The sequence below is a fragment of the Periplaneta americana genome, chromosome 14 (assembly GCF_040183065.1).
Source record: "Periplaneta americana isolate PAMFEO1 chromosome 14, P.americana_PAMFEO1_priV1, whole genome shotgun sequence".
NCBI classification, from domain to species: domain Eukaryota; kingdom Metazoa; phylum Arthropoda; class Insecta; order Blattodea; family Blattidae; genus Periplaneta; species Periplaneta americana.
This window is the reverse complement of record NC_091130.1, coordinates 70211472-70748726: the sequence shown is the minus strand read 5'-3', so window position 1 is coordinate 70748726 and position 537255 is coordinate 70211472. Positions and strand designations below refer to the sequence as shown.

The 537255-nt window shown below is 34.9% G+C and overlaps 5 protein-coding genes, 1 long non-coding RNA gene and 1 other non-coding gene across 14 annotated transcripts; 3 read left to right on the top strand and 4 right to left on the bottom strand.

Annotated features, from left to right (window-relative positions):
* Positions 1-50661: 50661 nt before the first annotated feature.
* TRNAS-ACU (transfer RNA serine (anticodon ACU)) lies at positions 50662-50735 on the bottom strand. Its single transcript has one exon. It is a non-coding gene; the product is annotated as a tRNA-Ser (tRNA).
* Positions 50736-88380: 37645 nt separating this feature from the next.
* Positions 88381-326964, bottom strand: Snrk (SNF related kinase). Of its 3 annotated transcripts, XM_069845546.1 has the most exons (9): positions 326605-326964; positions 167218-167419; positions 150006-150405; positions 139773-139914; positions 131926-132135; positions 124186-124338; positions 114597-114696; positions 111345-113267; positions 88381-90284 (listed from the first exon to the last, which is right to left on the bottom strand). In XM_069845546.1, exons 2-9 carry the CDS (start codon positions 167410-167412, stop codon positions 90267-90269), a joined length of 3141 nt encoding a protein of 1046 aa, XP_069701647.1. In that variant the 5' UTR covers positions 167413-167419; positions 326605-326964; the 3' UTR covers positions 88381-90266. The 3 variants fall into 3 exon arrangements, with proteins under 3 accessions (XP_069701647.1, XP_069701646.1, XP_069701648.1); XM_069845545.1 differs by lacking the exon at positions 88381-90284 and having other exon boundaries at positions 108026-113267; XM_069845547.1 differs by lacking the exons at positions 88381-90284; positions 150006-150405; positions 326605-326964 and having other exon boundaries at positions 108026-113267; positions 167218-167332.
* An 893-nt stretch (positions 326965-327857) lies between these two features.
* MED10 (mediator complex subunit 10) lies at positions 327858-336395 on the top strand. The gene is made up of 3 exons (XM_069845548.1): positions 327858-328198; positions 328342-328425; positions 335790-336395. The coding sequence occupies exons 1-3, from the start codon at positions 328077-328079 to the stop codon at positions 335989-335991; spliced, it is 408 nt and encodes a 135-aa protein (XP_069701649.1). The 5' UTR covers positions 327858-328076; the 3' UTR covers positions 335992-336395.
* A 77215-nt stretch (positions 336396-413610) lies between these two features.
* Positions 413611-493805, bottom strand: tud (tudor domain containing protein). Of its 5 annotated transcripts, none has more exons than XM_069845540.1 (12): positions 491554-493805; positions 485934-486060; positions 482964-483038; positions 459106-459929; positions 457622-457978; positions 449670-449725; positions 449422-449586; positions 445335-446511; positions 438989-439143; positions 431770-431937; positions 426023-426207; positions 413611-420825 (listed from the first exon to the last, which is right to left on the bottom strand). In XM_069845540.1, exons 1-12 carry the CDS (start codon positions 493544-493546, stop codon positions 414768-414770), a joined length of 11340 nt encoding a protein of 3779 aa, XP_069701641.1. In that variant the 5' UTR covers positions 493547-493805; the 3' UTR covers positions 413611-414767. The 5 variants fall into 5 exon arrangements, with proteins under 5 accessions (XP_069701641.1, XP_069701643.1, XP_069701642.1 ...); XM_069845542.1 differs by having other exon boundaries at positions 426023-426189; XM_069845541.1 differs by having other exon boundaries at positions 459106-459926.
* Positions 493806-494078: 273 nt separating this feature from the next.
* Positions 494079-502478, top strand: LOC138713438 (uncharacterized). The gene is made up of 2 exons (XR_011335867.1): positions 494079-494508; positions 498731-502478. It is a non-coding gene; the product is annotated as an uncharacterized lncRNA (long non-coding RNA).
* A 4217-nt stretch (positions 502479-506695) lies between these two features.
* On the bottom strand, positions 506696-516073 carry LOC138713437 (E3 ubiquitin-protein ligase rnf146-like). Of its 2 annotated transcripts, XM_069845538.1 has the most exons (4): positions 515805-516073; positions 515302-515550; positions 508474-508519; positions 506696-507723 (listed from the first exon to the last, which is right to left on the bottom strand). In XM_069845538.1, the coding sequence occupies exons 1-4, from the start codon at positions 515869-515871 to the stop codon at positions 507150-507152; spliced, it is 936 nt and encodes a 311-aa protein (XP_069701639.1). In that variant the 5' UTR covers positions 515872-516073; the 3' UTR covers positions 506696-507149. The 2 variants fall into 2 exon arrangements, with proteins under 2 accessions (XP_069701639.1, XP_069701638.1); XM_069845537.1 differs by lacking the exon at positions 508474-508519 and having other exon boundaries at positions 506696-507712; positions 515805-516028.
* A 1008-nt stretch (positions 516074-517081) lies between these two features.
* LOC138713435 (epimerase family protein SDR39U1) lies at positions 517082-536333 on the top strand. The gene is made up of 6 exons (XM_069845536.1): positions 517082-517719; positions 525238-525344; positions 531129-531336; positions 531421-531567; positions 532092-532282; positions 535882-536333. The coding sequence occupies exons 1-6, from the start codon at positions 517689-517691 to the stop codon at positions 536113-536115; spliced, it is 918 nt and encodes a 305-aa protein (XP_069701637.1). The 5' UTR covers positions 517082-517688; the 3' UTR covers positions 536116-536333.
* Positions 536334-537255: the final 922 nt, after the last annotated feature.

The following is a 537255-nucleotide window of genomic DNA, read 5'->3' as shown; positions in this document are numbered from 1 at the left end:
AAGTACCGAACCTTTTTTTGTGTATTTTTGGCTTTCTTAATAGTATTGCCGACACCCAGTATGAACATTGAAATGGGCACGTACTGTATTGAAAATCGGTCATGTTTCTGCATTTTTTTTTTTTTTTTTTTTTTTTTGGCAGGTGCAGATATGACAAATTTTAGACTCTGGCTATTTTAAAATCCGACAGGCTTACTTTTTACACTTGCGTGTTTCGTCTGTAAGTGCCGTTTCAATTTCGCGGGTTTCGTACACTCGTTTGACAGCACTTCTTAACAACCGAGGTTTTGGTTCACTCTCATTGCCACACCAAGTAAAACCAAGTTCCAAGTAACTCTTGTCATATTCACGGAAGTATTTTTTCTTTGAATAGCTACCACTAGGACTAGACATTTTTTAATGGCACTATAATCACTGATATTAATATATTTCTATTAATATATTTCTTCACACACAGGTTCTGAAATATCAGCACTACCTAAATGAAGCGTATCATCATGTTCCTTTCTTTTCAAAGATCCGGATCGAAGCCAGTTTTCCATTATTTATAATGGGTATTATTTAACATAGACATGGACAACTACTAGCGTGTACCACATAAGAAGGATTTCAAACCAGAGTTTCAAACAACTAACTGCTAACAGGCAAGCGATGAATTAACAATGCACAGAATTGTTATAAGTTACTTGTGGTTGGCTACAAAAAATTTAATTGGAAAAGTATTAATTAATTAATTATTAATTCTATTTTAAAATTTAAGCATACTGGTATTAAAATATGCTACAAAAATAATAAATTTGCTTCGAAGGGAACAAGAGTAAGGTGGTCCGCGGAACTCTTCTGACTTAAAAAAAGTGGTCCCCACTCCAAAAAAGTTTGAGAAACACTGCTCTGACGCATATCAATGAAACTTTGAATATGTTCATTTCGTCTTTATTTCGCGTTGAACGTCGAAAATGGCCATAATCTGTCAATTTTAGATCATCACAGCGTTAAACTGCGTAATTTACGTACTGCTATTATGCGTCTGCTCTCCAACAACATGGCGGCAAGCGCAGCGTCCAATTTTCCCCGGTTTCCTCGTTCTGCGCAGCCGAGACTGTAGGGGCATGGTCCCTACAGTCGACAGAATCCATGTAGCATTTCTGCTTCGGCAAATTCTCCCAAGGCGCCCTGTCGGTCCGAGGCGATACTCCTCCCCCGAGTAGGTCCGCCTCGAGTGTCATTGCAGAAGCCATCCAACATCGCTGCACTACATTCCACGGAGGCCAGTCGAGAGAGTCAGCAGCTTCGGGAGGCAGCCGGTAGAGTGATTTGTTAAAATTTTAAATTAATGTTCTTGCTTTCTGTCAAGAACCTAATTTGTTTTAACTTGCCGACAAATTAGCTATTGCTATTTCAGCGCACACTGTTTACCTATACAGTACAGGGAATGAAAGCAGTCTTTCAGAATAACTTTTTTTTTATTTTAAGGGCCACGGATGTTGGTCTAAATTGAGTTCTAATTTAAATATTCCTATCCCAAGCATGTTGAAATGGAATAACAATGGCGGCCAACTAGCTGATTGCGCTACTCTGGATATCCACGGACTCTGCTTGTGCATAGCTGAAACATTCACTACTTCAAGATGTACAGTCCGCTTCACCGTCTTTGGCGTGTGAAATAAGTAATGGGAACGTTAAGTGCGAGTGTTTTACATTTCCCGCAGTCAGTCTGACAACTGTGTTTGGCAAATGGCTGATGTAACGTGTATAGGAATTGGTACCATTCTCAGCTGCACTATCAACATGCTCACAAACAGGGCACTATATATCTAGTATACACGCCAAAAACTCTGGCGCCAGCTTATAAACAGTTACTGTACCTTGCTGTCTATCGAATTGGAAGTTATAAAGATAAGTCTCCACCTCCTGCAGCCTCTGCAGCCCCTCGTGCCTGACGTACTTCTCCCACTCGGAGTACCGCCTGTTGACTCCCTTAAAGTTGCTCGAGGTCTGGGTGGCAGCGTCCACCATCCTTGGCTTTGCCAGCTTGCCTGCAGTTGTTCTATGTCGAGCTAAAAGACAGTGTAATTCTTAGTTGAAATCTTCGTAATACAGTGGTTGCTAACTATGAAGAGGATAAATAGGTACCGTACTGTCCAGCCGAATGGTTATGTCACAGTCTAGTATATGGTCATTGTTCCTGCAATAACTCCCATCTGACATATTTATCGATTTCCAGATTTTCGCTCTATTAAATAACTTAAATAGTGATACAGTAAATAATAAAATCTCCTCTATGTAATTATATTTCTTTCTTTCGAAAATGTAAGAATTCACAATCTCCTATGTACAATTGTCATCTATACTAATAATAAATCTGTAGCCGAAATTTTTCTGGTAATTTTCGATTTTCCAAAAATAATTGGTCCTAACATATATAATTAACCACCCTGAAACCGAAAATCGCTTTTTTTTAATTTTTGTTTGTATGTCTGTCTGTCTGTCTGTATGTTTGTTACCTTTTCACGCGATAATGGCTGAACGGATTTCGATGAAAATTGGAATATAAATTAAGTTCGTTGTAACTTAGATTATAGGCTATATGGCATTCAAAATACATTATTTAAAAGGGGAGTTATAAGGGGGCCTGAAATATCTCGCTTATTATTGATTTTTATGAAAAATGTTACATAACAAAAATTTCTTTAAAAATCATTTCCGATAAGTTTTATTCTTTGAAAAATTTTGATAGGACTGATATTTAATGAGATAAATGAGTTTTAAAATTAAAATAACTGCCATCTAAGGCCGTGTAATGAAATAAACAAATGACTTCGTCTATAAGGGGCCTTGGTCAACAACAATCGAAAGCTATGAATCATAGCCTACAGAAAATGTTTCTGTGTTTGTATGAAGCAATATCGGAAGCTAAATTAACCGATTTGTATAATTAATTATTATTTCACCATTGGAAAGTGTAGTTTCTCTGTATGGACATAATGCTATAATGTTATTACAGTAACTTCTGAGTGAATTGAGGACAGGTAAGATTAAAATAGCTTCTTATGCGCAGAAAACTTGATAGGCTATTCTGTGTATTCGTTTCCTGTATTTCTTAAAATAATGTTTATCTCAGAGAATTAACGAACAACGAGAGTGTATTGATTTAGTATGCAGTAATAGTATGTTAGCTTAGCATTTCATTATTTTATAATCCAAATTTTAACTATGCTCAATTGAATCGAGTTAAAATACATAAAATACATACGCATTAAATGCAATGCAAAAATTTGGGTAATGAGCCAAGCAGATTATGTTGCCCTGTTGTAAAATAAAATTTGTTCCTCCTGAGATTCAAGAGCCCCCATAACAAATTGAAAACTTACTTATCGGGGTACAACCGTTATCAACACACTTTTTATATAATATAATATAATATAATATAATTTAAGTTGTTTAAGTTATTTGAAGGGTTCAGAACCATAGTGGGCCAAGCGCCATTTACTGAATACGTAGAAAACAAGAGTTAAAATTAAGTTATTACCATAATTCAATGGAAACATATAACAAGTAAAATTAGTATACACATTAAATGTAAATGATGTCAATGTTCATTGAACTATGGATGTATGTAATAAAAATTAAGAAACATGTTAAAGGAATTGTCATTGCACCAAATGAGTGCTCTCTGGACCAAAAGATTCCATTTTAATTATTTAAGTATAATTTAAATTAAGTAACATATTAAACGATTTATCCTTCTATCAAACACGAATATTCCCTGGATTAAATGTCCTATTTTAATTATGTAATTACTTTATATTTATTTCTAACGGGTGCAGCGGAGAGCACGGGTATGGCTAGTAGAATGAATAAATGTGTTTTCCTTCCTACTGAACAATTTTATATTTTGCACATAGGAGTTACTGCAGGAACAACGACGATATACAGTCACAAGCTCAATATGTAGTAAATATGCATCCATAGATAGTTGCTGATCACTAGGATCGCTACTATCGCCTCATTACAGACAATGTGAAATAGTACCGGAACAGTCTATTGTTCCTAGTGCCCTCAAAACTCAAGCTTCGTGGCTGTATATATTAGACTGTGGTTATGTCGCATTCCGGTTTGTCCCACTCGTTTCTCCTGTCCTCTGTGTAAGGACTAGTGGTTTACAATGAGCTGTTAGGCTCTTCTCTGCAAATATTTGCTGTACGGAATTGAAAGTTTACGTTGGATTGTGTAATTGTTTAAAATAATTTAAAGAAAAGGGCCCCGTTAAGTAATAGTCGTGTGAATTCCCCCGTTTTGACAACTGTGTGACATAACCACTCGGACGGACAGTAGGATTACAACATATACGTCACCAGACTATTAACAATAAGTGTAGCATAAAAGTGAAGTCTGAAAAGGAATCAAAAGATGACGCACGTAGTAACGGTTGCTTCTAATATAGTTACAACTTCAAAGAGAAATGAATTCAGGGAGCTGAAATGAAGGGAGTTTAGACTTTTATTTAAAAAATAAAATTGATTTATCCATATGCTTTTATTTTTAGATGGCTCCTAAATGTTGTGTACCAGCAATTACCGGAGTGCTATAAGTGAGTGTTATGTTACAGTTCTTAAATTTCTAATTGAAAAGGATAAGTCACATGGTTAGAAACTACTCGTATACCACGAAATGTCTTCACGCCAACAGAGCATTCTTTTGTGTATTAAACACTTTGAAGTAAACGATTTGTATCTAGTACATGTTTCTAGAGACAGAGAAAGAAATGTGCAAGAATACCCCCGAAATACAGTGAATAAAAAAATATTAATACATTTCTCACTTTCATTTGATTATGAATTAACACAACGCAAATCAGGTAACAGTCCCTTGCACAAAAACTTGCCCAGACATGTTCAAACATTTTTAACAAGAGCCAGAACAGGTCACATTGTGACACAATTGTACCTATACCGATTTCACATTTCTGATAATCCTACTTGTGTGTGTGTAATAATCATGATGAAGATCTGTCCATCCATAAACCACAAAAGAAATAAAGGTGTAATCATCAGTACCAGTTGTAGAAGACACAGCCCTGCAGTATACAGAGTGTTTCAAAAATACGGGGCATAATTTCAGGTATATATTTCCCACATGTAGACAATCAAAATAGTTCATTACAACATGTGTCCGGAAATGTTTCATTTCCGAGTTATGGCATTCACAACATTGAAATTCACCGGAACGTTTTTCTTTCCGCAGGTCGTTGTCATTACAGAAGATGTTCAAAATGTCCACCTCCTGCTTGAATACAGACCTCACATCGATGTCTCATTGACCTGCGAACACGATCCCAAACTCCAGGAGTATTGTGTATGTCCTCAGAACATGCCACAATTCGATTCCAAAGGGATTCCAAATCAGGCACCGGAGACGAATAAACCAATGATTTTAAATGGCCCCACAAGTAGAAATCGAGAGGGTTCAGATAAGATGAGCGTGGAGGCCAAGCAATTGGGCCACCTCTACCTATCCATCGATCAGGAAACCTTCGATCCAAGTACCGGCGAGCCGTACGACTGAAATGTGCAGGAGCGCCATCATGCAAGAAGTGAATGTGTTGGCGATTGATCAGTAGAGTGTCTTCTAAAACATGAGGTATGGTGTTTTCCAGGAAGTTTGTGTACGCCTGCCCCGTAAGTCTGTTTACAAGTACATGGGGTCCAACTAATTGATCACCAATGATACCGGCCCACATGTTGAGGGAGAACCGCACCTGGTGATGAGATGGAACAGTTGCACGTGGGTTTTCATACGCCCATACATGCTGATTGTGGAAATTTGTTATGCCATCTCGTGTGAACTGTGCTTCATCTGTAAATAATACTAAGGCAGGAAAGTTCGGATTTACACCACACTGCTGCAAGAACCACTGACAGAACCTAACTCGTGCAGGGTAATCTGCTGGTGACAGGGCCTGTACACGTTGCAAATGATAAGGATACAATTTATACTCTTTCAACAGTCTCCAGACAGTCGTATGAGGAACATTGATGACTTACAACGCTACCCTTCGTGTGCTGATAGAAGGAGTCATGTTTACAGCCTCCAGAATCTCCTCCTGTACTTCTGGAGTTGTAGATCTTGGTCATCCCCTTCCCAAACCAGGAGAGTTAAATTTTCCATACTCGCACAGACGGTAATGGAGACGTACAAATGTCTTCCGATCTGACATTGTCGCTGTGGGCATGGTGGAAACATAGTAGAGGTGTGGGACAAGCTGTGCGTGTTTTCGTTCAGTCTGCGCATGACATCACCTTTACTGCAGGCCGCACTCGAATGACACAGTCAACATAACAGATTGTTGATGGTTAGATCAGCGTCCATAGATTTAAATGAATAAATAAAACTCATGGTTTGTGTATTCAGTAAATATTGACAGTATAGGCTATAATAGGGTCTATCTTGAAGTGATAACATTATAAAATAGTGAACAATAAATTAAATTCAAGAGTCAAGAAATAATGTAATATGGTAGTGCAACGTTAATAATTGCCTTCTGTAATATACACGTACTTTTATAATAATTATAATACATTATGCTACAAATATGCACAAAATTAGGCCCATATATCACACAAATTATATTACACATGAATTCAAGTACAATAGGAACTACCTTGAAATGATAACGTACCGGTAATAAAATTATGATCTATTACATATTAAACTCAAGTTTCAAGAAACAATGTGATATGGCAGTGTGTCATTAATAATATTGCCTTCTGTAATATAGGCCTACACGTGGTTTTATAATAATTACAATACAATGTGTAATAAATATATACATACTTAGATCTATACAGTTATTTATAACGTACATTATTTTGTATATGAATTCAAATACTTTTGAAACCTTCATTAACATATGTATATGAATTTCTTGGAATAATTTGTGATTATAGTAAACAAATATTTTTATATATTCAGGCTATTGGAGACATAATATATTCTACTACATTATTTAACTTATTATTCTACACACGACATAATATAATTTCACCATTATAAATCCCACTCTGTTAAGTAAATACTTATTCTTATGCAATCTTTTTCATTTTCTTTATAATATTTCTCTTTGAAATTCCAGACATTTTTATTATTTTATTAATTTCTTTAATTCTAATAAATGTTCTTGTTCTAACCAATGTCGTAATTACTTCTGGCGGAAGAGGAGAACTGATTTCTGCTTCGTTTTTCATGGCAGAATTAACCAAATTTACAGTCTTTTTTATTATAAATTTCTCATGAGAAACAGAATCTCCGTGCACATCTGAGAATATACTTCAATAAGCATGGCAACCAATTGTAGATCCTTAGAAGGGAGAATTAAGTTTCCACGGGACACTGTAGTAATCCAGTGTTTTTGATTAGCAGAAGTTGACAATTTTGTGGGAATTCCAAGATTCGGGTATTGCTCCATATGTTTTGATGCAGCATATCCTGCAATATATTTTAATCCTTCCTGGGATATCCGCTGTCTTGCAGTGATTTCATATATTTTTTTCTGGGAGGCCTAAATTTTCTTCAGGATCTCGATCGTTGGTAAATTTAACCGGTTTCAGAATGCCTTTAAGAAATTCTGCCGTTGCACATAGTTCTTTCTGCAGATTATCATTGACTTCTGATTGGCTTGTACTAGGACCCACTATTAATGCCTCTTCTTCCGAAAGCAAATCGGAGGTGTTTTTGTTCTCACAAAACTGAGATAATGGATTTCGACCTAGTATGTACCACTTCAGTCTATGTTTAAAATCTAAAGCAGAGGGATGATCGTTTGTTCTACCCATGCTTCTAATTTCCGAAAAAAAGTTTTCTACCAGATCTTGGTTAAGTTTTCTTGTGATGATGTATTCAATTTTGTACTTGTACCTCATTGCCTCATACAACAATGTTAATGATTTATTATTTATTATAATCCCCTCCTGATAAGGTAATTTCCTGTTTGCTTCTCCTACTTTAACTGTGGTCATGACGTCATTCATTTCTGAGAGTATAATATTCTGATCTTGAAGGTTTATTCCGTAACTATGCAGCCCACGGTGGGTACCGAATTTAGAAACGGTATTAAATAAATCAAACCAATCATTAGTTAATTTTATTGCCTTTGAAGTTTCTTTCCATTCATTTGATCTCAACAGCTCGTTTTCACCACACCATTTCAAAGCCTTTGCAACTCTGTTGGAAAATAATTGTGCTGCCAAACTAACTTTTTGTCTTTGGGTACCACGGACACTTAAGTGTAACGGAGTTAACTTGTAAGCTAATTTTGTATCAGAGGACGAGGATGCACGTAAAAGTACATGAATTGGTTCTGATGAAATGTTCAATCCGTTCAAGTTGGAACCATGATCTAGAAAGTGATTCCTGTGTAATTTCAATAAATGTGGAGCGTCTGAAAAAACAAATATTTCTCGAGTTGAATCATTTGGATTAGAAAAACTGCAATTTAGTTTGGTAGAAATTTTCAAATCACGCCACAATTTTCTGTTACTTCCACCTAAATAGCTAACTGTGGCCACAACTTGAAAACCACTGCCTTCTAACTGGCAAATTATGTCTGTTAAGATTTCTTTTGTCATTGTCTGATCATATTTATAGTATACGGGCTGCTTCCACCTTGCAAACAAACCACGTGCAAAAACAACCTGCACTGCTTTATGAGGTCCAATTATTTGTTCTTCCCTACTGTCAAAAGAAACCTCCTCATTTAAATACATTTCATCAAATGCTAATACTGTTACACGATCTAACTCCGACATATTTGTAGCTCTCGCCTTCATTAATTTTAAGACATCATGAAGTACCCCTTCCTCAAGCGATAATTGTTTTACTGCCCATTTTCTCAGAGTTGACAAATCAGGTAACGGGTAATTTAATTTTGTTCTTAAGTATCGGTATGTTTTTGGACTTAGGTTTCGAAGTGTTATTGCAGTACCGTAATCTTCTACAGACCATTTCACCCTATGCTTTTTATTCAAAAGAGCATCAATTTGCCCAATAGTGAAAAATGGTTTCAAAATTTCAGCCACTTTAGATTTAACTTCTGTTTGTCTAATGTTTTTCAATGAAATTAAATCCTCATGTAATTTTCCTTTGTCTTCTTCATGTTTCCTGTTAGCAGCTGTCAATTCCTTAATCCTCGTTTCTAGAGAGTAATTCTTCTCTTCAAATTCTTGAATTCTTTGTATTAGTATTTGGCATTCCTCTGTGACAGTAGACTCAGTGGCTCCGCGATTTTCCACTGTTACATTAGTGCTGGATGCTCCTGTTGCGCTGAAGTGAAAGAAAGTTAATAGGTACAGTAGCCTACATGCAATCAGGGGCGTATTTAGGCCTCGGCAGACTAAGCAGCTGCCTAGGACGGCAGATTTGAGGGAGCGACTTTTAAGCTATTACTGTTAATTTTTTATATGTTTTTTTAATTTTATTCATAACTCTTTAAAGAGTACATGAACTTAAACGCACAATGAAAAGGATATGAATAACATTGGCAACAATCAGTTCAAATTATGTATTGTAATTAATGTCTAGTTAGGCTTATTAAAGAAAATGTACTCAACACAATGAGCTGCGATCGCTGTCTGCAGTAAAGATGACGTCACACGCCTCGGCCGCTATCGCAACAGCATGCGCAGTCCCACACCTTTACTATGTTTCCACCATGGCTGTGGGTACCTCTTCTGGTACAAACGACGAGCCAGTGCAGCATTGCCGTCCGCCTTACCGTACATGAAGTGTATCTCTGCCAGCTCTTGATTTGAATACATGTCGCATAGTCTAACGCCTACACAACACTGAATGTAACCTTCGCCTCGGAATGAACTGTCAGAGTGCCCTCTAAATGTCTCCTTTGACGGCAACGACCTGCGGAAAGAAAAACGTTCCGGTGAATTTCAATGTTGTGAAGGCCATAACTCGGAAATAAAGCATTTCCGGATACATGTTGTAATGAACTATTTTGATTGTCTACATGTGGGAAATATATACCTGAAATTATGCCCCGTTTATTTTTAAATACCCTGTATATTGACTACACCCCAACTCTAGCTACTAGCAATAGGCATCTATAATGAACACCGATCAAAATACCCCTAATTTCTCGTGAAAAACAACTGAATATATGTACTACAGTGGACTATAGTGTACTTCATGTTGTCAGCAAACAGATGGATACATTAAGAAGATTGATGGATTAATTGATTCATTCATTGATTGACTGATTGAGTGAGTGATTGATTGACACCTAATTGTATAAAATCTAGTACTTAATTCTTCCTTTCTAAAGGCTACAAATTTTTTTGTATAATTATTTGGTTTTAGGGCGGAAACCTGTAGCCTCATTTCTGCTTTTGTATTTAGCCTATTTCGGTAATTTGTTTTCATGGATAAATACACAGAGAATCCAGATATGAAACTGATAAATATTGTATTTTTTAGATCTTTAATAATACTATATTAATGATATTAATAATAATGAAATAATGAATAATTATTAATATTTATTTCCTAATATTACGATTATATAATAATTATAATTATTATTGATGATGTTTCATGGTTCTACTGATTCGTATTTTCGTGACTTTGTATACACTTTGCAGTATTCTCCAGATTTAAAATGATATTTAAATAAAATTTACGATTCACAGAATTCCAATCTTTCAGAAGCGCTGCATTATACGATTTATTTTGTTTGTATTTATTGACAAGGAAGGATTGTCATAATACAATGTAATGTATTGAAATCATAAAGCCTCATTGTCCTCAATTTTTTAATTGCATCGAGCGTTTGGTAGTGTTTTTAAACGTGCCTGTCCAATCGAGGCTTAATTACACTGGTCAACAATGATTTTGTTAAATAAATAATTTCGGGTGTTCCTTATGTATTGCCATCTGCTAATTCCAAAAATGAAGTCAGAAATTTTCCATCACCCACCATTCTTTTTTACTTTTGAAAATAAATTTGGTCCTGTTTATTAGCATTTCTGGTATATAACGAGCTGGTTAGAAGGGGTATTTTACAATTATATTTCATTACATTGTATCAACAATTAACTTGTAACGTTTGGTATTGTTGCCTGTGAATTCACGAATAACAACAATGACATTTCCCTCACAAACTGTGATTGTAAGGTAAATTTCCCAGGTGTATAGAAGCTTTCTTTAAAGAAAGAAGCTAATCCTGTGCTCTCTTCCGTTGTCATTGAATTGTGATAGAAGTATATAATACCATACCTAATAGTGCATTGTATGGAGTAGTGTATAAGTGCATAATGTATAAGAAACATGTCTTGAAAGTGTCTTATTGATAGAAACAACTTATGTTAAGTGTGTGTGGTGAACTCACTTTAAAATCGCAGAGGCCAAATTTCATTCCTCTAGTTAGAAGAGCTTATGACTGTTAGGCCTATTTTAACAACAAAACAGACCAGAACAAGACATGGGCCCCGGAAATCTGTTGTGCCAAATGTGGAACACTATTAACTGGCTGGTTAAAAGGATCCCGTCATATGCCTTTTGCAGTCCCTATGATATGACGCGAACCTAAGGATCATTTGACAGACTGCTACTTCTGCTTAACAAATATATCTGGAATAAGTTCGAAGTCCAGACACTGTTAATTATCAATCTTTAATTTCTGCAATTCGGCCGGTGCTTCATGGGCCAGGACTTCCCATACCAACTCCACCATATGATATAACATTGACTGAAGTAATTCAAAGTGTTCCTGATGTTCAGACTGAATTGCAAAATGATCCAGATTTTGTGGAAGATGATATTATAAATTAACCTCACTTTCTAACACAGAAGGATTTAAATGATTTGGTTCGGGATCTTGGTTTAAGTAATAGCAAGGCAAAATTACTCGCATCATTATTGAAAGGTTGGAAGCTGCTACAGGTAACACCAAAGTAAGTTTCCTTCACCAACGCCAAAAGGAATTTGAGTATTTGTTTTCTAAAGGGGAGGACCTAGTTTTTCTGCAGTTATGTTGAGAATTTGTTCGAGTCACTGAGTGTTAAGCATAAACCTGAGGATTGGCGTTTGTTCATAGACTCCTCAAAAACAAGTTTGAAAGGAGTGTTACTACATAATGGAAACAAATATCCATCCAGTGCTTTAGCTCATGCAGTTGGTATGAAGAAAAATTACGAGAATATGAAGTTTTTACTATCCACTAACAAGTGTGACAATTTTTCTTGGCAGAGTGAGGATTTGAAAGTAATAGCTATCTCGCTTGGGTTACAGCTTGGCTGTACTAAATTTTGCTGCTTCTTGTGCAAGTTGAATAGCAGAGATAAAAGTAATCATTAAATAAAAAAGAACTGGACAAAGAGAGAGTCACTTTAATCCAGGACATGTTCTCCACCAACCACTTGTAAGTTCTGAAAAAATCTTATTCCCTTCCCTGCATATCAAATTAGGTTTGATTAAGAATTTTATGAAAGCAATGGATCGTGATGGCAGTGCATTTCTCTTCATGAAAAATAAGTTCTCAAGAATCAGTGAAGCTAAACTAAAAGAAAGAATATTTGTTGACCTCAAATAAGGAAACTGATGAAAGCAGTGGCGGTTCCTCGGGGGAAGGAAGGGAGGAATGTACTCCTCACATTTTTCTTCTTTTCGAAGTAAATACCAAATGAAATATATTCCTTGAAATTCGAGGAAATTTCGATAATTTTTAAGTTCACAACTATAAGAAAACCTCGGTTGATCGAGTTGTAAACGACGCGCACTCATGTGCTGCTAGAAAACTGTGAAAAGAATGCGAGATTGTTTGTGTAGAGGAAAGTCAATCCATTCCTCCTTTACTGTAGTTAACACACATAGACAACAGCGCGCTAGCAGCCAGAGAAAGAAGCAGAGTTTTAAAGCAAGTAATGAACGGAGAGGGAGGAGATCCTCCTCTGAATCAGCGCATGGGCGGGAAATAGAAACCGACTGGTCGTGCAGCAAGCTCGCTACCGCTGCCATCTAACGATGCTGCATTCAACCAGACTATAACACATCTACAAGAGGAGTAGAATAGAAGAGAGGGGCTCAAGAGGCGGATTAAGTGTAATCTGTCAAGAAGCTTCTTTTTACCAGCAGTGGAGCGCCACATGCACAAAAATGGCGGTATTTTCAAACGACTTCCTGCACCGGAAATAGCGGGAATTTCAAAATACTTCTTTGCACATCCCCATTACATTCATATTAACATGAATGTTTGAAATGTAACCATCCCTATTACAATTCCTTTTTTTTGTGTGTTAAGATCTTTAGCCAGAAACCTTTTTTTTTGTAAATTACAATACCATAAGTGTTTTCAGAACGAGATATCTCATGAAGTAGAGTAGTAGAGGTAGGAAATGGACTGTGAAATTGGAAATGATTTTAGACATGACCAAGCAAATCTGTTATGTTGGAATGTATCAGATTTATTTATTAACAATATTTCATTTTGTACATAAACACAAAGATCTTTATTGAAATTAACTGTTTGATGTTTTACTGTAATAGAGAAAAGATCGTGAGCTCACAATAGGTACTATATATATATATATATATGATATTAACAACATAGTAGTAAATGTTACACAAAGAAAAAAATCATACCTAAACATTCTTAACACTCTACATATTTATTAATGAAGTAATCTCTGCTCTTTGAAGTCAGCTAACAGCTTAATTTTCTGATATTTTCAGATATACTGCCATTAGTTATTATTGTGTTGTAAGGAAAATAATTTCAAATTACCCTTAGTAGAAATTGGAGTCTACAATGCTGTGTTCTTATTGTCTCCAAATAAGTAGCTATAATGAATGTTTGAAATGTAACCATCCCTATTACAATTCCTTTTTTTAAGCCAGAAACCAGATTTCTGGTTACATTGAAGGCAATCATGCACAAATATTTTTTTTTAAGATTAACACTTAATGACATTATGTCAGTTTGTTCATGAACTTCTACATTACATTTTGGACTATATGTGGGGAATATTGGAAAATATTGTATTCACTAGTGTAACTTTGTGTTCAAACATTACGAACATTAGTGTTGTAGTTAGTTAATTTAAGTTCCATTTCTCTGAGAAACACAAATATAACAAACTGAAGAAATAAAATCATACACAGTACATGATAAACATAAAATTAAAACAATAAAAATTAATATTTAATGGCATTATGCCAGTTTGTCTGTAAACTTCAACATGAAATTTTAAGCTGCCTATGGGGAATATTAGAGAGTAGAGTAAGAGAGTTAATGGGTGGGTTTATTGCCAAAAACTCAGCATTTGTTGATTTCAGTTAAGTTGTACAGGTTTAAGAATTCCGACGTATATGTAGCACCTACTACTGTATTTATTTCCTCAATGGCATAATTTGTCATTTAATATGAAAATATTCTAAATGCTAGTGCAGAATACAATAACTTTATGTTCCAACATTGCGATTATGGTAAATAGAGTCTACAGTACATTTCACAGGCTTTGTTGAAATATGCCAACAACATCGGTCCTGTGTTTGATATTATGATGTTATTTCAAGAAAAAAAAATTATTATTGCCTTGAGTTACTTCGCATTGTAGTTAATTTAGGTTCCTTTTGTTTGAGAAAAATACCAAATCATAACAAGAAACATAATGTAACAAAAATACAAGAACAATACAAAATAGCAATAAATAGCAACTAAAATTAAACATGTAAAATCTTAAATCAAAAATACACAAAGAAAACATACTCATTTGGCCACAATATCACAGTATCAGTAAATGTGCACATCACTTTTCTGCATCCAGTTTCACAAGCACAACGCTTTTTAGTTCTTTTAGCACTCTGATTATTATATTATTTATGTATTTGTTACATTAAGAATTTTAGATAAGGGCGCAAATAGCCATAGTAGCTGACGCGCCCTTCTTAAACCCTACTACTACTACTACTTCACAAGCACATTAGGTGCAAAACTTCTCACATCTGCAGTTCTCGTTGACATGAAGAAGAGGAGTGCCAGCGAAGATAAAGTTGTATTTGAAAAGTAATGTTAATATTATTTTACATATACAATCCTGCAGACAATCCTCTGGTTCATGATTTGTACAGGAATGTCCCTGGTTAACAGAATTCAAATGTAAAGCCCTTAACATCTACTTACACAGTACAAGTGAAACAGAATTGTTAGAAAATTATTGAGTATTCCTTGTAAATCCACTCTTCTACGAAAGTTTGCCTTATATACAAATGATGTTGGGTTTTGTGAGAAAATACTGGATAAGCTAAAATATGCTTGTGACAAAATGAGTGACATAGATGAGCTGTGCTGTCTCATATGCGATGAAATACCACTAAAATCAGCTTGGCTTGTAACAATAATGATGATTTTGTTGATGGGTTTCAAAGATTTGAAAAGCACTTGTCAGGTAAACCTGCAAATCAGATGCTTGTGTCTATGGTGAGTGGTCTATGTCTTTATTACAAGCAGGTAATGAATTACTTCTTAGCAAATTCTGCTACTCCTAGTATATGTTCAATAGTGCAACACGGACATTAAGCCATTTAGTTGCTGCAGACATTTATTGCTTGTCAACACTGCTTTTAAAGATATTTCATCCCACATAAGGCAACCTACTTTGTCAGTGTGAGTCATCTTACTACAGGCATTCCTTAATATGTCGAATAATTTGTCACTAAAACCAACATCAGTGGTATACTTTCGCAAAACTATAAGCAATGTAGCCTTAGAAGGGAAATTTAATAACTTCCTAATCATTCTATAGGCACTTGGGCTCTGTAAATAAATATTAAGAGCCTTTGGTTTCAATTCCGGTGACCACCGAACTCTCTGTACATACCTTGCATTTGAGGAGAGACAATTTTTTACCAATTCATATAATGGCCCAGGAACCTTCTTCCTTAAAGTTGCAAGGGCAATGTCAATCTTCAGATCTCTCTGTGTGGTCTTGAGGACTCTTCCTCTCAGATGATGCAGTTGTACTCGAAGACTGCAAATTTTCCTCCTCTTCAGTGTTACTATCGGTGTGGCCGTGGTTTGCATTCTTGGGGGCTCCCCAGCCTCTTCTCATTGCCTCTCCTCTCTTGGGGGGGTCACCAGCCTCTCTGGCGGAGGTCTTCTGTCTCTTCCCGTACAAAATAAAACAACCAAAAGGTTACAATTATGAACTGACAGCAAGAGTAAGTAGTCCTGTACCACCAAGGATAGAGGTTACAATTGAAGCGTTGGGCCGAATAATGGTTTATGTTACAATTTTTGCCATTATACTTTATCTTAGAATGTTATCAAGTTATTTCGTTTCAGGAACAGATTTGCGGAAATTCTTTCAAGATGTGCTCACAGCTTGCTCTTGATGTCAGAAAGGAACTGTTTAAAATGTGTTACTCTCTTATAGTCAACATTTAAAAACTGTGTTTGTCACTGTCTTCATTATTATTCTGTTCATAATGTTACAAACTCCGATGTGTAATATGACTTTCAGTAACATACAATCTATACTTTGCTTAGTGTACAAAACATATTGATGGAATAACGGTGTATGTTGCCCGTCCAATAGTAAATTATTTATGAGTGGAATGACGATGTAACATTTTCGTTCCTCCTGCCCAGTTAGCAGATTGCAATACAGACCATTATTCGCCCCAAAGCTTTAATTATGGGATCTACTTAGCCTGATACTTCACTATTTGTGTGAATGGCTTTTCTTTATGTATTCATTCACAATTTGCAATTACGACAGAATTTATAGGTATAGATATGAAGCACTGAAATTGCATAATATAAAAGGCTTGCAGTTACTCAAGTAAGTTACCTTGACCATTGGAGATAGCTTCAACTTTGCAAGGTATGGCTCTCGAAAGCTGTTGTGCAGTTTGTTGGGCTCTTTAACCATCAGATCTTATATGCCCAATGCTTCTAGGCATGCCTTGCATCTGAAAAAAATTGAAATAAAATGTAAAATAAATATAAATAATGAGCACAGGAAAACCATTTCATGGCACTTAATAAAATCACTTTGAGAACCAAGAAAAATTAAAATAAACTCCTCCAGTCAGCTTCACGTTAAAATACTAATTAACTCATCATTTCTATTGTAGGCCAAATTTTGGTCCAGGAAAAAAATCGTATTTAAAGACAACATTTGTAAAAATACAATGTAGACGAAACAAAAAATAAAATAAAATATAGGTGGAAAAAATATATTGGTTATATTCAGTGTTTGAAATAACTTTTTTTCTCCCGTGTGTGGTGCGCAAAACAGCAAAGTTTCTCCTGCACTGTATAAAAAGCTTCGAAAATAAAAACAAAAAATGCATCTTCTATATATATATATTCTATTAATAGAAATAATAATAAAAGTCTGTTAATATGTAACTAGATGTTACAAATTCTGTATATGTGTGTATGAATTAATATCTGATAACCTAACCTATATAATTTAAAATGATGCACGTGGCTAGCAAAATTTACAAGTATATCAAATTAGTTATAAGTGATAACATTGCTATATATTGTAAATGAAAACTCACCTCTCACTATCCCAGGTATTTTGAAGAAACATTTCGAGTGGTGACTACTCTTCTTACTTCCGCAGTATGGATATTCGCATTTAATTCGTCCGGCCATCCTTCCCTCGCCTAGGCAAGAAAATTCAATATGTCTTCTTCTTCAGTTCTTGAAATACTCCTCTTGCACATCTAGGAGGAGGCACAATAAAAAGAGTTTTAACGCAAAGCTATGAAAGACACCATATAAACTTTCTTAATATTATAACTCAAAATATATTATTCATTGCACTTTATAGGCTATAACATACTATTCATGGTTTGAAACTTTCGAGGATATCTGAAAGTTGAAGTTGGATTTATATAAAACAAAGAGGAAGTAGTTCTAAGTTAGTATCGCGGATCTTTTTGGCCCCTGAAATTCACTTCCATTCATTGTTTACTAGACAGGACAACAGTCAAGTTATCAGTTTTGTACAAATATATTTTAAATTGAAAGTACTGCAAACTACATTTTAACATAAAAAAATTAATCAGCCACCGGCAGCTTTGAACAATAATGGTGACTTTACAAGAACTGACATTCTTCAAAAGCATGTGATACTGAACTTGTAAAATGAACATGTGGCAACACAGACCACGTGGGTGGGTGCAGTGTTCTCTCTTTCCTCAGATTATTTCTCATTCCCATTACCGTAAAACGGTTCCGGTTACGTGTTAGTAGCTGGTCTCTTCCAACACATGTGATGCTGTAGTGTGCGCGAAAAATGCTGCGAGGTTGTGAATTTCCTTGTAATTGTTAATGTTTTCAATTATTCAACAATGAATGTAAGTGAAAACATATTATATTTTGGACAATTTAGGAAACTCAGTTTACAAAAACCGATTATTGCTATACAAAAGGGAAGGCCAACCCCAACACGACCTGGTCTTACATGTATCCATGTAGGCTAATTTGTAGCATGTTTCTCTCAAGAAGGTGTCATTTTGCGCTGAACTACAGAGAACTTGTCAGTGAGATGATTGAGAACTACAAGATCATGGGATGTAATATGTCTTAAAAATACACTTTCTGCATCCCATCTCGATTTCTTTCCTGAAAACCTAGGGCTGTGAGCAACGAACACGGGGAGCGTTTCCATCAGGACATTGTGGAAATGGAAAGGCACTACCAGGGTAAATTATGTCCAAATATGTTGGCAGACTATTGTTGCATACTAAAGAGAGATGCTCCTCAGGGAAAGTACAACCGAAAATATGTTTCACATACATTTTAGGTCAATAAATGTAATTTCAGCTAAGATATTGTAATATTATATGTATAGATACGAAAAATGTTTTTCATATAATTACTCTAAAACCCTGGGTGATGGAAAAGTTCTGTAAAAATATTTGAAATCAGCACGAAAAAGTTACTTAGAATCACCCATTGTTTCCCTTTTAACAGACAAAAGTTTAAATTTTGTTGACCAGTGTTATCAGCCCCCAATATACACATTTATTCCTAGAATCGCCGTTGACGCTACAAAATGTAATTTTTTTTTTCCCTACTTACTGTTGCAGTTTTCAAACAGAAATCGTAATATAACTTAGAAAGCTTACCTCAGTGGGAAGAGGTTCATCCTAGTTGTCCCTTGGGAATCGAACCGAGCTCTTCAATACACATACTCTCCACACAGCGCTCTCTTTGCTTACCTTAATTGAAATCAAAACTCATAATGGCGGTCCAATTTGTCATTTGCTTTGTTGAAGACGGCATTGTTACGCGTTGAGTGATGAACGCGAATTCCATAGAGAATGAAAAAATGGAACTAGCGTCAGCGAGTAGAAGCACAGTCTAAGACATACAGTCACGCAACTCATACGTATAAAATATGCCAACATTTGACAGCTGGCGCGACAGTAGCCCTCTAGCGGCAGGCAAGTTAAAAGTGTGCACACGACATATGATAACATATCAGAAAACGGGTTTTGCGTAATTTGTTTTATATTTTTATGCTATACAGTAAGTGTATATGATTCTTATTAATTTTAATTTAGAATCCTAGAAGAATTTCAAACGCAGTTAATCTACAAGTTTCAGAAGCTGAGAATAAACGTAATTCTTTCTGCTCCTTACAACTGAATCATGGAACTGTTCACGTATCATGGTTTGAAATAATATAATTGTTCGTACGTGGATGGTTAATTAAATTCATTCCTGAAAATATTTATGAATCATTAGAACTCTATATTTCCTGTGGGAAGAGTCAAAATTAGTAGCTTCAAAATTGTAGGTTACATTGCGTGGTGAATGCCTCTCCCTATTTCCTGAGAAATTAACTATTTTCCATACCGCAAATTGGGGTAAACTCGGCCGCTGAGGTAAACTTGAAAATAAAAAAGGGGAAGATTTAACCTTAATATGACAGACATTGATTTATGAAGTTTATTATTTTTCATTTCTTAAGAACCGGTATTTCCTTTATTATTTTGAGTGACAAATAGTGCTGATATTATGATTTAAATGTTTATGGCAAGTTTACCGCATTTTACATTACATTTCCAGTTTTCACACATAATGCCTAATTTTAACTTATCCTACCTATATAATACGTAATTTACATGCACTTACTGTTAATATGACGTAGGTGAAAACAAATAAATGAACACACAATTTTGTTGAAAAAATTGTGACTTCAATTATCTCAGAAAATGTAGGCCTAATTTTATTTTCAGAGCAGAAGTGGTGTAAGTCAAAATGGGTAATGAGGGTTAAAGTAAACATTCTTTAAAATACAGCGCAAAGTAGCAGTTAATATTGAATTTATTTAAACTATTAGTAGTCAGTGAATAGCACGAAGGATATATTAATTGCTACTTTGCACTGTATTTTACATAATTTTTACTTTAAACCTCATTACCTAATTTTGACTTACACCACTTCTGCTCTGAACAGCTCAAATAATCACTGGGAATGTAAAATCAACACCAATAGCAGTCATACAAATTATTACAGAAAAGATTGCTTTTTATATTAAATTTAAAAAGGCTCTTGAGAACTTAATACGTCTGCCACATGAATCTACACCAACACATCAGAAATCTATCGACACAGTCTGGATTTATTCAAGAAGTGAATATTTTGCAAAAGGATTACAATACTTCATGAATTCTTGAAAAATTAACACCATGATCCCTACTTGAATGCAATATAACGTTCAACTTTTGAAAAATATATAGAAAAAAAACACGAATACAAAAAGTATGGAATTACTTGCATTAAAAACTGTAGATACATTATCCAAAATCGGAATGGTTACACATTTACACATATGATTCTACAAAAAAAATAATATACTGTAACAGGTATTTACTTTGTTTTTATTTAAACTCTCCTTCCTGACATACAAATAGGTAACTGATAAGTAATAATAATGTTTTATAGAACACAATACGTAGCTACCTACAACGTGGATTATTGGTTATTCCTGAGTTATGATTTTCTCATGGTCTTTAGGGAATCTGAAGAACGACAAATTCGGAGATTTAAACTTGTTGTTACTGCAATTTTCGTCATTGCACACATTGCCTTTATTCCGATGTATGATTAAAACGTTATTATAACATCTCGCATCCCTTTAAAGCACGTGCTGGCTGAACGAGACTATGGCCAGTGCCTTGCCTGCCGCTTGGGCGCTAGTGTCGCGAATGTTGGCAGAAAAAGTGTTGAAGTTTCGTGACTGTATGTCTTAGACCAAAGACGTTATAATAGTATACTAGACTCACACAGAGCGCTGGTGTGCTGTCCAAAATTGAAACCAGTCTGCGCATGTTTATGTCGCCATGCTACTGGTAGAAATAGAGCGGTAAACACGATTGTCATAGTTGTCCTTTGTTTTGTCTCGGGTGTTTTTAGTGAATAGTGTGAAAGTAATGGCAATATAATTTTGAAAGATAATATATTATCGCTGCGGCCTCATGCTTAACATGTCGGCATCATACAATAACGTGCGGTGTGGTTTAAAAAAATAATTTTGCCGACCGATTGTTGCTCTGTAGGTTTCACTCTAAGCGTCACGTTGTCACGTCTACTTTCTCGATAAGAAAAAGCACTAGTTTGTTATATTGTTAAATGGCTATTATTATTATTATTATTATTATTATTATTATTATTATTATTTCATATACGAGTACGTTGGCTTTCTTAACTCTTAATAATAACTCTTTAATAATAATTTTTAATCACATACCTTAATGTTCGTCCTCAGCACAAGACATTGCAACCTCGGGTTTAGTCTACGTGGATTAGACAAGTAAGTGTCATTTAATAATAATTGAAGCAGCTTATTGGTTGCATTATTGAAATTGAGGCGAGTGATTGGAGCGGCGACACAAGAAATTGAAAACAATAATACAATTAAATTTCAAAGACCTGCCGAACGCATGAGGCCGCTCAAAGACCTGCCGAATGTTAACCATGAGAGCGCGGCGATAATACCATCCCTGTTTAATTTTCCAAGCTATTTGCAAAAGGTACGATATAATATTATCTCTGTTGTTACAATATCAATATCATTAAAAATCAATCAGTAGTTTACGACAATAAAGAATACTTAATTGTTAGTACAGGTATATCAGACTAGGGAAATCCCACTGAGTGAATTATTTAGACTTACACATCAGATGTTAAAACATTAGTGGAAAGATAACTTTTTGTTTTTATTATGTAAATGAATTTATCTGCAAGATAATAAACTTTCATTCAAGATCCATATATGGATAAATAAATATACAGATAATAAATAAATAAATAGCTATAATAGCTAAGCCTCCTTTGTGAATTTATGATTCAGAGTTCACCTATAAATAACTCTTTTACATTTTGCCGGATATATTTTATTAACAAAAGCAAGGATGGCATCTTTTTGATATTGCATATGTGCATAAAAATTATGTACCATCACTCCGCAAGCAATGATAACATATCTATCTTATTTATTTAAAATAAAAATACAATACGTAGAAATTCACACATAAAAAGTATGTGGTTTTTTTTTTATCTTGCATAAAGTGATTGTTTAGTTTTTAGGTCTTCACGTTACCTATTGTTTGCAATGTATTAGGTACCGATACTTTTTATAATTGATAGCATTCCCTTTATTCATTGAAGAATGAATTCAATGTAATTTGGCTACCTTCGCATATTATATTTTGCCAGATTACCTATGTCCTGTGGTCTAAAAGTACCGATAATATAATTTATTTTTGATTCTCTAAAACTTAACAAGTCTATACTGATTATCGCATAATTATTTCACTTAGGAATTTGATTATAACAAGAACTTGTGTAATCAAGGTGCATATATTTATGTCTTGTGATCTAAGAGTTAATATGTTAATATAATTTTAGATTCTCTGAAACCTAACAATTTGCTGATTATCGTAAAATTATACAATCTATAATGTGTATTGTGTAGGCCTATTTATGGATGTATCAGTATGTTTTCTATAAATTGCTGCATACGTATTTTCTTTTCTTTAATGTTTTAACACATATCAATGAAACTTTGAATATGTTTATTTCGTCCTAATTTTACGTTAAACGTCGAAAATGGCCATAATATGTCAATTTTAGATTATCACAGCGTTATATTGCGTGATTTACGCACTGCTATTATTTGTCTGCTCTCCAACAATATGGCGGCAAGCGCAGCGTTCAATTTGCCCCGGTTTCCTCGTTTCGCGCAGCCGAGACTGTAGGGGCTTGTCTTAGACTGTGGTAGAAGCTATAGATAAGAAAATCGATAGTAGGCCTACTTGAGTTGAGAATTTTCCATCTGATTTTAAATGTAGTCAACCGGCTGCAAGGTAATTTAAATATTCTCGTTTTTATATTGTAAGTTATATTTAAAACGTAGCCTATTTTTAAGTTTTCTAAATAAACTAATATAACGTACATTTTATGATGCATTTATGTATTGCATTCATGTTACTTGAATTTTAAGTATAAAACTTAGAGATCTTCTTCCTCTTCTTTTATTAATTTTGTAGATGAAACTTCTTTCTATACTATGTTGGCTTAGCTGCATTTTCATAATAGTTAGTAGATATGGGCTAAACGGTTCTTTTTAAGAAACAGTTTCGACTGTAACTGTTTCATGAACGAAACTGTTCCAAAGTAACAGTTTGAAAGAAACAATTTCATAAGAATATGTTTACAACATCAGTGTCAATTATTCCAAGTGTTCCAACTCTTTCAACCTCTCAGCTGCTTCGGGAACACGTTTCAAAGCCCTTGAATCGTCTTTAAATCACTTGTTCAGTGTATTATGACAAAGGAAGATAGTTTTCGTAGGTTACTGTTAAGGGTGCAGTAAATAACCACAATTCAAAGTAAATCGATTTTAGTAAAAATAACGCATATAACCCTAGGAGAGTTTAATAACGATGACATTAGCCGATGATACTTTTCGCGGTACATTAATAATGAACACTATGTCAGGGCACTATGAACATATTCTCCATCAATGGACAGCTAATAATTAGGAGATTTATTAGGGAATTTGATTCGTACAATTAAATTACGCGATCCTACATAGGCTACTGTTGCACAAAGTCCATGTGGAACATGGATATTATATCTACTTTCGATTGAAGGTCAATGACAGCGCTACACATGGCCCTTGCAGACAACAAAGAAGAGGAAAACTGTTTAGAAACTGAACTGTTTATCTGTTGGAACCATGTGGAACGTTAAAGTTATCACTGGAGCAGTGTAACCATCTCTAATAGTTAGGAGATGAACCTTAATGTTGCGACTGTACAGTTAAGAATACAAAGTTCTTTCTGTTCTTCTTATGTGTTCATCTGTGCATTTAGTTTTTCAAAAATTACATTTTTTTTTGCATATGTCCCAATTTTCTCTGGAACAAAGTGAAAGTAGACAGTTGAAATTTCACCGTTTCTTTCATTGTAGTACATCGGGGGGTGCTCATACGACTATCCCCAGCAGTGTTGCCAACTTAGCGGAATTTCCGCTAGATTTGACGGATTTTAAAGTTTGTCAGCGGAAAATTTTTGCATTTAGTGGATAGCCAGAGCAATCTATAAGATACATTGCATTCTTCACCTGACATAATTAGGAACATTAAATCCAGACGTTTGAGTTGGGCAGAGCATGTAGCGTGTATGAGCGAATCCAGAAATACATAGAGTGTTAGTTGGGAGGCCGGAGGGAATAAGACCTTTGGAGAGGCCGAGACGTAGATGGGAGGATAATATTAAAATGAATTTGAGAGAAGTGGGATATGATGATAGGGACTGGATTAATCTTGCTCAGAATAGGGACTGATGGCGGGCTTCTGTGAGGGCACAAATGAACCTCCGAGTTCCTTAAATGCCATAAGTAAGTAAGGGAAAGATGCGAAAATGGCTTAAAGTGATTTCACGCCAAGACTCTGTTCCAAAAGCAACTCCCCATCTTCAGTCGTTTGTAGTTTATATTTCAGGGAAGAAGATTATTCTAATAATGGGAAATTTAGACGATTAAAACCAAATGCTGTTCCAACAATATTCCCTCATTATCCTATGTATAAAGTGACAGATATCAAAAGACCATGACGAACAGTTACTAAAACTGATCTCCTTCCACCCAAGAAACGCAAATCTTTTAGTAGTATTGGTTTTTCACTATTTGAACAAGGTGTTCCGAGTGGCTCAGCATCAGTTAATGACATTCCCTTCTTGCCAGCTGAAAATGACCATAAAGTGACGCAAACAGACGTTATCAACTTTGACGAGCTAAAAATAAATATTAACAGATTGCATGTGAAAATTATACAACTTAATAAGGTATTACAAGAGAAGCCAGATGAGATAACGAAAACAACCGAAAAGCTTCAACTAATTGAAATGGATCCATTACATAAAGAACTGGACAATGTAAAGAAAGAGACCGATGAAGGCAGTATTCATGCAAAATTTATTCTAGATTAGCTGCTTAATCATCGAAAGAGAATACCAAACAAGAATATATTAGAAAATTTGTGTTCAGAAATTGAGCGGTTAGACCCTACTGTGTAGATGCCCTCTCTTGCAATGCCAATTTGTGATGAAGACGGCCAAAACGGACTTGCTAATATCATTAATGTGAAATTTGTCGCAAAATCTTGAAACTATGATTCTTGAATCTGCAATATCAAGTGGAATGTATCAGTGCAGTGAGCGAAATTATAAAACTTAGTACAAGTTATGGTAAATAACAGTGGCGTGTGGTGATAAATAATCCTGGTGGTGCACAAATATTTATTATGATTATGATTACCATATTATTATTATTATTATTATTATTATTATTATTATTATTATTATTATTATTATAGGTACTAACCACGACATAACTACTAATATATGTTACATATGTAGATATAGATAGCAAAGTAAAGTGTTCAATTTCTATTGCAGCACACCGTAAATAATATTGTTTTCGCTATATTGCGTTTTATAACACAGTTCACACGTTCACAAGCATTCGATACGTGTGTCGTCTCATCAGCCTTAACTGCTAAAAGTCAGCAGCTTTCTTTATTTCTTTGAAATCTCATCATGGCATACATCAAAATGGCTTGAAGGACTTTGTTCTGTATAGTGTTTGATGTGCTCTTAAACACTGTTTCTCTTTCCAAATGTTCCTTAAGAGTGCGTCTAATTCAGAACTAAAATTGATCAGGCCAAGAAAAATACTAGCGTTTAAAGATGAGTTTCCCTCTTCGTGACCTCTTAAAGCAACAAAACCGCACGCACATATCTGTTCTTGGTAACTTTATCATTGTGAAGTGCAACAATCCAATTGTGTCTGTATGTTTGTTTGACCCAACACTGCTAATTTAACATTATTGTTGAGTGTGCAGCTGAAGAATCGTGTTTTTATTTCTTTCATTCATGTGCTTCAAATCAATCATACCTACAGAACGATAATCAAAATTATTTAGTTACTACGCACAGTCCTACATTCAAACAGAAGAATAAATACAATTCATAACACGTAGCCTACTTGTTTTTGTCAATGAATGTTCGCCGCCGAACAATAGGCAAGGAAAACAAAATACAGCGTCTTTTATATTGCAGCCACATATTGTATTTTTCGTAAGTCCGAATGTTGAATTTTTTTGTCACTTCTCTATTACTATTCTTCGTCACTTATAATTTTAATTCCTGTGTACGTCTACCCATCTTCTTTATTTTTATCTTTTCGTGTAAAGTTCTTACAGAAAATTACATATTTAAAAGATTTTGCACACTATTCATTGCAATATTTATGATAGAACGGGCAAACAGCGACTGCAGAACACATCTGAAAGTGCTCCTAACCCCTCTTACGCACATTGTACTGGCTCCCTAACATGCTCCAAAGCCTGCCAGTGAAACTCTACTACTGCGCATGCTCGAATGGAACAGTGTGCCGCAAGTGTCGAGTGGTAAACCTAAGTCCCAGGCGTCAACAAGACCAGTACACGTGCAGCGTTATTTTTACATAGTACTGTATTATAATAAAGAATTATGTCGCTCACATAGTCTACTGCAGCTCGTTGATATACAGTAAATTTAAAAACATGTGTTATTTGAAGAGGTGGTGCACTGCTCCTGTGCTCCTTAAGAGAAATCGCCACTGGTAAATAATTACCCAAGTGATTACTTTGAAACATCGCAGTTTAGCCTAGGGGTGCTACTCAGCGAATGAACTACAAAATTACGCCTCTGTCATCATGTTACTTAAACTGAACAGGTTACTATGTGGTGCCTTCCCTGCTTTTATACTCACGCTTTTACCATAATTAACAGAACTAAACATAATAATACTTATTATTTTCTTATTTATTATTTATAAGTGTTATTATTACTCTTTAATCATTTATTTTAATTCATGTTGAGTATTTCTTCTGTGGACACCAAAGCTTGGGAGACAGCGCCTCGTGGTGGAATTGAGAAATTATCCATTTCAAGAAAATATTACCACAGTCTAATAGATAAGATACAGTCACGCAACTCATACGTATAAAATATGCCAACATTTGACAGCTGGCGCGACAGTAGCCCTCTAGCGGCAGGCAAGTTAAAAGTGTGCACACGACATATGATAACACATCAGAAAACGGGTTTTGCGTAATTTATTTTATATTTTTATGCTATGCAATAAGTGTATATGGTTCTTATTAATTCTACTTTAGAATCCTGGAAGAATTTCACACGCAGTTAATCTACAAGTTTCGGAAGCTGGGAATAAACGTAATTCTTTCTGCTTCTGACAACTGAATCATGGCTCTGATCACGTATCATGGTTTGAAATAATATAATTGTTCGTGCGTGGTCGGTTAATTCAATTCATTCCTAAATATATTTATGAATCATTGGAACTTTGTATTTCCTGTGAGAAGAGTAAAAATTAGTAGCTTCAAAATTGTAGGGCATATCTCGTAGAGTACATCGCGTGGTGAACTACTCTCCCTATTTCCTGAGAAATTAACAATTTTTCATACCGCAAATTGGGGTAAACTTGAAAATAAAGAAAAGGGGATGATTTAAACATTAATATGAAGTTCATTATTTTTCCATTTCTTAAGAACAGGTTATTTTCTTTATTATTTTGAGTCACAAATAGTGCTGATGTTATGGTTTAAATTTTTATGGCAAGTTTACCGCATTTTACATTACATTTCCAGTTTTCACACATAATGCCTAATTTTAACTTATCCTACCTATATAATACGTAATTTACATGCACTTACTGTTAATATGACGTAGGTGAGAACAAATAAATGAACACACAATTTTGTTGAAAAAATTGTAACTTCAATTAACTCAGAAAATGTAGGCCTAATTTTATTTTCAGAGCAGAAGTGGTGTAAGTCAAAAATGGGTAATGAGGGGTTAAAGTAAACATTCTGTAAAATACACCGCAAAGTGGCAGTTAATATTGAATGTATTTAAACTATTAATAGTCAGTGAATAGCACGAAGGATATATTAATTGCTACTTTGCACTGTATTTTACATAATTTTTACTTTAAACCTCATTACCTGATTTTGACTTACACCACTTCTGCACTGAACGGCTCAAATAATCACTGGGAATGTAAAATCAACACCAATAACTGTCATGCAAATTATTATAGAAAATATTGCTTTTTATATTAAATTTAAAAAGACTCTTTTATTTCTTGAGAACTTAATACGTCTGCCACATGAATCTACACCAACACATCAGAAATTTATCGACACAGTCTGGATTTATTCAAGAAGTGAATATTTTGCAAAAGGATTACTATACTCTATTTTGCAAAAGGATTACTATACTCTATTTTGCAAAAGGATTACTATACTCCATGAATTCTTGCAAAATTAACACCATGATACCTACTTGAATGCTATATAACATTCAACTTTTGAAAAATATAAATAAAGAAACACGAATACAAAAATTATGGAATTACTTGCATTACAAATTGTAGATACATTATCCAAAATCGGAATGGTTATACATTTACACATATGATCTCTGCAAAAAAAATAATATACTGTAACAGGTATTTACTTTGTTTTTATTTAACTGTCCTTCCTGACATACAAATAAGTAACTGATAAGTAATAAATGTTTCATAGAACACAATACGTAGGCTACCTACAACGTGGTTTATTGGTTATGACTGAGTTATGATTTTCTCTTGGTCTTTAGGGAATCTGAAGAACGACAAATTCGGAGATTTAAACTTGTTGTTACTGCAATTTTCGTCATTGCACACATTGCCTTCATTCCGACGCGTGATTAAAACGTTATTATAACATCTCGCATCCCTTTAAAGCACGTGCTGGCTGTATTAACCCTATGACCAGTGCCTTGCCTGCCGCTTGGGCGCTAGTGTCGCGAATGTTGGCAAAAAAAGTGTTGAAGTTGCGAGACTGTATGTATTAGACTGTGATATTACTATTGTCAAGGACGAATCAACGAGTTAGATACTAGTATCTAGCTCGTTGGGACGAATACAAAAAAAAACGAAGGGAACATCAAGTCGGCCGTGAGAATAAGATTACTATTGTCAAGGCCGTATACAAAGAAGCGAAGGGAGCATCAAGTCGGCCGTGAAATAATTTGTAGACTTATAAGTTGTTCTTAAAATAATACTATAAAAATTGAAAAATGTATGGTTTGAAGAGGTGGAAAAATTCAAATATCTTGAAGCAACAGTAACAAATATGAATGACACTTGGGATGAAATTTAACGCAGAATAAATATGGGAAATCCCTGTTATTATTCGGTTGAGAAGCTTTTGTCATCCAGTCTGCTCTCAAAAAAAGCTGAAAGTTAGAATTTATAAAACAGTTATTTCACCGGTTGTTCTGTGTGGCTGTAAAACTTAGACTCTCATTTTGAGAAAGGAACAGGGGTGAAGGGAATTTGAGGATAAGGTGCTTAAGGAAAATATTTGGGGCTAAGAGGAATGAAGTTACAGGAGAATGGAGAAAGTTACACAATGCAGAACTGAACGTATTGTATTCTTCACCTGACATAATTAAAAACATTAAATCCAGACATTTGAGATGGCCAGGGCATGTAGCACGTATGGGCGAATCCAGAAATGCATATAAAGTATTAGTTGGGAGGCCGAAGGTTATAAGATCTTTGGGGAGGCCGAGACGTAGATGGGAGGATAATATTAAAACGGATTTGAGGGTGGTGGGATATGATGATAGAGACTGGATTAAACTTGCACAGGATGAGACTGATGGCGGGCTTATGTTAGGGCGGCAATGAACCTCTGGATTCCTTAAAAGCCATAAGTAAGTAAGAAATGGCAGTGCACTGGATTACAGCAATATACAGTTAGACCTAAATATTGAATGAATTACAATGTGGCAGTAAAATGTTCAGAAAAGTAATTATGAATTGTTTGATAACAAATAAAACAATAAAGCTAATTATTCAACTATTATAAGTAGCCTATTTTATGAATAAAACAAATGACACTTACACTCATTCCAGTAGCAGTAAGCGACGATAATATGATAGCATAATTGAAGAAAAGAACCAGGTGAAGAAAACAGAACACAGATATTTTGGGTTAAGTTGTGAGAATATTTATCCAGACAGCAGAAAACTTCGAATAGTAATTGTATATTGCAAAGTTATGTAACACCTGAAAAAATGAAATCAAGTGAAATTCAGCAAGACATTGAAACGGATTCATTTCACAATAATATTGATATGATTTCTCTCGTCTTGAAATTAAGCTGTTCTCACATGCGATTCTTCATTGCAGCTGAATCTTAATAATTATTTGTTCAACAAAATTATCTTCGGCTATATTTTTCTTTCCACGCGTCATATGCACAGATTTAATAAATTTAGCCTATAGCGGAATTAGCAAAATGTAGATCACATTACCAAGTACTGTCTTCGCGCTACGAGTTGGCGGGTGGAGTGGATAGGCGGGACGGGGGAACTTCACGCTACACTCTGACCTGAAAACGTCAGTCCACTTACCTGGCTACAGGGGAACGAAGTCAGACATAAAAGATTCTTCATCTTCATCTTCGGTGTTGCTGTCGTTATGGCTGTCATCATCACTCTCATCACTGCTGTCATCGTCACTGGTGTCCGCGTCGCCAACATTAATGATGAACTCGTCTATAACGTCCTCCATTATTGCGTCTTTCTCCCAGTAGTAGTTTTCAATATCACTCACATGTTTACAGTATCCAGTCCAGTCTTCTTTAGTTACAGATTTGAGTCCTTCTTGCACAAGTTCTTGCAGTCTTTTCAGTGACATATCACCCGTTGTGTTATGTGACCTTACATAGTTCTTAACACTACTCCAAGCTAATTCAATAGCGCTTAGGTCACACATATACGGTGGTAACCTGACGACAGTGTGACCATGATTTGCAAATATCGTATCTATTTGGTACACTTTTTGCTTAGGACGAATTTGTTCAATTAACGAAAAAAGAGTGAACTTCCTCATATTTTCTTCACATGGCACTCCATGCCTTCGCAGGTAGTCCAACATTTCTTTTTTTACCGCTGATTTGGTTGGTACCTTATCTAATTGTTTTCCATGATAGGGCGCATTGTCCATGACGATTACAGATGGAGTAGACAGATTGGGAATAACTTTTTCAATCACCCACTTTTCGAAATTGTTAGAGTTCATCTGTCCATGATAGTCGCCTGTTGCTGTCCCCGCCTTGTATACTAATTCGCATCCTTCAACAAAGCCATTAATCCCACCCAGATGGACAACAATGAGTATGTTAGACGCATTAACGGTAGTCAAAACTCCCGTAACGTCTTTATGCTGCCAGCACTTGCGAAACGTTAAATTGGTGTCTACCCATGTCTCGTCCAGGTACAAGATTAGTTTACCCTCTTCCCTAAGCTTTCTAATTGTCTGTAGTAGGTATCTACACCTCCAATTTACAATGTTTTCCCTTTCAATTAAAAATTTTCGTCTCGATGCACACTTCTTCCATCTGAAACCCATTTCCTTTAGTATTCGTTGTAATGTTGTCGCCTTCCATTTGAAATCAATTCTGTCTTTTAACACAGGCAAAAGTTTCTTGCAGCTTGATACTACTTTCTTGTTCAGATAAAAATCCTCAATTATGTCCTTTATCACTCTCCGGTCAAAGTCATCTACATTTGCGTTCCGATAGTCTGGACGTTTCCGTTTTTTTCCAGGTGTCGACAAAACACTTTCTTCTTCTTTGCAGTCTTTCATTTCTTTCCTTATACGCTGTATCGTTCTTATAGATACATTACAATACTTTTTTGCCCTTTCTGCAGATTTCGTAACAGGAATGCTAAGACATTGTTGTTCTTTTTCTTCATCACAGCATTTTATCACATTTGCAATAATATTTCTTTCTCCGCTATGGATTGTCAGTCCTTGTTTCCTCTTTGTCGACATATTTACAATTATTTGCAATTAATAAACCGCTATGTAAGCCTAAACTACCACTATACAATAATAAAAACTCCACTAACTGTATTATAATCAACTATATTAACACCAGAAAAAAAAACCTATTATTAAAGACTTGCGATATATTGAAACTATTCTTGTTGAAACAAATAAAACACAACCAAACGCCACTATTATTTCACAGACCCGCAGACACTCTCAAATATACGTGCAGTAGATGTTTGTGAAACAGGAATATTGCAGTGAACAGCGCTGTGCGCATGCGCGACTGTTTCCCCTCCGCCCCGTCTAAGTACTTCAGCCGCCTTCTCCTGGCGTGACAACAGTAACAGAAAACAGTATATTATTTTCATTGTTTCCATGTTGTTATGTGATTGTCTACTAGATGTTTGAAGCTTCGCTGATCAGTCTAGGCCACGTGTGCCCTGGCACCCTAGGGTGCCGCATGATCGGTTAAGGGGTGCCGCGAGATATTGAAATAAACCAAAAAAAAATTACTGTCTACTTAAGTCTTGTAAGGTCTTGAAATAAAATAAGTGAAATTAATTACTCTCATGCACTACAGATTGATTCATTTCGATGATTCAAGCCTTTCTCCCATTGTACAACTTATCCAATAGAAAACAGAGTTTACGTTCTCTTAAACATGATAGATCACGTTTCTCAGATTATTAAATTTCGGGGGAGGGGGAAACTAAAAGGTGAATCTTAGGGTATGTTACAGTCTCATGTCTCATAAAGTTTTTGACAATCAAAAGATATTCTAACACTATAAAATAAACGGGATGGTACAAATTGCGATATCTTATAGCTAATTCGAGAGACAAATTTCACTGCACTCATCAATGTCACTTGTTTTATTTTTGAATACATTAGGCCTGAATAAAATTCCAAGGTGTTGTATGCCTGGCTGCAAATTCAATTACCAGAAGACAACTTAGTGGCGATATTTACTTTTCCTTCCGGTGAAGTAACAAAAAACAGGAGTAAGATTAAGAAAATAGTGTTTAAAATTAGCTTACGCGTGTATCCATACGCATTTGTAAATTTACATTGCACTAAATTATTGTAATTCTCTACTGTAAAATGAATAACTTTGATTTGTTATTTCACTGTTTTTAAAGTCTTAATCTGTGTGTCCTTTACATGACATTTGATTTTCGCTTTCTATCTCATTCCTAAAAAATTAAAGCCTGGCCATTCATTTTACACGGTTGTTTGTACTTTTATTACAATTTTTTTTGTTTTCTTTATTTATTGCCAGTTAGTAGATAAGTCTTTTGACTTGTATATTCTTTGACTCGCTGAGTCTCCTCTGGGAATTACTAAAGCGGAAATAAATATTAATATAAATTTAAAGTTTAAAAATATCGATTTCATAATAAGAAATTCCCAGTAACTAACAACAATGTTAATTCGATTAAGGTGTAAAATTATTGGTCACGAATAGGCCTAACATGTCAGACGCTTGCCCCTAAGTTTTATTTTATTATTACTATAATTATTCGTTGTTTCTCAAATTAATTTTTCCTAATAAAGGATTGTTAATACGTGCGGGTAGTCTACTGAGAGGGAATTTTTGTAGAATAACTTTACAGCATACCCTATTTAAGTAATTTGAAAGTTTTTCGTTGAATAAAGAGACACACGAATATCACTTCATTAATGACTTTATTGCTAATCATTGCTTGCTATTATTATTATTATTATTATTATTATTATTATTATTATTATTATTATTATTGTAAAATTATAATATTATAATATATATAATTATAATTATATATAATTATAATATTCAATATAAGACGGGAAGCAAATCGTACGCTTAGGAATAAAAAGAGAGAATACTTGAAGGAAAAACTGAATGAGGTAGAAACAAATAGTAAAAATAAAAACATTAGAGATTTATATGAGGGCATAAAGGAATTCAAGAATGAATATCAGGCAAGGGTAAACGTGATCAAGGATGAGAATGGTAACTTGCTCGCAGACGCTCATTTAATACTGAACAGATGGAAAAACTATTTTGGACAACTACTAAATGTACATAGGCCAAATAGAAATGATCGGGACGAAATTGAAATACAAACTGCTGAGCCATTTATACCCGAAACCACACTTTCTGAAGTAGAAATTGCGATAGAAAATCTGAAAAATTATAAGTCTCCAGGTATCGATCAAATTCCAGCAGAATTAATACAAGAGGGTGGAAGCGCATTATCTAACGAAATTTATAAGCTTGTACTTGCTATTTGGGAAAAGGAAATTGTACCAGAACAATGGAAGGAGTCCATTATCGTACCTATCTTTAAGGAGGGGGACAAGACTAACTGTAGTAACTTTCGAGGAATATCACTTTTGTAGACGTCGTACAAAATTTTGTCCAATATTCTTTTGAGAAGAGTAACTCCATATGTAGATGAAATTATTGGGGATCATCAATGTGGTTTTAGGCGTAATAGATCAACTATTGACCAGATATTTTGTATTCGACAGATAATGGAGAAAAAATGGGAGTATAAGGGTACAGTGCATCAGTTATTTATAGATTTCAAAAAGGCATATGACTCGGTTAAGAGAGAAGTTTTATACGATATTCTTATTGAATTTGGTATTCCCAAGAAACTAGTTCGATTAATTAAAATGTGTCTCAGTGAAACGTACAGCAGAGTTCGTATAGGTCAGTTTCTGTCAGATGCGTTTCCAATTCACTGTGGGCTAAAGCAAGGCGATGCATTATCACCTTTACTTTTTAACCTTGCTCTATAGTATGCCATTAGGAAAGTCCAGGATAACAGAGAGGGTTTGGAATTGAACGAGTTACATCAGCTGTTTGTCTATGCGGATGACGTGAATATGTTAGGAGAAAATTCACAAACGATTAGGGAAAACACGGGAATTTTACTTGAAGCAAGTAAAGAGATAGATTTGGAAGTAAATCCTGAAAAGACAAAGTATATGATTATATCTCGTGACCAGAATATTGTACGAAATGGAAATATAAAAATTGGAAATTTATCTTTTGAAGAGGTGGAGAAGTTCAAATATCTGGGAGCAGCAGTAACAAATATAAATGATACTCGGGAGGAAATTAAACCCAGAATAAATATGGGAAATGCCTGTTATTATTCGGTTGAGAAACTTTTATCATCCAGTCTGCTGTCGAAAAATCTGAAAGTTAGAATTTATAAAACAGTTATATTAACGGTTGTTCTGTATGGTTGTGAAACTTGGACTCTCACTTTGAGAGATGAACAGAGATTAAGGGTGTTTGAGAATAAGGTTCTTAGGAAAATATTTGGGGCTAAGAGGGATGAAGTTACAGGAGAATGGAGAAAGTTACACAACACAGAACTGCACGCATTGTATTCTTCACCTGACATAATTAGGAACATTAAATTCAGACGTTTGAGATGGGCAGGGCATGTAGCACGTATGGGCGAATCCAGAAATGCATATAGAGTGTTAGTTGTGAGGCCGGAGGGAAAAAGTCCTTTAGGGAGGCCGAGACGTAGATGGGAGGATAATATTACAATGGATTTGAGGGAGGTGGGATATGATGATGGAGAGTGGATTGGTTTTGCTCAGGATAGGGACCAATGGCGGGCTTGTGTGAGGGCGGCAATGAACCTCCGGGTTCCTTAAAGCCAGTAAGTAAGTAAGTATTGTAAAATTAAGAAATGTATATAAAAAGTTTATACAGGTTATGATTTAAAAACTGCAAAATGCCAGATTGAGCTGTGTTGGGATGCAACAATTATGCGAAGAAAACCAAAGGCAGAGAAGTCAAATACTTCCAGGTTACAACAAATGATGACCTGGCTACAATGACACAACGCACATCGCAGCGACATTTGTATAACTGCACGTGTAGCCATGTCGCTATGTGTGGCCACCCAACAGCAGTAAATGTCGCAGAAAAAATGGACCCGAGCCCATTCGAGTTGCGACACGACCTTGGGATGCGCCAAACTTGCTACATTTACTGCTCCGTGTGGCCGCTTCCATTTAGCTCAATGCAGTCTATAATTCCAGCTACATTTATCGCAGAAAACTTGCTACAAATGTAGCTCGTGTGTTTGTTTACGTCTGCAGCAGACGTCCATGTGCATTTGTTGATGTCAAGTGCCTTTCTTGTATTGAATGGAGACCTCGCAGACTATTCATAATGCATTTTTTTTTACTTGGTTAGTTAACGACGCTATATGAACTACGAGGTTATTTAGCGTCGATGGAATTGGTGATAGCGATATATTTTTGGCGAGATGAGGCCGAGAATTCGCCATAGATTATCCGACTTTTGCCTTACGGTTTGGGAAAACCTCGGAAAAAACCAACCAGGTAATCAGCCCAAGCGGGAATCGAACCCGCGCCCGAGCGCAACTCCGGATCGGCAGGAAAGCGCCTTAACCGACTGAGCTACGCCGGTGGCTTTCACAATGCATTAGTCTACAGTGATAAAGACTGATACTATGACGACCTTTCCTACAATTTAAATTATTTATTCATTTATTTAATTGATTTATTTTTACTAGCAGAATTAAGGCCAAAAGACAGTCTCTTCCATTCTACCAATATAAAAATATATGGCAAATATAAATAACAGCAATACAGAAAACAATGGTTAATAATAATAGTAAGAGCAAAATGTAAACGTACTTATACCTATTATTGGAGAAAAATTCCTTCCGGCATCGGAAATCGAACCCAGGACCTCTCAGTTATGCGCACTGAGTGCTCTTTCCATCTGAGCTATGCCGAGACCCAATTCACGGTGCCAGCCCTTTGTATCAGTAATGATCTATTACCTGCATTTTAGACATATGAAAGGTACACGGGAAAAACGATCAAGGTCCACCAAAAATCGAAATTGAGTTAATAATGCTATCTTATAGTGGAAAGGAAGTACTATCATGTGGTCTAGGTAGTAATAAGAAATCATCGTTCTTGACATTCCACTACGTCAGTTTCTATTAAATACACACATAACGAAGTATTATGTGCTTAAACTTTAAAATTCGTTTTTCTCGAAACTTTCTAAAATGGACCTTGATCATTATTCCCGTGTACCCTTCATATGTCATGTATGCAGGAACGCATATTTAAATGACTTTATGTCCATTTTCAACAACAGTTTTTGAATATGTACTGTTAACAATGATATATATGAGACCTCACAGTTCTCATTGAATAACCATGACTATATGTAGTCAACGTGTAGATAAAGATTTTTGTTAAAAGTGTGACTTTGGACTATCTCATTCTCACCCCTTCTATGTCAACAATCACTCCTACACCTGGTACTTAAGTGAAAAAGAACTTAAATTACTGAAGTTGAGCAAGATAGAGACAAAAAAATTACTGAAAATTAAGTGTAAGAGATGTTTACTACCAGAATATTGAAATATAAGAAAGATTAGAAACTAATAAAAAATTGTTAAAATTACTTATGCCTTTGCCAAACTCTTATTTTTTTAACTTGGTATAAAATCCCTATAAAATTACTCCACTATAACAAAGCAGTGTAAAATGAAAACTAGAGCTAATTTTTAATTTTCTCTTTGATATTCACGATCACCACAATAAAGTTGATAAGAATTGGCTACTTTTATTCAATTTACACTTTCATTGTTGAACATTGTTATGCTTGTATATAACACTGGTCAACAATGAAAATGTTTCTTGCTCAAAAATAGCTAATTCCTATGTATTTCCACCTCCTGAATTAAAAAATCACCATAAAAATGACATATTAGCTCTTGCTTTGTAGATAAAGTGACATTTCATTTTTTAGAGTCAACATTTTCAGTTTGGGAGAAATTTGGGAAAAATTTGTTTTGGGAGTTGGCACACCTGTCAAATAACAAAACACAAATGTTCTTCAGCTGTTTGTAAGTTACAAACATAGGTATTGTTGCTGTCATTGTGAATTTCATATTGTTTCTGCTGTAATTAATGCAGAATTTCTGGTTTGAAAGTGATTTTAAAGCGTAAAATTTGTAAAAATGCCACGAAAATTGTGTGTTTGAAGTAGAAAATGAAGACAGTGTGGAACAAGAAGAAGAACCCAACAAGCCTTCCACATCCCAGGATCCTGATTTTGAGGAAAAAAGATGATAAACAGCACAGACTGAGTCAAGCGGAATTGAATGATCTCATTAGAGACCTTGACCTGTCAAAGGAGAAGGCAGAAATTCTAGGGCCTAGACTACAGCAATGGAATCTTCTCGAACGTGATGTCAGGGTCTCACAGTACAGACAACGTCACAAGGATCTGCTTCCCTTTTTTTTTTAGAAGAAAAACAATCTTGTTTCCTGCGACATTAACGCATTGATGAAATGTTTGAATTTGAACCATGATCCAATTGAATGGAGGTTATTCATAGACTCCTCCAAGCTTAGTTTGAAAGCTGTATTACTTCACAATGGCAACCGTCAGGAATAGAAATTCCTGTTGGTCATGGAGTTCACATGAAGGAGATTTATGCAAATATGACAGCCCTCTTCGACTCAATCGAATATCATGAACACAAGTGGAAAATCTGTGGTGATCTAAAACTCATTGTTGTACTCTTAGGAATGCAACTGGGGTACACAAAATATTGCTGCTTTTTATGTATGTAGGATAGCAGGGATAGGAAATCACATTATATTCAGGCAGACTGGCCTGCAAGAAATCATAACCCTAGCGAGAAAAATGTTGTTGCCGAGCCTCTCGTGGACCCAAAAGATGTTCTTCTTCCACCTCTGCATATTAAGCTGGGTTTGATAAAATATTTTGTCATAGGTATGAACCAAGAAGGACAGGCCTTTAAGTACGTAAGAGAGAAATTTCCGAAATTAAGTGATTCCAAAGTCAAGGAAGGTATTTTTGTCAGGCAACAAATTCGAGAACTTGTAAAGGATCCTGGATTTGACCAAGTTTTGGCGGGGAAAGGAAAGGAAGTTTGGGAAGCCTTCAAGGGAGTTATTCATGGATTTTTAGGCAACAAAAGAGATGATAACTACACTCAGTTGGTGACAGTGCTCCTGCAAAAATACCATCAACTAGGATGCAAAATGTCCCTTAAAATCCATTTTCTCCACTCCCACCTAGGCTTTTTCCCTCCTAGTTGTGGAGCTTTCAGTGATGAACACGGAGGAAGGTTCCATCACGATATTTCTGTTATGGAACAAAGATATCAGGGCCGCTGGAATGAAACAATGCTTGCGGATTACTGCTCTCTTTGCGCAGGGATGCTCTGGAACTCACTAGAGGCAAGCTAAAAGACGACGATCTATGAAGCCACACATGATTCTTTTCAGACCCAACCATCTGCCAGGTATTCTTCCATAAATTTAGAACTCTTAGAATGTAACTGCCATTAAAAAAAAATTAAATGCACTTTCAATGTTGTTGGCATATGTAATTAAAATCTATCGTTTTCTCTTAATCCGTTATAAACTGAAATACTTCCACCTATTGTGTATCACAGAAACTAGAGCTAAGAAACATTTTTCATTGTCATATTCGTTTTTCTCAACCCAAAATTAGTAAGAATTGACTCATGAAGTGCAAGAAGCATTCAAAAATTTTTTTTTTGTTGGCCAGTGTAATATTATACATGTTAGCTATAAAATCGACAAAACCTATTATATTATTATGTATGCATGGCACAGTGATCTGAAAGGACGAAAAAAATCGACAAAAATCAAATAGGTAAAATTATTTACAAAAATTACTTTTAAACCATTTTTTAGGAATAAATAAACAGTATTGCATGTTTTATTACCAATATAAACCATGTTACACTAGTGTATTATAGAATAGAATTATCGTAAAATACCTTTAATTATACTATTTTATTAAGTAAATACTATTATCTAACATTGCAATCGATTAACAAACAGATATTGCTTTGGGTGGCTTAAAGAACCTTGCTAATAGGGTAGATCAGTTTCCTCCTTTTCCATTCTCATTCGAATTGTTCAATGTTCGAGGTTGTGTTGCATAGACTCTTCCACTGAGTTAATCCCACAAGAAAAAGTCTGATGAAGTCAAATCCGGTGATCTCGGTGGCCACAAGTTACTGTAGATGATGCAGTCGTCTGAATGGACTCGTGTGACATATGACAAGTGCCACCACGTTCTGTTGAAAATACCCTTGACGCAACTCAATATCATCAAGTTGCTAAGTAAATTCTAAGAAGCTAAGTTGGTATTGTGCTGTGTTCACTACTCTGGCAAAAAAAAAAATTCGATCCATTATTCTCTCTGCTCATACTGCGCACCAAACTGCGACTCTCAATGGATGCATAGGTTCTTCATTAATGGAATGTAGATGGCAGCCCAAATGCATGAGTTTTGTGAATTAACATAGCTTCACAATTAAATCATGCTTCGTCTGTGATCCACGTAATGGACACTATGCCATGATTATGAATGATGGTACATACAGTAGAACCAACGACAGTACCAGTATTCCACTCTTTTAGCCTTATCTGACTCCAGCATCTCATCAATAAATGCCATCTTATACATTTTAGATTAATCTTCTTCACAGCTTTTTGACACATAAAAAAAAAACACAAGTTTTGTGTGAATTACTCTGTAGCATAATCGACGATAAATAAGAATGATTTTGAGACTTTCACACTGATCAACGAGGTGCGAAGTTTCTGGGTATTTGCACTGTGTTACATACATATGTAGAGATATCCAATGTTTTGGTGCTACTGGTACTGTAGGTGTCGACACCATCAGGGAAGGTACAGAAGGGGAACAAGAAAACCTAAGAGCTATTCTCCAGGATACGTAGAATAAAATTAAGATCTAGGAGAAGGCTCTTGGTAACATAGCCAACAGTTAGTTTTTCTCGTCCCCATATCTTTACAGATGATGAAGCAGAGATGTAGCTCCGAAATTTTGAATATATGTACAGCTATTATCAGGCAGTACATTTCACTTGATGTTATGTAAGAGGCAGAACAAGTGTTTGTATATATCTGAAGTCTGTTAGTGTAATATACACATCAACAAAAGTTTTACATATTGGAAATTAAAGCATGCATGAATCACATGAGCATGAATTTGTGCATGAATATTGTCAAAAACTAAAAAAAGAAAAACAATAGACTGCCATACTGTTGACAGTATTGTCTTTCTTCTGATACTCTGTGTTACAACACAAATGTAACCCTCTTTATTTTACTGTTCTGGGCACTTAGGCTTTCTCAGTAGTGTGCAAGTCCTCCCCTGACATTATACAGTTCTGCTATTCTTCGCTGCATGTCTCTTACTAAGTCATCGAGGCCTTCTTGTGGCAAGCAGTCCCGCTCTTCAATGACTGCCTCAGTAACTTCCTGACAGTTGTCAGGTGGGTCAGGACGTCGAAGAATCGCCCTTTTAAACATATCCCATATATCCTCAATAGGATTCATGTCGGGCGATTGGGCAGGTCAGCCTATCTGGAAGATGTCATTCTGTTGAAGGATGCCTAGCACTTCCGCATGACATGTGGAGTAGCACTGCCATGTGCTAGGATGAAATTATCGTCCACATCTGTTCTATAGGGTTGCACAACAGGTTGGAGAATCTTCCTAACATACAGGGGACCATTGAGGTTGCCTTCGATAGGAATTAGGGATGTTCAACGACCTAGCTTGATTCCACCTGAAAACATGCCTGATCCACCATTAAATGACTGGATGTCTTGTACATGAATGTATTGTTGGTGACGTCCAGACCATCTCCATCTTGTATCAGGGTCTTAATGCTATCCTGGTTTCATCACAGAATAACACATAACACCATTCTTCCATAGTCCAATTCCGATGAGCTTGAGCCAGTTTCTTCTACGAACATAATTTTGCAAACAGAGTGCACAAGATCTCATGGATCTCCTGGAATGAAGGCTCATCTGGTGCAGCCTTCTGCGCAAAGTTTGAATTGATACTTCTACTCTTGTGGCTCAGGCAAGATCTGTCTGCAGTTCCCTGGTGGTGCTGTTGGGATGATTACGTGCCGAAATCTGCACTTGTCTAACAGTCGTGGCATTGGTGTTGTGGCAAGAGGATGATCGCTCCAAGGTCTATCTTCTGTACTGTGTGTCTCTTCATATCTTCTTCATGTCCTGAATACGTCACTTTGATTAACACCTATCCTATCAGCAACATCTTGTTGTGTATGGCCAGTCTGTAACTATTCGGATTCTATCAAAGTATCCTGTAGTTCTACGAGCATATATTGTGATGGCAGGCCGAATATTCTCAGCGCTTCGGGGAACTTCGTGTGCGTCCGGCAGAAGAGAGGGGGAGGGGCGCGAGGAGCCGGCGCGGACATGACGAAGGGAGAGGGGGAAGTAAAGCAGCTGGTGACTGAGGGGAGAAATCCTGAGAAGTCTAGATAGGTGCCATCTTCTCGGCATCTGTAGATTAATCGCGAAATCGTACTCTCTGGAAACTATGATTTAAGTTATAAATAGAGACGCAAGTGAGCTGATAGCAATTGTAGTTGCAGTCGTTGCTAGTTCTGGACAGCAAGGCAGTCAGTGTAGCAGTGAAGCCAGCTTCGAGACCAGAGTTAGACTTGAGTGTGTCCGCAATTGTGCGAGGGTCCAGGCGGGAGCAACGCAGTTGGAAGAGTTGAGTTTGAGTGCAGTGGACTGTCTCTAGAAGGCTTGGGTTCGATATACTGTGAGCTTGAGTGAATGAGCTAGAGGAACTAGCCAAGGCAACGAACTGTGAACTGAGAACTGACAGTTCTGTTTTGTAAATAGTGCTTTGTGAACATTAGTTAAGATTAGCAGTACATTGTTGTTCTCAATAATCCAAGTAAATTGTCATTGTCGTCTGTGGAGTGCAATAACGAATACTGTGTTGCTGTGTGGAATGGAATCCCATTGTTGACGGGAGTGTTTAAATTCAATTATAGAAAGTGATTATTGTTGAAACAATAAAATTACATTATTGTTTTATATTAAAGTTACAATATTGTTTACATCCAAGCACAGACTGAATACTGCAATAACAAAAACAAAAGTGTCTATAGCATAGAGCTGAACGTTTGCTTGGGTACAAGCTATTGAAAACAAATTATTGAAAAACTTTTGTGTTTAAACATGAAAAGTAATGGAACATGACATGACGCTTTATCCATATTTTGTCTTTATGCAGAACTTTTGTTGATTATCTGTATTTTGTCTTTATGCAAAACTTTTGTTGATGTGTGTATGTTACTAGTCAGCGATGTACGCAATAGAGAGGGAAAGGAACTGACCACCCTACCCAATTATCTCCTGGCTTAGTTGCCTCATGAGTGATGCCTTATTGGTGTCACTTATGAGGTTCAAACCTGTCTTCGGACAGTTGACTTGTTGTTAGATAAAAGATAAAATAACTTCAAAAAGATTGTGGGCTAGTATATTATTTCCTGTAAGCCTGCTACAACTAATATTTAGGTCAGAAGTAATTTAAGCTTGGTTTTTAAAAACCAGTTTTTTCTGTTAAACATGTTTTCACAACCTTGTCTCTGTATGTAACATACTCACTATATTAATAGGCTTTTATATCTGCATTAAACATTCCAGATTGAGTGAAAAAAAATTCATATTAACAAAATCTAGATCTGTTAAATGTTTAAAAAATTTGACTGAGACAGTCCAATTGTCGAAACTAAAATATTCCACATATTATTTGAACATAATGTTAATACTTTGAGTGTGCCTATATATGCATGACATATTACTGATTTAAAACTGACTTCCGACTTGCATTAATTCATCAATATGTTTATGTTTACATTTCAGGTAACAGTATTGATAAGCTACTGTGGTAATTATGATGACACTTACCGAATTATTAACAGCTACGACAGCTGTGGCAATCCACCAGCAAAGGAATATGAAATGCAAGGAGTGTGTATAGGAGGAGACTTGAAAAAAGGAGGTAAGTGTATAAACGTGGTCAGTACGTATTTTGAAATATATGTTATCAGTATGTCAATATGCAATAGAATGGTGTTCCTTCTGCATAGACATATTTACGACTAAAAAAAAAACACTTCTCTCAACGTAAATTTCTAAGAGAATATTATTTACTTTCATCTCTGAGTGATTTGCTGGCTCGAAATCATTTATCGAAGACTGGATTAACTTATTCATTAACTTCCCAATTGATAGAGGTGGATTTTCGCATGAGGGAGAGGTGGGAAAAATTTTAACAAGGAGTAGGGTCTTAATTTGTAACGTAATGTAATTTTATCAGCTTTTAAATTATAAAAATTAATAAATGGCACTCGGGAAGAAATTAAACGCAGAATAAATTTAGGAAATTCCTGTTATTATTCGGTTGAGAAGCTTTTGTCATCCAGTCTGCTCTCAAAAAACCTGAAAATTAGAATTCATAAAACAGTTATATTACCAGTTGTTCTGTACGGTGAAACTTGGACTCTGACTTTGAGAGAGGAACAGATGTTAAGGGTGTTCGAGAATAAGGTTCCTAGGAAAATATTTGGGGCTAAGAGGGATGAAGTTACAGGAGAATGAAGAAAGTTACACAACGTAGAACTGCACGCATTGTATTCTTCACCTGACATAATTAGGAATATTAAATCCAGACGTTTGAGATGGGCAGGACATGTAGCATGTATGGGCGAATTCAAAAATGCATATAGAGTGTTAGTTGGGAGGTCGAAAGTAAAAAGATCTTTGGGGAGGCCGAGAAGTAGATGAGAGGATAATATAAAAATGGATTTGAGAGAGGTGGGATATGATGGTAGAGACTGGATTAATCTTGCTCAGGATAGGGACCGATGGCGGGCTTATGTGAGGGCAGCAATAAACGTCTGGGTTCCTTAAAAGCCATTTGTAAGTAAGTAATTCAGATTATATGACATTATGGAAGGGCTACTAATAGAGCAATGATGAAATTACCATGGAAGATGAAAATGAAGCAGTAGGATAAAACCTCTTCTTTAGTTGCCTTGTCCACCATAAGTTACATAACATACACTAGTAAACCAAAGATGATTTCTTTGAAACTCAGATTTTGCAGTTGTATTACAACTGACAGAGGGAAAACATACTGACTCTTTTATTATCATGCAGGCTAGTTAACATATTTGTAGGTTATCAGTAGACAGCGGAAAAAAGTCATGTTTACGGTTTACAAGCACTGTATGCATAGACTATGGCATGAGGTGTGCACGCATCCCAAGTAGGTACAACACGGTACCATCTGAAGAGAGCACCACACGAACACCGAAAACAACTGCCACTCTGCGTTCTCAGTCAGTCCTCGTCTGTACGTGAACAGAGAACATTGAGATACGTAAACATATTCTTCACTTGTGTTTGGTGAAGTGATCATAATGCCGAAGACAGATGTTAAAAAACGTATAATATATTCTTTAATAAAAGAATATGGAGTCCACATTTTTAATAATGATACTGGTGAAACAATTAAATGCCGGTTATGTAGGCCTATGTGTGCATTAAAAAGGTAACAAAATAATCGATAGAACATCAATGTACCTACACAGAAACACATGAAAAATGTTGCTCTATGTTAGAAGAAAATAAGGGTTCAAGTTCAAATTCCGCCTCAAATATGAAATATGACTCTTGCCAGGATTTGTGTCGAATGATGATAAGTTGCAATATTCCATTCAAAACGTTGGAAAATCCTCACTTTAAAGGGTTTATAGAAAAGAACACAAAATATCAGGCACCTTCTGAATCATTGCTTCGAAAACAGCTCTTACCTGCATGCTCACGTAAACAACAACCCTCTGATGAGACAAACTAGTCGTGTTGTAGTTACCTTCACATCCGAATGATTTTTTTCCGCTGTCTAGTTATCAGCGTTCTCTGTTATGTGTAAACTCCTGTTAAACTTAATATAAGCCAGACTTTCCATTAATTCATAAAAACCCAAATTGGTATTTGTTACAACCTTAAGGAGTCACTTTTTTGTTTTCTTTCGAGACTAATTTATAAACTTCTGAAACGAAGAAAAACCATTTAGGCTACTACAATTTACAACACTGGAAAGGAATGGGTTTTATTAAAAACACAAAGTATACATTATTTTTATCCATTATATTTGCTAAACAAAGGGTAGAATTTCCTTCAAAGGCCCATGATTTTATCTTTATCCAACATTACATTAACAGAAAAACCGATAGTAAGAAGTGTGTACAAAACAGCCTTAAATAGCATTCAACTTTAAGCAATCCTTATCAAGTCAGTACTCTTTCTGTTCTCATGTATGAGCCTCATAACCACAAATGTTGTGTTATCAGATACATAAGAATAAACAATATGTGATCTAAAATTACTGTGCACAGCACATACAAGATAGGTTATGGATTCTCTGACTCTTAGTGTTCAATGTCTCACTCTTCTTTCTCTGCTACCAATTCATAGTACAGTCTATAATTTACAGGCTGTGAAAGATATATATGTGATACATAAAGTGTCTATAAGTGTATGAAAATTATGATGCAACCTTGTGTAGATGTGAACTAGAATTTTTATTAACTTTAGAAAGATATAATGTCTTTATCATCTTTAAGTATTTAATTTCATCAATTATCTCAAATTTAAGTTCATAAAGTTTATAATAATGTATTTAAATTAACAGTAATATATCATATAGTAACTGTTTATATTCTCGACGAATAATACGATGAAATGAAGTTACTTAACTTCAATGCTGTTGAAACATATTCTCGATTTCAATGTAGTAATTACTAAGATATTTCTTACAGAAAATTATGATAACTTGGACACGTATCAATTAAGATCTAATAACTAAAGAGATCAGACATATATCCACATAAAAACCATAAATATCTACTGTAGTTTGTCACACAGAAGTAGGAGTTAAATCTTTTTCCTGCAAATAACAGTCATTTGGCTGTATGCATAAACGTTCCCTCATACTCCCACCATTCACTTTGTTCTTTCTGCGTGCCTATCTCTTCCTTTCTTTTTCATGCACAAGCATACATACACAAACACACACAGCTTGGTATTTATCTAAAATTATATGTCTAAAAGTTAAAAGTGTTAGGGTACTCATATTTACATTACCCTCAAAACAAGTTCAATACCCACAGATTGAGCATTCCTGATCTGCAGTATCCCTGAAAATGGCATGGATCTATGTTCGTACTTTGAATCATATGTCTACACTTCTTGTAAACATTCTTGCCATCCTGGCTGAAAAGGGAAACTACACAAAATACACACTTTGAGTGGAGCACTTCAATGTGAAATAAAGGCTGCATTACATTATAGAAGCCGTTCCACGGTAGTTGAAGCATGACCTAATCATCTCGCGCAGGTTATGTGGGCGGCAGCACATGGAAATCTTATGGAGAAGACGTATTTTCGTCCACAGCACATCCAAGGTCATGCTTCAATCACCGCGGAATGACTTCTAAGAATGAGACATTCATAACCCTAATAATCGAGAATTCTCATTATGTCAGGAAATATATTTATTAAATATATAAATTGTACCATACGATGATCTAAAACTGGATTAAGAAGGAGCAACCACAATATCTAAGCCAACATTTTCTTCAAATAATTTTTATAGTTATGTAAATTGTTTTAAAAAGAATTTTATAATTTATAATGGCAGAAATAACTTCTGTTGCTGTCATAAATTTATTCTATTTATGAACCCACTAATCTCGTTTAACGTATATCCATGAAATGTAATGTAGAAAATTCAATTATAAATGTTTCCTTACTAAAATGCAATAAGTCTATAACCGGAATATCCTTTCGTGCAATTCTTACAACTATAAGTAAATGAAATATTACAAATATTCTATACAGGCTATATTTTATTAAATTAATCTCCTGGATGGCTATCTGTTGTAATTTGACTAGTAATTTTATTTATCAGACTCTTCATTTGCAGATGACTTTATTATGATCAGCCCCATATTTAGGACCCGAAAAATGTTGCATTCCCCACCATTTAGGCTACTTATGCAAATGTTAGACATTTAGCAGTCACTGTAAAAAATAAAATGGCATGTAACAACAATTTAACATATGCTACTAACTAAAGCAGGCATCTGCGAAGTAGGGAAATATCGAAAATTTATTTTCAGCTCGATTTTTTCCAAAATGTTACCTCCTGGGCCTGGATCCATGCATAAATATGAATCTTATTATGATCACCAAAATCAATGATGGAATGATTTCGAGGGCTTAATGTGAAACTAACGCAACTACAATCGATGTTTCATTCACAACAAAATTCTTAACAGGCAATACGCTTGTGCCATATGAACTATACCATCATGTTTTGTAGCTACGAATTATATTACATACAAGACTCTTTGGAACTGAGTTATGATTTTTTGTGACCATGTAGAAGAACGAATTATTGATTGGTGTAAAGACCTAAAAGTGTCAATTTTTGTAGTTATGTTAGTTTCACACTAAGCCCTCGATTTGACTGATTATCAATTCAAGCACTTATAATTTTATTATAGCACATATAAAATAAATATGAATTGAAAGTAAATAATAGAGTGAGTGAAAACATTATTTTAGGTAGACAAATATTTTTAAAGATCGTAATCATTTACAAAAGTTTGGCTAATTATAATTTGCATCACGGCAAAAGATTATTATTATTATTATTATTATTATTATTATTATTATTATTATTTACTTAAAGACACTTAATTCATGATAATCTACTTACTTACAAATAGTTTTAAAAAAATCCGGAGGTTCATTGCCAACCTCACATAAGCCCACCATTGGTCCCTATCCTGAGCAAGATTAATTCACTCCCTAGCATCATATCCCACTTCCCTCAAATCCATTTTAATATTATTCTCCCATCTACTCTCAGCCTACCCAAAGGTCTTTTTCCCTCAGGTCTTTCTACTAACACTCTATAAGCATTTTTGGATTCACCCATAGATGCTACATGCCCTACCCACCTCAAACATCTGTATTTAATGTTCCTAATTATGTCGGGTGAAGAATACAATGAGTGCAGTTCTGTGTTGTGTAACTTTTTCCATTCTCCTGTAACTTTATGCCTCTTAGCCTCAAATATTTTCCTAAGCACCTTATTCTCGAACACTGTTAACATCTGTTCCTCTCTCAAAATGAGAGTCCAAGTTTTACAACCATACAGAAATTCTAACTTTCAGTATTTTTAAAGCAGATTGGCTGACAAAAACTTCTCAACCGAATAATAGCAGGCAGTTCTCATATTTATTTATTCTGTGTTTTATTTCCTCTTGAGTATCATTTATATTTGCTCTAAGGTACTTGAATTTTTCCACCCTTTCAAAGAATAAATTTCAATTTTTATATTTACATTTCATACTATTTTCTGGTCACGAGACATTAATCATACACATTATTTTTTAGCTAACCTATCTCATTACTTGCTTCAAGTAAAATGCCCGTGTTTTCCTTAATAGTTCCTGGATTTTCTCCTAACATGTTCACGTCATTCATATTAACAAGCAGCTGATGTAACCCATTTAATTCCAAACCCTCTCTGTTTTTCTGGACTTTCCTAATGGCATATTCTAAAGCACTGATCGTCAACATTGGCTGAAATGGGTATTGGGTAAGGAGTGTATCGGAAAATGCACCATGCTGCAAGGGAGAGGGAGAAAGCAGCCAGTGGTGTGGGTGATCAGTAGCTGTAGACCAGGGCACTATTTGCCACACCATTAAACATTATCATGTTGAAGCTCCTATGATAGCCAATCAATCGCACTGTAATTTTTAGGCTTCATATATAAATGTCTAAGGAAAGCATAGAACAAATTTCGAAATCAAATATTTTTTGGAAAGTGAGAAAAAAATACTAACTTCGAAGTGGCCTATTCAAAATAGACATTGACGCCCTCAAAAGTTGGTATGTGGCAAACTTTTTTATTTTTCATTTTAGATAGGGGAGTCAAAGCGAGAGAAATGTTTAGAAAGAATGAAATTTAATTTTAAAAATGGTTGCTATTCAAAATCTTTACTAGTTTCCGTGTTACAGCTACTTAAACAAAGGAATAGTTTCGTCTGGTGGACTTCCGTATGCAGAGTAACTAAGTTTTTATACAAATGGCTTTCAGGTAGTAGCTCCCTGTAAAGCAAATGTGAATAATTTCAAGGAAAAATTGTTCCGGAGCCGGGTATCGATCCCGGGACCCTTCGCTTAGTGCGCGAATGCTCTACCGACTGAGCTACCCCAGGAACTATACACGACATCGTCACAATTTTTCCTTTTGTATCCACACAACTCAAGATGCCAGAACTCAACTATGAGTGCACACAATACTGTGTGACTTAAGTGTGCACTCATAGTTGAGTTCTGGCGTCTTGTCAGCTCATTTGAGTTGTGTGGATACAAAAGGAAAAATTGTGACGATGTCGTGTATAGTTCCTGGGGTAGCTCAGTCGGTAGAGCATTCGCGCGCTAAGCAAAGGGTCCTGAGATCGATATCCGGCTCCGGAACAATTTTTCCTTGAAATAATTCTAACTAAATTTTTGTCTGTTAGAACTGCAGATTCTCATAGAAATTATTGTGGTGATTTCAAATTTGTTTTCGAAATGTTTCCACTGCTAAAGTTTTCGAGTTAATCGTGAATTTTGAAATTTAATAAAAGTAGTTCTATTATATCAATAACATTTATGCTGATTAAACACTCGTATGACATACTTTGAAATTCAGAAAAATGAAAAGAATATCATAGTAGTCTTTATATTTATTATTGGTATTACCGTTATTATTATTATTATTATTATTATTATTATTATTATTATTATTATTATTATTATGTGGACTGAAGCTGTCTTTTTTCATTTTCCTGCCCTAGCACAAGAGCCATTCCACTTCAAATCTATCAAGATTTCATAGTGATAGCTCCAATTTTATTTTTTGAAATATTTCGAGTACTTTAACTCTAAAATAAATTTGTTCCCAGTATATTTTTTTGTAGTAATCTAATTTCGACAGATATTAAATTACGAAAGTTTCGGAAAACCATTTCTACCAATTCCTCGGATATAACTATCTCTGGTTCTGATCATATTATTTAGTCTTGGGCTCAGATGAAAGGTAAAAATCCCAGTGAAATAATGAGACATTGTACATATCAGGATTTGTGGCTTGTCCATTTCTTTCACTGGACTCCTCAATAATTTCAGAATATTTTTAGGTTATTGACATTATAAACAAATATGCTGAGTATTTATTAATTACATAAAATATGCTTATTTTAATGCATAATATGTGTACAATGTGTGCATCATTAAACTATTATTGCTGACGTAATTTCTGGCACAAACGAAACTCCACCAGCAGCCACGGATGCACAAGAGGGAACAGCATGCTCGTGGGTAAAAGACGCTAGGCCGAGGGTGCACTGTGCTGATGACCGCTGTTCTAAAGCAAAGTTAAAAAGTAAAGGTGATAGTGTATCTCCTTGCTTTAGTCCGTAGTGAATTGGAAAAATGTCAGATAGAAACTGGTCTATATGGACTCTGCTGCGGCCATGATAACCTATTATATAAATAAATTCATTGTAATAATGTCGTCTTTTTTTACAATAAAGTAAGACAGTAGGTAAACAAAAATATTCAAACGAAATGCATAGGGAAATGACACCATGATTTTAATATTTTCACAAACATTCTTGGAATAAGACATCAAATATACTAATGTGTAACAGACCAATGTAGTTAGGCCTATATGTACATAAAAACATTTTTGCAGTAACATTTTTATGCAGATGTAATATTGCTATCCTATTTTTTTTAAACTACATACAGGTAAAGTTATTTTCAGATTTAAAGATGAATGGCTAAGTAAGTGTCACAGTGTGTTTTTAAATATGCCATCATAATAATCATTTTTATAATATTTATTATTGCTATATTAGTTGAGAGATCTGAGAGAAAAAGATGTTCGGGGAGGCCGAGACATAGATGGGAAGATAATATTAAAATTTATTTGAGGGGGGTGAGATATGATGGTAGGAACTGGATTAATCTTGCTCAGGATAGGGACCAATGGCAGGCTTATGTGATGGTGGCAATGAACCTCCAGGTTTTTTGAAAGCCATTTGTAAGTAAATAAGCAATAACATTAAATAAAGATTATATTTAAAACAAAGTTGCATTGGATGTATAGTCATTACCGCACCTTATAATTTTTAAAGACACAAAAACGAAAATTACAATATACATTTAAAGAAACTCTGAACATTATAAATAATTTGTCTGTGCCTTATGATAAAAAATAGAGAAGAGGAAAGAAATCTCAATTTCTGTAAAATTTGCGTGTATTTCGACAAATTAAAAAAATTACAGCAACTGTAATATACGGCTGACAGAGCAATCTCCAAAATAATTGATCTTACATTTCCTAACTTAAGAGTTGTAGTGCTCATATTCAAAGCCTCAACCTTTGTCATGGAGAAAATTATTCCATTCAGAATTCAGAGGTGAATTAAATGTATATGCTTAAACTAAGATTGAATTCATAATATAGATTACTTATTGTGGTTTGAGGTTTTTGGGTATTTGTACCACGTCTTGGATTTACAAGTCAGCTTCATCAGGGAAGGTAGAGAAGGGAGGAATTGGAAAAACCTATGTGTTGGATCTGTTACCAAGAGTTATTCTTGTCTTGGAAAGACATGTTTTCCCATTTCTTTTTTTTTTTTTTTTTTTTTTCCCCTGCCTTCCCTGATGATGAAGCCAATATGCAACTCCGAAATTTTGGATGTTTTTACATCCAGGTCACAATGCAAATACCCAAATTCTCGCACTACATTGAACATTGTCAAAGTCTTACTTTATAATTGAATAGATTATTTATGTTTTTAATTTTACTGTCAAACCCTTTTGTAATAGCTCCTCCAAAAATTCAATTTTAAATCATAAATAGAAACATATGAAGTAAAGTCACCATGAAAGATGCTCTGATTGTAAATCTGCAATAATATTAAGTCAATAAGTGTAGAGGAATGTGTTGCTCTTTTCGTGTATATACCGGTAATATTTTATGTGAAAGAACAATATTTCGTAAATTTAGGTTTGTATATATGTGTGTATATACACACACATACAGAGTGATTCAAGAGGACTTACCATCCCTTACAGAGTTTATTTCCAAAGACATTCTGAGCAAAAAATGTCATATAAACATTTGTCCTAATCTCATTATTTTCAGAGTTACACTAATTTGAAATTGTTTGTAAAATACCATTATTCTTGAGTTTTGAGGATAAAAGAATATTACAGATAAAGAATGAACTATTCAGGAGTATCACTTCTTTAATTAGCTAGTATTCTGAAGTTAAGAATGTGTTGTGAATTCCATAGTTGCTTCGTACAGAATTCTTTTTCGATTTTTAACTACAAAATGACATTTTCTTACGCATTTGCCACAACAATTGTTACGAATCACGCCACTCTTGCACTTCTTCAAGACTAAACATTAGGATGCATAATAATTAAACTGTAAAGAATCAAGTTCCTAAAGCCGTACGATTTGTAACAATTATAGTGATAAGTGCGTAAGAATGATATTTTTAATTAAAAATTGAAAAACAAAATCTATACAAAGCAACTGACAACACATTTTTAGTTTCAGAACATTAGTCAATTAAAGGAATGATACTTCTGAATAGTTCATTTTCTATTTGTAATATTCTTTTTACCCTTAAAAACTAAAGATAAAAGTATTTTACAAGCAACTTCAAATTAGTAACTTTGAAAATACTGATATTAGGGCAAATCTTTATATGACAATTTTTGCTCAGAATGTCTTCAGAAATAAGCTCTGTAAGTGATGGTAAATCCTCGTGAATCACCCTGTGTATATATGCAAAGTTTTAAAAAACATAACACCAATTGAGAATATTTATAAATAATTTCAACATAAGAATCATAATATTACACACATACAACTGCGAAGTACTATTTACATACTAGTAAATGATATAAGCACTCATTACACAATTTCTTTGTTTCTGGTAATTGAAGTTGTTGGAATCTTTTTACCATCATAATCGTATGACCTATTCAATGTAAATATATCCGTAATTCATAACAACTTAGCCTACGTTGAAACCTTTTAATGCAAGAAAACTTGGTAGTAAGATGTTAGCAGAAAGATGTTTTGGTCACAACCCACCATGCTTAGTTTCTATTATTCTATTTCTAATATCTAAATTTAGTTAAGATATTAGAAAACCATGAAATAACATTTTCTTTGGGAATTTAGTTCGAAACAAAAGAAACGCATTATTACCATAGTTTTTTTACATTCTGTGAACACACTCTCTTAAATCAGTTCAAAATAACATGTATAACAATTTAATAATGTAAATTTCTATTTGCGGAAGGAATCTGATCCACATAATGTAAATTTTACCGCATACTTAACAAACTTTAAAATGACATGGCATGATAAGAATATATATTTCGACATTTCCATAAATAAACCTTTAGAATCTACTATAGAGATCAATTTAAAAAGTGTTAATGGTGTAATGATTTTAATATTACAAAACTGAGTCCTAGACCATACAGAAAAATGTATAGGTATTATAATTTGTAGCTTAATCTTTCAGTGAATGTAATGTTCATTCATATTTTTCTCCCCAAGGGTAGGCCTTTCACTGCAAACCCAGCATTCTCCAGTCTTTCCTATTTTCTGCCTTTCTCTTAGTTTCCGCATATGATCTACATAACTTAATGTTACCTATCATGTGATATCTTCTTCTGCCCCGAACTCTTCTCCTGTTCACCATTCCTTCCAGTGCATCTTCCAATGAGCAGTTTCTTCTCAGCTAATGATCTAGCCAATTCCTTTTCTCTTCCTGATCAGTTTAAGCATTATTCTTTTTTCACCCACTCTTTTTAGCACTGCTTATTCTGTTTGTCCATTTCACACGCTTCATTCTTCTTCATATCCACATTTCATATGCTTCTAATTGTTTCTCTTCACTTCGTCATAATGTCCATGTTTCTGCCCCATACAATGCCACACTCAATATAAAGCATTCACTAGTCTCCTCCTTAGTTATATTTCCAGAGGTCCACAGAAGATGCTCCTTTTTCTATTAAAAGCTTCCTTTGCCATTGCTATCCTCCTTCTGACTTCCTGGCAGCAGCTCAAGTTACAGCTTATAGTACACCCAAAGTATTTGAAGTTTTCAACTTGTTCTACTGTCTGATTTCGAATAAATGTAATATAACAAATTAAAATTTTTTTCAGTGCTATCTTGTGATATCAATATTGCAGTTGACATGAACAAATGATGTAAATCACAAATACAATTTCAAATACTTTGTTTAAAGAAAAGTACTCATAAATGAGGTGGGTGATGGAATGCAAAATGTAAGTACGATGTCATACTCTCAGAATTGTTTAGCCTGGTTTCAAGTAAATAAGATAATGTAACGTATATAACTGAAACAATTTTTTCTGTCATTTTCACATCAAAATCTTCTAGTATTATTTTCTCAAACAGTCAAAATCCAATGCCTTTAAGTTCGAACTAATAAATTGGGGAAAGTCTGTAGATAGTAAAAATATATTCTTATTACAAAAAAGAGCCATTAAAATAATAGTTGGAGCAAAGGCTAGAGAATAGTGTAGATTATTTTTTAAAAAATTAGAGATTCTGACTTAAATCAGTACATATACTCTTTAATAAATTTGCTCTTATGTAATGAAGAATTTTCCGACTAATTCAGCCATACATAGTATAAATACCCGCAGAAAGAATGATTTTCATACGCCACCATCAAATTTATCATGCTATCAAAGGGGAGTATGTTACATGGCAATAAAAATGTTCAAGTCTTCCTGAAGACATTAAGAAACATAACCATTATTTGAGGTAAAACTAAAAAATTACCTAATATCTCACACTTTCTATTCTGTAGATGAATTCTTGACATTTCACAGTACTGTGTAAATATTTCAATACTATTAAATGGTAAACATATTACATTGTATAATATGTTATTGTTACTAAGGTATTAATTCTGTACATGTTTCATGTTTGCATTTTATATGTTAAACGTACGAATTGGACATGTTCTTTATTCTATGCTATAAAGTAAATGTAAGAATATTATGGAACGAATACATCTATCTATCTATAATCTCTTCACTGTTACGAACATGTATGCTATAGTTTTCATTGTCATATGTTACACCAAAATCGAATGTTCTGCCAGAAAATTAAAGAAAATAGCAAGCAAATAATGTTACTACATAGAAACAAATACCTACTATAGAAACTTAGTAACTCTTGAAAAATAAATGGACATTATCAATGTGTAGTTTCAAACAGCAGCAAAATTGTGACGTATTACTATGATGACTGCACATGTCCTAAGTTTTATTTCAAATGTTAATATGACTACAAAAATTTCTTCATATGTACTGTAACATAACCACATAAATAGTATTTATTCCATGCTTAAGTGTTTTATTTTGTAATTCTTTAATTTTAGTACGTCAAAACAATGAATATTTCATATGAGACTTATGTCATTCTAGAAGAATTATTTCCGAAGTATGATCTGTAAATGTTTAATAAAGATCTGTGATTTACCACCAACCTTGGGGCAAGGCCGGCAATTCTATCTGAGGACCAATAATTCGTAAGTCATAATCTTCTTCAAAGTATCTACCTTGATTCTAGCTCCAATTTCAGGGGATTCCTGTTGCTTACTTGTCCCACTGGACGTTTCTCACATTAGGAAACAAGTCACTGGTGTTTTGCATGATGAAGCATAGTCTTTTTATCAGTTATTTAACGCCTATTATACAATCCTCTAATATTAATAGAATTTATGATAGCAAGATGTTATTTTGATGAGATAATGAGGATTCGATGTAAAATCATTTAACATTCACTTTACAGTTGGACAAAACCTCGGAAAAAGCTTAACCAAGTAATCAGCCTGATTTAAATCCATGCCAGAGTACAGCCTTGAAGCATGAGTCCTGTTTGCTACCCTTAGACCACCTCAGAGGCCTAGTGCAGCATATTTCCGCTACTTTCAATACCAGTGATATCATAAGAGTATGGAGAATGATGAATTATGGCTGGGGAAATCTAAGTGCCATGGCAAAATCTTTCCCACTGAATTTTACTTATACTTGTCAACGTAAGAACCTATGTATCTAGTAAGGAAAGTCGCAAACTAATTTGTACCAATATTACAAGAGGTTTTATTTCTAAGAGGAAGATTTTATATCAACATTATTTCATAATGAATTTACATCATATTATAACATTAGTTTTGTATGTTTTTTAATGTGCTTGTTAAATGGAGACTCTAAATATATTTCAGAGACCATTGCGTAGTGAAAGTAAGTAAATCGTTCGTGAATCCGAAACATTTAAAAACAATGTTGTAGAAAATCAGTTGGGTGACCTCCTACACAGAGATTTTCGAGATTTCAGGTATAGAATTACGTCAACAGAATTCATGCTGTGACAATACAGTAGTTCTGTCTACAGAAAGTTTGAAAGATGAAGATTTTGAACAAGTTAATTAATTAATATTTTTTATTTTATTTTATTTATTTTTTTTCAAATTTTACAGAGTTCATAGATAGTATATAGGCCTAAGAGTTAACAGAAATATCATGTGCTAGTTAGGCTTGAAGTCAATCGTGGAAGGCTTAGTTCGCTGTGGTCAGGAGCCTTATGAGCATGATTTTGGTACTCCAGTATGTGCTCCCCCACTTATACTAGGAGCACAGCACGCAATCGAAACTTCCACAGTCGTGTACCCACATTCTCCCTTTTTAGAACCATATGCGGCATTCACAGTTCGCACTTCGTCCAACTAGGTGACAATGTTTCTGTGTTACATTTAATTCTAAAATGTCACCTCTGAGAAATGAATGGATGGACATAATTCTATGCCAAGCAATAAGTAAAGAACTGCATAATATCTGGGTTAAATGTAATTACTGAAAATGGGAAAAAGTATTCTTTAAAATTCCACATATTTGTTACTTCAATAATACTGTTTTGGAAAATTAAGTGCCATTCCATATTTCTGAAAATACCACTACCGGTTCTTAATGTCTCACAGTTTAATCCCATTTACAACAAAAGTAGATAATTTTAAAAAATGAGTATGGCTATGCTATGTTTTAAGTCCATAATGGAACCGATGATAAAAAAAAAGGCAACAGGAATGAGGAATAATATTCTTATTAATCTTTCGTTCATGATTACAATTTCTTAGAAATCCTTCGTAATTTCACTTCATCACTTACGTAACCAAACATTCAGATTCTAATGACTTGGTAATAATTTGGATGGTGAATTATTTTTTAAGTTGTAATATTACATGCCCTTAATAACTGCAAGTCAAGCAAGAATGTTTACAAATAAATTACTGTAGAAGCTGGTGTGAAGAGGTATTAATAACACCAGGCTGCTTGAAGCATGCTAGAAACCACTGAAGTTACTAACCTTCAATTTACATTTGGTAAAACTAATTTGACCCGATGCTATAATGCAGAAGTACCGATAACAGATAAGAAAACTAATTTTCTAATACTCTACCATAATTTTAAAAAGTTCCAGAATTGGAATATGTCTTAATGTGTTTGCTAAGATGTAACAAAAAAATAGCCTAATCATTTCATGGGGGGGGGGGGGAGAAAAGCACATTTAAGAAATATTTAGATAACTGAGATTTTAGGCTTCCGAAATGATTAGGTAGTGAAAGTAACTTTTAGAATTTTTCAACCATGCAATGAGATTTCCCTGATATTTCGGAACTATGCTTTTACTGTATTATAACTATATTTAAATGGAAATAGATGGAAGGAGTTAATTACAAATGCTGGACAAATAGTCTGAGGCAAAGAAAAATTAATTTCCTTTAAATAAAATTTCAAGTTAAATATCCCCATTAACCAAAAAATATATCCAGAACATGTTTATGTCGACAAAAAGAGCTAAATTTAATAGGAATACTAAACTAGATTTTCTTGGTAACAAGTTATTTACACGTCATTACATCATCACTGTTATCAAATATTTTCGTTTTTCTTTTAATAATGATTATGTAAGTCACAACATCTCTTATTTATCGACTTAATATTAAAGCTGCTACTTTCAGATCTTATCAATATACTCTGTCATGAACATTTCATATAAAGGCTGAAAAGTTCTGCATGATAAATGCATACAAGACAAAATGAAGTATAATTATTTACAAGTCATTCTGTTGTTCTGTGTACAGCACCTCCAAAATAATTTATTTTATTCACGACAGACGTATATGTACATATAATATATAAATATTCTTTACACATACTGCACATATTTAGTTTATCTCTGCTGAAAGACAAGATACAGAACAAATTAAAAAAAAAAATCATCACAGTTCTATTGTATCAGATTCCCAAACAAAAGTTTTCAGCCTTCTTTATATTCAGTGATTCAGTGGTTTACAACCTTACCATAACTATTCGTACAACCTTGTAAAAACCTTCATTTTTTAAATCTTCAATTGCGGAAATTCTGCAATTAGTCTACATTAATTTTAGGCAGAATGGATATTGTAAAATTGTGTCAACTGAAAAAATAAAATTAATTGCACTAAACATTTTGGCACAAGAGCATTAGTAATTAAGCGAAAAATTAAACAAAGAACGATTCTTAAGCTCATTGCAACCACTACTTAATAAATACAAAGATTTTTTCCGAAATCATACACTTCATCCCATTGTCAATACTAAGAAAATATCGATGCTCTCTTTTTTTGGCCTTCATATGAGCATGTACAAGAAAATTTATTGGTATCTATATTGCATTAGACACACACATGAATAATGCACCGAAAATATGATCTAAGAATTCAATGAGTTCTGTAACTAGATCTAAAAAATCAATCAACTACTACTAGCTTTCATATTTTAATCCAAACAAATAAAATGGACAAGAAATCTGTGAGATTAACACAAGAGGCTGAGATTATTTTTAAGAAATAATAATATTGCATATGGGAAGTAGACAAAGTAGGAGAGGGGGAAGAGATCAACAAATATGTGAAGAATTAGTAATTTTACTGTTCAGTAAATAATGGTAAATTTCAGGAACAGGAGTGACAATGGCAACAATGTATGATGGAATGATCCCACATACTGTACAGTATAAATATTAAGGATGTTTTAGCTAGTGATGGGCAGAATCGAATAATCTGTTCTCGAATAATATTAAGAATAGAATAGTTTATTCAAATAAAAGTTCTCGAATACTTTTATCATCTCAATAACTATTTGATTACTCACCGGCAGGTTCTCGCTTCTCAGTTCTCTTATCCAGCATCCAGCATGACAGTGATAATGATAGTAGTGACCTGTGGCAGCAGTATATCGTGCAAGCACAGGAGTTCATACTTTTTATTATAATCACATGGTGTAGCTATCTGCAACTTCCGATAAAGATGTTGATTCCTGCGTTCAGTAATTAGACGAGAGAAAGAAAGAGAAAGGTGAGACAGAGAGAGACGATCTAGAGCAAGTCTTTATTGCACGCAACTATGTCATGTTTGTATGTATACGATTAATGAGCAATTAGTGTTCTCTATACTGTTTCTTTCTGTTCTCATTCTTCATTTCTCGCAGCATCTACTATCTGAGCAAAGTATTCGAATACTTGTTCACGATTCGAAATATATCTCGAGAACTTACAAGAATCGAATAATTCGTATTTTTTTATTCAAATACTCTCATCACTAGTTTTAGCAATAAAGAAGATTTATGCAAAGATAAACTGAATAACTATAATTAGAAAATTATAATTTGGAGATTACAGACTCTTTTAAGCCTAAGTTTTGAATGAAGAAGAGGAAGAAGAAACAAGTTGCTTAAAACTGTCAAAAATGTTTCTATAAGCTGTTCACCAACGCAGTATTATTATTAACCTGACAACAGTAAACTTATTGAATGATATCATAAAAGGCAGAGTTACGATATACAGAGTAATTTATTAAGTTATGACTCATGTTTTAGGAATCAGTTTTATAGATAATTTTGATCAAAAATATCATATGAACATAGGTTCCAATTATAATTAATTTTTTTATTATTTTTAAGAATTTATACGTTGTACTATGAACCAGGCTTGTAACTTACTTGCATGGGGTTCTGATGTCATCAGCTGTCAACGAGTAAATCTAACATCAGTATATTTCACAATCTTACAATGGAAAATTCCCTTTTAGAGGCTAGGCAAGGTAAGAATTATCCCTCCCACCCACACTATTCTCATGCAGTAGCAGTTCACTTCGTGTACCAGGCGAAAGTACAAAAAAGAAAACCAATAACTTACCCATACTGTGAACGCTACAAAATATTATGTGTGTGATTCATATCTGTACAGTCATGTGTGTTGAAGTGGAAAAAGGGATATTTGAAAATCTGCTTTCAAATTGAGATATGTTTATTTTTTTGTTTAAAAATACAGTATTTTTTTATAATCCTTCTATGATTCCCTTTAAATTCTGCTCACGACCACTTCTACTTTCTTAGAATTTGAACAGCCAATAGCTCTTTAAATATTAAACATTGTATCTATGTTCACATGATATTTTTTGCTCAAAATTACCTAGAGATCTGATTCCTAACGCACATCATACTTCATGAATCACCCTGTATATATCGAGGATTCCTTCACTAAAGAAATCGAGTAATGATGTAACTGAAGAAAGTATTATAAATTCACGATATACAGTAAAGACAGCTATTTTTGTCTAGCACTATCATTAATCTCTTAAAACATTAGGATTAGGCAGTGTTCTTATCCTTTTCTACAAATTTCGAGCTGCTCAAGTTATATGTGTCCTAATTTCAAAATCAAATACAAGGAGAGTAGTTTACAGAATCCAGTTACTCAAAGATAGATCAGGTAATTGTATTTAAAAATCATAATTTAACATGAAATTTTCAGAGAAAACCAAAACGAAAGGAAAACTGTCTCACTGTCACTGTGAACATTCAAAATCCTCATACCATATTCCAGGATCAGACTTCAGTTTTTGTTCGGAGGTCCAGTTATAGTTACAACAGTGAAACCTATCTTTTTTCCTAATCCTGCAGCTTTCACATTGCAATAGAAGGATAAAAATTAATAGTAAACAACACAATCATTGATATTTACGTATCAGTAAGAACCAAATAAAAAATTACACAATTTACTGCCTTTTTCATTTTTGCTTATGGTCTGCAAGAGCATCTGAGTGAAGTCGAAGAAGCATAATAGTACATAACAAAATATTCAAGGAAAATTTATATTGAGTATATAAAAATAAATCATACTGTTATATTTCCACGTATTACAATAACTGGTAATACATAATTTGACAAGTTAACTGGACCATATTTTGTTTTAAAAACTTACAACAATTATTAAATAATTAAATTCATAGCAATTTACGTCCTTCCAAGAAAGATTATGAAAAATGGCTACAAAACATAAAACTACATTTTAGATAATAAAATAAATTAAGTTATAGAAAATAATAAATTAATGGAGTAATAGAAATTTTGATTAGGCCACAAAGGAGAAATGGATTCAATGCAGGAGACTCTTTAATTTACAATCACATATAACACACGAAAAAAATACACATTAAAATAAATGATGAAATGATTTAATAAATTACCTCTGTTTTGGCCTCCAAAAATTCATTTTTAGTTATAAATACAGTGAAAAAGTATGAAACAGATTAACGATTGAGACCACTGAATCAATAAATACATTTGCTTCACAAATCACAAAAACATGCACATTTGTTACAAACATTAATGGCAATATTAATAACATTATCCCCTTAAGCAAGACATTTCCTATGAGAGATACTTTCTAGTCACTGGCCTGGACGACTGTGCATCTTGCACCTTGTTCTTAAAGTTAATATCAATCAATAAATATATCCAGACCCTGCGTACATAAAATAATCTGTACTAAACCAATTCATTGTGAGTATATTGGTAGTCAAAGAAATACATAGTGTTACGAACTTCAAAATATTTCTCTTTCTTTATTTTTTTAGTATGTTATTGCACACATTAAATATTCGAAAAGTAAGAAAAATACTAAATAACAACAGCCATTTACAGAAATAAAACACAAATATAGGGGACCTAACTTTTCACAAGCTAACATTAAAATAACATAGAGCTAAGACATTTTGGTATGGATTACTGCACTCAAACATTCCATCTTCAAACATCCTTGACTTGGCTCTTGATTTAACAATTAAACAATACATACTGTATAATATATACAGAATAAAGATATAATATATGTATATGATTATATTTTTTACATATACAACACAGTTATCTACAGATGCTTCATTTTATCATAAACTTGATACACAAAGACAACAAATGATTATTTTGAATTAATAATTTATTTTTTTCCATTTGGCTTTGGTAAGAGGCTGAGACAATACATTTCTTATTTTTCTACGGACAAGTCTGAGTAATATTTTACAGGTTTATTACATAAAAGGATGCAGAAACTGCCAGTGTATAGTATATACACATATGTTGCTAGTGAACATCCGTTCTCAATAATAAAATAAATTATGTGCGGATGGTCCCAACACAATTTATAAAACTAAAATCAATGATTACTAAAAATTGAGCTTAATAATGAATGCACGTTGTAAGCCACCTAATAAACAAAATGGCTTTCTAAATAACAAGAGGGTGACTATATCTATATATATACATGTAACCAACAAAATGTACTAAAATACACAAAACATTGAATATTTAGAATACGACCTAACATATAACCATTAAATTTATGACACAGGTATTACAGTATTTCATTAAACTTATTTGAAGATGGTTAAAAACAATTCAAATTTATTAATAATCTAGAGGAGTATCAGATCCAAGAGACTTAATCGGATACTTCACAATATCAAGTATCTAGACGTAACTGGAAGACACAACCAAATCTACAATTAAAATTATATTACAAATTTGGAAACTTGCCATTTATTAAATACACAGTCCATATACAAGATTATGTTTTAACAAAAGTGTGATTTCGTGTCCGCCATACTCATTAAAACAACTTGCATCTCAGCAAAATTTCAGAACTACTGCCACCAACATAACACTTTCATTAGAAAAAAATTCATGCAGAGTTATTAATTAACACCTAATTCCTAGAAGTGCAATAGTGTGCTATTTTGATTATCAGACCAAGTCATCTAATGAAATATCTTCCTAATAAATCATATATAGCATTTAAAACTTATTAGATTAAGAGTTCAATGTAATATTAAATGATATGCGTATTATTTGTATGAATAGTGATGTTTCATTAGTTGTCTCATTCAATTCATTGGTTGCAGGTGAAATACTTACACACATCATGAACTGCCAACCTATTTAACATATTGAGACTTTTTTTTTTTTACAGTTGATGATAAAATTGACTGCATGGAAAGAAGAAAAGTTGCACAATGCGGACTGACAATATCTACCTTCATCCTCTCTGCCTGGGATATTAAGATCTGACTCATTGAACAAAGAACAGTAGAGCAGAATACTTTCAAAAGTTGTATAGTGCCATGTTACTGCATACACTCATATTTACTGCCTCTTACCAAAAGAATTAACACAAATGTTTAGACAAATGAGGCATCCAAGCACCCACACATGCCCACGCCCTCGCCCATGCACATACGCACACGTGCACAGTTGGAAAAGAAGTATGCTCACCAAGAAGAAATCTGGCTAAACTAACAGGTTAACATCACGTAAATATATTTCATAAAACCCTAGCATAAGGATGGAATTAAAACATACGGTAAATATAGAAACTGCACATATTTCTTTCTGTACAACAGCTTAGGAGGATCAACGATAATGATATCAATAACGTCCACATGTCAATGAGCAGCATTTCGAACAGCAGTTGTGTTTAAGATATGTGTCTTTGGCAAGATTATTTAGGCTTCGTATTTTTATTAATACTAATACTCACTTTGAAAATATAGATCTCGAATTCACTCTCAGTGTGAGGCAGCAAGCAAGAAGACAAGATATAACTCGAGAAAAAATATCAAACTTTGCTAATGCTTAAAATAACAGAAAGCATTTCCGCAAAGGAAAAATAGCAATATGAGTGATCCTAATCCATCATTAAAAGACAGGATACTGATTGTAATAGATTTTCAATCTATTAATTGATAATATGATTATTTTTTAATTTCAAAGTTTAAGCAATAATATCCTTTGGAGCAAAGTCTCTAATATAGTTCTGGAATTCAAATATGAATCATTCAACAAACAAGATTCTTACTTGCATTTCTTGGGGTAATGTCAAGTCATTTCACCTCTCAGTTTATGATATTAGCCTACAGACACAAAAAAAAGAGGCCAAGCTCCTCTACCAATTTACAGCATCAATTATCTACAAATGTAAAATTTTATACTAAGCAATAGAAATGAGTATTTATTCATATGCAGGATGGAAGTGAAAAACCACGCAAATTGAATGGAACGATAGAGCACAATGAGATGGATAAAAAAGGTTTTGTGATTAAATGCACAGTTAATCAGAAAATTAAGTTGCAAGTTTTAGATGCCGGCAACACTGATGCTAACCTCTGTAACCCATGATTACGACAGTGTGGTGTTACACTGATGGTGTCATGGACACACTGACACACAGTGATAAATGTATCTGGGTGTGACGCATTCTTCTCCAGATATCATTCTGCATAAAGCCTTTGAGCTACACGAGAACTACATCTCATTTTGCTGTAAATTAATAGCATATCGAGATATTCCATGTTCGCAAAATTTTGGCATTACAATACCTGATACACACTCACAAGAAATATCAGTAATCAGTATGAAGGCTACTAAGCCACACTGTTCTGGTTCTCCTCGTAATACTTATGCAAGAAGGAAATGAACTCTGGCCTGTCAGGCAATATGGTAAACTTCTCCCCATCCCATCTCTGACTGCAACGTTGCAACCTTTTTAAATTGTAGACTAAGTTCAAATATGTGGTTTTTAAAATCAAATTTACACAAAAATCTTCCATTCTATTGAAATACGCCAAAGAGATATACAATTGAAGAGTCCACTGCAAGAATGATGGTTGTCACTTTCTTGTCGAAAATGAACCAAGACTGTCAATTCATAGCTTAAGACATATAGAATGTACATAGAGAGTTATATGGCATTAACACTGATAGTCATTGTCCAGTAATGATCGGAAAATCACAGTTAAGCTTTGAGTGCTAAGCATTTCAAACTTTCAAACTCGCAATGCTTATCGAATTAGAGGGTGTTAAACATTTGGCAAAAAATGTATTTTTTTCTGAGAAAACTACGAACTTCCCACCAATATGGTATTAGACTTTTTTGTTATATTCCACATGAGGAATTCTTTCTGAAAATTTGCGTGTTTATGTCACTTCCAACCTGTATTTCACAGCAATATAATAATTTAGGGATTCTCGAAAGAATAAACTGCAAGGAATGGAAATGTTAATTGTCAGAAGTGTAAAAGTAGTTCTGACAAACGAATAAGGTAAAGTACCCAAATAAGAGACAGGGCCCTAATAAGAGATACCTTGTTAACTTCTCCGGTATAATTTGCCATCTCTCGACAACTATGGTAAATCAATGTTTGTGCTTCTAAGGCATCATGTTCTTTGTCTAACCTCAGTTGAAAGTAAGCAACGAAGCTGAGAACAAGAAAAGTAATTTTTCATATTTTGAACTTTTTACTCTTTTTTGTTGAGGAAGAGAACAGCAGGTAATGTAAGCTACAACAAATTTATTATTAATTTTATAAAATTGCTAGCAAAATGTTGCATATAATAAGGTAGATTGCTAATAAGGAAGATAATAACTTATGACCTTGGGTAGCTATTTCATTTTTATTTACTCCGTCCCCTAATAAGAGATACCTAGGGGTCCTATTAAGAGATAGTATCTCTTATTTAGAACCCTTATTTGGTATTATTATGATGCTCAACTTTGAGAGTTTAAGAAAAGCGTTAATGCTTCCAGTCATGTCAGTTTGTCTGCCAGCAACTACATAAGAACCAATGAAAGATTAATTGAACTATTAATTAAAATCAGTTACGAATTAGGCCGATCATTAATTATCCATTGTCCTCAATTATTCATTACAAAAATTACTAATTGAAATGATTAAGTTATCATTATTAATGACTAAACTTAATTATTCACTGAGATGACAATAATATCAATAGCTAAAGTCAATTAAAATCAGCTAGTCCGACAATATTACCTTACTTAAAGATTAAAATATAAGTGCTTAATTCGTAAAATATTCTCCATACATTTCAAATAAAAATCTTGTGTAATTATAAAACTATTAAATTTAATTGTGATTCCTGATTTCGAAAATTTCGTTGGATTTCGTAAATATCACCACTACAGCCAGTGCCAGCGTTTGTGGCGCGTGTTCTTGAATAAAAAGCCAGTCAGTGAGCACTTGTTGCCAGTGTAGCTGAGAACGGTAATACCCAACACATCACGTAAGCAATCTGCCAATCACAGTTATCAGTCTTGTTGCCCACTGACTGCTTCAAAGGCAAGACACTCGCACTTGGGTTTCTGGGATGTGTCCTTGAGTACGTTGACCAGTCCACTGACTGGTCAGTGTACTCAAAGATGTGTGGCATCTGTTGCCACTTCGGTTGAGAGTGGTACCACCTCCTAAACAGATGTGACGTAAGCAATCTGCGAGTCACAGTTGTCAGCTTTAATGCCCACAGACTATGGCAAATATAAGTTACTCGCTCTCAACATTCCCATTACTTATTTCATGCGCCAGAAATGGTGGCTTTGGTTATACCACACTTAGGCCTATAGAAGCAGCAGCAGCAACAATCACCACCTCAAGAGCCATAAGCTTCAACCTGTGGGTAGTCGCATGTAAAGTCATCCAGGGCAGGAAAAGGAGCTATCATAATATCATTTCTGATCAGAAAAAATGAGAGATAGTTTAGATAAAGAAAATCAAAGAAAAGACGAAGCTCGCAAGAAGTTGTTCGAAAAACAACAAAAATCACAGAAAAACTAAGTCCAAAAAGCAGTGCTTGAGTTCGTTCAGTGATGAAGAATCCGACGTGGAAATGGAATTAATTAACTCTAGTGACTCGGAATATGGAGAAAATTATGATGATGAAGAGTGCTTGTTTTGCACTGAATTTTTTTCAGAGGACACCAGGGCTCAGGAGGGAGAAATAGATTCAGTGTTCAAAATGTCGTCGTTGGGCACACAAAGACTGCAGCACTGATGATGAACCTTTCGTTTGTACAACTTGCTCAATACTGGTACAGCGAAATAAGAATTGTGTCAATTAAAGGGGTCGGCAAAATAAGTGCAATCAACTTAAAATTAAAATATGGAGATCGAAATTTAATATTCTATCATTTTTCTTTCTTTAGCAAAATATTAACGTTACCAATAGTAGCCTAAATAATATTAGTACATTCATGTCCGATTTGACCGACTTTGTGTTCTTTCCGTAAACCATCTTAATTTCACTTGGAAAAATGCCAAATAAACAACAGAATTTCTGTTGTGAAGAGTTGGGTCACTGTTGCACTGACCTCTTCAATTTTAAAATGTTCCTGAATTTATTAAAGTATCTACATAATTTCACAATGTTATATATTGCTTCAATTTTCAGTCAAATGATGATAATTTTTGTCCATGTTCAAAAATAAACTTAAATAACACAAGTATCTCTTATTTGGAACCCCTTTTCAAAATATCAGTATTTCCCAGTTTTACTTTTTTTTTTAATTTAAAGTAATAATAAAAACTGACTAAAATTTATATTGTCAATTCTAAAAATAGACGAAATGCTGTATGTATTCCACTCATTCAGATTAAAAATGTCTATTCCCAACCTCATTTATAAGCAGTTAAAAAAAAGTGTCTCTTATTTGGGTACTTTACCTTACAATTGTACAGCAAATTTTGCGACTAAACTGCATTACGAATGATATACATAAAATTTAAGAAGTTTTAAATTTCACTGCAAGGAACAATACAATGTCACTTATAAATAATAAAGTCAAAATTTCTAACTCTGGTCAAGAATAAAAAAAAGTTACTGTTACATTTAGTTACTGTTGTTAACATATAGAAAGTTAGAGTCTAGGACGTTTCGTCACCGTCAAGTTTAGTCACTGGCAGTTCGTCACAATGAAAATTTGGTCACAATACCTGTTCGTCACAATGATAAGTTGTTCACAAGTATTTTTTCGTAACATGTGACATGTTCGTTACAATGACAACTTGGTCACAGTATTTCTTGCTGCCAATATGAATGAATGAATATTGCAATCTTAAAAATGTTATTAATTTTATTATGTTTTAAATATATAAAAGCCGAAAATTTTCTACTACATTATGTTCAAGAGACCCCAATATATTTATAGTTACCCTTGTACTCCCCATATTTTTTCAACAATTCTCTGAATTGTGTTATCTAAATCAATATGTCTTTTTTTTTCTTGCATTGAGATATGCCACTTGCCATTCTTTCTATTTCTACGCTGATCTCTCTCCCAGAAAATGATATAGTGATGAGTGCACTTTTCACATTAAAAGATTAAATCCCCTATGCCAAGCTTCACAGGTGTTTGTTGTTCTTGGTAATTTCATTAAGATTTTTATCATACCAGTTTCATATGTTCGATAGGAAAAGGGGTTGTTGTCTCCCATGACCGTGTCTTCAACTTCTAATGAAATTGTCTTCCATATAGTCGAAAATTTGGAACATTCTTCTTCAGACTATCCATCACGAAATATCACAAAAAATTAGCACAAATTTTGTTTGAATGGTATGTGAAATCGTAACTGCAGAAATGTATTGTTATACAAAAATGTAATGTGTTACAAATCGACAGGTAACGAAATTGTAATGTGTTACAAATCGTCCAGTAACAAAATTGTAATTTGTTACGATTGTCCGGTAGCAAAATTCTAATGTGTTACGAATCATCCGGTAACAAAACTGTAATGTGATACGAATCATCCCAGTGGCAAGAAATGTGTGACGAATGATCCAGATCCCAAAAGTTATACTTTCCTCTTCCCATCTTTTTCCTAGTATTTGGTACAAGAAATGGTTATTTCCTTAAGGGAATATGGGAATTCGCGAAACATGTCAGATAAAAGAGATGGCTTTTGATGTTGAAGCAAGAACATATGGATGGTACTATATCATTATAATTGTAATTATAAAAATAATATAGTTTTCAATTTAAAAACTTATGTAAATTTCATAAGTGGAAACATGAATTCCTCTATCATACTTTAATTACGATAATACTAAAGCAGCCTGGAAATATCTTGGTTTAATTAACTGCTTAATATCAAGCAGCAAAATACTGTTTGAAAAAAAGAAAGAACTTATTAATTTTTTCCAATGATATTTTCAATAAAATACTATAAAAACTTTGAACATGTATTTTGTTATTTAATATCTACTAGTCTTCCATAAATTGTAACTCTAAACCACTAGTTCAATCAGTCGTATATTCGAATGGAAATAGTTTAACTTTTTTATTTCCCAAGAAATACAAATATCATAAATTAGTCTACTACTCATCTACTGCTATTTGAATGACTGGATGGAAAAGATAATATTATTCACAAGCCTCGAAAAGACACAATATTAGACTGAATTAATCATAAATCAAAAAGATGCAACCACTTAAGAAAACAGTGATGTACCAGTAGACTCCAATTGAAGGAATAAATTTGGATCACTGCAAAATTAAAAAAAAAATGTCATGAACTCATGAGGCATAACAGAACATTTGGTTTAAACTCTTAACATAATCGTGGTTGTGATGATATTAATGAAGAATATGAATATGAAAAAGAATTTATTAAAATTTATAGAATTTAGAATAATTATTTATAAATGTACTTTTATCTACAATAACACAATATTTCAAGTCTAGCATCACACCAAGATGAACTTGAAGCTCAGTTACAGATAACGGTCTAATGCAGCGATGGCCAACTGGTGACCCGTGACCTGATTTATTCCAGCCCAAGAAGTCTGAAAATCATAATTTTACTATAATTACTAGTACTGTACCATTATAGTATTCAGTTTCTAAGTTTATAGTGCTTTGCAGTAGATTTTCTCAATGTGTTAGATATTCTCTTATAAAGCTTTAACCTGTTTTCTAATAACATTGCACTTACTGTACCATTATAGTATTCAGTTTCTAAGTTTATAGTGCTTTGCAGTAGATTTTCTCAATGTGTTAGATATTCTCTTATAAAGCTTTAACCTGTTTTCTAATAACATTGCACTTGCCTTAAAATTGTATGAAAGATTAAAATAAGTGCCCTCCAACTTTACTCTAAGGGTGATAACACTAAACAAAAGACCGAAGTGGTTAAGAAGGAATGATCTGTGCCAACCTCAAAATAATAGTGACTGCTCCATGAAATGGCTCGTGGGAGTGGGGTATTTACTTTTTATTAACATGTTGGCTTTTGTGAAGGAATTTGTATATTGAATAAAGACCACAAACCACGGTGCTTAGTATGTCTTAAAGTGTTAGTTTTTTCAGTTGTTTTAATGACGCTGCATCTACTACGAGGCCTAGTAGGATATTTATCATCAAAGGAATTTGTGATAGTGAGATGGTATATGGCGACATGAGGCCAAGCATTTGCCCTAGATTACCTGGCATTCACCTATGAGCAGGCAAAACCTCAGAAAAAAACTGTGTAATAAAGATTGTAGAAGCATTTAATGAAAATAACGTAACAAACAAATTTCAAAGCATACTCTTACCAGGAGACATTAGCAGCCAGGTATCTAATAATGTCAAAGACATTATCCCTAACTGATTTTATTTCTCAATTGCTCTCAACGAAAGCACAGATATTTCAGATATTAGTCAGTTACTGATATGACGCCTCATTCACAGAAAATTTCTGTCCCTCTTGAAAGAAACAGATTCTGCTTATGGAGGTCTGCTTCTACACACTGAAATAAGATAGTTATTTAGCAGAAACTGTCTGCTACAATTCTTTGAACTCAGTCGTGAAATAGTCACATTTCTAAGGGAACACATTTCGAATAATTCTGTTTCTATCTGCAAATAACCACATATGTGAAGCTGCATTTTCTTGACTGATGCAAGTAAAATCTAAGAACAGCAACATCACAATATTAATTATAGGTGGAATTTAAAATCAATGGTTTTGCATATGTTCTGAAAACACTATGTTTTCATTAAACAGCGTGTGTAGAAGAATTTAGGTTCAGAAGGTTTACGTATAGAAGGATTTCAGTTATTTAAGATCATAAAAATTATGTTCAACAAGACTTTTATGCTCCTTTCTGCTGAAAGAGGAATAATTTTGTCTATTAACTTGCTATTTTCTGGTGGGTAATGACAAATTTCCATGCATCCGACTTTTAAACTAAATTATATGTATAATTTGTATTTTTCTTTCCATGTGGTTGAAACTAAACTTAAGGCATGACCTGGCCCCTGATACAGTTCTCTAAATTAAATTTGGCCCTTCAGAGATATTAAGTTGGCCATCCCTGGTCTAATGGATAATATGAAAATAGAATAACTCTTCTCGGCTTCTCAGCCAGGCTGAAGAAGATGGCAGAGCTAGCTGTCGAAAGCTTGGAAGCTAATCTCCAACTCACCTGGCTGAGAACCCGAGAAGAGTTATTCTATATCAAACGCCGGGAAAGCCTCAAGTCATACAATATGAAAATAATTTTGTGCATAAGTATCTCAAAAGTGAAAGTAAGTGGAATATGTAAATATATTATTTATTTACTACCGTAACAAAAAGCTGGAGTTTTCTAAACAGTTTTTCATATTAAAAGTAGGCTTTTTCTGAACACCATGAAATAAAGTTACTTTATTGCATGCTTGCTGTAAAGTAACTTTATGTTATCCTAGTGACAATGTGCTGTTTATCAAACTGTTAGCAAATGTCAGAAATAGGTCATTACTTGACATGTGAAATAATCTTTTGTTGAATTAGAAACAAACATTTCATTTATATCCGACCAGTAACTTTGTAACTAGTGTATAATCTTGGTAATTATGGAAAGAGTGAATGTTTAGTGTGTGAGCGTAAGCGAGCGTGCTAATTTTCACAACTGTTTATAATGAAGATTATAAACTTGTTACATACAATGTTTTATGCTATTTATTCTAGCATTCAAATATGTAAAAAAAAACTATTACAAAATTACAAATGTAATGTTATGATGTAGTAGAGACATGAGTATTGGATATGATGGAATATATTGTTTGGTTGCTAAGTAATAATTTCTAAGACAATGTTATTTTGTTGTTGTTTTGAAGCTTTTTCTTACAGGTACGTTGTATAAAATTGTGTTGTGAAGGTAGTGATGACATTATGGAATACTAGTTGCTAGGTAACCTTTTCTGTCACCATTGCCAGAATTAGGGCAATTGTGCATGATTTATAGCGTCATAACAAGTGTGTTTTAATGCTAGGATTGCATAAAGAAATTTTTTCATGCTGAGATTTTTAAAAAATCTAAAAATGTTTTATTTAACGATGCTCGCAACTCCAAGGTTATATCAGCATCGCCGGTGTGCCGGAATTCTGTCCTGCAGGAGTTCTTTTACATGCTAGTAAATCTGCTGACATGAGCCTGTGGCATTTAAATACACTTATATGTCATCGACCTGGGCCGGGATTGAATCTGCAACCTTGGGCATAGAAGACCAGTGCTATACCGAGTGTGCCACCAATGGCGACAATTCATTATGGCTGATTAATATTATATATAAGAAGGAAAATAATACTAGGATAAGATAAAACGTTATATACTACACGTGGCTAAAAGTTCATTATGTGTTTGTGAGAAATTATGACATGCTACATTTCATGTCATAAACATCTCACTCACAAATAGTGGTCAATTTGAACCACTTGTAAGATAACGAAAAATGTGTATTTGTGTTGTGGTAATAAATGAAATTAATGTATACAACTTATGAGAAATTTGAACTCTTTCGTACTTACGTAATTTCAGCTGTTGAAATCTTTCCAGTCATACAAAAAAGTTCCACTTTACACATAAGTTACATAAATAACACTATTCATATAGACTATGATCAGAATTACCTGTTCTAAACCCAACCTATTTAGATTGCAATTATTGTTGACTCAGATGAAAGTCACTCATTAAGCCCATCCTGAAGTATTCCATATGCCAGTATGACATTAATTATAGTCCGGATCAGCTTACTTAATACCCTAAGGGTGAAACCTAACCATTTTTCTCCCATTACTACATATGTTAGTGGATTATGTGATTTTCTAGTTTGAAGGTTGAATTTTCTTTTGCCAACTTCGTTTCGAATTTCGATACTGAGTTAATACTACAACTAGTAGTGATTTTCTAACTGTTATGTTGGCAGCAGGAACAGCTGTTGTCGGTAGTGCAAATTCTGAAAATTCAAATTGTTCTAGATTTCTGAGCCAATTACTGGAAGGTAGTGAAATTCGAACATACTAATAATTATTTTATAGTCTCTCCGCAAATCTGTATTTTATTTTTACGTTAACCTCTGCTTTGTATTCTGGATCCTAGTGGTCAGTCGTAGATGTCGACCACATGTTCCAAACTATGGAATTAGTAGCAGTATTATATTAATACATAATAGTTATTTTATGTGTTGTGTTGCGGTTACAATTCAAAATTATAGTGAGATAAGTGTAAATATAACATACAGTGTGATACATGCACTTGGGTGATCGATAGAAAATGCGCACAGAAACAGCAATTATAACTAGAATAGCAAAATTATTAGAAGTATTTTTAAGCATATATTTCAAAATGGCATTCGGTTTTCGGAATTTGTACTAATCATTACATGTGACCAAATAAAATACATTTTTAGGTTAGGTCTCGTGAATCGTAAAATGTTTAGTCAATGCAATGAATTTCACGTTGTCAGACAAAATACATGTTAATATTAGATCATGTGAATCTACCAATTTACAACATAATGTGCGAGAGGTCCAGGAGAAAAATATAGACCTACTCTTTCACACATTATTAAATCATTCAGAAAACGCCTCCCAACATAAAGATGAGATGTAGAAAATAAGTAAATAAGCAAGACATCGTTACTGTTAAAAGTATGCATTGTGATTTTATCCTTTTTGGTGATATCTAGTATTAGTTGGCAACATTGAAGAGATGGCCAAATTAGCCTTTTAGGAACTGCTCTTATGTATCCTCACTATAGTACAGTGCTACATCAGATTATAGCAGAGCTTTTATTGTAAATCTATGGGACCAAGAATTATGTGCATGCAAACCCTATATCATTTGGCACTGTATTATAAAGATTCTGTATTTTCAAGAATCGTGAATAAGAGAAATACAGTGTGTGGATCAAATAAAAAAATAACATGTTCAGCATCACAAGTTTCACAAAATCAACTGATAACTTTACCTAGATACAAAATTGTTAAGTTTCCTCATATTTTCCTGACACTGTCAGCACAAATGAATAAATAAATAATTCCTTCCTAAATCTGAGTTACTTCTCGGAATTTATAATTCAAGGATTCTAATGTAAGATGGAGAATAGGGATTGAAGTTAATATATTTCCAGGACATCATCAATATTAATGCTGTCCATTAGGGTTGAGTGAAAATATGAAATTTATGGAATCAAAATGTAATATCAGGGAAAAGTTATGAGGTGGTATCATAAAGAACAATGCAAAATATATTTTCTCTAGATTAATATTTAGAGGTGTCTCAAGAGCATCATATTTTCACAAAATTTTGAGGTTCAGATTTTTTAGCGAGAGAACATTCTCCAGTGATTTAATCTGAACAGGATACCAGGAACATGTTAAAAGACTCTGCATGTTTTTGGTCTCCTGTTGTTTCATTTTGAAGTGTCACAGAAACCTCAGTTTATAAGAAAATTGGGAATAATCACAGAACTCTTAGGTATGATATAATTAATATAATAAAATTAATGGAAATCCATTCTTCTTATGTTGCAGAATATTTAAATCAGAATATCTCTAATATTAATACAAGAAATCTGACCTTCTATCCTGTATTCACAATATCAGAGGGCCTGAACCCATCACAATTTCCTATCTATCATGACGTAATGAAATATCGTCTATGGGTCAAAAATGAATTAAAATCTGACTTCAAATCAAGAGAATCTACTGTTGGAGAGATTTCAGAAAGAGTTGCTATCAAAACTAAGGAAATCCAGGTAAAGGCATAAATTCCGAAAGCCAGTCATACAAGAATATTACAACTGATTCATGCTTACGATGATCAATGCACAAACTTAATGAAGACTTGTAAGAAACGACATAGTGACAACTAAAATGACAACATTGCAAAATTCAAAGATGAAGCAAACAAGCTATTTGACATATGCAGTTGCAAATGCAAAAAATTTAATACTGTAGGCTTAATTGTGATAAAGACCATCGTGTTCTAAAACAAGAAATAATATTCTACTAGAGCAAAGAACAGAAAGAAGGATGACAATTGCTTTAGTTACCACTCAGAAAAAATGAAAAAGAAAACAAGAATAAATTCCAATTAAAGAAACTAAATGGGCTGAAATGGAATTTTTACCATATTTTATGTAAAATATATATATTCTGTCCCTTTGGATCCCTTCAAAACATACTGTATACTGCAACCCCAATTTAGAGTCTTCCAAATAAAGATTAAATATGTGATTTTACAGCAATTCATTAGCTATTTAATGAAAAAACAAAATAGAAGAAATATACAAAAAGGCAAAAAAATATATAATTTTAAGAAACTTCAAAGCCCTTGGGCACCTCAAAAATTAAATATAGAAACTCCATATTTTTCACATTCCTAAGTTAAATGAAAATACAGATTTTTGCAACTATTACATTTAGAAAACAGATAAACAATTTCATATATAGATTCACTCCACCCTACTGCCCATGTCCCTCAATTATTTTCTGCGTTATATTTCCGTGACGATAAAAACGATATTGTGGTTGGATGATGATGATGATGATGATGATGATGATGATGATGATGATGGGTCTTCCCACATCATCACCATCTGCATCTGTCAGTATGATTGTATAACCAAGGAGACGTGCTACTTGTCAATATCTAATGTTAATTCAAAATTCTGTCAAGGCAATGATGGAATGAGCTAGAAGGCCTAATTCCTGGGGGGGGGGGGGAAGTGTGATGGTGGTGATGATTATCATGATAGTCCAACATCTTTCTTATTATCATTACGATTTCATATACTAGTTCATTGTTGTTCATTCATTAATAGTGTTCTGCTCAAGGGCAGGTCTTTCACTATAAACCATGTATTCTCTCAAATTTCCTATTTTCCATTTAGTCTCCGTTCATTATTGTGTGTGTGTGTGTGTGTGTGTGTGTGTGTGTGTGTGTGTGTGTGTGTGTGTATCTAAACCTACTCACTTCACTTGTGTAATTCGGGTTCAGCATATTGCAGATAGATGGCAACACTGTGACCCATTTTCAATTTGTATACCACTTTGGCAGGCCACGCTGTACATGATGTGCATCTGTGAAGAGTTATGTCGTATAATAGGGTAAGTGTATGTGTTCGTATGTGTGGTGTAGGGAATGGGTGAGGATGATGAAGGTGAGGAAGGAAGAAAGGGAAACCTGCTGGTGCCAGCACACAGCCTACTCTTGTCGAATAGTACCGAAAGGAGCTACTAGGTTTAACATCCCCATTCAACGGACAAATCACTATCAACAGTGACACATGCCTTCTCTTCATACACACTTCGGAGAGATTTGGGATTTAACTCAGGCTTATTGGTACACAATTTAATGATTAGAAGTGCTGTTCATTATTAAAGGACTGAAATTGAAAACATGTCAAATCTTGGCACATAAACAAATTATGTCGTTTTAAAAGGATGATGACTACAACAAATTTTAATAACTTAAAAACCTCTCGAATTTATGATTCATTAATTCTAATTATTAAAGACATAAGATGTAAACAATAGTATATGATTTTCATTGTTGCCGAGTCCTATAAACATATTTCAATAGGCGGCCACATTTTCAGTAATAAATATAGACGACACATTCATTGTAGACAGTGTTTTTTCATGTGGTGTTCCCAGAACTGCTGCCAGACTCCACACATCACTGCTTGGGTAGAAGATTGAATAAAATCATGATACATTAAGTTGATCTTCACCAAGCTTACAAGTTCAGATTCTGTGACTAGGGCCTCATTCACAATGAAAACATAAATGTGGACATAAGTTTGCCCTGAAAGCTAGGAATCATTCCATTAAATGAGACTATTCGCTATATGTTCATGTAAACGCAACCATAATGACCTAAAATTAGAAGCTTATTAGCCCCAATTTTTCGAGTGTAAGTTTGTATCAAAGTCAATAATTCAGCTAATCACAATACAGGAAAGGCGTGGTAATAAAGGATCAAGAATGAGATCAAAGATAAAGCTATCATCATATATTTCGGTGTCCTTACTGCTCTTAAAAGTACACAGAAATAAATAACACTGCAAAACCTGCTTGAAATATCAAAATTAATGTTCAAATTCCACGACACAGAATATCATCAAAACTTGTTGCTTCAGAAACAACACATACTGGTAATAAACTTCTTCCCACAATTGATACCATTAGTAACCAACAGAATTGATCATGTATGCCTTAATACTTCCGCGAATATAGGACCCATATCACTCGAAACACAATGGAAAACTATAAGTCAGTCATAAAAGCAAAGAAAGAACTCTATCAAGGGAGCAGTGGATGGATGCTAGTGGTTAAAGGACAATCAGGTAATGCTTATCCTCGAGAAGGGACATCACAGAGCCAGCCACAAACTTCTACAATATCTTATATTCGAGCATAACTCTCAACCACTACCAGTTAGGAACCCAAAGAACACAGACATAGAAGAAGTTCACACATTTTATCATACGAAGTATACAATGCCATAAAGGAGCTGAAAAATGAAAGAACCCAGGAGAAGATGGTATTTGCAACAAAAATATCAATGGGGTTCAGATAGTGTAACTATCCTAATCACAAAATCTTACGAACAGAAGTCATACCGAAACAGTGGAAGACGAGTACAATCATTCTATTACACAAAAAGATCACGAAAGTTGACCTAAATAATTATAGACCCATCAGTCTACTACCCAACCTCTACAGACTCTTCTCTACAGTGATAATCAAGAGACTAACAAAGACCCTAGGCAAAAACCAACCATATGAACAAGCAGGTTTCTGTACAGGGTTCAGTATGACTGACCACCTCTAAACAATAAACCAACTACTGAAAAAAGTAGTAGAGTTCAATCTGCGATTGTATGTCGTATTCACAGACTACAACAAAGCCTTCGACTCATTGGAACACACAAGTGTAATCCAAGCATTGACCAAGCAAGGGATCAACAGCTAATACATTAGAGCTTTACAACCAGTTATGCAAATAAAGACAGAAGCTGTAGGTAAGCCTTTCTACTCGAAATAAGAGTTAATCAAGGTGATCCAATTTTCCCCAAACTATACACATGTGTAATGGAGGATGTCTTCCGAAAATTTAAGTGGGGTAACAAACACTAACTAAATATAAATGGTAGAAGACCAACCAACCTTTACTTTGCAGATCATATCACCTTCTTCACTAGATAAACTCGCCATCTCCAAGAAATTATTAAAAAATTAACAACCTATAGCAAGAACATCGGCCTGTCCACCACTGTAACAGTTAGCTTGCCTGACCATGAAACAAGCAGGTCAGGGTTCAAATCCCAGTTGGGACAAGTTACCTGTTTGAGATTTTTCCAGAGTTTTCTCTCAACCCATTAAGAGCAAATGCTGGGTAACTTTCGGCACTGGACCCTGGACTCATTTCGCCAGCATTATCACCTTCATCTCACTAAGACGCTAAATAACCATAGCAGTTGATACAGCATCGTAAAATAACCAATAACCAATCAACATCGGCCTCACAATGAAGAGTACCAAAACCAAAATAATGACCAATGCACAAGAGGCACCAGTCCAAGTAGACAGGATTGAGCTACAATAATTCTCTGGATATGTGTAATTACTTGGCTTCAAACATAACACAGATCAGGAAATAAAGAGAAGAATAACATTGGCATAGAAGGCCTTCTGGAGTCTTAAATGCATCTTAATGGACATAAATTAACTGAAAAATCAAGTCCAAGGCCCCAGGGATCTGCATATTTCCGTTATTACTTTATGGAGATCAAATATGGACACTAACCAGAAAATAGCGAACAATGATCCAGATTTGTGTAAGATGCAGAGGATAATACTGGAAATTCCTCTGAAGGACAAGATATCAAATTAATAGATGCTATCCACAATAAAGACATGAAGAAAGCCATAATGATGAAACGGAAATGGGAAGGACACATGGCAAGACTTCATCAAACAAAATGTGGGACCCTACATCGGGAAGAGAGGCCAAGGAAGACCCAGGCTTAGATGGGCAGAGCAAAGCAAGCTGTGGTCGAGGAGAGCAAAAGATAGGATGAAATGGAAAGAGCTAGGAAATAAACTACAGGAACCATAAAACATTGATTGAAATAGTGCTTAGAAACTGTACTATTATTCAACCGAATACATAGTTAGCAGTGTATGAATACATGAGTATGTTACAGTGACACACTAAGGTACAGTAAGAGACATAATTGTTGAACAGGCAAAAATGTTTCATGACCTGTAGCGCAGTCATAAGAGACTACAGTTTTAATTCCTTCCCAACATAGGTATGCAATATTTAAACAGAAAAACAGAATGAATATCTCGTCATCATATGAACCAAAACTTTCGCCTCAGAGCATGTGTAATGTGGCATCCTTTGTCCTAGAAAACATTCGAGTCGCTAACTACAGCGTGTCCGAAATGAAACCTACCGATAAAGAAATGAACTAACTAGACATCCATAAAAATTACATACGGCCAGCTTGCACTAAAATGTAGAGAAACTCAACAAGTTTTTATGTAGTGAAATTGGCGAACCTGTTGTTCTTATTGTTATGTATACACAGATTGTTTTCCAAAATGGCTCCATTCACACCGGAAGAAAAAGTGCAGTGCTGTTATTGGTTAGCAGAGTTTAAGTTTCGGTTACAATTCAACGGAGATTTCGTGAAAAATATGGCCATGCAGCTCCTGATAGGCACACATTGTTCAGTGGCACAAACATTTGCTAGAAGATGGAGACTTTCAGCGACATGGTGGCGGCAACATTTCACGTGTATGGCTATGTTAATTGCCACAGTTTTTCTTAAGTTTCTTTCATCAGACTTTCGTTCATATTTAAATTTGTCCTGCCTTGTAGGTTTTTAATTCATACTGAATGATCAATTAGACACACCAAGCAGTCCACCAAAGCATTACTGACCGTCAGACAGGGTCTGGCAGCAGTGGAATATTGCATGAAAACACACTGTAAGAAAATAAAATTAACAATAGTCATCATTAAAATTTACTGGATTTATTCTAGCATAAGAAATTACCATTTTCTCTTAAGTGTTGAAAGCACGAGAAATAATTTTGGCCACATATTTGAGCTAATGAAGAAACCACCATTACAAACATTAGAATTGAGATGCATAAACAGAGCTTCAACAGACTCAGCAATGATGATATAAAAATAATGAAAGAATACGTTATTAAAGTTATATTTTTAATATTGAGATGAAATGTCTGATGTTTACTTGCAATTAAAACGTCAGCAAACGTGCTAAAAACCAGAACACATGATTTGAATGCTATCCATCTTCAACAAAATTGTTAATCACAACAGACATAGAAATAAACAGTCAATGTTTTAATTTCGCTCATAGGTTATTGGTTAATGATTGAGTAAGCTCAGAACTTTGTAAGGAATATGCAGTAATGATGACACTCTCACCTGCAACAGCATATAATTCTAACAACTACAGGGAGGTAGCCAAGTGTGGAAGACACGATCTGCAAGAACATGCTACACTTTCAAACCCACATTTTGTTGAAACTGAAAACAAATAAGTAACACACAAACCAACACTCTTTTTTAAAATTTAATCGAGTTGAATTTGTTTGAATTTTTAAAAATAAACAGTTAAATTAATTTCATTATATGACTATGATCTTAAGGGTCTATCAGGAGTATTTTGTACATGCAAGTCTAAAGGACGGATGACTGTGTACACTCAAGGCAATCAATGAACACAATAATTTAACAAACTTGGTCTAATTAACACCTACTATGTAACACGTCTATATGTTATAAATATAGTTTTGTGAGGACGAAAAAATTGTACCGTATCTTGAGTTTTATTTGGAATAAGCATCTTTTATATTTGAGAATTGGGAAACTTAACTTTTAAATGCTATTTGTAACATCTGGAGCCTAAATCGCTTATTATAATTACCAGTACTTAATATAGTATTAGAATTTTTGAAGTAAATTACACATATCTTAATACACTTTCATGCATAAACTACTGATATTTCTCATTCGCAGGCTCTTGAAATACTTTCTTTCAATAAAAAATAATTTGTTTTACTGTAATTGAAGGTTCTGAAGATTTGAAGACGTTTCCTATCCATGAAGAATACAGATTGCATTTTGTGATTATAAAATTCCTATTTTACACAAGATGCCTATCAAGCAATGACGTCCACCTAGTCTAAAAAGGACTATAGCATCTTTTCTTGGAAATTATAAGTTATACTTATAACATCATAAGGGATTACGGACTCTCAGTCATGGTCACTTCTGAGCCTAGGATTACGAACTCTCAGTAATGGTCATTTCTGGGCTTATCTTATTTGCTCTCTCATTTCCATCAATCATATAATGTGCTGAGACTCACTACAAAACTATTGTATCATCATCATCATCATCATCATCATCATCATCATCATCATCATCATCATCATCATCATCTCTTTCTTTCTGTACTATATTCACATCTCCCTTAATGTCGTGATTTTTTCCTCAACAATGAGTGTGTTTAAAAGAGAGAATTGATTGCATTTCATATTAATTATGGATTTATGTAGCAAATTTTCACCTTTCCGAAATTAAAGCTAAAAATCATTTTAATTAAAATAAGTCCAGAAATGTGAGGTTTTCCACTTCTTCGTGTCATTACTAATTGGACCTTTTAACATTGAGGGAGAGTCCAACCCTGCCACATTGACTGTGAAAGGAAATATGCTCACTTTTACACATGAGATATTAAGTAAAATGACAATCTGCATAGTATTTTTTGTATTAAAATTATTTCATTACAGCAAATATTTTTATGTAGTATACCTAGGGTATATTCAATCCAGAACTATATTCCTATAAGAAAGTCATTCTCAATGGTCTAGTGGGTACAATGCTTGCCACATTGTATATTCACAGCAGTAAAAGACCCCTGTCCATGAATGACGGGGATTCAGGCAACATTTACCGCACCTTCCTTCCCATGTTAAAACTCAACTATGAAAGCAGCACAATGGGCCTGTATTAGTGTACATGGGTTTGCCAACCCTCCGCCCGTAATTCATCCAATTAAAAAGGAAAGTTTTACAGCCTATTTCCAATAAATCAATATTTTACGCAGTGATTCCACACAAATTACTTTAAGAAAAATTAAAAATTCTAATGCTTGATTTTATAGTTTTAAGATGAACTGACTTGTAAGTACTGAATATTAACAAAGTCAGTTCAATAACTGTCCAGTAAAGAGAGAAAAATTTAAAAGACCTAACATTCAAGCCATTACTTTCGGTGTCATTAAAGTTAACATGTGCAAAATGTCCATTTTGTTGAATATCTCAAATTATTATCTCTCTATAGTATTTCAAATGAGATCAGAAAAATGACTAAATTACACAAATTTCATTATGTATGAAGTTTCCGATAAGCAAGTTATAATTTTAAGTATACTGAATAAATTAAACAGTCTGTGCTTATCTAGTATAACATTTATAGCATTAGCGTTTTCAGTACGTGTCTACCATTTTCAAATGCGAATACCTGTTACATTTAAATAGGTCTGCTTAGCTGTGGAGTTGGAACATTCATGAACATCATTGATGCTGTTGGTAAATTACATAAAAACACAACTTAAAGATAAAACAGATAAAATACATATGTTAACAATGGTTCATGTGATTACTTCGATGACATGTTGTTAGAGTAGTCTTTTCTTAATGTGGATCATCGTGATTAAATATTCTAAAATATCCAATAAAATGGTAAATGTTAAAATTAACTTGCACTGATAATCACTATGAAACACTGAAGTCTTGTTGAGTTGTTTTAATGTTCATTTATGTTCATATATGCTATATGTTGCACTATTTCCCATTAGATACGTCGTACATAATGTAGGTTTTGTATTACCTGGTTGTAACTTGGTGAGAGAGTTGTTAAACAAGTACAGAATTCTTAGTGACCTCGTGCGGTTTTCAGTCTCGACATTGTGTGCTGTGAACATTGAATTTAATATTGTAATTTACGTTTAATAAATGTTAATGTTGAAATGCAAAGATAGAATTGATGACTTACGTGCATGATCAGGGTATGATGTTTGTTTCCCGATGGCTTGGTTGTGACTGAGAAGCGCTCAAGGTGTACATTAGCTCTTTGTGTGTCCAGCGGAACTGGAAGTGACACAGGGTTGGGGAGATCTGCTGTCAGAAGCGGAGGTGGTATGGTTCGATTGTTCGATATTAATTTGAATAGATTAAATAACGGGTTATTAGGATTGATTATTTGTTCATTTAGTAATTTGTTTCCTTGATTAAAACTTTTTGCAATGTGGTACTGTTCTATTATATCTATTGCGGGGCTATTGGTAGCTTTTATAATCTTTAGTGTATCTTTTATATTGTGTAACTCATGACCTTCCTCAATAAGATGATAAGCAAATTTTGATTTATTCCTGTTATATTTGAAGTCTGTGGCATGTTCCTTATATCTTATTTTGAAATTGCGGCGAGTTTGACCAATGTATATTTTAGGACAGTTATTGCATTGTAGTTGATATATACCACTGTTTAAATATGGTTCATTATTATTTGTTTTGTTGGGGATTATGTTGTGTAATTTATTATTAGTTTTAAAGGCAATGTTGATTTTTTGTTTTTTGAAAAAATTATTAATTTGGTTGGAGACTTTTCTGTAGTAAGTCATGGTTTTCCATTTTATGTTTGGTTTTTCTCTTTCTGGTTCCAGTGTGGTTTGTTGTTTCTTGGATAATTTAGCTTTCCTGTTTTTCAATAATTTGTGGATTAAGTGTTTGTCATAACCGTTTTCTATGGCGAGGTTTTGGATATAATTTAATTCATTTTTATAATTCTCTTTACTTAATGGTGTCATGATTAACCGGTCTATTAAATATCTGAATTTGCTGATTTTATGCATTGTGGGGTGGGTGGACTTGTTGTCAATGGAATGTGTGGTAGCGGTTGGTTTTCTGTATATGTTAAAATCTATTTTTGGAGGTTTGATACTGACATTTAAGTCTAGGAAATTTATGCTGTTATTTACGCTTGTTTCAAGGGTGAACTTCAAATTATTATGTAATTTATTAAATTCTTCAAGAATTAATGTATCCTGGTTGGTTCTATTTTTGTATATGATTAGAGTGTCGTCAACATATCTGGTGTATGCGGCGAACTGAAATTTGTTACTGAGGGTATTAATATGTTCTTTTTCGATTTGTTGTAAGAATATGTTGGCCATGAGGCCTGATAAAGGGTCTCCCATTGCCAATCCTGCGGGTTGAATATAAAACTTATTTTGAAATTTGAAATAGTTTTGTTTCAGTGACGTATGTAAGAGATTGATTACTTGTTGGATTACATTGTTATTGAGTTGGAGATCACTCATGTGGGAAGAAATTATGTCTAAGGTTTCCTTTATTGGGATATTGGTGTATAAATTAGTTATATCCAGTGAAAGTAATTTTGTGAATTTTGTAGTTTTTAGTTTCCGTAGTTTGATTATTAACTGTTTAGTGTTTTTAGTGGTATATTGATTATCTTGAATGATGGTTGTTTTTAAGTAATTATATAGAAATTTATTTATTTAACAACTCTCTCACCAAGCTACAACCAGGTAATACAAAACCTACATTACGTACGACGTATCTAATGGGAAATAGTGCAACATATAGCATATATGAACATAAATGAACATTAAAACAACTCAACAAGACTACAGTGTTTCATAGTGATTATCAGTGCAAGTTAATTTTAACATTTACCACTTTATTGGATATTTTAGAATATTTAACCACGATGATCCATATTAAGAAAAGACTACTCTAACAACATGTCATCGAAGTGATCACGTGAACCATTGTTAACATATGTATTTTATCTGTTTTATCTTTAAGTTGTGTTTTTATGTAATTTACCAACAGCATCAATGATGTTCATGAATGTTCCAACTCCACAGTTAAGCAGACCTATTTAAATGTAGCAGGTATTCGCATTTGAAAATGGTACAAACGTACTGAAAACGTTAATGCTATAAATGTTATACTAGATAAGCACAGACTGTTTAATTTATTCAATATACTTAAATTACACAAAGTTCATAGCATAAAATTACCATATGTCAATGATATAATCAATACACAAAAAAATGTGTCTGATAAATGTTACATACTGGCAATTACTTGTTAGTCTAATATATTTCAAACCACTTCGAAATAACTTTTAAGTTGATATTTTGTAATGTGCATATATTATTCTACTATAGAGACATTTTATGCTCACAAAAGTCAAAATGAATCTTACCATATAAGTCAATCTGTCATGACATGCTGCTATGAAAAGGAACTTGAATTCGAAGATAAGGAAACTGGATTAGGATTTACACTATAATGCTGTTTTGGTAACTTTTGGAAATAATTTGAAACACGTTAAAAAAGAACAAAAACTGAATTCTGTAACTGAAAATACTTATTAACTATTTAATAAAATCTAAATAAAATTATGAAGTGTTTCAGGCTCCAGACTAATATACATTTACAGCATTATACTGAAACTGACTTTTTTTTTAATAAAAGATGCCTAAAATACAGCTGATGATAAACACATTTCTTACAAATTTAATATAAAATGTAACATGCTGGGTGAACTGTAAGTTCGTGTCATTAATTTTGATGGATGAGCAACAAAAAGTCAAGTACCATTTTACTGTGTTTTTGAATAGTTTTCCTGAAAAAAAAAAAAAAAAAAAAAAAAGTGTAATTTTGAACACGTGAATTGTGCCATCGTGCAACATTGTGATCAGTGGCTGAATGCACAGAAGTCTGTTGTGTTCCAGTGAGTATCTCCTTCACTGGATATGTTTTGAATAGAGAAGTGGGAGGTCTTTGCCATAAGTATTGTTTTCAACATCATAAGAAAAAATCGCAGATGGTGTACTATTTAACTTTTCTGTTTCAAACGTGTAGAGGGAAGCTTCAATCAAATGCAAACAGCTGACTCTCACTTCAATTTTTAAAGTATTAACCAGTAAACTTACATAAGAGAAAGTAAATTTCTAGATCTATCTCTAAACGCCACTGTTTACGTTTACATTTCTTGTTTTCTCCTCCATCATTCTTAACAAACGTACATGCAAATTGTGTGTGTGTATATATATATATATATATATATATATATATATATATATATATATATATATATATATATATATATATATAAATCTGTTGACTCCAGGCAATAACCTTTTACAATGTTGACACAGTTCTTTAAAATTCAAAATTGCTCTGAGGAATGGAAATTTAAATTTGTTAGGATATAATTTTTCCAAATTTAAGGGACAAAACTGAAATTCGTTCATTCATTTATTATTAGAATTCACTGCTCTCTTAAGCTGACTGAAGATATTGGAAATTTAGTCAATAATTTTATTTAAAACATTTTCTTTTTGAGGTATCTCAAAGATTAACCTCTTGGAATTAATGACATGACTTTGGTTCACTCTGTATAATGAAGACGATAATTTTTAAAGTTAAATACATAACTCCATAACATGCATTTCATCCTCTGTACAAAGGGAAAATCATAGGTAATTTGCTGATGATGTGAATATTTTAGAAGTCTATAAAAATATTGTGTTTACTGAATTTAAATAATGTGAAGTTAGTATTCATGTGCATGGTGTAGGAAATAATTTATCAGGACTCTTCTGTTTCATATATATATATCACAGAGAGGAAAGACATAAAATGTATGTATAAAAAAAACGAGTTTTACTATGGACGAATTGAAGTAAAAATGGTATATATAGATGTTGCTCAGAGATACGTTACTTTCATTGTAAAGGTTGAACTAAATCACACATAAAATTTTAAAAAATTCAGTAAAATGAAGATCTTCAGAAGTCATGTATTGTATGTTACCATTTCTGATATTAATGCTGTTGCAAAACTTTCAGACTTAACACAACATACATTATATTAAACGAAAAGAACAATAATCATTTTTAGTTTGAAAACTGTTCTGTTTTGCTTTTAAACAGCACATATAAAAATAATAACTTTCCATCCAACCTTCTCAAATCAATGTTATTCTTCTCAAAAGTACGGATTTCCTTCACACATCTTACAAATGTCATGACATACATAAAAGTTCTTCTACATTACATAGAATTATTTTGTGTCCTAAAATTTAAAATCGTATTTCAGAATAAGATGATTGCAATGGAAGTTCATTTTTAAAACATGGCAATTTTTAATATAATATGCTGAACACCTTGAAATAACATGAAACCTTGATCAAAAACAAGCCACAATTTAATCTATTAAATCTCTAAAAATCTATAGTCAATATTTTAATGAAAAGAGCTAATCACATATTTTCACCAATCATTAGCACATAACAAAGGTAACTATTAACTACTAATTCTTCATTCTGATACCAATATTTCATGACATTACAGGCTTAATGAAGACTTTTCTGATATAATATTTTTAAAAAGATTAGGCATTATGCCTTACATTTACGAGTATATATACGGATATAAGTATGTGCAGTCTTAAATCCATTCATATAATTTCATATTATAATGATCACCCATTGTTATTTCCTATGAGTACTAGCATAATTGATTAGGTGTGAACTATTAATTTTGGCCCTCAAAGTTAGGAGAAGTCATATTTCAGTTTCTGAATTTAAAAAAAAAAAGTCCATGCAGAGAATATAATTTCGAATAGTAATTTTGTATCTGAAAAAATATTAAAATACTGTTCACAGTAAAGGACAGAATAATGCTTTAGTCTAGAAACAGTCGAAGTTCTCATTTGTATAATATCCATACATAAAAGGTCTTCAGTCTTCACAAGTGACAAGTTTTCCTACACCAAATGACAGCAGCATAAAGAAGAGATAAATCTTTGGAAACCTCACAAGCCAAATCATGAAATGTTTATAATAAATTTTAGTCAGATTTACAATTAATTACTTGTAGCATATCTTACATCATGTTACAGTTTATTTTGATAAATGCTCTGACTGATCCTCTTTCCCCTCCCAATATTATGATCCAACCATGCTGCACCTCATTCCTTTATATCGAACATCTCTGTGCTGTTACGGTTCATTTTCTCCCTGTAAAAAAAAAGATAGAAATAAATTCCCCTTTAGCCTTCTCATTCAATTTCTTTTAATTCTATATGATTTCTACGTTCGTCCCATGCCAAGAATTTAAAGCAAGGGATTTATAAGATATAATGTACATTCTAGATCATATATGGCAGCGATTACATTCATCTCCATCTCAAAATAATTTAATTTTAAAATATCTGATTGCATAAATTCAGAAATGTGTTTTTTATTACAGTATAAGTAAATTAACACTGAATTCAAATAATAATAATAATAATAATAATAATAATAATAATAATAATAATAATAATAATAATAATAATAATAATATATTGTTTCTTAACTGAATATACTGAAACATACAAGCTATGTACAGAGTGTTAAGGCTGAGGTACGAAATTTCTGGATTCTTGCATTATGTCGTAGTTGTAGCAATGTCAGGAATACTTTCCCTAATGACAAAGCCAATATAGCTTCAAAACACTGGACATTTCTATAGCTATGACATAGTGCAACAATCCAAAAATTTCCTCTCAGATTTAGTTATCTTCCAAAAAAGCCATGCTATGGATTTTCATCTCTTTCAGCCGGGTATGAATCCACGAACCTCGGATCCAATAGCAAGCACAGTAACCACAAGACCACAAAGAATAATGACAATGATATGGATGACCTAGATCTGTCTCTCTCAACCTTTTCTCTAAACATATCTCCTTTCACTTCCAATACTTGTTAAGTATGCAGCAACGTAAATTCATAAAAATTGTGAAAAGCTAATTAGCCAACAGCACAGTTCAGATGGTAGTGCATTTCCCTACTCATCAGGAGCTACCTTTGGGAATAGGTTCGATTCCCACTTGGGCTGATTACCTGATTGGGTTTTCCCTAACTGTAAGGCAAATGTCCGGTAATTCACAATGGATCATCGGCCTCATCTTGCTAAATACTATGCTGCTATCACCAATTTCATCGATGCTAAATAACTAGTAATTGACACAACATTGTTAAATAACAAACTTAAAAAAAATAAGCTAATTTTAATGTTTAACAACTACCACTACCGGTACTATGAAAGTTAGTGTCATACAATCATTAAGGTTCTCGTATTATTTTTGCGGGGATCAACACAATGAATACCAACGTGTGAAATATGAAATTGGGCAAGTGATTTTAGGTATTCAAAAAAAATCAGGAAAAGTTATTCTAATAATTATTATTTAAAAACTAAAAGAAAGACGAGTTTATAACAGAAAAGGGTGAAGTGAATGTTTCTGGTCGAGAGACGGCTAAGGATATAGGAAGTAAAATATAAAATGAATTAGAGGAGTGTAATAGGAAGTTAAGTAAGACGATAGAGATATTGAAAATAGGTGAGGAGTATGGTGGAGGAGGCTAGCTAGGATAGTGAAGTATAATACGTAGAAAATTAGTGAGATCTGAAAATGAAATGTACACAAGAAACAGACATAATAACGAACATATTGGACAATGGTGTAGTACGTTTTAGTAACAGGTATTATTAGAAACAGTGTGTGTTCGATATAAGTGAACTGAAAATCAAGAAAGGAGTGATAAAAGTGTCAATTTTGAATGAATTAGAGTGTAATAGGAAGTTAAGTAAGACGGTAGAGATAATGAAAATATGTGAGGAGTATGATGTAGGAGGTTAGCTAGGATAGCAAAGTATAATATGTAGAAAATTAGTGAGATCTGAAAATGGATTGTACACAAGAAAGAGACATAATAACGAACATATTGGACAACAGTGTAGTATGGTTTAGTAACAAATATTATTAGAAACAGTGCGTGTTCGATATAAGTGAACTGAAAATCAAGAACAGAGTTGTAAAAGTGTCAATTTTGAATGATCTAAATTAAGTTAATAGGTTTTAAAGGTGGGAATACTGATCAATTTAAATAGGGTCGAAAGTTAAATTATAAGTGCGTCTACAAGAGGTGTATCTGTAATGAATGTAATTGTGGCACCGGATACAAAATTGTGAGGTCCACATTACATGGATGTAAATGTTGACATCAAATATATATCATATATCATATATTTAAAAACTACATAAAATTAATTTAGACTCTTGCTGAAACATTGCACAGCATTAAAAATTAAAGCATTAAGAAAGTGTGTTCTAACAAAACCAGCGTCAACAGCTGGGGTAAATGCTGACCACACATTACCTCTGTACTGGTTGCTTAATTATTCACTCCACCTGTGGGTAAGTGGGCGTGAGGTTAGCAGTCAGTTTGTAGGCACTGACTTTATTAGGACTTATCGGTACTTAACACAAAAGCTTAATAAATGTTGTTTATAGGTTTAATTTGCTTTTGGTCTGATTATTATCTGGTTGAATTTTTTAATAGGTTTTTTTACAATTGTAAGGCGAGTGTCATGTAATCCCTGGTGAATCCTCGGTCTCATCTTGCTAAATACCATCTATTATCAATTCCATTGTTGCTAAATAACCTGAGTACTGATACAGCATCGTTAAATAACAAAAAAACAATAACACTGAATCAGTTTCAATGGGATGCCATGCTTGTTTACCAGTTTTGGCATTGTTCTGAATGCGTAGGGTCTATTAATGGAATGGTTCCAGCACATTGAGGCAGCACAGCATTATGGGAAAAATGTTTGTCAGTGGTTTGATGTACAGTTCCCTAATACTTGGATTGGATGCCACAGCCCTATGAAGTGGCCTCTACAACCATCAGATGTCACACTTCTAAAGGCATCTCAAGTGACAGTTTATCAGAACAAGATCCTAGATGTGGTTCATCTTTGGATAACACTGTTGAAGTGTGTCTCCAAATGTCAACACAGATTCTGTTTCCTATTAAGCATGATTATGGGCAGGGAGGAGGGGAACTGAGTGTCTATGTGCCATGACCTCCAAGTTGGACAAATGAAAATTTTTTTGTGACTTCCACAACAGATTTGGATATTTTACTGTTGGCAACATGAAAGTTTGTATGCTTATATGGGGATTTTTACCTCACCTTAAAAATTGTAACAAAACATGTAAATTTGATGTTGCATTTTTTTTTACACTTTCTCTTGACACTTTCGGACTTTCTTTTCTATTATAATGGATTTTTTTAGTATTTTAAAATATTAATTTGAAGTAATTTTACATACAAGGGACAGTTAAAATTGATCTGTGTCTGCTGTTCGATATTTTTCTTCACTCAGCAATCGAGAGTTACTCAGTGCCAAAAACATGAGTGAGAAGTGAGATATAGCTGAAAATATTGCTCTGTATTGGGTATATAAAAAAAAAAAAAATTCGTGGCGCTACAGCCCGTGAAGGGCCTAGACTGGCCAGCCGGCTGCTGGCGTCACGCCCACATGCCAAAGCAGAGGTGGACGATCATCCAACCAGAATGGAGGTATCGTGTGGTTAACACGATGATCCCCCCAGCCATTATAGCTGGTATTCGCAACCGGATTTCGCTACCTATCGTAGCTCCCCAAGTGCATCATTATGCTGGGTGAGCACCGGTCCCATACACTGGCCCAAATTTCATGAGAAAATTTCTTCCCCCATGAGAGTATCGGGTAGGTAGTGTAAAAAAAAATCCATCAAATGAAGGTCATTATTAGAAAGTTTCTTTTAACTAAAAGATAGCAAGAAAGGTGGTTGGGAGACATAAGAAAAAGAAGTTTTCCTTTTCAGCATCAATACAGGTGCAATATCGTAGACATGTGGTTACACGTAGTGAAAATGCTAGAAGCGAACTAGCCACAGGTCATGCAGAAAAAACAAGTGTCTAACAACTCTTTGGCATGTGATTTTTACCCCAACCTTCTTGTTGCACCCTGCTTCAAGACCCAAAGCAGCAAATGGTACAGTCCAGTAACTTATTCTTAAAACCAACATCTGCACTGCATTCTTTTAAGTTGTCATGAAATGAACGTATTTGCCAACTCTTTCGTAAGTATCACATGGACACACTTTGCTAAGTAAGGATGATGCAGATGAACAGCAGCATAGTTTTTAACCCTTCAGCACATGCGTTTGGATAAATTTTACCCCAAAAATATTCAAAAGAATTTTTATATTTCATATTTCATATTTATAGTACCTCTCAAACAAATGTTGTACATCGTTGTGGCATATTACTGGTTTAGTTTCATTTTATTTTCTGAGGTGTAATCATCATTTTTAAGGTTGGAATGGATTTTTACAGGTAAAGTCAAATTTAACTTTAAATACCTAAGGGTACAACAGAGTAAGGGGCTGTATTTACACCCATACTTTCAACTCGGTGAAAGAACAAGACTCACAAATTCGGCAAATTAATAATTGGCTTGATGAAGAAGAGTATATTGAAGGTGATGAACATGATAGTGACAATGATCATCAGATAGAGACCATAACAGTATGTCTGAACAAGAACGTATGGAAACTGATAATAATAAAAATGATGATGGTGATGTTGGGAGATGATTTTATATGCATAGGTAGTTGGATAAAAAAAAAAAAATGAACCCACCCCAAAACAAGAGAAGAGCCTGTAATACACTCACTCATCTACCACCAACAAAAGAAAAGCTTGTGAAACCAAATCACTGTTGGAAATTTGGTTTCTCCTCTTTGACGATGAAATTATAGAAGTTATTGTGAATTCCACAAATATCTACATCAATTGAATTAGAGGGCGATTCAGCCAGGAATATGACGTTTCACCAACAAATCCAGCTGAAATAAAGGCACTTCTAGGTCTCTTGTATTTTGCTGGCAACCTAAAATGGTCCCACCTAAACGCCAAAGATCTTCGGACAGATATCTCAAGAAAGTCATCTAGTGGTCATTGTGGAAATTGCCCAAGAAGCAAAGTTCGCAAAACTATAAACAAACATGTGCCAAATGTGTAAAAATCTCATGTGTAAAAGCCTTGGACTGATTTCTCAAAGTAGACAGTGTTTTTGTGAAGTTTTAATAATGTAATAAATTAAACCAGCTAGAATAATTATGTTCAAATATAATTGAACTAGTACAACGTAAGAGCATATTCAATTATTTTCTATAGCTAATTAGTGAAAAAAATTCTGTAAACATTTAATTTATTCTCAATGTGAAGCCAGAAATAAACATTTAAATGATATAACATAAAAAAACTCATATCCATAATTGTTTCTAATATTAAAATGATACTAAAAAGCTGGGGTAAAAATATACCCCACACTGTGCTGATGATATACAATTATCGCAAGTAGTGAAGGGATAGAGCATGTGTTAAATATCAGGAATATTTCTCTTACTGCATGGACTGTAAAGATATTTTACAACTACGAGGCATGTGCAGAAAGTAAGTTTCCCTGGACATTTAGAGAAAGAAAACACAATTTCCTGGAAAGATTTATTGGAACAGGTACAACAATTGTTGAGCTATTTTTCAACATATTCCCCACAGGAACTGAGACATTTGTCATACCATGAGATCAACTTCTCTATCCCTGTGTTGCAGCCGTTTGAACCTCTCTGTCACTGTGAAAATGCTTACTGCACAGGAATTTCTTGAGGTATAAGAAAAGATGATAATCACTGAGAGTGAGATACGATCTATAGCAGGGGTCGTCAGCACAGAGCACACTGGGGCTAGAGTCTCTTACCCGCGGAAAATGCAGTGCACTATGGTGCACTCGTAGCTGCTAGCCGGTATGCTCTCTATCTCTCCCTGCTGCACGACAGTGCACACGGGATGGCACCATGTACACTTTTCACATATCAGCAAGTGCTGACGACCAATGATCTATAGGATGGATGTTGAAACACCTCCCAGAGGAGCTCCTGCAGAAGATCTGTTGTGCGCCGAGCCATATGTGGCAGAGATCACCATCTTTTCTTACACCTCAAGAAATTCCTGTCTGGTCAGCATTTTCACAGCGACAGAGAGGTGCAGACGACTGTCAATCCCAGGCGGCAGACTTCTATGACACAGGGATACAAAAACTGATCCCACAGTATGACAGATGTCTCAATTCCAGTGAGGAATATGTTGAGAAATAGCTCAACAACTGTTGTATCTATTCCAATAAATCTTTCCATGAAATTGTGTTTTCTTTGTCTAAACGGCCCCAGAGAAACTTACTTTCTGGACGCGCCTCGTAGTTAACGAATATTAGTTGAAAGTGTTTACTATAGATGGAAGTGTATGCAACGTTAAAGTAACTTTAGAAAAAAAGTTTGTATATAGTCTAACTAAATGCATAAATTCTTAAATACAAATTAAACTGAATATATGGATGTTAAATATCTGTTTCTATGGCTCAATGGATAGTGTATTAACTTCCGAACTAAGAAGTACATGGCTCGATTCTTAGTGAGGGAAATTTATTTCCATTCCACAGAACTAGGTGTTTGTCCTTTGTCCTGTACTTGTCCTCTGATGTCTCTGTGGTGGTCCTGCATTGTGCCAGCCATGTGAGAGAGACCAGTGTTGGTTCATAGAAAAGGTAAAAGATCCAGAGGATGATGTAGCGTTTCACTGAGAAGAGATGGAAGGGGAAATACGTAAAATATATTAGTCACAAATTAAACAGTAGGTATGTTAATATATACTGTTTAGCAATTATTTATATTACTATTTCTACAATATTACATTTTATAAAAGTGTACATATTTATTTCTTACTTTTTCGGATGTGATCCAGTTATAATTTAGTAACGCAAAAATAACTGTATATTGTATTACTTATTATATTAGTGTATTTTTAGTTATTATTACTGTACTGAGTACTTTTGTGTTACCTTTTATTATACACTTGTATTTGTATTACTTGAATAACAGTCCAAGAAATATTTCTGAATGTAATTTATGAATTTTATAACCATGACATATTATTTTAAATATAGATTTTGATTCTATACTTAAATTTACATTAATTATAACTTAAGTTAAACTTTTTAGTGATAAGAAATAATAGAATCTACATCAAAAGTAACTTAACTTTCTCGTAAAAACAATTTCACTCTATATTGTTACTTTTGAGGTTATATAAGTACGAGTAAAATCAACAGTTTTATTTAATACGAATTTTAAGACTTTTTATTTTTGCTTGCATTTTAAGTAAGTTATAAGTAAAATCACTAGTGTTGTATTTTACATAAACACCTCAATATCCTGTATCGTGGTGAAATGAAATTCGGGCTATCATTAATAAAAGTACACACCATTTCCAACATCATGCACTCAGGGTAAATAAGGCTATATTTTATTAAAGTCACCTCAGAGCCAGTAAGCTGTGTCCTAAATTGAGACAACTCATCTCCCTTACAGGACTTTTCATCCAACAAACTACATCCACAGCGCTTATCATCCATTAAGACATTTTGTGCAACAAGCTTCGTCTATAGCACATACTGTATCGTCCAGCAAGACACATCATCAGAGACATTTCTAGTTGCCTTGTAACGGTATTATTAATTTATTTCTACTTTTTTTAATGTGCTGCATAGTAACATTACTCTATCATATTGTGACAGTAGACCGGAATATTTTGGTGGCATCGTGGAATGGCGCGCGAGAAGGAGGTGCGGGGAAACACGAACCCCTGATGCTAGCGCTGTACAAGGTAAGGGAAAGGAAAACTACGAGATGCTTGCCGCGGTGTGGAGGAAGAGGACAGAAGGAAGAAACGTCTGGAGACAGATTGTTGTGGAAGCTATGTGACGCAGAACATTCCAGATAATCATGGTGAATAAGTAACACTGCGGGTGCCGACAGAGGCCAGTGGGTGTGTGAATCAGTAGCGAGAGAGCGAGCCAGCATTGGGCAGCAAGCGAAGTGGACCTGAGTTCGAGTTAAACTTCGAAAATCAATCTACACGCGAGTCTTCGAGCAAGCAAGGAAGCCAGCCTTCGAGACCGGGGTTCGACATGAGGAGGACCGCAACTGTGGCAGCGACCAGGCGAGGATCTGAATTCGACGTGCAGTGAACTCGAGTGGGTCTTAACTGTTGCAGCATCCAGGCAAGGATCTGAGTTCAACGTGCAGTGAACTTGAATGAGCCTGTAACTGTGCAGTATCCAGGCGAGTGCTACGTATCTGGAAGTCTTGGGTTCGAAGTGCAATGAACTGCATCTGAAGGCTTGGGTTCGATGTACAGTGAACTTCAGTGAGTGAGCTAGGAGAACTAGCCAAGGCGAACGAACTGTGAACTGAGAACTGACAGTTTTGTTCTGTGCATAGTGCTTTGTGAACATTAGTTGAAATTAGGAGTACATTGTTGTTCTTCTCAATAAAACACGTGAATTGTCACTGTCGTTTTGTGGAGTGCAATAACGACTACTGTGTCGCTGTGTTCAGTGGAATACCCATTGTTGACGGGTGTGTGGTTAAAGTTAGAAATAAAAGCCACATTATTAATGTTGAATAAAAAGTTACACTGGTGTCACAAGTAGGATATTGTGGACATAATGGAGTACCTACAGCAGATCCTGCAAGTCATTATGGAAAGCAACAAGCACATTAGTGAAGTGAAAAGCGACATGAACAACATGAACAAACATATCAGTGAAGCAAAAGCGACATTAGTGAAGTAAAAGACGACATGAACAGGAACATTTGTGAAGTGAAAGGCGACATAAGTGAAGTAAAAACAGACATGAAAAATGACATAGGTGAAGTGAAAACAGGCATTAAAAATGACGTCGCTATGCAAATTGGTAGAGTTTTGGCCTACGTGGATGGAACTGTTACCATCGTGAAAGACGAACTTGAAGCCGATTTCGACAAACTAAACGAGAATTTCGCAACTGTGAACATAGCAGTGGCCGAACTAAGACAGGAGTGTCGTCAAGATCAGACGAGTGAGTTGCTGGGTAAGCATGCTGAAGAAAACAAGCACATATTCGCATTAGTGGATCGCCAAGCTAGAGAACATGAACAGATAGTTGCCGAAGAGGTTCGACGGGCCATGGAATAAGCAACAGAATTAAGGACCCCATATAGTGGAAGTCTGGAACCATCACCTTCAGCCAGACATTCCAACGTCAAGACGCCGAAGTTCGATGGTACGACATCTTAGCGATTTTCCGTCGCCACTTCGAGGCTACCGCAGTACATAATGGGTGGACACCAGAGAAGACTACCCAGCTGCTGACAGTGCTTCTGGGACAGGCGTCGGAGATACTTCACAGTGTTCCAGAACATGGAACAGCCACAGAGATAATGAAGACCTTGGACGGACGTTATGGTGACCAACTTGCGGCAGCATTTAGGACTCAACTGAAAACGAGGGTCCAACAATCAGGAGAGTCCCTGCGAGAATTTGCTATGGCAGTAGAATAATTGGCCCATAAGGCCCTCGGGACCTAACTTCGTCGCTGGAGAGGCGGCCTACAACTTTGGCTACAGAATCCACGACCCGACAACTTCTCTTTGCTGAGCATCACACCGTCAACTATCCTCTGACGGCGGCCTTCAGGATGGAGGCGACCAAGTCGACGGCAGAAGTCTCAACACCGCACTGGATTAGGAGCGTCACAGCGGCCAATGCTCAGGGACGCGAACCAAAGCCACCCAAGCGACAGAGACGAGGAGCGGCCACCACCAGGTCCTGCAGAAGACCAGGACATTTAAGGAGGAACTGCAACCGATCTGGCCACAGGCAGGAGAGAGAGGTGGCCGACGTCGAGGGGAGCCAACAGAATCACCTGAGCGACGGAGACAAGGAGTGCCCACCTGCTGGTACTGCGGCACACCGGGACACTTGAGGAAGAACTGCGACCGATCTGGCCACAGGCAAGAGAGGGAGGTGGCCGACGTCGAGGGGAGCCAACAGATGTCACCTGAGCGACGGAGACCATGGGTGCCCACCTGCTGGTTCTTCGGTAAACCTGGACACATTAGCAGGGACCGTGTCTCTATCCAAACACATTAACAAGGATAAAAGGGACAACAACCACAGCCTTAGACTACCCAGTGGGGCATTGTATGTTCTGATGCGAAAACCATCTCATCCCACAGAAATGCCATGCTGGGTCAAGCATAGTTTTTCTGAGGACATTCCTCCAGACTGAAGGAATATCCTACAATTATGGCAGAACAACATCCTAAAAGGCTCAGGTGTTCAAACACAGTCGAAGAAGAGGACCCTGTCATTCGAGGAGACCCCAGCCAGCCATAATAAAAAGGGGTCTCCTTGGAGAACCTGTTGCTGCAACAGTAAGAGTTCCTCCACCTCCAGCCTCAAGGACTGTAGAGGCAGTTCCACCACTCTTACTTTCAAGAAGGAATTGGCCAATCAAAGTGAAACGGGTGGTGAATCCAAGAGTGGGAACTGTTGCAGAGCCTGTCGCTGCAAAAGTAAGAGTTTCCCCACTTCTGAAATACAGAATAATGATGATCGAGAGTCCCCTCCAGACTGGAGAAATGTCCTACAATTATGGCAAACGAATATCCTAAAAGGCTGTGGTGTTCAAAAACGGTCGAGGAAGAGGACCCTGTCATGCGAGGAGACCCAGCCTGCCAAAATAAAAAGGGGTCTCCTTGGAGAGCCTGTCGCTGCAACAGTAAGAGTTCCTCCACCTCCAGCCTCGAGGATTGTAGAGGCAGTTCCACCCACCCATACTTTCAGGAAGAAATTGGCCAATCAAACTGAAACTGTTGGTGAAACTAAGAGTGGCACATGTTGCAGAGCCTGTCACGGCAACAGTAAGAGTTTCCCCATTTCTGACATCCAGAAGGGTGATGATCGAAAGTCCCCTCCAAACTGGAGGAATGTCCTACAATTATGGCAAAAGAATATCCTAAAAGGCTGTGGTGTTCAAACACGGTCGAGGAAGAGGACCCTGTCATGCGAGGAGACCCAGCGAGCTAAAATTCAAAGGTGTCTCCTTGGAGAGTGTGTCGCTGCAACAATAAGAGTTTCTCCATCTCCAGCCTCAAGGACTGTAAAGGCAGTTCCACCACTCTTACTTTCAAGAAGGAATTGGCCAATGAAAGCAAAACAGGTGGTGAAACCTAGAGTGGGACCTGTTGCAGAGCCTGTCGCTGCAACAATAAGAGTTTCCCCACTTCTGACACTAGAGATGATGATGATACAGAGTCCCCTCCAGACGGGGAGAATGTCCTACAATTATGGCAAAAAATATCCTAAAAGGCTGTGGTGTTCAAACACGGTCGAGAAAGAGAACCCTGTCATGCGAGGAGACCCATACAGTCAAAATAGAAAAAAGGTTCACCTTGGAGAACCTGTCGCTGCAAAAGTAGCAGTTCCTCCACCTCCAGCCTCAAGTACTGTAGAGGCAGTTCCACCACTCTTACTTTCAAGAAGGAATTGGATAATGAATGCGAAACAGGTGGTGATGTCTACAGTGGGACCTGTTGCAAAGCCTGTCGCTGCAACAGTAAGAGCTTCCCCACTTCTGACATCCAGGATGATGATGATACAGAGTCCCCTCCAGATTGGGGGAATGTCCTACAATTATGGCAAAAGAATATACCAAAAGGCTGTGGTGTTCAAAAACGGTCGAGGAAGAGGACCCTGTCATGCGAGGAGACCCAGCCAGCCAATACAAAGGGGTCTCCTTGGAGAGCCTGTCACTGCAGCAGTAAGATTTCCTCCACCTCCAGCCTCAAGGACTGTAGAGGCAGTTCCATCACTCTTACTTTCAAGAAGGAATTGGCCAATGAAAGCGAAACGAGTGAAGTCTACAGTGGGACCTGTTGCAGAGCCTGTCGCTGCAACAGTAAGATTTTCCCCATTTCTGACACCCGGGATTATGATTATCCAGAGTCCCCTCCAGACTGGGGGAATATCCTGCAATTATGGCAAAAGAATATCCTAAAAGGCTCTGGTGTTCAAACACGGTCGAGAAATAGCACCCTGTCTTGCGAGGAGACCCAGCGAGCCAAAATACAAAGGGTCTCTTTGGATAGCCTGTCACTGCAACAGTATGCGTTCCTCCACCTCCAGCCTCAAGGACTATAGAGGCAGTTCCCCCACTCTTACTTCCAAGAAGGAATTGGCCAATGAAAGCGAAATGGGTGGTGAAACCTAGAGTGGAACATGTTGCAGAGCCTGTTGCTGCAACAGTACGTGTTTCCCCACGTCTGACACCCAGGATGATGATGATACAGAGTCCTCTCCAGACTGAGGGAATGTCCTACAATTTGGCAAAAGAATATCTTAAAAGGCTGTGGTGTTCAAACACGGTCGTGGAAGAGGACCCTGTCATGTGAGGAGACCTGGCCAGCCAGAATGCAAAGGGGTCTACTTGGAGAGCCTGTCACTGCAACAGTAAGAGTTCCTCCAAAGACGATCGAGGAAGAGCACCCTGTCATGAGAGGAGACCTAGCCAGCCAAAATACAAAGGGGTGTCCTTGGGGAGCCTGCAACAGTAAGAGTTCCTCCACCTCCAGCCTCAAAGACTGTAGAGGCAGTTCCACCACTCTTACCTTCAAGAAGGAATTGGCCAATGAAAGCGAAACGGGTGGTGAAACCTAGAGTGGGATGTGTTGCAGAGGCTGTCGCTGCAACAGTAAGAGTTTCCCCATTTCTGACACCCGGGGTGATGATGATACAGAGTCCTCTCCAAACTGGGGAAATGTCCTACAATTATGGCAAAAGGATATCTTAAAAGGCTGTGGTGTTCAAACACTGTCGAGGAAGAGGACCCTGTTATGGGTGGAGGCCTAGCCAGTCAAAATACAAAAGGTCTCCTTGGAGAGCCTGTTGCTGCAACAGTAAGATTTCCTCCACCTCCAGCCTCAAGGACTGTAGAGGCAGTTCCGCCACTCTTACTTTCAATAAGGAATTGGCCAATGAAAGCGAAACTGGTGGTGAAATCTTGAGTGCGACCTCTTGCAGAGCGTGTTGCTGCAACAGTAAGAGTTTCCCCACTTCTGACATGCAGAATGATGATCGAGAGTCCTCTTCTTCCTCACTACTACCCATCTTGCTTCTCAATCCGTCAAAATTAATCCCGTATTTTGCTCCAGGGAGCTTCAACACACCTGGGGGGAACTGGAACATATTCAAGTTCTCCATTTCCACTGGCCCCAACCCAATCTTTATAAACCTCTCCTTTAATTACTTTAGTGCATCGCCCTCTAAAGAATTTCCAGAGGCAGAGGCAACTGGGGCAGGAACCGATGGTGAGGACGAAGATGACGACAGCAAAGGAGGCTCTCGATCATCATCATCCTGGATGTCGTTGCATCTTCTGTTAACTGGCTTCAACATTACTCGATGCGAAGGTGGATGTCCGGCACTGTATACTCCATCTTTGTCAGGATGAAGTGTTCGTGATGGACGCCGAAGACCAACCCATGGCCAGCAGGCTCTCCTTGGAGGATCAAGTAGAAGAGTGAGACAGCGCCCACGCAGTACGAGCAGTTGCCGCCCTGCCAAGGCCAGGATGGATTGACACCACCATGAGGAGGAAGCAACTGGAGGACTCAAACATTGGACCATCTGGTGGCCTACCAAGGGACTGTCCTGGACTAACAGTCCTAAGGAAGGAGCAATGTGACGGTAGGCCGGAATATTCTGGTGGCGTCGTGGAATGGCGCGCGAGGAGGTGCGGGAAAACACAGACTCCTGACACTAGCATGGTGCAAGGCAAGGGGAAGGAAAACTACGAGATGCCAGCCGCGGTGCAGAGGGAGAGGACAGAAGGAGGAAACGTCTGGAGACAGATTGTTTTGGAAGCTACGCGACACAAACATTCCAGACAATCGTGGTAAATAAATAACACCCTGGGTGCCAACGGAGGCCAGTGGGTGTGTGAATCAGTAGCGAGAGAGCGAGCCAGCATTGGGCAGCGAGCCAAGTGGACCTGAGTTCGAGTTAGACTTCGAAAACCAATCTACACGCGAATCTTCGAGCGAGCAAGGAAACCAGCCTTCGAGACCGGGGTTCGATGTGAGGAGGATCGCAACTGTGGCAGTGACCAGGCGAGGATCTGAATTCGAAGTGCAGTGAACTCGAGTGGGTCTGTAACTGTGACAGCGTCCAGGCAAGGATCTGAGTTCAACATGCAGTGAACTTGAATGAGCCTTTAACTGTGCAGTATCCAGGCGAGTACTACGTATCTGGAAGTCTTGGGTTCAAAGTGCAATGAACTGTATCTGAAGGCTTGGTTTCGATGTACAGTGAACTTTAGTGAGTGAGCTAGAAGAACTAGTCAACGCAAACGAACTGTGAACTGAGAACTGACAGTTTTGTTCTGCACATAGTGCTTTGTGAACCTTAGTTGAAATTAGGAGTACATTGTTGTTCTTCTCAATAATACACGTGAATAGTCGTTGTCGTTTTGTGGAGTGCAATAACGACTACTGTGTTGCTATGTTCAGCGGAATACCCATTATTGATGGATGTGTGGTTAAAGTTAGAAATAAAAGCCACATTATTATTGTTGAATAAAAAGGTACAATATGATATATTTTTTAAATTTTTTGTTCATTTTAACACTTTGGACATGGCAGAATTTACCTACACAAGTAAAGGAAAGCCAATGCTTCTGTTATATTCATTTTGTTACCACTCAATGAACCATAATGCCACTAGACGCTACTGGAGATGTAAACAGAGGGTACTATGTAATGCCCGTTTGACTACAATAGTTGATTTGGAAAATATAACAGTAATAAAAGATGGAATGAGAGAACATCAACACTCTGCTTTCATTGAAAATGAGACGCGGAAAATTGTGAATCAAGTGAAGAGAATAGCAGAGGATAACCGAAACGAACCTCCAGAGGAGGATTACAAAGAACACAATCGTGTGGAGGACTATCTGAGAGGACTTGGTTACAGAGTAGTTATTAATTCAGCTGAACATGACCCTGAATCAGAAAATAAATATTAGTCATATTTTGTCAACATTTTTCTTTATTTAAGTATTATATTATATTATTTAATAAATTGGCCAATATAATAAAGTGTGGACGAAAATTCTTGGCTTGAATGGTCTGGATGAAATGTACAATATTGGACAAAAATTCTTGACCGAAATAGTGTGGACAAAGTGACATGGACAAAGTAAGTCTGGACGAAATGTACCATTGAACGAAAAAAGTTGGACGAAATGTCCGTTAACCCTCATCTTGTCCATGGTTTTCCTAAGGCACCAAGACAAACGTCAGAATGAGACCTAAACGATATGGGCCACAGACCTGCATCTTTTGTCATACAAATTTCGGCATTTTATCCAAATGAAAGCCTTTTCGAAATAGTAGCCTTAGTTTTTTCATATTGCCTTCGGTACTAGGAATGAGATTACTCGAGTGTCAATTGTGCAGTGCAAGGGCTCAGATTCTTTCTCTTGCGAGGACTGCAACATCCCACTCGATGTGCAGGCTTTTAACATCTTCGGCAACCCTGACCTGTTGCTTTTCTGTCATTTTCTCCCTTCTCCCCCCTTTATGTGGTAGCCATTACTTTACATCCACTTTCCACTTATGGTTTATCTCCTTCAAAATTCTGTGAAGTTCCTTCAGCGGAATGGCGAATTTTGGAGTGAGACAAGTGGTAGCCAACAGACTTGGAGATCACATATTCAGTTTTTCTCAGCCCAAATTCCCTTGCAAGGTCTCGTTTTTGTGAACCTATTAAATGTTTCTCCTCCCATTTCCCTGCAGACATTGACAATCATATTTAATACAAAATTTTACACTTTCATTTTGCTCACATTTTAAGACATTTTTCTATACACATAATATGAAGGAATTTATTTATCATGTTTAATTGTTTTACATCAACTTCAATCCCCTAGTAACACTACAGGTTACGTATGAGAGGTTATCATTGTTAATAAAAGCATTGCGTTGAAAGTGGCATTTTGTAATGCAAGAATTCTCTTTTTTATTTTCATGTTATTAGAAAATGATATTCTCCTCACACAATTGCTTCTAAGAACCGAGAAATGTACTGCTGCTCAAGGACATTGCGGATAGCTATCCAATTAATGAACTGTTTAGATTTGTGAAAAAGATCGCAAATTTCGTGTATGTATTGTTTATTGTTATGAAGAAAGTACAGTGTTTTGAATTCTGAGAAGGGATATACCAATATCTATGGTTCCTTTCATTATCTCACTGTACTTTAAGTTTTGTTTCTGTACCAAAGTTTCTAACTGACATTTTGAAAATCTACTGTGTCTTTGAGAGTATTCTTAATGATAAAAATAATCTCATAATTTAGTATCTTGTATAAATAACATTCTAGCATATACAATAACTTCATTAGGTCGACTTACGTCAACGTAGACTGAGCTGTGAAACAGTTACAAAACATTAAAACTAAAACACTTCTCTCTCTGTCTGTGTAATTTCCACATATACTGCACATACATTCTTTCCATAAACACAAAAATATACTTAATTTCTTTCAGTTGAAAGTGTAAATACATAATCTTCCCTAACAATGAATAAGGCAACTAGAAATGAAGTGGAACAGAGCACTTACTGTCACTGCAAACTTCGTATGAATTATGTGTTGATCTAATAATTCTAGTGCCAAGGTTAAGAAAGCATGGAGCTTTACTTCCATGCCCTCAACTGCCTTCAGACCTCTTTATCTTTACCTGTAACAGATGCTGAACCAGACTTTACAATGAAATTGTTATTAAAACTGTATTAATCATAAAATAAGTTTTTCAAATAAATTATGTATAAAATCTGCTTGTAAAATACTAAAAACTGTCAGCAATAATTTTATTTTCTGCAATTGCTGGTTTTACTACTGAAAAGTGTAAATAGCCTATTTTAAATAATCGCCCGATATTTCCATCAATGATAATTCTTCATGTATATGATATCTATCCAAAGTGGCCAAACTGTCTCACAACTTTTACAATCTTGTGTCCCCAAATGTAAGCCTTCATTTCCATCTATTCTGATAACTAAACATTTATCTGTTCATCACACAGTATATCAAATGCCACAAAATTTGTTTTGATCTGGGTAACCACAGAAATAAACCATCATTTCCCACTTGGTTTTTGATCTAAGGAAAAGTCATCTTTTGTGCATCTCAGTTGGCAGAATGGTAGTGGTAGTGATAGTAGTAGTAGTGGTGGTGGTGGTAGTAGTAGTAGTAGTAGTAGTAGTAGTAGTAGTAGTAGTAGTAGTAGTAGTAGTAGTAGTAGTAGCAGGAGCAGCAGCAGTTGTAATAGTTACAGTAGCAGTAGCAATAGAAGTAGTAGTAGTAGTAGTAGTAGTAGTAGTGATGATAGTGGTAATTAATGCTAATGGCAGCAATAATATTAGTTATAGTAGTAGCAGCAACAGTAATGTTAGTAACAAATGCACACTCGATTTATAATCACATTAAATATGAGAGAAGAAGAATTTAATGTGCATTACAGAAAAAACTTTTCCATGTTTAGAAGTTCCCAACATAAAAATTAGCGACACATTTAGCTAATACTGGTAATATTTATTTTATATCTACTTAAAAATAAATTATGTTTTTACAACTTTAAATAAAACAGGGAATTTTAAGAAAAGTGAAGGAAAAATTGTTGTAATAATTACTTAAGTTTTGGAATATATATTCTTATTATTGAGTTCAAGATTAATTTAAATCTTGCTCAGTTTTATAAATAAATACGACATAACTTCATGGATTTACTTTTACAAACTGACAATATGTTGAAATTTGTTCTATGATTGTTGTAAAACAATTACCAAAACAAGTATTTATTTCAAAAATAAAATAATACTTTATTTTCTGAAACATATTTTTGAAGAGTGCATTTCTCTGTAACCAAGAACAATAAATTTAAATGGGAATTTGGAATTATACATTTCATAAGAAATTTAATACATTCAACTGAAAAATAACATACTGTACATTAATACATGTTAAATATAAAATTAACTCAGGTAAATACTGGTACTTCATCCTAAATATTTAGTATTATGTTAAAATGAAATTGGAAATTGATGTTTGTACTTCATTACAAGCATATATGACTGTGCATCATTAAGTGGAAGAGAAATTTTGAATTATATATTTTACCACAATAGAAACATTACCTCTTCTACCTCCTACCTGTACATTAATCATAAGCTATCTTTATCATTATATGAGAAATTAAATTGCAAAATAGACTCACTGTATATCTATTAGACTATTGGTACATCTTTCTTAAACTGAGGTTCCAATGACTGTATATATGAGATCCACAAATTTAATGACGGTACATAAAATACTTCAAGGACATTCCTTTATTATGTTGAAACACGACTACCTGTGTAGTATTGTATTCATAAATGGTAACAGCAAAATAATAGTTATTCGTGATGCTGAAGTGAGATCATTTTAAAACAATTAAGACGTATAAGCTGTCGAAAAAATTTGAAATATAACTAGTATGTGCATGTTATATCAGTCTGAAGATAAGAGTTTTTTTTTTCTGCTTACTGATATTAATATGCTGAAATGTTCATGTTTGTAATAGTTGTTAGTTTATCTTTTTACTGCACAACTATAATATATTTATTATAATATATCCCTGACTGAATTTTAAAAGTAAAATATAATGTTCCAACATATTCATAATTTGTTGCTGCATTAGCAGAACATTGTTGGTGGCAGGCTGTAAATCTAATCATGGGACGAAAACCATTATGAATTATGATAAATTATTTTGCGTTATGACAAGCCACTTACATAATCATTAACAACAAATCGAAAATAAGATATACCAACAGATATTTAACACGAATTATAGATATCCATAATTCTCTTGTCTTTAAAGAGGTACAAACTTGAGCAAAATTAATTTTAAATTAGTGCAAGGTCATCAATCTTCATACATCAAAGTTTCATAAATATTATTTTTATCACATTCATTCAAATGCAAGACTGATTTTTGCTGAAAAGAGTTGCAAGTTGTCTTAAGATAAAATATAATTATATAGCTTCTGCCTTAATAATGTAATATAGTATGTTGCATGTAACAAACTATTGGCACTATTTTCATATCTCATAATTAAATAGATAAAAATAAGAACATTTATTAAACAATATAATCTGAAAAGTTAAATACATTATATAAAGTGCAAAATTTTGAAAGTACACTCTATTGTATCTGTGTCCACAATTCTTCAATAAATACACTGAACAGCACATTGTAGATCATCTGTAATTCCTAAATTACAATTTGGGAAATGTTAATATGATTTTCTTACAAAATTTATTACAAATATCGTAGTCACACACAAAAATGAATTTGTCTTACATTCAATCGAAGTTCTTACTTGAACTCTTCATTTTAATTATGTAGCTTTACAGACACAAATGAAAGTGACAGAAGATGTAAAATAATTTCATTTTACTGATATTTTATTATTCTGGAATGCATACAAAAGTTTTTCAAGAGACAATACAAGTTCTTGTCACTAGAATATTTACTTTGGCGATATATCAGCCAATTTTCATTTCTGTATGTTGTATAAAATGTTATTGACTAGCACCTATTAATGTATCAGAAAATTAACTTCATAGAATCTTGCAGAAAATATAAAAAAAATTTACCGACGGAAAATTACCTTAGATTCAATAAATATACTTTTTACTCATGTAAATATGGTACTAAGAAAACGAACATGTTAAGGGAAGAAGCATGTCAGGGAAAATGTATGTTAATTATAAAGGAAGGCCTCTCTCATTTAATAGAAGGAAAATATATAATATATTAGCATTACGTATTTTTTATCAATGACCTTCCAAACTGACGTCCTTAAATAACTTAAAGTTTACATACTACATTGACTCGTTAAAACAAAAGTTCAACTGCAGATTAAGATCTAAGTGATACAGCAGTATCTGTAACTAATGCACTATACATTTCCAACTAAGTAATACAAGATTTTATATATTTTTATCTTAAAACGGTGTCATATTTGATCTAACATTTACAAATGTGGGGTCTATTATGCGCTAAGGAGGAACAATTCTAAATATTACTATGAAGTTTGATTCTAATAAAAAAAAAAAACAATGAAAAAATATGACTGATGCAGGAACAATCTTTACATTCGAAAAAGAAAAATGTTTCTAATGATTCACGAGTATTTCATTACTAACAAAACAAACAGCCTTACCTAACTGTTAAAAACAGATCATGAAAATTACATTATTTTGGCTTAAGAAATAAGCCCATTAACATCTGAAATTTCATGTTCAGCACACATTATTTTTTGAACAGATGAAGTGTGTGTAGATCACAAAAAAGGGATACACAACTTAACGGACACAGATTTTTTTATGTTGTAAGAGAATAAAATTCGGAAACATTTTCGAACTTTTTCAGTCCTCCATCAAACAAACTGCAAGCTGCAATTGGACTGCAAACAGTTAAAATGTATTCAAACCCTTAAAGTGCTGCAGCACTTCATTTTCTATGAAATCTCATGCATAGCAGATGTTCATTATGAATCATTACAAACACTACTCTGTGAAAAAATGAAACTTCAATAAGCACACTGAACAATGTATAAACATTTGTAATTATGAAAAGCAACAAATGCACTGCCAAACATCATTTCAGGAATAGACAATGCCATTTAGTTAAAATACGTGTAACAAATATCTCAATCCTCAATTTCCTCAGGATAGAAACAGTATGACAATCGGTTCAAAAGAGAATGAGTGCATATGTGTACTATGTCTAAATTCTAGATACTTCTAAGTTATATTACAACCAACTGTTTTTAAATTTTCCTACTGCCCAGGCTAAAAACTTATTTTTTTTACTGTATTCAAAAAACAAGTTTTTATAATTACAACTATAACCTAGCAACCAAGCCCTAATGTTCCCTTTGGCTCTAAATTCAATTGCTTGGTACAAAAGTTCACTGTTAGTGTAGCCAATGCTAGAAAAAAAGAAATCTGTTATGTTGCAAAGCAATTTTCTTCATGTCAGCAAAGATTACAGCATTTTGATGCATCTCCAAGGTGGATATGGCACATACCTATTCCTGGGCAGGTGGCGCCAAGAGGAATAATACCATCAGTTGCAATCAAAGCATTGCTAAGCCCCAAATTCTGATTAATATCACCATCCTTATGACCAACATTGCCATTACTTACCATGTGCCTGTTATCATCGGAACCTGCCATCTTGGTTCCACTTCCTGAGGTAATGGGACACCATCTATCATCACTGCACAGCAGCAATGATGCTGGAGATGGCGGTGCTACACGATCCCGAACGATGGAACCACAAGACTGAGCCTTATACAAGCGTCCACGATTAAATAAACCTGGTAATGGGAGGCAAAGTTTTTTATGAACTTGAAAGTAACGTCCTAACAATCGTCCCTTTTTACTGCCACCACTTTTCTGCTTATCTGTCATGGATGAAGTCTTCTTTGTCATGCTCGAACGACAGAAATTCTCTTTCTCTTCAGCACAGCAGTTTGACTCGACACTTTTCGAAATAGTGTTACAAGCTGCTGGAGAGACATGAGGACCTGTGGTAACAATACCCGACTGCACTACACAATTCGAGCTGTCCTGTTCATTTGTCAGCAACTCAGTTTCTGCCTTGGCATTGCCACACTCCCTCTTCTCAGGAGACTGATGACCACTACTCTTCTCCTCAGTTACAGTTGCTTTTTTGGTTGTAGAACTTGCTAGAGACCAGCTCTGCAGAAGTCTTGCACCAAATCCGCGTACTTTAGGTGAGGATGAGGAACTAGAAGTCGAGCGTGTAGTTGTGGCTATCATGATGGTGCTTGTGTGGCTGTGACAAGTGACAGAGGAGTGTTCAGCTTCCTGCACTTCCGTTATCCTATTCAGAGACTGACTTTCACGCAGTCTGGTCTCACCTGCCCTACGCCTCCCAGTCCTGTGACGTCGACTTAGAGGGGGTTGCTGGGCTGCCTCACTGCACTGACGCTTGCCACCACTTCCAGAAGAACTGTTCCCCCCAGACGTCCGTGAACCATCTGCTACACCAGCACCTGCACCGGCAGGGGGTCTGCCCCCACATTCTCTTCCACCTGCCGGTGTACCCCCTCCTCCGATACCTCCTCCACCTGTTCCCCCACTTCCTCCAGGATCCTGAGAGTCACTAGAGTCATCATGTGAATCTCTTCTCTGTGACAAAGATTTTCCATCCCCACCCAATTTGTGAGCCCTCTTCTTTCGACTTTCACTATCGTCGTCACTTGCATCTGAAGAACTGCATGAAGCTGTCCTTGTCTTGTGGAACTTGCTGCGACGCTGATCATAGCCCCCAGTACGTGACTGGCTTTGTTGGCGAGCAACAAACCCTCTTGTGTTTGGACGTGAACCTACATTTTCTCCATCTCCCTCCTCAAAGATTTCATTTAATGCTATCTGTGGAGAGCTGAGAACAGAGTGCATAGGTCGAGTTGGAGAGGGCATGGTCTTGTATTTGGGAAGGAGTGATGTGCCAGGTGAGGATGGCATGTGGACCGGTATCGATATGGTGGAAGACTCTGTAATGATGGACGTAGTTGATGAGGTATTAGACACTGCAGAAACTCTGACACTTGGTAACGAAGGAGGCTTTGAGATGGGGGCATGCGCAGTTTGTGATAAACACTGCTTTGGAGCCACTTTCCATTTATTACTGCCAGGAATGTATGCTGCAGGAACATTAACTTTAGATCCAGATTCCACTGCAGATTTGGGCCGAATGTCGAGGCTATTGCCAGGTGATGTCTTCTTAGCAGGTGGGGCCCATGAAGGTGCAGTTGGAGAGCTTGTGTCATCTCTTGCAGCTACTCTGTGAATGCCTGGAGATCCAGTGGCAGTCTGATTTTGAGGCTTTTGTCCAGCTGTACCAGCAGCGGCTTTCTCCTTGCGTCGTTCTGATTCTGCCAACCTTTCTTGCAAGGCAAGATTCAGTTTTCCTTCTGACCTTGACCCACGGCGATTCAGTGAATTGTGAGGAGCAGTAAGTTCCTCACGACCTGAACAACTGCTCATATCATCTTCATCCTCTTCTTCCTGTACAATGCTGCATTTCCGTGCTCGATAGTTCTGAAATACATGTATGAAAATTCAAACAATTAAATTACATTAAAAATGTGGTGAAAAGAACACAAACGTATATGTCATATGTAATTTCCCTTATATAATTAGTATATTATGTAATGGATCAAGTAAATTTATCATGACTAACTTGCGTCATTTAATTTTAATGATTCAATTATTTTAAGAATTAGGAAAAATAACGAATACTGTTGGGAATCAATCTTAGAAGATTAAAAAAATCTCACATTAATAACAATGTCTACTATGAATTTACTAAAAATTAAATTAAACGTAATTTAATACTGTAATAATACACAATAACTTAAGCCTACTGAAAACGTTATATTTACATCATTATTCTCTCCATTGCACTGAATGTTATATTGCTTACAACACTCCCCAGCAGGAACTTAGGAAGTTTACATCCAACAAAACAATAATATCAAAAATATTCATCTTATATTCCATCAACTTCCTCAATTTGTATGCAGTAGACCTACTTCAATTCAAAAATATATTTACCTATACAAGAAAAGTAAGTTGTTGCGTTAAATCAACTGAAAATGTCCCAAATCAAACTCAAATATTCAAGCATTATTCAAGATGAGAAAATAACGGAAAAGGAATAATGTTCCTTAATTAAAAGAAATGGAATCTTATACGAACAAGAACTAAAATCAAACACTTGATTATTATATGAAATTAAGTATAATTTACATAGTCAATGCACTAACTGACAATAGATTACTTCCCTTTTCCTTACACAAGTCCAGACCAGAACAGGTTGGCATTTTGGTCGAATGAGTAACAACAATACATAAATATTATTTTAATGTACCGAAGTACATATGATATTTCCATGCAGATATTCGGAAAGAGTAACGGAACGGAGAAAAATTCTCTCCGGCACTGGGATTTGAACCCGGGTTTTCAGCTCTACGTGCTGATGCTTTATCCACTAAGCCACACCAGATACCCATCCCGGTGTCGGACAGAATCGTCTCAGTTTAAGTTCCAACTCTTGGGTTCCCTCTAGTGGCCACCCTCTGCACTACGTCATAGATGTCTATGAACGTAGGACTGAAGTCCACATATGTGCTGAGGTGCACTCGTTATGAGTGACTAGTTGGCCAGGATCCGACGGAATAAGCGCCGTCTTAAATCACTAAGTGATTTATGCATATCATATATATTATTTTAATGTACTGAAGTACTTCAAATCCCAGTGCCGGAGAGAATTTTTCTCCGTTCCATTACTCTTTCATCGAACAATACATAAGACAGACGGCATTAGGCAAAGACCTGAATTATGTTCAATTGTAATTATGTCATTACCTGTGGAACATCACCTGGTGTTCTCACACTCAGCAAGGACTGGTTCACAGGAGCAGGACAATTCTGCTCCTGATTGTTGTCAGACTTTGCGTAAGGTTTCCTGGACAAAAATAAAATATACTTATAGCAAAACCATCCAGATTTTTCTACTGGTTTAACTGTTTGTTATTCTTTTCATTTATTTATTATACTTTGTGTGGTGATTTTAATATATTGAGTATATTTAATATGGGCGAATATAGATTGAATATAATTAAAGGAATATTAGGTTTGGTGTGTGGATAAGCTTCAGGGCTTCTACCGTGTTGTCTTGGTGATATTGGCTGACGTTTCGACCAATAACACCAAGACAACGTGGTAGAAGCCCTGAAGCTTATCCACACACCATGTTCACCAGCCACGGAAGCCTACGCAAATATTATGTTTGTTAATTAGGCTCACATAAAATTTTGAAAACATTGTTTTTTTTTTTTTTTTTAATTTCTCAAGTGAAAGTTTACCCTTTAAAACGTTCAATTTTTTTTGTCTGTTTGTATTTTTTAACATTTTTTCATATTATCAGGCTCCAGAACAGTATCCAGGCAATACCATCAACAAATCACCCAAAAATTAAATAAATACATTCTATGATTAAACAAATTCAAAACCTAAATAAACATATAATTCTTCAGTCTTGCACATTGTGGCTAAATGGAAATGAGAGGGCTGATAGATTGGCGAAAAAATTGAACAGGATACAAATCTAAATCTGTCAAATGAATCATCAAAAGTAAGATCAACCACAATTACAATATTAAAATATTAGCAGAAAGTGAAAATACCAAATGGAAAAATCTGTTGGAAAACACTCATCTAATCCCGGAACTTCCTCGTAAATCTGCTGTTGCTATGTTGAGACTACTCACTGGCCATGATTAAGTAAACATCTCCACAGAATCAGTATAATGACTTCAACAAATTGTCTGTTATGCTGTCAGGAGCAGGAAATGGATATGGATCATCTGGCAAACTGCACAGTCCTTCAAATAGCTCAAGACATCACGTCGAAATATTGGGAAGCATGAAGGAAAACGACTTCTTTGTTAAATCAAGAGCATTAGATACATTACATAACATAACATAACATAACATACATTTCCTTCCTTTCATCTCTATACCTGTGTCTATTCTCTCAAAGTTCTATTACTTCCAAAATTTATACTGAGAGATCCATTTATAATTTGAGAATGAAAAATCCCTGATATTTGTGACAAAACTTATGAATGCATTTTAACATAAAATGTTTATGCACCTAACATTCGAGAAATTTGGTAATCTTTTCTGTTAATATGGTAAAGTCATTAATTACAGTACACCTTGGATGACTGAAATTATGATAGTCTTCGAGTATGTTTAAAACAAGGTAGTTTTGAATTCAGTCAGCTATAATAAAACATAAAGGGCAAACAAATGACTGTGATATAATGAATCCATTGTTATTCGTACGTAAATAGGTGATTAATAAATGTGGGGAACAGAAATAGTTAAACATAATCTAATTCTAAAGTACTTAATTGTGGTATTAATTTTCAAATGAATTCAGTTTTTTGTAACGAACATATTATTATTCATTACAATTTCAAAAAACTCATTGACATCATGTAGACTATCAAATACATTCTTGTCTTGAAACTAAGTCTCATGGAATGAGAAAGCAATTGCGAAGTAATTAAAGAGAAACCTCCACCTTGGTAAAATTTAAATGTGAGGAATATAAAGATAGAAATGAGAAGAAATATCACAATTTTATTTCAAATCACATCCTTAAAATTTCAATTATGCTCACACTATCACGAACAGAATAAACATTTCACACTATAAGGCAGCGGTCATCAGAACAGTGCACTCTCGGGCTAGTGTCTCTTACCCGCAAACAAGACACTGCCCTAATGAGCATTCATGGCTGCTGGCAGGTAAATGCTGTCTTTCTATCCCTTGTGCATGACGGAGCATATTTCCTTACCCTCCATGCACTCTACCCATTTCAGTGAGTGCTGACGACCACTGCTATAAGGAGTCGATGAATCCTCTTGTCACTTATTTCAAAATACGTTTTACAGATTTTTTTTTTTAATTTTGTAATTAAGTTTTCACTAGAAAAATGTCTTGCCAAATACTGTAAAGAACCATTGCATTAAAGTGATAGGTACTACTGTGAGGTCACATGTTGTTTCCTACAATGGTGATTCAGCTTATGCAGGAGGATGTGATTTTAAGTGTTTATAATCTACAGTATATGAGAAATAAGGTTGTGAATGACAATGCGTGGACGTTTGGCATCACCTTGCCCAACCAAAATTCATAACCCAGGGTGACATAAAGGAACAAGCACTCAGCATTGCCACAGTTCGTATCAGATCAAAATGCCTATATTCCACATTCAGTTCTGAGTGCTGTGCATTGTGTTCTGTTTTGTTCATAGTTCAGCAACATAATACATTAATTGACTAAGTTTAATATAGCCTATACTCATATCATCCAATTATCTCAGCAGTTATCCGAAGGCAGTGAAAATAGTGACATAATAAATATGATGATTTAAGTGTTGTGCAATTGCAGACAGACAAGACAGTAAGAAAGAGGAGGTGCTGTGACAACAATGTGCTCTCATGAGCTTCGCTATGCATTTTTCATAAGACTGAACTTACATGAAAAATACAAAATGTGATGAAAACACTGAATTAGTTATTTATCCCTAATGAAAGCATATTTACTGAAATACGTGGAATTTCTAACAAACACTTACCTTATTTGGCATGAATGATCCAATCAAATAATTACTTACGCTCAATAAAATTATTATGCAAGAATATTTGAGAAGCAGCATGGGAGGAAGAAATATTCTGTTTTTGAAATAATAATTTATTGGAGATTATAACTTTTCCAATATTATTCAGAAGAAAGATCATAGACAACTGTTTTAACTAATCACAACTGAATCATTTGTGCATCAAACAATTTCTGATGAAAAAGTTGTATACCGAGAGTGAAAGTGAAGCATTTCATTGATATTAGAAATACTGAAAATTTAAATATATTCTACTAAAATCTAATCAATTGTTTTCAATTTTCTTCTAAATTGTTTATGGCAGAAGCATATACAGTGAAAACCTCCTATAATTCTGAAAGTACTGTGAAAAAGGAGTATACACAGTGAGGGAAGTGGGGAAAAAACCAGAGGTGGTATGCTACCCCAAGATTTTCCCCTGGCATACCTCTATTTAAAAAAGGAATATCCCCTACCTTACAACATACACATACATGATGTATACAATAAATTGTTTCGTGCAGTCAGTAACACGAATCTTTGGAGCTTACACAACACATTAAATTTCTTAATAAAATAATTTCAAGTTACTTCAGTTATTTGTTAATTTATTTTGCAATGTCCATTGAGACCTATTTAAAATAATGTTAAAACTTCAAAGAGCCTTACTTAATTATAAATAAAAAGTGCAACAACAACAACAAAAATGACAGTCATTAAATTGGCAACAATGGCCACCACAAACTACAGACCACAGCCTTCTATACTTGAAATACCACCATTGTAAGCATTTCAGATGTTGACTCACCAAATAAACACGTCTAAATACATGTTGAATACAGTTCCTGAAGGCTGTGGTTTAGATTTACGAAACAAACAGATAGTGCTCTTTGTTGTGAAGAAATGTATAAACAAATTTTTACTGATCATATTTTTTCATGACTGTATGTCATTTTTCACTAACAGCATGTCTTCTGGCCATAGAAACCAATGGCGGTATTCCATACCGGTGCATACCATCTCACTTCCCTCACCGAGTATACATATTAAAAAACTTAAAACCTCGTAAGATACTAAAGAAAATTTAATTTTACTGTTTCAGTTTTCACTCTCTTTTACCGAAATATAGTGCCTAATAGGCGCTGTTTTGTTGGTACTTTGCATTTCAAAGGAAGAGCAAGTAGTTGAAACTTATGTCTGCCATCTTCATCCTCTTCAGAGCCTGGGTGTTTGGCAAAATGCCTTTTTACTAGGTGGAAGTAAATCATTATTTCCATAGATATAAATGTGATCTGGAGTAAATCAAAGTGATAGGACCAATTTTTATTTTGCCCACTTTGTCTTTTTAAGGTGTTTCTTATCAGTTCAATAATAAATCCCTTTTTTTACAATTTTAAAGCAAGATTTCTTGTTTATTTGCAATTTTCTAATGAATTGTAATGTAATGTGTAAGAAATTTAAATATATAAAACAATTACTCACTTTACTGAGAATAGTCAATAAATGTAATTTATTTCAATGCTTAATCTGCTAATTATCCTGCTTTAATACTATTGGTGTAGTATGAATAATGATCGACAATCCACAGTTACAAATATAATGCCATGTCTTCACGATATCAACAATCAGCGTGTCGAGTGACAAAAGTACAATGCCTAAATTCAGTAAACCATTGAAAAGTAAACTTCATGACTCATGCTTATGTTAGCGAATTTGGTGCCCATGTTTTCAACCAATGGAATGGTTTTGTTATGTAAGGTTTGTGAAAAGACAGTTAATCACGAAAAACAAGTATTTTATAAGTCCACAAGTGTCAACTACGAAGTAAAAATGTGAGTTGTTGATATAATTTAAATTTATCGCTAAAATATATTAGGCCTATACATTTTTTAAATTTATATAGTTGGACTTTATTTACAGTATATACTGTAGTGGACTTTATGTTGTCGGCAAACAGCTGGATACATTGACTGATTGATTTATTTATTTATTTAAAATTTATATTGCCTTTTTCAAAATTTGTGCCTCTTTTTTTTTATTGCTTTTCTTGCCTGCCTATTTTAACTGTTATAAATGTCTAAACACTTGGGCTCTACTAATTACTATAACTATCACTAATACTAAAACAGTGAGCTATATAAAACTATCACTTAAAACTTCCACAAGAATCATACATTGCAAGCAGGAGTAACTGCACAGATAGTACACAGACCTCAGTAAAACTTGATGGCAGGCACAGCCTGGAAATCTTATCGAGAAACAATAAAGAACAGCTCATTTGAGTCTCAGGATACAATGTGGCATGTGGTAATGGACAAACTGATTTGCTAGCCGAGAGTGGAACTACTATCAAAATTATCCAATGCTATGGCCCGGAACTTTGTGTCAGTATCCCTAAGTGTACTCATATAATCAAACAGGCTTTATAAGATACGTCAAAGTCCTAATTGAACAACTCCTAACTCTAGAAAAGAGAAGCTTAAGATGGGCAACTGGAATTCTGATTGGACACTGCATTCTGAATAAGCATCTACAAGAAATGGGTTTCACAGAGGACCCAACTTGTAAGAACTGTGGAATGAATATTGAGTCATCACCTCACATTCTGCTGGATTATCCAAGTTTAAGCCATATCAGGCATTGATACCTCGGGACACACATGGTGTCTCCCAAGTAAATTCAGGAAATCAAACCCAGCAGCACCGGTTATCCACTGTGGTCTTCTGGACTGATTTCTAGTTTGTGGGCTGCACAATGGGTGATTCGTGCCTAAGTGCTTCAGTAGTTGTCTACATCCTTAGCGAAAGAGAAGATAAGTTAGTTCGTATATTTTCTGCAATTTTTGTCAATGTGACTGTGCTGTATGTGTGTTATCATTTTTCTCTCTTTTGTAAAGTCCTCACTTGTTTCACAGAACACAAGAGGATATAAGATGCAGAAAACAAGAAGACTGCAGGGGACAGTATTAAGTATAATAACAAGCAAAACAGAAAAATAATAAGAAAACAATAATTATGAATGAGGACCTTACCAGCAATATTAATCTGGATGAAGCAAAGTAAAGACGATGTTACAACAGAAAAAGTGAAGTACAAGGAACGAAAATGGGGAGAAAAATGATGACTTAGGTATTTTCGTGTAACAACATTATCCTTTCATGACTGCTGTCACAAAATCGTGCTATTGAAACGCTAGTATTGTTACATCAGCAAACTGCACAGTGTTGGAGAGTGATGACAGGCAACAATTAGCTACGTTAGGCCCATTACACACTTAAAGAGATCTCGCTAGCGAGAAAGAGGCAAAGAGCCCTTCTCTACACATTTAGTGAGTTCTTGCTATGATAATCTATGCACTGCCTTCATGCAGAGAGTATTTTTCTAATTGTGGTAATCACTCGTTGGGAGAAACAGTACAGGTTATGTATTTAAACATATTGTAGTACTTTACAAATGATGTACAAATGCAACTATGTTGAATCTAAATCTTCAGATGATGACGAAATGAAGTTATATGAGCATATTTTGTTAATGAAAAGAAAAGGAAGGTCTAAAATTAAAGCCAGAAATATCTAGAAATCATATTGTATCTCACGAAGATAAGGGCGAGTTTTGGTCAATGATTTTGATTTGGATGATGATATGTTTAGGCGTTATTTCAGGTTGAAGAGACCTCAGTTTTCTTACCATTCATGATATGATAGAGGATTCTTTGCTATGTTCTGATTAAAATCATGTAAACTGCTAAGACATGTAGATACATTATTTCAAATGTTATAATTAATATTATTAAATCTCATAAAAATAAAATACAGCCCAACTTATTTTCAGGTCATCTGATATTTGTCTCCAGATTTCTTCTTTAAGTTTCGTGTTTTTATAGTTTTCATCCCGTGTATCATATAAATAGACCTATGGGTGACATTGTACAAATTCGATAAGTGTCTGATTGCAATTATCAGCCATCTTTCCTCATTGTCAATCAAAACAATACAATTCACTGCCACCTGTGATATTACTTCGTCTTTTTCTACATTCAGTCATCATAAACAGTATAAATGTCAAACATCTTTGATAAATGTGTCAAGAAAATTTGCTGAGCTACCGATTCCAGCGAGAAACTTGTCCATTTGAATCCATGTTATCAATCTTTGATTTTTCTCGCATCACATTTCTCACTAGCAAGTTCTCTTCAAGTGTGTAATAGGCCTTAGTCTCTTGTTGCGATCCTGTAGTACATATGTGAACAATCTAACAAGATTTGTTATGCTGTTGCTAAGAGCTGAATGCTACATGATATTCCACTACACAAAACATGATAACAAAGTCGCTCTTTTCTCTTCATGCCCTTAATAAACCAACCCCAGCCTGTCTAAGATCCAAGTAACAAGTGTACTGCAAGTTACAAACATATCACCAGATTTCTGCATTTTAATTTCTATAAAAAGATTGTTCAAGGAACACTTATTGACGACCAAGAATTCTGAACAGTTGCTATGGTAATGTGATATAATGAGGTATAACCGATGCACAGGGATGTGATTTTGTGGTGATTAATGATTATCTTACCTCTTTCAGTGCTTATTTTATTATGATTTCGGAGAATATTTCGTGCAAATATGTTGTTGTTTTCTAATGCCAGGCGTTTGACAATAAAGTCATTTGACCTCTTGCACTCCAATATTTTTCAAAGATATTATCATGGCCAGCCAATGAAGCACAGATTTTGAGGTGTTCCGAATCCATTTCTTGGTTTGAGTTGCATAATGGGCAGTTAGGGGACTGATATATTCCAATTCTATGCAGGTGTTTGGCCAAACAATCATGGCCTGTTGCCAATCTAAATGCAGCTACAGACAATTTTCGTGGTAAATTGGGAATTAACTGTGGATTTTGATGCAGAGAGTTCTATTTTTTCCCTTGAGATTGTGTTATCAAATTTTGTTTGTTGAAGTCTAAGTATGTAGATTTAATAAATCTTTTCACAGAGTAATACGTAGATTTAGTAACAGGTCTGTAAGTAGCAGTGCTGCCCTTTTCTGCTAAAGCATCCGCATTCTCGTTTCCCAGGATTCCACAATGGGATGGTATCCATTGGAATACAATTTTTTATTGAGTGATATTAATTGAGAGAGCATTTTAGTTATTTCTGCTGTTTGAGATGAAAGTGTGTGTTTAGAGACTATTGATAGAATAGCTGCTTTGGAGTCTGACAATATAACTGCATTTTTAAATTTATTGATGTGGCATAGAAGATTCCTGAGACTTTCACTTATTGCAATGATTTCTCCATCAAAACTTATTGTTCCATACCCAAGTGATCTATAAAGTGAGAAGAGACAGCACATAACACCTGCTCCGGCACCTTGTTCTCTGGAGATCAAGGATCCGTCAGTGTATAAATGAAGCCAGTTTTGTGAAGGGTACCTAATATTAATTGTCTCTAAAGACAATTGTTTTAGTATTTCAGTGTTTACTTCTGATTTTAGTATTTCTTCTGTTAAATTTAGATTATATTCTATATTTAATAGAGTTAAAGGGTTTGGTTTAATTTGTAGGTTTTCTTTTAAATTCGGGATATTGATTTTCTGTTTTAATTCTTGAACAATGGATATGAAACTTTTTTGAGTTTTCAATCTATAGTGAGGACTGTATGAATACCAATTGTTTCCTGGTAATCTAATAAGTTTTTCATATTGAATTAGTGCTTTTTCTTCTATTGTCATTTTGATGCTGTTAATATCAGTGAGGAATCTCATAGAATCTATTTGAGTTGTTTTGATTCCACCAGTAATGAGTCTGAGAGCTTGGTTTTGAACATATTCTATTTCGTTTATGTGTTGTGTTTATCTGCCCTCATCAGAATGTTTGATTGATGGATTGTACTGAAAAGTACACTGACCAATCCACAAACTGGAGCAGTTCAATCTGATCTTAAGCAGCAAATCTTATACTGGATTACAGCACTTAATTATGCTCTTGAATATAAAGATTGAGAATAGTTTCAACATTTGAACATTACAAACGAACTCGTCAGTCAGATAAAATATCTTTATACTCTTATGTCAAAATTCTCGTCACTATCAATATTAAATTTGAGACAGAAAACGAAAAACTCGAAGACATGTTGAAGCAAACTATTGTGATCCTTGTCTGATTCAAAGAGTGTGTAAATTAGAACTAGTATGCCAACTCTTCAGTCTCTGCAAAAATGTTTTAGCTAAATTCAATTTTTATTTTATTTGAAAGGATTATCTGTTTGTTTTCGTGAATATTTCGTAAGAAAAAAAACATGTTTTCAAGTACTAATTTCGTGACTAGGAGGGTATTTCACTGAAATAATTAGATTTCGCAACAGTTCACAGTTAAATGTCATTCATTTTCTTAATTATCTTTGCGAGATTTATATTTTTTGCGAATATAAATTAAGTTTTCAAACATTTCGCGTATTTCGTTTATACCAAAAAATTACACCCCTACCAATGCAATATAATTTAACATTTTTACGTGGATTAATTTTTCACGACTCTACAAACTGAATGTAACATCCATCAAACTAATATAAACGGAAACAATAGAGGGAAGCTTCACTGTATGTGCTAATGTTAAATAAACATTCAACATCATATGGGTAAAAAAATAATAAAATATACACAATGTACTAGCAACACATTGCCTTATGTTTTAACAGCGATAATAATGGTTATCACTATTACTGTCAATAATTGAAATATGTGAAAGTGTTTCCAACACATTTTTCGACATCAATAATTGCTGTTCATACCCAGGTGTTAATGGAGAAAGTTCAGGAAGACACTGTCCTAATCTCAGCCTTTGTTGTGCCTGAGCCTGCTCTTGGCGATGAAGTCGAAGTTTTCGCTCAGCCAGTAGAAAATAAGTGGCTGTGATGTGATTGTACTCATTTTTGTCCAGTGCACTGAAAAAAAATAACATAGTTGAGGGTAACACTTATGTATATGACTACGAAGATCAAGTACGAAAAACCACATACTTGGAGCAAAAGCAATAATGTGACCTATCGTAGCACAATCCTATTTTCATATATTTTACACAAACATACCCTTTTTGTGAAGTTTACCATACTGGAACTGAATCTCTCAAATATGTACATGCGATTAGAATGCTGAATATAAGATCCCCTCAGAAGGTAGCAAACAAGAAATTAAGTAAATATGAAGAAAGAAAACAGCTTCACTGAAATCTTAAATAACTCAAAATTCTGAATACAGTAACAGAAATACACAGAGGCAAGGTGAAATCGTTTCCATGCTAAAAGCAAGAAACAAGACAAGCTGTTATGGTATTCTTGCACTTCGAAATTCCGTGTAAAGTACAAAATGTATGAGATGGCTCTCTGTTAATTACAAACTGTTCTTACAATTTTCAATAGCTTTACATTTTAAAATAACAGAAGTTATAGCAAAGCAAAGCCATCCCTTTACAGACCCCAAAAGATTCTTAGGGCGACGAGACAATTGGCACTAGGAAGCAATAGAAATGTCCTACTGCTGGTCGCCTTTGTTCCCAAGGAAACATACTAGTACTTATTTTTGTTACAGGCTGAGTAAAACCCAGGACCACAGCACGGCCAGAAGGATTATACGAGGGGGGACCCAAAAATAACCAGTTTTTTTTTATTGAACTCTACATTCACAGTACTTTAGTCCCCTTCAAAGTATTGTCCATGTGCATTAATGCACTTGTCCCAATGCTTTTGCCACTGCTGAAAACAGTGCTGCAACTCTTGAGGCAGGATATTGTTCAAAGCCGTTAGCGTATTTTCTTTGACATCATCCACATCACTGAATCCCTTTCCTTTCAGGCATTTCTTCATCCATGGAAACAAAAAAAGTTCGACAGAGCCAGATCAGGTGAGTAGGGTGGATGAGGCACAAGCACCATGTTGTTTGTCAAAAACTGTCGGACCGTCAGAACTGTGTGGTGAAGCAACCAGTTCCCATTTCTCCACATTTCGAGCCGTTTTCGTCGCACACCCGTAATCTTCGTAACACATCCAAATAGAAATGTTGGTTCACTGTTTGTCCTGGTGGAACGAACTCCTTGTGGACAATGATATTCACATAAAAAAAAAAAAAAAACAAATCAACATTTTTTTTCACATTGGATCACACTTGACGTGCTTTCTTGAGTCGTAGTGAATTTGGAGTTTTCCACTGGCTCGATGCTTGCTTTGATTCTGGATCATACCCATAGCACCAAGACTCATCCACAGTCACAATTCTTTTAAGAAAATTCGGGTCATTCTGCACTTCACTCTTCAAGTCGCGGCAAACTCTCACGCGGTTTTCTCTTTGGTATCTGTGAGCAAGCGAGGAACAAATTTTGCAGACACCCGTCTCATGTGTAACTCTTCGGTTAAAATTCAATAGACCGAGCTCCATGAGAGGTTCGTTTACTTAGAAACTTCGTCAATGGTCTTTCGACGATCTTCATCAATTGCACATTTGATTTTGGCAATGTTTTCGTCATTTCTTCCTGTCGAAGGATGCCTGGGGTGTGGCATGTCTTCAGTTGACATATTGCCAGATTTGAAATGGGAAAACCACTCTTAGTCCTGTGATTTCCCCAAAGCATCATCATCAAAGGCTTGCCGAAGCATCCCAATGGTCTCGGCTGCAGTTTTCCCTAACAGAAAATAAAATTTCACACACACTCTTTGTTCCTTGCGGTCAGCCATCTCACTAATCACCAAATGGTTGAAACAAGAATGCAAACACAGCACCACAAACAAACCACTTAATTCAGACTGATGCCATCTCACTAACGGTTGCAGGAGACCCCAAACTAACATCACCTAACAGCACAACTCGTAACTACAAAGCATGCGTGCGCAACAGTTCAGTTCCAGTTACTTTTGGGTCCACCCTCATATTAATAGAAGGAATCCATGACTCCATTGGGAATAGACTTTCTGGCTTGTAGTTGTTGTTTAGTCAACTGTCCAAAGACAGGTCTGAACCATATAAGTGACACCAATAAGGCATCACTCATAAGTCAACTAAGGCACGAGATAATGGGGGTAGTGACCAGTTCTTTTTCCCCCTTCATTACATACATCATCGACTAGTCACATATTACACTAATCAGACTTCAGACTGGCTTATAGACACCTTAACTCTGATGATATTGCATGCCCGCAACAGCCTGTAAAGGGCAAAGGCAGACCAGCTGACTGCTGACTTCACAATTTACCATAATTATTATTTTGTATGACAAAAAATAGCACTATGGTCTAAGGCAGTGTTTCTAAACTGCCAGGCCACAGCCTGGTACCAGCCAGTGGCATCATTTATGCTGGGCCGAGAGATATTCTCCTGGAATTTGTAATTTTACTTTTCTAAGCATTTTTCACAAATAAATATTTTACAGTGGAAATATTCTTAGATGAATAATTTTCATGACTGTGTCGAAAAGCACAGATCGAGATTGTCTCTATCCAAATTTACATGAAATAGCAATCAGATTTCTTCTTTGTTTTTTTACCACATATTTTCGTGAAACTGCGTTTTCTGTCATGGCAGTGCTTAAAACGAAACAGAGGAACCGCCTACAACTTTCTGACCATCTCTGGTTATCACTTCAATTGATCCCAGAATTATCAAGCTAACGGACAGAAAACAGCAACAAAGTTTCATTAACCTCACTAAATCCTTAAAAAATTCTCAGTTATAATAAAAAATAAATTATACACTAAGGTTTACTTTTTCAGTAACTTATCATTATTGCTGTGGTAATTTACTGCGTTTTTAAATCCATAATATTAATTAGTATTGGGACTAATGTTTAGAATTGAAATATTCATACATTTTTATATACAAAATTACATACATTGCATATAAAACGATGGTCACATGTATGTGTGATAAGTGTTTTGCAGACATATTTACATCCTTCTGCTTCTCCTGCTCAGCTCACTTCTGTGGTGAGTTACAGTGCATAATCATTCTTCCCATTACCTTTTCTTTTTTAAACAAACATCATTAAAATCAATTTAATAATACAATGATCAATGTCATCAATTTTATAGATTTTTGGTGGTCAGAAAGGGATAAAATGTCGATGAAAATGAGCATAAATTAATGTTAGACTGAAGAAACTGTAACATGCTACAAAATTTCATTAATCCAGTGATTGATAATTAATTAAATTATTTGTCAACATGTCACACCATTTTCGTAGTGAACAACTCTTTGAGCTATATTCACATTCTTAGTGCGGGCTTCCGGTGGATGATCAGCGAACTAACATCTTTAGTATTCATAAACCAGTGCTAGCAATAAGATATGATATACATATGATAAGAATCCTGTACAAGTAACCAGTTGATAGCCCGGGCTAGTTTAGCACACTTGTAGCGCAGCGAAATGTCTATGAATAGCACCCTTTAAGTCTCAAGATTACGCTATACTTAATTATTAATAACTGTTAGTTAAATATATGAACTTTAAAAAAATTGGAAGGGTATTTACGAGTAAATTTGTTGAGACCAGGCCCTCGTCTTACAGTAAAGAATTTACCGGGCTGCTGTCTCTAAAAAGGTTGAGAACCACAGGTCTAAGGTACTGTGCTTTCACATTATGGAATGCATGCTGGTTCGACTACTCATGGGGAAGAAATTTTCCCATGAAATTTCGGCCAGTGTATGGGAAGTGGCCACCTAGAATCGTGATGAAATGTGAGTTGCGACAAATAGCAAAATCCGGTTACGAAAACCAACTATAATGGCTGGGAGGGAAATCGTGCTAACCACACAACGGAGTTCTCGTTGGATGACCATTCAGTAAAAGAACAAATTTTTTAATAGAATTTCCGAAGCTTAAATTGCATTTTGTTCAAAAGAAAGTAAACATTACATTACTTTTTGTTTTTATCCATGGCACAACAACCTCATTCCACATGGCAGTTATATATTCAACGGCCATAACAAATGATAATGAAGATGATAGTGTCGACACATAGTAAATGTGAATTAAAAACGATGCAGTACCCAATAGCTGAATTCGTAATAAACAGAAAAGTTGACATCATTACACAAGTCTTAACACTATCATCACCTTGCAAAATGTAATTATTATTCGTCAATTGTTATTCAGTTTTCTGGAAGCTTAATAAACTTTGATTCGTTTCAGAATTCGTTACAGAATTTTAATGAATTACAATATTAAAGTGTTTTATATTAGATATAGGCATGTTTTATGTGTAAATGTATAAACACTGAGACAGGAGCAACAAGTCACAATTCTAATCCTATTACAGACTATCCAGTTACTCTGCAATACACTCTGATTTCAGAGCAGGAAGGCAGTCCCTGTACTATAACTCATAACTAGAAGGCGGATTTTAGCATATTTGCATGTTTTATTCTTTAGTTGCAAATCATATGCTACCATTATATAAATGCATTTCAAGTTATTTGTAACCAAAGATCAACATTTTGTACACTACCGATCAAAAGTTTTTTATCAGCTATGAAAACAACTATATACTTTATTTCAATGTACAAACACATTGGAAAAACTAAATAGACCAACAAAATAAATATTTTCTCTCTCTAGCATTACGATATGACAGAATATTCTAAAACGAAATCCCTGTTTTAGCCACAATCCATAGTTATGATAGGTGATCGAAAACTTCTGACCGGTTGTGTGTGTGTGTGTGTGTGTGTGTGTGTGTGTGTGTGTGTGTGTGTGTGTGTGTATGCATATTTAAGAGGTTAATGCATATGTTAGGGGGTGAAACCATTCCAGAAGTTAACAAATGTAAATACTAGGAATAACATTTAACAGCGATCTCGGCTAGGGGGAACACGTTACTGACACAGCGGGAAAAGCATTGACAGCGTTACAGTTTGTGATGAGGGTACTAAGAAAAGGCTCTGATAAATTCAAAGAGATTGCATAAAAGTCACTAGTTCGTCCAGTAATGGAATATGATGCTGCATTTTGGGATCCTTACAGATTAGAATATATTAAGACATTGGAAAAGATTAAAAAACGAGCTCTCAAGCGTTGTTGTAATAATTCACCATTAAAATGGGACACACTCACGGACAGGAGAACGCGAATTCGATTATGCACAATATTCAAAACATACAGAGCTGAACCTGCCTGGAGACCAAATTACTCTTCAAGGAACGACCACTCATATACATTGAGGGAAAGAAGCCAGGCGACTGTCACTGGAAAATTTTCTTTTCTCAATCGTACTAACAGAGACTGGAATGCTTTACCTGCAGACTTACTAAAGGCTTTACCAATAATCAAAAATGTATTTAAAAATAGGCTTAAGGACTTTACTAATAGACGGTAGTATATTATACACACTATTTAAAGGATGTAATTGATGTTTTGTTATTTGAAGTATTGCATCAGTGAAGAAGTGTGTTATGTCAGTGAAGTTTTATAGTTTATAGTGGTAGTGCAAAATATTTGAACAGTGAAATGTTTTTGAAGTGTTAGTGAAATCAGGATGCATCAGTGAAATGTGTCGTAGTTCCAGTGCAGTGAGTGAGTTGACAGCGAAATGAGTGTAGTGCTGAAAGGTACTTGTGCATGTATGAACATATCATACTCGTGGGTTTTAGTTGAAGCTTAGGGTTAAGATACAAATTAGATTTAGCCTACTTTAATTGTTATTTTAAGCGATCGTGCTTCATTTAATTTAGGATGCTCCTTGTTGTTGTTATTATTATTATTATTATTATTATTATTATTATTATTATTACTATTATTATATTATTATTATACTATTAATTATTAGTATTTATTAATTGTCATTAATGAGTGTAATTACTTACCACTGCCACCGGGTATTTACCCATTTGCAGTGTGAATAAATACATACATATTTCAGTTTTAGTGCATATAAAAGCATATTTTATTTTTTTAGCAATGTGGTGCTTAAACCAAGATTAAGAATACGGAAAATCGGAAAAATGGAATACAGAAGAAACTAAGACATTGAAACACATATTTGACTTATTGCAATCTGACAACATGCAGACAGTGCACTGTTGTCGGTGAATCATGTTGGACAAATCCTTGGCAATCAACAAAGTACTCAATTAATTAAGTGCATTGCTGACTGCAAATTTACAATATTGAGATGTTAATGCTGGATGAGTTGTGATTAAAAGAATTGTTATTCAAAACAAGAGCCACCTTGTTGTCTACTCCACACATGCATAAAATTTTGCCACTAGAACGTTGTTGTAGGAAATGTTCATAGGCTTCTTTGCACTCACTAAATTCGAATTTTGCTACCTGTCAACAATAACATAATCATGATAGTTTTCTACTTGCTGACGTGATAAATCAGAATATTTAATTTTATTATAGTGACAGATCTTAGAAACTTCGACAGTGTGTAGAGTGCATTGTATTTTAGAACAGCTTAGCTCCAAGAAAATTATTAATTTTGAATTAGTTTTATCAGTAATGCTTAACGAAAAATGTGCTAGAAGTGTACTGTTTAAGAAGTGGGTTGAAGGACAGGCAAATTTAGCAACTGATGGGGTCTCAATATTCTTATGTATAACAGAAAAATCATCAATAATAGTAAATTGCTTTCCGTTTTTAGTGCTTATGAATCCGTCCTCTACTCATAACAGAAGCATCTCAAGTGCTGGAATGTAAACTTAACTACAGTATAACATATCGTAAAGCAAACTTAGAGATTAACAAATCGAACTGAAACCCTGACCGAGTTACTACGTGAGTGCTGGCTGTCTTGGGGAGGAGCAAGTGAGAAAGCATGGGGAGAAGGGAGAGAGCACTATCCTATGTACTTGCAGGTCCACTCACAGTTTGTCAAACCTGCTAATAAAAGCATTAAAAGGTTGACTAGTTGCCTGCAATGCTAGCATAATGGAACCTTCCTAGCCAACAGTCAAGGCAAAAATAAAGAATCCGTTATTGTGGTAATACTGGAGAGTGGTTCTTCTATTGGTCGTGATGCCCACACACACACCCTCTCAAATATTTACGTTGTGACTGGTGACTGAATGACAAGGAGCGAGGGTGAGAGAAGAAAGAAAGAGAGAGATTCCAGAAGTTGCCGTGTTTTACAGGGTTTCACTTGAAGTTGTCAAACTATAAAAAATTATATTCATTCAATATCTTGGTTCTTAAAAATATTTTACAGTCCCAAATGCAAAAATAAGAAGAGTTTGAAGTTCACATGATCATCACCTATTTAATATTCAACGTGTACTCTGATGATTAATGAGGATTGAAAGTTCTTCTTCCATGTCTTCACTTTCACACAGTAATAGATATAGAGAGAAGTCCTTGCATTTATGGGGTCCACAATGAAATGCTTGATTAAAAGGTTTAAATTACGCTAACGTGCAAGATAGGAACATAAATTTGGAAATATTTAATAGCCGAATTTCAGGCTCTCCTCTAAAGAGGTCTGATAAAGAGACTTCATAACTAAATTTACAACAAAATACATGACACAGATACACAAAAAAACATACTCGAGTATTTCTTCCTTGGTAGCTATGTTTCCATTCACCATCTTCTGAATGATGAGAGCATGATCCTCCTCAGAAACATGTTCTCGAGAGACTAGAGGAAGAAAGTCTGTTGGCTGAGTATTTAAGTCTTCTCCCAACCATGGGTCTGCAGCAATCTCTTCCAGAGAGGCCCGCCTCTCTGGTTCTCGAATCAGCATCCGAGCAATCAGTCTGGGGAAGAATAAAATAAAAATCAGTTGAAGTGAAAATGTTGTGATAAATATTGCATGCAATTCATTTGATTAAAATATCTTTCAACTTTCTCGTACTTCATTATTTCTAAGCTGTTCCATGATATCTAATGCAATCTGTTTATGCAGTAATGACAGCTCAATGAAGATATTTTACAACACAGGCAGTATCTACGTATAAGAACAAAACCAAATGAACATGTGAAACATAGTAAATCTATACTAATAATAAATCTCTAGCCGAAATTTTTCTGGTAATTTTCGATTTTTCAAAAATAATTGGTCCTAACATATATAATTAACCGCCCTGAAACCAGAAATCGTTTCTTTGAAATTTTTGTTTGCATGTCTGTCTATCTGTCTGTCTGGATGTTTGTTACCTTTTCACATGATAATGGCTGAACCGATTTATATGAAAATTGGAATATAAATTAAGTTCGTTGTAACTTAGAATTTAGGCTATATGGCATTCAAAATATTTTATTTAAAAGGGGGGTTATAAGGAGGGTTGAATTAAATAAATCGAAATATCTACCTTATTATTAATTTTCATGAAAAATATTATATAACAAAAGTTTCTTTAAAACTAATTTCCGATAAGTTTTATTCCATGCAAAATTTTGATAGGACTGATATTTAATGAGATAAATGAGTTTCAAAATTACAATAACGCCATCTAAGGCGGGTAATGAAATAAAAAACAAATGGCTTCGTCTATAAGGGGCCTTGGACAACAACAATCGAAAGCTATGAAACATAGCCTACAGAGAATGTTTCTGTGTTTGTATGAAGTAATATCGGAAGCTAAATTAACTGATTTGTATAATTAATTATTAATTCACCATTGGAAAGTGTAATTTCTCTAGATGGACATAATGCTATAATGTTATTACAGTAACTTCTGAGCGAATCGAGGACAGGTAAGATTAAAATAGCTTCTTATGCACAGAAAACTTGATAGGCATTCGTTTCCTTTATTTCCTAAAATAAGTTTTATGACCAAATGAGTGGTCTCTGGATCAATGATCGCATTTAATTTTTTAAATACAATTTAAGTAACATAATAAACGATTTACCCTTCTATTAAACACGAATGTTCCCTGGATCAAATGTCCTATTTTAATTATGTAATTACTTCATATTTATTTCTAACGGGTGCAGCGGAGTGCATTGGTACAGCTAGTATATTAATATACCTTTATAATATCTATTTCTACAACATTAATTTTAATTGTAACAAAAAATATACATGTTGTATTCTGTGATAAATGACATATTTTCAACATCTTCATGACAAATATTTGCCTCAATAAGAGACTGCTTTTCTGATTCCCTCATCATGGAATTTGATGTCCTGCAAGTTCAACTGCATTTTCATGGCTATCTTTATGTCACAGTAAATTTCAAGTCTGTGGCCATCACAGTGATATTTGATGGCAGAAAACAAGTGGACAGTTAGTTAACTTGGTGCTGGACCACAGCTATAAAGGGGGATGTTTCAAAATTTCCCATTGGAAGTGCTGAAGAGTTCCCAGTTGCAGCAACAGTGTGTGGCTGAACATTATCATCGAGAAGCAAAAAACCTCTAACAGCAGTTCTAGGTATTTTTTTTAATTAATGACACCCTCATGTTCAAATAGTGTACCGTAAACAGCTGCACTGATTGTTGAGCCCCATTGCTTGAAGTCAAACAACAGCACCCCATTATGAACCTGAGACACTGTATTTCTTTGTTCATGGAGGAGCATGGATTTTTGTATGTCACGTCACCAGTAACAATGTGTTAAAGGGATTCGTAATCATTCATAACACATTTTTGCAGCAACAACAGGGCAAAAGCCGGCCTTTGTGCCTTGTAGTCTTCTGTTAGTGCTCATAGTAGCCATTGTGTACACACCGTGTAAAAATTCATGAACCATCTTGGCACACATTGTAACTCTTCTGATTTTCAAAATTGCATTTACGAAGAATGTTTTGTTTTCTGGTGTGCTGCTGATGCAGGTCAGCCTTCTCTTAAAGTCATTTGTCATGAATGTCACAACTCGATCAGTTCTCTGAATTTTGGACACCACTTTGCTACACAATGATGACTCATTAAGCTATCTCCATAAACTTCCATCAGCTGACAATGAATTGGCGCAATAGACTCATTCTTTACAACAAATTACTTTGCAACAAATCCCATTAGTGTAACCTCAATTGAAGATCTGAGAATGATAAATGGATAAAGACAATTTTTTTTATGAAATTGAGATTTTAATACGAAACAACTATAGATCTTACTCCATCTATTGGTGTGAAATGGTAGTCAAATACTTCATACAAAAACTACTAGACAGCTCTGAATATTATCATTTTTCATATTTTCACATTTGTTAAGAAAGAGAAGTGGACAAAGACCAGACTTATCCTTGATAACAGATAATTCTGTAGGATCAAAAAATTAATCTTTACGCAGACTTACCCTGTACTCACTCTCCGCATGACACATGTGCTCGTGTCTGATACTTTTGCTGCTATGAAGAAAGGAGTGCTTGTGGATGAAATTAACTTGGATTAGTGTAATTATTTCAAGCAAACAATACGATCATTTTATAAACACTTCTAATACAGTGCTGAATCTAATGAATGAATGGTTCCATGCAAATAAACTAGCACTTAATGTTGATAAAACCAGTGCAGTCAAATTTAGTACACACAATAGTGCTCAGGTTTCCTACAGTATTCGATTAAATGGAACTCATCTCAAAGCATCTATAAGCACAAAGTTTCTTGGTTTAGAATTGGATAATCACTTGAACTGGAAAACGCATATAGAATGTATTACTCGTAAATTGAGCTCTGCCTGTTATGCATTAAGATCCTTATCTACTATTGGTGATATAAACTTACTTAAAATGTCATACTTTGCATATTTTCACTCTGTAATGAAATATGGATTAATATTCTGGGGTAACTCGTCTGAAGCTGAACACGTTTTTGTTTTACAAAAGAAAGCTATAAGAATAATGGCCGGTGTGCATAAAAGGACCTCATGTAAAAATATTTTCCGAAACTTAGAAATCTTGACTTTACCTTGTGAATACATTCTTTCCCTAATGATGCTGTATATTAAGAACCAAGATAAATTCAGTACTAATCAAGACATTCATCATTTTAATACAAGACATAAATCAGATCTTCATCTACCCTCTGTTAGTCTAAGCTGTTTTAAAAAAAGGAGTTCGCTATTCATGTATAACAGTCTTCAATGCACCGCCTAATTATCTTAAAGATTTGAAGAACAACGAGAAAAGGTTCAGAAAAGAATTAACCAAATTTCTACATTCTCATACCTTCTACACAATTGATGAATTGTTTATGCTTGTGAATTGAATTATTCTATTTAAATGACATGTACAATTTTATATAGCTCAACTAAAATATGTTTTTATATTGACTTAATTTGTTTACTATGTATTGTATTTTTTGTTTAGCATAACTGATGAATTGCATGTACTGTAAATTGAATAGTATACTGTATAGGTCAACTGATGAATTGTTTAAGCTTATAAATTGAATTAATCTACTTCATATGAATTGTATAGCTTAACGAAAATAAGTTTGTAAATTGAACTAATTTGATTGTATATGTTTGTATAGTTTGGCTGATGAATTGTATATGTTCTTAAAATGATTACTAGTCTGTGTAGCTCTACTGATGAATTGTATATAGACCTACTGTAAATTGAATGGTAATATGTATAGCTCAACTGATGAATTGTTTATGATTATAAATTGAATTAATCTACTTGATATTAATTGCACAAATTTGTATAGCTTAATGAAAGTATGCTACTTTGTATTGTATATCTTTGTATAGTTTTGGCCGATGAATTGTATATGCTTTAAATTGAATAGTAATCTATATAGCTATACTGATAAATTGTTTGTGTTTGTAATTTGAAGTAGTTTGCATGATATGTATTATCAATTTTTGTATATCACAACTGGTTGAATTGTTTATGCCTTAAATTTAATTAAATTGTTTTGTATTATAATATAGCTCAACTTATGAATGATCGTTTGCGTTTGTACATTTAATAATCTGATTGGCTATGTATTGTATACTTTTAGTAGAGCCATCGATGTAGCTCAGTCGGCAGACTCGCTGGGCTGCTGATCCAGAGCTGCGTTCGGGCTTGGGTTGGATCCCCCTTTGGACTTTGGTTTCTTCAGAGGTTTTCCCCAGCCGTGGGACTGAAGCCGGATGGTCTATGGCGAGTCCTTGGCATCAACCCCTTTGATTTGATTACCTGGTTGGGTTTTTCCGAGGTTTCCCCCACCGAAAAGGTAAATGCCGGGTAATATTTTGGTGAATTCTCGGACCTCATCTCATCTCACTACATCTCGCCAAAATGTAAAAAAATTGTACAAAATTGTAAAAATTGTAGAAAATTACTAAATTGTAAAACTATAAAAATTTGTAAAAATTGTAATTGTAATATTGTAAAATGTTGACATGTTCCACATCTTAAAGCTTCATTGCTCATGTAAGATCTATGGAATAAAATAAATGAATGAATGAATGAATGAATGAATGAATGAATGAATGAATGAATGAATGAATGAATGAATGAATGAATGAATGAATTAGCTGGAAATCTGTATGATTTGCCATTGTCAATAAGTAAAAAAAAATAAATAAATAAATAAATAAAATAATAATAAATAAATAACAAAACTGGGTGATATTTTGAAGCCTGAGAACTTCATTCCTCCAGTATATAAGCACGATCATATTCGTAAAGTAGGTGTGGATAGTAAAGAAAAGGACACACAAGGACGCAGAGTGACAACACTAGCATATGAATATGTGTTGTTTCCTGACAGCAGACATTAATATTTTGGTAAATAATACCGTATTTATAGTTTTATATGCACATGTTGTCTTGAAATAATTTGAGTTCTGTACTTGAGTTTGAGAACTGGATACGTTTATTGCTTATATTTGTTAAAAATAATATAAAGGGAATTAGTTAATTTGTACTAAAATGACATAAAATCATTATTTTCTTTAAGCTAAAACACATTAAGTAAAAATATTAAGGTAAATAGTATTTTAAGTTCACATTTTTGTAATTTTTGTATTGAATGAAATTCAGAATTTTGATTGAGAGGGAGAACTGGATAACTCCATTGTCATTTTTATTAATAATGCATTGGAGATTCAATTGATGTTTACTTTAGTGTATAAAATGTTAAAAAATATCTGACATATTCCAATGACTATTAAAACATTTAGAGAATGATGAAAGAAAATGATGAAAACAGTTTTTCTCGATTTTCTCAAATTACTGTCTTGGTTTTTATCCACTTATCATTCTCAGGGTCTTGAATTGAACTTGGTTTTAGCACCATCTTAGTTACAGCAACTGTCATTGAGAAGTACGATTTTGATCTGTATTCGCGATTTATTATTTTTTACGACACATTTTTAATAAGCACCTCGTTGATAGCGACATTTAGCAACAATGTAATTCTTTAAAAATCCACGTTCTACGTACATTAAACAGAAACTGTCACTGCTAGAAATTCGCAAGTAGTGTGTTTTAATTTGCTGTGACAAAAGAACTTTACAATCTAAGAATTGAAATTCTAACAGTAGAGGTTTGTCCTACATTAAACAGAGACTATAGTTGAGAGGAATTCTCAGATAGCCGGTAAAGTGATTATGACCCAATACATCATCATCATCATCATCATCATCATCATCATCATCTATGGCTCTTCGGCCCGTTTTCGGGCCATGGCCTCCCCAATTCTTCCTCTCTATTATTCTGTCCTTGCTGCCACCTTCCAGTTCCGCAATTGCAGCAAACTGGTAGTATCTTCTTAAACCACATCCTCCTGTCTATTCCGTGGTCTTCCAACAGGTTTTTTTCCTCCATATTGCCCCTCTAAAGTTCTCTTTAGTATCCTTCCCTTCTCCATCCTGACTATATGTCCTGCCCATTGCAGTCTCCTGATCCGTATGAAAGTTGACAAAGCTATATCATTGTATACGGTGTAATTCATGATTATATCAGATTCTTCATTTTCCTTTCATTACAACTGGTCCAAATATCCCCAACACCTTTCTTTCGAAGTTGTCAACTGCATTCTGTGATTTTTTTTGTGAAAGTCCAATTTTCACTTCCATATATAATTATACCACAGATCATTGTTTTATGCAGTTCAATATTCGACTTCTCCAATTGGCTCCACAATATCTAATTACAGGGATAAGTGAATAATATGCTTTATTAGCGACTTCAATTCGATTCTGAATTTCTATATTCTCTTCAATGCCATGCGTGATGGTAACACCTAAATATTTAAGAACCAATACAGTTTTCAGTTACTGTGACAAAAGCATTTTACAGCCCAAGAACTGGAATTCTAAGAAAAGAGTGTGGTGTGTGAGGTAGACGAAACTCTTCCTTCCATCATTCCAGCAATCCATTACAAATAATAACAGACCAAGTTATGTACGGTACTGTAATCCAGACAATCAGTTCAGACTGTAAATTCAGAATTTAGTTTCCAAACAGGTGTTATACACAGTACAATGAAGCAAGGTGCGAAGTAAAGAAAGTTTTAGTGAGGAAGATAAAGTTAATGTTATAAACAAACTGACAGTGGTAAAATGAAAACTATTATGTGCCGGAATTTCATTTGATTAAGGAAGAGTTAGAATAATTTACAGACGCAGTATTTTGTAAAAAAAAAAAAAAAAAAAAAAAAAAAAAAAATAATAATAATAATAATAATAATAATAATAATAATAATAATAATAATAATAATAATAAAATTAATAAAATAAAAATAAAAAAATAAAGATTTCAACCCACATTCTTAACTGTGCGTACTGTATGTATTTTAATTATTGTAGATTACAATATTTTACTCCACATTTCACTACTTTCTACAATCCAGTACGGTATTTTTATGTTAAAATAATAAAGTCAAAAACAATGTAAATTATTTTAAAAAGTTATAGTACTCTAGGCCTAAACTAGTATAAAATTATAATGCTGTACAAAATACGTAATATTGTAAAAGTACCACTACTTTGAATTTTATTTGTTATATTTATTTTAATTTTCACTCATAGCGACACTTGTTTATTGCAACATCACTTCTTAAGACCCTTAAATCATGCTGTAACCAAGTTCAACTGTAGTAGTATGTTAATTGTTATGTTTTATTTAACGACGCTTGCAACTGCCGAGGTTATATCAGCGTCGCCGGTGTGCCAGAATTTTGTCCCGCAGGAGTTCTTTTACACGCCTCGGGCATAGAAGGCCAGCGCTATACCAACTGTGCCAACTAGGTCAACGAACAACTGTAGATGATCTTGTACATAAACTGTCTGAAAATCTGTTGTGATACAACTTTGTTATTTCTTCCCGTACATAAGATACATTTCTTAATACATACAGGCTACAGGGGGGAAAGGAACTGGCCACCCTACCCCATTTATCTTCTTATCTAGATGCTTCATAAGTGGTGCTTTGTTGGTAACACGAGATTCAGACCTGTCTTCGAACAGTTAACTAAACAACAAACAATACATATACACGTATGTCTAAGTACCTTTTACATGCATCTGATACATGAACAGGAATAGTATATTTGCAGTCCATAATCATGGTGAGAGTTTCACTGTCATTAGCTTCCTGAAAAGGTGCCTGTCCACAAACCAGCATGTACAGGATAACACCGAGAGACCATACATCTGCAAAAAAATTAACATTGCCATCAAAATTTTACGTAAATAGTTTGGGATGCTGATTAATAAATGAGCAAATGGGTCATATGAGGTAAAATAATGCAAGTCACTTTGTTCAAATAAATAATGCACTACAGAACAATTATTAAGTTTGGTGAGTTCTTGATACGTCTTAAATAGAACTAAAAAAAGCAGTCTGAGTTTTCTATTAAATTAAAAATTCTATTATACGGAAGCCTAAGATTAGTAAAAAAACAAAAATGCAGATATGTAATTCAATCATGGTACCGACTACATTCTGTTTGATGGTAGAGGAATGCCAACTGAAGGACATGGTCATGTTCTAAGAATGGGAGAGGAAAGAAAAGCGAAAAAAATCTTTCAAATAAAAATAGAGGGACGATTTGGATGAGGAGGACCCTGCTTAACATGGGAGGAGAGAAATGAGAGAATTGGACAAAGACATGGAAACACAATTGGGCAAATTAAAAGATTATGTGAGAATAGACTGAAATGGCAGAAATGGATAGGAAGAGGTTACCTCAATGCTTTGGCTGAAGGAAAAGAAGAAGAGTTCTAGGTACTAAACAATCCTGACTCATCTGTCTGATAAAAGCAAGCAAGTTTTGATGACATAATTTGACACGATAATAAATAATGTTAGTAATTTTTTAATAATAATTTTGCTCTATGCTCGAGATACTTCGCGTATTTATGTTGCTACTTATTCATAGGTTCATAAGTAGCTCTCACACATAATTTAACCGTTATGCATGTCGCAGGTAGTGTCATTAACAACAATATGATAAAGTACTTTATTGGTGTGAGGGGAATTGAAGTGTCCAAAGAAAATCTGACACCATAAATTTGAACTTTGCTCTTCAATGTTGAAAGTTGATGCATGATGTGTCTGGAAAATTTTCCATCTCCGTATATCTATAAAATACAGTTAATTTCAGAATTTCAGGTATTTACAAACTTTGGAGTACCACATATGCTGTTTAAAATTCTGTTGAAATAAAACATCTGATTTTCCTTCAAGTGCCCTGCCATCAGACGTAGAATAATGATCCAATTTACTTTGTAAAAATTTGACACAAAAAACACTTTCCAAAGTGAAGAATGAAATGTTCTAATTCTTCCATGCTTCAGTAAGAACTGTTCTCAGTATTACCATCTTTGTATATGATAAACAAGGTCTCATCAGGGAGAATTAAAAACAAGATGCTGAAAAATTTCTCCACATAACAACAAAGAAAACAGAGTCAATACACAGATAATTCACATTAGCAAACAAGAGATCAATACAATAATTACTAGTGGTAGGGTTGTTCACATTTTACAATGGAAAGAAGCAACTCAAAATAGTGAATTTATAAAGGATACAATGATCTGGATACAACACGTTGAATTTTACTAATTACTGTAGAACTGAAAAGACACTATCACTATCACTAGTGATGAATATTTACTAAATGTAAGCATACTACTTTAAATAAAGAAAAATCAAAAGTATGAGCTATGTAAACAGAAAGGAAAATGGCTAAGGCCGACACTTGCCATTAACACAGTGCACAAACGTGTATTCTTCTATTTGGGTGACATTCTTGCAATTCTTAATGCTATCTTCATTTTACATAAACCAAATTTCTTAATTTTACGATTCTTTGTAAGAATTCATTTGGAAATTCTGTATGTTTTAGACATCTAATTTACTCAATGAAATCCAAAGGTTTTCATTAACACAGCTTGTTTATTTCATCACTTTATTTTTGTTATGCATAAAACTTGTACTGAACTGACCAGTTTTTTTTTTTTTTTTTCGGGTAGTGTACAGTTTATCCAACCAAATATCTTGGAAATCTTAATCAAAGTTTCTGTAGCAGCTTCAAATTAAAAAATAAGGCTGTATCAAATGCATATGCTCTTCTTTATTTAATTTCATTCTCTGCATGAAATATACAAATACATGCACTATATATAAAAACATATGCAGGATATAATTAGACACTATACGAAATACATCTATCATCATCTGCTGACATTTGCGAGAAATTACAGAATAAAATTTCTCTGCTACCAACAGAAAATCGTGTAGCACAGCAAGTTCATAAACTATGAAGAACCACTCTGCACAAATTGCCCAATGATTCGACTTGTACTTTACAATTATCTTTTAAAAGAAATACACAAAATTCTCTGTCATACAGTATTACAGTAATCTACAGGTGTAACAGAAAGTGCCTTATATACATACAGCATAATTCAAAAGGCTTGACTTGAATTTCAGGAATATGCATAAGACTTAAATAACACAACATCTGACCAGCAACCCAAGTTCTTCAGATTAAAAACCCTGGTATGGGCTATTACAGATTGCCACATCTACACAGGTGAGTTAGTATGTAAGTTACAAATCGAAGTAGTGACTTGCATAGAGTGTTTTATTAAGACACCTGAAGTTATCACAGCTAGATGCCAGTATTATCCAGGTGTCAAGATGATCAATGTACAAGCGAAATAAAGAAGCAGCAGTTGCAAGACTGTAGGACCTCTGCACAGGTGTATCATTGTCGAGTAGTGCTCCATTGTGTGACTTTTCTGGGCAAAAATTCTGGCAGCAAAGACTATTCATAAAGAAATGCTGTCACATTTAGTGAGCATTGCATGCCACCTCAAGTTATCCACAATTGGGTGCAGAAGTTTTCTGTAAGGTATACAAGTATCTAACAATGAGTCGACCGGTCAGTGGAGATTCCCATGGAGACAAATGTGCAACAGGTTGGTGACTTGATACAAGCACACAGGATGAAGGGGACGATATGCTAGACAAAATAGGCACAAGTGATAAGTACATCTTTACTAGCCAGACTCTAAGTGTGCAGCAATGCTCAGATCAAGTCACCAATGGTATGCTCATGTAGAGGTGCCACCATCTTGCAATTGCTGTTTCTTTGTTTTGCTTATGTCCATATCAATAATACTGGCATCTAGGGTGATAGACTCAGGCATCTCATTAAAAATGTACGTCACTACTTCCATAAAATTGTAACTTACTTACTGACTCTCCCTTGTAAAATATTTTGCAGATTTGGTAATGATAACACAGTGCTAAAATAATTATGCATTACTTGTATTATTCACGTGCTTATAATTATGTCACCTATTCATTAAATTTTAAGAACTGAAAAAAGTTGTGTCTGATAAATAATACCTTATAAAGAGAAGCTGGTAGTCCCTGTACTATCCACTGCTCATGACAAAGTTTCTGGAAGAAATTCACCTTCAAGCATATCCAAGAGATTTAAAAGTGAATGCATTTTATTACTAGATGTTATAAATTTACCAATACATGTATTTTATTCAGGTGCTAGCTCATTTATGGGCAAATTACTCTTATTAAACAGGTAAAGATAACTGCTACAGACATTGTGAAGGCACATGGAGGCCATTAGAGTAGAAAAAGCTCCATCTTTTTATAGCCTCGATACTAGAATGAGGTGGTGTTGTCAGAATCACGCTCTGACCACGATTTTACTCGTAGGAAAAACCTGATATTCAATTTGACAAGAGATTGAGTGGACATCTGGTTGTTCTCCCTAATGTGGCATTTGGTTATCATGCCACATTGTTTTTTTCCTTATTTTTCCTCTTTCCTTTATCTTTTCTATCTTTATACCTTTTCGCTTTTATTTTCTTTTATTCTAATTTTTATTTTATTTATTTAAGTTTTCTTCTCTATTCAGTCACTAGATGGCAGTTGGGTCTATTCCCTGTATTTTGTTCCTGATCGGGATTGCCTGGTTGTGAAGTTAACTGGAAAGGAGCTTTTTTGTTGGTTAGTTTGAATTTGTAACATATTTACCTTCCTGGAATTTTCTTCTTGTTTTATTAGTGAGCACTTGTCATGAGGTCTGGAAATTCTTGTCCAGGCTACCGTCGGGTAACGTTGATTGCTCCATATGTAGCAGAGCTGAGTATTATCTACGCTGTCACTGAGTAACGTGGATCGCTCCATATGCAGCAGAGTTGAATACAGTGAGGTGAAGGGCAGATGGATTTGGAGTGTGGAATTTTGTTTGTTCTGGTGAGGTGTTACAGTTACGATAGAAAACTTAATCTATGATTTGTAAGGAACGTTATTAGTCAGATTGAGCATTCGGTTTTCTTGTTTTTTGGCAGACTATACCATGTTATTGGGATTTTGGTTGTTTTCTTTTGGATACACAAATTAAGACTGATTGGGAAGATTTATATGCCATATTTGTAGACTGTGCGTTGTGTTACTAGTGACTTTGCCTTGGATACTTGAGTGCTCGAAGCTATAAAATAAATAATGCACAAATGAAAAATTATATTTGTGCAAATTGCGAAATGCTTGTGCAATATTATAAATAATTGTGCAGAAAGATAAAATTAATAAAGTATGCAAAAACAAAAAGTTACATAATTTGTTTCTTGGAGTTTTATTACTTTCAATCTATCTTTTTTTTTTATGTAGGTTATTTTACGACGCTGTATCAACATCTCAGGTTATTTAGCGTCTGAATGATATGAAGGTGATAATGATGGTGAAATGAGTCCGGGGCCCAGCACCGAAAGTTACCCAGCATTTGCTCATATTGGGTTGAGGGAAAACCCCAGAAAAAACCTCAACCAGGTAACTTGCCCCGACCGGGAATCGAACCCGGGCCACCTGGTTTCACGGCCAGACGTGCTAGCCGTTACTCCACAGGTGTGGACTTCAATCTATCTTATCACATTCTAGATATACTTATATAAGTAAATCATTAGACGTAGGTATGTTTAGAATCAATTACTGCTGAATTTACATCACATTAAAATATGTTATTTTAGGGGCACTCTAAACATTGAAATTTTTTATTAGTAGGCTCTTTAAGATTTATTGTTAGCAAAGTGTGCTATCTCTTTTTACTGATAGAAGGTTTCTAATTCCAGTTTTTACAAGATTTATGCAACTAAATCCTTGCTCACAATTTACAGTATACGACTGAATTATATAAATCAATTAGAAGAAATTGTTCACTTAACTTACATGAATTGCACCAACTCTTTGAAATCAATTCCTGAACATGTATTGCTCAATACCTTCTTGAACATTGCCCAAGCTATTAGCATTTCAAGAAACAAGTCGAAATATGCCCATCACCTTATTGAAGAAGGCCATGAATTATGTAATATAAAAGATGCACTAAAAATCATTAAAGTCACTAACAGTCCCATAATAGACACGGCAGAGCAATATTACATCGCAATGAGTTTTAATAAAGGGAACCAACTTTTAAACGAGCAAATAGTTAACCCCAAGAACCCATTATTCAATTTATTTAAATTAGTTTAAAAAAATCAGACCACACCATCTCAGCTTATGACATCACATCCCCCCCCCTCCCCACATTACTTCCGGTTCCGCCAGATGTACATTAGGATAAGAACCACTGTGAGCATCGAACGATTCTCATTCATAGCCTGGCCAACGTCGAGCACGCAACATGTCCAGCCATTGTACGTAAGTCACTAGTTTAATTCAATGCATTTAACCATCAGCATATTCATATACGTAACAACAAATTTTATGTTCGCAGTGTAAAGGCTTGACTGATAATCAGACGGTGACATTCATGAATATGTAATAAACCAACCACAGCAACCACAGGAAAACAATAACCAGGTATCAATGTAACTTACATTACGCACCACATTCGATTATGGTAAAGTGCTCCGATATGTGAAAAGTGAACAAACAACCAGGAACCTTGGTGCAATAATAACGAATCAACATAAAGAATTTTAACATTTTAATAGTGAATATCTAAGTGTAAGGTTACAACTCTTCAAGTAAATGAATAACTGCATTTGACCACACAATACGTCAAGAAAAACCCCAGTGTTCCACAAATTGATGGATAATTGCAGCAGATAAACAAATTTTAAATGTTAGTAATAAGTGTGTGTTTTTAATTTTTAATTTTTAATCATTAATTATCTACAAACAGATTGTTTTATATGTGACATGAAATTACCAGGGTACACATTATATGTTTCATTCACACAGGTCATGTGCACCTATTTGAACATGTAATTAGGCAAATTCTCATACATTTGAAAATGGCACATTAGTGCCGAAAACGTTTATGTTATAATTAATCACATAATATTAGATAAGTATAGACGGTATATTTCAATTTTAACATTGTATTACAACCTGCTTATCAGATAAATCATACAACATGAAATTATCATACAACATGAAATTATTAGCATTTCATTTAAATTCAGATTATATTAGGAATATTTATTTTTCAGTCACTGACTTTACTGCAATATATGTAAGGTACAAAACCTTTACACTAGGTACATGTTTTAAAAATCATATGAATGTTTTCATTGGATTATGCCAACATCATCAGATACGACATTCATTCTGGCAATATCATTAGTCTCTACAATTACAATACATATTAAATGGCATACAGAGTAATAAAACATACTAAAAACCAACATAATTAAAATACAAAATATCATTCTTGTGTGACTGCCCTTATTGTCAATAGTTAAAAGTACACGTGTGAATTACAAAATATATATATATATATTGTAATTCACATGTGTAATTTTATATGTGTGTGTGTGTTTTTTTTTTTTTAATGTCTTTACTGAACAACATGCTCCATTACATATTACATGTCTATTTGTGCTTAGAAGACTGCTATTTCCTTACAATTAGAGATGAGACAGAGTGTCATAATTCTATATGGTCTTGATAATTTTATTTACTATTCTCCATATTTGTGTTTCCATATTGCTACACACTTTGTCTACTTTCTAAATCTACCTCTTGTATGAATTTACAATATTCCTTGAAGTATTTGGATATGAGATCAGGTCTGTTGGGTGGCCACCTTCGAGAGAGAGAGAGAGAGAGAGAGAGAGGGAGGGAGGGAGGGAGGGAGGGAGAGGGAGAGAGGGAGGGGAGAGGGGAGGGGGTTGGAGAGAGAGAGAGAGAGAGAGTGTGTGTGTGCGTGTGTGCAAGTCTTCACAAGTAAAATAATAAAAAATAAAAATAGAAAAAACTGCATATTGTAAAATGTGAAGAGATGGTTAATTTATGGTCGGTATCTAAATACTGTAGTTGTGGTAAAATATGTAATAAGGTGCAAGTCAGCTGTTAGGTTTAATTAATGTAGATGTGTGTATTCATTGGATGTTGGTTGTATGAAAGCTATGTGAAGACATACTGCTAATCAACATAAAATAATCTAACATTGAAATATATCGTCGGACACAAAGACATCTACAATAATTTTGAACAAGCACTCAAGGCAAACCTACAAGCCATACACCATGATGCACACATATCTAGACAGTGGGAAGATGTGCACCAATAAGAAATAAGAACACGAACATAAACAAATTCGTTAATATAGTTCAAATACTGTAATTGCATCTCTTCACATTTTACAATATGCAGTTTTTTCTATTTTTATTTTTTATTATTTTACTTGTGAAGACTTGCAAACATACACATATATTGTAATTCACACATGTACTTTTAACTATTGACAATAAGGGCAGTCACACAAGAATGATATTTTGTATTTTAATTATGTTGGTTTTTAGTATGTTTTATTACTCTGTATGCCATTTAATATGTATTGTAATTGTAGAGACTGATTATATTGCCAGAATGAATGTCGTATCTGATGATGTTGGCATAATCCAACGAAAACATTCATACGATTTTTAAAACATGTACCTAGTGTAAAGGTTTTGTACCTTACATATATTGCAGTAAAGTCAATGACTGAAAAATAAATATTCCTAATATATTACAAACTTTTCTGAAAATCAATCAAAATGAATTGCAAAAAAAAAATTCAGATTAGTTCAAACATCTCTGATTTCATTTTCTTTATTACCAGCTTCGTTTCTGAAGTCTAATGTGGTGGTCGCATTTTTGCACATTTACATTCAAAGTTTGTTGCATTTTTAGAAGTTGAGTAGCAAAATGCGACAAATGCGATTGTGGCTTAAACCTTGAGTGCTCAGTCTACCTATCTTGCCAAAAGGATTACTTACCCCTCTGCAGCCTAGTTTGTGTGTTTCTTTCTATGTGTTATGCTTACCGGTGCTTGCTCATATTATATTAAATATTCATATTAGTTAGGGGACCAATTATCATGAGAGAGAGTTTATGTTAATCTCTTTTAGTATTAGGTTTATACTCTCCTCCTGCTCTCAAGAGGTCGGAAGAGTTTTTAGTAACGTTTTTATGATTTTGTTATCTGTTTCCTGAGTGGAGAAGGGGAGAAAATTGGTTTTTTTTTTTTAATGCCACAGGTGACTTGGTATTTATTAATTATTAAAGTGGCTCTTAGTAAGAATTGTTTATGGTGTTGTTATTGATATGACATAATTAAGAACATTAAATCCAGTGTGTGATGGGCAGAGCATGTAGCATGTATGGGCGAATCCAGAAATGCATATAGTGTTAGTTGGGATGCCAGAGGGGAAAAAGATCTTTGGGGAGGCCGAGGTGTAGATGGGAGGATAATATTGAAATGGATTTGAGGGAAGTGGGATATAATGGTAGAAACTTGATTAATCTTGCTGAGGATTGGGACTGATGGAGAGCTTATGTGAGGGCAGCAATGAACCTCCAGGTTCTCTAAAAGCCGTAAGTAAGTTGTTATTGATAATTGTTACCACAAGACATCTCACCGAGGCTTCTGTTTACCTCAACATACCTATGATCCGTGGACACATGTCACACCAGAATTGAAAATACTTTAACATGCATCAAAAGTGAAAAAGAAAATTATGCAAGTGGACAGCTTGTTCAAATGAAGTTATAAAGCTACAATGCACAATAATGATTACGAATAAATATTGATATAATTGCAGATTTTCTGTTCGTATTTACTCCTTTCACAAGCATCACTCCACCAGCACTTCTTACATTACAGATTTCTAACCACTCAATCCTCATTCTCATAAGTATATTATGGAGAATTGCTCCGAATCAACAGACATAATACGGTTCATTCTCTCATCGCATCTTCAATCCATCAGAATGCTTCCTATGAGGTTTATGAAGAGGTTAGTTGCGTCTCTTCTGATGGCTCTACTAGACGTGCTGATATAATTGATCAGTAGAAGGATAAGGGTGTCATTCTTGATCCCACAATCTGTTTTGAGATGCATGAGCAACAGCCACAAGAGGTGTGTCATGAAAAGCAAGTCATATGTGAGCTTTATTGTCAGTATCTCGGAGCACAATACCACATCACACATTGGACAGTTTTTGGACTCATGTTTGGTGACTGTGGCACGATCCCATGAGAAACTTTAAATCAAGTTAAACAATTTAAAATTTCTGATGCAATGATTGATACCATAGGACCTCATGTGTTAAAATCATCCTTAGCTATAATTAGTAATCATTTGTACCCAAGAAACCTTTATTGTAAATGATTTCCTATGTTTTCTTATCATTTATCTTAATGGTTTTTTTTTTCAAATTGTCACATACATAATATTGTTTTTAATCACTGTTCATTGTGGATTGATTAGTAGGCCAAGCTATTGAATCCTTATTTACGGCAGTTTTGTTGATATTATATTATTCTCCTTCATTATGCACTACTCTAATTTTATTATTATGTTTAGGTATTTAACTCTATATTCTAATAGATCAGTTATCGACAAAATTATATTTTTTGAGAGTGGTATGCCCTCTTTTTGAGCTATATATTGATTACCAATGATACATAATTTACGAGGGGCTACATTTTAATGATCACAGTAGTAATGCAGTCAATAATGTAAGATATTATGCATAAAAAACTAACAAGTCTTCGAAATAATGCATAATTATTTATTTAAAACTACATGATCATTACAGAATCCACACAATGTTTCAACTGCAGCATAACCTCGGGTGTCACATGGTGAATTCAGAACACATGGTCCCTATTCGACAGTTGTTTTACTTGGATCAAGGCACAGGCTTCCAAAGCTATGATCAAATCTTATGTTCCAGACTGTGAATATCTCTTTAGCAATGTACAACTTACCAACAGCAGGTGCATCGTATGAGTCCCCAAGAAGAATTTCAGGAGCTGAATATGCCAGAGAACCACATGATGTCTCCAGTTTCTGACCTGGGTTGAAACGATTACTGAACCCAAAATCAGTGAGTTTCACCATGCCAAGACGCTCAAAAAACACTACATTCTCTGGTTTTAGGTCTCGGTGAACTACATGAAGCCTGTGGCAATAGGAAATTGCACGGACTATCTGACGAAAATATTCACGAGCTACTTCTTCTCCGAGACCTCCATCATGCCGCATGATGTAGTCGTAAAGGTCTCCACCATCACCCAATTCCAATATAAGATAAAGCTTAGTTTGTGTATCTATAACTTCGTATAAACGTACTACATTTGGATGTTGGACTAGTTTCATACACCTAACCTGTAAATTGAAAGAATTATTTTAAAACAAGACATTCAAAAATACGTAATAAAGTATCTAATGCAAGAAATGACTAAGATAATGAATGTGTGTGTGTCTACATTAAATAAACATTATTCAAACATTTATGTCGATTTGAAAGACAGTGCACATAAATTTCAATATTTCCACATCTCAGAATGAAGAAAACAATGAGGCCTTTGTTTTCAATAAAGTTTTCATTTCTTTTCTTTATTTATTTATTTTTGCAAAAAGTACTTTTAGCATTTTCTGAAAAGTATTTTAACACTGACTTTCAACTTTTCGCACTGAATGTTGTTTCCCACCAGATGTCACATGGAAATAATCACAACTGATCAATAAAGTGCTTCAAATGATAGAATGACTTTTTTGATTAAGAAAGCGTACAAATTAAATAAATTTCTTCAACAATTATTTTATTGATAACTATATGAAACAATTAAGAATTAAATGCAATTAAAATTGCGGACATCAGGGTTTGAACTGTAGACCTCTAGATCTGCAGTAGAATGCTGTATCACTGAGCTTGAGCTATACCATCGCTTGTTTTTAATGTGGTCAAGTTTCACTATTACAATGAGTGGCACTTTATTTATTAATGTTGATAAGTTGTGATCATAGCCATGACCATAGAGATACACAAATGAAAGTATTTCTTCCTGTATTTTCAAGGAACTTAGAAGCGATAATAGTAGTTTAAGATATATAATTCACTAAAGCTTTGAATCATACTGTATATGTTAGATTTAATAGAATTATAGCATATATATATATATATATATATATATATATATATATACTATATTATTATTTACATCCTGTAAGAGAATGAAATACAAAATAACATATTTCCCTCCTGACAAAACATTATTTTCTTCCAATACACACAGTGCCTTCTAGAAACATTTGAACGTCATGCTGTGCAATGCTGTTATACCTGATGTAAAAAAATGTTTGACGCTCTTGATCTCAAATTCAAGATCTTGTAGTTAAGTTCTTGTTCCAGAGAATCCCTCAATATACTCTTGTTTGTAATAAAACTACAAGGTTTTACTAATAGAATCAAAACACTAATGACATTTAACATTTAAGTATGCGATATTTGCAAAACAATTTTTGCACTTATAATGCTTTGTAAGTAGAAAAATATTAGAAATTATTACAATATACAGTCAACTCTGGATATAGTAAACTCGGTTATAGTGAACATACAGCTATAGTGAACCTAAATCGTTGGTCCCGACTCACATACATTAATATTTTCGTTTATAGTGAACTCTCACTTCGGTTATAGTGAACCTTAAAAATTGAAGTTTACAAGACTTTTATCCTGACAAATTCTTATTTGAAGTCAGACCTTCTTGTATAAAATTGAAAGAATGTGTTGAGAACAACTTTCTGAATTTCTTACTCCTTTAGTCAAAGGACAACGGTAGGATTAGTGATTCCTAGACAATGAGCTGTACTGTAAATCCAGGCAATGTGTGACGACCTTGTCTCACTCCATCATCGAAGGGTTGCCATTCTGTTCTCTACTCTACTGTTATTTCTAATTCTCCACCGTCGAAAGGTTGCCTTTTGTTCTCAGAAACATTTCCATTTTTACGGATAGCATGCAAACAATGGAAAATGAAATTGTCTTCTTTTATTAAAAGGGGACGGACATTAAGTCCAGAGCATAAATGCAGGTAAAATTCCGATGGCTTTCAAACTCCAACTCCCTCTCAGTTTCCATTAAGTGATCCTGGAAATTCGAAGACTGAGTACGCAGTCACACCACAACAGCGTTTGTAATTTATACCAGATTAGTAATTTCTAGTGTTCGAACAGTGAATGTATGGTACAAAAAGTCGAAGCGTAAAGTGTTGTCTTTGGAAGATAAATTGGGGATCAGCAGGATCCGTGTATGCTTATCTACATAACAAATAATTAAATTGTTTCTCACATTTTATTGGCTTGAACGTTTTCGGCTCAAGAAGCCATCTTCAGAAAATTCTGCCTGAGAATACTGTACATATAAATGAGAGTTGGTACATACGTATTATGTGATATAATGTGAACAATAAGAAAGTTATGAGTCTCTGCTAAAAACAAAAAAAACTTAAAATTAATTAAAAAGCTAAAATAGGATAAAAGCTTATATAACCTGTGATCAATAAAATATTTAAAATATTAAATACAAAATGTTGTTCTGATTATAATTTGCTGAACTATCTGTTACTGAGGCTCCAGTATGGTGTCTTGAATGGAGACAATTCAACCGTAATACGGAATAAAATGTATCAAAGAGTGGATCAAAATAATACGTACATAATAGGAAATTACAAACTAATAACAATGAAATGTGCTTATGGCTTAATACTATTGAATCCTATACAAGCTCAATATAATAACATCAATATAATATTAGGTTACAAGCTTCGCGTGGCGAATTATGGACGCAAGCGCATGGAACAGTTGCTATTATGTTTATGAAATGATTTGAGCGGGGTTTAATAAGTTATAAAAACAATTATTAATGTATCTAAAATGTTATCTTAAGTTACAATGAATGAAAGAAGTAATGAATGAACAAACTTACAATCATCTGTGTAGTTATGATGGTTCTGGAGTCTATGATGGTAGAGATGCAACTGTTGGGTGCACTTCGTTCACAGGTATTACTAAGCCTAGGTAACAGATGAAGGTGAAAGTTGGTTATAGACTTACAAGTAGGCACGTGGGTTGTGTGTATTCAGATTGAAAAGTGAGTTACGCAGATTGGGAACTTGTTCATACAAAAGCGATATGCCTAAATTGCATGCCCGGGCTATATGAAAGTATTCGGCTGCATTGATGTATGTGCTATTGTTTAAGGGGAGAATAATGTGCAAAGCCTCATTTATATTGGTTAATTTATGGCCTTCCTCGATTAGATGGGTGGCGAACTTAGACTTTCTCCTGTTATGCTTAAAGTCGGCAATACGTTCGCTGTACCTTGTTCTAAAGTTTCTACGAGTCTGGCCAATATATTTATATGGGCAGTTCTTGCATTGCAACATGTATATCCCTCCACTTTGATGTTTATCACTGGTGTTGAGCTTATTTGGAACAATATTATTTAATTTGTTATTTGTGTGGAAAGCTACACCAATGTCGCATCAATACTTCTTTCATTCATTATAACTTAAGATAACGTTTTAGACACATTAATAATTATTTTTATAACTTATTATACCCCGCTCAAATCATCTGCTCTTGCGTCCATAATTCGCTATGCGAAGCTTGTAACCTGATATTATATTAATGTTATTATATTGAGCTTGTATAAGATTCAATAGTATTAAGCCTTACATAAGCACATTTCATTGTTATTAGTTTGTAATTTCCTATTATGTACGTATTATTTTGATCCAATCTTTGATACATTTTATTCCGTATTACAGTTGAATTGTCTCCATTTAAGACATCATATTGGAGCCTAAGTCACAGATAGTTCAGCAAATTATAATCAGAATAACATTTTGTATTTAATATTTTTAATAGTTTATCAATCACAGCTTACATTACAAGCTTTTATCCTATTTTAACTTCTTAATTACTTTTGAGTTCATAATTGTTTTTAGCAGACTCATAACTTGCTTATTGTTCGCATTATATCACATAACACGCATGTACCAACTCTCATTAAGTATTCTCAGGCATAATTTTCTGAAGATGGCTCCTCGAGCCGAAAACGTTCAAGTCAATAAAATGTGAGAAATAATTTGATTATTTGTTATGTAGATAAGCATACACGGATTCTGCTCACCTCCAATTCAATGTATTAGATTATCGGTTCTCATCATGTCTCTTACATTTGGAAGATAAGGTGAATATTATACGCGAGATTGAACATGGTCTTTCGCAAGCGAACGTGGGTCGACAGCATAGTTTAAGTAAATCAACTGTCAGTAACAGTTTGAAAAACGAGGACAAAATTCTGAATGCTTTGCATTCAAGGAAATCTCACATTAAAAAAAATTGGTTATCTGACCGAGACGATTTTGACCAAGCATTACTAAAATGGTTTACTCTTCCGAGGTCTTTAGGAGTTTCTCTCAACGAGTCTGTACTGAAGACGAAAGCAGAGCATCTAGCCAAGTTACTCGACAATAATGAAGAATTCGTGTGTTCAGAGGGCTGGCTGAATAGGTGGAAACGACATAACATTATGGCTGGGAAGATTAGTGGACAAACGAAGTCTGGGGGATCGAGAAATGACGTCAGAGTGATTGAGTTCGGACTGGCCAAGATTCTGTTCCTGCTATTCGCCTGACGACATTTTTAATGGTAATGATACTGGTCTGTTCTACCAATTAACACCGGACAAAACATTAAAGTTTAGAGGGGAAAAATGTGTTGGCGGGAAAATGTCAAAAAACCGAGTAATGCTGTGGATATGTGCTAACACATCAGGGACAGAGAAGAGGAAACTGCTGCTAATAGGAAAATTTAGGAACCCGAGATGCTTAAAAAATGTGAAACACTTACCCGTGAACTATCAGTTCAATGATAAAGCTTGGATGACATCATCAATTTTCGAAACAGAACTTCGAAAGTAGGATCGAGAACTGACAGTGAAAGAAAGAAAGGTTCTGCTTTAGGTAGACAACTGCCCAGCTTATCCTCATGTTGAAAACCTCAGCAACATCAAGCTGGTTTTCCTGCCTCCCAACACCACGTCAGTCCTCCAACCCATAAATCAAGGTGCGATTCAGAGCTTCAAGTCATATTACAGAAGGGAAGTAACACTGCATTTAATCCACACCTTAGAATCAAAGCAGAACACATCAATAAATGTTCTGAATGCTGTTCGTTTTGCCAACAAAGCGTGGAGGAGTGTATCAATGGTCACTATACAAAATTGTTTCCAGATTGCTGGTTTGGCTACTGGATGTGTGGAGTTTGAAGAAGAGGATGATGTGCCCCTCAAGGACCTGCTTCAGCATATAACTGCTAATACTGAAGCTGATGATTTCATCGATGTTGACTGTGAAGTTTGTAACGAATGAGATCCCATCGGATGAAGCTATTGTCAAGGATGTGAAAGGCAGTTCCACTATGGAAGAAAATGAGGCTGAAGAAGACGAGGATGTTAATGAAGAACGTCTTCCAACAGTGAAAGAGGCATTTGATAGTATCAGGACTGTACTTAGAATATACGGAAAATGTAGACTCGAGTGTCGAAAAAGCATAGGCTCTAGAGAAGGACATAGAAAAAATGTTTACAAGGACTGTGTACACCAAGCAACAGCAGATAACAGACTATTTTCCACGTTAGGAATTGAAGTTGTAAGTTTTTTTTTTTTTATTTTGTAGCTTAATAAATACAGTATACAGTGTAATCCATTCCACAAAAATGAAATATTTTATTTTCTTGTTCACAATTTCATTCATTCCTGTCATTTAAGGTTAGGGGAGAGACACTTCGGATATAGTGAACGAAATATGTAACTCCGCAGAGGTTCACTATATCCGGAATTGACTGTACTATACATCAGCTATTTTATGCAAATTTGTGAAACATTAATATTATATATACAGAGTGTTCTGAAAAAAAAAAAGGTTTCAATATATAGAGAGGAGATAATATGCATCAAAACAAGAAATAAGAGTCCCACAAACATGGGTCCTAAAATTAATATCTTCTGAGACATGAGCAAATGTTTACATAGACTGTAAGAACAGCATATCTTCCACTGTGAGATCTTTGGCAAGAAACAAATGAGGAAACAGAATGCAACCATTTATCACAGTGTATTACACAGCATACCTTCGTTCGTGTTTATAACAAGAGGAAGCTTAAGCAAATGACAGTACGAGTTCGTAATTGTACTCATTCATTCATTCATTGTTCTGCTCAAGGGCAGGTCTTTCATTGCAAACCCCGCTTTCTCCAATCTTTCCTATTTTCGGTCTTCCTCGTTGTCCCTTTATATGAGCCATATATCTTAATGTCGTCTATCATCTGATATCTTCTTCTGCATCGAACTCTTCTCCTGTTCACCATTCCTCTTGGTGCATCCTTCAGTAAGCAGTTTCTTCTCAGATAGTGATTCAACCAATTCTTTTTCCTCTTCCTGATTAGTTTCAGCATCATTCTTTCTTCACCCACTCTTTCCAACACAGCTTCATTTATTATTCTGTCAGTCCACTTCACACGTCCTATTCTTCTCTATATCCACATTTCAAATGCCACTATTTGCTTCTCTTCACTTCTTCGTAATGTCCATCTTTCTGCCCCCATACAATGCCACACTCCATACAAAGCACTTCACTAGTCTCTCCCTTAGTTCTTTTTCCAGAGGTCCGCACAAGATGCTCCTTTTTCTATTAAAAGCTTTCTTCGCCATTGCTATCCTACTTTTGACTTCCTGGCAGCAGCTTATGATACTGTTTATAGTACATCCCAAGTATTTCAGGCTGTCCACTTGCTCTACTGCCTTATTTAGAATTCGCAAGTTTACCTTCTTTATTTTTCTTCTTATGACCATGGTCTTCGTCTTATTTGTATTTATCTTCATCCCAGACTGTTCACAGTTCTCATTTAGCTACAGTAGTATATCCCTTGGCTTAGTATCATCTCTTCTGCTAATAAGGCCATATCATCAGTAAATCTTATGCACTTTATTCTTCTTCCTCTAATGTTCTGAAATAGTTCTTCACTAAATCCTCCAAGTAGATGTTGAACAGGGTAGGTAATAAAGGGCAATTATATGTAAACTAATTCCACACTGTGGTAATTATTGCTGTAGCAGTCGGGTAGGTTAGTTTCGTATCTATTTAATGGGACCATATTTTGTAACATGGGTCCTAAAATTAATATCTTTTGACAAATGAGCAAAATGTTTACTATTACTGTAAGAGCAGCTTATCTTCTACTGTGAGCTCTTGGGCAAGAAACAAAACATGCTCTTATTCAACAGATACGAAACTAACTTGACTGGTACAATTTTTTTTGTTAGGTTATTTACAACGCTGTATCAACATCTCAGGTTATTTAGTGTCTGAATGAAGTGAAGGTGATAATGCCGGTGAAATGAGTCTGGGGTCCAACACCGATAGTTACCCAGCATTTGCTCATATTGGGTTGAGGGGAAAACCCCGGAAAAACCTCTACCAGGTAACTTGCCCTGACCGGGATTCAAACCCGTGCAACCTGGTTTTGCGGCCAGATGCGCTAGCCGTTACTTCAAAGGTGTGGACACTGGTACAATAATAATACTACTGCAGTAGTACGATTACGAACTCTAATGTACTGTAGTCTGCTTAAGCGTCCTCTTGATACAAACACAAACAAAAGTATGCTGTGTAATACACAGTGACAAATGGTTGCATTCTGTTTCCTCATTTGTTTCTTGTCAAAGAGCTCACAGTGGAAGATAAGCTGCTCTTGCAGTTATGTATGTATGTATGTATTTATTCACACTGCAGTGGGTATATACCCAGTGGCAGTGGTAACTAATTACACTCAATAATGACAATAATAAACTTATTAATTAAAATACAATTAATAATAATACTAATAATTAATACTAACAATAATTAATAATAATAATAATAATAATAATAATAATAATAATAATAATAATAACAACAACAACAGGGAATTTACTAAATTAAATGAAACGATCACTTAAAATAACATTTGAAATAAATCTAATTTGTATCTTAAAACTAAGATCGAACTAAAACCCACGAGTATGATATGTTCATATCTGCACAAGTACCTTTCAAATTACACTCATTTCGCTGTCAACTCACTCACTGCAATTGAACTACGACACATTTCACTGATTCTATCCTGATTTCACTAACACTTAAAAAAACAATTCACTGTTCAAATACTATGCACTGCCACTATAAACTATAAAGCTTCACTGACAGGAGCACGTTTCACTTACACAGCACACTTCACTGACACGACATACTTCTTCACTGATACAACACACTTCACTGACACAACATAATTCTTCACTGATACAACACTTCAATAACAACATATCATTTACACCCTTTAAATACTGTGCATAATTACCGTCTATTAGTAAGGTCCTTAAGCCTATTTTTAAATGCATTTTTGGTTGTTGGTAAAGCCTTTAGTAAGTCTGCAGGTAAAGCATTCCAGTCCCTGATAGTACGATTGAGAAAAGAAAACTTTCCAGTGTCCGTCCTCTGCCTTCTTTCCCTCAATTTATATGAGTGGTCGTTCCTTGAAGAGTAATTTGGCGGCTGCAACCTTTTTTTATTTCTCTCCAGGCAGGCTCACCTCTGTATGTTTTGAACAGTGCGCATAATCGAATTCACGTTCTCCTGTCCATGAGTGTGTCCCATTTTAATGGTGAACTTTTCCGACAACACTTAAGAGCCCGTTTTTGAATCTTTTCTAGTGTCTTAATATGTTCTAATCTGTAAGGATCCCAACATGCAGCACCATATTCCATTACTGGACGTACAAGTGATATATATGCAATCTCTTTGGATTTATCAGAACCTTTTCTTAGTACCCTCATCACAAAGTGTAACACTCTCCATGCTTTTCCCGCTGTGTCTGTAACGTGTTCCCCCCAGCCGAGACCGCTGCTAAATGTTATTCCGAGGTATTTACATTTGTTAACTTCCAGAATGGTTTCACCCCCTAACGTATATGATGCGACTATTTTATTTTTTTTCCTTGTAAAGCTGATGGCTTTGCTCTTTAGAGAATTTATTTTCATTTTGTTGGCTATTGCCCAATCGTTTATTCTATTGAGGTCATTCTGGAGAAGAGTAGTATCTTCATGGCTTTTTATTTCCCTGTATACCATGCAATCATCCGCGAATAAGCGAACCCTAGACAAGATATTAACTGGCAGATCATTTACAAAAGCCAAGAATAGAAGAGGCCCCAAGACACTCCCCTGCGGGACCCCGGAAGTAATTTCAATTGGGTTCAATAATTCCTCCCCTACCCATACTCTCTGTGTGCGACAAGTTAAAAATTCCTTGATCCACTGGAGCATTCTGAAGTCAATCCCCGTTGATTGTAGTTTAACCAACAATATATCGTGTGGGACTACATCGAATGTGCGTGAAAAGTCAATAATCACTGCATCTACTTGGCTATTGGAATCTATTCCGTCTTCTAAATCCTGACATACCATTACTAATTGACTCTCGATGAAAGAGTAATGGAACGGAGAAAAATTCTCTCCGCCGCCGGGATTTGAACCCAGGTTTTCAGCTCTACGTGCTGATGCTTTATCCACTAAGCCACACCGGATACAACCCCGACGCCGGTCAGAATCGTCTCAGATTAAGCTCCAAATCTTGGGTTCCCTCTAGTGGCCGCCCTCTGCACTACGTCATAGATGTCTATGAACGCAGGACCGAAGTCCACACATGTGCTGAGGTGCACTCGATATGAGTGACTAGTTGGCCGGGATCCGACGGAATAAGCACCGTCTTAAATCACGAAGTGATTTACGCATATCATATATATGCAGAATATCTGCATGGAAATATCATATGTACTTCGGTACATTAAAATAATATATATAATTGACTCTCACATGAATAGCCCCCCCGAAATCCATGCTGACAGTTATGTAACCAATTTGAGTCATCCCAATGCTGCCTTAGATAAGCTGAAATCAAGTGTTCCATCTGTTTGCAAACCACAGACGTAAGGCTGACCGGTCTGTAATTTTTTGTATCTGAGCGAGACCCTGACTTATAAATTGGCACCACTATTGCATCTTTCCAATCTCGCGGGACAGTACCATTGTTAATTGATATTTCAAATATACGCACTAGATAGGGAATCATGGCTTCCCCTCCCAATTTTAGTACGTCTCCAGCAATACCATCAGGTCCTACTGATTTATGAGTTTTCAATTTAGAGATCCTTCTCCTTATGTCCCTAGGCTTGATAGAAAACTGACCCGTATTTTCCACAGAAGCTAAGTGTGGTACTACTGTCCTCATCCCAAAAACAGTGGCATAATAGGAATTTAATTTTTCTGCTTTTTCGCTGTCCTGTACGATAAATTGATTGCGGTCATTTTTTAGGGGGAGGCTCAAATAGTTTTCCTTGCATCGTCTCTTCACATATTTATAAAATTCCCCCCACCTGTTTTGTTCACCTTTGAAAAGTTTATTTAGATAATTTTCCTGCGCTATCTTCTTCGCATTAAGCAGTTCTTTCGATAGTTGTGTGAATTTTGTTTGTTTTGCAAGGCTTTCCTTGTGCTGTCTATAGGATTTCCTTAGTTTTCTTTTCAGTTTCTGTATGTATTTATTATAATATTCCGGATCGGGATTGTTTGATAAGTGTTTAACCGGGATAAATTTCTGTATTCCTGTTAATATAATCTGCTTGAACTCCGCCCAGCATTCTTCTACACTACTGCCCTTTACTACCCATAATGAGTACTTTTCTCTAAGATAATTTTGAAAGCCTTCTCTGTCCGTTTTGTTATATTGCAAGATATTTTTGTTCTTTTTTCCGCTTTGCTTGTACTTAGCATTCCATAATATTTCAAGAATTACAGCGTCATGGTCACTAATACCTGGAATCACTTCAATACCTGCGACTATTTCTGAGGGTCTTAAAAGAATATGTCTAGTAACGAACCTCCCCTTGTTGCCCTGTCTGTTACTTAAATTAAGTTATGTTTCCATATGAGTGAGTTTACTAATGACTGGGCTTGACTCATCCTTCCCTCTATTGTACCCTGCCAGTTTACCTGGGGCAAGTTTAGGTCCCCAGCAACGATAACATACTGCCCGCGAATTTTTCTATTTTCCAACATATCTCTTATTTTATACAGTACGTTCAAGCCTTCTTTCGGGGCCCTGTATAAACCGATGATGTGTAATATGTTTCGCGAATAATCATCCGCTATGTCTACACCCAACATTTCGAACTCCGAGACCTTAAAATTTTCAGCGCTCTGCAGGCACTCTTTTACACATATAAAAACCCCTCCCCCTGTTCCTACACGGTCGCGTCTGTATGGTACATAATCGTTTCTAAATACTTCTGAGTCTGCTACTTTGCTGGAAAGCCATGATTCCGTTCCTATTATGACGCCAACGTCCTATTATGATGTTAAACATTTGCTCATGTCTCAGAAGATATTAATTTTAGGACCCATGTTTGTAGGATTTTTATTTCTTGTTTTGAAACATATTACCTCTTTCCTAAATATTGGAACCTTTTTTTTTTTTTTTTTTCAGAAAAAAAAACACACACACACACACGCACACACACCACAGTTTATAAATTAAGTCATATGTTTCCGTTTTCACTATATTTGTTAGGTCTATATCCTTCCCTCTTTTTTCCATTCTTTCTCTATTTCTTCCATTCTTTCTTTCGTCTTAATTTCTTCCATTATTTCTGTTGTTCATGAAGTATTAGGTTGGTGCATAACTTCGTAGTGTTTTTGTTCGTCGTTGTTTGGAGACTGTTTATCGTCTGTTATTTGGAGTGTTGTGCTTGTAAATAAGCTTTGAATTTTTCAGACTTGAAAAAAGTTTGTGCTAATTGTGGGCTAAAGAAAAATGGACCGTCAAGTGGAAAAAAGGAACACTTCCAACATATTCTTCTGTTTGAGTTTGATAAGAAGAGCAAAGGTGGCAGTGGCGGCTAGAAACATTTGTGCCATGTACGAGGAGAATACCATCGGAGAAAGGACTGCAAGAAAATGGTTCTGTCGTTTTAACACATAATACCCCATACGAAAGTTAGTGTCAATCCACAGAAGATGATGTTATGCATCTGGTGGGATAAAGAAGCATAATGTACTACCACAGTCTAGTATATACAGTCACGAAGCTCAATACTTAATAAATATGCATCCATAGATACTTGCTAACCACCAGGATCGCTACTATCGCCTCATCACAGACCCTTTCCCTAGCAGACAATAAAATGTATTGTACTTTCAATATCGTGTTCTTTTGAAAAAATTAACACCTTCCTTCCACTATTGAAATATGAAATACATAAGGTTTATATATTATTATAGGTTGTCAAATATTTCTTTTTCCACTTCAACACATTTGGCAGCAAGGATGTGAAATGCGCGTGTATCATTTCGTAGTTCGACATGGCTTATGAATGCAGCAGGATTCACAAAATGGGCAAGGAACTATCCTCTTGTTTGTACTTTCGTGCGGCACACAAGGTGAGCTGCTACTGCACGAGAAAAGTGGGGGACCATCACGTTACCAATGGAGTGCATTCCAACTAACATTCCCGGTGTTCTGTCGGTCGAGTAATAGCAGGTTTCCCCCACTACAGCCACTTCTTACATTTGTGAACTCACAATGCATAATTTTAAGATACTATCTTATTTTACTAATTTTAAGAAGTTTTCAAAATTGAACATCCCTGTTTTACGACTAACTACTAAAGATTGCAGACTCTACTATTCTCACGAGTTCGCTGTCTGCATGGTTGATGAATCCCCTAATGTGTAGTTGGTACTTATGTTATCATTCAGGCATCAGCTCTTATTGTGTACGTTTCAAGAAAGAAGGAATGAGGGAAAAAGAGACAGAGATCATCACGTGAAAGTTGCATGGTTGGTGAATTCCTATTTCCTGAAATTAACTGTGTCAATCTGTCTTTGGCAGCAGCAGCAGCAAAGGTATGCAGTGAGTAAGCTAAAAATAAATTCAGTTTGTTATGTTGTGTTGTGTTTTGCAATGGTAATGTGCGTAAATTTTGAAAACGTACATATGAAGAAACAAATCATGCGGTAGAACACAGGAAAACATTAGACCTAAATGTGCGAGTCACCTAGTTCCGTGTATAAAAACAATACTAAATTTAGTGAACAAGTCTAATGAAAGGCAATCTGAAAATGTGAAGTGAACTATGTATAACACAAGACAGGCAACACTTCAACAGCTATTGTGTGGAGGATGAGTACCGAATGTTATTAATATAGTAGCCAAGTTTTAAGGCAGCAAAGCACTGTAAGTTCGAGAATACAAGCAGCAGTAGTAGCAGGGGAGTTTTCCACTGGTCCCGCCTCACTCAAATCTCTTTTAATATTATCCTTCCATCTACGCTTTGACCTTACCAAAGGTCTTTTCCCCTCAGATCTTCCAATTAACACTATGTGCATTTCTAGATTCACCCATACATGCTACATGCCCTGCCCATCTCAAACATCTGAATTTAATGTTCCTAATTATGTTAGGTGAAGAATACAATGTGTGCAGTTCTGCATTTGTAACTTTCTCCATTTTCCTGTAATTTCACTTCTCTTAGCCCTAAATATTTTCCTAAGCACCGTCTCGAACACCCTTAACCTCCATTTCTCTCTCAAAGTGAGAGGCCAAATTTCACAACCATACAGAACAACCGGTAGTATCAATCTTCTTAATGTATCCAGCTATTTGCTGACAACATAAAGTCCACTGTAGTCTATTCAGTTGTTGTTTTTCACGAGAAATGAGGGGTATTTTGGTCGGTGTTCATTATAGATGCCTGTTGCTAGTAGCTACAGTTGGGGTGTAGTCAATATATACTGCAGAGCTGTGTCTTCTGCAACTGGTACTGATGATTTTAATTTACTTCTTTTTTGGTTTATGGATGGACAGTATAGAAGAATGTGTTCCAGATCTTCATCATGATTATTACACCACAGACAAGTAGGATTATTAGAAATGTGAAATCGGTGTAGGTACAATTGAGTGACAATGTGACCTGTTCTGGCTCTTGTTAAAAATGTTTGAACATGTCTGGGGCAAGTTTTTGTACATTTCCAGGTCATTTGGTTTCTTTTGTACAGACTGTAACATTTTTCCTTTGTCAGAAGAGAGCCAATTGTTGATCCATAGGTTTGTAAAATGAGACTTTACTGAAGCAAAAGCACTGGATAGAGATATCACTTGAAGAGGTCTTGGTTGCAATTATGTTGCCTGTTTTGCAATATTATCGACTTCCTCGTTTCCAGGTATACCACAATGACTAGGTAGCCATTGAAATGTATTTCCTTTTGGAGTTCTTTTAGTTTACTTAGTTGTTTCTGAATTGGAATAATTCTATGTGCATATAGGTTTGGTACATATTTAATTATATTAAATATAGCCCCCTTGGAGTTGGTAAGTATGCAAATAGATTTTTCAGAAATTTGAGTAACACACTGAAGAGCAGCATCAATAGCTAGCAATTCAGTGTCAAGACTGGAGGAGGATGAACATGGTATGAAATAACTTTCTTGATATTTTGGAATATAATACCCTGCTCCTGATGTCCCATTGTATAATTGTTTTATAAATTCTAACTTCCAGCTTTTCAAGAGCAGACTGGATGATACAGCTTTTCAACCGAATAATAACAGGCATTTCCCATATTTATTCTATGCTTAATTTTCTTTCAAGTGTCATTTATATTTGTTACTGTTGCTCCAAAGTATTTGAATTTTTCCACCTCTTCAAAGGATAAATTTCAAATTTTTATATCTCCATTTCGTATTATGTTATGGCCACGAGACATAATCATATACTTTGTTTGTTTTTTGTTTTGTTTTTTTTTTTTTCGGGATTTACTTCCAAACCTATCTCTTTACTTGCTTCAAGTAAAATTTCAGTGTTTTCCGTATTGTTTGTGGATTTTCTCCTAACATATGCACATCTGCATAAACAAGCAACTGATGTAACCCGTTCAATTTCAAACCCTCCCTGTTTTCCTGGACTTTCCTAATGACATATTCTACAGTAAAGTTAAGAAGTAAAGGTGATAGTGCATCTCCTTGCTTTAGCCTGCAGTGAACTGGAAAAGCGTCAGATTATACAGACTTTGGTGTAAGTTTCACTGAGACACATTTTAATTAATGAAACTAGTTTTTTGGGAATACCAAATTCAATAAGAATATTATATATAACTTCTCTCTTAACCGAGTCATATGGTTTTTTGAAAGCTATGAATAACTGATACTGTGTCATTACACTCCCATTTTTTCTCCAATATCTGTCCAATAGTCGATCTATTACGCCTAAAACCACATTGATAATCCCCAATAAATTCATCTACACAAAAGAATATTGAACAAAATTCTGTATGACGTCAATAAAAGTGATATTCCTCGAAAGTTACTGCAGTTAGTATTTTCCCCATTCTTAAAGATAGATACAATTATGAACTCCTTTCATTGGTTGGGCATAATTTCCTTGAATAAACTTAAAAATTTAACTAGATTATGCACTTCCAACTTCTTGTATTAAATCTTCTGGAATTTGATCGATACCTTGAGACTTGTACTTTTTTCAGCTTTTCTATCAGAATTTCGACTTGAGAAAGCATGGGATTGGGTATAAATGGCTCAGCAGTTTGTATTTGAACATCATCCGGATCATTTCTATTTGGCCTATGTACATTTAGTAGTTGCCCAAAATAGTTTTTCCAGATGGAATGATAGTCTACATGCAAGTCACCATTTTCATCCTTGATCATGTTTATCCTTGCCTGATATTCTTTCTTAAATTCTTTTATGCTCATATATACTGTAAATCTCTGATGCTTTTTCTTCTTACTTTTTGTTTCTACCTCATTGAGTTTTCCTTCAAGCAATCTCTCTTTTTGTTCCTAAGTCTACAACTTGCTTCCCATCTTTCATTGAAATAATTATCTCTACTCGCCTAGACCAGATCATATAAGAATTTCAATTTTGCCCATTTCCTTCTTACTACTACCATGCAACCACGGTTTCTTTTTCTTAGTTTCATAATAGCCTATGCTCTGCTCAGCTGCAATTTTGATATTATCTCTAATACTTTCCCCACACATTATTAATATCTAATTCCTACTCAATTTTGTTGGAACTTCCTAAAGTGGCAAACTTATTTGAAATTTCGACCTGATAATGTTGCATAGTTTTCTCATCTTTTAATTTTGGAATAATGAATCTCCTAATATTAACTTGTTGCTCTACTCACTTGGCTACTGATAGTCTTTCTCTTAATTCTCCAATTATCAAATTATGGTCAGAATCACAGTCTGCTCCTCTGAAGGATTGGCTGTCTATTATACTAGTATGTACTAGATCTGATCTATTTGGTTGTGTCAATCTACCTGGAGAAGTCCAAGTACATTTATGTATATCCTCATGCGGGAATGTTCTACTTTTCACAATTAAATTTTCTGGTGTGACAAAATTGATTAACATAACTCCCATTATCATTACTAGTTACATATAGGCTTTTTTTCCAATAGTCGGTTTAAAAATATCCTCCCATCCTACATTAGCAGTGAAATCCCCCAATAAAATTTTCACGTGATATCTAGATAAGTGATCGATCAAAAGTGTGTTCCCATTCCTCATAGAAGCTATCCTTTATATGATCGTCTTTCTTTTCTATAGTGGCATAAGCATTTATAACTACAATATCGCACCATCTATCCTTAAGTACTAAATACGATAACCTATCACTGATAAAGCATTTCCATTATATAGAAGTAAAAAAGTAATGAACCAAATAAAACTGTGTAAGCCCTCTCATAGGTTATGAAACCAAATGCAAGCATGTGCCGTAGCTTACAGTAAGAATCTTACAGTGAGGGTATGTGAGCTACCTAACTGCAAGTGAAATCTAAAGAGGGAGGGAAGCTTTTCAGTACACTTTCTGCTTGCCCTCACGCGCAGGTAGGTTTCACGAGATAACAAATGGCCTATATCAGTAATACTGATGCAAGTACTGTAATACCTCAAAGAGAAACAAATATTTTATATATACAATTTTTGCAGTGAAAATCAATAGAAACAAACATACCTCCTGAAATAGATGAGCTCTGGAAATCTCATCTAATTTGCTTTTATCAATAACTTTTACAGCAACCTTCTCTCCAGTGAAGACATGACGAGCCAGTTTCACAACAGCAAAGTGTCCACGACCCAATGTTTCTTCCAGGTCGTATAAACCTGCAATCTTCCCATCATAACTATTGCGCCCTGATGTACGGTGCATCCTGACACTGTAACAAACAAAGGAAACTAAGTTTTGTTACTTACTTATTTATGGCTTTTAAGGAAGCTGGAGGTTCATTGCTGCCCTCACATAAGTCCACCATGATCCCTATCCTGAGCAAGATTAATATGTTTTGTATTTGGAAAAAACTTGAAGTAGGCCTAAATGACTTAGAATTAATGTTGTGAGCAAAATATTCTTTCTCATCCTTTGGAAAACAATTTTATTAGTTCCAATTAATATAATTATATCAATCATGACGATATCTGCTACTTCATACCATTATGTTGAAAGAATATATACATCCATGTGCATGCATGCAAGTACATGCACATGCTCACAAGAAATAGGCAATGTACCACTTAACACTTCAATTATTATATTCTATTCGTTCCTGTGTACAATTTTATACACTGCAAACACTTCTTTTTATATACAACACAAATTACATATTACCAGTGTTTTTTCTGGCAGAACGTGCCAGAACAGCTGTCTTTTGTTGTATTTTTCATCACTAAACCGAGTAATGTGTTAATAATTAATTTTTTTTTTTAACTCAGCTTAGGGCTTGAAAGTCCTAAAGTTTGGCGAAAAGGAGGTTAAAAATGACAAAATTCCTGTGTGCTGAATAGTAACAGCTCCTAGCCATTATAATATATTCTACACAGAGTTCCACCACCTTTTTCTCCAGAAGAAAAGCACTGCACATTACCATCCAATTATTCACAAGAACTGCATTTTGACCTTTCGGCTGTTGTCTTCATAGACGTTATGCATTTACTTTAGAAACTACCAATGATTCAATAGATATCTAATCTGATACAGCCAATAAGCAACAATCTGAATTAGAGCAACAAAATTGTAAATTATTTACAACAATAAAATTACGCTACATTTTAAAATTACAAATCATATGCGGTTAAAGCTGGACATTTTTGTCTTTACAATATTGAGTACTAGAGACTATAATTATGTACTCTTAGGTATCAATATCATCATTAATTTCTTGCAAATTCTAAACAAAATTTTATTACCTGATCGTGAAAATTTAGCCTCGTTTTATCGCTTTAACAATTCACCATCTTTAAATGATATATTCAGCCAAAATGATTTTAAATATACAATTCTAATTATTACGTTTTTGTAATGATATTTAATACTTACTTACTTATATGGCTTTTAAGAAACCTGGAGGTTCATTGCCACCCTCACATAAGCCTGCCATTGGTCCCTATCCTGAGCAAGATTAATCCAGTTTCTATCATACCCCACCTCTCTCAAATCAATTTTAATAGCATCCTCCCATCTACGTCTCGGCCTCCCCAAAGGTCTTTTTCCCTCTGATCTCCCAACTAACACTCCATATGCATTTCTGGATTCGGCCATATGTGCTATGTGTCCTGCCCATCTCAAATGTCTGAATTTAATGTTCCTAATTATATAATACAGTGCACAAAATGGAGAATCACTTGCTTTAGTGGTTTTTTCATGTGGAGTTGTTTACTGAATTAAAAATAATTATTAGTTTTTAATTACATGATGTTAAACAGTGCCATAAAAATAATTTATTTCTTAGTTTTCATTCCTTTACCAATATTAAATAATAGCTATTTATGTATCAAGTACGCAAAATAAGGCTTTAGCAGATGAATTCAGTGTTTTTGGACGAGGCATAAGCCAAGTCCAAAACATGGGATGAGTCCGCTACATGTTTTGAGTATGTGGTGCATACAATAATTTTTAGTAAAGGCTCTCTAAATTGTATTAAATAAAATAAAGCAAAAGTAAATATAAGTATAAAAGGCAATTGCCATATTCTCGCCGCCATCTGATAAACATAATGAAACAATGTTGGCACATTAAAACCCTAAAGTTCAATTTTTCGGACTTATAACAGTCCGAAAAGCAACTAATTTAGAGAGTATGTACTAAAAATATATTTATGTAATTCATAGTGTTCTTCTAATAAAATTGTTTTGAGTACTCCATTAGTTGTGTATTTCTAGGATTTATCATACATACTTATGTCTTAGATATTTTACAATGTGACACTAAGTCAGCTGAGAAATTTGCCTGCTGATCCGAAGCTTTGCTTGGGCTGGTTACCTGGTTGGGTTTTTTTCGGAAGATTACCCCAACAGTAAGGCGAATGTCAGGTAATATATGGCCTCATCTCGCCAAATACCATCTCGTTATCATCAATTTAATCGACACTAAATAACTTAGTAGTTGATACAGCTTGTTAAATAACACTAAAAGAGCCAGAGCCATTTTTCTCGGCAGAGGTGGACGATAATCCAACCACTACTGGGTTAATGTGTGGTCAGTACGTTGAACACCCCCCCCCCTCCCTCGGCTGTTGAAACTAGTTTTCTGAACGGGGTCGATCCCCACTTTCTTCACGTCGCCAGGTGTGTATAGGTTCCAGATACTTACTGAAACATCATGAGAAAATGTCTTCTTCCATAAAGACCCGAAACACGGCACAATCCGTACCGACAGTCTAAAACACTCGTCTTTTTTTTTTTACTTGGTTATTGAACGACGCTTTATCAATGACTTGGTTATTTAGCGTCGGTGGGACTGGTGAGAGCAAGATGGTATTTAGCGAGACGAGACTCAGGATTAGATTACCTGACATTCGCCTTACGGTTGGGGAAAACCTCGGAAAAAACTCAACCAGGTAATCGGCCCAGGCAAGGATCGAACCCGCGTCCAAGCGCAACTCTGGTTCGGTAGGCAAACACCTTAGCTGACTGGGCTACGCCGGTGGCTAGATGGCGTCTTAGATAAACACGTGTTTTTTTTTTACATAAAATTCCTCTGATTGAGGTACATACTAACTCTATGATCTCATTTGACGATATGCGTCAGAGGAAGAACAATTGAAGAACTTTTTCCCAAAATGAGTTAAGTCCATTTTCAGTAATTTGACAGGAAGGACAAAAATCAGTGCATGCTGTTTCGATTTATGTTGGATGTTTCGTGACGGCTTCTCACTGTTGTACACAAATATGTATTTTCCGCATAGGTAAAATAATACATCCTCAGTACATATCTACGTTTTAAATAATACCATTTCTAAAGAAACAAACTATCTCTGCGGTGGTTAAATGGCCAGACCTTCACACTATCATGCAGGTGGCCCGGGTTCGATTCCCGTTCAGGTCTGGGATTTGTTTCATTGAAAAAATCCATAGTGACACTTGTGGCGGACAAGGTTGCAGTTGGGATTTTTCTCGGGGTTTCCCCATTTTCCCCCAAATTAGGCATTTACATCATTCCGTCACCATTTCTTCATTTCGTTATCTTTCCGTAGAGTTCACCGAACGCCGGCTGGCGACGCATGGAGGGTGCTGGCCTAGGGACGAGTGGGGTTGCCTGCTCGAAACCTGAGCACACAGAGAACATTAGTCTGGTCAGCTGGTGTGGGTTTGGGAATGCGTCACCAGAGGGTCAGAGCAATAGATCTTAACAGGTCGCAGTGTTGGGCCATAGTGCCACCCTCCGTTAAATTCAATTCAATTCAATTCAATTCAAAGAAATAAATTAATACAAATTTTGTGTAATGCATTTTATTAACCAAAATCCCAGGAACAGTACAAAACATGTTTGTGTTTGTAAATTTATACCTTACATTTATACAAAATTCTCATCATACACCTCGACATGCAACAAAATGCTACCTACTGCCCTAGGATCAACGGCGAACATCTGTCAGTCAGTGGCGTATACTGGTTAAAGGGTTTGGGCTACCACTGACCCTATTATTACACAAAATATATTTTAAAATCCCTATAATAAAATTCCTTACATATTTATGTGAATTCCAGACGTCTTGATTGGGACGAAAATACGTTGATGACTTCGTCCTTGAAATTACAGTTGGGCCACTTGCAAAGTTTCTGTAGAAATTACTTTTCAATGGATATTAGTGCCAAGCCGGATAAACGTTCTTGTGTATGAGTTGATCTACAGTAGGATTTTATTCTCTTCAACGCAGAAAATGTTCTTTCTACCGATGCTGACGTAGCTGGTATTGTCACAATTAATGTTGCCAATTTAAGGACTTCAGGAATAACTTGGTTCAGCTGGTTTTCATATATGGCAGATAATATTTCATGGATAGGTTTGTTCGAAAAATCAAAGACTTCTGCTGAATATATTACACTTAATTCATTTTTCAAACGTACTTGATCAAAGTTACTGCTATAGGACTGAAATAATTTGTTTAGTACCTCATTCGGGAAGTTTTCTCTATAAGCAGAAAATTTTTGAGAATCTAGAAGATGTGTGAACTGAAGCTTTCCATAATCAGAAAATCTGTCAGTAATTTCCATGTGCATACGATCTAGTACGCTGTAGTACAGCTGCCTGTATTTCAATTCATCATCTCCTTTTCTTCGCTTTAATGGTGGTTCCATTGTATTGGCTGAAGAATTTTCATTTTCCATATTACTCCATATGGACGGAAACCCACTACGTCTGAACTCGAATATAGTATTTTTTTTTAACTTTGATACCTCTTGCAAGTAGTATGCTATGTCTAGACTTTTTGTCTGAAGAATATTGTAGAGCACATCAGTATGTGCGAACACTCTAGCACATAGACTTCAAGAAGAAATATATTCTGAAACTGTGTGAAAAAATTCAAATATCCTTGAGCCTGCACATTTACAGCATCATCCCAGTTTTCTTCAGAGTCATTACAAATGATATTTTTAAAGAAAGCAGTCCGTTTTTCTCTGTATTCCTTTACTGTATTTACAAGCCGAGATGTAAAATTCAATCTAGTTGGTGCTACTTTTGGGAGTTTCTTGTTCATAAATTCCTTGCGTTTTCTGATCTTTTAGGAGATGATGAGAAAAATGCAGCTAAACCCGACAGTGTTTTGAAAAAAATGCGGCATTCTGGAATGGATGAAGTAGTTTGTTGCAAAACTAAATTGAGAACGTGGCTGTAACAATGGACAAATAGTGCTTGAAGATACTTTCCTTGAACTTTTGTTTTTAAGCCATTAATATTTCCCGCCATAACTGAAGCACCATCGTATGTCTGTGCAATTAACTTATTGCCGACACTGTATTCTGCTATAACACCTTCCACATGCTGAAACAAAGCAGCAGCAGTTTTGTCCGAACTGACATTTGTGAATCCTATAAACCGTTCTTGAACATTGGCAGTACTGTCGACGTATCTTAAAACAGTGGACAATTGACTCTGATTAGAGCAGTAACTTGTTTCATCAACAACAATGGCCACAAAAGGTTTTATGTTCTTTATCATAACCCCACTTATAGCAAATATTAAGTCATTCTGAATTGCAAGAGAAGTACCACAAAATACTGTTGAACTCTCAAGATGATTGGCCAGTAAATGGTCAAATTCACTTAAGGAACTTAAATATTCAATATAATTTCCTATATTGTCTGATTCTACACTCTCGTTATGACCCCGAAAAGCCAATTCTTGTTTTCCTAGAAAGCAGACTGCATTAATAAGATGCAGTAAAATCTCCCGATTTTTTTTTTCACAAGAGCATTGTGTTGGTTGATGTGTAGAGCTTTTTGCTTATCTAGCTGTAAATCAATTCTTGTCTTCCCAAAGTTTGCAAAGTTCATGCTACTACAAATATGAGCTTTTGATTTGTCGTATTCTAGGACTGCCGTTCGAAGGGAGTTCATATTAGAAAACCCCTCTTTTGACCACACATTAGTTTCGCGGCTAAATAACAAACATGGCCAGCAAAATAGTTTAGACAGTTTAGAAGTACCACACAACCAATTCCACTTACCATATGATGTTGAAGTGAAATGGCGTGTGTACTCTCGGTTTTTCTTTTACGTCCATGGACAAATTTAACTCAGGAGTTGGTCTTTCCATTGTCACAATTTCAACTTTCTCGTTGTTATGTACGACGGTTAAAAGGCACTTTTAATAAACCTTCTATTACACAGTCATTTTCAACACAAACCTCTCCAGAAACTTGTTCTGCCATATTTTTCACAATATCACTTAATTGGGAAATTAAAAACTTAATAATTCACAATTAATATAACTCTTAGACACTCGAACAAATCACAGATTTAAAATAATCACTGCAAGAACACAATCACATTCATGAGCTAGCGTACTAAGCGTATTGCTGCTTCGCACCTGCGAAGAAACCGATCACGAGAGCGGCAACTCACCCGGCCTACATTGCACGATGGAAACAGAAGGGAGAGGGGGGGACGGGCAGTTGTGCGACAGGACAGCGTGCGCGGTACGGTCACAGGCTACCTCATGTAGCAAGCGGTTTCTCCAGCGATGCCGCCTTGACAACTTGTTTCTTTTCGAGAGCAGAGAGCGCATATAAATCTAACAATTACTTTAATTTAAATTACTATGGTAAAACTAATAATACAAAATTATTACATTATGTTATATTATAAACTTTTTCTTTTGTAATTTCCTTGGGCTACCGCCGGTAGCCCCGGTAGTCCGCAAAATACGCCCCTGCTGTCAGTAACAGGGTGAAACTTCTATATACACGCAGAACCAGGCAAACACGATACTTTGACTCACCACGTACTCGCTTGCTGTGTCCTGCCCTAGATCATATTTACCCAGACTGCTCTGCGTTATAGGCTTTGACGGTAACAACTTTTGTAGGTTTACTATGCTGCCATCTAGTTGTTACATAAGGAGTCACGTCATAACTCCCATTTGAATTGCATTAGCGACTGTACTGCCATCTCGTGGTCGTTTACGGCGAACGGGTGGCGATCCTGGAGGTTGTTCTCTTGAAAGTGCAATCGATTTTAACATAGGAATGAGCAATCTATATGTGGTCTGGGCTCCTGCATATCTACTGGCCGATAATTCGAATCGCTAGTGTCTTTACTTACGTATAACTAGGGCTCGGAAGTTGATGAAATGTCGTCTTTTTTTCTGAGACATCACAGGCAATGAAGGATGCAATACAAACTCGATTCACTTCAACACGAACTAATATAGCCTATCCCCCCCCCCCGGTCTTTTATTGTCTATTGGTTATTTCTTAGAAAATGCTCTACTTTTGTCGCATTTCTGCCCTTTTCTGCTCATGAACGGACTTTTCTTTACGGTATAGGCTAATCGTAGTCTATATTCAGGAACCTACTGCAGATTGCTTACGCAATTCGATTTCGTCTTACAAGAATTTTCCTTTGCATCTGCCTTGACTCCTGATCACTTGTGTTAAACGCTTTCCCCATTAAACTCAACAGAACAAATACTGCAGCAGCAGTGTCCGCAGTCAGCATATTGTATCACACAAATGAAGACGTAAAAATCCCGAAAGAAAAACAACGCAGAGAAAGTTTTTTGTGATAGTGAGTTTGGTGAGAATATATTTTCCACAAATGAAATTATACTATTATTTTGTTATATATATATATATATATATATATATGATATATTTTTGAAAGAGTAATAATGAACAATAGAATAATATACTGTATAAAAATTGTAGCTTCTCGCAATAACTTGAAACGTATAAAATGTAAAAGGCTAAAATAGGAACAGTAAGATGGAATGTAGGAAGACAAAGACAATAATTATAGATCAAATAACTGTATGCTAGAAAGAACAGAATGCAGGAGTGGAATGAGTGGAGTGCACAATCTAAAGAAGTAATAACAGACGGTGGTTATTTAAGATCAGTAAGAAGAAATAGACTGTTTGGAGTTAAATTAGTATCAGGATTAGTGGAGTTATTAAACATATTGTCGGGATTTCATATTAATTGTAGGAAAATGTAATAGAAAGTTATGGTGGAACTCCTATATAGAAACCGTTATATATATATATATATATATATATATATATATATATATATATATATATATATATTGATGACAATATAGAGTACACTCGCAACGAGAATACGATATCAAAGGAAGTCGCCCCATGAAGGTTGTTTTCCTTACTCAGGTACCTGAACATTTAGTTTGTTACGAGCACAAGCGTTAGTCAGAATGTGGTCTTACGTTGTTCAGAAATATGCCGAAAATAATAAAATACAACATGCAACAAATACTGGTAAATGAATTTGGCTGCGAGTACTTTTGTGTGGCAGAGTGTAATATATTTTGTAAAGTATGAAATGTGGAAATAAGAATGGAAAAAAAGACATTTCGTTCAATCACAATGTAATTCAAGAAGACATAGTGAACATATGAAAATTCATGTTTTAACACAATAGGAAGAATTCCCGTCCACGTCACGGAGTACAAGTACCCGACAAGAGTTTTTTTATGGAACTGTGTAAAATGTTGGTAAGTGCCAATATTCCCATTTTCAAAGTTGAAAATTTGGCTTTTAAAGATTTAATGGAGAAATACATAGTTAGGAAATTCCCGTGTCAATCAACCCTTCGCAAAAATTATATGCAATCATGTTATGAAACAGTTCTCGATAACATTAGGAGCGTGTACTGCTATTTGTTATGCATAGAAGTACATTTTATTTATGTTTGCCAAATTGTAATTACTAGTTTTGTTATTCATAGAAGCATATTGTATTTATGTATTTTATTTAATTACTTTTGAAAGTGATATGAACTTTACTGTGTTAAATTCCAGTGCAAATGTTGCTAAATCATGAAAAAAATTAGTACACATCGAAACTGTTTCATTCACCTGCTATAAGATTTTTCATCCGACTGTACCTGTAAACACGCGAGCACTGCTTCCGAATGGGATCGTAAAGGTATTCTGTCTCTTTCTTTCCTCTACGAACATAGTCGCTACGTCGTTTACAGCACCGAGCAGGTTAAAGGTATCTCAGCACTGATGATGATAATGATGATGATGATATCATCATCATCATCATCATCATCAAAGCCATCATCAGTGTCCAGTATTTTAATTTCTATAATTTGGTCACCCTAATGTAAACTGAATTTAAAGACTATCGAAGATTCGAATCCAGCTCAATATAGTATATACGTACAGTAGGCTATTTGTATAAATCTGATAATCAGTATTGTTTAGAGGTCTAAAGCCACAGAATTTCAATTATAATTGCTCCAAAAGACGAAAAGCTGATAACAATAAAAATCTAAAGAAACGAGAGCTCTCCTTTCTAAAAAAAATGAGTTATAAATATTTTTCGTAAAACGAAACAATGCGGATATTAAACTTTAATTTTTAACGTTGACGGTTACTAGGATAAAAAGAACAGATTCTTGTTTAACACTGAAGTATCTTCATCTTTATTTTAGATGCTAATAACTTAATACTATAGCTTATTTATAGCAACATACCATGATATGTAAATGAAAGACTGAAGACTGATCTATTTCATCTATCCAAAATAATGTTTATTTTAACCCCAAAATAAAAGTGTATGCCTACATTGTTTAAAGTTTAAACAATAATATATATATAATTTTAAAGACTCCCGACAGCTTGCTATGGTTAAACCGTAAAAGATGGCTCTGGACATACTGCGCGTGAAACACGCTAATAAATACGACTTTTCCAAAAACTGCAATCCGTTTTGATCCATTTCTTATGGTTTAGGACAATTAGGCTCATTCTTGTTTAGCTTAGAAAAATGTTATGCTGAGAGCACGCAATAACCTCAACAATAGCAAGCGAGTGACATCACGCACACATAAACATGTCTGCAGGAACCAGTAGCGCAGAATATAGCCTATTACACTTTAAAGGAAAAGTAAACGTGAAGAGAAAGATAATTCCCAATCTACTATAGGTACTTATTCTAAAGATAGAGTGTACGGTCATATCACCCAAATTGACTAAGCTTTTACAGTCTTCGGGTGCTGTAAATAAATAATGTAAATATAGCAATGTTTCAATGAAGGTTTTATTTTCATATAAATGTAAAGCTGTTGTAATACAAAACCTAATATTTAACGTTATTCAACGTTAATCCTGGAACAAAGGTTTCCTAATCAATTTCTGTTCGCAAACCACACGAGCAGCACGCGAAACACTTGGTAATATCAGTTTCATAGGCTGCGTAGGCGAATACTATTACAATGCTTCTCCACACCCATACTTTATACTCAACTGGTGAATTGTTTATGCTAGTAAATTGAATTAATCTGCTTACTATGTAGTGTTACACATTTTTGTATAATTTATTACTTGTTCCGCAACTCAAAGCTACACTGCACATGTAAGATATAATATGTAATACAATGAATGAAAAAGTACATATAGTACTTGCGAAAGAAATCTACGTAAAAAAACTGTCCGAATATCCAATGAAACTTGTCCCCGCCCTTCTTCGTCGTTTATCATCTATCGCAAACTGCTGCGTGTCATTATATAATCACTCTTTTAGAAGATTGATATTTTAAGGGTCAAGGACATCAAGACACTGTGTTTTCCAACTCACTGGCCCGATTTGCCTATCCGTCTATTCGTATAACACAATGTTCGGGAAAACCGGGATGCTGACAAATCAATAAATTCGCCAGTAGGTCGACGTGTTTTAATGAACGATTTGTAGTGGCGACCAAAATAAAATTAACAACGTTGTATCATTCCAATTTGATACATACATGAGTAATACTGAAAAGTAAGCCTTCACCACAGAGGACACATACTGTGTACATATATAGTTGCAGAATAACGGTTTGAAAACACTGACAGAACAAAAACCGCATATAATATTCAATCCTACAACACATGGCAGCGAGTCATTAAAAAAATAGTATATATTTTGTAGAAACCAGAGTCGAGTAGTAGGTAATTTTACGACTCTTTACTAACATCCTAGGCTATTTAGCGTCTGAATGAGATAGTGACAATGCCGGTGAAATGAGTCCGGGGTCCAGCACCGAAAGTTACCTAGCATTTGCTCATATTGGGTTGAGGGAAAACCCCGGAAAAAACCTCAACCAGGTAACTTGTCCCCACCGGGAATCGAACCCGGGCCACCTGGTTTCGCGGCCAGACGCGCTAAACATAGGTATGGACACCAGAGTCGAAATTAGGTAATTTGCTGTATTGTATTGTATTTATTAACTTTCCATGGTATTCATACATTGTTTTACAGCTAGAATATGGAACAAGTCAAAAAACTTAATACTATTATAAAGTCTTAATTTATAGTCACAGTCTAGATGAAATATATACAGACGAGATTTACAATATAGTCTACTAGTACAACACATAGTTTTAGTATCAATTTCATGAAGTGTTATTGAATGTCATGAATTCACCTACAGAATAGAAGGCGTGAGAAATTAGGTACTTCTTTAATTTGGCCCTAAATAATCTTATGCTTTGAGTTTCATTTTTTATATCGATAGGGAGGCTATTAAAAAATTTTACTGCCATATAACGCACTCCTTTTTGATAGCACGATAGACTTGCCGATGGAGTATGAAAGTCATTTTTTTGACGTGTATTTATGCTATGAACTGTTGAATTAGTTACAAAGTTTTCACGATTACATATGAGGAAGACTATTAATGAAAAGATATGACAAGCCATGGGCATTATTTGTAGTTTTTTGAAAATAGTCCTACAAGATTCCCTAGATTTGGCACCTACTATTATTCTAATTACTCTTTTTTGTAATAGAAATGTACTGTTACTATCTGTGGAATTTCCCCAGAATATTATACCAAAACTCATTACCGAGTGGAAGTATGCAAAGTATATTGTTTTTAAGGTATTGATATTTACTATCTTTTGCATAGTTCTAATAGCAAAACAAGCTGAATTTAGTTTGGGGGTAATTTCTTTAATATGATTTTTCCAATTTAACACATTATCGATTTTTAAGCCAAGAAATTTGGTTGTCGTTGTTTCTAATAGGGATCTGTTGTTAATTATTGCGCTAGAAGTTTGCGAGGTTGAATTTGCGCAGGATTTAAATTGAATTATGTTAGTTTTGTTACAATTTAATACCAATTTATTGACTGAGAACCAGTCACATATTTTGAAGATAATTTCCTCTGTTGAAGATTGGAATGTGTTGGAGTTATTGGCTGTAATTACTATACTTGTGTCATCTGCAAATGATATGGGATGACCTACATCTTTTATTAGGGGGGCAAGATCATTTATAAACACTAGAAAAAGTAGGGGACCTAATATTGATCCTTGAGGAATTCCATTATTAATAGTTCCCCATGTCGATGCAGACTTCATAGTTGTATTGATTTCAACTTCCTGTTTCCTATCTATGAGATATGAGTGAAACCATCTATTCTATATAGCCGGAAAAGTGGTACCCTTCGTTACAAAAATACATTCATACAACGTTATTAAACGCTTTAAATGACTTTAAAACTTATCAATATGTGAAATTTAATTGTGTTTTTCAGTGATAGATACAAACGACGAAAGTAATACTATTAACTCCCTATCAGCCACTTGTATCAGGTGTCAGATCACACATGCAAAAGTTACTTATCAAAATATAAACACAGAGTTGCCTATCTTTTTATACACACAAAATAGATATGTGCAAATCCAAGATCTCAAAAAAAAAAAAAAAAAAAAGTAGCAATACTACTAACCAAACACAATCTATCTTTACCTATCTTAATTTTTGCCAAACTGAAATTAAGACATCTCTTGCGCTGCACCATGTTCGCACATGTGGCATACGTGACTCGAACAAACTGTAATGGAATGTTTTTTATACATACAAGGTCTGATAAAAGTATATGTTTTTCGAAGTAAGTTCTTTCTGACTTCACACACTCGTCCCAGCGGTCCTTCCATTGCCCGAAGTACTTTTCAAATTCATTTTTCGACGGCGAAGCGCCTCTCGTCCCCGGTCTGTAAATAAACAGCCCGTCTCGTCCCCGGCTTAAATATATTTCCAATTCCAATTCTCATGCATCGACTACTCGTACACATGATTGAGAGAAATGTTCACGGGTTAAACCAATTCTCATGCACCTGCGAAAGATGCGATTGTTAGTGTCGGCAATTCTGCGTTTCTCGTCAACCACACAGTAGACACCGATATCTGCGTCTGTATTTCCTGTAGATCTATCAATATCTATTCAATACAACATATCGCAACTGTGTGAAATCTTGAGTCAGGGAAGTAAAAGAATATTTGACGAACACTTACTGTATTTGTTTCCGTTTTAGTCATTCCCACCGACAATATAGGCTGATTTTTCCGCTGCACTGACCAAAACTACAAATGCTTGTGAGTCCTTTCACTCACACCTTGTCAATGCTTTCTACTCTCCACATCCTTCCATAGCCATTTTTATAAAAACTCTACTTGACTTTCAATCAAATACCTACATTGTATGTTAAGTGTAACAGTATAAATGACCATGTTAAACATCCGCTTCATAACCGCAAAAAGTTGGATTTATCAGAACAGTGCCTGGTCAAGTATAAGAATGGGGAATACTCACGCCTGCAATTTGTACGGATAATGTCGCACAATTACAGTTAAAATGAGACCTTGTTTACTTTTTAAGTGTGTGACTTTTATTTATTTTTAAGTAATTTCATTATGTCATGGAATTTTTTATAAAATGGACACTATTTTACTCATGAAAGACAACACTTTTAACCATACCAACCTATAAAATGGTAGCGCAGTCCCAAGTTTGCACAAAGTAGGAGGGAATATTTGAATGGGTTATTTATGAAAGAGCCTAAGTCATGAATACTAAATTGTTGGCAATTTAATAAAAACTGCTTATAGGCTGAAATTTTGAAATTAAGGCTGAAATAAAAATTTTATCATAAATTCTACTTTGAAACGAATTTGACCAGTCAGGTATTAACATTTTCCTGGTTATATTTTATTTTAGAAAAAAATTTTGAAATCTGAAAACTTAGGCCCTTTCATAAACGAATATTTAATGACCAATTTTTTTTAAATAATACTTTATTTTTTCAAGGGAAAACAACTTATATACTATTTTTGTGAAAATTGAACTTATTTTATTCGCTCATGGTGTCCATTTAATTCCGCGCATCTGTACTGCGATGGAAGTGTGTCCAGAATTAAGACTGGTTCCAGGCAATTATTTCTTCATACCATTCTTTGTTTTCATTTATATACCTCATTGTTTTCTTTATGTCTTTATCTTCTCTTCCTTGATCTCCAACTTTCCATTTGGATACGCAATCTGAATGGGCAACATTACTGTGTGTCCAGAATTAAGACTGGTTCCAGGCAATTATTTCTTCATACCATTCTTTGTTTTCGTCATTTATATACCTCATTGTTTTCTTTATGTCTTCTATCTTCTCTTCCTTGATCTCCATCTTTCCATTTGGATACGCATTCTGAATGGGCAACATTACTGTAGAGCCTCGTAAACCAAGTAAAAATGTTTGTTGAAATCCGCCAATAAACTCTGAAGCAATGATTGTACCTTTTTTTTAATGATCATACCAGAGCGTTCTACCCGCTCTGATCATACTGAAACTTCATGAATTTACTGATCGTAAAACACTCTCTCTTGTCCCTAGCTGTCTCAGGACCACTAGTTTCTAAGGAGTTACAACTTTTTTTGTAGTATTTGGGCCACCAGTACTTAAATTGAAAACAGTATTGAGGTTGCACCATATGAACTTTGAATTTTCCAGGGTATGCTGATGATATTATCATGTCACATATTTGTTTTGGTGTATAATAGCGATCATGCTTCTTCAAGACTTTCTTTATGTGACCGAAATCCCGATGAATGTCCCCTTATAGGGAACCTATGCATGATTTTCTCAAACATATTTAAATCAGTCATGCCCAGACAAAACCGTAACAATGTGTGATTCTTGTTTTGTCCCTCCACAATATCACTATAGAGATGAAGTTCTTTTACTGTACTAGGGACATTGTTCTTTATGTAGCGCAAAAGAAACGAGGAAGTTTCATCAGGTCCTTTCTTAGCCTCTCCCTCATGATAAAGATAGAAATATGTTTTACCATCCTTCAAATTTGTGTAGGTATACAGAAAGGAAAAACCGATAGCTGGCGGAGGTAAAATAGGTCCTGGACGGGGATGTTTGGTAAACTAATGTTTTGCATAAAGTCAAAGCAAAGACCTAGCACAAGTTCATCGTTATGACACACTTTCTCGGTTTCTTTCATGCACTTATAGAACTTTTCACTTCTCCTTTTGTGTACAGCCTTGCACGTTTGATTTTTTCGCCTTTATAATCACAAATGTTTGTTACACCTTTCTTTCTCTTTTTATCAATCTCACTATTCATCGTGAATTTCCGTACAGATATAATAAACTCTCAACTGCAATACAGAATAACCAATTCGCTTACCCAACAATGACAAACTAGCAATATAAGAGAAAAAAAAATCGAATGCCTTTTTTAACATTTCAGTGATGCCACATGCTGAAAACTTATATTTAGTTTTGAAACGATCTAAGTCATTGACTTAGTTCCTTTCAAAATCAAACGCCAAATTCTAGGTCATAATACTAAGCATTAGAGTGCGAAACTTAGTTCTCTTCATATCTAAATCGATGTATCTACACCCAGAGAGCAGTATTCCATTAAAAGCTCATTTTCACAAAATTAGCGACTTAGGCCCTTTCATAAATAACCCATTCATTTTGTCTTTATCTGGTTTCACCTCTTCTTACATACCCGAGACGAGCTGGGCTATAGGATTAACGCCCCGAGAAGTACTGTCCGCGAAACTTATGGGCAGCTAAAAGAGAGTGGCACGGGGTGTAGAGGGGTCGCTTCTAGAGGTAGCGGGGCAGGAGAGGGAAGGATGGTCTACGAGGCGGGTAAAATACATTTGCTAGCTTAGTGTGATCTGTACTTGCAGTAATTTTGCGTTCTGTGAAGATATATTTATGCAATGGCCGGTAGTAAAACGAAATGTAACAAGGTTATACGCGCCTTCTATACTCGAAGTTGCCGGTTCGATCCCGGCCGAGGTCGATGGCATTTAAGTGTGTGTAAATGCGACAAGCTCATGTCAGTAGATTTACTGGCATGTAAAAGAACTCCTGCGGGACAAAATTCCGGCACACCGGCGACGCTGATATAACCTCTGCAGTTGCAAGCGTCGTTAAATAAACCATAATTTAATTTTAATTTAGCGTACACAGTAAGGAGAGGGAGATAATAAGTGGTTGTTTGTTGCGATCAAGAGGCAAAAGAGAAATGTCTTTCTTACTTACGACTTTTAAGAAACCCGGAGGTTCATTGCCGTCCTCACATAAGTAGGTGGGGACGAGTTGGATTATTGCATTACCGCACCGAAAATTACGTCGGGACTACTCGGTTGATTCTGGGACGAGACGGGTTATGTATGCCCTTTTTCAATATCCTGAATGGACGGGACACTGTCGGTAACATCGGTCACGCTCATTTTCGAAAATCTTTATCATCCACCGCAGCTCTGGAAAAACTAAGAGAGTTAATATTCTCCTTACAGGAAGGCAACACGACTCAGGTAAACATAAACTACTCGAAATTCTAAAAGACCTCCAAATTAAATACTGTAGCTACAGTTCCAACAGCAGCAGGTCGTCTCACGTCTACGCAAGTACGTCCATAATTTAGTCTTCCAATTAGTTTTCCAAATTCTTCAAAATTTTTATTTATTTATTATTTCATTACAGATAACTACTTCAAACATAGATTGTTTTATAGTGATCTATACAGTTTCCACGTTCAAACGACGTGAGTACTTTCAATTATTCAATCCGATTACACTTTTACATTTGATAATTCCTATTTCTATTTCGTATTATTTATATATTTCAGACATAATTCATCACTCATTGGACTCTACTGAACAAGAGTTCCACAGAATATTATGAAGTTTAATTACAACACTACGTGGTTTTTAACATTATTTTAATTTTATGACCTGTAATATTACATTTTAATTATGGAGATGTTTTGTACATCATTAATCTTAAACAGTTTATCTACCACCAATGTAATGGCTACACAGTTTGATATTGAGATATTGTATAATTGTGCCTGAAGATGCCTGAATGGGCGAAAACGTTTGCAATTTGTAATTCATGTATATAAAACTTAATGACCATATAAGTCATTATTTTACATTGATTTGCCATTTGACTGAGTAACAAATATTATATTGTGTTTATCTATATTAATTGACAATCTGAATATTTCCATCATGCTTTCTAAGTTAAAATCTTTAACTCTTCAATCTGCCCGATATTAATGTACCACTTTTTCTCAATCCCTCTCGAAAAAATTCAAATTTGTTTCCTACAAGACGCAGATAAAATGATTAAAACAACACAAAAAGAAATACTATGTTTACCTACAGATACTCCATATCCAATGATTTACTATGGCAGTAAATATAAAGGCCTTGGTCTATACGAACTACATGGGAGGCAGTCCTTCAAAAAATTAACAATTGTCAACTTCTGATGAGATCAGATAATATATTGCCAACACGAGATTTAGAGAGTGAATTGAAAAGTAACCTCGGAATGGATAACAATTTGATCTTTCCAGACACCATTAAGAACAAAAGAGGACTAATTGACTCAAGGAAACTCAGGAAAATTTTGCGCTCTGAAGGATTTAATAAATGGTGTTAACTGCCACAAAAAGGTAAAGGAGTCAGCTTATATCAAGACTTCACTCCCGTAAACAGCTGGGTCAGACATCATACAAGCCTTTTTAGCTCCGAGTGAAGAGATGCGCTGAAGATGACCGATAATGTTGCTCCTGTACGAGCTGTTCCAGGCAGAACTCAAGACAATAACCACTGTAGGCGATGCTCATGTCTTGGGTTAATGCCTATTTGGCAAAACTCTTCGTAACAGCAGGCATCATAAGATCAAGTCTGTAATCGCAACATGCCTTAAGTCCAATGGCTACACTACTTATGAAGAGGTACATGGAATAGTGGATACCGGAAGTCTTCGGCGAATTGATATAACATATTTTAAACATGGAGAGACAAAAGGTTACACTCTGGATCCGACCATCAGATTCGAGACGCATCAGAATCAACCCGAGGAGTTTAATCTAAAGAAAAGGACAATTTATGAGCCAACTATCCCTTATTACAAAATATATAAACTCAGGGATATAGAAGTCATCGGATTAATGGTGGGCGCTAGAGGGACCATAACAAAACAATTCGTCTCATTCTGTCATAAATTTAGAATCCCAACAACAACAATTAAGGAAATTTCTATGATAGCTTTGAAGGGTTCTCTGCAGATTTTACGGCGAGACTTGTACTTCAATCCAAATTACAGTTGAATTTTCTCATTCTATTTTACTGCAAATTTTCATTATTGTAAAACATTACAATATACTGTAAATTTCAGTTTATTGTAAACAAACTTCTTGTAAGACATTTTTAATGTCACACCTTAAATGTTACTGTTTAACATTCTTTGTCTTTGGCAACCTCACCAAGTTGAGGAAGATTAGATGATATTATTATTATTATTATTATTATTATTATTATTATTATTATTATTATTATTATTATTATTAACAGTTAAACTTACTCCTCCTCCAACAGCATTAACAATAATAATTTTTATTAATGGAGAAAAATTCGCTCCGGCTCCAGGACCTTCAGTTCTACGTACTGAGTGCTCCACCACTGAGCTACGCCGATTCTCCATCCACAGCACAGGATCTAACTACTCTAAAAACTATAATAGTATTAGTAATAATAATAATAATAATAATAATAAATTAAAAGGCAGTTCTTATTAAACACACAATCATTAATTAAATAAATGCTGCAATTTCAATGCTCACAACAGAAATATCTTAAGTAACACTATATTATTACTAGTTTACGAACATGTATTTTTTTCAATAAACACCACAAAATTAACAGTACAAAACTTCAAAAGATATTTATAATGTAGACTGTAGACTATATACGAGAGTAATTTCATAAGTCATGGCAACTATATTATATCTTACGAATAAACTAAAATGTGGTTAGTTCCGTATATCGTTTGAAAACCTGTTGTACACTGCACTGTACGGAATTCCACCGCCAGATTACGTCTGTGTGCATTGGTGGTTAACAGCACACGAAAAAGTTAGTATGCTAGAGGCTGTGCTCGAAGACGGATGTAAGTAAAATTGGACAGCGGTCATACGTGAAAATTGCATTTCTTCGTGGCAGAAATGTTCGTCAGTGTCATTCTGGGCTACGAGAAGCATTGGGTGATAGTGCGTTGTAATTGATGAGACCTGGGCATGAGCGTATGAATCTGAACTAAAGCGTTAGTCAAACAAATGGAGTCATCCTGGTTCACCGCGAAGACACAGGTTTAGACAGAATCCATCACCCACAAAAGTCATGATCATTTTGGAGTATGACAGCCAAGATGTTCTGGAGTGTCATCCTGTTCGTAAGGGCCACACTGTCAATGCCCAATACTACAGATCATTCCTGATGTACCATCTGCGTCGTACAATTCGGAGGATACGTCCAGCATTGCTGAACAATGCCATAATCCTCCATGATAACGCAACAGCCCACACTGCAGCTTCTGTTAGGAACCTTTTGCAGCGGTGGGAGTAGGAGATTTTGGAAGACCTTCCCTACTCGCCTGATCTCAGTTCATGCGACATTGATTTCATTCCGCAATTGAAGAAGCCGCTGCATCGGAAGTAATTTTCAAAGAGAGAGGACATCTTAATAGCGTTTCGACGAGAGGTGATACACAGACGAAATCGCACACAGCCGATGGTATTCAACGTTTGCATCATTGTTGGCAAAGATGTGTGTTTGGGGGATTATTTTGAAGAGTGTTAGCTGTGAGTATTTTATTTTGTTTCCTTTTGTGCATAATAAAACAATAATTTCTATTTACGCATCTTTTAATTTCTCTTACCAATTCCCTTCTGTACCCGAACCCAATTTGGTACTACCACAGTCTAGTATATAGTCACGAAGCTCAATACGTAGTAAATAAGCATCCATAGATAGTTGCTAACCACTAGAATCGCTACTATCGCCTCATTACAGACAATGCGAAATAGTACCTGCACAGTCTTGTTTCTAGTACCCTCTTAAACTCAAGTTTCGTGACTGTATATACTAGCCTGTGGTACTAGCATTGCGAAGCACATTCCAGTGAACTTCAATAGCATATGAAGAGTCCACTGCAAGAATGATGGATGTCACTTTCTTGTCGAAAATGAACCAAGACTGTCAACGCATAGCTTAAGACATATAGAATGTACATGCAGAGTTATATGACATTAACACTGATAGTCATTGTCCCGTAATGATCGGAAAAACACAGTTAAGCTTTGAGCGCTAAGCATTTCAAACTTTCAATTGCTTCTCCTACAAAATGTATTCCAAATGACATCCATCATTCTTGCAGTGGACTCTTCATATAGTATTTCCATTCCTGCAACTTTATTGGCTGATATAATACAGGTGTCATGAACTAATTATGAAATGACCCTCGTACAATTCAAACTACAGAAATGAGTTACAAAATGTCTCAAAAGTGGCTAGCAATAGTAAATTGTAAAGAAGGAAACTGTGTAAATTTAGTGATTTTTATCACCTCTATTTTCATATTTTAAGTGTATAAACACTCAATGTCTATAATTGTACCTTGTGAATTTGCGTCTATATCTAATAGACGGTAATGCCACATGACACACGCCAATGTAAAATATGCTTCATTAGTTGAAACGTGTAGTAAGTACTAAATATGTGCTACTTATTTGTTAAGAAGAAACATTTTCCTTGTTACAAATGGAGGTCGAAGTGGTATTCTCGAATACCAATACCGCTAGCACCTCCACGGTTGAACTGTCACGGCCACAGAAATGTCTGTACACAGATCATTGTCTCGTAGGCACACGTTGCATTTAGTACGTAATTCGTCTAACAGTGTCCAATTCAGTTATCTTACTTGCAGTCAGCACTAGTTTCTCGATAAAGCAATGTATATATAGTACAAGCATGAGTAGAAAGTAACAGAAAAGAAATGGCAAATACTAACTAATGTCTAGTGAAAACTATTTTTTCCCCAACTATTTCTAATGAAACCAGAGTTTCGCGTCGTAATATTATTTCCACGATTCAATGAAAATAAATAACAGAAAAGCAATGTAGATATGAAAATTTTGGTTAGTCAAGCACAATTGGTGGAGACGCCAGTATTTACTTTGAGTGAGAGAGATTCGAAACTCACACTTTAAATGAATAACTGCCTTGTCCCACACCAGTGAAATTAACATAGATTCTTACTTATCAAGTCAAATGTGCGTAATATTGTTAACATTGATTGGCATACGATTCATTTTCCATAATACTTATGTACAGCTGTCAAAAGAAAAAGTGGCCGCTCTCCTGGAACAAAGTTCCCTTCGGGTATCTTCGCTACAATTCGGAGACAGGCGATGTTACATGTTGTTGGACCACGTTGCCTGATATCTACAGTTTGTAGTATTCTGTGTGTTATCGATAGCATAATGGTAGCGTTCAGGCCTCTTATTCATGAGGTCCTGCGTTCGACTACAACCACGTGCTTTTTATGTTCTTTTTTGTTCTGTTTTTGAGAGAGACAAACTATACATAATGGCTCCTTTTTCTTTTACGATTATTTTAGTAATTAACATCAGGTTCATTAATATATTATGCCATGACTTTATCATTATGATATTGTGGCTGCAAATGGAAAGAAAAAAGATTTTATTCTCAATAAAAATATCTTTCGGGGCATAAACAAAACAAATTTACTGGCGTCGGCCTTAAAACATTCAAACAATTAAGCGTTCAAAAAACAAAACAAAAAGCCACAATTCAATATTTAGCCTATCTTCCTCTTATCTCGATCATCTTGCAGTCGAGTGGGCATGGAATTGACTAGTCTATGCAAATAGCGACTGTTTTTAGACACGATATTCCAGGCATTCTGAACATACATACATAAGTGTTCTGTCCATGGGCAGGTCTTTCATTGCAAACCCAGCAATCTCCAATCTTTCCTATTTTCTGCCTTCCTCTTAGTCTCCGCATATGATCCACATATCCTAATGTCGTCTATTATTCTTTTCAACCAGAGACCCAACCAATTCCTTTTTCTGTCTCTAATCAGTTTCAGCATCATTCTTTCTTCACTCACTTTTTCAAACACAATTTTATTTCTTATTCTATCTGTCCACTTCACACGCACCGTTCTTCTCCACATCCACATTTCAAATGCTTCAATTCGTTTCTCTTCATTTCGTCGTAATGTCCATGTTCCTTCCCCATACAATGCCACACTCCACACAAAGCACTTCACTAGTCTCTTCCTTAGTTCTTTTTCCAGAGGTCCGCAGAAGATGCTTCTTCTTCTATTTAAAGCTTCCTTTGTTCATGTTTGCAGTTTTTCTTGGGAAGGATAGGCCTAAATGCGGTAACATCCCGTTGCTTTCCGCACACCACTATCTCTTTCGCATCTTATTAAATTCCAGAGGACCCAAGCGTGGAGATGAGGAGAGTGGATTTGACTAATTGGGCCCTCCGGACTTCACCGAAAGTCACGGCAAGGGTTAAATATTAATTCTATCAGGATGTTTGACCCTATCAGAGATCGGGAAATCTCAATTAGCCTTTGCCCCCCGCATCCTGGACTAGCTTCTACGAATCATCAGAAAATCTTAGAGTGTGATTGGGCCAATTTTTCCGAAAATGTTTCCACACTTTTGCCCTCGTAGCTCAGCGGACGAACGTCGGAATTTAGATGTCAACGTCTCAGGTTCAATTCCTCGTTACTCCTTTTCATTTTATTGTGGTTCAAGATAGTATAATGTAATAATACAAAAAGAAAAACTAATAGCAGTATTATGCAACTGGATTTTTCCAAACCTAATATTAAATTTATGTTATTTATATCGCTAAAGAACGATTACAATATAAATAACTTTAATATTATTTATACAGTATCACTAAAGAACGATAACACAATATAAATTATAAATATCGGTTTGTTTAATTAATATAAGATATTACATAATACGTGTTTAATTATCTAAATAAAGTAACCTATTTTACAAAGAAAGATGTTTATTTGTGTTATAATAATTACCTACATAAAATACAGATTATTTATATTGCGAAAGAACAATAACAATATAAATAACTTGAATATTATTTTATAATGCTAATGAAGGAAAACAGAATATAGGGTAAATGATAACTTGAATATTATTTATATCGCTAAAGAACGATAACAATATAAAAAACGTGAATATTATTCATATCGGAATTTCACAGATTTATTACAGATGTATTTAAGAAATTGTAGAAGAATAGTAATTAGTAACAGTGTCCTATTTATTCTTCTTGGAGCCAAATTTGTAACTTTTAAAAGTGTGGTTACTATGTTGAAGTGTATGTGTTGCAACGGATGCTTGATTTGTTATGTATGAGAGTCAGTTATGGGATGCTTGATATCGTCGCAATGTCGTAATTATAGTTTGATTGTGTTTGTGTGACTATTGTGTATTAATTTATGATGTATGGTATGGAAAGCTGCATATTTGTGTTATAGAAGTGTTACGTATGTGTGTTGTTAATGTTTTTGTATGTTTCAAATTGATAACTGATATTTGTTTTGCAATCGCAATGCCTAATTTACGGATTGTTTATGTTTTGTTTACATCGCATAAGCTAATTTAATTTTCTTTTCCATTTCTCTTTATGCTTATCTGTTTTGTGTATAAAACTATAGCCCTAACATACATATGTAAAATAGGGCTAACCCCCCACTGGAGATACAATAATAATAATAATAATTATTATTATTATTATTATTATTATTATTATTATTATTATTATTATTCATATCGTTATAAAACGATAACAGAATACAAATGATGACTTGAATTTTATTCATATCTCTAAAGAACGATAACAAAATATAAATAACGTCATATCCATCAAGAACGATAACTGGATATAAATGATAATTTGAATATCATTTACATCGCTAAAGAACGATTAAAAAATAGAATGAAAACTTGAAGAAGGCGCGAACCCACAACCTTTGAATCATTAAACAAGCACTCTACCGCTGGTCTGCGAGGAGCAGATACGGAACACTTCCACAGTTCCGGAACTGCTTGTACAAGCACATGCATCGTGTAACATCGCCGCGACCCGAAGTGGACTTTGAAAATATTCGCTGTTCACGAGTGCGGCCACTTTTTTTTTTTTTTTTTTTGACAGCTGTACATAATTTAGTCGCGAAGCAATAACAACAAAACTAAGGTATAGCTGTCAAAAGAAAAAGTAGCCGTCGGGTATCTCCACTACAATTCGGAGACAAGCGATGTTACATGTTGTTGGACCACGATGACTGCTATATAGAGTTATAACTAAAGTATTCTACGTGTTACACTTGTAGCGTAACGGTAGTGTTCCGGACTGGTATTCGTGAGGTGTTGCGTTCGAACACCACCGAGTGCTTTTTATGTTTTTAAGATAGAGAGAAAACATAACTGCTCCTGTATCTTTTATGACTGTTTTAGTAAACCTAATTAACATCAGGTTCGTGAATGCATTATGCCATGACTTTATCACTATTTATTATGACATTATGGCTGCAAATGGAAAGAAAAATTTTATACTCAACAAAAATATCTTTCGTGGCATAAACAAAACAAGCATACTTCCGTCTGCCTTAGAAAATTCAAACAATTAAAAGTTAAAAAACCAAACCAAAAGCCACGATCCAATATTTAGTCCATTTTCCTCAAATCTCTATCACATTTTGCAGTCGAGTGGACATGTCCTGGACGAGCTTCCATAAATCATCAGGACGTCTTTGAAGGAGATTGGGCCAACTTTTCCGCATATTATTATGCTTATTTAGATAAATCAAAATCTCTAGTGAGGTTACTGTTGATAAAACAACACGTAGCAGCAAATCACAAACCTCACGTCTATAAATTTTGTAAGAACTATCAACCTTAAAATCCGACGATAAGCAGAGTTAAACTTCACTGATGATTAATTTTAAGAATGGTTCCGATGAGCTACAATCGATTTCCTCATTAGAGTCATTCCACGTCAAATCGCACAGCAATAAAACACGACCTTCTCGGAAATGGTCGAATTTTTTTTTCATGAATTCCAGACATCAAATAAGGAGACCCGTATTTTTTTATTTTCACAATTATTAATTATTTGTGTAGTTATGAACATTTGAAGTTACGCAAACTATGCGCGCACTGTTACATAAACTCGCTTGGAACTTTGTATCTACATATAATTGAGATTTGCGGTTTGGCGCATTTGAAAAACGAAATACAACACTTTTTATTACTTTAGGCCTATCACAAATAAATTTAAAATTTGGCTATTTTCTTAATCATTTCTTTTTCAAAGCAAAATTACTATATTAAATAACCAAGTTAAAAATCTGAAAAAAATATAGACTTGTTCGCTGATGTATTAACTGTAAACTACTGCATTTAAAAAAATGGGATCGGCACCCATACATTTGTAACAATTTATTTTCCGGAGGCATGCACGCGCTCGCAATGCCCAGCTAATGAACTGCTTGCAGCCATAGGCTAGAAGGCTGCCCGTGGAAATTTCCCGTTGCATCTGATGTCACCATACTAATCATCAAATGATTAATACCTTAAGGAACAGTAAATATCTTATCTAAAATTATGTTATTATTGTCAGCTCAGCTAAGAGGGGAAGCCCTTCACAGTTTATACTATAATATAGCCAAGTGTTTGATGATAGCAAGACTGGGTAAGGTAGTAAACTTTATGGCAGTAAACAGATGGCATGAGAGAAAAATAATCAGTTTGGGTTTTAATTTCGCGCAGTGACGTGACTTCTATACAACATGAGTGATGGTAAAGATTGCTTAATATATAGCAAGTGTTTAAATCCACTTACCTTCCTAATCACGCTTTTAAAAAGAAAAGTACACTAAGACGCGTAAGTCGCGACTTATTGATAAAGCTCAATTTAAAGGAGTCTTTGAGTGTGCAAATATATGATTTGTTCCGTAAAAATCAATCAATTTCCGCATAGGTCAGGTGAAATTATATGTGAAGCCGGTAGTTCTTGTGATATTAATAAACATGAATCAAATGAAAGTGCGGACAGAGAAAGTGATTATCCCAGTATTTCTTCTAGCAGTTCTATGGATACAGTGCTAGAAATCACTAATATTGAGGAATTAAACAAGAGTTTGATGTCAATAGAATCCCCTATCAAGAAAAGAAAGATACAACAAAACGATACCCCAGTGAAAAGTTTCAAAAGTAAAAGGCTCCCTAGCATGTTAAGTTTTTCATGTAGAAGATGCATCATCATCCATTCAAAAGTCAGCCATATTTTATTTTTGACGGAATGCAAAGAAAGTACAACCTGAAAATTACATAGTCATTGCAGACTTTTCTGAAAATTATTCATTTGTAATACAAGATTCAATACAAGGTGTGCATTGGAACATATGCCAAGCCACAATACAGTACAATTGTAATTTTACTTCCTACTTTATTTTATTTTATATTCTCTTATAGGCCTATTAATATTATATCTGAACTGTGATCGAAAACGAGCGCTGCTCATTCGGTCTCAAATTTTGTTACTACTACTGCATCTCCTTTTTTATATTGATTGTATTATTTTATTTCTATTTCTCTTATTTGTAATTATATTCTTTATTCTGTATATTTAAATAAATAAATAAATAAATAAATAAATAAATAAATCCTTTCGTAGTATATTCCAAAGGAGATACAGAAATTCGTTACAAAAGTAATGTCATCTCAGAAACCATGAAACATGATACCGATCCCTTTCACTTTTTTCAATCCGAAGCAATCAATTTCTTAAAGCAAGAATTCAATGGTATGAAAAAAAAAAATCATCTACTTTTCCAATGGATCAAGTTCACAATACCAAAAAAAAAAAAAAAAAAAAAAAAAATTAAAAATAATTGCTTACTTGAAGACGATTATGGAATTAGTGCTCAATGACACTTCCTTGCAATGTCGCATGGTAAAGGTCCATGTGTTGGCATTGGAGATACTGTTAAAAGACTTGCCACGAGAGTTAGCCTATACAAGATCCTATAACAACACAAAAAAAAACTGTTTGATTAGTCACAAAAAACATTTCTAACGTGTCATTTATATTTTGTCCATTCAATAAGCACGAAAACCACAATGAAAATTTGCAGGCCAGATACCATAATCTAAAACCAATAACTGGTACATTAAAATTATATTCTTTCATTCCGTTGTCAAAAACTGAAGATTTAGTAAAACAATTTTCTTTCAAGAAAGAAGGTAGGCGAATGAAAATTTAAAATGTGAATGAAAAGAAACATTTGAAAAGCATAATGCACAATTATTTGAAGAATTCATAATAAGTAAATTAGCAGTGTTTCCTCGAGTAACTTGATCCGTACTGGGTGTAATGTTGCAACGTTCAATCAATTATCCAGCGCCGATAAACCTCTTAGCGCGCTTTAACGCTTCCCGTCCACTGCTGCTGCGCCGACCGCTACACATTCTGTCATAAGTAATTAAATTTCCATTAAACTATTAGAGATCCCATTCTGATTTTTTTCTGGAATTATTAAGAATACTTCAGTGCACCTAGTAGGCTTTTTTTAGATTTTTAATAGGGCTATTTCACATTGATGTATATGTTTTAAAAATTGAATTATAAAAAAATATTTGAAATAATTATATTAAAATTAGTTAGTAAATATTTAATAAAAAGACAGTACTTTAAGCTTTTAAATGCATTTTTTTTTTCAAAAAAAAATTTAACATCAATATCGTCAGAAATATGACGCTTTAAATGTTGCATTGTGCGACATTTTTAACGAATTTTAACATGTAATATTTTAAAAACATGTGGACTTAGGAGGAAATAAAAATACACTTGTTGGTTTATGAGACCCATAGAGTTGGTAAAAAAAAATATAAACGCAATCAGAAATATGAAGGTCAAAATTTGTATAATTTTGTGCGATTTCACGTGGAATGACTCATTATTCAGAATTGTTTTGCCAAATTAGGATAACCGAACGAATAATGACATCTAGACTAGTAAAAATAAAGTATATCTCGATGCAGATCTCCATTCTTAAACGTTTTATTTATTTTTTCCTTTCCTCGTTTAGTTTCTACTGATGTGCAATATTTTAGATCTATATAGGGAAAAAAATGACTGGCCATCTAGGACTATACGGTAGATGTGAGTGAGTCTACTTTCCAAACCCTACAATTCGGTATGGATTTAATTAAAAATGTAGCATGCTCCGATAACCACTTCCCCTTGGGAGTGTAGTCCAATAACACATACAGTGCTTTCTCATCATACGTGTCGGGCGACAATTAATATAGCAAATTAAAACAGAGATTTATAAACTTGTCCAATCTCATATTGTCATCGCATATCAATTTACTTCGCAAAGTCACAACAGTCCCACTGTGTGATCGTCCTGCCGCGTCTGTGGCTCAACTAGTGGTGAAATTTGTGGTGAACAAAGATGTTGCAGAGGGTTTTTCAAGGCACTCCCATTACTTTCATCATTCTACAAACACGCTTCACTCTCCTCTCATTTCATTTATCAATAGTAAAAATAGACTGAAGTCTTGGGGTAATACGGGTTTCCGATGCTGATACAGAAAGGGCTTGGGGCTCAGGGTCCCTGGAGTTTATCAGGCTACTTGTCTCAAAACAGCATCTGACTATCAGGGGGTGAGGCAGGATGGCCCACATGTGAGCATCGGATTCACAAATGGCACCTGGGCCACGTGTTGGACTTGGACATTCATCGCATATCTAGGCACACAACAGACTAAAGTGTGCCTAAATGTACGGACCCCAGCCCTCCTAAAATTCAAGCCAAGCCAAGGGCTACTATCACTCACTGTGTGAGTTCTCTATCTGCTCTAATCGCTACCTCCAACACACAATAACAACTATTATCTGTACATTTCGAACTGGCGGCTCAAGGTCAAGCAATAGACTGCATTTGCCACTATGCTTATCCCAATCCTGGACCATTCTCCTCAACTAAAGTCAGCTGGGACAGCAGGAATTACCAGTGCTTCAGATGACAGTTTTCAGTTCAATAACTCGTGCATACTTTTGTACGTGACCTTGATTTGTCAGTTCGAAATGCACAGATAACACTGAACAACAAGAATTTTGCTCCGACTTAAAACAATGTGTCCCTTACGGTTTGATGTGCGCTGAATCCCAAAATGCATCTCTTTTCTTCGTAACACGTAAGGTTTTTAAGATATACTATGATTTCCCTTTTCGATAAGCGCTCCCCCATGAAACATCTGACGCGGGTTGAGGGTATAAACCAAAACAAAAGCTAATGTATTTTATGAGTTTAGGACTTATTTATGGTTTATTATGGTTGTTGGCATGTTATTTTGTAAATTTAAGAGACATGATGGGGACCGGTAAGCTAATACATTGAATAGGGATGAGCAGGGTCCGTCTATGCTTATATACTTAAATATTAAATATTAAAATACTTGTCACATTTTATTAACTTGAACGTTTTCGGCTTGAATAAGCCATCTTCAGAAGATTATGCCTGAGAATACATATAAAGGTAGACTGGTACATGCGTGTTATGTAGTACAATGTGAACAATGAGCCTCTACAATAAACAGTTGTGGACTCAGATTAATTAAATGTGGAAAAATAAAAAACTATATAAGCTGTGGTCAATAAAATATTAAAATGTTAAAATATTAAAATGTTAAATGCTGTCTTGAGTTCCAATTTACTGAACCATCTGTGACAAATGAGAGATAATTCAACTGTAATACGGAATGAAAATGTATCAAAATGTGGACCAATATAATACATACATAATGAAGAAGTTACAAACAATAACAATGAGATGTACTTATGTAAATCTTAATACTGTCGAATCTTTAACAAATTTAATATAAGAACTTAATATAAAAATATAAATCTGGTTACAAACTTCGCATAGCGAATTGTGGACGAAAGCTCACGGAATAGTTGTGATTAATCTAACAAGGGAAAGGTTTCGGCTAGAACAGGAATTTTTGGTTAAAAATTTGTACAGACGCTTACCTCACAATGGTGATGAAGATCGTAAAAGCATTCATTTGTGTAACTCTCCGTTTGGTTGGTATTGGTCAATACACTTCTTTAAAAATGTAGCCTACATAAGGATTATCTACAAAATGCATGAAACAGCATGGAGCAGAGCAATAAGCACAACACGCAGAAGCAACACCTGAATAATTTTCTGAACCACACTCTAGTGCTGAAAAATCAAATGTCACCTGAATTATATATTTGAAGTCAGAGACTTGTTCAGGATTCACGTAACCAGCTGACTGCCAGGAATACTGAAGCATAGGGCGGTACACTGGAGCAGACAACTGGTTATGAATAACGGAGTGCATTTTCATTATAAACACTCGATTTCCCAAGTTAAGTTCTAGATTCTCAACAGAGTCTTTGTATAATCTGTTATCCTCCGAGCATATATTTTGTATTGTCTAAGGAAATAGATATTCAGAGGCTGGATATAATTAGTTTTTTAGGTGGAATGATCATACATTCCATGTCCTAGCCTTGGAATGATTCATTTATTAAGGTTGCGTCCTTGTGCGCATTCAATGACTTACACAACAATATACACTTTTGATTAGCTGCAATATTTTCAGACAGAATGTTGGAGAAAAATATTCTTAAATGGGCTTTAGACATTTTACCGCTCGCACTAGCTTCTAGGCTAAGCTAGGCTTACGGGTAAGGTGTCTCATCTCCTTAAATTGTGCAGTGCTCTCCCCAACCCTCAACTTGTACAGTGCTCTAACAGACAAACCACACATTACAAAAACGAATGCTTTTGGGAGCTTTACAGAGATGTAGAGATGGGCCTATATAAAAATTGTGGATACGAAATTCCTGTTCGAGCCGAAACCCTTCCCTTGTAAGTGATGTTTGTAAAATAGTTTAGCTAGAGCGGGGTTTAAGGAGTTGTAATAGTAATATACGTTACAAGAGCGGTATGTTGACGTTTTCATGGTCGAGCAAAAGATGGAAAAAGCGAAACGTAGTTGAGCTTTTTTAATTTCCGAGAACATGAAAACAAATATACCGCTCGTGTATCGTACATTATTTTGTGCGAAAGACGAATTTCTAATTAGTTGCAATGAAATCTCCATGTTGGTTTCTGTTTAATGACGGCAACTTCGGAAAACCAAAATATCTTTCTTCAACATTGTTGCTATAAAATGTTTTCTGTGTTTACTATACTCCAGCAGGCCGTGATATACGTCTGTCTTTTTTTCCCCCCAGTCTATAAATGCGAACTTAAAACAAACGGTAAGGTTATGTAATGATTTATTTTTCATTTTAATATTTTAACAATATTATTTATATAACATATTGCAGTAATAACATCAGCATCTGGAATCTTGTTGATTTTTTCACGGCTTCCTTAATGTTACTTGTAACAGGAATGCAATAAGTTTCGTGGAGTAGTAGACTTTACTTAATTTTTGCAAATATTTAAAAACAATAATTAACATTGCAATTTAGGTGAAATTTCAGTGGTAAATTTCCAATTTATAATTATTACTATGTTAAACGTCTCTAAAAATAATATATTAAAAGCCTAAAGCAGTAAAATGAATGTCGCGCTTAAGCGGTAAGAAGAGGGAAATTGTTGTGTGTGTTACGTTGGGAATACTGAATGTGGTATTTCACACTTACCGCGTATTGGTTCTGTGCGGAAAACAAGCAAATACGCACGTGTGTGGTGATGGTAGTTCCGTAGTCAATGGTGGTAGAGAGACAACTGTTGGGCGCGCTTCGTTTACAGATTTTATTAAACTTAGGTAACAGCTGACGGTGGAAGGTTGGTTATAGGCTAACAAGCATACACGTGGGCTGTGTGTGTTCAGATGATATATATTGATAGTTCTCTTGGTTAGCGTATTTGTAATTGAACTTATAACCATTTTGTAATATATTATGTTAATTATCTGTAAGCTGCAGATCGGTTAAATTGACTATTCTATTACTTGTACCTGGGGAGGTAGAGAGATGTTTTACAGATGGTTTCTAGGTATCCAATAAGGCTTTTAGTTTTTTTGTTTAAAGTTTCATATTTGAGACTCATAATTCTGTCTATCCTTTCATTGCAGAAGTTATATGGGTTCCTATATATAGGCTGATTTGAGATGTAATTCAAGAACCAAGAGAAAGTCCTTAATACCTTAGCCATTGAAACCCAACATATAATTTCTCAAAGTGATCATGAGAATAAAGATTTCCTTAGCTACAGCTCCGCTGAAATCATTAATAAATACATGAAAGACCCTATAACTTTGGATGAATATAAACAAGCTAAATGTAATAAGAAAGACTTAACTTACATCAGAGGTTGCAGCAGAAAGGAATTATCCATACTAAAGCCGACAAAAATGATGCTGTTGTTTTAATGACTAAGGACCAGTACGTTGAAAACACAAAATAATTTTTTGTCAATAATCATATTTTTGAACTTAAAATGGACCCTACAGATAATTACCATAAACAGTTGAAGACAGCATTAAAGAGTTCTCCTGACCTTATTCCGGCCAATTCGATTAATAAATTAGTACAAATTCATCCCCAAGCACCCATTTTGAAAGCATTGCCTAAAAAAAACACAAATCAGAGCTAACAATGAGACCCATAGTAAACAGTCAAAACGCTCCTAATCGCAAAGTTAATAAATTCTTACACAATTTTTTGAAAGGCAACTTGATCATGGATGATAAATATACAGTTACAAATACTAGACACTTAATTAGGACACTTCCAAATTAAAACCTTCAAAAAGAGCTAAATTATTATCCTTCGATTTTTTTCAACCTATATACAAATATTCCTATCAATGAGACCTTAAATATAATTAAAGCAAAACTTGCTGATGTTCAATTAAGTTCCATTTTAATATAACAGGTGCTTCACCTTTTAAGTATCTCATTAAAGCAGAATTATTTTTCGTTTAATAATACATTTTATCAACAGAACCAAGGCTTGGCAATGGGTGACCCACTGTCTGGTTTTCTAGCAGAAATTTTCTTGCAGGACTTAGAAAGTAATAATGTACACGTCCTCTCAAATCGGTTCAACATAACCACATACCTCAGATATGTAGATGATACATTACTTTTTTATGAAAATGATAATATTAATGACAGTATCATCAATTCCTTTAATCTATTGCACCCAGATATAAGATTTACTTTTGAATCAGATATAAATCGGTCTATAAATTTTTTGGACTTACGAATTTTTATAAATAACACCAAAATTAATTTTGATATTTTCAGGAAACCTACTTCCACTGATCATTCTATTAAAAACACTTCTAACCATCCTGAAATACATAAATTCAGTAAATTTAGGTTTCTCATTGATAGAGCCCTTAAATTAATTCTGCTTGACAAAACCTTAAGCAGAAAAACTAAAACACAGGCACTGGAGACCTGTGTTTATCCTGTATTACGTTATGGGTCCCAAACATGGTCGCTAACAGGAAAACACAGGACTAAACTACAAACGTGTCAAAGGAAAATGATGCGCAAAATTATGGGCGTATCACTGAAGGAGAAAATCCCAAATGCGACACTGTACCAACTAGCAGATACACAGGACATCACACATGCAGCCATTACATCCAAATGGAAATGGCGTGGACACGTGGCCAGGCTACCAGGCGACAGATGGACATACCGAGGATGAACATACCGAGCTACCAAGTGAGACCTCCGTATAGGAAGGAGACTTCAAGGCAGATCTCGGCGCAGATGGGCAGACTTCTTCAAAGAACAGGCAGGTCAACAATGGTCCAGAGAGGCAAGAGACAGAAGAAAGTGGAAACTACTCGAGGGACATTTGTGCATAGACAGGAAGTTGTGAAAGGCAGTGAGAGAATCATTGTTAAAGAAATTCAAGTTCCTAGACTTAAATATCACGTCTAACGTGAACTAGCTCACCACGTTAGGCAAGTAGAGCTTTCCTTTATTTAAGGAGGCCTTTGCCCTTCATGGAACACAATAGGCTATCTTTATATTTATCTTATCTTTATTTACTATTGACAGAATGTTAACTGTTCCCTTAAGTAAAGCTTGTTTCAACAAATAATATAAATATATAATTAATTTAGCGAAAATCAATGGTTTCAGCAAACATGTAATAGATAAACTACTCAATAAACGTAAAAATAAACTTTCCCACAATAAGCATACTACACATATGGTAAATTCATCTTCACCTAAGAAAACATGGGTTAGCATGACCTATTTTGGCAAAGTCTCGAACCAACTTAGTAATTTAAAAAAAAAACATGGTATTGATGTAGCTTTCCGCACAAATAATAAATTAAATAACATCATCCCCAACAAGTTCAACATCAGAGACAAACATCAAAGCGGAGATATATTATATGCTGCAATGTAAGAACTGTCCTAGCAAGTATATTGGCCAGACTCGCAGGAATTTTAGAACACGGTATAGCGAACATGTTTCTGATTTCAGACATAATAGGAGAAAGTCCAAATTCGCTACCCATCTGACCGACCAAGGCCACGAACTAACTAGTATAAATGAGGCTTTGCGCATTATTCTCCCTTTAAACGACAGTTCTTACATCAATGCCGCGAAGATTTTCACATTGCTTGGGCTTGTAATTTAGGCGTATCGCTTTTGAACGAGCAAGTTCCCAACTTACGAAATCCACTCTTCAATTTGAACGCACAAAACCCACGTCCTCTCCTATCAGCCTACTGTATAACCAACCTTCCCACCTTCTGCCCTCTGCTGTTACCTAAACGTTGTAAAATTATGTAAACGAAGCGCCGCTAACAGTTGCCTTCCAGCCACCAAAGAATTCGGAACCATCACTACAACACACATTTTGTAAGTTTATTTCATTACTTCATTTTATTTCATTATAAACTTGAGATAATGCTGTTTAGATATATCCATAATTATTTCACAGCTTTAATTAAACCTCGCTTATATTATTTTCACATACACATCTCAGATTATAACATAAACTGTTTCGTGCGCTTACGTAACTTATATACTTCGCGGTGCGAAGCTTGTAACAAGATATATATTTAATGTAACCGTTATATTACGCTTATATATTATTCAACAGTATTAAGCTTTTGTTAAAGCACATTTCATTACCATTGTAATTATTTCTAATTTCGTGTGTACAATTGTTATTATTGGTCCACCATATGATTCACACATTTCTCATTTATTATTTGCAGTTGAGTTCAACTCCATTCAAGACACCATACTGGAATTCTTGCCACAGATGGCTCAGCAAGTTCGAACTTTATTTTAACATTTTACTGACGCAACAGCTTGCACAAGCATTCACTTATGTTTTAATTTTAATCATAATTACTTGATCTCATAATTATTTATAACAGAAGTTCATAGCTTGTTCAGTGCTCATATTATATTAGATTACACAAACGCACCAACTAATGTATTCATGTATTCAAAGCATAGTTTCTGAAGATGGCTCTGTCGAGCCGAAAACGTTCAAGTTAAATAAAATGTGACAAATAACATATGTTACTTGTTCTAAAGATAAGTATAGACGGACTCTGTTTACTCTCATTTACATAGAACTTGTTGTGGAAATCATGTTAAGTGCATATGTTAAAATGGAGTGTAATATGTCTCTCATTTGGATTTCTTTCCTCCTAACTTTGGAGCGGCAAACGACGAGCCTGGGGAAAGATTTCATCAAGAAATATCTGAAATGGAAAGGCGATATAAAGGAAGATTATCATCCAGCAAACCTAGATGTTGATAAAGCGTCGTAAAATAACCCAAGAAAATAAAAAAAAAATCATCCAGCATGCTTGCAAACTATTGTTGGTTCCTTCTAAAATACAGTCCCGGGTCTAGTTATAAGCAGAAGTCATCCAGAAAATTATTTTAAATGTAAGTTCAAATTCCGAGATTTTTCTCATTATATGCATGAAATATTTTTATTGTTGTGTTTTAAACTATGTTACATTATTTTTGTATCCAGTACACATTTTTCAAGTATTATGAGGAATTTTGAATCCCTAGTGTGTTGTAATTTTATCAGTAGCAGCGAACAATTAAAAACAAATAAGTTTTGTCATAAAAATTTAATTCATTTTCCCCGGAAAATGGTACGTGATGGGGCAATTTGGATTTTTAATTCAGATTTAGGGCACACACATTAGTAATATTCACCTATTTTTATTTCGGAGCAAGACAAAAAGTAAACATTTGTTGTTCAGTGTAATAGTAGTACTACTCCCAACAGTTAATGCATTTTCAACCATCACTCCAACTTCAAACGTGAACTTTAGACGCCACCAGAAACTTAAAGACTTCAAAATATTTTCTATTCAAAGGTGTGTGATGTTGCGTGTAAAGAACCTACACTTACTCTGAATTAAAAAAATTTAGGGCACACCGTGAACGCTGTTCCATTTGTTATTATTATTATTATTATTATTATTATTTATTATTTTTAATTGGTTATTCTACGACGCTTTATCAACTGCTATGGTTATCTAGCGTCTGAGTGAGATGGTGATAATGCTAGCGAAATGAATCCAGGTAACTTGTTCCAACCAGGATTTGAACCCGGGCCCTCTCGTTGCACGTTGCTATCTGTTACTCCACAGCGGTGAACTACTATTTCTTGTAATGTAAACACTGAAGATTTAGAATTTACTACTATGAATAAATTAATGACTCCCGCATACAATATTTTGACGTCAAAACTTCAAATTATCTCGTGTTATGGTATTTGAAGCAAAAAATAATTAATCTGGATATACAGTATACAGATTAATTGATTTACCAATCTAGAATATGAACAAAATCCCTTCAATAATTTTGGAAAAAAAGGTTTTACAAACACAGCTAGGCGAGACTAGGAATGCCGAAAAAAATTTTTTTTTACTACATCACACTATTTTTTTAAATATATTTGGCCCTTGGGGATCGTATTTATGATTTGTAATGAATATCTTATTAATTGCTGGTAATTCAATTTTTTATTAATATAAGATATTATATATATATATATATATATATATATAAATTAATTATTTAAATAAAATATACGGCTCTCTCACATAGTCTATACTAAAATCCTCGCGGAATCGGCTACTGAAGGTCATCGTCCTCAGGGACCCAATAAGCGTGGAATTCACTGAAGTAACAACTCCTTGCTATTAACGGTCACTCTTGGCTTCAGCCAGCTTAAAACTACTTCACGTAACGTCTGGCAGCTCGTCTGGGCCACAACGAGAACTATTTTTGTTTTACACTGTACACAACCCCCGGTAGTACATGCGGCTGTAAGTTCATACGCGGCTCCATTTTCCTCTACACCGCCTCTGGCAAGTGCACGGCAAACAGGTGCACATACAGAAAATACCTTTACACGTCCAACAATACGCTGTAATGTTTCCGATCGTCATATACACTTTTGTGGTGACAGTGTGATGCAATCCATCAGTCTGTCACGCACGCGGTCAAGAGTTCGAGTCTCAGTCACACCGGTAATGTCATTTACGTTAAGATATTCCTCGGGGTTCTCCTGTTTCCCCATTGCAGGCATTAACATCATTCCAGCAGATCTTTATTCAATTATATCCCCATAGCATTCCTCCGATCATTGGTAAGCGACGTGAGGAGGGAGCTAATCTAGGATAGAGATGGAAGAAAAAAGTCACTAACAGCGATTTCTCACCGGTGATAAAAAATCACGATCACTCCGGAAAGTGAACTGTTCATTAACCGGTGAAACAGTGCGCCATTAATCAACTTCACTAGTACGAGTACATTCAGGTATCCTGCTTTCAAAGAGAAGAAACAGAGTGAGAAAAGAACAAATGAAATGTTGCTCTTCTTAACCCTTAAATTCACAAAGTATCCTATAGGATACAACAGGTTAATATCTATATATTCTTATATATATATATATATATATATATATATATACATATATATACATATATATATATAATTTGAACTGGTAATGGAAATTACGGGAAAATGGCTGAACGGATTTTAATAAATGGCCCCTCATTTTGAAGCTTGGAACCCAAAGTTTTTCGGAAAAGTAGTAGTTTTCAGTGAAATGTCAATTTTCCTACATAATTTTCCTATTTTCCAAAATCCATCTGTTGTCAGTTTTGAGAACTAATTTTATTGAATCACGGCCGACTTGATTCAATTTCAGAATAAAACACACACTACGATAAACAATAGGCTATTACACGAAGGCCATGACCTGCAGGATTGCCGACATATTTAGAGCTCAATTCAATTTGTTATTAAAAACTGATTCTGCAGTGTATAATTTTCTGAGTACAGCTGTATATTGGATATTCAAATCTACAAAACTTGAGGTGGTTTGATGACATTATTACCGTTAGAAATAAAATATTATTATAGTTAATAAGATGATGCATCTATTTTTCATTAATTGTACATAATATTGATGCTATATTGATGGCATGAAAATGAAACTTTTGAGGTTATGTAAGTAAATGTAGAGGGTATGTTAATTTAGATCTTCATTTCTATAATTTACTGAGTGACTGTATATATAACTACAAAACTTAAGATAATAATATTGTTATTAAAAATCAAATATTTTTATACTTATTAACCCAGTGGGGTTGGGTCTTTTTCAAATACTTAATGGCAGTGTAGTGTAGATATTGATATGTGTCATTGTCTTCAGTATTGGCTCGAGAGAGCGCAAAAATTACAGTTCCTAAGGAAAGATAAAAAGGTATTACTTACTGATAAAATAAGAGGCCTAGAAAATTTTGTAGTCTCCAGATCATTTCAGCAAGATCTCTTAGTAGGATAAAATGATTTTACGCTCTACATTTCAAGTTTTACATGCAGCACCTATGCGAAAATGCTATTGTTCGAAAGCTTAGCAAACCTGACATTTTTTTTAACTTTTGCCTACAATCCACAATGACCTGAAATAGCTACTGCTGTCGTCCTGACATTGATACTTGCGTTTTCGCGTTGAAACTCAAAAACTGAAGTTGGATAGGTTCAAGAAAAAGTATTTGGCCTAAAAAAATCCATTCAGAGGGAGTATGGAAGCAAATAACTATCAAAAAGACAAGTATTCTTCATTGAAAATAAATCTGAAAAATTTTTATTTGAACGTCTAATGAACTTAGTTTGCAGCAGCATTTGCTGCACAAGCCACTAGTATGTTATAATTTTAATAGAATAAAAAAAATTGGTAGGAAAATTAAATAACCAAAATTACACAATAATATAATGTTGTACAAAATATAAAATATGGACATTGCGATAGTGTTTTCTTTACAGTCCGACACGGTTTAATAAACTAGTGTGAGAAATGAAGTTTTGCCAATTTAAGGGTTAAAATGTAGGTAGTTGATGGCAGCATATTGCAGTTCGCTTAATTAGTGCAAAATTAACGTGCTAAGAAATGAAAACTGTCATTGTCCGGTGATCGAGTTAATTAATAAATGTAAAGACCATTATTATGGATTTTTTGTAGTTTCCTATAGGCCTAAATGGATATTTTTTAACTTCAGATAAACTTTTATATAATACATAGTTTATATTAAAAGTAGGTCTTAATTAAATTTCAGTTAATTTTATAAACAAAACAAGTTTTGCAGTAATTTAATCATAGGCTGTATCTTGAATGCAATTATTACTTTCCACTTAATTTTTTAATGAATGATATTTATTACTAGGGCCAGGATTCATATGCAAATGCATATATTTACAGACTCTTTGAAAGTCGTGCAAAAAGAATTTAATATTCGTTTTGAACATCTGTGATTACGAATATGTAAGAGTTAATATTGCATTATTTGCATATTTTGGGTGTTTCTGCATATAATAGTCTATTTTGAATATATTGTAGCATATTTTCTGGATTTTGTTGCACAGATCGCCATATATGCAAACTTCGAATCTTTTTTTTTTCAGTTTTTTTTTTTTTTTTTTTTTTTTTTTTTTTTTAACAAAGGTCTACTGTAGCCTCATATGAAGTGTATTCACTCTGTCGACAACAATCAACTATGATGCCGTTTTTCTCAATACGCGCGAAATGTAACATAGACGTTTGTTCTCGGTTAAGATACAAATTTAATATTCTCACTTGAGAGAGAAAGCTTAGCTGTATCAGTTCAAGAACAATTCTGTGTGGTTTGTGTGAATTCACGATGCCACCTACAAAATCATCGTTCCAGAGCACCCTGAAGCAATGGATAACAAATAAAGAAGGCTTGCAGACACATGGAACGACCGTGTTCTGCGATTTTTGTGAAAAACATGTACGTACCTATTTATTTAAATATTATAATTTGTATTTTGATAGTTAAGAATGCAAAGGTTATAATGTCAATCGGAAACGAGAAAGAAACTTGCACAAAAGTGAAATTAATAACATTGAATATGTTAAAATTTATCTCCTTGGAAACGGTCTTTTTTTCTCTAACAATTCATTTCAAATGTACAGTACTAGAAAGAAAATATGGGCCGACTCTTAGTCGACAATCGCCTTGTATGTAGGCAAAAAGGTTTAAACATGTGCTTCCATATTGCCCAACTACAAGCACTGCACATGCGCACAGTGTTGTATCTGGAACTTTTCCCATCACGTGATCAACTTGACTCCACCACTTTCTTCGTGTGAATGCTAGCTTGTAGCAAGTAGCAACTTGCAAGCAGATACTGTGGATAGTGTGTGCTTGTTTAAATTAATAGCTAATTAATTTAGGTATAGAATTTGACATTAATTTAACTTTCAAACTCCACATTTTAACAAGTACTAAGTCTGCTTACCAATCACTTGGATTTGTAATTCTGAAATTATTCAAGCAACCACCTGTTTTTGGGTTAGGTTCCTATATTATAAGATATTCCAAATACCTTGTTCATTCCAGATTCCAACTACTTAGATTATTGAGATGATACTTTTTTTTTTTTTTTTTTTTGGTTTCCATACGTTCAATGACAGCAGAACGACTTACTCGATATTTCTCAGAAAATTATTAACAAAAATAATAGCGATTTCGCTGAAATATTCAAACTAATTCCAGTTTATATCCCTCCAAATATATATAGAACAAATGAAGGGTTCAGAGCCATAGTGGGCCAAACGCCATTTATTAAAAACGGAGAAAGCAAGGATTAAAATTAAGTGAATACAACAGTTTAATGAAGATTGTCATATCATGTAGCTTTAATGTGCATACTTTATATTACTTGCTATATGTTTCATTATATTATGAAAATCACTCAATTTTAACCCATGTTTTCTCCGTTTTTAATATATGGTGCTTGGCCCAATATGGCTCTGAACCCTTCAAATTTGGTATTTAATATTTCTAGATTGAATAAATTATCACAACTTTTCCCTTGTTTTGGCCCTACAATTTATTGTCAATTTTTGTCAATACTGAATAATTATAAGCTACATCTCTTTCATGTTTTCATTTAATTTATTTCTATTGCTAATGAGTTGCACATACCTATTTTATAACTGCTGCTCATGTGAATCATTATCAATAATAAATTATAAATTAAATTGTTCATGTATATTTATGTGAAGAAGGTGCTTTGATGAGCATCTAGCCTGTGTACTTTTCCATAAGTCACAATAAATAAAAAATACACAGTATATATACACCTTATTGTAACATTTTTAGAATTGCATGAGATGTACGAACTTCCGTGGAATAGGTATATACAGCAAGAGAAATACTTCAATAATGATAAAAATTAAAATTAAACAAAAGGGAATTATTTCAGAAACTTGTTACGAAACTTAAAGAACAAGTGTCCATAACATTAATGTAGAAATGGTTCGCAAAAAGGTTTAAAAAAATAATAACTTAAAAACAGTGTACCTCCAAGCATACAACATTCAGAGCGCGTTTTTTTACGTGTGGAACATGGTTTCAAGTTTAATGTCTCCGTGTGATCACAAATATGGTGTGAAGTTTAGAAACTTCAAACACTTGACTCCTGTAAACTATCCCCGTGTGAATCAGGTATATGACTGGATCGCTAATGGTTGAAAACGAACTATCACTACTACATAGGTAAACGAAAAACCACGTTTCAGCCCATCTCTAGTCTAGGTTGTGACAACGACTACATGAAACCTGCATAAGCAGGGAACGTTTCGCAGTCGACTGGTGTGGATGGGAATGCGCCCAACCGAGGGAAGTGTAAGAGCAGTCTAGTAAGGTAAAGTACCCAAATAAGAAACAGGTCCCTAATAAGAGATACATTGTTAATTTCTCCGGTATAATTTGCCATCTCTCGACAACTATGGTAAATCAATGTTTATGCTTCTAAAGACATCGTTCTTTGTCTAACCTCAGTTGAAAGTAAGCAACGAAGCTAAGAGCAAGACAAGTAATTTTTCACATTTTGAACTTTTTGATGGTTTAGGAAGTGAACAGAAGTTAATGTAAGGTACAACACATTTATTATTAATTTTATAAAATTGCTGGGGAAATGTTGCATATAATAAGGTAGATTGCTAATAAGAAAGATAATTTATGACCTTGGGTAGCTATTTCATTTGTATTTATTCCGTTCTCTAATAAGAGATACCTAGGGGTCCTATTAAGAGATAGTATCTCTTATTTAGAACCCTTATTTGGTTTTATTATGATGCTCACTTCTGAGAGTTTACGAAAGGCGTTAATGCTTCTAGTCGTGTCAGTTTGTCTGCCATAAACTACGTAAGAACCAATGAAAGATTAATTGAACTACTAATTAAAATTAATTACGAATTGGATCAATTATTAATTATCTATTGTCCTCAATTATTTATTACAAAAATTACTAATTTAAATGATTAAGTTATTATTATTAATGACTAAAATTAATTATTCATTGAGATGACAATAATTTCAATAGCTAAAATCAATTAAAATTGGCTAGTCTGACAATATTTACTTTACTTAAACATCAAAACATAAGTGCGTAATTCGTGAAATATTCTCTACATATTTCAAATAAAAATCTTGTGCAATTATTAAAACTATTAAATTTAATTGTGATTCCTGGTTTCGAAAATTTCGTTGGACCTGTGTAAATATTGCCACTACAGCCAGTGCCTGCGTTTCTGGCGCTTGTCCTTGAGTAAAAAACCAGTCAGTGAGCACTTGTTGCCAGTGTAGCTGAGAAAGGTAACACCCAACACGTCACGAAAGCAATCTGCCAATCAGAGTTGTCAGTCTTATTGGCCACTGACTGCGTCAAAGGCAAGACACTTGCACTTTGCATGTCTGGGATGTGTCCTTGAGTACACTGTCTATTCAGTGGCATCTGTTACCACTTCGGCTGAGAGTGGTACCATCTCCTAAACAGATGTGACGTCAACAATCTGCCAATCACAGTTGTCAGCTTTCATGCCCACAGACTGTGGCAAAGTTAGTTATTCGCTCTCAACGTTCCCATTACTTATTTCACGTGCCAGAAACGGTGACTTTGCTTATATCACAGTTATAGAAGCAGCAACAACCACCTCAAGAGTCGCAAGCTTCAACCAGTGTGAAGTCGCATGTAAAGTATCCAGGGCAGGAAAGGAGCTATCATAATATCAACTCTTTATCAGAAACAAATGAAAAAGAGGAAATACAAAGAAAATATGGAGCTTGCAAGAAGTTCGAAAAACAACAAAAACCACGGAAAAAATCAGTCCAAGAAGCACTGCTTGAGTTCGTCCAGTGATGAAGAATCCGATGTGAAAATGCAATTAATTAACTCTACTGACTCGGAATATGGAGAAAATTATGATGATGGAGAGTGCTTGTTTTGTACTCGATTTTTTCAGAGGACACCAGGGCCCAGGGGGGAAGACTCAGTGTTCAAAATGTCGTCGTTGGGCATACGAAGACTGCGGCACTGATGAAGAATTTTTATTTGTCCAACTTGCTCAATACAGCGATATAAGAAATGTATCAATTAAAGGGGTCGCAAAATATAAGTGCAATCAACTTAAATTTAAAATATGGAGATCGAAGTTTAATATTCTATCATTTTTTCTTTCTCTAGCAAAATATTAACGTTAGCAATAGTAGCCTAAGTAAGATTAGTACATTCATGTCCAATTTGACCTACTTTGTGTTATTTTCGTAAACCATATTCATTTCACTTGGAAAAATTTTCAAGTAAACAGCAAAATTGCTGTTGAGAGGAGTTAGACCACTGTTGCACTGACCCCTTCAATTTTAAAATGTTCCTGAATTTATTAAGGTATCCACATGATTTAACAATGTTATTTATTGCTTCAATTTTCACCCAATGATAATAATTTTTGTCCATGTTAAAAAATAAAGTTAAATAACACACGTATCTCTTATTTGGAACCTCTTTCCAAAACATCATCATTTCCCAGTTTTACTTCCTTTTATAATTTAAAATAACAATAAAAACCGACTAAATTTTGCATTGTCAATTCTAAAAATAGACGAAATGATGTGTGTATTTCACTCCTTAAAATTAAAAATGTCTATTCTCATCCTCGCTTATAAGCAGTTAAAAAAAAGTGTCTCTTATTTGAGTACTTTACCTTATATACAGTCACGAAGCTTGAGTTGTGAGGGAGCTAGGAACAATAGACTGTAAAAAAGGTAAAGGTATCCCCGTACAATGCCATGAAGGCACTTGGGGGTGCCGGTACTATTTCGTATTGTCTGTAATGAGGCGATATTAGCGATCCTAGTGGTTAGCAACTATCTATGGATGCATATTTACTACGTATTGAGCTTCGTGACTGTATATACTAGACTGTCGTAATAGTTCATGTTAATGGAAGTAACGCTACGGGTTCACTCTCCCTTTTCATGATGTTGTTTAGTTAACTATCCGAAGACAGGTTTGAACCTCAAAAGTGACACCAATAAGGCATTATTCATGAGGCAACTAAACCAGGAGATAATGGAGAAGGGCGGCCAGTTTCTTTCACCCTCCATTGCATACATCGCTCACTAGTAAGATATTACACTAATCAGACTTCAATGCATACAGACACCTCTTCACGATTCATTCATTCACAGTTTTCTGCCCAGGACAAGGTCTTTCACTGCAAACCCAGCTTTCTCCAGTCTTTCCAATTTCCTGCCTTCTTCTTAGTCCCCGCATATTATCCATATCTTAATATCATCTATCTTTTGAAATCTTCTTCAGCCCCGAACTGTTCTCCCGTTCACCATTCCTTCCCTCTTCAGAATAATAGGTGTTATATACTTCTGGCCATACTGCAACCATCTTAGTTTTTATAATACTAATCCGAAAACGATAATGGGGCAAAGAAAACGAGGAATATAAGCGCAAGTGTACCAACAAGAGTGCAGACACATACCGAAAAATTTTCAATAACAGTGTTTATTAACTTTCCTACCTTGTTCATGAACAAATTTTCGTAAATATTTATGATTGGGACTTTTTCATAAACTTATATGATGTTTACTAACGTTTTCAGCTGTCCATGTGCAGTAACAAAGGAGATCTCGTTTATATCGATTATTATCGATCAATGATTGTTGTTATCTAGTGGTATCTAGTCCACTTCGTGTCATTTCAAGTGTCCGCAAGCTGATATAATACGACAGTTATTGATATTGTGTATTTATATTATCATCATAGAATGAAGCAATCAGAAAGTGAATCAACTATTGGAGTCATATCAAAATTATCGTGTTTTAAGGATCTGTGGATACTAAAAAAGTGACAGGACAGAAACGCCAGTATAGATGCTTACATTCAATTCTCTCAATAATTTAAATGTAACTTCAAAGACAATAAATAAAAAGAGAAGTGTATGAATTACCATTTACTGGATATCTCAAATTTACAGCCAATATACCTCTCAAACATATTTATTTTACGTCGAATTGTATGAATTTCTCCTGTCTTATTTGACTCTTTAACGAACAATAACGAAATTATAAAGAAACTGAATTTCATAAAACAATAGCCGTTTGTTCAACTTATGAACGTGAGAATTAGTCTCTTAATAGAAATGAGAAAAAAGTTGCGTAGAATACGTCACCAAATAATCCAAACATACCTATCTCAGGTAAAATAGAGCTCTGTGTCAAATTGGAGTATAATAATAATAATAATAATAATAATAATAATAATAATAATAATAATAATAATAATAATAATAATAATACTTACTGGCTTTTAAGGAACCCGGAGGTTCATTGCCGCCCTCACATAAGCCCGCCATTGGTCCCTATCCTGAGCAAGATTAATCCAGTCTCTATCATCATATCCCACCTCCCTCAAATCCACTATAATAATTATTATCTTCCCATCTACGTCTCGGCCTCCCCAAAGGTCTTTTTCCCTCCGGCCTCCCAACTAACACACTATATGCATTTCTGGATTCGCCCATACGTGCTACATGTCCTGCCCATCTCAAACGTCTGGATTTTATGTTCCTAATTATGTCAGGTGAAGAATACAATGCGTGCAGCTCTCCGTTGTGTAACTTTCTCCATTCTCCTGTAACTTCATCCCTCTTAGCCCCAAATATTTTCCTAAGAACCTTATTCTCAAACACCCTTAATCTCTGTTCCTCTCTCAAAGTGAGAGTCCAAGTTTCACAACCATACAGAACAACCGGTAATATAACTGTTTTATAAATTCTAACTTTCAGATTTTTTGACAGAAGACTAGATGACAAAAGCTTCTCAACCGAATAATAACACGCATTTCCCATATTTATTCTGCGTTTAATTTCCTCCCGAGTGTCATTTATACTTGTTACTGTTGCTCCAAGATATTTGAATTTTTCCACCTCTTCGAAAGATAAATCTCCAATTTTTATAGTTCCATTTCGTACAATATTCTGGTCACGAGACATAATCATATACTTAGTCTTTTCGGGATTTACTTCCAATCCTAATAATAATAATAATAATAATAATAATAATAATAATAATAATAATAATAACACGTCACCAAATTTCGGGAATGATACTACAGTTGAGGGGTCTGATGTAAGAACCAGTTAAGTCCAGAAACACACTTTTGGAGTAAACTAAAACAAAATTGGATTTAACTGGTTTTTGCACCAAACATTTAAAATATGACATATTACTAGCAAAAGATCATTATTGTTTAAGTAAAGTTCATGAATAACAATATAAACAACACTTGGTCAGAATGGTTTTACTAACTATCAATAATCTTACATGCGAATTATACAGGGACATCATTTTATTTTTACTAACATTTTTAATATTAACCTGTCTATACCTTTAGAGAACCGGAAACACCGCTTGCTCCCCCCTCCTTCGATGATACTGGCGTAAAACACAAATCACTCTACTAGGTATAGGAAGGAAGAAAAGTAGTTCATCCATTTACGTAAACTAGGAAATATCGCGATTTTGAGTTTGATAATTTTCATTAGGTTTTTCTTTAATCAAAGTACAGTACTGTATTAAGAATAAGTGTTTTTACTCACGAAGTGAGTTATCCATGCGAACGTATTCATTATGCAGTGTACATATTATACTGTCTACAGCACATTAGCGTACAATATAGAGAAAGAAGTTAAATTGAAAAATAATCATAATATGAATATTTAAACACAATTTTGAAAATGGTGGCCGTTCATTTCGATACAGGCTTCAGTTCTTTTGTGCATATTATCGCACTATAGACTATTGCATCTAATTCCAATTGCCAGTTTCGTCCTTCGTACTAGTAACTCATGTTGAAATAATTCTGTACCTACTCTACGTGCTGTAAATTCAATCTTCACTTCTGCCCGACCCGAAAATATAAAATTACTCAGACATGCTATCTACTGTCCGTCCAAGTGGTTATGCCGCAGGATTGTAGAAAGGGAGGAAATCACGTGACAGTTAATTACTTAACGAGGCCCTTTTATTTAAGTTAAATTAAACAGCTGTATAATATTACGTAAACTTCCAATTCCTAAGAGAAATTAATGTTTTCAGAAAAGAGCTAAGACAGCCCAGCTATTACATAGGGGCGAGCAGAAGCAGGTGGGGGAAATCGAGATGCGATGCAGGCAAACGGACAGTACCTGTGCGAAAATATGATTCAATATTGAAAGCTCTTTCGTCACTGGAAAACGCGAACATATTTCTGGAACGTACTATACTCAGTAACTCAGTACTGCTTACTATCTGCGGTCTTGGTTCTGTGAAGAGTTGGAACTTCCTTAGTAGAAGGGGTGGGAGTGAAGTACATTCAAAAACTCAGGTACAATAAAAATTGAAGTAAAATGATGTCCCTGTATTATATCTAAATACAAACTCTACATATACAGGGACATCATTTTATTTTTACTAACATTTTTAATATTAACTTGCCTATACCTCTGGATCAACGGCGTTTCCTACCCCCTTCCACGACTGGAGTTCGATGATACTGGCGTAATATACAAACAAATCACTTTACTAGGTATAGGAGGGAAGAAAAGTAGTTCATCCATTTACGTAAACTAGGAAATATTGCGCTTTTGAATTTGATCATTTTCATTAGGTTTTTGTTTAATCAAAATACAGTACAATATTAACAATGAGTGTTTTTACTCACGAACTAACCTGTCCATGTGGACGTATTCATTATGCAGTGTATATTATACTGTCTACAACTCATTAGCGTACACTATAGAGAATGAAGTTAAATTGAATAATAATCATAATATGAATATTTCCCATTTTTTTTAATGGTTGTCGTTCATTTCGATACAGGCTTCAGTTCTAATGTGCATATTATCGCACTATAGACTATTGTACCTAATCTCAATTACCAGTTTCGTTCTTCGTACTAGTAACTCATGTTAAAATAATTCTGTACCTACTCTATAAAGAGTACCTTATGTACTGTAAATTCAATCTTCACTTCTGCCCGATCCGAAAAGATAAAATTATTCAGACATACTATCTACTGTCCGTCCAAGTGGTTATGTCTTAGGGTCGTAGAAAGGGAGGAAATCACGTGACAGTTAATTACTTAACGAGGCCTTTTTATTTAAGTTATTTTAAACAGTTGTATAATATTACGCAGGCGTCCAATTCCTAACAGAAATTAATGTTTTCAGAAAAGAGCTAAGGCAGCCCAGCCACTAGCTGGCGAATAAAAGCTGGTGGGGGAAACCGGGATACGACGTAGGCAAATGGACGACAGTACCTGTGCGAAAATGATTCAACATTGAAGCTCTTTCGTCACTGGAAAATGCGAACATATTTTTGGATACGTACTGTTTACTGTGACCGTAAGGCTGCTATGACATGACTATGACTGTATATGTGGTCTTGGATCTGTGTGGAAGACGGTTGAACTTCATTAGTAGAAGAGGTGGGAGTGAAGTACATTCAAAAACTCAGGTACAATAAAAATTGAAGTAAAAATAAAATGATGTCCCTGTACAACTCCACGATTAGTCTGATCCTTGCTCCAAATAAAACCAAAGCCTCTCTTGGTAATTAAGCATATCTCATTCAGAAACGTCCACACAACTCTGGTTCTTGCACCAAAAAATGGGCACTGTCGTATTACATATGATGCAAACTTTAAGTTATTTTTGACCAAAAGTGGCCTTATCTGTTTTTTTCACCAAACCTCTCAATCATATTGGTTGGAATGTTTTATTTTGAGTTTACAGATGGAGAGTATGGGACTATGATAAGATAAGTAATTAATGAAGGGCACTGAACTGAATTTAAATGGGGAGGGCTATGACAGCCTTAGCCCTTGCACTGCGACCTGAAAGATCTATTCCGCATCCCTGTCATAATCAGAGCTATGAAGTTGGTACCAAAACTATTAAGTTGTGTGAGCTTGGACTATATCTCTACCGAATGAAAGTAGCGCATTTCTCAATGTCAGTCAACCAGAACGACAAACATGTACAACCGGGTGGTAACCAAACATGTGCTCCAATCGTCCACGGCCTTACAACAAGAAAATAATAAATGAATAATACACTCAGGGACAAAAAAAACGGACACTTCTATATTTGCTTATATTTTGTTGCCAATTATTTCAAAATGAAACAAAACCCATTTAAACAAAATAATGTTACATTTAGCACCTTATACGACATTTGAAAAAAATCTATGAGAAAATTTACAAAAAATTACAAAGGGCGTATAACTATGGCATCGTTTGGTCTAACTGTTTTTTCATTTTATGGTGCCTTGAACATTAAAAAAACTTTTTAGTAACGGGTATTACCTCCTCTGGCTTGAATAACTGCATCCATACGTCTTGGCATGCTCTCAATTTGGTTAGCAACGTCTTCTTGAGGAATAAGTTCCCATTCTTCGCCAAGTGCTCGCCTCAACTCTTGTAACGATTCTGGTCTCGGTCGTCTATTCTTAACACGCCGTCCCAGCATGTCTCACACGTGTTCAATTGGGTTCATGTCTGGACTCCTTGCTGGCCATGGAAGAACATGGATTCCCACTTCTTGGAGATAATCTCCGACCGCATGGGCAATATGCGGCCGTGCATTATCATGCATTAAAACAAAATTATCGCCTACAAATTGGCCAAATGGTACAACATGATCAGCCAAACATTCATTTATATACCTATCAGCTGTTAGTCTTCCATTTTCAACAAAAACCAACTCTGTACGAGCATCCGTACACACTCCCGCCCAAACCATCACTCCACCACCTCCATACGGCACATTTTCGGAAATGCAACACTGTGAAAATCGTTCTCCCCTCCTTCTCCAAACTCTTTCACGTCCATCAGGTGAGCACAGATTGAAACGGGACTCATCGGTGACCAGAACACAGCTCCACTGTCCATTTCTCCAATCCCTGTGATCATTTGCAAAACGCAGTTGTTCAACTCGATGCATCCTGAGAAGTCTGGGATCAGTTGCAGGTCTACTTGATATCAGTCCACTTGCTTTCAACCTCCTTCTAACTGTTTTGGCCGAAATTGGGCGTCCATGCATGTTAACAAATTGCTGGCAGGTTGCGCTCCGTAAGAACTCTCAACACCATACACCTGTCTTCATTTGGATTTGTAGCTCTTGGACGACCCGAACCTGGTGTTCTGGTATATTCTAGGGTCTCTCTATACCGTTTTATGGCATCAGCCATATTCATAACATTTGCAATGTAACATACACTGCGTCCATCATCGTAAAGGGCTACAGCTCGAGCCACATCTTCAGCTCGCATCTTGTTTTAAGACAAATGTTACAACCCCACTTAAACTCAGAAAATGTAAAAATAAAGAAATAACTAATGATAACGATAATGAAGCACAAAATGGTTGAGACAAAATTGTTATAGCTGAGACTCCGAAAGCAAAATTGGAATATTTGGTTGTAATGGCTTCTTTATAAAACAAAAAAACAATCAACAATGTATACACGTCTCCATAATAACAGATGGCTATCATAATATTGTTTGAGAAGATAATGTTTTGCAAAATACCAGCAAATATTAAAGTGTCCGTTTTTTTTTGTCCCTGAGTGTATAAAAAACAATAATTTGCAATTACTATATAAATTTCGTAACTCCCAATTTAAAATAATTTATCCATACATATAAAAATAACATACAAAGTAGGCTTATACAATTATGAATCGAGCCACATTATAACAAATAACAATGAACATTTTCATTTTATCAAAAGAAATACTCCTTTTACTTGTATGTTCAGAAAAAAAAATAAAAACAATATAATATTCGTTCTACATCACAAGACGTTACTGGAGCAAATGTGAAATATGATACAGAACTTCTTACTATCAGCAGGAAAACAACTACTTTGTGAATCTAATTGTATATCACGTGTTACACACTCCTGTTTGCATAATTAATAACCAATGAGTTTACTTTTCAGGAATAATGCATAATATTAACATTACGTAAATAATACAATAATAACAGAATAACTCCCTTTTTCAGATCCTAAAATATTAATATAAATTAACAACATTCTTCAAACTATTCACGACTGTACACAGCTCCACAGAATACTATGCGTTGTTTATTTGTGAATTGCGTATCGTCTGTAGCGAGAATCCCGCGCCGTGGCGTCGTGGTCTAAGGCATCCTGCCTAGGACTCGCATTACGGAATGCGCGCTGATTCGAGTCCTCACGGGGGAAGAAATTTTCTCATGAAATATCGGCCAGTGTATGGGACCAGTGCCCACCCAGCATCGTGATGCACTTGGGGAGCTAAGATAGGTAGCGAAAATCCGGTTTCGCAAACCAGCTATAGCCCCTCGGTCCAGGATGGTTAGGGGGCCTCGGCTGTAACTAAGCATACTTGGACAGATCTTGGTGGACGCGTTCTCGTCGCGGGGGGTGGACACTATCTTTAGTGACTAAGTTCACCAAAGGGCCGAGCATTGGCGGCATAACCATAGACTTTGGATATTTGGGAGGAAATGCCCTAATCCATCCTCAAACCATCTAGAGAGGCAGGTCAGGAGGCTAAAGATGGCAACCCCATCACCTGACTCGGGTGCAATAGGCTAATCACCTATTCACCTTAAAATAGCCGATTTTTGAAACTCTCAATAGTAAAAGCCGGACGGACCCTATAATGACGACCCTGAATCTCAAAACAAGGACTAAGATTGGTTGTTGGAATGTAAACACTATGAGAGAACCATCTCGACTCGCAAAGATAATAATGGAAATGAAAGAGTATAAACTAGATATTCTTGGATTAAGTGAAACAAGGTGGAACGGAAAGGGGGAACATATAACTGCACAAGGCGACCTCTTAATCTATTCTGGAAGAAATTTACAAGAAAAACATGAAAGAGGCGTAGGAATACTATTGAGCAAAAAGGCGAGAAAAAGTCTTATTGAATGGAAACCTATCTCAGATAGAATAATTACTGCACGATTCAACACAAAATTAAGAACACTGACCTTGATTCAATGTTATGCTCCAACGGAAGTGTCTGTGGCTGAAGATAAAGATGTGTTTTATGAACAACTATCAGCCACTATGATGAATGTCAAGAAATCTGACATTGCAATTATTATGGGTGACCTGAACGCCAAAGTAGGATCAAATAACTCAAATGTAGAACATGTTATGGGCAAACACGGTCTTGGAGTAATGGACGATAATGGAGAAAGGTTCATTGAATTCTACTCAAATAAAAACCTAATAATAGGAGGAACATGGTTCCCGCACAAGAATATCCACAAGGGGACATGGGTGTCACCAGACCAGGGAACCCTAAACCAAATCGATCATATTGCTATAAGCAAAAAATGGAAAAGCTCTTTGCAAGATGTACGAGTATATAGAGGTGCGGATGTTGCGTCAGATCACCTATTGGTAATTGGGCAAGTAAAATTGAAGATTACAACATATGTCCCAGGTACAGAAAATAGCAGAAGAAAATATAAAACTGACCTTTTGAAAGACAAAAGGATAAATCAAAGTTTCGAGGACAAACTGCAAATTCTGCAGGAGGAATTAGAAGAAAATCAAAAGCCACCTGAATCGAACAATTGGAATAAGGTGCAGAACTTTCTAATAAATGCCTGCGAAGATATTTTAGGGAGAAATAAAGTCGAAAGGAAGGAATGGATCACAGACGACACCTGGAATAAAATAAAAGAACGCAAAGATATTAAAACAAACTGAACAATGTAAATGAAGAGAACTCCATATCTGATTTAAGACAAAAATATCAAGCAAAAAACAAAGAAGTAAGAAAGCAGCCAGAAGGGATAAAAGAATCTGGCTAGATACTCTCGCGGAAAATGCGCAAAAAGCAGCAGACACAAAAAATTCTCAGGAATTATACAGGATAACAAAAAAGCTGGCACATAAAAGATTCAGTCAGGATGGACACCAAATCAAAAATAAGGATGGACTAATCCTTACATCTGAGGTCTCTCAATTGGCAAGATGGACTGAATATTTCAGTGAGACATTAACCGCCCCCACTGAGTCTCCACCCAATACTAATGCACCAGAGGAACAGCCAAACGAACTTAGAATTAATTCTAAGGAACCTACCATATTTGAAATAAAGAATGCTATCTCCAAACTAAAAAATGGCAAGTCAGCTGGACAAGAGAATTTTCCGCCAGAGATATTCAAGGCCTACCCAAATAAGATAGCAAAAATAATTCTTCCATTAATTCAAAAAGCATGGAAGGAGGAAAGTTTCCCCACTGAATGGAAAGAAGGATTAATCATCAAAATTCCTATTAAAAAAAAAACAACAAAAAAAATTGATCTGAGCAACTGTAGTAACTGGCGCGGGATTACACTATTGAATACAATTAATAAACTAATAGCAATAATAATATATCAGCGTATCCATGACATATTAGATCCAACAATTCGAAAGGAGCAGGCAGGATTTAGGCCTCACGGGGCATGTGTCGATCAAATCAACACACTGAGAATTATCACTGAGCAGTCACTAGAATTCCGCTCACCTTTGTACCTGGTGTTTATTGACTTTGTAAGAGCGTTTGATACTCTGAATCACACAGCCATCTGGCAGACTCTATACGAAAGAAGAGTTCCTATCAAACTTATAAACATCATTAAAGAATTATATCGGAATGCCAGCTGCAGAGTAATTCATAAGAATAACATTGGAGAAGTCATTCATGTCGGCATAGGTGTAAGGCAAGGCTCCGTGTTATCACCGCTCCTCTTTAACCTGGTCTTAGATGTAACTCTAAGAAGAGTGAATGTTTCCCCTTGAGGAATCCGTTGGGGGATCTCCGGTAGACTAGAAGATCTAGACTATGCGGATGATATCTGTCTCTTAGCTCATTCCTTTAAAGATATGAAAGCCAAACTGCAACAATTGGAAAAGGAAGCACAGAAGGTGGGTCTTCAAATCAATATTAATAAAACCAAAGAATTGCGCATAGGTACCAATCAACCTACTCTTCTAACTCTAAGCAGCAGCGTAATTGAAAATGTGAAGGAATTCTCATATTTAGGCAGTATAGTCTCCCAGAATGGTGGTACAGATAGCGATGTGAGAGTAAGAATAAAGAAGGCAAGATATGCCTTTGGGCTGCTAAAGCCTATATGGAAGAGTGCTGCCTATACAATATATACTAAACTGAGAATTTTTAACACAAATGTCAAATCCGTGCTTTTATATAGCTGTGAAACCTGGAAAATAACTAAAACTATTATCAATCAACTACAAGTTTTTATTAATAGATGTTTGAGAAACATATTAAAAATATTTTGGCCGGTAAAAACCAGTTGAATTTGAAATTCGGCATAGGAAGTGGGGATGGCTGGGACATACATTTCGTCGACCTCCAGATGACCCCGCCAGGAAGGCACTGGATTGGAATCCGCAGGGCAGCAGAGGAATTGGTAGACCCAAGATAACATGGAAACGAACTGTTCTCACAGAAGCAAAAACGATGGGGAAGACATGGAGTGAGATTAAGGCGTTGGCCAGGAATAGAGTCAGATGGAGAAGCTTTCTGAGAGCCCTATGTTCCACCTAGGAATGATGGGAATATTGATTGATTGAAACCAGCTATAACGGCTGGCGGGATCATCGTGCTAACCACACGATCGTTCGCCTCTGTTTCGGCATTTGGACGTGAGGCCAGCAGCCGGCTGGTCGGTCTTGGCCCTTCAGAGTTGTAGCGCCGTGGATTTACTTTACTTTCTTTACTGTAGCGAGCGATAGCAGGGCGAGGCGCGGGTGACATCTATACTCCTCAACTGAAATCTATTGTTTTGGTACGACCTTCCTACCTATGGTCATAATAGCCGATCAGTTCAATAGTTTTATGTACTTTATGAACTGAATCAAACTACGGACTGGTACAGTTGATAGCTCATCAAGCTTTGGAAAATGTTTTCCAAACATGATAGCTCTTTGATGGGCGAATGCATTGCATTCGCACAACAGATGAGCTACAGACTCATATCCCTGTGAACAATGAGCACAGGCTGGGTTGATGGTATGCCCTATCCTGTACAGGGCACAGTGTCTCGTGAGGAATCCGACTGCTCATCAGAGCTGTTTCTTGCTCAATTTTAACAAGTCACTTCACCTGCTTTCATCAAAATCTCTTATGAGAGCCTTAGAGTGTCTGCAGCTCTCACTTGAGTTCCAGTAGTTTTTGTTTCTTGAGAGCCCAGTCCCTGATAACCTGCTATATACTGGTCTTGGAGATAGTCCCAACACAGGCTCAGGTCCTATGAATAATGGGATCTCGGTTCCCTCTTTGGCAGCCTCATCTGCTCTCTCATTATCCCGAATCCCTGCATGTCCCGACACCCATTTCAGTTGAACTGTGTTATGTTCAGCCAATATCATGAGGGACTCGCGGCACTCCGAGACCATTTTCGACACAACCAAGGGAGCTTCAAGTGCCTTAAGTGCCGCTTGACTATCGGAAAGCATAAGAATGTGTCTACGATTGTAGCCCCTCCTAATATAATACTCTTCCTGACGCTGGCTAAGATAGCAAAAATCTCAAAGACTGTGGCGTATTGACCCACGCTCTAAGCTTGGTGCCATTTACGAATAATCCAGCACCAGTTCCTGACTCAATTTTGGGACCATCAGTGTACTAGACTGAACCCCTATTGTTCTCAAGTTTAACCTGACTCTCCCATTCACTGCGCTCTGAGTAAGTGAAAGTGAATTTGTCAAACGAAGCTCTTGGTTCCAAGATATCTGTTCTCATATTGAGAATCCAATAAACGTCTCTTTTCCAAGGGAGGTGATCCAAGTGTTCAATATTGAATACCGTTGTCTGGTGACAGATTCTGTGAAATGCTATGAGGGCCTCAGCCTGAACCTAGATCTTTAATGAGGTGAGCCCTATCTACATTTCCACTGTCGCAGTGGAAGTCGTTCTGAATGCTCCCGTTATTCCTATGCAGAACAACCTTTGTAATTTGTGAAGTTCAGTCTTTACTCTTTACTCTTTAACTTTTGGCCACCGCATAAGTGCGGCATAAGAGAGTAAAGGTCTTACCATAGTGATATATATCGAATACATAATCCTAGGCTTTAGACTTCATTCTAGTATATTTTCTCTTTGTATGAAGCGACATTACGAAATTAGTCCCAGCTTACACCAAATGTTTCACTATGGTTCACTCAAAGTGTATCTGTCGTACGTGTTTATTATCACTTTAGGCTAATATTGCAGTAAATATAAAAGTAGTACTGGCAGTAGGAAATGAAAGGATTTATTGAAACCCTGCAATTACAGTTGAAGATTATAAAATGTATCTTACTGTATCAAAGTGGATAACTTCTTGTTAAATGACCCGTTTCGGTACTACAATGGGAGTAAACAAATTTTTCTGTTACAACTGTAATAAATAACAGTTTAAACCTACTCTATAAAAATTAAGTTTTAACCTTACTTAAACTTGATTCAAAGTTTAAACTAACGTGGAATTTTCAGTTTAAACTCAGACTTAAACCAGCATAAAATAAACCCAAGTTTAAATTCATTTGGAAAAAAATGGCCTTCAATAATGCGACATGCATAACGATCTTTAATTTATTTCATACACAAAACCTACAAACGCCAAAACCCATATAATCACACACCCACCAACCACTTAAATGTTGCATTCAATTATAGGGATAACATGTGAATCACCTACCATCTTTTTCTTCAATAGCTACATTTCAACGAGGAAAATGCGTTGTTGTACATTATACAGGATGGAAGGTAAGGTAGTACATTAATTAAAGAAGCCATAGAACTCATTATTTACAGTAAGTTTTGTCAAATAAAAAAATATATAGGACTTACGGGTAGTGAGATAATTACAAGTGTTTCGAAAGCGCTGACGGCAATTGCAAGATGTCTCAACGTCGCATAAGTAGTACCACACCCCATGCAGTCAGCCACTTGAAGGGGGTGGGTTAAGTTCAACTACCTTTCACTGTGTATTGGCAGCAGGTGAGGGGAGAACGGCAGCAAACAAATGAGCCATTCAGAGAAAAAGTGGTGTAAGTCAAAATTGCATGAGGTTTAAAGTAAAAATTCTGTAAAATACAGTGCAAAGTAGCAATTACTATGTCGTTCTTGCTATCCACTGACTACTAATAGTTTAAATAGAGTATTAATTTCTACTTTGCGCTGTATTTTACAGAGTGTTTACTTCAACCCTCATTACCCATTTTTGACTTACACCACTTCTGCTCTAAACGGCTCAAATGTACTGAGCATCGGTGCAATACTTCGCGAGCTAATCTGGGAATAAATCTTCGCACAAAAATGACCTGCGTAAACTCCGGATAGGGACGTAACTGTTATTTGTTTAGTTTCTGTAATTTCATATCAGAAAATGTAAATTAATAACCCAAATAAACAAAATAGTTCGTGTCCGGGCGCAGTTCAACAATGAATGCAGAATTATCAACTTTCAACGCAATACACTAACAATTCAATACTAGGTATGGCGTAATAATTTTAATGTAAGAAAGAAATACGTACAGCAATAACAAGAAATAACGTGAAAATCAGGAAATTATGTCCAAATTAGTGAAAACACTTAGGATTGAAATTTCAGTTACAATTAATGAAAAAATAAAACTGATGTAACTTTGTAAACAAGATGTAATTAACATTACAGTATGTTGTTTTACGAATCACTAATTCTGGGCGTTAATAATGAAATAAAGAGTAATAAACTCTGTAATCCATATTCCACTCACATCTTACAGCTACTGTTCAAAATATCCATCAACGAGTAACCGTGAAAACTCAACGCACTGCCCGTCTAAAGCAACGTCGTAGCTCCGTGAGAATGCCTGTAACTTAAGTTTGACTCGCTCTATATTATTGTGAATACAGTTTGAGCAAATTTAATACGTAATAACCTATGTCATAAAATGCTTTAAAGTATCGACAAAGTGCAGATTTCATTCAGACAACTTTATAATGCCTCATTTCTATCAAACTGTTCCCGTTGTATACTCTTGTGAGAATAGTGAACAAACATCTTAGACATGCACAAGAGACGCGAGGGAACTTCCTTGTTATGTAGTCAGTATGGCATAAAGCCACCTCGTAATACAACGCAAGACAACATAAACACGAAACTAGAGACATGCTCAAATCCCAGTGGGGGACAGGTAAATGTTCACTTCTCTGACTGAACTCAGTTCCGCTGCATAAATAGGTGCAAATGTTACTGTTTTAAACAGAGCATGGGATTTAAATCATGTACTACTGATCTACTGATCATTTTTTGGGTTATTTTACGACGCTGTATCAACATCTAGGTTATTTAGCGTCTGAATGATAGGAAGGTGATAATGCCGGTGAAATGAGTCCGGGGTCCAACACCGAAAGTTACCCAGCATTTGCTCGTATGGGGTTGAGGGAAAACCCCGGAAAAAACCTCAACCAGGTAACTTGTCCCGACCGGGATTCGAACCCGGGCCACCTGGTTTCGCAGCCAGACGCGCTGACCGTCTACTGATCATCTTATTGCAGATTACTTACTTGCTAATATCAATATGATAGAATGAAATGAAAGAATCACAGAGGTCTAATTTAGGCAATTTAAGGACAGGACAAAAGATATCAGAAATTCATGTCAAGAAATCCGCCGTTGAAGATCGAACCGTTGACCTCTCCATTTTTAATCTATAAAGTATTCTGCAGTTATTTCGATCGAGATATGCAGACTTACAAATGGCAGCACATTATTCTGTTCGGTCTAACCCGGTAATTTATGAAATGATGAGCCTGAGATCAGTGCTGAATATAGACATTTTGCCCAGTGAGGTAACTGGCTATAAGGGTATAAAGTTAATTGAAAGCCAACAAAGAAAATGACATTATCACTATTTACCAGTGTGTGTAAGATACCATTTTCAAAACAGACATAAATTGATTAAAACATGTAGTCTACAATCGAAATTAAATTTTATATTATCTAGTTTACTCTATGATTAATATTAATTTATTTACAATATCAATAAATCTAATATTTAAAATGAACTAAGCCAAACTTCGTGGCTGGCGCAACAAATATAGGCGGGGCCGGGCCACTTGCCACCTAACAGTTAACTGCGTTAACTACCAGACGAAACAGGGATTCTGCATGGTCAGTGCTGCGGCTTTTCATCGATCGGAGTTCGCAACCTATCTTGGCACCCCAATTTCCAGATCACATGGACCCCGTTACAGACCCGTTTATTGGGTATAACCGGGAATCACACTTGCGGGACAATGGTTTACAATAACGCAGGCTAACTACTACACCAAGGAAGCGGTTCAATTTGGTACTTAAGATACCAGTACTTAAAATATAGATCTAATATATTCAGTTTAAATTTAAGTTAAGCTGCAATTGAAGATAACCTATTTTAAAGTGTTACTACGGAAGTAAACAACTGAAAACTCCATTTACTGTACGCAAAAGTGGGGGGGGGATTTACAAAAGGAAAAGCAATATTTAATATTTAATTAAATTCACAATACCAAGCGGGGTTTGAAGAGGATATGCCATAGAGATTATAGGTTTAAAAATTGTCTTGCACCACGTGCACATCGTACTGCATCTTGGAGCAGCAGACGGTTAACATCAAACTCTAATAATATGTGTAAGGCCCTTGATTATAAACTTCTACTTCCGCGTTGAAAATTTGTTTTTAACTTTGTGGTTTTCTACTGTCTAGTAATTACTATAAGGAAGGAAGACACTAAGGTATTTTATGACGAACTGCAGAGAGAAGTAAACAAGACAGATTATGTACTTATATGCGGTGATTTAAATGCAAGAGTTGGTAACCAGCCAATAAAAGAAGTAGTAGGTACTTCTGGTGAACAGCATATTAATAATAATGGTCAAGAGTTAAGACAGTTTGCAACATACAATAAAATGAAGATAACATATACATTCCTCAGAAAAAAATATATACATAAATATACATGGACTGCGAGAGGACAGCGATCTTTTATAGACTACATTAATGCAAATGAAAAAATCAGAAATCAAATACAAGACGTTACGGTCCATAGAGGTAGTGACATTGGATCAAAGCACTATTTAGTTATTGCAATTGTGTCCTTACTTGATAAATGGAAGAAGAAGAAGAAGAAGAAGAAGAAGAAGAAGAAGAAGAAAAAGAAGAAGAGGAATGAACAAAATGCCCAAAAGTCCAAGAAATATTTAAAGTTCATCTTTTACAGCAAGAAAGCATTAAAGACCTATATCAACTTAGATTACAAGGTTATTTAATGAAAACACCGACATGTAATAATCTAGAAGAAGAATGGAACAATCTTAAAGGATGTATAGAAAGAGCAGCACTTAAAGCAATAGGAAAGAAAAACAAAACAAAGAAAAGAAAATATTTAAAAATATGGGATAAAAATATTAAAAATGCAATTTCATAAAAACGAAAAGCATATTTGAACTTCCTACAAAAGAAAACAGAAGAATCTAGAGAAGAATATAAAGAAAAACAAAATCATGCTAAACAAATGACAAGAAAAGCTCATAGTGATTATTGGAAACGTTTCATTGCAACTTTAGAAAATAATGTTTATGGAAGCCAGACTGTAGCCTTTAAACCTATGAAATATCTTAACCAATCAGAGGATTCAGCAAATATGAACACAATTACTTTAGAACAATGGAAACAATATTATAAATCCCTATGGTATGATACAGACATAAAGGAAGAAGATATAAGAAATGAACATAACGCAGCGATTGATTTAATTACATTAGAAGAATTTCAGAAAGCTCTGAAGAATATGAAAAACAGAAAGGCTATGCGGACCTGATGGGATCAATACAGAATTGCTTAAATATGGAGGTCTATTACTACAGTTAAGATTACTACACTTAATATGATGGCGAGATTGTAGAGTACCTGATGCATGGGGAGTATCTGAGGTAATCTCACTGTTTAAGAAAGGGGATCGAGGTAATTGTGAAAATTACAGAGGCATAAGTCTATTAAATACAGTATATAAAATATGTCAAAATAATTAATAATAGATTAAAAACTATATCTGAAGTGCTGCTTAAAGAATAACAATCTGGTTTCAGGAAAGGACGCTCTTGCAGTGATAATGTTTTCAGTATTAAGAGGATTTTAGAGAAAAGACGTGAAGTCAATCTGGAACCACATATTGCATTCATTGACTTCGAAAAAGCCTTCGACTCTGTAGATTGTGGGAAGTAATGTATAAAAATGGCTATCCTAAACATCTTGTTGAAACTGTTAAATGTCTATATAGAAATACGAGAATAATAATAAATGCAGACACATTAAAATCAGAATCCATGAAAATAAACCAGGGAGTAAGATAGAGTTGCAGTCTATCATCTACACTATTTTGTATTTATATTGATGATATAATTAAGACATGGAAGATTGAAGTAACTCCAGGCATACCTATTATTAGAAACAAATATCTCAATGCATTTGGTCTCTGGATAAACTTCGGGGCTTATACGCATTGTCTTGGTGTTGGTGGCTGACGTTTCACACTATTTCTTTATCCGATTTGCTCAGCTCTGAAGATGACCACAACACAGAGATCGAACCGTCAGCCACCAACACCAAGACAACGCGGTATAAGCCCCGAAGTTTATCCAGAGACCATGTACACCAGTCGCGGAAGCCTACGCGAACACTTATCTCAATGTATTGCTATAAGCAGATGATATAGCAATAATACAAAACAGTGAAGAGAATTTACGTTCCTTATAAAAGCTGAATAAAATTGGAAAAGAATATAATTTTAAAATATCCATAAGAAAAACAAAAGTTATGGCCCATCGAGGTAAACACCCTCTGCGCTCAAAAATAATAATAGAAAACAAAATATTGGAAGAAGTATCTTATTTTTATTATCTGGGATGCAATGTAAGTTATGACAGAGACAGAGAGATTGAAAATAAATTGAATAAATTTCAATTAATATGTGGGACAATAAATAGAACTCTCCAAAACGAAACTCGAAAAGATACAAAGTTGAAGTTTTATAAGATTATGGCTGTACCAGTATTAATGTTTGGAAGTGAGACCTGGATATTACAGGAAAGAGATAGAAGCTCAGTCAGTTGAAATGAGATTTTCACGTAGAATAAAAGGCTGTACAAAGATAGATCGGATACAAAATGAAGTTATACGAGAAGAATTAAATATACATAGCAAAATTGAAAAAATAGAAGAGTATAAGGATAACTGGAGAGACCATTTAGGTCATATGAATAATGAAAGAATCCCAGTCCTTGTAAATAATTACCAGTTCAAGGAAGAAGAGATATAGGGCGCCCGAGGAAAAGATGATCCTAACACTGTGAACACGGAACAGACAAGATGTCTAACCCCTGCAAGGTTGATGATGATGATGATGATGACCATTATAGGCCTATCTATATTACTTCATTTATTCACACGCAACATAACATAATACAATACAATATAATGGGAGACCGGGTAGTTCAGTTGGCAGAGCAACTGGCTAGGGACTGGAATGTCCAGGGTTCGATACCGGTGACGGGATTTTCTCGTTGCTAAACTTTCAGTCTCCTATGAAATTGAGTACTGGGTCTTTCCCGGGGGTAAAAGGCGGTCGGATCGAGGTGCTGATCACATCACCTCATTCTAGTGCCGAGGTCTAGAAAGCATGGGGCTCTACCTCCCTGCTCCCCAAGTGCCTTCATGGCATGTGAAGGGACAACCTTTACCTTTACCTTCATAATATAAGCAATATAAAATAACATACATTATGAAATAAGCTAAATGATAGCAGTGAGAAACTTGCGATGAAGATAAAATGCAAATAAGACGAAGAACATGGTTATCGGAAGAAAAATAGAGAAGGTAAACGTGAGAAATCAACGAGTAAATGAGGCAGTAGAGCAAGTGGACAGCTTCAAATACTTGAGGTTATAAACAGAGTCCTGCTTTCGGTTACTTTGAATACAAGTTAGATGTACCTCGACCCTACTAACTTCACGCTGCGGTCTCTACTCACACGTTCCGGTACTGCATGTTTACATTTATTCGTGAACCTGTGCCAGTGTACAACAGGAATAATACTCATGTACGAAATACCACTTGAATTTAATAACAATAATAACGAAATATTAACCGTGCTGGGTACTCGACAGCATCTCTTCGACCTATCCATCGTCCGGGAAGAGTTTCATCCAGATACACCATGACATCTCGATGGTAGTAGGATGGGACGCCATCTTGTTGCAGATAAAACCTCTCGTCCCCATACAGCTCTCGGATGGCAGGTACAATACAATTTTACTGTTATCTGAAGCATCTCGATATATTTTAGCCTAACTATACCTTCAAAGAAGAACGGCCCAATCAAACCCCGAGAGAACAAACCACATTACACATTCAGTCCCGGTAAATTGACGGCTTTGTCCTGATGAATGTGTGGATTTTCGGGGGCCCAGTACATGCAATTGTGGCGGTTTACAGATTTCTGCATTTCTGAATTCGCCCTTACGTGCTACATACCCTGCCCATTTCAACGATTGCTGGACGATTTTCATTGTTACAAGGAAATAATATAGAACATTTTAAAATAAAATAGGCTAAAATACGTTCTAAAGTCAAATTAGACATTTTTATGCTCTATAAAATTAGCACTATTATTAGAGATGAGAATTTCATGCACTATAAAATCTAAAAATATGCATGCATTCATGTGCTATCAAACTATGAAACATGCACGATCAAGCGAAAAATACATTAAAATATGCACTTTCATTTTTTTTCCAAATTTCTTATTTTACTTCATCTCTTTTTTTGCACAGTTAACAACTAAAACATTTCTAACTTGGTTTCTGTGAGGTTCCTGCGCTTGTCAGTCAATGTTTTTGTAGGCAGAGAATGACTTCTCTACATCGAAAGAAGTTATAATTAGGTGCAAACTTCAATGAACCTTTTCCTGTTATTTATGTATTTTTTCTTTTCCTTCTTCAATTCTGATTCCTTAAGCTAAAATAAGAGACATGAAATCGAGAAGAAACTGAGGTGACCACTCAAATCCATTAAAACATGCATTTCAATTGAATATAATGTATATTATATGCACGATTAAGCTAAAAAAAATTGCTTACATATGCATTATGCATCTTTTTATCTCCAAAAAGGCCAAAACATGCAAATATGCACGGAAAAAGTACACAAACCTGAAAGTAATGAAATGGGTAAGTACTAAGTTTGAGTTATGTCCTATGTTCCTATAAAAACATGCATCTGAATGGAATTCTCGTCTCTAAACTATTACTAATGACAAACCATGAAACGCGTTAATGCAACTTATTATGAGTCCACCTCTTGAAGAACAAAAACAGTTTCTTAGCTAAGAACTCATGTCTAGACTAATCACTAATCCCTCCCCCTCCAAATAACAGATTATTTAATTATGGAAGAAAGAATATTCGATCGTAGTTCAAAACAACAGAAGAGATTCCCCAAATCTGGGCCCAATCCTTGAATCACCACTGCACAGCGCTGAAAACAAACGTAAGATAGATGAGTGTAGTCACTATTTCGGAAGTCTCTTTCAACACCATCTGGATATTCCAAGAAACTCTCCCATTCATGATTTTCAAGCGCAGACGGGAAATGAATCTTTGCGGCTTGATAAGCGGCGGGCGGGATCTGATCGCGCAGTAAAGTTAACACTTTGGTACGGACGAAGCTAGGAAGCGTCGGCCTATTATAAACTATCGAAACGTACACGTCGGCGCATGACATCATCCTGCGTAGACGCCAGCGTCTCTCGTTTGGCTTTCCTGTTACACATTAGCAAAAGCATCCAACATCGTAAGCAACAAGAAAGTAGTGAATGGGAACTACAATACTGACGTCACAACTCAATGCTGCATCCATTTTGTTGCTCTTGGCGACCTTTCTATTGATCTTCTAGGTCATTAGCCGCCTTCATATTGCGTGAACAAGTTTCTTGAGTAGTACAGCTACGGAATCGAGTATTCCAAGAAAAATTTGCTATTTTGATCGGCTACATTCACACACTTTAAGCTAAACAGACAGACTTCGTTGTATCAGATTCTAATTATAGACAAATGAGTGGACGCTACTTCCCTTTGCTGTTTTCGAGGAAGTCGAACAATGTGAAGCAGACTGAAATGCGTGAATATAAAACATAGGTAAGGCACTTAAACGAAGGTCCTATTTAATGTAATTATTCACGACTAAAGGACTTGCAAAGCCAATACAAGTGTGGCAACGTTTCAGAAATAAAAATTTCAATGTCACGAAGATGAAAGTGTTCCATTATACGTTTAATGCGTTTTGAAATAATTCAGCTCTTTGACGTGTTACCATGGCATTCTCAGTTGCAGTTTATTTCACTAACTACCACAAGAGAAACAGAAATGAAAACATACACTGCTCACCTAAATAAGAAATTAAAACCTCTATTATACACTGAAGACGTTTTTGTAATCTCCTTTCAAAATTTTATCTCACAGCTAAATATTATAAACCGTGTGGTTTAAATGCATGTATGTTATCAATTTCGTACAAATTTCCAGGATATAACTAGTGGTGAAGTACAGTAGTAAAATATTACCAGGGCACTTCTTTCGTGAATAGTTTATTATTATTATTATTATTATTATTATTATTATTATTATTATTATTATTTTGAGCTTTTCTGGATCATGTATTTTGCAGTTATCTATTCATTTTGTCATTATTGTTTATTTGTATTTGCCTCTAATTTTAATAATTATTTGTATGCACTGTTTTTGTAATTCCTTGTTCACTGTAAATCTTTGCTAACTTTTATCTTGTGCTGAAATGTTATTGGTCTTAGGCTGTTGTACAGCACAATAAATACTAGTAAATAAATTATTATTATTATTATTATTATTATTATTATATTGTATAATATATCATAGATTAGAGGAAAATTATTCGTTCAAGATTGTTTATGTTTATTTTTCTTTTATCAATGTTGTTTTTATTTTTATTTACATTCATCCAGTGATTAACATTACAATTTAATTTACTTATTTCAAATTTATTATTATTATTATTGTAAATTAATTGTATTCAAAATTTAATTCTGTTTATTATGTATTGTTATTGTATCACTTATGCTGGACTGGGCAATTCCATGTCAAATGAACACAAAAAAGTGGACTTTTCAACCCGACCACCTCAGATTTTCATTAAATTTGGTGGGATGATAACGAACCTTAAGTTAATTAATTATGTAAAATTGTAGCCCTCAATAATGCACGATATCCATACAGCAATTCTGTCAATACGAGAAAAAATGTAAAAATGTCGCATACTATGTCAACAAAAATAATTCATAACTTCTCTTCTAATTGAGGTAGAATTTTAAACGTGGGCTTATTTTAAAGCTAAGGTATCATAAGTTTCAATAAAAATAGGTTTGCATCGAAGTAATGAATTCTTTATTGAATGGTCACGTGAAACACATTTTAACATTGAAAATCTATAAATGCGGGACATAAATTATTTCGCGAAAAATGTATGTTATGGAGGTAAGAGTATTCTCCCCGTGGTGTAAGTTTCATTTTGGAAACGTTTCAGGAATATCAGTAAAAAATATATCAATATATTGGTTTGTACCACTTAAACCCGTCTTACACCAACACTGCATGCGCGCGAGTTCGTACTTGTCTGATAATCTGCGTCGTCGATCTGTCAGGCCGTCATGAGTGGTAGTTTATACAGTCTTCAATTTATACAAAACGTGCAATCTGTTTCAAGTGCAGTGTCGTTAGTTTTTGTAGTTATGTGGTAGTTTTGTGCGGTGTAATGGAGTCGGGTTTTAAGTTATAGGCCTATGTTTGCTGCAATCCCTTCGAGAAATCAGGGCATTGTAATTAGACGAAAAATTTAAGAAGTGTTATATTGTGGATGCTTAAGTATTTCCTGATTTAAAACAGCAACAAAAGGTGTGCGCTATGTGTCGCAAAGAAATAAAAATATAATATGATGCTATTATGCAGAATTCTCATAATGACTCTAGTAATGAAGAATACGTCGACTCTACAGCAAATGTAAGTTCATTAAATACAAGTCTTTTTGACCAAGGTGTGTTCCTTATTAAACAAGAAAAGCTACAAGAGAAATATAAGAGACAGAAATTTGAAAATATTATAAAAGATAAAGTCTTCGATATTAAAGACGCCGAGGAACCAGGACCTTTCTGATTCTGAAATTTTGTCTCAGTTGCAGGAAAATTTTCAAAATTCAGGTAAAAGTGAGAAAATCACCATTTTAACACTACTACCTAAAAGCTGGAGCGTAAATAATATAAAAAAAGAATTTCTTTCAGCTTTCGAATACATAATTCGGAAAGCCAAAGTCCTGGCAAAGGGAATTTTGTGTTCACCAAATCCGAAACCTGTAAAACCCTTGCTCGCGGCTGTTGCCGGTAAAGTTAAAGAATTCTGTTGTTCTGACGAGATAAGCAGAATGATGCCTGGTAAGAAATATTTGTTGTGATTAAAGAATCAGAGAGTAAATCACATGAGCAGAAATGAATTATATGCAGTGTTTAAAAATTCTAACCCTGACCAAGAAATTGTATTCTAGCTGGAGTTAGTGGAACTATACTGTCTGTGTTTGTGTCCTTATCAGAATGTAAAACTTATGCCGGAAGCAATTTATTAAAGTTTCAGGTCTACGTGGATTTCAAGAAAATGTTTCTTTATACCTTCCAACTTAACATTTCTTGGCTACTATGGTGTGCAATCCTCCTCATATAAACTGCTTGTTCAGGAAATGTACAGAATGTCCTGAACCATTCAAAATAAGAAAGGATTTAGAGAAATGTTTCGTATAAAACTTCAGTGAATCAGTGACCTACAAGGAGTGGATGACGACTGACCGATCAATGCTTGAGACCATAATGAAACCCACAGACAAATTTTTCGACTGTCTCTTGGAGAAACTTGTCCACACCTGTGGAGTAACGGTCAGCGTGTCTGACCGCGAAACCAGGTGGCCCGGGTTCGAATCCCGGTCGGGGCAAGTTACCTGGTTGAGGTTTTTTCTGGGGTTTTCCCTCAACCCAATACGAGCAAATGCTGGGTAACTTTCGGTGCTGGACCCCGGACTCATTTCACCGGCATTATCACCTTCATTTCATTCAGACGCTAAATAACCTAGCGTCGTAAAATAACCCAATAAAATAAAATAAAAAATCTTGGAGAAACTTGGTGATTTACTGACTCACTCATTTATATCATCTGAACAAAGTAAAGTTTCTACGTGATATGAAATTATTTCTACAGCCATACCAGCTTGTTGTGTTATGCGACTTCGCTGAAAACTATTATTTCGTAATCGAAGATGAAATTCAGTCATATCACAGGACTAATGTGCAGACAACCATTCATACTTTCGTAATATATTATAACGAATCGTTATCCGATACAGTCTCTATTAAAAATCTGGTAATAATTTCACACTGCCCGAAATATGACACTAGAGCTGTACATCTGTTTCAAAAATATCTAATGTAGTCATTAAAACAAACATCAGTAATTCACCACAAAAATTATATATTTCTCCGATGGATTCTCTGCTCAGTATAAAAATAGGAAAAAATTTCCTGAACCTCACATTACATGAAGAAGATTTTGGATTTCCAACAGAATTGCATTATTTTTGCATATAGCATGGCAAAAGAGCATGCGACGTTGTAGGTGGGACACTTAAAAGGTTTGCGGCTTGTGCTAGTTTGCAGAGACCATCCGATAAACAAATAACTACACCTAGGGAATTGTACGACTGGACAAGGGATCATCTCCCAAACATTAGTCTAATACCGTTTATGTGACTGAAAAAAAGCTATACTGAAGAGGAAAAAATGCTTGCTCTTCGATTTGAAAAATCCACCGCAGTGCCTGGAACACAAGTTTCATACAGTCCTGCTGTTTAGGATGGGTATTATACTTGCTAAGCAGTTTTAAAATGCAGCTGAAACAACTCAGCATCCTGTCTGGAAAGATGATCAGGCTATTACAACTCAGCAATGAAAGGTAAGTATTTCTTACAGAACTTCAGGTTTAACAAAATCCATGTGACAATTTATTTGAGGTAATAATTTTAAAAATTCTAATTATGTACTACATGTTAAATTACATAGCGACATTCAAGAATATGATCAAATATAATTAAATATAACGAATGTGTGGGACATAATTATCGCGACTTATACGATTTGCTTACGCTTGCAGTGACATAATAATTTTTATCTTTGTAACCTATGATGATTCCAAGTTGAAACTTATCAGTTCATTATATCACTAATTGAGGCGTACTATATATTTTTTTCCTTAAAATAGAACCCCCGCATTTTTAAATATGAATATATGAAAATTGTTTCACCATGTTTTTTTAGTGTAATTGAATACATGCAGAAAACAATATAAGCAATAAAAACTATCACATATTAAGAATGTATCACCCAATTTTTGTAAATTTATCTGGAGACGTTGTTGAGATATATAATTTTAATTGAAGCGGCGTGCTTATAAAAATATGATTTTTCTTCATGTTTGAAACGCCACTGACAGAAAACGAAAAGCACAGGACATATGAAACTCGGCAGTTTTAGTTAGCGCGGCAGGTAAAACAAACCCTCAAAATTTGAAAGAAATCTGAGTCGGTCGGGTTGAGCACTTTGTTGATTTGATATGGAATGACCCGACTATCATTGGCTCATTGCTGTTGACCAGCACATTAATATTATAATAAATAAATAAATTATTATTATTATTATTATTATTATTACTATTATTATACTGAATATGATGGTTATGCTGGATAGCATGCTTACTTTGTATTCCTGGGCCCTAAGTTCCATCCTAAGGCCCGATATCCATACTTGGGTCTGTCGAAGTTTCCGAAGTCACTTTGGACAAATGCTTCGATAGTACTGTAACAATAAGCCCACAACACACAGGGCAACGACTCGCTCTCTACCCCAATTCTTCACTCTCGCAAGTCGACGTACCATCCATCACCATTTATGACAGAATAGTCAACTGTCCGGTAAGTAGTGCACTAAATTACTCAAGACACTGACTCCTGTCAGAAGAGAAGAGGGGTAGGTGTTGGGTCAAACCACAGAAAATGGGAGCGCCCGAAAAGTTTATTATTATTATTATCATCATCATCATCATTATTATTATTATTATTATTATTATTATTATTATTATTATTATTATTAGTCATTGTACACTTTTATTGTAATTCAAAATGGTATTACTGCAAGTGTTCCGGATACAAAAATCACGTAGCAGCTGTCGTTGTTAAGTACAATATTACTTGTGTCAAATATTTCGTTTTCTGAATTTGTGGTAGTAGATAACCTTGGTTTAAGATGTTCATTATCCTGTTGTCTTCGGAATTACATTAGTAGACAGAAGACGAGATGTTCCTTAAACTCAGTAGTTAGCTTCACGTATTTCTTGATATTTTCTGCACATATGACAGTCCACATTAGAAAGTAATATGCAACATTCCATTCTAGTTTTATAGACTCCCCATAAGCAGCACTTGTGTGACATTTATCATCCTAATATAGAGGAAGGGCAATGTCAGGCTGCAGAAGAAATTACCGGGGCGGTGACCTGGCACGCCACACCCCTTTTTATAGATCTTCACACATTGTATTCTTTTCTAATATCAATTTACTATTTACGAAAATCAGTGACTGAAACTCACAGAAATATGGAAAAGAAATGTCGTGTTTTTTGTCAAGCAACCAACCGTCAAAGAAAATACTAGAGATGAAAATTACTACGCATTAATTTCCTACTTCTGTTTACAAGTGACTACGAAAAGCAGCTAATTCTTCATTACAAAAAGCGACCATATACGTCTTGTCTGACCTCTACATTATTTCTGGCTTAACTTCATTAGAAGGTCGTGTAGCTCAGTTGATAGAGCAACTGGCTACGGAATGGAAGGTCCTGGGTTTAATCCCGGGTGGTGACGGCATTTTTCTCATTTCCAAAACTTCCAGAACGGTCCCGAGATTCATTCAGCCTCCTATCAAATTGAGAACCGGATCTTTCCCTGAGGTAAAAGGTGGTCGGAGCGTGGTGCCGACCACACCATCTCATTATACAGGTAATACAGAGGTCACGAAAGCATGAATCATTACTTCCACGCCAAGCGTCTTCATGGCGAATAAAGGGGCTATCTTTAACTTCTCCATTTCAAACTGTAGTATGTAGGGCTACTACTTTTCCTTAGTAGTTAGAACTCTGCGAAATTTGGACACTGCGAAAACTATATTTAACAAGATTACTCTAATACTGCAGATTATTTTCTTTTTCAGGAAAAAAGCTAGATACATCTTGTTAAGACCATTAAAGAAATGAAAAATTTTTACAATAATCACAAATTACAAGTAAAACTGGATGACATAATTATACTAAGAATGGATAATAACAGAATTCCTCTATAAATATTTGAGCCGTTCAGAGCGAATGTGGTCTACGTCAAAATTGGATAATGAGGTTTAAAGTAAAAATTCTGTAAAATACAGCGCAAAGTAGCAATTAATATGTCCTCCTTGCTATCCACTGACTACTAATAGTTTAAACAAACTAAATATTAATTGCTACTTTGCGCTATATTTTACAGAACGTTTACTTTAACCCTCATTACCCATTTTTGACTTACACCATTTCTGCTCTGAACGGCTCATTTAATAACAGACACGAAAGGGAAGACTAGAAATATCCTTAAAACGTATGATTGTTTCATTCTGTGTGGTAAAACGAACCATCTGGTCTAGATTCGTGAAGGATGATTAGGGTGGCCAGATTCACATCGATAAAAAAAAAAAGAGGACACAAAGCTCAAAAAGGAGGACATTATTCGAGGACAGAAAATATGTACTTAAATTTAAGCTTAGGTCTATATTATACTTTAAATTACGGTACGTCAATATCTATTTTATTACAAAATATTTACAATACAAATTTAGGCATATATCAAAAGTATGTTAATATTCATTTCATTACAAAATAATTATGGAAAACTTAATAACAATGATTTTACAGTTGGCTACATATGAAAGTCAAGGGAACTATAGTTATTACAGAGGACAAAAAATATGTATTTAGATTTACATTCGCACCACGATCTCTCGATTTACTTAGCTACCTCTGAGCCCAGATAACATAATATATAACAGATTGGCCATGCTAATGTTAAAAACGGTAACTTGTAGAAGAGAACAACCACAAGGATCGTCACTGTCCATTAGTAACGACCGCTAGATGAAAGTACAGTTGCTTCATGCAATTCAAATGGAAGTCATACCCTGACTTCTTCTACTGTCGCTAGATGGCAGCATAGTGAAATTGATAAAAGTGGTTCCCTTCAAAGCCCGTAAGAGTGATCAATCTGTTATATATGTAATCAGGGATGGAAGTACAGTTGCTCCATGCAATTCAAATGAGAGTTATAACGTGATTTCTTATGTAGTAGCTAGATGGCAGAATAGTGAAATTGATAAAAATTATTACTGTCAATCTGTGATCAGGGCTGTGAGCAACGAACATAACAAGGAGGGGCAAAGAGAGTTATGATCGTAGGCAAAGAGTATATTCCGTCGATGGTGCTGCTACCTACAGGGAAATTACTTGAAAAAGCCATTAAATCAGATACTTTCAAAATATCAGGCATACAAGTTACGAAAAGGACTGGGGTAGGGGATCATGGTGCTGACCACACGTTACTCTGTACTGGTGGATGATCATTCACATCTGCTGAGGCATATGGACGGGAGGCCAGCAGTCGGCCAATCTATGTACTTACATTTAAATAAACGGACTCTTTTAAGAAACTACCATAAGAAGCACAATGCTCACTGTTTTATGTAATACAGTAAAACTTCTCTTAATGAATACTCAATAGCGGACACCTCTTGTTAATGCAAAGTTTAAAGTTTTCCGGCAGATTCACACATGGTCTTATCGGAAAATAACTTGTCAACAACGAACGGACACCTAAATACGCATAGAATAGTTAACTGCCAACAGTGGATATATTTGAACACATAATCTCACTTCACCAACTCCAATAATGCAACACCCTGTACAACTATATCAGAATCTCAACCGCTGATAATTCATCTAAAAAGGCATCTACAAATACAGTATCTAGGGCCTATACAATGTTAAGAGGCAAACAACAATTGTCCACATCTGTTGAGTTAACGCGTTTGGCCGCGAAACCAGGTGGCCCGGGTTCGATTCCTGGACGGGACAATTTACCTGGTTGAGGTTTTTTTCCGGGGTTTTCCCTCAACCCAATATGAGCAAATGCTGGATAACTTTCGGTGCTGGGCCCTGGACTCATTTTACCGGCATTATCACCATCTCATTCAGACGCTAAATAACCTAAGATGTTGATAAAGCGTCGTAAAATAACCTACGAAAAATAATTCCCGATTAAAAAAAAAACACAAAATGTGTTACTAACCATATTATTCATATTTTAATACGAGTCTGTACGCTCTCTGAATCTGACTAATAAATAAACTACGTGTGCAACTTTAGAAAAACAAAAAACGATCGGTCTCTAAAATCCAAGTTCCTTTGGAATAGCTTCGTGCGAGTTCCGGAGCGCTGGATTCACATTCGCACGACATCGCTATGCAGCTACATAGCTGACAAAATTGGTTACCGCTGTTCCATATGACTCTTAAAAACAAAAATTAGTTTATCGTATTGATAGCCAAGGGTAATACTGTGGTTTATCATTCCGACATTCTTTGTTTACGATGTTTATTTTTTTAAGTCAGTTGTGTTATACATGTATATGTTTTGGCCGATCGTGTTTTAACAACCTTACTGACGTTCTTGGTAGGCCTTGTAAGTTAAACTTACAACACAGGTGCGGTAAGTAAGAATTTATTTATCTATCTATCTATCTATCTATCTATCTATCTATCTATCTATCTATCTATCTATCTATCTATCTATCTATCTATCTATCTATGTATCTATCTATCTATCTATCTATCTATCTATCTATTTATTTATTTATTTATTTATTTATTTATTTATTTATTTATTTATTTACTGGTCAACCAGTAAACTTGCTATACAGACCACTGTTAAATTATGGCATAGCCCATACAGAATAGCATGATGAGGTTGGCTGTAAAGTCTCATCTAATTAAATGTATTTTTTAATTAATTAATTAATTATTTTTGTGAATTATGACAATATATACATGATAAAAATATGATGATGAGTTTCTGTGTTATTGTTATTAAAATTTATGAAGAGTCGTCAGTATCGCTAAGAAAGATGTCCTGAGGTAGTTTCCTTTTAAGTCTAGATGGCTGACAAGATCTTGCTCCAATGTTATATGTCGCAACTCCAGGAACGCCAAAAAGATTTTGATATTGAATGGATGTACTGTTCTAGCGGAATAATTCCCAATTCTTGATGCAGCTGCTGATTTCTCACAAACCATGGGGCATTTGTTGCTGTTCGCAGGAACTTGTTCTGAAGAACTAAGTAACAAATTTATAACACATATCGACAAATACGAATAACAACAAATGAATGACACCTATCGACAAATAACAAACGGCAATCACACATGTAAAAACAAACCATTCATTCAAATTAAAAATGATAATTTATTTTTTTATTACGATCGGCCAAAAAATAGTGTTCAACACATGTGTGTTGAGTGTATTACGGAAACTCGGAAATTCAAACTTTTCCTCGTTCCTGTAAATCTCACTTACAACACTTGTATCGCAATATACCATAAAACTAATGACAACTGTCAACTTTAAATAAGGGACAAATGCACATTACAAATTAAACAGTTTTCTCCTTATAATGAAATAATTATAAACTATGGTAACGAAATTATTTTCTGTAACAGTAACAATTTTATTATATAATTAATAAAAGCATAGGCGCGACTGTCCATTTACATTTTTCTCCTACAGCAAAAATAACTTTCTCGGAAGAAACCAAACACTAACGAATGCAAGTAACAAATTAAAATGAGGTATGCCTTCTCTTCACTTCTATGACATCCTGTATTCTACATATGAAACCAAGCGCCTACGATATCGACAACGTTAAGCCACAAGAGTCCAGGTATTCTGGATATTCCTTAACGGCCGGTGATGAGAGATTCCTACGCAATTCTCCTCGTGGTTTTCTTCACCTCCGCCTACACATTCTTCATCGGGTTTAATCTGGTGAACGATGAAGCCAGAATAAATTGCTTAAAAGCGATATTTCTATGTGATCGTTTGTCCATTATATTCCTCATCATAATGCAAACCGTTGATTACTATCTTCTCTCAAATCGCAGTTGATGCGTGCATAAACTAAGAAATCGCATATTTATAATTGAAACAGTGATATCAAATTAAAACAGATGTAGGCCTAATGTATTTAACAAAACAGCACGCTCAAAATAAAAACATGACAAACATTAAGTATAATGTATCATAATCTTAACATGTGACATACAAACAGGCATGAAATTTGTATCCTGCATACAAACTACAAGCTATGAAGGTCTGCCTAATATCGAACACATTCCTTTCATACGCCTCGGTCATGATTTCTTTCTCTGTTCAGTATTATAATTTTGTTATATTTTTTTTATAAGAAATTGAATTTATTTTTAGTCGAAACACAATTGGCATAGATCCTATAAAACGATTATTAACTATGTAACATTATAATCTACAGAGATCAGATGAGGTGTGGACAGGAGCGACGGGATTTCACTGTGCGCTGCTGACGCACTCGCAGCGAGGAACGAACAGTGATACAACCACAGTCAGAACCATACACGTTTCCGTAACTATTTTAAAAAGTGACTTACTTATCAACTTTATTGATGGAGGTGCTGAAACTGGCTGCCTTCGTTGTCCACACATTTTTGGCACCTCTTAATGAAATATCGTCTGAGAAAAACATGAAATGTGAGTCTAATATTCCGTTATGAATATTATTCAGCATCCACCCATAAAATGCTCGCCTAAGTGTAGGATCACCCGGTTGAAGAGCATGTGTCTTGGTTATTTTATACGGCTGCAGTTTTAATAATTTAGTAGTTTTTGCACAGAGCCACAGGGTTGAATTTGGAACGCAACCACCAACAAGGTTTCACAACAAGTAAGAATTTCTTAATTCTTACTTGTTGTGAAACCTTGTTGGTGGTTGCGTTCCAAATTCAACCCTCCAACGTCGTTTAACCTCAATAACATTCTCCACTTTCCAGTAACAGTTCAGTATCCACTTACGTTAATCGAACGATAATTGCACCGCCATATTTTTTTATAAACAGATGAACATGTTTCCATGCTTTCCATTGCTTTCTGAATCATAAACAGCAAAAATCGTATTTCTATCTCATTTCTTTGCTGTGAAACAGTATTTCATAAAGTGTATACATCAATTTGGGAACTCTGTATTATTAATGTAGGCAGTCTTTCTCCCGACATTCTTTTAACATTCCAAACCAACACGATCTTCTTTGTTCAATAAAGTCTGAAATATCCGGATTATCTTTCACTACCATAATTTATTTTATAATTTCATTTGTAATTTTTATTAACCTGAATATTCAAGGTGATCTCCTTAAAACATCCATTTCTGTAGACAGAAATTTCTTTCCTTGCTTCATAATTGCCATTTATCTCACTCATACAGTATGTATGAATACTCAGTATAATAGTTTTATAAATGAATAACTTTTTATTCTTTGTTATGTTTCTACTCACTAAATAGGATTAAGATATGTATAGCCTTCCTAGTTTCAGTATTCTATTTTTTATTTATGTTCTATCTGAACTTTTCCACATCTTCATAACATTTTCTGTATACTATTACAGTTGAACAATATACAGCTGTAATAACACAAGAAAATGTTATGAAGTTGTGGGAAAGCGATGAGGTGAATAAAGGGGGCAGAACGCTGTGCAATCAACAACAGAACCTATTAAAGAACTCATAAATGCTAAAGAAGATCATATACAGTGACAATTTCTGACTACTCGTATTTCCCCTAGGGAGACATGGAACAGCGAGGGAACTGGGTGGAGTTAATAAAAACTGAGATATTTTTCTTATAAAAGTAGTGTTTCTATTTTCATTTAAGCACTATTATTATTACTATTATTATTATTATTATTATTATTATTATTAATCATGCAACTTATATAGGTCTATACACACCTTCTGAATAAACATCACGCTTTGCTAAGGAAAGATCATTGAATTAACAATTTCAAAATTAAAGTAAATAATAATATACAGCTTCTAAACAGATCCTTATTTACATATCAGTCACAACTGCTTATTCACAAGTATATGAAGACAAGGTTTAAGGTAATTTTATTTCCTTTTTAATGAAATCTATTTATTCATTCATAGTGTTCTGCAAAAGGGAAGGTCTTTCACTGCAAATCCAGCATTCTCCAGTCTTTCCTATTTTCTGCCTTTTTGTCTCCGCATATGATCCATATTTCTTAATGTCGTCTATCATCTGATATCTTCTTCTGCTCCGAACTCTTCACCCGTTCACCATTCCTTCCAGTGCATCCTTCATTCATTGATTCATTCATAGTGTTCTGCCCAAGGGCAGGTCTTTAACTGCAAACCCAGCATTCTCCAGTCTTTCCTATTTTCTGCCTTCCTCTTTGTCTCCGCATACGATCCATATATTTTAATTTCGTCTACATCTGATATCTTTTTCTGCCCCGAACTCTTCTCCCGTTCACCATACCTTATAGTGCAACCTTCAATAGACAGTTTTTTTCTCAACCAATGACCCAGCCAATATCAAATCTATAATAGCTTAAAATTAAAGTACAATACATTAGATACACCTCAAATGGAGGTGAAAAATCCAACCACCACTGGACTAATTTATGAATTCATACCCTTTAGTTCATTTTAGACGCTGTACCAACTACAAGATTATTTAAAGTCGATGGAAGTGGTGATAGCGAGCAGGTATTTGTCGAAGTTCGCCACAGATTACTACTAAATTACCTGATAGTCGTCTTACAGTTGGGTAGTAAAACCTCGGCAAAAGCCCAATCAAGTAATTTGTCCGAGTGAGAATCGAACCCAAGACAGAGAGCTGTCCCCGATGAGCAGACAAACGCGGTTGTCGCTTGAACTACGTCGGTAGCTTACATTCCTTATTATGAGTGTAAAATTCAAGTTATTTAGGGAAGTAACAAGCCGTAACTTACAGACCTATCGTAGGGCTCTGTGAAAAAAGTAAGAGGTCAAATGTCAGATAGAAAAGAGAAGTTTAACATACGTTTCAGCATCGAAGTGAATGAAAAGCATTTAGTCCATAAGACAGCTTCAGAATCATTCTCTAAATCAAGGAAAGGGAATATTTTTCTTCACCATAACCTCCTCAAGAAACTAAACCGCGAACTTCCAGTTTCTTTCCAGAGTTAACTCGGCTCCTATGTCAACAAGTACCTCAACAAATGTCACACATTTTGAAGTACATAATTCGAAAGAAATCACTCCGAAGTATCTGATGTAACACACGAGTCCAAAACGATCAATGTCAATTCAGCTCGTAGAAGTACAGGAAACGTATATCAAATGACCGAGTACAGGCCTACATTATTCGTACAAGGCAACGAATACAGCGCTCAGTTTCAACACTGCGTGGAAATCACGGACGCATAGAACATGGATGTTTGTTCGCTGTCAATTTGGTGCGCTGAGTGCTCTAAACCAACCGAACTATGCCGCGATCCGATCCAAGCGTCGGCCGAACTCTCCTCCTTCGTTTTCATCAATGACCGACTACCTGCATTTTAAACATGCATGTCATATACCGGGTAGGAGCGCCTATTTCAATGCCTTTGTGGCCATTTTAAACAACTGTTTTAGATGACCGTTAACACTCATATACGAGTATTATATTATCTGAGGACCTCGCCGTTCTCTATTGAATATTCTGTATTCCATGACTTTGTGTAGTCGTCACATAGATATAAAAAATATACTATCCGGCATAGCTCAGTTGGTAAGGACACTTAGCCCGCCAATCCAAGGGGTCCTGGATTCGATTCCCAGTGCCGAAACGAATTTTTCTCCATTAATAGTATTTATGTGATGACTACACAGTCATGGAATACACAATAGGCCTACTGAATAGAGGACGGCGAGGTCCTCAAATAAGAATATATAAGCTGACCTAAGTTCACATGCCTCACTAGCATTGTTATTTTTTGTTTAGCGTAACTGATGAATTGTATATGTTATAAATTTAATAGTGCACTTTATAGCTCAACTGATGAATTGTTTAAGCTTATAAATTGAATTAATCTACTTGATATGAATTGTACAATTCTGTATAGCTTAATGAAAATATATTTGTAAATTGAATTAATTTGTCTACTATGCATGGTATACTGTATGTTTGTATAGTTTGGCTGATGAATTGTATATGCTTTTAAAATGAATAGTAGTCTGTATAGCTCTAGTGACGAATTGTATATGCTGTAAATTGCATAGTAACCTGTATAACTCAACTGATGAATTGTTTATGATTATACATTGAATTAATCTACTTGATATGAATTGTACAAATTTGTATAGTTTAACGAAAGTATGCTTGTAAATTTAATGAATCTGTTTACTTTGTATTGTATATGTTTGTATAGTATGGCTGATGAATTGTATATGCTTTAAATTGAATAGTAATCTGTATACCTTAATTGATGAATTGTTTATGTTTGTAATTTGAAGTAATTTGCATGATATGTATTATTAATTTCTGTATATCTCAACTAACTGAATTGTTTATGCCTTAAATTGAATTACCTTGTTATGTATTACTTTTATAACTCAACTGATGAATAATCGTTTGTGTTGTAAATTTAATAATCTGATTGGCTATGTACTGTTTATTTTAGTAGAGCCATCGATGTAGCTCAGTCGGCAGACGCGCTGGCCTGCTGATCCGGAGCAGCGCTCGGGCTTGGGTTGGATCCCCCGTTTGGTCCCACTGGTTTCTTCCGAGATTTTCCCCAGCCGTGGGACTGATGCCGGATGGTCTATGGCGAGTCCTCGGCCTCACTTCATTTCACCCCCTTTGATTTGATTACCTGGTTGGGTTTTTCCGAGGTTTTCCCCAACCATAAGGCAAATGCCAGGTAATCCTTTGGCGAATCCTCGGGCCTCACCTCATCTCACTACATCTCACCAAAATATTGTAAAAAAATTGTAAGAAATTGTAGAAAACTGTAAAATTGTAAAAATTGTAAAATATTGTAAAAACTGTAATTGTAATCTTGTAAAATTTTCATTCGTTCCACATCTTAAAGCTTCATTGCTAATGTAAGATCTATGGAATATAATAAATGAAATGAAATAAAAATGAAAAGAGATGATCACCCAACCAATACAGTGGTAACGCAGTCAACACGACGGCCCTTCAGTCGTTACAGCTGATTTACGAAACCGGATTACGCTACTCACTGTAGCTTCTCAAATTCACCATGATGCTGGGTAGACACCAGTCCCAAACACTGGCCGATATTTCGTGAGAAAATGACTTACATGAGAACCCGAATCAATGCTCATTCCGCATCACTAGTTCAAGGTATGATGCCTTCGACCACGCAGCTACGGCGCGGAATAGTCCTACTACTGTTAGTGCTTCTACTACGCAAATTTCGGCGAAGTTTTTCAGAGACTACACAACTATTGTAACAGCGCGTTAAATTATTAGATAAATATTTTGACGAGTACCTCTGATTGAAATCCTGGCTGATATGTACATCTATTATCAAGCAGTACATCTCACTTGACGATATGTGTCAGAGGGAGAACAACTGTTTGTATACATCTGAAGTCTGATTAGTGTAATACTTAACTAGTCAGCGATGTATACGGTGGAAAGGAACTGGCCACCCTACCTCATTATCTCCTGGCATAGTTGCCTCATGAGTGATGCCTTGTTGATGTCACTTGTGGGGTCCAGAACTGTCTTCGGACAATTGACTAAACAACATACTAGCGAGAAACAGGTTTGTTCTCGATAAGAAACGTTGTCGGAAGCGTAAACAGAACTCGTACGACTTCTTCAGTAGATAGGCTACGTTTCAACAAGGAAAACGCGTTGTTGTTGCCCTATCGTGTATCTAACTGGATGCAAATGTTTTTCTCAATAGAGTTCAGACTGCTCACTATCGGAGACTGACAAGGCAAAGTCCCAGCACAATTGTGTCGCCGGCTTAGAGCCAGCAGTTAATAAGGGAAACCCACGCATTGTCTGCGCCGAGCTTAGAGAAAACAACGAATCCGGAAAACCCAACGCATTGCCCGTCAAAAAGCAACCTCGCGGCTCGGTAAGAATGCTAGTAGGCCTAATTTAGGCCTGATTAGCTCTAGTTCTACCACCACCACTATCATTACAACCACGATTACTACAGTGCGCTACGTTTAAACCTTATAAGTGGCAATTTCATATGTCCGTCCTGTGCCACCAGCTTTCATCATTCGAGTCACAAGGTAGACGCAAATGAATCTCCTGAAGTCACTTTTTCTTGTGGTAGCGTCTTCGCTCCCGAACTCAGCGGACCGGGGTTCGATTCCCCGCTTGGGACAATTGCCTGGGTGAGGTTTTTTTCGGGGTTTTCCCCTCACTCCTATGGATGAACGTCAGGTAACATTATCAGGCGTATGGAACCCCACTCATTCTCGCAACTTCCTTTCCTCCCTCATAATCCTTTCCTCATCATTGTGATTGTCTCACTTGGTTTCCAGATCGTACCTGCGGAGGCCCTCCGAAGCCGCTGACTCTCTCGGCCGTTGAGGAGACGTGAGAGGGGGCCAACACCTCAGACCGTTTGAGGGGGGAATGTGGGGGGGTTGTTGGTGTGGAATGGTACACGGATTTGGAAGGATGGCGGGACTGGTCCTCAGGGTGTTAGCGGTTAGGTCGGTTCGGCTTGAAACTTATCCCAGGGGCACACAATAGACCTCAGGTCGCAGTGCACAGGAATGTTCTCCTCCCGCCCTCATAGAGAAAAAAAAGTTTAAGTAAGAATTATTTACAGAACGACTAAGAACTTCAACACTTGGAACTTTCTCTACAACTCATATTTGCTTTTGTCGAACAGTCAGTGAGTAAGCCTACAATACAAACAAAAATACTAGCTGCTGCAAAGTAAACCAAGAAACTTAACTACATAGCATTCACACGATTATCACAAAAGAAATTTTTGCTTATAGTGACTGTCAAACCAAAAGGAAACGTAAGTCTTGCACAAGGACTGGGTGAGTCCAAATGTTTTGTGTTTTTTTTTTCTGTCAGGCTCTTAGCCAGAGTACACAGTACGAAGAATTCAACGAAAATTCAGGCAGCGACTTCGATGAGACTGATATACAAAAATATGTCGTTACTTCGATCCCCTGGTGATTTTTACCACTGAAGGAGTATTAAATACAAAGTGTACGGGTCAAATCACAAATTAATGTAACAGTTGCAGGAAAACATACACCGAGAAATTCACTCCGTAACGATAGAAATTGCAATGTCAAAAAAGTACGGATGAAGGAGATCAACATTTTCATCACCATCTTAGAAGCCGGTGTTTTAAATAAAGTTATGTATTCCACTTTTAACGCAAAAACTATTAGTGGCAATGATAAGCGACTACAAGACTTTGTGACTATCTGATAGCGTAGCCGAGGGTAATTAAAGGTGCCGCTTTAGTGTTCAAGATTTGAAATTGGCCGCACTTACTGTTCTCCAACCAGGAGATTAACCGTGAAAGGAATGTGCTTACTATTGCGTCATCTATTGGAGCGAAGCAGATAAGTAGATAGACAATATTACCGTTATAACGTCAGTTTAAAAAAACATGCGCTCTCCTGCATTATGTTATTTCCTGTATGGAGGGATTAAAAGACCAGGAAATTAACCGTGATCTAATTTTGTAACTAGGGTAGTATAAATATGTGTACTCGTATCAGTGTTATCGTTTGTGCTTTGAGAGTTAGCCAATGGAGATGCGTGTACCCACGTGTGTGACCTTATGACATCTTATGACATCAACATTCATTCATAGCATAACCCCGCTGCGTCTCATTCCCCTGAGACTTTCTCCTGGTTGGAGTACAGTATTACCACTACCGCCACCACTAATATACTGGAAAGTGATCTTCGTCATGTGGATAGCATGGCACATCACCAGTGATTCAGACAAGAAGGGTAAACATAAGATAAAGGTCGAAGACAGTTCTCTCGGAGGAGACAAAAAAACTTATTTCTCTTCGGGAATCGAACCCGAGTCCGTCGATCTTGTAGTCAGCGGCAATGAATGCTACTCGAATTCTATAACGAAAGGGCATACATTTTATATACGAGTATTCAAGGATTTATTTTAAACGTTCAGTCTTTAACTTATCTTAATTTTAAAATTGACTTTATGACTAGTCAAACATTGTATGTTTTTTTTATATATTTCTACACACATATATTATAAACTTCGATCACATCCTGACGTAACAAAGGATGGACAATATTCTCGTCACAAGGGACTCCGCAACCTCGTCGCAATCGATTCGCTTTGATCCACAGCCTTCTTTTGAAAGTCAAATTCAACCCACTTCACACGAGCCACAACCTCTGCACATTTGCGGCACAGTTCATCAGTAACTTGACTTCGTATGTACAAAACACTGTCAAAGACTACCCACGGCCATGCCTTCGCTCGACTAAAGACTTGCGAGTAGGTTGTCGTGTCGTTAATATTATGAACGTCTACACAAGCGGGGTCGCTCCAGCAGTTTTCATTGTAAGGTTCGAGTATATCATGCCGCGTCTGTAGCTACAGAAAATATTAGAGAGTATTTGGCTACAGTCCTAGCGCACTGGACTTCCTTCGATCCCCGACCAGGTCGTGATGGAATTTGTAGTGAACAAAGCAAACGTTGCAAGCGGTTTTTCTCGGGGTACTCCCGTTTCCTCTCTATCATTCCACCAACATTCTCCACCTCCCCCCTCATTTCATCTATCATCAGCAATAATAAAAATAGGCCAGGTGGAATCTTGGAGGTAGTACGGTCACCGATGATGATATAGGAAGGACTTAGGGTTCCGGGCCCCTGGGGCATATCAGGCTACTCGTTCGCGAAACATGTCCTGACTATCGGAGGCTAAGGTAGCGTGGCCCACCTGTCAGCGTCAAATTCACGAATGTCACCCAGGCCACCTATCGGACTTGGACAATCATCACATATAAGGGCGCACAATGGGCCAAACCGTGCCCAAGTATACGGAACCGTCCCGGGTCTAGTCCACGTAAAAACCAAGGTATACCATGCTAAAACATATGACTTCCACACGTGAAATTTAATCAGTTTCATCTAGACAACATCGGGGTTGACCATCAAAATAAGTTTTCACTGTCAGCTACTAAGAACAAATGAAATTCTGTCGCAATGACTATTTGTTTAATGGGAGAGGTACACCATTTACTTATTTACTTACGGCTTTTAAGAAACCCGCAGGTTCATTGCCGCCCTCACATAAACCCGCAATGACCTGATAAAGCTATTGCTTTACTACCACATGAAAAACCCACTGATCGTCTTGGCATTGTTACTTGCGTTTTCGCGTTGAAACTCAAAAACTGAAGGTGGATAAGTTCAAGAAAAATTATTTGGCATAAAAAAACATTCAGAGGGAGTATGTTTCATTATTATAGAAGCAAATAACTTTCAAAATATCTAGTATTCTTCATTGAAAATAAATCTGAAACATTTTTATGTGAACGTCTAATGAACTTAGATTGCAGCATTTGCTGCACAAGGCACTAGTATAATTTGAACTGGTAATGGAAATTACGGGAAAACGGTTGAACGAATTTTAATAAATTACCCCTCATTTTGAAGCTTGGAACCCAAAGTTTTTCAGAAAAATAGTAGTTTTCAATTAAATATCAATTCTCCTACAACATTTTCCTATTTTCCAAAATCCATCTGTCGTCAGTTTTGAGAAATAATGGCTTTTCAGAATAAAACAAAACACAAACACACTACAATAAACAATATCACACGAAGACCATGACTTGCACCATTGCTGACATATTTAGAGTTCAGATGGCTCAGATTCTCTGACAGCGTAATGCCAATATGTCGATCAGAATGTTTCTATAATATTGGTAATTAAAAACGTCAAGACTTACTGAAAAGAATTTACAGGTCAGATTCTCTGGTATGTAATTTTCTCAGTACAACTGCCTGTGTATTGGATATTAAAAACTACAAAATTTAAGAATGTTTGATGACATTATTACTTACTTACTGGTTTTTAAGGAACCCGTAGGTTCATTGCCGCCCTCACATAAGCCCGCCATTGGTCCCTATCCTGAGCAAGATTAATCCATTCTCTACCATCATATCCCACCTCCCTCAAACCCATTTTAATATTATCTTCCCATCTACGTCTCGGCCTCCCCAAAGGTCTTTTTCCCTCCGGCCTCCCAACTTACACTTTATATGCATTTCTGGATTCACCCATACGTGCTACATGTCCTGCCCATCTCAAACGTCTGGATTTTATGTTCCTAATTATGTCAGGTGAAGTATACAATGCGTGCAGCTCTGCGTTGTGTAACTTTCTCCATTCTCCTGTAACTTCATCCCTCTTAGCCCCAAATATTTTCCTAAGAACCTTATTCTCAAACACCCTTAATCTCTGTTCCTCTCTCAAAGTGAGAGTCCAAGTTTCACAACCATACAGAACAACCGGTAATATAACTGTTTTATAAATTCTAACTTTCATGGCCAGTTTTTCCAAGTAATGTTTAATTTGGCTTAACAAATGTTAAATTAACAGCTGGTTTATTTTTAACGTTTTGTTAAGATATTTTCCATTTTTCCAACATAATTTTGTTTAAAATAACCAACACTTAACTTTAACTGTCGTTAATACTATTCTAACTACTCAACAGCAGTTGGTAATGATTTTGCATATATAAGACAACTTCTTATTGGCTGATATTATTATTTAAATTCTGTACTATGGATTAAGTCATGAAACATGTGTAAAATCGTAACCTATTACAGTAGCCATGATTCATACAGTACAGAGAATTGATAAATGAAAGTTGCATTGACTGCTATTGAATAATAATAATTATTATGTATGGTTACATTTTATAATGCTAAATATGAATTTCTGTTTAGAAAAATCTCAGCATTATGACCACCAGGTGACAATAATTACACGAATGTGTGTGTAGTCAACTGTACAGAAAACCCCGAGGAGAATTCCGTATCATATAACATTCTCTAATTTAGGTTCATGTATAAATTATATGTAATTTCGTCCTAAAGAAGCAATAATTGCTGCTGAAACATTTTATTATTTACTCACTGCGTATTTTGAAGCACTATTGACATCGGCTATAGTTGAAGAGCTAGTAACATAGAATCTAGAGTTAATAGTAGCTAGTGAATTGAAACAAGTGGCCTATTTCAACTAGGTAACATACAACTGAGTTTTATTTTAAGACATGAAAGTGATTATTATAACTACATACCGGTACCTAAGAAATATTAGTAAATTAATACATAATGTGCATTCAAACATAACAAAACTTAATTGGTATATTAACTTTCATTTATTAGAATTATATTATAGCTAGCGATAAGATATGTTTGCACTGGCTTTAAAACAGAAGCGAAAGAGCTGGATTCTTGGAATTTATAATCGTTTTCTTTCCGATGGAAATTTAATTTTCCAGCAGGATAATCATCCCGCGCACACCGCCATAAACGTTCAAAGACGGTTCACGGAAAAGCATGAAAAAGAGGATTGACAAATATCGAGACATCCCACCTCAAAATCCAGATCAGTTCTGGGATCAAGTTCTGGTTACCTGGGAAGATTTCGCTAAGGACCAGAACTATTTCCGCGATCTGGTGGACTCAATGCCCCGAAAATGCCAGGCAGTGATAGACGCCGATGGTATGTGGACAATGTATTAGATCCACATGTGTATTTCTTTTATTTTTCTTTAATTTGTTTGTTTATCTTTGTTTTATTTCGGGAAGAAAATTGATCTCACAAGAGTTTTTTTAAATTCTCCTAGTGGAGCCAGAGTTGCGAAATAATAAGTTCCACTACACAAAATTATAAAAATGAAGAAAGGTAACATGTATAAAAATTATTTACGTTAAAAAAAAAAGTCATCACCGAGAACCGAACACGGGCCCCTGGGATAGCAAGCCAACACGCTAACGACTACTCCATCTGGGTACCATGACGTAACCAGCGCGACGAGGCACATGTAGCTCGTAGGCTTGAAATCTACGGACACAACTCACATACAAACGTAATCGTGTAAATATTTCAATGTTCAGTACTAGTTAATGTTTCATTTGGACTTATTTACTGAAGCTTGGTGAAACCGTCCCTTACTCTAAACATTCCTCAAAGAGAAACATAACATGTTACTTTCACAACTTTTGTCTGAACAGCTGTGGTGTTATCCGCCATGTTTAACTGTTTGTTAAATGAGTTAACGGCCTGAAATCCTACATTTAAAGTTAACAAACGGTTAAGAATCTGTTAAGCCAAACTGGTGTTGAAAAAATGGAAAAACTGTATTTAACAAACTGTTGAAGGTTTAACAGTCGTTAAGTCTTCTAACAATACTTGGACAAACCGGCCATCAGACTTTTTGACAGAAGACTAGATGACAAAAGCTTCTCAACCGAATAATAACAGGCATTTTCCATATTTATTCTGCGTTTAATTTCCTCCCGAGTATCATTTATATTTGTTACTGTTGCTCCAAGATATTTGAATTTTTCCACCTCTTCGAAGTATAAATCTCCAATTGTTATAGTTCCATTTCGTACAATATTCTGATCACGAGACATAATTATATACTTTGTCTTTTCGGGATTTACTTCCAACCCTATCGCTTTACTTGCTTCAAGTAGAATTTCCACGTTTTCCCTAATCGTTTGTGGATTTTCTCCTAACATATTCACGTCATCCGCATAGACAAGAAGCTGATGTAACCCGTTCAATTCCAAACCCTCTGTGTTATCCTGAACTTTCCTAATGGCATATTCTAGAGCGAAGTTAAAAAGTAAAGGTGATAGTGCATCTCCCTGCTTTAGCCCGCAGTGAATTGGAAAAGCATCAGATAGAAATTGGCCTATACGGACTCTGCTGTAAGTTTTATTACCATTAAAAATGAAATATTATTATACTGAATGCCATGATGTATTGTCACTATTTATACAGATTAATGCTTTATTGACGATATGAAAGTGAAACCTTTTGGGGTTATATAAGTAGGCGTAGAGAATATCTGAAGTTAGATCTTCATTTCTATAATATTTACTGAGTGACGGCTATATAGTAGTCTATACACAACTTACGTAATATAATAATATTGTTATTAAAAATGAAATATTTTATAGTTATTAATCAAGTGCTATGGGTATTTTCCATATATTTAATGGCGGTGTGGTGTAGATATTTAAAGCTGAAAGTTAGAATTTATAAAACAGTTATGATACCGATTGTTCTTTATGGTTGTGAAACTTGGACTCTCACTTTGAGAGAAGAACAGAGATTAAGGGTGTTCGAAAATAAGATGCTTAAAAAATATTTGGGGCTAAGAGGGATGAAGTTATAGGAAATCGGAGAAAGTTACACAACGCAGAACTACACGCATTGCATTCTTCACCTAACATAATTAGAAACATTAAATCCAGACGTTTGAGATGGCAGCGCATGTAGCACGTATGGATTAATCTAGAAATGGATGTAGAGTGTTAGTTGGAAGACCAGAAGGGAAAAGACCTTGAGGGAGACAGACGTAGATGGGAGGATAATATTAAAATGGATTTGAGAGAGGTGGGATATAATGGTAGAGACTGGATTAATCTTGCTCAGGATAGGGACCGATAGTGGGCTTATGTGAGGGCGGCAATGAACCTTTGGGTTCCTTAAAAGCCATTTGTAAGTGATATTTATATGTGTGATTCTCTTCAGTATTGTCTGGACGAAGCGCAAAAATTATAATGCCTAAGGAAAGAGCAAAAGATATTACTTACTGATAAAATAAGAGGCCTAGAAAATTTTGTAGGCTCCCGGTCATTTCAGCAAGATCTCTTAGCAGGATAAAATGATTTCACCCTCTACATTTTGAAGCTCGCCATGCAGCAGCTATACCAAGATGCTATGTCTATTGTTCGAAAGCATAGCAAACCTGACATTTTTTTTTAACTTTCCCCTACAATCCACAATAATCTGAAATAGCTATTGCTTTACTCCCACATGAAAAACCGTCTGATCGTCCTGGCATTGTTACTTGCGTTTTCGTATTGAAACTCAAGAACTAAAGATATAAGTTATAGGTTTAATAAAAAGTATTTAGCATAAAGAAAACCATTTAGAGGAGTGTGTTTCATTATTATGGAAGCAAATAATTTTCTAAAATATCTGGTATTCTTCATTGGAAATAAATTTGAAAAATTTTAATTTGAACTTTTAATGAACTTAGTTTGCAGCATCCGCTGCACAAGCCACTAGTAATTCTTTATACATCCGTTGATTGAGGAATGCACACTGTTCAAGACTGTTTAAAATCATTGTATGTAATGTTTCCTTGACAGTCCGGGACAAGTACTTAAATATCTGATAATGATAATGAACGGCCGGTACCAACTCCTCGAGGATCTATCTTAGGATAGATACTCCAGGAGCTGGTACCGGCGGCCGTTCATTATCCTCAGTATACAGTACATGACGCGTAGGTTCAGAGTTGTCACTAACTGCCGCATCAGCGTGCTCTCAACTGTAAGGAAGCATGCCGAGATGTAGGGCTTACTCTGCTATTTTGCGAAGGGTAGAACCGCCGGACTCCTGTAGGTTCTTTATTGCAGCTATCACGATTTGGGCTAACTTCCTTGCCTTCATCTCCTTTGAGAGTTGAGTTTTCTTTTTTTTTTTTTTAGCAAAGCTACATAGGACCTTAAATATGCATAGTTAACTGACGATCAAAGAATTCATCTAATAGGGCTCAAAAGTATGAATAAAATGGCGGCTAGAATAGTATTCATTAAGAGCTTTTCAAAAATTACCCACACTTGATACTTCTGTACAAATTCAGTGTTACTAAGTCAAGGAAACAGAAAAGTGTATTGAATATTAAAATAATAAACGCACCACCTAAATAACTTTCGAAGTACAATGGTTCAGTGACATGAAACTTGGTATGTGAGGATATGCTAAGAACTCAATAATGGTATTACCGAGTGTTTTCTACTTCCGGTTTAACCGGAAGTAACTCCAACTCTATTATTTTAAATGGAACACCCAATATATAATTTTTATTTTTTAATAAAGCTCATTAAGAGCTTTTCAAAAAGTACCCACAATCGATACTTCTGTACAAATTCAGTGTTGCTAAGTCAAGAAAACAGAAAAGTCTATCGAATATTAAAATAATAAATACTCCTTCCTTAACAAAAACAAAACAAAGCTAGCTTACCTTCTAAATTATGTGTTCAAGTTGGTAGCCATCAGCTGCTTTACAATGTGTCACTCGATCATAGAAACCATTTAAGGATTTAACCAGGCTTTAGGAATATCTTGCACCACTTCCATTTTTATTTAGTAACACTGATTTTGTACAGAAGTATCAAGTGTGGGTACTTTTTGAAAAGCTCTTAATGAGCATTATTAAATATATATATATATAAAATTTAAACTGGTAATGTAAATTACGGGAAAACGGCTGAACGAATTTTAATAAATGATCCCTCATTTTGAAGCTTGGAACCCAAAGTCAATTTTCCTACATCATTTTCCTTTTTTCCAAAATCCATCTTTCGTCAGTTTTGAGAACTAATTAATTGCATTCACGACCGACTTGATGTTCGCTTCCTTAATCGAAACGAGCATCAAGTCGGCCGTGTTGCATTTCAGAATAAAACAAAACACACAATAAACAATAGGCTATTACACGAAGGCCATGACCTACAGGATTGCTGACAGAGTTCAGACGGCTCAGATTCTTTCCCATCATAATGCCAATATGTCGATCTTCATTTGTGCAATTTTTTGATAACGTATAAAAAATAATTTACAGGTCTGATTCTCTGGTCTGTACTTTTTCCGAGTACAGCTGTGTACTGGATATTAAGAACTACAAAACTTAAGAATGTTTGATGACATTATTACCATTAAAAATGAAATATTATTATAGTTAATGCAACACATAATGCTATACTGATATATGAAAGTGAAACCTTTTGGGGCTTTATGTAAGTAGACGCAGAGAAAGAATATTTTATATTAGATCTTCATTTCTATAATTTACTGAGTAACGGCTATAGGCCTATATAAACTTACGTTACTGAAAACTATAAAACTTACGTAAGGTAACAATATTGTTATTAAAAATGAAATACTTTTTTACAATTATTAATCAAGTGGTGTGGGTCCTTTTCATATATGTAATGGCAGTGTGATATAGATATTTATATGTCTGATTCTCTAACTTTCCTTGGTAGTAATTGAGTCATGCTTCCTATTTTAGCTGCGTCTTTAAACTACATCAAAATTAATTTCATATTTCTTTGGTTTAATTGATTAGATTTGTGATCGCTGCCAAGCATATTTTGTTGTAGGGAAAATAGCATGCCATTTCACTTCTTGCTACCGTGATGAGTAAGTTTATTTCCCGCAACCAGCAACAATGAAACACTGAAGCTGCTAACGATTTACGATGGACAATTTTATTTAGGGCGCATATAAGATTCTACAACTCTGACATATCATTCGCCTCATTTTCCACATCTCAGCAATAAATTCCTCACAACAGCCTATATTACAGAAAATATACGAAATAATATTCATTGTTACACAAATTAATCCAGCAGTATTTGATAGATCAGTATTGTCTGGAAGAAGCGCAAAAAATTACAATTCATAAGAAAAGACCAAAAGGCATTACTTATTGATAAAATAAGAGGCCTACAAGATTTTGTAGTCTCTTGATCACCTCAGCTAGATCTCTTAGTAGGAAAAAGTGATTCTGCCCCCTACATTTGAGGGTAGTTCACGAAACATGCAACAGCTATACCAAGATGCTAAGTCTTTTGTTCAAAGCATGACAAACCTTACATTTTCTTAACTTTCACATACAATCCGCAATGACCCGAAATAGCTACTGCATTACTACTCCCACATGAAAAATCCACTGATCATCCTGATATTGTTACTAGCGATTTCGCATTGAAACTCAAGAACTGAAGACGGATAGGTTCAAGGAAAAGTATTTGGCAAAAAAAAAAAAACACATTTAGAGGGAGTATGTTTCACTATTATGGAAGCAAATAACTATCAAAATGTCTGGTATTCTTCACTGAAAATAAATCTGAACAATTTTTATTTGAACTTTTTATGGACTTAGTTTGCAGCAACTGCTGCACAAGCCACTAGTAAAAATATATATTGGGTGTTCCATTTAAAATAAGAGAGTTGGAGTTACTTCCGGTTAAACCGAAAGTAGAAAAAACTCGGTAATACCATTATTGAGTTCTTAGCATATGGTTAACCTCACATACCAAGTTTCATATCACTGTACCGTATGCTTCAAGAGTTATTTAGGTAGTGCATTTATTATTTTAATATTCGATACACTTTTCTGTTTTCTTGACTTAGCAATACTGAATTTATACAGAAGTATCGAGTGTGGGTACTTTTTGAAAAACTCTTAATGAGCGTTATTCAAAAATAAAAAAAATATATTGGGTGTTCCATTTAAAATAAGAGAGTTGGAGTTACTTCCGGTTAAACCGGAAGCAGAAAAAAATCGGTAATGCCATTATTGAGTTCTTAGCATATGGTTATCCTCACATACCAAGTTTCATATCACTGAACCGTATGCTTCAAAAGTTATTTAGTTAGTGAATTTATTATTTTAATATTCGATACACTTTTCTGTTTTCTTGACTTAGCAACACTGAATTTGTACAGAAGTATCGAGTGTGGGTAATTTCTGAAAATCTCTTAATGAGCTTTATTCAAAAATAAAAAAAATATATATTGGAGCAAATACTATTATTGAGTTCTTAGTATATGGTTATCCCCACGTACCAAGTTTCACGTCACTGAACCACATGCTTCAAAAGTTATTCAGGTGGTGCGGGACTTTTAACTAACCATGTATAATTTGAACTGGTAATGGAAATTACGGGAAAACGGTTAAATGGATTTTAATAAATGACCCCTCATTTTGAAGCTTGGAACTCGAAGTTTTTCAGAAAATAGTAACTCTCAGTGAAGCGTTAGTTTTCCTCCATAATTTTCCTATTTTCCAAAATCCATTTTTCGTCAGTTTTGAGAACTAATTGGATATCAATATAAAACAAAACACACGCTACAATAAGCAATAGGATATTACACGAAGGCCATGACCTGAAGGATTGCGATCATATTTAGAGCTCAAATTCAATTGGTTATTAAAAACTTCAAGAATTACTAAAAATAATTTACAGGTCTGATTCTGCGGTGTGTAATTTTCCGAGTACAGCTGTGGTGTATTTAAAAATTAAAATCTACAAAATTTGAGGTGGTTTGATGACATTATTACCATTAGAAATATCATTATAGTTAATGCCATGACGTGACTACTTTTCATTAATATTACACATATTAATGCTATATTGATGATATGAAATTGAAACGTTTTGGGGTTATAGAATAGAGAATCTTAAATTAGCTCTTCATGTCTATAATTTACTGAGTGGCGGCTATATAGTATATAACTACAAAACTTACGTAAGATAATATTGTTATTAAAATCAAATATTTTTATAGTTATTAATCAAGTGAGGTTGGGTATTTTTCATATATTTAATGGTGGCGTGTTGTACAATATTTATATGCATCATTCTCTTCAGTATTGGCTCGAGGGAGCACAAAAATTACAGCTCCTAAGGAAAGACCAAAAGGTATTACTTACTGATAAAATAAGAGGCCTAGAAAATTTTGTAGGCTCCCGATCATTTCACCAAGATCTCTGCCACAGGAGACATTTAAAACCAATATCATTGTTAGAATCGGCGGCCGGGTAGCTCAGTTGGTAGAGCAGTTGGCTACGGACTGAAAGGTCCGGGGTTCGATCCCAGGTGGTGATAGGATCTTTTCTCGTTGCCAAACTTTCAGAACGGCCCCGAGGTTCACTCAGCCTCCTATCAAATTGAGTACCGGGGGTAAAAGGCGGTCAGAGCGTGGTGCCGACCACACCACCTCATTCTAGTGCCGAGGTCATGGAAAGCATGGGGCTCTATGTGTGTGTGTATTTATTTACACTGCAAGTGGGCAAGCACCCGGTGGCAGTGGTATATACAATATTAACAATACACAGTTAAAATGATAAGCTATACACAATAAAATTTACAATACATAATACAATTTACAACACATATACAATTTTATACACAATACAATAAGAATACACAATACAATTTAACACAATAATAATAAAACATAAAATAAAACACCTAATTTTACAACACAACCTACATAATTATGTATAGGTCCTACATAAGTTTCAATAGTCTTTCACTTTACTCTCATCTCATTCCCTGTAGTGGCACTATGACGCATTTCACTGACACTTTAGCACACATTTCACTGACACTCTGTAACACATTTCACTGACACTATAGAATACATTTCATTGACGCTATAAATTATCACTGATCGGAACTGTTCACTGCACTGTAAAACCATAACTTCACTGACTCACCTCGCTTCACTGATACAACAGTTCAAATAAGTCAAATAATTGCATTCTTATGCATACTTATAAACAGAACTACATTTAAACTAAATATTTCTAGTCTAAGGCCCTCTTACACGCTATTTTTAAATAATTTACAATTCAAACCAAGGCTAGATAAATACATGTCACCTTAAAAAATTAAATGTTGAATGTCACCTTAATTTTAATTTTCACTTTATACACAACTCTTTAAATTATTCTTGAATCTCCTTAAGGAAGGACAGCCCTCAAAGACCGCTGCAGGTAGGTCATTCCAATCATTTATAGTTCTATTTAAAAATGAGAATTTACCTACATCCGTTTTCTGTTTCCTACATTTGATTTTAAAATCATGATCGTTCCTACCATAGTACGTTGGCTTTTCTAACCGAGCCGTTATGTCTACCCATGCTTTCTGACCTAGATGTGCTCTATACAATGATGTTATTCTAGTTTTCCTACGTCTGTTTTCCAAAGCTCTACCTCCATGCCCCCCAAGTGCCTTCATGGCATGTTACGGGGATACCTTTACCTTTATCATTGTTAGAATATATTAGCGGCATACTGACGCACCTTCCTTTCAATTCTAAATCTTTGAAACCTTCCCTTATCTGTTCACCCACGCGTAAGAAACAGGTTTAAAGAGGGATGGTCAATCCTTGAAATTACTTTGATTGTTCCTGATCCGAATCATACCTGGGTCCTGGTACTCGTATTATAAAGAGTTGAAGTTTCCAAGTTCAAGACTTAGATTTCACAAAGAAATGTATCTATAAATAATTCTGTATACAGTAATTAATTTCTCCTACCCTGCCTACCTACGTATGTACACACTCAGTAATCCGAATCAAGCATTTGTTCTTTTGGATGCAAACTTCACAGTTTAAATATGTATATGAATTTGTAATTTAAATTTCACTTTGTCAGTTTCTTCTATGTAATGCAAAAATTGCGAAGAAAATCATCCCATTCTTGTATTATATCGCGTACATCATTCCCGGATAAATTTAACTCCGAAATGCGGAATATGAACAATATCCGTCCATTCGTTCAGTGAAACTTGCTATACGAAAGCACAACTAAAACCACTTTTACGGTGTTAGTATTAAAGTCTCAAAATCGATTTTTGCAGCATAATAAAAAAAACTCACAGAAATTAACATTAAAATAATAAATTCTTCTCTTTTATTACTGTTTCCTCAAATCTAATGGCGGGTACTAATTCACCAAGCTTCCTCATCTGTGAGCGACGAACCGAAGCTGTAAGTTATTTTACCCGCCATAAGCGTTGCCCTTGGTGCACCATGAGAGGTGAACTACATAGCACCGCATTATAATGGAGCAATGGTGAAAATCCAGTATGGGGGCAGTACCCAGAGAAACCTACCACCACAAATTCCAGTTGAATCCGCCACGACCCATATCCAGACTACCAGCGTGGAAAGCCGATGCTACAGCCATTCGGTTAACAGTGCGCCTGTTACATTATTGTTAACGCTACGAAACTATAATCACCCTTTTTCCTTTAATGTAATTACTTTTATATTTGCTTTAATAGATCATTTCAATATTACGTACACATGGACTGATGTGTCTGTGTCTGTGTGAGTGTGAGTATGAGTGTGTGTGTGTCTCTTACATTTTCTAAATTAAAAGGAAAGACATTGCATACAGAACCGAGAAATTATAGCTAATGTTGATGACTTCATACAGTGAAAATGGAAAAACAGCTATGAATTGTGTTTCCCAAGATTCAAAACAAACATTCACAAAGTAGCCTACAAGAACGAGTTGAGGAAGCAACAGGAATCTTCGACACGTTCGATTTCAAAAGCGTTAATAATAACCGAAGGAGGCAATGACATAAAATCAAATCGACACACCAGGATATAAACCTTATGTTTATTTTTAGTCGTTTATTTTACGACGCGTTGCCAACATCTATGACAGGGATTCAAAGCTGTGCTCCAATTGTGGCACACGTCACAAGCCGGAACACGTGACTCATCCCTTCCTTTCATCCCCCCAAAAGTCATTAAATATGATAGGGGAGAGCAAATATGTATTCAATGTGCTTGCGGACGTCACAGATACGCAGTCACAGATACGCAATTCATGGTCGGGGGATTGTGGACGGGGAACAAACTCTTTACCCATGCTTCCAACCCTGATCAATGGCAATCTAACGTCTGAATAATATGAAGGTGATAATGTCAGCGAAATGAATCCAGTGTCCAGCGCGAAAATTACCCAGCATTTGCTCTTAATGGGTTGAGGGGAAAACCCCGGAAAAAACCTCAAACAGGTAATTTGTCCCAACCAGGATTTGAATCCGGGCCCGCTTGTTTCGCTGTCAGGAATGCTAACCGTTACTCCACAGCGGTGGACAAACCTCATGTTCCAAAAAGATAACGGAAATAGATGATTCTGAATTTATGTGCTATTCGACGTACTATTCAAGAGGTAACAGTCTCAACAATCTAAGGACTAAGACGCATTGTGTATAGGCTATAATGTCAGTAACAGAGTTTCAAGTGGAAGGAAACTAAATCTAAAAGCAGAGTGGATATCGAAAGCAGTAACAGCAGTAGCAGTGACGAATCTAGTGACAACAGCCAGCTCATGGAAGAGGAAGGAATATCCGGTGTGCAAGAGTTATAACATAATTGAATGATAGAATATTTGAGTCGCCTAGAATCAAACTGCACCAAATTATGAAATATGGGATTAAGATATGTTTCTGTGCAGATTTTTGCAGGGAATGTGATAAACTGCTCGTTTGGAGTCAAACTGGAATCTGTCCATCTTAACTTTAGTAGTAAAATCACTCTTTGTAGTCTAACTGCATTATTTTTCGTCTTTTCTGACAAATCAGATTTTTTGATAAAGTGCAGTTTGATTATAGGCAAAAATAATATCAAAATGACCTGTCATACAAGACTAAATAAAAGCCGAATACTACGTCAGTTGCATCTATGAAAAAGAATTCGGAAAATGGTTTCAGAAAACACTATATTCGAATAAACAGAATTCAGAAAATGTTTGTTTCGGATATTACATACGTTCGAAATCTACATTTCGGAAACTTTCACTCGGAAGAATGACCGGGAATCGTTTCATTAAGTTCTCACTAATAACTGGGGCCTACTTTGCTTCATACGCCTAAGGTTTCGTTACGAAATGCAGAGAAGAAGAAGACTCACATGAATGTATGGCATGCACAAATGTAATGAATGAAATTCACATCTCTTGCCAACGGACACTGCTGTTCTTGCAGGACGATTCGTTATGCATAACGTCATTTGCAAAGACTATTCTCTTACGATGCACCGCTGCCCACCAGGATGTCAATATTAGCGTGCCATAATGCTGAAAGCGCACATTTCCTTGAGTCACCGGTGCATTACTTGAGGCTCAAGTAACAGAATTCTTCGGTAACAAAACCTTGGTCGACCTATACGACTAGTAGGGTCTTTAATTAGTCAGTGATGAAATTATAACGAATGTATCTGCATTGCATAACGAACAAGAGTGCCTTCGACGGACTGCCAAAACGTACCGTCTACCGAAAATACGAACTCAAGAATGAGATTCACGAGGAAGACACGTGATTACTTTATGTTAGATAATTCATTACAATGTAACAATAAACATACAGAATTTTGAGACTTTGCATTAAACGCCAAAATTGAGTAGCCTACATTGTCACACATCTACGCAATTAAAAAGCGCATATAAATTCCACATAAATACACGCCGACATCCACGCGACAATAACATCTATATCAGCGGTGACCAAAACTCGAACTGCAGTGAAGACATGCGACAGACAGCCTATGGAGTAAGGAGACGGAGGAAAGATACTTCGCATGAAAACTACAACCAGTTGTGGTTCCTGTACTAACATCTTGATCAATCCCGCGGATAAAAATCTCAAGCTTTGCTGTATCTATTTTATTTTAGTAGGTTATTTTACGACACTTTATCAACATCTTAGGTTATTTAGCGTCTGAATGAGATGAAGGTGATAATGCCGGTGAAATGAGTCCGGGGTCCAACACCGAAAGTTACCCAGCATTTCCTCATATGGGGTTGAGGAAAACCCCCGGAAAAAACCTCAACCAGGTAACTTGCCCCAACCGGGAATCGAACCCGGGCCACCTGGTTTCGCGGCCAGACGTGCTGTTACTCCACAGGTGTGGACTTTGCTGTATCAGTAATGTCACTGCTGTCATCAAGAGCCACTGAATAATATACGATTTTTCTTGCTTCTTTTTTTAACCTTCCTCTTGAATATAATTAGGAATTTTCTGAAGTCTTCTCTCGATACTTGGTCGAGAAATTCGTAGTGTTTCAAAATTAAAAACTTCTTATGAACAAGCTATTTAAGCTATTTTATCATTATTCTTTTGAGAAATTCTACTCTTATTAAAAGGCTTTAGAGCACGAGATATTTCAAACCCCATTAGGTAGCTGACTTCTTTACATTTATTTATGTCGTCTTTCTCTTCCTGGCTATGATTTAAGACTTATGTCAATTCCTGGCGCTTAACAGTTCGTTGGCATAAAATAATATTGAATCAGTTTTTCTACAATATTATTATTAAATGAATAACTAATAAATGGTTACCCTCATCTGAAGATTAAAAAGATTAAAATTGACATAAAACCTAATAATTTTATACTTATAGGAAGAAAATCTAAAAATATCAATATTCATGCACGTACAGAAGAATTAATAGAATCACATGGGCCTACTTAGCGGTCAATAATAATAATAATAATAATAATAATAATAATAATAATAATAAGAATAAGAATAATAATAATACATTCAGCGTAGCAATTAATGTTTCTATATAGGCCTACTCTTAATTGAACCGTTGAGCAAAGTAAACATATTACATTTTCTCCAACAGAACAATAAAAAAAGTTCTCCTCATTCCTTACGAAACCACCACGAGACATAGTTTGTAGATATATTATTATAATGTACCGAAGTACATATGATATTTCCATGCAGATATTCTGCGTCATCATACTATGAAAGAGTAATGGAAAGGACAAAAATTCTCTCCGGCGCCGGGATTTGAACCCGGGTTTTCAGCTCTACGTGCTGACGCTTTATCCATTAAGCCACACCGGATTCCACCCCGGCGTCGGAAGAATCGTCTCAGTTTTAAGTTCCAACTCTTGGGTTCCCTCTAGTGGCCGCCCTCTGCACTACGTCATAGATATCTATGAACCTAGGACCGAAGTCCACACATGTGCTGAGGTGCACTCGTAATGAGTGACTAGTTAGCCGGGATCCGACGGAATAAGCGCCGTCATATATATTATTATTAAGTACCGAAGTACATATGATATTTCCATGCAGATATTCTGCGTCATCATACTATGAAAGAGTAATGGAACGGACAAAAATTCTCTCCGGCGCCGGGATTTGAACCCGGGTTTTCAGCTCTACGTGCTGACGCTTTATCCACTAAGCCACACCGGATTCCACCCCGGCGTCGGAAGAATCGTCTCAGTTTTAAGTTCCAACTCTTGGGTTCCCTCTAGTGGCCGCCCTCTGCACTACGTCATAGATATCTATGAACCTAGGACCGAAATCCACAAAGAATTTTTCTCCGTTCCACTACTCTTTCATAGTATGATGACGCAGAATATCTGCATGGAAATATCATATGTATTTCGGTACATTATAATAATATATATATGCGTAAATCACTTCGTGATTTAAGACGGCGCTTATTCCGTCGGATCCCGGCCAACTAGTCACTCATTACGAGTGCACCTCAGCACATGTATGGACTTCGGTCCTAGGTTCATAGATATCTATGACGTAGTGCAGAGGGCGGCCACTAGAGGGAACCCAAGAGTTGGAACTTAAAACTGAGACGATTCTTCCGACCCCGGGGTGGCTTAGTGAATAAAGCGTCAGCACGTAGAGCTGAAAACCCGGGTTCAAATCCCGGCGCCGGAGAGAATTTTTCTCCGTTCCATTACTCTTTCATAGTTTGTAGAGCTTGCCTTCAGTACGTGAATGAAACACACAGAAATGTATAGAAAACTCCTCGTACCCGTTTGAATGTCTGTGATTACACGATGTAATCACGACACCCGCTTTGGTCACCGCTGATCTACATGAACGAAATTCTGGAATTGCTCCACGAAATTAGCTATACATGCTTTATGACTCCACATTTGATAATACTAGATTTTAATTTGTATAGTTTTAGTATTTTAATGATTTTACTGACAACACCATACATTTGAGATACCATACAAGGGATCTACTTAGCATGACTAAGCACATTCACATTGTTTTAAAATGAATTCGTTTTTAATTTTGACAGGACAATTAATGTTGATATAGATAACATAGTCATCATGTCATACTTTATTCTAGTCAAGGTAGTTTTAAATGTAAGCTTGTATTGTAATTGATTTTAGATTATACTTATATTTGTACCTGAAGATGCCCCATCAGGGGCGAAAACGTTTGTATCAAGATTAAATAGGATGTAACACATCAATATATTTTTTCTCATATGTTTTTATTTCATATGTAATGCAATGCTTAAGCCATATTGACTGAATAATAATTAATCATATTTTGATATTTGTTATTATACTCTTAAGGCTGGTTCACAATAAACCTGGAACAGAAACGACGACAACGAGAACGAGAACAGAAATATTGTTAAAATAAGTGTATTTAAATGTGAGCATTCACAATTAACTACTGTGAATGCTCACACTTAAATACATTTATTTTAACATTATTTCCGTTCTCGTTCTCGTTGTCGTGTCCGATCCCGTTTTATTGTGAACCAGCCTTTATACACACAGATACATAAATAAACAGATGTAAACACACAGTACAAGAGCGTGCGGGAAGACTGCTGAACTGCAGCGTGAAATGTTGATTCGCAAGTTGCTCTTCGTACCAAACGAAGCTAGTATGATCGATCGATATACACCTAACTAGTATTCAAAGTAACCAAACGCAGGGCCATATTTATCACAAAAGTTCGAAAACATAATTGTGAACGAGTAAAAAAAAGTGACAAGAAATTTAAAATTCCTATGGACTGCACGAAATATCTTCATTCTTAGCAAGTAATTTTTAGGTTTTGTAAAGATGGATTTAATAATTGAATCGGTCGGAGCTAAAAGGAATTAAGTCAAAATATGCAGTTTTGGTTTATGCAACAATTTGAACAAGAGATGTCATGCGCATCGAACGGTGGAAGAAGGAACTAAGACTTTTAAATATTCTTTTGTCTTCTATAACATAAAAATATAATATTTGTGTTATTAGTGGGATGTTTTTGCTTCTCCTGAAAAGTTGTGAAAAGTGACTTAATTGCTTTTAGCTCCGACTGATTCAATTATATAAATATTACCACAGGCAAGATGAGTACACTCTATCCGATATAATCCCATAATGGAACGCGACGGATCGTGTGGAGAACCACGAGACACGTCAGAGTTTGCATATAGACACACACACCACACAATATAAACGAAAAAGTAAGATAACCACCCAAAGGAAAAGATTAACTTTCGTTCACTGGTTTGAACATAAAAACGTCAAAATTAAAAAAAAAAAAATCATTAGTATATATTGCACATCTTAAATAGATACAGTGAAGTCACTTCTTTGTTCATAAATGGGGGTAAAATTATTAGCCAATCAAAGGTCATTAAATATATTTGTACGTACTGTGTACTACGTTATTGGTCTTATGTGCCCGCCCCAATCTCGGCGATGCAACCACTCCCGAGCAATGAACCAGTGACTCGTAGACAGAGAAAGGGGGTAAGCAACAGGGTGAGTACGAACATTATTTACTGTTTTAATACTACGTATTACAGAGAATAATGTACTTGTCCTTTAGCGTTGGAGGGACCACGCAGCAGATTTCCTACACGTTTCAACTTCATTTTTTGTCTGAGTAAATGTATTATTATTGAAATGGTATCAGTCTAAATGACTTCAAAATATTTTTGTCGTTAATGTTAAAACAATTATTTTATTTAGATGCGTTACCACTGTAATTATTTACTCTTATATTTGTATGTGTTATTAAAAAATCTTCTCTTTATATTTGTATGTGTATATATTTAGATGCTAAAATAATTCTTATTTAAGTTTGCATCATCATGCGTAAGTGAAAATGAATTTCTTTCTTTTTTTTTCCATTAGTCAAAACAAAATCAGTGGTTCAATGAACTTGTAACCATTTATATGCTTAAGTACTCTTTGTTCCTTGTGGCAGCTCACGAATGGTGAGAAGATTTCTAAATTCCATTTATGTCAATGTCGAGCATGAGCAAAGCGGTCGTCGTATCAAAAACGTATTGAGTGGTGTTTCTGTGTAGTGGGAGGAGTCAGCTAGCTTTTCAAATTAGAAGTTTCCATAACAGAAGATTCCAACGGAGGGACTCCACTGTATATGTATTTTGCTCTCCACAAATTCATATACAATAGCTACGAGTATATTTACATAGTAACAATCATACATTTGAAAAGTTAAAACAATTAGTTACAATCGATTTCAATTGCGATTCCATTTTGGGTCATATTTCGGAAACGATTGGTTTTCGGACCTATTTTCTTTCTTTCATTGTCCTCTAGTCACCCCTGCAGTTTTTTTTTTATCTATAGGCTAATACGAGGGTTCCCAACCAGTGTGTCGCGCAGCTCCATGGAATGTATCGCGAAATTTTGGAATTCAAAAATAAATTTTATGCGATCCAGAAAGTCTCTTTACAACGCACTTTTATTTGCAATGAAGTGCTTGTACATTTTATTGTTTGACACACTTTACCAATGAAACGTGAACATCTGCAAGAATGTTCAGTTCAGTTTTTCAACCATAAGGCCACGTACAAAGTCTGTGCAACTTACCAAGCGCAGACTACACATTAATTTAAATAAGCGAGTTTTCAAAAACGATAATAATTTTTTTTATCTGACATCCACATAGATATACCTTTGTTTTTTTTTCCTAATGCCACTCAAATTGCTGCTTGTTCTTTTACAATTTTCGATTGCGTGTTAACATCAACCTATCTACAACACTGAATGTCCGAAACTACGTAGAAGTTGTTATCAGTGTCTTTTTTTCTGGTGGACAGCGCTGGAACGGCGTTTCGGCACCTTTCTGTTGCATTTTTCATCATGGAACCGAAATATGTGTGAATAACTATGTTTTAAATATATTTTTTCTTTGAATTCCGCTTAGATCTTGAAAGTCTTAGTTGGACGAAAAGGAGCTTAAAAACGACAAAATTCTCTTGCAGTGAACAGTAATCATCTCCCCGTCCGCTATAAAATATTCTACACAGAGTTCTACCACTTTTTTTTCCAGAAAAAAGTACTGGTTATTATTATTATTATTATTATTATTATTATTATTATTATTATTATTATTATTATTATTATTATTAAAATCAAATAAGTGTCGCGATATCGTGGGCGTCCAGTAAAGTGTGTCGTCAGTTAAAAAAGGTTGGGAACCACTGGGCTAATAAATAATTGTGAAACATACTGTACCGTATATATATAAATATAAAATAAAATATACTGCCCTGTCAGAGAAAGCATACACTGTATTTTAGTGCTTTAATTCGAGTATAAACGCTTCATTCAATCACTGAGATTTCCTAAAATCCCTTACCAATTTTTTTACACGATATTACTCTAATGGCTTTGATTGCTAATGCTATTGTAAAAATTTATTACTCCACTGATTCACAGAATAATAATTTTCGTCGTATAGTTTGTGCTTAAAACAATCAGTACCTTCAAAGCAACATTTAAAAATTCCGCATAAGTTGAAAATTAAAAATACAAATTCTGGTATTTCTACGTGTGGAGAAAAAAATTTACACAGACAATTTTTAAATTAAAATACAATGTATTGACGTTTTCATGCGATCATACTGTGATTCTTAAATTAGGTTCCGAGGCCATAATTCCAAACTTAATGCGTATATTTCATGTTTCCATAAACAATGCAGCTATTCCATGTGACTGGAAATCAGCTATAGTGGTACCCATACATAAATGTGGAAATAAATTAGATGTCGGAAACTACAGACCGATTAGCCTTACATCTGTCGTATGTAAAGTCATGGAGCATTTGATATCGGATTATATTCGTCATGTTCTAAATGCGAAAGACTGGTTTTACAACCGCCAGCATGGTTTTAGGGAAGGCTTCTCATGTGATAGTCAAATTACGTCGCTGGTTCAGGATCTAGCTGAAGAGGTAGATAGAGGCGGAAGAATCGATGCAGTTGTGATTGATTTTTCGAAAGCATTTGATTTGGTGCCACATGACATATTAACAGATAAGTTAAGTATGCTAGGAATAGATAAAAGAGTGGTGCTATGGATCCAAGAATTCTTAAAAGATAGAATCCAGAGAGAGTAGGTCATGAAATATCGGAAATTGGAAATATAAGTTCAGGGGTGCCACAGGGCAGCGTTCTGGGTCCATTACTCTTTATAATATACGTAAATGACCTATGCCAGAATATTACATCAAATGTGAGGCTATTTGCAGATGACTGCATTATCTATAGAAAGATTAGAAATAATTCAGATGTAGATGCTATTCAAACAGACTTGAATAAAATTTATAACTGGGCGTTAATACATAGGATGAAAGTAAATGGTTCTAAAAGTAAATCTATAACATTTTGTAAAACCCGAGAGGAAACTAGTCTTAATTACGAATTCAGTGGTGTTGTAATTCCGCAAGTACAATGTTGTAAATACCTAGGAGTGTATTTAAACTCCAAACTTTCTTGGGGAGAGCATGTTGATAATGTTACGGGTAAAGCATGGAGGGCACTTCACTTTATTATGAGAATCTTGAGAAAGGCTAGCCCCAAATCGAGGGAAATAGCATATCTAACGTTAGTGCAACCGTTAATGGAATACGGAACTACATGTTGGGATCCCTATAGAATATATCAGATTAATTCCTTAGAAAGAATCCAGTATAGGGCAGCTAAATTTGTTAAAGGTAAAAGAGAAGATGGAAACGATACGATAAAAGAACTTAAATGGGAAACTTTGGAAAACAGACGTAGGAAAACTAGAATAACATCATTGTATAGAGCACATCTAGGTCAGAAAGCATGGGTAGACATAACGGCTCGGTTAGAAAAGCCAACGTACTATGGTAGGAACGATCATGATTTTAAAATCAAATGTAGGAAACAGAAAACGGATGTAGGTAAATTCTCATTTTTAAATAGAACTATAAATGATTGGAATGACCTACCTGCAGCGGTCTTTGAGGGCTGTCCTTCCTTAAGGAGAATCAATAATAATTTAAAAAGTTGTGTATAAAGTGCAAATTAAAATTAAGGCGACATTTAACATTTAATTTTTTTAAGGTGACATGTATTTATTTAGCCTGACGAGTTACTTCCTTGGTTTGAATTGTAAATTATTTAAAAATAGCGTGTAATAGGGTCTTAGACTAGAAATGTTTAGTTTAAATGTAGTTCTGTTTATAAGTACAGTATGCATAAGGGTGTAATTATTTGACTTATTTGAACTGTTGTATCAGTGAAGCGAGGTGAGTCAGTGAAGTTATGGTTTTACAGTGCAGTGAATAGTTCCGATCAGTGATAATTTATAGCATCAATGAAATGTGTTCTATAGTGTCAGTGAAATGTGTGCTAAAGTGTCAGTGAAATGCGTCATAGTGCCACTACAGTGAGTGAGATGAGAGTAAAGTGAAAGACTATTGAAACTTATGTAGGGCCTATACATGATAATGTAGGTTGAAATGTTTTTATTATTATTGTGTTAAATTATATTGTGTATTCTTATTGTAATGTGTATAAAATTGTAGGCCTATTGTGTATTGTATAATTGTATTGTGTATTGTAAATTTATTGTGTATTGCTTATCATTTCTTTATTGTGTATTGTTTATATTGTGTATACCACTGCCACCGGGTGCATGCCCACTTGCAGTGTAAATAAATACATACATACATATCGTTAGAGATCGAACAAATTATCCATTTTCTACATTCACTACATGAAATGAAAACCGCTTTCGTAAAAAAATAAAATCACTTCGTGTAGATGAATAACTCTCGTGGTTGTACTGGCTACGGTACAGTGTTACTCAAAATTACAAAATGACACATGTTGGGGATATATCTTTTGTCTTTGGTACCAGACTACTTCTTTAGTTGTTATTTTTATAATTACTTATCATAAGAACAAATTTGCGTTAAGCCGTTTTTCTCCTGAATGTAGAATATGCAGTATGTGCAGATTTTTATAATTAATTTGCATTTTTGTATATTCTGAAGTGATCGACAGGTGTGGGAAGCCCAAGTGTTATTTAAATATTTAGTTGAATGCGGGGGAAAATGGTAAAAAAAAAAAAACGAAGACAGAAATATATACAGTATATTGTGTATGTGGTCTTTTCGACGTATACCCAGATTTCTTTTGTTTCATTGGACAATGAACATCCATTACTGAATAGAACTTTGCTATACATCACTTGCAGTTTCAATTTGCTCGATTCTAAAGGGATGTGTCTGTAATACATGCAGTATAGAATAATAAAGCTTTGAAATATATATCGATTTATTTTTGGTACTTGCATATTGGGAAATAAAAATTGTTTTAATTCGACCATTACGAATCCACATTACTCGCAAGTAGCTAGATTACCTGGTGATAGAGTTAATCAATAAAAAAACAAGGTGATGTACTGGTTACAAAACTAGCAATTCGGTCCAAACTTCAAGGGTTCAAATCTGGCCGAGGGCGATAGAAATTATTAAATGGCAATAAAATCCTCTTTGGTAGGCGCCGGTTTACGACTGCGAATCCCAGTTCAAATCTCGGCGATGGCAGAGTTGTATTTCTGGTATAAAAAGCCAAGATTGTGAGGGTTTTAACAATGAACTACTTATTTCTCTTCGTTATGTGGGAGGAGTAATTTGGGATTTGAATGTCACATAAAAATGCAAGCCTCTTTCTTGCGCTCCTTGTAATCCTTGTTTTCCCATTGTTCTCCTAGACTTTCCTGCCTCCCCGTTTCCTAATTTTTCCCTTGTTCTCTTTGTCTTTCTCTTGCTTATATATTATTTTAATGTACCCGGGTTCAAATCCCGGCGCCGGAGAGAATTTTTCTCCGTTCCATTACTCTTTCATCGTATTTCTCTTGCTTTCTCTGTCTTCTCCTTGTTCTCCTTTTCTCCGCCTTGTTCTTATCTTCACTTTGTTCCCATATTCGACTTGTTTCCTTGCCTTCCCTATGTTCGCTTTTTATTTATTCTGTACTGCTTGCCTTCCCTATGTTCGCTTTTTATTTATTCTGTACTGCTTGCCTTCCCCATGGCTTTATATTTCTCTTATTCTCCTTATCTTCCCATATTCACCTTGCATTCACTTTCTTCGCCTATTCCCCTTGTTCTCCTTCTATTCGCTGTTTCCTTGCCTTCCCCTAGTTATCCTTGTTTGCTCTTTGTTCTCCTTTCTTTTCCCTTGTTCTTCTTGTATTCCCGTTGTTCTCTTTGCCTTCCTCTTGTTCTCCTAGTACCGGTGTTCGCTTTGTGTGATCGCACTCACACACCGTAGTTTTACTTAACTGTATGCAACGTGGTAAAGCTATACATCAACTTTTCTCGAGGTTCTCCTTTTTTTTTCCTTCCACATTCTACCAGCACCTTCCACAATTTCCTTTTCTTTGTCATATCCATTTGGAAAAAAAAAAAAAAAAAAGATACATCTAAATTTGTTTGTTCCCCTCGTATCTGCCTTTCTCCGTAGTAAGTGTTACGCTTGGTTTGTCAAAGATATAGGTATGCTATGGCCAAACGGATCACTAGTAGAACTCGGTTCGAGTCTTGGAAATTAATGTCCCTACGAGTTGACATGTTTACCGTACTCAATGCTATATGCTTAGGCCTAGTAGCGCCTCGAACTTTATGCGAATTTTTGCAAAACTGTTAAATTAATCTATTTAAACCGTATAATATATAAAATAGGTATCTTTAATTTTTTAATTATAAATACTTTTTTCTGCGCAATACAAAACAGGAAAGTTTACCTTTTTTATTCAGATGCACAGTAAAGGATTTCATGAAAGTATCCTCTGAATAAAGTTCAAGAAAATAACAAAAACAAAAAAATATTATTATTAACATGATTAATAACATTCCCCACCCCAAAAAAACGCGCTAATGTGTACGAGAAGGTATCTGTACAGCTTAGGACAGAAAAACTTGCCGATCAAACATATTCCATCTTCTAATCGGAATACTTAGGCTAGACAATCATGATTTATACTAGTAATTTTCTTCTTATCTTACTGGTATAACCTATCTATAACGAGAAGTGGTTTCACATAATAAATAATAATATGTACTCGTGACAGCAATTACATACCTGTTCTCATGGCACAAGTGGTTAAAATACCAATGAAAGACCGACGCGATAGTCAACATAAAACAAACGCTTGAAGTGTTCGAGTCTCAGAATCTGTTTTCTTTTAATTTTTTTTATTAAAAAATCGGAAATAGGATCCTGTTTCATTAGTTTTTAATATAGCGTGAAAATCAACATTAATATTAGCTGTGTACTTGTAAAGTATTGTACTGTACCACTCCACTTTTCTTATAAACGTATGGTGTCTACTCTTTCCAATAAATCAACAGATCGCAGTATTAAATCGTCTGCTGTAGGAGACGAAATACGAAGGAATTAGGACAAAATGTCATGTTTTTGCAAGTTACAGTACGTTAATGGTATTATTATTATTATTATTATTATTATTATTATTATTATTATTATTATTTCAGAAATAAATTACTCAGGGTGTCCACTTCAATTTGCAAAAAAAAAAATAAAATAAAATAAAAAATAAAAATTAACTTCCTTTTCCCTAACTTCCCCTGAACAAAATTTTAGATTTCCCTGGTCAACCAGTGACTGAATGAAGAATGTTAAGCCCTCTGCTCTGGATGATTTGTTTTCCAAAAAAATAAAAATAAACAAATAAAGGAAACCCAGCCACCACCATCCCCACAGCTCTCTCCATTTCCTGACTTTCATTTTTCTCTTTTAGTTTTGTATTTATATTTCTTGTACAAACTTCGTGAAAGTTACAAAACAATTTTTTAACGAAAAACTAACACAGAAAATGTTGAATGGCTGTCAGGTAACTCTTTTTTCAGGAAAGTGTTAAAACATGACAGAAAACAAGTGACACTGTCACCCCAGAAGTTTTGATTCAGACTTTAGATGTAGCTATTACTAAGAAAATTAGAATGTGTGTCGGTTAACTTTCCCAGACAAAGGGAAAGTTGCCTCATCAGAAAAAAACAACATGACTCGAAAAAGTTTAGTTTTCGTTAATCCGCTCTGTGATCTCAACTGCAAATTCTTGTCACCAAGGTTTGTCGGTTGGCTTGATTTCTTGAACATTTTATATTGCGTTATTTTCGAGTCGACAGATAACAATTACCAGTTCAATCGAAATTAATGACGAAAATATATGATAATATCAAATAGTTTAATTTTCAGTCTATCACTTATCAAGGTATTGAGGCAGAAATGAATTCTGTTAAATCAGTTACAATATGTTAAATTATGCATCACGAATATTTTCGACTTTTCAAGTAAGTCATCTTCAAGTGATGTGAATTGCTGACAAATACAATTGAACATAGATGAAAAGATACAATGATTAAAACATATGTAAAATTTAACCTTGCTTGCTCATTTTTAAAAATGGTTATAAATCATGGCTTCAAACATAGTATTGAATTAAAACATTCAGATAAAAACAATCAAATGAATATGACTGCAATTAAAGGAAGTATATTTAAGTGGCAAACAGTGTGCCAGTGTTGAAGAATTAAAATTGTTTAAAATTATTTAAAACTGAAGGCTTGAGGCTTGTTCAACATGATGGAATTCTGTAAGAAGTAGGTGTAAGATTATATTCTCAATCTCTCGCTGTAATGAGTGGCATTAATACCTGAAAAAATTAATCAAAAAGGGGATGTTTTAATTACTTAGATGGAATTAAGTGTTAAAGCATTTTAATTCAACACTGGCACACTGTTTGCCACTTAAATATACTTCCCTTAATTGCAGTCATATTCATTTGATTGTTTTTATCTGAATGTTTTAATTCAATACTATGTTTGAAGCCATGATTTATAACCATTTTTAAAAATGAGCAAGCAAGGTTAAATTTTACATGTGTTTTATATGTGTGTTTTTATCATTGTATCTTTTCATCTATGTTCAATTGTATTTGTCAGCAAATCACATCACATGAAGATGACTTACTTGAAAAGTCGAAAATATTCGTGATGCATAATTTAACATATTGTAATTGATGTAACAGAATTCATTTCTGCCTCAATACGTTGATAAGTGATAGACTGAAAATTAAACAAACTATTTGATATAATTTACGAACTTATCTGAATTCTTAATATGACTTTTACATTTTTTGAAAATATATGAGTTGCATTTGCTCAATAAAATGAATAAAACTTTTCCTGCTCCTTTGATCTTCCTTTAACAGACAATCAAAACAAGATGAGATCGAGAGGGCCAGCCTGTATATCTATTCAAACCGTACAATGTTCAAATTAAGTCAAATATCTTACCTTACTTACAGTGTTTGGTGTGTATTCAATCCAAACAATGAAACGGCATCTTATTTGTGTGCGTACTGAATAATTTCATTGCTGTATTTCGAGTAAGTGTTAAAGAAAATACACTATAAACTTAAATAGTAATATCATCTGCAACATGATAAAGAAAGTAAATTGTCATGAAACGCGTAAAAAGTATGACACAAGTACATGTCATTTTTGTGACACTGCCTTTATGCTCTGAAAGTGATAAATTGGGAGAAACAGATGCATCATGCTTCATTGCACACATCTGAAATGTGTAGTGGCTAGATGCGGTTTCTATCTCGCTTATATGTAGATTATCTTTACAAAAACTGATAAAATATTAAGATATGCTTAATATTAAGAAATAAACTACGTGACTACTGAAGACCATAATATTTTCTACACAGCGCATTCTTCTCAAAGATTATACACTACATACTGTCTACATAGATTATAAATTATTAAGCACATTTATCCGCACGCCAACTTCGTTTACGCCTGTACTCACAGCTTTGGTTATGAACAGCTGCATTTATTTTTACATAGCACTCCTGCGTTACTATTTAGTAATGTAATAAAAATAGTTTCCGCCTTTCTATCAACACTCATAAAGCAATCGATAAAGTAAACCAAGATGATATTGTTGACGAGACCTGTCAGTACAGTATGGATTAGCGGTGGAGAGTGGAAAAAGCCTACACCTACTTAGGCCACTGGTATGGGACCATTATGTTACATACAAATTTATACGTGGGCGAAAAATAACCGACATGTTTTGGCTGGAACCCTCTTAATAGGAACACTATTCTTTCACATGCAGTAAATCTATATCACAGACCTGCAAGCCTTCCAGAAGGAAGCCAGGCTTAGAATTCTTTACCCCTTTAAAATCAAACAACCAATGCCGGGTTTACATCCGTACAGTATAAATATTTGCGATACAAGTGTTAAAAATTGCATTTTATTTTGTGAGCAGAACTTCTTGCGAAATGTGGCCACAGGGCGCAATCTTGCGAATATATATATATATATATATATATATATATATATATATATATATATATATATATATGTATATATATATATATATAATTTTAATATACATGTCGTATATTATTTTTTTCAACAACCGTTCGTCCGTGCTCATAAAGAGACAATCCCCCCCCCCAACTTCTCCTCTGCTGTGCTCCCCCTCTTTGTAATAGTGAAACTTTAACACATTAAAAGTAAGCGGTGCTATAGCTCAATGGTAGAGCGAGAGGTCCCCGGCTCAAACTCGAATGTCTCCTAATTCTTTTAGAATTACATTTAATTTTTAATTATTGTTTCATTAGTTAACGACAAAATAGTTGAAGCAAATTATTTAATTTGTGTACGTTTCTTAACCAAAAGCAGTCATAAGTAGGTCTGACAATGTTTAAACTGTTTTATTGATCCGGTGCGATTCTTATAGTGAGACATCTGGCGGAAAACAATTGACAATAGATGCTAACAGATAAAAGTCAGAGCTGTTCCTGATGATTGCTGCGGCGTTCACAATGCACTTAATTAATTCTTCACGTGTTTTTGCCTTAATCTGGTACACAAGATCCTTCATCAACCCCCATAAGCAATAATCAAGAAGTCTCAAATCTGGGGACCTGGCTGGTCAGGGATAAGAACCTATGCGACCAATCCAATGATGTGGAAAATACTAATTTAAATGATCTCTCACAGCGAGGGTGAAATGAGCAAGTGCCCCATCAGGTTGGATGTGCATACGAAGTTTCGTTGCAAGAGAAACATCTAGTAATTGTGGCAATCCGTTTCGTAGAAAGTGTAGGTAGGCCTACATGTCACCATTTAAGTTTCCGGGTAAAATGAATGGTCCTATCAGCTGATCATACAGAACACCACACTATACATTTACACTAAATCGATGTTTAAAAATTGGTTTTCTCAGTGGCTTTAGGGTTAATAACTTCCATTCATATAAATTACAAGTTGTTAATGCCATCCCGTATGAATTGTAACTTATAGAGAACATAATACAGCGATTCCGTTTCCGTTTCACCAGGTGCAGAACTCGACACGATGAGCATAATCTAGTGGATTTAAATGTTGCACTTCTTGAAGATGATAAGGACACAGTTCATTCATATGGAGTGTCCTCCACACTTTTGACTGATAAGGAAGGCTCACCAAGTGATAATGGATTTTTACAACGACTTTTCCCCCATACGTTCCATCTGAAATAAGAAATCTCCCTATACATTTCTACATCCGGAGAAGGCCTAGCTTTCGAGATACGATTTTTCAAAATAATCGCTTGACGTTCATGTCTCACATCTCTACTGCCATCGTTAAGAAGAAAATTTAGGCCTACTATAAGGCCCCAAATGTTCATACTAGGGAGGATCGGAAAGTAACGCACAGCAATTTCTTTACGGTATACTAATTTGGTTAGGACGTTCAAAGTTGGCAGATAATTAGTTTGAATCTTGAGCTACAGACAGCAGTGGCTCTATTAGGTGTCACCCTGGCGGAATGAGCAGTTAACTACTGAGTAAAGATGGAACGTGTGCTAGCATCGTCTACTATGAAGAGCAGCGAGCTGCAGTTCGTTTTTTTTTTTTTTTTTTTTTTTTTTTTGCAAAACAAAAAAAAATCCAAGTGAAATCCAGAGGGAAATGTTGGAGGTGTATGGTGGTGCTGATTGTCTGGACCGTAGCAACATCTCTAGGTGGTGCAGGATCTTCGAAGAGGATCGAGTAAATCTTACCGACGAAACACGTTCCGGTAAACCAGTGACCGCTGCAACACCACCCAATGTCAGAGGCACTGAAGCGGCAGTCACCCACCCTACAGTCCAGACCTCGCACAGTCTATGAGTGTCACCTCTTCGGACCAATGAAAAAATTCCTGGCAGGCCAACGCTTTGGTTCGGATGAAGAAGTGAAATCAAGTCGTACGCAGGTGGTTATACGCCCAGAAAACGGAGTCTTATGAACCAGGTGTACTGAATCTGGTGTCACGATGAGGGAAATGTGTCGAGAGACTTGGTTCCTGTGTTGAAAAATAGGTAAAACCTGAGCTTTTTTTCTGCATTATTTCGTTTTGCTTACCTACTAAATACATTGCTACAAAAAATGTTTGTGCATTACTTTCGATCCTCTCTCGTACATCGCCCTAAGAATCGGGAAAGCATAAAACTCACCTATTCAAGTGGTTTCAAGAAGTATACTTTCCATCTATCAGTGATCATAGCACTATTAGACTCGTGGAACAGTTACCGAGGTAGGCTATTGAAAGAATAACTCCAGAAGGTAAAACGGTGGAAGTGTTAACAATTTCAAAGCACACACTTCCGATTGTTCAGCCTCCTGACGTTTCTGGGTTTAGACCTTGGAAAAATTTCATTTGGAAATTCTCTGATAGTGTTTTGTTACTTGGCACGAATATTATATTGCAACTTTGAGATAATGTGATAAAATTGCAGTCCTTCACACAAAATCAGTTTTCATCTCCTATGTAAATAACCTATGTTTAAATATGGCTGGTATAAAGCCGGGTACCTCGACAACAAATCTGATAAATTCATCACGCCTGTACAATTCTGTTTTCACGTTGATGTGCAGAACTGCTCTAAATCTGACTGTGAGAAATGCTCGTGGTGCAAAGTTCCACTGTGTTTTGAGCATTTTTACAATGATTTCCACTACTGTGATCAATACTGTGAATAATTTCAGATATGCTTACATTTCTTTATCATTTTTTCATAGACTATTCCAGGGGTTCCCAACCGGTGTGTCTCAGAATTTTGGATCTAAAAATAAATTTTATGTCATCCAGAAAGTATCTTTACAACGCAATTTTTTATTTACAATGAAGTCTTTGATATGGTACATTTTATTTTGACACAGACTTTACCAATGAAACGTGAACACCTGCAACAATGCTCAGTTTAATTTTTCTGCCTGGCGATAATTCCAATGAAAGTGAATACCTGAAACAATGCTTTGTAATTCGTTTACTCTTTCTACTTAGTAAAAAAAAATTGAGTTTAGAATCGTCAGAACATGTTGGTTAGTTTCAGTATAATAAGTGTGATAGCGCGACTATTTTATAAAAAGTGCTTTATTATTTAGATTTCATCATGGTTAAATTTTTAATTAGAAAATTACAATCGGAATCAAGTTCTGAGTTAGATGACAGCAATGCTAATTGAAATAATGTGAGCGAAAATTCCCTTCAGGATTAACAAAAACGTAGTGAGTTTCGTAAATATAGTGATGAATACTTGTAATATGGTTTTACGTAGCGTGGAGATGGAATATAAAGAAAATCCCGAGTGTCTTATATGCGGAAATGTTTAGTCAAATCAGTCGATGGTGCCGAATAAACTAAAAAGGTATTTAGAACTGCAATACTTGCATTTTTATATTGAAAATGGTGAAATCTAAAAGAAGGAACAGACTGCTGCATCTCGAAGATGATTTACGTGTTGGCCTGTCAATCATAAGGCCACGTATAGTGAAACTTTGTGCAACTTACCAGGCGCAGATTTCACATTGATTTAAATAGGGGAGTTTTCAAAACTGATAATAAAAATCTTTTATCGGACATCCAGCATAGATACGTTGGGATTTTTGACACACAGCTATTGTGCCTTCATTTTTTTCTAATGCCACTCAAGTTACTGCTTTTTTTTTCGATTCCGTGTTAACATCGACCTATCTACAACACTGGATGTCCGACACTACATAGAAATTATCAGCGCTTTTTTTTTCTGGCGGAACGTTCTGGAACGGCTTAGACCTTGAAAGTCTTAGTTGGACGAAAAGGAGGTTAAAAACGACAAAATTCCCGTGCAATGAACAGTAATCTCCCCGTTCTCTATAAAATATCCTACACATAGTTCCACCACATTTTTCTCTAGAAAATAGCACTGATTTTTATTATATAGCCTATTATTATTATTATTATTATTATTATTATTATTATTATTATTATTAAAAACAAATAATTATGTCGCGATATCGTGGGCGTTCAGTAAAGTGTGTCGTCAGTCAAAAAAAGTTGGAAACCAGTGGACTATTCTATAGTCAATTTCATTATTATTATCTTTCTCATCTCATTTTCATAACTTATATTATTTAAGGAGATTTTGACAGTACAGTATGCAGCTAGATGAGATTTATTGCCTGATATGTCTAGCACATAGCACTGTTTGCATCAGCTTTTATAGCTTTGGATTGAAAAAAAAATCATATCTCGAAAACTAGGCTTTCCCCGGATGTAGAAATTTATTTCAAATGGAACGTATGGGGGAACAACCAATGTAAAAATCCATTATCACTCGATGAACCTTCCTTGTGAGTAACATCGAATCAGGCGGAATCAGGGGTGTGTATTAGCGTCAAGGTAACTGTCTTCGTATGATGTTACATGAAACATGTGCGGTCAATCTGTTAATTATTTCTTTTCTTTCGGCTTTCCAACGTTTCTTATAGTCGCGTTTGTTACTGGATAGTGTTTTTGAGTCATTTGCTCATCTTATAGTTCCTATATTATTTCTTAATGCGTAAGTTATCTCCAGTACTTCAGATTAATTTTTGTTTTCTTCAATTCGGAATAACTGTCCGAAGGCAGGTCTGAACCTTAAAAGTGATACCAACAAGACACCACTTATGAGGCAACTAGGCCAGGAGATACTGGAGTAGGGTGGCCAGTTTCTTTCCCCTTCCATTGCATACATCGCCAATTAGCTACATGTTACATAATCAGACTTCAGATGCCTACAAACAATTGTTCTTCCTCTGATACATATCTTGGAATAACGGACATAATAAAAAAAAAAGTACCTTTGAACCAGTGGTCGTCAGCACTCGCTGAAATATGCAATGGGTACGCGGTGCTGTCCCGTGTACACTGTCGTGCAACAGGGAGAGATAAGGTTGGTTCACAATAAACCCGGAATGGAAACGACAGCGAGAACGAGAACGGAAATATTGTTAAAATAAATGTATTTAAATGTAAGCATTCACAACAGTTAGTTGTGAATGCTCACAGTTAAATACATTTATTTTAACAATATTTCCGTTCTCGTTCTTGTTGTCGTTTCTGTTCCAGGTTTATTGTGAACCAGCCTATAGAGAGCATACCCGCTAGCAGCTACGGCTAGTGCACTGCGTTTTCCGCGGGTAAGAGAGACAAGCCCCAGCGTGCTCTGTGCTGACGACCCCTACTTTAAACAATGGACAGCGTAGAATTTTAACACAATATATATATTAATTAATTTAAAGATATTTTGAGTATGTCACTATTAGCGACACTACCATGAGAACATCACAACCTGGGTAGACCAAGAAAAACGTAGATTCCGACTATGACAAACCATATGGCGCACGACAGTGGTATTCAATCTCTGGTAGGCCTACGCATGCTCCCAGAGGAACGCGGGATTGTCTCAAGGGGTACGAATCCCACTGACTAGATGTATAAAAATGCTGTCATATACAGTGACTGCACAAAGTGTTCGTACATCTACAAAACGTGAGTAAAAATAGTTTCTGAGGACAAATGAAACGTCTGAAATGTTTACAAATAACAATATTGTGACTGAAAATTCTTTATATTTTATTGAGTGTAGCAAAAAAGTAAAAAATCTGATAATTTCTATAATATATTTAACAAAAATTAAATCACTTCTATTTTCATACACACAAGAAGTTATCGTACACCTGCTATCAGGAATTCTTTATAAACCAATACTGGATTTCAGTACCTTGTAGAATTGACCTTTGCAGCAGTTATTGCCTCCAGTCTTTGTGGCATTGATTCTACTAATTTTTGTGTAATTGTGGAATCAATGAAGTTCCATTCTTTTTCAAGAGCTTGCTTAAGACTTTCTTTATTTGAGAAATAATGCTATCTTATGTTTTTGTCTAGAATAGCCCAAAGATGCTCGATGACGTTAGTGTCAGGTGGCTGAAGGAGGTGTGTGAGTTGTTTGGAGTACTGTAGAGCAGCCACAATTGTGTGTTTTCCGCAATATGTTTGGAGTCATTATCTTGCTGGAAAACAAAAGTGCTTTGAAGACCAAACTTTTCAGCACTAGCATGGAGATTCTGCTTTAAAATGTTGACATACCTTTTGCGGTCCATCACACTATCGATAAAATGCAGTCTACCCATGCCCGAGGTACTCATACTCCCCAAACAAGCTTCTATGTTTTACTGTAGGCACAAGATGTTAAGCATCTATCTCTGTATTCTTTTGTCGCCACACCAGACTTCTCCCATCCGAACCAAAAACATTAAATTTGCTTTCGTCCGAAATAATTACTTTTTTCCAATACTCCATTCCTTTATCTCGGTATTTTTTCGCGAAATTAATCATTTGTGCAATTTTTCTTACTCATTCGACACTTTTTCCGGGCTATGCGACCATGATAACCATGGCTGTGCTGGCTGAAACTTTCATACCTCGTCTTTCCAAATCTGTGACAACCTTTACTGCAGCAATCTTTGGATCTTTTTTAATTCCCCTAATAATCACGCACTCATCATGTTCAGTTAGAACTTCAGGTCGCCCAGTTCTTGGCTTGTTTTTCACAGTCTTTGATGCGGAGAGCCTATCATAAATTGGCTGGATGGTAGGCCGAGGTCTCTCAACAAGTTCTGATATTTCATGTAACGATTTGCTCTGGTTATGCAGTTTAATAACTTTTCTTGTCTCCTCACTTTTTATTTACGGTTGCTGCCCATTTTGACGTTTCAGCTCTTCATCCACTGATGACGGGAGTTCTCTCCCTGTCACTGCTGCACACACAGAGGCACACAAACGAGTACTGGCAACACCAGCCCCTCCAGCTCTTCTTTTAGTAGGATTACTTCAGGTGTACGATCACTTGTTGTGCCGATTTATGTATCATTATTGAGCTTTATTTCATTTTCCAAATATTGTACTACTTTTGTTGTTTTTATAGATAGCACATTTGTGAGCGTCAGAACTCACTATTCTTAATTAGTCCATTGTTGTATTCTGGGATCCTGCGATTCTCCTTAAAGTGTATTATAATCTGAATTTTCTATGAGTACGAACACTTTTTGCATTCACTGTACATCTTATTATACTTATTGATAATTATTGCAGTTTATATATTTTCTTTTACAATATCAACTCATGTTTTTCCCTGCTTCAATCATATTTTACATAATTCATTACATCATTACTATTATTATTGCATCAATAACTACTGTATAATAATAATAATAATAATAATAATAATAATAATAATAATAATACTTCGTTTCTTCGTTTATTCACTTCTCCAATTTTGTTTTTCCTTCCCAGATCTGGAATTACTTCCTTCTATTACAAATAATATTTTATTCACACGGGAGTGCACAGCTCACAATCAGCTGTCTCCTGAAAAGCTGAGAATTGTGATGCATGGCAATTGGAACACCAGAGGCAGTATGGCTTGGCATTAGACCATGCATCATCTATTGGTGATTATTTGAACCTTTTGCTCTGACTTGGCACTTGGAACAAGACTAGGGACATGTGCTTGGGCACATAGGACGTGATTGTAGGAAAAAAAACGAATTTTTCACAAATGGCACTTAGAACGTTTGACATTTCTACTCTTTTATATATTTACAAAATTTGTGTTTTTTTTTTTAATTTGGCGCCCCTTATTCCACCTCTGAGCATTGTAATTAAGATCTCACATATTTTTTAGGAAAGCCTATTTTATTCTCAGTAGAATGTATCATATTTCATTCTTCTGCAACAGTTATAATAGGAGTAATGTGGGAATTTGTGATAGTCTACAAAAATTAGTGAACATAACATTGGCTGTTTCTCGAAAACAAGAGCTAACTATATCTTTTTATTGTCCATTTCGGGTTTATTAAACTCAATTTAACAATTGGGGACTAAATTCGTGTAAGAAACATTTTCACTGTTGACCAGTGTTATTTGGTAAGGTATATTTGGGGTACTGCAGTTCAAAATACGACAGCCAAACATAAAAAATCATAAATTGGGAAACTATTGACACAAATACGTCTCATCGAAATGACACTATGCGTAAAAAGTAGCTAATTTAATTTAAGGCTTATTTACGTCAATATCTTCTGAATCAAAGTTTCACTGTCAATTTTTCAAATGAAATCTCGAAATATATGGAATCAACATCAGGCTCACAAAGATACATGGTGACAGGCCTGATCTTTCGATTGAAGTCAATTATGTAAAAAGAAGTATAAGTAAAGAAAGCCAAATTATAAAACGCTCAAAAACTGCCAAGTTATTGCTAATAGAAGTTGCCGCCCTTTTCGCTCGTATCTTCTTCCCACGTCTGACAAGAATGTTGTCGTCCTTGATGGTTACCATTAATCGTTGGATTCGAGGTTTGCGAATTCAATCCCGACCGGGCGTGATGGATTTTAAATGCGATAAAATACTTATGATATCCCATGGGAGGAAAGTAAAGTAGAGTCCCGTGCCATAGATTTAAGGCATGTAACATAAGTTTGTGCCTAACAGAAGGATCCAGGCAAAATGTGTAGGCCAACTCTCGCCTATATTGAATTTCGATGCTGAGTAATCTCTACAGCTGAAAGGACCGTTAAATGAAATACCGGTACTACTATTGTACATGATATTCGGTAACTCAGAGGTTGGTTATGCACAGGACTAGCGATGAAAAGATACAGATTTCGAAACGTCCTAGTTTATCTTTTTAGTTCTTTCTTTTTTGTTGTGTTATTTTATGTTAAAATGTATTGCTGTGTTGTATACAGGGTGATTCACGAGGATTTATCGTCTTTTACGGAGCTTATTTCTGACGATATTTTGAGCAAAAAATGTCATATAAACATAATTCCTATTCTCAATATTTTCAGAGTTACACTAATTTAAAGTTGTTTGTAAAATACGTTTTTTCTTTAGTTTGAAGGTAAAAAAATAATACAAATAGAGAATGAACCATTCAGAAGTATCATTTCTTTAATTGGCATGTATTATGAAGCTAAAAATGTGCTATGAACTCCTTAGTTGCTTCGTAGACATATTTTTCTATTTTTAACTAGAAAATTACATTATTCTTACGCACTTATCACAACAATTATTACAAATCACACCACTTCCACCGACTTAATTTATTTGCAGTTCAATTTTGCATCCTTATTTACAGTTTTGGAGAGTTTACGATACATTTTTTTTAAATGTCGCCGTCCGCTTGAGTACACTTGGCACTCGTCGCTCTAAGTAACTGCATACGGTTATCTTTGATTTCCGCTGCGCTCGCGCTGGATGCTGACTGCACGCTGACCAAGATCACGCGTTCACAGCAATCCCTTCCAATAGCGAAACGTAACTCTGTAAATATCGAAAATAGGATCCATGTTTATATTATTTTTTTTGCTCAGAATGTCTTCGGAAATAAGCTCCGTAAAGGACGGTAAATCCTCGTGAATCACCCTGTATAAGGACGTGTTTCTCATATCATTAAGCACAGCTTCTTTTTAAATGCAAATGCAGTGTCTTAGTATGTGTTATTACAGGCTATTATTTTCAGTGTGCTTTATAAAAAGATGGATAGGGAAGTGACATCTTCATGTAGCAGTGAAACTACGTGCGTGTATTTAGTAAAAGTTGGGTAATTCCCGAAATACCACCGCTCATAGTAATTCATTATGGAAAGAAGTAATGCATCTGTTTACTCTTTTAATATGCGAAAAATACGTTTGAAAGTAATTTTACTACAGCAACTATTTCACACCAGCAACTCAAGTACTTATACGACAAAGAAGTTTAAGAAAATGCTGAATTTCAACCAATCAAAACCATCTATAATTTTGCAATATCGTTTTAAATTATCTATTTTGTTTTATCGCTACTGTTCGGCAACAGTTTTCTATTATTAGTATATAGACCATTTAGGCCATGGCTGTTTGTACCTGAAATTAGTATTTTCACAATGACAGAAGGTTCAGAGAGATTCGAACTTCCAAGCAAGGTACTGACAAAAATAATTTAAAATGCAATACTGATTAACACAAACAAAAGCCGAGCAACATTGTGAAAGCAATCTGTGCAATGTTATAAAGAAAGATGCCGTAAGTTTTTATATAAATATATTTGGCGATGCCAACTAATTAAATATAATATCAGCACAGTCACGAAGCTCAATACGTAGGGAATATGCATCCATAGATAGTTGTTAACCACTAGGATCGCTACTATCGTCTCATGACAGACAATGCGAAATAGTACCGGCACAGTCTATTGTCCCTAGTACTCTCAACAACTCAAGCTTCGTGACTGTATATACTAGACTGTGATATCAGATTAGTATATTAAATTTCTTATTTAATAATAAAATGCTTCATCTTTTTATTGGCATGTAGCACGTATGGGCGAATCCAGAAATGCATAAAGAGTGTTAATTGGGAGACCGGAGGGAAAAAGACCTTTGGGGAGGCCGAGACGTAGATGGGAGGATAATAGTAAAATGGATTTGAGGGAGGTGGGATATGATGATAGAGACTGGACTAATCTTGCACAGGATAGGGACCGATGGCGGGCTTATGTGTGGGCGGCAATGAACCTGCGGGTTCCTTAAAAGCCATTTGTAAGTAAGTAAGTAAGTAATCTCATTATGATGACCGTCACAAAAAGTTTAAGAACCTACGCTTAAAAATATCGTACAGATAAAATTACCTCACTGATAACAAACGTGAACAACAGTACACGTGATAACAACTGCAGGTTGTGCTAAAAATAAAACACAAATTAGATTAACATAGAACAAATGTACTAATCATTCGCAACTCCACACTCTAAAATTCTCATTAGGTCTAAGATGTGAGCAGAGCCAGTCATTTGAGAAACGTACAAGAACAATGTTCCGGAATCTGTTCTCCGAATTGCTCTAGTCCAGTGGTGACCACTCGCGCTCTTTGTATGCGTGAGCAGATCGTCCCATTGCTTGCATTGCCAACATAGTTCCTTTTTGCTAGTGAGAGCACAGAGTGCTTCGTACGAGCACCTTAATAATTGCTCTAGTCAGAAAGATGCGACATAATGATCGTCCTTGTAATAATTATCGTTTATACTGTATCCATGGTTCGTTATCTTACAGATAGGAAAACTACTAGTCCATTTACGATCTCTTTCCCCAGATTCACTTTTCGAAAACTTATTGACACTACACGGAAATAACATTGGGTGATATAATAATTTTAAGAATTGTAAGAACAATAATTTTAACGTGTATTTTGAGATGTTTACAGAAATTAATGTATTGTGATACAAGTGTGGAAAGGGCTCTATTGAAAAATGAGTATGAAAGTTGAAGCACGAGCGAAGTGCTTCATCATACGAATTTTGCAATCGCCATTTCCGCAAGTGTGTTACTCGCTATTTTTACTAGATTTGTATTAAAACTTTACCTTGGCATTAAAATGGTGTAGGAAGGGTTACGAAGTCATTTGCAATGTTTCCGCTTGAGAGTTTGATTTGTCGTACGTATTCGGCATTAGTTTTCCTTCGTTTGGGTACACTGCTCCATACTAAAAATGGAATGTCTGAAAAGTCAGAAGTGTCATTCCCACTATATTGCGCAACTCTGCTTAGCGAAAGCTCTATACACGAATAAGAGGATTTTGAATGAAGTTTAGTATATTTTACGCGATTTTATATGATCAGTAAAATGAAGCAAGACGGCAAGTGAACGCTTATAGCTCAATGCTAAGATGCATAGCAGAAAGTCTAGGAATGGCAGTGAATATACAGCATTCGAATCCATAACACTGTTATTAACTTCATAATTTTTTTTAACATACAATTTTTCTCCATTTTTTATTGTGCTATATTCTGAGGAACTTCTTAAAACACAAAATGGTTAAATGAAACTGGCTTCATTATAGACATAAGTATGCAAAAATAACCAAAACACAAGTAGACTTGTCTCTGCCATAACTATAGTAGTAATTAAATTGACATGAAATAAATATTATTTTCAGGATTAAAAACTTATCTTTTATAGTTTAATGCACATATTGAGCAGAATTTATTTAATCGACAAAAAGTTCGAGATATGTGTGTCTGATTACACACTAGTACCACAGTCTAGTACTGTAAGTAATTAAAATGAAAAAAAAATATATATATATATAATTCGAACTGGTAATGCGAATTACGGGAAAACGGTTGAACGGATTTTAATGAATGACCCCTCATTTTGAAGCTTGACATCCAAGGATTTGCAGAAAAATAGTACTTTCAGTGAAACGACAATTTTCCTATTTTCCAAAATCCATGTTGTCAGTTTTGAGAACTAATAACTTTTCAGAATAAAACAAAACAATAAAATAAACTTTATCAAGGACGCCATGCCCCAGGATTGCCAATTCTCTGACACCACAATGCCCATAACTCGATCTTCATTTGTCTAATTTACTGAGAACTTGAGGAATTATTACGAAGTTTATATTATCATGAATTTACAGATCTGATTGCCTGTTGTGTAATTTTCTTAGTACAGCTGTGTATAGGCTATTAAAAATTACAAAACTCAAGAAGGTTTGTTGACATTGTCACCATTAAAAATGAAATATTATAGGTAATTCCATGGTGTGAGTATTTGTCATTAATGATACACAAGATAAGATAAGATAATAACTGCCTCCCACTGGAGGTAGCCCTGAAGGACTCAGTATACTCTCCTACATGAATTTTACAATATTAAATGTTTACATAAATTTTGCAGAAAAAAAATTAAAATAAACATATATGAATATAAAGTGAATAAAAAAAATTAAACAGAGTGAATATGATGACTCAGAATTTGGCAAGAGTGTTTCAAAACTGAAGTTATGATGTCAGCAGTAAGTGTCTGTGGTAGTTCAAAAGTCTTCCTGAAGCTTTCAAAGAACTTGAGAATCACACCACGAGCTCCAAATAAGAAAACCAATCACCTCAATGTCTTCAAGCTGGTATTTTGCTTTGAAGCAATCAACTGTTGGCAGATAAATGTTGATCTTTTCTTTATTGACATCCTCCGGCTGGCTACTCCCCGTTTCAATCCTTATGGTAGGATCAATTATATATCCTTTCTTGGTAGTCTGGGAATACGCTATGATGTCAATACGTCTAGAGGAGCCATTAGTAGCAAGGCAAAAAACTTCCTCTTCTACTATCCAAGACTTTTTTCTTAAAGCAGTTGCAATTAAGGATCGAACATGATGGTGTCTGGCATTTCGGAGGAGTAAACCTCTGTTACACTGACCTTGGACGTGGGCAAGGGTTTCAGTCTGCGGGTAGCCATGTCTGCACCAGGATCCGTCCAAAGAGCGACCAGGTACTCCTCTAACTGCTGCTAAATTGGCATTCATTTTGAGGCAGGTTACCCATTCAAATGTAGATAGTCCAGACTTATTAAAAATCCAGGCGTTGGCTTTAGGTACTTGGCTGTACAATTCTACACCTCTGCCTCTTCCAGGCATTACTTTCCATGATTCGAATTCTGCATTTCTTAATTCCTCTCTTAATTTCCTAGTCACAGATTTACGAAGTTCAACTGGACAAGGGAGACTTAGATGGTGACAGGAAGAATTAAGTTCAGACATCAAAGGTCGCATACTATTTACATAAGGATTTTCATTTAATATTAAAGTGATGCATATGTTGCAATGTTGCAAGAACGCTTCCCATGATGCTCTGACTAGTCCCAAACCTCTGTAGTTTTTGCTTGCATATAACATACTAGTAGGTGTATCAGATGGCAACATAAGCATTTGTTTAACAGAACTATGGATTAACTTGTCAATATCTTCTAAGAATGTTCCTGGTAACTGATGATATGATATGATATGAAAGTGAAACCTTTTGAGGTTATGTAAGTAAACGTAGAGGATATCTTACATTAAATCTTCCTTTATATAATTTTCTGAATAACGGCTTTACATATATGTACTAAAAGCTACAAAACTAACGTAAGACATACATATTGTTATTAAAAACGAGTCTTTTTCAGATAATGGCGGTAGGTGTAGATATTTATGTGCGATTCTCTAATTATCCTAGGTAGAGACATTAGTAACCGAGTCATTCTTCCTATTTTAGCTGCGTCTTTCAAACTACATCAAAATTGATTACATATTCGTTTTGTTTAAACGATCAGATTCGTGATCGCTGTCAAGCACATCATTTTACTATACGAAGAATAGCAGGCCATTTAATTTCTTGCTGAAATGATGAGTTGGTTCATTTCCCGCAATCAGCAACGAATAGAACTTTAATTATTTTCAATGTTATATATTTCGTGTTTCATTATTATTAAGGAAAATATATGGTATTCTGCTTGGAAAATAAATCTGAAAAATCATTATTTAAACTTCTAATGAACTTAGTCTGCAGCATTTTCTGCACCAGCCACTAGTAAAGTATAAATCCATTCGTATATAGATTATGCACATACTGGATGCAAAACGAGAATCATTGCAAAACGTGTATACGCTTGCAAAAATGCACCACATTATTTAGAAACAAATAACTTGTACATGACAACCACTACCAAACAATTAAAAAAACTCATTAAAATAAAAAAACTGAAAAGTGGAGCCTAAGAATCAAACAATGATCCGCGGAACTAGAGTACAAGACTAAAACAATTTGACTACGAAATCCAAGAAGGGGTTCTTTGTTCCATTCGGTACAATATTTTTGTAGGGTAGACTTAAAGCTGATAGCTTTCGACGTGCGAAACCAACGCCAGAACTAAGGAAGGACTCGTAACATTTCTGGTGTGACCCATATCTACTAGACTGGGAATTTCCTTTCTCTTCGCGTATTTTTCTATAACGGCTCATATATTCGGCGCTGCTTCCTGTAGACATGTTTATCTGTGCGCGACGCCACATGCTTGCATACTGCGCTATGGTATAAAGTCTGTGTCTGAAATCTGAAGATCTAGCCGGCGCATTTGGGCGGAGATGGAGAGAAGCAAATGTGCGGAGCCTAACAATGCAGGAGTGTGTTGCGGACAGAATCGGTGCGCGGCCGCTAAGGTGTAAGATGCTCCTGGCAGAAGGTCACATCGTATTAACAGAAGTGCTCCCTCCAAGCAATGTCTTTCCTGTCAGAGCGGTAATTGGCCCAGCCGCCTCTACTCACCACTTGCGCAGAGGACTTGCTTCATCTCTTAAATCTACAGATTCCAGACACGGACAATAGGCACAGTAGTTGTATAAGCCAAATAAAAACTGCCCTAACTCTTAAACTGTAAGAGGTGAATCAAAACGAATTGGATTTTTGGAACTATCGCATTCATTAACGTACTTCACTTGCAATATGTCCAGATCCATCCATTACGGTTACATCGTAGCAAGCAGTTGAAAGTCCGTAAAATCAGGAAAAGTATTGTTTTCAGATTATTGTTTAAACAATTTACAATTTTATTTTGGGAATAAAATAAACGTTTTTGATGGAACAGTCTTTATTCTTTCATCCGCATATAACATTTAACTATAAGTATGCCACAGGTACTAAGTTATTGTTATTTATTACTTATTAGTAGAGACAAGATTTTCATGCAAATGCATGTTTTTATATAAGCTTGTTACAGCTCAAACTTTGTAAATTTCCGTTTCATGGCTTAGTGATTCGAAATATGTATACTTTTTCCTTGCATATTTGCATGTTTTGGTCTATTTAGTGGTAAATTCATGCATAATGCATGTTTTTTAGATTTTAAGTTTAATAATGCATATTTGAGGTTTATGTTGCATATTACGTCCATTTTTATAGTTTCATTGCATATTTTATATTAAATCGCATGATACGCATTTTATAAATGTTGCCTCGTAGAGTTTGGTATTTCTGAGCTTACAATATTTGAGTATACAGTATGTACTGAAAAATATAAGTGAAATGCTAACGGTTTGCAGGGTTTCTATCTGAGGACTTTGAACCTTATCAACTAATCCTCTCGTTGTATTGTCACACTGAAATTCCACACTCCTGTTCTATACAAGTCTTAACCTGAGGCTAAAATTATTATTAGAAGGATGCTTCTTCTGCTCTCTCCCATACTTTGTAGTTTGGCGATAACAGCACTAACATGCTTTCCCTAACATGTCTTTAATTTGGAAAGATGGATAGGTAGAAGGTCTCTAGTAGGCTACAGCTACAGGGGTTTTGTGAATTAGCTACTGTATTTGTGTTCCGTGGTGATCTGTGAAGTGTTGTAATGCCCCCGATTAAATGTTCGAGAAGAGATCTTGTGGCACAGTGGATCAAGGAAAAAGAATATCTTAGAAATTTGGAAAGACTGTTAGTAGTACACTGTGTCATTCGAAAATAAAATGTAAGTTTCAATTCTGATAGTGCACATTTTCAGTGTTTTTTTTTTCTTCATTGTACATATTTGGCCATTTAATAGTGCATGGATGCATGCATATTTTACGATTTGATACTGTATGAAAATCCTGTCTCTACCTACTGTATTAGTTATTTGCATCCAAAGACTTGTGATGAGTTAGTGTTACGCGAAAATATGTCCGTTTCATGCTAGTGACCCTCGAATAATAAAGCTATATTAAACGTTGAAAGAGGGCCGATTTACTCACAATCGACTCTTAACTGTTCTACTTGCCTATTTAGGATAAGGTGGCGTATGAAATTGTAAACACCGTACATCCCCACAAGCTTTTGTATAAGATAAATTACTAACATAATTATATTTTGAGTCATAAATATCTTCAGACAAAAAGTTTGTCTTAAAGATATGTGTACGACGAATTGCTTTCCGAAATTAACGAAACCCTACTCGTTACGGGAATAGAAGAAAAATACTATTTTTCGTCAAAATATAAAAATAATAAAAGTCAGAAATAATATTAATTGCTCATATATTCATTTTATTCTATTATTTTCTATACATTTTTAAAAATTACGATACTGTTATATTACACAAGAAACAAAATTACTATTTACTTTCAACTTAATCTGCGTATTACATTAATTACTGGCAGATAGACAAATTAAAAAAATAACTACCGGTAAAAGGTACAACTGTCGAGAACTGATATTTCTCGGTTCATTAGTTCCATTCACTTTTTACGATTTGCAGCTTTCCAGTTTTATGTATCCTGTCATGGTTGAAAAACGAAAAACTGTTCCAAAAATAATGCAACCGTACAAAACGAATGAGAAAATCGAGGTAATATTGTTCGCGATTTTAAGAAAACAAAACTAACAGCAATATGGAGGAATTGCTACAGAACAGTGACAACAAAATAAGTATTTTAAGAAGTGAAGTCCACATATGTCGAGTAAGGGTTACAGCGCCTAGCCGCGAAACCAGGTGGCCCGGGTTCGATTCCCGGTTGGGACAAGTTGAGGTTTTTTCCGAGGTTTTCCTTCAACCCAATATGAGCAAATGCTGGGTAACTACCGCTGCTGAACCCCGGATTCATTTCACCGGCATTATCACCTTCATCTCATTCAGACGCTAAATAACCTAAAATGTTGATAAAGCGTCGTAAAATAACCTACTAAAAAAAAAAGAAAAAATAAATAAATGAAACCACGATTACTACTATGTGACATCCAGTCAAAATAGGTAGGGATGAAATACCGTTACCAGTGCGACGGTCCCGAGAAATCTTATTTCTTCTTCGAGGCACTGGATATAGAGGGAGATTTTAACGTCTCTCCCTTGCATTATCCTTATGATTCGAAAATTGGCGCAACTCCTCCCTTTTAATAATTCACACCATCAGGAGTTTCTGCAATGTAATTACAAAGTACAAGACACGTTGTAGTATAGACATCAAAACTGAAGCTGGTCCATGTAATATTTAAACACATCAGAACAGTATAATTTCACTCTCACATTACACTATTTCAAGTGGATTAGCACTAAAATAATTATTGCACCAATAAAATCGATGCTCTAGGCTTACTTTAAAGTATCAAATACAAGCAAGATTATTTGCGACTTCTTTTAAAGTGTCAGACTCTTGCTACCACTGATTACACTAAGACACAGAAATAAGGACTATCAATAGATGAAAGAAACATTTACACGAATCGTAATATTTCGATTATATAGATGCACTCCTTCCTTGAATATAGAACAACCATGAATTAGAGTAAATATAATCATGTCAGAAGTTACAAGAGTACTGTAGATAAATCTAAGAAGAAAATGCACAAAAATAAAAGAGAATACACTGAAGTTTTAAAATAGCAAGCACTGAACATCATAATCCAATGATCTAGGAGCAGAGAGACATCATGAAATGGTTTAACAGAAATCTAGAACTGCCATTTGCGAACGATGTATTTTATGTTGAATAGAAGACTGATTTACAATGGTTTTGGTTATTACTCTAGCTTCCGGCAGAGAAATAGCGAAATTCCAATATCTAAATAAAAAAAACTAATCACAGCATTTAAAGCAGCGGTTCCAAACCTGGGGTACACAAATCATGGGAAACACAGGGTGCTATTCATAGACATTGCGCTAGCCCGCGCTACGAGCGTGCTAAACTAGCCCCGGCTATCTACTGGTTATTTGTACAGGATTCATATCATATCGCTAACACTGGTTTATGAATACGAAAAACGTTAGTTCTCTGATCATCCACCGGAAGCCCGCGCTAAGAATGTCTATGAATATGGCCCACAGTGATTATGGAATAAATATTATAACCTCCACTCTCTTGACATGAAATGCATTTGTAACTAGACGCATTCTTCTGAATTAGGAATTCTTGCTTCCCTTATTAAGCTTCTTCCTCTGAAGATGTGCATCCTCTCTCAACCCATCAAGGAGGCCATCCTCTTCCTCTCTAGGGGCCTGTCTGTTATGGCTCTTCTCACCATTCGATCTGCCTCCATTGTATCAATTATGTTCTTTCCAACCTCATAGTTCTTCCAAGAAATTTTCTACAAATGATTTTAGTATCTCGTTTAATGTTCTGGTATAAATCTTGTAACAAAAATTTAATAGACTTATTACTCTATAATTCTTACGGTCTTTCTTGTCTCCTTTCTTGAATACTGGTATGATAATTTCATTTCGCCATCCTTCTGGTATTGTTTCCTGTATATAAATTTGGTTGAAGAATTTAAGTAATCTTCTCTTGGATTTTTTCTACTTATATAATTCGGAAGATTTATTGCTTTCACCTGGGGCCTTTCCATTTCTCAATTCTCTTAAAACATCCTCTAATTCATTCTTTGACAGCTCATAATTTTCATACCTTTCTGATGTAAAATTCTGTTGTTCAAAATTTTGGTCGCTCCACACGTTACTGAAATAACTGAAAAATTTCTCAGCAACTAATCTGCATTTTAAACTTCCATTTTCTCTGACATTTTGATTTAGACATTTTAAAATTTTGCAAGTGTTTAGTCTTGATCTAATGTATATAGATCATGTTCAATGTGTGAAACAAATTTCTCCCATGAGAATCTTTTCCATTTCCGTCATTCTCGCCTCACCAAAGCAACTAGTCTTTTGTAATTCACATTATCTTCTATTGATGTTGTACAGTATGTAGCAATTTTTTTATAAGCTCTATGATCACTTTCTTCATTTCGCCATCCCATATTCTTAGATATTTCCGTCTAAAGGGCTAATTAGGCCTCAGTCTTCCTAAGCTTTCTGCTGTATTCTTTAAAATATGTTTTAAATTATAATAAATTTATTTATTTATTTATTTATTTATTTATTTATTTATTTATTCGTTTATTCATTCATTCATTTATTCATTCATTCATTCATTCATTTATTTATAAAAGTATCCGTAGCTTTCTCGTGAAATTAAATATCTATAAGTGAAGAGAAGCGACTAGAAGCATTTGACATGTGGATATGAAGAAGAATAGAGCGTGTGAAATGAACAGACAATAAAAATGAAGTTGTTTTAGAAAGAGTGGGTGAAGAAGGAATGATGCTGAAACTGATCAGGAAGAGAAAACGGAAATGGTTGGGTCACTGGCTGAGAACAAACTGCCTACTGAAGGATGCACTGGAAGAAATGGTGAACGAGAGAAGAGTTCGGGTCAGAAGAAGATCTCAGATGATGATAGATGACATTAAGATATATGGATCATATGCGGAGACTAAAAGAAAAAATGAAAATAGGAAATATTGGAGAATGATGGATTTGCAGTGAAAGATCTGCCATTTGGCAGAACACTATGTATAGTAACTGAAAACATGAAAGTATTAATTTCTGTGCATTGGTTGATATAAAGAAAGAAAAATTACTCTGATGCATTTCCAACTGCCAAAAACAATTCGAATAAAGTACGTATTGTTCTTAGATTTCTGTAAGATGGTGATTGGTTGGTCTATATCACGTCGGTTAAACTTAATCCGTTAACCAATATTGCTGTAGATTGGTGTCTTCCTCTTAATTTAGATAAAATGACTGATATAAAATTTAGTGTAAGTCGTTCGGACCTCTAGATGCTTCTGCTACTTTTCTCGACATTTGCCTGGAATCTGGTTTGGGTTGCAATTCATATATAAACTACAGTATATTGCGAAAAAAAACAGTAGTAGTCTGTATATTCTTAGGATACTAAGAAAAATCAGTAGCAGTTTATATATTAGGGTATACTACAAAATTGTATAAAGTTCATTTTATATCATGGAGTGCAGTTTCATAGAAAGGACTTTGCCGACAGATCTTTTACTGCCCCCCCCCTACTAATTGGTTGTCATAAATAAATGTCTTCCTTACAGGGGCGGCTTTCGAAGGGGGGCTGCGGAGCTGCAGCACCCCCAGACATTTGTGGCTCTGGTCTCGTTTTATGTTGTGAAATACATTTAGTATACAGTCTCTATTTAGCGGCTCGAATTTAAAAAAAAAAAATGTCGCTTTCATTGACATGCAGGCAATCGTTAGTGAAGTCACTTCCTCCCCTGGTGCTGCCAGAGCGAAACGAGAGACAAGGACGGATAGGTGAAGCCACTTCCTCCCCTGGAGCTGCCAGTCTCGTCTCGGATGCTTTGGGCGGTAGTTTCACCCCTCCTCCCTACTACCCCTCGTCATGAATCCAGGCGCTGCAAAATTTGCAGCAGTTTGTCAGTAGCGCGCAGTTTTAAATACATTTTCTTTTAATGTTGTGAGTATAACAAGTGCAACAATGATTCATTCTGTACAATATTTACAATCTATTCAGTTCAGTACCTTAACAATTCAGGAGAATTGTGAAATTAAGTCCCCATCAGTTGAATCTCATAATGGAAAGAGCCGCTAAACAAAATACAAAGACTCGCATATTTTTTGCTAATTTATCCCGTATCCCTGCTTTCTTCTCTCGATCTCCACACAGTCTGTATTAGATTAATGTGTTTCAAAGACAATTCCATCAGCTGGGGCAACAAGATGGAGTTTTAAAATAAGAACAGTAAATGATGTTCATGAGAAGGAGCCATTGCTAGAATGTTTTCAAACCATAATGGAATCTGAAACATCTAACAACATCACAATAAAAGAGGCAAGCGCCCTGGTGCGTACTCTTGAAGATCCTGAATTCAATTTCTGGCTCAGTTTGTTTCATTTATTGATGTATCATGTAAATATATTATACAACCAACTACAACATCGCCAGTTAGATATTTCTAAGATTCAAATCTGCATATAACAAAACTACAATATGGTTTATTTAACGACACTCGCAACTGCAGGGGTTATAGTAGCGTCGCCGGTGTGACGGAATTTTGTCCCGCAGGATTCTTTTAAATGCCAGCAAATCTACTGACATGAGCCTGTCTCATTTAAACATACTTAAATGTCATCGACCTGAGCCGGGATCGAACCCGCAACCGACTATGCTACCGAGACCGACTCTGCATATCAAGCTTTGTTAATGCCATACAGACAATATGGAACAGTGCACAGTTGAGCAGCGAGATCTGTGAAAATGAAAACCTTAAAAAGCGTCGTAAGGTCGAAGGGATTCAGACAAGGGTTGCGGCAGCCAAGGAAGTGTGTGAACTCATTTTCACACAAGCTAACACCCGATTCCAGTTCATAGATCATCTGATATTATCTTCTCTTCTGTGTCAAGAAAAATTTGAATGCTACATAAGCTCATTTCCTGAAAATGATCTAAATGTATGTCCAATGTTCGATAAGACAAACTAAAAACGTTACAAACTGTGTTATATCAGAGACAATAATTCAGAAATATCAGCTCTTGCAGTTTCTTCTATCTGAGAACTTGCAGGCCTTATTTTCAGAAGCTGTGGAACTTCCGAACCAGAACGTTGTTTTTCGTGTTTGAAGAGAGTAAAATCCTATCTCAGAAATACGATGAGAGAAGAGAGACTGACCGCATTAGCTATGTTTTCCAATGTAAAGACTATGTTAAGCGACATATCGGATTTTAATAAGAAGATGATTCAAAAGTTTGCAACCTACAAGACAAGGCGCATGGAACTAATCTTTAAATAAGGTAAGTTGCATGGTTTATTTTTGTATGCAGCCCCCCTGAATTCACTACCCACGAGCCGCCACTGCTTCCTTACTGTGACGGAAATCTTGTCTTTGCCTGTTAGTAACCAATCAGAACCTTCGTTTAGAAAAATTGACAGGCTCCCTTCATATTCACGTGGAGGGAGAGTTGCCACATATTTTCCGAATTCCAAGAATTTCGACAGATAGCACGAGAATATCACTGAATGTGGCAATTGTGAGCATAGGAATGGGAGGACGGGGTGGGATGGTCAGAGGTGTTTGTGTAGAAAGTTGTTAATCTGTTAAGTGGATGTTCAAAGGAGCCACCGAACTGCACAGTATGATAGTAAATATAGTTTATCTGTTGAAATGGTAACCACGACGTACCGTACTATGCATTTATTCAGTCATCTGAGTTACGAAACCCTGCTATGAAGTGATCATTCTTTGACAAATAAACTATATATTTTGCAGACGAGAGTTCTGAGAATAATAAGTGGAACTGAACCTAGAGAACACTAAACCACTCTTTATTAAAATGGGTATTCTTAGGAGTACGTTACCATCTGTTTTCCTTGGCTTGTTTCCTGTATCTAAGGAATAATATTGATGGTTTTTTTATACGTTTTATTTAACGACGCTCGCAACTTCCGAGGTTATATCAGCGTCGCCAGTGTGCCGGAATTTTGTCCCACAGGAGTTTTTTTTACATGTTAGTAAATGTACTGACATGAGTCTGTCGCATTTAAGCACACTTAAATGCCATCGACCTGGGCAGGAATCGAACCCACAACCTCGGGCACAGAAGGCCAGCGCTATACCAACTGCGCCACCCAGGAGAACAATATTGATAGTTATACTGTATGCTGTGACATAATTATATAATTATACACGCAATAAGAATATTTACATTAAAAATATGTTTTCTGTTATTCGGAATCGTTCTGAAAGTATTTCCGTCAAATTATTCAATAGTCTTCCTCGTAGTATCAAACAATTGTCCATCTATACATTCAGGAGAACTATCAAGACACATTTAACAATGGACCCTTACAGTGTTAGTGAATTTTATAATATTAATTTACTTTGACAATTTTATTTTATTTTATGACAGTGCTATACGTTTAAATGTCTTTGGCCAGACCTACCTGTCTACTAATCTACTACCCACAAATCCACTCACCCACCCACCTACCAAACTTACCTACCTATCCACCCACCGACCCAACCACCAAGCCATCCATCCACCCACCCATCTATCTAATCATTCATCCATCCATCGAAAATTCATGGACTAATATAATAATAATAATAATAATAATAATAATAATAATAATAATAATAATAATTACTTACAAATTGCTTTTAAGGAACTCGAAGGTTCGTTGCCTACCTCACATAAGCCCGCTATCGGTCCCTACCCTGAGCAAGAATAATCCATTCTCTATCATCATATCCCACCTCCCTCAAATCCATTTTAATATTATCTTCCCATCTACGTCTCGGCCTCCCTAAAGATCTTTTTCCCTCCGGCCTCCCAACTAACATTCTATATGCATTTCTGGATTCGCCCATACGTGCTACATGCCCTGCCCATCTCAAACGTCTGGATTTAATGTTCCTAATTATGTCAGTTAAAGAATACAATGCGTGCAGTTCTGTGTTGTGTAACTTTCTCCATTCTCCTGTAACTTCATCCCTCTTAGCCCCAAATATTTTTCTAAGCACCTTATTCTCATACACCCTTAACCTATGTTCCTCTCTCAAAGTGAGAGTCCAAGTTTCACAACCATACAGAACAACCAGTAATATAACTGTTTTATAAATTCTAACTTTCAGATTTTTTTGACAGCAGACTAGATGACAAAGCTTCTCAACCGAATAATAACACGCATTTCCCATATTTATTCTACGTTTAATTTCCTCCCGAGTGTCATTTATATTTGTTACTGTTGCTCCAAGGTATTTGAATTTTTCCACCTCTTCGAAAGATAAATCTCCAATTTTTATATTTCCATTTCGTAGAATATTCTGGTCACGAGACATAATCATATACTTCGTCTTTTCGGGGTTTACTTCCAAACCTATCGCCTTACTTGCTTCATGTAAAATTTCCGTGTTTTCCCTAATCCTTTCTGGATTTTCTCCTAACAATAATAATAATAATAATAATAATAATAATAATAATAATAATAATAATAATAATAATAATACTTACTAGCTTTTAAGGAACCCGAATTTTCATTGCCGCCCTCACATAAGCCCACCATTGGTCCCTACCCTGAGCAAGAATAATCCATTCTCTATCATCATATCCCACCTCCCTCAAATCCATTTTAATATTATCTTCCCATCTACGTCCCGGCCTCCCTAAAGATCTTTTTCCCTCCGGCCTCCCAACTAACATTCTATATGCATTTCTGGATTCGCCCATACGTGCTACATGCCCTGCCCATCTCAAACGTCTGGATTTAATGTTCCTAATTATGTCAGTTAAAGAATACAATGCGTGCAGTTCTGTGTTGTGTAACTTTCTCCATTCTCCTGTAACTTCATCCCTCTTAGCCCCAAATATTTTCCTAAGCACCTTATTCTCAAACACCCTTAACCTATGCAAATCTAGTCTTTCAGGTAAAGCTTCCTGTAAAGCAGATTTGAATAATTTCAAGGGAAAAATTGTTCCGGGGCTGGGTACCGATCCCGGGACCTCTGGTTGAACGTACCAGCGCTCTGCCAACTGAGCTACCCGGGAACTCCACCCGACACCGTCTCAACCGTCGGGTGGAGTTCCCGGGTAGCTCAGTTGGCAGAGCGCTGGTACGTTCAACCAGAGGTCCCGGGATCGGTACCCAGCCCCGGAACAATTTTTCCCTTGAAATTATTCACCCTTAACCTATGTTCCTCTCTCAAAATGAGAGTCCAAGTTTCACAATCATAAAGAACCGGTAATATAACTGTTTTATAAATTCTAACTTTCAGATTTTTTGACAGCAGACTGGATGATGATGATAATAATAATAATAATAATAATAATAATAATAATAATAACAACAACAACAAAGGAATAAATTGCATTATTTGTAGAAGGAAATCTTCTCCTATTAACGCCGGCAGTGAAAGCCTACACTCGAATGCATTATATCTGTTCCTATATTTCCGTGAAGGAGAGAAGCACGTGTACTTGCGAGAAAACAAATAAAGGTACTGATCTCCAATTAGGCTGCAATACATTTGTCGACTATTCAGGACATAGCTCTAAATTCCATCTGAAGTAATACAAAAGTATAGGTGTCAGATAAAGCCAGAAAATCAATTCACATTTCACTACGTACACACAAGCACAAAATGCACTACATGTGCTGTTGCCTACGTCTGACCATATACTCCCGCGTGGGCGGGGAAAATCAAATCATGCGGCGGAACTAGGCAGATGGATTGCGTTCTCGTATTAATGTAGCCTACAATATAAATGTTGTAGCTTGGATATAATAGAGTTTCATAAACACACGGCGTTTATGAACAGTAAAATTGAAGCCAGAGAAACAGGGATGCATAGATGTAACAAATAGTGACAACGCCAAAGTGATATTTTGGAAACAAACCAGCACAATACAGTTTGTAATATGTTACAAAAAACATTAAATAGTTGTCATCGTTGTTGTTGAAGCATAGGTGCCGACTTCTTTGAAATACTGAGACGGCAGGACTCTGCACAAAAGCCCGAGAGAACTTCATTCGCTATTTTTTTTTTTTTAAATTTCTTACATGTTTTACAGAAAATAAAGTCGTCTGATTTTTCGTATAATACTCATGGATATTGTTTAACCCATGAAGGCTGAAAACTCCGGACCTTATGCACTACTGTTTTGTTCACCTTCAGTTGATCCTTGCAGCGATGAACATGTACTACCGCTACTATAACCCAATTTATCATTCTGTTCTCGTTCACTGCGGTTTCTTTAATAAGAATTTATCCATTATCAATAGTTACCTACATCGCAATCACTGATCACTTAACATTCTGATTGTTCTTCTCAAAACTTTGAATGTCTCATATTAATCGAATCCTCAGAAATGAAGTATTTAGGCATTAAAATCGACCAATACTTACGATGTAATAAACATATTACATTTATGCAATTGATTACACAAAACAATTTATATCTTTGTTATACTTCGGTCATATTTACCAGTTAATATTTTACGTCTCATTTATTTAGCTTTATTTTAATCAATTCTCCAGGATGGAATTTTAGGATGGGGAAATGCTTGTAATTCTAATCTCACTCCACTAATACTTATTCAGAAAAGAATTAAAATATGCCGTAATAAACCAATTTATTACGCATCCGAGCTTTTGTTTACTGATTTTAATGTTTTGAAAATTAAACAAATATATTATATTGCCTTATTAAACTTCATACATAAAAATCGTAATAAATTCAAATTATATCATTATAAATGTGGAACTAAAAGATTCGATTTTATACGACTAGAGGAACCAAAGTGTTTCACATGCACAGCTCTTAGCCATGGTATCTACTTTGGTCCAAGGTTATATAATAAGATAATTGAAAAATACCGAAATTTGGAAAATTTTAATATCAGAAATTTCAAAAATGGAGTTAGGAATTTAACTTTTAAAGAATACATATTTATTTAATATGTATATGTATTTGTATGAGTTAAATTGTTAAAATTGAAATTGTATTTTGAAAGTTAATTTATTCCTATTTTTTTTTTCTTGGCCCTCTTTGTGTCAAATAATTAACTTTGTGTTAAGTAGGTATGTGTTTAGATAACTCCCTGAGCACGAGACTTTACTCTTTCAAGGAAGAAAATTATTAAGACTGTATTTTTGTACATGTTATTTTATTATTATAACAATAAACAACTTAACAAGCACACACCCGAACTCGCGAAAATGATAATCACAAGAAACGATCACTAAAACTGAATGCTGATAACGGTTACTATTAAATTTCGTAAACAATTTAATTATTTATGAAAAATGTTGAACACTGCCCTAATAATAATTTGTTAAGTGATATTAGGCAAAAACACAGTAGTATACACTGTTAACTGAATTGTTAATTCCGTATTATTACCGTTGGATAAGACTAATGGCTATTAATGTTCGATCGTAATAGCTGACAGATTTGAACTGAACTGAAAAATGTAGATCATAGACGAAGTGGAGTCACCATTATATCATGTGTGGGAATTCACTGTTCTCAAATGCAGGAAGAAATAAAAGGAAAGGATATTATGAATTGCGTCACTAATAATTATTATTCACTGCGGCAGCTGACCCTTTCTATGAATTTGAAATAACCATTTTTGGCTTATGTCCTAGTTCATCTTTCAAATTCATTTTTTTATGTGAGGAATCTCTCTTCTAATTATTTGGAGGGACGAGGCCTTGGGGTGATTCCCCTGACTGTGTAAATTGAGGGGGCAGAAAATGCCTTGCCCCTCAAACTCGGTGCGTATGGTTGATGACACAACAATTGAACCATAACCTGTTCCAGTCACGAAGAGCCGAAGAGGTTGTGTGCTAGTAAGCAGTGGGTAGGCTGCTAGACTTCCATGCAGTAAAGTTGATATCCGCGTAGATCTCTCGCTATTGGTATACAGTAGAACCCCGTTTATCCGTCACCCTATTAACCGATTGGCGGATTTCTCGTCTATCTTTATGTCGCTTTTTTTTCTATATATGAAGTACTGTACATGATATTAGCACGTTATTTTTTTCTAGAGAGGGTAATTACAAGACTTTACCCTTACACAGTATGGTTTACTGTACGAGTTGTCGTGCTATATAAATTCTATGTAAAATGATTTCCTTGCTTTTAAAAAAATCGTATTGTGCTAAGTATAAAAAAAAGTACAAACAACTGAGTGTGGTTTGGAGAACGAAAAACCATGGCATCAATTTAGAATCCGAGATTGGAGTCTCAAGTGTGTTCAATTTAATAAAAATCGGGATAAATAAAGTGTATAAAGTATGTAAATCTACGACACGAGACCGCCACTATTCATATCTTTCCACTGACAGCCATTACATGGAGTTTCCTTGACCCTCAAAAATCCGTTGTTGACAACCAGACTTAAATCAGTGAATTTCTGATCCACTACCCAGCGTGTTCAATACAAGACCATAGAGGAAAAATTACGAAAGTGTAAGCATTATTCACTAAATGTACGAAAATATTTTATGGTATAGATTATCCGATTTTTTCGATTAACCGTTGAGTCCAACCCCTTCATTACCATGGGTAATAGAAGTTCTACTGTATTTCACTGCAGTGTTTACTTTTTAAATAGTACTTATATTTTTCAAAATTGATTACTTAATTTGTGTGTATAAGTGTTATAACTGACATGTAAAATTTAAATAAGTGAAAAAAGAAAAGAAGTCGGAATGTAAATTTACTCAACATGTGAACTGTTTTCAATGTACTTGCTGTTTATTTGTTAACGAGCACTGAACATGTGAATTGTTTGCAGACGTGCGTTCATATCAGCGTATATTTTAACGAGTACCATTTACCGTGCACCGTTTACGCGAATTGTTTTTAAACATTCTTGATGTTTATATGTTTTTATTTATTTATTTTGTTAATGAGTACCTACTAAACCCATGTGAAATGTTTTAAAATGTGCTTGCTGATGCTGTTTATATCAGTTTGTTCACGAGTACTGAATATGTAAATTGTTTTCAAATGTGATTACTGTTTATATAATTTTGTTAACGAATAATGAACAAGTAATTTGTTTTACGTGTTCTTGTTGTTTATGTCAGTTTATATGTTAATGTGACTTGTTTCCAAGTCTGAATGCCGTTTATATATAATTTGTTGACAATGTGAATAAATTAAAAAAACACACACAAAGAAAAGAGAGGCAATCATTTGTGTTATTCCAAAGTCTGTCTGCCCCACTTCTCTCCTTCCTGAAGGTCAGTAATTAACAGGTTTATGCAAATTTACACCGAACCATTTTTAAAACATGTTTTAATTGTCTCTACATTACACATTCCAGATTAAGTTCGTTTCGTGTACCCTGACTGCGTTTGTGATTTAATGTGGCTAGCTGGCTTGTTGAGGGCAGGACCCGGAGTGGATTCATGCACTTAGGCTCACTTTGACCCAATGTGCGCCCTACATGCGATCATTGTTCCAGTCCGAACAGGTGGCTTGGATGGGATTCATGAATCCGATGCTGAGAGGTGAGCCAACCTTGCTTCAGTCCTGACAGCCAGGTCCCAACCCCAGACGGGTACGTGATAAGCCAAGACTTTAAACTAGTTTATTCTTAACTACTGCAAATGAAAGATGACATGAGGGGGAAGTGGAGTGTGTCGGAATTAAGAAAGGGAAGTGCCCCGAAAAAAATTCTCTACAACACTTGCTTTGTCCGCCAAAAATTCCATCATGACCAGGTTGAGAATTGAATCCGGACCACCTGACCAGCGCGCTTACACTGAATCACATACGCAGCCGATTCCTTAATGCACGAGAGCTTTCGGAGAGTAGAGGCTGGTCATTCATTAAACAGAAAAAGTCTACAAGAAATGGTTTATTATTAGATGAAGAAGGGAGCCGGTAGGAGACAGGACAACACTGGTGTACGTTTTCTTTAAGAATGAAAGAGACATAGCTAGATCTAGATTTAAGGACAGATGCTAGTGGGGTAGACGCCAAATGGAGTCACAAGCAAATAGAAAATAAGTTTTGTAGTGATGGAATCAGTGTTTTCTCCAGAAAATAACGTCGGGGGGGGGGGGGGGAGGGGAGACTGAGAATTCCCGAATGCTGCACAACACTCTATTGCAGTGTTCCGCAACCTTTTTCTACTCACGGCACACCTTAGACTGGCCTAGACTCAACACAGCATACCAAAATGTTAATCCCCTCAGAAACCTATGATGTGACTCTCTTAATATAATAACGTAATAGAATCAAGTTAATTATTATTATTATTATTATTATTATTATTATTATTATAAAAAAGAAATCGGCTCTTGCATTATCTTATTAACAATTCATTAACTTTAATTCACTGTAGAAAGTACACATTTCTATTACTAATATTAAAGTAAATAACTCTAGGCCTACTCATACTTTCAGGCGATACTTGGGCCTGCTTGGCTGCACACAGATGGCTGATCCGTGGCGGAATCGTTGACAGTGCAAGCCTCATTTCTTCATTGAGGGATCTGAGTCTCTTCCTCTTTGATGTTTTAATTTCGTTAACAAATGCCGTTTCAATTTTCTGGGAACCATAGCAGCATACTGAGTTTTTCACCACACACAGCACACTCGGGGATTGGGCATGTTTTTTTGTCACCACACCAAGAAAATCCGTAAGATAAATAATTATCATTAAATTACTGGTGCACTATTTTTTGTTTCTTTTTTTCGGGCTCAATGGTTTCACTACTTGCACTCGCGGACGAAACACTCCGTACAAGGAACTAGTCCATCTTGAAAGTATAAAATAGTTTAATAATAATAGAAAACAGTAAAACTATCTAACAATTACAATTTTACGACCACTTCGGAGCACAACTATAATAGAACTGAAATAATATTGAAACTATTGTTGTTTTGAGACATGAAATAATTGATGTCTTGTGATTGGCCATCCAAATAACCAATCCTATTTGTCAAAATTTTTTCTCACGCCGTCTTCTAGCGAAATTTTAAATTTGGAAAAATCATTAAGAAACATTTCTTGAAAAATCCTCTGCTAAGGGTAATCTGACACGTTTTATTGAACCTGTACGTGACATTAAGAGAGTTTAGTAACTCAGATATATAAGGGTACAGTGCATCAGTTATTCATAGATTTGTAAAAGGCATATGACTCGGTTAAGAGAGAAGTTTTATATGATATTCTTATTGAATTTGGTATTCCCAAGAAACTACTTCGATTAATTAAAATGTGTCTCAGTGAAACGTACAGCAGAGTCCGTATATGTCAGTTTCTGTCAGATGCGTTTCCAATTCAATGTGGGATAAAGCAAGGAGATGCACTATCACCTTTACTTTTTAACTTCGCTCTAGAGTATGCCATTAGGAAAGTTCAGGATAACAGAGAGGGCTTGGAATTGAACGGGTTACATCAGCTTCTTGTCTATGCGGATGACGTGAATATGTTAGGAGAAAATCCACAAACGATTAGGGAAAACACGAGAATTTTACTTGAACAAGTAAAGAGATAGGTTTGGAAGTAAATCCCGAAAAGACAAAGTATATGATTATGTCTTGTGACGAGAATATTCTACGAAATGGAAATATAAAAATTGGAAATTTATTCTTTGAAGAGGTGGAAAAATTCAAATACCTGGGAGCAACAGTAACAAATATAAATGATACTCGGGAGGAAATTAAACATAGAATAAATATGGGAAAATACCTGTTGTTATTATTCAATTGAGAAGCTTCTATCATCCAGTCTATTGTCAAAAAATCTGAAAGTTAGAATTTATAAAACAGTTATATTACCGGTTGTTCTTTATGGTTGTGAAACTTGGACTCTCATTTTGAGAGAGGAACATAGGTTAAGGGTGTTTGAGAATACGGTGCTTAGGAAAATATTTGGGGCTAAGAGGGATGAAGTTACAGGAGAATGGAGAACTCTTCTCTTAAAACCACCAACACACCAACATCAGCACGTACAAATAACATCATCATTATATACTTCAATAAACGTGATGACACGTAATAGGATGTCAAATTAGAGTAGTCACCAATCGTCAAACAACATCCATTTCAAAAGCCAACGATCTCTCTAAATGAAACAATTACAAAATACACGAACATCAGCTACGCAAACTATCTTGTAACTCACAACAATTCTCAGTTATGATTACTCTAAAATATTTTATCATCATTATAAATTTTAAATTTTAACATCATTGACAAATTTTAACCATTGTATATTTAATTGTAACATGAGCTATATGTATAAAATATTCGTCTAGTCTAATTTTAAAATCCAAAGATTATCTCTATATTCATCTTGCATTATGTCATATTTACATATAGCTCATGAATCTTATGTATTACATATATTGTTTTCTATTCTTTGTCATTTGCATAATTTACTGTTATAGGTCCAGATTATATGTTTTTTGTTATATCTGAAGATGCCCTAAACGGCGAAAACGTTCATATTGTTATTACATAGCAAATAAACATTTGCAAGTTGATATGTCTTAAGACTGAAATTTATTATATATTTATTTAATAACGGTTTAATAAAGCCTCTGAAGAAAAAATTATATTAGAGAAAACCGTTTGTTTTGGTGTCACATACAACCTCCCAGAGTTAGTCGGTTTAATTACTTTTCATCCTGTATTATTAGGTGGTAATCTCAGTTGACGATATGTGTCAGAGAAAGAACAAGTGTTTGTATAAATCTTAAATCTGATTAGTGCAATATGATATTAGTCAGCAGTGTATGCAATGGAGAGGGAAAGGAACTGGCTACCCTACCCAATTATCTCCTGGCTTAGTCGCCTCGTGAGTTATGCCCTATAGATATCACTTAGGAAGTTCAAACCTGTCTTCGGAGAGCTGATTGAATATGGAGGCAATCATAGAGGAAATTACACCATTTTTTGCTGGTCCCTTGAAAAGTGTAAACGACGGGTTCTACTATATATATATCAGTCATTCCACGAAAAGTGGGAATTGTAGTTAAAAATATAAAATTTAGAAAGAAGTATTATTTCATACTACAAATAGTTTAAAACACATTAAATTTTAAGGTTCCACCTTGATTTCCTCAATTTTATAGAGGTAAAAGAAGTTTTAGGCAACTTTCTTGTAGGTACTTTTCATGTACCCAACACCGATTCCAAAATATGTGGGTTGGGCAGCCTATAGCATTCAATCTTATCAGCTGATATCAGCCATTTTTGTTTTAAAGCATGGCATAAACATTGTAGTTTCTTGAACTGATTGTTACATTTTCAAGGTATGTACCAAATTATATTTAAATGTTATTTGAAATTCAGTTAACCAATGTAGCATCCGTTACATGAAAATTGTCTTTTTTTACTATAACATTGTAAGTATTATTAGAAACAAAACCACAGCTCATGAAAGTAATTATACAGTTCCAACATTGCCTTTACATATATATTTTTGCATTTCTAAAGTGAATTAAAAACATAATGGACTGTAACGGATTCTACACTGTAACGGATTCTACATGACAACCTGTTTTCTTTTTTTACGATTTTAGGCCTAATTTTCTACAGAATCATGGCAGATCACAGTAAATACAATAATCGTATGGCTAAGCTGAAATTTAGGGCTAAGAAGAAAGAAGATAAAAAAAATGGACTGAATATCTGAAGAAAGATCGAGATAGAAATATTGGTGGATTAAACCAATTTTCAATCCGAAAAATTTTTGACATATTCTTCAATTAATCATATAGGGTGAATATTAGTACTATAAATATTGGAGAAAATATATTATTCATTTACTTTCTAATCTATTCAATACTAACTTTAACAATCATTACAATCGTTAGATCACATCAAATTTAATTTATTAATCAAACATTTTTAATAGGGAATGAAATATCCACAGTAAAAGTCCTAATATTCACCACTTTATTGTCATTAGGGGGATTAAAGTAAAAGGGACCAATTAAAGGTAAGGCGTCAGTCAGATAGAATATTGGATAATATGCTAAAACGGGCAAAGAGAGAAGCAATGAGGAAATATAGAAAAAAGAAAGCAGAAGAAAATAAGACAATAGATGGGTCAAAACCAGAAAAGGCTTTTGGGTCTTACCAGTGTACCAGCACTTTAAGAAAAGCTGTAAAAAAAAGTACAAAATATACCGTACTCAGTCCTACCATTGAGTCCTTCAAAGAAAAGGGCATGCTGTGTATGGCTCCCAAATGAGGAAGTGATATGTTGTGGTGAGATATTGCCAACTCCTGATTTCAAGACTCAAGGACATAGAGCAATGCACGAGTTTCACAAAGACGTTAATGTTAATGAGAAATAAACTTGTAAATATTAATGAGACTGTAAATATAAATTAAAGATATTTTTAGTGTATGGTACAAGTTTATAACAAATTTAAGTGATAAGTACTTTTTTTTTTTTCGGAGAAATTGTAGAAATATTCCCAACATTTGATTTCAGGACTCAACAGCACAGCTTAAATGTAAGAGTTTCTCAACGATGTTAATGTTATAATGAGAAGTAACCTTGAAAGTATTAATGAGACTAAAAACAGCTAATAATTCTTTGTACACAAAAATAAAACTCTTTTTAGTGTATGCTATATCTAACCAACAGTATTACATCGTTTTCCTATACATTTTTCCTTTAAACTTTATAATTTAATTTATTGTCAGAGTTCATTTATTTAATTTCAAATAGTAAATATTAAATTACTACACTTCAAAAATTAATTTTTTACTATCTTATACTTCATAAAAGATCCATAGCTACATATCAAAGTGACTTGTAGAATCCGTTACAATTGAATGTAGAATCCGTTACACTGTATAAAATTCATTAATAAATTACCTTTTTATCATTTCTAAAAAATTCTTGTAAAGAAATGAAGTGCAATTCTTAATATATAAACAAGAAAGAGATGAATTTGCTAACCTGATCCTAGAACCTGAACTTTCAGTGAGAATAATGGTAAGTCATGAATTTAACAGAGAGGCGGTAGCATCCGTTACAGCAGCTAAAAACAGTCAGTCTCCTTTATAACTAAGAACTGTAAAACAAAATTTTTCAGAATGAATGTTTGGCTTCCATATAATCAGAGAATTATAAAATATTTCGTAAAACTGAATTATTTTTTAGAAGAAAAGGGATTTAACGTGTGAACATGTAGAATCCGTTACAAATGGATTGGCTGATATATATATATATATATTAATTTTCAATTAGTTACTTAACAAAATCAGTAGCCATATTTAATGCAGTTGTTGAATTAATCACAAACACTGTAATCTAATTCAAAGAAAAACCAATAGGTAATTAGGATATATTCTTTATCATGCTCACATGCTCAGTAGAGAATTTGATGATTCAATCATACGTATCTATTTTCACACTTCATATCATTTTCAGTCCTCTGTCACATTTGTTGAAGTCATAACATGCGAATTAAGGAACAATACTTCATAAATTTTAAATAGCATTAAGCTTAGTTAAAAAGTTTTCAATCTCCTTTCATAGAACTTTGAAGATTCTGAGGAATTAAAGAAAAAAAAAAAAAAAAACGAGGTCAGCAATCAGTAAGGAGAATACAGATAACAAAATGCATGTTATAAGTAGGAAATGTTGAATCAAAATACAGCAACTGCACATGCTCTTCAGCATATTTTTACTGATGAAGTCTTTATAACATTCTCAGTAATAGATATGACAGTATCACTGTGTCAAGTATAAAAATTGCAATATGTTTTTCATATTTCACGATTAAATTATGTACCTATATTTAAAACTGAGGTACGAAAGTCTAAAAATGCTAACTTATAGAGTATTGTATTATTGGTACCTACAAAACTGTATAAACAAAACCTTCTTATATTCAGGTACTAGGCCTACTGAGTTACAAACAAAATAAATCTGGTGTCGGGTGTAAATATCTGAACTATATAGTTTTTACACCAACTTAACTAAGTTCCAAACTCTGCTAATATTAAGACAATAAAACACTGTAAAAATGTAATAGAAACTCAATATAAGCTGCAATAGACTTCTGTTAGGAATGCAACTGTATGCAAAATAATTTTCAAAGTATTGTGTTGGATGTAAAATGTCAGTGTCAGGTATAAAATGTACAAATGCTGATACAAGGTAATGAAACTAAATTAACAATGAACTAGGCATATTGAATATGGGATAAGACCATATTAATCCTGCCTGAAATTAAACAATGAATTTCAGAATCATCATTGATTCTGAACTTCGAAAAAACAAAACTCCAAAATTTCCTGAGAAGTCTTCGATGTGGTATACAGATGGATCAAAATCAGACTCGGAAACTGGATCAGAAGTTTATGTCATGAGACCAACGACCAGCTTAAGCTTTCCCTTGGGTAAACATGTCACTGTTTTTCAAACAGACATAAATGTAATTCAATGCGTTCATGAAAATAAAAGAAGAACTTACACAGGTAAGTATATTCTTATATTCTTGGAAAGCCAGGCTACCCTTACAGCTTTAAGTAGCCAATTGTTACTTCAGGACTGGTTCTTAATTGCCTCAATATACTTTCGACCCTGGCAGAACAGAATGAGGTTAAACTCATCTGGGTACCAGGGCATTGTGGCATTGAGGAAAATGAAATAGTTGACGAACTTGCAAGACAAGGGGCGGCTACAAAATATATTGGACCAGAGTCAGCTCTCAGAATACCTAGGTACTCTGTCAGAGAGACAATTAAAAAGTTGTCCATGACTCAACATTACAAAATCTTGATCAAGACACCAGGTATCAATCATGGGAAACAATTTATTATTAGACCATGCAACAAAAGAGCTGAAATATTACTTCAGTGTAATAGATTTCAGCTGAGAGCAATTACAGCTTTTCTCATAGGTCATGCTCCTATGAAAACGCATCTTAATATAATGGGTATACTTGAAGGTAACCTAGACTGTAAATTTTGCGGGAAGGAGACTGGAACAGCCCAGCACATAATTTGCTCCTGCAATGCACTGGCTTGCAGAAAATATTTCATCTTTGAGAAAGAATCTCTAGAACCAAAAGATTTTGAACCAAGTTCTACGAGGCGCATTCAGAAAGTAAGTTTCCCTATTTTTTTTTAAAAAAGAACACACACTTTCAGGAAAACATTTATTGGCAACAGGTACAGCAATGTTTCAGTTATTTTTCAACATAGCCACCATCAGAATTGAGACACTTGTCGTATCGTGGGATCAACTTTTGTATCCCTCTGTCGTAGAACTCTGCCACCTGTGAATGGAACCAGCATGTGACAGACGTCTTTAGCTCTTCGTCATTGCCAAAACGCTCACCGGAGGACAGGAATTTCTTGAGGTGCAAGAATACGTGAAAGCTGGGAGCAAGATCAGGACTGTAGGGTGGATGATCAAACAACTCCCAGCCAAATTCCAGCATTATCATGGAGGAGCACAACACCTGCAGTAAGCATTCCACGCCTCTTGTTTTCAATGGCACGTCACAATTTTCGCAGTGTTTCACAGTAACGGTCAGCGTTCACTGTTTCACCTCTTGGAAGGAAGTCAATGAGCAGAATGCCCTTCCTGTCCCAGAACACCGTGCACATCACTTTCTGTACCGACAGCATTTCGTCCTGACAGGAGATCCACTATGCCACCAATGCATTGACTGCTGCTTGGTTTCCGGGGTGAAGTGCAAAATCCAAGTCTCATCGCCCGTGACGATCCTGTCGAGGAACTTGTCGCCGTCATTGTGATACCGTTGCAGAAATGTCAATGCTGCTCCTAAACGTTGCATTTTGTGTTCGGGTGTCAGGTTTTTCGGCACCCACCTGGCACACACTTTTTTGAACAGCAGGTGCTTAGTGACAATCTCATGCAACAAGGATCGCGATATCTGCGGAAAATGGCTGCTCAGCTCCATAATCGTGAAGTGACAGTTCTCCATGATGCACTGCCGCACCAGCTCAACACGATCATCATTGATGAGGGACGGTCGCCCACTGGGCTCTTCATCATGGACACTTTGACGACCTTCGGAAAACTGCCTACACCAGCGACGCACCATCTGCTTACTCATGATGTTCGGCCCATAGACTTGACAGAGCTGCCTATGAATTTCAATTGGCACAATGCTTTGTGCATTAAAGAACTTTATCACCAACCGAACCTCGCAGGTGGCGGGAGAAGAAATAAGAGCTTCCATTTCGGACCACTGCTGCCATGCTACTGGCACCAGGAGGGACCTGTCCAGCTGGCATATGATTGATATATCATAGATCTGTTATGCATGCGCAATTGACACGGCTAATAATGTTTACTTTCAAGAGGAAAAAATCGGGAAACTTACTTTCTGGATGCGCCTCGTATATCTGGACTGTACACCTTAATCAAGGTAACAGGGCTGATGAATCGGTATTAAATTAAACATAGGTAGACAATAAGCCTACGACTGTGGTGTGTCTGGAGAAATGATGGGCCTAATGAGGAGAAAAAAAAATAATGAACTATAATACAAAATTAAACATAGATAGAGCTTCACACACACTTAGGTATGATTATTATACTAGGTAAATACAGTTTTAACCATTTTTTATATTTTCATCGTATTACTCCTATTTTCATTAAAAATTAATTATTCCTTGTCATTAATTGGTTTGTGAGAGCCAATTCTTTTTCACAATTATTATTTTTATTATAAAGAATTGAATATCTCCCCAGAATAATGTTGCATATTCCATCCCTGTTAGAGCTGTAGTAGCAGAATATCGAATTATTAAATGTGGAAGATATTACAAGACTTTGAAGTTGGCAGTCCCTAAAATAATGTTGCATATGATGAGAAACATGGCACGCATAAACAGCATTTCTCTATTGTGCAACTCATTAAATCATTTTAATAAAGGAAGCAGTCGGACAGTAAACATACAGAAGTGGGGGGATGCGAAAAACAAAATGCTGAGGAACAGAGGGGAGAAATATAAAACACGAAATAACAGTGAAAATAGTGAATTTGAATTATTTTTCAATGTAATTTAGGCAAAACGAAAGTGTTTGTAATATTATTTTATATTACTTAATACAGAATATTATTCATTCTTGGATACACACTTTTAACACTTCGGAGAATGACGGACACCACGTCGAAATTAGTCAGCCAGGTATTTTACCATAATATTAACACAGTAAAGTAGTTATTACTTATTCAGTGACAGAATATTAATATGTTTGTTTCGTTCAGATATACACTGTTACAGTACTGATATTCTACTACACTTGAAACAATGGATTTGGATATGCAACATTCTTATCATTTTGAATATATAATGATTGATAATGTGAGCTGTTGACTTGTTATATTATTAAAATAGTAGTAATTAAACAACCTAAAATTATTTTTGCTGCATATTTGTGGGTATATAGGCCTAAAGAATTATATTATTCATAGGTCTACTAGATGAACGGATTAAACAACATTATTCTGGGGAGGTATTCAATTTTATCTTCATGATTGGGCTATTTATAAGAAGTTCCTGATTTTGAAATGTGCATAACATTAGTTTCCAAGTCACCATTTTTCATTAATTACTTTCTTCCTCATATTTAACAACAACCCAATCATTTTCACTGTACTCTGTATTTCCTGCTGCTTCACATCTTCGTCTGTTGAATCTGGTAAAGTATCTTCTATGCCTCTACTAAGTCTGATTTCCCTCATTATTGAGTTGCTAGATGCCTTGTACAGGCAGGATATTGTGCCAATGTTGTTCCAGAAAAGTGATATTCTTGAGAATTTCCTCTTTGTCTATTATATGTAATGTGAATTGAAGGATTGCATGACTGAGCTATCTCACAAAAGTCACTTGCTGATGTGACAAATGATTTTCCCGTCCTTGCTTGCTGCCATACTGTCCTCTTCACTGTTCTGTCCAGGCCATCTACAGCCTTTTTGCCATAAGAGGTGGCAAAAAGTTCCATTGTAGTCTTACGCTATATCTGTTTTCATAATTTTTAAGATTTTAAAACAGAAATCTTTGTTTAAATTGCGAGCAGACACCCTCAGAAAAGATACTGACTTTTCTTATACAGTAGTGGAAAATGTACTTTAGAAAGTTAAATAAATGTATAGGCCTACACAGTGATTACAAATATAACCAGAATAGGCTAAAAGATTGTGCATCTAGATAATAAAACATAAATTTTATTCCTTTATAACAAACTTTTGGGCCTATTGCCTATAGGCCCTACATTCGACACCACATATTACATATATAAGGTAAGTACTACAATAAAATTAGAAAAAAACTTTGTTATCTATCAATATTCAAGTCACAGGTTTACCCGTGTAATGGCTTCTTACTTTCATAACTTTCTTAGTTTACTCAATATAAACCTTTTTGCATGTTTTGGTGTCGGGCTTAAATAAAATTTTCTGCAAAGTTTTGTAGCATAGGCTATATCAGTGAATTCCATACATTACTAAGGCTTTTCATTCTAATCAATTAGAAGTGTCAGATGTGAAATATGTTTTTAACACAGAGACAATTTCTAATAACTAATAAATTAATGATTACAAGGGCGAGAAGAAACACCTTAAATTATCATAAAGTGAGGACTTAACAAATGGCTGCATATACTCGTAATTACCATTCACATCAAATATATTATATGTAGCCTAGTTACAGGTTCTTCAGCTCCAAAATAATGTTTCAGGGACTGTTATCTACAAAATGATATATGAGAGGTACTTATTATCTCGGTTTTAAAATATGACGAATAGGCTGACCTTTTTATGAAACTGCTCATATAGTATCATATTTTCAAACACATACGACAATCCAGCAACTGACCCAAAATTTTAATACTAAAGCTCAGTAGACAAGAAGGGAGAAAGAAATTGGTAATCCTACCCCATTATATCCTGGCTTAATTGCCTCATAAGTGGTGCCTTGTTGGTATCAATAATTGTGAAGTTCATACCTGTCTTTGGACAGTAGACTAAACAACAAATCTACAAGAATAGCCTATGCAGTGGAACAAGCAAAACAAAGGCAATCTGGTCCATCTGCCTCTGTCTGTCTTCTGCATTACACCCAAACCATTCTACAAATTCAACTCCTACATCAAATAGGGCTATATCTGAAACCATTTTGCACATATCCCAAAGCTGAACTTCAAAATAACAAGTCACTGGAAGGATGAAGAGAGGAAAATCTAGGTTTTTAACATATTCCTAAATGATAGAATATAAACAAGTCAGAAATTAGATACAATGAACACTAAATGACGACTTTGGTACCAACTCAACGCAAATTTGTAATAAAAATACAAGAAAAAATGGTAATTTCCTAGAAGCTGTCGATGTTCCATAGGTCGTTTTTGCACTTAGGCCTACATTAAATTGTGTTTGCCAACCAAAAATACATAGGCTAACTGTATAATAATTTTTAAAAAGACTGAAGGCCTGTATCATCTAGGGAATCTTAAGGTTCTTTATACATTTTAATATATACAGTTTTCTATCAGCACTTAGGCCTACATGTTGTGTAGATAAATTTGTGTAAAGTATCTCATCCTGTCTGTGATAGGCTAAACTAATAGGCATCACAAAATATCCATGCTGTTTCTACTTTTTATTTAAAAATAAATTATCAGTACGTATTCGAAATCCGATTTCAATATTAGATTCAAAATTCTGTATTGAAATAAGGTTTGAGTATTGAATTAAAAATTTTGTACATATCAATCTTTGGGCACTTTAAATTAAAATTCTGTAAAAAAATAATATCTTTTGAAAAACATTATTTTCGAATAAATTCGTGCTAAAACAAAAATTTCACGTACCGGTATATTCAAGATTTCACGTCATTTCGCGACTTTAAACTTCGGATATTTTGATCTGAAAGGGCTTGAAACAAAATGTTTGTTTTTATTAGTTGAAAACTCATAAGTTATTTCGCAAATTCATATTTTGAGAAAACTAGATAAACTCTAATGATGATTCATTCTGTGATAGAAAAATGTTGGTTACTTTAATGCAAACCAAAATATTAGAGCTAATGTTTTATTTTATTTTATCTTTTATTATTATTTTTTTTTTTTTTTTTTTGGTTGAATGTGTCACAAAAAGTATATTGTTGGTCAGGTCAAAGAAAAAAAAAATGGACTGACAAAAGAATTTAGAATATTTTTCCTTCCAGAGAATAAAGATGCTAGTGAGGTCTCACCAGCGAATAGGGATTATAAAGAATGGACACTTTGCGTCAGTACCTTTGATGTAGCCGGACTGATTTCAATGACCTTCAAGCCAGCTAAAGCATGAGATTCTGCTTTCTCCCTAGAGTTGGCGCTGACATCACACCAGCTAGCAGTCGACACAGAGGAAATATAACACATATAATTAATACATCTAGCTACATTATGTACTCAAATAAAATCAATTGGATCCATAAAATAATAAATCCGTCATTAACTGTAATGTCTAGACTCTAGATTTCCTTTATAATGAGAGTTGAGACGTTGACCCCAACAACAATTAAAATATATAATGATTTGATAGCGCTGAAAATTGAAAAACAAAACTCTTACGAGAAGTAAAACCATATACCTATATTATATTATATACAAATATTAAACGAATTCGATACTTAATATTATAATGTACTATATTATTTTATAGTATAATTTATGATATCTCAAATGTAAAATATTATTATTACGACTAGTTTGTCACTGAGAAATAAGGAAAAGCTGTTAACTTGAATTTATTTGAAACAAAGCGTTACTGGATTATGCAATAAGGTAGGCGATGTTTGGATCCTGTGTCTCAACTCTATTCTCAATTATTATCTTAGCGTATGCTCAATTATACTAACCTCTAGCGCTCGAAAATGGAACTATACGCTGGCGCACAGAGAAACAAAACACAGGAAAATTCGCTCATTGCCCATTCTTTACAATCCCTATTCGCTGGTCTCACTAACTCATATACCTACATACAAAGATTCTGGGAAGAGAATATCTCCCCAGAGAAAGAAATTTCCTTTTGTGTCACACCTTGAATTCATCACAATTCTACCCTCATAGTATCTATTGAGAAAAAATTCTACTTTCAAATAGAATGGATATAATGCACTTTGGAACAGTAATCAGCATGTCCGACTGCGAAACTAGGCGGCATGGGTTCGAATCCTTGTGGACCAATTGCCTGGCTGAGGTTATCAGGAGTTTTCCCTGGACCCATTATGAGCAAATGCTGGATGACTTTCGTTATCATCACCATCTTCATCCACAATGCCTGCATACTTCCACACTCATATCATTCTACCATGTAGGCCTAACACAATCCGACCTAATGGGCGCAGCAACCTCAGAACAGGATTCTTCATCATAATAATAAAAAGTAGGCAGAAGCGCAAATGCTACACATCAATATACGCGGTGTTAGCAAAAAAAGAAGTAATAAAGAAAACCAATGGACATAAAACTGTGAAGCTCTTTAGGTGTCGAATGCGTGAAAGCCTACACTAGTGAGTGAGCAACATATCAACTGGACGCTGTACCAGTTTTTTCAAATTATGTCCAAACTAATTTATATTAATCTGGTAGGCCTAAAACACTTTCGTGCGTCACTTTTGTGTTTATTAACTTTTAGGCCTAGCTAAAGCTGATATTTCATCATAAATCCTTATTCTTGACAAGAAATATTAGCTGCATGTAATTATCATCCCATAGGAATACTCTAAAATTTGGGGAAAACGAGTGTTCAGGTAGTTCCGATGATTTTGGACGTGAAAATGATCGAATTTCTTGCGTAGTTGGATTTCAAAATTCAAGGATATTATAGGTAAATATTTCAAAAACAGCAAATTGTTCGGGAATAAGTATAGTAAATTACGTGTGAAATGAAAGGTGCGTTGTAATGGAAGTGCAGACGTGATTTCCAGTGAAGAAAAGGAACGTGGGAACATAAAACACACGGTACGATGTAATGTGAAAAACGCAAAACTTGTATGAATTCAATAAACACTGGAATACAGTGAAGCACAACAAAGGCTATAATAATGAAATAGACACAAAATTTCTAGCCTAGGTATATTGTAACTTCGTTTCCACATCAGCTCGTACTGGCATCACTAACAAAAAATCACTTGGGTTTGAAAATCCTGCTGAGATTCGCATATGCAAGGCGTAATAAAAGCCTAAACTAACCTAACCTGTTAGATTTGTATATACAAGACAAAACAAAAGACTAACCTAACCTGTACAAGATTGGTATATGCAAGACACAGCCTGAGTGTGCACTAGCATGAAACTTTCGTAATGTCACCAAAGTTATGTTGGTATTACATAGGAGATAGCCTAGCTAAAGATGTGGAAGCGAAGTGGGAAGGGAAATACCTCAGCGCTCATTTAACCAAAATCGGAATAAGAATTATGCAATGATTACTGTAACTCATTTATTGCCTACTATTCTATTTTAATAACAGATACTCAATAAAAGTACTGAAATAGTTCTTAATGATGACACCTTCTACTATTCACTGAAAGCTATTCGAGTAACAGCCAAAAGAAATTAGAATACTTTAAAAAAAAAAGTAGGACCAAGCGATACTTTTAATTTTGAAAAAATATATACCACCAGAAGTAGTACTGTAGGCCTAATGGGTACATACAGTCTAGATATTGCACAAGAACCATTCAAAGGAAAATTCCAATCACATCCTTCAGGACGTAATATTCAACTACTACAAACAGTTCGTGAACTATTTCAATCCATACGAAAATGTTTTGTCTGACATGAACCGAACATATAGGACTTAATACACAAATATCTTACCTATTGCTTAAATAATTCAACATTTTCCAGGTAAAAACTGTACACCATTATTCTCGTTATTAATACACGCGCTATCATAATCTTGGTTACTGAAATCTGAATCAAGATAGTCAATTCAAAAGCATGACAGAACAATCCAGAGATATCCTAGACAGAAGGTCAAAACATGATCACCGTGGAACGCGATTCGATGCTTGACAGTAGCTTTAATGTTATTAGAACTATAAAAACCAATGGCTACTTGCGAAACATTATTTGCGTCCTTGAAATAATTAATCAACTACATTTGATCACCAATGCCTAAATGACTGCACTAACCTATAAATGAATACGGACGTTTGATTTTAAAAAACATGCCAAAAAAGTGGATCAGATCATACTACGTGACTACCCAAAATGAATACTTCTAAAAGTTCTCACCATATCACCTTGTCCAAAACACTCAAAACTACATAATACAACTAAATCTTTACAGTAAGAAATAAGTTTTTTTATTTTTTTCAACCGATTTTGATGGCGATGGGAGCCATTTTATCATGTAGAATAACAACTTACCAATTTTTAACTGTAGTTCTCGTTTGAAGAGGAGTATTCCTCTAGCTATACTTCCTGTCACTTTATAATCACACACATGTCTTTCACACATACATTTCTGGTAATTTCACTCTCAAGTCATTTAATTTTGCTCCCGTAACGGCAAATAGAATCCATTTCAACAATTGACACTGTGCGCTTCCCTCTCGCGCATTTGTCAATGAAAACGCTTATCGAATTCATCAAAATATGGCCAACTTCGGCTCATTTACAGAAGAGTAACAAATTCCAGGCTCCTGCAAAAAGGGAAGCAACATTAATCATTTACAATAGCATAGAAATTCAGTTCTATCGTTTGCAAAAGGAAATAATATAATTGCAGTAAAATGTAAAATCGGTACTTTCGTATTACGAATCGATTTCGTAGCACCATCTATTGTCAGGAAACATAAGCTACAATGAAATTCGCTACAACTTCGTGTGTGCCGTCGGGGAAACAGACTACTGCAAACGTGTTTATTCGTCAGTCACGCATGTGCCTGTAGCCTGTATAAATATAATCCCTGATCTTAATCCTATAGATAATGTGATCAGGGATAGTAGTAGAATCACTTCGCACTTTTCATTTTTTGACCAAATTCATTAGATTTTGATATAAGTAGAGCGATATATAACTACAACGTCTTTGAAGTAGAGTGAGACTGACATCATCGTCAACGTCAATTAAGATTTGAGCATATTTTGTTTCCATAGGAATTGTTCAGAGATATTCGAAACAACTCAAGGGGAAACAATATCCATGATCAAACTCCTGCTGGGAATCGAACTCGTGACTACTTGTTACAAAATAGTCGTGTAAGGTACTATTTACTATAATGTATCATTATTCTCAGAGGTGACTCCTTAAATAAGTTACTGTGGAACAAACAACCACTCAGTGTCTATCGTGTCGTATGACAAAATATGCCAAACTCGCATTATCCGCAATCTGTTGCCCCCTCGAAATCAATTTTACAATTTCACGTGGTTTGCATTCAACTGTTGGCAACAGGCAAAAATCTTGAACAGGCTAGCCAATAAGAACAGGTTAGCCAATGCGGTGATTTTATCACCATATTCGGGGGGGGGGGGTCACAGATTAGCAAGATTAATTTCATTTTTCAGCATATTGAAATCATGGTCAATTCTTTATAATATGAACACAAGTATGACATTAAACTGAGAATAGGATTATATTTTAAGATAATGCACCTACAATCTTTCTTTTGGAACGATCGGTCCTGAATAAATGTTATCATAACGATCGCTTGAGTTATAATATTATTATTTAATGCGATTTCAGTCGACGCAACTATCGAATCAACTTTCAATTAAAATTGAAATCATCTGAAATGTAAGTGTGACTTCCAATTTTGTTCTAGAACTGTCAATAATTTGGAGATATCGTCTTTATTGAGTTGGCTACGCAGTGGGAGAAATTAGAAACATACAAAATGGCGTCACCATTGGAAAATCTGGAGACGCAGTTGGAACTTTTCATTGAAAATGTGAGACAAATAAGAATCATTGTTGGCGATTTCCAACCTCAAGGCCAAAATGTACTAAATCAGAAGATGTAAGTGTGTTTGATTAATAGTTAACGTTGTGTCAATTAATAAGCTGAAGTACTTCCTTTGTGAAGGTAGTGTTGAGTTAGTACATGAGAAATACCTTAATACTACAAATTTTTAAACGTATTTAATAACTAATTTATTTCAGACAAGGTCTTGTTCAGGGACTGCAAGAAATTGATAAACTGAAGTCACAGGTGCAAGAAGTACATGTGCCTTTGGAAGTATTCGAGTAAGTTTTGCAATTATAATAAATGGCATTGATACTTCTTCTCTTCTACTCTGTTTCCTCCAGAATTACGTAAACTCTGGGGTCGTTTATGATCAATGGCTAAATCTGAAAGAACAGATCGCCAGTAGAGGAAGTTATCCCTATTCTCACCACATGGCACCTGCTTTCTCTGTCTACTGTCTATCCCCCGCCCCGGTGGCTTACTTCCAAGCTCACCATAATCAAATGTGCATTCCACACTCATGCATTTAGCATAACACAATACACTTAAATTACACCTATTAACAAGCTCAGTTCCGCCAAAATTAAATGTGCAATCGACATTCACGTGGTAAAAATTATAGCCTACCGATTAACTAGCTCACTTTCGCAAAAATTAATGTATATTCGACAGCCCTCACGTGGCAACAGTTACACCAATAACAAATTTAAAATGACCGTACTTAGCATAACACAACACTCACCTGCAGTGGCGATTTCTCTTAAGGAGCACAGGAGCAGTACACCACCTCTTCAAATAACACATGTTTTTAAATTTACTGTATATCAATGAGCTGCAGTAGACTATGTGAGCGACATAATTCTTTATTATAATACAGTACTATGTAAAAATAACGCTGCACGTGTACTGGTCTTGTTGACGCCTGGGACTTAGGTTTACCACTCGACACTTGCGGCACACTGTTCCATTCGAGCATGCGCAGTAGTAGAGTTTCACTGGCAGGCTTTGGAGCATGTTAGGGAGCCAGTACAATGTGCGTAAGAGGGGTTAGGAGCACTTTCAGATGTGTTCTGCAGTCGCTGTTTGCCCGTTCTATCATAAATATTGCAATGAATAGTGTGCAAAATCTTTTAAATATGTAATTTTCTGTAAGAACTTTACACGAAAAGATAAAAATAAAGAAGATGGGTAGACGTACACAGGAATTAAAATTATAAGTGACGAAGGATAGTAATCAGCCAATCCATTTGTAACGGATTCTACATGTTGACACCTTAAATCCCTTTTCTTCTAAAAAATAATTCAGTTTTAAGAAATATTTTATAATTCTCTGATTATATGGAAGCCAAACATTCATTCTGAAAAATTTTGTTTTACAGTTCTTAGTTATAAAGGAGACTGACTGTTTTTAGCTGCTGTAACGGATGCTACCGCCTCTCTGTTAAATTCATGACTTACCATTATTCTCACTGAAAGTTCAGGTTCTAGGATGACGTTAACAAATTCATCTCTTTCTTGTTTATAGGCTATATGAAGAATTACACTTCATTTCTTTACAAGAATTTTTTAGATATGATAAAAAGGTAATTTATTAATGAATTTTATACAGTGTAACGGATTCTACATTCAATTGTAACGGATTCTACAAGTCACTTTGATATGTAGCTATGGGTCTTTTATGAAGTATAAGATAGTAAAAAATTAATTTTTGAAGTGTAGTAATTTAATATTTACTATTTGAAATTAAATAAATGAACTCTGACAATAAATTAAATTATAAAGTTTAAAGGAAAAATGTATAGGAAAACAATGTAATACTGTTGGTTAGATATAGCATACACTAAAAAGAATTTTATTTTTGTGTACAAAGAATTATTAGCTGTTTTTAGTCTCATTAATACTTTCAAGGTTACTTCTCAATATAACATTAACATCGTTGTGAAACTCTTACATTTAAGCTGTGCTGTTGAGTCCTGAAATCAAATGTTGGGAATATTTCTACAATTTCTCCGAAAAAAAAAAAGTACTTATCACTTAAATTTGTTATAAACTTATACCATACACTAAAAATAGCTTTAATTTATATTTACAGTCTCATTAATATTTACAAGTTTATTTCTCATTAACATTAACGTCTTTGTGAAACTCGTGCATTGCTCTATGTCCTTGAGTCTTGAAATCAGGAGTTGGCAATATCTCACCACAACATATCACTTCCTCATTTGGGAGCCATACACAGCATGCCCTTTTCTGTGAAGGACTCAGTGGTAGGACTGAGTACGGTACATTTTGTACTTTTTTTTACAGCTTTTCTTAAAGTGCTGGTACACTGGTAAGACCCAAAAGCCTTTTCTGGTTTTGACCCATCTATTGTCTTATTTTCTTCTGCTTTCTTTTTTCTATATTTCCTCATTGCTTCTCTCTTTGCCCGTTTTAGCATATCATCCAATATTCTATCTGACTGACGCCTTACCTTTAATTGGTCCCTTTTACTTTAATCCCCCTAATGACAATAAAGTGGTGAATATTAGGACTTTTACTGTGGATATTTCATTCCCTATTAAAAATGTTTGATTAATAAATTAAATTTGATGTGATCTAACGATTGTAATGATTGTTAAAGTTAGTATTGAATAGATTAGAAAGTAAATGAATAATATATTTTCTCCAATATTTATAGCTACTAATATTCACCCTATATGATTAATTGAAGAATATGTCAAAATTTTTCGGATTGAAATTTGGTTTAATCCACCAATATTTCTATCTCGATCTTTCTTCAGATATTCAGTCCATTTTTTTTATCTTCTTTCTTCTTAGCCCTAAATTTCAGCTTAGCCATACGATTATTGTATTTACTGTGATCTGCCATGATTCTGTAGAAAATTAGGCCTAAAATCGTAAAAAAAAGAAAACAGGTTGTCGTGTAGAATCCGTTACAGTGTAGAATCCGTTACAGTCCATTATGTTTTTAATTCACTTTAGAAATGCAAAAATATATGTAAAGGCAATGTTGGAACTGTATAATTACTTTCATGAGCTGTGGTTTTGTTTCTAATAATACTTACAATGTTATAGTAAAAAAAGACAATTTTCATGTAACGGATGCTACATTGGTTAACTGAATTTCAAATAACATTTAAATATAATTTGGTACATACCTTGAAAATGTAACAATCAGTTCAAGAAACTACAATCTTTATGCCATGCTTTAAAATAAAAATGGCTGATATCAGCTGATAAGATTGAATGCTATAGGCTGCCCAACCCACATATTTTGGAATCAGTGTTGGGTACATGAAAAGTACCTACAAGAAAGATGCCTAAAACTTCTTTTACCTCTATAAAATTGAGGAAATCAAGGTGGAACCTTAAAATTTAATGTGTTTTAAACTATTTGTAGTATGAAATAATACTTCTTTCTAAATTTTATATTTTTAACTACAATTCCCACTTTTCGTGGAATGACTGTAATAGAGAAGTGACAAGAAAATTCAACATTCGGACTTGCGAAAAATACAATATGTGGCTGCAATATAAAAGACGCTGTATTTTGTTTTGTTATGAATTGTATTTATTCTTCTGTTTGAATGTAGGACTGTGCGTAGTAACTAAATAATTTTGATTATCGTTCTGTAGGTATGATTGATTTGAAGCACATGAATGAAAGAAATAAAAACACCATTCTTCAGCTGCACACTCAACAATAATGTTAAATTAGCAGTGTTGGGTCAAACAAACATACAGACACAATTGGATTGTTGCACTTCACAATGATAAAGTTACCAAGAACAGATATGTGCGTGCGGTTTTGTTGCTTTAAGAGGTCACGAAGAGGGAAACTCATCTTTAAACGCTAGTATTTTTCTTGGCCTGATCAATTTTAGTTCTGAATTAGACGCACTCTTAAGGAACATTTGGAAAGAGAAACAGTGTTTAAGAGCACATCAAACACTATACAGAACGAAGTCCTTCAAGCCATTTTGATGTATGCCATGATGAGATTTCAAAGAAATAAAGAAAGCTGCTGACTTTTAGCAGTTAAGGCTGATGAGACGACACACATATCGAATGCTTGTGAACGTGTGAACTGTGTTATAAAACGCAATATAGCGAAAACAATATTATTTATGGTGTGCTGCAATAGAAATTGAACACTTTACTTTGCTATCTATATCTACATATGTAACATATATTAGTAGTTATGTCGTGGTTAGTACCTATAATAATAATAATAATAATATGATAATCATAATCATAATAAATATTTGTGCACCACCAGGATTATTTATCACCACACGCCACTGCTCACCTGTGAAAATAACACTATTGGAAACCCAAACTCGCCTCCCTCGCTCAGATGTTATCTCCCCATTGAACCTAAGTAGATACATTTTTCCCATTTTCAAGATGTGTCGTCATAGCCGTGCAATCTAAAGCATTACTCATTACCCACAGTGTGTGTTTCATATGCAACTTCGGCATATCGAGTCCCACTGTAAGCAAAGATATAAGAAGAAGAAAAAAAGAGAAGAGCAGAAGTGAGAGATGAAATGGAGTTCTACTTTTGCTTCCTAGATGACATTTTCTTTTTCCACTTTCCTCCACTAGGTATCAACCCCTACTTCCTAGTGGAGGGGATAGTGGACGGAGCTTCTACGATCTGTTCAGATTTTCCTATTAGAACACTAAGGAAAAATGAGTGGAAAGCGTTAAAATTTTGAAAATGTTAAAGAAAAACAAACCTGAAAGTAAATTCAAAATACAATAACTAAAAAGAAAAAACTTCAAATATAGACAACTTCAAAGCTACATTTTAATTTATAATAACGATCAACTTAACATTTCTAACCTAATATAGTCTAACCTAACCTATGTCAACGACGAAACAGTTCAGTAAATAGCAAACTACATCACTTACCTTACATTAATGAAGACGTTGATACATTTCTCCCACTTCCATGAAAAAAATAATGCATGCATTCATGATGATCTGAATATGCTGTCTTGAACATGAACTCTGCTAAATATCCGTCATCAGTAAATACAACCTCCACACAAACCATGATCACGAGACATAGAACTACACACTCCTTTCATCACCAGAACTAATGTCAAAGTGTCAGAGACAAAATGAAAACAATCGATTATCGAATTAATGTGACGCCATCAAACATCGACTCGTGACAGGATCTTGCACGGACTTGGTTATTAAAGACCTAAATTAACCAAACCTAACCTGCATGAGAGGTTAGCACATGTACCAGAGCCAAACGGTTGCTATCCTTTTATAAACATCAAACACAAAATGGCTGACCACCACTTCCAATTGACCGATATCCGTAAGTACATAAATATACAGACTGGACTGCTCGAATGTACTAATTTCAATTGTATGTGACTGGTAAACGGTTGAAGATATAAACCTACAGTAACGTTTATATGAAAGGAAAACTCAACAAGTTTCGACATGCACATCACCATATCTCTACGTGAGCTCCAGCTGTCACTGTGACGATATCGAGGCGATGAACGATTTCTTGCCAAGCACGTTGGAGCATGTCTTCTGGAATGCTCTCAATAGCCTCTATGATGCACTCCCGAAGATCACGAAGGTCTCTGACTGGGGTGGCGTACACTTTATCTTTGACGTAGCCCCAGAGAAAGAAATCGAGTGGTGTTAAATCCGGAGATCTGGGGGGCAAGCGATCGGTCCTCCCCTACCAATCAAATGGCCAGGGAACACTTTGTCTAAAGTCGTATGAACGTCATTGAACCAGTGTGGACGAGCGCCATCTTGCTGGAAAAGGATGTTAGGCTGCAGGTTTTCAATTTGTGAAAAGAACTGCTCCAGCATGTCAAGATATGTGGTACCACACACAGTTTTCTCGGCGAAGAAAAACGGTCCAATGACCTGCTGTGACAAAACGCACCACACATTTAACTTGGGACTATCACAAACCTGCTCTTGTATAGCATGAGGATTCTGTGATCCCCAGATCCGCATATTATGCTGGTATATTTTACCTGACATATGGAACATGGCTTCGTCCGAGAAGAAAATCTTGGACATAAAATCAGGATCAGCGCCGAGACTGTCTAGCATCATATTGGCGAATTCCACTTGTTTGGGTTTGTCATCCGGCTCCAGACGTTGCATTAACTGCACTTTGTATGCGTACAATTTGAGACATTTGTGGACAATTTGTTGCAATGTTGATTTTGGTACTTGAAGTTCCTGCGAAGCTCTTTTTAATGACTTCCACGGGCTTCACTCATATGCAGCTTGAACATTTGCAACCATTTTGTCGGATGTTCTACGACCACCACCATGCTTCTTCAACACCGATCCTGTAGCAAAAAATGTATCGTGCCACTTCTTAATGCTTTTAGCAGTTGGAACATCATGGTTAAACACTCGCCGATACTCCCTTTGAACTCTAACAATTGATTTAAACTCTGCATACCACAACACAGTGTGCGCTTTCATCTGCGGTGTCCCCATTTTGACAATCGATACAATCTACGAAAAGAAACTGTGTCTGTGCACCATCTACCAACAGGATTCGAAACTTGTTGAGTTTTCCTTTCATATAAACGTTACCGTAAGGTTCTATCTTCAACTGTTCACCAGTCACATACAATTGAAATTAGGTACATTCGAGTAGTCCATCCTGTAATAAATCTAAACTACGATTATTTCTGCTCACTTTTTCTAAGTGTTTCCACATTAGGAATAATAATCAGAAGTACGTGTAATGTTGCAATCAAGATTTGAATCGTCATCTGCCTTCATACTCCAAAACCACAAGTACTATGTACTTCAAATTTTTTCATCGCAACAAGTGAACGGAAATGGTAATAGACATCAAAACTCAACACACATACTTTATTAATCAGCATTTATAATTTATAGAATAAGTCATAGTCATAACTTATGTACAGTGTATAGCCATTGGTTTTAACTTTTTAACTATTCAATGTTTTAACTCTTTGAAAATATGTGTATACTTTTATCAATGCTACCGATATCGTAATTCCATAATAATAATTCACATAGTGTTTTATTCTACTTAAAATTTTACCTAATGCTCTAATTTAGAACAATATTTAAACATATATTGTACTATATTCATATCAATCTTGATACAACTATATTTCATATTTATACAACATTACATGCATGTACAATCACATAATTACCTCGACTTATATTATCTTATGTTCACATTATATGAAGACACATAATAGACAAAGAGGTAGAGTTCATGCTTTCACGACCTCGATACTACATAAGGTAGTGTGGTCAGCAGTACATTCTGATTGTTCTGGAGCTTTGGCAATGACATAAAATTCTTGCCAATATTCGGGATTGAATCCGGGAGGACTTTTTTTTTTCTTTTTGCTAGTCATTGTTGTTCATGTCATATTATGAAATGATGTTACATAATTTGAATTGTTAATATGTACTCTTCTCCTTTTCATTAATGTGCACAATAAAAGGACATCACCTCTGCTTTCAGAACAAGTTTCGATTTCAGTGCACAGTTCATTTTAATAACATATTCAGCCATATAGTTTCATGTTAATGGTGCCTGTGTGTGTACATATAATATAAGCTTTTTTATTTATTTTTTTCCAGCTACATTGATCAAGGACGTAATCCACAACTTTATACAAAAGATTGTATTGAAAAAGCACTGACAAAAAATGAGCAAGTGAAAGGAAAAATTGATGCTTATAGGAAGTTCAAAGCTCATCTTCTCGTTGAACTCAACAGTGTCTTTCCAAATGAATTAACGAAGTATCGTGCCATCAGAGGAGATGAACGCCCACTTACTTGAAGCTTCAGGAATCTGTGTACTATGAATTTTAACAGAATTCTAAGTAACTGTGGTTTACTGTTTTGTTGTGTATTTTATGGACTGCTGTGTATAAGCCAATACACTTTATGACAGTGAAAGATGGGTAATGTGGTTGAAGTTAGTGTTATGTATTGATGCAAAATATTTTTCTTTTGGAATTCTATGATTACATGTATAGAAATATTTCAGAACTGAATGTAACAAAAATATGTTCTAATAAGGAAGTTTCTTTTTTCCTCCCAGAGGGAAACTATAGTCTCCTCTACCAGTGTACTAATATAAAACATGAATTTAGTAGCTGTAAGCTTTGAGAGCCCACAAGCGTAACTACACATCAACATAATTTACATCCTTAGACAAATAAAACTAGCATTATGAACTTCTTCTGTTTGTACGTTTTACTTCTTCTGTAGCAGTTCAGTTCATCATATTATCACTGCTATGCCAGTTCGTAGTTATAGTTTATTTTGTGGAACTATCATTGAACAGAAACCATAAATGAAAGAATAGAGGGAAACCTAATAAAGATATAAATAATTGGTTAACTAGCGGCCTTAGTCGTGTTAATTATGTAAGATTTGTGTGGCTTACAGCTGTTTCAGTGCTTCACGCACCATCCTCAGAGCCTACTAGATCTCAGTGTCATCTCGAACTTCTCTGCCTGTTATGTGGGTGTGTTTGATTGTTGAAAGGTGTTGAAGTGTGGAGTCACATAGTGTGTGTGTACTGACACAAATTCTCAACACACAGATCTATTTCAGTACACACACACCATTTGACTCCACACTTCACCACCTTTCAACAAACACACCCACATAACAGGCAGAGAAGTTCGAGATGACGCCGACATCTAGTAGGCTCTGAGGATGGTGCGGTAAGCACTGAAACAGCTGTAAGCCGCACAAATCTTACATAATTAATACGAATAAGTCTGCTAGTTAACCAATTAATTATATTCAAGTGTTAAAAGTAGTGTACACAAGATTCAAAATGGAAAGATATAAACTTTCGTTTTCCGCATTACATACAATATATTTTTATAATAAAATGCCATCTTGCTCCATTTATAACTTCAATAATACAGGGTGTCCTGTGATCTTTTAGCTCGGTTGGGTCTGGAATGAGTAATGCTCTGACAGTACAGTACTGTCCAAAGTTGAGGCATGTCGATTGCTGACCTACAGGCAGTAAGACTACAGTCTAGTATATACAGTCACGAAGCTCAATACGTAGTAAATATGCATCCATAGATAGTTGCTAACCACTAGGATCGCTACTATCGCCTCATTACAGACAATGCGAAATAGTACCTGCACAGTCTATTGTTCCTAGTACCCTCATAAACTCGAGCTTCGTGACTGGATGTACTAGACTGTGGTATGACTCTAAACCTTCTTGTGATAAGAGTCATTCTGTTCTGTCCCCGTGTTTATGAGTAGAGTAAATAAACTTGTTTGTGATATGACTTGTTTCTGTTATGTTTGCTACGTGTGCAAAATATGAAAGTCAGTGTCGAAGAACGAATGTTCATTAAAACATTTGCAAAGTATGGATAGTGGAGAAGGGTGCAAAAGAAACCTCATAGGAAGCATCCAAAGTCCCTGGAGCCATGCATGGCAACAATTCATGACATAGCGAGAAAATTTTGCACAACAGCACAGTGGTCCAGAATGAAATCTGAAGGGAAAAAATTATTTTGTGCTGATACTTGTCTTGTATGGCTTTTATATTTATAAATATACTAGGACAGATGCATTTGAAACATATTTAGGGCAATATTAATATAATTAACTTTTTAAAAAGAGGGATTATACTCTTTTAAGTAGTATTTATTGAAAAGTTAGTGAAATTCAGTATTTTTTCTCAGGAATGAATAATTCTGTAATTTTGATATTTTATATGCTGAATATGCACTACTTTTTCAATCATACTGTTTTCAGATTTTGTAAAATTACTGTTGCCAATTGTTAGAAATACAAATTGGTGTAACTTTTGTTAATTCTTACAGTTTCCGTGATAACTCAAACAGCTTTTAAGGTATTGCAGTGAAATTTTGCGTGCAATTGTACTTTATACTTGTGAACAAACCTACTTAGAACTATTGGTTTAACACTTATAGTTTATTTAAACAAAATGTTTAGACCTAATATAATTTTTAAAAAAAGGACTTTAAAATAAAAATATTTCTACTGAAGATTTTCAAAGATTCTATGTAATGATTCGGAAATAAACAGAAAAAAGGATCACTCAGAAATATTAATATTTGTGGAAATTATCAGAGAACCGGCATTTCACTGCCCAAAATGTTCATTTTGTATTGCTAATTATTAACTATAAGTGTAATAGTTTTACTAAGCCAGAAAATAGTATATAATTTCAGAAATAACGTTTATTGAACCTATAAAATTTCGAAGTTACAAACATATTCATTAATGAGAAAAAAACTACTGACTTTCACCAATTTCTCAGTACTTATGTGTATGTTCCCCCATTTTAAAATATGAGTAACTTATAAAATGTTATCAAATTAAATATTGTCTATAATGTATAATTTTGAAAAAAATATATATACATTTTCCTGTTAAATATCATTTCACTTTTGAAAAAAGGAAAAGATTCATGGCAGAGGCCTACAGTCTTTCACTCTATGTGTATAATGTTCATACTCCATTTTATGCCTTAAAATTGTTCAAAATTTGAAAATAAATCTGTTCATTAAATCACTCATTAACATACTGGCTTTTTGTTAGATTATTATTGTCCACCATAAATGCTAAGGCCTCCTATGCACTGTGTGGAACTGGTGACATTATAGATCAATGGTCGTCGGCACTCGCTGAAATGGGTAAAGGGTATTCAGTGCAACATCATATGCCCTGTCATGTAGCAGGCAGAGAGCATACCCTCCAGCAGCTATGGATGTACCATAGTGTAGTCTCTTATCTGCGGGTAAGAGAGACTAGCCCGAGGGTGCTGTGTGCTGATGACCACTGTTATAAATGATTTTAGGCCTTTTTATATTTTGTGGCTCTTGTTGGAGTTGTATGAGTAATTTCTTTCACAATCTCTGCAGCATCCCTTTTATCACTTGCTCTCAGGGACATCCATGTAGCCAACACAAACTCTTCTTGCGAATGCTCTTTACATTAGCTTTCTCTTGTTTTTATTCCACTTTCAACAGTAGCTATTTATGTATCAAGTACGCAAAATAAGGCTTTAAGCAGACAAATTCATTGTTTTTAGACGAGGTGTAAGCCAAGTCCAAGACCTCTGTGGTGGCCGAATGGTCAGACCTTCAGACTGTCACGCAGGTGGCCCGGGTTCGATTCCCGGTCAGGTCTTGAAAAAATCCATAGTGACAGTTGTGGCGGACAAGGTAGCTATTGGGGTTTTTCCCAGGGTTCTCCCGTCTTTCCCCAAATTAGAGATTTACATCATTCTGTCCCCATTTCTCCATTTCATTATCATTCCATAGAGTTCTCCCAACGCCGGTCGGCGACGCACAGAGGGGGTTGGCCTAGGAACGAGTGGAGTTGCCTGCTCGAAACCTGGACCAGAGAACCTTAGTGTGGTCAGCCAGTGTGGGTTTGGGAATGTGCCACCACAGGGCTAACGCAGCAGATCTCAACAAGGTCACAGTACTGGGCCATAGTGCCCTCCTCCATTAAATTTAATTCAAGCCAAGTCCAAAATATAGGATGAGTCCGTTAAAGGTTTTGCATACATGTTGCATAAATAGTTTTTAGTAAAAGCTCTCTAAATTATATGAAATAAAATAAAGTAAATATAAATATAAAAGGCATAGTCAGTCAAATGTCATATTCTCACCATCGTCTGATAAACATAATGAAACAATGTTGGCATATTAAAACCCTGTTAAAGTTGGTATGACAATTGTCACTGCCGTCTGGATCCAAATCTCGTATATGCTATGTACGAATGATTTAGACAGCACTGTGTTGATTTTGTTAAAAATGTGCTAAAGGTTGCCATGACGAATTTAGCGACCTAGGCCACTAAAGTTCAATTTTTCGGACTGATAAAGCAACTATTTTAGACAGCATGTACTAAAAAATATTTTCTAGACACTTCTACACTTCCAGTAGAAGTCCAGTTGCTCCAACAGAAATGGATGTATTTATTTTATGTTTTTGTTGCTAAATTTTAAAAGGAACTAGGTGTATTCCTAGTCCAATATCTCAGGGAACGTCGTCTTTTCTTCCAACCAACTACAACACTTTGTCAAGAATCTTTTCTCAGTTGTGTTGCATTGCTTCCAATGTTTACCAAATTCGCGTTTAAATACAATTAAACATTTTTAATACTGCGCAAAATGTCTTTAGAACACTCTTCTAAGCCATATTTTGTAGTACATATTTATATAAGTCTTAATTGGAAGGTTTCCCAAGCAGAACGTCATAAAGCTCCCAGGGAGTTAAAACAAAATGCGAGAGCTGCTGGCTCCTGCCTATAAAGAAACAGTATTTTAATGAAAGGGGCAATGGCAGGCAAAAAAGTGATAATTGATGTGATAATAGACATATATAGCTACCATACACAGCCAGAAAGAAAACTTAGACTTATAATTGTTTGTATGTCAATTAGAATACATAAACATGAAATTTTTATAGTAGGTACACTGTTCAATTTCTTTGAATAATTAATTTATAATTATATTTTCAATACACATTTTAATGAATGAAATAATAATATTATATCTGTAAGCATAGATTCCACTTGCTTTCCGAGTAAAAGGTGGCCATTTTTCTTCAATTTATAGCTTTTATCACAAGACTGAACGCTAAGAATTGGTCTCTCCGCACAGACTACTGATAATGCACCAGTTTACACTTCTCTCATGTTGCAATAATGAACGTAAATTCTTAGTCGGCTTTAGATTCATCATCTGTAGGTATAGGATAATGATATCATCATCCATAGCGCTACAATTCATCTCTGAATCGGGCCTTCTCAAGAACTCTCCTCCACCTGTCCCGATCCAATGCAATCGTTCTCCAGTTCCTCATTCTTAATGATACTGCATCCCCCTTCATTCCAGCTATCCACTGCAATCTTGGCCTTCCTCTCCCCCTCTGACCATCCATTAGGATAATGATAAATTACTAAATTACAGTTTTTGCAAGATGAAAAAATACAAACTTTTTTCCCCTCAAATTCGAATTTTGACCCACTGTGCACAGGTTCCATATTAGATATTAGGCCGCTGATTTAAATCCCTGTGGCTTTTATTTTTGGAGTACTCTGAAAGAGAAAGTTTATGCAAACAGTCTTCGTTCTTTAGACATTTGGAGGAACTGAAAGAAAACATTAGGCAGAAGATTTCGCAAATGAATAATTTCCATCATATGTCAGCAAGCACTTTATAAGATTCGAACTTTGTTTGCTTGGAAGCAGGAGGTCAGCCTTTCGAGACACATGTCACACAAGGTAAGTTGTACTTCACGGGAAAACTTTGTCGCAGATTCTCAGTTTAACTTCAGTACACTATGTGGGAAACAAATATACCAGATTGCGACCTTAGAATGACAAAGTTCTAGCTGCCATTTCTATTATATGGAAAACTGCGTTTCGATATTCAAAGCACCATAATTTTTTCGAGTTTTAATGAAAACCATACAAATTTTCTGAATTGCCTGAGACACTACATAGACACAAATGTATGATGTCAGAACATCAATATAATTTCGATTATACCGTAAACTAAAGGCTTAAAAATGCCGTTGGAACCTTGTCTGCTCATGATAACATAAAATCATAAGTTGACATGGTTCTGTGTGTTCTTAGTACCTTGTCTTGTTACACTTACTTACTTACAAATGGCTTTTAAGGAACCCGAAGGTTCATTGCCGCCCTCACATAAGTCCGCCATCGGTCCCTATCCTGTGCAAGATTAATCCAGTCCCTATCATCATATCCCACCTCCCTCAAATCCAATTTAATATTATCCTCCCATCTCAGCCTCCCCAAAGGTCTTTTTCCCTCCGGTCTTCCAACTAACACTCTATATGCATTCCTGGATTCGCCCATATGTACTACATGCCCTGCCCATCGCAAACGTCTGGATTTAATGTTCCTAATTATGTCAGGTGAAGAATACAATGCGTGCAGTTCTGCATTGTGTAACTTTCTCCATATTCCTGTAACTTCATCCCTCTTAGCCCAAAATATTTTCCTAAGCGCCTTATTCTCAAACACCCTTAACCTATGTTCCTCTCTCAGAGTGAGAGTCCAAGTTTCACAACCATACAGAACAACCGGTAATATAACTGTTTTATAAATTCTAACTTTCAGATTTTTTGACAGCAGACTAGATGATAAAGCTTTTCAACCGAATAATAACATGCATTTCCCATATTTATTCTGTGTTTAATTTCCTCCCGAGTGTAATTTATATTTGTTACTGTTGCTCCAAGATATTTGAATTTTTCCACCTCTTCGAAGGATAAATCTCCAATTTTTATATTTCCATTTCGTACAATATTCTGGTCACGAGACATAATCAAATACTTCGTCTTTTCGGGATTTACTTCCAAACCGATCGCTTTACTTGCTTCAAGTAAAATTTCCGTGTTTTCCCTAATCGTTTGTAGATTTTCTCCTAACATATTCACATCATCCGCATAGACAAGAAGCTGATGTAACCCGTTCAATTCCAAACCCTGCCTGTTATCCTGAACTTTCCTAATGGCATATTCTAAAGCGAAGTTAAAAAGTAAAGGTGATAGTGCATCTCCCTGCTTTAGGCCGCAGTGAATTGGAAAAGCATCAGATAGAAACTGACCTATACGGACTCTGCTGTATGTTTCACTGAGACACATTGTAATTAATCGAACTAGTTTCTTGGGAATACCAAATTCAATAAGAATAGCATATAATACTTCCCTCTTAACCGAGTCATATGCCTTTTTGAAATCTATGAATAACTGATGTACTGTACCCTTATACTCCCATTTTTTCTCCATTATCTGTCGAATACAAAAAATCTGATCAATAGTCGATCTATTACGCCTAAAACCACACTGATGATCCCCAATAATTTTATCTATGTACGGAGTTAATCTTCTCAAAAGAATATTGGACAAAATTTTGTACGACGTCAACAAAAGTGATATTCCTCGAAAGTTACCACAGTTGGTTTTGTCCCCCTTCTTAAAAATAGGTACAATTATGGACTCCTTCCATTGTTCTGGTACAATTTGCTTTTCCCAAATAGCAAGTACAAGTTTATAAATTTCGCTATATAATGCACTTCCCCCCTCTTGTCTTGTTACACTAAACAAGATTAATACATGATAATGACTTGTTTGCCATCCTATGCAATGGAAGTATGCAGATATTATTTGCAACTTTGACATTTATTACATTTTTACATTAAGTATGTCGATTTTTCACAGGAATAAAATAATTAAAGGGAGAAAACGAATTAAGAAAATGTCAGAAATTTAAACTTCTTACATTTATTACAAAGGGCATACAACATACCATTTGCATACCCTCCTGAGTCTATACCATACTTCATGATTATAATGTACGGTATATGTACAGAGACCCAAAGTATAGTAATAATATACCTGCATTTGTGCCCTAACTGTAATCTGCAGAATTTTTTCCAGAATTATTCCTCATGTCAGTGACTTTTTTTTTTTAAGTGTAAAATTATATGAACTTTAAAAATAAAACAACAAATGTCTCAGGACTCAGAAAGTTATAAGATTTCAGGGAGTCAAGGCATCACATCCGAAGCACAGAAAATGGAAATTGAAGAGCATTACTTGAATAAAACTGTATCTCGAGCTGAAAGAGATAGCAACATAAAAAATAAGCAATACTGTACCTTTATTAAGCTTTCATTTACAGAATGTGGTTACCTGTCCTAGGGCAGACATAAGTTCATTCTTTTAGAGGAAAAAAACTGAACACACATAATTTGACAGCTATTTTGTCAACAATCAGACAAGTTTACTGTGCTCTCTGAACTGAGCGTACAATCAGGAAGAGCAGTAAATGATATCACCAGTGCATTCAGGGTAACAGTAGATCAAGTAATAAAAGAGAACAACTTTACATAAACATGAGTCTGTTGCTGTCGTAATGATCACTTTTCAGTTTGTGAAGGTCTCTAAATTGTACTTCATATCAAGGATACTCCTATGCATGCTCTGCTTAGCTGTTAAGGAACTTTTAGATTTACACAAATCATAGTACAAAAAATAAATGTTTGCTATATTTAAATATGAACACACAATTTGACAACTATTTTGTTAACAACTTAAATGTGAAGGTAGTTACTTTTTATTTGTAGAGGAATGACACCTTAAAGAATAATAAAAACTAAAAAGTGAATGTCTTTCATAAGCAAAAACTTTTGTGCTGCACTTGAATTTGCAAGTGTTTAAGCAGTCCTTCATGTAATTTTCTTATCTGGTAGTCATTTCCCATAACTATGGTCCTGGAACACAACTATGGTCCATGATACAGCTATTCAAAGAACATTGTAGAAGTAACACAGACCGTTCATAGATAGCTGCAGTGACTTGACTTCAAACTACAGTACAGCAAAAATATAGATACACTACATTATGGAGTACAAAATTTGAAGGACCATAGTTGTGTTCCAGGACCATAGTTATGGGAAATGAAGATACATATTTTCCTCATTTCCTGACATAAGCATGCCTTGCTTGGTGCCTTTCCTTCTGAACACTACTTAACAGTTTATTAATCCGATCTGAATTGTATTCCAAACTCATTTCCACCACAGTATAATATCTCTTCGCAATGAATAATAAAGTTTGGAGTGCTGTTAGCTGCAATAGTGGTTGTGCAGATGTGATTGAATGAAAAAACTGTAAATTATGTCCCTAGTGGCCCTCTGGCTAATGTACAGCCAGCAACTGCCGTCTACTCACATACAGCAAGGAAGTACCATGAAGAGCTGTATCTGCTTGGCAGGAAAAATACATGGAGCAATACAAGGTTCTATCTGCGCCACAGTTGTAGGTAGAACCATATTTTGTTAAAGTGTGAATATAAGGTCTGCAGATAGTACTGTGTCACTTTCATAGTTCCCATATTTTCTCACACATGACATTAAGATGCTTATTTTTTATTCGAATGCGTCAAATATAACCTTGTAGTGTAAAAATATGACTTTAACGAATTTTGTCAGATAGAACCTTGTCATTCTAAAGTCACGAGATGCAAACTACTGGTAACAGATGACTGGACATCCCTTATAGTTTCAATGTAGCCATGTAGTCAATTTGACAAAAACATTTATGTGCAGATATCTAGTTGTATATTGTAATGACTGATATTTGCTCTTTACGAAAATCAGCATTTAAAATTGATAGGAATATTAAAAGTATTAGTGGTTTATACCAAGGTTCTCATCATATCTTGGCATTTACCCAACAATAGGCCTCTAGTGAAAGCTACAACTAATGCAGCCAAAGAAGCAACTTTCACGGCTGGGCAAAATACTGTCATCCAAGTATTTCAAATACAAATACAAAATACTTCAAAAAATTGTATTTGAAATACAAATACAAAACACTTTTAAAAATTAATCAAAATACATTTTTATTTCAAATACTCGATACAATATATAGGCCTAAAGAAATAAGAATATTACTGTACTGAAAATCTAAAATATTATATTAACATTAAAAGTATTTTTACCTCGAAGTTTTATATAAACACTGTAACTGAACATTCTTCCTTTTCTCAGTCAGCAATGAAATTATACTACATATGAATAATTGCTGCTCCCTAAAAAAAAAAACAGTTTTTCAAAAAAGTTCATCAGATAAGGATCCCCTTACTTGTGAATGAATAAATCCTGCAAAACAGAACAGCCTTTCTACGGGCGCAGAGGAACACAAATTTGTATTATACTTTATAAAAGCTTATTTCACTGTTGGGTAATTCTTTAGAGTGCACATGGTTGTTCCTTTGCCATTTAAGGATTGTATGAACTCGTACTCCACAGTAGACAAGTTCTTTTCTTTTTGCTTTTCAAAGTCTATTGTACTTGAGTTGAAAATATAAAAATTGTTTTCATCGTCTGAACTGACCAAAGGTGTAACAGACAACTGCTTAGCTGATTTCACCCACATATTCTGTATCCTCTTCTTATCATTTGGTGAGGCAGTGTCAGGTTGCTATCTCATATTAAATGATGGGTGCAAGCAAGCTGCCAAAATTGCTCAATTTGCTTCTGGGGTCAGATCAAACATCACTTTAAATCTTGATGAAAGCGAACTTATTAGGATTGGAGTTTCTTGGAATAGATGGCGTAGATTACTAGATAACAGAATATGTAATCTGTTTTTGAGGGAAATTAATGTAGACAAAAGTTGGCCGTAATAGCATGTCTTCTCATTTTGCATTAAATCAAGGGCTATGTAATGGGTTTCAAACTGCACAATATTCTTCAAGGTACTGAAACTCAACATCTTTGAAGGTTGGCAATCCCAGTTTTTCGCATATACTGTTTATATCATATTTGAATTGCAATATTTGAGAGATTGAGTCATAAAGAGAATTCCATCGAGTTAGGCAAGGAAACTTTAATGAATATTTCAAGACATCTGATATAATTTCTGAGGATTTGGGTCTCCTAGATGCATTCCATAATTCTGAACATTTAGGAAGAGTTGGGTAATGGATCCTTGATGCTGTTGGAAAGTTCTTTACGGCATTAAGGAAATCAGTTGTGGCAAGAAAACTAAGTGTATGGCTAGCACATCTGAAATGGGTAGGCAAATAAGACAAAAGTTCATTCTTCAAATCCAAATCCAGAACTTAAAGGACAAGAAGAAGAAAAAAGTATTTTGAGTATTTGAAATACAAAATACATCAATTTTATGTATTTAAATACAAAATACTTTCGAAAATCCTTACAAATTACAAAATACAAAATACAAATGTATTTCAAATACTGCCCAGCCCTAGCAACTTTTAACATCTATAGTGAAGCACATGGACAGGGCAGAGCCAGAGCGCAGTGTTGCAGCTAGCAATATTCCCTTCCCCTCCCACAGAGTCGGACAGTATATGGGTATTATCAGTCAGCAACTACTAGAAGCCAAAGTAAATGGGTGTACTGTAATGTGTCCCGAATTGCAGAATCAGCATAGAGCAAGTGATGCTCTAAGCCAAAGTAATACAGGGTCATCGGACAACAGGAGACGAAAGTAAAATGGGTGTGGACTTACTTGAGAATAGGGCAAGAATTGGAAAGTTCAGCAGAAGAAGTAAAAATGGGAGAGCAGTGAGAATAAAGAATTAAAATATGCGATTGGAGTAGTCATAGTGATGTTATTAATTATGAGAGGAATTGAAGTGAAACTGGAGCCAATGAATGTGAAGAGCAAAGAGATGAGAGAAGTAATTAAGGAAGAAATGAAATTAAGGTTCATAAAAATCAATCAGGAAATAAAACTACCGATTTGAAGACAAAACATGGAGAGAAACAACAAAAGAATCAAACCACTACCAGTTAAATAACCAGTTGGAAAGGAAAAAGCAAGATTCTACAACATTTTAAAGCAAAAACACTGATATCTTATTGAAGTCGCACACTACAGCTCCTCAGGTGCACCATCTCTGTTATGACTTACTTACTTAAATGGCTTTTAAGGAATCTCCAGGTTCATTGACACCCTCACATTAGCTCACCATCGGTCCCTATTCTGTGCAAGATTAATCCACTCTCTGTTATGACTAGGCCAAAAAAATAAATCTGCATAAAATATTTTGATTTCATCTTCTCCAGGGAAATGCCATCATGACATCATCACTTAAAATAAGGAGGACATGTATACTTTCTCCTACAAACGTGCAAATGTATGTACATACTGTGAGAAACACTATAAACTCGTTTTGGCTGAAAATGCACATTAGGGTGGCCCTTAGGGTGGATTTTTGTTTTTCGTAAAAATTTAAAGATAGCTTCTAGAATTCTTACACAGATTGAGAAAATAATTCCCTAAAAAACTAGGAGGGACTGGGCAATAAGAACTAAAGTTTTAACCATTTACTTAAATTTCTATGTCCAAGAACACGTGAAATATTTATGATTTTTTTTATGTTATCCTTCATCATTAATGGTTCTATTATTCTTGAGTCTTTAGATAACGTTGATTTCTTCACATCTGAATATCGGTGCTGATATTCGACACAATTTGCAGGATGAACTGTATTTTTCTTCTTTCGTTGTCAGCATATTATTGTAACCTGTCATCACTTCTGCTGCATCATTTACAATTTTAAGACCTTTTGCCATATGTAGGCCTGTTTGGAAATGCTCGTTACTTTCTCATTTTGACAGATGTGTTTCCAAGAAGTCACCATTTATTTAAAACCTTTAAAAATCTCCTTGAAACGTGACAAACAAGGTTTTCAATGTGTTTTTCTAAATATTGATCTAAGAACTTCGGTTCAGCTGATAACATTTTATATTTTCCTCTATACTTTTCACATTTCAGAGCTTCTACCATTAGTACCGGTATTTTAGTTTCAACTGAAGGATTGGTTTGTTTTTGTTGTTCATTTTAACATTTGTGTAAAACAATGAAGCTTTCTTAAATTAAAACGTTAAAAGTGTTATAAAGAACAGACTGGAAGATACAATGGGCACATTAAAGCAATAACTAAACCATGCATCGGGTCAAATTACGCAGAACATATTAATATAACAGTCACAATTATAATAACATAGAAACAGATATGAAAATACTACACATCACGCCAAAAAGTCGTTGTCGTCTTCCTGACAAGTATTAGGCCGAGTGGCCTGTTACGGTCTTAAAGTAGAATTTTCAGTCCATCTCTTCTTTGGACGACCTAGAGATCTTTTGCCATGCGGATGGTAATGAAACAGTCACGCCAAAAATCCACAATTAAACATATTAGAACAATACAAAATATGCAAGCATACAATAACATACAGTATATACAGCATATACTTAATACACAATAATTACAATTCAATACACATACATTATTTGATCACATAATACACAACATACAAACCCACCACTATAAGAGCAGCACACCCCCACCACTGATGGCAGCAACTGCCGGAAATCAAGACAAGCTCGAGCCTCAGCAGTTCAAAAGACTGATGATGACACCACACCAGTGTTGAAATAGGGCCTGTCTGTCACTAAGGTATATTACCTTTTTTTAACATATTACAACACGTTTACTGTTTTAATTTTAAAAAGTTTTATTGAAAGATTGATATCAAAGAATGCCAATGCTGTTTCTGGTGCAAGGTTACGAAATTTCTGCAAAAAACTTTGCTTATCTATTTATTAATATGGCTATAAGAACATACAAAGAAATTGTAAATCCTGAAGAGAACAAGTGAACGAATCCACGCTTTCATGTAAATGCACACAAGAATTATGCATGTCTGATTCCATTATATTCATCAGAGGAAAGAGGAAACTGATGCCAGAAAAGAAAAATTTTGATGTAGTAAATTGCTTTAATCATTTACCTTCCTTGATGAAAGGATCCTGGAATTCTGAATGATATTTCTCGTGAGGGAATTTCTCCAAGGAAAATTACCATAAGTTCCAGCACATCTTGATAGTCCTCTTGAGGAAATTATTCTTTAAGATTTTTTAGAGCAAAGTGAAGCAGTTCATCACTATTCCGCAGCCTTTCTTTGAACACCCAGAATGAATTCCACTTTATTTATTTTATATCAATTTTCCTCGAATTTGTTGAAAATTGGAATAATTGTCCCAGAAAACTTGGCAATTGTGGTGTCGAACATGCCCTTCAAATCAGTCTCATAGATATGATGCCTACATGGTAAATGGAGAATATACCATATCTCCTAATTTCTATTCAAATAACACACAAGGCCATTGAAAAAGATATAGTTTTGGCGTATTTTAGTCCTTTTAGTCCCTTGTAAAGCAAAGGGGTCATCTGCTATACTTAAGTCGCTAAGTTGAGGGGACCAGGTTCTTCAACTGGAATCAAACCATATTCTATGGATGTAGAAGACTCAACGTGTGTTGTTCTCTCTGCAAATAAAAATTGGTGTATGCCACAAATATTTACTATTTATTCAGTTATTTTAAAAGTTTGTGAGTAAACTAAATCTAAGTTCGTATTAATGTGATATAAAATTAATTCTGATAATATTCACTATATTCAACGTGAAGTGTAGTGTACCTTCACAGTTTTAATTAATTGTGTTATCTTCATTCTTGGATACACTCTTTTAACACTTGTAATCACTGAGTACGTAATAACTGCTTTACTGTTAATATTATGGTAAATTACCTCGCTGACTAGTTTCGACGTGGTGTCCATCATTCTCCAAAGACTAGGCTTCGAAGAATGATGGACATCACATCAAAACTAGTCAGCCAATTAATTTACCATAATATTAACACTTATTCAATAATTGCATTAGTTCCACAATGAAAGTAATTAATTAAATACCACTACCATTAATAATAAAATAATATAAATTACGGTAACAATTTTAATTGAAAAAATGCTGTAAAATTACCCTGCATTGACATTTCACTTAGCCACTGGGATCGCCTGAATTCTTCCTGTTGCTGATATAGGATGTGTTTTATTTCTTTTTCCATCAATACGTAATCTTTTCCTATCATTGAGCCTGGTCTACCTTCTTATCCTTCGACCCCAGATCACATTTATATATGTGATCAGGGCTTTGACTTAGAAGAAATTGGCAGTCTTCTTCAATAGTGATCATCTGAAGGACAACATTGCATATGCAAAATCGAACAGATCTAGTTTTTCCAGAAATACCTGCTCTCCTATTTCTTGAAGTTGAAATCTGCGTTTATAACTCTTTTATAACACTTTTCACTCTTTATACAATACCCCCAATTTATCACCATTGTGTTGAAACTTTGTTGCTTTCTCCCAAAATACTTCCACTTCTTCTACAACCATATGTGCACTGAATGTAAATTCAGTTTTACTTTACGCATATTATAGAACAACACTTTTGAAATCTGACCATTGGAAGACAATTATGTACGCATTATTTGTCTCTCACCATATCGTAAGAAAAACTTTCTTGTTCCCATTTTCTATTACTTTTCAACCACAATAATTGAATTGATTTTTTGTACAACAACACGTCAGAGTCAGGTTTAGGTCGAAATTGAATTAATAATAATAATAATAATAATAATAATAATAATAATAATAATAATAATAATAATAATAATAATAATAATAATAATAATTAATAATAATAATTTATTTAACCTGGCAGAGTTAAGGCCATACGACCTTCTCTAACACTCAACCAGGAGTAAAAACTGCGTTACAAAAACACTACAAATTTACAAAGTACACTACAATTTTACACAAAAAACTGAATAAGATAATAGTAATAAAATGTAAACAACAAGTATGAAGAAATCAGGCATAATATATAACATACAGAAAGAAAGAAAAAAGCATAATAAAATGTGAACAGCAGGTCAAAATAAATGAGGCATACAAAGTATAAAAATAATAATAATAATAATAATAATAATAATAATAATAATAATAATAATAATAATAATAATAATAGGGTCATTCCATAGTGACACACGTAACATTTTTTAAGTACCGGTACCTAAGTATGATCTTCACAGGATATTTAATTAAATACTTAGTAATTCGTGAAAAAGACATTACTATCTTTTAACGTAAGCATTGCTAAATATAAACACAAATTCTTAATGAAAAGGAATAATTAATAATGCAAAAAATATTAAATATTGTATGGTGTGACACACGAACATTTTCTTGCCACTAGATTTATTACCAAAATGGAAAATGTTCATATTATTGTGCCAAATGACATAAATGCATTCAGTTGTTTTCCAAACAATTAAGACACTTGTGTAGTACATGTAACTGCTAAATCACGAACTTTAAAAAAAATTAACAGTGTCATTATAAAACAAAATATTGCAAATATGTTGTGACACACGAACGTGACACACAAACATTTTTGTCATGTTGGTTACTAATTGTTTTAAATGCACTATAAATACATCACTTCTTGTGAAAGTCTTATACACTATGCCTACAGTTCTTATTATACAAAACAACACTAGATTGCACTAAAATACACTTTTAAATTTAAAATATCCACGGTTTTTTACAATCATACCGTATGTGGTGATATTTCCTGTGTAATGTGATGTGTAGAATATACAAATATGTCAGCCATTTGTAGTACTTCCCTCCCTTGGACATCATAGACACTTTAAATTCTTCGCCACCACAAGATTTTGTAACTTCACATGTAGCCTATATTTGACGTCTTTTTTTTTACTTGGTCATTTAACGACACTGTATCAACCACTAGGTTATTTAGTGTCAATGGGATTGGTGATATCGAAATGGTATTTGGCGAGATGAGACCGAGAATTCGTCATAGATTACCTGACATTCGCCTTATGGTTGGAGAAAACCTCGGAAAGAAACCAACCAAGTAATCAGCCCAACTTAAATTCTTGAAAATACTGTCAAAAAATGTTAAAATGTATTAATATTTATATCAATAGAAGAACTACCGGTAATATAGACTTAAAAAGGCCTAAGTTTTAGAATTGCTGAATGATACCTAGGGCAAGTTAATTAATGTTATTAAATAAAACGATTTTAAATTAATATCAGAAATTTAGTACCATTTACGTAATGTGCAAATAATTACATAGGCCTAGTATGGTGGCTAGGTACCTATTTACGATGTACCGGTAAATGTACTGCATAAACTTGTTTTTTTATATGAAATAAATTACCGTAACATAACCAATTTTTGTAAGTTTTTAATTCAAGGAATTAAAAAAATAATAAATATTTTATACGAACTTTAGCCATAAATTGTCTTATGCTAATTTTAGGCCTACACACTATATTTTTACAACAGCTGTTGTTTAGTCTCTCCAAAGACAGGTGTGAATCTCACAAGTGATACCAAGAAGGCACCACTTATGAGACAACTAGGAGATAATGGGATAGCGTGGCCAGTTCCTTTCCCCCTTACAACAGTTATGGAACACATATTTTCAAGAGTGTTTAACCTACAGTTTATGTACATTGAAAAAAAAAAACCACAGGTGCGTGTGCACGCACACACAAGTATCTAAATCAACAATAAGTACCGGTATTTGAAATTCCACTACTAATTATGTTTAGACGTAAAGACTTCCAATAACAACAAAAATTGTAACTGGATTTTAGGATAAACCTTAGTGACACACGAACATAACATTTTTGTTCGTGTGTCACAGTCATTGTGTTACGTGTGTAACGTGTTTTTCTTGTAGAATACGTACATAAATCAAAATGTTGTCCATATAAGAAGTTGATTGTCATGTGATGTATCTTACTTTTACATTTATGAAACATGAAAAAATGAAATGGTTTTGAAGAAATATAAACAAATGTCCATTTGAGCGTGACACACGAACTCTCAACCTTTCCTTGTAATAATTGCAATAAAGCACGAAATAATCATTGTATTACGGTTTATGTGCGTTGTAATTATTAACGAAGGTCCGCACTTCATTATTAATTGCATTTAACATACAGAAGTAATGATTTATTTGCCTTAAATGTGCATGTGATTTCTAGTAGACAATTTCGCACTCTTAAACCACAGACTTCTTGGCGCTTTTTCTCCCACATACGTGTTGTTACACAATGAGTGTTATCAGATTAAAAAAATTCGGATCATAACGAAAAAATGACATATAACAAGCAGAGATTCGTGAGATTTTTATTTTTCGTGAAAATGTCGCATTTTCGTGGAATGACCCAATAATGATAAAAAAAAAAAAAAAAAAAAAATAATAATAATAATAATAATAATAATAATAATAATAATAATAGTAGTAGTAGTAGTAATAAAATAGTGCAGTACAAAGCATACAATGAATACAATATTTTTAAGTACACACAGTAAGGAAAATTATGATTATATATAGCTCAACTTATCACATTAGAGATATACCAAACAATATGAAAACAAAAATATAAAAATAAGTTAAATATCACTAGAACATAAAAAAAATGTGAATTCGTGGAAACATGCAATACAACACTTGTCATAATAGTAAGTTAGTTTGGCAACTCGTCATAAGATAATTTTCTAACTTGGATTTGAAAGATTTCAATGTTCGGCAGCCCTTGACTTCAGGCGGCAGAGAGTTCCAGTGACGAGAGGTAGCAACAGTGAAAGATGAGGAATACAGAGATGATGCGTGAAGTGGAATTTCTAGCGTGTTATCGCGTTGTGATCGAGTATTAATATTATGATAGCGAGAGAGAGTATGAAAACGAGCGAATAAATAATAGGCGGATGAAGTGTGCATAATTCGATATAAGAGAGAAAGTGAGTGCAGATTTCTCCTCTCATGTAACCTAAGCCATGATAACTTCTCGAAAGAAGGTGAGATATGATCATAGTATCGAACATTACAAATGAAGTGGATGCATGCGTTATGAACACGCTGTAGTTTCTGAGCGGAATCAATTCTGAGATCACTGAACAAAACGTCGCAATAGTCGAAGTGAGGTAGAATGAGTGTCTGTACCAGCGTTATTGGCACTAGCTTGTTCCTTGAGTGCCGATCTACATGTTTGTGTAGTAAATACACATGTCAGTGCTAAGCCTAATGCTATGGTAATATCGGGGAACATTCAATGTTTGGAAAAATGCACATGTCATGTTACATCCCAGAGGAGCGTAATCATCTTTATGATAATATTGTTCTGTTACTAAAGGTGATGTAGATGCTGAAAATGATGTATAAGACTAAACACAATACAATAAGCATTTAAAATTGTTGTGCTGTAGTAATACTGGTAATTGTTTTTTTTTTTTTTTCAAAACTGCACATTCAGCAGTACAAGAAAGCTATTAATTTTCCAAAACAGTTCGTTAGAACTACAGTTTTTATTGTAGAATGTACTTTTCCTAACTATATGCAATATATTTAATTTGTATTTCATTTCAAATAATATTTTAAGAAGTTTTCCTGTTTATCTCAAAACCAGTTTTTGTTGGCATGTGTTGTTTTACAAAAAATCGATTCAATTACTAAATCGTATCAATTTCCATCACCATCTTAACAGTGGAACTACGTACTAATACCAAATCCAAATTTGCCACACTCGGGAGGGGTGAGAGGTTCCCACTTGGAGCTATATGACATATGTTACCTCAATCTACTTTTACTAATCTAAGTACTAGTGTGTTCTTTCTGGTCGAGTAAACAGGAAATTTCTACTGTTGTTTTTAGAATTCGGATAATTTAATAGTTACCATCCAACCACATACCCACCACAAATAAACCTAAATCATAAACTTAACCCTGTAATAAAACTCCCTATTCAGCAAAGTTGCACCTCTGTTAATCTTCTTCGCACGATTTTTTATTGGTTCCGTATTATGTAATAACTTTAAGGGGTGTCCTGAGAAAAATTTGTAAGTTCAAAATTAAGGGTCACCATAATGCACTTGTATGATTTCTCAAATAACCGATTCAATTAATTAAAATGGTATTCTGTTTATTTAAAATGTCATCACATTTCAGCTTATGATACTTAAAATTAAACATTTAGGCAGACAGAGAAATATCTTGTTGCCAAGCAACCTGTTTCTTTCTGAACTAAATAAATAAAAACTATTTTAATTTACTGTAATTGTATTGATTTGATCATGCCTAAACATGAAATAAATTGGATGTATGAATAATTTAAATAGTGATTATCAAGATTAACAACTAAAGTCAGAATTCACTGTCTGGAAAAAGAGATAAGGAAATTCTAATAATGATCTAAGATATAAAGAATTTTAATTTAGAAGCTTCATAATTTTTATAGGCTACTCAGTCTGAAGAAGTTTTAATATGTCTGAAATTGGACCCAGTGGAAATTATGACCAGAAAAAGACGAAGTGGGTAGCATGTGATTTTTGCCGCGTAAAAAAGCCTACTAAGTTTAAATCAGAACATATTGAGGTAACATCAACAGATGAAGGCATATTTCAAGGACCAACTTGTTCACTGTCAGTATATAATACTGAAGTGCACCCCTTACCTGAAGCAAAGAAAGCTGAATTATCATTAAAAGCTGAAAATGTCTCACAGCAGTCAACATCAAAGAAGAAAAAGAAAACAGAGTCAAAAAATGGCATGACCATTGCAAAACTAGAGAAGGAACAACAAAGAGAATATGAAGAAAAATTAAGGGAAGTCAGAAAAGTGGAGAAATACAATAGAAAGATTGCAATGGAACGGCGTAAGTGAGGACAATGAGAGATAATATCGACCAGTGTTCATTAATTAGTAAAATATTTAGGTACCTTTCTCTTTTAGTGGCTATTCAGCTTTATTACATGAAAATTAACAGTGCCTATGAAAAATGAGAAATAAGTAAAATGTATTAATAATCAGACATGACTCAAAAACCATTCAAAATATAAAATTACTGAAGTGAAAAAATTGGGGTCACTCAATTATTTTGTAGTTGCAGCCATTTACTCAAGGTGTAAATATAAACAACAAAGAATGAACCATATCTCAGAAGTAATTCTTGTTTTTGAATACCGTAGTATTTTTTCCCAAAATTCACTAAATTCACAGTACATTTATTACATTATTATTATTATTATTATTATTATTATTATTATTATTATCGGTATTATTCCTAAATAAGGATGTAGACTACTATTGAAGCACTTTGGCAAAAATGGTCCATTATGCATCCCATAAACTGAAAGTAAGACCCTCCTTTTCAAAGCCAGGAGTTTAATTATGTTCAGATTTGGTTCTCCAATAAAGAGTTTGCATTTATTGCAATAACGAACTTAGTATGATCTATTAAGTAGAGCTCAAGATATCTCTTAGAGATTTGCATTTCATTAAGAACGACTGACCAAGAGTCATGATATATGTGCGGTTGGTCACTCGCTCCTTATTATATGCAGCAGGTTGGCTGCCATATGTCCTGACTCTGCAGAAAGAAAAACACTTGATGAAGCATCATGGACGACCGGTTGTCTAAATTGCTTGAAAGGTATCATAGACTGAAAACTGATTTCAATTGATGTGTTTACAGTATAAGCTATGGAAATGTTAAACTGCCTGATGCCCTATTACCTGATTAGTGACCCTAGTAGGTATACAGGCTATCAGATTGAATTAAAATTAAAATAAAATATTTAAATAATATTAATAAATCAATAAAATGAAACAAAATTTTAACAGACAATGTTGACTATAAGAATATAAGTATATAGTATTAGCAGCACTAAAAAAAAGATAAAAATATTATGTTAGTCTTTATTCTCTACTTGAATGGAACAGTTAACTTAGCTACAATATCTTACATCACTGATAAAGATATGTCAAACAAAATATCTAAATTTATAAAAATCAATGGCGTAATTAACACTGTCTTCAAATCATCCCATGTTCAGAAACATACAAGGCTAAAGGTATATAAGACACTTAGCTCGACCGGTCCTCACTTACGGTAGCGAGGCATGGACAATCAGAAAAGCTGATGAGCAAAGGCTGACGACAGCTGAAATGAGGTTCATGTGACGAACAGCGGGATGCTCTTTGCTGGAACACCGTAAAAATGTGGACATATTGCAGAAACTAAAAATGGATCCTACAGTTAATTTTGTTCAACAATATCGACTTCAGTGGAAAAAACATGTCGAAAGGATGGATTGCACTAGATGGCCTAAACAGATTCTTACTTATGTACCACGAGGAAAGAGGAAATTGGGAAGACCATGCAAGCGCTGGCATGAGACCATAACAGATCCTGTAGGGTCTAATACGTGACGGATATGATGATGATAATATTTTGTAACAGTATTGTATTCGTATTCGTAATGGTACAGGACAAAAGTAAATACATTAAAGAAACAAGGAGAAATCCTAGATAAGATTGAACAAAGATTATTAATTTTAAAACCAATTGGCGATTTTTCCATTGATTGTTTCAATTTTGGAATAACTTCAGCATGAATTTCGTTTGTTTCATCCTTCATATTTCGTGATATGGTCGTTGAATGTGGAATAATAGAATTTGTATACACTTTACCATAAGTTGCTCCAACGTCAATCATTGTCTGCAATTAAGCATCTTATAATATACATTATTGTAAAAATGTTAAGCAAAGTGATGATGTAGATTTGGTTTATTTTTGTTAAATACTACCTACTGTGGCTGAAATAGATTACTGTACGCCTGCTTTTGAAGAAATTTGAGACTCATCATAAAATCTCTGTTCTTTTTATGCAATCACATATTTACTAAGGCAGAACATAGCAAAACACCAGAAACACCACACTCAAGATTGGAGGAAGAAGACTGCCATTCTTAAAAAAGCAATCATAACAGCAAAAAAGAACAGTTTTAATAAATTTATTGAAAATATTAATTACAGAACTGATAGCGCTAAAACATATAAATTTCTGAAGAATATTTCCAATACACAGGAAAATACTAGCCATCCTATTATTCATAATAATAAAACGCTAACAGATAGTAGAGATATAGCAAACGCATTTAATAAACACTACTCATACTCTCACAGATTACATCCCAATATCAAAAAAACTGACAAATTTATCAAAAGAGAATTACATAAAAATAATAAAAACAATATTACTAGCAATATCACAAAACCTGAAATGTTTCATCAAAATTTTACTCCCAAAGAATTAACTCTAGCTTTACAAAATTTAAAAACCAAGAAATCTCCTGGCCCCGACATTCATTCCGAATTTCTGAAACATCTGGGGGAAAAAGCCAAGTCTGTACTTTTACCGGTATCCATTTTCAATTTATCATGAAACACCTCAATTCCTGCAGCTTGGAAAAAAGCAATCATTGTACCAATTCACAAAAAAAGGGAAACCTGCTCATGATGTTAATAGTTATCGACTAATAGCACTATTAAGCATGATAGCAAAAACCATGGAGTCCATGATCTCCAACAGATTAACTTGGTATTTAGAATCCCAAAATCTTTTATCACCAAGACAAGCCGGCTTTCGACAAATACACTCTACTAATGAACAAGTCATACGCCTCGGCCAAGAAATAAAAGACAGTTTTAACAAGAAAGAAGATACCTTGATAATATTTATTGACTTTCAGTTAGCATATGACTCTGTTTGGAGAAATAAATTATTACTAAAACTCCAGAAATTAGGTATCTCCAGCAATATGTTCAGATGGATATCAGAATTCCTTAGTCAAAGATTCATTGCCACTAAATTCAATAACTCACTTTCTAGTTACAGACAAACATATCGAGGTCTACCTCAGGGCGCTGTCCTAAGCACAACATTATTCAATATTTATATAAATGACTTACCCTCCCTATTAGAGGAATCAAACATGAAAACAGCACTATTTCCAGATGATAAAGTTTTGTGGACTTCCGGATCTTACAGACATAGAGACAAAATTCAAAATTCTGCTCTAAAAAGCTCTAACTCAACTACATGAATGGAATACATCAAATTTGATGACACTCAATTTAAGCAAAAGTAACTACTGTACCAAATATTTTCACTTGGTAAAAAAGAAAGAGAATTCAATATCCAATACAATGGCCAACACCTTCCTAGGACTTATGAATCCAAATATCTTGGAGTTATTTTCGATAGTAAGTTAACATGGAGCAACCATTTGAAATACATTTCTGAAAAAGCTCGTAAAAGATTCTCACTTCTAAAAAGACTAGCAGGAAAGAAATGGGGATGCTCTAGGAATACTTTGAACACTACATACAAAATGTTTATACAGCCAGTGCTGACATACTGCGGAGAAATTTTAATTACTTCATCTTTCATAAACGAACTAGAACATGTCCAAAACCAAGCTCTCAGGCTCATCACTGGTTTTATTTTATTTTGTTGGGTTATTTTACGACGCTGTATCAACATCTAGGTTATTTAGCATCTGAATGAAATGAAGGTGGTAATGCCGGTGAAATGAGTCCAGCATTCAGCACCGAAAGTTACCCAGCATTTGCTCGTATTGGGTTGAGGGAAAACCCCGGAAAAACCTCAACCAGGTAACTTGTCCCGACCGGGATTCGAACCCGGGCCACCTGGTTTCGCAGCCAGACGCGCTGACCGTTACTCCACAGGTGTGGACTCATCACTGGTGGAATCAAAACAACTCCAATAGATTCTATGAGATTCCTCACTAATATTAACAGCATCAAAATGACAATAGAAGAAAAAGCACTGATTCAATATAAAAAACTTATCAGATTACCAGGAAACAATTGGCATTCATATAGTCCTCTCCGTAGATTAAAAACTCAAAAAAGTTTCATATCCATGGTTCAAGAATTAAAACAGAAAATCAATATCCCGAATTTAAAAGAAAACTTACAAATTAAACCAAACCCTTTAACTCTATTAAATATAGAATATAATCTAAATTTAACAGAGGAAATACTGAAATCAGAAGTAAGCACTGAAATAATGAAACAATTGTCTTTAGAGACAATTAATATTAGGTACCCTCCACAAAACTGGCATCATTTATACACCGATGGATCCTTGATCTCCAGAGAACAAGGTGCCGGGGCAGGTATTACGTGCTGTCTCTTCTCACTTTATAGATCTCTTGGATATGGAACAACAAGTTTTGATGGAGAAATAGTTGCAATAAGTGAAAGTCTCAGGAATCTTCTATTTCACATCAATAAATTTAAGAATGCAGTTATATTGTCAGACTCCAAAGCAGCTATTCTATCAATAGTCTCTAAACACACACCTTCATCTCAAACAGCAGAAATAACTAAAATGCTCTCTCAATTAATATCACTCAATAAAAGAATTGTATTGCAATGGATACCATCCCATAGTGGAATCCTGGGAAACGAGAATGCGGATGCACTAGCAAAGAAGGGCAGCACTGCTACTTACAGACCTGTTATTAAATCTACGTATTACTCTGTGAAAAGATTTATTAAATCTACATACTTAGACTTCAACAAACAAAATTTGATAACACAATCTCAAGGGAAAAAATGGAATTCTCTGCATCAAAATCCACAGTTAATTCCCGATTTACCACGAAAATCGTCTGTAGCTGCATTTAGATTGGCAACAGGCCATGGTTGTTTGGCCAAACACCTGCATACAATTGGAATATATCAGTCCCCTAACTGCCCATTGTGCAACTCAAACCAAGAAATGGATTCGGAACACTTCAAAATCTGTGCTTCAGTGGCTGACAATGATAATATCTTTGAAAAATATTGGAGTGCGAGAGGTCAAATGACTTTATTGTCAAACGCCTGGTATTAGAAAACAACAACAACATATTTACTAATCTATATTAAAAATTTTCCTTGATATTGATATTGCTTTATTGCCATAAAACACACTGTATATAAGCACAGTCAAAACTATATTTTAAAATTTATATTTCAAAATCATTAACATTATACAAACGTTCCTTTGATAAAATACACTTAATTTTATAATTTATTTATTTATTCTGGTAGAATTAAAGCTATGAGGCCTTCTCTCCACATTACCAGAGGTTGAATAACATTATTGATAATATGAAGCATTATTTCATTTAAATAATTGTTATTTAAAAATTATATTTCCTTGTTTAAATGTTCAAATACTTCCTAATTTTCGTGTTATCTGAAATAAAAAGAAAATGGTAACCTTCTTAGGTAGGCTGTTTTGGGTATCAGGCATTAAAAGGTGATGTAATTGTAGTGCAACAACCTCGAGCATTCGTGACTGACAGAGTAAACATTTCATCCTATCGATTATAAATTTTCGACTGCATGCACTTGAGAGTATCATTTCTCGGCTGCCTTTTTCACAACCAAGGGCTGATCGGCGAGCTCAGTCAACCATTTTCAAGAGAATGCAGAGATCTAATATATATAGTATATAGTATTCAGGGATGTAGTCATGCCAGGGCACCACCCTGGTACCAGTACTTTTTTTTTTTTGCAACCTGGAAGTGCCCTGCATCTTTAGTTTTACTTTATAAAATATTAATGGTCTTACTCAACTTTTTAATGACAAGATTGCACAATCTTACCATATACACTCACTCATTAATATACCAGTACTAAACTACATAATACAGTACACATTTTATTTTAGTAATAAAGAAACTCGAATGCTGTAAAATGAACACAGTAAAAACATAAAACATTGTTATTAAATGATTAGCCAAAACCAACACTTAAACACGTAAATCATGCACTAAAAGAAAAATTCTTTCACGGAATGTATGCAAAAACCAAACAATAGCTCTTACAGCCTTACAAGGATTAGGTTTTGCCTGCCGATTACTACCGTTGCGATATCTGCAGTAAACCATATGCTTTCCATTATATTTGTTAGTGTACGTAGAAGGAAAATTCCTAAGTTTGAACATGCTGCGGTCCAGTTCTTTGTCTGCAAAGGAGAGCCGCAATTTCGACTTGCTAAGATGAGAAGATACTAAATGGTTTCCGTGAGTATTTAGACGAAGATGGCAAGAAACTCCCTAACACAAATCCCCTTAACAAATGCAGTAAAGTCCATATCATGCAGCACAGCTGAGTGTGAGCGTGGATTCAGTGCTATGACATTATCGACAATAAACTTAGAACAACATTTTTTTACAATTTATGTATGTTCATAAAACTCAATGAACCACCAGTTTCTAAAGGGAACACCATACCATATATTATATCATGGTTATTGTATCACTACTCAGCAGACGACCACTGATGACGCGTCCACCGCAGTGGAGTGATGGTTAGCATGTCTGACCATGAAACAAACAGACCTGAGTTCAAAGCAAATGGTGGGTAACTTTCGGCGCTGGACCCTGGACTCATTTTGCTAGCATTATCAGCTTCATTTCATTCAGATGTTAGATAACCACTACAGTTGATAAAGCGTCGTAAAATAAACCAATTAAAAAACCACCAATCACGGCAAACAATAGATGGTGAAATATGGAAACTCTTTAATTGGGCAGGCTAATGTGTACATAATTATTTAAACAACCATTATTATTTACTTCATTTGTATTTTATTAGTATGGATTAGTACTGGTAGTATTTATAATAGCAGTGGCTTTATTACTACTACTACTACTACTACTACTACTACTACTACTACTACTACTAATAATAATAATAATAATAATAATAATAATAATAATAATAATAATAATAATAATTAGTAATAACAGACTTCAACAGAGTATTTACCTGCGCACTTAAGCCTACATACAATACCCCTAACCTTTTCCTACACCTTCTTTCTCAGACAACATTCCTCAATTCTTTAGTCGGCCATAATTCTGGAAATTGTTTTTTTTTTAAGTTGGTTATTTAACGATGCTGTATCAACTACGAGATTATTTAGCGTCGATGAGATTAGTGATAGCAAGATGTTATTTGGCGAGATGAGGCCGAGGATTCGCCATAGATTACCTGGCATTCACCTTACGGTTAGGGAACACCTCGGAAAAAAACCCACTCAGGTAATCAGCCCAAGCGGGGATCGAACCCGCGCTCGAGCGCAACTTCAGACCTTGAAATATACCCTTGACTTACATTAAGTACCTCGCATCATGGTTTAAGCCATCATGCCTAAGACTCACGTTACAGAATGCACTCTGGTTCGATCCTCATGATAAAGAAAATGATACGTAGCGAAATCCAATTACAAAAAACACCTTTAACAGCTGGGGGAATCATCGTGCTAACCACATGATTCCTCCACTCTGGTTGCGTGATTGTTCATCTCTGCTGTGGCATGTGGATGTGAGGCCAGCAACCAGCTGGTCGGTCCTGATCCTTCATGGGTTGTTGCACCACAGATATTTACATTAAACACCAGGAGAAGTATTCAAAGTTGGACAGAATGAGCATATAACCCCTAAAAAAATTTCGAAATTAAAGTAAAAAACACGAAGGTGGTTTGCTTGTGCTCTATTTTCACAGAGAGTTCCAGTCTATGAAAAACTATCTGAAACACAAAATCTCCGGGAAAATGTTAAATGTTATGTTTCATTTAATGATGCTCGCAACTGCCAAGGTTATATCAGGGTCGCCAGTGTGCCGGAATTTTGTTCCACAGGAGTTCTTTTACACGCCAGTAAATCTGTTGACATAAGCCTGTCGCATTTAAGCACATTTAAATGCCATCGATCTGGCCCGGGATCGAACCCACAACCTCGGGCATAGAAGACCAGCGCTATACCAACTGCTCCAACCAGGTCGACTCTCCGGGAAATGATTTTGTTTCGAAGAAAGATAAGATCATGATGCTAGGTTTTTGGGTATTTATACATCATACAAGTATAATATAACGTTTTGGAGTTACCAGGTAAGACAGGGAGAGTAGCTCTTGGTAATGGATACAACAAATAGGTTGCCCAATTTCCCTGCTTTTCTCGATAACTGAGCTGATATGTAACTCCGAAATGTCAGATGTGTCTACATCTATGACATAGTGTCAATAACCAGAAACCTCGCATCACACCGAACATCTTGAAAGTGTCATATATGTATTTCCGAATTGCATGGCTGAGTGCCATTTCTTCATGCCCTTCTTCCAAAGCCATCTCTCTTGAGCACCTTGAACATTTAAACCTCTAATTCTTATACAGTTTATAGTGTCATATATCCATATCTTTCTTTTTTCTGTTTCTCTGGTGGTTTCCACTCGTATAATTTTTGCAGCCATCTATCTTCTGGCATTCCCAATAAATGAAGCGTCGGCTGGAACAACGTTGTAAGTTACAAAATTTTCATTCGGCGTGTTTCCGTGTAATAATATTGTATGTCATGTTACCTTGCTATACTCCTTGGCTTGCAACTCTCCATCAATGCAGTACGTGAAATTTGTCCGCTCAAAAGTTTGCTACCCTCATAAGAACAACGTTGTATGCATACACATTTTTGCAGCTCCTGTAAATTTTACCAAATGTAACTTATAACATTGTTCCAGCCGACGCTTCAAATGACCAAATAAATTTAGCCTTTTCATTTCAATTCTTGTCAAAACAGTTTCTTTGGCGTTCATTCTTTCCCTAAAGTCTCAAATCCTACAAATATAAGATCCATTAAAAAGAAATAAACAACCTGGTCGTCGAACTCCACCCCCTGCATATGCCACTGTTCAGTGGTATATACTGGTTTAAGGGTCTGGGCTACCACTGACCCTATTATTACACAAAATATATTTTTAAATCCCTATAATAAAATTCCTTACCTATTTATATGTGAATTCCAGACGTCTTGATTGGGACGAAAATACTTTTATGTCTTCGTCATTGAAATTACAGTTGGGCCGCTTGCGAAGTTTCTGTAGAAATGACTTTTCAATTGACATCAGTGCCAAGCCGGATAAACGTTCTTGTGTATGAGTTGATCTACAGTAGGATTTTATTCTCTTCAACGCAGAAAATGTTCTTTCTACCGATGCTGACGTAGCTGGTATTGTCACAATTAATGTTGTCAATTTAAGGACTTCAGGAATAACTTGGTTCAGCTGGTTTTCATATATGGCAGATAATATTTCATGGATAGGTTTGTTCGAAAAATCAAAGACTTCTGCTGAATATATTACACTTAATTCATTTTTCAAACGTACTTGATCAAAGTGACTGTTATAGGACTGAAATAATTTGTTTAGTGCCTCATTTAGGAAGTTTTCTCTATAAGCAGAAAATTTTTGAGAATCTAGAAGATGTGTGAACTGAAGCTTTCCATAATCAGAAAATCTGTCAGTAATTTCCATGTGCATACGATCTAGTATGCTGTAGTACAGCTGCCTGTACTTCAATTCATCATCTCCTTTTCTTCGCTTTAATGGTGGTTCCATTGAATTGTCTGAAGAATTTTCATTTTCCATATTACTCCATATGGACGGAAACACACTACATCTGAACTCAGATATAGTATGTTTTAACTTTGATACCTCTTGCAAGCAGTATGCTATGTCTAGACTTTTTGTCTGAAGAATATTGTAGAGCACATCTGTATGTGCGAACACTCTAGCATAGACTTCAAGAAGAAATATATTCTGAAACTGTGTGAAAAAATACAAATATCCTTGAGCCTGCACAATTACATCATCATCCCAGTTTTCTTCAAAGTCATTACAAATGATATTTTCAAAGAAAGCAGTCAGTTGTTCTCTGTATTCCTTTACTGTATTTACAAGCTGAGATGTAAAATTCCATGTAGTTGGTGCTACTTTTGGGAGTTTCTTTTTCATAAATTCCTTGAGTTATTCTGATCTTTTAGGAGATGATGAGAAAAATGCAGCTAAACCCGACAGTGTTTTGAAAAAAATGCGGCATTCTGGAATGGATAAAGTAGTTTGTTGCAAAACTAAATTGAGAACATGGCTGTAACAATGGACAAATAGTGCTTGAGGATACTTTTCTTGAACTTTTGTTTTTAAGCCATTAATATTTCCCGCCATAACTAAAGCACCATCGTATGTCTGTGCAATTAACTTATTGCCGACATTGTATTCTGCTATAACACCTTCCACATGCTGAAACAAAGCAGCAGCAGTTTTGCCCGAACTGACATTTGTGAATCCTATAAACCGTTCTTGAACATTGGCAGTACTGTTGACGTATCTTAAAACAGTGGACAATTGACTCTGATTAGAGCAGTAACTTGTTTCATCAACAACAATGGCCACAAAAGGTGCTTCTTCTATTTCAGATTTTATGTTCTTTATCATAACCCCACTTATAGCAAATATTAAGTCATTCTGAATTGCGGGAGAAGTACCACGGAATACTGTTGAACTCTCAAGATGATTGGCCAGTAAATGGTCAAATTCACTTAAGGAACTTAAATATTCAATATAATTTCTTCTATTGTCTGATTCCACACTCTCATTATGACCCCGAAAAGCCAATTCTCGTTTTCCTAGAAAGCAGACTGCGTTAATAAGACACAGTAAAATCTCCCGATTTTTTTTCACAAGAGCATTGTGTTGGTTGATGTGTAGAACTTTTTGCTTATCTAGCTGTAAATCAATTCTTGTCTTCCCAAAGTTTGCAAAGTTCATGCTACTATAAATATGAGCTTTTGATTTGTCGTGTTTTAGGACTGCCGTTCGAAGGGAGTTCATATTAGAAAACCCCTCTTTTGACCACACATTAGTTTCGCGGCTAAATAACAAACATGGCCAGCAAAATAGTTTAGACAGTTTAGAAGTACCACACAACCAATTCCACTTACCATATGATGTTGAAGTGAAATGGCGTGTGTACTCACGCTGTTTTTCTTTTACGTCCATGGACAAATTTAACTCAGGAGTTGGTCTTTCCATTTTCACAATTTCAACTTTCTCGTTGTATGTACGACGGTTAAAAGGCACTTTTAATAAACCTTCTATTACACAGTCATTTTCAACACAAACCTCTCCAGAAACTTGTTCTGCCATATTTTTCACAATATCACTTAATTGGGAAATTAAAAAACTTAATAATTCACAATTAATATAACTCTTAGACACTCGAACAAATCACAAATTTAAAATACTGCACTGCAAGAACACAATCACATTAATGAGCTAGCGTACTAAGCATATTGTTGCTTCGCGCCTTCCAAGAAACCGATCATGAGAGCGGCAACTCACCCACCTACAGTGCACGATAGAAACTGAAGGGAGCAGGGGGACGGGTAGTTGTGTGATGTGAGCGGAACGGTCACAGGCTACCCTTCGTAGCAGCAGTTTCTCCAGCGATGCCGCCTTGACAACTTGTTTCTTTTCGAGAGCAGAGAGCGCATATAAATCTAACAATTACTTTAATTTTAATTACTGTGGTAAAACTAATATGGTAATACAAAATTATTACATTATGTTATATTATAAACTTTTTCGTTTGTAATTTCCTTGGGTTACTGCCGGTAGCCCCGGTAGTCCGCAAAATACGCCCCTGCCACTGTTAATCACAAAATATACCAGTACATATATTACAGAAATGTGACAATGAAATATTATCTTACATTTTTTTCTGTTAAAAATATTTCAGAATTTTAATATTTATGAAGCTAAAGCAATATTATTTTCTTTTAAAATGAAATTAATGGATATTTGCTAGTATATTACATTATCGTTTCGTTCTAATGTCAGAAGTAGCAAATTTTGCAGTATAGATATTCTATTTTACAAATGAATTGTTTCCCATTGCACAGAAATGAGCAAATACTGAATGATGCATAAAGAACAATCGTGGGTTTTTGTATAACAGCTATACAAAATGATTTCTCCTTTTTTTTCAGAGAAAAAAAAGGAACATCTATTCCTAGAGAGTCTTGGACCAAGATGGTACCAAGCACTTTCTTACAAACAGGTATTGTGCTATTAATGCCATATGTTAAAATTCTAATGTTATATATCATAATTTTTTCTCCTAAGTGACCCAATTCTGTCTTCTTTTTCGGCTCTATGTGTGGTATAATGTTTGCCAACCTCCATTCTTCTCTCCCCTGAGCCTTTTCCCCATCATTTTCCAAATTTAATGGCGTCCATGTTTGATTTAATTAATATTACTTTTTCCAAGGTGAAACTGTTAAACTTATACCCAACTCCTAACATGAAGGATCAAAATGTCTCCCTTGTCTGACCCTTAATTGCCACAAATTTATTATTTAAAAAGTATGTGTTTATGAAATTAAAAACTGGGAAACAAATTTGGCAAAACATATACCCAGACATTAGTACAGATGAAGTTATATTGTGTAAAGATAACTGGAATATTTAAAGATATGTGATACAGTAGTTAAAAAGTAACCTACAGGAAAAAATAATTGGAAATATATTTTCATAACTAAACGAGTCTCAAAATTTTGTTTTTAAAGAACTGTGGTGTTTCAAATTCCATAAACTTCTATTTTTACTTACAATTTGTGACTGGCTAATGTTATTAGTTTATTACATTCTATTGCCACAAGCAGTTCATTGTAACAGTATGGTAATTTACAAACAGGATGCTCATCATTAACTTTTCTGCTTTCGAAACTTTAAAAGAAATTATAAATACAATTTATAAAATCTTAAGAAGGTAAATTTACGCTTCCGCCTCTAACGCAAGATGTAACTTTACTTTCAAAGATCTACTTATAGGCTACGTGGGGTGTAACTTTAATAGTGGCAACACTGCTGTAAAAGTGAAACGAGACGGAGTTAATTGTTGTCACTTCTACTACATGTTAGTCTATGTCTGCCCTTCTCCCCTCTAAAGGGACTCTTCCGTCTGACTCACAGCACATGTGCTGTGGAGAGTTGAATTTAGTCTCCTGTTAGTTACAGCTCTAAGCAGTTGTGTTTCGCCATGTTTACAAAGCAGGAACAGCAATCTTTGCTGAAAATTCAATCTGCCCGTGGTCGTTCAGCACGACAATGTCATGACGGTCTTGTTGAGGCATGTGGAGAGACAGTGTTACCATGCAGGACTGTGGCAAGGTAGGTTCGAGCCTTCAACGAGGGGCATGACCAAGTGGAAAACATGACTCGGCCAGGTCCCCCGCAAAGACAGAATGTGCACAGTATTTCTGTCATTTTTGGAGCATAATCTGAGACCAGCGTTGCGAGGAAAGTGCCCTCACGTTTTACAGAACCCTCCTATCATTTTGCAGGATAACGCAAGGGTGCACATGGCACACACTGTAGCTGATTTGTATCGTCGCTGGGGGGGTGAGAAGTGCTTTTTCATCGACTAAATTCACCTGACTTAAGCCCCTGTGATTATGACAACCCCAACATGAAGGAACCACTTCGTGACATTCGATTCCGGATTGTTCCCGATATTCTGCAGACAGTGCGGCGGTCCATCAGAAAGATTAACAGAACAGGAGCTGCTACAGGGATACTACGATTTCCACATCGTTGGCAACGAGTTGTAGACAATGCTGGTTACTACATTGAACGACTGTAGAAGTTTCACAGATGTATCACTTGTGTATTCGTAATAAATAAATAGTTGCCATTATTAAAGTTATAACCTGTGTATTGAATCTTCATTGCAACTAGTCTATGAAAAGTTCGTAACACTTTCTCAATTACATTATAATGCTGTTTTAAAATAGGAGTTTGAACTATTTGTAGTCTATTTTTCACAAGGATGGAGAGATCTCGCCAATGCATTTGAAAGAGAGCCAATGGTTTTAAAGAGGTAGGCTGTCACCCCTCCTCCAACTTTACTGATATTGTGAATAGGGTGTACCAGCACACGTCTACCCTACCTGAACTTGATTTAAGGGACTGTTTGCTTGGGTATATTAGTGGCAGTGGCTATTTTCATATTGCTCGTGTTTACAGAAAAGTTTCGGTTAAGTTTAATTATATAAAGTTTATATAGGAAGTTAGATAGTTTTACCTAAGCAGTAACAATAGAGGCACAACAATAGAACAAGTAGAGGAATATACATACCTGGGCCAGTTGGTAACAATAAAGAAGAACGGAGAAAAAGAGATGCGTAGACAGATTGCACAAGCATGGAGCAAATTTCACAGTCTAAATTTTATTCTTGAAGATAGATCTCTTAGCCAAAAGCTAAAATTCTAAATATTGGAAAGCTGTGTCAGCCCAGTATTATTGTATGGGCTTGTACACAAAGACAGATGGAAGGACTAACAATATGTCAGCAACAAATGGAAAGATGAATTTTGAATGTTAAAGTAATCGACAGAATACCCAATGCAGAAATCAGAACAAGATCCAAGATGAAAGACGTGGGAAACCAGGCACAATAGCTAAAGTGGAAATGGGGAGGTCATGCTGCTAGACTGCAACAGGATAGATGGGCTTACATTACAACAGTGTGGGACGTCCGGACTGGGAAAAGGAGGAGAGGCCGTCCCAAATGTAGATGGGTGGATGACTTCCAGGCAACAGCTGGAGCAGATTGGACAGGAATCGCCAGGGACAGAGTGCAGTGGAAAGTTCTAGGGAGGGAGATAGCAAGGTGTAGTGCAGTGTAGTGAAGAGCTTCGGACACAAAGTGGCAAGATAGTGTGACGGAAATGTAGATTAGGAGGCAAACACGCACACCAAGAACTAGAGACACGAATAGTATAAGATTAGTATTATATAGTATTATAAATAGTATTAGAATACACGAGAATTAGCTCAGGAAGTGATTAGGTAACTAGGCCTTAAGACATATAGGAAAACCACTCAAACTCACACGGACTGGCTCCCATGTGAGTAAACAACTGAGCCACCCCTACACAAGTAGGAGGCCCTTGCCCTGAAGGGATTTTATGGCCTTATTATTATTATTATTATTATTATTATTATTATTATTATTATTATTATTATTATTATTATTATTATTAAATTAGTGTAGTTTAGTGCTGCAATATGGATACAGTTAGAAGCTTAATATTTATGTACCTCAATTTTACACTATACTTGATCGGGAAAAGAGGTAAGCCCATTCACTCAGAAACAAAAAGGCCGGAATAAACTCTTCTTTGAGACCTAGAACACTCCTCCTTTATGCATCTTGATTGAATTTATCAGGTGCAGTTACAGTGGATTCACACTTTCTCTTTTTTGAAGGACTTTTCAGCTTTTCGACGTTCTTCTTTTCATTCAGTTATAAAAAAAAATCCAGACTTGGATACCTTTGTCCTTTCAGTTTTCTTTCCAGAGCTTTGTCTATAAGAATCGAAGGCCTTCTGTTTTTTTTTTTTTAATTATTATATTCACTGATTAATTTTATAACTCTTTACTATGTTATATTCACTCTGAAAGAACGCAAGTATTTGACACACTATTTCCTGAATAATATTGTACTAGCTGTGAGAAAAAAGCTCAATATTCAATTATCTCGCTCGTTATTATGATAAATAATTAAATATAAGAGGTTCTACTACCGTAAAAATAATGGAAATCGAAGTTCGTAGAGCGTGTTGATATAGCAGCATGCCATAATGAATTTCTCAGAACGAAAAATACAAGTGACTCTGGACTCTATGCACTTATTTGTAATTAACTGGTTATTTTATTCTACACTTACCTTTGCGCATGATCATTTATAAAATATAGCTGCTCATAGTCATTCATAGTTTTCTGACTGAAAATCTAGAATTCTTCAATCTCCCTTCTTTTCCGCCTTTCTCTTAGTCTCTGCATATAATCCACATCATGTTAATGTTGTCTGTCATCTGATATCGTTTTCTGTCTCGAACTTTTTTTCCGATCAGCATTCCTTCCAGTGCACCCTTTATTAGGGAGTTTCTTCTCAGCCAATGACTCAGCCAATTTATTTTTCTCTTCCTGATCAGTTTCAGCATTATTCTTCTTCACCAACACTCTATCATATTAATATACAGTAAATATAGCTTTGGGCATGGGAATTTATAAAATTTAACTATTCATATTAACACTTAATGAACACAGTTTTTAAACGTCTATACCATTGACTCTGCCTCAGAAATGGGAGGTCTTTCGGTTTGAAAGTAATGGTGTGATCTTTCCATCCTTATGAAAAACAGATTATAGATATTTTTCTTCGAAACACTATAAAAGTATTAAAATGTATTGTTTATTTTCTCTTTCTCGCAAAAGACATAGGTTTCAAAGTACTGCTTTAGATACAGACTTCTTGCTTATAATAGGAAACTCTGAGAGTCTTTCCTGTGATGTACAAGAGAGTACTTAAATCCAGTCTTTTAAGAAATATTAGGGCCCTATTCTCATAATATTAAGTATGTAATAATATAAACCGATACCATACTTCCATAAGAAGTTGGTCAAACCTTCCTCTCTTCCATTTTTGTATCGAGTAAGAAAAACTGTAACCTACTGTAAATTTAAATGTTCTAATATCCCTATTTTGTTAATATGTGGCTTAACAGACTAGATACAAATGCTAATTTTTTAACTTGTAAGGATTAATGGCATACAGAAATTTTAATAACATACCGAGAAAACAAATATAAAGATGTTCGTAGAAAGAAAGAAAGAAAGAAAGAAAAATTTTCTTCAAAACTGTAGTTTAAACTCCATAAAAATATTTATTCTTGCAATTTTATAGTTGTTTGTTATAGTTGTTTGCATATATATTGCAAAGAAGAAATGTAGGTAATAACGTGATGTTAATAATTTGTTCTTTTTTTTTTATTAATTATTTTTCAATTCTGAAGATGATGTATTTGGAGATGCTAGGAGAATCCTTGAAATTTGATCTGCAAGAGGGAATTCTGACACGTACACTGTATATATTAGCTGGATTGGGTATTTATCCACGACCTCCCATCAAAGAAGTCTCTCAAGCTGTGAATAAGTGTTTCATGAACCCTATACTTTTTCTTCTCTATATGTACAAACACATCGGAAAAACACCACTGAAGCCAGCAGGTAGGCCTATGTTTAGATTTAGCAAACTTTTAATCGCTTTTATGAATATGGTGTACAAAAGTATATACAGTATCTCATTCACGCCTATCAGATTGTCTTTCTGTCTGTCTATCCACAGGAAACAAATTGGTACCCACTGAGTGATTTTTTTTTTTTTTTAAATCTTATATTTGAAAGTTAAAATCAAAGTTTGATTCAAATCAGTTAAAATCAAAATTTGACTCAAATCAATCTATTATATTGCAAAACTATTATTTAAAATTAATTTTAATTAATAACTGAATACTTGAGGGTAAAAAGGTTCTAACATGCAATTTCTAAATTTTACAGGCGAGGAAAACATTAAATTCCTGGTAGAATTTTATTTGAAAATGTTTTATTTTTTTGTTTGCATTCCATAGTACATGACAACAATATGTTGAACTGGAAAAAAAGAAAAAAAAAACGAAAAGTACTTAATTTTCTAAAATAAATAAAACAATGTGTTTGAAAGGTTGCAATAGTTGCTTACGTTGTAAGTTACAACCTTTTGACTATTTTATGTAGACCTAGTATTTCTTTCTGCATAATACTCCAAAGGAATCATTACAAAATATTACTATAATTACCAAAATTAATTAATTACTTCTGAACATTGAAAAATGGTATCTTTTGTTATTTTATACAAAATCACCTAATCTGTTTTCAAGTTTTCATAAAACTTCCTGTACTTTTCTAGAATGTATTACCATGTTGACGGTCCAGTTCAAAAGGGAAATAACTCAAAATTTAAAGTTTTGAGAAACCTGCATTTTAAAGCTTTATGTTTCTGTGGAAAATCAAAGGATCACTGAAATTACTCCAAATTCTGTTAATGATGTTTTATATATATTGATATTGCAAGTTTCAATTACAGTGATGTTAAGTGGATTTTTCACAGCAACATGAAGCTTTAAAATTCAGTTTTCACAAAACTTTAATTTTGTTGTATCCCTTTTGAACTGGCCCGTCAATATAATAATAAGATCCCATTTCTTTTCCATGTATACACTCTGTTCCTTATCATACAGACACAATAGACTGTTTAAACTTACAACTGATGCAAGTGTTACTCTAGTTCTCCCTCAAGAAAGTTTGGTCACGTTTACTGAATGTCATGACTGTTAAGACATTGTGACTGTTTCAATGCTGCAGAACTGTAGGCGAATCTGACGACATTTCTGAACCAAATATAATCTATCAGTTTAAATGATATAGAATTATTCCCAGACATTTGCAAAAGCTTCAAGAGAAGATTAAATATGATAAATCTCTAGATCAGTGGTTCCCAAACTTTTTGAAGGTGCGATCCACTTTTGGGTAAGGTATTTGTTTGTGACCTCTCCCATTACCATATCAGTAATTAACCCCATTCGAAAAATACAAATGCCTGTAAAATCGCGAACAACGATAATTTTACTCAAAACCAACTTCTAATGTGTCGATACCTGCAAGATGAGAAATTGCAATATTCAAACCTATTTTTTTGCACAATCGTGTTTTTTTGTTGTATTTACAGCTATTGTTGTTATGCCTTGAAAGTTAGAATTCTCACACAGAAACTTGTTCCTAGGTAAACCATTCTTCATAACTTGAAACTATATTGAAATAGACCCTTTACAGTGGACTTATTGTTACTTAGTTACCATTACAGTGCAGTTTTGCGAAAGCTTTGGAATAATATTGCTCTAAATTTTCAATGCAAAATATATTGTATTTGCAATTTTAAAAATGTGAACACGCAAAAATTGTTGTACAATACACATTTATGAAGTGCATTACAAAATCTCAAAACTTGCTCTGCTTGTTTTCAAACTTTTCCTCGATTTTCCAAATGTACTTCCCAACCTTGTACCGTAATATAATATTTCAATTCTTTTTGGCTTCTTAGACTGTCCTTCGTTTCTGGTATATATTTTCAAACACTTAGAAATAGTAGTTTGCGAAGCCAAGATGTTAACATAACAGCCAGAGATAACATCAATGGATTTAAAGAAAACTTGTTTTCTGGTAGACATTACTGGACAAAAAAGAAAATTTATTCATTCCAGTGCATTAAATAACTCACGGATAATTTAGCTACATATTGTAACTTTTTAAACTAGACAACAATGTAACTTTATTATCTCAACAATAGGATTTGCTCTCCACACAGTAACACAGTATTCGTTAGTGCACTCCACTGACGACAACGACAATTTACTTGGACTATTACGAACAACAATGAACTGTTAATCTTAACTAATATTTACAAAGCACTATTTACAAATCAGAACTGTCAGTTCTCAGTTCACAGTTCTTCTAGCTCAGTCACTCAAGTTCACAGTATCTCGAACCACAGACCTTCAGAGACAGTCCACTGTACTCGAACTCAGGTCCCTCCAACTGCGGTCCACTGCACTCGAACTCAGGCCTTCGGATGCTGACACAGTTGCGGACGCACACTCAAGTCGAACTCCGGTACACAAGACTGGCTGGCTTGCTCTGTTCACTGGCTTACTCACTGAATGACTGAATAAACTGAAAACTGCCCAAGTTCGCTCGCGTTTCTTCTTTTATAGCAAAATCATAGTTACGAGAAATTTCTACGGGTGTCCTCTTGAATTATCTGGATATCTCCACTTCGGACGGACTTCTCTGGAAGATTCGGGAGGGTCCGTTCCCCCCTTCACTCCGCAAGTAGCAGCTGCGCGCGCAGCCTCCCCTCGCGCGTTGACGTAATACACCCCCTCTGCCCTTCAGCATGCAGATGCTCCCCGTACCAGCGTTTCGTCTGCCGCGCACCCTGTCGGACGCGCGTTCGAACCCCGTTGCAGCTGTCACAACATTGTATGACTCGACAAATTCTTAGTTTGTTTTTGCAGACATATAATTAACTTTGTACAATTTTAAACAACAGCTTTTTTAATATCTTCCAGAAGAAACTCAAAACAATCATGACAGTGACAGATAGATAATGAATCTGTTGCAGTCAACTAGCTGAAATTCCAAAAAAAAAAAAAAAAAAAGAAAGAAAATAATAATAAGGAAAAGACTTAACTTATTAAAATATGTGGTTACTGATGGAAGGTTAAAAGTATAACTTTTTCATTATGTAGGCCTACATTAGTTTTAGGTCAAAAAAATATAAGAATACCTCGAGCTTCAAAAGAAACTCTTACAATTCTGATAGCATTTACAAACTCGTATTTATGCAAAATAAGTTTCCAGTCTATGATTTACATCAAAACAAAAGCGAGAAATTTCCTTGAAATTGGAAATGTTACAATTGTGTGCATATTGAATACAGAGCAAAGATTTGAGAAGTTAGGTACTTTCTCAAAAACAGACACATTTATAGCATTAATTATTTTTTACTTTAGCTATAACTACTGAAACTTTTTTATTTTATTTGCATGTCCAATTTTTTTATGTTTCTGAATACAACATAAATGTGTTGATAAGGCATTTCTTGTTTTATTTTCTAAATCATCTTGCGACTCCCCCTCAGCTCTTTACACGACCCCCCAAGAGGTTGCGACCCACACCTTGGGAAACGCTGCTTTAGATAATGGTAGAGGAAAGCTTGAAAGCCGTCTAAATAAACTTAAAGATGATGTTAAAGATGTCATAAAGAAACACATAAGCCGAGGAAAAATGTTTTAACATGCAACTTCTAAATTTTACAGGAGAGGAAAAAAAATTCAATTCCTGTTAGAATTTTATTTTAAAATGTTTCCCATTTTTTCTTTGCATTCCATAGTACATGTATAACTATAATTTGAACTGAAAAAAAGACATGAGAAAGAGTTTAATTTTCTAAAACGAACAAAACGATGTATTTTCCCATGCAAAAAGGTTGTAATAGTTGGTTACATTGTAAGTTACAAACTTTGACTTGCCAGCCAGTGTTCAGGGAATGCTACATGGGATGATAATGGAATTGAGATCGGAAGAAATGGGGAAACAGTAAAGCCCCGAGAAAAACTCCAACTGCGACCTTATCTGTTACAAGTGGTGTCACTATGGATTTTTAAATGAAATTCCAGGCCAGACAGGGATTGTAATCCAGACCATCTCCATAACAGGCCAAGGCTCTAGCTACAGACTGAGTACAAACTTTCTGCTCCTGCATAATATTGATAACTGAAATGTGACTGGCAAAATATCACGTTTGCCAACATTAACTCAATAGACGCACTTTTCATGGCACACATAATCGTTCTGCATGGAAAAATTATTTTAGAAAAAATGCATGCTATAACCTTTTTGTTTGCAGGTATTATTATCAAATTAAAATTATTAAGTGATGATGCCATTCATCAGCCATCCGTTGTTGACATTTATTGCAATACCCTATGCAGTGTAACAGTTACTCATTCATGTTCAATGTGGCTTAATAACCGCACTTGCATGGGTTGTGTTCTTGGAACGATGGCTCTGTCTGCTGTGCAATATATGTTGGCAACAGGATATCAGGAAATAGCCGCACTCTAATAGTTTATATACTACAACAACAAACATTAGTATGGCTACAGCCTTGCCACTGCCACTCCTGCCACCATCACCACTACCACTATAATAATTATATCATACATAAACTTTTTTATTCGCAGTGAAATATTTTTGTTTAAACGACCGTCTGATACTGTCATCTATTGCTTATCTTGCATTACCCAGAACGATACTTGAGCTGGATTGTCAGTTACCACTGTTACCAAGTAAGGACATTGAGGAATATCCAGGTAACTATATTTTTGCTTTTATATACAAGCTGGCATATAAATTTAAAGATCTTTACACATTTCACTCATATTATGTTACACTGGTAATAAAAAAACATATTACAGTCATGATTAATAATTTTATAATATGTGAAAAGAATCAATCAATCAATAAAGCCCCCTTGGAGTCGGTAAGTATGCAAATGATATGATATGATATGATATGATATGATATGATATGATATGATATATTTATTTGTCAATCAACTTTACAATTCACAGTTATGGTGGACCTTCACATTTCTGTTTTTCGAACCACCATCCCTTTAATACATATAACTCTTTTCTATTAATGTATTCTTTGCCGAGAATTTCTTGATTACTTTCTGATGTTCTGTTATGACTGAATTGCTATATGTCCTTCCCCCTCTATACCCTTCCATTCTCTCCCTCTTACCTAGACTGTCTCCCTTCCATTTCTTGCTCACCTATTAAATATTGCATATTCCTTCCTTAATAATTTGCGTTATTTATTTTCTTCTCTACCCTCAAATCCTACCTACTCTTAATAATTGTTTTCCCGCTATTTTCTCCTACATTACTTGCTGACTTTTCCGTTTACTCTTATTTACAACACTTACTTACATCACTTTTTTTTTTCTATCCTCTGTTTATTTACAGTTCAACATATTGTTGTCATGTACTATGGAATGCAAACAAAAAATATAAAACATTTTCCCATTTTCTTATACTTTCCATTCTTAATATTTTCTGGACGGCACTTTTTGGGTCCTTACTATAGCACTCCAATTCTTCTAGTACTGTTTTTCTTTTTGCCAGTTTATCGGCCATTTCGTTCCCTTGTAACCCTATATGAGCTTGAACCCATCTATATCTCTTATCCAGTTTTGTATACTTAGTGTTCTCAATTTCTCCCTAATTGCTTCTATTAATGGGTTATGATTTTTAGTATCATGTATTGAATCTAGTGTTATTTTACTGTATATATTGCTGCTTGTTTCTGGCTGTTCAACATTAGATCCATTGTTTCAATTTTTTCCATTGCCCTTCAGGATTGTCTAATTTATATTGTAGCTGATGTAGTATTTCATTGTTAATGAATATTGCTATTCCTGCCTGCTTTATTACAGTAAAGTCCGCTGGAGAGAGAGAGGGAGAGGGAGAGAGATAGAGATAGAGATAGAGGGAGGGAGAGAGAGATAGGGGGGAGAGGGGGAGAGAGAGAGAGAGAGAGAGAGTGTGTGTGTGTGCGCGCGCGTGCGTGCGTGCGCATGTGCGTGTGTGTGTCCAATGCCTATTCACTTCACTTACGTGATTCAGGTTAGGATACAATGGTCAATGAAAGATTTAGCATGATTTCCGTTGGGAGAGAAGCAAAGCTAGAAGGCCTTTATCATAAGTTTATGCATGTAAAAGAAATATCACTAAATAAGAGGACTTTTTATTCATTAGCCATATTTTGTCTATACCAAAATTCAATTGTGTTAGTACCTAATCGTCGTAATGAATTTTGTCAACATGTGGCTGCACCTGAAAAAACGTAACTCACATTGTCACATTAGCAATGTCCACATAAGTCTTATTTAGTATTAGCATTTGTATAAGCCTTCTGGATATTTCCGGGCACTTATAATAATTCCCATAACTGGTAATAAATAATTTAATATGAATTAATATTTCTGACTCTTCCTGTAACCATTACTTCACGTGAAAGAAGTTTTAGTAAACTGAAAATTCTTAGAAAATATTTAAGAAGCAACATTGGGCACAATAGACTTTCAGATTTGAATATTATTCAATGTTGAAGATGGTAAATTATAAAAATGTTCTTTAATGTAGGATTCTTTAATTACAAATAAATAATGTTGCAAGATACTGTGTTTCCTAAACCTAAAAATCTGTCATACAAAATTAAATTAAATTTAACTAAGATTAAAAACTGTAGATTGAACATTTTGACACTAGAACTGCCAGAACTAGTTATATACTTATAACCGCCAATGTGGTCATTTTGATCACATATATTAGTATATACTCAGTACAGCGCTAAATAACAAAGTAAACAACAGATAATATTTCAATGTTTCTTTACTCTCCTGGCAACTTTACAATATATTTATTTTTACTATCTGACCTTGCAAGGCTTATCTACAGACACAGAATAACACACAATTTACAATAATGGTTGTACATGTTACATTACTTTACTCAATATAAAATACTTTACTGTTTCTCTTATTCCCCTGGCAACAAGTAGGTAATCATGCTTCTTACATTAGATCAAAATACAGGAATCGAATGATCTCCTGGCCTGTTTCTACCGATTATCTCACTAAAGAATAGGAGACCGACAAGTGACCTAAGTGACATCGTGAATCCGACGTTGACAGGTGGGCCATCCTGCTTCAGTCTCCTATAGAACCAGGTCCTGTTTCTCTGACGAGTAGCCTGATAAGACCCAGAGGCCCGGAGCACCAAGCCCTTCCTATATCAGCATCCGAAACCTGTACTAACCCAAGACATCACCCAGGCCTATATTTATTATTGGAGATGATAGATGAAATAAGGAGGAGACCCTCTGGAACGTTTTCTTTGTCCAAAACAAATTCCATCACGAGCTGGAAATGGTCGAAACCAGGCTGCTTGGATGGAAACCCAATGCACTTGAGTCACAGACGCAGCAAGATTGGGATCCAGGTTCAGGTTCAATGATTCTGTTACCTTTGTTGTCCGTAATGTTACCCTCCATACCATTTGTAGGATGGTAATTTTCATCTAAGGAATTACCACTATTTTCTATCTGCTCCCCTACGTCTGTATCATCTTTCACGTCTGATTTATCTTCGAGAAAATTACACCTAATCTTCACTAATCTTTCATTTGTGGCAGACCGTTGTCTATCACTCTGCAATCGCTGCTGAGACATTGTTACTATCTGGAAATAACTGATGAAACGAATTGCCATAGACTAGTTAACACACAAATACCGATCAGAACTATTAATTCCATTGTAGAGTATTCAATTTCATTTGTTGAGGTTGGATTAAAAATACAAAAAATCGTTATAACATTCGTCGGAAAACATTTTATATTGCAGCGGTCAAAGTCAGTACTCAGTATAACGGCCAATAACTATACAACTAATGAGCGAGAGTAAATATTCCTGTGCCGAAATGATTTACGAAACAACTTAAGAAAAGTCATAAACTCACAATAGTACACGATAAAAACTGTAGCACCTCCCTCCTTACTTACTTGTGGCTTTTAAGGAACCTCAAGGTTCATTGCCGCCCTCACATAAGCCCGCCATCGGTCCCTATCCTGTGCAAGATTAATTCAGTCTCTATCATCATATCCCACTTCCTTCGAATCCATTTTAATATTATCCTCCCATCTACGTCTCGGCCTTCCCAAACGTCTTTTTCCCTCAGCCTCCCAAATAACACTCTATATGCACTTCTGGATTCGTCCATATGTGCTACATGCCCTGCCCATCTCAAATGTTTGGATTTAATGTTCCTAACTGTAGCACTTATAGCGAGTTTAAAAATGGAAAGCAGTCAAAATGAACGCTCGGCATTTCTAGTGTTAAAATAATCATGATTGTAACATATTTCCATAGTTTAACTTGATAAATTTAAGACAATTACAAACTGGCTTAAAATCACTTTTATTAATTTAATGTATAATAAAATAATAAAACTTGCAGACATCTCCCTCACCAACCATGAGGGGAGATGCTCTCTTGCAGGATGTTGCTTAGATTACAAATTATGCTATATGTAGGCCTCCTATATATATATATATATATATATATATATATATATATATGCATGCATAGTATGGGCGATTTTGTATATATTATTTTCTGAAATGCATCCAAGTTGCTCTTGTTCTTCTGATTTAACACATTTACTTGTCTGACAGTTGTTTATTTAAGTGAACAGTTGTATTACCACTACTTCATATTAACATATTACATATATGCATTGCCAGCCAGTATGAATATCTCTGCAGTGTGAAGGCCTAGGTTTAAACCTCAGAAAGACCAAATGAAATTTATGGTGAACAAAGGTGTTGAGGGAACTTGTTTTAGAGTATGACCCCAATTTCACCTGCCAACACTGCCATCATTCCTCATTTCTCCACACTTCTCCTATCATCAGTTCAGAAAGTAGTGGACAATTATTACCACTCCATATGTTTTCAAGACACCATTTCTACAGAATTTCATGAAACTCTTAAAGAGTGGTAATAGTCTGACTATAACCATTTATGTAAAGGATGTTCCAACAAGAACGCCGGATTTAGTAATGTGAATAAATGCAACAAAAACAGATAACAGAGCAGATAGCAGTGCCGAGAACCCAACAATAAAAAGACATAATTGTACCATTGTCTTGTTGGCTTGGTGGCGCTGTTATCTGTTTTTGTTGCATTTATTCACATTATTAAATCCGGCATTCTTGTTGGGACACTCTTTAGTAGTTTTCATGTTTCCATTATATTCTAACAGATAACTGTATTAATGTTTTCTAGATATATTATTTAATAAGACAAAAATCACAATTTACAATAAACAAATTATTATTTTTTTTTACTTCAAAATTATGTGGTTTCTCTTGTCTTAGAACCATACAAAATTGGAAATTCTGAATATGATTTATGACAAAATTTAATCTATTTTTTTAACTAAAATCGTAATATATGTTGTCTAGCTAAATCAAGGAGGAAGAAGAAAATATATAAGTCTCCATATTCACAGCCACATCCTTTCTTCCAACATTGCTACAGAAAAGAAGAGCGAAAGGAAAACGAGAAAAGAAAATTATACTTAAAGAAAATCAGAGAGCAAAAAAAAGAAACAGAAAAGAAAGAAGAAAGTGAAATTGCTACTCATGTTAGAACAACTGAAAGCTCTCCAGTAAGCATCTAAGAATAAATTAAAGTTTGTTTTTCGTGTCACATATAAATAATATCTAGACAAAGTTCAAGGCAACTTGCTAAAATAAAATAAGTGTCCATTTCATTCATTTAGTGTTCTGCCCAAGGGCAGGTCTTGCATTGCAAACCCAGCTTTCTCCAATCTTTCCTACTTTCTGCCTTCCTCTTTGTTTGTTTGTTGTTAGTTAAATGTTAGCCATTGTTGTAACATTACTTTATAAGTGAATAAACAGGGGATTTATTTGCACTTCACATTTATTTAGTACCTATATCTTTGTGATAGGGTATTTGTTTAACTTATAAAACTGTTTAACAATTTATTTCTTCATTTTATGAAAAAATTAAATACTATCCTCTTCTATCAACTTTATGTACATATCTAAAATACATATCCTACTAAGCCTGCCACATATAACTCGCATACAGCACAAAAAATGGTGGTTTTTACTAGTTTATTCTTTCTTGATATGTGCTTCTTCGCAACACAAGATTGCAGGTTGCAGGTTTCGGTGTTTGAGCATATGTCGAGAGTCTTTGCTCAAGAATAGTTTGAATTAGGGTCATATTTATGCACGGGCCAATGTGGGCTAAGGTCTAAAGTGACAAACTCACCGTCAACATATTTACTGAATGTTCCTTAGGGTACGAACACTTTGGCACCTAGCAGGCTCCGCTATCAGTGATATGAAAGACAAGGAAGCTTGCTGGGCACAAAGTGGAGCTTGTTTACAAGCCGCTTTAATCTCTCAGCTGACTTGCAGAGGATTAGGTCACCTCCTTGGAATCTCTGTGTAGACTTGATATCGCAATGGATTCAAGTAATGAGGACGAATTTGATTTATTAGACAGTGCAGGATCAAAGTGGTTAATATTACAAGAATCCTTTTCTCGAGTGTGTTCTGTTCACCCTATAAATAATGAAAGGATTGCATTTGGCGAATATCATCATCTTTTTAAAAATCTGCGGAACTTCCCAGAAAAATTCATTAGCTACCTGAGAATGGAAATCGAAACTTTCGATTATCATCTCTATTTAACTAAAGATTCCATACAGAAGACTTGGAAAAACTGCCACAGAAATCCTATTTTGCAGGAAGAACAGCTTATACTCACACTGAGGTAAATACTGTACAATTCTTACAAAATAGTAAACATTCTCAATAATTTGATTGATATTAGTTATTATTTATTTGCTTATTTTTTTTTATTTTTCGTGGCATTAAGGTACATGGAGAAGAAAGCGATTAAACTCTTGAAATGAGATCGAAAACTCCCATTACATCAATTAGGCTATTGATGAACGACAATGTCCATTTGTCCGAATTCACTAGTAGTTTCCAGTTTAAAAATTAATTAAATTAAATTCCACCTTCAGTTTTGAATCTATACAAAAAGTTAATGTAATGGCAGATCTTTCGAACACACGAGCAATCAGTTTTTCTACATTCACTGTGTGCGGTGTTTAAAACTTTACAACCACTAACACAGGATTCCCGCCACACATGACACAAGAGGTATGCACAAGGCAGGGCTTGACAGGCCACTAGCTGATAGTGGATACATTGCATGACTAGCCGAGAATGATATTCCCCACTTCGTTTAACATTATCACATCGTAGGATCTATGATATTCAAACAATTGCGCTGCAATTTCTTTTATTGATAGGTCAATGTCCAAGGGCAGCACAGAAAAATATTCGAAATCAAAATATTATTTTTAAAAGTGAGAAAAAAAAACTAACTTTGAAGTGAAACTTTTTTTTGTTTTTCACGTTAGATGGGGGGGGGGGGTCAAAGCGAGAAAAATGTTGAGTAAGAATGGAAATTAGTTTTAAAAGTTATCGCTGCTCAAAATATTTATTGGTTACCGAGTTACGGCCAATTAACATCAAGGCTAAACCAAACGCACATAGTTTAAAATAAAATACAAATTTGTGTAAATTAAAAAGCACGAATACTTGAGTAAGTTACACAAATAATTGATAAAAGTCGTCCCTACTAATTACAAAAGTCATCATTGACATCTGGTCCACAGACCACCTCTCCAATGTCTCTCTACTCCATGCCGAGACTTGCGCTGCAAGCTTGAAAGAATGACTGAAACCATTCTTGGAGCTTACAGCTTGCTGGAAAGCTAGCAGTAAAGCAACCATCCATGAGTCAATGTGTGTGGTGTCATATGATTCTAGCAATTCATTTCCCCCACTACCTCTATCATCGTCAATGTGTTCGTACCCTTAGGCAATAGAGTGTAAAGCAGCAGGGATTAATAAAATAATTAACACAGCATTTTAATACCTCCACAGCATGCTTGCCATGGAGCAGTGGTTAATTTATTTAACTTCTATGCAGACAGTTCGAATAATTAACACAGCATTTTAATACGAAAGCCCCTAATTGTCATCTTTAGTGTTACTTCCATTTAGCGTCAGAAATTTCTATTAACACGAAAAAAATAATAAAGCAAAAAGTATTCTAAGGATAAAAAAATTACGAAAACCTATTATATTTTCACTGATGCATTCAAAAGGCAACAAAAAAAAAAGTTTACTAACTCCACGAAGATTTGAACTTATAACCTCACGAACTCTTAGCTATCGCTCTACAAACTACACTAAGAGTTTTACTGCAGTCAGAATGGCATTGTAACGAGCAATGGTCATACTCCACTTGAGAACCTGTTATACAGTATATAGTGTTTGTGGTACAATATTCACTATTTAAATATTCTGAACGATCTGTCTGTTTTAAATCTCGTATATGAATTATTTTCTCGGAAGATTTTAGCGATTAATAATCGTGTTCCCCATTATAACTACTGGACGAATATACGCAATCTTTTAAACAAAGCCTGGCTGTCCCTAACTCTCACAGAAATACCTGATTCGAACTTAGTCTCTCATAAGCAGGCCACTTTCATTTTGACCCTCTTCACAAATAAATTGCTTCATAAAGAAAGGGCATTAGTCACATTTTTTTCGCAATTGAGTTAACATTGAATTTCCCATCTTGAATGTTCAACACATCATTTTATCAAGAAAAGAAACCAGTCCAACATTTCTTTCATCGTGATATTGTGTTCGGAATGTGAGCATTTTGTAAAGGAAGGGGCATCGGTCTGGACAGTTTTTTTTAATTTCCCACAACTTAGCTAAACTGGACTGATGCCCTTTCTTAATGAAGCAATTCAAATAGTCATAACACACAACACTGCCCCTTTAGTCTAATGACTCACTTTTATAACAGGCGATGCACAGTGAGAACAAAATTTAAATAGTTTACCTAAACAACTCTATAAATTTAGAAACCACGTTACTTCAATACAAGTTTCGTCGTTTATGTCTTTGCTATCATTGTCTTCGAAGTCACCATCACTTTCAGAATTTTTACTCGGTTCATAACTTCTATCATTATTATTGTCAAAAGTTTCATAGATACATAATTTTCTGACTATTTCAGTTCCCATTTCGCACTAAACTTCTTTATCCACATTAAATGTTTCTTCTGTATCTTGGGATGAAATTTCCTCATTAACTATCACGTCACAAGTAGATGTACAAGGTTTTTGAAGTGTGGAAACAGTCTTCTTCCTCTCTGTCGTCTCATATTGCAAATTTCGTGGTTTCTTTTCTTCAACTCTCAATATAATCACATTTACACTTCATCTTTGGAATGTGGCTGCTGAAATATACCCATCATTTGTAAGAAGAGGAAATTCATAGTGGAACATAGTGGAACACGTGTTGTCAGCAAATGGCTGGATACACTATGAAGATTGAATATATTCAAATCTCTTAATGTTGGTATTACTACAAATTTAAGAGTAGGTCCTTTTCTTTTACCTGGCATTAATTTAAACTTCATAACCTCAGATTCATTGTAATCAGATGGTAAAAAATGGTCAGAGCAAATAACTGAATTAGATGTTGAGATGAAGTGTTTTTTCTTGCAAAAGTGCACCCAGGCCGAGTGCCACTTTGGAGAGCAATCTCTTTTAGGAAATGAGTAGAAGAATCTTCTGTCCTTGCCTTTCTATCCAGAAATGTTGGAACATCCACAAACCGCATATTGAGGCACTTTAACGACTGCACAGACTGGGGAAGAAACTCACTATGACATGTACCTCACTGTTTTTTTTTTTTTAATCCAATGCCACCAGGTTGTCTTTTCGACATTTCTGGTCTTCTCTCCTAGCTGTGGCTTAATTGTAACCCACTTCTGGGGTTGGGGCGCCTGGAAGGCGGAGTTACATTACCCCGATGGTGTGATAGGATGATTATGATAATGTAGTGCCAGGAGAGGTCTTAAATCTAAACTTAACCTAAATTCCAGACCATGGACGAACACAGGAATAATGCCATGTACCTTACTGTACACGATCACTTGGCAAAGTGATGTCATACTATTTCTAAGAATTGCTCTCATGTGAAAAAAGTGGCGAGCTGAAAGTAAAAGCTATTGCACTGTTGCTTTGAACGACGAGTACATCGTTTAAAAAAATATATATATTTTTTTGTGTTGTGTTTCCCTTTAAGACTTCCACCCAACATGCAATACTTCGATATCACCCAATGCTTCTCATAGCTTTGCATGACACTGACGAGAATTCCTGCCACGAACTGCAATTGTCATGTATGACCACTATTAAACTTTACTTACATCCATCTTGGAGCACAGCCTCTAGCATACTAATGTTTGCATGTGCTGTTAACTAGCCACCAATGCACACAGATGACATCTGGTGGTGGCATTCCTTAGAGTGTAACACAGGTTTTCAAGCATACATACTGGACTAACCATGTTTCCACTTGTTATAAAGATATAACATGGTTGCCATGACTTACGAAATGACCCACGTATTATTTTTATTATTTTTTATTCACGGGGCCCATACCTTCTTGATTCGTTCCTGTACATGGGCAACTGAAAGGCTGCCTTTGTAATTTTGCTAGTATATTTTACATGCTGCACATTAAGCAACATCAGGCCCACAGCTTTACTTTCCTACCAGAAGTAATTACAGTAGAACCTCGCTAGTCCGAACTAATTGGGGCCAGGCCTGTTCAGATATTGAAATTTCGGATTAAGCGGGGGACAGGAATGTAAGCAGGGAAACCACGCCTTACCCCTTCCCACACTTCACTGTCCACAGCTTTGTTCAGTTTCGAGGTTTATGAAGCATTGGCAGACATTGCCACTTTGTCAATATTATCTGCTCATCGTCAGAAGAAGCTGGCAGATTATATATCATAATAGTATAGAAAACAAGGATTATTTCATTCACAAATGATAAAGTAAGTTGTACTGTATATTATACATTTTGAGTTTCTAAATACTGCAGCATTATTGAGTTTCAGGTCAAATACACTTCCTTTTTCCTTCCTCTTCTATCTCTTTCTTATTATTTTTTTGCATGTTCGGATTATCCGGAATTTTGGATTTGTAGGGTTCGGACTAGCAGGGTTCTACTGTAGTCGCATATTTTCTTGCCCAAAAAAAATTTATTGTTGTATACTGGGTTTGAACCTGTGAACCTCGGATTCAAGGTCTAGTATGATTAATCAGACTATACAGTAGAGGGCGATATCGATTACATTACTTAAGTGTTGGATAATGATGGTCAATGCTGTATATGATATCAATTCCATTTTTTTGTAGGCCTACCTATTTTAATAAAGGCAAAAGCAAGACTTATGGTAGATAAAGATTAATCTGTATGCCAAATTGTAAATTCAGATTAATCATTAATTGTAAATTTAAGACTAAAGACATTAAAATATGTTCACATTAATAAAGTTACAACTGACCTTGCTTAAGTAACTAAGATTCGCCTAGTCTTTCCTACATGTATTCTGTACCTATCAATATATCGTATCTGATGAATTTCAACTGTTAGGAAGGTAAATATTTCTGCATACTGTTACTTTGGCCACAAAATTTGATTTCATATAAGAGAACTTCTATAATTATTTTACGATTACTACATGTAGCAGTGATATGACTCAGTTAAGAGAGAAGTTTTATATAATATTCTTATTGAATTTGGTATTCCCAAGAAACTGGTTCGATTAATTAAAATGTGTCTTAGTGAAACTTACAGCAGAGTCCATATAGGCCAGTTTCTATCTGATGCTTTTCCAATTCACTACGGGCTAAAGCAGAGAGATGCACTATCACCCTTGCTTTTTAACTTCACTCTAGAATATGCCATTTAGAAAGTTCAGGATAACAGACAGGGTTTGGAATTGAACGGGTTACATCAGCTTCTTGTCTATGCAGAAAATCCACAAACGATTAGAGAAAACACGGATATTTTACTTGAAGCAAGTGAAGCGATTGGTTTGGAAGTAAATCCCGAAAAGACAAAGTATATGATTGTCTCGTGACCAGAATATTGTACGAAATGGAAACATAAAAATTGGAGATTTATCCTACGAAGAGGTGGAAAAATTCAAATATCTTGGAGCAACAGTAACAAATATAAATGACACTCGGGAGGAAATTAAACAGAGAATAAATATGGGAAATGCGTGTTATCATTCGGTTGAGAAGCTTTTGTCATCTAATCTGCTGTCAAAAAATCTGAAAGTTAGAATTTATAAAACAGTTATATTACCGGTTGCTCTGTATGGTTGTGAAACTTGGACTCTTACTTTGAGAGAGGTACAGAGATTAAGAGTGTTTGAGAATAAGGTTCTTAGGAAAATATTTGGGGCTAAGAGGGATGAAGTTACAGGAGAATGGAGAAAGTTACACAACGCAGAACTGCACACATCGTATTCTTCACCTGACATAATTAGGAACATTAAATGCAGACGTTTGAGATGGGCAGGGCATGTAGCGCGTATGGGTTAATTCAGAAATGAATTTAGAGTGTTAGTTGGGAGAGGGAATAAGACCTTTGGAGAGGCCGAGACGTAGATGGGAGGATAATATTAAAATTTATTTGAGGAATATGATGGTTGGGACTGGACAGAGACCGATGGCGGGCTTATGTAAGGGTGGCAATGAACCTCCGGGTTTCTTAAAAGCCATTAAGTAAGTAAATAAGTAAGTAGGGGCCTACATGTCGCAGTGATTTTCATAAATTTATTAGAGATTTAAAAGTCATTTTTTTTACATTTTTTATGACCAGGAACTATATGAATATATGATAAGGCTTTGGTGATACGGGGTCCTGGATATTCACTTAACAGAATATAAAAATATTACACTGTAGGATAAACCTATCCAATTTCGTGATACTTTTTTTATTAAAATATCACACGTGATTAACATGAATACTGTTTTAGTGTGTTTCACTACTTATATACTCGTAAAGGTAAATGGTAAAAGGTAAAGGTATCCCTGTAACATGCCATGAAGGCACTTAGGGGCCATGGAGGTAGAGCCCCATGCTTTCCATGACCTCGGCACTAGAATGATGTGGTGTGGTCGGCACCACGCTCTGACCGCCTTTTACCCCCGGGAAAGACCCGGTACTCAATTTTAAGGAGGCTGAGTGAACCTCGGGGCCATTCTGAAAGTTTGGCAACGAGAAAAAATCCTGTTACAACCTAGGATCGAACCCCAGACCTACTTATATACTCATACATTTCTATAATCTGATTTCCAAAGTACCGGTAATGAAATCTTGTTAGTGGAACTGTATTCCTTTTTGGCTTACAGTCAAACCGAATCCACACTCTTGCATGTCCAAGATTACTTTCAAAGCATCAGATCGGAGGCAAAGCATAAAGCAAAATATCTTCCTATTTTCCCAACAGGCACTGTTTGAGGTTCGTTTTCATTATGTTTCACATGGCCCCTGGGAAGCCAAAATTCTTTGACAGCTTTGTACCTAGGTTACTTTTCCACTAACACCTTCCCAAGAGCTTCTTTCAGGCTTTAGGTGTTGTAATTTTGTTTTTTGAAAGCTGTTAATTTAAAGCTGAAATTATATCATGAAGATGAAAATGAAGCCTACGAGAGTGATGGTGACAGTGAAACTCAGTTTGTTGAACATTTTGTGGACAAATAATATGAAATTGGTCATCAACTATTGTATTTTTACTCCTAAATTCATATGATTTGTTTTTAATTGGAGCCATTTTACCTGCAGAAATTCATAAAATCCTAAGAAAGTCACTCATTTTCGTAGGCTTCTTGCTCTTCATTGCACTTGAGAAACCGGTAACAAATGTGATGGATTTATACCTTCGTATATTAACATTAGTTTGCAACTAGAAATAATATAATATTTAGTAGTAGTAGTAGTAGTAGTAGTAGTAGTAGTAGTAGTAGTAGTAGTAGTAGTAGTAGTAGTAGTAGTAAGATAAATTACCTTTGTTTGAGAAAACTGCAGCAGCACAGCCCATTCCCAGACGTTTCGCCCAATTTATTACACCCAAAAACATTTCGCCCACATCATATCGACCGAGTAATAACTTTTTTTTCATCCTATGTGATTTAGCCCAGTGACATATCACCCATTTTTAACAGAAATATTGTCATATGTTTCCTGGAAAACATAGTAAACACACACTACAAACATAGTAAATTTGTTATACAATTTCTAGTCACACACTACAAATGGATCCACGATTAATTGAATCAAGAAGGGGTCGATGGTTATTGGTAAATGAAAATTATATATAGTACCTACATTCTGCGAATAAAAATAAAACAAGAAAATAATGGATATGTGAACAATGGGACATATGTTCGGCAAGGTGCATAACAAATTATGATTACATTCCAATATTATTGTATATAAAACAGGCAATCACGCACATGAAAATAGCAATGTTGCTAGGGAATCAAGAGACATGCTACAGCTCGTCCAAAAGAACTTCCAGCCAATGCTTTTAGTGCATCCACTGCTACTGCAGACGATATCTTAATGAGTTTGCCAGAAAGAACAGCTATATTACGGCGCATAAACAGGTCCCGGTATCAAAATTAAAAACAGACCAGTTATACCACAAAACTTAGAAGAATTAGATGTGTGCTGTCTGTCCGTGCTTCGCTCCTGAATATGGAATGTTTATAATTAGGTTTTAAACAGAGGTCAGAGAACCAACAATGCTGTAGAAAGTTGCCACGCAAGATTTCAGAAGTTCATTTTTGCATTATGCATCATGCAACAATTTGGAAATTCCTTGAGCATATACGTTTGGACTAAAGACAAAATGAAGTGGTGACTGCTCAGTTAGATGGAGGAACACAAACATTAGACATCCTTTAAAAAAGAAATATCTAAGAAATCAAATCCAGCTGAAGACTATTGTTCAGAACTATGAACAGTACAAAACCAATAACGATGTCTTAACATACTTGAAAGCTGTTAGTTTAAAGCTGAAATTATATCATGAAGATGAAAATGAAGCCTACGAGAGTGATGGTGACAGTGAAACTCAGTTTGTTGAAGATTTTGTGGACAAATAATATGAAATTGGTCATTATAATCTAAATTGAAAATGGGATGAAATGTAAATCTGCACATTATAATGTAACATAAAAATTGACTGAAATGTGAAACTGGACATAAAAATGTTTTCAACTACTTTAACAAATTGGGCGAAATGACTACGGGTGTAATAGTGTAGGACAATTAGTAGTTAGGTGAAAATGAGGGTGAGTAAAACCTTGAAAATTTTCACAGTGTTTAAACATTGGATGTCGTCTGCAGAACACACTTGAAAAAATTTCAGTTTGGTAACGGTTACTCTGTAATGGAACTAATTTACACACTTCAGTAATTAACTGAATTACAATAAAACTGTTTCAATTCAATTTATGATAAATGAAATCTGATGCCATTTCTAGGGACGCCCAACATCTGCAGCAAGGTCCTTAGGATTCAGTACTAAACATGATGCTGCAGACCAGATTCCAACATTAGCTCAACTACGGGCATCCACCAGAACTTCTGCAAGAGTGTTCAGTTTAAAAAGAAAAAAACATACGTCCAAAAATAAAGAAGGAATTAATGTTGATGTTACTGGTAACAAAAGAAGTGAAAGTCATAGTGATAGTGAGGATGGTAGTAAGTGTGAGAGTGAAATTGAATGTGGTCAACAAAACAGTGAGCTTAGTGATAAAGATGAAAAAATTGTAACTGTGGAGAGTGAAACATATACAAAAAATATGAACGTCAAATGTGAGTCTTCTGGAGGGTTAGAGGAAGATTCTGAAATTATTGTTCAAAATCCAAAGAAGGGAAGATTAAACATCCGTTATAGTGATATCAATGAAGAAATATATTTATATAATGAAAGTTCAACAAACTTTGACACAAAAAATGCCACGTGTACATCATCAGAGAGTATTAAAGAGAATGGAAATAGTGGAACACCGAAAGCAGGATCTTCTGATATAATTACTCATCTTGAACCACACGATTCTGCACCTTTGTCCTTCCCCTTATTTCCAGAAACTGAAGCAAAACCTGCAGAACAAACACGTTTCCCACCTTTTTTTATTTCTCTTGAATCTCAACTGGCACATAAGGCAGATCGTAAAATCAAACCAGTATTCCCAGAGATTACTTGTGGATATCCTCCCCCATCTGAGAAAGTTAGTGAAATTGAAACAGAACTAGTGGAAGAAAGTAGGACAGAGATACTTCTCCGGCAAGATTTCATGCAGTTGCCATATCCTATACCTACAAGGCCAACTATTAGAGCCGTATTAGGAGGCTACTGGCAACAAGTGAACTACTCTAATAAGCCAACCGTTCTTCAAATAAATGAAGATGTAACGAAAACTGGAGTGAAAGAGACTTACTACACACTTGTCAAGGTATTGTATTTATTTGCATCATAGAATGCCTTTCTTTTCCATATTATTTCTAAGAAGATGTAGATTCAAGTTAATAAATTTTTACAATTTTTAGATAAATGTTCCAGTATGTGTATGTTATTGTTGGCCCAAAGCATAGGCACTTGACAATGAAGTCGAGCCTTATTGCACTTACAAATTATTATCCTGTACAGGTGGGTTGTCAAACAATCATGACTGGTTATCAACCTGAACATCGCAACAGCAGATTTACACAGCTCTTGAGGAATTATCTCGGAGTTAGTCAATAAAACCTTTTGCTCCATCTGGATTTTGTTGTTTTTAGGCAGATTTTTGATTAGTTGTATTACAGAATAAAACGAAAGTCTGTTATTAGATGGTTGTAAAACTTCAAGCCTTTTTAGCGAAAAGTCTGTTCTTTCATTTCTCTTTATATCATAATGGACAGAAATTCACTGTAAACTAATTTATTTTCTGTAGTTTAGTTAGGTACTGGTAACAGATCATTTTCTTACAATTCTCAATTTTAACTTCTTTTGTAGACTGTAGTGAAATTATAACTTGTATGGGTGTCCTTGAATTTGATAATATGAGAGCATCTTGGAATTTAATTAATCTATATTATAGGTTTTCACAAAGATATATAGATAGTAGCAGTAACTTTTCCTTCAAATTCTGTTGTATATTCTCCTACAGAATAGTAAAACGCAAAGAAAAAACATGTTCTCCAGCTTCTCTTGAATGTGATATAAGGGATCCATCTGTATCAATTTATAACCACTCCTCATGTGGGTATCTTGTCTCAACTGTTTTTATGTCAGAGTCTTTAAAACTAGTTTACCTGTTTGAGATTTTTATTTTTGTTTAGTCAACTGTCCGAAGACAGGGTGGAACCTCACAAGTGACACCAATAAGGCATCTCTCGTGAGACAACTAAGCCAGGAGATAATGGGGTAGGATGGCCAGTTTCTTTCCCTCTCCACTGCATACATTGCTGATAGTAACACATTTCACTAATCAGACTTAAGATGTATACAAACAATTGTTCTTACTCTGGCACATATCAAGTGAAATGTACTGCCTGATAATAGCTGTACAGATATGGAAATAAAACTTATTGTATAAGTTTCGCTTACAACACACTGCGCATGTGCAGTAAACAAGAGCCCTTGTATATATGCTACTTGTGGACAGTTATGTGAAATTGTTACCTACACATAGGTGGACTCCCATCAAGACACACTCCTAATTTTAACTCCGTATTTGTACACAGTGCTTTTTTCTGGTAGAATGTGCTGGAACATCTTTTTGTTGTATTTTTCATCATGGAACCGAGAAATATGTTAATAATTATGTTTTTAACATAATTTTTCTTTGAACTCCACTTAGGACTTGAAAGTCCTGAAGTTGGACGAAAAGGAGGTCAAAAACAACAAAATTCTTCTGCACTGGACAGTTACCATCTCCCAGTCCATTATAATATATTGTACACAGAGTTCACCATCTGTTTCTCAGAAGATGTATATAGCAGCTAGAACCTCAATCAGAGGTCCTATATGAATATATTTAATGGATTGTGTTTCATGAATAAAATTTCTTTCCTTTGAGGAATACTCGAGTCTTTTTTTAATTTCCTGTACTAACTTTTCTGTGTTTTTAATCTATCTACTGTTTAGTTATTATTCCAACTATTTCCTTTATATGGCAACTTAATTAATTTCTCACAGTGTATTAGTGCTTGTTCTTTCAGTTTCTCAATTATATTACGAGTATTTGTAAGAATCTGCATAGCAACAATTGGAGTTGTTTTTACTACACCAGTAATAAATTAATCTTAGGGTCTCATTTTGATATAAATTGAGTTCAAGAGTTTTTGGGTTATGTTATCAATACTTTTCCACAATACTGGATTACTGGCTCGACATAGATTTTCTATGTTGTATTGAGAGTTTCTCTTATGCATACCAGTACCCTCTTTTTTTCCTGTCAGTCTTTTTAGACGTGAAAGTCTTACATATATTTTGTATGCTATATTAAGAGCTTCTCTTATGCAAACCCCCTTTTTCCTGCCTGTCTTTTTACAAGTGAAAGTCTTCTTGTTTCCTTCTACATAATATTATCTATGCGGTTTCTCCATGATAGTTTATCATCAAAAAGTAACTCAAAGATATTTTGCTCCATTACTCCTAAACAGGCTTTAATTGTCATATTAATAAAGTTACGTTTACCTCGTTCTTCCTAAGTGAAAAAAATTTTCTATGTCGTTTTATCAGTTCAATAAATTTTCTACACACCATGTTTTTACTTGTGTTAGCGACTTTGGGCAGTAATTTGTAACTGGACATATAGTTTTTTTGGTTTAGAAAACCACATGACTAAATCATCAGCACACAATGCAGTTATCAGTCCAGCCTTTTTTCAGGATTTTGGGGAGGTCATTGATGTAAAAATTGAATAAAGTTGTACTAAGAACTGATCCCTGTGGTAAACCTCTGTGTAACGTCTGTATTGAGAAGTAATATTATTAAATGTGGCACAAAATCGTTGTGTTATGAATTGAAGACTGGACATAAAAAAGGCTGTAAATGCCAATGTCTTTGAAAATTAGTTTAAAAAGTCTATGTCCCTGGCTCAATCCACTGAGAAAAATGATAAGTCCCACTGTAATTTTATTTATGGCTTCTCCCTAGACGCGCAAAATATATAATGTTACATTACTAGTAGCACAAGAAAGCTGTTTCCTAAAGTTTGTCTCTTTGGCACTTACAGTCTTTTTTATGTCCAGTCTTCACAGTCTTTTTTATGTCCAGTCAAACCACCTTTTCCATTAATTTTGCTATTACACTAATAAGCGATAATGATCTATATAACTGGAAATATCTCAAGAGGGTTTGGCCTTTTCCAAAACAGGGATAATAATTGCTTTTCCCAATAAGCTAGTACTGTGTTCTTCCATATTTGGTTGTAAAACGATAATAGTTTTAACCTCTTCTTTACTCCTAAATGTTTTATAAATTCTGGGTGTATATTGTCTGAGACTGGATATTTCCTATCCTTTAGTTTGACTATTGCTATGTTAAGTTCACTGTATCTGAAATTATATCGAAAATTGTATGTTTACTTTATTATCTATGTTTATTCTTTCTTTAGGTTTTTCTCAATCTTTCTTGACAGTATTTACTTCTGCTAATTTAGCTGATTTTTTCTCCAATCTTGAACATCACTTCCAATTTTTTATACTTTCTGCCCTATCACTAGCTGTATTTCGTTCTCTTTTTAATGCTTCTAAATTCTCTGACCAGAATGGTTTGTAATTCCTCACTTTTCCCCTTGGAATACATTTTCTTATTATAGGCTATCTAGTATGATTTTACAATGTATTTACTTTCTAGTGTCTGATTCATCTATAATCATTTTTGACAGTTAATATTCCAGATTTTACTACATTTCTCCCAGTTGGCCTTTGTAAAATTCCATTATCAATCCTTTCTATTTCAAAATCTACAGTGCCTATAACCTACCTAATAATCCCCTTGATCTAACTTTGTTTGATATACAACCTAAAACTATCATAATTGGTGACTTTAACGCCCACTCCCAACTTTGGGGCTACGATAATGTAAACCAACCTGGAAAAATGATCATGGGCCTCCTAAATACTACAACCGCAGAACTTGTCTACAGAAAAGAAGATCCCCCTACTTTCATTCATTATTCTGGTTCTGGTACAAATCCTGACTTATTACTAGTAACATCAGATATCCATCACGAAACCAAGAAAAAAATAATTGAAGACCCTGGATCTGGCCATAGAGTCATCATTGCTTCTATTCATCTCCACCAAAACCGAAGAAAAAAACGCTACAATAACAAAACAACATGGAACTTTAAGAAAGCGAATTGGAAACTATTTACAACAGAACTCGACGAACACCTCAAGGTCAACACACCACTAATGGAAAATACAAACTCAGATAGATTGAACAAATATTTCTGAGAATCCCTTCTTAAAATTGCAAAAAAGCACATTCCACGAGGCAAACCAAAAAAAATACACCCCATTCTGGACAGAAAACCTGAATTTATTGAAACAAGATAGAGATAAAGCAAGAACCAAAGCAGAACATAGCAAAACACCAGAAGATACTCAAGATTGGAGGAAGAAGACTGCCATTCTTAAAAAAAGCAATCATAACAGCAAAAAAGAAATGTTTCAATAAATTTATTGAAAATATTAATTACAGAACCGATAGCGCTAAAACATATAACTTTCTGAAGAATATTTCCAATACACAGGAAAATACTAGCCAACCTATTATTCATAATAACAAAACACTAACAGATAGTAGAGATATAGCAAACGCATTTAATAAACACTACTCAAACTCTCACAGATTACATCCCAATATCAAAAAAACTGACAAATTTATCAAAAGAGAATTACATAAAAATAATAAAAACAATATTATTAGTACAAAACCTGAAATATTTCATCAAAATTTTACTTCCAAAGAATTAACTCTAGCTTTACAAAATTTAAAAACCAAGAAATCTCCTGGCCCCGATAACATTAATTCCGAATTTTTTTAACATCTGGGGGAAAAAGCCAAGTCTGTACTTTTACCGGTATCCATTTTCAATTTATCATGGAACACCTCAGTTCCTGCAGCTTGGAAAAAACAATCATTGTACCATTTCACAAAAAAGGGAAACCTGCTCATGATGTTAATAGTTATCGACTTATAGCATTATTAAGCATGATAGCAAAAACCATGGAGTCCATGATCTCCAACAGATTAACTTGGTATTTAGAATCCCAAAATCTTTTATCACCAAGACAATCCGGCTTTCGACAACTACACTCTACCAATGAACAAGTCATACTCCTCGGCCAAGAAATAAAAGACAGTTTTAACAAGAAAGAAGATACCTTGGCAATATTTATTGACTTTCAGTTAGCATATGACTCTGTTTGGAGAAATAAATTATTACTAAAACTCCAGAAATTAGGTATCTCCAGCAATATGTTCAGATGGATATCAGAATTCCTTAGTCAATGATTCATTGCCACTAAATTCAATAACTCACTTTCTAGTTACAGACAAACATATCGAGGTCTACCTCAGGGCGTTGTCCTCAGCATAACTTTATTCAATATTTATATAAATGACTTACCCTCCCTATTAGAGGAATCAAACATGAAAACAGCACTATTTGCAGATGATATAGTTTTGTGGACTTCCGGATCTTACAGACATAGAGACAAAATTCAAAATTCTGCTCTTAAAGCTCTAAATCAACTACATGAATGGAATACATCAAATTTGATGACACTCAATTTAAGCAAAAGTAACTACCAAATATTTTCACTTGGTAAAAAAGAAAGAGAATTCAATATCCAATACAATGGCCAACATCTTCCTAGGACTTATGAATCCAAATATCTTGGAGTTATTTTCGATAGTAAGTTAACATGGAGCAACCATTTGAAATACATTTCTGAAAAAGCTCGTGAAAGATTCTTCCTTCTAAAAAGACTAGCAGGAAAGAAATGGGGATGCTCTAGGAATACTTTGAACACTACATACAAAATGTTTATACAGCCAGTGCTGACATACTGTGGAGAAATTTTAATTACTTCACCCTTCATAAGCGAAATAGAATATGTTCAAAACCAAGCTCTCAGACTCATTACTGGTGGGATCAAAACAACTCCAATAGATTCTATGAGGTTCCTCACTAATATTAACAGCATCAAAATGACAACAGAAGAAAAAGCACTGATTCAATATGAAAAACTTATTAGATTACCAGGAAACAATTGGCATTCATACAGTCCTCTCTGTAGATTGAAAACTCAAAAAAGTTTCATATCCATTGTTCAAGAATTAAAACAGAAAATCAATATCCCGAATTTAAAAGAAAACCTACAAATTAAACCAAACCCTTTAACTCTATTAAATATGGAATATAATCTAAATTTAACAGAAGAAATACTGAAATCAGAAGTAAACATTGAAATACCAAAACAATTGTCTTTAGAGACAATTAATATTAGATACCCTCCACAAAACTGGCTTCATTTATACACTGACGGTTCCTTGATCTCCAGAGAACAAGGTGCCGGTGCAGGTGTTACGTGCTGTCTCTTCTCACTTTATAGATCTCTTGGGTATGGAACAACAAGTTTTGATGGAGAAATCATTGCAATAAGTGAAAGTCTCAGGAATCTTCTATGCCACATCAGTAAATTTAAAAATGCAGTTATATTGTCAGACTCCAAAGCAGCTATTCTATCAATAGTCTCTAAACACACACCTTCATCTCAAACAGCAGAAGTAACTAAAATGCTCTCTCAATTAATATCACTCAATAAAAGAATTGTATTCCAATGGATACCATCTCATTGTGGAATCCTGGGAAGCGAGAATGTGGATGCTTTAGCAAAGAAGGGCAGCACTGCTACTTACAGACCTGTTACTAAATCTACGTATTACTCTGTGAAGAGATTTATTAAATCTACATACTTAGACTTCAACAAACAAAATTTGATAACACAATCCCAAGGGAAAAAATGGAACTCCCTGCATCAAAATCCACAGTTAATTCCCGATTTACCACGAAAATCGTCTGTAGCAGCATTTAGATTGGCAACAGGCCATGATTGTTTGGCCAAACACCTGCATAGAATTGGAATATATCAGTCCCCTAACTATCCATTGTGCAACTCAAACCAAGAAATGGATTCGGAACACCTCAAAATCTGTGCTTCAGTGGCTGGTCATGATAATATCTTTGTAAAATATTGGAGTGCAAGAGGTCAAATGACTTTATTGTCAAACGCCTGGCATTAGAAAAAACAACAACAATCCTTTCTTAATTTTTTTACTTCATATATATATATATATATATATATATACACGAGGCCTGTCTAAAAAGTATCCGACCTTAAATTTTCCCGCGCAAAGTAGTGATTCTAAGGCGGCGCCACTGTGTGCATGCTTGAATTTTTTCACCGCATTCGCTTGTGCCAGTCACTGGCTGGTGGTCGCCAAGTAAGGTGCTGTTCTAAGTGTTTGTCGGATTTAGTTTTCTCGCAAGATGACTGAAGGAATTGAGCAAAGATACTGCATCAAATTTTGTCAAAAGCTTGGTGATTCTCAAAGTCAAACAATTCGTAAGATTCAGCAGGTGTTTGGGGAAGATGCGATGGGTGTAACACAAATTAAGGAGTGGTTCAACCGATTCAAAGATGGCCGCACATCAGCGGAGAGTGAGCAGCATTGTGGCAGGCCCCAAACTGCTCGGAGTGCAGCTGTTGTTGAGAGGGTGCGAAATTTGGTGATGGCAGATCGTCGTTTGACAGTGCGGGAGATTGCTGAAGAGGTTGGAGTGAGTAAAGATTCTGCACATGCAATTTTGCGTGATGATTTGAACATGAACCGAGTGGCTGCGAAATTCGTGCCTAAGTTGTTGTCCCCAGAACAAAAAGACCTCCGTCGTGACGTTGCACAGGACCTTCTGGACACTGCCAACACTGATCCTGGGTTTCTGAACACCGTGATAACTGGAGATGAGTCATGGGTGTACGGGTATGACCCAGAAACAAAAAGACAGTCGTCACAATGGAAGCATCCCGAGTCTCCAAGGCCGAAGAAAGCGCGGCAGGTGCGAAGCAAAATCAAGGTGATGCTGACTGTTTTCTTTGATGTCCGTGGAATTGTGCATCACAAATACGCACCGGAAGGACAAACGGTGACAAAGGAGTACTATCACGATATTCTCCGGCGACTCCGTGATGCAGTTCAGCGCAAAAGACCAGACATGTGGACGGCGAACAACTGGCACTTGCATCACGACAACGCCCCCGCACATTCATCCCAATTGATCCACACTTTCTTGGCCAAACATGGAATTAAACCGTTCGCCAACCTCCCTACTCTCCAGACCTGGCTCCTTGCGACTTCTGGTTGTTTCCAAAATTGAAGACACCACTGAAAGGATCCCGTTTTGAGAGTAGAGTAGAGATAATGCGGAACGCGACGACGGAGCTGAACACCATTCCAAAAGAAGACTTCCAGAGGTGTTTCCGGCAGTGGAAGGATCGGTGGGCTAAGTGTGTGCAAGCACAAGGGGCCTACTTTGAAGGGGATTAGGGTCCCAACCCCGTCAGGTATTTGAAATATTTTTTCTGGCTAAAGGTCGGATACTTTTTAGACAGGCCTCGTATGTTTCTGTGTCTGAATAGCACTGATAATACGTCTGTGTTCAGCTCCAAAGTTTTCCAGTACCTTCTTACTAATATTTTGAAACATGTCTGCTGTCACCATTAGTAGATCAGGATTGGTACTTGATCCATATGATGTATAAAGGAGGGATGATCATCTTCATTATATATAAGTTCCAAAATCGTGGTGTTTAAAAGGTCCTATATTTTTCAGCTAGACTGAATTTGCTGTATTCCCATCTTTTAGGATGAGAACTGAAATCTCCCATACCGTAATAATAGTTTTTTGTTCCATTTTTCATGAATCAAGGTTTGAGGTATTGTTTGTTGGATTGTAAGCACTGTAGATTTTGTAGTGTTGCTTGTTCTGCCAGACTTCAATTTTGACTATTTATATTTTATCATCACCCTCCACTTTCTTTATATATTATGCAAATAGAAACATAACAAGAGTATAATACCTTTATAATAATTCATAGAGTGAAGACTATAGACGTTTTATTATTAAAGTCATATCTAAATTTAGTTAAGTAGCTTATTTTTAATATTTAAAGCTCATCTCAAGGACAGAATTGCTCAAGTAACAGTCATATAACATTTTTCCATTTTCGTTTTACCTTAATAATACTTTATAATTTCAGAAAATTCTTTCTGAGATGGCAAAGAATGGTAATCCACTTGCTTGCTTACCAAAAGTACATATGCTACCACAGATCAGGCAACTTGTACATGAAAGAACAAATTTTAAGCTTACGAGAAAATTTAAAGGTAATGTATATCAATAATACTAGCACAATGCAAGATCATTCCCCTTACAGTATAATACAAGATTTAGTTTGTCTAATTTGTTTATATACGCAATTTAATAAAATTATGTCAGACAAAAGGAGATAGAATTCACAAATTATTAAATCCATAAAAACCATAAGTCAGCATTTAAGTTGTCCAAAGATATATGTAATGTTAATAAAAGCATTTGAAAATATGATCTAACACACAGAAATGTTATCATAATAATTTTACTTTTTTGGGTATAACTGAAACTTCTATTTTGTGACAGAGAAACTCATGCTGCAAAGTTATCAACAATGGAATGAAACAATTGAAAATCCAAGAAGAGTTCCCATCATTCCATTGAAGATTGACAAGGAAAGGATGATAACATGGGAGAGTATAAGGCGATTTAAAAAACTGGTATCTATTAATTTACTCTTACCAAACCAATGTCATTCCTGCTGCAAGTCACCCTCGGTAGTGTAGTTGGTATAACGCTGGCCTTCTATGCTCGAGGTTGCAGGTTCGATCCCGGCCAAAGTCAATGGCATTTAAGTGTGTTTAAATGCGACAGACTCATGTCAGTAGATTTACTGGCATGTAAAAGAACTCCTGCAGGACAAAATTCCAGCACATCGGTGACAATGATATAACCTCTGCAGTTGCGAGCATCGTTAAATAAGCAATAATTTAATTTTCCTGTTGCAACACACTTCACAGAATAGTACAGTTATACGAAAGTCATAACACTTTCCAAAATCACTGAAATTCTGATACAAAGTAAGGTTTACATACAAACAAAAACGTCATTTAATTTACAAAAAAAAAAAAAAAAAAAAAAATATGAGAATTTAAACAGTATTAACGACCATTAGAGATTAGGAACTATTTGAAATCTACAAGATCATATCAATTTCAGTGTTTTTACATCTTATTTTTAATTAATTACTGGTTTAAGTGAAAAACTCCTTTTTATAATTGGTTATTTAACAATACTGTATCAAACATGATGTTATCTAGTGTTTGTGAAATTATTATATTTTGACACTATTCGCAAAGAAAGGATTTCCTTTTTAACTCTGTCCCTAATTATTATTATTTTTTTGTTAAGCACTTAAAACGATAAGTATTTTTGATGGGAGAACTTTCTTTGTTGCATGAACTGAAAGGAAGTTGTTAGGTTATCTTAATGGTTTGTTTGTCAGTTTGCTACAGATACAGTAAATTTAAAATGGACTGTCCCTTCTTAAAAAGACTTCACTCCTGAGGATGCTGCTAAAGCATTCATATTAATTGATGGACAGTTTCCATAATCCTCCTCATACACTTGGTGTCTATCAGGCTGTGCAATGGTTTCGGGAACATCAGACTTATTGCAGAAGATCAGGTTCAAATCGTGGTAGAACTTCAATGGCAGACAATAAGTATATTCAGCTACAAACTTTGCAGGATCGACATATGATGACAGTTGGTTCGCAAAATCGTTTCCAACAAATGTAGGAAGTCAATGTAAGTGAACAAACAGTAAGATGAAGGCCCAAAGACCTGCTATAGGTCCACAAATGACAAAACAACATAGTATTACTTGACTCGGATTTACACATGAACATGTAGGATAGACACTGACACAGTGGGACAATTTGTTGTCCACTGAAGAATTAAGATTCTGTTCAATATTGCCAGATGGGAGGAAGTTTCAACTCAGGTGAACTATTTTCACTGTGGCACACAACTGGATATGATAGCCTTCAATAAAGGTTCAATTATGATGTGGGCCTAAATCCGGCACTGAAATTGAATGCTCTTTCATATTTAAGTATAAAGATATAGGAGTGCTATTTGAAATTTCAAAGTGGGAGTGACTGGGGGTGAAATCTAAAATGCAATTAAGCCTGGTTTCAGACTTCTCCCTCAATATATAAATTGACGTGCTTTTGTTCAAATTGAATTAGATTTAAATAATTATTTAGACTAGGTGGTTTTGAAATGAAAGCCCAGTATAAGGATGCGTTGTATTAATGGATAAAAAAAGGGCGAAATAATAAAGGTTAGAGGCATTTATAACTCTGAGACCGAATATTAAGATAAATAAAAGTGACTAATAAAATTACAATGGCACAGCCAGAATTTGATTCTGGGAGGAAAGGGGGAAGTTGAAAATAAAAAAAAACTGGACTATAATATTTAACTGTGACAAAACTTTTAATGTGTCATTACTTATAATTAGGCCCTACACTTTGAATGAAACAGAATTTCTTTTCGGACTAAATAGCTCTCCAGCTAAAGCAAAGAGAAATCCATCTGCTGTTGAGTCCACACGGACACAAATGCAGGCCTATATCTAATATCATGTACCGGTATATGTGCTATTTCCATAATTTTCAGGAGAGACATAAAACAGTTTATTATTTATACTTTCTATTTGAACCACTGAAAAGCACAATAATCAGCAAGAATAGTACTGATTACTGTGCTTTTCAGTGGTTCATATTTTATTTTTATTTATTTATTTTATTTATTTATTTAATAATAACATATACATAAAAACGTTACATTAAAATACCCCGAAAGAGCAAAGCTCGTGTTCGGGGACAGTTCCGTTACATAGATACACATACTTTGTAGACAAAATACTTAAGAAAAAAGCTCACATAAAGATTGTAATAAAATTAGTAAATAATAATACTAATAATAACTGAGTGAAAAAAGAGACGATGTTTAGATTGATGGATTAATATTAAATTATTATTAGTAGTATAATTAGTGCAGGTCATGTTGACATAGTAACCAAGATAAAATAGAAAAATACACTTAGGATAGAAATAAACTTGTTTTACAATACATGGTACATAATATATATACAGGGAAGTCTGTCATATAAATTTTTTAATTCTGGATCTGAAAATTTCATTGCTTAAAGTAGTCAATTCTGGATGAAATTTTATTATCGAATTATATAGCCGTGGACCATAATTTGTACTGTGTAGTAAAGCAGCAGATGTGAAATATTTAGAAAGAATATAGAATATAGATAGAATGTTTAAATAATAAACAGTTTTATGTCTCCTGAAAATTCTGGAAAAGTCATAAATGTGATATTAGATCTAGGGCATTGATATGCTTTCTCGGTAACAATGCAGTTATGCACATGCGCAATTTGTTATCACAGCATGCCATTACCATAAAATAAAAACTTTTGATTTTATTTTTCACGCCATGTATTGCTTATTGTGCTCATGCATAAACAGGAAATGTAGATTTTTCCTCACTGCAGTTCATTTCATCACATTTTACCATTAGGACACAGGTTTCATTTTATCACATTTCTCCTTTTAATGTAAGCATGTTCTGAACTTAATGTACTTGCTTTGGGAAAGCTGTATGGTGCACTCTACTATAGCCTTTCTCGTAGGCAAAAAGTGTCTTTATTTAATCTAAGTGGATTGTATAGGTAGCCCATTTGCTTTTTTTTTGTATAATAGTTAGGGAATTAATGTAGCTTCAATATAGGCCCAAAGCCTTTTAGGGAATTTATTTAAAAAAAATGCTCTTTTATAATTCTAATTAAGTATGTATTTTACCATGTTAAGACTTTATAAACATAGACTTTGAAATAATAAAAAGTAACAGGGGACAAGACATGGAAGTTTACAGTGAAACCTATCATGAGAAAAAGGAACTTTCAAATGTTGATGAAACAGGTGATTTATAAGCAAAACCCTTAAAGTTGATAAGAGGCGCAATTAAAGAAAAATAACTTTTGAAATTATTTTTTTTTTTTCTGAAACTGATCTGTTTAGGCAAACAGTTTATAGGAAACTTAGTAAAATGCTTTCTCCTGTTGCTTCTTCCATCGAATAAGGCCTATAATATGCTTCTGCCAAAACTACAATAGACTGTCTTAACTTGTAAAACAAATCTAACGTCTCTCTTGAATAATGAATGCATCATTGATTTGGCTTACAGTACTTTTTATTATGCTCCCAACTATTTCTGTCAACTGTACACCACACATTCGTATGTTAATGCTTCCAATAATCCTGTGGTTACTTGTTTTTTTGTCAAATGCTAATACTTGTCTTGAACTTTAACTTATAAGATGAAGAAATAACTAAAAAAAAAACCAGTGTGGTAGATTAGGAATATTACATTGAAGAGAATAGAACCACTAGACTTCAGATCCGGAGCTGCTTTCAGGTTTGGGTTAGATTCCAGTTTGGACTGATTACCTTGTTGGGTTTTTTCTCGAGATTTTCCCCACTGCCAAGTGATCTATTGCGAATCTTCGGCCTCACTTTATCTCCAATGTAGCCCCCGTGATCTCCAGATTTCAATCCGGCCGACTTTTGGTTGTGGGGTTACCTTAAAGAACGAGTTTTCCTGACACATCCAACAACCCTACTGCAACTGAAAGATGCCATCTCGCAAGAAATTTCCACTATTCCAAGACATCTGCAAAATGCTGTGCATGGTGTCGCAGACAGAATGCTGTACATTGAACAAGAGAATGGTGGACATCTTCCCAATGTTTTGTAAACCCATTGTTTGCCCAACACTGTGATGTTTTTGTTTTTTCCCCTATCTCAAATATTATAATATTTACAGCAGTTTAATGTTTGAACTGACTTTTGAAATACCCTATATTTTACTCGATATTCATGTAAAATACATAACTCACATACCAGTGGTCGACAACAAGTCAATTGCTCGATCATAGATCTATTTTAAATTGCTCAAGGAGAAATTTCAGTCATCAGATTTTTGGGTATTCCAAATAATAACTACTGGGTTGTGATTATTGCAGCACAAGATTAACAGATGAACATTTACTGAAGTACACTACTCCTTTCCCCCTGAGTGGCCGAGTCCATTCTTGTGCACAATTCTGGCAGTATACATCATTTTGCACATTACTCTTCCTTGTTTTGTGGCTGTTTTTGACTTTATGACTTTGTGAGTGCTATCATTTGGCCTACGGATGTCAGATTTATTTCAAGCTAATGTTTGCCTGCAGCTGTGCCATTTTGTATGTTACTCTTTGTTTTGTGGCTGGTTTTGACTTTGTTACTGTCATCATTAGGCCTACGTGTGTCTGATTTATTTTGAGGAATCTGTGAATAATAAATTGAATCGACTGAAAAGTAAAAAACTTATTTCCATTCTGAGTGATTACTTTTATTAAGCAAAGTAAAAGATAAATGTGATGTTGTGCAATGCCAGCATCACTGTTAAAAAGAAAGGTAATGTGAAAGAACATTTTAACACAACTCAACAGAAAGTAAATGCTGAGTTTCCTCCAGATAGCAACATGAGAAAGCAAAAAGTTAAGAAACTTACAAATCAACTACCTAGCCAAAAATCTCTATTTACAAAAATCACTGACAGAAATAAACCTCATGCTTCTTATAAAATATATCAGATTATTGCAAAAAGAAAAGAAGGTTTTTACCAGACGACACTCCAAATGCTTTGTTATATTCATCTAAAAAAAAAAAGTTCGTGGACTGGCTATACTGTGTGCAGAATGGGAAGCCACTATACAGCATTTTAATATCTGCAATCGTCTTCAGCCCCTTCATGATCCACATTTACATCATATACAGAATCTTGAAGAAGAGACAAATGTGGCCCTTGGAAAACTTAATTTTACTAAATCGTCTCTTCCTCCAAAGACCAGTGGGAGGAAACTTAGATCTTTCCAAGCTTGGTGTCAACTGCCACATAAAGGGAAAGGAGTGATTATGTATGCTGAGTGCTCTAAAGCAAATTCATGGATGTCCAGCAAAAAACCTCTTTCACCATCTGAATATGTCAATGCGGTGAAGCTTTCTTCCAATCTTATTCCTGTACGATCCGTTCCTGGCAGATCCTTTAATATAACCCGTTGCAGGCATACCGACTGCAATGAGACAGAAACTATTGGTCACATATTGGGATTCTGCAGGAAAAGCGAGCTGCTACAGAACAACAGACATCATAGAGTGAGGACAAGTATTACATAAGTCCTAAGAAACCTTGGTTGGGAGGTTCATTGCATTTTGGCCGCAGATTCCACCAACAGGCACGCGGACATCATAGCCATCGACGGGGTTAAGGATAAGGCCATGGTATTAGATCCAACCATCCGCTTTGAGAGAAACCTCTCACAAGCGGACGAGGTCAACAAGGAAAAACAAGAAATATATGAACCATGCCTACCTTTCCTCTCTTCTAAATGTAACATACCTGTTAATCAGTGGGTTGTCAAAGGTATGTTATTTGGAGCGAGAAGTTCCCTTCCACAGTCTACCTACCAACTATTTGTGAAATTAAAATTCCAAGTCTTTCAAATACAAAATATCTTATTACAAATTTTTAAGGATTCTACATATAATTCAATATCATTTATATTTTCAAGAAAGGTAATTTTGTCAATATGACATTTTGGCATCGCGAATCCCAAATCCAAAATTTAGTATTTTTTAATTAATTGACTTAAAAAACATAACTGTTCTGTATTCTGGATCCTTGTGGCCACCCTCACTGGAGGGCTGATGATTTAATCAAATCCTTCTCTCTAGGGAGTAGAAGCTGCATGTCTGTCACAAATTCTTTTCATCTTTCAGCCCTGAACAATGTCAGAAAATATTTGTCTATTGAAAAAAGATTTGGAACATTGTGCTTTTTTCTAATGCAATTGGACGAATCAGTGGATATTGGTAACACAGTCTATCTAATCTTGTTCATCAGAAAGATTTTAATGACTTCACAGTAAAAGAAGAGCTCTTCCCAATTACAGTAGTGTACATACGTATATACAATAGTAAACAAAGCTTTTTAAAGTCAATTACATACTATACAGCATTTTTTTTTTTTTTTCGTTGTTGCTAATTCTATTGCATTTATTAGTGCTTTATGGTTGTGCTAACAGATGTAGTTACTTGTCAACAATGTGACGCTGAATCTTGTATTTCATGTTTTTGAAGATGGGCCAATCAATATTAACCCGGCACACTCACAATCACACTCACATTCATACAAATTTCCAGACTCTTAGACACTCAGGAAATTTTTCTTCAAGAAAAATTCACTGTGAGCCGAGCCCGGGAATCGAACCCGGGACCTCCAGATCAACTGACCAACAGACCACGAAGGCAGTCACTGTACTGTATTATGAATAAAAACTCGTTTATTATGTGTGTGTAACATCTTTCTACATTACTGGGTCCGACTTTTGTTCCTTTAAGATTACAGTATCAAAAATGGCATAGCTCTCTCACCCTCCGTATTATCCTAATTTCCCTTGGCCTGTATAGTCTGTATAATCGGGACTCTACTATATTCTGCTATATATATATATATACTCTGTCAGTCAACATTTTCAAACATGAAGTTTATAAAAAATGAATACAGAAACAAGCTGGCAGATGAACATTTGGATTCTTGCATCCAGCTTGGTACTGTAACCAACTTTGAAACAGATACCAAGAAACTGACGAAATGGAGTCTCATACATCACATTAAAAAGACCATGTTTTTATGTTTAAAGTGTACTGCAAGTGAATGTGTATTTTAAATATGTGAGTAATCTTATTTCCTTGTATGTTATTCTTCTGTTTGTTAAAATAAGACTGGACAAAAACATAAACCTTGTTCAATTTCAAACACAAGTTATCCTTAAACTGCTTAAAAAATAAACAAATAATACTCAGGATTTGTACTAATTCATACATCAAAGTAGATCTTCGGCAGTTAGTCATTTTATTAAGTAGCTTACACGTATCAGTTTGTTGGTAATGCCTGCCATATATCCAATATTTCCTATTATGTGAAACACCTTGAGACACGTTAAATAGAGAATTAAGAGGGATGGACCACATGGAAACCCATGAGGTGCATAGTTTTCTACAGTGAGGTTAGTTGGGGACGCTCGGGTTTCGCAGGAGCTGTTCCCCGCCAAGAAATGGCACGATCACCAGGAATAGTGCGCCTGCATACTCGGCATGCAAGTAATGATTGACACTGCAGTTGTACTTTAGTTGTGTTGTGAGAAGTAAGTTGGCAGTGAAAGTTGTAGTCTTAAAAGTTTAAGATAAGTTTAAAGTGCTCCGTGTAGGCTGTTGTTGTAATGACTTATTCATTATGTGAATGTACTTCTATACAATACAATACACTGCATCATAATCCACAGTTGATTCCTGATTTATCACGCAAATCGTCTGTAGCTGCATTTAGATTGGCAACAGGCCATGACTGTTTGGCCAAGCATCTGCATAGAATTGGAATATATCAGTCTCCTAACTGTCCATTGTGCAACTCAAATCAAGAAATGGATTCAGAACATCTCAAAATCTGTGCGTCAGTGGCAAACCATGACAATATCTTTGAAAAATATTGGAGTGCAAGAGGTCAAATGACTTGTCAAATGCCTGGCATTAGAAAACAACAACAATACAATACAATACATACATACATACGGAAACGAAAATCTGTGTGGTGACAAGACTCAAATTTCGGGAAAAGTTTCCAGAGAGACCTGTTCCAGTTGCCAATACAATAAGAACACTTTATAAGAAGTTCATGTGAACAGGTTTGGTAAATGATTAAAAACCGAAAAGAGAACACCATGTTCTGTCAGAAGAGAAATTAGACGAGACTGGTGAAGGATTTAAGAACTTGCAAGTGAGACTACAAATTTCATAAAAAGATGTCAAATATGTGTTGCGGTAAATGGAGAACATTTTCAGCAACGAATATGAGCTTGGTAAGTACTGTAACTTTTAAGCATTGTAACAGGTGGATTGTAGGCCTAAAAGTGCTGGAGATGGGCGCGTGTTCCTTGCGGTAACAAACACATTGATAGCCAGGCCAGCTCCTGACAAAAAACAGAGTGTCCCCAACTAACCTCACTGTACTTCCACAGTATCACAGGAGATGTCAGAGTAAATATTTCACGTCAAAACATTACAATTTTTCTCTCTTGTACCTCGAATATGGGATTCACATAAAAAATTTGAACACTTTTTTTTAGTGTTCCACTTCCAAACCATTTCTTCCACCTTTCCAGGTCAATTTTTATGTACCAAGAAATTCCTACTTTTTTTGAGGCATAAAACAATTCTACATCTTGTACATGTCTCAGACTGGTATGAAAAACAAAAAAAAAATAAATAAATATTGCAATTCATCATAGTTCGGAAACAAGTACGAATCCATACTTGAACTGCTGAGTACTATTCAAACTAAATTTGCTTTAACTAATAAAAATCAGAAACTTCTTATACACTTGAATTTTATTACTTCATACTTATCAGTATTAAATCTGCATTGCTCTGCTCCACAACAGTGCTAGGGATCCCATTCGTCCCGTTTTACCTGGAACAGTCCCATGTTTTTACAAAAAGTCCCACCATCCCGAAAAATGTTTTCAGGATGGAAAAAGACCTGCTTTTTCTCGATCTCAAAAAAGGGCTTTACTTGTGAGTATCCTACCGAATCTAGAGATGGACTACAGCAATTGATCGCAATTATCTCTGAGCATCATCATATTATCAATTCTTTGTATAAATATCTATATGGCGATATATTAGCATCCTGACCAATATGTTCTAATATCCATGATGTAGTATGTATCTAGTACAAAAAAAAACGAGTACAGTAGTAGGTACTTCATTTTAATACTTCAATAATTAAACTTTAATTAGTTAATAATGTTGAGATTTTTCCTTTTTTGTTTGTTCTGCTTTTTCCTTTTTTGTTTGTTCTGCTTTTTTACAAAATGTCTAATGTTTTAAGTGGTATTTTTCGAATATCCTGGTTTTCAAATAAAATAGAATGGGAATCCTATGCTAATACAGTGTATCTTACTCACTACCGAACCCTCGCAGGAAAGGAATTGGCAGACCGCTACCCATGTCACAAAAATTAGTGCCACATTTCTCTTCATTTCTCACACAATGAACACACTCCTGTTCAAATTTCGTTGCAATATCTTCATTAGCAATAAAATTAAAATGGTCAGCCTGTTTCCTGTTACAGAGTAGCAGGTTTGGTAGTGGGTGAAACACTCTGTATTTGTAAGCTATATAGCCTTTTGCTATAGGTGAAACCAAGATTGTAGGCCTACTTTTAAATGTTATTTGAATTTTATAGAGCACATTTAAATCAACCAATTTAAATAAATGTGATCACTAGCAGTAAAAAAAAAAATGACGTTTATGAAAAGGAATGAATAAACAAACAAAAAAATTGTCACTTGTAACTATTAACTAATAACAAATAACGTATTTGCTAATATACAAAGCTTATACATCACTATGAAACAGAAACACACAACTCCATATTTTACAAGGATTTTTATTTGGAATTTGTAAATTACTGTTCCATACTTTTGTTCAATAGCTTCTATTTGTATTTTGAAATACTGAGTTTCTTTGAATGTACTGAAAATGTTGCTATTGTCATCAGGTTAATATGCATGCTGATGATTATCGAAGTAAGGTTCGACAAGCTCTTGTTGATGATGCTCGTGAACTGTGGGCAACCATGTGTATGGATTACTTTAATAATCCACGATTTTGCAGCATATATTTCTCATATATACCATCAAAAGAAGAGGACATATATTCAATTAAACCTTGGGACTAAAGAAAAAAAAAAAGAAGAGGTTTACTCAATGAAACATGACAGTATTATGTAAGTGGAATTCTTTATTCGAATGCAGTATTATTTTTTAATCTAAACAGTTCAAAAGAAATTATAATTAACAATATACAAGAAGCAACAGAATTATAACCCTTATTATATATTCTTGTTACCAATTGAATATTAAAAGATTTTAAGGCATGAAGCATTTTTATGAATCATGTCAACATTAGCAATTCTGAATTATTTGTACAAAAAAAAATTAACAGTTAAATGGTTTAAGAAAAAACTGAACTGCCTGAAGTCTCTTTCAGCCATTTACTAGAAAAAGTGCTCTTACTTATTACTAAAATAAGTTTTTATATTTCAAATATTGTCACATTAAGATAACTGTAGCAGCCAATTATTTTTCTATGTAAGTATCTTGTAATGAAAAGCAGAATTCCTTATGAAATCATAACAAGTTAAACGTCAATATTCAAATATCATGCCAGACTTTGCTTAACACAATATGTTTAAAATGGCTTATAGTTTGAATGCAAAACAAAGTACTTCACTGAAGCACTGGAAGTAAAAATTATTGAAGAACAGTCACATTACTTGCACAGCTTCTCCGCTATCATTGGCATGATCCATTCAATGTCCTGTATTTTGTACCCACAACTCTTAATGTAATCGACGTTAACAACTTTTAAATGTTTTCTGAACAAACACCTCAGTACAATGTAGTGGATTTGTTGTTTTAAAATAAAGTTTGAAATCTCATGAAACTTCCCTACTTCCTCCCTGACTTTCCAATGTTTCAACTGTTACCATATTACATGACAGAGAGAAATTCGAGATGAACATTTATGTCAGAATAATGAAGCTTCCTTCCTCTTTGAGAACATCAACACTGTTTGTAAAATAATATCTAAATATTTTATAACAAAATAAATATTAATACCAGCTTATATCTAATCTTAGTGCAAGAGATGAATGTCTTTCTCTCCCAACCAATACAATGTCATATATGTGCCTTAAATTATGATAAATTGCAAACAGTCTAGCTGGAGGAAGCTTCATCAAACTTGCTGACACATAAAGATCAAATTCACCCCGATCCAATATCTATGATTTCTTTCCCCATACTCAATATAAACAGTGCAATCTATATAAATATATATTTTTTAGTATATATCAACGGTTTCTCAGTCACTTAATTAGTCTTTTCCACTTACGAGGTCAGGCGCTGAAACTCCATCAGGTACAATTTCTTCCCCAGATTCACCTCTAGAAATTGATCCAGGAACAATTCTGTCATTATGAGTTAACTTCACTCTTTGCCCCAATTCCTGTTGTGACAGCATTCTACGTAAAATTTTATCAGATCGGGAAACTTCTGGTGTGCATGGAGCACTCTGTACTCTACCACTCTGATCAATATTTTGTAAATGTCTTTGTGGAATATCAGAAACATTTCTTCCTGAATGGGATGATTCTTCTTCAGATTGTGTTTCATTTATATTATCAGGTACAACTGTTTCTATATTTAAATGTTTGGGAGAAACGACTGACTTCCCCTTAAATTCACTGCTGGGAGTTTGCATATGTACACTAATTTCCCTCACCAGCTTCTCAGTGTGCTCAGTCTTATGAGGAACTTGTTCCGAAGATTTCTCTTTAACATTCTCTGGAGAAATTGTATCTCTATCAATAACTTCTGGAGTATTAACACTGCGTGATGGAATGTCTTCTTTACTATCACTGATTAGTGCTGTGGTACGTTCACACTTCTTTGTAATTTCTCCTTCATTATTTTCTACTACTCTTTTTACAGTGTCTATCATTTCCTTGCATTCAGCTTCTACTTGAGAATCTTCATGAATGATTTCATTAACTGTAATATCTTCTGTTTCTTCTTCCGATCTCTCTTCAATGCGCATATCTTGCTGTTCAATTTCTTTTACATCAGATTCTTTCACACTGTGCTCAGTTTTATGAGGAACTTGTTCCAAAGGTTTCTCTTCAACATTCTCTGGAGAAATTGTACCTTTGTCAATATCTTCTGCAGTATGAGCACTATCGGATAGCATATTTTCTTTACTATCATTGATTACTGCTGTGGTAAGTTCACACTTATTTGTAAGTTGTTCATTATTTTCTACTACTCCTTTTTCTGTGACAATTTCCTTACATTCACCATCTATCTGAGAGTCTTCACAAATGATTTCATTAACTGTAATGTCTTTTGTTTCTTCTTCCAATCTCTCTGCAACATGCATAACTTGTTCCTCAATTTCTTTTACATCAGATTCTTTCACACTGTGCTCAGTTTTATGAGGAACTTGTTCCGAATGTTTCTCTTCAACATTCTCTGGAGAAATTGTACCTTTGTCAATAACTTCTGGAGTATGAGCACTATCAGATGGAACATTTTCTTTACTATCACTGATTACTGCTGTGGTAAGTTCACATTTATTTGTAAGTTGTTCTTCATTATTTTCTACTACTCCTTTTACTGTGACAACCATTTCCTTACATTCAGCTTCTATCTTAGAGTCTTCGCAAATGACTTCATTAACTGTAATGTCTTTTGTTTCTTCTTCCAATATTTCTTCAACATGCATAACTTGTGCCTCGATTTCTTTTACATCAGATTCTTTCACACTGTGCTCTGTTTTAAGAGGAACTTGTTCCAAAGGTTTCTCTTCAACATTCTCTGGAGAAATTGTACCTTTGTCAATATCTTCTAGAGTATGAGCACTATCGGATGGAACATTTCCTTTACTATCACTGATTATTGCTGTGGTAAGTTCACTCTCATTTGTAAGTTCTCCTTCCTTATTTTCTACTACTCCTTTTATTGTATCTACCATTTCCTTACATTCAGCTTCTATTTGAGAGTCATTACAAATCATTTCATTAACTGTGACATCTTCGATTATTTCTTCCAATCTCTCTTCAACATGTACATCTTGCTCTTTAATTTCTTTTACATCAGCTTCTTTCACGCTGTTATCTGTAACATTTTCCATTTTGGCATTATTTTCTGGTAATTCTTCCTCATCTGACATGTATAAATTATTGCCCTCATCATTATGGACATCTCCATTCTCTTTGTCTTTTTCATCAGCATCGTCACAAATATCTTTCAAATCATCTCTTGGCTTATCTGTCACAAGCATCTTCAACAATTCATCCTCTATCTTTTTCCCAGAATCTTTCATGCTTACAAGAACTGGTGTGCTGTGTTTCAGTATCTCTATTTCAAACAATTTAGTTGAATCACCTGTCATTTCTACAAAACTCTCATTAACAACTTCTGGCCATTCCGGTATGTCATTAGGAATGGATAACGAGCATTTCATTGCTAATGGAGGTATATTTTGAAGATCATGGGGTAACTTTCGAAACTCTGTTGAGACTGCCGTGTTTCCAAAATCCACATACATAACCTCGGTACCTGCTTCCTTATGACGTAACATTTGAGCTCTGTACCAGTTACCATCATCAGGAAATTCTGCTGCATACAAAGAGTTTTCTTCGATATTATCTACTTTTTCAAATTCGTCTGCTTCAACAAGTCGTTCACTAACTTCATTCAAGGCTGACATGTCTTCTAATTGAATCCAGAATTCAGAAGGTGATGTCACATAAGACACAAATCCGTTAAATTTAGAAGCAATCACACTTGTTGTTGGTATTTGAGCCACCTGAACACATTCTAATAATTCTTCTTCTACCTTCTTTCCATTTTCAAGTAAACTAACGAGTGCACAATCCCCTTCTTTCAAAATGTTTACTTGGAATTCCGTACAACCTCCTGCCACTTTTTCTACAAACTTACTTTGGGCTTCTGCAGGCCATTCTGCCACTATCTCAAATGGCATAGACAAGGAACAACTTTTCGCCAGAGGAGGTATGTTTATCAAATCCTCAGGTAAACTTCTGAGTTCTGTAGAATCTGACGAATTTCCATAATCCACGTACAACACATGACACTCCTCATCAGTCTTCTTCAATATTTTAGCCCTATACCACTGTCCATCTGAAAATAATGCTGCACATAGTGAACCTACAGAAAGTGATTCCAACAATGGAAAATTTACAGCTTCAAGCATTCTAGTTTCCATTTCTTCAATCTGATTTCTATCACACTTATACTGAATCCAAAATTCAGAAGGGGAGTTAACATGACTTACGAACACAGTGCTATCATCTTCAGCAGCAATTTCATTCGAGTCTGTGACGAGGCCCTCATTACAAAGAACATCCAAGATACTAACGCCATCTGATGAACGGAGATCAATATGGGTCACATCACCAATATTCACAATGTGTGCCATTATGGGTTGCTCTAATTCAGTCACAAGGCTTTCCATGAACTCAGTAGCATCATCTTCAAATGTCAGTGTCTTAATTTTAGAAAGTGTACAAAGTTTAGCATATTCTGGAATATTTTTCAGTCTGTCTGGTAAAGATTTTAGCCCTTCCGAAGAAATTTCAATAGATTCTATATTTCCATAATCAATGAAAAGCACAGTGACTAATGATGATTCCCTCTCAATAACAACAGCTCTATACCAAGTATCAAGACACAAGGCCATACACTTTGATCCAATTGCTGGAACAGATGTCATGGTTTCTGACACAGTTGCAATGTTCTGCAATTCATCCTGAAGAGTTATTATTGCATTGTGATCATCTGCTTTCTGAATCCAAAAACGGCAAGGAGTATCTATATGTGAAACAAAGACAGAACAAGTGCTGCCTTCACTTGGAAATACATCTTGCCGTTCAGTTTCTTTCACACCAATTTCTTTCACAATATTATCATTAACATTTTCAATATTGACATTATTTTCTGATAATTCTTCCTCATCTGACATGTATACATTATTGCCCTCATCATTATGGACATCTCCATTCTCTTTGTCTTTTTCATCAGCATTGTCACAAATATCTTTCAAATCATCTCTTGGCTTATCTGTCACAAGCATCTTCAACAATTCATCCTCTATCTTTTTCCCAGAATCTTTCATGCTTACAAGAACTGGAATGCTGTGTTTCAGTATCTCTATTTCAAACAATTTAGTTGAATCACCTGTCATTTCTACAAAACTCTCATTAACAACTTCTGGCCATTCCGGTATGTCATTAGGAATGGATAACGAGCATTTCATTGCTAATGGAGGTATATTTTGAAGATCATGGGGTAACTTTCGAAACTCTGTTGAGACTGCCGTGTTTCCAAAATCCACATACATAACCTCGGTACCTGCTTCCTTATGACTTAACACTTGGGCTCTGTACCAGTTACCATCATCAGGAAATTCTGCTGCATACAAAGAGTTTTCTTCGATATTATCTACTTTTTCAAATTCATCTGCTTCAACAAGTCGTTCACTAACTTCATTCAAGGCTGACATGTCTTCTAATTGAATCCAGAATTCAGAAGGTGATGTCACATAAGACACAAATCCGTTAAATTTAGAAGCAATCACACTTGTTGTTGGTATTTGAGCCACCTGAACACATTCTGATAATTCTTCTTCTACCTTCTTTCCATTTTCAAGTAAACTAACGAGTGCACAATCCCCTTCTTTCAAAATTTTCACTTGGAATTCCGTACAACCTCCTGCCACTTTTTCTACAAACTTACTTTGGGCTTCTGCAGGCCATTCTACTATCTCAAATGGCATAGGCAATGAGCAACTTTTCGCCAGAGGAGGTATGTTTATCAGATCCTCAGGTAAACTTCTGAGTTCTGTAGAATCTGACGAATTTCCATAATCCACGTACAACACATGACACTCCTCATCAGTCTTCTTCAATATTTTGGCCCTATACCACTGTCCATCTGAAAATAATGCTGCACATAGTGAACCTACAGAAAATGATTCCAACAATGGGAAATTTACAGCTTCAAGCATTCTAGTTTCCATTTCTTCAATTTCATTTGTGTTACACTTGTACTGAATCCAAAATTCAGAAGGGGAGTTAACATGACTTACGAATACAGTGCTATCATCTTCAGCAGCAACTTCACTTGAGTCTGTGATGAAGCCCTCATTAACAAGAATATCCAAGACACTACTGCCATCTGATAAACGCAGATCAATATGGGTCACATCACCAATATTCATAATGTGTGCCGTTATGGGTTGCTCTAATTCAGTCACAAGGCTTTCCATGTGTTCAGCAGCTTCATCGTTAAATGTGAGTGTCTTAATTTTAGAAAGTGTACAAAGTTTAGCATATTCTGGAATATTTTTCAGTCTGTCTGGTAGAGATTTTAGCCCTTCCGAAGAAATTTCAATAGATTCTATATTTCCATAGTCAATGAAACGCACTGTCACTAATGATGATTCACTTTCAATAACAACAGCTCTATACCAAACATCAAAAAACAAGCCCATACACTTTGATCCAATTGCTGGAACAGATGTCATGGTTTCTGACACAGTTGCAATGTTCTGCAATTCATCCTGAAGAGTTATTATTGCATTGTGATCATCTGCTTTCTGAATCCAAAAATGGCAAGGAGTATCTATATGCGAGACAATGGCAGAGTAAGAAATGCCCTCCTTTGAAAGTTCTGGTGAAACTATTGATGTTTTATATGGAAACAGATGATTATCGTACTCTCTAGCAAGTCCCAATTCCACTAGTTGTTTGCTTACACTTGTTTCTTTGTCAAATAGATCTATTAACCATTTGTCCTTTTTCAAAGCAAACATTGCAGTGAATGCTTTATCAGATGCTATTTCTAACAGGTGTGAGGATACTTCTTCTTTATTGTCATATAATACAGTCAGTGAAGTGCAGATTGCCTGTGCATGTGGAAGAAAATGGGAAGTATCCAACATCCTCACGTTCTCCAGAGGTATAATTTCAGAGTTGCCATAATCAATAAAAAGCACAGTACAAGTTCTCTCTTCAGAGTTCACAGATGTAATTTTCCCTCTGTACCACTGCCCATCAGCAACCGATTTTGCAGCACAGAGCTCATTCCCAGAAGCTTCTAGCTCAGTTGAATTGCCTTCACACTCATAGAAAGTATACATTTTTTCCAAAAATTCAGCCAAAGCGTCTGAACCACTAACTTTCTGCAGCCAGATAGAATCAGGAGAATCAATATGGGAAACCCAAACCTTCGTTGTTCTTGATATTACAGGAAATGGACACACTGGCTCTAGTTCATCAGGTGATTCTGTGCAAATGTCCTTCAAAAGTTCTATCTTCCTACCTTCCATATTGAACACAGCCACATACAGCCTGTAACAAGAATACTGGCAATTAAGATTTATTTTTAAAATAATAGAAGACCTACTGTATGCTGAATGAAGTTATATTAGCAGTTGAAAAAAGAACAATAGTTTAAATTATTTTATATATATATATATATATATATATATATATATATATATATATGGCCCACATAAAGTGTTACGAGTTAGTTTCTCTTAAATGAATAAAAGTAAATGCTGATTTTTCCAAATCTCAACAGAGAAAGGAGCTTTACAGATTGCATCATGGTCAGCATTATGTTGGGCCCTACTCATGGATAGAGAGAGTCAAATTTCGTGACTTACAAAATCGAGAAAATTTTAAAAGGTGTAAGAAGTGGTGTTAAAGATGTTTTAACATTGTCTCATTAATATTTTTGTGGGTTTGGACTCGCGAATTACTCACGAAAAATGAGAAAATTGCTGGAATTCACATATTTTAACAGATAACTGGGTTTATTCACGATTTTTTTTTTTTTAAGAAATTGCTCAAATTCTGGAAATTCAAAATTTAATGTCAGGTTTCTGCCATTGGTAAGAACTTACTTTATGTTCGAATTTGCAGTTTCGGATTTAATATCAAAAGATGGCATGTTACACGAATTCATAATTCTACCATCTAGCAGAGACTATTATAACTGAATTTAAGTTCAGATGATTCAGAATATTCTCTAGCTGACATATCACTGAAATGGAAATGTATTATTGATCATTGTCATTTTCGCTCTTATTCTTGACCAGGCACCAGGGATCTCTCTGTTCTTGACTATCCACTAATTTTGTTCTTGAAAAAGGATGTGATGCCTCCGAAACTAAGGTTAGACGAGTGTGTTATGCAATTTTCCCAAGATGGTATGAAAAGGTCAAGGGCCCTAATGTTGTGCAGTTTCTGTAACAAGCACCTGGAGGAGAACATTCAGTGTAATATTAAATCAACAACTAGATGAGCTAAAAAAGTGACCAAAAAGCGAAAGCTGAATGCAGCAAGTATCATGCTCACTAAATTAGGCAATTTCTTGTGATGTGGCACTTCATGCATACTGTGAACTGAAAGACTCAGAGTGAATCCTGGTCTTTCTATCACAGAAGCCCTGGAGGCCTTAAGAAAAGATCACAAGGACTCCGTGGATGGAGCATTACAAGCTTTGTGGGTTCCAGCTTCAAATGTAGACTATGAATGTTTTTTTCCTCAGGTTCCTTGCATACTTAAAAACTGCTGAATGAATCTTACAATGATAAACTCATAACTATTGTCTGCATATAATTTTGAATTAAAGAAGTGATTTGTTTTTGTCAGGTCAGGGCCTTATTTTTTAATTTTTAATAATCACTGCTTTACGATCTGTTCCCAAAGGAACTTCCAGTAAATTTGTTGCAAGATTGGACAAGAAAATCTAAGAGTTGTCAGACAACTCTTAAGTTATTGTTCACAAAAGGAAATGTCAAATCAAGAATGTGATGGCGCTTGAGGCTGTTTCACTGTTGTCCAGTAGATTGATGGCCAGAGCATATGGATGCAAGTTAAAATCCGAATAGCAGCCAACGAGATGAAATTCCTGTGAAGAATAGCTGGCTATACCAGATTAGGCCCTAAAAGGAACGAAGATGTTCTTCAAGAGCCTGAAATATCTTCTATTTTGGATTACATCTATAGTTACAGAACTAACTGGCAGCAACATGTTCACAACATGGAAAGGATTCGCATTCCTCATCACTACGGGGCAGATGTTGATGACCTAAAAATCTACTTGAAATTATCATTAAAATGTCCTCAAACTAATGGAAAAATGACATAAAATTAAAAGAAAATGACATTTAAATATTATTCACCGTACTTGCACCACAACTTCTTAAAAATTAGTCAACTTGTTTCAATGACTGCTCTGCAAATTTCGGAGAGAGGAGGCAACTTCCTGGAATGTGGCTAAGATGAAGGAAAAGAACATGCAACAAAATGAAGGTTTTAAGGGAAAACTATAGATTTTAATGAGGGTTTACAATGTGTTTCAATTGGGTGGTCCATGTCCCATGTCAGTGCCTTCATTCTCCGTCTCTTTCTCCTTCCGCACTTCACTTTTGATACCAGATCTTCCAGATGAGGAAGTGTGAATGACAAAACAAATTGTGGGTGCAGTATGCATTCTTACAATCTTTGTGTTAAAAATACTATCTACTACAGTAGACAACCCTTCCAAACAATGTTGAGGACACAACATCCTGTTCAGGACATGGTGAAAGTTTCCCCCTTTCCAAACATAAATTCTAAAGATACCCTCATACTGACAAAAGAACAGTAGCGATCAAAGCCCTCACTTAAACTAAGCTGCTGTCAAGCATTTTATATTACTTCCGTTGTGTGAAGTGAAGCCTTCAGTGGAATGAGGGATGGACTTGAGTGTCTGTTCCAAACTATAAAACTCAAACTTCACTGTTATTCACTTATTCAGTAGTAATTCCTACTGACCTATTTGGTTAGAAAATGATTTAACAGATCTATCAGTAAAGAAGAAAGTGAAATGCATTCCAAATGATCTAAAAGTTCTTCATATAAATGACAAAAAAAATGCCGAAAAAACATAAAATGTCCTATTAGTTCAAAAACTTAAAAAAATGCACAAAAAAATGCAATATAAGAAATTACTTTTTTTTTACGCTGATATTATCATAGAAAGGATTTCTATATTAATAGGCTTTGTCCTAATGTGAAAAATAAGATGACTTTTCATCAACATCCGCCCCCTACTCATCACATTTCTACCTACTGTCCAAGAGAGAAGAGAACACTAGGAAGACCTTTAAAAAGATGGCTTGAGATCGTAATGGGCCATTAGGCCCAATACTTGTTAGGACGATGATAATGATGATCTATTAAACTTGAGTTTAGCTTCCACTCTCTTTGTTTTGATGTGATGATTCCAGGTTAGACGTTCATCTAAATGCAGGCCAAAGTATTTTACAGTTGTGGCTTGAGGAAGTTCTATATTGTCCAGTTGGACATTTCTTCTTACACAAAGTGTGAACATGATATGTTTTGATTTAGTGCAGTTTACCGTAACATGCCACTGATGTAGCCATTACTGTGTTAGATCTAAATGATCTTGAAGATGCTGTGAAGCTAGATGAGGATTTTCACGCGAGGCAAGAATAGCTATTGCTTTACTCCCACATGAAAACCCCACTGATCGTCCTGACATTGTTACTTGCGTTTTCGCGTTGAAATTCAACAAAAAGTATTTGGCATAAAAAAACATTCAGAGGAAATATGTTTCATTATTATGGAAGCAAATAACTTTCAAAATGTCTGGTATTCATCGAAAATAAATCTGAAAAATTTTTATTTGAATATCTAATGAACTTAGTTTGCAGTATTTGCTGCACAAGCCACTAGTATTATATATTTCCTAATAGTTTCAGTTCCTAGCTCACACTGTACTACTGAATTTTTAGTATTTTCATCTCCATCAATATTAAATTCTTTTCCAACATTGTTGCCATTACCACCTTCATCACTGTTATTGTCACGACACAACTCAGTAATGATATTTTTTTCGAATTCTAGCCTCATAACATTCAGTTTTTTGTCGTTTGCTGTAGGATAAAGATGGTAAAGTATCAATTACGTACTGGAACTTGGTGTCCATGTCTTTCATTTGTCGTTATAGTAGGAATGACTTCTGATTTTAACGAAGGTCCTTTGAACATTTCATCTGTCATAAGTCGAATTTTTTAAATCTGTGATTGTTCGTAATCTCTATCTTTAAAATGAGAGGAACATAAATGAGCTCCAGGACCAAGCACAAAATGTATTCTTTTACAAAATTCCACCCATTTCCTATACCTTTGGGGGGGATTTATCTCTATTTGGAAATGTATGGAAACTATTTCCCCTATGAATTTCACTTCTTACATTACAGTCATATGCATTACACAGAGGCATTTTTTCACAATTATAAATTTTTAAAATAGGCTACTAAACTGATTTTCTCTCACCACCACGAGTTAAAGGGCACTATAATAATACTACTGCAAAGTGAGTCTCAAACTTTTGAACTAGAAATAATTATATAACGACGAATTCTACGACATTATTGCACATGCATGCACTGACTGTAACTTAAATCCCACTACTGCATATTGTCATCAGCTGCGTGGCTGGATCGTGTGATGTCACAGGCAGATGTGTTATCCTTTTTCCTGGCACAATGGGACAGAGATCAAGAGAGATAAGCAATAAACAAAGCATGCCCTTCATTTAGGAAGCAACATGATTTTTGTGTTTCGTTCTCCTTTAAGGTTTAAGTGCATTCAGAAAAATTCATCGAAACTGCTCAGTGTCATGTGACCAACAACTATTGATAACTCATTCATGTTTACTGAAAGCTAAAATTTCAAGTAGAATTACCGACCTTACTCTCCTAGTCATGTGTTTATGTAAGTACTCTGTGCAATTTTAATCAGATGTATTAAAATTATTTTTCACCATAAATGTCCAAGGAAAATAGTGGTGCATTCTTTATTCCCTGCTGCCTTACAGGGTTGCAAATTTGGTAATCTATTTGAAACAGGTACCAAGAAGTGACAAATAAAGTGAAGGTATCTACAAAGTGTAAGTAAGATGCAATAAATTGCATGTATCAATTAAATTCTATGAATACTGAAATAATCACTTCTTAGATTCATAAAATAACCGGTGCTGTGGATGGATCTCTGGCATAGCTTAGTTGCTAGAGCATTCAGTGCACCAAGCTGAGAGGTTCTGAGTTCGAGCCCTGGTGTAAGAACTAAGGTTTCTCCAAAAATCATACATATATATGTTAACAGTACATAACTGTTGTTAAAAATGGTTAAAAAGCCACTTCATACACAAATATTCAACTAAGAACACAAGTGTTAACAAATATAATAACTGTTGTTGAAATGGCCACAAAGTCATTTAATATGTGATCCATGGAGTAGGCCGTAGAAGATTTAAGAAGAGAAATTCGAACTGGTATTATGGATGGATCCTTGGCATAGTTCAGTTGGCAGAGCACTCAGCATGCCAAGTTGAGAGGTCGTGAGTTCGATCCCCGGTGCATGAACAAATTTTTCTCCAAAGATCACATATATCATAAAATAAACATTACGAACTGTCTCTTGCAAATCAGTACTGATAATTTCAGCCTAAAAAAATAGTTAAAACTTACTTTTCACTTTCAACTGAATGGACATTCAATATGACATCTGTATCCTCGAATTCTTCTTTGAACTTATCTTCCACTTCTGGTGGTACTGTATTATTGCTTGATCCCATGAGGCAGCACTCTATTGCCTGTGCAGTATACTGAGCAAGTGATGGAGGAATAGCCAAAACCTGGGAAACATAACATGGCTACCAAATCATTTATGTTGCTGAAGCAAAAGCATGGAAAGTGAGAATCATGATTACAGTCCATGTCTAAAAATATCTGAACAATCTGCATCAACTCAGAAAGAAATTAGATCAGTTAAGTCTAATAATTATCCCTGTGCTGAACATATACTAAGCAATAATTGTAATAATTTATTAAAATTTAAAGTTTCTATTTTTTGGGAGTCTTAAAAATAAAATTCACGTGAATAACAGTAATATTGCTAGCATAAAAATTACATTCATTTGCGATATGTTATACACAGGGGCATATCTAGCTACTTGACGCCTCTAGGCATAGAAAAATATTTCCACCCCTTATTTCGCCCTATATGCGTCATTTGGATATGCTAAAATAATTGATTCCGCATTATTATTACTGTTTATAATATCGGACATGCCTGATCCAGATAAACCACACACTTCGCTATTTTCGGTACTGTTCGCCACATTATTACATTCTGATGTATCTGGACTCGAATTGGAACAAGCTTGCTGTGTTTGTTTTTTTAAATAGCACATCAATTTTTGCACTTTTTCTCACAATTTCCTCTTTTTTTTTTATTGCCTTGTCTTTCGCGAGTTTCCGGTATTGTTGTTTAGTCAACTGTCCGAAGACAGATCTGGACCCCACAAGGACACCATCAAGGTATCACTCATAAGGCAATTAGGCCAGGAGATAATGGGGTATGGTGACCAGTTCCTTTCCCCCTCTATTGCATACATCGCTGACTAGCTACATATTACACTAATCAGATTTCAGATGCAGTTCTTCCTCTGACACATATCGTCAAGTGAGATGTACTGTCTGATAATAGATGTACATATCAGCCAGAACCTCAATCAGAGGTGTTTCCGGTATTTAGAACCACTTAGCTTTTTCCGACTATCACTCATTATAATGAATATTAAAATATAAATCACCTACGTACAAAACAACTGCACTCTTTACCGTTTCAAATTAAACTGAACTGCCAAGCATCCTACTGCTACAATGGCTGGCAGTATTTTCTTTGAATTTAAGTCTGAATGGGCATTACTGAGTGCTGATACTGGCTACTCTTATGACAGTTAGCGGCATCTCCCCTCACAAAGCTTATGATTGCGAGCAACGAGATTTCCCTTCCTAATGTGTCATAATATAATACCAGTAAGTTCTTTGATGTTATCATGTGAGAGGGCATAAAATTGAAAAAAGTCCTATGATCACATTGTGACACTATTATTGAAAAATTGTCCTTTTTCCGTTGGCAGACCGTTGATTAAATTTGAACTGATTGTTACCAATGTTATTCATATTCTTTTCATTGTGTGTTTTAAGTTCATGTAGGTTATGAATAAAATTTAAAAAATATAAAAAATTAACAGTAATAGCTTAAAAGCCGCCCCCTCAAATCTGCCGCCCTAGGCAGTTGCCTAGTCTGCCTAGGCCTAAATACGCCCCTGGTTATATAAAGGTAAAACACGTAAGCCAAAATAAAAGAACATTTTAATTTTAATTCTATGATTAATTTCAGAAGTTAAGCTGCTGGTCAAAGGTGAAAGTGGAAATATGAACTTATAACCGTGTCAACTACATGTACCGTACTGAAACATTATTTATCAATACATCCAAAATGTTTTATTCTAAACCATAAGTTGTAAACATACACTACCAAATTATGAATTTAATTATTTCTTTTCATACAATATTACATATGAGAAAGAATATCTCTTTTTTTTTTAAAGACACATGCTTAATTGCTACTTTTTCAAAATGTGTACTGTATATATTTACGCCAATATTATAAGAAAAGATGATATTTGATAATTAACATATAAAAACATGGACTCTAATCATGATGGAAGGAAGGGAAAAGGGGAGACAAGGTAAATAAAAACAGAAAAGAGATATAAAGAACAATGATCAACAATCTTACTTTAACACTAGTACAAATCCCAAAGACTTATGACGGATATTGAGTTAGTTATTATCCAAGAAACTTTTTCTTGATTCTTCTTTTTATGGGACAAGGGGGCTACAGGGAACTACTCCCGCCTTACTTGCAGCAGTGCTGCCAACCAAAGGGAACTTAACATTGAAACTAAACAAATAGTAAACAGATTAGTAATCCTTGTTCCGAACCGTTCCGAATAAAATATTTTTAGTTCACAACTTGTCACATATATAATATATATACATATATATATATATATATATATATATATATATATATATATAGAAGTCTAAAGAGGCACTACCTTCAGTCTGATTAATAATAATAATAATAATAATAATAATAATAATAATAATAATAATAATAATAATAATAATAATAATAATTTAAGACCAATTGGAAGGAGAGCAGTTTGGCTTCAGGAAGGGAAAAGGTACGAGAGATGCAATTGGACTGCTATGAACAATCGCCAAAAAGTACCAAGAGAAGAATAAAGAAGTGTATATAGTATTTATGGATTTAGAAAAGTCGTTTGACAGAGTGGATTGGAATAAACTGATGGGGATCCTAAGGAAAATTGGCGTGGATTGAAAAGAGAGAAGGCTGTTCAGTAACCTTTATATGAAACGAGTCAAAGTCAGGATAGGAGAAGAAATAACAGAAGGAAGTGAAATAGGGAGAGGAGTATGAGAAGGATGCCCTTTGTCACCTACCCTGTTCAACATCTACTTGGAGGATTTAGTGAATAACTATTTTCAGAACATGGGAGGAGTGATAGTAGCAGGAAGAAGAATAAAGTGTGTAAGATTTATTGATGATGGTGTTGTTAGCAGAAGAGGAGATGATATTAAGAGATATGCTACTGGACCTAAATGATAGCATGAATAGTATGGAATGAAGATAAATGCCAACAAGACGAAGACCATAGTCACAGGAAGAAAAGTAAAGCGGGTAAAACTTGCAAATTCTAAATGAGGCAGTAGAGCAAGTGGACAGCTTCAAATACTTGGAATGTACTATAAGCAGTAACATAAGTGCTGCCAAGAAGTAAAAAGGAGAATAGCAATGGCAAAGAAAGCTTTCCTATTTTTTGACACCTGACTTGATTTCAATGCTGTCATTATCTGCTCATGGTGTGAGATTCAACTCTGCTTGCAACATTGCATTTTCAAATTACATTACCATAACATAGAATGAGAATTATGTATGTAACATTTGCAACTTTATGATGTAGTACATAATCTCTCTCAACATTTACATGCCTCTTATCTCACAAGTAAATTGTGTTAACACTTCAAGGTTGCAAACCTTACATGTACATGCTCTACATTTATACGCCATGTTACAAGGGTTAAGGGCGATTGTGAAATGCCGCATTTCACAACAGTTACTTTGGTTTCATGCTTCTCCAACCCAGAAAGTTACATGAAAATTTTTGTCAGGAGGTCAAAAGCCTCTCCTTGTTAGTAAACATTGGTGCAAGGAAACATGATTACAATGACTAGCAACAGATTCCTGCAGTTGACATTGAAACTGAAGCTCCACACCAATTTCAAACATTCAGAATGCTAACAAGTGCAGATGCTGCAGTTAAGGAAGTTCATAGCAGTGGGCAGTGATTTTTGCACCACTCTGTATAGAAAAAAAACCGGAAAATTAATTAGAGTAGCTTTCAATAAAAATTGTGTAAAATATATTGCATACGAATTACTTACATAATCCTTAGCATAAATTTACAAGCAATTCATGAAAATTACACGAAAACACAAATTCTATCAATGGAAAACTGAATATCAGATATATTTTAGCATGAAAAATAATGAAATTCTACCTTAATGATGTGATATTTCGCACATAATTCTGTTCCTGTTTAGTACATTCTACAAGCCCATTCACCATTCCATGTGCCATGTGTACAGCTAACTAATACTGTGAAGTATTAATTTGTCTTTGAAAGGCTTACATTGGCATCATCAAGGAATGTATGCACAGTTGCATCACAAACACCACGTAAGTCACAAGCAATAGCTTGGTGTTGGTTATGTTACAAGCATTAGTCACATAATTTTACTTCATGTCACAGTTCAGTGTCATTTGGTATTTAAGCAGTTGTAATGATCAAACCTCAGGACCAGACTGGCGTGCATTAAAAAGAATTTGAAATTTATATACTGGTTGTGTAAATGCAGGGATGGGGAAAGGAACGCAATACACAGGAACATAGGAAAACTGAAGGAAATGAATCACAGAGATTACACACACACTTCATATTATGCAGAATGGAAACATTCAATTCTCTTGCCATGAATATATAAATGACATTATTTACTATCCACTCAAAAGGCACCCTTAATAATACGAAAAAAAGAAAAAGATATTTGACTTACTTTATAAACTGTACAGTTGAAGGTACACTGTATGTCATCAATTTTGTGCAATCAATTTCACTATATATATATATATATATATATATATATTGCAATAATTTCTATGAGTGATTGTTTTTACGAAAACAGATTTCTGAAACTGATACAAATGTTAAAAAATATTAATGCTTCATGAGATTCTATGAATATTCCTTTCATTTCAAATGCAGCAATATTACCATTATGACTTTTCTGAGACAAACTGTTTCTCTGAAAATTTACCCACCCACACATAAAGTTACTTTTAATCCTTTAACTTCTCCTACCTCTGTAGTCATCTGGCCAGAAGAAGTAAAAACTTGGACCAATATCAGTGAAAGTAGAAATTATTCTGTATATAATTAATCTTTCTTAGTAAACTTTCTTTCTTTTGCCTGCAGTGTTAGTTATGAAATTTCGAGCACTATATGGGACATGTGCTCACTCAGCATCGAGATGAATTTGAGGAGCTATAGTGAGTAACAAAATTGCTTTTGTAAACCACTATAATGGCTGAAGGGATCATCGAACTGACATGTTATCTTCATACTGGATGGATGATCTTTCACCTGAGCATGAGGATATGAGGCTAGTTGGCCTTGGCTCTTCGTGAATTATCACTCCATGGATTATTATTATTATTATTATTATTATTATTATTATTATATAATTATTTCATGTGCATCATTCCTAGTTGGACTTGTAGATAATGAATATGAAGAAAATACATCTCATATAATTTTAGGAGAAATTGTCATATGCACACAACACACCCAAAACGATATTTTTGACAAAAAACTATTTTCGTGAAAGACTGAAATACTTTTTTTTTTTGCATAATCATAAAGCTTTCTTTTTTTCTTTTTTTAGTTGGTTATTTTACGACATTTTATCAAACTGCTATGGTTATCTAGCATCTGACTGAGATGAAGATAATGCCAGCAAAATGAGTCCACGGTCTAGTGCCAAAAGTTACCCAACATTTGCTCTTAATGGGTTGAGAGAAAAACCTCAACCAGAATTTGAACCATAGTGGTGGAAGCTTTCTCTTCATACTTCGTACAGTGGAAAAGTAGAAGGTGCAGTTAATAGAAAAATGTAAATGAGGAAATGTGAAATGGGGTTCGAATGTACTGTATTTACTTTAATTTTAAATGTGTACTTTTCTTAAAGTGGCATGAGTATTAGTTTTACACAGATACCTTGTCCAGTGGAATCTCATCACCATCTCCAAAGTCAATGAACTTGATGGACACTCCTGTTGTTCTTGTGCAGTCAAGGATTTTACCTCTGTACCAGACGGCAGAATCAGGTGTTGTTATGCATAAGCTGTCAACTGCCAAACTATCAGACCCAATTGGCTGCATGTTCTGCAAATTGACATTTTTTTAATGACATAGTACAGACCCAGAAACAAAAAACTGAGCATGTGCAGTATGTTACAACTGGAACTTGAAAATTTTTATTTCTGGGTCTGTACATTAAATTTAATGATACTGTTAATCATATGTAAGGTGCGATTTGTAGGGGGAGATGGAGAACTTTCCCCATTCACTGTCAAAAACATCCTCACCTTTGCTCATATACTATTTATTCCAGACAGGAATGATAATTTTCTCCCCATTGGATTTTCTTAGGGATGTAAATTTTCAGATAAGATTACAATTACTACATCTTATTCAAAACTTTACATTTTTGTAAGACTCTATGTAGTCTTTATACACATACCTGTTCGTTGCATTTTTGCAATATAGAGAATACAATACTACAGTATTGATGGGTATTTCTCCATTTTATACGATTTTTCTCTCATTAAAATTCATATACAGTGAAATCCCTCGTAATCAGCATTCGATTTACCCGCAATACAAAAAAAAAATAAAATAAAAAAAAACTTTTGGTTGGGGGTGGAAAAAAATCTTTTAATCTGCCACATTGCCACAGTCTGGTCATCAGTTGTCACATTACAAAGATCACACGAACTTTCATGTTTACAGAATATTCGAACTTAAATTAGTATATAATCAAGTGATTAAGAAATGAGTTTCACTTAGCTGCAGTTTGAACAGGTGGCATTATAAAATACGAACAGGTAATTTTTTAAAATTCTTATTCGATTATCTGGCAAAATCTCGAATCTGGAATTTGTCTGGTCCCTGTGGTGCCAGTTAAGAGGGATTCTTCTGTATGCAATTTTCAGCAGCAGTTAGTATAGCAAGGCATTTCAAGAGATGTCAATTATTACAGTGTGTTCGTATTGTTTTTATGGAGAATAATAATGAAGTCTATTTTTTTTGTTCACTTGTAGCTTGAAAAAGATGTGTATTCTCTTTATGACAAGATTTAGCTGGTGGTAGATGATAATTTAGTCATCTTGAAGCCTCCTTAGCTATTATATTATGTAATTTAAGTTCGACATTCCGAGCAATGTTTTTTTCCAAAATATCTGATTATACTATTTGCTTTATTAGGCCTATATTATATTTAAAGCTCTAAATCAACTACATGAATGGAATACATCAAATTTGATGACACTCAATTTAAGCAAAAGTAACTACCAAATATTTTCACTCAGTAAAAAAGAAAGAGAATTCAATATCCAATACAATGGCCAACATCTTCCTAGGACTTATGAATCCAAATATCTTGGAGTTATTTTCGATAGTAAGTTAACATGGAGCAACCATTTGAAATACATTTCTGAAAAAGCTCGTAAAAGATTCTTCCTTCTAAAAAGACTAGCAGGAAAGAAATGGGGATGCTCTAGGAATACTTTGAACACTACATACAAAATGTTTATACAGCCAGTGCTGACATACTGTGAAGAAATTTTAATTACTTCACCTTTCATAAACGACATAGAATATGTTCAAAACCAAGCTCTCAGACTCATTACTGGTGGAATCAAAACAACGCCAATAGATTCTATGAGATTCCTCATTAATATTAACAGCATCAAAATGACAATAGAAGAAAAAGCACTGATTCAATATGAAAAACTTATCATATTACCAGGTAACAATTGGCATTCATATAGTCCTCTTTGTAGGTTGAAAACTCAAAAAAGGTTCATATCCATTGTTCAAGAATTAAAACAGAAAATCAATATCCCGAATTTAAAAGAAAACTTACAAATTAAACCAAACCCTTTAACTCTATTAAATATAGAATATAATCTAAATTTAGCAGTAGAATTACTGAAATCAGAAGTAAACACTGAAATACTGAAACAATTGTCTTTAGAGACAATTAATATTAGGTACCCTCCACAAAACTGGCTTCATTTATACACCGACGGATCCTTGATCTCCAGAGAACAAGGTGCCGGTGCAGGTGTTACGTGCTGTCTCTTCTCACTTTATAGATCTCTTGGATATGGAACAACAAATTTTGATGGTGAAATCATTGCAATAAATGAATGTCTCAGGAATCTTCTATGCCACATCAATAAATTTAGGAATGCAGTTATATTGTCAGACTCCAAAGCAGCTATTCTATCAATCGTCTCTAAACACACACCTTCATCTCAAACAGCAGAAATAACTAAAATGCTCTCTCAATTATTATCACTCAATAAAAGAATTGTATTCCAATGGATACCATCCCATTGTGGAATCCTGGGAAACGAGAATGCGGATGCTTTAGCACAGAAGGGCAGCACTGCTACTTACAGACCTGTTACTAAATCTACGTATTACTCTGTGAAGAGATTTATTAAATCTACATACTTAGACTTCAACAAACAAAATTTGATAACTCAATCCCAAGGGAAAAAATGGAACTCTCTGCATCATAATCCACAGTTAATTCCCGATTTACCACGAAAATCGTCTGTAGCTGCATTTAGATTGGCAACAGGCCATGATTGTTTGGCCAAACACCTGCATAGAATTGGAATATATCAGTTCCCTAACTGCCCATTGTGCAACTCAAACCAAGAAATGGATTCGGAACACCTCAAAATCTGTGCTTCAGTGGCTAGTCATGATAATATCTTTGAAAAATATTGGAGTGCAAGAGGTCAAATGACTTTATTGTCAAACGCCTGGCATTAGAAAACAACAACATATTTATTTACTTTACCTATTATGTCATTATTCTTAAAATAAATATTGATATGGTATTACCCATATACTTAAACTGTTTACTTATTTTGGAACAATACTCTGGATCTAACAGTTCTCTTACTTTGACTAGGCTTCACTACATCAATTCAATTCAATTTATTAAGCCATTAAATATACAGTGATAGGCTTCGTCACAAATACAGCAGGGGGAAAAAAACATACATTTGAAAATACACATATAATTGAAAACAGTAAAGTTTAATTAGAATGAAACACAAAATATTTTGAAACTCTAAAAATTGATAAAAACACTTCACTCTTAATGTATTATTTGTAACTAAATGTAAATAACTTTATTTATTAAAAACAATTTCGTCCAATTTATGTTAAGAAACTTGTCTATAGAGTAGAAAGGATTAATTAAAAGCCAATTACAAAATCTAGTTCTGAAACTACTGTTTGGTAACTTATAATATTGACTGGGAAGCTTATTATATAATTTCATCCCCATGACAGAAAAATTTGTACTAGTTTTATGTAATCTACAGTATGGAATATTAATTTGTTCACTATTTCTAATTTCGTGATCATGTATATTGGCTATTAATGAGGAATTGTCTATATTTTGTCGAGTGTAAAGGACTAGGTCGTGTATATATATATATATATATATATATATATATATATAAATTTATGACAGTTAATATCTGTTAGACTTCAACAAACAAAATTTGATAACACAATCTCAATGGAAAAAATGGAACTCTCTGCATCATAATCCACAGTTAATTCCCGACTTACCACGAAAATCGTCTGTAGCAGCATTTAGACTGGCAACAGGCCAAGATTGTTTGGCCAAACACCTGCATAGAATTGGAATATATCAGTCCCCTAAGTGCCCACTGTGCAACTCAAACCAAGAAATGGATTCGGAACACCTCAAAATCTGTGCTTCAGTGGCTGACCATGATAATATCTTTGAAAAATATTGGAGTGCATGAGGTCAAATGACTTTATTGTCAAACGCCTGGCATTAGAAAACAACAAATCTGTGATTGTTTGAAAAGTGGTCGATAATGTTCAAGATAGTGTGACATAGAATTCTAATGACTTTCTTTTGCAAAAACAAGACACTCCCAATTTTGCTACCATTTCCCCAGAAAATTAAGGCATACCGAATTATCGACTGAAAGAACGAAAAGTAGGCACATCTTAAATAATTTTGCAAAACGCAAGTTACTAATTTCCTTAATAATTATATAACTCTTGATAACTTTGTGCATATATATTCAATATGTTTTTCCCATGTCAAACTGGAGTCTATAAAAAGTCCTAGAAATTTGGTACAGTTTAGTATGTTGTACTTTTTTATTACATGATTTAGGCTAAAAGTTATGTTGATAGTCTTTTCTTGATTAAGCAAAAAAACCATTAAATTCAAACCATAAAACCATCTGTGACAGAATATCGTTGGTTAGAGCATGTAATTCATTCAGAGCAGAGCTAAACATAAGAATGTAGTGTCATCAGCATACATAATTGTTATAGCTTTAATGAATTTAGGAAGGTCATTAACTATTAAGAATAGTAGTGGACCAATTATTGAGCCTTGTGGAACACCATAATGTATACTGGAGAGACTTGATCAATTTTCACCTATTGAGACTAATTGCCTTCTACCATGAAGATAGGTTCTAAAAATATTTAGTGTATTCCTTCGAATACCATAAAATTCTAATTTTGATAAAATTAAGTTGTGATCAACGCAATTGAAAGCTTTGGAGAGATCACAAAACACATCATTCATTGAAACCTAAGGAATCATGGAAAAGTGAGATCGAGAGTTGAACAAATTACATTTTCAAACCTACCAAACTAAAAAAGAAAGTCAGAAGACTCAGAAGTAAACAATACTTTTATAGTTCTAAATTCTGGCACACACTAAATGCAATACTTACAAAAATGTTATTAAACATTGCAGAAATGTAGCTTCTTGGAACAGATGAATAACACTTGTCAGATCAGAAAATAAATTAAGAAATTTTATACTCTTACAGGGGAAAGGAACTGATCACCCTACCCCATTATCTCCTGGCCTTGTTGCCTCATAAGTGAGGTTCAGATCTGTCTTCGGACAGTTGACTAAACAACAATATACTCTTATGGTCTAATCAGAATAACTACTGTCTTCAATGTTAAAAATGCATGCTGCAATTAACCATAATTGTGTGTTGACCAAAGCAAGTAAACAGTTAAAGTATATGGGTAACGTCATATCGATATTTAAAAATAATGACATAGTAGATAATATAAATATAATATAATATAATATAATATAATAAAGCAAATAGTATAATCAGGTATTTTGGAAAAGATGTGGTTCGAAATGTCGAACTTAAATTACATAATATACAGCTAAACCAATGCTGAAATTGGCTCAGAAACATGGTTCCTAAAGGAACAAGAAGAGAAATGACTTGAGATTTCTAAGGTCACTTATTGGTATTAATCTTAGAGATCATATCCCTAATGGAGTAATAAGACCAGGAGCTAAAACCAAATAAGTGTAAGAAATTACTATAAACAAGAATGAATGGACCATCTGCTACAGATGAGTGACCTCAAAAAACCTAAGTGGACATTACAAAATAGAGATGTTGACCAGAAAAGTGTGGGAAAACCTAAAAAGCACTAGACAGATGAAATCTGAGTCTGAGAACAGCTCCTGGAGACCTAATCCTTCTTATCAAGAACCATTACTGACCTAAGTGAAGAGAGCATTTTAGCATGCTGGAGATTTCTTTTGCAAGACTTTCAGATAAATTTGTTGCTAATGATGCTATTGATACTCACTTTGGTCATAATTTACAAGCATATTATGCTCAAATTTTTTAATAATGATTATTCATTCAATCGTATCTGGTAGCTGAAGCAATAAGGGCCATTACATAATAAGAAACACGGCAAAGATAACAAAGATCATAAGGTCAATGACAAGCACCAAGATAAGTATCATGAAAAGGACCACAAGACCAAGACAAGAACCATAGTGCTTATCATGGTTCATGTCATGGTCATTATAGTGATTCTTGTCATGATCCCTATTGTGATCCTTGTTGTCTTTGTCATGGTCCTTATTGCGATTTTTGTTGTCTGTTGTGGTCCTTATTGTCTTTGTCGTGATCCTTATCATGGTCCTTGTCTTTGTCATGATCCTTACCGTGTTAAATGAATGTCCTTATCATGGCTCATGTCATGATCCTTATTGGGGTCCTCGTATTTGTTGTCCTCATCATGGTTATCATGGTCCTTACTGTCTTTGTTATGGCCTTTATTGTGTTTGTCATCATGGTTGCTGTCATTGTCTTTGTTTTGTCCTTATCATGGGCCTTGTCATCACTGTGACCTTTATTGTGGTCCTTATAGTGATCCCTGTTATGGTGCTTGATGTGATTCATGTTGTGATCATTATCATGATCCTTGCTGCAATCATTATTTTTACCATGGTCCTTATCATAATCCTCGTTTCTTTTTCATGGTGCTTATCATGTTATTTTTTGTCAACATCCTTATGACCTTGGTGTTTGTCGTGATTCTTATCATGGTCCCTATTATGACCCTTATTGTGGTTGTTATCTCTGTCATAATCCTTGTCAACGTCCATGTCATGATCCTTACTGTGGTTCTTACTGTCCCTTTCTTGGTTCTTACAATTGTCATTGTTGTCTTTGTCATGGTCCTTGTCTTTTTCATAGTTCTTATCGTGGTTCTGGTTCTTGTCATGGTCCCTATCAATAGTCCTCATTATCTTTGTCATGGTTCTTGTCGTAGAGCTTTCCTGATCCTTATCATGGTCCTTATTATGATGCTTATCTTGATCCATTTCGTGGCCCTATTGTGACGCATGTTATCCTCATTGTGAGTCTTGTTGTGGCCCGTGTTGTCTTTGCTATGGTCCTGTATTTGTCATTTCAAAATTAATATTGTTGCCCCCCTTTGGCAAGTGACTTGTGTCACATGACCTTCCATATTTTCATAGAAGATAAAATATCATGGATGTAAACAAAGAACTGCACCAAAAAGACAATTAATAAAATTTTGTACCATTGTGTACTTTGGAATATGGTGAAAATACGAATGTATGGTTAGATGTCTTCCTGCTGGATATGTCGATATTGTGTAAACTGTGCTATAGGACTTAGACTTCCTACCAGCAAGAGTTGTCCCATTTTTTTTTGGGGGGGGGGGGGGACTGTACATGTCGAAGTATATAGTACTATTTATTCTCGCATTACTTTACACTAACATCAAGGGACATAAAAAACATTTCACTGAGTAACTTAAAAGAATTTACCTCAGGTTCTTCAACATGATGTGCAATAAGGGCCTGAATATTATTTGCCAGTAATGGATTAAGCTGAACAAAGAACTTGGCAATTCCTTCTACATATGTAACATGTACAACCAGTCTTTGCCCAGGCAGCAAGTCCAACTCTATAGGTTCTTCATCTGTAACATTATTCATACAATAATAAATCATTCAATTTATAAAAATACATAAGTACATTTCTCCTAATGATTAACATTCGCACAGTTTCAAGCATTCAATCATGTGTGTAAGTGTTCCATAATGCTGTGTCAAAAGACCATGCTTGCACTTCAGGGATTTCACAGTCTTCACCAATGATTGCTGAAGACTTGATAATAGCTATGAGTGAAGTTCAACTGCAGCTAGTGGTGGTTTTATTTTATGTAAAATGGCTTCAAAGAAAAGTATCAATGTGAATGCAATACATAGCTCTAGAAGTGTTATTTTCTTGGTAGTTAGATTAAATATTGTCAGAGATCTTGAGGCAGACGACATACCTTATGCAAACAAAATTATGCATGGATGGAAAATATAAATAATTATGCCTCATTGGTGTCACAAGGTTCAAACCTGTCTTCGGACAGTTGACTGACAACAATATGAACTTGGAAAAAATTAGTAATATCTGTAACAATTAAATTAAAGATAATTGTCACAACATTATAGTGAAGTGACCATGCTTCATTTAATTTAGGATGCTCCTTATTATTATTTTATTATTATTATTAATTATTGTTTTTATTAGTTGTTTATTATTGTCATTATTGAGTGTAATTAGTTACCACTGCCACCGGGTATATACCCATTTGCAGTGTGAATAAATACATACATACATACAAAATATAACATTTACTTTGAATGTGAACAATGAACTGAAGGGATGAATCCTTATTTTCTGTTCTGATTAACTTTTCTTCACATCCTGTGCATATGTAACATTTCAACATGAGCATCTTTATTTCGAATTACAGTAGAGCTATATCTGTCAATATAAGTGAAAGTTTTCAATCATGATTGCACGTTAGTTCTGTTTCTAGCAGTCACAGAAAGATAAGTCTTTTGTTTGGTTACAAGCTTTCTGTTTCTGTATATTATCATGGCAGATCTAGTGTTCTGTAAGCCCAATGTCCTTGTGACATAAATCTCGAGTGTGTGTTAAATGTTAATTTCAATGTCAAAGTTGATTAATAAATCTGAAGACTTGTAAGAAACGTAATGGATTTAATATTTTATTAAATCAATATAATATCGGGATATATTTCTTGCAATGCACATTGTAATTTTGTTAAAAATTATAACGTACAAGAAAGATGTAACATGGACTTAAATGATATGATCGTTATTGTGATACTGTGAAAGTTTTGTGAAACAAATTAATAATGATAATAATCAATGCTCCTAAGCTGGAAAGAGTGATCAGGAAGAGAAAAAGGAATTGGCTGAGTCACTGGCTGAGAAGAAATTGCTTACTGAAGGACGCACTGGAAGGAATGGTGAATGGGAAAAGAGTTTGGGGCAGAAGAACATATCAGATGTAGACGACATTAAGAAATATGGATTATATGCGGAGACTAAGAGAAAGGCAGAAAATAGGAAAGATTGAAGAAAGCTAGGTTTGCAGTGAAAGATCTGACCTTGGGCAGAACACTATGAATGAATGAATGAATCAATGCTCCTTTATATTGCCAATTCACCAGCTGGATCCTCGTTTCAGATTTTTTATGGCATAGATCATTGATATTTAATGTATATATCACTGTCCCGTTAGATCTCTACCTTCCCAATAGTCATCACCAATGACCGGAACTATGGCAGAATGCCTTTTTAAATGTGTTACATCTGTGTCTTCAATTTAAAAGTAAATCTGTACAAATTACATCTTTGGGATTGAAATAATGGAAGTTTTAATTTGTCCTTTTCTGCCTTTTTTTTTTTTTATATAAATGCCTTTTTTTTTTTCAAAATAAGTGTCTTTTATTGGCTTAATTTAATTACTTATTTACTGTTTAAATTAAAACTGACTGTACATTTAATTTATTTCTGTAATTATAACAATGACAATATTGAAACTTTCCAGTTGGTTCATATTACCTTTAAAAGTGACAAGTTTCGAATTGGGAAAATATAAAAGTAAAGGTTTAAATTACAGATTGAGTTTGCCTTCCAATAACTTCATACTTTTGACAACAATGAGTGCAGCAGTTAAAAATGTAAGGGCAAAGGTTGAAATTAACTAATGTTTTATATGTTAATGCAATTGAAGCTGACATATTTTTAACTGATGGCCAAATTCTTTCAAGCAAGCAGTGAACACTGAAAAAAAAAAATTTCGTATCTCAATACATTGCAACAGCCAAACACAAAAATGCACTTTCAAAGACTACTAAGAAACAGAAGATTTCTCTACTACCTATGGTAACTGCAACATCAAGTCAACAAACCAATTTGCATTCTTCTTAATATTATTCCATCTGTCTTTTTGTTTTTAATTACGGTACGACAACATACTGTATTTAGGAAGAATATCAAGAACTAAGAACTTTTAGAAGTTCTTAAAATTACTGTCTCTTACCCATTTGCCTATCATTGTTTCCTCATATCAAACAAAAACAAAGTAGACCATGATCATATGTAATCAATGAAATTTGTGATTTCGAAGCCATGGTCGTATGAGAAATATAACATGCAAGATACAAATACGAAATCCCGACGTTCGTAAATGCATTTAATTTTAAAGAAATGAGGCTTGGTGAAACAGTCAACTTTTAAATATTTCGCTAAAATTAAACAATCTGTTTGCTGATAAGTCATTTGTACTGATATAACGAAGCTTGGTGAAATCGGCCATTACTGATCGAATCCTCACATTTCTTTAATCACATCTAATACCTCTGACTAGATCAGATTCTTCCTCTAGTTCACTTATTATAATTCACACGTTTCTGTTTGCATTTCCTTGTTCCTTTACCTATCTTATATCTCGCTAATCTTTTTACAAGTTTCCTCTATTTTTTTTAATCACATCTAATACCTCTGACTAGATCAGATTCTTCCTCTAGTTCACTTATTATAATTCACACGTTTCTGTTTGCATTTACTTGTTCCTTTACCTATCTTATATCTCACTAATCTTTTTACAAGTTTCCTCTATTTTTTCAACTATGCTTAGCTCTCTATCGATATCTCCCACGTGGCCACTGGGCTTGGATCATTTCAGTTATCCTTCACTGTTATACTCTCATCTTCTTCTTTCTTCTCTTCATCGCACTCTCTTTTGCAACTTACACTCAGACTCGCACTCAAAAAAAAAACTTTCCTTTAACTCTCCACATTCACCTTAGATGATTCCCCTATTTTCCCAACCCTGAATTCCCTTCCTTCTCTTCCCTTCTTCTTTTCTCTATTATCCCCTTACTTGATTCATATCCACCAATAGCTCTCACTTCTTAATTAAACTCACTCATCTTTACACAGTTTAAACTTTTCTCTGCCCTAACACTTGCATACTTATTTGCAGCTGTATTCTTTATGCCACTCTTCTCCGAAATGCTGCTCTTTGTCTGCTAACTTCGTAAAATTCTTCTTTATGCTACGTTTCATATTTCCTGGTTTGATGTCTTCTTTCTATGTGTGTTGCTTTCTTGCTCCGACTCCTAATTAATCATTTTTCATTCCATGCTTCCTGTCACATTTGGATCCTAACAGCTGTTTCATCCCTTTACTTGGAATTAAACCCCATCATTGTTTTTCCAACTTTTCTCGACTTTCCATATTGTGATTTGCGAACATTTTATTCTCTTTAGTCTGGACCTTGCACATTCACTGGTCCACTACATATTCTTCATTTACTCCAATGTTTCCTTTTGAAGTCAATTGCTCTGTTTGCTTGAGTTCATTCTCCTCTTCTGCTTTCGAATCCCACTGCACATGTTTCTCTGCCTGCCTCTGATGTTTCTCTGATACATTATTTAATCCAAATTCTTGATGATTTACTTCTTCTGACAAAACTCCAGGTCATAATACCTACTGTTGACTTTCGTCTTCATATATCTTAGCAAAATGTCCCTTAATCCTAGCCATCTTGAATGGTAGTAGTAATTTGAGTTTGCTTCTTGTTTCATAGTTTACATATTTTTCAACCCTTATTTTGTTTTCCTTAATTTTCTTAAATTACTTAAGATTATTTCTCTCATTTTCATACTTACAAATCTGATTGGAATACAGGTCTGAATTTTCCTTTCCCTTTTCTATAAGTCTGTTAAATATGGTCTACTCTCACAATGATACCAAAAATTTTATCGCACATGTTGCATACAGTATTATATGTATCCATTTCATATTCATGACACCTTTCTTCAACTTCGAAAAATATTAAATTCCTTTTTCTTTACTTATTTCATAATATTTAATTTTCTTTTTTATTTGAACATTATCCCTTAGCAGATATTCAATCTTTGCACTGAATGTCTTCCACTTTAAACTTACAGCTTTCTGATGTTACATCCATTTGTTTCTTCGAGTTTACTGTTCTATTCTGAATCAGTAACTCTATAACCCAACCAGTAGTCTACTCATGTTACTTCCCAAGTCTGCATTTTGGGAACACTGTATGCTCTTTACTATCTGATCACGATGTTCTAACTTCTTACAGTAACCAAGTTGGTGTGGAATATCTCTCTCTCTCTCTTTTTTTTTGTGGTTTTCATTTCTTCCCTTTCATTGCCTTTATGAAAGTCATCTTCATGCTTGATGTGGTTGATGATGTACAGATCAAAGACGAGGACATACTGTATCTTGCTTCTGTGATACAAAAGATCTCTTCTTTTTTTTTCAAATGTAGTACATTTGTTGGCTCAAGCTAAGTCCTGCAGACTTAATAATTTCAGGTGACTCTCAAGTCAGAGGTTAAGTCATCATTAACAATGCTGTATGTTATTTCTTCTGCATTAATGATTTTTAGCTTACACCATATCAGGACAATCCTCTCTGAATTCAAAATGATACATTTGTGTCAAATTAGACACATTTTTCACTCCCAAATGTACTTTGTTCTCTAAGTTGGAACAAAAACTCTTTCTGTTCCAACTGCTATAGGAACAATGGAATTGGTAGATGGGCAGCTTTTTCTTGCCACATCCATACCATCATATTATTAAACATACATTCTTGCTAAATGCTCTTTTAAAGCACTTTCATTTCCCTCATTCAAACCACATCACAAGACATCTTCCTCGCTTCTGTCTCTTGTTGTTTAATGTTGAGATTACCTTAAAACTAGTCACTACTAGACCATCAGAGGTAGAGAGGCAATTCGACCTATGAGGTAGTGGTAAAGTAGAAGTTACAATATAAAATGGATAAAGTGCTACAAAGAGATGAAGTGACAGTGAATGAGAGAAATGAAGTTAGAAGTGGAGGATTACTAGACCATCAGATACCAAATTTCCAAATACTAAGCTGACATGTTAGTATGACTCTCTTAAGCTAAATGGTTGGCATCATAATGTCTACTTGGAACTTTCCATCATATTCCCAACAATATTACAGTAGATACAATTTTTTAATAGTCTTTAAGATGAAACAATTGTTTTTATTTATTTATTTTTTTTTTTTTTCATTTTAATTTTAGCACAACCTATACGAAGATGTCATTTCCATAAGACAAAACATAACTTATCAAAGTATAGTGCTAGCTAAACAGAATGTCATCTTTCCATACTTCAGAGCTGGGTTCAAATCTTGGTGATGCCAAGTGGAAATTTGATGGTCAAATATGCTGTTTAGAACAGGTTTTGTATAGTATTGTCATTTATCCTGCTAACTTTCTACAAATTATGTCAACAACCATCATCATCATCATCATCATCATCATCATCGTCATATTCACTCACGTCAATCAGCCTCAGGAGCAATGATTAAGGCAGCAATAATCTAAATTCTGGTGTGCATTAATCCTATCAACGTTTATTGATCAAAGTACTTCCTTTAGGTGGTGAAATGAGAGAGAGCAAAAGAAAAAGGTATTTCATGGCGTACACATAGCTCTAATTTTGGTCATGAGGAAATGTAAACCAACTCCTGAACATATTGTGAGAAAAAATATAAAAACTTCAAAACGTTGCTTCCCTGGCTGCTGTACAGTAAGCCAGCATCAACTCACAATGAATCAAGCCAAGTCATGCATGCACACAAGATCAATAGTCTACTTAAAGCTCTTTGCAACGAATCTATGAAGTTACACATGCACACAAGACTGACAAGATGTTTCAAGCAGATTACTGTATATATACTTCAATGATCAGTATAGACACTGAGTTATTTTATTACTTACCATTATATGCGCTTTCTGTAGTCACGACATGTTCATCAGTCTGAATGACTGCAAGTCCATCACCTGCAAGATCATCTGAAACACTTCTTCCTTGAGCTGATATCAAAGTCACATTGTATTTACCGTCTTTGCTGTCATGGAATGTACACTGAAATTTGTCAGCTTCAAAATACTTATCAAGAGCTGTTGGTCCTCTCGACCACGCTGTTTCTGCTGGCTTCACACCTCTTAAGGAACACAATATAGCTTGTTTTGGCAAGGTCATAAACCTTTTCTCCATATCCCACACATTAGTTCTTGATATTAAATCACAATTACCATAGTCAACAAACTGTACAACTAATGATGAAGAGTCTGGAATATCTTTCACTTCTGCACGATAAAGAACACCATCAGTCAAAAATTTTGCTATCACAGGTGAACCCACTTGGACGGATGAAATGACTGAAGCTTTATTACAATATGCAGACTGAATTGAGTTTATCATAGCAGTTAATGCAGACTTCGATCCCAGAGACTGACAATAGAACTCTTCAGGACTGATAAACCAGGTTATTGTAACATCATCACATGTTTCTGGCGTAATGTCTTGAATTACATATTTCTGATCTGGTTTAGCTAACTCACGGTTCTCATCACCAACTGAAGCTTGTGTATGGAATTTGTTCCCTGTAGAAGATATATCAGCCTCTATTTGTTCTAATGTCGCTCCTAGCTGCTCATTGATATTAATTCCAGCTTCAGTATCTATAAGCACAACATCATATATCCCATTTCTTTTGCTTTTAAAACATGCTTCCAATTTCTTGTCTTCTGTTACTGCAGTGAAATGTAGTATCTCTTCTTCGGACCAAGACACACCCTCCTTAGGTTTAGCTCCCAACAACTTGCAACGAATTCCTTGAACAGGAAGGCTCAAAAATTCAGAAGAAATTTCCTTTATCTCATCTAAAGGCACTACTTCTTTGTTTCCATAGTCACAAAACATAACTACAGCAGAGTTTCCATCCACGCTTTCTATAACAGCTCGGTACACAGTGCTATCTTCTGAGTAGCGAGCTACACAAGGTACCCCACTTTTACAACTTGTATTAGGTAGTGGATTTCCTCCACCGTCACCATATGTTGCAGCTATCCTTTCCATTATAGTGTCCAAATTTGGTATCTCGGATGTAACCTGAAATATTTAATGTCATAGTTGAAAATGGGGAAACTGTAAAGTTATATACATTAGGGAACTACAGAAGAAAAACAACTAAAAGCTATATGACGGTGCAACCTTGCAATGGGATCTGGGACTGCAGGTAAGAAACTAGATGAACTCCAAGCCAATTGGCCACTTGTCTCATTCACGTGTCACTATTTCACTATAGAAACCTAGGAAAATTTGGAAGGAAAAAAGCTGAAAGAGGGACGTAATCTATTAGGTATTACATTAAATAATACAGTAGAACTTGGTTATAACGACATTCAAGGAATCTGAAAAATTGTGTCGTTATAAACGAGTGACGTAATAACCGAGGATATAGTATTATGCTTAAAGAAAAATAGGCTATGGGAAGATATACAAAATTGTCCGCTAGAGTAATGTATGTTAGTGTTCTTACATATTTACTGTCATTTACTTTTTTAGATTACAGAGAATATTTGAAAGTATGGTACTATATAGTTTTTCAGTTGTACTGACATCTAAAAGCTCACTGGGTCTGTGTAACACTCGAAAATTTCGCATACCATGCTTGCTCAGTGTGGCCACCACCTTGTCTATTGTACACGCTAGTGACACCATTAATCTCTTATATACATTTTACTTTTCTGACATTTCAAACGAATCACTTTGTAGTTTAACAATGAACAGTCGTTTCATTTAATAAACATTTTTTTCAGTTTGATTTGTTAAATTTAAGGTAATTTTAATGGTCATTTTTAAGCATTTTTGAGTCATCAAACTCTTGAGCCTGTTTGTAACTATAGATCAGCAATGGTCAAGTGAATTGTTATTAATTGCACATGTGACTGAATTTTTTTTACCATTCCACCTTCCTGTCTTCCTACTATGACTTAATTTCAACAACACAACAATGGAACAACATACATGATCATGAGGAGTCATCACAACATAGCAAAAACAGAAATGTCATGTGAAGAGTAAAAGTATCATACTTTCTCATTACGTTACAATAACAAGGGAAATATTAATGCCCTCATGTCGAAACTTAACCTCAAAATGCACACAAAGATATCCACAACATATTATTTTATAACATGAGCTTCTCATAATACTGCTATTATCCATCCAGTTCAGAATGTCAACAAATGCACATATTGTGACGTCCCATGATTGGTCATCTATTGCAGCACACCTCTCATTGTAAAGCAATAAAGGCTGATATATTTTATATTTCACCAATAACTTTTTGTTTTTAAACATCAGTAAATAATGTTATGAAGTAATAAAAACTATGTTAAATAAATCATTATACTATAATATTTAAAATATATTTTTTATTACATCATTCGTAAGCCACCACTCATTAACCAACACATTCAATGGCCACCACTAGAATGATGTCATTCGGAAGGAAATGTATCACAGTCTATCCCACAAAGTAATTTAAAGACTTTTTTTTTCTTGTTGTACTGTTTCTCATTAAAGAAGGGAGGATTTCGTCTATAAATGGGGTTATGAACTCATTAGCTTTATTTAGCTTATTAATATTAATATTATGGATTTATTAATTTGTCCTACAGAATAATCCACTAATATTAATTGTCAACATTGCGGAGATTATTCTGTAGGACAAATTAATAAATCCATAATATTCTCATAGCTAGCAGTGCATCATAACTGCAGAATCCCGGCCAATAAGTCATTCAACTGAGTGCGCTCCTAGTATAATGGCAGTCGACATTAGACATATACGTCAACATATATGCCTAACTTGGAGTCAGGCCACAAAGGGAAACACTGAAGGAGGAATATTCGATCCAGTGCTATGGATTGAATTCGGCATAGCTCAGTGGTCGGAGCGCTTGGTACGTAGAACCAAGGACCCAGGTTCGATCTCCGGCACCAGAGCGAATTTTTCTCCTCAAATATTAAATATTAATTTATTTAGCTTACTTTTCTAATATAATGTATTTTATTAAATATATTTTGGTGTTTAGTCAACTGATACCACATCAGCATCCATACATACCATTACACTGATTTGTTTTACATGGCTGTTCCCATCCTTTACCACAGGTTCCAATTGAGTGCAGGTGGGTGAGATCGAAACTTGAAATCTTTAGCACAATATGCTTGCCGGACATATCGTGTGATTTTAACCACATAACTATGGATCCTAACAAGTGTTGAGGTGTTAACACGTATAAAAGTATCTAAGTGGTGAGAGCAAAAGTGGCACTATTCACATCAGCAAAGGGCTTAAATGCATTCAATACACGCATCTGCTCATTCTATTTTAAGAGGTAGTTCAATTCTTTTTAATTTTTCTGAATCTGAAAACTTTACAACGTGATGAGTTCGTTAATTTGTTAGCATTATTGTACCATGACTTCCAGACACTGTGACTTTATGATCCATTAGTCTGCTTATTGTAAGTTTAGCGTAGCGGAACACAATTAACTTCTCAGATCTCCACAGGCTTGTTATGTGTTTTATATTACACAATTTATGTAAAAATATCTGTATTTAAAATGGACAGAATAAGAAAGTTCTTAACAAATGTTTACTGTTCATCACATGCTTCAGTTTGTTACCATTGCTTACTACTTGTTCTAAAATAGCTTATTTTATGGTGACACTGATGTTAGCTTTCCATTCTATAATATTTTTATCTTCTCTTTTCCTTTATCTAAATACTTGGTCACATAAACTAACAAGAGCAGCATGAACGTAAAATACTTTTAGGCCTAGGAATTCGCTGCATTGACCAAACAAGTTACCTTTGAAGCAATGTTATTGTACAGGTTTTTGTTGATGTAGTGGCATGTCACCAGTTTCATTCTGAATCTTGTCAGATTCTCACTCATCTCAAAGTAATTTTACAACCGTACTCACAAAAATACATTCATTTCCTACCTGAACACAGAACTCTTCTGGGCTTGTTAAGAAGACCAACTGAATAATCTTTGTATCTCCAACTCGAAGAGCTGCTTCAGGAATAGAACTCTGAATTTCCTTCTGCTCATCACCACTATTCCATTCCTCTTCAGTGCCTTCCCAAGTGTTGTTCGACTTGTTATCCTAAACAGAAACAACAAAACTGAACTCTATATCATATGATGACGAGAAATATTGTATTCATCCACTGCAATAGTTGAACTTACCTTATATTGGTGATTCTTCTGATAACTATCACCTCTTCCAGACTGCTCACGATCAGCTGCCAAACAAAGTCATTTATATCAATACATATAGAGAGATAATCGAATGAACTTTCTTTCTGCATACAGGTATTTTCCTCATTGGATGCAAATACAAAGCAGTGACAGACATTACTGTTCTTCTACTGAATTTTTATATTAAATTACAGACCTTAATTTATGATACTTTAGATAAAATAACATAATTGATGCATGCTATTTAATTGAACAAAAAATCATAGATAAACAAAAGTTTCAATATATTTTATATTTACTTAAGTCATTAATATTCCCTACAAAAATTTAAAATGAGGGCATACAGTATTACTTATTTTTCTGGTACTTCTTTATTCTTTGAATAAAACTAGTTATGTTAACTGTAATAGTATTTTGATAGACAGATGTCGAAGTTATATGTACAGCTTGATTCAGGGATCTTGGTCCCTCCAAAAAGTAAGTAGATAGGCTAAGAGCAAATTACTCATCACTACTGGCGGACTGGGTCACACAGGTCAGGCCGCGCAGTCATAACACCGAACACTTCCTCCTTATCACATTGCAGTACACTCCGCCTTAAAAACACAATATTCTTCCACTCGTCCCATTACTAACAACTACGTCTGTTGACCAAACAATGTCATGATGACATATTTTCTTGACATGAGTGTCCTCAGCTACGAGCATAGACATTATTTTCATTCTTCCTTTTCCCCTCTTATGCACATTTGTGATTAAATTTCTTTCTTATGATGGAACACACAGCTAGCTCACTAGCCAAACAACCAAGGACAGGGGCCAATAACATTGGTTGTACATTATAAATTTACAGCAAAACCTCAATTCATCACTTTTTAGGGAACAAACAAAAACTATAACATGAGGAAATGATAATACCGGGATACCATAAAAAATTACCATACTTAGGCTTGTAATAGACGCAACAGAGTTATGAACGCATCTCACTGTTCACTAGACAATTTAAGGGAGAAACACCCACATAATCGATGTATTTAATTTTTAATTAAAATATAAAATCATAATGGACATGTCTCGTAACATTTTATTCTCGTTTGTAAAAGAGTCAATTAGATACTTGCTTAGGGTATACAATGAACAACAGAATTATTATTTATTGATTACACTAAAAGCACCTTTAATAGATCACTATACACGCTATTTTTTGCAGAATAAAATTGTGTTTAGCTTTCATTTCGTGCACATTTTACATCTGAATTACACAATGAATTTCAGATGAGGTAACAGAAAGATGGAGTTTTATCACTTCCCACATCATTGTACCAAGTCATGCGTGTGACCAGGATGATGTATATGCTAGAAATTAATTCGCAATTCCTTATGAGACACTGATAATTTTAAACAGAAATGAAATATGTTAAAAACATGAACCTAGATTAGTGATACATTAAGAATGCAGATATGTGTTGCTACAAATACATTCTCATAAAATTAATACTACTGTTTAAAGAATATGGGCTTCCATTAGTTCATACTGTTGCATTACATGCAACTACAGGGACATCATTTTATTTTTACTAATATTTCTAATATTAACCTGACTATACCTTTGGATTAACAGTTGAGAACACTGTTTGCCACCCCCTTCCACGACTGGAGTTCGATGATAGACTATTGGCGTAAAATACAAACAAATCACCTGTCTAGGTATAGGAGGGAAGAAAAGTAGTTCATCCATTTACGTAAAGTAGGAAATATCGCGACTTTGAGTTTGATAATTTTCATTAGGTTTTTCTTTAATCAAAATACAGTATTGCATTAACAATAACGGTTTTTACTCACGAACTGAGCTATCCATTCGGACTTATTCATTATGCAGTGTATATTATACTGTCTACAGCACATTAGCGTACAATATAGAGAATGAAGTTAAATTGAAAAATAATCATAATATGGATATTTAAACACAATTTTGAAAATGGTGGCCATTCATTCCAATACAGGCTTCAGTTCTTTTTTTTTTTTTTGCATATTATCGCACTATAGACTATTGTACTTCATTCTAATTACCAGTTTCGTCATTTGTACCAGTAACTCGCGTTGAAATAATTCTGTACCGGTACCTACTCTATAAAAGAGTACTTTACGTACTGTAAATTCAATCTTCACTTCTGCCCGATCCAAAAAAATAAAATTACTCAGACATACTGTCGTCCACACCTGTGGAGTAAAGGTTAGCGCGTCTGGTCGCGAAACCAGGTGGCCCGGTTCAATTCCCGGTAGGGGCAAGTTACCTGGTTGAGGTTTTTCCCGAGGTTTTCCCTCAACCCAATATGAGCAAATGCTGGGTAACTTTCGGTGTTGGACCCCGGACTCATTTCACCGGCATTATCACCTTCATCTCATTCAGATGCTAAATAACCTAACCTGTTGATAAAGCATCGTAAAATAACCTACTAAAATAAAAAATTAAATGAAAGCTATCTACTGTCCGTCCAAGTGGTTTTGTCGCAGGTTCATAGAAAGGAAGGAAATCACGTGACAGTTAATTAACGAGGCGCTTTTATTTAAGTTATTTTAAACAGTTGTATAATATTACAAAGACGTCTACTTCCTAACAGAAATGAATCTTTTCAAAAAAGAGTTAAGACAGCCCAGCTACTGCTCTTCACAGAACGGCGAGCAGAAGCAGGTGGAGGAAATCGTGATGTGGCGTAGGCAAACGGACAGTACCTGTGTGAAAATATGATTCAATATTGAAAGCTCTTTCGTCACTGGAAAACGCAAACATATTTCTGGAACGTACTATACTCACGAACTCAGTACTGTTCGTGTTTACTATGACCGTAAGACAACTTTGACTGTATATGCTTGATTCTGTGTGGAGAACGGTTGGAAGTATATTAGTAGAGGGGGTGGGAGTGAAGTACATTAAAAAAAACTCAGGTACAATAAAAAATGAAGTAAAAATAAAATGATGTCCCTGTAGAACCTGCATCACAAATTAAGCCTATACCATATTGCATGAAAATATTGCATATTGTCTAGCTCTTTAGTAACCCTACAATCTCTCCTGTACGTGTCTAATCATATAAACATGTACTGATCATAAACACTTGCTACTGTGGAGATTGGCGTCTGTGTTGTAGCACAGTCGACTCTAAACAACTCACAGCATTAAGACAAACATATTTAGGTAAGATGACTGTGTAATACATTCCATAACAATATCACGTGTTTATAAACCTACACAGCATTCTTGTGTGAAAAAACCGGGCTAATCAATAAGTTACTATAAAATATAATTTCTTTTCAGAATCTAATGCCTGTCTTCATAGCACAGATCATACACGTAGTAACTAATTTTCGTATTTACAGACTACACGGTACCAAACGCATGTTGAGAGTTCGCATGCTGCACTAAAATGATGAATCACTACGTATCATGGCAGTGTAAGGGCGGTTTTCCACCAAACGGATAAAACAGAAACGCATGTATTTCGCAACACAACTACGACAGTTTATAAGACATATTGTGAAGTCAAGTTGGTAGCAACTGTTATGTTTAGTTCTCTGAGTTTCATTTGAAAGTGGTCAGAGTTTCATTTGTTTTCACCAAACGGACAAAACAGAAACAAAACAGACATTTATTTCGTTCACAACACATATTCCACTATATACAAAACATGTTGGAAATTCGAGTTGGTGGGGACTATTCGTATTCTATTTTCGGAGTCCTGATAGAAGGCGGTAAACATCAATCAAGTTTCACATTCATTTAGAAACTGTCGATGTAGTGGAAATAGGCTGTTGTGAGGCCAGACGTAGTGGAGTCAAAATAACTGAAAAAAGGAAAATTTTAACTATAGAAGAAGTTATCAATTTAACTGAGGCTTTTCGAGAACATCCTATTGAAGGCAAAAGGCATTAATTACAAGAATCAAATTAGAAAGCAGATTCATACGAAGAAATCGCCATCATATTGTACATAATGACAAATGAAATTGAGAAAAAAAAAAAACATAATTTCCCAATACCAGAGTGAAAAACGAAATTATAATAAAATTTAAAAATCAGGTGCTGGCAAAGTGATTAGATTTCCATGCAATGACCTTCCTACATGACAAAAACAAAGTTAGAAAAGGAATACAAATTGGTGTGGAATTCAAGGTAAATTTATGTTTATGGGTGTATCTATTACTGAAATTATTGATATTTTGAACAACAGTTAATATAGGTTACAAAATTAAAGTATAGTCAGCTCTAGATATAGTGAACTCGGTTATAGTGAACATTCGGCTATAGCGAACCTAAATCATTGGTCCCAATCTGCATATTTCTGTTTATAGTGAACCCTTGCTTCGGTTATAGTGAACCTAAAACTTTAACTTCCACAAGAAAATGTAATTTTAATATTGCCAAAATGGTTATTTAGGAAACCCTTTCTCCTATAACTTCCTAGAATATGTTTAGAACAAAATCTCAAATCTCAAACCCTCACTTCGGTTATAGTGAACCTAAAACTTACTTCCCCAAGAAAATGTAATTTTAATATGGCCAAAATGGTAATCTAGGAAACCCTTTCTCCTATAACTTCCTAGAATATGTTTAGAACAAAATCTCGAATCTTCTACTCCTTAAAGTGCATTGAAAGACAAAGAATTTGTTCAGCTTCCTGGACAGCTTGAAACTTCTTAAAGAGAATACTGTATGCAGTGAGGGATAAAGGAAGGATTAATTAGTTCTGACTCCTTTAAAAGAGGTTATTAGAAGAATAGGAAGAGAAAGTGTTTTCTTTTGTAAAAGGGAGTAGAGCGATGACCAATGGGTAAATACAACAAGGATTACAATATAATGATCCTCAACCCTTCCTTCTGCATCTTTGTAAAAGTGAATCCAGGAAAATTCCAAGGCCGAGTACATAGTAGCATACCTCTAGTGGGAAGAGGTGCGAAATCGGTCAGTGCCTACTACCTACATGGCCAGATTAGATTGCAGTTTCGAACTGTGAACATCAGGATGTTGAGGCATGAAGTGTTTAAGTTGGAAGACAAAGCGAACATTAGTACTCATATTGAACGTGGTCTGTCCCAAATGGGCATTAATACTGTATGTATAGCAAAGTCAGTAGTATAAAAACAGACACTTCGGTTTTAATGAACCTCGGATATAGTGAACGAAATATGCTGGTCCGCAGAGGTTCACTATAACAGGAATTGACTGTATAAATAAATATTTAGGCATACTGTAATGTCAAGGTACTTGCTCCACATCTGATATTATAGAGACATATTCATTGCAGTTGTCCCTAATCCCTTTTGCTTCTTGTAATGGTTTTCTTGGCACACGCCTGAGAGGTCAATGAGTGACATGGTTGAGGATCATTTCTCCATGATCCCGCAGTTAGACTACCACTGTCTAAATCTTCCATATCAAATGTTCCTGGTGATGTGTAATTTATTTTTAATCCTAATTCTACGCAAATAATTGTGTAGTAAACACAGGTCTGGACAATTTTCTCAGCTTTCTCCGTCTCTAGTATCATAAGTTTACGAACCATTTGGAAAATAGATGCGAATATCCCGATTAAATTTTCTACTACTCTCTGCGCTCTGCTAGTATGATAAATATAATTGTATCCTTTGCCTTGATCCACATTTCAGGTGCCACAGGTATAGTTTCATTATACTTCATGATAAGGGAAAATCGTCTGCCTAAAGGACATATGGTAGTACAGCATTGTCTCTTCCAGGAAGGGGTGACATTGGTGGTACATTAAACATATGGTTATCCAGTGCTTTTCCAAATCTGGTACTCTAGAACACTTCTCCATCTGATATGCGACCTTGGCAACCAATATAGACATAAATAAAATTGTAGTCAGCATCACTTTGGTGTAACAATAATCATACTCCAACATCTGCAACCACAATGGAAAAGATGTCATCTGAACTCTCTAAAACTAAGGTGTGCAAAATCGGTGGCACAGATATTTTGCAATGGGCCATGCAATCTTCATATGAAGATGTATAAAAAAAATCAACGAAATGAAATAAAATAATTTCTTTTGTCAGATACGAAGAATAAAGGTTTACTTTGCCTTTTTCGTATAGGATTTTTTAATCAAATTAAAATATTTTCTATTGTTAGGTATGATGAATACAGTTTTTTTAAAATAAAAAATAGAGTATTTTCGTTTTTCACATTGGCTATAAAGAGTACATTTTGCTTTGACATCTTATATAGATTTTTTAATTAAAGATATCTTCTTTTTTGTCAGGTATAAACATTAAAATTTTGGTTTGTCTTCTTGTATACATCTTTTTGTACGCAATAAAAATATTGTCAGGTATGAGGAATAAAGTTTTGGTTTACCTTCTTGTATAAGAATTTTTTTCCAAGAATAAAAGTACTGTCAGGTATGATTAATAAAGTTTTGGTTTGTCTTTTTCTAAAAGTTCTTTTGTATGCAATAAAATTGTTGGGTATGAAGAATTCATTTTTTTTTGTATTATTTCATAAACTTGTTTAACAAATATAATGAGTCTTGGATTTGACTTTGTAATTACCTTTGTATACTCCATTAGATTTTCGCACAAGGCACTGTATACTTTAGGCAAAATTCTTGATGTAGAAGAAACGATTACTAGGAACAAATACGTTAGACTTTGACAGCTAATTCCAGTAGCAACAAATCTCAAAGTTATTGCTTAACGGTCTTTAAAAGAAATATCATCTTCATAATTTGTATTTCGCTTGCAAATCTTACTGCCAATTAGATTTATTAGGTTTTCAAAGTCATTACTAGACATTATGAAATTGTGAAACGAGGATTGTGGTTTCCCATGCAATTTAATATCTTTTCCTAGCACTTTAAAAATTGTTCTTGTTCAATTTCAATACCTAGACAAAAGCGACCTCACCCAATATCTCGGTTTACTTTACGTGTTTCTTTCGTGTATTTTTTATATAATGCAATATAAACCACCCAAAAGCAAGAATAAACAAATCGTCTTCACTGAACATTTTGCTCTACAATGTATCTCTCCAGTGGAAACAACTGACAATCTCAAGACCGAAACCTGTACTTCTAGTTGAAATAGCATATTCGATTGTTTTTATTTTGTTCTATTGATGTTTTCAAAATTCGGAAACAAAAAAGTGACTCGACTAGTCCATCTGGTGGAAAACAGCCCTAATACATATTGGACTTCTCCGCGAAATTTGATACAGTCTTAAGATCACAATCTTCTGCATCATCTTGCTTCAATGTTGATAATAGAAAGCAAAAATTTCACCCTTTCAAAGTAAAATAGAACTATCCATGCGGGGAAATAGTGTGGTGAAATCGTGATTTCTCAATGATCGATATGATAAAACGACAGTTTGAGAATGATGGAACCAGGAAAAAATAGTGTTAATTATATGGGACTATTTCCGTGACCAAAAAAGGGGATGAAAAAAGCGTGAAAACAAAAATAACAGAAACGATGCATCAAGGTTCCACAGTATTTGAAATAAATGCCAGTATGCTATTTTACAGATATTTTTCCATAGCATCACAATCTTATCACTCTCTTCTCTATATACAAGATTTCATTTTACGAATAAATGAAAACTGGACTCCAACTGACAAATCAGAATTTTCAGATAAATAAAAAGAAAAATATACGCATAACGAAATAACTAAACATTTAAGATCTTACAGATTACAAAGGAAATCAATCTGATATAAGATTTACTCCGAGTTTCTGAACATAGAATAAAACAACACTATTATGAACCACTGGTTACAAAAATAAAAATCAATCTATCTTCATAGGTAAGACCAACTCTCAGACAATCTCACATTCAGAACAGATTGATAAGTCTAATCTGTAAAGTAGAAGTGTAAAAAGTAATGCAAAATGGAACAAGAAGAAGTAAAAACATATTGTTACCTCGAGGTTTATATCCTCTAGGGCCTGTAAATGTATCTTCATTCCTGTTACTCTTCCACTTGTTATTTCCATCACCTCCTTTGCGAGAATCATCATTATCGTCCCGCCATTTGTTTGAGCCTGTAAAAGTATCTTCATTCCTGTTACTATTCCACTTGTTACTTCCATCACCACCTTTGTGAGAATCATCATTCTCGTCCTGCCATCTGTTTCTTTTCCCACCAGTGTCTTCATTTTCATTCCATTTCTTCCTTCGTCCCCCACCATCATCAGAGTTCCAGCGGTTTCCACCACCTCTACTACCAGTGTCTTCACCACGGTTCCAAGGTTTCTTTTTAAATTCTCCACCATCATAGCCTTCAACAATTACATTAATATATTATAAAACATCAACTTTACCACCATTCAGATATACAAAAAATATCATAGCATAAGAAATAAAGGAGATCAAAAAAAAAAACAATGACTGACTTATGGATTAAAATTGTTTACAATTTACATTACCAGTATTTTAAGTTTTTGTGTTATTATTATTATTATAATACTCTGTTCTAGTAGAACATATGCATGAATATCCTTAAAAAATCTTTTAAACATCATTTTTTCACAGCCATCCAATTTTTAACAAACAACAAGTTAAATTTCATACTGTGTCCGCTTCATTTTATTACAAGGTTGGTACTAGGCGGTAGCTCTCTATAATAAAGGTAACATTGTTATAATTTGAACGTGCTACAGCACCAAGCACAGGGATTATATTAAAGGACGAGTAAGAGGAGTGTGTCTTATATCGATGAAGATTTTGTTACTCTGACAGTGAAAAATTAGAAAAGGAAAAACTATTATGGATTTTTAAAAATATTCCAATCTAAATTTGTCACATTTTTTTAAGTTCAAATCTGGTAACACCACCCCTTGCATATGACCCTGACTTAGTGTGTGATTTAATGGTGGCTAGAAATAAGAGAATCCATGAAACCAGAATACAAAAGTTAAAAAGAGGCCATAATAAAGCTTTTAAGTAAGTCAAATTTTATCAAATTTGTAACCTGTTTTCTTATGTACGTGTTCAAATAGATCTTAAAATATTTGTGTTTTTGATGTGGAAGTGAGATAGGCTACTCCTATAGCATAGAATGCAGAGGCTGCTAGACCTTCAGCTGAGTGATGGCATCTTATCCACTTCAGATCAATACATAAAAATCCCCAATTAAATGTCACAAAGAGAACAAAATAGCATATCAACCTGAAAATATAGCAGAACAATAACTCTATTTTGTCTTTATTGAATTGACAAATTCAGTCACACAAAAGGATCTGATACAAGTTTATGAAAACAGAAGCTTTGCAGATTCATTTAAAGATATACATTGAGAATGATACTGATAAGTGACGAACTTCTAACTTCTTTACATAATAATGAAACAAAATGTTTGTAGTAACTTTATTAAATATAAACTCCAGGGAAAATAAAGATTTATTACCTGTTCCACCACCAGATGAGTTGTCCTGCCAATGTTTTCCTTTTCTTTCATCTTCACCTCGTGAATTCCATTTTCCATTTCCAATTCTATCATCATCTCCACGTGAATTCCATTTTCCAACTCCAGCTTTATCATCTTCACCTCGTGAATTCCATTTACCACCTCCAGACCTCTCATCTCCACGTGAATTCCATTTCCCACCACCAGGTTTTTCATCTTCTCCCCGCGAATTCCATTTTCCCCCTCCAGTTCTATCATCATCTAAACGTGAATTCCATTTCCCACCTTCTGGTTTTTCATCATCTCCCCGTGAATTCCATTTTCCCCCTCCAGTTCTATCATCATCTCCACGTGAATTCCATTTTCCGCCTCCAGATTTTTCATCTTCCCTCCGTGAATTCCATTTTCCACCTCCAGTTCTATCATCATCTCCACGTGAATTCCATTTTCCCCCTCCAGATTTTTCATCTTCCCTCCGTGAATTCCATTTTCCCCCTCCAGTTCTATCATCATCTCCACGTGAATTCCATTTCCCACCTTCAGGTTTTTCATCATCTCCCCGTGAATTCCATTTTCCCCCTCCAGTTCTATCATCATCTCCACGTGAATTCCATTTTCCACCTCCAGATTTTTCATCTTCTCCCCGTGAATTCCATTTACCACTCCTAGCTTTGTCTCCATCTCCTCGAGAACCCCACTTCCCACCAACACTCTTGTCTCCACTACCTTGCCTCCAGTTGTTGTCTTTGTTATGCCATGGTTTACCACCTCCATCTCGATCATCTTTCCTTGATCTATATTCGTTCTGGTTTTCATCATCTCTGCTAAAGAAAAAAAAAAAATATTGTAAAAATAAATTTCATGTAAAAGTATAAACTAAAGCAATACTCAATCCATGCTGAATTAACTATGTAAAAATATTGCATTCAACAGGTAAAATTATGAATTACAAAGATGAAAGATAAAATGTGCAAGTACTGTAATAAAATTCCCTGGAAGATTCTGTTATGTACCACCAAAATTGCAATAATTCCCCCCCCCCCTTTCTTTTTAGTGAATACTTGTATTGGACGTGAAAGGAGTTAAAACTAATCTTTATAAAATTTTAACAGTTTTGGGGTTAGAATTCAAAAAATTCGAATGAGAAAAAAAAAGCATCAAGATTCGAGTCGAGCTCTCGAACGTATGTCCCATTCCTACATCCTAGGTATTACATTATAATACTAAAAGAACCACTTAGTCCACTAAAAAAGAAACTTATAAAACATATTACAGTTTTACTTCTTAGCTATGCAACAGCCTACAAGCAGGCCATACAGCAATGGAGACATTCCCGGAAAAAATACAGCATACCTTTCAATAAAAGAAATCTCATTCGTACTTATAAGGCAAATCAACATGTTGTCAAGTCAATTGCAGTTCAATATCAGATAAAAGTTTTTGTAACTGAAGTACAAAAAAACAAGCCTATGAACTGCTGACAACCAGTTGCTGTAATTATGCTCAGAGTAGAATTCATGATACAGAGATATACATATGTTACGACTGCAATTATTTACAATAAATGTGCGAAAACAATATCACTGGAGATATTATTCGACCGAGACGAGTGGAGCTGCAGGCATAATGTGAACTATAGCAATGACCCTATAGGAATGCAGAAGCAGTACAAGTGGTGATGCGGGCTGCAGGACTCCACTGGCCTCAGTCGAGTAATAACAAGGATTTCGCAAGAAAGATTCTGATATTGCAATTCTCAACAAAACCAATGTATACAGAATTGTAAATAAAACCCGAAAAAAGAAATAACATGAGGTGTCAGTGGAAGTTATAAGGAGCTGGAAATCAAGCATTCATGCTCCTGATTTTACATCATGCAATTTGTTCCTGTCTGTGAGATATTTATAAATCCCTGGGATTGGCAGCGAGAATGGAGTTGAATAAATATTGTGATAGAAATTCCTTCATTAAGCTCCCAAAAACTCTTATAAGTAAATTCGAAAATTTTTAAAGGGGGAAACCATTATACCTATATGTAGATCAGTGGCGTAGCATCAGGGAAGTCAGGGTAAATACTGTCTATCCAAAATTCACGTAATAATTCGTGGTATCTGTTATATACTTGGCTCGGAAACATGACGGCCTCTCTTCTTGGAATTGGTAATCCCTCATAAACCCCCATCCTCTACTCAACCCCTAGCCGCGTGGCAGAAATACAATAGATCCCAGCATTGCCAAATATAGCAGTCATTGCCTCTTAGCTTTCACTCGTTAGTGTCTTTTCAGACATTTGTCGACGTGTTGTTTTATACCATTGTGCGCTTCAATATGTCTAATTTATTCCGGCCATGATTAATGAGTGTTGGAGATGATCCGCAGCCAGGCCTCCTGATACACCTGAAGATCCAGGACCATCACGACAAGAACAACAAATAACACCGTCGAAGAAAACAGAGTATCTTATTTGCAGAGGAGCGTAGCTAAGAAAACAAAGTGTTAAAATTGTGTCTAACGTTAGAAATTCTATCCATAAAGTAATCGAAAGTTCAGGCAGTTTAATAAGTATAAATCTTAATCACTTAACATCGGACGCAACCGGCGGAGTTGGATATATGGGCATAGAAATTAACAATTACGGTTCACCAACTAAAGAGAAAATAAACAAATTAAAACAGAATTCGGTAACATAGACGATTTTATACGTGATTTACTTCGCCGAACAGTATGTGAACAGTACGCGAAAGAGATATCGCCAACAGCAACACCGTCCTTAGCAACCTAAATAATGACATTATTCACAGCAGTGCTTAAAAGTTTTCTAACTTACAGCAGTGAATTAAATGTTTTTAAATCACACTCTACATGACAACCAACATATTAGCAATAGTAAAATGAATGTATATGAACTTCTTCGCCAACACATTACAAAGAAAAGCCCTACAATTTAAAATTAAATTTACATACCAGTAATGAATAAAATATTGTATAGCACACTAGAGTAAACAGATTTTATGTGTTCGTAGAAATTATCACCCAAGGCGAAGTAGATAAAATCTAACTTTACTCTTTTCTACTATACATTCTATAACTATTCAATGATCACAGTTTCAGAAAATTTTACCAGCGCAACATTCTTAATTAAGTACAAAATTCTGGAACTTCAATAACATGAGAATTTAACACTTATTATAGAAGTCTACATTTTTTTGTTTATTTAGGCAAAACATGTTAGTGAAAATATAAATATAAAGTGTTTTTAAAATAAGTTTGTTCATTTTTATACCAATTTTGTTTTAGTAATTATAAATTAAGGTATATTTACAAAGATAATATAGTCTTTCTGAAAATCGCGGTTTCACGGAACACAGTTTGAAAAACGTTCGCAAATCACAATGACTTCAAGAATTGGCAACTCGGCTAAGGGTTTATCCCTTGCGCGTGCCTGCAGTTAACTGGTGAAGGGTATGAGGGAAGGTCGTCATGTTTTCGTGCGAAGTATAACTTTTCATGTCATGGTGGACATAGCATTTGGGGATAGATGGGCAGACTGAACGTGATCTCTCTCTCCTGTCTGCTTTAGTTGTTCCTAGCTGTACTTTAAAAATGTGCACATGCAGAACTTCTTCTTCCCTCACATACAGATCATAACACACCCTACTCGCAGATAGTTAAGACATCACTATCCTGGTTTACCCAGTGCAATGAAGCAATAGTGTTTCCTTCCTGTGAGTGCTATTTCTTGCTGAAAGTTTTAATAATCGCAATTACGCATGAAAAGAGTTCAGGTTATAGTCAATATGAACAATGTGGCTTTTGATTCTGTTAGATCAGAGACAAAAAACATTTAAAATGCAGAAATATCCCACAATGTTGGTAAGAAACAGAATACTCGCCAAAACATCATGCTTGTAAGTTATGAGACAATGAAAATCTGACAGAATATATGAATAGTTTGTCATTTTGTTGATGTAGTATGCCACCTCGGATGGCAAGAATTATTTTTTAAAGGACATCAAGACCAAAAATCAATAAATAAAGTTGTTATTGTTGTTGTTATTATTATTATTATTATTATTATTATTATTATTATTATTATTACTATTACTATTATTAATATCTAGACTTGCTGGCCATAGAAGAAGCCTTCATTAAAGCTCATCTTGAAAGCAGTTCTGTTTTTAAAGACACATATTCAGAATGATTTGATCCAGTCTGTCACTAAAGCTATAAGAGAAAAGAGAGCTGGAGAGCTTGCAATAATTGGATTTGTGACTATTCAGGCAGATGAAACTACAGATGTGTGTCGAAACACAGTTAAATAAAATTGTGCAGTATGTCTATGAATCACACATTGAAGGAAGGTTTTTAAGTCTCTTCGATGTATCAGAGGATAAAAGTGAGCAAGAACTGGCATAATATATAATTTCCACCTTTAAGTAATGTAAAACAAATAATAAAATAGTGTGTCAGACCTATGACAAGTCCACTGTAATAACAGGACATCATAATGCAGTTCAAGGAATTGTACAAGAGCACTGCACCATGGCACTATTCGTGCACTGTAACGTGCACCAATTGAATTTAGCATTATCATCATGGAGCTAAAATCTTCAGCGAAATTGAGCATTTCGTGTGCAAGTTAACAACCTTTCATACCTCTTTTAGTCGACCCTCAACTCGTTCAAAACTACCGAGACAAAAGGAATTTAAATTAATGCACAATGCAGTAAAACTATGGAACTACAAATCCTGTGTCTCAGCGACAATTAAAAAATACCCAGAACTTCAAATGTCATGTCCTATATCGTTGATTCTGAAAACTGAGACCCACACTCTATGAACTCTGCAATTGATTTAGATAACATTTTGAAATCACCATAATTTCTACAAACACTTAATTATTTTAAGATTTATCTTCGTAATTCAATGACAAATATCAGGCTATCAACTCTTGCAATACTTTCAGTTGAAAAAGACCTCTGTCTTTTTTGCAGCAGAAGCCCTGGTTTCAAGGAACGTGTGATTAATGTTTGACAAGATGATTTAGAAAATTATTCATTACATATGTAATGACTGAAACAAGTAACTAGTGCATCTGATAGTTTACTTTAAGCTTGTTCTCTCGGAATGAATATATTTATATACCCAATAATTATTTGTCATGCTACGCCACTAATGTACTATAGATGCAGTATCTGCTATGAAACTGGTAATTTATTGCTGTTATGTATAAAAAAAGAACCAAACTTTATCTATTAGTATTAGAGGAGAAAAATTCGCTCCTGCACCAGGAATCGAACCCAAGTCCTTGGTTCTAAATACCAAGCGCTCTCACCATTGAGCTACACCAAAGTTCAACCCACAGCACCAGATCGAACCCCTCTCCTCCAGTGTTTTTTCCTTTTTTGGTCTGACTCCAAGTTGGGCATGTATGTTGACATTTTATATTAAGTCAACTGTCATTATACAAGGAGCGCACTCGGTTGAGCGACTTGGTGGCCAGAATTTCACAGTAATATGCACAGTAGTCTGTACAGTAATATGCACTGTTGCTCGAAGAATCCACATTCGATCCCCAGCACCGAAGCAAATTTTTCTCCTCTAATATTGTTACCATAACAGATTCTGTAGGACCAAAAAATAAATAAATGAATAATAATAATAATAATAATAATAATAATAATCTTTACATGGATCCAACTTTATCTGCTTACTGAGAGTTACACCGTATGTTTCATGGGAGGAGATATGGTCGTTGCCAATGTTTGCAAGTTGTTGCAGAGCGTAAAGAGTTACACATAACATTAGATGTTGGATCGAAGTAGTAAGGTAATTTGAGAAAAAATTGCTGTATAAATGACAACGTGAAAAAAATGTAACTGCTGTAAATGAATTGGGTAAATTTTTCCACTATCATCTACAAGAAGCCTCAAAAAATGTACTTCAATTTATGTTAAAGTAACATTCAATTATTTTATATAAAAAAAAATACGTGATTCTTGCTCGAACTAATACTGAAGTTCGTATTGGTAGATTTGCTTAACACCTGCATATGAACATGTTGTTTAGTCAACTGTCCGAATACAGGTTGGAACCTTATAAGTAACACTAATTCTGTCATATTAAGCACAGAACGGGTAACTGTATTTTCATTGAAATTGAGAAATTTATATTTTTTGTTGTGATAGTTGCCATTTTGTTATTTATCGGAAAAAATACATGTTATTTGGTATTATTATATGCTAAATCTATTTTTATTAAAATTAAGCCTATAAATATAACACTTGATGTATTAAATTTAATGAATTTAAATACTATTATAGTCACAATCATGCCATGGTATGAAAGAAAAATTTCACAACCTCGAGCGGGAATCGAACCTGCGACTTCCTGTTCTCCGGTCAGGCGCTCTACCACTGAGCTATCGAGTTCGTCTCACGCCAAAGGCTTGGAATTATCCTTTCATACTGGCGACTCTGTTATAGAGTACTGTCCATAGCGTCTGATCTAATCAGCACTGCTTACGGGTTGAAAGAAACTTTACAAATGTAGTCGCCAGTATGAAAGGATAATTCCAAGCCTTTGGCGTGAGACGAACTCGATAGCTCAGTGGTAGAGCGCCTGACCGGAGAACAGGAAGTCGCAGGTTCGATTCCCGCTCGGGGTTGTGAAATTTTTCTTTCATACCATGGCATGATTGTGACTATAATAGTATTTAAATTCATTAATATGTCACATCAACGGACGTGTATATGTCACCAAACATCGTAAGATGGAGATTACATTATTAAATTTAGTTACGATTACTTTTAGTTATTCTGCCATCTTTTACAAAGCTTAAAAGTTGCAAGTGCATTTATAGAGGAGCTAGCCAGCCTGATGATGAGCCTGATGAATGAAAGGGGACGAAGAAAGAATGAATGATGTTTAAAATGGCAGGCAGGGTAAGCATCCCATGCCTCCATTGGTTCCCGACTTGCAATTCACTAACTTTAGATCGAGGTTCCCAGCTAAAAGCCGTTTGCCCTCTCATCTAACAGTAGTGTATTTTCCCCTGTAAATGATTATATGAAACATGTACACGTTAACAGTTGAATTGTGAATGAAATGAATGAAGTGAAGTTAGCACTATGCCTCGCAGATGTTAATGAGAGGTGGAGAGTCCAGTGCTATGGTCAGTTCTGTCCTAGTCACGTTTTTGTAGTGGCGCTAGGGAGACTCGTAACCTGTTACCAACAAAGTGGTGGGCTACTCGTTTCCGTAGAAGCCGTCTGGCTGCCTGGTTGGCTGTGGCAAGTGTCGTGTGTCGTTTCGTGGGGTTTGTGTCTGTAGTGAGTAAGGAAATAGTGAATGTCACTATTTCGTCCTGTAGTCTGTTTAGTTGCCGGTCAATGTAGGATTCTATTTTCTGCATAGCAGAACGTAGAACCCCCTCGACCAGCTGTTCCGTGGTTGTTTTGTCTGTCTGTGAATCGTCTGTAGTGGTTGTCATAGTCTTAGCTGCATCCGCATAAGACAATTCGGGTTTGGGAAGTGTTGGTTTGAAGACGGACTGTGATGGTTTGGGTATAGGTGGCGGTATTGGTTTGTGAGTGTCTATGGGGATATGAGTGGGATCGGTGGAGGTTATGAGATTAGTCCTTGGATATTTTGGACAGCGAGCTTGGCCCGTATAATGGGTAGCCAGGAGACAATTAACCCATTATAATAATAATTTTATTCAATCTTTTTATTTATTTTATATAACTCAACTAAAGTCAATGTAAATGCTAGTTAGTTCTAACATGAAATTAGTAATTTATTATATGGTAATTGGCAAAGTGAAAAATGATCCATATCAATGAATACAATGTTTGAGTAAGAATAATTTTTATTGTCGTTTTAAATTATTAAAATCATACATTGTTTTCGTAGTTTGTAATGACTTCTCTACAATGTGGTGGAAAGAGTCTGCCGACATGAAGGTATTAGTTGCTTCGAAGTATTTTACTAAAGTTTTATCATTAGAATCTCCTAACTATTGACGCCCAATTCTTAGTCTGTACTGAGCTCTTGTTCACCCATAAAACTATAGTTTAATAATCACGAGCTGAAGTAGACAGGAACTTGTGAAAGGAATTATGTCTTCTTTCTTCTGTCAACAGATTGCTTCATGCAACAAACATGCTACAGATGGTAAATTGTTTCCTTTACTCACTGAAACAAACCTTTCATTATCAACAATCAAACTTTGGGTGAATGTGACTGACAAACATGTCACAGTGAGGGAGCATTATCACTTTCTCCAGGTCTACAGAATGAATAATGTTATCTTCTGATATACTATACATCTCTTCTGTAATGATCTCTCGCAATTTTTGCCTTTTTAATGTGTATGACCCACTTCTTACATTCTTCACAGTCGAGCTGCAGATTATCTTTTGAATGAGGATACATATTACAATTCTACGAAATAATAAGGGTGTAATTGATGTTTTGTTATTTGAAATTATGTATCAGTGAAGAAGTGTATTGTATCTGTGAAGTGTGCTGTGTCAGTGAAGTTTTATAGTTTATAATGGTCGTACAAAGTATTTGAACAGTGAAATATTTTTTAAGTGTTAGTGAAATCAGGATAGTGTCAGTGAAATGTTTCATAGTTCCAGCGCAGTGAGTGAATTGATAGCGAAAAGAGTGTAGTGCTGAAAGGTACTTATGCAAGTATGAACATATATCATATATACTCGTGGGTTTAAGTTCGAACTTAGGGTTAAAATATAAATTAGATTTATTTTAATTAATTATGATACATTAAGTGATTGTGCTTCATTTAATTTAGGATGCTCCTTGTTAATATTATTATATATTGCTATTATTTTATTATTAATATTTTGAATTGTAATATATTATTAATGTAATTATTGAGTGTAATTAGTTACCACTGTCACCGGGTATTTACCCATTTGGAGTGTGAATAAATACATACACATATTGAAAAATTTCTACAATTCACACTCTTTGTTTGTAACACAAGAGCTATTATTTAATTTCTGAACTTCAATACAGTATGGCCTTAACTCTGCCAGGTTAAATAAATCATTATTATTATTATTATTATTATTATTATTATTATTATTATTATTATTATAAATTATAGAAACATTGTTGTATGTACTGTATGTATGCATATCTCTGATGCCTACCCACTTCACTTTACGTGATTTGGGTTCTGCATATTGCAATAGATGGCAGGACTGTGACCCATTTTCTAGTTGCACACCACTTTGGCGTGCCACACTGTACATGATGTGTAGTGTAGTGTATGGAATGAGTGATGATGATGAGGAAGGTAGAAGGGCAAACTCAGTGCCGGTACATAGCCTACTCCTATAGGAACATTGAATATAATGGTGTTGCTTGCAGAAATCGTTGTAGGCCTACATTAATTTCACAAATACATCGCTGGGCAGAATTTTTGGTTGCGTGAATGTTCCCTTTTGTAATGAGATACAGAGGGCTGAAAGCAATTATTGCCAATATACTAATCCTTCCCTGAAGTAAGTAGACCCAGAAACAAAATTTAGGTCACCTGAATTTTCGAAGTTCCTGTTTTAACAAACTGCACATGCTCAATAAGTGCAGTATGTTATAACTGGAACTTGGAAAATTCAGGTGGCCCAAAATTTGTTTCTGGGTCTGTACAATATCAGAAGCCAATTCGGCTATATCTACAGCAGATACTCCTTATTTGCCTAACAGTTGTTAATCACGCCAACTTTGCTTAGTATTTTTATTTTATTAGGTTATTTTACGACGCTGTATCAACATCTCAGGTTATTTAGCATCTGAATGAGATGAAGGTGATGACTGTGAAATGAGTCCGGGGTCCAGCACCGAAAGTTACCCAGCATTTGCTCATAGTGGGTTGAGGGAAAATCCCAGAAAAAACCTCAACCAGATTAACTTGCCCCGACCGGGATTCGAACCTGGGCCACCTGGTTTCCCGGCCAGACGCGCTGACCGTTACTCCATAGGTGTGGACTGCTTAGTATTAGAGAAGAAAATAGCAGATATGACTAATAAATTAGGACCTTGTTCACATTTGCCAAGCATTTACAGCCTAAAAAATCTAGAAATCTATGTAAAGAATAATGCTTATTCACGTGGTAGTCCTACCTCATTTAAAAAAAAAAATGTCAGTTACCCCTTCAGTGCTTAGTACAGCAGAATAAGGCATCACTTATGAGGCAACCAGGCCAGGACAGTGTGATAGGGTGGCCAATTTCTTTCCCCCTATATTGCATACATCACTGACTAGTAACATATTCCACTAATCAGACTTAAGATGTATACAAATAATTGTTCTTCTTCTGACACATATCGTCAAATGAGATGTACTGCCTGATAATAGATGTACATATCAGCCAGAACGTCAATCAGAGGTTCATTATTATTGAATGTCTAATGTAACGTACTTTATGTACACATTTATGTTATTTGTACACATATTTGAAATGACTGATATTAATGCACATTTTCAATTGTACAACTATTCTCAACAACTAAATACAAAGCAAAACAAACATGCACTGCAATGCATAGTTTAAGAAACAAACTAGGAGCTCTCATACACTTCTTTCAAACTGAAAAATAAGGAATACATGCAGAAATACAAGTTGTACGTAAAATATAGAGGTACAAAAAAAATTGCTGTAACAGTACAGTCTTAGAAAAAAGTTCTGTTGCACAGATACTTTACAAGTCCCAGAAAGGAGGCAGTGCACATGATCAGAGGACGAGTGACCTGGTTCACAAGAGAACAACTACATGAGGTAATAAAATTAGTTTTGTTTCGTTGTATTTCTGATCATGTGCACTGCCTCCTTTCTAGGAATTGTACGGTATCTGTGCAACAAAATTTTTTTCTAAGACTGTACATCATGAATTTCAGTGATTACAGAAAGAAATCTTAAATACAAAAAACATAAATTGCAAATTTCTTAAATACAATCACTGCATTAGAAATAAAAGATATTTGTGTAGTATGACAAAACCAATGTACTGAAGAATTTAAAGCATTTAATAATAACAAACAATCATGATGTGATTTATAGAGCAGCAAGAAATAAGACAGATTTGCCCCACTAAAGAAAAAAAACCCCACTTTTCTATACATATTATTGCAAAGGTTATACAAGATCCAAACACACGGAGATCACGGCTCTTCCCCCCTTCAGCCACCTACTACAGAGATGTCATCATATAATGTTTGACTCAGGTTCTACCAAGCACGTGCAGAGAGTAAAGCTCTACAGAGAATTTGTCATCATAGTCTATGATGCATACCAATGTTTGGCTCATAATATCTTACCTTCCCAGTAATAGTCTGCTTATTCCAGTCAAACAATGGAATGTCTTAACTCAGAAAAAAGCTGGACTAAATTCACGGGTGCTCGTATTAAGGGGGTTAAGTATGAATTCGCTAAACTGTGATAAGTACAGATTTCAACTCTCCACAATTACTTCTTTCTTGTGTTAAAGGGGTTAAATAATTCTTCCATCCATGATAAAGTTACAGTACTCCGTATTTTGTGACAAAGAGGTTTTGTTCAGTACCAAAGGAGAGAAGTTTGCATACCTTACAATTTGACTTAACCCCCTTTACACGAACACCCGCGAATTAACATTCAGCTATGGCAGATGTTTCCGACCTGTTGGTCACAGACCCCTGGAAGTCCACAAATCATTTGAAAGGGGTCCGCAGAACCAAGGTGTATTTTCAAATGATATTTTAACCAAGAAATGCCTCTGGGTCCGAATACTAGAACACACATGAAACCTGCCTCACCTTTCTAATTTGAGGCTAAAGAGTCTTTTCCATTCCAAGTCAACATTTAGCATGCAGTGTCACCTAAATTTAAAACATTCACATGTGACACTTTTCGTTTGTCTTGAAGGGAAACGCAATTGCAAAAATGTTCTTGAAAGACACGAAAATGAATAAATAATGAGAAGTGCATTCCATTCGATATATTCCTAATCGTATAGGTGTAGAATGTCAATAAAATGATCAAAACAATAGCAAAGTGAGCAATGGGAACAAGTTACAATTGTAAAGTTAGCACATTCACTATCATCAGTGTCTTCCACTGACATTCGAGCATTCCACATTGAAACGCAATGTCTATTACATTTCTGAATGAGACCTTCTCTCCAGTTTTATAGGCAGCTGCTTACAATGCATATAGAATCATAGGTTGGCTTACTGGTACACATAATTTATTATAAATGACGGAATATAGATTTTTGTTTATGTCTGTCATAAAGCTTTTGCTGGTTATGATCTAGTCGAAGTCTCACAAAAGACAAAATCTCACAGTCTTCTGAAATAAACTTTATACTGATGAAAAAAGTACTCATCCGGAGGATGACTACTGCAGGTTGTCTTGGTGGTGTAATCTTTATAGTGATGTTTTATCAAGAGCTGCATTGTGCAAAACCTTTTCATCTGTTACCATAACATAAAAGTAAAATTGAGTTGTCTTAAATATCAACAGCCAAAACTTTAAAATGAAACCTGCAAAATGTACCTTTTCCATTTTACCACTTTTACTTGCGCTGACAACTGTGTTTCCGAAAAATATGCACACCTCATCAACATCTTTTTGCACCCTCAGACCAAATTTCACTCTAGGCTATTGAAATCATATTGTATATCATTTTGTCGAGATCGTGCGTATTTGCTTGGTTTTCGCACAAAACCAACCCGCGGTAAGTCTAAAATTCCACATTCAGTATTCCCAACCGAACACACATAACAATTTCCCTCTTCTTACCGCTTAAGTGACATATTCATTTTACTGCTTTAGGCTTTTAACATATTATTTTTAGAGACATTCAATATAGTAATAATTATAAATTGGAAACTTACCACTGCAATTTCACCTAAATTGCACTGTTAATTATTGTTTTTAAATATTTGCAAAAATTAAGTAAACTCTACAACTCCACTAAAGTTACTGCATTTCGTGATGCATGTAACATTAAGGAAGCCGTTTGTTTTAAGTTCGCATTTATAGACTGGGGGAAAAAAAAAGACAGACGTATATCATGGCCTGCTGGAGTATAGTAAACACAGAAAACATTTTAAAGCAACAATGTTCAAAATAGATATTTTTGTTTTCCAAAATTGCCATCATTGAACAGAAACCAAGATGGAGATTTCATTGCAACTAATTAGAAATTCCTCTTTCAGGTATGTAATAAACAATCTTCGCACAAAATAATGTACAATACACGAGCGGTATGTTTTCTTTCAATTCTCGGAAATTAAAAAAGGTCAACTACGTTTCGCTTTTTCAAACTTTTCCTCGAACATGAAAACTTCAACATACCGCTCTTGTAACGCATATTACTATTGTCGCTAGTTGTCCACACACAGACATAGCAACTTCAGCTGTATACCTGTAGGTAATCTTATTTAGAGAATGGACAGTACATACAGTTGCTTTTTCTCCCTTGTAAGAAAGAGTACCCCGGGACGGGACTTCGTAATTATAGCCACTTTGATCTCTATTCCAAATTCATTCGAAAGAAACAATACATTGAATTTTTTTTAACTCTAGATGACACTGAAAGCTAACAGTTGACTTGGCACAGGAAAGACTATCACCACGAGACTCAACATCCTAAAATTAATAAGGTGAGCCATGTTTTATCTGTGTTCCAAGTGTTCAGACTGGAGGCATTCCTTGTAAGCCCATCTTAATCACATTCTCTGATTTGTATCAGCTTACTGAAATACAGTGAACCCTGGATATAGTGAAGGATAAATCGTGAAACAGCGAATGCCAGTAGGGGAAGTTATCCCCACCCTCGCTGCTCGGCACCTCGCTCACCTGCTCTCTCTCTCTACTAATCTGTCCCGCTTCGGTGGATCAGTGCCTACTGCCTCGCACGTATTTCATAACACGTACTAATACACAATACAATCAAATTAGGGCGCATTAGACAGCCCAGTAACTTATCGTATCCGCCTTCAAATTCTCCCTGCACAATTTCAGTATGGCTCATCACAACACGTGGTTCCGTCTGTACACGAAGCTGGACACGGACACACTGAAGCTCTACCAGTGTGCGTTAACACTTATGCCACCCCCGCAGTCAACCCCTACCAAGCTAAATTCACAATCCCCACACTTTCTACCAAGGCCATTCGGTCATTGTCCCCTTGAACATAAATAGATTCATTTTCCCTTCTACCACCAACTCGCCTCGGTAGCCGAGAGGTCTAAAGCATGACCAAAAAGCATGCGTGCGTTTCGTTAGGAAGATACTCGGATCGAATACTAGCCCCTGCGAAGTCATAAGAAAAAAAAGAGAGAGAGACAGGAAGCAAGGAACAGAGAAGGAGAGGCTGGAGAGAGAGAGGACGAAGTTCCTCGTTTGCTTCGTATATGCCGCATTCACTCTTTTTATTCCACTTTCCTCCACTAGATGTCACCCCTACCCTAACCCCTATTTCCACTCTTTCCCGCTAGAGTGTATGGTGAGCTTGTAGGGGAAAAGTGGAAAGAGGACGTGGGCGGAGCTTAGCGTTCGCTGTTTTACGATTTGCCCATAGTGAACTCGGTTATAGTAACATTCGGCTATAGTGAACCTAAATCATTGGTCCCGACCAGCATACATTAAAAAGTACATTAATATTTCCGTTTATAGTGAACCTTAAAAATTGAAGTTACAAGAGTTGTATCCTGACAAATTCTTAATTGAAGTCAAACCTTCTTGTATCAAATTGAAAGAATGTGTTGAGAACAACATTCTAAGTTTCTTACTCCTTTAGTCAAAGGACAAAGGTAGGATTAGTGATTCCTAGACAATGAGCTGTACTGTAAATCCAGACGTGTGACCACCTTGCCTCACTCCACCGTCGAAGTGTTCCATTCTGTTCTCAGACACACTACTCTACTGTTGTAATTCTCCACAGTCAAAGGGTTGCCTTTGGTTCTCAGAAACATTTCCATTATGACGGATAGCATCTAAACAACGGAAAATGAAATTGCGTTCTTTTATTAAAAGGGGACAGACGTTATGTCCAGAGCATAAATGAAGGTAAGATTCCGATGGCTTTTAAAACTCCATCAACCCCCTCCCAGTTTCCATTAAGTGACCCAGGAAATTCCAAGGCTGAATACGCAATCGCACCATAACAGCATTTGTCATTTCTACCTCATCAGTCTAGTGTTCAAACAGTGTATGTAATGTAAGGTGAATATTATAAGTGACATTGAACATGGTCTTTTGCAAGCAGACGTGGGTCGACAGCAGAGTTTAAGTAAATCAACTGTAAGTAACAGTATACAGTGTAATCCATTCCACAAAACTGAAATATTTTAATTACTGTGTAGTCTTTTATTTTCTTGTTCACAATTTTATTCATTCCTATCATTTAAGGTTAGGGGAGAGATACTTCAGATTTAGTGAACTCTGGGTATAGTGAACGAAATATGCAAGTCCGCAGAGGTTCATTATATCCAGAGTTGATTGTATTTGTTATTTATATCAGATTTTTGAGACACAGAGATTAACAGGAATCCGTTCGTCTGAGGGACTTCTTTTGGCTTGCAAGTATTGTGTACCTATTCAATCAATACCTTTTAGTTCTTTTTTTTTTAATTCTAATCTTCAGAATCCAACATTAACTGTGTTCACCATTCGGAATAAGACAGAATTAACAATAAAGAAGATAAAACAACAACGCATGATGAACTCTCATCCAATTTGTTTGGAATATAAGGAAAAATCATTTTCATTCATTGATATTAAACTTAAGAGAGTGTAACCCTTTCTGCAATGGAAAAGTCTCTTCTTGATGACAAATAATAGTTTGCTCATAAGAATTATCTTCCAATTGAGCTTGATAATCGTGTTTCCTACAACGTCCCTGTTGCAATCTCAGCTGATGCACCACCCATGTCCCAATATTTCGCGAATTGCAATACAACACTTATTGTCATTTGCATCAGCATACTTGTGTGAGTATATTTTCTACTCTAGTCTTCTTGAAGAAAAAATTTAGAAGTAAACTTAATGCTGAGGAAGACTTAAAGAGTATCTACAATAATTTAAAGAGCCAGACTTTGCAAAGCAACAACTATCTCACTCATAACCTTATGGTATTTCTAAAAAAACCAGTTTAATTTTTCACACAGTGAAGAATCAGTAGAACAGAGAAAAATTCTCTCCGGCATCGGGATTCGAACCCAAATTTCCAGCTTTATCTGCAGGTGCTTTATCCACTAAGCTCCGATGCTGGATTGAATCCCCCTCATTTTAAAGTTCTACCTATTGTGTTCCCCTTTGTTGGCCTACCCTCGTGTACTGTGTCACAGTATTGTGACAGTAGATACAAATTCCAATGACAAGTAGTGCACACATTACGAGTGACTAAGTGGCCGGGGTCCGACAGAGCATGGCGCCATCTTGAATCACAAAGTGATTATATACGCTTTATATTACAGTACTATGATGTACTAAAGTACATATGGAGTTTCAGTGCAGTAATTCTGCGTTTCCATATGGTGAAGAATCGGTAGAATGGTAGAAAAATGAGAGGGATTCAATCAGGCATCAGATCTTGAATCCAGTGTGGCTTAGTGGATAAACCGCCAGCGCATAGAGCTGGAAACCTGGGTTCGAGTCCCAGTCCCAGAGAGAATTTTTCTTCATTCTACTGATTCTTCATCATATGGAAGCATAGAATTACTGCACTGAAACTTCACGTGTATTTTGGTACACTGTAGTAATTAATTTTTCACAGCGAAACATGAACATTATGATAGATTATAGTATGTCTGAAAGACTGGTAGGTCATTCCATACAAAATTTTAAGAATATGCCAGCAATGTCATGAATTTTTTTGGACTTTTATTATAATAATGTTATTATGAAAATAAATTAAAGTGCCAACTATGACTGTCATATTATTAATATTTTAGTCATACAGATGACTGAAAAATGGGTGGACGTTACATGTTATCCATCATTTAAAATATTCTATACACCCTATATGAAGTGTCATCGAAACTAAACAGACACCATTGTAAACCTGATTAACCATATTTTAATACCTTAAAGATTAATCCGAATAATATTAAGGCATGCTCATAAAAACACCTCACTGAAAAAAAAGAAATAATTTTATATTCGAATGCAACAATGTGAATTTCATTTGTATTAAAGAAAATCTTATTCCTAATCCATCTCCCAAGTTTTATGACTTTATCTAAAAAAACTTGTGAATAATTAATTAATAAAATTATTAATTTTTGTTCTGATGGTTGAAAATCGCTTGCTATATGTGGCGGTCGCAGCATTCGCGAGACTTCATAACGATGAGTAATCTCAAACACCCACCTCCTTGACCTTGATCGTGCAACATTCTGTATGATGGGACAGCCTACCTGCTGAGCTCCTTTGTTCTGGCGAGTTATTTTTATTAAAAACTGACATGATATTTAAGTCAACATTTCGAAATTTTCACAGTGGAATCAATATACCCTAAAGAATTAGCCTAAACACATGTTTTTTCGTCTGTAAAAATGAATTGCATTTTGTGTTCTATATTTTTTTAATTATTTTATGGTGGGTAACTATTTAAAAAATATCATTTTAGGGGCATTTATAAACAAGGCTCTCCTTTTTCGAAGTGCATTGAAATCATTTTTCCATCTTCCTTTACATAATAAGAAAACTTCAATGAATGAAGCCGTGTTCTTTGTTAAACCAATATCTTAAATTCTGATTGCTGCCAAACTATGAAAGATATAAATATACTATTGCTTGAAATTCATATTTAGAACATACAAAATAACCTACTATTTTTTAACGTTTGAGACATCATGGTTCAAAAACATATTTTTTTGCATGGAATGACCCTGGTTTCATTTTTCACAGCATTTTCAAATTACAGTCAAGAGCTAAAATTGAAATTTAATATCTTTATCAATGTATTAAGGAAGTTTAATTACTATATTATGCAAATCTTTAATGAGCAGAAAATAATTACCAAAATGAAATATGAGCTTCAAGGGGTCCATGACACTGAAAAGGCTGAGAAATACTGGTATAGGGAAATAATCTTCAATCCTTCGAAAGTAAGGACATTAATACAACCAAGGCAGCACAATTTATTCTTGTGAAAACACCCTGAAAAGGTATGAAATAACTTATTTGCTAGAAAAAATAAAATAAAAAGCTTGCAAATGACAAAAAGTCTCGACATTCTTTTTTATCATTCAACTATGAGAACAATAAAGGAAAGAAATTGTAAAGAAACATAGAGATTATGTATATGCATTATTTTACAGTAAGGGTCATAAAAAATAACTTGGGTAGTGTCACGGGCTGAAGACCACTGACTAAAACATTTCAAGGCATTGAGCCACAGAAATGCTAAAATAAAAGATTAGCATATCACCAAATTTTGACACACTATTCCGAAAATGTAATCCAATTGCACAATCATTTATAAGATGTACAGTACTTAAATAACAGATATTATTTTGCTTTCTAAATTTGAATTTTCTCTATCTGCCTATAAATCAGTAATGAAAAGAGTGGAAAAGTATAAAAAGACTAAAAGCACACCATAATGGGGCATCTGTAAAGCAATCCTACCATGACAGATAAATTCTGTAGGGCCAAAAATTAATCACTACGTAAATCCTATAGTTATTAATTATGGACTGAAGACACATCAAAGTTAAAATCATGATTTAAGATTTTTACAGGGTTTAACATGATACAGAACGATTGGAAGATATCTCAGATGTACAATCCAATGTTTTGGAACTACATACTAGATCCTTCATCAAAAAAGATATGATTTTCCTGTTAGATCTGTTGCCCAGTTCAGAACATTTCCTTTTCTTTGTCTTTCCTAATATGCAGCCAATAATTCAGTAGCTCCAAATTTTATTATGTATCTATATCTAAAATATAGTGTAAAATCCAAAAAATTTCACACTCTAAAATCACTTTCCACAATATGACGATAATAAAATAAACGAAGACTTGAATTCGACTTCACTGTGGGCACATAAATTTCGATTAAGATTAAATCCAAAGATATCACACGCAATCATAATGGGACATAACTGTAGCACTCTTGATAGTAGTACTATATCACATATAAAATTAAATGGGATTGAATAATTTCAATTAAAAATTGTTCTGGGGCCAGGTATCGATTCCGGGACCCTTTGCTTAGTGTATAAATGCTCTACCGACTGAGCTACCCCAGGAACTATACACGACACGTCACAAATTGTTCCTAGGGTAGCTCAGTCGGTAGAGCATTTGTGCATTAAGCGAAGGGTCCCAGGATCAATTTTTCCTTGAAATTATTCAAGCCTGCTTTACAGGAACTACTACCTGAAAACCAGATTTGCATAATATATTCTTTACTGGAGGTACATTAACAGGAAGCCATAATTTAAGTCACACAGAATTTGTGTGCACTCAAAGCTGGGTTCTGACATCTTGTCACTCCATTTGAGTTCTGTGGATATAAAGGAAAAATTGTGATGATGTAGTGTATAGTTCCTGGGCTAGCACAGTTGGTAGAGCATTCATGTGCTAAGCGAAGGGTGCTGGGATCGATACCCACCCCATAAGAATTTTTCCTTGAAATTATTCAAACCTGCTTTACAGGGAGCTACTACCTGAAAGCCAGATTTGCTTAAACAGGATTATTGTTGAATACAGTGAAACAGTTAAAAACCTCGATATTTTTATGGATAGCGATATAAATTGGAACATTCAGGTAACACGCTTGCAAAAAATATTTTCTCCACTTCACTCTTAGTTTCATATGAAAGAATTTCTACCACTTAGCCTAAAAAAGAATCTTATTCAGAAGCTTGTAATGCCCCATTTTGATATTGCGTTTCCTTCCTAACTAATGTAAGTTCACTCTTAGTTGAGAGACTACAAAGTGTTCATAATGTGTGCATACAATTCATCTGCAGTAAGTTACCTGTAAATTTGATCATGTAATGCCTTTCCTTCAGTTACTTTCATGGGTGCATCTGAAGGAACGAAGAACAATACATTCACTGTCTCTTCTATTTAGAATCATGCATACTTCTACTCTGAATTATCTGCTATCACGATTTCAATTTCTTACAACTCTTCAAAACCGGCATCAAGCACTTCTTTCTATCCCTCATCACAGAACATCTTTATAATCATCCTCCTACACTGTAAAAATAATTCGCCTTTGGAATTCATACAATACTTTTCTTTCAATTTTGACATAATAGTACTTACTGAAACTTGGCTTCGTTATGATATAGGTTTTGACATACCAAATTATAATAAGTTTATTAAACCTTGTAAATACAATAAATGTGATGGCATTGTAGTGTATTTTAGAAATGATATTCAAGTGTCAGCTTCAGATATTGAAATTTTAAATTCAAATTGCATACATTTTAAATTTAATTTCAACAATACTATTATTGAGTTAACGGCAATATATAGATCACCCAATTTAAACAAAGCTGAATTTATAAATGATGTGGAAAGCTTTCTAATAAACAAGAAAAATCTTAATAACCACATTATAGTTGGAGATATTAACATTCAAATTCTAGATGACTCTATGGCGACTTAGGGCATAGATATATGAATATCATGTATGAATTTGGTTTTTACCAGTTATTAAAATCTGTAACTAGACCACAGTCGAAAAATTGTCTTGATCATATTTTCTTTAAAACCAATAACAAACTACTTGAATTTATACCAAGTGTTTATCATAGCAATATTACTGACCATTACACTACTACTGCTTTAATTACATTTATTAATAAAGTAGATTTTGAAGACTCTGAGACTTATAAATATAATAGTAATATCAATTATGATGACCTATTGTTAGATATAAGTAATGAAACATGGGATACTGTAATGAGTTGTAATGATCCCGATAATGGTATTGAAATTTTTTACCAAATTTTAAATACGAATATTATAAAGCATACAAATAAAACTACTCAAAAAGTTTCTAGTAAGTTTAAAAAGATTAAACCATGGATTACAAACGGTATAGTTAAATAAATCTGTACGAGAGACAAACTTGCAAGCAAATTAAGAAAAGAACCATTTAATATTATTTTAAAAAACAAATTTAAAAAATTTCGTAACATATTATCTAACGTAATAAAGAGAGCGAAAGCTAATTATTTCTATCAAATTAGAAAAATATAGCAATAATTCTAAAATGTTTTGGCAAACTGTGCGAGAAGAGGCAAATATTGAAGTAAATAAAAAAGAACAATTTACTGAGATTGTTTCTCGAAATGGTTTAATCTTAAATGATAAAAAACATATTGCAACAGAATTTAACTCGTATTTTACAAACATTGGCTTGGATATTGTATCGGCTATAAAAAATAACAATTTTCTTAGCAATGTAACTTCAGTAAATGTTTGTATGTATCTTTACCCCGTAACAGATGGCGAAATAATCAATATAGCCAAAACTTTAAAAAATAATGTATCACCTGGTCCTGATAACATAAGTGTTAAAATACTTAAGATGGTTATAAATTATATTGCCAAACCTCTATCTCATATTTTTAATTTATGTTTTCTAAATGGCAAATTCCCAAATAAATTAAAAAATGCAATTGTGAAACCTATTTTTAAAACAGGAAACAAAAGAAATATGAACAATTATAGACCAATATCATTACTTTCAAGTATTTCAAAATTACTAGAAAAATGTATTAAAGTTTGATTAATGAATTATCTTGATAAACATAATATATTAAGTGATAATCAATTTGGTTTTCGAAAAAAATTCAGTACAGATAATGCAATATATCAAGTTACTAAAAAAATTGTTAGAGAATTTGATCAAGGTAACAAATGTATTGGTATTTTTCTGGACATAACAAAAGCATTTGATACAGTGAAACATGATATATTAATTGAGAAATTAGACTTATTAGGAATCAAAGGCAATGCTTTAAACTTAATAAAATCGTATCTTAACGACAGAATTCAAATAACGAAAATTGACAATTATTCAAGTGAACCTTCAATTATTAATATAGGTGTTCTCCAAGGCACAGTTCTAGGCCCTATTTTATTTTTAATATATATTAATGACTTATTAAAAATTGACTTACAACAATACAATGGTGTTCACTATTCTTATGCAGATGACACAGTTTTACTTTTTGGTGGAAAAACTTGGTATGATGCATAAAATAATTCAAATAATGGACTTAAATTAATAAAAAAATGGTTTGACATAAATTACCTTTCTATCAACGAAAATAAAACCATAATTATTCCATTCTCATTATCTAAAAAATGTAACAAACCTCCTACATCTGTATTAAGTATTAAATTACATAATTCTGATTGTTGTCTTATACAGTGTAAATGTGCGATTATTAAAGAGTCCTCTGAAGTTAAGTATTTAGGCATAATTTTCGATAATCATTTAAAATGGAATCAACACATTAATTACCTTCCTAATAAATTACGTAAAATAGTATATTATTTTGTTTTATTGAGGAATTACTTGTCAATAAGTTTATTACGCACAATATATTTAACTTTATTTCAATCGGTAATTATGTATGGAATTATAGGATGGGGTAGCTCATTTAAATCCAATTTTAATCCACTTTATTTATTACAGAAGAAAATAATTAAAATATGTCTCCATAAACCTATTGATTTTCCATCTCAAAATTTGTTTTTAGACTTTAATGTACTTAACGTAAGACAAGTTTATTATATTGTATTAATAAAATTCATACATAAAAATCTAAATAATTTTGAATTATATTCTCATAGTTATGAAACAAAAGGTATGAATTCTTTAAGATTGTTTGAACCAAAATGCAACACTGTTACAGTATTTAATCATAGTAGTAATTTAGGCCCAAGAATATATAACAAATTTATATTTAAAAATCCTAATCTTGTCAATTCTAATAGTTCTAGTATTAAATTTAAAAACTTATGTATGGATTTTATAAAAATTGAAAATTTGTAAATTTAAATTTATATACTATAATTGCATAGTAGACATAAGAAATTGTATTGTATACTTATTAATTTCAATTCAGGAATCCGCCCCTGAGCACGAGTTCTCCTCTTTCAGGGGCGAGCTAAAGTTTTTTCTGTATATATTATATGTTATGTAATAATTATTAGCAAAATAATAAATAAATAAATAAATAAAATAAATGACGTTAGGGACTGCTGAACTTCATCACAATTCAAAATTAAATTGGAAAAGTTTGTTTTATTTAATGGTTTTTAGGTAACGCTAAAAATGTTGATTTGTGTTTTTTAATCTGAATTAAAACTGCAAGCTTCTTGTTTATGTTCGTTAATTAGGATATACTTAATTATGATATTTAATCACTCATTTAAAGTTTGTGTGACTGCAACCTGTGTATATTTTTGTGTGGCTTTACTTCGTTTATAGTGTGATTTTTCTTTTTATTTCTATTATTGTATTTGTATTTCTGGTGGTGTGGAAAAGAAAGCCTGATGGTCTTAACTACATCAGAATAAATAAATAAATATTAAATAATATGTATAAGGCTCAACTCCTTTACAATTACGTCTTAAACAAGTAGAATATAAATTTCATTATCTCTCTCTAGCAAAGCCGATATAGTCAGCATCAATAAACATGCTTCTACTAAAATCAATCTTATGTGCATACACAAAATAAAAATAAAGTGAACATAGAAATACAATTATTACAAACAATATCTCACAAATTATGCCACTCCAACAATCAAAACTGTTCAATGCATAACACATTCATGATTCAGAGTTACCGTGGCTTTCCATGAGAATATCGCCAACTCAATCCTTTCAGAGAGGAAAGTGGTCCCCTATATTGGGGTTGAATCCTATGGAAAGGAGCATAAATTACGTTAAATTCCATATGACAGTTGACTCCACTTCAAAGATATAATCAAAATAAAGGCACTGTGATTGCAAAGACATGGTGAAGAAATTAATAACTTAGGGAACACGATTTTTTTACCTCCGGCAAACTTATGGCTGTTTTTCAATATTTATATGCAAAAACCAAATATGTTGTTTAAATTAGCCCATCGGCACTAAGTTTTTATTTATATTCGATTCCCGACTATATGAAAATTAACACCTTACTTATTTACTTACAAATGGCTTTTTAGAGAACTCAGGGTTCATTGCCGCCTTCACATAAGCCTACCATCGGCCCCTATCCTGAGCAAGATTAATCCAGTCCCTAGCATCAAAGCACCCATATAAAACCAGATGTGTAGACTAATTTACCAACAGAGTCATTGCCCAGGGTGCACAACAGAGGCTAATCTATACTATGTGCATGATGAGACGAGATGTTGAAGATTTGTTGGGATGTCACAAGAAAACCGGAGTTCCCAGAGAAACCCCTGTGTTACCTGGACCACAGGCTTGTACAATGCAAGTTATAAATCGGAGGTACGAACCCAGGTTCACAGGATTATAGATCCAACGCTCTAACCATAGACCAAAACGATGGCTACATAACTCAATATATAAATATGATATATAAAACTATTCATAAATAAGTCTATTTTTTCTAAATGTATTACTGTATATCATTTTTCGTTTTCGTTTCTTTCCCTCCTCCATTCTTCCTTTATTTCTTTTCTCACATTAATAGCCTAGATATTTCATTTAAATTTGCAAGTCTTCACATGTGTTCAGATGTGTACTGGCGTGTGCACCTGTCGAGCGAGATATAATTGAATGTGAAGTTCCTGTATAATGTAAGACTGTGGTTGTATAATTTAGACAGGAATGTAACTGATAACATGAGAAACGAAACTGTTTCGAAATGTATTATGAGAGAGTGTATATCACCTTCATTCAATTCCATAACATTTATTTTTATATACAGTAAAAGGGCTGTTCCTTCAGTTCCAGTAATCAATAGTTGACATTCGGGCCAAATGAAGTTTTGGTTTAGGTCAATGTTTGTCTATTTTAGTTCTTTGAAATAACTTTTCTCTTAGACCTTTCTTGACAGAAATTCGAACTGTCATATACGAGGCCTGTCTAAAAAGTATCAGACCTTTAGCCAGAAAAAATATTTCTAATACCTCACTGGGTTGGGACCCTAATCCCCTTCAAAGTAGGCCCCTTGTGCTTGCACACACTTAGCCCACCGATCTTTTCACTGCCGGAAACACCTCTGGAAGTCTTCTTTTGGAATGGTGTTCAGCTCCGTCGTCGCGTTCCGCATTATCTCCTCTCTACTCTCAAAACGGGATCCTTTCAGTGGTATCTTCAATTTTGGAAACAACCAGAAGTCGCAAGGAGCCAGGTCTGGAGAGTAGGGAGGTTGGCGAACGGTTGTAATTCCATGTTTGGCCAAGAAAGTGTGGATCAATTGGGATGAATGTGCGGGGGCGTTGTCGTGATGCAAGTGCCAGTTGTTCACCATCCACATGTCTGGTCTTTTGCGCTGAACTGCATCACGGAGTCGCCGGAGAACAACGTGATAGTACTCCTTTGTCACCGTTTGTCCTTCCGGTGCGTATTCGTGATGCAAAATTGCACGGACATCAAAGAAAACAGTCAGCTTCACCTTGATTTTGCTTCGCACCTGCTGCGCTTTCTTCGGCCTTGGAGACTCGGGATGCTTCCATTGTGACGACTGTCTTTTTGTTTCTGGGTCGTACCCGTACACCCATGACTCATCTCCAGTTATCACAGTGTTCAGAAACCCAGGATCAGTGTTGGCGGTGTCCAGAAGGTCCTGTGAAACGTCACGACGGAGGTCTTTTTGTTCCGGGGACAACAACTTAGGCACGAATTTCGCAGCCACTCGGTTCATGTTCAAATCATCACGCAAAATTGCATGTGCAGAATCATTACTCACTCCAACCTCTTCGGCAATCTCCCACACGGTCAAACGACGATCTGCCATCACCAAATTTCGCACCCTCTCAACAACAGCTGCACTCCGAGCAGTTTGGGGCCTGCCACAATGCTGCTCACTCTCCGCTGATGTGCGGCCATCTTTGAATCGGTTGAACCACTCCTTAATTTGTGTTACACCCATCGCATCTTCCCCAAACACCTGCTGAATCTTACGAATTGTTTGACTTTGAGAATCACCAAGCTTTTGACAAAATTTGATGCAGTATCTTTGCTCAATTCCTTCAGTCATCTTGCGAGAAAACTAAATCCGACAAACACTTAGAACAGCACCTTACTTGGCGACCACCAGCCAGTGACTGGCACAAGCGAATGCGGTGAAAAAATTCAAGCATGCGCATTACGGTTCCTCCTTCCACCGTGCACAGTGGCGCCGCCTTAGAATCACTACTTTGTGCAGGAAAATTTAAGGTCGGATACATTTTAGACAGGCCTCGTATTTTAGATGATAGACCTATACATTGCCCACCATTCCATATATATGAATGAATGTTAGCCATGATGTCCCATGTTGGGCACAGGCCTCCTGTGATGGGGTTAGAACCCCCTATATTATTTAGAAACATTTTATTTTAATGTCACACTTCTTTTTAATAGGCTAGTCCAATATTTCAACGCAAAAAGGTTGGTGCTTTAAGGTCAATTCTAATTTACTTCAGTACTGAAAAATAATTATTAATTTTCTCTTAATGTATACATGAACATTAGAAAGAAAGAAGAAAATTTTAAAATATTATGTAGTTGCAAAACACCTTTATATCTTCATATTATATTCTGAAAACAAAATCAAGTACTTAAATTAAAGTATCCGTATTTAAAGAAATCTTCACCTTGGTCCTCTATTAAATCTGTCCTTGTCTCTGTCTCCACCCCAAGCCTGAGGTTTCCTATCATACTGATTTCCTTCATGCGCCTCTGCAGTCCCAGAGGCAATTCCTGCAGGAGATTCTTGCCATTCTGAAACAATTCAAAATGTCAACCACAAAGCAGAACTATGCATATGCATGTAGATCTAACATGAAAGTGGTAAATATATACTCAAAATATAGATCACATTCATTTGAATAGTTAGATAGAATAAGATTTTTATAACATAATATCATTCAGTGATTTTCCACTAAAATTTGTAAATTAGTTACTTTCAGTTCATAATACAGTAATCAAATTAAGCTCCTTTTCCAAGCAATGTAGTATAGGGTTTCTTTACAACAACAGTATAACAGTACAGTGGAGGAGCAGACTTTCAAATCGCTGTAAGTCCAAAAATTTCAAAAATGAGTTGTTGCTTGTATATCATTCATTATATTAAGTCTCTATGCTATGGAAGTGATTTTCGCATCAACATGCATTTACTTCCGAAATTATACAGGTGAGAAGTTGGTATGGATATTCAGAAAGCTGTAGTCCACCTGTGATTGACAATCAAAATGCTTTTATTGTCACTGGCGTGCTCAACAATGGATACATAGCAGGTGGCAGTAATCAAGTTTCTGTCTTTGCTAAGTAAATTTCTTGTTAGAGTTATGTTGCACGATATGGAAGCTGAAGAAGAGTTGTCTGTAGTTGGTGATATTAATCATGGGACAAAGAAGGAGGTAAAGAGAACTACAAAATGTGAGAAGATAAAGAAAGTGAGGCATATTTTTTATTAATAAGTGGAAAATTAAATTAATTTTGCACAATAATAATAATAATAATAATAATAATAATAATAATAATAATAATAATAATAATAATAATAATAATATGAGGAATAGGTATTCCATTTCATCTACTGCAATATTACACGTATCAATAGCGTTTTTTATTTTATAGATATTGTGATCATTTTCCAAACTTGGAAGGATACACGAATACATGTGATCATCATATGTGGCAGTTAAACGAGATGACATAATAAAAGCTCGTCAAAACTTATACAATGAAAAAATAAAATAATTCAAGACAAACTATCACATAAACTGTGGACTTCACCAAAGAGGAGGAGACATCGAAGAGAACAGGGAACTTCGTGACAGCATCGTGTTCAATACTAGTCCTGGAGATCCAAAGAAGTACGTACCACTGTTTGTCAGAAATTCTTCGTTGCAGCCCTAGGGGTCACTCAGAGAAGGATAATGACTATAGCAAAATGTATTAAAGCTGGTGTAGCAATAACTGAACGTCGTGGTGGAGATCGTAAATCACATAACACTTGCACAAAAAGGACAGAAGGTAATAGAATTTATTTGCAGGCTTCGTGGTAGAGAAAGCCACTACAACCATTCCAAATCTCAGTGCATATACTTGTCATCAGAACTCAACATCTCAAGACTTTCTAAAATGTACAATGAGACTGACTCTGCTGAATACAGAGTGAATTATAAGTTTTTTTGCAAGGATTTTTAATAAACAGTTCAATATAAGTTTCGGATCACCTGCTAGTGATACGTGCAACTTTTGTACCAGGGAAAAAAATATAATTTCTTTGGAGCAAGATTTGAAAGAAATAATAAATATTGCATTGATAGTAAGAAACAGTAAATAAAAATATTGCATTGATAGTAAGAAACAGTAAATAAAAATATTGCATTATTTCCACATAGACATTCAAAATGCTGTTAGTCGTAATTTCCCAATCAAAACGCAGTTTGTCCATTACATTTCCCGCCACAATTTTCACACATAAAAAGTAGGTTTTTTCTCATTTTGGCTATAGATTGAACGATTTGTTCTCCAATTTTTAGTTAAAACAATTTCCGGTTAGCTCTGATACTTTTGATGTAGCAGTTTTTTGGATTTTTCTCGAAAAGAAATAAATGTGCCAGAACTGCATTTTGAAAGTCCACTCCTCATGAAACATTTACTTTCAGACAATTAAAAAATTTTCCAAACCAAATGATAAGGAAGTCCTTAAAATACTGACTCCCTTAGGCAGTGGTGAAATTCAAAAAGTTTAACAACCAGTTCTCTCACGTGTACCTATGTTAAACATATGCGGTACTTATATCTCAATGGTAATTGTAAATATTACCTAGAAATAATTTAACAAATGGTGCAAACAGACTGAATATCACCAATGCCCTTAGGCAGACAACTGCCAATACATACATGGACAGTTGTTTTCGTTTTCTGGGGATACAATTGATACAATAGAAAAATTAACAAAGTTTATAAACCTCAGAGTTAAAATTTAATTATCTATTTTTATTCAGTTACTTAACAATGATGTATCAACTGCGTGGTTATCTAGCATCAATGGAAATGGTGACATTGAGACATATTCTGGCGAGTCTGAGGATTCACCGTGGGATTAGCTAACATTCGCTTTACAATTGAGGGAAATTTTGGAAAGAACCATTAGTAATTAGTCCAAATGGGATTTGAACCCACACCTGAGTGCAGGAATGGAGCACGAATCCAGCTCATTATTTGTAGACTATGTCAGCGGCCAATAAGCAACCTTCTACTTGTGGAACTTAACCACCATATCAACTCTTTTGATTTATGCAGTCATTTCAATTGTCACTTTAGTAAGTAGTGTCTGTGCTGTGCACATGTCCTCACTCTCACTATGCTATGTAAGACTGAAATAATAAGAAATCTAGAATTGGCTTGTTTCTGTACCTTAATTTTAACTTCAAATTAAATGGATATTTGTGATTTTAACAATGTATTTATTTACTTCACTGTCTAACCTACATAAAGTACAGGACGGAGATAATAGAGAGGATATTTCTGCTATGTACAAGACAGATTAGGGTATACAATTCATACAGAACGAGGCAATATGACAAAAAAAAAAGTAGATGGAACAAAACTCTAGTGAGAATCTTTTAAAACTATTGGTTCACGATTCGGCTGCTTATTGGCACAACCCCCTCACATCCTCCAGCATCTCTTTCTATGAACTCACAGCACCACAACATTTCACCAGCATAGTTGCAAGCTGTCTCGAATTGTGGGCAGATCAATCGTGAGTCATACTTCATTCAGGGTACCTTAATAGTGTGTTGTTATGCAATGGTTATTCACTGCATCACTGTAAACCTATACACATTTTGATGACACACATGAAGTGCAAGAAGTTGTGTGGTAGAACAAGGCAAAAATTAGACGTAAATTTCCTAACAGTCCAAAGTAAAGTGTATGCAATTAATCCTAACATTCTAGGTGAAATGAATGAAAACAGTTATTGCCGTTACCTGATGGCTTTTACCTGTTCTCAGTTCTTTTCAGACATTTGTCGAGGTGTTGTTTTATACTGTTGTGCACTTCAATATGTCTAATTTATTCTGGCCATGATTAATGAGTGTTGGAGCAGATGATCTTGATTCACCTGAAGATCGAGGACCATCACAACAACAACAAACAACACCGTCAAAGAAAACAGAATGTTATTTACAGAGGAGCGAGTTAACAAAACGAAGTGTTAAAATTGTGTCTAATGTTAGGAATTTTATCCATAGTTGTAGCAATTTGATAAGTAAAAATCTTAATCACTTACATTGGACGCAACCAGCAGCATTGGTATTACTACAGTAAAATATATATATATATATATATATATATATATATATATATATATATATTGGGCATAGAAATTAAGAATTATGATTCAACAACTAAAAAAGAAAATAAACAAACTAAAATAGAATTCGGTAAGAGACGATTTTATGCGTTATTTACTTTGTTGAACAGTATGTGAAACGTATGCGAAAGAAATAGTTCTGAAGTTATGATTTTTAATGTAAAGTGCAGCATTGCTTATAATAGCTATTAAGTGAAAAACAGCATGTGCTTTTTTTTTTCTTCGCAAACTAGGCTACACTCCTTAAAACCTTTTTCTTGGTAATTCCGAAAGTACTGAATAGAATCGAATGAAATTTTTTCTGCATTCTTAAACATAATGTACAAATCTGGCCAGAATAATTATTTCTGCAAGTTTATTTGCTATGGGCGATATGTAGTTGCAATTCTCGGCATAAAAAGTTTTCATGTAATTTTATGTGAAAATAAGGCATCACATGCAAAACAAATGCATTTAGGCCTCCAGGAATTAATGTCAATTCGTACAGACCAGCTTTTGAAGAATTACAGAGAGAAGACCTTACTTGTGGGCAGTGGATTGTTATGACCTATGAAGGACCTAAATATCCTGAAGTAATTGCAGGTGCATGCTTGTGACAAAATTGAAGTCTCAGTGTTGGTACCTGTAGATGTGAATAATCGTGTAGTTTTTTAAATTTTCAGAGCATTTTTAAAGTAGAGAATTTTTAAAGTGTTGTCTTGTGTTATTTATGAAGAACATTCCTTTTTCAAATTAGGTCTAGTTGATGTTTCCCTAGTCTTGTGATATTTATTATTTTTTTTTTTTGTTATTCTGTTAAAAATTTACGTATAATAGTTTAAGAGTATTTACTGTCATCTGTTTTAATTCCTCCCATAAGGCTAAAAGTCCCACACGTGACCTCCTGTGTCCCACACGTGACCAACAAAAAAAAAATTCTACAGGCTCACCAGTTAACATTTTGTTCAATGTGATTGCGTGAGATTATAGAATTTTCTGCAAGTAATTCAGAAAAAAATACAGCACAATGACAGCATTAGCAGATGGGCTGAATTTTTAATCATAACTCAGTAATTTGTTATGTTAGTAAATGCATGTGTCCCGCACATGACCATCATGTTTCTTGTATTTTCTAAATACACAAAAAAGATATAACTTTTCATAGCTCAAAAAATCAGTCATTATTGACATTTTTTTTTGGCATACAAGACTTTTAATTAAAAAATTTACTTAACTAATTATATGAAGATATGTAATTAAGAAATTAGTACAAATGTCCCACACGTGACCATGGAATGTCCCATTAATTTGTTATGCCTGATGTCCTTATTTTCGTGGAATTGCCCGTAAAAGTATAAATTATATTGCTAAAAAAAAAAAAGAAGTTCCAATACAGAAAATATATAATAGCCTAAATATGTTTAATTATTTAAGTAATCTAGTATTATTTAATTCACGATCCTTCAATACCCAAACTGTACTATCTGTTCTCCCTCACTTATGCAACAGAGAATAATAAATTCTGAAAAAATGCATTAAGTTAATTCAATTTAAAGTTAGATACGTTTAAACAGAATATTAAATAACACTACACTCCACACTCCATATTGTATTGAATAATTTAAAATAAAATCAAAGAAATTTTACCTTAAATATGCAGTTCAGCAGTGAGGTGGATGTCTAAATTGTGTCCCATCTGTTACATAATGAAATTATCAATTTTCAGCTTGCTTTACAGTACATACAGCGTCCCATATTGCTTCCACTTTTGCCAGACTGAAAGTATAGGCTTTCTGCTAGACTTTACATAGTTATGACAATTTAGTTTTTTGAACTAGGCCTACAAAATTGCTACTCTCTAACTGTCCCGTCCGTTACTGTGGAATGGCTGGACTACTTACCATCAACATTGTAAGCATCCTCTATTGGAGTCTTCTCGACGTCAGTCTGTATTTCAACTGTGACAGGTACTGGTATACTGCTTCTAAGTAACTGAGTGCCGATATTCACATGGGATCCCGACGAAGCATCATATAGTTCAACGAGCAATCTATCATTCTGAAGTTTATCCACTACAACCATAGTCAAAGTCTTCTCTAATGTCATTTCTTCGAACCTCACTCCTAAGTCGTCATCGGTATTTTCTTGAAATCCACTTAGACAACATGGCAGAGCCTGTGTTTTCAATATCTGAACAAGATTTGGATCAATGCGCTGGAGACACGACAAAGGAACAGAATCAGTATTTCCATAATCAACATACATGACTTCAACAAGACCCGACGACGACGATAGTATTTTTGCTCTATACCACTTCTCATCTTCTTTGTACTGCGCACAACAGGGTAATCCAACTCTGAGTTGACTACCATCCAGGGATGTTGCAGTACCCGAGCAAACAGCTTCAACTGCTAACATCACAGAATTCAGTGCCTCTGCATTGAATTCCAACTGTACATAAAAATGAGAAGCATTTACTACATAGGACACTTTCACATTATCGTTTGACCCAATTTGTGGTAATGGTAAGTCTGAATAGCTGAGTTGGACAGTCTGCTTCTCCTTCAGCTTTTGAACAAGTAAATCCAAAACATTTGCGTTATTTAGATACAATTCGCCATATTGCTTAAGTGGAGGGCCTTCAGGAGGTACTACTCGCAAACGCAGCAACTTCTCTGTTACAAGTTCTTTGAAATACGATTTCAAGTCATTAGTTATGTTTAGAGTCTTCAGACCAGAAAGTGTAAAACGTAACGCCATTACTTTTGGGTTAATGAATTTTTGTGGTAGTTCAAAGATCTCTGAATGTGGAATAACCTCAGAATTTCCAAAATCCACGTAATAAAGTCTGCATTTATCATCTAACACGGCCATAACAACTGCACGACATAATGTCTGATCTTCTGAGAATCTCCCAAGACAAACAGAACCTGGCATCAATGGCTGTGTTAATGGCGTTGGAGGAGGGTTGTTAATCTCATTCATGATAGAAGAAAGTGTTCCTTCTGCTGCTTGCAGTTGAATTGCAAATGAAGAAGGTCCATCTTCAACATAAGATACATAAACCATATGTTCCGAGTGAATCTCCAGCATTGGACTTGTAAAAACGCGCACTGTTTCACGAACTGCAAGCACATTTCCCACACTCTGTTGAGAACTGTTTTCCATTTTTAAAGATGGTATAGGTGGCAATGGCATTGTATGAGACTGCAGAGGATTCAACAAAAGCCGTGGAGGAGGTACACTAAATCCTGGAAACTGAGGTGGTACAGTGCTCAAGCCATAATATCCCTGTAGCAATATTTGTTGTGCATGAATTGATATCGTCACTGCAATCTTTTTTGCTATCAGAGTTAGAGCGAAATCTTCATTGTTGTAGAACACTCTAAGCAACCTTTTATTGGCTACTTGTCCTGCAATAAAGCATTTCAGTTCCTCATAACAAATGGTTTGCCTGATAAATGACAAATTATTTTCATTCCACGCACCCTCTAAAGGAATTACACCAGCCAAGAAAAATTCTGTTGCTTGATCGGTCACTGAAGCCAAAGGACTTAGCAAACTTTCTTCCAGAGATCTGATATCTCTAACCGACACGACTTCTGAATTTCCATAATCTATAAAACGAACAGCAACCTGTCCCGTTACGTCCGCCGGACTTGTAATACGAGCTCGATAATACACGCCATCACTGTACCTAGCACAGCAAAGTTGACCCACTTCCACGCTGGATGGTATTCCTAGTCCTCTTTCAAACTGCTCGGTAAGTTGCAGAATTAAACGTTCAACAAAAATGGCCTGTGTTCTTTCCAGTTGACCCCATATACGTAACAGTGGGCCATCATTCTCAATATATGTAACAAAGACTTCTACCGGTTGCTGCGAAATACTCATTTTTTCTGTATTTTTACAAACTAAAACATGAAACAACAATACCAATAACACTGTCTTCACTCAATGTTTACAAACGAGCACATTTCTACATACTGTCTACTATTTTCACTGCAATTACCAACACATGTGCCACACCATACACGACATTATGCCAAGAAAATTGTCATGGCGCGAAACAATAATAAAAAAATTACTGCTACCAACACAAAAATCTAATGAGGCAATGGTAATAAACATCAAGGAGACCTTAGATTCCAGAGCAAACTCCCCGGCACTCTATGACGTCATCAGCAATCTATAACCTCTGAAACCGAAATACTAAAAAATTACAATCCGTTTAATAAATAGATAGCAGGCTATGTTTCAACGAAATGTGAAAAGAAGATATGACATCTAAGAAGTAAATGCTATAAAACCTAACAATATTAACAATACCGATTACTACACAAGTTAAAAAAAAAAAAGGGAGGGGAAAACAGCGATCACACTGCTATCTATAGCAGTAGTTTAATAATCCAATAGTGAGCACAGTGCTGCCAACCCTACCGATTTTCGATTGATATACCGAAATCACATATTATCTACCGATCTACCGAAAAATTTTAATTTCTACCGATTATTTTCCAACTTTCTTGATTTTAATCTTTATTACAAAACCAACGTCAGATATAATCGCTTAGAAAGTGATTTGACCAATGAAATATAAGCAAGTCTGGATAAACTTGGATTGGCAAATATTGACCCCTCTGATCAGATAAACATACCATCTTTACGAAAACTCCTACGAGACAAAGAATTTGATTCCTGGTGTATGTTGCCTCAGAAAGGAAAGGGAGTCATTCTATACAGAGAATACACGCTTGGTAATAAATGGCTATCTAAACCGAATGGATTGACCAGCAGCGAATGGAAGGACGCTATTAAGATGACTGCCAATGTCTGCCCAGTACGTGCTCTACCAGGTACGTCTCAGAATGGAACCCACTGCCGACATTGTCGGAGTGTGAAAGGAACACTTGCTCATATTTTGGGAGCTTGTCCTCATGGAGAACTACTGAGAAATAGTCGTCACTACAAGATTCGATCCCTCCTAGCATCGGTCCTACGAGGAAAAGACTACCAAGTAGAGAATGAGGTCCATGGTTTGTCCACAAATGGATCTACTGTACAAAGCGCATTGACATCGCTATCCCGACAAGATCAACAAGCGGATTCATAATTGATCTAACTGTAAGGATGGAAACATGCGAAAATCAACCTACTGAGGTACATCAGGAAAAATGCGACATATTATACGATCCCACTATACCATATTATAAGGAAAAATATCATCTAACATCGATCGAAGTTATTGGATTACTGATTGGGACTAGAGGGACCATCACAAAAAGATTCTAGCAGTTTGGTCTAGGACAAACTCTTGTCACTGAGGTATCTCTGTCTGCAGTAAAGGGATCTATAAAAATCCTAAGAAACCATCTCTACACGTAAATAGATTGATCTTTTCCTATGGCGATCTGCTCACTTGAAGTTGGGTCTTGCAACTAGTGCTAAATAGACCACTGTAATCACTTGATAGCAAATGGATACTGTACTAGGAAATTTTATGTTTCTTCTGGAATTAATGATATTTTGTTTAGTCGTCTTCAATTATTTATAATTGTGTTATTTATTTTTCTTTTCCTTCTCCATAGTCTTTTTTTTTATTATAATTGTGTACCTACCACTTACTCAAAAAAAAAAACAACAATTTTTTTGTAAGCTTTATCTTCTAGGCAGCCTTCACTTGGAGGAAGCTGAATAAAATTCAGAATAATACATAACATCGACAAAACTCTGTCAACAATGAGTACAGTAAAAATTAAGCGAATGCGAAAGTGGCAAGTTTCTTTAATTAATTGCCTTCTAACAATGGAAATATAAATCTCTGTCTTCGACTCTTCAATATTTCCCTTTCTCGCTCCTCATCAACAATGAACAACTGTTATTTTAAAATGCAGATAAGTCAACCTTCTGTTTCTGTAGTCGTTTTCATTCAGCCATTCATAATCGCATCACATTAGGTACTAAGAATTTGACAGGTGAAGGAAGTGCAAATAGGAATAGGTGACAGTGACTCGGATAGTGATTTTTCCCAAGCATCAGCTAGGCCTAGTAGTTCGCGGAAGAAATTAAAGTATGTCCAGTCCTATAAAGGAGAATGGGAAAATGTTCCTGATTTTAAGGGGTGGTTAAAACCAAGCAGAAAGGGGAAATATTATGGCTGTTGCAAATGTTGTGATAAAGACATTAAAATAGATTCCGGTAAAGATGCCCTTATAAAACACAGTGCATCAAAAGCTCATCAGGAATTGCAGAAGTCCGTAGCTCGACAACCAAAAATCACATCAATGTTTCCTGACATGGACAGAAACAAGAAGTTAGAAGAGAGTGCTAAAGAAGGTAAATCATTTTTAAATAAAGGAATAACTTAATTATTCTATTTTTATATGTTCGGTTAAAATAAAGACCAAAATAACAGTTAAACGATATACAGAAATAGGCTGCATAAAATTTAATACAATATGGAATGGAACATAATATTTATAATAATTAGTTATAAGTCAGCAGCGAAGCGTGACATGACAGTTGTGTATGCTGCTCCTGTATGTCTGCAATTCATGGACATAATATTTTCCATAATTTTTGCCTGTTTACAGAATTCGCATTTGCTATAGGCGGATATATTATATAGAGTATCGTAATTTTGATTAGGCATATTTTTTATTATTTCAGCTGAAATTCGTTTGGCGGCATTTGCAGCAGAACATAATAATTAGCATTCCTAACAATGGACCATCTAAGCCAACTGGTAAAGACCATATGTCCAGAATGCAAAATAGCAAAGAAGATAACGTGTGGAAGAACAAAATCCAGAGCCATTAATGTTATAGGACGGGAAAATTTTTCAAATCTGTGTAGTGACTTAAAGAACTCTAAATTTTCGCTGATTGTTGATGAATCAACTGACAGATCAACAAAAAAATAAAACATCTATGTTTAGTAGTAAGATAATATAATGATGCATCAGGGAATGTAAGAGATAACTTTCTAACATTAATTAAGTTGGTTGCTGCAGACGCGTCAGCATTATATGAGCATATTGTCAGTCTCTTTAATGCTCACAATATTCCATATAGGACCAATTTAATTGGCTTCGCTTCGGATGGAGCGAATGTTATGATGGGGGTCATCATTCCTTTGAAGTCATTATTGTTAAATGATGTTCCTTCACTTTTCGTGATGAAATGTATCTGTCATCCTTTCCACTTGTGCGCATCATATGCATGCCAGAATTTCCCAGATTTGTGGAGGATTTAACAAGGGATATTGTAACTTTTTATTTTAACACAACAATAATTACTTTCTATAATTGAATGTAAACACTCCCGTCAGCAATGGGATTTCCACTCCACACAGCAACACAGTATTCGTTATTGCACTCCACAGACGACAATAACAGTTTACTTGGATTATTGAGAACAACAATGTACTGCTAATCTTAACTAATGTTCACAAAGCACTATTTATAATACAGAACTGTCAGTTCTCAGTTCGTTTGCCTTGGCTAGTTCTTCTAGCTCAGTCACTCGAGTTCACAGTATCTCGAACCCCAGACCTTCAGAGACAGTCCACTGAACTTCGAACTCAGGTCCCCCCAACTGTGGTCCACTGCACTCAAATTCAGGACTTCCGGCTCCCACAGTTACGGACACAACTCAAGTCGAACTTTACTGCTACACAAGACTGCCTTGCTGTCCAAAACTAGCAACGACTGCAACTAACTAATTAACTGTTGCTGCTCACTTGCGTCTCCTCTTATAACCAAACCATAGTTTCGGGAAAGTACGATGCTGGAAATTTCTATGGATGTCCAGAAGATGGCACCTCTCGAATTCTCTGGATTTCTTCCCTCAGTTGCAGGCGCATTACTCCCCCCCTCTCTGCCGCGGTCGCCATCTCTTCTCTCCTCTCTCGCAACAGCACATGCCCCAGGAAGTAGATGTGCGCGCAACTTCATTTGCCGCGTCGCCCGATCCTTCCATGCGTGCCCCTGCCCTCTGCGGGACGCGTGATCGAGTCTCGACGGGGCTGTCACAATATTTTAAATTATTTTAATGGTAGCCCTAAACGAAAAGAGAATTTTGCTAAATTTCAAACTTTCTGTGATTTGAAAATCCACAGAATTTTGCATCCAGTCCAAGCAAGATGGCTCTCAGTTCATATGGTAGTTAAAAGGGTTTTAGAGCAATAAGGGGGTCTGAAATTATATTTCATTGATGCTGTGAGTAATAATGAAGTACTAGCTGCAGACAACATACATTTTCAAAACTGTTTTTGCAGTTTCTAGATTTTGTTCTCCCATTTTTCAATAAAATGAACAAGGAGATGCAGGCCGAGAGTCCCAAAATAAACGAGCTCTACAATAAAGTAGATATCCTCCTCAGAAACTTATTTGATTGTTTCTTGTATAGGGCTTATCTAACTAGCACTGCAATTGAAAATATTGATTTCAGAAATCCAAAACATTTTCTTCAAGTATGTACTTCGGTGCTGCAGTCGCCAAAACTCTCATAGATGAAACCCTAACAGAGTGCCAATTGCAGCTCTTTAGAGTCAGGTGCTTGGATTTCTACATTGAAGGCTGCTGTCAGATTGTTAAAAGATTCCCACTTAAAAACAACAATATAAAATATGTAGACTTCATGAATCCGCAAACTGTAAAGTCTGGCACTGTAGCATCGATAGCAAGTATTGCAGGTATTTTTCCAAATCTAGTGAAGGATACAGAATTGCAACAGTTGGATACTGAGTGGAGAATCTTAAGAAATGTAGATGATGTGAAAATGTTTGATAACAGTGTGGAGCCTTTCTGGCTAAGAAAACTCAAATATGGTGATGGTTCTGTAATGTTTCCAATTTTAGGGAAATTTATTTGTAATTTACTCTGTCTTCCCCACTCATCTGCGAATGTAGAGAGAGTATTTTCAGCAGTCAACTTATTGAAAACTAATGTGAGAAACTGTCTGAACCAATGAATGTTTGCTACAACCGCAGACATAATTTCATTGATACTCTCTTAATTATAAGATTAATTTACATTGAAAATCGACATTAATACAAACACATGCTTTTGTATTGCAGGCCTCTGTCTGACAGTTCTTTACAGTGTTGCTGACCCAAGGCTCCGCCTTTCTGTGTAGGTGACTCTGGTACAGTACTATATGCGGCAGAAGCCACCTCAGAGATAAATACTTTAGCACGTGAATTGTCGTGTTAGTTATGGAGTCATTTTTCGGTCAGGTCCAGAAGTAATTCCATGGAAGAAACGTTAAGCAACAAAAGGAGAAGAAACAGGCTATAATAAAGACAAGATTAAAGGAGAGGCACACTTCAACCACCACAGAGATTTTTTCTTAAAACAACCATTATTCACAGTTACCTACATTTACACATGTATTTCTATGAGATAAAGTAAGTTATAAATATACTTAAGTTTTCCCAAGTTTCTACAACACCTTAAGAAATGGCATGATGAATACCATAGTTGAAGTGTCAACAGATAGTTTTTTGTTTCTCCTGAAAATTTATGTTTATGGACTATGGTTATCTCCCCCCCCCCCCCCCCCCAAAGTTAATTTCTTTGCTAATTTCTGCAAAATTATTTTTAAAATTCCTTATTCATTTTTCAAGATACAATATTTTTCAGACTACACCAATAATTCAAAGAAAATTTCGTTATCTAGCAAAATTGACGAATATTAAAAGTTTAGACCCTATATAATTAGATGAAATACATAAAACGAATAAAATCAGTTTTATTACAAATTGAATTAATTCAAATGTGTAGTCACGTTAAGGTATGCAGTATCACCACCTGTCCTGGATTCTGATGAATCTAGTAACCCTGACCAAACCTAACCTGTCACAGATTCATATATGCAAGATGTATAATCAGAATACTGTATGAAGGGAATTTCTTGTTTTGATCTCGAATGTGCACGCGAAAATAAATCCAGCTAAGGATCATGCTGGCAGTACATGAACAGTTCAGGCATGCACAGTTGTAATCTCACAGGAAGTTCCTTTCTGTCGTGAGACACTCGAACATCGCATCTCTCACTGCCAACATTACTCAAAGCTGTTAGGTGCATAGTTACAACAGCTTGTGTCTAAATGTATATCTATAGATATTTTGCAGCTTACACATTATAAGTTTCTCCTTCTATTTTTATCATCTGGGTAGACAAAGATGACTAGAGCAGGATTGATGAACATCAAATTAACAACGGTTAATTTCCTGATAGTGTATATGTATTCAATCTCTCTTTTTTACTTAATTATGTTTATTATTATTTTTAAGTTAATATTTGTATACCGGTATGTATTTTTCTGTATGTGATCTGATCCTGGTTGAGTGGAAGAGAAGGCCTGATGGCCTTAACTCTGCCAGCGAAAATAAAACTATTATTATTATTATTATTAATATTATTAAAATAAGAAATATATCAACAACTGACACATCAGTAAATCGTTCCCTGCAAGAAAGTATTCTAAGTGCCACTTTTACCGAAACTGAGTTATGGTGTGCTCAGAATAAATTGCGCAGCACTGCGCTTCAACTGTAAAAGTAAATCCCAACAATCTTTCCCCCTCTGTTAAGTTGGTTTAAACTTCGACTATCGTATTCACCACCATGTTGGATAAGATGTAACTGCCTCTCCTTGAAGTTAGCAAAATGGTGCTTACAATACTCTGCCTTACAGGAGACGTTCTGTGTAGAGTAATAAGGCCATGCATATTTCACGGAAGCAAAGATTATTATGAAATACTGGACTCAGACGTATGTATGCTACATAGAGACAACTGCACTCTGGATGCTGACCAACTCCCCCATTGGATGGATGTATGGCAGGTGATTCCCCTTAGGTGAGTCCATAGATATGTAAACCACGACCTGCCCTAGGTTTACTAGGCAAGGTGATACTACAGTGGCTTGTCTATTGCATTCCGCAACCTCCTCCATTGAGTCATTCCACGTCAAATCGCACAGCAATAAAACACGACCTTCTCGGAAATGGTCGAATTTTTTTTCATGAATTCCAGACATCAAATAAGGAGACCCGTATTTTTTTATTTTCACAATTATTAATTATTTGTGTAATTATGAATATTTGAAGTTACGCAAATTATGCGCACACTGTTACATAAACTCGCTTGGAACTTTGTGTCTACATATAATTGAGATTTGTGGTTTGGCACATTTGAAAGACGAAATACAACACTTTTTATTACTTTAGGCCTATCACAAATAAATTTAAAATTTGGCCTATTTTTTTAATCATTTCTTTTTCAAAGCAAAATTACTATATTAAATAGCCAAGTTAAAAATCTGAAAAAATATAGACTTGTTCGCTGATGTATTATCTGTAAACTACTGCATTTATAAATATGGGATCGGCATCCATACATTTGTAACAATTTATTTTCCGGAGGCATGCACGCGCTCGTGATGCCCAGCTAATGAACTGCTTGCAGCCATAGGCTAGAAGGCTGCCCGTGGAAATTCCCCGTTGCATCTGATGTCACCATACTAATCATCAAATGATTAATACCTTAAGGAACAGTAAATATCTTATCTAAAATTATTTTATTATTGTCAGCTCAGGGGGAAACCCTTCACAGTTTATACTGTAATATAGCCAAGTGTTTGATGATAGCAAGACTGGGTAAGGCAGTAAACTTTATGGCATTAAACAGATGGCATGAGAGAAAAATAATCAGTTTGGGTTTGAATTTCGCGCAGTGACGTGACTTCTATACAACATGAGTGATGGTAAAGATCGCGTAATATATAACAAGTGTCTAAATCCATTACCTTCCTAATCACGCTTTTAAAAAGAAAAGTACACTAAGACGCGTAAGTCGCGACTTATTGATAAAGCTCAATTTAAAGGAGTCTGAGTGTGCAAATATGTGATTTGTTCCGTAAAAATCAATCAATTTCCGCATAGGTCAGGTGAAATTATATGTGAAGCCGGTAGTTCCTGTGATATTAATAAACATGAATCAAATGAAAGTGCGGACAGAGAAAGTGATTATCCCAGTATTTCTTCTAGCAGTTCTATGGATACAGTGCTAGAAATCACTAATATTGAGGAATTAAACAAAAGTTTGATGTCAATAGAATCCCCTATCAAGAAAAGAAAGATACAACAAAACGATACCCCCGTGAAAAGTTTCAAAAGTAAAAGGCTCCCTAGCATGTTAAGTTTTTCATGTAGAAGATGCATCATCATCCATTCAAAAGTCAGCCATATTTTATTTTTGACGGAATGCAAAAAAAGTACAACCTGAAAATTACATAGTTATTGCAGACTTTTCTGAAAATTATTCATTTGTAATACAAGATTCAATACAAGGTGTGCATTGGAACATATGCCAAGCCACAATACAGTACAATTGTAATTTTACTTCCTACTTTATTTTATTTTATATTCTCTTATAGGCCTATTAATATTATATCTGAACTGTGACCGAAAACGAGCGCTGCTCATTCGGTCTCAAATTTTGTTAATACTACTGCATCTCCTTTTTTTATATTGATTGTATTATTTTATTTCTCATATTTGTAATTATATTCTTTATTCTGTATATTTAAATAAATCCTTTCGTAGTATATTTCAAAGGAGATACAGAAATTCGTTACAAAAGTAATGTCATCTCAGAAACCATGAAACATGACACCGATCCCTTTCACTTTTTTCAATCCGAAGCAATCAATTTCTTAAAGCAAGAACTCAACGATGTGAAAAAAAATCATCTACTTTTCCAATGGATCAAGTTCACAAAAAAAAATAAAAAAATAAAAATAAAAAAAAATAAAAAATAATTGCTTACATGAAGACGATTATGGAATTAGTGCTGAATGACACTTCTTTGCAATGTCGCATGGTAAAGGTCCATGTGTTGGCATTGGAGATACTGTTAAAAGACTTGCCACGAGAGTTAGCCTATACAAGATCCTATAACAACACAAAAAAAAACTGTTTGATTAGTCACAAAAAACATTTCTAACGTGTCATTTATATTTTGTCCATTCAATAAGCACAAAAACCACACTGAAAATTTGCAGGCCAGATACCATAATCTAAAACCAATAACTGGTACATTAAAATTATATACTTTCATTCCGTTGTCAAAAACTGAAGATTTAGTAAAACAATTTTCTTTCAAGAAAGAAGGTAGGCGAATGAAAATTTAAAATGTGAATGAAAAGAAACATTTGAAAAGCATAATGCACAATTATTTGAAGAATTCATAATAAGTAAATTAGCAGTGTTTCCTCGAGTAACTTGATCCGTACTGGGTGTAATGTTGCAACGTTCAGTCAATTATCCGGCGCCGATAAACCTCTTAGCGCGCTTTAACGCTTCCCGTCCACTGTTGCTGCACCGACCGCTGCACATTCTGTCATAAGTAATTAAATTTCCATTAAACTATTGGAGATCCCATTCTGATTTTTTCTGGAATTATTAAGAATACTTCAGTGCACCTAGTAGGCATTTTTTTAGATTTTTAATAGGGCTATTTCACATTGATGTATATGTTTTAAAAATTGAATTATAAAAAAAATATTTGAAATAATTATATTAAAATTAGTTAGTAAATATTTAATAAAAGACAGTACTTTAAGCTTTTAAATGCATTTTTCAAAAAAATTTTAACATCAATATCGTCAGAAATATGACGCTTTAAATGTTGCATTGTGCGACATTTTTAACGAATTTTAACATGTAATATTTTAAAAACATGTGGACTTAGGAGGAAATAAAAATACACTTGTTGGTTTATGAGACCCATAGAGTTGGTAAAAAAAATATAAACGCAATCAGAAATATGAAGGTCAAAATTTGTATATTTTGTGCGATTTGATGTGGAATGACTCCATTGCAGTGGGTATCTTCAACCAGGACAGAATGCTATAGGGAAGCCAGAAGGGAAATGAAGTATTGCCAACAATGTGGCTATTAGAGAAGAATATGATGATTATGATACAGAAGTGTACTAAAGGACAGTCACCTGCATAAAAAACACATTAATTACTGGAACTAAAAGTTTCATTTTTAGTAGAAATAGAACTAAAAATTATTTAAAAAAAATGTCGAAAAAAAATTCATAAAAATGAAGAGAGAGAAATTCAAGCCCGATGAAAAGGCAATGATAAATTTAACTGGAGAGTTGTCGAATGACAATTAGTTGATTTGCTTCATTCTTTCTCTAGTTTCCCAATAAAGTGCTTTAAAGTTGTTTTTCCTATTATCGGAGTTTAGTTTTTCACAGCAGAAGGTGCTGTTCGTTCAAAATTTCATTTTTGTTCTTAATGGCAAGCTGACCATATTGCAACTCTCTTAGCATTAGCCAGGTGTACCATGAGGAAGTGGAGTTAGAGTATGGACACGAAATTTAAGAAAAAAGTGGCAGGAATTCTTGCAATTTTGTGAAATGTTTATGCTCTTGATTAGGTGTTGTGATATTTAGATTCTTGAGGAATTGATTCTTATCATAAGGATTGAGAGCGAAATAAATTTAATGCATTTGTCTCTTATATTATTAATGGTTTTTCTTTTATTTTTTTATTAAATATATGACATCTGTACAAATACTTACACTGGAATTACTGTTTTTCATCTCAATTGGTTTGTTGGGAAGCTGTTAGTATGGATCTATGATAAGAAAAAAAAAATATATCATTCATGACAGTAAGTCTATCCATATCAATGCAAGAGTCTACACTTGTTGTTTCTATTTTTGTATTTGAAATTAGATTATCCTTTGCACTTTCACAAACTCGTTTACTTGCCTGCTCACCTTATCATTTAACTTTCTTTCCATTGATAATATGCACTCAAGTAATCCTTCGACTTTTTGTTAGCTTCCATTTTGCAACATAACTATCATCATGATTCATGACTTACATTTGCATGCATGATGGATTCGTTCATTTTAGAGGTTAGTTTACTTTTATTTTGTATGTCCTATGGCAGAGTCCTTACCTTGCTATTATTTGTCCCAACTTCATGAGGGGGCGCATAGACGACAGCAGTTCGAGAAACATAGACCACTCAGAAGTTCACTTTATGTATACGAAATATTTTAAAAGGAATAGTCTGTTTACTCCCATACTCCCCTTGCCTAAGTGGACTCGTCCAACTGTTATAGTGTGATGTAACTCGTTGGTGTTGCTAAGCAATATTGTGATGTAACTCGCTGCTGTTGCTGGGCAAGTGACATCAGAAATTGAAACTTCCATAAAATTTTTTCCATTTGATCCCCGAACATAAACGTTTTGCATTAAAAGGACTGATGAGATACAAAGAGTTTGCACACCATGAAGTAATGTCAGAAAACACAATGTGAAATGAGCATGGTGTTTACAATCTTAAAAAACAAATAATTTCCGTGAATTAGTAAGTGATCCAATTCTATACATTTCATAATTATATCTGTTGACAATTTCACTTGGTTTGTCATTATCCAGCAAATAATATCCAACATTCTTTTCGGTAGTTTCCTAGTATCCGGTACTCGTTACATAGGTCATTTTTATGTTTACACAGTGGCTCCTTTCTAAAAAGAATTTTAATAGTTTGTTACTAGATGTGATTCTAGTCAGTTTGTATTATATTTTTGGTCCAGGGAAAATATACATCTTTTATGATTATATAACAATGGCTGACTTAACAGCTTATGTAACAAGTACCAGGTACTAGGAAACTTCCTTCTTTTCTAATAAAAGATATTTTTAATTGATTATTTTACGATGCTTTATCAGCTGCTATGGTTGTCTAGCGTCTGATTGAGATGAAGAAGATAATGTCAGCGAAATGAGTCCAGGGTCCAGTGCCAAAAGTTACCTACTGTCCGTCCGAGTGGTTATGTCACAGGATTGTCAAAACGGGGAAAATCACATGACAGTTAATTACTTAACAGAGTCGTTTTTTTTTTTATTATTTTAAACAGTTGTATAATATTACGTAGACTCCCAATTCTGTACAACCAATATTTTCAGAAAAGAGTCTAACAGCCCAGGTACTAACCTTCACAAAGGGGCCAGCAGAAACGGGTGGGGAAACTGGGATGCGACAAAACCACTTGGATGGACAGTAGCATTTGCTCTTCATGGGTTGAGGGAAAACCCCAGAAAAAACCTCAACCAAGTAACTTGTCCTAATCAGAATTATAACCCAGGCTCGTTCAGTTCATGGTCAAGCATGCTGTTATTCTACACTGATGGACTGATAAAAAATACTGAAGTCATATATTTTGTACACACTCCAGTAACATCATCTCAGTATCAAAATTACGTATAATTTTATTCAAAACATTTACGAAATTTTATTGGTTAGAAGTGCCATTCTTCTTCCAACAATTGAATGACAGTCACCCCAGCTTACGGACTGAAATCTCATCTTTAAATCTGACTACTGACTTGAATTCAGAGATTACGAACAATGATGAAATGAATATAAGGTTGATAATCAAAGATTTGACGTTCATCAACTTGCTTTGATCATGATTAGTCTACAATGGACTGCATGCAACCTTTGAAATGCTTAATAGGCCTAGTCTAAGACAACATATGTAAGATATCTTTTTTACCCTAGTCAGGTGACATATCACAGAAGATCAATAAATAATAAAATTCAATTACAAAATTGTATGAAAGAAGATAAGGTATAAACTGTCGTTATTGTTGTTGTTAACTAATGCTAAGTTCTTGGTAATAAAACCATTAACTCTCCTGTTCTCAATATTTCTCATATACAAATGGTTTAGAGGAAGGGACTGGACATCAATGAAGATGATTCTGAACCATTTTCTCATAAGGACTGCACAATGGACAATTTGCTCCTAAAGTCTGCACAATGGACAGAGTGCTGAAGAAATAATTCCAATTTTAAGGTTTAAACTAAAATACCTGAAACTAACAATATAAGCCATGGAGATAACAAACAAGCTAAAAGCCTCAATTACAATGCCATTGTATGACAATTTGAGCAACTGTACTTTTATAGCATTAAAATGTATAATAAATAATACTTAACAGACACTAATAATAACATATATTTATAAAACTCATAAGATGATCATCTATTCAGACAAATGTGGTATGTACAAATGGAAAATACTAATCATATCAAGACCAAAATGTTACATGGAAAATATATGGTTACAGTAAACCAATTTTAACAATGAATAAATATCCCACATGACATACACTGAACTATGTATAAAAAGTTATTCATATTAGCATGTTATATCAAAACTGTAATTTATAACAAAATGATCATCACACACTATTCAATGTGATATGAGATGAATGAAGTCATATTTACTAATTTTAATAGTCATAATTATTATCACAAGTATCAAATTGAGTTTATGCTAAGAAATAAAGTGAACAAATATTTTAAGAACATTTTCTTACGAATGCTAGTCCTTACTCCACAAAAATACTTGCCACCAAACATCCACAGTATCAGTATCATAAAAGAAATAATCACAGCTGATCCTCATCTGAGGAGAAGGTCAACACCCAAGGTGAAGTTACAGCTCCAGAAAAGTCTGGCAACTCTTGGTGTTCATCCCCACTACCTCCTTCATCCTCATCGCTGTCGTCAGAAGCAGTCACATCATCTCGCAAACAAAGCGATCTGATCTGTTCAACAGCCCTGTGAAGTGATTCCCGTCGATCTGGTGTTGTATCGCCACTAGCAGTTCCTGCAGGAGTCTGAGGTGTGTTTGTTGGTGGAATTGGTGTTGGTGTCAAAGCACCATCACTTGTACCCTGCGAGGAAGGACTTTTTGGCCGTCCATCCTCTTCTGCTTCTGTTACTGACTGACTACCTTCCAGTCTCAGACCAGCCACTCCTTTCTTCGGAATTGTTGCAAGGTCACGCTTTATGCGACGACGACGGGAAGGATCATTTCGTCGGACTTGAAGCATTGCGTCAAAATCAGCTACATATAGCAAACCTGCCACAAGCAGTTCACATATTCTTTCACCTTTCTTGTAGGCCGTCTCCAGTTCTCGACTTGTGCGTTCATCATATTGCCACCATCCTGCAAAGAGCCTTAGATTTAGTAAGTAAAACCAAAGTTTCGGAAATTAGTTCTTTAAACACGTAATGATTTAAGAGTTTTATGATGTTCAATGCATTGACATTTTCGAATTTCTGCTTTGCAACACAGATGCAAAAACATCCAAATTTTTTAGTGTTTCTGCATCTGTTAAATATTGCAAAAAACTAAAAAATCTCACTACACTCTCTTAAAAAACTTATCTAATACATACGTCTATAAGAATTTTAATAGCAGGTTTTTCTTCAGAAAAAAAGAAAATATTTAACATATTATTTCGTATCACCTCCCACAAAACTAACCCTATTTCATTGTGAAAAAATTTTACAACACTATTAAACTAATTCCAATTCTAAAATCAACAGTATCCATTTTCTAGCAGCATTACATTTTGATAAAAGAAATATCAACAGAAAAAAGGCATCTGTTAAGAAAATAATTTTGAATCTGCAATACAATTATAACAGAATACTCAAGTTCAAGTCATTTCGTTACAGTAAATGCATAAGTAACCTAGCAATTCTTACTAAATCTATGCTCAAGCATGAATGTTGGCATTTATTGTGTCAATTTTTCATGCTCGTAGGCCTGCAATCCCTTTATTTTCAGAAGTTCTCAGATCACGTTTAATTCTTCGTTTTTTGGCAGGATCTCGCTTCCTGTATTGCTGCGAATTCTTAAAGTCAATTACATATAATGTCCCACATATGAGAATTTCACAAGACGGTTCTCCCAGTTTAAACATTTCCTCAAGATCCATGCTTGTGCGCTCATCATACTGCCACCAACCTAGGACAGAATTCATAACATTACCCAACAAAATGAAGAGTTGCAGAAAGTAATATTACAACTGTCCAAAATTCAAGTGAAAACCTCAATAAATATTACATGAAATAGTGCAGCTGACTGCATTTGCAAATGTCAAAAATAAATATTGTTTGAAGTTCATTATAAAGTTAAACGATAATACAATGAGAAATACAAGAAAATACCTACTATTAATAAATTATGACATGAATACAGTCCTCGAAAACTAACTCAAGACACTATAGGCCTAATTTAGTCCTTTGTACAATATCTGCATATAAACAAAAATATCTGACAAACAGGAAATTTGAACAATTTTGTTGCATATTTTCCATTACAATAGGCGAGATCTCTGTTTTTTAAAACATCTGACAACACAAAAAGAATCCTAGCATAAGAAATCATTTTGCTGTTTAACAAGGGCCAGATTAACTTATTAACCTACATGAAAACAGGAATGAATCTGCTCGAAAATAGTATAGAGGATAAATCTCACATAGTGAGAATCTTTTACAACAATTGGTTCACAAATCTGCTGCTTAATGTCGCAATCCCCTAACATCTGCTGGCATCTCCTTGCATGAACTCATGGCACCACGACACTTCATTGGCATTCTAAAAGTCATAAAGTTAAGGCATTCTACACATTAAATTAATTAATTAATTCGGTACACACCCTTCTCAAAGAAAGCAGAGGCTACTGAAAGGTTTCCCATTTTGTGTGTTGCACAATCTACATCTTCTTAAACTATAATTTGCATGCGTCAGTTTTCCTAGAATATCCAGAATATGAGGATTAGTTGTATATCATGCATTCCATGAGTAAATGAGCCTGTGGGTAAAATTTTGAAACTGCAACATTACTACTATAAACAACTTCAGTTTCATAATAAAGTATTAGGCCGGGTGCACTCAGAATCAGACACGGCGTGATGCGACATTTTGTCTGTTAGTACTTGTCTCTCATTGATTTCTTATGATGTGGTGCACACAGAATCAGACGTAGCGCAACGGTTGCGAGCAGACACAGAGAGACAACATCAAATGACTGCTTGAAGTTTGTCACAAGAAGACTGTCTAATAGCTGCAGTGTACTGTGCATGCGTTAGTAGTGGCTATGAGTGCATGCTTTCACTATCTACGAATACTATTGTTGTGTAGTGGATATTATTCATAATGGAGTTTAATGAGGATAAATTAGTTGTTTTAGTATAGGAAAGATACATTCTGTACAATCTTTGAAACAATATCACGACAATAATGTGGTTTCTAAAGATATGTGAGAAATTGCAAATGAGATGAAAGCACTACGTGAATAATAAGTAATAATAATTTTAATAAGCCTAATTTTCTGCTCTATACTATCAATCATTATTGATTTAATATATTATTTTTCTTTATTGTGAGTCGTGAATTAGTCATAAACATACAAATTAATGACGTTTGTGCAGTATATTAGTAGTATTTAATTTTAAGATTCTTTCAATCATATAGATTTTTAGGCGTATTAAGCATCCTTTGGAAATAATAACCAAATACAATAGAATTTGTCACATAGACAGTCTTCTTTCATTGACGCCATTTTCTAGCCTAGGCCAGTTTTCCAAACCCACACATCCAGCAAATCAGTTGTCGCGAGCAGACAGTTTTAAGCTGTCATGAGGCGTTGTAAAGCAAAATGTAGCATCGCGCCACATCTGATTCTATGTGCATCCGGCCTTAGAGTTTCATAAAGAATAAATATATTTTTTAGATTTGTGTTTTTGCTATTTTTCACGATCAACTTAGTGCAGTTTCTCTTTGTTTGCACCAAGTAAATTTTGGATTGCTGGGTTGCCCATGGTTATTTCATGATTATTAAGGAATCACCTGACTGGAACCCTTAATTATTGAAGAATAGTGTCTTCATAAGATCTCTAAAAAATCTGAAAACATGTACACGTTTTTTAGATATTTTAAATTAGATTCTTGTTTGACTGTCTCAGCTGAAAATCATTCATTAGTTTTGTTTATGAGCATTATTTTGAATATAGTAAAACAATTCTTTAGATTTATTGCATCACTAACAGAGGTTATCTAATGGTGGTCTTCGTATTTTAATTGACATTCTGAAAAACAATATGACGGATGTGACATGTTTATTTGTGATGGAATGACACTTTATACAGCAAGCTCAGGATCACTGAAGAAACAAAACGAATAATAATAATAATAATAATAATAATAATAATAATAATGACTTTTATCTGAAAAACATCAACGTTAGACAGGAGGCAAGAAGTTAAGTCCATAAAAAATCCTGTAACAGGGAAATGTAACCTTTATCAGAAAAGATACATGATGCTCACTGTCAAAGACGATTTTTAAGTTATTAAGCAGGAAACAGGAATAACAGCTGTAAAAAGAAGTCTTATTTTAATCAGCTTCGTCCAAAATATGTTCTCCCTATTTCACAATGTATGTGTGTGTCAGTATCATCCTAATTTGACTGTCCAAAGAAAGAAATTAAAGGAATCTCAGTTATTTTTATCAATAAAGAATTAATATTGGAAAATCAACAAATTTAATACTCTCTGAGCAGTGATCCACTACGTCCGATGTACCAAAGATTCAATCCAGCCACTTTTTCTGACCATACAAAACACACTTTGTTGAAAAGAAAAACAGCTACATCAGAAATGATTATGTGTGACAAAGAAATGCATCAAGTCAAAATGTTTAAGATAACAATATGTTATTTCTTCGAATGGGTGTGATGATTTGGGAAGTCCCATTTCAAAAGAACCAGGATATAGTTAGCTGGAAAGCTGTGTAGAACTGTTGATAAATGTTATACACAGAAAATGGGTTGTTGTGACATGAAGGAAGAAGGTATCCCGGTGAAATGGTAAAGGTCATTTCTCCGAATGAATTTAAAATTTCAGTGATGGTTGATAATGATGTCCAAGATCACTACAAATGGTCTCAGCCTATAGACAGCATATCCTACAAAAAATCTGATGCTGAAAATTATTTCTCCTCCTGCTGTAGTGAACAGTGAGAGACTTTTCAAGTTTAATTATTTTTAAATAAGACTTCGTATTTTTTAATTAGTTTTTTATGTATTACTAATTTGTCTGTATACTGACTACATTAAGAATACTTTTCATTCAGTGAAGTTTGAATATTATGTTAGAACACAGTTTTTACTTAGTGTCATTCTTCTCAACTGTGTTAAATTTAATTATGATCTTAATAATGCCTACTCTTTGGATGTGTCACATTTGTCACATTACCCGTCATGTTCGTCACACAATTATTAAAATTTGTAAAACATTCAGCATGAAACTAAGGTGAGTGTAATAAGTCTTCAATGCTTGAACTTTATGTATAAATTATAGTTATTTTTATAACTATCCAAAATTCGCAGAAATACAGTAATTACCTACACTTGTATTGCTCATACCTGAGGCTCAACCACTATCACATCCGTCACATCATTACATTTTAAAATTACAGATAAGAATGTATTTAAAACTGTCATCATGTTTTATTTTCCATATGCTTAAAGAGTGAACACCAAATAAAAATAAAGAATTAAAGTAAATAAGACACTATTCATTTGTATTTATATTCTACCACATGTTACGTCTGTCACTTGTGGAATGCATGATATGCTTTACTTCACTTTAGTGGTTGGGTGTGATTTCAAGGCATGTGATTTTGTTGCTGTAACAGGTTTGTCGCTCATTCTGACTGTGACTAGTGACTATAGTAGCAAAATCACAGCTCCAAGAAATTGCCATCTCCAACCGATACGTGACTCATAGTGATGGCGACTGATGTATGTATATATAACAGATCAAGAGTCCAGACAACAGCAAGTCAAGATTAACTTGAAGGACAACATAAATGGGATCTAATTAATTTTTGTCCCCCTCAAATGTTAACATCAGCAACTGTTTGATACTCAAGCTACAATGCACTTGCTATACAGGGCGATTCACGAGTATTTATCATCCCTTATGGAGCTTATTTCCGAAGACATTCTGAGCAAAAAATGTCATATCAACATTTGTCCTAATCTCAATATTTTCAGAATTACATTAATCTGAAATTGTTTGTAAAATACCACTATTCTTGAGTTTTAAGGGTAAAAGAATATTACAAATAAAGAATGAACTATTCAGGAGTCTCATTTTTTTAATTTGCTAATATTCTGAAGCTAAAAATGTGTTGTGAATTCCATAGTTGCTTCGTACAGAATTTTTTTTTTTTTCGATTTTTAACTACAAAATTACCGGTACATTTTCTTATGCACTGATCACAACAATTGTTACAAATTACGTCATTTTTGTAAATTCTTTAAGATTATACATTAGGATGCACAATTGAACTGTAAAGAATTAAGTTCCTAAAGTCGTGTGATCTGTAACAATTTTTGTGATAAGTGCGAAAGAATGATGTAATTTTTAGTTAAAAATTGTAAAACAAAATCTGTACAAAGCAATTAACAACATATTTTTAGCTTCAGAACACTAGCCAATTAAAGAAATGACACTTCTGAATAGTTCATTCTCTATTTGTAATATTTTTTTATCCTTAAAACTAAAGAAAAAAAGCATTTTACTAACGACTTCAAATTAGTGTAACTTTGAAAATATTGTGATTAGGACACATGTTTATATGACATTTTTTGCTCAGAATGTCTTCGAAAATAAGCTCCATAAGGGACAGCAGCCTAAATCCTCGTGAATCACCCTGTATTTCACGAATGATTCATCCAATAATTCCCAAACATTCTTGTGCAAATATACACGCCCACACATCGCGATAATGCAATGCAGAGCATATATGTATTCTTGATAAGTCATGGCACCCATTTAGCCTATCAATTTGTAGAGGAGCAATAAACATAAATATCTGTTGCCTTGTGATGAGAAACATTAAAAATCGCCAAGAATCATCTGAATGCAAAAAGCACACTGTGACAAAATCGCTATTATCTGTCACAGCGATTTTTTCGCAACTGTGACGGCAAAATGCTGTCACACTCCATCAACAAAAATACTGGTTCCGTTCAAATAGTCAAACTAATTCCATTTTACATCTCTCCAAATATATATAGCCTAGAAGAAATTTGGTATTTAATATCTCCAGATCGAGACAAATATTAAAACTTTTTCCTTATTTTGGCCCTGCAATTTATTATCAATTTATTAAATTTCTGATTTTTTAATCATAATAAGAAACATCTCTTTCATGTTTTCATTTCTTTTATTTCTATTGCTAATGAGTAGCATATAACTTATTAGTAGCCTACCTATTTTATAACTGCTGTCCATGTGAATAATTATCAATAATTATAAATTAAATTAATGTGATGAAGGTGCTTTGATGGGCATCTAGCCTGTGTACCTAATTTTCCATAAGTCATAATAAATAAAAAAAAATAAATATATAGACCCTATTTTTAGAAGCGCATGAGATGTACGAACTTCCATGGAATATGCGGCACCACAAAACTTCAATAATAATAAAAATTAAAATTAAACAAGAGGCAATTATTTCGGAAACTTGTTACGAAACTTAAGGAACAAGGTGACCAAAAATGTAGAAGTGGCTCGCAAAGAGGTTAAAAAAAACTTAAAACAGTGTACTTTTAAGCATACAACATTCAGCGCGCGTTTTTCACACGTGGAACATGGTTTGAAGTTTAGTGTCTCCATGTGATCACAAATATGGCGACAAGTTTAGAGGCTTCAAGCATGTAACTCCTGTAAACTATTCCCGTGTGAATAGCTTTTCATTGCTCCCCAAATTCATGGCGATGTTGGACGGGCACTGGTTTCATATACTGGCCGAAATTTCATGAGAAAATTCCTTCCCCATTGAGAACCCAAACCAGCACTCATTCCACAACACGAGCCCAGGCAAGCTGTCATAGACCACAATGCTATGGACCAGGACATTGGCTCAATATCTTAAGTTTTATTCTTGAGTTTGAGTTTCATATTTGAAATCGTAACTTGCTGTGGAACTAATGTTGATGATTATGATGAAGTTACCGCAATATTGACTACTGGTACCGTGTTCTACCAAATCAACACTTAATAGTTTTGAATGCTTATTTAAGATTTGACGGGTAATAAATAAATAGTTTTGAATGTTTATTTAAGATTTGATGGGTAATAAAATCTTAAAACCAAACACTTCTTTGGCATTCTGACAATGCTATTTCTTTCAACACTGATAACCAAATAGGCCTATATGTACAAAAAAAACTGATTGAGTAATGAAAATATTCAAACAGCATTACATTTTAAAATGTTACAAATGAAGACATGACTACATTTGGCATTAACAAATATAGCTTCAAGTTATGTGTGAGAGAAATTTCAAAATCTTTAGAACCTCGTTGAGTACTTGTCTACTTCTTACACTGGGCCATTTATAAATCAGCAACACGTTCACAAACTTTACACTACATCAACATTGGCAATTTATAAGATTCTCATAATCGGAAAATTCGCTCCCTTCAATCTATCCAGAATAACTGCTAGTGTGTGAAGAAAGTCTCGAAGCCAATGCAGGGATTTCCCAATGAAGTAGCCTAGTATTCCCCAATCAATTCTGAGAATTTAAATAACCGATTTTGATATAGTTATCACATAAGAAAGTACCACTTTCAATAATGGAATATTTACACATAATGAGTATAAGAATGAAGCTATCCATTGGGACTTCGTTCTAGATAACACTATAAAACCGAGTTTTACACTCACCGTTCCTTCCCTCATAAAACCACTGATATCCATCATCAAATCCCGTATTGTCTTTGTCTGAATTATTCTGTGCTACCAGGACAGGTTTCTCAAAGTAATCTGTTGGAATTTCCTGTCGACACATTGCACATTTCTTGCTCTGATTTGCCACACCCTTTACACACAAGAAACAAAAAATGTGACCACAGGGGAGTTGTGCAGGATGAACACAGGACTGTAAACACACAGCACATTCCGGAATAGACGTGCCTGGAAAAAAAAGAAAGCTTATATCCCCCCTCATTTATATCAACATATTTGGGTATTATATTTATGCTTCTTATTGCATAACGTATAACATAAACACAAGACATATCTCCATCTCACATCCATGAACATGTACAAGTCAAGTTGTGACATGTCTAGTCCAAGATTATCCCTTTCAAAATAGCAATAGTGACGTCTAGTTTGAGATTATCCCTTTCAAAACAGCAACAAGTTCTCCAGGATATAAAAATGTTTACCTGTGTTCTCGATTCCCTGAGTCCTCTTATCTCCCTCGACACCTTCAATAGGCCTACTTTCGGCCATTATTAAGATTATTACCTATTTATATTATTGGATGCAAAATTTCTACGCCATACTCTACACCATTACACCCGTTCAACCAATACTTCTAACAGTAGACATGGTAATTGGTAATGAGCATATGAAGGCCATTTTCTCAAGACGACACACATACCACAGGAGATATCCCATATATCGAATTTGAGATTTTATGTAATTGAAAAAACGTTACTTTAAAACTTTGCAAAGTATATTAGTTATTGAATGAAGCAATTTATGAAGTACAAATCGCAGGAAGAAACAATCAGAAACAAAATACGAACTCAACATCATTTCACTAAGGGAAATTTTAAGCAGCACTTTGCTTCCCTTGCCGGCGATGGTTTCCGTGCGTTTTTTTAAAGCAAGATTTAAAGCGCTACAGCAAGACAGTTCTTTTATTACATTATTTTGCTTCACCATCGCTGCAGCAACCGTGCAGCAAATCAAAACATCGCTTTACGAGTTTGCTGCACGATCCATCATGGCGGAATGCGTGTTTTGGTCTTTTGCAACGTTTATTATTGTTAAAATCGTCTATAAATAATAATAGTAATAATAATTCCATGTCATCATCACGGAAGTCCAAACTATTTAAAATGTTCGGTTCCTTTAAGGTTAAATTTATTATTGCAGTAATAGAAGCCATAATTAGGAACATTAAATCCAGACGTTTAAGATGGGCAGGGCATGTAGCACGTATGGGCGAATCCAGAAATGCATATAGAGTGTTAGTTGGGAGGCCGGGGGGAAAAAAACCTTTAGGGAGGCCGAGACGTAGATGGGAAGATAATATTAAAATGGATTTGAGGGAGGTGGGATATAATGATGGAGAATGGATTAATTTTGCTCAGGATAGGGACCAATGGCGGGCTTATGTGAGGGCGGCAATGAACCTCCGGGTTCCTTAAAAGCCAGTACGTAAGTAATAGAAGCCAATATTAATTGTCCACCATTTTGCAGTCAGCTGACCTAGTTGCGCTTTTTTTCGATCCTTATTTTGCTGCAGCAAAGGCATGACGCGCTTAAAAATAACGCACGGTTTATTATAGCCACTGCCTGCTCAATCGACGGTTATGCGCGAGTAACCGCTAGATGGCAGGTAGTGACTTATCCAGTCAATGCTTGTCTGTATCCAGTATTTATAGAGCCCATACTATATAACGTCTTTGATAGAGCCATCGGAAATAAGAGCGACGCGCGCGTTGATGCAGGGAACCTAAATTTTGATTTCCCTACTCGCTACACGAAACTCTTTTGCCTCATAATCTAAGGCAGTGTTGCCAATACGGGATGTTTTCCCGCTAGATCTGGAGTTATTGTGTCAGTTTAGTGGATAGCGTTTAAAAATAAAATTGTGTTGCTGACATAGGAATTGAGTGTCTTATAACGATCACAGTAGCAAAATTATCTCACTTTTCATGGCTAATATAATAATGTAGCAACTTATGTAGTGCTATAGCGGATTTTTCGGAATCGTTTTGGCGACAGTGGTCTCAGGTCATTTATTCATAAGTACAATTTCATGCAGGAAATTATGTGAATAAGAACCAGCATTTTTCCCGAAAAAAGATACATTAGCCATGAATTAGTGTTACGGTATAGTTGAAACTATTGATTTTCAGAATGATTTAAAGTAACATTAATATCACATATAATAACAGTTGCATAGCCTGGATAAATTCGAATCGCCACAGAAAACAAGAACGAATCACTACTGACTGCGACTGCATTATGGCTGGCTGAAAATTACACCGAGTATTGTTTGTAAACAAACCGGGCAGAAATATAACACTATTAAGATGTCCAGTATTTTGGGATCAGTGCTCGTTGGTGAGAAGCAGAATTGTTTGTTACTGTATATTCCTTTTCTGTTAAATTCTATATACATATACAATATGTAAACTGTATGTCTATTTTAGTAAGCAAATCCCATAAAAGGTATATTTGAAATAGTAAATGGCTGCACCCCAAAATCGGGCCTCATTTTACTGGATTTTAAAGTATTGTATTTTTATTTGTTGAAACTAGTTCTGAAATTGTTCTGGCGATTTCGAAAGTGAAAATCGTTGAATTTATAGGGGATTTTTTTTTTTTTTTTTTTTTTTTTGGAGTTGAACGTATATCCAAGGTATAATAAAACCTGAACTAACCAGACCTAACCTGTCACAAATTCGTATATGCAAGGTGTATTGGCGGAGTCTGAAGGGAACAATTTTCAGCGCTAAATTTGCTGATGATATAGTGTTAACAGCAGAAGAGGAGACAATAATAAGGGATATGCTAGTGGAGCTAAATGACAGCTGTGAGGAGTATGGGATGAATATAAATGCAAACAAGACGAACAAGGCAGTGGAACAAGATGACAGCTTCAGATATTTAAGGTGTATTATAAGCAGTAACATGAGCTGCTGCCAGGAAATCAAAAGAAAGATAATATTGGCAAAGGAAACTCAGCCATTCCATGCGGACAGATGTGACATTTGCATAACACTTTTGACTAGTTTACTGATCCCCGATTTTTTTGCAGTGCATGCTACAACTCTCATACCTGGATCACAGTGTAGTACATTAAACCTTCCACCTGCTGTGTAATTATTGTCGCAGAATTCTAACTATATTTAAGATAGCAGCATCGTAAATGACTAAGGACGGGTGTGACAAAAATATGCACTTGCAATGAACACCTCTAATGAAAACAAGAAAACTCTGTGAACTTAATAAAACAAATATCTTGAGAATTTTTGTACTAAAAGTTATTTAATGTTACAATGTTTCGTATAATAATTACACATTTATGCGTGAATCATAATATTTTAAAAATAATTAAGCGCAGGACGGGTGTGAGGCTTTCCAGATGGAAGGGTGTGACACTGTGAAGTTCTATTTGGACTATGTGTTGTATATCAAGATAATTAACATTTAAAACTAAAAATAATCAATATGATCTTAGGCAGCACTAAATTAAATATGGTAGTAGTAATTGCAATAAAATATTTTAACAACATTACAACAAACATAGACATAGAAATGAATTGAAGTAGGCTAGTACTAGTACTTCTAAGATTCTTCAAGAACAACAATACTTTTAGAAAATACATAATAGAGTCTTGTTTCTTGTAATCTTTATAGTTTGTTCTGGAAGAATACCTATCTGGTGTTCATATGAAACATGAGACATCATTTTCATCCATTCTGAAAATCTGAACGTTTTCTCTGACACACACTCTCAAGCACATAATTTTAACTTCACCATCTTCTTCAGCTCCAAAACCTCGTTTCAAGATTTCTTCCTTTTCTTGAACACTGTACTTGGAACATTTGGTTTTGCTTCCAAAAGTTTTTCAATAACTGCCTGTTTTTTACTTGGGCTTGTAGGAAGCACCTTCTTCACTCTTTTAACTGCCTTACAAATGAAGTGACTGCACACACTTGTAAGAACCAAGCTCAGAAGTTTCATTTTCAGCCTTTGCCTGCTGTTCTCTTCTACCTTTCAGCATCCTTACGTCCTTAGGCTTTCAGTTAGTTCATGTCTACAGATAAACATTTTTTTTTTTTTTTTTGCATTTGCTCGCTTCTTCCTATCTCTCTCCCTTTCCTTCAACAAGTAAACTTTTTTTGGCTTCTTGGTTTTCAGTCAGTTTCTTTCTCCAATTCCGTTTTGATCCTCTACACTTTTCTCTCTTTTTTATATTCATATACAAAGAATAAGAAGAAAAGCATTTGAAATATCTTATGTTTTGGAGCAAGAAAAAAATTCATTCATTTTTTTTTTTAACTATCCTCATTTGTGAGAATGAGCCTATATGACATGAACACATACAACCATAGAAGTCTCTTATAAATTCAACTTCAGTTAATTTAATTCACTTTTCCATAGGTAATAGTAAATAAAGTTTAATAACCTCAGTCATACTGTGTAGGACAGATATTAGCCAGAGCTTTATTATATCTTAATTCTGAATCAAACAAAAGTAATATTCAGATTGTATTGACTGGTTACTCAACTTTACTTCTGTAAACTTTTATTTCTTTTAGAGTTTCTTATTAATAAATAGAATAAACTTCAGAGTAATTTTTGAGACAGGTGTGACACACAACTGTTACCATTTACTTACATACAAAGGGCTTTTAAGGAACCCGCAGGTTCATTGCTGCCCTCATATAAGCCCGTCATCAGTCCCTATCCTGTGCAAGATTAATCCACTCTCTATCATATCCCACCTCCCTCAAATCCATTTTAATATTATCCTCCCATCTGCAGCTCTGCCTCCCCGAAGGTCTTTTTCCCTTCGGTCTCCCAACTAACACTATTTGCTCATACATGCTACATGCCCTGTCCATCTCAAACATCTGGATTTAATGTTCCTAATTATGGCAGGTGAAGAATGCAATGCGTGCAGTTCTGCGTTGTGTAACTTTCTCCTGTACCTTCATCCCTTTTAGCCCCAAATATTTTCCTAAGAACCTTATGCTCAAACACCCTTAATGTCTGATCCTCTCTCAAAGTGAAAGTCCAAGTTTCATAACCATACAGAACAACGAGTAATATAACTGTTTTATAAATTCTAACTTTCAGATTTTTTGACAGCAGACTAGATGACAAAAGCTTCTCAACCAAATAATAACAGGCATTTCCCATATTTATTCTGCGTTTAATTTCCTCCCGAGTGTCATTTATATTGGTTACTGTTGCTCCAAGATATTTGAATTTTCAAATTTTCAACTGTTACCATTAACCTAATATAATTAATATATCTACCTCACCTGCTTTTAGAATGAATTCCTAAAATGAGAAAGGAAACTACTGCTGTAGATAAGATGACACCAGATCAGCTGATTGATGAAAAAGAGAACAATTCAAGGACTCTCAACATTGATCATTTTTCACAACATTGAAGTTCAGCATGTACAGTAGTGGCAAAAAAAAAAAAACGGACCAACCCTTGTAGCTGATTTCGAGCCTTGTTCATTCCAGAGCACGATAGACTGGTAACTCTAAGACTTTCGTGGTTCGAATCCTGTCTGGGAAGGAAACTTTTTTTTGTTCCTTATTCAAATTTATTCCCAATACTTTTTGATTGCAGCGATATTTTACTACTTATTATTCCCAGAACATGAATTTTACCAGCAATCGAAAAGTATTGGGAATAAATTTGAATAAGGAACAAAAAAAAAAAAAAAGTTTCCTTCCCAGGCAGGATTCGAACCACCAAAGTCTTAGTTACCAGTTTATCGTGCTCTGGAGTGAATAAGACTCTGAAATCAGCTACAAGGGTCAGTCCAGTTTTTTTTTGCCACTACTGTACACATTTCACATTTGTTCATAAAATAAACACATACACAGTGAACTAAGGTGCAGAACTTATTTCTACTGTAAAATATAAATAATAAGGGTTTATTACTATTAGTCTGCAGAAAAAAATACTGAACTTCAAAGAATAATATCCAGGCTCAGTTTAGCATGGAATGACTGAGCTTTCAACAGGAAAAGGAGCATTTTCTGCGGACTTTAGAAAAAGAACTAAGGAAGAACTGGCGAAGTGCTTTATATGGAGTGTGGCATTGTATGGAGACAAAAACATGGACATTATGATGACTGGAAGTATTTGAAATGTGAATATGGAGAAAATGGAGCATGTGAAATGGACAGACAAAATAAGAAATGAAGCTGTGCAAGAAAGAGTGGATGAAGGAAGAATAATGCTGGAGCTGATTAGGAAGAGAAAAAGAAATTGGCTGGATCACGGCTAAAAAGAAACTGCCTACTGAAGGTTGCACTGGAAAAAATGGTGAACAGGAAAAACGTTTGGGGCAGAAGAAGATATCAAATGATAGACAATATTAAGATATATGGGTCATGTGTGGAGGAGACTAAGAGGAAGGTGGAAAATAGGAAAAAGAGGGACGATTGAAGTATGCTAGGTTTGCAGTGAAGGACCTGCCCTTGCACAGAAAACTGAATGAGTGAAGCCTATAGAGTTAACATAAAAAATATGAACACTAAGGGCCGAATTCATAGTCAACACTTATCGTAAGGAAACACTTAAGCAGTTGCTTATAATAATTTCCAATTCATAAATCCCACTGAAGTGAACACTTATTCAAATAAGGTAGCTTGTCAGCTTACTCAAGTGTTTCCTCATATGCATTGTAATCAGCTGATTCGGTATACAATAGATGATGATTATGATTTTATTTAATTTATTGAGTTCTGTAATTAATATGAAAATGAGTTTCGACAAACAAAAGATATATCAGAGATATGGAAAACCCTTTAGAGATGTATAATGATCAACAGCTTAAGAGGAGATACTGTTTCGACAAGAACACTGTTGTGAATATTCTGGTGTCTCTCATTTAAATTCACAATACAACCATAAGGCTTTCCGATTTCGCCACTGCTGAAAGTACTGGTTGCTTTGAGATTTTAATGATACAGCAGCATTTTTTTTTTCGAAAAGTATTCACGTCCCAACAAAGTGTTATTTGCATTTTTGTTTGTTTCTACCCAAGGAATAAGCTGTTAAAATTTGCGTAATTATATCATTTCCACTTTGTTTAGCATAAAAATAACTGAAAAATAAATTAAAATTATTTACTTACACGAATATTTCCGGAGTTTGCATTAAACTCAACTGCAATTTTATTCCATGTCAATTTCTTCTTTTGGAAAGAACAATTATTATCATTTTTTTTTTTTTTTTTACTTTCGACGATATCTCCATATTTCATAACTAGTTATCTTAGTTCACTTCTTTCTTTTCTGTAAAATGCTTTCTGGACATCTTGTATAATTTTTAGCTCTATAATATTTACTTGTGTATTTGTGATGACAATAATGCCGACTTAACAATTTGAAGATGCTGGAAAACAATTTAATGTAGGAAAGCGCTCACGTCTAGCCATGTTGCCATATTTCTTTCGATGTCAAGGGAATGCTCAGTGCATATGAAAGAGTAGCGTCTCTGCAATACGATCTGAAATAAGTGCTAAGGAAACGCTCATTACTTAAGTGTTTCCTCATTTTATAAGTGACGACTATGAATTCGACCCTAAGAAAATGTCTTTTTTGTGTTTCCGTGTACGTAGGCTATATTTATAATACTGTATATTGTTCTTTGCAGCTCTCAAAATCGTCATAACTGGATGCAAGTGTGTGTGTGCCCAGGATCTGGGACAGTGTTTCAAATTCTAGGACAATCCTACTGAAAGCTGGACGGGTGATCACCCTAATTCTAAATGAACAATTCACATCATGTCTTATCACACAATGGAACAATAGAGAATTAATTGATTGGACAACAATTTTATACTTTTATATCCATGGTTCAAGAATTAAAACAGAAAATCAATATCCCGAATTTAAAAGAAAACTTACAAATTAAACCAAACCCTTTAACTTTATTAAATATATAATATAATCTAAATTTAACAGAAGAAATACTGAAATCAGAAGTAAACACAAATAATGAAACAATTGTCTTTAGAGACAATTAATATTAGGTGCCCTCCACAAAACTGGCTTCATTTATACACCGACTCATCCTTGATCTCCAGAGAACAAGGTGCCGATGCAGGTGTTACGTGCTGTCTCTTCTCACTTTATAGATCTCTTGGATATGGAACAACAAGTTTTGATGGAGAAATCATTGCAATAAGTGAAAGTCTCAGGAATCTTCTATGCCACATCAATAAATTTAAGAATGCAGTTATGTCAGACTCCAAAGCAGCTGTTCTATCAATAGTCTCTAAACACACACCTTCATCTCAAACAGCAGAAATAACTAAAATGCTCTCTCAATTAATATCACTCAATAAAAAATTGTATTCCAATGGATACCATCCCATTGTGGAATCCTGGGAAACGAGAATGCGGATACTTTAGCAAAGAAGGGGGCAGCACTGCTACTTAACAGACCTGTTACTAAATCTACGTATTACTCTGTGAAAAGATTTATTAAATCTACATACTTAGACTTCAACAAACAGAATTTGATAACACAATCTCAAGGGAAAAAATGGAACTCTCTGCATCATAATCCACAGTTAATTCCCGATTTACCACGAAAATCGTCTGTAGCTGCATTTAGATTGGCAACAGGCCATGATTGTTTGGCCAAACACCTGCATAGAATTGGAATATATCAGTCTCCTAACTGCCCATTGTGCAACTCAAACCAAGAAATGGATTCGGAACACCTCAAACTCTGTGCTTCAGTGGCTGACCATGATAATATCTTTGAAAAATATTGGAGTGCAAGAGGTCAAATGACTTATTGTGAAACGCCTGGCATTAGAAAACAACAACATACTTTTTCATTCCATTTATTGTATTCTATAGATCTTTTATCAGCATTGTAGCTTTGAAATGTAGAGCAAGTCAAAATTTAGGCAAAAATATACAATGCATAGTAAGCTGATTAATTGAATTTACGAGCATAAACAATTCATCAGTTGAGTAGAAGATATGAGTATGAAGACATTTTGTTAATTTTATTTTGAACTTTCTCTTGGTCTTTCAAAGCTTTAAAAAAATTAGGCAGTGGACTGAGGACTGTAATACCAAAATAATGAACTCTCTCTCTTTTTTTATACAAAAGATGAGACTAACAGAGGGTAGATGGAGATCTGATTTGTGTTTTGTTTTGAAATTTTGAATGTTCTGATTAGTACTACTACATGTATTTACAATTAAATTATGGGTTTTGCTACAAGTTTACTAATTTTTTTTCTAAGGTAGGTTTGATTAAGTTAGATCAGGTTAGCTTAATAATCCCAGTAGGAATGTGCATTAGCATCGCTGTTAAAGCATTGTGTGGAAAGTCAGATGGCCATGTGTTCGAGTCCCAATGGGGTCATGGATTCTTGTCATTGAAGTAATCCTTCAGTCTACACTGTGGCGCTGGGATTCATTTAGACTCTATATTTCCTTCTGGATAAAAGCAGCAAGCACATAAGACTGGCATCCCTATTGCCACTAATGTCATTGTCTACGATGGTGGAAACTGTAACTCCCATTATCCTGTGAACCCTCCAAGGCCTGTACCAGAGATACTGATAAGCCTAAGTAGAAAAATCCCATTACAATAGATACTTGATAAAGTAATATGACGTCATCATTCATAGGTTTTGCAGCCTGACTCTTAATTGCAAAAATGGGTTAAGGATCAGTATTGTCTTAAAAGTTTTATATTATGTACAGATTATTTCCATGTTCACTATTTGTTACTGTGTTTTTAGAGTTATGTATGCACTTTCTGCCAAATAGAAAATTGGTAAATTAAATAAGATGATTGCTGCTTCTACATTATTATTATTATTTTTATTATTTTCCTTGCTCCTTTGCAGGTGGAGGCAGTGGTTTTATTGGAACAGCATTCGGTAATCTGCTTCGCACAAAAGGATATGGTGTAACAATAGTCTCGCGAATGCCTGGACCACAGAGGATGTCCTGGGTAACTTTTTCGAATGAATTTACGTTATAGCAAAGCCATGATGTAACTTTCACTTTTTAATTTCTCAGTATTTAGTGTTCTATACAGCATGGCTTTGCTATAATGTACACATCATATGTGTGTGTGTGTGTGTGTGTGTGTGCGCGCGCGCGTGCGCACGTGCGTGTGTGTGCGTGTGTGCGTGCTTGAGAGTGGAAACCGGTTTTCACTGATACATATTTTCTGACATTATTTCTTTGCAGTCCTGTTGTCCAAACTGCTGAATGAAATTTTCTTATAGATATTCTGTAGGTCATATTAACCCATTTCAAAAGGAAATTATATATTGATTGTGATCACATATTTCTCTGTAATAGTTATGAATATTTTACAGATATGCAAGAAACAAATTAGCAGTCACATTAAATTTATTATAGTTGATAATAAAGTGGAGTTCCTGACACTGCATATTTCTTAATAAATACTCAGTGGCAATTTACTGTAATATTTACACATTATAGATAAATCTTGCGGAAATTTACAGTAATATTTACACATTACAGATAAATCTTGCGGAAATTTACATCATACAAACTGAATAGATCATAAACTAAGTGTCATGGTGGACAGTGAATAAGTAATGCTAGTTGAGTTCGTACATTGATATATTTTTTCTGGACTTGTACTTGTATTTTGTCTGTTATTTTTAGTATTTATTGTTCTACCTATGTTGTTTCCTCATTCCTGCTATCATGGGTCATGGAAAAAAACTACAACAAGATGAAAGTGTTGAAGATTGTGCAAAACGTGTGTTAGAGGAGTCTTGGCGTGATCCCACCATATTGGCAGGTCTTGCCAACCTCATCAAGGACTTGATAGTGTCAGAGCTAAAGTCAGCCCTTGCTTGCAACATGGAGGTGATCGAAAAACTGAAGGCACCCCTTCGTGAAAAAGATGAGAAAATCGCCAGCCAAGAAAGGAAGTTGGAAGAAAAACAGGATGCCCTAGAGCAGTATCTCTGGATATTTGGAATTCTGATAAAAACAATGAGGACACAGACAAGATTGCCATCAAAGTTTCGGCAAAAGTCGGTGCCAACCTGATGGTGAGTGACATCAATAGGAATCACTGGGTTGGGAGGCAAGGAAATCGACCTCGACCAGTGATTGTTAAATTTGTAAGCTACCGCAAAAGAAGAGAAATGTTCATTAATAAAAAACAATTAAAAAATTCAGGTATCATGTTGAGGAGAAAACTTGACGCAATCCTGACATGCACTACTGAGCTGTGAGAGAGCAGACAAAATAGAGAATAACTTTTTATGTCTGCAGGTAGAGAGACACGATATTTGTGCAATGTTATGGTGCATACAAAAACCTTACTTATAATATAAAGAATAAGGAATATCAATGAATCCTATTCGTATGTAGACTATAAAAATGTAAGAAACTTAATGCATAAAATTAAAGTTTACAAGATGCATGTATTTTACATGACTCATGAATAGCACACAAAAGTACACACTCAAATTCACATACAGTGTGTGTTGGTTTTATTATACTTTCAGAAACTTGTCAACTGATGCAGAGTTCTTGACAATAAAGCTATTAACTCTCTTGCTCTTCAGTACAGGAGAGTGATGTAGCAAAAAGTTAACCTTTTTAATGTAGGCACCATATTTTTATGTTATGGTGGTTGTATTGCATACATTGTCAGATAATTCCATCGACCGTATCCCCTCTTCACTACTTAGGGGACATTTATGCATGCCATGGCAGGACAGCATGCTGAAATGGCATTTCCTCCATTTTATACCTCTGTAACTTGGTCACTTTCAGAAAGTAAAATGCATGTAAAGAGTGCTATGAATAAAATATACTGAAATATTTAACAGTCTCTAAAATAAAAACTGCTGGAGCTAAAATATGACATTCCTTCAGGAATATTCGTAAAATTACTGACGTAATGCTCAGTAGGGTGTTGATATACACACAAATTCCACAATTTGGGACATCTACGGCTGACCACTAGGATCCAGAATACAAAGCAGAGGTTAAATTAAAAATAAAATACAATATGGTTTGCAGAGAGAATACGGAACAATGATAAATTTAAAAATAAAGTACAATTTGATTTCGGAGAAACATGAGATTAAAGTACAATGAAGAGTAATGAAATTAAGTAAAAAAAAAAAAAAAAAAATATTATGTAGTGTTATACAAGTGATTGTGTAAAATGGATAATGAATCTCTCAATACCATTAGGCAAATTTTGTTAATGTCCTCATTAGAAAACTTAAGAGAAAGGAGAATGGTTTTGGTTAATTTAAATTAAGCTCCCCTAGCGCCAAAAAGAAGTCCTTTCACTTTGTATGTATTAATATTCATTTTGTATCTCTCACTGAAGTGAGGAATACATGGATAGTAAATAGACTTCTTTTCATTGTTAACATTATTGGCTTGTTGATCATCCTTCTTAAAATGGACAGTGGGGTCAAGAATGAGGCTTCTTTGATTCCGATGATTGATGGCTATGTCGTCTGCTCTTCTTGTTGACCCATTCTCAGCCAAGCAGTGCACTTCTTCATAAACCTCCCGCTTTGCCTTCGATATTTCATCTTAACTGTTACAAGTATGTGTAAATGCTGATACGAGGAAGCTTCTCAAGGCAAAACTATTTTAGATTTAGAACATGGTATGCTATTAGAACCACTACTATTAGTACTGTTACTACTATTACTAGTATTAATGAAAATTGGAAGTTAAATTGGACCTTGGTTCCTACCATTATCGTTACTGCTACCACAGATGCTCAGACTCCACTATCTCCTTGACTTTGTGGTCATTTAAGGGTCTTGGACTTCCGAACTGTTTTAGCCCATTCCTTTGCCAGTAGTCTCAGCCCTCTGTCTATTTACTCCAACTTTTCTTAGTAGTGTACCATACCGTCAATTCTTTCTATAGACTTGCCTTTTTGCATTAAACTAGACTTTTAGTATTACATATGACTCAAACCTATAGCATTCAATCATAGAATATTCACACTTTGAAGTCTTATATGTTTGCTTCCCAAAGTAGTTGCCTCCCAGAGATCCGATTGGGGGACTGTTTTAACTCCGGAATATTTTATGTTGGGATGCATAACTTCATATTTTCCTGAGCAAGTTACAGCTGTTTTTTTTTTTTTTTGGATACCTGGTTTTTATGATTAGGCAGCTGCATCATCAAATTTCAAGCTCCAAAACAAATGGAGGATCGCATCTACCATTGGTCAGTGGGTTGCTTTAGTCTAGTCGGGAGATCTGTCATCATATATTCATTGACTTTATTTCCTATTTGGCATTTAGAAAACGCTTTGATGCTGTGATAGACCAGCATGATACAGCTGTGACTTGGTCTCCAGAGCTTCATTTGTTAAAAACAGGTTGCACCATGGGAAGGAGAGGATGAGAATTTAGTAGGAGAGGTATGGAATGCACTTCACTACTCATTACAACCCAGATTCTGAAAAATGGAAGAAATGTGAAAATTGTAAATATATGCTAAAAAACCAGATAAGTTTCATACAAGAAGTCCTAAAATTGAAAGAAACTCTAGGAATAGCTAAAGAAAAGGAGAATTTTCTACCTATTAATAACCCAATTGATCTTGTAGATATACAATACAACCTATACTTAAACAAAATCTTTAACAAGAAAGATATTTCTCCTCAAGAAGCAAAAATTCAAACATTTGAAATTCTGCATACAACATATCCATTAAGTAATTAAACATATACAGTATATACACAGATGGATCCCAAGGTAGGAGCTGGAGCAGGTGTTACTTGTGATTCTTTTCCTTCTATAAGAATGTGGGGAAAATACCACAAATTTTGATGGAGAAGTTGAAGCTATTTATACATTCGTTTAAAATTTATTTCTTTGGATTCATCATTGCAAGAGTATAGCTATATTAAGTGATTCTAGAGCCAAAATACAATCAATAGTATTAAAAAATCAACAAAAAATGGAAAAAAATAAAAGAAATCCTGTCAGTGATTAAACAAATCCAAAGTTTAAATAAAATCATAGTTCTTCAGTGGATTCCCACACATTGTGGTATGAGTGGTAATGAGAGAGCCGGCATTCTAGCAAAGAAAGGGACTGAACTTGAACAAAAATAAAACTATAATTTTTCATATTATTTAATAAAACAAGTTATTAAAAATAATTATACTGTCCAAATAAATACTACAGAAAATTCCCATTGGAAAAATTTACTAGAAAAACCTGATTTAATCTTAACCAACACAATAGCAAGATTTAAAATTATTAACAAACTCAGTGATTGTTTCAATATGCAATTTGGGGTTAGACAAGGAGACCCTCTATCGGCTATGCTTTTTAGCTTAGTCATAGATTTTATTTTAAAACAAATATATATGAGGGGAAATATATCTTCTAGGCTGCAGCAGTGCATTGCATACGCAGATGATGTAATGATTACTGCAAGAACGAAGCAAGCTTTAGTAGAAAGATTCACAAAACTGGAAAAGCAATCTGAAGTATTTGGTCTCGTAATAAATGAAAATAAAACTAAATATTTGAAATGTGGTAACCAAAATTCTATTACAAATAACCAGAAAATCAATGATATGCAGATTACTCAAGTCAATAAATTTACATATCTGGGAACAATATTAAATGGCAATAACTCGATAGAAGATGAAATTAAACAATGAATTACCAATGGTAACAGAGCCTATTTCGCCAACCAAAGCTTATTTAAAAGCAAACTAATAACAAAAGAAGCCAAATTAAGATTATATTGGACCATAATAAGGCCAGTTGTCACCTATGCCTGTGACACTTGGGTATTGAAAGAATCAATCAAACAAAAATTGTTAATTTTTGAAAGGAGGATTTTAAGAAGAATCTTTGGACCCTCCAAGGATAGACATGGAAACTGGAGAATAAAAACTAACAAAGAACTAAATGATTTAATACACAATCAAAATATAATAAATTTCATCAGGGCAATGAGGTTAGGTTGGTTTGGCCATGTTAAAAGAATGGGAGACCAGAGGCTAGTGAAAGGTATTTATAAGTGGAAACTCCTGGGAACTAGAGCAGCAGATAGACTGAAAAGCCGCTGGGAAGATATTATGAATGATTTGAGGAAGCTAAGAATCACGGATTGGATGATGGCCGTACAGAATAGAAGTTCCTGGAAAAAAATTGTTGAGAAGGCCAAGACATTCAATTTTGAAGTTGTAGTGCCTTGAGAAGAAGAAGACCTGATTTAATTCGTGACTTAACATGTAAATCTGCTGTGGCGATGTTCAGACTCCTTACAGGTCATGATTGTGTGGGTAAACATTTACAGTACAGTACATAAAATCTGTGCTTCAGTGGCTGACCATGATAATATCTTGTGAAAAATATTGGAGTACAAGAGGTCAAATGACTTTATTGTCAAACGCCTGGCAATAGAAAACAACAACATTTACAGTACATAGGATTGGCATCCTGTCTACTCCAAATTGTGTATTGTGTTCTCAAGAAGAAAAAATCCATATGAATCATTTAACACACTGTGAAGCACTTCAAAAAATTACAAGTGTTACATCTAAATACTGGGAAGCAAGAGAGAAAATAATTAGATTGTTAAATCAAGAGTATTAGATACCTACCTAGTATTACATTGCAGTTATAGATATATTTATTTCAAGGACAAATACCATTGTTGTTGTTATTATTATTTTATTTTTACAGTTATGAGTTTTACACATTACAACTTCAATTTCAATTCTTTAATTTTTCAGACAGAACTAGCTGAGAGTGGTTTGCCAGATAACACTGTAGCTGTTGTAAGTCTTGCTGGACAAAATGTTCTAGATCCCACTCGGCGTTGGACACCTGGTTTTAAACAAAATGTGTGGGCTAGTCGAGTGAATACCACACAATCCCTTGCCCAAGCTATCATTAGAGCATCATCTAAACCAAGAGTATTCATTTCAATTTCAGGTGTAGGTAAGATTAGAAATTTGGTAAATATCATAGCAAAAGAATCGATTTACAACTAAAAACATTGACGTGTATGACTTTTATTTTAAGGAATATATGAACCGAGTGAAACAGCTGAGTACACTGAAGATAGTCGAGGAGGCAACTTTGATTTCCTATCTAGATTGTGTCAAGAGTGGGAAAGTGTCGCCAAATTGCCAGCCCACCTAGGAGTTCGGCAGGTCACTATCCGATCTGGTATGATGTGAACATTTATAATAATGCATTAGCATGCCAAGACATCATCATCAAGGAAAGGCATGATTACACTTATATGAACATAAAGAATGTTTGATTGGTTGTCTGTATTTGAATGTTAGGAAAGCATGTGAATAATTAATATCTATCAATAGCAAAAACGACAACAATATGTTGCTCCGAAACATATAAATTCAGCACACCTGGATGAGACAAGGTTATGAAGTATGTAAGCATATTATAAAAAGGAAGGAATAATAGATATGCATAACACTGTTAAAAAAAAAATAAAAAAAAAAGAATGAATATTTAAGTTTATCACTGATTAACTTTGTAACTTCTTTACTGTATTAATATGAGGAATTTACCTGGCTGATTAGTTTCGAAGTGATATTCTTCATTGTCTGAAGTGTAGTTCGTTGAAGTGAGGCATTATGCATCCTCTCTCCATGAATATATCCCTGATAAGTGAAATATAGTTAATTTCTCTACATAAAATTTATTGCATTTTGTTACCTATACAGGTGTTGTTCTTGGAAGAAGAGGTGGTATGATAAAACAGTTGTTTCTGCCATTCTATTTGGGTTTGGGTGGACCTGTAGGAAAAGGAAATCAGTACATGCCATGGATCCACATTCACGATCTTACCAGTCTGTTGTTATTCGCAATTGAAAATGAAAATGTGCGAGGTGTCCTGAATGGAGTTGCTCCACAGGTTTGTAGTAGAAAATGAGAAATAAAATAAGTAACATTAAAGAGTATTAAACATACAATAAAGTAAGTGCAACCAAATACTCGATTATTTGTGCTTAGGAGAGCAACATTACTATCCTCATTTAGCTCTTTAACCCCGTGAGATGAGTAAGGGGCAGGCCAAGTAAGAAGGGGCAAGTAGACAGTTACTGCCTGTGTCTCATATCCTGAGCCGAGAGCTCCCTTCTTATAACCACGCCTCTTAGGTATCCTTGGACCGTCATGGCAGCTGCAGCGTGCAGCACAGTAGCATATTACATGTTCTGAAAACATTAACCTATGCCATTGCAGGGGTCTTTACTGTTTATAATATGGATACTCTAATCGTGGTTACCACTATCGCTATTATCTCTGATGGCGATTTCCTAAAATGTATGTCCACACTAGGCCATTCTTCGTTCAGTCTGGACAACTGCTGAATTACCATAGAGCAGCATTTCTCAAACTGTGTTCCAGGGTTCCGTGAGCCCTATATGATTTAAAATTTTATTTTATATATTTTTTTTTACTTGGTTATTTAACGACATTGTATCAACTACTAGATTATTTTGCATTGATGGGATTGGTGATAGTGAAATGGTATTTGACGAGGTGAAGCCGGAGATTCGCCATAGATTACCTGACATTCGCTTTACGGTTGGAGAATACCTCGGAAAAAATCCAACCAGGTAATCAGCCCAAGCGGGAATCGAGCCCGCGCCTGAGTGCAACTCTGGATCGATAGGCAAGGACCTTACCCGACTGGGCTGCTCCGGTGGCTATTTTATACTTAGTGGATACTATAAAAGTATATAAATGTTACGAAAATATGAATCAATAATAATATGAAACCACTGATAATAATAATAATATTCCAAGATATGCGTAATAATAATATTCCAATAATATGCGTAATAATAATAATAATAATAATAATAATAATAATATGTTTAATGAACATCCAAAACGGAAAATACCCATAATACTTATCACTTTCATCACTGGATTCTCTGCATATGTGTTCACTAAAACAAAATACCGAAAAGACAAAATGCAGAAGTACAGTAGAAATGAGACTACAACTTTCTGCCATAAAACCAGATTGCAAGCTTAAAAAGCAAATACATTCGTCCCACTGAACAGAATTATTGAGATACTAGCTTTCACTTATCTGTTAATTATTAAATACTAATAAAATATTACAAGGACTCCGCAGTTACACTTTTGGATTAAAAGGGGTTTTGGGGTGGAAAAAGTTTGAGAAACACTGCCATAGAGGAAAGAGTTTACGGATGTGTACACATGACAACCGTAATCGTGATTAGGTTGATAATCTCGAGTAGAGATTGTAGTCTACCACTGGTATTAGTGTTTAGTTACAGGAATTGATGACATAATTTGTTTTGTGAGAGGATAGCCTATACATTCCCTGGCTGACCTTGCTCCATAGCTGATGAAAGGAATCCTAAAAAGTCTGATGTGTTAAACGTAGGGCAGTAGGCACATGTGGTATCCAGAACCTCCCACTCTCCCCCTCTGTGTCTTGCCCTGCAAAGAAACAGTTCAGGAAGTGAGACACGGGCAGTGATGTTGTTAAATTATGGTATATGTTCATTCAGACTATATTTTCACGTTTTGGATTTTGAATTAGCGAGGTCTCTCTCTACAGTAAGGTGAGCATTGACATAGGGTAATACTTGGTTCATTCTCATATTTGTTCTCACTACTTTAACATCGTGTGATCTGCATTTTCTGCCTTTCACAAGAGTGGTAATGCACAAATAAGAAACCATGGTCAGACAAATTTCTTTATTATAATGTAGTGTCTATATAGTACACATGTGCCATACCTTTAACACGTAAGACATTTATTTGATATTATATGCCAATGGTTTCCAAACTTTTAGGTCCAAGATGCCCTGAACTTCTATTTAAATATCTGTTGCTTCCAAATGTTAAAAATGTTTAATTACAAAACGTAATTTTTCACATTTGCGTGTCTTTTTAATGGACATTCTTTACATTGGTTGGCAAGAAAGATGTGAAAATGTCTGTCTACAAATTTGTGAAGACTTTCACTATGGAGGAAAAAGATACTGAAATTATGAAGATATTAATAAGTCGAGACAGGATTTTCATGCACCATCAAATCGTAAAATATGCATGCATCTATGGACTATCAAATGGCCAAATATGCACAATGAAGAAAAAAAAACACTGAAAATATGCACTATAAAAATTATTATTTTATTTTCTAATTGCACAATGTACTACTAACAGTCTTTCCAAATTTCTAAGATATTCTTTTCCCTTGATCCACTGTGCCACAAGATCTCTTCTCGAACATTTAATCAGGGGCATCACAACACTTCACAGATCACAACAGAACACAAAATACAGTAGCTAATTCACAAAACACTTGTACATGTAGTCTACTATAGACCTTCTACCTATCTACCTTTCCAAATTAAAGACATGTTAGGGGAAGCATGGTAGTGCTATTGTCGCCAAACTACAAAGTATGGGAGGGAGCAGAAGAGGCAGCCTTCTAATAATAATTTTAGCCTCAGGGTAAGACTTGTATAGAACAGGGGTGTGGAATTCCAGTGTGACAATACAATGAAAGGATTAGCTGGTAAGGATCAAAGTCCTCGGTTAGAAACCCTGCAAACTGTTAGTATTTCACTTATATTTTTCAGTACATATACTCAAATATTGTAAGGTAAGAAATACCAAACTCTACAAGGCAACATTTATAAATTCCAGTATCATGCGATTTAATATAAAATATGCAATGAAACTATAAAAATGGACATAATATGCAACATAAACCTCAAAATATGCATTATTAAACTTAAAATCTAAAAAACATACATTATGCATGAACTTACCACTAAAAACATGCAAATATGCAGGAAAAAGTATACATATTTCGAATCACTAAGCCATGAAATGCATATTTACAAAGTTTGAGAACAGTAGCAAGCTTATATAAAAACATGCATTTGCATTGAAATCCTGTCTCTATTAATAAGACATCAGTTGGATGCAGTTAGTTGTTGTGGTGTGCAACTGTAGTCCTTTCAAGAAACTGTTTGTGTCACCGACCAAAAGCCATAGTGCCTCAAGTAGATGTGTTGCACAGTTTGAAAATCATAGGAATATATACTTGCAGTACTTTCTCAGCTGATTCATTTTTTTCAACTTGGTCTCATAAAATAAGATGTATGGAACCCATCAGTTTCAGAAACTAAAATGCATGATATTTCATTAGGGGAGAGGAAACTCCAGACAAGCAGACATGCCATGTACAATAATAGGGAGTATTACATGATGTCATTTAATGTTAATAATATCACTGTGTTTGTTAAATTTTGCTACTCTGAAACTTCATTCTGCATTATTTCTATGTCAGATTACAGTATTGATTTTAAGTGGTTGCTGTTGATAACAAACGAATTAGTCAAATAAAAATGGCGAAATAATAGCTATTACTGTAAAAAAAGATAGTGTTCATTAATTATTCGTAGCATTGAATACTGTTCCTAAAAATATATTTTGTTTCTCTTTTTTTTCTTTCAGATTGTGACCAATAGACAATTCACAAAATCATTTGGACGAGCTTTATGGAGGCCAACTGTTATTCCAATTCCTGAATTTGCGCTAAATATGGCATTCAGTGAAGAACGAGCTAAAATTATGACTGCAGGACAGAAAGTGGTACCTAAGCGAACTCTTTCATATGGATTTGAATACAAATATCCTGACATCGACTCAGCGTGTAAAGAATGTGCAAAATTAGTTCCGTCTAAATAATATGTATAGTTTTCTTTGTTGGTCTTTGTGCTAAACTTGCCAGATGCCTTACACCAGAGAGATTGGATCAGTATTTAAATTGAATCGTATGTTTGGTATTATATTATCTTCCATAGAAAACGCTAATGTGTAAGCAAATCTTGTACATAGTGAATGTAGAGTAACTCAATTGTATTTATATTTGTTAATTATTGATTAAATTTATTTATTACACTGTTTTTAATGTTTACCATTTGTCTTTGCATGTACAGTCCATAATGATGGATGAAGATTCAGTTGGTTACTAACTACATTTCATAGAGTAGTAAACCTATCATACAAAGCAACATCTAGATTGCTATGTATTATTTGTCCAGCGATCTAAATGTCTTTGCTAACATTAAAGTTTTTTTCAAGGATTTTTCTGCTTCTGAGAAAGGTAAAGGTTCAACTCCTTTTCCACAAACGTCTGTCACTGAACTGTTCTGAAATAATTTCAGTGTCATCCATATTGTTTAGCACCAGATCTAAACCTAAGTATTGTAGGTTCAAGCTCAGTGTATTAATCTATCTTATATAGATTTTTCGGGCAAGAAAATACTGGGTGAAATGCATAAAGTTGTGGTATTACTTTTTGATTTGACTGTAGAAGATACTTGAAGTAGAAGTATATACTTCGTTTTGTATGCATAAACCTCATACTACTATGAAGTATGTACTATGCGGCTGTAGTATAAATTATCAAGAGTATTGGATTATATCGATTATCGACAGTACTTAGGGCTTATCCGCTAAGATCCGTTAGTTTTCGCCTTCCATTTATTTATGTTAATTTCTTGGTGGGAAAATTGATTGTTGTCCTCAAAATCTGGTTAGTTTAACAAGAAAAGGGACAATTACGACGAATTGGGAAGTGTGGAAGAGAGAAAATGAAAACAACTGCTGTTTGTTAATCTATTAAAAGAATACCCAGCATTATTAAACAAGTCGCAAACTCCTGCCGCAAGAAGTGATGAAGAAAAAGCCATCTAGGCTATGAAAGTTAAGTTGGAAGTTTACAGCAAGAAAAAAATTGACGAAAAGCAAATTATGAAGAAAATAAATAACGTGAAAAGTAAAGTAAAGTAAAAGTCAGACATAAATCAGACAGCCCAAAATATT

What these genes read in the sequence shown, in the direction of transcription:
- Snrk (XM_069845545.1), bottom strand. Translation starts at nt 167,412, where the DNA reads ATGCACCGTACATCAGGGCGCAATAGTTATGATGGGAAGATTGCAGGT. An exon ending in GTATCAGATGCATGTAAAAG is followed by an intron (nt 132,136 to 139,772) that starts GTACTTAGACAT and finishes ATTCTTCCCCAG; the next exon opens with ACTGATTGCTCGGATGCTGA. An exon ending in ACCAAGGAAGAAATACTCGA is followed by an intron (nt 124,339 to 131,925) that starts GTATGTTTTTTT and finishes ATTTTTTTTCAG; the next exon opens with TGCACTGGACAAAAATGAGT.
- MED10 (XM_069845548.1), top strand. Translation starts at nt 328,077, where the DNA reads ATGGCGTCACCATTGGAAAATCTGGAGACGCAGTTGGAACTTTTCATT. An exon ending in AATGTACTAAATCAGAAGAT is followed by an intron (nt 328,199 to 328,341) that starts GTAAGTGTGTTT and finishes AATTTATTTCAG; the next exon opens with ACAAGGTCTTGTTCAGGGAC. An exon ending in GTGCCTTTGGAAGTATTCGA is followed by an intron (nt 328,426 to 335,789) that starts GTAAGTTTTGCA and finishes ATTTTTTTCCAG; the next exon opens with CTACATTGATCAAGGACGTA.
- tud (XM_069845540.1), bottom strand. Translation starts at nt 493,546, where the DNA reads ATGAGTATTTCGCAGCAACCGGTAGAAGTCTTTGTTACATATATTGAG. An exon ending in CTCATCTGGTGGTGGAACAG is followed by an intron (nt 457,979 to 459,105) that starts GTAATAAATCTT and finishes TAATTGTTGAAG; the next exon opens with GCTATGATGGTGGAGAATTT. An exon ending in TAGAGGATATAAACCTCGAG is followed by an intron (nt 449,726 to 457,621) that starts GTAACAATATGT and finishes TTTGTTTGGCAG; the next exon opens with CTGATCGTGAGCAGTCTGGA.
- LOC138713437 (XM_069845538.1), bottom strand. Translation starts at nt 515,871, where the DNA reads ATGGCCGAAAGTAGGCCTATTGAAGGTGTCGAGGGAGATAAGAGGACT. An exon ending in TCAGGGAATCGAGAACACAG is followed by an intron (nt 515,551 to 515,804) that starts GTAAACATTTTT and finishes TTTTTTTTCCAG; the next exon opens with GCACGTCTATTCCGGAATGT. An exon ending in GTTTTATGAGGGAAGGAACG is followed by an intron (nt 508,520 to 515,301) that starts GTGAGTGTAAAA and finishes ATTCTGTCCTAG; the next exon opens with GTTGGTGGCAGTATGATGAG.
- LOC138713435 (XM_069845536.1), top strand. Translation starts at nt 517,689, where the DNA reads ATGTCCAGTATTTTGGGATCAGTGCTCGTTG. An exon ending in GCAGGTCACTATCCGATCTG is followed by an intron (nt 531,568 to 532,091) that starts GTATGATGTGAA and finishes TTACCTATACAG; the next exon opens with GTGTTGTTCTTGGAAGAAGA. An exon ending in TGAATGGAGTTGCTCCACAG is followed by an intron (nt 532,283 to 535,881) that starts GTTTGTAGTAGA and finishes TTTTTCTTTCAG; the next exon opens with ATTGTGACCAATAGACAATT.